General features: G+C 44.2%; 2 protein-coding genes across 8 annotated transcripts; one reads left to right on the top strand and one right to left on the bottom strand.

Moving 5' to 3' along the window:
* Positions 1–229,736: 229,736 nt before the first annotated feature.
* On the bottom strand, positions 229,737–491,397 carry CYRIB (CYFIP related Rac1 interactor B). Of its 7 annotated transcripts, XM_089677500.1 has the most exons (14): positions 420,724–420,874; positions 323,085–323,153; positions 306,169–306,206; positions 289,606–289,693; positions 287,320–287,402; positions 271,809–271,930; positions 267,162–267,267; positions 257,782–257,918; positions 254,285–254,362; positions 251,163–251,279; positions 245,372–245,451; positions 241,808–241,934; positions 239,009–239,079; positions 229,737–230,573 (listed from the first exon to the last, which is right to left on the bottom strand). In XM_089677500.1, exons 5-14 carry the CDS (start codon positions 287,390–287,392, stop codon positions 230,510–230,512), a joined length of 975 nt encoding a protein of 324 aa, XP_089533626.1. In that variant the 5' UTR covers positions 287,393–287,402; positions 289,606–289,693; positions 306,169–306,206; positions 323,085–323,153; positions 420,724–420,874; the 3' UTR covers positions 229,737–230,509. The 7 variants fall into 7 exon arrangements, with proteins under 7 accessions (XP_089533626.1, XP_089533628.1, XP_089533624.1 ...); XM_089677502.1 differs by lacking the exons at positions 287,320–287,402; positions 420,724–420,874 and adding an exon at positions 491,274–491,397; XM_089677498.1 differs by lacking the exons at positions 289,606–289,693; positions 420,724–420,874 and adding an exon at positions 491,274–491,396.
* A 16,019-nt stretch (positions 491,398–507,416) lies between these two features.
* LOC149462018 (elongation factor 1-alpha) lies at positions 507,417–519,106 on the top strand. Its single transcript, XM_089677548.1, has 7 exons — positions 507,417–507,841; positions 509,965–510,144; positions 510,886–511,182; positions 511,432–511,582; positions 513,717–513,973; positions 516,342–516,576; positions 518,853–519,106. Exons 1-7 carry the CDS (start codon positions 507,695–507,697, stop codon positions 518,969–518,971), a joined length of 1,386 nt encoding a protein of 461 aa, XP_089533674.1. The 5' UTR covers positions 507,417–507,694; the 3' UTR covers positions 518,972–519,106.
* Positions 519,107–527,500: the final 8,394 nt, after the last annotated feature.

Here is a 527,500-nt window from a genome sequence, read left to right as displayed (position 1 = left end):
TGTTCAAACAATGTGAGCTGTTTCCCCATCTTACATCAGGAAAGTCCTGCCCATAGTGCAGGCGAAGATCCGTGGTGCACAGATATGCGCATGCGCAGAGTTCTAGCGAACCGGGCAGATGTGCAGGTGCTTGGGCACTAACGTACGCTCGAGCATGTGCACTCGCGCCTCTCACTAATGCTGGCATTAAAGAGGCTATTTAAACTGGCTGCAGTAAATGTCTCATTGCCATTTGGTCTTATCCCTGCTTGTGTTCCCTGATTCCTGTCTGATTGATCTTCCGCTGCTGGCCTGGCTTGTGACCCGACTACCCTTCCTCCATGCCGTTTATGCCTGATCTGCCCGACCACTACCGAACCCGGTTCGTCTGACCCTGCATCCTCAAAACGCACTCCTCAGTGATCTATCCATTCATCCAGCACGGCTGCATCCGGATCCTGCTCCCTGCCTTCAGCCTTCCCTGCAGCTCACCTGCCTACCAGTTACTACCAGACTGATCACAGGCACTCATAGCCCACTGTGCCCCTGCGGCTGCTGTCCCACCATCAATGGTCCAATGGTCCTTGAGCCAGAGTTGTACGGGAGACCTGCCTCTTCACGTCAGGCTCACTATCCAGGTACGTGACACTGAGTCACACCGCAATCCCCAAAAGTTCCTGCAGATATCTGGCTGCCAATCAGAGCCTTTTCCAGGAAGCTAGGAGAGAAGACACCTTACAGGGAAAACTTACTCTTTCTCTCCTCATCTGGTACCTTTCCCTAAAGATGCTCCTATGCTCTTCCTATCCAGTGGGCACAATGAATGATGCAGAATTCCATTATTTATGAAATCCTCAGTCAAGATGGCAGCCCAAATCTTGTGGAACTTTGGTATCCAATAGGATTTCCACCCTACCCATGATGCCCACCTGAAGTCCATAGCAGTTGATTATTGTTCCTTGAGGGGCTTCTGATTGCCTTAAGAAATGGCACATTGCTACCTTCAAGTTGGAGGAAATACAGCAGCCCAGGGGCGGACTGACCATTTGGAAACTTGGGAACTGCCCGACGGCCCGGGTTCAGTAGGGGGCCTCATGAGATGCCCCTGGTACCTTTTTCATAGGCTTTTTTGAGTTTGGGCAAGGACACAAGGGTCCCATGATCCCCTATTGCCCGGGGGCCCCAGCAGTTGTCAGTCCGCCCCTGCTGCAGCCCACACCTGCCTACAAGAGTTTGTGGCAGGGAGGGTTACATACATAGTTACATAGGGATTGACCTACTAATGGCAAATAGACTGTGCACTTTGTAAAGTGTAGTTGCTCCAGGGCTTAATAAATGAGGTAAAGCTTCACTTTGCAAAGAATATAAAATAAAAAGACAGCATTTTAGCATGCACATGATTGAATGATAGAAGTCAGCAGAGCTTCTGCTTATTTAATAGGCTCTGGATTAACTTTCAGGGTAAAACTGCACTTTTCAAAGTGTACAGTGTAAATGTGTTTAGTAAATCAACCCCACAGTTGGTAAGGTTGAATAAAGATAGCAGGCTATCCAGATCAACCCTTTGTGGGCAGAGCCCGATCTATCTGATCTGGGGGCAGGGGCAGGCTGACAACTCATGGGGCCCCCGGGCAATAGGGGATCATAGGGCCCCTGTGTCCTTGCCCACACCCAAAAAAGCCTATAAAAAAGGTGCAAGGGGCATTTCATGGGGCCCCCTACTGACCCCGGGCCCTCGGGCAGTGCCTTCTGTGCTCGAATGGTCAGTCTGCCCATTTGGTAGTGCAGTAAAAAAAAAAGTCAGGGGGCATAATGTCAACACTGTGTGTAAGTCACTGACAGTCTGTCTAACAGTGTCGCAGATTGGGAAACACTGCTATATATTAGGCTGTTTTATGGTGATTAGGGTGATTAACCGCTTCCTGACCACCCTATAGCAGAAATACTTCTACAGGGCGGCACAGGTGTGCAAAATCACGTATATATACTTGATTTTGCATTTCCGGATAGGGGGCATGTGCCCTACCCGCGCCGCCATTTGCGGCCGCCAATCACCAGATCCCTGGCGGTGATTACTAACAGTTCTCCTCCCTGTCAGCTCGGGCACATTGCCTTGGATGGGTGTGCACAGCACAGCCATCCAGAGCAGTGTGCTTACAGTGAAGCACATAGACACTGCCCTCTAGTAAAACACACCCAGCACAGAGTTAACCCTTTGATCACCCGTCATGTTAACCCCTTTTTGCCCAGTTCCATTAGTACAGTGTCAGTGCTTTTTTTAATACTGGTCATTGTATTGGTGTTACTGGGGATGTCAGTGATACCAAGTCAGTTCCCCCCAGTGTCAGAATGTCTGCCGCAGTCCCGCTATAAGTCGCTGATCGCCGCCATTACTTTTAAAAAAACAGATTGGGATATTTTTTTTTTAGCAAAGACATGTCGCAGAATACATTTTGGCCTAAATTTATGATGAAATTTGATTTTTTTTAAATTTTTTTACTGAAAATGTCTAATAGCAAAAAGTCAAAAATATTGTTTTTTTTTCAAAATTGTCGGTCTTTCTTTTATAGTGCAAAAAATTAAAAATGCACCGGTAATCAAATACCACCGAAAGAAAGCTCAATTCATGGGAAAAAAAGGATGTACATTTCATTTAGGTGCATTGTTGTCAGTTAAAGTAACGCAGCGCCATAATGAAAAAATGGCCTGGTCATGAAGGGGGGTAAATCCTCAGGAGGGCAAGTGGTTAAAAAAAACCTGTGCCCCCTTATATCAGATGTCCCTATCAGAGTCCCCCTTTACATCAGGAGCAGGGGTGGACTGACAACTCATGGGGCCTTCGGGCAATAGGGGATCATGGGGCCCCTGTGTCCTTGCCCACACTCAAAAAACCCTATAAAAAAGGTACCAGGGGCATTTCATGGGGCCCCCTACTGACCCTGGGCCCTCGGGCAGTGCCCGAGTGCCCGAATGGTCAGTCCGCCCCTGATCAGGAGTCCTTATTAGCAGGGCTTTTTTTCAGCAATAATGTGTGGGAACCCAGTTTCGGCACTACCAGCACTGAATATATGTAATGGCAAGAGGTTGGGGGTGTGCTGGAGGATCTATTGATGCTGGCTGATGAGGAATCTATTGTTGATGGAGGGGATCTATTTTTGCTGGGGGTGGGCCCTTTGTTGCCAGGGGGCATTTGTTACTGGGGCAACTCTACTGTTCAGAGGGGGTCTATTGTTCCGAACTGCTGGAGAGTCTATTGATGCTAAGGGGGGGGGGATTTTATTGCAGGCGATCCATTGTGGTTTGAGGATCTATTGTCACTGGGGGGGGGTTATTGCTGCCGACTGCAGGAGATCTTTTTTACTGCTTTTCTTTTTATCATTAACAATTTCCATACAAATTACTTAACACCAAGAAATGGTGCTTGGAGGTGGGTACAAGACAGAAATAAGGGGTGGCTCTGAAAGGGCGGGTTCCAGCACCTACTCTCTGAGAAACAAAATCCCTGCTTATTAAAGTCCCTCTTTACATTATGAGTACCCATCAGAGTCTTCCTGTACACCAGGTTCCCATCAGAGTGCCCCTTACATCTTGGTCCCTATCAGAGCACTCCCCTACATTGAGGTTCCCATCAAAGTGCCCTCTTACATCAGATGTAGATTTCAGAGTGCCTCCATACATCAGGTGTCCCCTTCAAGGTGCTCCCTTACATCAAAATTATCCCCCTTACATATTTCTCCTTCAAAGTGCCTCCTCACATCAGGAGTCCTTATTAGAGTCCCTCTTTACATTATTAGTACCCATCAGAGTCCCCCTTTACATCAGGTTCCCATCAGAGTGCCCCCTTACATTAAGGTCCCTGTAAGAGTGCCTCGTTAGATCAGGTGTTCCCATCAGAGTGCCCACTTACATCATGTGCCCCCTTACATCAGGTGTCCCCTTCAAAGTGCCCCCTTACATCAGGGTTTCTGTCAGAGTGCCCCCTTACATCAGGGTTTCTATCAGAGTACCCCCTTACATTAGAGTTTCTATCAGAATGCCCCCTTACATCAGGGTCCCCATGAGAGTGGTACACTTACATCAGATTTCCCCATCAGAGCACTTCCTTACATCAGGTGTCCGTATAAGAGTTCCCCCTTAAATCAGATTTCCCCCTCAGAGTTCCCCCTTACATCAAGTGTTTCCATCAGAGTGCTCCCGTACATGGATTTTCCCCATCAGAGTGCCTCCTTACATCAACTGTCTACATCAGACTGGCTCTTGGATCAGTGGATGCACTCTTAGGGAACTGGAGGGGCACAACTAAAAACTGGGAGGGCACAGCCCACCCCAGCATCCCCTTAAATGAGGGTGTGTTTATGGTGCTGTCTATATCATTATACCTTTCAGCGACATTTACAGATAAGACTATGATTAATTATTTCCCCCCTAGTGCCCAGTACTGGGACTGCTATATCACTTTGTGTTAACAGAGTGGATCCAGTTCTTCTGACAGCAGAGGATCTTGGGACCTGTAGTCCTATAGCCAAGACATACTGTATTTCTGAGTGCTGTTTGAACTACAACTATCAGAGACCTGGAGAACCAGAAGGATCCTGAGAAATTAGATATGTTCTACAGCAAGGAACTGGCTCACTCTCTTGGTGCAGAATTCAGAACTAAACACGGGGGGACTGCTGTTCTCCTCCAGAGACAGGTTACTGGCTGCCACTGTGGGACATTGCTTACCAGTTCACCTCAATGGTGATGCCAATTGCCATACCGGGATATTATCAGCTTCTCTGCATTGAGACTGTCACTATCCAGTCTTCCGCCAGTCATCTCTGCACTTCTCTGTAAACAGCCAAGAGCCTGTGAAAGAACCCTGTTCCTAGGAGGCAGTGCTATCCATGGAATTTTTGAACAGGTGGATGCCCTACCTCTTTCTGTCATAAACCTAGAGGCACTGCATGCAGAAACCTTTACACCTCAGTATCAGGAGATCTTTTCTTTGAGCAGTATCACATCCTATCTGTTGAACTTCATTGAATTACCAGTATTCACAACTGTTTATGGGCCCCACCATTGCTAGCAGAAGACAGGGGACACCACCATATCAGAAACTTTAAACATCACAAGACTTAAATTGCAGTCTCTAGTTAAAGAGACCCCCTCTCTTCTAAGGTCATTCTTATTCAAATTAGGATACTTATATCTATTCATGTCAGAGTATACTTACATAATTCTCTGCATCCACCATTGCGGTGCCAGTGGCCTAGAGGGAGCTGATAAGTCAACAAGCCTTTTCTTCCCCCTCTTACTGTTGGTGTTGCAGTTTAATAGTTGAAGCTTACTGCTCATGACTGTATAATTTGCTAAACGTTGCTCATTGATTGGTCCTATTTTACCAATGTTCTATTTTCATGTGTTAACTGGAGTTGTATATCCTAAACCCATTATTCTTGTGGTCTACTCTTTTGAAGACCAATCTAGAGGTGTAACTAAGAATTATGTCTCTTGCATTATTATCCTATACTGTTGAAATATGTCTGAACCCAGAGTGTCAGAGGTGTCAGGAGGCTTGCAAGGTCAGGGTAGCTACTGGGGACAAGCATTATCAAGCAGCCCTTGCAAGGGTAGCACTACATATGTTTCTACCACTTTCCATATCCCTGTATATTGTGTTCATTGAGATGCCCATCTAAAAGTTTTTTGAAATTAATAGTGGCAATGTTAGGGTTACAAAGATGATTGGTGTTAGTGTTATGAGGAGGATTGATGTTAGTGGTAGTGTTACAGAGCATATTAGTATAAGGGTTGCAGAGAAGGTTAGAATTAGGGTTGTAGGTAGGGGTTCAATACAAGAATAGTTCAGAGCAAACAAACATATACATCAATAAACAATAATATCTATAAAATGAGAAAATCTTCAAAAGAAACTGCTGAAAGGTGTGATTAATTCATATTCCAAATAATCAAAGAGTGTGTCCCACCACCAAGGAGCACCACCAAGGAGCAAGTCTTCACTGTGTGCTGTTTTATGCTATATCGCTATCTTCATGTACTGGTGGACAGTGCCGAGTTAGTAAGTGCTATTTTATTAGTTTTAATAAATTCATATAAAAAGGAGAGCCCTATCCTGTTGCCTTTTTGATGAGGTTCACCTTCCAGAATCCCAGCGGCAGTGAACTCATCCAATATTCACCCCACAGGGGACTGCATGCATTCACCTACCTGTTAGCTCAGGGGTCACATCCTTGAGGTGAGTGGTTGGTTTTCTCCCTGGTGGTGGGACACACTCTTTGATTATTTGGAATATGAATTCTTCACACCTATTGGTGGTTTCTGCTAAAGATTTGCTCATTTTATAGACACTTTTGTTTATTGATGTATACGATTGTTTGCGCTGCTCTATTCTTGTATTGTATGTCTTGTGTTATTGTGAAAATTACCTGAGTGTACAGCTTGTATTCTGTTTTTATACAGGGATTTGGTCTGCGCTGATTGTTTGTTCTACATATAAGTAGGGGTTGTGGTTGCAGAAAGAGTATAGCGGCAGGGAAGTTATAAGGTAGGGTTGTAAGGGTTGGTGTTAGGGTTACAAAGAAGGTTGTTTTAGTGTTGGGGTTACAGAGACCATTAGTGTGAGGGGTAGTGTTAGAGTTGCAGGGAAGGTCAGAATTAGGGTTACAGGTGGCTTTAGGGTTGCATGAAGGGTTACATAGGGCTGGCCATAGATGGATAGAATTTTGACATTTTTAGGAAAAGTCTTAGGAAAATTCATAAGCACATTCTCAAACATTCTCAGAACATTTGAATGTCTTTCAAAAGATTTAAATTGCAGTTAACATTTGATTTTGGAATAATTGGACTTTACTGAATGAAAAACACATACACTGTAAGAATTGAGTTCGTTCGAGAAAAATTTTCCCTGTGGAACCAGCCAAGATTTGAACCATCTATGGCTGGCTTAAGGATTTTCATTCAAAATTCTACTCATCTATGGCCAGCTTAAGTGGCAGGAAAGGCTAGTAGCAATGTTAGGGTTACAAGCAGGGGTGGACTGACAACTCATGGGGCCCCTGGGCAATAGGGGATCATGGGGCCCCTGTGTCCTTGCCCAAACTCAAAAAAGCCTATGAAAAAGGTACCAGGGGCATCTCATGGGGCCCCCTACTGACCCCGGGCCCTCGGGCAGTGCCCGAGTTTCCAAATGGTCAGTCCGCCCCTGGTTACAAGGTGGGTTGGGAGTTGAGGGACAGTCAATGGTATGGTTGCCTTAGTGCACTGTGCCAACTTTCTGACACTGAAAACCTATGCATTGTTAGGCAGTTTGCAGAATATTCAAGACTAAAAGAAATAAGCTAGGATGAGCAGCAGGCATCCCATATTTATGAGTACTACATTTCATAAGAAAGACTCTTTTACTTGTTTCCTAAGTTGGGATTGAATTGCTCCATTCCCCCCTGGAATTGTTAGTGTTGTATTAGGTTCTGCTTTGATAAGGTTTCACAATATTCTCTATGTAGTGTCCTCCTGCCCCTCACATTTCATGAACAACCCAACAGCTGTAAGGCCCATCCTGTCAGCTGTTCCTGAGATGTCTAAATCAGCTGTCACAGCAGACCTCAGCTGGAGTGAGAGAAAGATGGATTTGGAATACGCAGTAAATGGCCCCACATGTTTGAGCTGAGGTTTCTGAACAACTGGCCTGGGGTTGAGGAAGGGGGGAGCAGTGAGATTGCAGAATGTTAATCATCTCTTGTAGGAGAGAAAATGTCAGCCGGAGTTTGTTTGAAGAAAAGGGCGGCTGGACAGACATTTGGCTGCAAGGCAAAGTCTTCTTGGTCTGAGAAAGCCGTGGAATTCGTCTTTGAATGACACACGATTCATAATCTTCAGCTCTTTCCTTCCTGGGGTGTCATGTCTTATGTACACATGCAGCAGAGCATACACCCTTCCAAATGTTCCATAATGGGAAAGGGGAACACCTTTAACCCCCATATTTTTATCCATAAGGCACACATTGGCCATTTTCATCATATTCCTATCCTTTCATACAGAATAATCCAGGCAGACCATAAGTACTGCATACACTAAATACATACTTTTATTTCATTATAGTGTATGCAAATGCGAACTAAAAATATACTAATTCGTGCTTGTTAATTATTATTGCCAATCTCCACACCCCTCAACCTTTTGAGATGAGAAAAAAGGACATAAGGACATGCCCCCCCCCCCTCCACAATTATGTGAACCATAAAAAAACATAAAAAGCAAAATATGTGTATATTTTTCAGCACCATATTTCTTTTATACTGGCTTTCAAAAATAATAATGTGATAATAAAAAGTTTTGTATGAAAGCTTTAGTGTAGTGCAGGGGTCTCCAAACAGTCTTCACCAAGGTACAAATTCACTTGGCAAAAGTGTGAGATGGGGAAACAGCTCTCATTGTTTGAACACTCTTTGTGTGCAGTAAATTATTGTGTGGAGTAAATTAAATGTTCGGGACTGACATTCTGCGGTTTAGGCACAAGATGCTACTGTTTTCCTAACACAGCCTCAGACTGCATTGATATTTCTATATTCATGAAGAGGTGGGGTTTTTCACACAGAGTTGAGAAAACAGGAGGAGGAGAGACAGCAGCCATGTGTGGTGGATGGTGAATGCAGGAGCCGTGTGAGCAGAGAATCTGATGGCATCCAGGTGTGAGAGCATCCCTCAGTAACCAGAGCTGTAGCTAAGTGAAGCTGATCGTGTCCAAGACCCTGATCCTGTTCAGAGAAAGGAAGATTGCTGCCAGGAATGCTGATGAGAGCAGAGGAACAAAGCAACATACACTGCGATACCGCATGCTTGTTGGAGAGACATTTGTTCTGTTCAGAGTCACCAGCGGATGCAAAGCAGACCCGGGTCGGTAAGATCGTGCACGCACCTCATTTCAGTGTCGACGCCTAGAGACTGAGACCAGGCCTATAGTTAGTTAGTTAGGGTCTCTGTTTGTGTCAGGCCACAAGTGTTATTACTGATCATTGGAAGGACTCCATAACTTAAAGTGACATTTCACATTGGAGAGCTGATAACATCCCACAAACTCAAGCCAGACTGGCGATTTGCTCAGAAGGAATACTCAGGCACGTGCTACAGGACCAGTTATGGGAGGGGGAATACTGTAGATTTGTGTAAGATTGTAAGCTGTTGTGCTGCACCGCAGGCTAGCCCATACCGTACACCCATACACTGATTCCTGCTCTTTTAGGGTAATAACAGGTAAGGTGTGGCAGCTTAGTTGTGCCCGCCAGTAGGTAAATTACTTCACTTTCTACCTTCGTTCATCAGGAGGCGCCATGCTGTGCAGCACAAGGGTCTCAGCCTTTGGGCTGGGGTGTATGTAAATTTATTGTATGTTTCCAGCATTTGTGGTTGTGTTTATTTGCCACATCTAAGTAAAATTCTGTTGTGGTAAAAGCTGGTGTTTGGGTTGCTTTCCTCATTCGTGACTTCACTGTATCCTGGGGAGCCCACCCCGGTACATGGCTTACAAAAGCGCTGTCAGTAGTCCAGGCCACAGAGGAGAGGAAGATTGGGTAAGTTAATCTTCTTTTCTATGCCCTCTATACCTTAACCACTTGCCTACCAGGCACTTATACCCCCTTCCTTACCAGGCCAATTTTCAGCTTTCAGCTCTGCCGCACTTTGATTGACAATTGCGCGGTCATGCAACATTGTACCCATATGAAATTGTGATCATTTTTTTCTCACAAATAGAGCTTTCTTTTGGTGGTATTTAATTGCCACTGGGCCCTTTACTTTTTGCGCTATAAATAAAAAAATTGCAAAAAATTTGAAAAAAAAATTTTTTTCTTTGTTACTATTATAAAATTTTTCAAACAGGTATTTTTTCTCCTTCACTGATGTGCGTTGATGAGGCAGCACTGATGGGCACTGATAGGCGGCACTGATAGGCAGCACTAAAGGGCACTGATAGGCAGTACTAATGAGGTGGCACGGATAGGCGGCACTGATAGACAGCACTAATGAGGTGTCACGGATAGGCGGCACTAATATGCAGCACTGATAGGCGGCACTGATAGGTGACACTGATGATGGGTACTGATAGATGGCACTGACTGGCATCACTGCTGGGCACTGACTGGCGGCACTGACTGGCACAACCCCTGGGTACTGACTGGTGGCACTGACTGGCAGCACTGCTGGGCTGCACTGGTGGGTGACACTGGTGGGCAGCACTGGTGGGTGGGCACAGGTGGGTGTCACTGGTGGGCACAGGTGGGTGGGCACAGGTGGGTGGCACTTCTGGGCACAGGTAGGTGGCACTTCTGGGCACAGGTGTGTGACACTGCAGAGTGGCACAGGTGGGTGCACTGCTGGGCACAGGTGGGTGATCTGCTGGGCACAGGTGGGCGGAGCTAGTGGGCGCACTGCTGGGCACAGGTGGGCGGAACTTGTGGGTGGCACTGCTAGGCACCGATCATCAGGGCACTGATCATCAGTGTCCTGATGATCGGTGCCGATCCCCGCTGTGACAACTGCCGGTTCTCGGCAGTACTTTCCTCACGATCTGACAGAGTGAGGAAAGTGCAGCCGAGAACCGGCACTTGCATTTCCCTGTGATCAGCGTGTCATTGGACACCGCTGATCACGTGGTAAAAGGCCGCTTGGATCGGCCTTTTACCACATCACGTGATCAGCTGTGTCCGTAGGACACAGCGATCACGGAGATCGCCTGGTGCGCGCCCCCTGGGGCGCGCAGGAGAGCGCGTTCTGGGGGGACGTCATATGACGTCCAATCAGAACTGGCCGGCCGCAGTGAAGCCGTCATTCGGCTATCTGCGGTCGGCAACTAGTTAATGAACATTTAATCCATGCAAAGCGAGTGCAACCTCAATGCAAGGGAGAATTTTAAAATTGACCAGGTGAAAAAAAAGCCTAAAAAAATTCCACCACATCTACAGTTCGGTAAGCTGCAATACATATTTTATTTTGCTCTTGGATTTAGATATGCTTTAAACTTCAATGACTATTAATCAGCTTTTGTCACCATATGGCCGCAACTAGAGATGTGCAAAGTATTCAAAAATTCGATTCGGCTGATTCGGCGAATTCGAGGAATAAATTCGATTCGATGCGAATATATTCGCTGCGAATTTAACTTATAAAAAGGTGTTTCTAGGCTTCAGAGAGCCTTTATATTAGTGCAGAACACTGTACCTTTAATTTAAATGCCCTTGGAGTCTGCTGGGGAAGAGAAATAATACTGTCAGTCAGTATGACATGCAGATGAGTGCCGTCGATCTTAGAATCACCGCACACTTCACTCATTTGGGCAGTCACGGGGCCAAAACCAGAGTGTGGAGCCACAGTGTGGCGGTGGAGGCAGCAGCAATGGGAGGCCATACAGCACCCTATGACAAAATGGAACCCACCAGCAGTGTGAGGAGACCTGAAAGTGGCACATGGCAGAGTGTGGCGATGGAGACAACAGCAATGGGAGGCCGTACAGGGACCCATGAGAGACTCTGGACCTGGCAGCAGCATGAGGAGGCGGTACAGGGGCCCATGACAGATTACGGGCCTGGCAGCAGCAATGGGAGGCCCGTAATCTGCCAGCACCCTATGACAAAATGGAACCCACCAACAGTGTAAGGAGACCTGAAAGTGGCACATGACAGAGTGTGGCGATGAAGTCAGCAGCAATGGGAGGCCGTACAGGGACCCATGACACACTCTGGACCTGGCAGCAGCAAGAGGAGGCGGTACAGGGGCCCATGGCAGAGTGGCGAAGCGTAAGCAGCTTAAATTGAAGGCCATACAGAGGCCTATGTTAAAAATAATAACATGTTTGGGGCATGATTCATGGCGGATTTAGTCAGTTGTGTCAGGAACTGGTGGTTTGAAATCCAGACTAATCCACGCCTGATTCATTTTCACAAACGTGAGTCTCTCCACACTTTGGGTGGACAGTCGTGTCCTCCGCGGAGTTACAATACCTCCTGCCGCACTATACACGCGCTCCGATGCCACGCTACTGGCCGGGCATGACAGCCTTTCAAGGGCAAATTCAGCTAGTTGGGGCCAAAGGTCAAGTTTCGTTGCCCAGTAGTCAAGGGGATTGTCTACCTCGGTTGGCAGGGTGCTGTCCAAGTAGGCCCGAGCCTGTTGTTTGAGGTCCTGCTCCAGGTCCACCTGATGCTGCTGCTGCTGCGGCTGGTTAGTAGTTTCCTCACTGCGCTGGTGAAGAAAGCTACTCATCATCGACTGCAGACTGAGGCAGCTGCTGCTGGTGGAGCTGCCACTGCTCCTACCACCCCACCCCTCCCCTGCTGCCATGGCAGCGGAACGCGAGCGCACAGGGCCCACAGTGTCTGAGGATGGACGTTGGCGCAGAAAGGCAGAGACCAACTGACTACATAGGTGGTTTTTATAGTACGTTATTTTGGCCTCCCTCTCAGCAGGTGTGAAAAAGGCCACCATTTTTGAACGGTACGAGGGTCCAACAAGGTGGACAGCCAAAAGTCATCCCTCTGTCTGATGGTTATTATTCGGCTGTCGCTACGCAAGCAACCGAGCATGCTATGGGCCATTTGTGCCAAGGAATGCGAGGGACTCCCTGCCTCCATCTCCACAGCATACTGCCACGGTGCGTCTGGGTCCTCTGTCTCCTCCTCCTCTACCAGATGCTCCTGCTCCTCCAATCCTGTCCGCTGAGTGGAAAAACCACCCATTTCACTCAATAATTCCTGAGCACCAATGTCCTCCTCTACCTCCTCCTCTTCTTCCTGTCCTGCCCCCACAGGGGTCATGTGGCGTTGAGATCTGTGCGCCACGTCTACCGCACCCTGACCAGCCATTGTTAACAGCATTTGTTCCAGGACGTGCAACAGAGGAATGACGTCGTTCATCCCATAGTCCTGCCGACAGGTGTCACGCATGAGCTGCCAATGGCTGACATCTAAGTTACAGAGGGGAGTACCTTTATCCGCTTGTAACATCAGGAAATTGGTGATGGCCTTTCGCTGTTCGTAAAGGCGGTTAACATATGTAGGGTTGAATTCCACCTTGTTGCAACGTCACAGCATGAGGAGTCAGTACGGGGGCCCATGGCAGATTACGGGCCTGGCAGCAGCAATGGGAGGCCCGTAATCTGCCAGCACCCTATGACAAAATGGAACACACCAGCAGTGTGAGGAAACCTGAAAGTGGCACATGGCAGAGTGTGGCGATGGAGACAGCAGCAATGGGAGGCCGTACAGGGACCCATGAGAGACTCTGGACCTGGCAGCATTAAACATGTATTGCAATATGTGTGAACCAAATATCCCTATTTGTTGCATAGTTTGCTTGAAAGGGTATATACCAGTGTGCAGAGGGTCCTTCAGAATTTCTAGAGTTAATGTGGTTACACCCCTTTAGCACCTGATGGATAAATGCATGCACTAGCTGTATGGATTTGAGCACAGGGATCTCTTGTTTGTTGTATTGTTGGGTCAGTAGCCAGACCTGAACCTTGTAGCTCTCCCCATTGTGTCTTTTCCCCTATGCTAGCATTGTGTCCACAGTAGCACTTGTGTAGGCAGGGCAGAGTAGGACTGGCCATAGAGGGATTACTTTGACGCAGTTGGCCAGCTTAAACATGTATTGCAATATGTGTGAACCAAATATCCCTATTTGTTGCATAGTTTGCTTGAAAGGGTATATACCAGTGTGCAGAGGGTCCTTCAGAATTTCTAGAGTTAATGTGGTTACACCCCTTTAGCACCTGATGGATAAATGCATGCACTAGCTGTATGGATTTGAGCACAGGGATCTCTTGTCTCTTGTTTGTAGGAGACCTGAAAGTGGCACATGGCAGAGTGTGGCGATGGAGGCAGCAGCAATGGGAGGCCGTACAGGGACCCATGAGAGACTCTGGACCTGGCAGCAGCATGAGGAGGCGGTACGGGGGCCCATGGCAGATTACGGGCCTGGCAGCAGCAATGGGAGGCCCGTAATCTGCCAGCACCCTATGACAAAATGGAACAAACCAGCAGTGTGAGGAGACCTGAAAGTGGCACATGGCAGAGTGTGGCGATGGAGACAGCAGCAATGGGAGGCCGTACAGGGACCCAGGAGAGACTCTGGACCTGGCAGCAGCATGAGGAGGCAGTACGGGGGCCCATGGCAGATTACGGGCCTGGCAGCAGCAATGGGAGGCCCGTAATCTGCCAGCACCCTATGACAAAATGGAACACACCAGCAGTGTGAGGAGACCTAAAAGTGGCACATGGCAGAGTGTGGCGATGGAGGCAGCAGCAATGGGAGGCTGTACAGGGACCCATGAGAGACTCTGGACCTGGCAGCAGCATGAGGAGGCGGTACGGGGGCCCATGGCAGATTACGGGCCTGGCAGCAGCAATGGGAGGCCCGTAATCTGCCAGCACCCTATGACAAAATGGAACACACCAGCAGTGTGAGGAGACCTGAAAGTGGCACATGGCACAGTGTGGCGATGGAGACAGCAGCAATGGGAGGCCGTACAGGGACCCATGAGAGACTCTGGACCTGGCAGCAGCATGAGGAGGCGGTACGGGGGCCCATGGCAGATTACGGGCCTGGCAGCAGAAATGGGAGGCCTGTAATCTGCCAGCACCCTATGACAAAATGGAACACACCAGCAGTGTGAGGAGACCTGAAAGTGGCACATGGCAGAGTGTGGCGATGGAGGCAGCAGCAATGGGAGGCCGTACAGGGACCCATGAGAGACTCTGCACCTGGCAGCAGCATGAGGAGGCGGTACGGGGGCCCATGGCAGATTACGGGCCTGGCAGCAGCAATGGGAAGCCCGTAATCTGCCAGCACCCTATGACAAAATGGAACACACCAGCAGTGTGAGGAGACCTGAAAGTGGCACATGGCAGAGTGTGGCGATGGAGGCAGCAGCAATGGGAGGCCGTACAGGGACCCATGAGAGACTCTAAACCTGGCAGCAGCATGAGGAGGCGGTACAGGGGCCCATGGCAGATTACGGGCCTGGCAGCAGCAATGGGAGGCCCGTAATCTGCCAGCACCCTATGACAAAATGGAACACACCAGCAGTGTGAGGAGACCTGAAAGTGGCACATGGCAGAGTGTGGCGATGGAGGCAGCAGCAATGGGAGGCCGTACAGGGACCCATGAGAGACTCTGGACCTGGCAGCAGCATGAGGAGGTGGTACAGGGGCCCATGGCAGATTACGGGCCTGGCAGCAGCAATGGGAGGCCCGTAATCTGCCAGCACCCTATGACAAAATGGAACACACCAGCAGTGTGAGGAGACCTGAAAGTGGCACATGGCAGAGTGTGGCGATGGAGGCAGCAGCAATGGGAGGCCGTACAGGGACCCATGAGAGACTCTGGACCTGGCAGCAGCATGAGGAGGCGGTACGGGGGCCCATGGCAGATTACGGGCCTGGCAGCAGCAATGGGAGGCCCATAATCTGCCAGCACCCTATGACAAAATGGAACACACCAGCAGTGTGAGGAGACCTAAAAGTGGCACATGGCACAGTGTGGCGATGGAGACAGCAGCAATGGGAGGCCGTACAGGGACCCAGGAGAGACTCTGGACCTGGCAGCAGCATGAGGAGGCAGTACGGGGGCCCATGGCAGATTACGGGCCTGGCAGCAGCAATGGGAGGCCCGTAATCTGCCAGCACCCTATGACAAAATGGAACACACCAGCAGTGTGAGGAGACCTAAAAGTGGCACATGGCAGAGTGTGGCGATGGAGGCAGCAGCAATGGGAGGCTGTACAGGGACCCATGAGAGACTCTGGACCTGGCAGCAGCATGAGGAGGCGGTACGGGGGCCCATGGCAGATTACGGGCCTGGCAGCAGCAATGGGAGGCCCGTAATCTGCCAGCACCCTATGACAAAATGGAACACACCAGCAGTGTGAGGAGACCTGAAAGTGGCACATGGCACAGTGTGGCGATGGAGACAGCAGCAATGGGAGGCCGTACAGGGACCCATGAGAGACTCTGGACCTGGCAGCAGCATGAGGAGGCGGTACGGGGGCCCATGGCAGATTACGGGCCTGGCAGCAGAAATGGGAGGCCTGTAATCTGCCAGCACCCTATGACAAAATGGAACACACCAGCAGTGTGAGGAGACCTGAAAGTGGCACATGGCAGAGTGTGGCGATGGAGGCAGCAGCAATGGGAGGCCGTACAGGGACCCATGAGAGACTCTGGACCTGGCAGCAGCATGAGGAGGCGGTACGGGGGCCCATGGCAGATTACGGGCCTGGCAGCAGCAATGGGAAGCCCGTAATCTGCCAGCACCCTATGACAAAATGGAACACACCAGCAGTGTGAGGAGACCTGAAAGTGGCACATGGCAGAGTGTGGCGATGGAGGCAGCAGCAATGGGAGGCCGTACAGGGACCCATGAGAGACTCTAAACCTGGCAGCAGCATGAGGAGGCGGTACAGGGGCCCATGGCAGATTACGGGCCTGGCAGCAGCAATGGGAGGCCCGTAATCTGCCAGCACCCTATGACAAAATGGAACACACCAGCAGTGTGAGGAGACCTGAAAGTGGCACATGGCAGAGTGTGGCGATGGAGGCAGCAGCAATGGGAGGCCGTACAGGGACCCATGAGAGACTCTGGACCTGGCAGCAGCATGAGGAGGTGGTACAGGGGCCCATGGCAGATTACGGGCCTGGCAGCAGCAATGGGAGGCCCGTAATCTGCCAGCACCCTATGACAAAATGGAACACACCAGCAGTGTGAGGAGACCTGAAAGTGGCACATGGAAGAGTGTGGCGATGGAGGCAGCAGCAATGGGAGGCCGTAAAGGGACCCATGAGAGACTCTGGACCTGGCAGCAGCATGAGGAGGCGGTACGGGGGCCCATGGCAGATTACGGGCCTGGCAGCAGCAATGGGAGGCCCGTAATCTGCCAGCACCCTATGACAAAATGGAACACACCAGCAGTGTGAGGAGACCTGAAAGTGGCACATGGCAGAGTGTGGCGATGGAGGCAGCAGCAATGGGAGGCCGTACAGGGACCCATGAGAGACTCTGGACCTGGCAGCAGCATGAGGAGGCGGTACGGGGGCCCATGGCAGATTACGGGCCTGGCAGCAGCAATGGGAGGCCCGTAATCTGCCAGCACCGTATGGCAAAATGGAACACACCAGCAGTGTGAGGAGACCTAAAAGTGGCACATGGCAGAGTGTGGCGATGGAGGCAGCAGCAATGGGAGGCCGTACAGGGACCCATGAGAGACTCTGGACCTGGGAGCAGCATGAGGAGGCGGTACGGGGGCCCATGGCAGATTACGGGCCTGGCAGCAGCAATGGGAGGCCCGTAATCTGCCAGCACCCTATGACAAAATGGAACACACCAGCAGTGTGAGGAGACCTGAAAGTGGCACATGACAGAGTGTGGCGATGGAGGCAGCAGCAATGGGAGGCCGTACAGGGACCCAGGAGAGACTCTGGACCTGGCAGCAGCATGAGGAGGCGGTACGGGGGCCCATGGCAGATTACGGGCCTGGCAGCAGCAATGGGAGGCCCGTAATCTGCCAGCACCCTATGACAAAATGGAACACACCAGCAGTGTGAGGAGACCTGAAAGTGGCACATGGCAGAGTGTGGCGATGGAGGCAGCAGCAATGGGAGGCCGTACAGGGACCCATGAGAGACTCTGGACCTGGGAGCAGCATGAGGAGGCGGTACGGGGGCCCATGGCAGATTACAGGCCTGGCAGCAGCAATGGGAGGCCCGTAATCTGCCAGCACCCTATGACAAAATGGAACACACCAGCAGTGTGAGGAGACCTGAAAGTGGCACATGACAGAGTGTGGCGATGGAGACAGCAGCAATGGGAGGCCGTACAGGGACCCATGAGAGACTCTGGACCTGGCAGCAGCATGAGGAGGCGGTACTGGGGCCCATGGCAGATTACGGGCCTGGCAGCAGCAATGGGAGGCCCGTAATCTGCCAGCACCCTATGACAAAATGGAACACACCAGCAGTGTGAGGAGACCTGAAAGTGGCACATGGCACAGTGTGGCGATGGAGACAGCAGCAATGGGAGGCCGTACAGGGACCCATGAGAGACTCTGGACCTGGCAGCAGCATGAGGAGGCGGTACGGGGGCCCATGGCAGATTACGGGCCTGGCAGCAGCAATGGGAGGCCTGTAATCTGCCAGCACCCTATGACAAAATGGAACACACCAGTAGTGTGAGGAGACCTGAAAGTGGCACATGGCAGATTGTGGCGATGGAGACAGCAGCAATGGGAGGCCGTACAGGGACCCATTAGACACTCTGGACCTGGCAGCAGCATGAGGAGGCGGTACAGGGGCCCATGGCAGATAACAGGCCTGGCAGCAGCAATGGGAGGCCCGTAATCTGCCAGCACCCTATGACAAAATGGAACACACCAGCAGTGTGAGGAGACCTGAAAGTGGCACATGGCAGAGTGTGGCGATGGAGACAGCAGCAATGGGAGGCCGTACAGGGACCCATTAGACACTCTGGACCTGGCAGCAGCATGAGGAGGCGGTACAGGGGCCCATGGCAGATTACAGGCCTGGCAGCAGCAATGGGAGGCCCGTAATCTGCCAGCACCCTATGACAAAATGGAACACACCAGCAGTGTGAGGAGACCTGAAAGTGGCACATGGCAGAGTTAACATGTTTGGGGCATGATTCATGGCGGATTTAGTCAGTTGTGTCAGGAACTGGTGGTTTGAAATTCAGACTAATCCACGCCTGATTCATTTTCACAAACGTGAGTCTCTCCACACTTTGGGTGGACAGTCGTGTCCTCCGCGGAGTTACAATACCTCCTGCCGCACTAAACACGCGCTCCGATGCCACGCTACTGGCCGGGCATGACAGCCTTTCAAGGGCAAATTCAGCTAGTTGGGGCCAAAGGTCAAGTTTCGTTGCCCAGTAGTCAAGGGAATTGTCTACCTCGGTTGGCAGGGTGCTGTCCAAGTAGGCCCAAGCCTGTTGTTTGAGGTCCTGCTCCAGGTCCACCTGATGCTGCTGCTGCTGCTGCTGCTGCTGCTGCTGCTGCGGCTGGTTAGTAGTTTCCTCACTGCGCTGGTGAAGAAAGCTACTCATCATCGACTGAGGCAGCCGCTGCTGGTGGAGCTGCCACTGCTCCTACCACCCCACCCCTCCCCTGCTGCCATGGCAGCGGAACGCGAGCGCACAGGGCCCACAGTGTCTGAGGATGGACGTTGGCGCAGAAAGGCAGAGACCAACTGACTACATAGGTGGTTTTTATAGTACGTTATTTTGGCCTCCCTCTCAGCAGGTGTGAAAAAGGCCACCATTTTTGAACGGTAGCGAGGGTCCAACAAGGTGGACAGCCAAAAGTCATCCCTCTGTCTGATGGTTATTATTCGGCTGTCGCTACGCAAGCAACCGAGCATGCTATGGGCCATTTGTGCCAAGGAATGCGAGGGACTCCCTGCCTCCATCTCCACAGCATACTGCCACGGTGCGTCTGGGTCCTCTGTCTCCTCCTCCTCCTCCTCTACCAGATGCTCCTGCTCCTCCACTCCTGTCCGCTGAGTGGAAAAACCACCCATTTCACTCAATAATTCCTGAGCACAAATGTCCTCCTCTACCTCCTCCTCTTCTTCCTGTCCTGCCCCCACAGGGGTCATGTGGCGTTGAGATCTGTGCGCCACGTCTACCGCACCCTGACCAGCCATTGTTAACAGCATTTGTTCCAGTACGTGCAACAGAGGAATGACGTCGTTCATCCCATAGTCCTGCCGACTCACGAATAGCGTGGCCTCCTCAAAGGGCCTGAGCAAGCGGCAGGTGTCACGCATGAGCTGCCAATGGCTGACATCGAAGTTACACAGGGGAGTACCTTTATCCGCTTGTAACATCAGGAAATCGGTGATGGCCTTTCGCTGTTCGTAAAGGCGGTCTAACATGTGTAGGGTTGAATTCCACCTTGTTGCAACGTCGCAGATCAGGCGATGCTGTGGAATTCCGTTCTGCCGCTGCAGCTCAAGGAGGGTGTGCTTTGCGGTGTAGGAATGGCTGAAATGCATGCAAAGTTTACGTGACATTTTAAGGATGTCTTGCAGTGGGATGGTGGATTTTAGGAACCACTTGACAACCAGATTGAACACGTGAGCCATGCATGGCGCATGGCACAACCTTCCTTGACGCAGAGCAGACACCATGTTCTTTCCGTTGTCGGTCAACATGGTTCCAATTTTCAGTTTGCGCGGAGACAGCCATCTGTCGATTTCTCTGTTCATTACACTCAGAAGTTCCTCCCCTGTGTGACTACGTTCGCCAAGGCATACCAGGTGCAGCACAGCGTGACACCGTTGCGCCCTGCACATGTGATATGCCGGTCGGGTAATGGGACTTGGCACGGGGGTGGCGGCTGAGGACACGGCGGAAGAAGAGGTGGTAGAGGCGGACATCTTTTGTGGACCAAGGACGTGCAAACGTGGAGGCAAAAGCGGCGTGACCTGTCCAAGTTGCTGGTGCGGCTGTGCCGGCACCACGTTCACCCAGTGGGCCGTAAATGACATGTACTGTCCCTGACCGTAGTTACAGCTCCACACGTCGGCGCTGCCGTGCACTTTGGCAGAGACCGACATGCTCAAAGACTGGCCCACCATCTCTTCTACATGTGAATGCAGGGCTGGCACTGCCTTTTTGGCGAAGAAATGACGGCTTGGCACTCTCCACCATGGCGCGGCACAAGCCATCATTTCTCGGAAAGGTGCTGAGTCCACCACTTGGAAAGGGAGGGACTGCAGCACCAGCAACTTGGACAGGAGGACGTTCAGCTTTTGCACCGTCGGGTGCGTGCTCGCAAACTGTTGTCTTTTGGAAACGGATTCCAAGAAAGACTGCTGACAGAATCCGTGAAGAGGAGTAGCAGGAGAAGGAGCATCTGAACGAGCGGAAGATGCCAACGAGCGACAACTCCCCTCAGCAGAGGTGTTGGAGCCTTGACTGGCTGATAGAGGGCGATTGACGTCGGGTGACGGAGCAAGTAACGGAGCGGGTGATGGAGCGGGGGCTGGGGCAGGCAAAACCGCCGTATCTTTATCACGGTTTTCCCAGGCCACCAAATGGCGACGCTGCATATGCTGACGCAACGCTGTAGTCCCAACATGGGCCCCCTGGCCACGCTTGACTTTCTGGCCACATAGTCGACATACGGCTACGTTTACTTCCTCGGGCGGCTTGACGAAAAATTGCCACACCGCCGAGTAGGAAACTTTGCCTCCGATACTCCTCACTGGCTGACTGCTACTTCCTCCGTGCACACCGGCACCACTACTGGCCGTGGTGGTAGGCTGCAGTGGAGCTGGTGCTCTACTCCGTGGCCGTTTGCCTCCACTGACACTGCTGCGACCCTGCTGCCTCCTGGGCAACCCACCGACTGTTTTGCTCGCTGCCAAGCTGCCACCCTCTTCTCCTGATGATGCGGAAGCAATAGCCTGATGACGACGAGGCTGCCAAGTGCGATCAGCCTCATCATAATCAATTAGGGTCTCCGCCTCACTACTAGCCCCCTCGGCTGCGTGTGGGTCAGGAGACAGACCTGTCTCTAGACCGGCTACCGAGCCACTCTCCTCGCCAGTACTTCTTCGCCTGGCTGCTGAAGAGGCGGATGTCTCCCCCGTTCCTGACCGCCCTCTGTTAGCTCTTCCTCACTGTACAGTGGGGCTGAGCCCACAGCATGCGATACTTCGCTTGGTGAGGGAACACCAAAGGACAGGGGCAGGTAGAGGACACGTGATTTCAGTGGGCTTGCTCCCGGGCCATGCCAACTAACGGTTGTGTCTGACGTACCCACCGACCGTTGGCTGTAGGTGTCAGAGGTGACCTGGGAAGAGGAAGACGACCGAGCCAACCAATCGATGACGGCAGGGTTGTCGGTGGAGACACGACCGCTGGATGACACCGGGAGCACTGGCCTCTGGCTGCGACTAGTGCTGCCTCCACCCCTTCCTCTGCTGCCACGTCTGCTCGCTCCTAAAACATTGCCTCCTCTGCCACTCCTCTGCGTGTTGTCCTACATACTCTTTAATTAAATGATTCTGTGTCCCTGAGTAACAATTCTGTGTCCCTCAGTAACAATTCTGTGTCTGTCCCTGAGTAACAATTCTGTGTCCCTCAGTAACAATTCTGTGTCCCTCAGTAACAATTCTGTGTCCCTCAGTAACAATTCTGTGTCTGTCCCTGAGTAACAATTCTGTGTCCCTGAGTAACAATTCCGTGTCCCTCAGTAACAATTCTGTGTCCCTCAGTAACAATTCTGTGTCCCTCAGTAACAATTCTGTGTCTGTCCCTGAGTAACAATTCTGTGTCTGTCCCTGAGTAACAATTCTGTGTCCCTCAGTAACAATTCTGTGTCCCTCAGTAACAATTCTGTGTCTGTCCCTGAGTAACAATTCTGTGTCCCTGAGTAACAATTCTGTGTCCCTGAGTAACAATTCTGTGTCCCTCAGTAACAATTCTGTGTCTGTCCCTGAGTAACAATTCTGTGTCCCTCAGTAACAATTCTGTGTCTGTCCCTGAGTAACAATTCTGTGTCCCTGAGTAACAATTCTGTTTCTCTGAGTAACAATTCTGTGCCCCTGAGTAACAATTCTGTGCCCCTGAGTAACAATTCTGTGTCCCTCAGTAACAATTCTGTGTCCCTCAGTAACAATTCTGTGTCCCTCAGTAACAATTCTGTGTCTGTCCCTGAGTAACAATTCTGTGTCCCTCAGTAACAATTCTGTGTCCCTCAGTAACAATTCTGTGTCCATCAGTAACAATTCTGTGTCTGTCCCTGAGTAACAATTCTGTGTCCCTGAGTAACAATTCTGTGTCCCTCAGTAACAATTCTGTGTCCCTCAGTAACAATTCTGTGTCTGTCCCTGAGTAACAATTCTGTGTCCCTCAGTAACAATTCTGTGTCCCTCAGTAACAATTCTGTGTCCCTCAGTAACAATTCTGTGTCTGTCCCTGAGTAACAATTCTGTGTCCCTCAGTAACAATTCTGTGTCCCTCCGTAACAATTCTGTGTCCCTGAGTAACAATTCTCTTTCCCTGAGTAACAATTCTGTGTCCCTGAGTAACAATTCTGTGTCCCTCAGTAACAATTCTGTGTCCCTGAGTAACAATTCTGTGTCCCTCAGTAACAATTCTGTGTCCCTGAGTAACAATTCTGTGTCCCTCAGTAACAATTCTGTGTCCCTCAGTAACAATTCTGTGTCTGTCCCTGAGTAACAATTCTGTGTCCCTCAGTAACAATTCTGTGTCCCTCAGTAACAATTCTGTGTCCCTCAGTAACAATTCTGTGTCTGTCCCTGAGTAACAATTCTGTGTCCCTGAGTAACAATTCCGTGTCCCTCAGTAACAATTCTGTGTCCCTCAGTAACAATTCTGTGTCCCTCTGTAACAATTCTGTGTCCCTCAGTAACAATTCTGTGTCTGTCCCTGAGTAACAATTCTGTGTCTGTCCCTGAGTAACAATTCTGTGTCCCTCAGTAACAATTCTGTGTCCCTCAGTAACAATTCTGTGTCTGTCCCTGAGTAACAATTCTGTGTCCCTGAGTAACAATTCTGTGTCCCTGAGTAACAATTCTGTGTCCCTCAGTAACAATTCTGTGTCTGTCCCTGAGTAACAATTCTGTGTCCCTCAGTAACAATTCTGTGTCTGTCCCTGAGTAACAATTCTGTGTCCCTGAGTAACAATTCTGTTTCTCTGAGTAACAATTCTGTGCCCCTGAGTAACAATTCTGTGCCCCTGAGTAACAATTCTGTGTCCCTCAGTAACAATTCTGTGTCCCTCAGTAACAATTCTGTGTCCCTCAGTAACAATTCTGTGTCTGTCCCTGAGTAACAATTCTGTGTCCCTCAGTAACAATTCTGTGTCCCTCAGTAACAATTCTGTGTCCATCAGTAACAATTCTGTGTCTGTCCCTGAGTAACAATTCTGTGTCCCTGAGTAACAATTCTGTGTCTGTCCCTGAGTAACAATTCTGTGTCCCTCAGTAACAATTCTGTGTCCCTCAGTAACAATTCTGTGTCCCTCAGTAACAATTCTGTGTCTGTCCCTGAGTAACAATTCTGTGTCCCTCAGTAACAATTCTGTGTCCCTCAGTAACAATTCTGTGTCCCTGAGTAACAATTCTCTTTCCCTGAGTAACAATTCTGTGTCCCTGAGTAACAATTCTGTGTCCCTCAGTAACAATTCTGTGTCCCTGAGTAACAATTCTGTGTCCCTCAGTAACAATTCTGTGTCCCTGAGTAACAATTCTGTGTCCCTCAGTAACAATTCTGTGTCCCTCAGTAACAATTCTGTGTCTGTCCCTGAGTAACAATTCTGTGTCCCTCAGTAACAATTCTGTGTCCCTCAGTAACAATTCTGTGTCCCTCAGTAACAATTCTGTGTCTGTCCCTGAGTAACAATTCTGTGTCCCTGAGTAACAATTCCGTGTCCCTCAGTAACAATTCTGTGTCCCTCAGTAACAATTCTGTGTCCCTCTGTAACAATTCTGTGTCCCTCAGTAACAATTCTGTGTCTGTCCCTGAGTAACAATTCTGTGTCTGTCCCTGAGTAACAATTCTGTGTCCCTCAGTAACAATTCTGTGTCCCTCAGTAACAATTCTGTGTCTGTCCCTGAGTAACAATTCTGTGTCCCTGAGTAACAATTCTGTGTCCCTGAGTAACAATTCTGTGTCCCTCAGTAACAATTCTGTGTCTGTCCCTGAGTAACAATTCTGTGTCCCTCAGTAACAATTCTGTGTCTGTCCCTGAGTAACAATTCTGTGTCCCCGAGTAACAATTCTGTTTCTCTGAGTAACAATTCTGTGCCCCTGAGTAACAATTCTGTGCCCCTGAGTAACAATTCTGTGTCCCTCAGTAACAATTCTGTGTCCCTCAGTAACAATTCTGTGTCTGTCCCTGAGTAACAATTCTGTGTCCCTCAGTAACAATTCTGTGTCCCTCAGTAACAATTCTGTGTCCATCAGTAACAATTCTGTGTCTGTCCCTGAGTAACAATTCTGTGTCCCTGAGTAACAATTCTGTGTCCCTGAGTAACAATTCTGTGTCCCTCAGTAACAATTCTGTGTCCCTCAGTAACAATTCTGTGTCTGTCCCTGAGTAACAATTCTGTGTCCCTCAGTAACAATTCTGTGTCCCTCAGTAACAATTCTGTGTCCCTCAGTAACAATTCTGTGTCTGTCCCTGAGTAACAATTCTGTGTCCCTCAGTAACAATTCTGTGTCCCTCAGTAACAATTCTGTGTCCCTGAGTAACAATTCTCTTTCCCTGAGTAACAATTCTGTGTCCCTGAGTAACAATTCTGTGTCCCTCAGTAACAATTCTGTGTCCCTGAGTAACAATTCTGTGTCCCTCAGTAACAATTCTGTGTCCCTGAGTAACAATTCTGTGTCCCTCAGTAACAATTCTGTGTCCCTCAGTAACAATTCTGTGTCTGTCCCTGAGTAACAATTCTGTGTCCCTCAGTAACAATTCTGTGTCCCTCAGTAACAATTCTGTGTCCCTCAGTAACAATTCTGTGTCTGTCCCTGAGTAACAATTCTGTGTCCCTGAGTAACAATTCCGTGTCCCTCAGTAACAATTCTGTGTCCCTCAGTAACAATTCTGTGTCCCTCTGTAACAATTCTGTGTCTGTCCCTGAGTAACAATTCTGTGTCCCTGAGTAACAATTCTGTGTCCCTGAGTAACAATTCTGTGTCCCTCAGTAACAATTCTGTGTCCCTGAGTAACAATTCTGTGTCCCTGAGTAACAATTCTGTGTCCCTCAGTAACAATTCTGTGTCCCTCAGTAACAATTCTGTGTCTGTCCCTGAGTAACAATTCTGTGTCCCTGAGTAACAATTCTGTGTCCCTCAGTAACAATTCTGTGTCCCTCAGTAACAATTATGTGTCCCTGAGTAACAATTCTGTGTCCCTGAGTAACAATTATGTGTCCATGAGTAACAATTCTGTGTCCCTCAGTAACAATTCTGTGTCCCTCAGTAACAATTCTGTGTCTGTCCCTGAGTAACAATTCTGTGTCCCTCAGTAACAATTCTGTGTCCCTCAGTAACAATTATATGTCCCTCAGTAACAATTCTGTGTCCCTCAGTAACAATTCTGTGTCTGTCCCTGAGTAACAATTCTGTGTCCCTGAGTAACAATTCTGTGTCCCTCAGTAACAATTCTGTGTCCCTGAGTAACAATTATGTGTCCCTGAGTAACAATTCTGTGTCCCTCAGTAACAATTCTGTGTCCCTCAGTAACAATTCTGTGTCTGTCCCTCAGTAACAATTCTGTGTCCCTCAGTAAAAATTCTGTGTCCCTCAGTAACAATTCTGTGTCTTTCCCTGAGTAACAATTCTTTGTCTGTCCCTGAGTAACAATTCTGTGTCCCTCAGTAACAATTCTGTGTCCCTGAGTAACAATTCTGTGTCCCTCAGTAACAATTCAGTGTCCCTCAGTAACAATTCTGTGTCCCTGAGTAACAATTCTGTGTCCCTCAGTAACAATTCTGTGTCCCTCAGTAACAATTCTGTGTCTGTCCCTGAGTAACAATTCTGTGTCCCTGAGTAACAATTCTGTGTCCCTGAGTAACAATTCTGTGTCCCTCAGTAACAATTCTGTGTCCCTCAGTAACAATTCTGTGTCCCTCAGTAACAATTCTGTGTCTGTCCCTGAGTAACAATTCTGTGTCTGTCCCTGAGTAACAATTCTGTGTCTGTCCCTGAGTAACAATTCTGTGTCCCTCAGTAACAATTCTGTGTCTGTCCCTGAGTAACAATTCTGTGTCCCTCAGTAACAATTCTGTGTCCCTCAGTAACAATTCTGTGTCCCTCAGTAACAATTCTGTGTCTGTCCCTGAGTAACAATTCTGTGTCTGTCCCTGAGTATCAATTCTGTGTCCCTGAGTAACAATTCTGTGTCCCTGAGTAACAATTCTGTGTCCCTCAGTAACAATTCTGTGTCTGTCCCTCAGTAACAATTCTGTGTCCCTGAGTAACAATTCTGTGTCCCTGAGTAACAATTCTGTGTCCCTCAGTAACAATTCTGTGTCCCTCAGTAACAATTCTGTGTCTGTCTGAGAGTAACAATTCTGTGTCCCTGAGTAACAATTCTGTGTCCCTCAGTAACAATTCTGTGTCCCTCAGTAACAATTCTGTGTCCCTGAGTAACAATTCTGTGTCCCTGAGTAACAATTCTGTGTCCCTCAGTAACAATTCTGTGTCCCTCAGTAACAATTCTGTGTCTGTCCCTGAGTAACAATTCTGTGTCCCTAAGTAACAATTCTGTGTCCCTAAGTAACAATTCTGTGGCCCTAAGTAACGGTTCTGTGGCCCTAAGTAACGGTTCTGTGGCCCTAAGTAACGGTTCTGTGGCCCTAAGTAACACTTCTGTGTCCCTAAGTAACAATTCTGTGTCCCTAAGTAACGGTTCTGTGTCCCTAAGTAACGGTTCTGTGGCCCTAAGTAACAGTTCTGTGTCCCTCAGTAACAATTCTGTGTCCCTCAGTAACAATTCTGTGTCCCTCAGTAACAATTCTGTGTCTTTCCCTGAGTAACAATTCTGTGTCTGTCCCTGAGTAACAATTCTGTGTCCCTCAGTAACAATTCTGTGTCCCTGAGTAACAATTCTGTGTCCCTGAGTAACAATTCTGTGTCCCTCAGTAACAATTCAGTGTCCCTCAGTAACAATTCTGTGTCCCTCAGTAACAATTCTGTGTCCCTCGGTAACAATTCTGTGTCTGTCCCTGAGTAACAATTCTGTGTCCCTGAGTAACAATTCTGTGTCCCTCAGTAACAATTCTGTGTCCCTGAGTAACAATTATGTGTCCCTGAGTAACAATTCTGTGTCCCTGAGTAACAATTCTGTGTCCCTCAGTAACAATTCTGTGTCCCTCAGTAACAATTCTGTGTCTGTCCCTCAGTAACAATTCTGTGTCCCTCAGTAACAATTCTGTGTCCCTCAGTAACAATTCTGTGTCTTTCCCTGAGTAACAATTCTGTGTCTGTCCCTGAGTAACAATTCTGTGTCCCTCAGTAACAATTCTGTGTCCCTGAGTAACAATTCTGTGTCCCTGAGTAACAATTCTGTGTCCCTCAGTAACAATTCAGTGTCCCTCAGTAACAATTCTGTGTCCCTGAGTAACAATTCTGTGTCCCTCAGTAATAATTCTGTGTCCCTCAGTAACAATTCTGTGTCTGTCCCTGAGTAACAATTCTGTGTCCCTGAGTAACAATTCTGTGTCCCTGAGTAACAATTCTGTGTCCCTCAGTAACAATTCTGTGTCCCTCAATAACAATTCTGTGTCTGTCCCTGAGTAACAATTCTGTGTCTGTCCCTGAGTAACAATTCTGTGTCTGTCCCTGAGTAACAATTCTGTGTCCCTCAGTAACAATTCTGTGTCTTTCCCTGAGTAACAATTCTGTGTCCCTCAGTAACAATTCTGTGTCCCTCAGTAACAATTCTGTGTCTGTCCCTGAGTAACAATTCTGTGTCTGTCCCTGAGTATCAATTCTGTGTCCCTGAGTAACAATTCTGTGTCCCTCAGTAACAATTCTGTGTCCCTCAGTAACAATTCTGTTTCTGTCCCTGAGTAACAATTCTGTGTCCCTGAGTAACAATTCTGTGTCCCTGAGTAACAATTCTGTGTCCCTCAGTAACAATTCTGTGTCCCTCAGTAACAATTCTGTGTCTGTCCCTGAGTAACAATTCTGTGTCCCTCAGTAACAATTCTGTGTCCCTCAGTAACAATTCTGTGTCCCTCAGTAACAATTCTGTGTCCCTGAGTAACAATTCTGTGTCCCTGTGTAACAATTCTGTGTCCCTGAGTAACAATTCTGTGTCCCTCAGTAACAATTCTGTGTCCCTCAGTAACAATTCTGTGTCCCTCAGTAACAATTCTGTGTCTGTCCCTGAGTAACAATTCTGTGTCCCTAAGTAACAATTCTGTGTCCCTAAGTAACAATTCTGTGGCCCTAAGTAACGGTTCTGTGGCCCTAAGTAACGGTTCTGTGGCCCTAAGTAACGGTTCTGTGGCCCTAAGTAACACTTCTGTGTCCCTAAGTAACAATTCTGTGTCCCTAAGTAACGGTTCTGTGTCCCTAAGTAACGGTTCTGTGGCCCTAAGTAACGGTTCTGTGTCCCTAAGTAACAATTCTGTGTCCTTAAGTAACGGTTCTGTGGCCCTAAGTAACGATTCTGTGTCCCTAAGTAACGGTTCTGTGTCCCTAAGTAACGATTCTGTGGCCCTAAGTAACGGTTCTGTGTCCTTAAGTAACGATTCTGTGGCCCTAACTCTCTCCCTGAATACAGACAGCTCTGCCTCTCTTGAATGACTGGAGGCTAATGCAGAATTCTAAAATGGCCGCAATTTATAGCTCGACCATTACACAGTGCTGGCTGGCTGGCTGCTGATTGGCTAATGCGATCACATGTCATGAATGAATGCATAATGGGTCAGCGCGCCTTGTCTGCGCGCCTTCCCAGAGATCCCCGCTCCGTCGCCGCACATGTCGCCGCCATTTTAGGAAAAATTTCGATTCGCGCATCCGAAGTCTGCTAATTTTCGGATTCGTCGCGAATCTAAATTTTCCTAATATTCGAAACGAATTCCACTTCGCCAAGTTCGATTCGCTCATCTCTAGCCGCAACCTATGGTCAATCTGTTAAGTTGTGATCAAAAGCTAGATGCTCTGGTAGAGGCCCCTGGCATCCCACAGTTCAAAGTAGCCTGTACGCCAGTCTTTCTCAAACTTTGTACCTTCAAGGAACCCCTTAAAATAAATTTCAGGTCCAGGGGAACCCTTGCTATAACCATTTAACTGAGGGTCATTGGGAAAAATGTCCTTACATTTTTAGCTAGTGGGAGGAAGGCCCATTACAGACAGCTAATAAGATAATTGGTGTCACACTGCTAGTTCCATAAAATTACACTGGCACCAGAACAATGCAGGCATTTTTTAATGGGATTTAAATATAAGAAACAGATCAAGGAACCCGTAGTAAGCTCTAGAGCAGGGGTGGGCAAACTGCGGCTCTCCAGCTGTTGCAGGACTACAAGTTCCATCATGCCTCTGCAAGTCATAGCTGTAACTGTCAGTTTTGGAATGTTGCAATGCCTCATGGGAAATGTAGTTCCACAACAGCTGGAGAGCCGCAGTTTGCCCACCCCTGCTCTAGAGGAACCCTACATTTCAATGGAACCATAGTTGAGAAAAGCTGCTTTACGCCATTGGCCTATGATTTAAAGCAAACAATGGAAACCACATTCCACCTATATCTAATCTCCTCTGATTATGATGCTCCCACCCACTACATTGTCCTTATCTAAGAAAAGGAAAAAGAGCTTTTGTGGCCTTCAGAATATACCCCAGAAGAGCCTCTGAAAAGACATTATTTGTTATGACTTTCATTATTAGGTCATTATCATTAATAAATGCCATATGGATGTACAGAGGTACCTGACATATTTTGGCATTTTAAATATTACACAACGGTGAACTCTAACCTGGCTACAATCATTCTGTCTTTTTGGCTGGTCAGTTTCTTCGAAGGCCTGGAGCTTTGTCTTTTAGTTCTGTAAATGCTGACATTGGCCTTCATGCCACAGCTTGTAAATCTGAATGTCAGACTGTCTGTGGGTGGACGTGAGCAATTATCACTCATGCAGCTCGGTACCACAACCATTGATCATTTGCAGGAACTTACATACAACTTTCACCATATGAATTCTTTTTCCTTAGTCATGGTGCTCTTTCTAATATTTTCCTCATCATTCATCCGTTACCACTTTCCTTTCCTAAAAGACCAGTAGACCTTAAAGACCAACTGAACCTTCAGTCTAAATCAGCTACATACTGTATGTTCAGAGTACATCAATACAAAAAGTGTGCTAAGTTTTGCACACTTTCTTTAAAAAACTAGTTACAGTCTAAGTAGAAAAGTCTGTCCCCTGCAAGCAAGCTATGGAGAAGGACCTTTGCTTTCTGTGTGAAAGTAGGGGTCTCTCTGCAAAGGTCCAGCCCGCCCCCTACTGAATCAGAGCTAGAGCCCTCAATTCAGCAAGAAATGTGAGTTTTCTAGCAGGGAGTATGTCGAATTTCTGCAGAAAGACCATTGCTTTTACACAGAGAGCAAGGTCCTTCTGTCCAGCATGCTGACATAGGTCAGGCTTTTCTACTCAGGCTGCGTTCTAAATAAATAGACTCTAAGACTTTATATACCCTTTGTTTGTAATGCCCCTGGAAAGGATTTAGCTAATTTAAACTAGATCATTTAAACTGAATGTTCAATTGGGCTTTAACCATTTTGCCACCAATGTACGGCATACGGCAGCAACAACAGGGGATTTTACACACACTCCCAACTGCTGTATTTTTTGTGTAAATTTGACAAGCTGACTGTCTTTACACTCACCCCCCATGTTTCCTACACTCTGCTTCTCCACCTGTGGGCCAGGGAACCCCAAGGGGACCAACGAATGTCTGTTCGCTGATCTTCCCTACCTAGAAAGAGCATGGAAGCTATGTGCATTACATCCCCCAACAGGGGATTTTACACACACTCCCAACTGCTGTATTGTGTGTAAATTTGACAAGCTGACTGTCTGTACATTCACCCCACCATGTTTCCTACACTCTGCTTCCCCACCTGTGGGCCAGGGAACCCCAAGGGGACCAACGAATGTCTGTTCACTGATCTTCCCTAGAGCATGGAAGCTATGTGCATTACATCACGTCCAGGTTCAAAGGTCACTTTCAGCACTGTTGGTCAGCACCATGGTTTGAAAGCTGCAGGGCTTGAGAATGCTCATCAGCACCCTCACACTTCATTCAGAACTACAAGCCCTCTGCCATTGTTGGCAGACAGAACCTCTAGTTCAATCAGGAGCGGACTGACCATTTGGAAACTTGGGCCCGGGGTCAGTAGGGGACCCCATGAGATGCCCCTGGTACCTTTTTCATAGGCTTTTTTGAGTTTGGGCAAAGACACAGGGGCCCCATGATTCCCTATTGCCCAGGGGCCCCATGAGTTGTCAGTCCGCCCATGAGTTCAATCATTCATTCATGGGAAACTGTGATTGGCATGGCTGTGTGGGTGGATCCCCACATGCTCTTTTCAAAAAGTGACAGTGGGTGCGGGAAGAAGAACCCCCGGCTGTGTGACAGGGGAAGGGGGATTGAGGAGAGAAGCAGCAGGAGCTGGAACATGTTACTGCTTAGGTGTATAAGTCATAAATCTAATGAATGTTGGATGTGTTACACCTGTAGGTAGGTTGCCTACATGTGTGGGTTCTGTGTTAGCTGAGCTTGCTAGTCCTCCCAATATAGGGAAGGGTTAATGCTAGCTCTGCAGTTCCTGCTGTTTCTGGGCTTGGCTTCTCACCCTGTGCTGTTATAAAAAGGAGTAGGGCTCTGCTCACAGAGTTCCAATCACATGGGAAGAAGTAAGAGGCTCACAGAGGAAGATGTAACCCTTTACATAGAGCTGCCACCTGCCAAAAGGAGAAGCCTGCATGGGAGGCTGCTGAGGGGCTGCGGTGAATTGTAGTCCCACAAGATATTGGAGAATTGCCAAGTATGGACTCTAACCAGTGCTGGACTTTTTTTATGGTATGCATGGACAGCCACAAACCAGTACAGTAAGTTAGGGTTAGGACATTATGGAACTGCGTTGCACTTTATTCTGCTGCACTAGGGGTTAAAGCTTGTTAAACTTTTCTTAAGTCTGGTCTGAAGTTACCAAAGGGGTGCATGAGAGTCATATGGCAGATACAGTACACATCCTTGGGTCAGTTAGACACATACGTGGTATGAAGCACATCAGTTGCAAGAGGTTGAACTCAGCATTGGAGTGGAGGGTAGTTGCTACAGGTAACTAAAAGACTGGTGTAAAGTGAATAGCAGCCTGTCGTGAAGTGTGATACCTAGGCAACATGAGGTGTCCTCCAGTAGCAAGGGGTTTGCTGCTTTGGCTCCCTCCCTAGCAATCCATCTCCCATAGCACCTTCATAGGACCTTCAGCCTCACCATAGGGGTACAGGAGAGAAGAAGGAGTTAATAAAAAAGCACACATGAGGCTCGCTGGAACCCCAATTATTGGGAATGAGGTGTCAGAGCTACGTTGAGTGGGCGCCAGCTCTGCGGTGTTCCTCCTAAATGCAACAGTCACAGTCAAGGTGTGCAGGGACATCTCTAAGTCAGGGGCCAGCTCTAAGGTTGATTCAACCTGAACATGACCTTTGCCTCATCCCAGGACATTGATGAGCTTGTGCATGGAAAGGTACCCCATGTGCAGGACGAGTGACCACGCTCACACTGCCTGGCATAGCCCAAGAACCTGGGAGGCTTACAGTCATGTATGCTGTAATGAGGACAACCCTTCATGTCAGGCCCCTACACACCAGTGGTTTTGTTCTCCTACCGTCCAATGGTGTGATGACATCATAGACCAAGTCTACATGACGCTTTTTATTGTTCCTTGACTCTTGGTGTGCTTTGTGCATTGCTTCTTCATCTGTGCAATAATACAGTGAGAAACTTTACCTCTGTTGAGACCGGTCACTGCTGCTTTCCCTCCTTGTGCAGGGTGACCGGTCTTGTCTCCGCCCCCTCCTGTAGTTTTCTGCAGGCAGCCTGTAGTGGGTGGGGTTTGTTGGGCCCCTCCCATAGCTCTGCTCTCTGGACAGGCTCTGAACAACACGATGATGTCACCACTATTTATATATGATAATATCTGGGCGTACAAAGGCACTTGGTAGACACAAAGTAGATGTATATCCTTAGTGGCTATTGATCAATTTATTTTTGTAAAGGTTTTTGTGCCTGGAGTTCACCTTTAAAGCAAACATATCAATGCACAGCTGGAATACTTATATCGTTTCTCTTTTGTCTTCCAATAGATTTGTTCCTCTGTTTAGACAATCGTGTGATCCCCATCCATATCACAATGTTTAGTGATCCAGGTGACACTCTAGTTCATTCACTTTTGCAGCGTCCTGCCAGCCTCCTGTCTGCTCATTGGACAGTAAATCAGGATCACTGTTTCTGTCCAAAGACCAGGGAGGTGAATCGGGATGCAGTAAAGCTGAACTGGTAATTAGCAATGTGATCCACTTGGCACTGTGAATCATTCTCCCTGAACAGAGTTGCAATACCTTCTGCAGGGAAGCAATAACTGTTAAAACTTTTTTAATTGTTAATAATATTATAGCACATTATGTATTTTATGTGTTTTCTTGTTATTATTCTTGCTATATTTTCCTCTCCCTTTCAGAAAATGTTTGGCTATATCCATGTTATTACATTACCAAAATGTAGAAATGTGTGATTTGTGTTTTTGTGCGTAAATATTCCTTTCCATGGCAACCATATTCTCTCAGAACCTTATATTAAAATTATTTTATGCTTACTTCATTTTAATTCCCTGTACAATTCCAAAACTATAATTTTCTCTGATTCTGATGATAGGTGTTCTAATACATGTAGCACTACCCCCTGAGGAGTTGGTAATGAATTTGGGTCCTCCTATAGTCCCACACAGCCAGGCACTTGGCATTTTCCACACAAAATAGCTTCAGAGTCAGAAACCAGTCCTTGAGCTTTGGTTTTATAGTTTATTGAGAGGATTTTGAACTGGGACAGGGTAAGGGGGTACAGGATGCTCAAGGGAACCAATAATTGAGAAAAAACTTCCTAGAACTATTCACAAGTTTCTGTTCTGCAGCACAGTCTCTGTTGGAGAGCTAGCCAGCATCTCCTTGATGTACCACCCCAGACCCTAGATTCAATTCTGCTCTTCACAGCAATCTGGAGGTTCTCCTGAGCAGGGTATCTGGCTCCTGTTCCTTTAAATGGTGAACAGTCACTAGTAGGGGGCTAATCTGGTTTCCCACCAAAGTGCTCCTTCCCCTGTCTGCCCAGGGGGTGCAAGTGTACTCACTCAGATCCTCTCCTGTACCGCTTGCAGGTTGGCTGCTGCTACCAGGCCTATCAGCTGGGCTGCTCCTTCCCTGTTATACAGGTGGTCCTCGTTCAGGGGTGCTAGTGACCTCCAAGTTTTCCTCCTCTCCAGCTCCAGGCTCGCATGCAGGCCCCATCCCACTACGTCAGGCCTTGAAATTTCCACTCGCCTGCTTGCCAATAGCGAGTGGAAATTATGGTGGGGCGAGTGTGTCCCCCAGTGGTGTATTTGCCGTGAGGCAAACAAGGTGTTTTCCTAGGGCTCCACTTTTTAGGGGAGCGGTGCAGCAGCAAAGCCGCTCCCCCCTCTTTCCCACGGAAGGGACACTTAGTACAGGGGCAGGCTGCTGTGTCTTACCTGGGTCCACGACTCCGTGTCCCAGTCCCACGTCGATCCGGTCCACGAGGCGCTGCTGGAGGAGGGGTAGGGAGGTTGTCAGCAGATCCGGTGTCTTCATTTCCCTGGATCGCGATTTGTGGGCGGGATGACATGCCGCCCCTGTCATCTTGCTACACCCCCGGGATCACTGAACAGCATATGGCAGCTTGTCCCTCCCTCTGCAAGCTCCGCCTCCTTGCCGAACATTGGCCACCGGAACTGTAGCTCAGGAAAAGTCACACATGCAGCCAATCACCGGCGAGGAGGCAGAGCTTGGAGAGGAGGAGCCAAGCAGCAGCGCGAAGATCAAAGAAGTGAGGGAGCAGCCGGTGCAAGTGAAGAGGAGAGCGGCCGGAGAAGGAAGACAGCTGACCGGTAAGTGTCTGTGCCGTGCAGATGGTGCTGCTGCTGCTGCAACCAGGTATGCTGGCTGTCGATGGGAGAGGGAGGGGACGAGCCCATGCTGGAGCAGGGGTCAGCAAGGTAAGTATCATTGGTGTCAGTGGAAGGAATAGTGCCCCATCATTGGTGTCACTGATACCAATGATGGGACACTATTCCTCCCACTAACACCAATGATGGGGCACTATTTCCTCCCCACTGACACCAACGATGAGGCACTATTCCTCCCCCCACTGACATCAACAATGGGGCACTATTCCTCCCCCCACTGACACCAACGATGGGGCGCTATTCCTCCCCCCACTGACACCAACGATGGGACACTATTCCTCCCCCCACTGACACCAATGATGGGGCACTATCCCCCCCCCCACTGATACCAATGATGGGGCACTATCCCCTCCCCCCACTGACACCAATGATGGGGCACTATCCCCCCCCCCCCCACTGACACCAATGATGGGGCACTATTCCCACCAAACACACATTGACACCAATGATGTACATGTGTCTGTGTATGTATGTACATGTGTCTGTGCGTGTGTATTTCTGTGTATGTACCAGGGGCGGACTGACCATTTGGAAACTCCGGCACTGTCAGTAGGGGGCCCCATGAGATTCCCCTGGTACCTTTTTCATAAGCTTTTTTGAGTTTGGGTAAGGACACAGGGGCCCCATGATCCCCTATTGCCCAGGGGCCCCATGAGTTGTCAGTCCGCCCCTGATATGTACATGTATCTGTGTGTATGCGTGTCTGTATGTGCCTGTGTGTGTGTGTGTGTGTACATGTGTCTCTGTGCGTGTGTGTACATGTGTCTCTGTGTGTGTATGTGTGTATGTACATGTCTGTGTGTGTGTACAGGTGTCTGTATGTGTGTGTTTGTTGGTGGCGAGTAACTCTTAAGGCCTGGCTAGTAGCTCAGGACTTGAAATTTTAAGCCCAGCACTAGGCCTCCGGGCAGCCTACTACTTCTGTCTCACACCTTCCCCTCCACACCCTTCTCCTGCTTCCACCTGACTCTCTCCTGCCACTGAGCAGGCTCCATCAATTTTAAGGGAATCCCAGCCCCTTGCAAAGCCTTCTGTTGGGGATTGGATGAGGTCCCTCAAGAGTGCAGCCAGCCACTCCTCATATCCACCCACTGCCTCCAAGGCCCTCCTTCAAAAGCCTCAGAGCAGGGGGAAACTTCCAGAGGGGCTGGCCTCCAAAGCCTCTCAGCCCTGACCACAATTTGATCTCTCTGGCTATTGCAGCTGAGCTGCTGACCAGCTCCTGTCTTACCATTAGGATCTAGCTCCCCCTAGCTAAACTAGGAGGGTGCTGCATATGTAAAAAAGCAATTCAGATTTCCTTGCCTGTCTGCTTCTCTTCTGAGCCTGTTATCTGATGTGGTAACTATTGTCAGGGTCTTACCTGCAGCTTAATAGCCAGATATTCAGAAATCATTTATTTCACGGTTGCCCCATGCCCATCTAGCATGCAATCAGCTCCAAGTCAGTTCCCGCTCTGCTCCCTTGACACTGGTTCCCTCTAGTGTGATTTCCGCTGTTCTCCTTGCTGATGGTCTAGCTGTTTGGTGCCCTTTTTTTGTTCTATAGTATTTACGAATCCTGCTCTGTACCCAGGGACATGCTTCAACATTGTCATTTTGACCTCAGGACTGACAACTACATTCACCTACATTCAGTGTTGAGCATACCAGCACATCAGTGAATTTTGATTATTCTATGTTCCTATTTAAAGGCAACTTGTCTCACTCTCAAGTTGAATTTTCTCTGATTCAAGACTCCCTTTTCTAATGCTCATCTCTGGGTAACCCAGGCAACGAACTGCGGCTGGATTTGTAACTACACTTTTTTCAAATCCTCTGGCACCATTTATATTGAATGGTTGTAGTCCCTCTAAGTGTAATGATTACTCTCTCTTTGATCCCTCCAGCACATAATTGCTGCTCCGTTCAATCAATGGAATGCTCAAATGGTCAAAAGTCAGTTTACGTAAGGTAATTTTTACATGTGTAGTGCCCCTCTAGTTAGCCAGGGTGAGCTAGACTAGGTTTTTAGGCAGAGGCTGAATAGCAGCCTGGGCATGAGTCAGCCTAGGTATGAGTCAACCAGGTCACCTGGAGTCAGGACCATCCTTAGATATACTTGGACCTGATCAGCAGGAAGTGAGTCAGTGTGTCGGGCAGAAGATGGAGAAGGAGGCTGGAGTGTGGAATCTGGGATGGATGCCCAGGGAAGGGGCCTACTTACAGGCAGGGGCTGGAAGAGAGTACCTCCACTGTGCCACGTCTACTAGGAGGGACAGCCTGAGTAGCAGCGACGGAGCCAGCCCAGCAGAAAGCCTGATGGCAGCTACCAACCCATAAGGCTATCAGGAAGGACAGTGTGAGTAACCTTACACCCCCTGGGCCGGATGAAGGGAGAGGGCAGTCAGGTAGAGAATCCAACTAGCTCCTCAGCTGGGTCTGTTTAATCTTGGACAGCTTCTGGATCCCCTTGCCCAGGGAATATGCTTAATCCCGCTGGGAGAAAAGGAGGATTCATCTGGAGTCTGAAGAGGTACCCTGGAGAGCAGGAGTGCTCTCAAAGAAGAGACCGATTATGGCATCCTGTCCATAGACTTGTACATAGCTTGTCCTCACAGTTCACAGTTCCTTGGGCATCCCATGTATCCCTCAACCCCATCCAAGTTTAGTACCCTTAATAAAATCACAAAAACAAGCCTAAGGACTGGTTACTGTCTCAGTGTGCAAGCAAAGAAAAAGAAGATGCGTGCTTCCTGGCTGTCCAGGACTGTGGCGGGACCCAAAAATTTAGTGACTCCTAAGGGTGTAGTGCTACATAGGTAGCAGGTCAAGTTTGGACCAGTGTAAGTACAGTGGGGCAAAAAAGTATTTAGTCAGCCACCAATTGTGCAAGTTCTCCCACTTAAAAAGATGAGAGAGGCCTGTAATTGGCATCATAGGTAGACCTCAACTATAAGAGACAAAATGAGAAAACAAATCCAGACAATCACATTGGCTGATTTGGAAAGAATTTATTTGCAAATTATGGTGGAAAATAAGTATTTGGTCAATATGAAAAGTTCATGTCAATACTTTGTTATATATCCTTTGTTGGCAATGACAGAGGTCAAACGTTTCCTGTAAGTCTTCACAAGGTTGGCACACACTGTTGCTGGTATGTTGGCCCATTCCTCCATGCAGATCTCCTCTAGAGCAGTGATGTTTTGGGGCTGTCGCTGGGCAACACGGACTTTCAACTCCCTCCAAAGGTTTTCTATGGGGTTGAGATCTGGAGACTGGCTAGGCCACTCCAGGACCTTGAAATGCTTCTTATGAAGCCACTCCTTCGTTGCCCGGGCGGCATGTTTGGGATCATTGTCATGTTGGAAGACCCAGCCACGTTTCATCTTCAATGCCCTTGCTGATGGAAGGAGGTTTGCACTCAAAATCTCACGATACGTGGCCCCATTCATTCTGTCCTGTACATGGATCAGTCATCCTGGTCCCTTTGCGGAGAAACAGCCCCAAAGTATGATGTTGCCACCCCCATGCTTCACAGTAGGTATGGTGTTCTTTGGATGCAACTCATCATTCTCTCTCCTCCAAACACGACGAGTTGTGTTTCTACCAAACAGTTCTATTTTGGTTTCATCTGACCATATGACATTCTCCCATTCCTCTTCTGGATCATCCAAATGCTCTCTAGCAAACTTCAGACGGGCCCGGACAGCAGGGCAGCCACTCAGCACAGACCCCGAAAGCTAGCCACAATTACTGTAGTAGCAGTGCCTACTATAGTAATTTCCAGCTTCTACAGGGATCCCACAGGTATGGCACATACAGACACATACAGTTGCAAGAAAAAGTATGTGAACCCCTTGCGATTACGTGGAGTTTTGCATGAATTGGGCATAAAGTGTGCTCTGAACGTCATCTAAGTCACAACAATAGAAGAACACAGTCTGCTGAACATAATACTACACAAACATTAGATGTTGCCGTGGTGTAATTGCACATAACATGTAAACATTCAAAGTGCAGGGAGGAAAAAGTATGTGAGGCCCTAGCTTAATGACTTCTCCCAGAGCTAATTGGAGCCAGGAGTGAGCTAACCTTGACTCCAATCAGTGTGATGATATTGGATGTGTTGCTGACAGCTGTCCTGCCCTTAAAAAACACACACCTGTTTTGGGTTTACTGGTTTCAAGAAGCACTGTCTGATGTGAACCATGCCTCGCAGAAAAGAGCTCTCAGAAGACCTACGATCAAGAATTGTTGACTTGCATGAAGCTGGAAAGGGTTACAAAAGTATCTCCAAAAGCCTTGATGTTCATGTGTTGACGGTAAGACAGACTGTCTACAAATGGAGAAAGTTTAGCACTGCTGCTACTCTCCCTAGGCATGGTCGTCCTGTAAAAATGACTGCAAGAGCACAGCGCAGAATGCTGCATGAGGTAAAGAAGACTCCCAGAGTGTCAGCTAAAGACCTACAGAAATCTCTGGCACATGCTAACATTTTTGTTGACACATTTACAATAAGGAAAACATTAAACAAGAATGGAGTACATGGGAGGACATCACGGAGGAAGCCATTGCTGTCCAAAAAGAATATTGCAACACGTTTGAAGTTTGAAAAAGAGCACCTGGATGTTCCACAGCACTACTGGCAAAATATACTGTGGACAGATGAAACCAAGATTGAGTTGTTTGGGAAGAACACACAACACTATGTGTGGAGAAAAAAAGGCACAGCACACCAACATCAAAACCTCATCCCCACTGTAAAACATGGCGGAGGGAGCATCATGGTTTGGGGCTGCTTTGCTGCCTCAGGGCCTGGACGGATTGTTGTCATTGATGGGAAAATGAATTCCAGAGTTTATCAAGACATTTTGCAGGAAAACGTACGACCATCTGTCCGCCAACTGAAGCTCCGCAGAGGATGGGTGATGCAACGGGACAATGACCCAAAGCATACAAGTAATTCAACAAAACAATGGCTGCAACAGCACAGAATACGCCTTCTGGAGTGGCCCAGTCAGAGTCCTGACCTCAACCCGATTGAAATGCTGTGGCATGACCTTAAGAGAGCGATTCGCACCAGACATCCCAAGAATATTGCTACACTGAAACAGTTTTGTGAAGAGGAGTGGTCCAAAATGACTCCAGATCGTTGTGCAGGTCTGATCTGCAACTACAGGAAACATTTGGTTGAGTTTATTGCTGCCAAAGGAGGGTCAACCAGTTATTAAGTCCAAAGGTTCACATACTTTTTCCTCCCTGCACTGTGAATGTTTACATGTTATGTGCAATTAAACCATGGCAACATCTAATGTTTGTGTAGTATTATGTTCAGCAGACTGTGTTCTTCTATTGTTGTGACTTAGATGACATTCAGAGGACATTTTATGCCCAATTCACGCAAAACTCCACGTAATCCCAAGGGGTTCACATACTTTTTCTTGCAACTGTACATACTGACATTGGTCCAAACTGTAGCAATGTAACTATGTAAAAATTACCAAACCTAAACTTCAGCTTTAACTTTTTTATTGTCACCTTTTGCATTTCTGTCTCAGTTCAGCTCAGTACATTGAATACTGGGCAGGCAAATCAGTACACAGAATACGTCCTGACATTCATTATGTTGACTCTCACTGGGAAAGATCAACAAAAAAATTCTCTTAGGAGGTATATGTGATCATAGGTGAAACATCCATCAATCTGGGCCAGTGTTTATCATTACGACAGTCACTGAGAAGTGAGAACATTAAACATGCCGCTTATAATTGCTTCCTTTGATCATAAATGCAATACCTTTCATTGTAGCAAAAGGGTTATCTATGCCATTCTTCCCCTTATCTCAGCCAACTGCTGCCAACTTCTGGAATCTGTCAACAGGCCAAGAAAAAATGTTGATATGTGGAAGCCCAATTGTAATGGATTGTTATGCTTTAAAGGGTCAGTCCACCCAAATGTGATGTTTCTGTCATTCACATATGATATTGAATCACCCATTGGCTTCTTGGATATCTCTGAGCCTGCAGAAGGGAGATCTCCAAGAGTAAGCACTCATGGCTGAAACATGTCAGGGAATTTGCACTGTCGTGAGTTACTTGGTTTACACAACTCTATAGTCTGAGCTACTTTGGATGTGCAGAACCTCGCTATATGAAGAGACTTTCGCACCTGAGTTCTGCTCAAATTTGTTTATTGCTGGTTCAGTGCAGGGAATGCGGTGAGGCATAATGCAACAGGATGGGGTGAGCCCCTAGAGTATATAAGCCAGTAGTTTATACAGGTATTTTTTGTCTACTTGTAGCAATCCTCTGGAAGCGGATACTTAAGCCAGCTCCAGTGCCAGGGCCTACTATAAAGTTTGCAACAAGGAATGTTGGAAATATCTTCCACTACTCTGGAAACTTACGCATGACTTCAGATTCTATGGTCACAGGTCAGGTCTGCCCAGGGTCACAGCATAAATTTGGTCCAAAAAACAGGGCAGTCAAGTTCTACAAGGCACATGGTCCAGACAAAGAACTCATCAACAGTAGCAGGCTGGTCAAACTTTCTCCTCCTGGCCACCACCAGTTTGCTAACCAAGTCAGTCGGTCTACTGTAGCCACCTTCTAACAGGAAGTTGGAACAAAGCAGCAAAAAAAGATTCTGTGGATGCAGGCCAGATCTGCCCAGGGTCACACCATATACTTGAACCAGAAAACAGGAGGGTCAAGTTCTGCAAGGCTTGCGCTTTAAACAAGGAACTCATCAACACCACCAGGCTGGGCAACCCTTCTTCTTCTGGCCACCACCAGTTTGCTAACCAGGCCAGTTGCTCTACCGTAGCAATCCTCTAACAGGAAGGTGGATCATAGTCGCAGAAGAAAACAAGAATTTGGAGGTTTGGAGGAGGCTGAGAGCAATAAAATGTATTTTTGACTGAAGAATAGATGTATTTTTAAACCAGCTTTTAGTGTCACTTTTTATTGGAGTTCAGCTTAAAATAGGTCATTGTTATGCAATGTATTAATAGCACATCCACCTAGACACATGTTTTTTTTTTCTGAAATGTCTGATCTTGTCCAAGTCTCCAAACACAAAACTCTCCCAGTCGACCGTGGAAACTTGACCGTTGCCAGGAATATGATATCAGTGTAACCTCTTTGCAGGTTGAGTAGTTGTGGAATGTGGACCTTGGGACAGTTTAATTTACTGAATGACTTTCCTTCTTGTGATCTGCTTAAACAATTTTCAGAGTTTACATTTCTGAATGGCTGTTCCTTTTTTATCTTTTCCTAATTTGTCTGCAGTTCTTCCCCCCTCCAGTGATGTGATCTCAGGTTCCAGGGCACAATGCGCCTACTTCTGTAAGCTGAGAAGAGCAGGGGAATCCCGAAGAGATAAAACAGCTGGACTTTGTATGGAGTGTTTCAGGAGTCAGGTGACACCAGCAACTTCACCATTAGGCTTCCAGATACTTGAATGTTTGCATAAATGATGGCTTCTCGTTCTTCCTTTCCATTACACAGGGGACCAGTGCTAATTCGTTATTGGAATACATATATTGGGAAGAAGGAATTTGGAAAGAAACCTATGAGTGACTGTCAAAGGGATCCTGGAAAGAAGACTACAGTATTTTATAGCCTGCATTAAATAGCATTCTGTATCTCCCAGTTTTCAGAAATGAAAGAAAGGATGCTTTATAGCGCAAAAATTGTGTAAAGTGAAATGCCAAGAATTATATTTATTGCCAACCTCCACTGTTCCAATTGGAGAACTCCATGTATTCACAGAAAAAGAAAATGCAAGTGGGTTAATATACTAAAGGCAAATAGACTGTACACTTGGCAAGAGCATTGCACTCATTTTCCCAGGAGCTTACTGAATGTGGTAAAGCTCTGCTGATTTCCATCATCCAATCACTTGCAAGCAAAAATGCTTATTATTTTCTTATTCTTTACAAAGTGAAGCTTCACCACATTCACTAAGCTCTGGGGAAAATGAATGTAACTGCACTTGCAAAGTGTACAGTCTATTTGCCTTTAGTAAATCAATCCTATTGTTCTTTACACTGACACCATTAATGGGGCACAATTTCTTCCACTGGCACCATTGATGGGGAGCTAGTAACCCCATTAATACATTCCATGGAGGCTCCATTCCTATTACTGACACAAGTGATAGAGAATTATTCCTCCCACTGCAACACTGATTTGGCAAAATGTCTCCTTCTGACACCAACAGTGGGACTATTCCTTCCACTGACATCAACAGTGAGACACTGTTCCTTCCAGTGGCACCATTGATGAAGCATAATTCCTCCTACTGGCACAAATGAGGTGCTATTCCCATCACTGACACAAGTGATGTGGGATTATTTTTCACCCCATGGAGCAAAATTCCTTCCATTGGCACCATTGATGGTGCACAATTCCTTCACTAACACCAACAATGGGGCATTATTCCTCCTACTAACACCAATGATGGGGCACTCTTTCTCCCACTGATACTAATAATAGGGCACTATTCCTCCCACTGATACCAATGATGGGCACTATTCCTCCCACTGATACCAATGATGGGCACTATTCCTCCCACTGATACCAATTACGGGCACTATTCCTCCCACTGATACCAATGATGGGCACTATTCCTCCAAATGATACCAATGATGGGCACTATTCCTCCCACTGATACCAATGATGGGCACTATTCCTCCAAATGATACCAATGATGGGACACTATTCCTTCCACTGATACCAATGATGGGGCACTATTCCTTCCACTGATACCAATGATGGGGCACTATTCCTCCCACTGATACCAATGATGGGGCACTATTCCTCCCACTGATACCAATGATGGGGCACTATTCCTCCCACTGATACCAATGATGGGGCACTATTCCTCCCACTGATACCAATGATGGGCACTATTCCTCCCATTGATACCAATGATGGGGCACTATTCTTCCCACTGATACCAATGATGGGGCACTATTCCTCCCATTGATACCAATGATGGGGTACTATTCCTCCCACTGATACCAATGATGGGCACTATTCCTCCAACTGAAACCAATGGTAGACACTATTCCTCTAACTGATACCAATGATGGGGCACTATTCCTTCCACTGATACCAATGATGGGGCACTATTCCTTCCACTGATACCAATGATGGGGCACTATTCCTCCCACTGATACCAATGATGGGGCACTATTCCTTCCACTGATACCAATGATGGGGCACTATTCCTTCCACTGATACCAATGATAGGGCACCATTCCTCCCACTGATACCAATGATGGGCACTATTCCTCCCACTGATACCAATGATGGGCACTATTCCTCCCACTGATACCAATGATGGGCACTATTCCTCCAAATTATACCAATGATGGGACACTATTCCTTCCACTGATACCAATGATGGGGCACTATTCCTTCCACTGATACCAATGATGGGGCACTATTCCTCCCACTGATACCAATGATGGGGCACTATTCCTCCCACTGATACCAATGATGGGCACTATTCCTCCCACTGATACCAATGATGGGGCACTATTCCTCCCATTGATACCAATGATGGGGCACTATTCTTCCCACTGATACCAATGATGGGGCACTATTCCTCCCATTGATACCAATGATGGGGCACTATTCCTCCCACTGATACCAATGATGGGCACTATTCCTCCCACTGATACCAATGATGGGGCACTATTCCTCCCATTGATACCAATGATGGGGCACTATTCCTCCCACTGATACCAATGATGGGGCACTATTCCTTCCACTGATACTAATGATGGGGCACTATTCCTTCCACTGATACCAATGATGGAGCACTATTCCTTCCACTAATACCAATGATGGGGCACTATTCCTTCCACTGATACCAATGATGGGGCACTATTCCTCCCACTGATACCAATGATGGGGCACTATTCCTCCCACTGATACCAATGATGGGACACTATTCCTTCCACTGATACCAATGATGGGGCACTATTCCTTCCACTGATACCAATGATGGGGCACTATTCCTTCCACTGATACCAATGATGGGGCACTATTCCTCCCACTGATACCAATGATGGGGCACTATTCCTTCCACTGATACCAATGATGGGGCATTATTCCTTCCACTAATACCAATGATGGGGCACTATTCCTTCCACTGTTACCAATGATGGGGCACTATTCCTCCCACTGATACCAATGATGGGGCACTATTCCTTCCACTGATACCAATGATGGGGCACTATTGCTCCCACTGTTACCAATGATAAAGCACTATTCCTCTCACTGATATCAACAATGATGTTCTGTACATTAACATTTTCTAGATAGGCAACTCCTCTTCCCATATTGATTAGTGGTTCCAAATTAATTATAACTACTGTAGTAGGGAACAGACACAAAAAAATACACTCTGCATCTTTCCAAATAACTGTTCTGTTTATTCTGCGCATTTGAAGTTTTTTTATACACATGGTTACATAGGTATCACATTAATATTACAATTGGACTTTTATGGTAACAAGGAGCATTACATAGGCAGGCTAATTTCTAATCAGGACTTGAAGGAGTGCAAACTTAATGAAAACAGTATTAGTGCTGTGTGCACAATGAGTGCAGTGTACAATACATAGGCAAAGCATACAAAATAGGATACAATTTTATACTGAATTTACAAATTTTCTTTACAATGGGGCACTATTCTTCCCACAGACATGGATGTTGGGGCACTATTCGTCCTACTAACAGCAATGATAGGTCATTATTTCACCCACTGACACCATTGATGGACATTATTACTGCTCCAGAGGCTGCCAAGAGGAATGGCTCCACTGGACTGGTTGCCACAATCAGAGCAGGTGGTACAGAAGATTGTAGGAATACCCTGCTGACAGCAGAACGAAAGCAAAAAAAAGCCAACAGTAAAAAAAAAATGTAAATGAATGGAGTTAAATGAATTAGACACACAGAATATAACTAGATATAACATTTATAGGTAAAGTTGATCCAGGGAATATCCGATTGCCTCTCGGGGGATCAGGAAGGATTTTTTTCCCTGCAAGAGCAAATTGGATCATGCTTTCCTGGGTTTTTTGCCTTCCTCTGGATCAACTGTGGGTGCAGGATTATAACTTTTTTTTTTTTTTTAATGGTTGAACTGGATGGACTTTTGTCTTTTTTCAGCCAAACTAACTATGTAACTATGAAGTGCAGTCCGCCTCAGGCCTTTCAAGTCTGGTATGGATTTTGGGAAGAACCTCACACCAAATTTTTTTTAAAAATTGACGTGAGGTCCCCCCCAGATTTATACCAGACCCAAGGGGCTGGGAATGGGCTGGGGAAGGGGGGCATGCAGTTTTTTCTTTTTTTTTTAATTATGCAGGGTCTTCTTTTGTTTACTTTCTGCTGTCAGCAGAGAATCCAGCTGACAGCAGATGAGAAGGACGTGGTGGGTGTCGGCTCCTTAACAACCAGCTATCATTGGTTATTAGGGACACCAGTGGCTGCCAGCTCCTTGACAACCATCTGAAATTTCATGCATTACTTGAATATCACATGCCTGGACCACTACTTATTATATGCATTTATTAATTTATTTCCTTTAGTGAATTGACTTTAACGTTGCTTTATGTGGTATTTACCATTTTTGCTTTTTGGACGTAAATACTGTATAAAGAGATAGCACATTGACATTTTCAGCATCACATGCTATATTTGGGTAAAATTTTTCGGGTGACTCATATACCGCATGCAACATCCTTTAGTTAATTGAGCCCCATGTGTTTTGTATTGTTTGTATTGTGTGATTAAAATGGCAGACGGGCAAAAGGAAAATAGATTAGAAATTGAATCTGGGGGAATGTTTTCTTCTTTGTGTGTAATATAAACATATATATAATTGTTTGCAAATTATTGCAACAATTTAGCAAATTTAGAATCTTGCTTCACATGCACTTCACGATGTGTGTTCTGCTTATTTTTGCAGGAAAATGTATGAAGAGTAAATAATACATTTTGGGGGGGAATAAAAGGCACTTATTATCTGAAAAAACTTAGATAATTAAAAACATTACTTTATTTTAAGGAGTTAGATTTTGACAATATTTTGCTACAATCTACAAAAACCTGGTTGTGCATAATTCTAAATTTGTGCATAATTCTAAATAATAACTGCAGTTGTTAAGTATTGCCATACCTAAACTTTACCTTTAAAGCAGTAGAAAACCGCCCAAAAAAATTCTAAAAAATGTTCTCCCTGCAAGTTAAGAACATAATGTGCTAGTATGCATTGCATACTTGAACATTATGAAAGACTTATCTGAAAACAAAGTCCTCCAGTGGAGCGCTGTCACAGCTCCCCAAGGCTTCCAACTTCATCCAGTCTTCCTTCTGGGTTTGCGAGCTGTGGCCATCTGATTGGCCGAGCTGCGATGTTGTCACTCCCGCGCATGCGCGAAGGGAATTTCAGCAGCGGCACGAATCTCTCAATGGATGGCAGACTGTCCATCGAGAACACAATGCACATGCCCCGGTGACATCACCAGCGCTTCTACAGTTAACATCTCCTATACCTTGCACGTTTAAGAAATATTTACAGAACCTACAAGTAAGGGCTGCTAGAGGGCGGCAGGGCTGCGCAAAATCACGTATAAATATGTGATTTTGCATTTCTGGGTAGGGGGCGTGCTGCCATTGGCGGCCTCAACTGTCGATCAGCAGGTCCCGAGCGATGATTCCCTGCTGGCACCCAGCGATGGCCGAGTATCACTGACAGGGAGAGACCTGTATGTAAACAGCACAGATATCTCCCCTGTCAGCTCCTGCACACTGCTTTGTATGGCTCTGCATAGCACAGCCATACAAAGCAATGTTAACCCTTTTCTGAGATGCAAAATTAAAAATATCCATGGCTGCTAAGTTTCTTTTTAGGTGGTATCACTATTGATACAAAGCAATGTGCTGGTACAGTAAAACACACACACAGCACACAGTTAACCCTTTGATCACCCCAGATGTTAACCCCTTCCTGCCTGGTGCCATTAGCACAGTGTCAGTGCTTTTTATTAGCACTGATCACTGTATTAGTTTCACTGGGGATCATAGCCTGATCTAGGGGGGTGCTGGGGTGGGCTGTGCCCCCCCAGATTTCAGTTGTGTCCCCCCAGACCAGATGCCCCCCTCCTCTTACATTGTGCTGTGCCCGCTGAGCTTTCTCCCCCATCCCTTCACTCACGACCGGCCGCAGTTATCTAAAGAAAATAGTGCAGACAGGAGCAGCAAAGAGGAGAGAGCGGGGAGCAGATGCACCGTCAGATGTAATAACGATCCTATGTAACCTGCTGTATGGGGTAACGCTGTTATGACAGGAGGTGGGGTTCACAGAGAGCCCCATTTCCTCACTACTCCTGTTTCTGTAAGATTGGGGGAGGGGGAGCTTGTGGAGGAGGGGTGGTGTGGGGGCTCTTTGTGCTGGGAAGGGTAATTGGGGGGAGGGGGGGATGTGTTCGGAGGCAGGATTGGGGAAGATTTGTGCTAGAAGGGGGGAATGGGGGGTAATTGTGCTAAGATGGGGGAGATTAGTGCTAGGTGGGGGGAACTGGGGGTGATATGTGCTGCTAGAGTGATTTGGGTATGCAGGGATTTGTGCTGTGAAGGGTAATTTGTAGGCAGTTGTGCTAGAAGGAGGATTTTTTTTTTTTTGGGGGGGAGGGATTTGTACTAGTAGGATTTGTACTAGGAGGGGTGATTTGTACTAGTAGGGGAGATTTTGGGGGGATTTCTATTAGGAGGGGGGATTTGGGGAGAGGATTTGTGCTAAGAGGGGGGGTTTAAAGGGGCAATATTTGTTATGACAGGAGGTGGGGTTCACAGAGAGCCCCATCTCCTCACTACTCCTGTTGCTGTAAGATTGGGGGAGGGGGAGCTTGTGGAGGAGGGGTGGTGTGGGGGCTCTTTGTGCTGGGAAGGGTAATTGGGGGGAGGGGGGGATGTGTTAGGAGGCAGGATTGGGGAAGATTTGTGCTAGAAGGGGGGAATGGGGGGTGATTGGGCTAAGAGGGGGGGAATGGGGGGATTAGTGCTAGGTGGGGGAAACTGGGGGTGATATGTGCTGCTAGAGTGATTTGGGAATGCAGGGATTTGTGCTGTGAAAGGTAATTTGTAGGCAGTTGTGCTAGAAGGAGGAATTTATTTTTTTTTGGGGGGGGGGATTTGTACTAGTAGGATTTGTACTAGGAGGGGTGATTTGTACTAGTAGGGGAGATTTTGAGGGGATTTCTATTAGGAGGGGGGATTTGGGGAGAGGATTTGTGCTAAGAGGGGGGTTTAAAGGGGCAATATTTGTACTAGAAGGGGAGATTTGAGGAGAGGATTTACGCTAGGCATGGGGATTTGGGGGAGAGGGTTTGTGCTATGAGTGGGGGGAATTTGTACTAGGGTGGGGGGGGAGGGATTTGTACTAGAAGGGGGAAATTTATAAAGGATTTAAGCTAGGAGTGGGGATTGTACTGGGGGGATTGGGGAGAGAATTTGTGCTAGGAGGGAGGATTTGGGGGGGAGAATTTGTACTAGGAGGAGGGATTTGGGGGTTTGTACTAGGAGGGGGGATTTGGAAGGAAAGTGGATGTGTGCTAGGAGGGGTGATTTTTGGGGCATGGACGATTTGTTGGGGACTGGGGGGATTTGTGCTGGAAGGGGGGTTTGGACTGTGAGGATAGGGAATTTTTGCATTTTTGTTTGGGTAGAATTTGGGCTTGCAGAAGGAATTTATGCTTAGGGGGTAAGCGTGTTGATTAGTGCTGTTTTTTTTTTGGGGGGGGCGCAGTTTGTCACCTTCACCTTGAGTTCTAGTCGACCTTGTCCTGGCATTGCCTGCACTGCACACAAGGCACTCAACAGATCTCCTCCCCACACATAACACATAGCTGAGATCAGATTCTCCACAGCATCAGTCTGCACAATGTGTAGCTGGCTGCAGTTGCAGTTCTGACCTGTGAAATTCTCAGATTGGATTGGCAGCTGTAGTAGCCGGCTACACACTGTGTGGAGGAATACTCATCTGAGCTATGTGCTGTGTGGGGAGGACCAGATCTCTTAGGTGTCCCACCAGCAGTGACCCTGTCCTCAACTCTGCCGACCACTGTCTTCTGCCATGCTGACTCCTGTACCCTGCCCTGCTAACCCCTATCCTCTGCACTGCTGACCCCTTTCTTCTGTCCTGTTGACCCCTGTCCTCCGCCATGCTAACCCCTGAACACTGCCCTACAAACTGCCGACCCCCTGAACACTGCTCTGCTGACTCTTATACACTACTCTGCTGACCTTGCATCCTCTGCCCCCCTGACATTTTTTACTGCACCCCCACATCAGACAGGCTAGATCCGGCCCTTCTGAGGATGTCAGTGACACCAAGTCAGCTCCCGCCAGTGTCAGAATGCTTGCCGCAGTCCCGCTATAAGTTGCTGAACGCCACTATTACTAGTATAAAAAAATAAAAATTCCAGTATATATACCGCCATTTGTAAACGCTATAACTTTCACGTAAACCAATTAATTTTTTTTTTTTTAGTAAAGACGTAGCAGAATACATTTTGGTCTACATTTATGACGAAATTAGATTTTTGGAATTTTTGTACTGGATATGTTTAATACATAGTCAAAAATATTGCTTTTTCTCAAAATTGTCCGTCTCTTTTTTTGTTTATAGCGCAAAAAAATAAAAAATGCACAGGCGATAAAATATCACTGAAAGAAAACTCCATTTGTGGAGAAAAAGGACATAAATTTAATTTGGGTGCAGCGTTGCATGTCCGCGCAATTGTCAGTTAACGTAATGCAGTGCCGTATCGCGTAAAATGGTCAGGAAGGGGGGTAAATCCTCTGGAGGGCAAGAAGTGAAATGCTTCCCTGTAGGTAAAGGTTACCATAGTGGGTTTACTTCCACTTTAATACACATACATACACAGGTCCTTTGGTCAAGGAATTAATTTTTCTGACTCGGTACTAAAATCTGCAAATCACTTTCTCATGTATGACAGAGACATTGATGGCATGGAGCCACTGGAACTGCATTATGTAAACGTTAGTTGGTGTCTGAAAGCCACAGGACCTGGCCATTGTCATAAAACCAACCCTTATAGAATGCTAGTTCTTGGAAAGGGGTGACTTCCAACACAGAAACAGGATTTGTTGCAATAGTTTTTGATGAGTAAATTGTGTGTTTTGCTTGGATTTCTAGCATGATTACTGGATTTCTCCAGCAGGCAAACATACACATAGACACTTTGCTATGTACAATCAAAAAGACCATTCATACCTAATTGTTTGATTTTTTTATAGGCAAGAAAAGTTGACCCATGCTTTGTGTTCTTTTTTAACGCTTAACAATCTTTTTTTTTTTTTTGGCAAGTCAAAAAAGGTAAGATTGTAATGGTTCCTAAAGGACTCCATCCTTTATTACAAAAGACACAAGCCATGGGTTACAACTTTGCATGTAGCATGTTTTCTGCCTCCAGTTGTCCTCTATGATTAACCATCCTCAAAGTATTATTGTTTTAGCTTTGATATGTGCTTTGTGGTACATTGATACTGTATCTGTTTTTGTTGTGGTCCACCATTTTCCATTCTGTTCCTGTACAAAATTTCCATTGAAATAAAGAATTTAAAAAAAAATAAAAATAAAGTTAGAAAACTTCAAAACCAACTATTCTAAACCAGGGTTTTGAGGTACCCTAGAGTTCCTCCAGAGGTTGCTAGATATTCCTTGAGCTTTGGCTAATGGTCCTCCCATTTGATGATGTCTGCATAGTTCAAGGGTCAATTCCACTTGGCAGAGCTGACAGCAGGACAACGATGACCAGGGTTTTGTGGTACCCTAGAGTTCCTCAGAGGTTGATAGATGTTCCTTGAGCTTTGGCTAATAGACCTCCCATTTGATGATGTCTGCATAGTTCAAGGGTCAATTCCACTTGGCAGAGCTGACAGCAGGACAACGATGACCAGGGTTTTGTGGTACCCTAGAGTTCCTCAGAGGTTGCTAGATGTTCCTTGAGCTTTGGCTAATAGACCTCCCATTTGATGATGTCTTCATAGTTCAAGGGTCAATTCCACTTGGCAGAGCTGACAGCATTACAATGATGACCAGGGTTTTGTGGTACCCTAGAGTTCCTCAGAGGTTGCTAGATGTTCCTTGAGCTTTGACTAATAGACCTCCCATTTGATGATGTCTACATAGTTCAAGGGTCAATTCCACTTGACAGAGCTGACAGTATGACAACGATGACCAGGGTTTTGTGGTACCCTAGAGTTCCTCAGAGGTTGCTAGATGTTCCTTGAGCTTTGGCTAATAGACCTCCCATTTGATGATGTCTTCATAGTTCAAGGGTCAATTCCACTTGGCAGAGCTGACAGCATTACAATGATGACCAGGGTTTTGTGGTACCCTAGAGTTCCTCAGAGGTTGCTAGATGTTCCTTGAGCTTTGGCTAATAGACCTCCCATTTGATGATGTCTACATAGTTCAAGGGTCAATTCCACTTGGCAGAGCTGACAGTATGACAACGATGACCAGGGTTTTGTGGTACCCTAGAGTTCCTCAGAGGTTGCTAGATGTTCCTTGAGCTTTGGCTAATAGACCTCCCATTTGATGATGTCTTCATAGTTCAAGGGTCAATTCCACTTGGCAGAGCTGACAGCATGACAACGATGACCAGGGTTATGCGGTACCCTAGAGTTCCTCCAGAGGTTACTAGATGTTCCTTAAGCTTTGGCTAATAGACCTCCCATTTGATGATGTCTCTATAGTTCAAGGGTCAATTCCACTTGGCAGAGCTGACAGCATGACATCGATAACCATTTTAGCTGTCTATAAGCTTAGGTTCACACTTGAGCGTTTTTCAGTGCATTTTCCAGCTTGCAGAAATGCACTGCAGTCCAATTTACATGATTTCCTATGGGTCTAGTTCACATCTGTACATTTTGAGCTGGTGCGTTTTTTTGAAAAAGGATTAGACTTATATTTCCCGCAGCAGATAGCACGTTTTGTGCAATGAAACAGCACCAAAAACGCAAGTGTTGCCTTTTTAAAGTGTTTTTGATGCATTTTTTGTTTTTTTGCTAAAAAGAAAATATGACAGTTCTGTTCATGTAGTGCGACTTTGATGCGACTTTACACTCTCTGGCACTCAAGTAGCATCAAAGTTGTATCCAAGTCGCATTCAAGTGGCACCCATCCAAAGTCATGTCAAAGTTGCAACAACGTCAACACTTTTCATTCACAAGAACATGTTCAAAAATGCAAAATGTACTCCAAAACACGCAGGAAAAAAACATCAATCGCAACATGCAGAGGTGTGAACCTAGCCTAAGTAGACGTTGAAATAAATTTGAACATCTTGTTTTCTTGGTACGTAAAAAACTATTATTAACAAATACTCCAGTTAAAGTTGCATAACTAGCAAGCATCAGAAGTCTCTTATGAAAACATTTTTTTAATTTGGTCCTCATGCTTGCTTAACACTCTTACATTTTTGCAACATAGAAAACTTACTTTGCTGTTTAGATATATTATAGATGGTATAACATTTGGGCTCCTTGAGCATCTTAGAATTTTTCTGATTAAAGTAGATTTTTCTTTTTTTCTATATTCTATATTGGTCATTTTGAACAGAAATGATTGACCCAGCTACATTTTAATATGGCAGAAGATAAATATTAGTATTATTTAGTTAGTACTGTTACTAGATATTTGATGTGTTGTTGTTGTTATTTATGAGATGGCAAGGCTTGTTGATGTTTGTCATTTTTGTGTTTTCTTTTTTACTTATTGTATATTTGAGCTATTTTGGATATTATATTTGTGTGTGTGTTTGTGTGTGTGTGTTTGTGTGTGTGCGTGTGTGCGTGTTTGTATCTTATTGGTGTTGTAAATGTATAACTATATATTGTTATTTTGTAACATGTCTTTTTAAAGTTTGCAAAAAAAAAGTAGGGTATTCTGACCACTACTGTAAGGGTCAACAGTTTTCTCACTGACTCCAAAAGTCTGCCTTAACCATTTCAGCCCCGGAAGATTTTACCCCCTTCCTGGCCAGGGCATTTTTTCCTATTCGGGGCTGTGCTATTTCTACTGGTAATTGTGCAGTCATGCAACACTGTACCGCAAAAAAATTATATCCTTTTTGTTCACACAAATAGAGCTTGAAAAAAATTATATTTTCTACTTTCTGTTACAAAAAATATCCAATACAATTTTCTTCATAAATTTAGGCCAAAATGTATTCTGCTACATGTCTTTGGTAAAAAAAATTCCAGTAAGTGTATATTATTGGTTTGCCTGAAAGTTAGAGCGTCTACAAATTGTGGTATATATAGTGTACTGGCATTCACCAAGCTTTTAATTTCTGACTGCCTAAGACATTTCTTGAGGTTCTAAAATACCAGGACAGTACAAAAAAAAACCCCAAATGATCCCTTTTTGGAAAGTAGACACCCCAAGGAATTTTCTGATGTTGAGCCCATTTTATTTTTTGTCAAAGGTTTTTAAAAAATGACAAAAAAGTTTCCCTTTTTTCACACAAAGTTGTCACTTAAATGATATATTGCTCACACATGCCATATATGTGGAATAACACCCCAAAACACATTCTGATACTTCTCCTGAGAATGGGGATACCACATGTGTGAGACCTTTTGGGAGCTTAGCCATGTACAGACCCCAAAAAGCAATGACCACCTTCAGGTTTTCAAAGGGCGTAATTTCTTAATTTCCTTTCCTTGATAACTATCACAGTTTCAGAAGCCCTGGAATGCTAGGATAGCACAAACCCCTCCAAATTACCTCTTTTCAGAAAGTAGACACCCCAAGCTATTTGCTGAGAGGCATGTTGAGTCCATGGATGATTTTACTTTTTGACACACGTTTTTGCAAATGACAAAAAACACAAAGTTGTCATTTAAATGATATATTGGTCACACATGCCATGGATATATATGGAATTACACCCCAAAACACTTTCTGCTACTTCTCCCGAGCATAGGGATACCACATGTTAGAGACTTTCTGGTAGCCTAGGCTTTCAAAGAGCATATTTCTTTATGTCACTTCCTCACTACCTATAACAGTTTTGGAGGCCCTGAAATACAAGGATAGTCCAAATGCCCCCCCATTACCCTTTTTTTTACATAGAAACCCCAAGGAATTTGATAAGAGGCATGGTGAGTCATTTTTAGATCTCATTTTTTGTTACAAGGTTTTTTCCAAAAACGTAAGCAAAAATTGAGATCTGCAAAATACTCACCATGCCTCTTATCAAAATCCTTGACGTGTCTACTTTCCAAAAAGGGGTCATTTGGAGGGGTATTTAAACTGTCCTGACATTTTATGCTCAATGTTAGAAGCTTCTGCCACGCATCACCCACTCTTCTAACCACTTGAAGACCAAGCCTTTTCTGACACTTTTTATTTACATGAAATAAATCAGTGTTTTTTGCTAGAAAATTACTTTGAACCCTCAACCACTATATATTTTTTTAAAGAAGAGGCCATAGAGAATGAAATGGTGGGTGTTGAAAAATTTTTTCGTCACACAGTATTTGCGCAGCCTTTTTTTAAACGCAAGTTTATTGCACAAAAACACAATATAGTGCCCAATTGCTTGGTACAATATAAAAGATAATGTTACACAGAGTAAATAGATACCAAACAGGACATGCTTTAAAATTGTGCATGCCCATACAATAGCAACAAACTAAGTACATTTTTAATATCCATAGGCAACGCTTTAAAAGCCTTTGAAGGTTACCACTTTGGATTTACACAGGAGGTCTAGTGCTAGAATTACTGCCCTCGATCTGATATTCGTGGTGATACCTCACATGCATGTTTACATACTACCGCGGGATCAATGGTGCACACGAGCACGGGGGCACAGGGGAGCTCCAATTTTTTTTATTTATTTAACTTTCTTTTATTTTTACTCTGTCCCTCTTATGTTGTTTTTTTTTATCACTTTTATTGTTATCACAGGGAATGTAAATAGCTCTTTTCTGAGAAATCTGGGGTCTATTAGGCTCTAGATCTCTCCTCTGCCCTTAAAGCATCTGATCACACCAAGATCGATGTGATCAGATGCTTTTCCAATTTAAAAATGGCGCTGTTTATATCCAGCGAAACTGAAGTGATAAAATGCTTGTTGCTTCTGGTTTCTTAGACTATAGAGATGATTGTAGCCATTCTGGTCTCTGATCAGCTCAATGGTTAGTCAGCGGAACCACTGGCTGCATTCTCAGGTTCCCCGGTGGGCATATACTGTATGTAATGTTTTTTTTTTTCATGCAGCCTGTTGGCTGAACGAAAAAAAAGAACCTAACAGATTCCTCCATTCATGATCATGAAGATTCATGATCGAAAAAATTAAGAACATATATGCCGAAGCATAGGAGCGATCCGCCCATTGACCACATCAGGCTCAAATGTTTGGATACAGTTGTTCTTTTTTTTAACTGGGGATGAGAAATCCCATCCAACAATGCAGCACACATTGATGTATATTCTGAAAGCACACCCTGCTGGTGTCAGAATAAACAGATCAGTGATGAAGCTGAATTGCATTCTCGCAAGGGGGTCTATGGGCCTGTAAACGAATTCTTGGTGGTTGCAGGGCTCTGCTATTGTTAGCCACTACATCAGCTTGGACTGCACTTATGGGACTTCATCACGTCACCAAGTGATACTGCAGTGCTGGTATGTAAAAAGCCAGGATGTACTAGGCCGCTGGTGCTCACCAGTTCACCAAAAGGTAGTGCGGCACTAGTACTTGGACCCTGCTGCATATGAGACAAGTGATGCGTTCCTAGCACTTTAGCTACATGGGGTCAGGTATTCAAGATCTTAGGAGGGACCCCTTCTCCATCGTCTGAGCTCCCTGTCAGGGTGCTGCTGCTCTCTACAAGTTCCTATTTGTATTCTGAGGTGGATTCTGTGAGAAAGGAATCCTCTTCGCTCTCATCTGACATGCTCAGTATGAAGTACTTTACACCAGCAATGCTATGAACTGTCATGAATGGGTTAACTTCATGACAGCTCAGAATACTAGTGATCTGTGGTTAGCTTCAGCAATCACATGGTACAGGGTGCTGTGATTGGACCAGGTACCATGTGATACCATATATATTTAAATTAGTGTAGCGCTAAACATTCATTAAACCAAAAACAATATACTATTTATGAGATAAAAATCATATATAATGCATACACTCTGTGATTAGTGCTATAATCCTCTCAGTGCTCTTGCGTGCCACTTAATACATACACATATATTCCTATATCCCACGTGACGTAACGCGTAGGCACGCTAAGACGCAACTTCCGGTATCCGAAGTGACGCACTTCCGGTGCGGGACACCATTTTCCTGGTTATCAGGAAGCAAAACACATGTGTGCAGTTTGCCCATATAGGGGACAGAAAAATCGCTGTACAAATAAATGTGAGTTACTTTTTGCTATTTCTTAATTAAACTCTGGCATATTGGAAATACTACACTATGGAGGATCTATCTTTTTTGACTCACTAATATGTGAGAGAGAGTTTGCAGAGAGTCGCTGGTGAGGATCCTATGAGGCACAGAGGTGAAGGTGTGGAGGAGGCCAAATAGGAGTATCAGAGAGGTACCAAACCAGGATTCTTGAGGATCCAGAGTGATCCTAAAGGCTTGTAAGCCCCTAGGGGTCGCTGGAAGGAGGTGAGCAGGCATTGCAGCCGAAGTGGAAAGGAGTGTTTTTACATGAGTGGCACTATATATATAAAGACACACTGCATGTATATAAATATCACTTGGAGCATATTGATTTGGATTTGAACATTGGACTTTGAATTAAGTTGATGTGGCACCATCACATGATATTGATTTATTTATTTTTTGAAGTGGCACTATCACAAAATTTATGTATAATTAATGAAATATGAGTTAATATTGATTTATGGGATATAGGAATATATGTGTATGTATTAAGTGGCACGCAAGAGCACCGAGAGGATTATAGCACTAATCACAGAGTGTATGCATTATATATGATTTTTATCTCATAAATAGTATATTGTTTTTGGTTTAATGAATGTTTAGCGCTACACTAATTTAAATATATATTTGAGCACTGTTTTGGGTACCAGTTTGAGTGTTTGCAGCTGAAAAATTAGGAGGGGGGGGGGGGTCCATAGAAGCGCAGGAGGACTTAGAATAAGAACCATGTGATACCATGTCAGCCAATCACAGCTCAATTAGATTGTAAGCTCCAAGGAGCAGGGCCCTCGAACCCCTCGTGTATTGAATTGTATTGTTACTGTACTTTCTCGTGTACTGTCTCCCATTATAATGTACAGCGCTGAGCAAACTGTTGACGCTATATAAATACTGTATAATAATAATAATAATAGTATCAGAACCACATTGTGATTAGGTGATCGCATGGTCACCGGGTCCCGATTACTGCAGAACCCCCCTGTGTCAGTACAACCAGAGCAACGTACCGGTACGTTGCTCTGCCTGTACATGCCACCCGCCTGCAGTACAAATACTGTGGGTGGTTGGCAAATGGTTAAGAATTTGAGAGAATCTTAAACCCCAACCAAAGCTAACCCTGTCTTAACAAGTCCCTCTCCATTTTTTTTATGATGTAATAGCTTCTTCCTCCTCTGTCCCTCCTGTGGTGGGTGGCCCTAACTCAATGAGTCATTACAATAGTGATCATCCTTAATCAAGCAATTATTATTATTATTATTACAGGTACTTCTATAGCGCCATCAATTTACGCAGCACTTTACATATATATTGTACATTCACATCAGTCCCTAACCCTTAAGGGGCATACAATCTAAAATCAATTGAAGCTCTAAGTGTCAATCAAACAAAGAGAGCTGTAAAGCAAACTGCTCTGCTGTGCTGTCTTTTTAGCTAACCTATAGTGCTCCAGGAACCCTTTGCCATGTATAGAATGTTTATTTGTAAAATAAAGATTTTTCATATATGTTTTCTAAATAAATATATATATATATATATATATATATATATAGTGCTTCGGGCATCCAGCACTAAAAACTAATGTGGCAATTGAGATCAAATCCATGCAGAAAGAATGGTTTCCTCTAAGTGCTAAGCTGGAGAACCTGTCTTTGCTGTAATAACACAGGATCACTCCCAGTGTAGTAATAAGATTGTTTAGGCATAAAATTGTTTAGGTATATGGCATTCTTTCAAAGTCTTTTCTGTAATGATAGCATTCCAGTCCTTTCCAATGACCCCAAGGTCATGGCTGGGCATACCTTACTCAGTACAACAAGCTGCCTGTAATTCATTCTCAAGTCCTGAACAGATATACATGGCCAGTTTACACCGTGGTGTTGCAGTAATGCATGGCATTGCACATGTAATGCATTTAGGGGCGGACTGACAACTCATGGGGCCCCCGGGCAATAGGGGATCATGGGGCCCCTGTGTCCTTGCCCAAACTCAAGAAAGCCTGTGAAAAAGGTACCAGGGGCATCTCATGGGGCCCCCCACTGACCCCGGGCCCTCGGGCAATGTCCCAGTTTCCAAATGGTCAGTCCGCCCCTGAATGCATTAGTGTGATGCAGTGTCATTCATTTAAAGAGGCACCCCAACACACCTTCCCAACACTCAGCAATGCATTACATTGTGGGGCAGTGTCAATAAGTGGCTCATGCACCATTTTTGTCATTGGTGTAAAGAGGCAGTGAGCCAATTACAAGAACTGGAGCCTGGAGATTCCTGGAAACCCCTTCTATGGGTGGATATCTGCTGTCACAGTAACAGGGAAGACAAATTCTCATTTTTTGGCGCCTACAAAACTAGGGCTAGAGAGTGAAATGGAAAAGTAATTTTTTTGATAACATTAAATTACAAAAGTGTCTTCCATAGCAATTACATATAACCTGTTTTAATGAAATTGTTTCCTTTTAAATCTTGTTTTTTATATAAGTGACAGAAGGCGACCGGAGAGATGTTTGCCCCAGGCCCACTTAAGTCTCAAAGTGGCTGAGCCATCCGTCATGCTTTACATCCATAAATGTTACATACTTGCCTTTTAGTCCCTCTAATGTGACTGTTGTGGCAGAGTCACCAAATATTCTTTTTATCAGCTTCTACTCAGCTGCTAATAAAGAAATCAAATTATATTTAACTTGCCCAGGAGACTCCTGCCTGGCTGTGTTGTGTAATTTAATTTACAGGGGATTGCAGAGAGTGAAAAAGCAGATACCAAACAATAACGGGAATCTGCCAACTGCAAAAAGGCATTTGGACATGCAATAGGCTCACTAATTAGACGAGGCACCATATTCTGCTGGTGCTCAGTTCATAGTTACACTGCTACAATGAATTCACTTTGGATGCAAGATTGCTGATAAACAGCATCCAGGCACCGGAGACCCAACTCCATGCATCTTCTAAGGGTGTGGTCCAGGGGGGACTATTGGTGCCCAGATTATCCCTTTCCCCAGAAGTCTACCCCCCTACCCTCTTTTAAAATGTAAGGATATGCTGTCCTCTCCAAGCTGGTAGTGTTCCTCTTTCTGTTAAGGACAGAATTACCCAATTTATCACAATAAAAGCCAATGAGAATGTAGCCAGGAGAGCACTGGTGAATTTACCCTCTTGGGCCGGTACTGAAAAGATATGTTGGTCTGGTGGTCCTTAGTGGAGATGCTTCAGTACGTGCTATCAATAAAAGTGGGAAATGCAGCCAGTGTTCATACTGGACAATATTTAAAGTTTAATTTGAATTATTTTTAAAAAATCAGCACAAGGGATGGTACTTACATTCAATGAGAAGGGCTGGTGGCTGCTGTCTGTGTTGAAATCCTCCACACCCCCTCAGTGGTGATCTTCCAGTGCTGTGTGAGCAGGGGTGTATTTACCACAAGGCATACAACGCATTAGCCTAGGGCGGCATTTTTCAGGGGGGGCAGCACTGCCCCTTGGAAAAGGGATGGAAGAAGGGACACACGCGGCATGAGGACCTGGTGGTTTCCAAGAGATGCTGTGGGTTTCATGACAGTGTATGCACAGCCCAACTCTCGTTCCTGGGGATGTCCGGAGCTGTGAAAGTGAGTGTCTTTCTCTCTCTCACCATGGGGGATGGTGGCTGGTGTATGGGGGCAGTGGTAGTGGAAGGCTTTGGTGGAGGGCAGGGGTGCTGTTGGTTAATGTCAGGCTCTTTCTGCGGGGGGGGGGTTCAAATTTTGTATTGCCTAGGGCAGCACAAAACCTAAATACACCACTGTGTGGGAGTAATACAGCCACTGGACCTGTCATCTGCACTCACCCTTTCCACCCACCTGCTCCATTCATAGAAGCTGTATTATAGTTTCCATCAATAAAAACCACTTTATGAACAAGTAAACAGACCTTTCATTCATCCACCCATCCTCCATTCATAGAGCGCCTTTCGTTGATAAATGCATGGAGGATGGGACGGAAAGGGTGGGCATAGTTAGCACTCTTGACGAGTACCAATGACAGGTCCAGTGGATGTATTAACCCCCTTTAAGATTACTACTGCAGGGGTATGGGGGGATAAGAGGACAGAGGATTTCAGGGGCGGAAGAGGACAGAGGATTTCAGCTAATTCATCAACCACCAGCTCAAGGAACACGTCTCATTCAATGTCAGTACCATCCTTTGTGCTGATCTTTTTTTTTTAATTAACTAAACATAAGCTTTAACTACCTGCTCCCCTTGGTGTCCTGCAACTACAGACTAGGGCAGAGGAAAGTCTTTCAAGCACTGACTTACTTTCTTACTTTGTGACTCTCAGATGTCATATGACAAATAGTCAAAGGAAGTTGATGCTGGAAGACATGAAAAGGTGTGTCACAATATATCATGTTATTTAGGAAAACCCAACTTTAGTCATGTCCACCAATCTCATGTCAAAATTTGCTTGGTGCACTTTTGTTGACCTACAGAAAACCCTACCATAAAGGGACCACTATGTTTTGCTTGCCCCTCCGAGTTCTCTCCTCGACATAGTAATCATCTGCCAATCACCTCCGCTAATGCTGATCATTGCACCTTTTAATTCTGACAATGAGAAAAATTAGTTTAGAGGTTGATTTTAAAGTGGTGACGGGTCCGTTTGAAAACATACACGGCCAGTGGGTATTTGGGACAATGGGCATGGGATAACCAGAATTTAAATTTTAATTTCCACCAAATTACAGCATATGTTTGGAGATTTCTTTAAAATCTCAATATTTTGGCATATGGGGCAATGGGAAAGGTAAAAGGAATGTGGTCTTTAGTGGTTTTTAAAGTGAACCCAAAAGAAGTTTATCTCCCTGTAACCCCAACATTCTCTGCAATATTAAATGGTGGGGGTTTTTTTATTTATTTTTTTTTACTACAGCCTCACCTCCCACTGCTGTTCTCACCTAGGAAGGAATGACATATACCTTCTCTGGCAGGTTCATGGTATATGCAAGCCACATATCCCAAGGGTCTGCATGAGCAGCCAGTGGATGGGCTTAAAGCATGATCAGGGTAGGCTGCCTGAATCTGGGTTGCAGCACATGACCAGAACAATACTGGATTTGCTGTGTAGGTGAATATCTAAATTAAGGACAACCTTGGCTAACAGGGTAACAGGGACTTTATCCAATGCCAACTTTAGAAGCAGGCTCCACATTGTTTTAGCCACAGGGGCCATATTGGTGTCTCTGCAAGATGTCAGATAAATACTCCTTTAAAAGCTTAATAATGCCTATCCTCTTGCCATCATTGTAGTGCCATTCCAATGAGCCAATTTACTGCAGGACCTACATGTTCAGTGTGTTGTAAATGCAAGCGGGTTCAGATTTTCCTACATTCTGTAGGTGACACTGTGCCATTGTTTCAGGTGGAGTCTGTGAGAATTGTCCCCTCATGGACTCCATCAGTCTCTCAGTGAGGTCAGCTGTCTGATTGGGCACTTTACTCTTTCAAGAGCTCAAGTGGCCATCTTGGTCTGGAACCTTATATAATAGGGTGACCTGGGTCATTTGGGCATGCCTGGAGTGAGTGGTAGGTCCGGGACAGAAATCCCACCAGTGAGGGAAAATACATAGCAAAGGGAAAGGTTCATAGCTAGTAGTGTCAGAAATGGGACAACACCTGCATAGAGGAAACATCCCAGTATCTGGACTAGTAACCTGAGGCTCCTCCCAGCAACATTACAGTGCTGTCCTGATACACCGCAAACTGCCACCACTCCAGTAATATGGGCCCCAAGCTCGGTAGCTAGTAAACACCAACTGCAATGTTGCTTTATATCAGTACATACAAAAACAGTAATTATTCATCACCAGTAGCCTATATACAGGTATACAACATGCAAGCATAGCAATACCCCCTTAGGCATCAATGAGTTTTTAGGTCCCCTTATAGTCTTGCACCTCCAGGCAACATTCATTTACTTGCACACTGGAGACAAAAAACAGTCCTTGAGCTTGTTTTTGTAGTTTTATTAATGGGTATTGAACTTGGATAGGGTTAAGGGGTGTATGGGATGCCCAAAGAACTGTGAACATGAGGACAAACTCCTTGGAAACTATGTACAAGTCTATAGGCAAATAGTTTCTTCTTGAAGAGCTCTCCAGCCCTCCTGATGTACCACCTCAGACCCCAGAAGAATCCTCCTCTTCACCCAGCTGCCTGAAGGAGTCCCTGGACAAGGGAACCTAGAAGCTGCCCCTTTAATAAAGCAGTCCCAGATGAGGAGCCAGTTGGGTTTTTCACCTGACTTCCCTCTTCCCTTATCTGGCCCAAGGGGTGTAGGATTACTCACTCAGTCCACTCCTGTGGGCTTGATGTATTGGTTACTACCTTTAGGCCTGGGCTGGCTCCTTCCCTACTCCACAGGAGGTCCTCTCTTATGGGACAGTGAGGCTGAGAGATCCTCCTTTCCAGCTCCTGCCTGCAGGTAGGCACCTCTCCTGGGCCCCCTCCCAGGCTCCACACTCTAGCCTTCACTTCATCTTCTACCCAACACTGACCACTTCCTGATCAGGCTCTCTCATACTTAAGGGCTGTCCTGACCCCATGCCAAGCCTCCTGCTTGGGGATTGGTCATCCCTTGAGTATGCAGATCAGCCCCTCCTCACCCCCACCTACTGCCTTCTAGAAACTACTCAAGCTTCTAGAGCAGGGGGAGGTATCAGGAAACCGACCTGCAGAGTCCTCAGCTCCGACCTAAAGTTAACCTTACTATAATGTACAGTGCTGAGCAAACCTTTTAGCGCTATATAAATACTGTATAATAATTATAATAATAACCTGGCTGACTCATCCCAGGCAGCTATCCAGCCTCTAACTTAAGAAACCTAGATAGCTCCCCCTGGCTAACCAAAGGGGCGCTACACAAGGACTGTGTGTGGTCTCTCCCTTATTGGGTAGCCTGGGTCTGGGCCTAGGCCCCATCTACATAGGGTAGGAGTGCATAAGCTGTATCAATATAGATGAAAAGCAATAGCAGCTGCAAGCTATCACAGGAAGGCCACATTTCAAAAAAATGCTTTGACTCTTCTTAATATTACAATGTCGATTATAATTAGAATACTATAGATGTACTGCAACGTACGATTTAAGTTATACTTGCCCTGGAGTTCCACTTTAACCCCTCCAGAATTCTTGCAGAAGTACTTTGTCATTTATCATTTTTACTTAATAAAAGACGAAACCTACCAGGCAAGTGAACAATGCCGACATTTAATTCCAGCACAACCATATCATCTTCTTTTTCTTCCGCTAATTGCTGGTTTTCTCCCCTCTGCTGATGGAGCCTTTGTTTCCAGCACAAGAGCTTAATTGGTAGTTGGTCTCACAGACACAATTCATACCATGTTGCTGACATTCCCTTTAATCTGCGGATCTGGCAGTGAACTATGCTGGATCGTGTTCACTTATTTTTTTTGCAGATATAGATGTGCAGAAGCTTTCCAATGGCTTTGGGGACTAGTCTGAGAGTGAAAAGCAAAGGCAAAATCAGAGAAACTATGTGCTTGTCGCTGCATGGTGTGGTTAGGTGCACTGTGAATAGGTTGAATAGTAAGGTTGGAAGTGACCCATTTGCCCTGGCTGATCCTAAGACAATGCCTCTGCCTGGCCACCTACTGCCGGGGAAGCCTTCTATTTTCTCAATCCAGGCCTTGGAGTAGCTTGGAGTGCATCTCATTGGCTTTCTGACACCATAATATCCAGACTGCATGGCCCTTTACTGGCTCTTTTCAATCAACAATCAACATCAGCATGTCAACAACCACAAGGGGGGCACCCATCAGTCTCATGGGAGCCCCACCAGCCTCCAACCCAGTCCAAGTGAGACTCACTCACCAGAACATGAGCTACACAGCTGTTCATGGGTAACAGAAAAAATATGTCATGGGTTTAAAGGGCTATTTACATCTATGTATGGTTGGAAGCAGGGACGGACTGACAACTCATGGGGCCCCCAGGCAATAGGGATTCATGGGGCCCCTGTGTCCTTGCCCAAACTCAAAAAAGCCTATGAAAAAGGTACATGGGGCATCTCATGGGGCCCCCTACTGACCCCGGGGCATCTCATGGGGCCCCCTACTGACAGTGCCCGAGTTTCCAAATGGTTAGTCTACCCCTGGTTGGAAGGCATGCGTTACCACAATGCACGGCAATACAGGTCACATGCATTGCTGTGGTGCTATTAATTTTTATTTGGCACCCCAATATACTAAGGCAGGGGTCTCCAAGCTTTGTAAGCAATGGACCAGATCACTGTCCTTCATACTACCAGACTCAGGCCGGTGGGAGTAGAAAATATCCGATTGTCAGTAGGAGTAAACAATGCCTCTGGCTTGGTGGTCAGTGGGAATAAAAAAAACTATGTAGTGCCTGTGGGCAGTAGGAGGAGGAATTGTGTGCCATCGTTGGTGTCAGTGGGAGGAATAGTGCCCCACTTTTGGTGTCAATGGAAGGAATAGTGCCCTATCATTGGTATCAGTGAGAGGAATAGTGCCCCGTTGTTGATGTCAGTGGAAGGAATAGTGTTCCATCATTGGTGTCAGTGGGAGAAATAGTGCCCCACTGTTGGTATCAGTGACAGGAATAGTGCCCCGTTGTTGATGTCAGTGGAAGGAATAGTGTCCCATCATTGGTGTCAGTGGGAGAAATAGTGCCCCACTGTTGGTGTCAATGCAAGGAATAGTGCCCTATCATTGGTGTCAGTGGAAGGAATAGTGTCACGTTGATGTCAGTGGAAGGAATAGTGGTCCATCATTGGTGTCAGTGGAAGGAATAGTGGCCCGTTGTTGATATCAGTGGAAAGTATAGTGTCTCATCATTGGGGTCAGTGGAAGGAATAGTGCCCCACTCTTAGTGTCAATGGAAGGAATAATGCCCTATCATTGGTATCAGTGAGAGGAATAGTGCCCCTTTGTTGATGTCAGTGAGAGGAATAGTGCCCCATCATTGGTGTCAGTGGAAGGTATAGTGCCCCGTTGTTGATGTCAGTGGAAGCTGTGGAAGGAATAGTGTCCCATCATTGGTGACAGTGGGAGGAAATTGTGCCCCACTGTTGGTGTCAATGGAAGGAATAGTGCCCTATCATTGGTGTCAATGGAAGGAATAGTGCCCTATCATTGGTGTCAGTGGAAGGAATAATGCCCTGTTGTTGATGTCAGTGGAAAGAATAGTGTCCCATCATTGGTATCAGTCGGAGGAATAGTGCCCTAAAGTTTGGATAAAAGCAAAAGCAGTTTAGAGACCACTGCATTAAAGCAACGTATAGGTTAGGAAAGTACCATAGTTAGTTACATTAAAAATGTTGTGGCATGTCTAATTTTTTGGGGTGTTTGGTACAATGGCATCAAAATGACCCTAATGTTGAACTCCAGTCAAAAACTTTCATTTAAATACAGTATATTCCTCAATAGCCACAATACTACATATCTACTTTCTGTGTACCAAAAGGTTTTGCAAATCCAGATATTACCAAAAAAAAGTAGTAGTGACATCATCACTGTGCTGTACATAGCCTGAGCAGAGATGTGGGAGGGGCCCAGCAGCCCCACCCACTACAGACTGCCTATAGAAAACTACAAGAGGGGGAGACAAGACCAGTCAGCCTGCACAAGAAGAGAGAGCAGACAACCAAATTCTGATTCTTACACTGCTTGCAATATATAAATAACACTGTTCAACAAATTTTTATTTTTTGCCAGTTTTGGAAACAAAAGGATCCATTTCTTAATGAATTTCACATTCTGAGTTCAAATATAACAATGAAATTTGTCAATTGGCTCTAGTTTTTCTGTAAACGGAAAGTTTTCTACTATAGGCGTAATGACTACATAATGCACAATAATTATATAGATAGATGTCTTTCCACAAATATAAAGCAAGTGATATTGACTACATAACAAAGCCTAAATGGCATAATATATTGCATAGGATTACCAAGAAACATTATAGCCATAAGCTAAGTTGAATCATTTTAATACTTAGGATTCTCACTAGTTTTGTCTTCAGTTTGTGTCGGTTTTGCTTCTCTTGGCTTTTCTCTTGTATTCGAGGAAAGGGCTATCTCTTACAACTGCACGTGACTACACGCTTCAGGTTCTTCCTCACTTGACTCAACCACGAAGGATTCTGGTGATTTAGGAATTGGTAGCCCCTCTCCATGAGGAACTGGACGTATTGCCGATGGAATATTTGGATAGTACACAGATAACCTTTTCTTCTTATTTAGCCCTTTTACAATTGGAGGCACCATACAAAAGTAACAATTACTAACATGATCTGTTGGCTCTCTCCAAATCATTGGCACAGCGAAAGGCATAGATGCCTTTTTTCCATTCAACCATTTCTCCAGTGCCGTCCCACAAGAATTGCAGTATATATGTGGTGCCCAGCTCTTGTCCTGGTCTCCTATCTTGCAAATACAAGTTGTAGGCTTTCTTAATCATTCCTGTTATCCTCCTTTTTTGTGAGCTATAAGTTATTTCACCGCAGATATAGCAGAAATTATCTGCTTTATTCACACAAGTTCGAGGCATTACTGAGGAGCCTATATAAGCATAAAACGAAATGTAAAGCCGCTGTCCAACTACAATCAGCTACAGATACTGCAGCTTTTATGCAGTGAAGTGATGCAATTAAAGGCTAATATTGCATCATCTCAGTATACATGCAATTTTCTATTGGTCACCAGTATCAATTGTGCAATATGCAGCTGAAGTTGCATCATAATTTTGAATGGCTTACGTCATTAGATGGGTGAATATATCATGGAAACTAGAGCCAATCAACATTTTTTAGGGTCATTTTCGTTTTCAGCACCCCAAAATTATGTAAGATTAGCTCATTTTATGCCCAAAACTTTTTACCTGTTGAACAGTGTAATGAATACCAAGCTTTATTAATTTATGTCTTTTATATCTCCCCCCGGAGTTCAGCTTTAAATTTCCTAATATTTTTGGCCTTTTTTTGACAAACGACTAAAACGGCCCTGAGCTGCTTCATAAAGTCCCTAAAATTTTGCAGTTAGTTCAGGTAGAAGTGAAATGGGAACTCCCTTAGATTAATGGGTAATAGTATATCTATTATTTTGAGGGAAATCTCCCACGTCCTTGAGAAGATACAGGTGACCTGACAGCAATGAGAAATAAAATGATTCTAAATTTTCCTTCTGTTAAAAAACCGTGAAACCTGAAATGTGGCATTAAATATTAAACATCAGCTGCAGTATTCCAACATTTTAAAGAGTAACTCTGCATTGTTCTATCTAAGTTGATATTCTCGATTAGAGCAGCAAAACAATTAACTTTGTTTATGTTATTAATTACATATGTTATGCCATTATCTTTGTAGAGAGCCTTGATGTTTGCACTATAGAAACTACAGATATACAGTGGGGATCGAAAGTTTGGGCACCCCAGCTAAAAATTTGTATTAATGTGCATAAAGAAGCCAAGGAAAGATGGAAAAATCTCCAAAAGGCATCAAATTACAGATTAGACATTCTTATAATATGTCAACAAAAGTTAGATTTTATTTCCATCATTTACACTTTCAAAATGACAGAAAACAAAAAAATGGCGTCTGCAAAAGTTTGGGCACCCTGCAGAGTTAATATCTTGTACTGCCCCCTTTGGCAAGTATCACAGCTTGTAAACACTTTTTGTAGCCAGCCAAGAGTCTTTCAATTCTTGTTTGAGGTATCTTTGCCCATTCTTCCTTACAAAAGTCTTCCAGTTCTTTGAGATTTCTGGGCTGTCTGTCACGCACTGCTCTTTTAAGGTCTATCCATAGATTTTCAATTATGTTGAGGTCAGGAGATTGTGAAGGCCATGGCAAAACCTTCAGTTTACGCCTCTTGATGTAATCCCCCGTGGATTTCGAGGTGTGTTTAGGATCATTATCCATTTGTAGAAGCCATCCTCTCTTTAACTTCAGCTTTTTCACAGATGGCATCAAGTTACCATCCAAAATTTGCTGAAATTTTATTGAATCCATTTTTCCTTCTACTCGTGAGATGTTCCCTGTGCCACTGGCTGCAACACAACCCCAAAGCATGATTGATCCAACCCCATGCTTAACAGTTGGACAGAGGTTCTTTTCATTAAATTCTGTGCCCCTTCTTCTCCAAACATACCTTTGCTCATTCCGGCCAAAAAGTTCAATTTTAACCTCATCAGTCCACAGAACTTGTTTCCAAAATGCATCAGGCTTGTCTATATGTTAATTTGCAAAGTTCAAACGATGATTTTTGTGGTGAGGATGTAGAAGAGGTTTTCTTCTGATGAGTCTTCCATGAAGACCATATTTGTACAAGTATCCCTTTATAGTGGAATAGTGTACCACAACTCCAGTGTCTGCCAGATCTTTCTGGAGGGATCGTGCAGTCAAACGTGGTTTTTGAATTGTTTTTCTCACAATCCTGCGAGCTGTTCTGTCTGATATTTTTCTTGCTCTTCCAGATCTTGCTTTAACTTCCACTGTTCCTGATGACTGCCATTTCTTAATTACATTCCGAACAGAGGATATTGACATCTGAAAATGCTTTGCTATCTTCTTATAGCCTTCTCCAGCTTTGTGAGCGTCAACTATTTTCAGTTTCAGTTTTCTAGACAACTGCTTAGAAGAACCCATGGTGCTGATTGTTGGGGCAAGGTCAGATGAGTCTGGGCATTTAAAACCTTTGAGATTGACATTACCTGGTCTTCCCAGACAATGATTGAGAACAATCCATGACACTGGCAGGTCTCAGCTTTGCAAAGGGGGCAGTGCATGCTATAAATTCTGCAGGGTGCCCAAACTTTTGCAGACGCCATTTTTTTGTTTTCTGTTATTTTGAAAAGTGTAAATGATGGAAATAAAATCTAACTTTTGTTGACATATTATAAGAATGTCTAATCTGTAATTTGATGCCTTTAGGAGATTTTTCCATCTTTCCTTGGCTTCTTTATGCACATTAATACAAATTTTTAGCTGGGGTGCCCAAAAGTTCGATCCCCACTGTATGTGCCAATATTCCATGGCTCCAGATCCAATTTTTAGTTTGTTTTTACTTACGAGATGGTATAAAAAATTTTGAGAGACACCAACAGATGGCAGCACATGGCTGAACACAGTCACAGGGAGCACTAGACCTTCATAAGTTAGTGTGCCAAAAGACATCGTCCGGGTACCACGTGCATTACCACTTCTGCTATTTCATCATGCAGAGCAAGTTAGAACAAAGAGCAAATGCGAAACTCTGACTGAAACCCGTATACCCAAGTTTCATCACTGGTAATAATCCTCGACATGAAGGATGGGTCATTCACAGCACACTGATGGAGTTCTAGGCAGACCTCAACACGTTGTTCCTTCCTAGGTCAGCAGCCTGGGAATGAACTTGACAGCAACACGGCGCATGTTCAAATCACACATGAGGATTGCCTAGACTGTTCCGTATGACACACCAACAATGGCAGCAATGTTGTGGATTGTTCTCCAACGATCATCATGCACAAGTTGCTCAATGGTTTCAACATTTTTGAGGGTTAAGCTTGTTGAAGGTCTTCCTGATCTCTCATTGTCTTCCAGTGATGTTCTTCCTCTCTTGAAGCGCACGTGCCACTCAAAACACCTAGAACCACTTATTGCAGTATTACCGTAAACATGGCGCATCATGTCAAATGTCTCTGTGGCAGATTTGCCCAGTTTCATGCAGAATGTCATGTTTGCTTTTTGTTCTAACTTGTGTCCTTGATGAAATAGCAGACGTGGTAATGCACGTGGTCAGAATAGCACCAGTTGCACAGCTCCCGATGTACACAGGACAATGTCTTTGGCACACTGACCTATGAAGGTCAGTGTTCCCTGTGACTGTGTGTGCAACCTTGTGCTGTCATCTGTTTATGTGTTACAAAACTAGTCTTGAAACTTTTTGATACCACCTCGTATAGTATGGATGGTTTAGAACAGTGGTCTCCAAACTGCAGCCTTTGGGCCAAATGTGGCCCTTTGCTAGCCTTTATCTGGCCCTTGGAACACTATTCCTCCTACTGACACCAAGAGTGGGGCATAATTCCTGCCACTTACACCAATGATGGGGCACTATTCCTTCTACTGACACCCATAATGGAGCACTATTTCTTCCACTGACACCAATGATAAGGCACTATTCCTCCACTATGATATCAATGACAGGGCACTACTCCTTCACTGACATCAGTGATGGGACATTATTCTTCCAACATAATACCAATGAGGGGGAACTATTCCTCCCACTGACACCAATGATGGGGCAATATTCCTCCCACTGACACCAATGATTGAGCACTATTCCTTCCACTAACACCCATAATGGGGCACTATTTCTTACACTGATACCCATAATGGGACGCTACTCCTTCCACTGACACCAATGATGGGGCACTATTCCTCCAACATGATATCAAAGGTGGGGAACTATTCTTCCTTCTACTGCCCACAAGCGCTATATAAATTATGTAACGCCCTCCTAATTAGCTAGGGAGAGCAAGAATTTAATTGTTAGAGAGGAGAGCTGAGTAGTAGCCTGGATGTGGTAGTCAGAGGGTCAAATTGTGGTCAGGAGCTGAGAGGCTCTGTAGGCCAGTCCCTCTGGAATTTCCCCCTGCTCTAGAGTTTGGAGGAAGGCCTAGAGGCAGTGGGTGGATCTGAGGAGTGGCTGGCTTGCATTCTTGAGGGATCCTAGCCAATCTACAACGGAAGGCTTGGCAGAAGGCTAGGATACCCCTACAAGTGTTGGAACCTGCTCAGTTGCAAGAGAGTTCGGGTGGAAGACAGTGAGGAAGATGTGAAACTGAAGGCAGGAGGCCGTGAGGAGGCCCAGTGGGAGGCCCAGTGGGATGGTGCCTACCTGCAGGCCTGGAGTTGGCAAGGAAGAAAGCTCAGAGCTCACTGGCCCCCAGAGCAAGGACCATGTTTACAGGCCTGGTAGTAGCCTCCAACCCACCAACGGTACAGGAGAGGATCTGGGGGAGTACCCCTGTACCTCCTGTACACTCCTAACCCTATCCCAGTTCAAATCCCCGAATAAAACAACAAAACCAAAGCTGTGAAGATGTGTGTTGCCTGAATGTGCAGGACTATAGGGGGACACAAATCTTCTAGTGACCCCTAAGGGGGTATTGCTACAATTATATACTCCCACTGACCACACAGTCTGAAGCGTGTGTGTAGAGCGATACCCTCATAGAGGCTTCTTGATAATGCTTGTACCCAGTGGCTGCCCTGACCTTGCAAGCCTCCTGACACCTCTGACACTCTGAGCTCAGACATATTTCAGCAATATGGGATAGTAATGCAACAGACACAATTCTTTAGTAACACCTCTATATTAGACTTCTTCAGAAGAGTAGGCTGCAGGAATGATGGATTTAGGATATACAACCAGTGGTATATTTAGGTTTCGTGCTGCCCTAGGCAGCACAAAAATTGGCTCTCCGCCCATGGAGAGACCCTAACACCGACCAACACCCCCCTCTCCCGCAAAGAGAGCCTGACATTGACCAAAAACACCCCACCCTTGAGAGCCTTCCATTACCACCACCCCCCATAAACTGGACCCCGGCGAGAGAGAGAAGACACTCACCTTCACAACTCCAGACATCCCCGGGAACAAGAGTCAGGCTCTTCATACACCATCAAGCAGCCTGCAGCCTCTCTCAGGTTCTACTTGGTCCCCATGCTGCATGTGTTCCTTCTTTCATCCCTTCTTCTGAGGGGCGGCGCTGCCCTCCTGAAAAATGCCGCTGTGCCCCTGAAAAATGCCACCCTAGGCAAATGCCTTGTTTGCCTTATGGTAAATACGCCCCTGTATACAACTGCAGTGCGACTCGAGTCCTGCAATGTATAAAATTCCTGATATGATGGCTCTGATCTGGAGAAGAATGGCACTCCCACGGTGTTCAGTTCTGAATCCTGCACCATGAGAGGGAGTCAGTCCCTTGCTGTAGACTATATTCACTCTCCCAGCATCATTCTGGCTCGCCAACTCTCTGGTAGTTGTAGTTCAATCAGCACCCAAAAATACAGTATGTATTGGCTATAGGACTACAGGTCCCATGATCCTCTGCTGTCAGAAGAACTGGATCCACTCTAATAGGAAGTGATAAGCACTAGGGGGAAAAGAAATAGTCATAGTCTCATCTGTAAATGTACCTGAAAGGAATAATGACATGGCTATATACAGTATATGCTTGTATACGCATATACACTATATTGCCAAAAGTATTTGGCGTCTGCCTTTACACGCACATGAACTTTAATGGCATCCCAGTCTTAGTCCGTAGGGTTCAATATTGAGTTGGCCCCGCCCTTTGCAGCTATAACAGCTTCAACTCTTCTGGGAAGGCCGTCCACAAGGTTTAGGAGGGTGTGTATGGGAAGGTTTGACCATTCTTCCAGAAGAGCATTTGTGGGGTCAGGCACTGATGTCAGACAAGAAGGCCTGGCTCACAGTCTCCGCTCTAATTCATCCTAAAGGTGTTCTATCGGGTTGAGGTCAGGACTCTGTGCAGGCCAGTCAAGTTCCTCCACCCCAAACTCGGTCATCCATGTTTTTATGGACCTTGCTTTGTGCACTGGTGCGCAGTCATGTTGGAACAGGAAGGGGCCATCCCCAAACTGTTCCCACAAAGTTGGGAGCATGAAATTGTCCAAAATGTCTTGGTTTGCTGATGCCTTAAGAGTTCCCTTCACTGGAACTAGGGGGCCAAGCCCAACCCCTGAAAAACAACTCCATAATAATTAGTGCAATTATGTGAATATTAAAGTTACAATAAAGTCCACTTTCAATCAAAGCCCTCTTGTGTTTTGTGCTCCACAGTCTCTGCAGTTTTCATATACATCCTTGTTTTCCTGTACTGGTAGAGCTAGTCCTGCTGGTCAGTGGGGACATGGTCAGTGGGGACATGGTCAGTGGGGTCTCTGATGGAAGCACACACTGGGCACACTCTCAGGACAGAAACATCAGCTACCCAGTGACGCATACAGGCAGCATGTGAATGTTAAAGCCTACCCTTCTGCTACCGCACATATGTGTTACGTGGGCAGCAACAGGTTAACTATTTTAATCCTTACACCACTAGCATTAGTAAATAGATGGCAAGGTATTTATTTGTTTGTTTTTTACATTACATTTCATCAGTTGCTTCCTTGTTTCTGGCCTAGGCCAAAATGATGTCATACATTCCAGGAGTGTTTATGGGCATTTTTTTCTTTCATCTGGGGAGGGGAGGAGGGGCTTTCTCAGCTAAGCACACCCCCTGTCTGCATGCCTGAGCTAAGGGCAGACAGATTCCAGGAATTAAATGCTACATGAATCATCTGCCCTTACTCAAGATGTCCACAGCTAGCAATGCTAGAGAGATGTTTTTCAAAGGGATTTCTCAAGAAACTAAAGCATGCAGACATGGATGGATGGGGGAGTTTGCATTAAATATTAAAAATGAATCAAAGTGTTACTAAACCCAGAACCCTGCATTCACTATATCTGTTCTCCCCCAGTACACAGACCATGGAAATGCAATTTTTTTAGTAACTATAAACTGCTAAATATATTTTCTCAATATATATAACAGTCTTGTGACTTCTATCAATGTCCAGCAGAGCACTGGTTAAAGCTTGCAGGAGGAGTTTTCATTCTCCCCCGATTGTCCTATGAAGCTGCATAACCCCCCGACCCTCTGTCTGTACAGTGCTGATTGGCCCTGTGCTGATCACAAGCACTCTCTGACTCTCCAAAGTAAAAAAAAAAAATCTAGCAATACACACCAAACTGAGCATGTGCAGCTCCCCCCCCCCCCCAAGGCACTGTTCTATTAACAGATGGATTGGGGTCAGTAGAAGGAGGGGAGGATCAGGGAAGACAGGATCAAGCAGCTTTTTTACACAATACGGAGGATTAACCCCTTAGGTTCCACAGTGAGTACAACAAGCATGCTTTACCGCATATATTTATTTATTTTATTTATTTCAGGTACTTATATAGTGCCGGGGGCTATTTGTGGCTCTCTGCCCGGGGGCTATTTGTGGCTCTCTGCCCGGGGCTATATGTGTCCCTCTGCCCGGGGCTATATGTGTCCCTCTGCCCGGGGCTATACGTGTCCCTCTGCCCGGGGCTATATGTGTCCCTCTGCCCGGGGGCTATTTGTGGCTCTCTGCCCGGGGCTATATGTGTCCCTCTGCCCGGGGCTATATGTGTCCCTCTGCCCGGGGCTATATGTGTCCCTCTGCCCCGGGGCTATATGTGGCCCTCTACCCAAGGCTATATGTGTCCCTCTGCCCGGGGCTATATGTGTCCCTCTGCCCGGGGCTATACGTGTCCCTCTGCCCGGGGCTATACGTGTCCCTCTGCCCCGGGGCTATATGTGTCCCTCTGCCCCGGGGCTATATGTGGCCCTCTACCCAAGGCTATATGTGTCCCTCTGCCCCGGGGCTATATGTGGCCCTCTACCCAAGGCTATATGTGGCCCTCTGCCCAAGGCTATATGTGGCCCTCTGCCCAAGGCTATATCACCAGTGCCTCTGAGAAACCTAGAAGAAGGAAAAAAAGCAGGTTTTCTAAAAATAATGTAATTTTAGAAATGCCTTGTATGATGTTTAGGGAAGAACATTCAGGGATGCATACAGTACACAACTGATTTTTCTGCTTGGGGGGCGGGGAGGGGGGGTGAAGGTCCACTTTAAATAGAGGCCAATGTGTCCAGGCTAATCTGGTGGACGGGTCTACAAGTAAAGGATTACAACAATGCTATAAATATTTAAATGGCACAATCTGTTCTGGTCTCGGAGCTTTATCTGCCAGTTATTAATGCATAATTCCAGTACTAGGGAATGAATCATGAACTTGCCTATTACTACATACACAGTAGGGGCCACACACTGCCGAGCATGGGACAAGGTCTCCATCCAGAGGACCGGTATAATACTGCATCCACATTCATACCAAATACATCATTCCCCAGTACTAGCATGTGTAGCCGACTGCTGACTCTGCGATACGTAGTGCGAAAGTAGATCTTAACCACAACTAGTTGACATTAAGTTTGCTAAAGCACTATGTATCATAAACAATTGCTCTTTTTAACCTTCATAAAATACCGTTTCACCCTTTTTTTTTTTAGCCTTTATCGTATCTCACTGGTGCTGATCTTCTGTAGCCTCTTTCAGCCATTCCCAGTCTACATGCCCCAACTCCAGGGTTGGCTGTACATCATTGCTCTGGCCCAGCTTCCCATTGGTGACAATGTCGGCCATATCCACCAGAGGCACACATGACATGGTGACAACACAGAAGCACAACTGGGAGACCCTGTAACAAGAAATGCTGGAACAAGGCTTTCATGGCAGGGATACCAGGTATTGATGTAATTAAAGCTAAATTTAAAAATATAAAAAAATTAATTAAAGAAACCCATATGGAAGAAAAATACATTTCAAATATAATGTAAGTCTTTAAAAATACAAATCTACATTTTTGGAATGCATTGACAAATATATGTAAAAATATATGTTAAAATGACTTTATATGTTAAAAAAAATCTAAAAAATATATTTTTTTTTAAATATACTCTTCAAATGCTGTCATTTTAATGTAATAATTAAGTTTTAGTGTTTTACACAATGGTACTACTTTAATGTGTGAGTCAATGCCCTTTATGGCCAGAGGCTTCTCCAGAAGGACAGTCTTTTCACCTAGCAATGGCACCTGTCATTACTACAATTTTGGCCATATTCAATATATTTCAAAATATATTTATTTTTATATATATACTTTATGATGAAATACGTTTTTCATATATTACAAAATATACGAAACATATTTTTAAAAATATATTTTTTTAAATATATTCGTCAGATTTTTTTAACATAATTTTTTTTTATTTTAATACATATTTTTACATATACTGTATTTATAAATGCATTCCAAAAATGTAGATTAAATGTATTTTTAAAGACATACAGTATATTTGAAAATGTATTTTCTGTAATATATAAAAAATGCATTTCAACATACAGTGTGTATATGTATATGCATGTGTATATATATATATATATATATATATATATATATATATACATCCTCTTCATCTCCACGTTACAGTTCTTCCATTAATCGCAGAGGCAGTGCAGCAGGTTAACAATCATAGCTACATAGCTACATAGTTACATAGTCTGGCTGAAAAAAGACAAAAGTCCATCCAATTCAACCATTAAAAAAAAAAAAAAGTTATAATCATATACCCACAACTGATCCAGAGGAAGGCGAAAAAACCCCAGCAAATTATGATCCAATTTGCTCCTGCTGGGAAATAATTTCCTTTCTGATCCCCCGAGAGGCAATCAGATATTACCTGGATGAACTTTACCTATAAATGTTATATCCAGTTATATTCTGTGTATCCAAGAAAGAATCCAGGACTTTTTTGAAGCAATCCACTCAGTTGGCCAGAACCAACTCTTGAGGGAGTCTATTCCACATTCTCACAGCTCTTACTGTGAAGAAACCTTTCCATGTTTGGAGATTACATTTCTTTTCCTCCAGATGTAAAGAGTGCCCCCTTGTCCTCTGTGATGACCTCAGGGTGAATAGCTCTACACCGAGACAGGACAGTGTTACTTCTGAAACACAAGGCTGGACTTGGGCTATGCTTTGGTTCTCATACCTTTAGCTTGCATTAGTTCTTAACCAATAGTAATATGACTCACTATACAGTCCCATTTCAGGGTCCAGCTAAGGGGTAACCCCACTTGAGTGCAGTACTACATCACCTCGTGTATGGTCCTACCACTCCCGCAACCAGCAACCAACTAACCACTGAGTCCAACAACATCACAAGCTAACAAAAATGTCCCAGCACGCTTACCAGCTAGGCTGCAAACAAACGAAACCGAACCTGTCTAACAATTCATGGTAAAAACAGAGGGTTTCGCTGCACACATATACAAATATATATGGAAGCCACAGTACCCATGCCAAGGCTCCTCTGTATACTGTGGTCCTAACTCTATATATTTGACTGGCTCCAAGTTGGATCACATAAAGCAGTGGATAAATTAAGGGTAGGTTTGCTTGGAGGGAACCCACCCCTTCTTAACCACCTCCCACCCACCATATAGTACGACAGGTGCAAGGCGGTTCTCTCGTTCTGGGAGGACGTCATATGACGTCGTCCCATTCTAACCGCAGTGCGGTGACCGGTGGTGCGCTGTGTCCAATCACAGCTGATCTCATATAAATAGGGAATGCCGGTTATCGGCATTTCTCTCCTCACGAGCTGTCACACTGACAGCTCGCGAAGAGAGCAGAGCCGGTAATCGGCATTCCTCAGAGGGGACATGTACACTGATCATCAGGGTACTGATGATCAGTGTGCCCTGATGATCTGTGTAGCCTCAGCAGTGCCACCTATCAGTGTCCATCAGTGCCAGCTGTCAGTGCTCATCCATGCCACCTGCCAGTGCCCATCAGTGCCACATCAATGCCACATATCAGTGCCTACCAGTGCACATCAATGCCACATATCAGTGCCCATCTGAGCTGCCTTTCAGTGTCACCCATCAGTGCCAGTCAGTGCCACCAATCATTGCTGCCAATCAGTGCCACCTGTCAGTACCAGTCAGTGCCACCTATCAGTGCCAGTCAGTGCCGCCTATCAGTGCGCATCAGTGCCGCCTATCAGTGCCCGTCAGTGCTGCCTATCAGTGCAGCCTAACAGTGCCAGTCAGTTTCACCTAACAGTGCCAGTCAGTGCCGCCTATCAGTGCCGCCTATCAGTGCCATATATGAGTGCTGCCTTTCAGTGCCCATCAGTGATGCCTGTCAATGCCCATCAGTGCAGTGCCTCCTCATCAGTGCCCATCAGTGCCACCTATCAGTGTCCATCAGTGCAGCCTATCAGTGCCCATCACTGCAGCCTCATTAGCGCACATCAGTGAAGGAGAAAAATCACTTATTTACAACATTTTATAACAAAAACTAAGAAAAAACTTTTTTTTTTCAAAATTTTCAGTGGTTTTTGGTTTGTTTAAGAAAAAATAAAAAACCCAGAGGTGATTAAATACCACCAAAATAAAGCTCTATCTGTCACAAAAAAATGATAAAAATTTCATATGGGTACAGTGTTGCATGACCGCGCAATTGTCATTCAAAGTGCAACAGTGCTGAAAGCTGGAAATTGGCCTGGGCAGGAAGGGGGTATAGGTGCCCTGTAGGCTAGTGGTTAAAGGCACAGGGACACACTGGACTCAGCAAAAGCCCAATGGCGGCTGTGGGCATCCAGTGTATCCCCACACCAAATCCAGCGAACAAGCTACACAACAAAATGGCAACCGCTCCAATTTATAACTAGCCTTTGTAGAAAGGTGCCCATGGAAGGGCAACTCATCACAAACAAACAAAACTTTCCCAGCACACTCACCAGCTAGCCTGCAAAAAAACCCGAATTGACCCTGCCTAACAATTCACGTTAAAAACAGAGGGTTTCGTTCAACACATTTGCAAATAAATGTGGAATCCGCAGTGCCCACACCAAGGCTCCTCTGTATACTACAGTCCTAGCACTATACTGTACAGCAGGGGATAAATTAAGGGCAGGCTTGCCTGGAGGGAGCCCACTTCTCCTATAAGACACAAGCACACATTGGACACCCAGGGCAGTGGCAGCCGAAGGCACCCAATGTATCCCCACACCAAATCAACAAATGTATGCCTTCAGCTAACACTGTGCTCTTGCTGGGTGTCCAATGTGTAGAGTACTCCCAATCGTAATTGCTCTTAATTGCCTTGTACTGAAAATAAAATCATCTTTCCTCCATTGGTAGCAAAAAAAAAGAAAATGGGTGTGTGGGACTTTAAAGGTGCTACAATATCTGCCCTCAGGAAAAAACACACACTGAACTAGATATAAAATTCCAAGTTTTATTACAACACCATATTATTAAAAGGAGGATTGATAGCCTCCAGAGATAATAAAAACATTCTTTCCTCCATCAGTACCTGATGTCTCTGGTAGACAAATAGATACAGCACTTGCACAATGAAAAATGTATCCCTTTCTGCCCTTAGAGAATGGAACAACTGCTTAGCCAGCAGTTGCCCACCTTATTACATCGGAGTCACCTCCTGCCTTCAACTAGCCAATCGATCGTGTTAACTGAGCTTGTAGGGTTCTTCTAAGCTGACTCCTACAGCTGATACATCAGCATTGTTATAGAATTGTCCATAATTCATATGTAACACTACCCGCTTAGGAGTCGCTGAAATTTCTCCTCTTGGAGAGCTCTCCAGCCTCTCCTGGCATACCACCCCATACCCCAGATGAATCATCTTCTTCACCCAGCTGCCTGAGGGAATCCCTGGGAAAGGGGATCCAGATGCTGCCAAACAGTCCAGGGCAAGGAACTAGTCAGGTTTCCCACCAGAATGTCCTCTCCCCTTATCTGGCCCAGGGTGTGTGGGATTACTCAGTCCTCTTCTTGTGAGCTTGTTGAGTTGGTGGCAGCCTTCAGGCCTTCTGCTGGGCTAGCTCCTTCCCTGGCTCCACAGGTGTTCCTCTCTCTGGGGACCAGAGAGGCTAAGTGATCCTCCCTTCCAGGTCCCAGCCTGTAGATAGGCCCCTTCACACTGGGCCCCCTCCCAGACTCCTGCATCTCCATCTCTCCTACATCTTCCACTTAAACTCTCCTGCTGCTGAGCAATCTCAGTCATACTCAAGGGCTGTCCTCAGCCCATGCCAAGCCTACCGCCTGGGGATTGGTCAAGATCCCTTAAGTATGCACATCAGCTCCTCCTCAACCCCACCCACTGCCTTCTAGAAACTTCTCAAGTCTCTAAAGCAGTGGTGGAATCAGGGAATTGATCTGCAGAGCCCTCAGCCCTGACCTAAGCTTGACCCAGCTGACTCATGCCCAGGCTGCTACTCAACCTATCTAGAAAACACTAGCTAGCTCCCCCTAGCTAACTACACATAATTTTTTCTATGGAGGCATTTCTTAGAACTTCCTATGCCCTTCGTGCATTACAGCTGTGTGAAATCTGAGACTATCATTTTCTGACACCATAATTATTAATATTTTTAGCTATGCTTCCTGGCTCGTCTTAACTCTGCCCATCCTCTTTCCATTGCACAAAACCCCACTTCAGAGGTACACAGAGGGGGAGATTTACTAAAACTCAGAATCTGCTGCAGCTGTGCATGGTAGCCAATCAGCTTCTAACTTCAGCTTGTTCAATCAAGCTTTGACAATAAAACCTGGAAGCTGATTGGTTTCTGTGCAGAGCTGCACCATATAGTTTTAGTAAATAACCCCCAAAGTGTTTAAGGGCCTTTTCACAGTACCTGCAAGCTAAACGCTCCATTTTAGGATGGGGCCAGCTGTCATTTTGGCTGCAGTTTCTTTTATTTGTTAACTCTCTTTGAAGTGCAAAAAGTGACACTTGATTCATGTCTCCACACAGCTGTGTGGTGTCATGTGGAGCCTACCTATGTGCTGAGCATGTCTACATTTTACCTCAGCTCCGTGTACCACACCTCCAGGCTTCATTTCAGTGTGAATGAGGCACATAAAAGCAATTGTTTTCTACGTGCCCAAGCAGTGGCTGGGTTCATCCAGTGCAAAAAAAAAATGCCAGTCACCACAATATGTGTGAAGCAGCCCTAAAGGATAAATAAATGCAAGAACAAAAATGCAACCTGTTGCAGCCTACATTCTTTAGATGTGTTGGCTGTATTCATTTTCTTTTTTTTTTTTTTTCAAGCTAGGAAACACACTTGCTTTTTTGTGAGCTGCTCCAAATATTATCTTCCTTCCTGGCTATCTTCTGATATGTAATAGAGATGAATAGATATGGACATGTTTGGAGCGCCTATCAGAAGAGCAGCCTGTGGTGACAGCCATGTACCCCTCCACAGATACAGCGGAGGAGTGGTGTAACCACCAGGGGCAGACTGACCATTTGGAAACTCGGGCACTGCCCGAGGGCCTGGGGTCAGTAGGGGGCCCCATGAGATGCCCCTGGTACCTTTTTCATAGGTTTTTTTGAGTTTGGGCAAGGACACAGGGTACCCATGATCCCCTATTGCCCGGGGGCCCCATGAGTTGTCAGTCCGCCCCTGGTAACCACCCAAGGACAGGAACTGAGTTATTTGCAGGACTACAAGAAATTATAGCTGGCAATAAGAAAACAAATACAGCCATCACACTAAGGACTAGTAATCTGCAATATATTCCCACATGGAAGAAAAATATATTTGAAATATATTTTAAAAATATCCTTCCCAAATATATTGCTATATATGTGAAATGCTACCATTTTGGCCATGTTCAATATATTTTCAATATATTTTAAAAATACATTTCAAATTTGTTGTATGTCTTTAAAAATACAAATCTACAATTTTGGAATGCATTTACAATTATATGTAAAAGTATTTGGAAAAATGACTTTTTTATATGCTAAAAAAAATCTTAAGAATATATTTTAAAAAAATATATTTTTAAAAACATATTTTTAACATATAAAAAGGTAATTTTAACATATATTTTTACATATATTTGTAAATGCATTTTAAAAATGTAGATTTTTTATTTTTAAAGACATACAGTATATTTGAAATGTATTTTTAAAAATATTTTTCATATAATTTGTAATAAAAGCGCATTTCAACATGCAGTGTGTGTATATATATATATATATATATATATATATATATATATGTGTGTGCGTATATATATATATATATGTGTGTGTGTATATATATATATATATATATATATATATATATGTGTGTGTGTGTATATATATATATATATATTTATTGAAATATATATACAGTGGTCTTCCCAGATGATGATTGAGAACAATCCATGACACTGGCAGGTCTCAGCTTGGCAAAGGGGGCAGTGCATGCTATAAATTCTGCAGGGTGCCCAAACTTTTGCAGACGCCATTTTTTTGTTTTCTGTTATTTTGAAAGTGTAAATGATGGAAACAAAATCTAACTTTTGTTGACATATTATAAGAATGTCTAATCTGTAATTTGATGCCTTTTGGAGATTTTTCCATCTTTCCTTGGCTTCTTTATGCACATTAATACAAATTTTTAGCTGGGGTGCCCACACTTTCGATCCCCACTGTATATATTTATTGAAATATATTTTGAAATATATTGAATATGGCCAAATTGTAGCATTTCAAATATACAGCAATATATTTGGGAAGAATATTTTTAAAACATATTCAAATATGTTTTTCTCCCATATGGGTTACATTTTTGGTTTTGGGTTTAGATACACTCTAACTGTCCCAGCTATAGACATGAATGGTAGCTTCTTTACATTTGCCTAGAGGGTAGTTTGTATCTAAATGACAGGTCCGCTTTCATTTCAGTTCCTTCCAACTTATTTTCTCGACCTTAGCCCAGCAGGAATTACAGGAGACAATAACAATTTGTTATACTGCTGTGCATGATTCTTAGAGGAAAAACTACAGGATATGTATAACGTTACGTAACAGCCAAAGACGGCCAAGAACACTTGAGCCAAATAGCTACACATTTTTCCTTGAGAAAAAGAGCAGAAGTAAAGTCTCAGGCTTCAAAGACATGTAGCAATTGGCAGCCGATACAATTTACTCGGTTGCTGTGTCTGCGCTAATCAGCTCTCATGTAGAAGAATATTTATACAGTGGAGAATGATCCATTTGACAATTTGCAGTTTTCTTGCTACCGAATGTCAGATGGAAGTTTTGCACATTTATAAAATACACTTGCTCTTTTTTGATAAAAATAAAAAGGAAAGGTAGAGAGCCAAAGAAAAGTCTAAGAACTGTCCAATATGATTGTTTATGCATGTATTCCCATTTTACTGGGTTTTTTTATTCGTTAAATTTTTTTCTGTTAGTTTAGGCACCATACTGATGTTGTTTTTTGTGTGCTTGTTTTTTAGTTTTTGTTTGTAGCCCTGATGAAGAGGGCTTTGTGTGTTGGTAATTGTTTCCTTTTATTAAGTAGAATAAAGTCCTGCAAGGCAATTCTCAGCTTTTTGGTGCTTCACCTTTCCCTTTTGTTTGGACATATCCGAGGTCCAGGGGCAGACTTGACCATTTGGAAACTCGGGCCCCATGAGATGCCCCTGGTACCTTTCATAGGCATTTTTGGGTGTGGTCTGAGTGTAGGCGAGGACACAGGGGCCCCATGATCCCCTATTGCCTGGGGGTCCCATGAGTTCTCAGTCCGCCCCTGCCGAGGTCCTAAGATTTCTTACTGGTACTAGTATTATTATTATGCAGTATTTATATAGCGCCAAAAGGTTTGCTCAGCGCTGTACATTATTTAGGGGGGGACAGAACATGAGACAATACAGTAACAAAACAATACATAGTACTGGTGACTTAGGGCAGCCAAGCTCTCTCACGACAAAAATTAATGAATATCCAAAGCCACAATTATTCTTTTTTTTTGTTTTTACTTTGAATAGACTATAGAAGAGTTAAGCCCCTCCTTGAGATTTCTTTTTAATTCTTATCCCATAGACACAACAGGAAGTGATAGGAAATACTCTCTTAGATAGTTGTCACCAGACAAATTGACCCATTAGAATATATTATTTATTATTATTATACAGGATTTATATAGCGCCAACAGTTTGCTTGGCACTTTACAAAATTTCCCTTCTGTTCCATTGCTGGTGCCAACTAATACATTGCGTCTTCCTTGCCTTTTGGTGGCAATGGTATCTGTCTAACCAGCAAAGCCAAGACACAGGGCAGCAGTGCCTCCAGCAGAGGTACACAGCCACCTAGAGAAAGAGGGGACAAACTTCAAAATGTAGACATTTTTATAACATTCCCCTTTTTTTGTTTCTTAACACTTCTGGACAATTGCGGAAGATAACTGTACATTGAAGAGGGTTCAGGTAATGTTGAAAGGAGTCAGAAGACTCTTTTAATTAAGGAAACATCAGACCGGCTTTCTGCTTTCCTTTTGTTTGCTGATATGTACAGTTGAAAAACAACTGCCAGGCAACACTGTTTGTTCATTTTGCATTCATCTATAATAAGTCCTCCTAAAAAAATTTCCACTGTTGTTATCACCTACACAGGAAAAAGATTTTGGGGTACTTATTTCAGACAATGGTCTCATGACCAAACCACGTGGCCTGGAAGTAGGGAAAGAAAAAAGAATTATGGATTACATCACTAGAGAGGTCACCAGGAGGAGAAAGGAGATCCTGATTCCCCTATATAGATCTTTAATTTTCACTGGAGGGATCACCAGCAGGAGGAAGGAGGTTCTGATTCCTCTATATAGATCTTTATTTATCACTAGAGGAATCTCCAGCAGTAGGAAGGAGGTCCTGATTCCTCTATATAGATCTTTATTTATCACTAGAGAGGTCACCAGCAGGAGGAGGGAGGTCCTGATTCCCCTATATAGATCTTTATATCACTAGAGGGATCACCAGCAGGAGGAAGGAGGTCCTGATTCCCCTATATAGATCTTTATATCACTAGAGGGATCACCAGCAGGAGGAAGGAGGTCCTGATTCAGAGCGCTCCTGTAAGACTACACCCTACCTTGAGGGCAGACAGGAGCCATACCGGGATCCTTGCTGGACTCTTGTGTACAGGCAGGGAGCATGAGCTGGAGAGACAGTGAGCTGAAAGGGGCGGGGCGCACACGTGATGTCATGTTGCTGTGATGACTGCCCTGCTCAGGGGTGGATCTGTCATTGCGGGCTGGCGGTCCGGGAGGCAGCGCTGCTGAGGCTGTTCACAGACCCCAGTCTGCCATTTATTGACCGCTGATATAGATCTTTAGTTATCACTAGAGGGATCACCAGTGGGGAAAGGAGGTCCTGATTCCTTGAAATAGATTTTTAGTTATCACTAGAAAACATGAGCAGGAGCAAATAGGTCCATTGTTACACCACACTGGAGCACCTTGCAGGTAAGTTGTAAAAAAAAACAAAAACATATTTTTCAACCAGAAGACCTAATAATACCAGTAGTCCGGATGAGGTTAACAAGTCAGTTAAATGAAAAGTGTTGATTAGTGAGTTATTTTCTGTTTACATCACATATAATTTCATTTATTTCGTTATCATGCTGTTAAGCAATTGTTCCTGAAGCATCAGTCTAATAATTTTCTTCATAGAATGGTGTAGTTGTGTTTTTACTGTTTCTTACTATGACGTTTTTACTATTGGAAGTTGCTACCTAACAGTATTGCCTGGAATGACCTGTGGCTTTCTACCACCAAGATAATATTCCCTTTTATTAAACTGTCTGTTTGCCACTCCATTGTGGCTCTTTTATCTGGGTACAATGAAGCTGTAGAGTGATAAAACGTTAAGGGTGTGTATGAGCCTTTCGTAGTTTTGTACCAATGTAGAAAAACAGAAACACATAAGTACCGTAGATGTAAACCCACTCACCACCATCTTATATATGCTATAACATATGAATAAAAATTCAAAAGTAATTTTAAGTGTAATAAATCTGCAGCTTTTTAAAAAAAATAACATCTGGTGATCCTGCCATTAAGTTCCTTGTTCAAACTTTTCCTGTTATACTTTGACAACAATCTGTCCCGGTCTTACAACTGTGCTCCAATAGATTCTTTCAGATGATGAGCAAGCAGTGTGGCCTGGAAGTGGTAAAAGGGTATAGGTTTACTGTTGCTCAAGCTAGAGAGACTCCCAATCTCCAAGCACAACTCCTCCGGTAGGTGCTAACCCAGCTCGTGTGCTGCATAGATGAGAACAATGGAAGTCCGTTCGGCTGCACTTCAAACAATCCACTTTATTGAGCCAAGATAAAACCAACACAGACTGTGGAAATACAGTGGGGGACTGGTAGGTAAACGTGTTTCACTCTAAAGACAGCGCTTATTCATTACCAATACTTAATATAATTATAAATAAAATGCATTTACCTGCCAGTCCCCCACTGTATTTCCACTGTCTGTGTTGGTTTTATCTTGGTTCAATAAAGTGGATTGTTTGGAGTGCAGCCAATCGGACGTCCTATATATAGATTTCAAAAGTGCATCACTAAAAGGATCACTAGCAGGAGGAAGGAGGGCCTGATTCCTCTGTATAGATCTTTGGTTATCACTAGAGGAATCACCAGAAGTAAGAAGGAGGTCCTGATTCCTATATATAGGATCTTTAGGTATTACTAGAGGGATAACCATCAAGAAGAAGGAGGTCCTTATTCCTCTATATAGATCTTGAGGGATCACCATCAAGAAGAAGGAGGTCCTTATTCCTCTATATAGATCTTGAGGGATCACCATCAAGAAGAAGGAGGTCCTTATTCCTCTATATAGATCTTGAGGGATCACCATCAAGAGGAAGGCGGTCCTGATTCTTCTATATAGATCTTTATATCACTAGAAGGTCACCATCAGGAGGAAGGAGGTCTTGATTACTCTACAGTATATAGATCTGTAGCTATCATTTGAGGGACCACCAACAAGAGAAAGGAGAATCTGATTCCTCTATATAGATCTTTAATTATCACTAGAGGGATCACAAATATCTGAAAGATGGAACTGATTCCGGTTTATAAAATTGTTATTACAGCCCCCAAAACCTCCCTTGGGCCAGCTGCTATCTTGCTGCCAATTCTGTCTTTCATTTATGGCCAGGTGAAGGCTTTGCATGAGGCAAAGGCACAGATTTTGATGTCTCTGTTTGACATATAAGCATAGAATTTTAGACAGCAAGTTGGTCTGCTAAACTTTGACCGGTGCATAGAAAATCCTAACTTGCTCTTTTCAAGGGTGGATAAGTCTATACACACTTGCAACAAAGTAGGACCTGATGCTGTTAAGCGGCCCAGTCCACATACACCCCCATGTGAAGCCTTGCTCAGCTGCAACATTCTATAACACCCTCCAGGTTAGCTAGGTAGATTTTTTTATTAGATAGAGGCTGAGTAGCAGCATGGGATGAATCAGCCTGGGGAGTGAGGCAGTGAAGTCACCTCAACTAACAGGTCAGGGTTACTGGAGCCCTCACACCTTTCCATAAACTTGAGAGCTTTCTGGAGCAGGGGAAAGGAGGGGAAGAGGCCCAGATCTTCATGTTTGAGGGACCTTGGCCAATCCCCTGGCAGGACGCTGGGTATGGTGACCAGGGCAACCCTAAAACGTGGCAGGGCCTGGGGGGAGGTGTGCAGTGTCAGGTAGAAGATGTTTTGAGGAAGGCTGGATTGAGGAGCCTGAGAAGGGGCTCAAGGGAGGGGAGCCTACCTATAGGCAGGTGGTGGGAGAGGAGCATCTCCACTGCCTCAATGTCTCCTGGAGGAGGACAGCCTGTGCAACAGGGAAGGAGCCAGCCCAACATAAGGCCTGAAGGCAGCCACCAACCCACTAAGCTAATAGGAGAGGACAGTGTGAGTACTCCTATACCCCCTGGGCCAGATAAGGGGAGAGGGAGGTCAGGTGTACTGATAAATCGGCAGCTCTTGGGCACCCTTGCTCAGGGATACCCTCAGGCAGCTGGGGGAAGAGAAATAATTATCCAGGGTCTGTGGAGGGACACCTAAGAGACTTTAATGCTCTTCAAGAAAAGACTGTTGCGAATCCAAATTTTGGTACATAGTTGCTAAGGAGCTCCTCAGGCATCCCATATACCCCTAGATCTTATCCACGTTTAACCCCTCAATAAAATCAAAAGACCAAGCTCGAGGACTGTTTACTGACTCCAGTGTGCAAAGTGTGGGAAATGCGCGTTGCCTGGCAATGCAGAGCTTAGGGGGACACAAAACAAATTCGGCGACCCTTACGAGGGTAGTGCTACAATTCACAGAAGAAGGAACAAATGTATCCATATAATACTGCCAGAAGCCCAGAGGCTTATCTTCAAATGTAAAAACATCACACTAACAGTCCTAGAGTTCCAGAGTGCAAACTTTAAATCTCATGACTCTTTCACCGCTACCGCTATTTCCTCTGGCACATATTCCAGACCTAGCACTTACTTCCTTTGGCCATTAGGCAGCTACTGATTTTATACTGTAAGTCACATTCATACATGTATTGATCAGGCATCCACCTCCTTTCTCTGCATCTTACAGATGCTGAATGTGGACCAAAAGTGTACATGTACAGTACCTCAAGCAGGATATATGAGCAAACAAATTGCTATGATAAAAGAAAATTGCTAGGAAAAGTAGTTTAGTTGGCAGAGACATACAAGTCTTTTCTACAAAAAAAAACAAAAACCCAAAAGACTTACCCCCTGGCAATTTTTTTAGTCCCTCTTTAAACAGAAGGAGGCAAACCATTGAATATTACCACCGAGTACCTGGTGTGATTTCTATGTTGTTTCTTGCTCCTCTACTACACTAAAGGCTTCTTCAATATTAAAGTTGCTTCCCTCTGCCCTCAACCTCTAAGGAGCAAAGCATGACATTACAACACTCTGGAGCACTTTGCAGTGCTTAGAAAAAAAAACTCATAGCTTTCAAAGCAGAAGATCTCACCATGCCTAACAACACCAGCAGTCAGAAAGAGGTTGAAGAGTCAGCGAAGTGAAAAGTGTTGACTTCTGAGTTACTCTCTGCTTACATTACATATAATTGTATTATCCCATTATCATGCTGTTAAGCAATTGTTATCATGACTCACAAGTGTTATATTATTTCCTTAATTGAATGTGTTGTAGTTGTATTATTACAATTTCTTACTATGAAGTTTTCACTACCGAAAGTTGCTTCCTAACAGTATTGCCTGGAATGACCTGCAGCTTTCTACCACCAAGATAATATTCCCGTTAATTAAACTGCTTGTTTGCCACTCCAATGTGGCTTTTTATCTGTGTACAATTAAGCTATAGAGTTGTAACTAACGTTAAGGGTGTGTATGAGCCTTTGGTAGATTTGTACAAATGTTGACACACATACTAGATGGAAACCCAAAACAGAAATCTTATATAAGATTTAACACATTAATATAATTTCAATAGTCATTTAAAATATGTAGCACTACCCAATTAGGAGTCTCTAAAGAGTTGGGTCCCCCTATAATGCTGCACAACCAGGCAACACACCTTTTCCACAGTCCCTGGGCTTGGTTTTTTAAGTTTTATTAGGGGAATTGAACTTGGATGGGGTAAGGGGTATATGTGATGCCTAAGAGAACTGCAAGCTGAGGAAAACTTCCTGGCAACTATATACAGTGGGGATCAAAAGTTTGGGCACCCCAGCTAAACATTTGTATTAATGTGCATAAAGAAGCCAAGGAAAGATGGAAAAATCTCCAAAAGGCATCAAATTACAGATTAGACATTCTTATAATATGTCAACAAAAGTTAGATTTTATTTCCATCATTTACACTTTCAAAATAACAGAAAACAAAGCTCAGGAGATTGTGAAGGCCATGGCAAAACCTTCAGTTTACGCCTCTTGATGTAATCCCCCATGGATTTCGAGGTGTGTTTAGGATCATTATCCATTTGTAGAAGCCATCCTCTCTTTAACTTCAGCTTTTTCCAAAGACAGAACTTTTCTTCTTGGAGAGCTCTTCAGTCTCTCCTGGTGTACCACCCCAGACCCCAGATAAATCCTCTTCTTTACCCAGCTGTCAGGAGGAACCTCTGGGCAAGGGGATCCAGTGCCTGCAACTTTAAGATGAACAGTCCCCTTTTCCCCTTAGCTGTCCCAGGGGGTGTAGGATTACTCACTAAGTCTCTTTCCTCTGAGCTAGTTAAAGTAGGTAACTGCCTTCAGGCCTTCTGCTGGGATGGCTCCTATGGTGACTCTATAGGTAGTCCTCTCTCTAGGAATGGGTGAGGCTGAGCGATCCTCCTGTCCAAGACCCAGCCTGTAGGTAGGCCATTTCCCACTGGGCCCCCTCCCAGACTCCTGCATCTCCTCCTCTCTCAAATACTCCACCCAAACTCTCCTGCTGCTGAGCAGGCTCAGTTACTCTTAAGGCCTGTCATGACCCCATGCCAAGCCTCCTGCCTGGGAATTGGCCAAGATCCCTCAAGTGTACAGATCAGCTCCTCCTCACCCCCGCCCACTGAGCTCTAGAGATGTCTTTAGAGATCTCTCTAGATCAGGGGTAGGTATCAGTGAGCTGATCTACAGAGCCTCTCAGCCCTGAGCAAAACTTGACTGCTCTGACTAACACCCAGGCTGCTACTCAGTCTTTTAACAAAAATAATAATTAGCTAGCTCCCACTAGCTAACTAGGAGGGTGCTACAAATATAATTAAATCTAGAACTTCTATCAAAAATAACACCTGGTGATCCTGCCATGAAGCTCCTTGTTCAGACTCTTTCTGTTGACAATTCTCTGTCCCTGCCTCCCAGTTGATAGGGAATACAAGTGGATGTTTCATACATTATTCAGGCATTGTCTATTGTTATCACCTTCAGGTGTTTGAGTGCATGTAGGCAGGAGGTGGTTGTAACTAATTGTGGGGGGTCTGCGGGCAAAGGGCTTGTCAGAATCTGAAAACCCTCTTTAATAACAAGGGGGCACCCAAACACTGCCCTCATGTGAATGCATAAGGAGTACTTAGTATGCCCCATCTTACATTGGTGGTCAGTGTGAAGAAGGATGCTTGCTCTTCCATTAGTGGTTAGTCAAAGAGAGAATATCACCCCCAAGCTTAGTTGGCAGTGAAGGGAAGAATGCCTATCTTACATTACTGATCAATGGAAGGAAAAAAACCCCTCTTACATTAGTTGCCAGCTGAGGGAGGCATGCCCTATCCATTCATTGGAAGGAAAAATATGCTATCTTACATTGCTGGTCAGTGTGAAGAAGAATGCCCCCTCTTACGTTGGTGGTCAGCGTGAAGAAGAATGCCCCTCCTACATTTGTGGTCAGTTGAAGAAATAATATCACCTCTTACATTTGTGATCAGTAGAATGGAGAATATTCCCTCTTACAGTGGTGATCAGTGAAAAAAGGAATACCCCTTCTTACACTGGTGGTCCTACAGAAAATAAGAACAATCTTTTACATTAGTGGTCATAAGGACATCACATTTACATTGGTGGTCAGTGGGAAAAATGCCTCCTCTTACATTAGTGGTCAAAGGAAGAAATAATGTCCTCTCTTACATTGATTGCCAGTAAAAGTTAGAACACTTCATTTTACATTAGGGGTTATTGGTGCTCTTTGTGAAGCAGAACACTTGTTCTAACATTGGTGGTCAGTAGAAGGAAGAATACCCCCTTTTACATTGGTGATCAGAGAAAGGAAGAATACTGCCTCTTACAATGGTAGTCAGTGTGATGAAGAATACCCCTATTAACAATGTAGAAGAAAGAATACATTGGTGAAGAAAATGAATACCCCCCTCTCATATCTGTGGTAATAGAGCAGACAAATACCCTTCTTATGTTGGTAGTCAGTGTATAAAAAAAATGCCCCCTGTTAAGCTGGTGGTCATTGTGAAGAAGAATACTCAGTCTCACATTGGTGGTCAGTGGAAGGAAGAATGCTAGCTCAGTCATTGGTGGTCATGTATGGAAGAATACCCACATTGGTGGTCAATGGAAGGAAGAATGCTACCTCTTACATTGGTGGTCATTGTGAAGACAAATGCCTTTTTTACATTGGTGGTCAGTGGAAGAAAGAGTACCTTCTCTTACATTTGTTTTCAATTAAAGGAAAAATAAACCGTGTTACATGGTATTGGTCAGTGGAAGGAAGAATGTCCCCTCTTATATTGACTGTTAGAATGAGAAAAACACCCCCTCCAACATTAGTGTTTGGTTGAAGGAAGAATACCCTATCTCACTTTGGTGGTCAGTGTGAAAAACAATGCCCCTCTTACACTGGTGGTCATTGAAAGAAAGAATATCTCCTCACTTTTTTGTTAGTGGAATGAATAATAGCTGTTCTTACTGCAGTGGTCATTGGAAAGAGGCATACCCTTTCTTATAAAGATGGCCAGTCGAAGGAAAATGATATCTCCTCCACTCCTCCTACCACTCCATCCCCCACAGCCACTTCCTCTTGTACCACTATCCCCTCCCTCCTAGATTGTAAGCTCGAAAGAGCAGGGCCCTTGACCCCCTCGTGTATTGTATTGTTACTGTATTGTCTCATGTTCTGTCCCCCCACTATAATGTACAGCGCTGAGCAAATCTTTTAGCGCTATATAAATACTGTATAATAATAATAATAATAATCTACTTACATCAGTGGTCATTCTATGGAAGAATGCCCTCTCTTACACTGATGGTCAGTGGATGGAAGAATACCCCCACTTAAGTTAGCAGTCAGTGGAAAGAAAAATAACCCTTACATTGGAGGTCAGTGGAAGGAAGATTGTTCCTCTTACATTGGAGGTCAGCGGAAGGAAGAACATTCCCTCTTATATTGGAGGTCAGTGGAAGTAAGAATGTTCCCTCTTACATTGGAGGTCAGTGGACGGAAGAACTTTCCCTCTTACACTAGAGGTCAGTGGACGGAAGAATGTTCCCTCTTACATTGGAGGTCAGTGGAAGGAAGAACGTTCCCTCTTACTTTGGAGGTCAGTGGAAGGAAGAAAGTTCCCTCTTACATTGGAGATCAGTAGAAGGAAGAACATTCCCTCTTATATTGGAGGTCAGTGGAAGGAAGAATGTTCCCTCTTACATTGGAGGTTAGTGGAAGGAAGAACTTTCCCTCTTACATTGGAGATCAGTAGAAGGAAGAACATTCCCTCTTATATTGGAGGTCAGTGGAAGGAAGAATGTTCCCTCTTACATTGGAGATCAGTAGAAGGAAGAACATTCCCTCTTATATTGGAGGTCAGTGGAAGTAAGAATGTTCCCTCTTACATTGGAAGTCAGTGGAAGGAAGAACTTTCCTCTTACACTGGAGGTCAGTGGACGGAAGAATGTTCCTTTTTACATTGGAGGTCAGTGGAAGGAAGAATGTTCCAGCTTACATTGGAGGTCATTGGAAGGAAGAACGTTCCCTCTTACTTTGGAGGTCAGTGGAAGGAAGAAAGTTCCCTCTTAGATTGGAGATCAGTAGAAGGAAGAACGTTCCCTCTTATATTGGAGGTCAGTGAAAGGAAGAACGTTCCCTCTTACATTGGAGGTCAGAGGAAGGAAGAATGTTCCCTCTTACATTGGAGGTCAGTGGAAGGAAGAACATTCCCTATTACATTGGAGGTCAGTGGAAGGAAGAATGTTCCCTCTTACATTGGTGGTCAGTGGAAGCGAGAAAGTTCCCTCTTATTACATTGGAGGTCAGTGGAAGGAAGAATGTTCGCTCTTACATTGGAGGTCAGTGGAAGGAAGAATGTTCCCTCTTACATTGGTGGTCAGTGGGGAAAGAATACCCCCTTTTACATTGGTGGTCAGTGGAAGGAAGAATGTTCCCTCTTACATTGGGGGTCAGTAGGGGAAGAATACCCCTTTTTACATTGGTGACCAATGGAAGGAAAATACATTGCATTTCTAATGGCTTATAGGGGGAAAAGCAATCATGAAACAAATGCCTGTGTATTGAAGCTCTTTACACTTTTGCATGCATGTTCTCACCCATATTATTAAGTGTTACTATGCCCATTAACAATGGCACATAGCTATTGGTTTTCAATCAATGGCACACAAATGCGCTTACATGGATGAAACAAAGGAACCTGACCTCTTAGTGCAGTGGTGTATTCAGGTTTTGTGCTGCCCTAGGCACAGACCAACACCCCCACTTCCCCCTCCCGTGGAGAGAGTCTGACATTGACCAACCACACCCCTGAAGCTTGACCCACTACACATTGATCCACTACACCCCTGCCCCTGCCACCCCCGGCAATAGAGAGAGACACTCATCTTTACAGCTCCGCACATTCCTGGGGACGAGAGTCAGGCTCTACATACACCATTAAGCATCCTGCAGCGTCTCTCAGATCCCACCTGGTTCCTATGGCGCGTGTGTCTCTTCTTTTATCCATTCTTCTTGGGGGGAGGTGCTGCCCCCCCTGAAAAATTCCGCCCTAGGCAAGTGCCTTGTTTGCCTTGTGGTAAATACGTCCCTGTCTTAGTGCACCACAGCACATGCAATGAATGGGTGTCCTGTTTTATGTTGTGCAGGAAAAAAGTCCTGTGCATTTTTTTTTTTTTTTGCAGACGCATATTGCAGAGCAAAAAACACAACATTCATCTGAAAAAAAAGGCAAAAATTTGTATTTTCTTCATTTCACTCCACCCCCTCCGCTTTTCTGCCCATCATCCAATTTTAGATTTTAGGTTGGATACATTTTTTCAGCTACTTACTCAATATATTATTACTTGCCATATAACATGATGCAATTTACTGAAAACCATTTAATAAATTATCTGACAGAACAAAGCGTACTGTACTATCCTTTCTGAGGTTTGGGAAGTTTGAATAAACCGTTTCATTCTTGTGAAGGCATTTTCTTTTTTTTTTTTTAATGAAACTTCCTTATTTTAAAACTGTACTCTGTGTTCACATTTCTAACTTCCTTTTTGCAGCCAGAATAGGGAAAACGTATCCGGTCGTGATGAGCTGAAAAACCTCATTTGTCCCCCCTGAGGAAATAACAATAGTTCAGCAATAAAAAAATGCCACATGAAAACAAAGTCAAAAGTCATCGGCATGTATAACACAGGAACACACTGAGAGAGAATTGAAATCATAACTCTGTTCAGTAATTATATGTTTAAAAAAATGGTTACATGGAGTTAGTTTTCTTAATCTACTTTTTAGTATATAAAAGTAAACTGCCTTAATATAGGCTTCTGAAAATGTTAAAATCCATAAAATTGTCCCTCAGAGTGGGGCTGAATCCGCCCTGTAACGGTCAACTGCTTGGGTTGTCTAGGGGAGAGGGCAAGTGTTTTTACCTGCCTGATCACCCACTTCCTCAACAGGCAGCGCTCCCCCGTGCTCCAGCAATAGACTGTCCCTTGACGTCATCACGTTCATTGCAGAGCTATGGATTCTACATTGTTTTTGAAGACATCAGGACCTTTGACACTGGAGTGTGAGGGAGAAGATGCCATAGCATTAGACCGGTCTAACAGAGCTGAGGAGCAGACAATCCGGGTGGTACATTTTCTTTTCTGTGGACTTAAATGAGCATTAACCCAAGCAGTACGGGAGCAGCCCCACTGCACGTGATAAGTTTAGTGTTTCCTGGATGTTATGTTATGTACAGGGGCGGACTGACAACTCATGGGGCCCCCTGGCAATAGGGGATCATGGGGCTTCTGTGTCCTTGCCCAAACTCAAAAATGCCTATGAAAAAGGTACCAGGGGCATCTCATGGGGCCCCCTACTGACCCCGGGCCCTCGGGCAGTGCCCGAGTTTCCAAATGGTCAATCCGCCCCTGGTTATGTCTCTACCACTTCCCATATCCCTGTATAATTTGTTCACTAAAATGCTCATCTAAAAGATGTTTATGTAATTATTAGTAGCAATGTTAGGGTTTCAAAGGGCTACACGCCTTCCAGCCTCCACCAGGCGCTCTTCATTGACTTTTCCAGACCAGATCTTAAGGCGCAACTGCCTAGTTATTTCCAAAGGTAACTAGGTACTGACCCCCCCCAGCTCTGCTATAGCTGGGACCTCAATGAACATAAGCAGACTCCAGCAGAACTGCCTCAAAGGGACAGCGGCCCCTGAGCCTGGGAACTTCTCTATCAGGACATGAACAGGGCTGCCCCAGACTATTTGTTATCCTCCAGTCACCTACTGGGCACACCTCCCCAGGGATTGGCTGCAGCACAATAAATATTCAAGATGAAAAAAATGGTGAAGTGCTAAACATTTTTTTTTTCATATTGATTTGCACATACCAATTGGGTCAGGTTGGGTGAGAGCAGCTGGGATTTAGGGTTATCCATATAAGCGCAAGAGGTTACACCAATAATAAAAATTCAAGTTGCCTATTTGACTAAGCCCCCTATGTTCCCAAAGCCTCTAGGCGGGGGGGAGGCAATCAAACCTGCAGCCTGTGAGAACCAGAAAAGCCCAAAGAAATCAACAGCTTCTCCAATACTTACAGAGGAGCCAAAAAGAACTAAATGTATTTATCATCCTGGCAACCTACCTAGATGGCTGTTGCACATATGTGTGTAAGTGCAGCATGGTGTGGTGCCAGTAAAGACACAGAGTCCAGTTGCAGTAAAACTTGAAACTCGTATTGCCAAATGCCAAACTACAAACAACCCCAGCAGGAGAACGCTGCTAAGCGTGAAACTCAAACAATTCAGTTTAATGCAAAGATGCATCGGGGAAGAGATGCACCGACAGCGTCTGTCTTCAGAGGCTAGAATGTCCCAAAGAGGAGGCTTCTTTGTAGGATTGCGAGTTTCTAGCTTTTTCCTACTCATCTGGAACCTTTCCTGCCGCTATCACTTTCCCTGACAGACAGGTGCTTTTTCCCTACACTAGCCACTTCAAAGGGGGGTCAAAACCTGGGGGCAGGGACTTAAGAAGGCTCTGCTGACCCAAGATGGCCACCAAGGGTAACCGGGATTCAGCATAGTCAATTGAAACGCTGCCTCCAGGAACCAGGAAACCATACAGAAACTATGTTCCTCCTGACTTCCTCTCAAGGCTGTGATACCATTCAGGTCTGGGTGCCAACAACAGGAGAGTAAGCAGGCTGCATCTGTCTGCACATAGATTAACCCCTTCATGCCTAAGGGTAAAACAAATCTTAAAGCCTAAGTAAAATTTTACAACTTTGACATGTGTTAGTAAAACCGTAAATATCATCAACTACTTTATACATCCAGGTGGATTATAGCTTGTTTTTTAGGACAAATTGTGATTTCATTTGGTGGTAAATGGTAATGGATATCTCCTGATTTTTTTTATTACCAAAGGAAAACTGGCCCAAAATAGTAAAAAAAGATCATTGTTTTAAATTTAGCTGTGTGTTTCTTGTTACTACCATAACCTATCACCAAAGAAAAACCCAAAATAAATTTTCCAGCTCTTGACGATCGCAGCGATACCATATATATGTATGTTATTTGTTGTTTGTATCTGTACTACAGCCCAGAAACAATAGTGCGCATTTTGTTTTTTGTTTTTTTTTACCTAAAACACACTGACACTAACTGATACTGATACCAATAAAAAAAAAAATCCTGACTTTTGTCCCAAACACTAATCCTGGCACCAGGGGCGGACTGACCATTTGGAAACTCGGGCACTGCCCGAGGGCCCGGGGTCAGTAGGGGGCCCCATGAGATGCCCCTAGTACCTTTTTCATAGGCTTTTTTGAATTTGGGCAAGGACACAGGGGCCCCATGATCCCCTATTGCCCGGGGGCCCCATGAGTTGTCAGTCCACCCCTGCCTGGCACTGAACTAGATCTAACCTTGATCTAGGTCAGCGGTTCTCAACCTGGGGGTCGCGACCCCTTTGGGGGTCAAACGACGCTTCCACAGGGGTCGCCTAAGACCATCGGAAAACACATATTTCCGATGGTCTTAGGAACCGAGACACCGCTCCTCGCCGCCGCCGCCGCCACCGCCGTCTCCAGGTGTGGGCGGGATGACATGCGGCCCCTGTCATCTGGACACACCTCGAGATCAATCCTCGCCTGTGATTGGCCGCCGGCACTGTAGCTCAGGCACACAGGCGGCCAATCACCGGCAAGGAGGTGGAGCTTGGAGAGGGGGGGCCGAGCGGCACCGCGAAGATCGAGCGAGTGAAGAGGAGGAGAGCGGCCGGAGAAGGAAGACAGCTGACAGGTAAGTGTCGGTACCATGGGAGAGGGAGGGAGCGAGCGAGCCCAGGCTGGAGCAGGGGTCTGCAAGGTAAGTATCACTGGTGTCAGTGGGAATAGTGCCCCATCATTGGTGTCACTAATACCAATGATGGGGCACTATTCCTCCCACTGACACCAATGATGGGGCACTTTTCCTCCCACTGACACCAACGATGGGGCACTATTCCTCCCCCCACTGACACCAACAATGAGGCACGATTCCTCCCCCAAATGACACCAACGATGGGGCACTATTCCTCCCCCCACTGACACCAACAATGAGGCACTATTCCTCCCCCACTGACACCAAGGATGGGGCACGATTCCTCCCCCCACTGACACCAAGGATGGGGCACAATTCCTCCCCCCACTGACACCAACGATGGGGCACAATTCCTCCCCTCACTGACACCAACGATGGGGCACAATTCCTCCCCCCACTGACACCAAGGATGGAGCACAATTCCTCCCCCCACTGACACCAAGGATGGGGCACTATTCCTCCCCCCACTGACACCAAGGATGGGGCACTATTCCTCCCCCCACTGACACCAATGATGGGGCACTATTCCTCCCCCCACTGACACCAGTGATGGGGCACTATTCCCCCCACTGACACCTATGATGGGGCACTATTCCTCCCCCCACTGACACCAAGGATGGGGCACTATTCCTCCCCCCACTGACACCAAGGATGGGGCACTATTCCTCCCCCCACTGATACCAATGATGGGGCACTCTTCCCCCCACTGACACCAATGATGGGGCACTATTCCCCCCACTGACACCTATGATGGGGCACTATTCCTCCTCCCACTGACACCTATGATGGGGCACTATTCCTCCCACTGATACCGATGATGAGGCACTATTCCTCCCACTGATACCGATGATGAGGCACTATTCCTCCCACTGATACCAATGATGAGGCACTATTCCTCCCACTGATACCAATGACGGGGCACTATTCCTCCCACTGACACCAATGACGGGGCACTATTCCTCCCACTGACACCAATGACGGGGCACTATTCCTCCCACTGACACCAATGACGGGGCACTATTCCTCCCACTGACACCAATGACGGGGCACTATTCCTCCCACTGACCTCAATGACGGGGCACTATTCCTACCACTGATACCAATGACGGGGCACTATTCCCCCCACTGACACCTATGAGGGGGCACTATTCCTCCCCCCACTGACACCTATGACGGGGCACTATTCCTCCCCCCACTGACACCAATGACGGGGCACTATTCCTCCTCCCACTGACACCTATGACGGGGCACTATTCCTCCTCCCACTAATACCAATGATGGGGCACTATTCCTCCCACTGATACCAATGATGAGGCACTATTCCTCCCACTGATACCAATGATGGGGCACTATTCCTCCCACTGACACCAATGATGGGACACTATTCCTCACACTGACACCAATGATGGGGCACTATTCCTCCCACTGATACCAATGATGGGGCACTATTCCTCCTCCCACTGATACCAATGATGGGGCACTATTCCTCCTCCCACTGATACCAATGATGGGGCACTATTCCTCCCACTGATACCAATGACGGGGCACTATTCCTCCCACTGACACCAATGACGCGGCACTATTCCTCCCACTGACACCAATGACGGGGCACTATTCCTCCCACTGACACCAATGACGGGGCACTATTCCTCCCACTGACACCAATGACGGGGCACTATTCCTCCCACTGACACCAATGAAGGGGGCACTATTCCTCCCACTGACACCAATGACGGGGCACTATTCCTCCCACTGATACCAATGACGGGGCACTATTCCTCCCACTGATACCAATGATGGGGCACTAGTCCTCCCACTGACACCAATGAAGGGGGCACTATTCCTCCCACTGACACCAATGACGGGGCACTATTCCTCCCACTGACACCAATGAAGGGGGCACTATTCCTCCCACTGACACGAATGATGGGGCACTATTCTCCCACTGATACCAATGATGGGGCACTATTCCTCCCACTGACACCAATGACGTGGCACTATTCCTCCTACTGCAAAATTACAGTTATGAAGTAGCAACGAAAATAATTTTATGGTTGGGGGTCACCACAACATGAGGAACTGTATTAAGGGGGCGTTAGAAAGGTTGAGAACCACTGATCTAGGTATTTTTTCTTTATTTTTTCTTTTATTTTTTAATATTTATTTATCTTTCTTTTTACAAGCAATTGTGTTTTTTTTTTCTCTGCAAGGAGAGAGAGATGCAATGTATCTCTCTTCTATTCAGAGAGAAAAAAACAAGGCAGGTGGGCTTCACAGTGACTGATCACTGAGACAGCCACTATAAGAGGCTATCACAGCAATCATGTGACCAGAATCGGGAGTCCCCTGTCCCGATCGTTAGAATGGGACCCGGGGTTCTCAGTGACACCGCGGTCTTTGTGCTGGTAGCGCGCTGTGCGGCGCGTTCCCAGCACAAAGGCAGGTACGCAAATATGCGCCCCCATGGAAAAAAGCCCAGTTCTGTGAGGCCACATATTCGTGTGACATCGGCGTCAAGGGGTTAAACCAGCTCTGTATTCATTAATACATCATAAAGATTTATAATTATAATTGTTTTTACAGCTCTGCCCCCTATTGGACACATTACATACAGTATAGTACTTTGTCCCATGTTTCTAAGTGCTTGCTAACACTAGAAATGAGTTTTAACCTTCCTTCTCCTGCTGCGGATGATCCAACAACAGCTAGGAAGGAGATGGCTGCTTCATAGCTCAGCTCTGAGTATTTTCCATAGATAAGCAGCAGCAGGAATGGAGAGGGAGGACATATCAGGCTCTCCACTTCTGCTGCTATTTGTCTGGCAAAAAGGTTTTTTTCAGTTTTGGGGTGGAGAGGGATTAGAACCCCTGTCAGGTTTTTATTGCTCATATATTTTCACTTTTTTGTTTTCATTTTTCACCTTTATGAAAATACGCAAAAAAAGTGCATGAAAAAAGTAAAAAAAAAAATGTTTCCAATTTTCATATATTTACGATTATTATTTACGATTATTATTATTTGTATCACTAGTTTTATTTAGTATTTGTTAAAGATATAGCACTGGTATTTTGATTAATTATAAAATACTGCGCATAAAAATGTCATGTTTCAGACACCTGGTTTACTGCAGTGCTGGGAATAGAGACCTGAAATGTGGACTCACCGGTTAACTACTCATTGAATGAGTCTCCTAAAGTACATAGTGAGGGCTGTGGATAAGGGGGTACCACCAGTCCTCCTGTATAGGGCCCAGGCCAGCAGAGGGTCCCAGGCAGCTGGGTGAATCGAATGTGGGCAGGGAGGGTGATCGCCACGATGGGGGGAATTACTGGAACAGATCTCCTGTATGGGTTTTTTTTCGCTTTTTTCACCTTTGTGAAAATACGCAAAAAAAAAGTGAATGCAAAAAGTAAAAAAAAAAATGTTTATAATTTTCAGAGTCATGTATTTACGATTATTATTTGTATCACTAGTTTTGTTTAGTATTTGTTAAGGATATCACCACGATGGGGGGAATTACTGGAATAGATCTCCTGTATGGTTTTTTTTTTTCACTTATTTTTCACCTTTATCCTGGGCCTAGGCCCTATACAGGAGGACTGGTGGTACCCCGTTACCCACAGCCCTGACCATGTACCTTTTATGAAAATATGCAAACAAAAGTGAATGAAAAAAGTAAAAAAAAAAATGTTTATAATTTTCTGAGTCATGTATTTACGATTATTATTTGTATCACTAGTTTTATTTAGTATTTGTTAAAGATATAGCACTGGTATTTTGATTAATTATAAAATACTGCGCATAAAAATGTCATGTTTCAGACATCTGGTTTACTGCAATGCTGTGAATACAGACCTGAAATGTGGACTCACCGGTTAACTACTCATTGAATGAGTCTCCTAAAGTACATAGTGAGGGCTGTGGATAAGGGGGTACCACCAGTCCTCCTGTATAGGGCCCAGGCCAGCAGAGGGTCCCAGGCAGCTGGGTGAATCGAATGTGGGCAGGGAGGGTGATCGCCACGATGGGGGGAATTACTGGAACAGATCTCCTGTATGGGTTTTTTTTCGCTTTTTTCACCTTTGTGAAAATACGCAAAAAAAAAGTGAATGCAAAAAGTAAAAAAAAAAATGTTTATAATTTTCAGAGTCATGTATTTACGATTATTATTTGTATCACTAGTTTTGTTTAGTATTTGTTAAGGATATCACCACGATGGGGGGAATTACTGGAATAGATCTCCTGTATGGTTTTTTTTTTTCACTTATTTTTCACCTTTATCCTGGGCCTAGGCCCTATACAGGAGGACTGGTGGTACCCCGTTACCCACAGCCCTGACCATGTACCTTTTATGAAAATATGCAAACAAAAGTGAATGAAAAAAGTAAAAAAAAAAATGTTTATAATTTTCTGAGTCATGTATTTACGATTATTATTTGTATCACTAGTTTTATTTAGTATTTGTTAAAGATATAGCACTGGTATTTTGATTAATTATAAAATACTGCGCATAAAAATGTCATGTTTCAGACATCTGGTTTACTGCAGTGCTGTGAATACAGACCTGAAATGTGGACTCACCGGTTAACTACTCATTGAATGAGTCTCCTAAAGTACATAGTGAGGGCTGTGGATAAGGGGGTACCACCAGTCCTCCTGTATAGTGCCCAGGCCAGCAGAGGGGCCCAGGCAGCTGGGTGAATCCAATGTGGGCAGGGAGGGTGATCGCCACGATGGGGGAAATTACTGGAATAGATATCCTGTATGGGTTTTTTTTCACTTTTTTTCACCTTTGTGAAAATACGCAAAAAAAAGTGAATGCAAAAAGTAAAAAAAAAAATGTTTATAATTTTCTGAGTCATGTATTTACGATTATTATTTGTATCACTAGTTTTATTTAGTATTTGTTAAGGATATCACCACGATGGGGGGGAATTACTGGAACAGATCTCCTGTATGGGTTTTTTTTTCACTTTTTTTTCACCTTTATCCTGGGCCTAGGCCAGGGGTGGGCAAACTTTTTGACTTGAGGGCCGCAATGGGTTCATATATTGGACCCGGGGGCCGGACCAAGAGTAGATGAATGATGTGTATGTGTCATCCATAGTAAGTATAGTAATATTCCCCCATAGTAAGCATAGTAATTAATCCCCCATAGTAATTCATCCCCCATAATAATTCATCCCCCATAGTAATTCATCCCCCATATAGTAATTCATCCCCCATATAGTAATTCATCCCCCATATAGTAATTCATCCCCCATAGTAATTCATCCCCCATATAGTAATTCATCCCCCATAGTAATTCATCCCCCATAGTAATTCATCCCCCATATAGTAATTCATCCCCCATATAGTAATTCATCCCCCATAGTAATTCATCCCCCATAGTAATTCATCCCCCATATAGTAATTCATCCCCCATAGTAATTCATCCCCCATATAGTAATTCATCCCTCATATAGTAATTCACCCCCCCTATAGTAATTCATTCCCCATATTAATTCATCCCCCATATTAAGTCCCCAAGTCCCCCCTGTGTCAATTCACTTACCTTTGCTCCGCGCATTCCTCTCGCCGTGTTCCCGCGCCGTTCCGGTGTAGCATGAATTCTGTCTCCTATGAGGATCTGTCCCCCTCGACGTATCTGCGCATGTGCCAGTTTCAGGCATTAGCAGCCGATCGGCGATCTCCGGCAGATGCGCAGATACGTCGAGGGGGACAGATCCTCATAGGAGACAGATTTTCATGCTACACCGGTCTTCAGGGCGGACTGTGAGAGGAGCCTAGCTCCGCGGGCCGGATTAAAAGGTCCGCCGGGCCGTATACGGCCCGCGGGCCATAGTTTGCCCATTGCTGGCCTAGGCCCTATACAGGAGGACTGGTGGTACCCCGTTACCCACAGCCCTGACCATGTACCTTTTATGAAAATATGCAAAAAAGAGTGAATGAAAAAAGTAAAAAAAAATGTTTCCAATTTTATGAGTCATGAATTTTACGATTATTATTTGTATCACAAGTTTTATTTAGTATTCGTTAAGGATATAGCACTGGTGTATCGATTGAGTATTGATATTATCTGGGGAGATAACAACCTCTCCAGCTGCTTGGGGATAGGCTTGGGTTATTTCCAGTGAAGGTTTATGTGTGTTGAATATTTTATAGTTACCAAACCTTAATTAAGAATTTATTTTTAAAAAGTTGTGTTTTCTTCTACTCATAATACATGAATTCAAAAATATATGGAAAACAATGTAGAAAAAAATATCTGGAAAATTTTTTAAAAAGATATTTATATGGAAATAATGTAAAAAAAAATAGAAAATGGAAAAAGTAAAAAAAAAATATGGAAAAAATGTAAAACAAAATGGAAAAAAATATATGCAAAAAATGGAAAAAATATATTTAAAAAAAACATTTTCATTCCCTTTAGGAATTGTGAAATTTTGCAGTATCTGTAATTACCATATTGATGACTGCCTGGAATCTAAGCAATGGGTTGTTATTTGGTCTCTCTTCTTGATTAGTATAAGCGTACGTGTCATCTGACTGCCTGAGAACACATCATTGCGTCGCTCCGGAGTCCTGATTTCACCTGCGGAGAACGCTTTACAGGAAGCCATGTGACATGAAATGTTATTATGAGCTTTGCTTTCCATTACAACACAGAACCGGGAAAAGCTTTGCAGCCGCCTGAAACGTTTTATATACAGTTCCCATATTGAAGGACGTTTACCTCTTCTCTTCAAATGCTCCACAGGGTCTAGCTGACGCCAAGCCGTTACTTCTCGTCTCCTCCTAAAGAAAGGCAAAACTGACATTCTATACGGGATAAACCGTGTGTACTACACAGAGCCCACATACGATATTTCTCATTATCATTTTAAATGTTTGCTTCAGCAATCTATACACAGTGGCTCAGGCGTCATATGTGGCTTGCAGGAACTGATATTCCTCACTGTAGCCTCTCCGCATGAATTCAAGCCGGACCCACCTATTTGATCGCACAATGCAAATTTATCTCCCTTAAGGCTTGGTTCACACCTATGCAGTTTGTGTTTGATCCGTTTCTGCAGTTGCGTTTTGCGTTTTTGCACCTGTATTTTTGCCACGTTTTTGATGCATTTTGCTTTTTTGGTTTTTCTTCCTTGTTGCTAGGCGGATTTAAAATGCAAAAAGCATAAAAAATGTATCAATAACGCAGAAAAAATGCACTACGTGCTTTTCTGCAGCGTTTCCATTGAAGGCTGTAGAACCAAAAAACGCAACTTTTCGCGTTTTAAAAAAGTCCCTGACCCTTGCCAAAAAATGCACCGGGTGAAAACGCGGAGATGTGAACCTGTCCCATAGGAAATCATGTTAAATGGGCTGTACTGCGTTTCTGCAAAACGCTGCGGGAAAATGAGTGTGAACCTGAGGTCAAGTTGAGTTCTGGGATAACCCTAATCACTCTAAAAATATACTCCCTCTCCCAGTGTAGGCAGGTGCAACTGGCTAGTCTGCCACTAGGTGGCTCTGTTTCAGAATACTGTAGGGTCAAACTGGCGGTCCTCCAGCTGTTGAAAAACTGCAAGTCCCATCATGCCCCTGCCTTTGGAAGTCATGCATATACAAGTCAATACTGCAATGCTTAATGGGACTTGTAGTTTCACAACAGCTGGAGGGCCACCAGTTTGACACCCGTGGAATAGTGTCTGGGTTACAGAACATAGTGTCATCAGCTCCCAGGGGAATTTGGGGCATGGGAGCCAATCACTCCGCACAAATACAGATGTAGCCAGCCTTGAACAGGGCTGAAGGCTGGGAAGAAGTAGACTTGGACCCAGGAGACCTGGCTGTAGAAATCCTGACCCTTATGGAGGTGGGGCTATGGTAGGATGCAGAAGGCCTTTTAGGTCAGGCCAAGAGATTCCTGAGTGAGGCTGCTTCCCTGGAGGGTACTGGGAGAGGTGTACCTAAGAAGGAGGTGACTACAGAAGTATCATCCCAGTGAATACTAATGAGAGCAGAGAGAGAGACTGTCAGAGGGAAGATGACTGTTTAAAGTGCTGCATATGCTTTCACACGTGACTACTGTAGACCATCCACTAAATGTGCAATGTATTGTTAAGTAACTCCGGAATGTATGTTGAAGTGATGTGACTGTTTTTTGCCATTTCACAAGCACCACTAGTAAAGTGCAACAATCTTATTTATGTGTGGACATTCCTTCCTTTGGGGATATCATGGAGTGGGGAGAGGGTTCAGTCTCAGCAGGAGGAATAGTGTTCTAGAAAGGGCAGGAGTGGGACTTGTGCTTTCACACCAACATCCAGCTAATCACAGAGCCCCTCTTACACCCTGGTTCTATATGAGTAGGGACAGTAAAGGGACATGCAATACTTACTGGAATCCATCCATTTGGGTAAAGACTGGCTAGGCCACTTTCCACCCTCTGAGGCAGAGGCTGTCAGCATGTCTAAGACCTTGTCTGTTCCACATTGCTGTTATAATCTGTGAGCGCTCTTGGTCGGGTTACTTCCTGCCAGGCTGTTTGTAAAATTGAATATTGATTTAATTACAAGTTCTGTTCTTGCAACTGGACTATGTATATTACTGCTGCCGCACCATGCTGCACCTCCACACACACTTAATGGGACCACCAATGTCCCTGTACCACAAAGCACTGAGGAACTAGACATCAATGTTGGTTTAAGGCAGGAAGTAGGTCCAGAAATAGCATCCATCCCATTCCCCATAAAAAAGACAATATGGCTCTTGGGTCTAGTGCCTGGCATTGGGAATCGCATTGGCATAGTTTCCTGAGGGATGTTGTATGTGGTCTCCCATGATGAGCAGTGAGCTCAATGGGTGAAGGCCAGTTGTGTCTGAACGGGGATGGGTTTGAGTCTCAGACTCCCCCATTTAGAGAGCCCACTGGGTGCTGTGGGACATAGCCTGGCCAAGTGTGCCTCCCAAAAGCTTCTAGTGTGAGAAATTATCTACATTCTGGGCTTGACATGGACACATTCTGGGCTCCAGGAATGGAGAGATTTGTTGCTACTTGCTGTATATTGATTTAAAGCACAATTTCAATAAAAGAAAAAAGAATCCAGTGTTCACTCAACCTGAAAATGGCCCAAAAGACTCAACTGAATCTACTGTCACATCATCCCTTGGGGGCACCTCTTTCAATAGTGGTGGGTGGTAATCATAAGTTCCTCTCTGTGCTTGTCACTGCTCAGCCGACCGGACTTGCGGTCCCCCCTTGTCATGACTTCACACTGGAAGGTATCAGAACCCTGTAAGATGTTGGTAATGAGCTCTTCCAACAGCCAATGGGCAACATCCCAGATGGTGGCACTGTAGACCAGACCCTCCTGCACTACAAAAGAAGGAAGACCCATGAGCTGGCATGTTATGTGACCAGAGCTTTAGGGGGTTATGAAGGATATACAGTATCTTTTAAAATTAAAAATATATATTAGGTAAAGGATTGAATGGGGAAAGGGAATATTTCTTCTTCTTGGAGTAAAGATTTCAGCATAAGCCAAGTAGAGGAAATCTAATTTGAATAATTTAATTTATTAATGAAGGTAGAAGTAATTATAGTAGTGGCAATGCCAAGGTAGAAATCCAAAATGTATTTAGCTTTTCCAAAAAAATTACAGACACATTGCAACCAAACTGCTGCAATGGTTAGCATGATCCAATATTTGGCCGTGGTCCTTTATGAGTAACATTTTGTTAATGATATTATAACACAACCCCATAGAGAGCTGTATGATACAAAAAACATTCCCCACAATTTGGCTGGCCACCACCAAACATATTTTTAATTCAAATACAGAACTTTTTTGGGGACATTTTTTCACAGATGTTACAGATGGCCTTACATTTCTAGACTGTTGGCAGTCCTGGGTGGTAAGAGTAGTAGCAGTAGTAAAAGTGGTATCAGAACTAGGGGTGGTGGTATTAGTAATGGACATACCAGTGGTGATGGTAGTAGTATTAATGCCAGTAAAAGCTGTAAAAGTATTAATTGTGGTGGGAGCAGTGGTACTAGTAATAGATTTTGCAGTGCTAGCATTATAAGCTTTGGTGGTTGTTATAGTATAGATAGTAGCAATAGTAGTATAGACAAAAGTATTGGTAGTAGGATTAGTAACAGCAGTTTTAGCAGTAGTGATAGCACTAGCAGAACTAATGGTGAAGGCAGTATTAGTAACAGGAGTATCAATTAGGATGATAGTGGCAGCAGTATTAAAAGGAGTAGACATAGTATTATTGCTGGCATTGTGGTCATAAAAGTACTATTACTGGTGTTAGTAGTGCTTGCATTATTAATTGTGTTTATTAATTAGTAGCAGGGCTGATAGTAGCAGTGGTTGTAGAGGGAATAGTAGTACTAGTAGTATTCATAGCAGTAGTGATAATGGTAGAAGTAGTAATTCTACAACTACCACCACTACAGCAATTACTGTTACTAATGCTACTACTACCACCACAATAGTAGCATTACTGTAGTAACAGTAATTGCTAGAGATGAGCGAAGTATTCAAAAATTCGATTCGGCTGATTCGGCGAATTCGAGGAATAAATTCGATTCGAGGCGAATATATTCGCTGCGAATTTAACTTATAAAAAGGGTGTTTCTAGGCTTCAGAGAGCCTTTATATTAGTGCAGAACACTGTACCTTTAATTTAAATGCCCTTGGAGTCTGCTGGGGAAGAGAAATAATACTGTCAGTCAGTATGACATGCAGATGAGTGCCGTCGATCTTAGAATCACCGCACACTTCACTCATTTGGGCAGTCACGGGGCCAAAACCAGAGTGTGGAGCCACAGTGTGGCGGTGGAGGCAGCAGCAATGGGAGGCCATACAGCACCCTATGACAAAATGGAACCCACCAGCAGTGTGAGGAGACCTGAAAGTGGCACATGGCAGAGTGTGGCGATGGAGACAGCAGCAATGGGAGGCCGTACAGGGACCCATGAGACACTCTGGACCTGGCAGCAGCATGAGGAGGCGGTACGGGGGCCCATGGCAGATTACGGGCCTGGCAGTAGCTATGGGAGGCCCGTAATCTGCCAGCACCCTATGACAAAATGGAACCCACCAGCAGTGTGAGGAGACCTGAAAGTGGCACATGGCAGAGTGTGGCGATGGAGACAGCAGCAATGGGAGGCCGTACAGGGACCCATGAGAGACTCTGGACCTGGCAGCAGCATGAGGAGGCGGTACAGGGGCCCATGACAGATTACGGGCCTGGCAGCAGCATGAGGAGTCGGTACGGGGGCCCATGGCAATTACGGGCCTGGCAGCAGCAATGGGAGGCCCGTAATCTGCCAGCACCCTATGACAAAATGGAACCCACCAGCAGTGTGAGGAGACCTGAAAGTGGCACATGGCAGAGTGTGGCGATGGAGACAGCAGCAATGGGAGGCCGTACAGGGACCCATGAGACACTCTGGACCTGGCAGCAGCATGAGGAGGCGGTACGGGGGCCCATGGCAGATTACGGGCCTGGCAGCAGCAATGGGAGGCCCGTAATCTGCCAGCACCCTATGACAAAATGGAACCCACCAGCAGTGTGAGGAGACCTGAAAGTGGCACATGGAAGAGTGTGGCGATGGAGACAGCAGCAATGGGAGGCCGTACAGGGACCCATGAGACACTCTGGACCTGGCAGCAGCATGAGGAGGCGGTACAGGGGCCAATGACAGATTACGGGCCTGGCAGCAGCATGAGGAGTCGGTACGGGGGCCCATGGCAGATTACGGGCCTGGCAGCAGCAATGGGAGGCCCGTAATCTGCCAGCACCCTATGACAAAATGGAACCCACCAGCAGTGTGAGGAGACCTGAAAGTGGCACATGGCAGAGTGTGGCGATGGAGACAGCAGCAATAGGAGGCCGCACAGGGACCCATGAGACACTCTGGACCTGGCAGCAGCATGAGGAGGCGGTACGGGGGCCCATGGCAGCTTACGGGCCTGGCAGCAGCAATGGGAGGCCCGTAATCTGCCAGCACCCTATGACAAAATGGAACCCACCAGCAGTGTGAGGAGACCTGAAAGTGGCACATGGCAGAGTGTGGCGATGGAGACAGCAGCAATGGGAGGCCGTACAGGGACCCATGAGACACTCTGGACCTGGCAGCAGCATGAGGAGTCGGTACGGGGGCCCATGGCAGATTACGGGCCTGGCAGCAGCAATGGGAGGCCCGTAATCTGCCAGCACCCTATGACAAAATGGAACCCACCAGAAGTGTGAGGAGACCTGAAAGTGGCGCATGGCAGAGTGTGGCGATGGAGACAGCAGCAATGGGAGGCCGTACAGGGACCCATGAGACACTCTGGACCTGGCAGCAGCATGAGGAGTCGGTACGGGGGCCCATGGCAGATTACGGGCCTGGCAGCAGCAATGGGAGGCCCGTAATCTGCCAGCACCCTATGACAAAATGGAACCCACCAGCAGTGTGAGGAGACCTGAAAGTGGCACATGGCAGAGTGTGGCGATGGAGACAGCAGCAATGGGAGGCCGTACAGGGACCCATGAGACACTCTGGACCTGGCAGCAGCATGAGGAGGCGGTACGGGGGCCCATGGCAGATTACGGGCCTGGCAGCAGCAATGGGAGGCCCGTAATCTGCCAGCACCCTATGACAAAATGGAACCCACCAGCAGTGTGAGGAGACCTGAAAGTGGCACATGGCAGAGTGTGGCGATGGAGACAGCAGCAATGGGAGGCCGTACAGGGACCCATGAGACACTCTGGACCTGGCAGCAGCATGAGAAGGCGGTACAGGGGCCCATGACAGATTACGGGCCTGGCAGCAGCATGAGGAGTCGGTACGGGGGCCCATGGCAATTACGGGCCTGGCAGCAGCAATGGGAGGCCCGTAATCTGCCAGCACCCTATGACAAAATGGAACCCACCAGCAGTGTGAGGAGACCTGAAAGTGGCACATGGCAGAGTGTGGCGAAGGAGACAGCAGCAATGGGAGGCCGTACAGGGACCCATGAGACACTCTGGACCTGGCAGCAGCATGAGGAGGCGGTACGGGGGCCCATGGCAGATTACGGGCCTGGCAGCAGCAATGGGAGGCCCGTAATCTGCCAGCACCCTATGACAAAATGGAACCCACCAGCAGTGTGAGGAGACCTGAAAGTGGCACATGGCAGAGTGTGGCGATGGAGACAGCAACAATGGGAGGCAGTACAGGGACCCATGAGACACTCTGGACCTGGCAGCAGCATGAGGAGTTGGTACAGGGGCCCATGACAGATTACGGGCCTGGCAGCAGCAATGGGAGGCCCGTAATCTGCCAGCACCCTATGACAAAATGGAACCCACCAGCAGTGTGAGGAGACCTGAAAGTGGCACATGGCAGAGTGTGGCGATGGAGACAGCAGCAATGGGAGGCCGTACAGGGACCCATGAGACACTCTGGACCTGGCAGCAGCATGAGGAGGCGGTACGGGGGCCCATGGCAGATTACGGGCCTGGCAGCAGCAATGGGAGGCCCGTAATCTGCCAGCACCCTATGACAAAATGGAACCCACCAGCAGTGTGAGGAGACCTGAAAGTGGCACATGGCAGAGTGTGGCGATGGAGACAGCAGCAATGGGAGGCCGTACAGGGACCCATGAGACACTCTGGACCTGGCAGCAGCATGAGGAGTTGGTACAGGGGCCCATGACAGATTACGGGCCTGGCAGCAGCAATGGGAGGCCCGTAATCTGCCAGCACCCTATGACAAAATGGAACCCACCAGCAGTGTGAGGAGACCTGAAAGTGGCACATGGCAGAGTGTGGCGATGGAGACAGCAGCAATGGGAGGCCGTACAGGGACCCATGAGACACTCTGGACCTGGCAGCAGCATGAGGAGGCGGTACGGGGGCCCATGGCAGATTACGGGCCTGGCAGCAGCAATGGGAGGCCCGTAATCTGCCAGCACCCTATGACAAAATGGAACCCACCAGCAGTGTGAGGAGACCTGAAAGTGGCACATGGCAGAGTGTGGCGATGGAGACAGCAGCAATGGGAGGCCGTACAAGGACCCATGAGACACTCTGGACCTGGCAGCAGCATGAGGAGTCGGTACGGGGGCCCATGGCAGATTACGGGCCTGGCAGCAGCAATGGGAGGCCCGTAATCTGCCAGCACCCTATGACAAAATGGAACCCACCAGCAGTGTAAGGAGACCTGAAAGTGGCACATGGCAGAGTGTGGCGATGGAGACAGCAGCAATGGGAGGCCGTACAGGGACCCATGAGACACTCTGGACCTGGCAGCAGCATGAGGAGGCGGTACAGGGGCCCATGACAGATTACGGGCCTGGCAGCAGCATGAGGAGTCGGTACGGGGGCCCATGGCAGATTACGGGCCTGGCAGCAGCAATGGGAGGCCCGTAATCTGCCAGCACCCTATGACAAAATGGAACCCACCAGCAGTGTGAGGAGACCTGAAAGTGGCACATGGCAGAGTGTGGCGATGGAGACAGCAGCAATGGGAGGCCGTACAGGGACCCATGAGACACTCTGGACCTGGCAGCAGCATGAGGAGTCGGTACGGGGGCCCATGGCAGATTACGGGCCTGGCAGCAGCAATGGGAGGCCCGTAATCTGCCAGCACCCTATGACAAAATGGAACCCACCAGCAGTGTGAGGAGACCTGAAAGTGGCACATGGCAGAGTGTGGCGATGGAGACAGCAGCAATGGGAGGCCGTACAGGGACCCATGAGACACTCTGGACCTGGCAGCAGCATGAGGAGGCGGTACAGGGGCCCATGACAGATTACGGGCCTGGCAGCAGCAATGGGAGGCCATACAGCACCCTATGACAAAATGGAACCCACCAGCAGTGTGAGGAGACCTGAAAGTGGCACATGGCAGAGTGTGACGATGGAGACAGCAGCAATGGGAGGCCGTACAGGGACCCATGACACACTCTGGACCTGGCAGCAGCAAGAGGAGGCGGTACAGGGGCCCATGGCAGAGTGGCGAAGCGTAAGCAGCTTAAATTGAAGGCCATACAGAGGCCTATGTTAAAAATAATAACATGTTTGGGGCATGATTCATGGCGGATTTAGTCAGTTGTGTCAGGAACTGGTGGTTTGAAATCCAGACTAATCCACGCCTGATTCATTTTCACAAACGTGAGTCTCTCCACACTTTGGGTGGACAGTCGTGTCCTCCGCGGAGTTACAATACCTCCTGCCGCACTAAACACGCGCTCCGATGCCACGCTACTGGCCGGGCATGACAGCCTTTCAAGGGCAAATTCAGCTAGTTGGGGCCAAAGGTCAAGTTTCGTTGCCCAGTAGTCAAGGGGATTGTCTACCTCGGTTGGCAGGGTGCTGTCCAAGTAGGCCCAAGCCTGTTGTTTGAGGTCCTGCTCCAGGTCCACCTGATGCTGCTGCTGCTGCGGCTGGTTAGTAGTTTCCTCACTGCGCTGGTGAAGAAAGCTACTCATCATCGACTGCAGACTGAGGCAGCCGCTGCTGGTGGAGCTGCCACTGCTCCTACCACCCCACCCCTCCCCTGCTGCCATGGCAGTGGAACGCGAGCGCACAGGGCCCACAGTGTCTGAGGATGGACGTTGGCGCAGAAAGGCAGAGACCAACTGACTACATAGGTGGTTTTTATAGTACTTTATTTTGGCCTCCCTCTCAGCAGGTGTGAAAAAGGCCACCATTTTTGAACGGTAGCGAGGGTCCAACAAGGTGGACAGCCAAAAGTCATCCCTCTGTCTGATGGTTATTATTCGGCTGTCGCTACGCAAGCAACCGAGCATGCTATGGGCCATTTGTGTAAAGGAATGCGAGGGACTCCCTGCCTCCATCTCCACAGCATACTGCCACGGTGCGTCTGGGTCCTCTGTCTCCTCCTCCTCCTCTACGAGATGCTCCTGCTCCTCCACTCCTGTCCGCTGAGTGGAAAAACCACCCATTTCACTCAATAATTCCTGAGCACCAATGTCCTCCTCTACCTCCTCCTCTTCTTCCTGTCCTGCCCCCACAGGGGTCATGTGGCGTTGAGATCTGTGCGCCACGTCTACCGCAGCCTGACCAGCCATTGTTAACAGCATTTGTTCCAGGACGTGCAACAGAGGAATGACGTCGTTCATCCCATAGTCCTGCCGACTCACGAATAGCGTGGCCTCCTCAAAGGACCTGAGCAAGCGGCAGGTGTCACGCATGAGCTGCCAATGGCTGACATCTAAGTTACACAGGGGAGTACCTTTATCCGCTTGTAACATCAGGAAATCGGTGATGGCCTTTCGCTGTTCGTAAAGGCGGTTAACATATGTAGGGTTGAATTCCACCTTGTTGCAACGTCACAGCATGAGGAGTCGGTACAGGGGCCCATGACAGATTACGGGCCTGGCAGCAGCAATGGGAGGCCCGTAATCTGCCAGCACCCTATGACAAAATGGAACCCACCAGCAGTGTGAGGAGACCTGAAAGTGGCACATGGCAGAGTGTGGCGATGGAGACAGCAGCAATGGGAGGCCGTACAGGGACCCATGACACACTCTGGACCTGGCAGCAGCATGAGGAGGCGGTACAGGGGCCCATGGCAGATTACGGGCCTGGCAGCAGCAATGGGAGGCCCGTAATCTGCCAGCACCCTATGACAAAATGGAACCCACCAGCAGTGTGAGGAGACCTGAAAGTGGCACATGGCAGAGTGTGGCGATGGAGACAGCAGCAATGGGAGGCCGTACAGGGACCCATGACAGATTACGGGCCTGGCAGCAGCATGAGGAGGCGGTACAGGGGCCCATGACAGATTACGGGCCTGGCAGCAGCAATGGGAGGCCCGTAATCTGCCAGCACCCTATGACAAAATGGAACCCACCAGCAGTGTGAGGAGACCTGAAAGTGGCACATGGCAGAGTGTGGCGATGGAGACATGGGCCCCCTGGCCACGCTTGACTTTCTGGCCACATAGTCGACATACGGCTACGTTTACTTCCTCGGGCGGCTTGACGAAAATTTGCCACACCGCCGAGTAGGAAACTTTGCCCCCGCTACTCCTCACTGGCTGACTGCTACTTCCTCCGTGCACACCGGCACCACTACTGGCCGTGGTGGTAGGCTGCAGTGGAGCTGGTGCTCTACTCCGTGGCCGTTTGCCTCCACTGACACTGCTGCGACCCTGCTGCCTCCTGGGCAACCCACCGACTGTTTTGCTCGCTGCCAAGCTGCCACCCTCTTCTCCTGATGATGCGGAAGCAATAGCCTGATGACGACGAGGCTGCCAAGTGCGATCAGCCTCATCATCATCAATTAGGGTCTCCGCCTCACTACTAGCCCCCTCGGCTGCGTGTGGGTCAGGAGACAGACCTGTCTCTAGACCGGCTACCGAGCCACTCTCCTCGCCAGTACTTCTTCGCCTGGCGGATGTCTCCCCCCGTTCCTGACCGCCCTCTGTTAGCTCTTCCTCACTGTACAGTGGGGCTGAGCCCACAGCATGCGATACTTCGCTTGGTGAGGGAACACCAAAGGACAGGGGCAGGTAGAGGACACGTGATTTCAGTGGGCTTGCTCCCGGGCCATGCCAACTAACGGTTGTGTCTGACGTACCCACCGACCGTTGGCTGTAGGTGTCAGAGGTGACCTGGGAAGAGGAAGACGACCGAGCCAACCAATCGACGACGGCAGGGTTGTCGGTGGAGACACGACCGCTGGATGACACCGGGAGCACTGGCCTCTGGCTGCGACTAGTGCTGCCTCGACCCCTTCCTCTGCTGCCACGTCTGCTCGCTCCTGAAACATTGCCTCCTCTGCCACTCCTCTGCGTGTTGTCCTACATACTCTTTAATTCAACGATTCTGTGTCCCTGAGTAACGATTCTGTGTCCCTGAGTAACAATTCTGTGTCCCTGAGTAACAATTCTGTGTCCCTCAGTAACAATTCTGTGTCCCTGAGTAACAATTCTGTGTCCCTGAGTAACAATTCTGTGTCCCTGAGTAACAATTCTGTGTCCCTCAGTAAAAATTCTGTGTCCCTCAGTAACAATTCTGTGTCTGTCCCTGAGTAACAATTCTGTGTCCCTCAGTAACAATTCTGTGTCCCTCAGTAACAATTCTGTGTCCCTCAGTAACAATTCTGTGTCTGTCCCTGAGTAACAATTCTGTGTCCCTGAGTAACAATTCTGTGTCCCTCAGTAACAATTCTGTGTCCCTCAGTAACAATTCTGTGTCCCTCAGTAACAATTCTGTGTCTGTCCCTGAGTAACAATTCTGTGTCCCTCAGTAACAATTCTGTGTCCCTCAGTAACAATTCTGTGTCTGTCCCTGAGTAACAATTCTGTGTCCCTGAGTAACAGTTCTGTGTCCCTGAGTAACAATTCTGTGTCCCTGAGTAACAGTTCTGTGTCCCTGAGTAACAATTCTGTGTCCCTGAGTAACAATTCTGTGTCCCTCAGTAACAATTCTGTGTCCCTGAGTAACAATTCTGTGTCCCTCAGTAACAATTCTGTGTCCCTCAGTAACAATTCTGTGTCTGTCCCTGAGTAACAATTCTGTGTCCCTGAGTAACAGTTCTGTGTCCCTGAGTAACAATTCTGTGTCCCTGAGTAACAGTTCTGTGTCCCTGAGTAACAATTCTGTGTCCCTGAGTAACAATTCGGTGTCCCTGAGTAACAATTCTGTGTCCCTCAGTAACAATTCTGTGTCCCTCAGTAACAATTCTGTGTCTGTCCCTGAGTAACAATTCTGTGTCCCTCAGTAACAATTCTGTGTCCCTCAGTAACAATTCTGTGTCTGTCCCTGAGTAACAATTCTGTGTCCCTGAGTAACAGTTCTGTGTCCCTGAGTAACAATTCTGTGTCCCTGAGTAACAGTTCTGTGTCCCTGAGTAACAATTCTGTGTCCCTGAGTAACAATTCTGTGTCCCTCAGTAACAATTCTGTGTCCCTCAGTAACAATTCTGTGTCCCTCAGTAACAATTCTGTGTCTGTCCCTGAGTAACAATTCTGTGTCCCTGAGTAACAGTTCTGTGTCCCTGAGTAACAATTCTGTGTCCCTGAGTAACAGTTCTGTGTCCCTGAGTAACAATTCTGTGTCCCTGAGTAACAATTCTGTGTCCCTGAGTAACAATACTGTGTCCCTCAGTAACAATTCTGTGTCCCTCAGTAACAATTCTGTGTATGTCCCTGAGTAACAATTCTGTGTCCCTCAGTAACAATTCTGCATCCCTCAGTAAATATTCTGTGTCCCTCAGTAACAATTCTGTGTCTGTCCCTGAGTAACAATTCTGTGTCCCTGAGTAACAATTCTGTGTCCCTGAGTAACAGTTCTGTGTCCCTGAGTAACAATTCTGTGTCCCTCAGTAACAATTCTGTGTCCCTCAGTAACATTTCTGTGTCCCTCAGTAACAATTCTGTGTCTGTCCCTGAGTAACAATTCTGTGTCCCTCAGTAACAATTCTGTGTCCCTCTGTAAAAATTCTGTGTCTGTCCCTGAGTAACAATTCTGTGTCCCTGAGTAACAGTTCTGTGTCCCTGAGTAACAATTCTGTGTCTCTGAGTAACAGTTCTGTGTCCCTCAGTAACAATTCTGTGTCCCTGAGTAACAATTCTGTGTCCCTGAGTAACAAATCTGTGTCCCTCAGTAACAATTCTGTGTCCCTCAGTAACAATTCTGTGTCTGTCCCTGAGTAACAATTCTGTGTCCCTCAGTAACAATTCTGTGTCCCTCAGTAACAATTCTGTGTCCCTCAGTAACAATTCTGTGTCTGTCCCTGAGTAACAATTCTGTGTCCCTGAGTAACAGTTCTGTGTCCCTGAGTAACAATTCTGTGTCCCTGAGTAACAGTTCTGTGTCCCTGAGTAACAATTCTGTGTCCCTGAGTAACAATTCTGTGTCCCTGAGTAACAATTCTGTGTCCCTCAGTAACAATTCTGTGTCCCTCAGTAACAATTCTGTGGCCCTCAGTAACAATTCTGTGTCTGTCCCTGAGTAACAATTCTGTGTCCCTGAGTAACAGTTCTGTGTCCCTGAGTAACAATTCTGTGTCCCTAAGTAACGATTCTGTGGCCCTAAAGTCTCTTTGGCCCTAACTCTGTCCCTAATACAGAGAGGTCTGTCTCTCTTGAATGACCGGAGGCTAATGGAGAATTCTAAGATGGCCGCAATTTATAGCTCGACCATTACACAGTGCTGGCTGGCTGGCTGCTGATTGGCTAATGCGATCACATGTCATGAATGAATGCATTATGGGTCAGCGCGCCTTCCCAGAGATCCCCGCTCCGTCGCCACACATGTCGCCGCCATTTTTGGAAAAATCAAATTTTTCCTAATCTTCGAAATGAATTCCACTTCGCCAAGTTCGATTCGCTCATCTCTAGTAATTGCTGTAGTGGTGGTGGTAGTTGTAGAATTATTAATTATAGAGAATGGTAGAAGTAATACTAAATGGAGAAGAATAGTAGTATTAGTTTTTGTATGAAGTAATAGTAGTAGCAGAACAAGAGGTTGTGGTGGTGGCATTAGTAGTAGAAGTACCAGCAGTGATGGTAGTCAGGCCTGGACTGGCCATAGGGTACATCGGGCATTTGTCCGGAGGGTCAGGGCCATCTGGATAGAAGGGGCGGCATATAGAGGAACTGGACCGTGCATTTCTTGGTTCCTCTATGACCCCTCCTATCCATGTCCTGCATGCCCTGGGCTCCTGTATGCTCCCCCGTGACCACCCTCTCCCCACCCCATCTCCTGCAGCACTGCCACCAGTTCCCTCCTCCCTGAAGCTGCTGCTGGGGATCTGTTAGGATAGACTGTCCTCAGTGCTGACAGTTCCCGACCCACCACAGACAAGAGAGGAGAGAAAAAGATGCCCCTCCTCCTCCCACCCTCTCCTCCTGTGTCTGCCCCGCCCACACTCCCCAGCAGCCTTGTGTCTTCTCTCCCCCTTCTTCTATCTTTCTTTCTTTCTCTTTCTCTATTTCTGTCTCCTGTTTCCCTCCTTCCTTTCTTCCTTCTTTCTTTTTCTCCTTCTTTCCCTCTTTTCTTCCTTCCCTCTTTCCTTCTTTCCCTCCTATCTGCCCCACCCACACTCCCCGGCAGTCTTGTGCCTTCTCTCCCCCCTTCCCCCTTTCTTTCTTTCTTTCTTTCTTTCTTTCTTTCTTTCTTTTTCTCCCTCCTTTCTTTCTTTCTTCTTTTTCTTTCTCTCTTTCTTTCTTTCTTTCTTTCTTTCTTTCTTTCTTTCTTTCTCCTCCTATCTCGCTTTCTGTCTTTCTTTTTCTCCCTCCTTTCTTTCTTTCTTTCTTTCTTTCTTTCTTTCTTTCTTTCTTTCTTTCTTTCTCTCTCTCTCTCTCTCTTTCTTTCTCTCTCTTTCTTTCTCTCTCTCCTTCCTTCTTCCTTTCTCTCTCTCCTTCCTTCTTCCTTTCTCTCTTTCCTTCCTTCTTCCTTTCTCTCTCTCCTTCCTTCTTCCTTTCTCTCTTTCCTTCCTTCTTCCTTTCTCTCTCTCCTTCCTTCTTCCTTTCTCTCTCTCCTTCCTTCCTCCTTTCTCTCTCTCCTTCCTTCTTCCTTTCACTCTCCTTCCTTTCTCTCCCTCCTTCCTTCCTCCTTTCTCTCCTTCCTTCTTCCTTTCTCTCCTATTAAAAAATAAAAAAAAAATATATAAAATTGTAAAAAACCAAATAAAAACCCACCGGCACTAGTGGCAGAACTGCAAGGGTCGCATAGGGCGCTCTTGTGACCAAGCCCTGGCATTCCGACACCAGGCTACAAGGAAAGGGTCCCCGGGCTTGGGGCTGCTCAGTCCAAAATGCCCGGGTCTATTTTTTGTCCCAGTCTGGGCCTGATGGTAGTAGTATCAGTACAAGTGCAAATGCTGACAGTAGTAACATTAATAGCAGTGCACAATTCTAGTGCCTTTAGAAAAGAGGCAATAAAGTTTGAAGTGGACCCTAATTAATTATTTTTAGTTTAGTTATTTATTAATATATGTATGTAAAGCGCTGCGTAAATTGACGACAATATATAAGTACCTGAAATAAATAAATAAATAAACATCTTAATTCCCTTTCCTTAGATTTTTTAAACATTTTAAATTAGTTTTAGTTTTGTAGCAACAATTTAAAAGAAACATGTTTGGTACCAAAAGCATGATTCTTACATTTTATAAAAGGGACAAATCACAACTTCTAGTTAACCCTAATTCATTTTTTTGTATAAATTATATATTTACATAATCCTATAATTTGTCATTAAAATTTTAGGTAACCCAATTATTTGTTATTAACTTCTTCATTCCCTTCTGTTAGCTTTTTTTTTTACAAAAATTAAACTAATATTTCTTTTCGTAGACCAAAATTAATGAGCTCAGGGGTAATATGTAAACTTTTGACATTTATGATAGTTTGTTTGTAGTATCAAATTAAAAGAAAATGTTTTGTACCAAAAACCTAATTCTAAAAACCTTTTAAAGGGGCAATTCACAGAATAATAATTGTAATTAACCTTGTTTATTTAGCACTAAAATTTGTAATTAAAACTTTTGTTAACCCTTTGTATGTGTATTAATCCCCTTCTTTCCCTTTCCTTAGCTTTTTTTTTCTATTTTAATTTTGCATTAGGTTTTGTAGAGCAGAATTTTGGAGCTCTGTAAACTTTGGATATTTGTCATTGTTCATGTTTTTAGCACAAAATTTAAAAAGAAAAATGTTTTGTACCAAAAACATGGTTAAAATTTATAGTTAACCGTACTAAATTTTCGTAACCAAAAATCTGTAATTATTGTATTAACCCTTATTATTTTTATAAACTTTTATTCCCTTAGCTTTTTTTTTTTAATTCATATTAGTTTTTGTACAGCAGAATTAAGGAGCTCAGGGGAAGGGGAAGTTTTATAAACGTTTGAAATTTGTAATTGTTCACTTTTTAGTGCCAAAAACAACACACAAAATCCCTTTTGTACCAAAAACGCCATTTTAAAAGGGAAAATTGCTGAATACAATTTGTAGTTAACCCCAAGACTCATAACTAAAAAATTTTTTTTTCGGTAATTTTGATTTTTAACTCCTTCATCCCCATAGCTTTTTTTATTTGTTTATATTCGCATTAGCAATTTCAGCGCCGAATAAGGGAGCTTGGGGGCAGGGCTGGTGCACCCTAGGCAAGACCAGCTACTTGCCCCCCCCCCCTCAAAAAATAAATAAATAAATAATGTTAAAAACAGTAGAAAATATTAAATCAACAAAACATGAAACTGCTACATTGCTTTTAATTTGCAAAAATAAGTGCCATAAGATGCCACCAGCACCAATATTAAAGACAAAAACAGTGTCACGGATGGATTGTGTCTGTGGCTGGCAGTGGCAGGGCGACAGGTGCAGTGAGTGGAGGATGATGGATCCAAACTCTGACAGATCCCAGGCTGGAATTTTCTAGGCAATGGGGGGCGATAAAACACTGTGACAGTAGGCAGCCCAGCCCAAACACACACACAGAACACCTGAACTGAGCGATCCCACACAGTGACAGATCCGACACAACACACCACCAACACTGACACAGATCAGCGGGCACTTGAAAATCAGGCTGTGGGATCGGAATGATGTCGTCATTCACTGACATATTGCACATGTGATGGATGTCCAGCCGGCCAGCAGCAGCCCCGCCTCCTCTGATGAATGGAAAGAGAAGAGCTGGAACTCCACAGTGATCATCAGCAGCCGCCAGCCAGCTTGCAGTAAGGGACTGAGTCTGAGAGGAACACTGGAAGGAACGGCAGCTCATCTGCTACACTGGCCCCAGACACCGGGGCATCTTCCTCTGTCCTTTCTTCCTCCCCTCTGCTGCTGCTCCCCTCAGCTGAAGGATCATTCATGACATGGCAGCGTTCCACACAGAGAGAGTGCCCAGACACCCCTAGGTGGCAGTGCGTCCTAGGCACTCGCCTAGTTTGCCTAGTGTAAGCACTGGCCCTGCTTGGGGGGGGGGGTGTATTTTGGCATCCTCGACTTGAGTGCCAGAGGACCTTGTCCCAGCACTGTGTACATTTGTGCTCAAAAGTTTGCATACCCGGGCAGAAATTGTGAAATTTTGGCATTGATATTAAAAAGATGGCTAATCATGCCAAACTCTTTTTTCAAGGATAATGATCATATGGAGCCATTCATTATTTGTGGCATTACTGCAGTGAAGGCTTCTTTCTGGCAACTAAACCATTTAGCTAATTTTCAAGTATGGTCGTATTGTGCTCCTCTTTTTCCAGAGCAGCCTGTGTTTCTCCTGGGGCTACCTGTGGGTTTTTCTTTATATCCTGAACAATTGTTCTGCCAGTTGTGGCTGCAATCTTTCTTGATCTACCTGACCTTGGCTTGGTATCAAGAGATCCCTGAATTTTCCACTTCTTAATATGTGTGTAACACCCTGCCATTATACTGCTTGCAGGATGTTAAATGGACACAAGATGGCAGCGCCTTGCAGCCCAATTATGCAGACTGTTGCAAAGGTTTGTGGGATTCGTAGGCTGACTGCAGGAATTGCAAACTACATTTCCCAGAGAAGCTGGCATGTGGCCGGAAGCAGATAAACTTAGAAGCCTGGGAACTCGGGACAGGAAGGGAGGGGTGAGAGCTGGAGAACAGTGGTGGAGTAGAAGGCTGTGCGTGATGCTGGAAGACCGGACCAGGGAAAGAGAGAAGGGAGAAGGAGAAGCTGTTGACCGCTGACAACGCTGATGAGTCTGGTGAGGGATTTGAATTCTTAAAAGTGCACCAACTTGGGCCCCATCGAGCACGCAGAAGATTTATACTGCAGTTTAAAGGTACAGTGACCTACTCAGTCCAAGAGTTTCTTTTCCTTAACCTCAGAATTTAACCATCACCTGCTTCTGAGAGCCCAAAGCAAGCTAGCCGCTCTGTTTGGTAGTTTTCTTGTTCACTGGGAAAAAACATCTCAGAACTGGGGTTACTGGCTAAATTCTGAATTGCAGGACATCCATAACTGACTGACATTTTCCTGTGTGTGACTTGTGCATGAAATTATTCCAACTGATCTCAATACAACCAAGATATCAGTTCACTCTAAACTGTGTGTGAGTCTAATTGGTAGTTGTAGCCAGAGGGTCTCTCTGACTGGAGGTTTAAGGTGGTCTCAGCAGGGGTTGGGCTTTCAGATAGGGGTCAGGCAAGACAGGGAACCCAAAAATTACTCAGCAACCCCTGAGGGGTTACTGCTGCATGTGTTTGAACAGTACTGACTGGCATATTCAAGGCTTTGGATATTTTATATAATTTTCCATCTTTATAAAATGTTGTTACCTTGTTACGCAGGTCTTTTGACAGTTCTTTTCTGCTCAGTATCTAGCCTGCTCAGTGCATCCACATGAGAGCTAACAAACTCACTGACTATTTTTTAAACACAGACAACTAATTGCAATTTAACTTATTTATTAGGGCCATTTGGTATGGTTTCTGTTATCATTATGATTTAAAAAGGAGCCAAACAACTGTGTGATAACAAATGACTTCATATGATCACTGTCCTTAAATAAAAGACATTTTTTGCCATGATCAGTCATATTTCCAATATCAAGCCAACATTTCCAGATTTCTGCCAGGGTGTGCAAACTTTTGAGCACAACTGTACAAGGAACAGAACATTCTGGTTATCCCAGAAAAGAAGACACACTGTGCACTCCTGATAGCCTCGCATTGCAGGCCATTTTATCAGATCAGGGCTCGTAGTTGGCCACTGTGGGGGTGCGTGTGTTCTTGTGTGTTTTTTGCTTATGTGAAGAGCAATGGCTGAAGTGCAGGATAAGCTTCACTCAAGTGAACTTAAAACCACAATGCAAAGGTGCTTGGAGAGATTGGGGGAAAGTTGTTTTTACTGTTAGTAACCACAGGCTGTTGTAATATTAATTCTCAGAAAAGAACGAGACAAGGAGCTACAAGGTAGAACCTTTATGCTCTTCACCCTTTCTGTAACTGTCACCCAATACCCTCCGGATTACATAACAAGGAACCGGCTGACGTGTCAGTCTACTGCTTAATTAATTGCTCTCCTTTCAAAGTTTGCGGCTCTTAAATTGATAACAATGTTTCCTGCAGAATAGGGAAGAAGGTTGCTCAAGGGGAATACATGTGTCTTCCTTTGAAACGACCGTCTTCCAGTTTTAGTCTATTACATAGGCACATCCTATCTTAAATTAAAAGGCCAGTCCGCCCAGGACTAATAATTCAGGTATGGGTGGACTCTGGCAGGCTTCTCATATCTCTGGGAGCCTCTGCCCTCTTCTACAAAGCCATAAAAACTATCTTGAGGACCATGCCGCTATCATTTGGCTCTGTATTTAGCCCATCTTGACATTTTTGATGGCATATCCTGACAATGGAGTCCCTAATGCTAGCCATACCTTGCAGTTTCTGAAGTATTTTTATTGTGATTACATGGAATTGATTGGATAGTTTAGGTAGGTCCTCATGATACACAGACCCTCCTGTTCTACATTATGGGGGCCATGCTACTATATTTTGGCTCTGTATTTGGACCACTTCAGCATTCTAAATGGGATATCCTGACAATGGAGTCCCTAATACTAGCCATACCTTGCAGTTTTCAAAGTATTTTTATTGTGATTACATGGAATTTATTGGATAGTTTAGGTAGGTCCTCATGATACACAGCCCCTCCTGTTCTACATTATGATGTGCCTTGACTTTATTGTCGTTTGTGAGTACAACACCTATTTTATTTCTTATTAAACATTTTTTTATGTAATGCACTAGGCCTGTGCGCCCTCTCTTTGTTCTTTCCTCATTCAGTATATTTGGATTCCCCCGGTCTGTTGAGGGCAGCAAGGTGTGCATGTTCCAGGACATTCTTAATGTGGTTGCAGCCTGCATCGAGTCCATCCCCAAGCGCAGGAGCATTTGTGTTTGCTGGTACACAGTCCCTCCTGTTCTACATTATGGGGCCATGCCACTATTTTTTGGCTCTGTATTTGGACCACCTTGGCATTCTAAATGGGATATCCTGACAATGGAGTCCCTAACACTAGCCATACCTTGCAGTTTTTGAAGTATTTTTATTGTGATTACATGGAATTGATTGGATAGTTTAGGTAGGCCCTCATGATACACAGTCCCTCCTGTTCTACATTATGGGGGCCATGCCCCTATCTTTTGGCTCTATATTTGGACCACCTTGGCATTCTAAATGGGATATCCTGACAATGGAGTCCCTAACACTAGCCATACCTTGCAGTTTTCAAAGTATTTTTATTGTGATTACATGGAATTGATTGGATGGTTTAAGTAGGTCCTCATGATACACAGTCCCTCCTGTTCTACATTATGGGGCCATGCCGCTATCTTTTGGCTTTGTATTTGGACCACCTTGGCATTCTGAATGGGATATCCTGACAATGGAGTCCCTAATACTATCCATACCTTGCAGTTTTCAAAGTATTTTTATTGTGATTACATGGAATTGCTTGGATAGTTTAGGTAGGTCCTCATGATACACAGTCCCTCTTGTTCTACATTATGGGGGCATGCCGCTATCTTTTGACTCTGTATTTGGACCACCTCAGCATTCTGAATGGGATATCCTGACAATAGAGTCCCTATTAATGGTTATTCCTTGCAGTTTTGGAAGTTTTCTTGCCATGAATGGAACTGACCAATCCATAGCAAAAACCTTAAGGTCAGCGGACACATTTAGATCCAATTGTACAATCTCCAACAGATCTACAAACATTTATGCAGTGTAAGGACCCGCCTGATTGGACACAACTTGATTGGATAGTTTTGTTAGGTTCACATGTTATATAGTTCCTTCAAATCTACATCAGCGATCTCCAAACTCCATATTCGGCCCACAACAAGCTTTTTATCTTGCCCGCGGCTAGGGTCAGGGGCAAATCTTCAATGTGCAGAGACTGAGGATTAAGGTCAACAGGGGCTGCCTATGGTCTCTACTTCCCCCCCCCCCCCAACCTTCACCTGCACTCTCAGAAGAGTACTCTTCAACACACCGCAATGCAGTGGTGTGAACCAGACACATCCGAGACAAGGCATTTTGCCCTGTCCTGCAATGGGACTGAACTGGAGTAGCTGGAGTCCCACCGCAGCTAGTGTGAGCAAGACCTAAAACACTTTTTTTTTTTTATTCCTTGAATTTATAAATAAAATTAATACATTTATTAACTAAGCAGCAATGGAATTATTTAAAAATGTTGGCAAACACTAAGAATCTTTGTCAAATTTTCGGTTTTGCACAGCAGACACAAGAGTTGGAAAAGGGCAATAATACATTTTCTTCTTGGCACAAATTTCATACATAAGCCCCAGTGTGACCTCCACCACTGTGACTTATAGTTCCTCTACAGCACAAAAATGATTACAAATAATTTGGGCAAAAAAATCAAATATGAGATATTTCGAAAAAATACAATTTTTAAATAATAATTTTCAGGCTAGATAGCAATGTGTCACTCAATGCATTCCTTAGGAATTAATAAAAAGAACAGGGTGACTGAACAGTGACTGTTGCTTTATACAGTAATTCGCCATTAATCATCTCGGGCTTTTTTCCGACAGATTGATAAACCAACTATTTATGTCATTCATTTTCAGTGGAGCAGGAGTTCCCCCTACTGATGGAACATGTGTATTCTGCTGCAGCCGACTACACCCATACAGCTAAAATGAAGCAACATTCTCTGGAAAATCACCAACATGTAAAATACATGTTGATTTATTAAAGAACGAAAAACAAATATAAAAAATATAAATAATGTATATATATATAGTATCTCAGAGAAGTGAGCACACCCCTCACATTTTTGTAAATATTTTATTTTATCTTTTCATCTGACAACACTGAAGAAATGACACTTTGCTACAATGTGACATAGTCAGTGTACAGCTTGTATAACATGTAAATTTTCTGTCCCCTCAAAATAACTCAACACACAGCCATTAATGTCTAAACCGTTGGCAACAAAAGTGAGTCCACCCCTAAGTGACAAGGTCCAAATTGGGCCCAATTAGCCATTTTCCCTTCCCGGTGTCATGTGACTCATTAGTGTTACAAGGTCTCAGGTGTGAATGGGGGGAGCAGGTGTGTTAAATTTGGTATTATCGCTCTCACTCTCTCCTACTGGTCACTGGAAGTTCAACATGGCACCTCATGGCAAATAACTCTCTGAGGATCTGAAAAAAAGAATTGTTGCTCTACATAAAGATGGCCTAGGCCAGTGGTCAGCAAGCCGCGGCTCGCAAGCCACATGCGGCTCTTTACACGCTTTAATGCGGCTCTTGTGTGCCGGGCGCCCGCTCCCCTCCCTCCTCTCTGGCGGCAGGGACTCTGCAGCGTGATCCAAAAAAAAAAACAGCCAGGGCAGCGCGCTCAAATGCAATGATTGGCCAGTCTCGCTGCCACTCACATCCTGATAGCCAGTGATTGGCTGTCAGGATGTGTGTAGGCGGGGCAGCGTGACGAACGTGAGAGGAGCTAGGCTCCTCTCACAGTCCGCCCTGAAGACCGGAACGGCGCGGGAACACGGCAAGAGGAACGCGCGGAGCAAAGGTAAGTGAATTGACACAGGGGGGACTTGGCTTACTACTTGCTACTTACTTACTACTACTATATGAGGGATGAATTAATACGGGGGATGAATTACTATAGGGGGGATGAATTACTATATGGGGGATGAATTACTATATGGGGGATGAACTACTATATGGGGGATGAATTACTATGGGGGATGAATTACTATATGGGGGATGAATTACTATGGGAGATGAATTACTATGGGGGATGAATTACTATATGGGGGATGAATTACTATATGGGGGATGAATTACTATATGGGGGATGAATTACTATGGGGGATGAATTACTATATGGGGGATGAATTACTATATGCGGGATGAATTACTATGGGGGATGAATTACTATGGGGGATGAATTACTATATGGGGGATGAATTACTATATGGGGGATGAATTACTATGGGGGAAGAATTACTATATGGGGGATGAATTACTATGGGGGATGAATTACTATATGGGGGATGAATTACTATGGGGGATGAATTACTATATGGGGGATGAATTACTATGGGGGATGAATTACTATATGGGGGATGAATAACTATGGGGGATGAATTACTATATGGGGGATGAATTACTATGGGGGATGAATTACTATATGGGGGATGAATTACTATGGGGGATGAATTACTATATGGGGGATGAATTACTATGGGGGATGAATTACTATATGGGGGATGAATTACTATATGGGGGATGAATTACTATGGGGGATGAATTACTATAGGGGGGATGAATTACTATGGGGGATGAATTACTATATGGGGGATGAATTACTATATGGGGGATGAATTACTATGGGGGATGAATTACTATAAAAACTTATTGAAACTAAAAACAGTGTACCATCCTATGTATTTTCAGTTTTAAAAATGTGGCTCTCAAAATAAATTTCAATTGTGGTTTTGGCGAGATTTGGCTCAGTTGAAAAAAAAGGTTGCCCACCACTGGCCTAGGCTATAAGAAGATTGCCAAGACCCTGAAATTGAGCTGCAGCACAGTGGCCAACACCATACAGTAGTTTAACAGGACAGGTTCCACACAGAACAGGCCTCTCCAGTGTCGACCAAAGAAGTCGAGTGCACGTGCTGAGCGTCATATCCAGAGGTTGTCTTTGGGAAATAGACGTATGAGTGCTGCCAGCATTGCTGCAGAGGTTGAAGGGGTGGGGGGTCAGCCTGTTAGTACTCAGGCCATACACCGCACATTGCATCAAATTGGTCTGCATGGTTGTCATCCCAGAAGGAAGCCTCTTCTAAAGATGATGCACAAGAAAGCCCACAAACAGTTTGCTGAAGACAAGCAGACTAAGGACATGGATTACTGAAACCATGTCCTGTAGTCTGATGAGAGCAAGATAAACTGATTTGGTTCAGATGGTATCAGGCTTGTGTGGCGGCAACCAGGTGAGGAGCACAAAGACAAGTGTGTCTTGCCTACAGTCAAGCATGGTGGTGGGAGTGTCATGGTGCATGAGTGCTGCCGGCACTGGGGAGCTACAGTTCATTGAGGGAACCATGAATGCCAACATGTACTGTGAAATACTGAAGCAGAGCATGATCCCCTCCCTTTGGAGACTTGGCTGCAGGCAGGGGCGGACTGACCATTTGGAAACTCGGGCACTGCCCGAGGGCCCAGGGTCAGTAGGGGGCCCCATGAGATGCCCCTGGTACCTTTTTCATAGGCTTTTTTGCGTTTGGACAAGGACACAGGGGCCCAATGATCCTCTATTGCCCGGGGGCCCCATGAGTTGTCAGTCCGCCCCTGGCTGCAGGGCAGTATTCCAACATGATAATGACCCCAAACACACCTCCTAGATGACCACTGCCTTGCTAAAGAAGCTGAGGGTAAAGGTGATGGACTGGCCAAGCATGTCTCCAGAGTTAAACCCTATTGAGCATCTGTGGGGCATCCTCAAAGGGAAGGTGGAGGAGCGCAAGGTCTCTAACCACTCCACCAGCTCCGTGATGTCGTCATGGAGGAGTGGAAGAGGACTCCAGTGGCAACCTGTGAAGCTCTGGTGAACTCCATGCCCAAGAGGGTTAAGGCAGTGCTGGAAGATAATGGTGGCCACACAAAATATTGGCACTTTGGGCCCAGTTTGGACATTTTCACTTAGGGGTGGACTCACTTTTGTTGCCAGTGGTTTAGACATTAATGGCTGTGTGCAGGGGCGGACTAACCATTTGGAAACTCGAGCACTGCCCGAGGGCCCGGGGTCAGTAGAGGGCCCCATGAGATGCCCCTGGTACCTTTTTCACAGGCTTTTTTGAGTTTGGGCAAGGACACAGGGGCCCCATGATCCCCTATTGCCCGGGGGGCCCATGAGTTGTCAGTCCGTCCCTGGCTGTGTGTTGAGTTAGTTTGAGGGGACAGAAAATTTACATGTTATACAAGCTGTACACTCACTACGTCACATTGTAGCAAAGTGTCATTTCTTCAGTGTTGTCACATGAAAAGATATAATAAAATGTTTACAAAAATATGAGGGGTGCACTCACTTCTGTGAGATACTGTATATATATATATAGATATATATATATTCCTTAAATAGGTACACTGTATGGGACTTGGTGAGATAATATTCAAAGGTGTAGTTTATTCAGACTGACGTTCAGTGGAGCTAATTGACTCTGGAATGCGCTGGATTTACTACAACAACTCTGCAAATGATTGACATGAGGATGAGATAACCAAAGTATAAACTGTTGTACAATTATGTAATTCATTTCATGTAATGGTGACACAATCAGAAACACCTTTTTTATATTTGATGGTTTTATGATGATATTTAATAAAGACGCTAATGAACTTTTAATTTACTGGTGCCATTAAAGTCCCATTTAATTGAAGGGTTTCTCCATATATCGTAATCTAACAATTTAGGAATGTAGGCCCTTATCCAGGTACTATCACATTATATTCATCTAAAAAAAAAAATGAATGCAGATGCAGCCATCACATCTAACAATTGGTAAGCTGCAATATAATAAATGTTTGGATTTAATACTGATTTAAGCCTTGACATGTTGTATATATATTTACTCACTGCATCATCTTCCATATTATATAGCATTTTCCCTAAAATATATTTACATTTATTTTTTTACTGACATTTTGCGCCTCATAAACTGTTGATCTAATATCTTGTGGCATAAAAAAAATTGGAGCTACCACCATTTTATTCTCCAGGGTCTCTGCTTTCAGATAATATATACTGTTCAGGGAGTTTTTAGTCATCTCCACGCCTAAAATTATTTTTTTAAACGTGTTTATGGAATATATATATATATATCTTGAAATTTCCACTCGCCTGCTCGCCAATGGCAAGTGGAAATTATGGTGGGGGCGAGTGTGTCCCCCAGGGCCGTCTTTCTGAGCAGGCGGAGCTCAGGCCGAATCTGTCATTGGCACTGGGAGCCATCAGACTGCTCAATAGCTGAGCGCAGTGAAAGCAAAGCAAGGAGTGTGTGCTGTGCTCTCTGCCTCCCCCTAGAGTGCAGTACCTGGATCTGTGCGTGAACAACGAAGTACTGCAACGTTTTATGGGGTGGGGGGGTGTACGTGTACATGCGTGAGTGTTTGTGTGTGTCTGTGTATGCATGTACAATTGTACATGTGTCTGTGTGTATGTACATGTCTGTATCTGTACATGTGTCTGCGTGTATGTACATGTATGTGTGTGTGTACATGTGTCTCTGTGTGTGTGCATGTACATGTGTGTATGTATGTACATGTATCTGTGTATGTATGTACATGTGTCTGTGTGTATGTACATGTGTCTGTGCGTGTGTATTTCTGTGTATGTACATGTATCTGTGTGTATGCGTGTCTGTACGTACCTGTGTGTGTATACATGTGTCTGTATGTGTGTGTGTGTACATGTGTCTCTGTGCGTGTGTGTACATGTTTCTGTGTATGAGTGTGTGTGTGTGTATGTACATGTCTGTGTGTGTGTACAGGTGTCTCTGTTTCTGTGTGTTTGTTGGTGGCAAGTAACTCTAAGGCCTGGCTAGTAGCTCAGGACTTGAAATTTTAAGCCCTATATATATATATATATTATATTTACATTATTCATATTTTTTGTAAACATTATGCCTCTGGCGGTGAAAGAGTTAAAGCTTCTATGAAACCTTAGCGATTGGGTTTAGATTTACAAAGCATCATAGTGTCTAATGGAACCTATTTCTTGTCATGTGTATGTAACACGTGAGCTCATCTTTAACCTTTTCCCACGTGCGCCTAAGTTAACCTCAGCTGCTCGCTGTCTCCAGCGGACCGCCTTTTGTGGATCTGTTATGCCAGGAATGACATCCCCTTGAGTTGTTGCAGAGCGTTCCACCGCCCGGCTATGTTCAGCAACTCTTTCACCGTCTTGCGTAATCTCATGGAGCCACAGAGTGTTCATGCAATCCAGTGTAATGAGAGACGCGATGGGGCGGTCCGCACGGCCGTAAATCTGCGGAGTAAATAGATCCGTTTCAGATGGACATCTGCTCCAGTAATCAGCCACTCGGAATTATCAGCTTCAGGGCAGTCGCCAAGGAATGGATGGGTCAAGTGCACGTCGGGAAATTTGCAAGGATTAAAAAAATAAGCCGAGGACCGTATGACATAACAAAGCGATCTAAGGCATTGTAAATCATTCTTAAACATTCAATGGTGATTAAAAAGAATAAAAGAAAAAAAAAAGAATAAAAAGAAAGGGTAACATTTATTGGTAGGAAGCTTGCTTGACAAGAAGGTTACCAAAACTCTCTGAGGGATTCCATAAACACTTTTCTGGCAGTTGGGTCCCTTTACATTTCCCTGCACCTAATTCAAAACCTTGTGATAAATTCCTTCATCTATTGATGCGGCATCATGGAGGGGGGTCCTATGCACTTTGGAGTTTCTGCTGAAGGAGCCCCCCCCCCAGCACAGAGCCTGATTTGTCACTGACAACTTCAGGTCACATAGTAATGATCGAGAGTTGGGAGGACCAGCTCCTGATCACACAATGGCTGTGAAAATCTGTGATTGGCTTTACAACCCACCCCTGTACTCTCTTTCTCCTTCTAAATGGAGAAAAGGAAATACATTGTATCTCCAACTCAGAGAAGAAGAATATAAACAAAAAATGTAAAAAAAAATGATAATAAATAAATAAAGCTGAAATAGCTAGAACAAGGCAGGAGTCAGACTGAAGGTCAGGGTCAAGGTCAATAGGTTTTAGGTAGGATTTATTAAAGAAAAACTTATCAGTCATTGTGCTTTAAAGTGGCTGTAAAAGTCAAAGTTTTTTTTTTTTACTTAATGTATTCTTTGTGTAGCACCCTGCTAGTTAGCTAGGGAGAGCTCTACCTTTAATTGTTAGATAGAGGCTGAGTAGCAGCCTGGGTGTAATAGCCAGGTGGGTCATATTTAGGTCAGAGCTGAAAGGCTCTGCAGACCTGCTCTCTGGGATTTCTCCCTGCTCTAGAACTTTGGAGAAAGATCTAGAAGCAGTAGCGTAGATGAGGAGTGGCTGGTCTGTAGTCTTAGAGGATCATGGCCTATCCCCAAAAGGAGGCTTGGCAAGGGGCCAGGACAGCCTTTAAAGCGGTAGTAAACTCCACTGTAAGAATTTGATTTGGGGCCCCCAGGTGAGTGATGCCATAATGTGCTAGTATGCACATATTAGTACATTTTGACAGCCTTACCTGTCAAATGGTAACCTCTAGCACTGGGATAAAATCTGGAGAGCCCCAGGCGTTTCTATCTTCACCCGGTCTTCCTTTCGAGTGCCATGCTATCGGCCTTGAGATAGACTGAGCTGCGATTATGTCACTCCCGCGCATACGCACGGGAGTCACATCACTGCGGCACAGATCAGGACCATAACAGTTCACTGAGCTGCACATGCGCGGCTCAGTGTAGATGACAGCTAACAGGCAGGAAGTTGCATTTTTGACAGGAGAGACCAAAAGGGTCTCTTCTGTCATAAATACCCTGCATGTCATCAACTTTTAAATTGACTGTACTTCCACTGTAAGAGTAAATGAGCCTGGTCAGCAGCAGGAGAGTTCAGGTCGAAGATGGAGAAGTGAGGCTTCAAAGCAGGAGCCTGGGAGTGGGGGCAGATGGAGAGGGGCTCAACTACAGGCAAAGGACCTTGGAGGAGGGAAAGCTCAGGACTTCACTGGCCCCCAGAACGAGGACCGCCTGTGCAGAAGGGAAGGAGTAGCACGGTTTAAAAGCCTGGTAGCAGCCACCAACCCACCAGCAGCACAAGAGAAGGACAGAATAAGTAGACCTGCACCCCCTGAACCAGAAGGGGGAAAGAGGCAGTCTTGTGGGAAACCTGACTAGCTCTTTACCCGGGACTGTTTCAAACCAAAGTGGCAAGCACTGGATCCCCTTTACCCAGGGATTTCTCTCAGAGAGCTGGATGAGAAGAGCATATATCTGGAGTCTGGGGTGGTACACCAGGAGAGGCTGGAGACCTCTCCAAGAAAGAACTTTTGCTATTTCTTGGGCATCCCATACACCCCTACCCCATCCAAGTTCAACATCCCTAATTATTGTCTCTGGAATTCAAGTCTGTGGAAAATGCGTGTTGCCTGGCTGTGCAGGACTATAGGGGGACCTAAATCTCTAGCGACTCCTAAGGGGGTAGTGCTACCTCTGTAAAGGTAAAAAATGTTTTGCAACTCCCCACTGTCCCCCCAAATACCTGAGCCAAATCTTGATCCAGCATTGTGCCCAAGAGCAGTGGCACTGCTTTCTCTCTCTCCCTCTCTCCCTCCTCACTGGAAAAACCTTTGGCTCCTGCTGATGTCAATCAAATCCATGACAAGGGAGTGGGGGGGGGGGCAGGGCAGCACTATGTGTGTCAATAGATGCAGGATCAAGCCCGCACAAGTGCCCCCAAAGAAAGTGGCTTGCTATGGGGGTATGTAGCATGGAGAAGGAGTCAGGAGTATCACCTGGGGACCCCAAAAGAGAGGGACTGGGGCTGCTCTTTGCTAAACCATTGCACAGAGCAGGTAAGTACATGTTTGTTATATTTTCTTTTTTTTAAAGAGAAAGTTTACAATCACTTTAGGATTTAAAAAATGTACTATTGTTTTCTGGCATTACTATGGCTACAAACAACAAATAACTTATATGATATTGTTGTGAACATCAGGAGTGGGAGAATTTATCTGGGGCTTTCTTGGTAAAGAATTATAGCAATTGCAGGAAATATACAGTTAAAGCATAAAACTATTTTTTTTTATTTGGGCCAGTTTCCTTTGATAATAAAAAAAAAAAAAATCAGGAAGTATTCATTACCATTTACCACCAAACTTATCCTGAAGGATAAGGTCTCTAAAGGAGACATGCAGCCACACAATGATGTTGTATGGGAGTGTAACACACTGCACTGTTACTGTTTGCAGGATGTTGATTGACCACAAGATGGCAGTGTTCCACAGTTTAGATATTACAGACTTGAGTATAGCAAGGCATTGTTGAACTTGTATGCTGAAGGCAGGACTGCTGTGCTAGGACAGGCTGAAAGCAGACTACATTTCCCAGAGGAGCTGGCGAAAAAGGCAGGAGCCTGTATAACGGGGAACCCGTCAATTTCCAGGAGGGAGGAAAGAGACTGTGTGAGGCTGAGGATGTGTGTAGGATGCTGGTATGGGACTCAGAGAGCCCAGGTCAGATTGGGCCACATTGGAGCGTTGTAAAGAAAGATTACAGCTCACTGGAATTGCTGTCGAACAGGAGAGTCAACCCTGCAGGCAGGGGGATTGTGGAATTGTGACCAGTATCATCTTTGTTCTCAAAGGGACCAAGAGGACAAGGGGACCCCCCCAACCAAGAGACTACTCTTCACTCTTCTAAGACTGCACACTGGGTGAGAGTGTTCCACAACCCAAATTGTCTTCAGTTACCAGAGATCCTGCTGTTTTTTTCTCGGTTATTTCTGTCAGTACACTTTGCATCACAGTCTACCACTCTTGAAACACAGACTTCCTAGCCTAACTCAGTACTGCGGCCTACAGCTTTAGTGTTTCTCCCCCTCCATTGTTCTGAACGCAGGATTCCTCTTGCTGCACATGTGCCTTTGCAGACAGGAATACTGTTAATATCTCACCTTCAATATATTATAGCTGTAAAGAAACTTGCTTCTTCAAGCCAATTCCCCACCTATTGGAATTCAAATTCTACTGGAGTCTTCCCCCACCCCTTTCCTACTATATTAATCCTTTGCCTTCACCCACTTCCATGAAGGGACCTTTTCTAGTTCAGCTTACATCAGTTTAGAGGAAGTTTTTTCTGCTACTGTACCTTTTCTTCTTCAGGAGACTCGGTTACTACCAAAAAGAACTCCAAGTTTGATGTGCACCAACAAGGGCCCTATCAAGCATGCAGACAAAACTGGTTCTATCTTTGGGAGGGGGGTAAGACCAACGAAAGTATTATTACAGTTAATTCCATCTTCTGAGTTGAATCCTTTGTTTCAGTTGCTGAGAACCCACAAGTGAAGTGACTCAACCTTCCCTTGTTCCCTATTTCAGTTTCACTTGGGGAAGAGATATCTCAGGGCTGGAACAAACATTTAAACTCTGGTCCTGCAGGACATTTGGGTATATTTAAACTGGCACTGTGTATGTTCCATTTGACCACAATTGAATGATGGTGCCCTTTTGTATAAGCGCCAACCCCTCACATCATGCAATTATTTTATTAGAAATTAACCCTAGTATGCAAAATCAAAGGAAGCATGTTGCCTGATTTATATTCTCAGTTATGTTTTACTGTACCCACTAGCAAGCAAGATGCTACTAGAACTATAGCGAATCTTCTGACTTCTCTCGCCATCACCTGCCACCTCCCAATATGGCTCTCTTGCTGAATTTAGCTATAAATGCCCAGAGGTGACGAGAATAAAGGAAAAAAGCAAAAGGCTATTACAATATGTAAATTAGAGGCCTGGTGCTGACCCCCCCCCCCCCCCCCCCTTACCCTGCTGTTGTAAGCATCAGTCCACAAGGCCCATTGTGGTACTACAGCACAGGAGGAGGACCTTGCTGGAAGAAGAAGCCAGGAAAAGGGCTGGTTTTCTGTCAGGGGCTTGGTGACTCTCTTGGGAGGACGCATGGAGGTCTGAAAGGATGCAGAGAGGCATGTAAATAAGTACAGGTCTGCTAACCAGCTAGAGGTGCTATCTAACAGGGTTTATGGTGTCAACTTAAAGGCTCTTCACACTGTAAAGGCTTTGTGTGGCTCTGGAAGTCTGTAAGTGATGCTTGGGGTATCTGTAGCCTTATAACTCTCTCCTTGTGTGAAGAGTAATGAAATATCTGGTTAGATACAAAGTGACTGGTGCCCAATGTTTCGTCAGTCTCCCATGTTTAGCCATAGACTCAGTCCTGGGGTGAAATGTTAGTGTACCCTAACAGTGGGCATCCCTCAAATGCCTGTGGGGTTAGAGGGTGCTACAAATAAATAAAAGACGTACTATATAGACTGAAAGACCTGTCTCACTACAGGTGTAAGAACTTTCTCGCAGGACAGTGCAAGTGACATCATATTGTCCCCCGCTTTTCTGCTGGCCCCACTACAGCCAGTTGGTAAGTAAGACTGGAGAAAGAGTTGAATTGTCAGCAATGATACTCCTCCACCTATTAATACAGATCACATTTCTTTTCACTGTACATCTCATTCCCTTTCATATAGTCGGTTTAGTTTCAGCAGTACACTGAGGCTTCTTATGTGTCTGATCTTCATTTCTATGAATCCGCAGACCCATGGCCATGTGCACTGTGTCCTTCTCAGCTTGCACATATCCAGTGATCAGGTCTAGTTTCACTCCCAGCGCTGTACATTCTTCCGCAGCTCATCCCGTGTTCCCAGCATGACTTCACCAAGTGCTATTTATAACGTCCTGGGACTTCCAAGGTACGTGACTAAGCAGAAGCTTCCGGGGACTCTACAAATCAATTAGACAACTGAGTTAAAGGCACACTTCTGTCAAATGGTACATTTCTGTGTTTAAGCTCTGACCACTTGTAGTCATTGGGGGTATGACTGCTAGGTTTGACCCTATGGGAAAAGTGGAACCAGCCCTGTACCTTGAATTTCAAGGTCAGGACTCTGTGCAGGCCTCTTGAGTTCCCTCCACTAAACTCATCAAACTCATCATATTGCCTTTGGCTATACACTGTATGTAGGCTTTATGGTTCAAATATTTGGCCATAGTGTAGCTGTCTGCTCCCTATTCAGAATAGCAACCACAGAGGGGAATCTTCCAGCATCAGCGTTTCTCAGCATACATGGTCAACAGGCTTAATGGTGCTGATTTTTATTGTGGAAACCAGAGGTGGGCTAGGCCTTCCGTCCCCTCCCCCCTAAAAACAAATAGCAACTGCCCCAGTCTATAACTGGCCTATGCAGCAAGGAGCACATGGAAGGGCAACGCATGTCAAAAATTCCCAGCTCAACTTACCAACCATACATAAAAGTGGCCACTTACCAACCAGCCTGCAACCAACCAACCAAATTGTCCTGTCTAACAGTTAAAAATGGGTTTAATTTGCACACATTTGCAAATACATGCGTAAGTTGCAGAGCCTCTTCATGGCACCCCAATATTCAGCTCTTAACTCTATAAATTTTGAGAGCCCCCATAGTAGAAGCACATGTATCATAATGAATAAACTGAGGGCAGGTAAGCCTGGAGGGAGCCCACCCCTCTTTAAAGGCACAGGGGTGCACTGGACACCCAGTATATAACACAATGGCAGCCAAGGTGTCCAGTGCATCCCCTCACATATATATCAACAGTACAAACAAATGGCAACTGTCCCAATCTAAAACTGGTCTATGCAGCAAGGAGCTAAGAAAAATTCCCAGCTCAAATTGCTAGCCAGTCTGCAACAAACCAAATTGTCCAAGCAGTCTGTGTTAAACCATCAAGCCATGCCATTGACCATATACTGTAAGTAGGTGATATGGTCAAGGGTTGAAAAATTTGGCCATACTTTAGCTGTCAGCTCCCCATTCAGACCCGCAACCACATAGGGGAATCTTCCAGCATCTGATTTCTTTGCAGCTTTAAGATGTGCTTTGTCAGAATGCCCAGAGCAACAAAAGAAAGATGATGCTGAAAGTTGAGAAAAGAAGTGTCACGATACACCATGTCCTTCATCCAACATACACCAATGAATGACGCAAAAAGGAGCACTTAAAATGCTTGTAAATCCTGATGTCTTTTCCATGTGTTTAGGTTGGGCACACAAACCACAATGAATCTATCTGTTAAACACAGTGAATAAATAGCAAAATACCTTTTTTGTGATTTGTGTAGGTTAACCACATCCCTGCCGCCCTTTAGCAGATATACTGCTAGAGGGCAGCAGGGGTGCGCAAAATCACATGTATATACTGTACATGCTTTTGTACTTCGGGTAGGGGGCGCGCGCCCTACCCGCGCAGCCATTCGCAGCCGCGACTGTCAATCACCGGGTCCCAGCCAGTGATTACCCACCGGCGCCCAGTGATTACTGAGGATCTCTGACAGGGAGGAGGGCTGCTTTGTTTACTAACAGTCCTCCCCCCGTTGGCTCGGGCACACTGCTCTGGTGTCAATATTTTAAAAGAGGTCAAAATCTTTACCAAGTAATTGACCTATTAGTTTAACTTCTATAGTTTGGAAGATACTGGAGAGTTTAATAAAATAGATGAGTTCTTGCTGGAAAAAAAATATTTAAGCAACAGACAGCATGGATTCATGAAAGACAGAAGTTGTCAAACAAATCTGAGCAAAACCTGGACAGAGGGGTGGTGGTGGACATGGTATACATGGACAGAGGGGTGGCGGTGGACGTGGTATACTTGGACAGAGGGGTGGCGGTGGACGTGGTATATTTGGACAGAGGGGTGGTGGTGGACGTGGTATACTTGGACAGAGGGGTGGTGGTGGACGTGGTATACTTGGACAGAGGGGTGGTGGTGGACGTGGTATACTTGGACAGAGTGGTGGTGGTGGACGTGGTATACTTGGATTTTGTAAAAGCATTTGACACAGTTCCCCACACACAGCTAATGTGTAAGGTAAAATCTACGGGCTTGGTTGAACTGGATGGACTTTTGTAAAAGGAGCAGATACTGGTCCTGCTGATGGGTTAAGGACCTTCTACAGCCCTGTCCAGCTCTCCTAGAGTAATTGCCTGTCTCCTGGAATCTCCTCCATGCTCTTGATGTGCCATCCTGGAGGAGTTGGACTGCCTGTGTAACCTCTGTAGGGTCCAGGTATGGCCTCATGCTACCACTAGTGACACTGACCCTAACCAAATGCAAAACTAGTGAAAAACAGTCAGAAAAGATGAGTAGGGAAAAAAACATCAGTGGCCTCCACCTGTAAAACCGTTCCTGTTGTGGGAGTCGTCTCATTGTTGGTCATTTAGTGCACCTGTTGTTAATTTCATTAAATTATGGTGACGGATTGACTTCAAGTTTCTCACTGGGACTTTATTTTATGTGGACTTTGTTTCTCATTTTTATTTTATTTTGTATTTTCGATATTTGTATTGATCCTTTTTTGGTCTATGCGCAATTATTTTAGTGGTGCTGCACTTTTGGACCTTATAAAATTATGTCATGTTAGTGTGACCTTTATGTATCATAGAAGAGCTTTAATTCCCATTCAGAGCTACTTTGCAACACATGTGGAGAAAAAAAAATTGGTTTGTGTAATTTGTTAACGGAACAAATGCTCATGTCATCCAAATCATCTGATGTAATTGTTGGTACCAGCAGTTTAATCTGGGGACAGGCATTTCCTTTTGCTGTTGTTTTGTTTTTAAGAATAAAAAGTAGAAATATATACACATATCACACAACATTAGATCACTTTAGCAGTGATCTAGTACAGGGGTCTCCAAACTTTCAAAATAAAGGGCCAGTTTACTGGCCATCAAACTTTAGGGGGGCCGGAATGTGGTCAGTGGGAGTAAAAAAAATTACCCTATCGCTGGTATCAATGGGAGGTATAGTGCCCCATCGCTGGTATCAATGGGAGGTATAGTGCCCCATCGCTGGTGTCAATGGGAGGTATAGTGCCCCATCGCTGGTATCAATGGGAGGTATAGTGCCCCATCGCTGGTGTCAATAGGAGGTATAGTGCCCCATCGCTGGTATCAATGGGAGGTATAGTGCCCCATCGCTGGTGTGGATGGGAGGTATAGTGCCCCATCGCTGGTGTGGGTGGGAGGTATAGTGCCCCATCGCTGGTGTCGATGGGAGGTATAGTGCCCCATCGCTGGTGTCGATGGGAGGTATAGTGCTCCATCGCTGGTGTCGATGGGAGGTATAGTGCCCCATTGCTGGTGTCGATGGGAGGTATAGTGCCCCATCGCTGGTTTTGATGGGAGGTATAGTGCCCCATCGCTCGTGTCGATGGAAGGTATAGTGCCCCATTGCTGGTGTGGATGGGTGGTATAGTGCACCATCGCTGGTGTCGATGGGAGGTATAGTGCCCCATTGCTGGTGTCGATGGGAGGTATAGTGGCCCATCACTGGTGTCGATGAGAGGTATAGTGCCCCATCGCTGGTGTCGATAAGAGGTATAGTGCCCCATTGCTGATGTCGGTGGGAGGTATAGTTCCGCATCGCTGGTGTTGGTGGGAGGTATAGTGCCCCATCATTGGTGTCCATTGGAGGTATAGTACCCCATTATTGGTGTCAGTGGAAGGAATAGTGTCCCTTGCTTGGTGTCAGTGGAAAAATTAGTTCCCCATCTCTAGTGTCAGTGGAAGGAATAGTGTCCCTTCATGGGGGTCAGGGGCAGGAATAATGCCTTTGCATCAGTGGAAGGAATAGTGCCCCAAGGGCTGGATTAAAGCAAGCAAAGGGCCGCATTCAGCCTACAGGTCAAAGTTTGGACTCCCCTGGTCTAGTGTTTTAGGGCGATGCTGGACAGAGTTGCAGTCTACCCGAGCATCTGTACCCAGAGGAAGTGCCATGACATCACACTAGTCGTAAAGACACTGCCAATAAAAGCACAATAAACATTATGTTTACATTGATCTGCTACAATCGCTCCTGTGTGACAAGATCAGAATCTCAGGAGCTGATTGTTAGATTTTCATTCACATGCTCCCTGCAGATAAAGTTATATACCTTTGAAGTATCTTTTGCTTTTCAGTCATTTATTTACCATCATAAATTATTTGTTAGAAATCTTTATCATAGATGTAATGTGTACTGAAGACCAGGGTCGGACTGACAACTCATGGGGCCCCCGGGCAATAGGGGATCATGGGGCCCCTGTGTCCTTGCCCAAACTCAAAAAAGCCTATGAAAAAGGTACCAGGGGCATCTCATGGGGCCCCCTACTGACCCTGGGCCCTCGGGCAATGCCCGAGTTTCCAAATGGTCAGTCCACCCCTGCTGAAGACAAGTAAGCATACTCATGGCCTCAGAAGCTGGCATTGCCTATGTTAGCAAAAATGACTATTGTAAGCATTTTGCCCAAATGTCCAGAAGTGTTTTTATTGAATTTGTTAAACTGATGAACACTCCTCCATTCAAAATTCCTTCAGTTGCACAATGTTTTTGGGTTTCCTTGAAAGAATTGCTTGTTTCCAATCTCCCTACAAAATTTCAATTGGATTCAAATCAGGGCTCTGACTAGCTCAGTCAATGACCATCTATTTAATCTTTCTGTTTCATTCCTTGTTGTGCTTCAGATCATTATTGTATAAAAAAGATCCATTTCTGGTTTAACTTCAACTCTAAAATAGATGGCCTTAGATTCTGATTAGGTACATTTTGATGTGATGCACAATTCATAGTTGGCTTGATGACTACAAACTGCCCAGGCCCTGAATCAGCAAAATAAACCCAAACCATCCACAACTCTGCCCCCAGCTACATCACCCCTCTGGTCTCAAAATATCAAACAAACCGCTCTCTTCGATCCTCCCAAGACCTTCTTCTCTCTAGTTCCCATGTCACCTCCTCCCATGCTTGCCTCCAGGACTTCTCCCGAGCTTCTCCCATCCTATGGAACTCCCTACCCAAATCTGTCTGGCTGTCTCCTAATCTATCCACCTTTAGACGATCCCTGAAAACCTTTCTCTTTAAAGAAGTCTATCCTGTTTCTACCTAGTAAACCACCATTTATTTCCTCCATCAGCTCATCCCCCCCACAGCTATTACCTTTTGTATCACTCAACCCTCCTAGATTGTAAACTCTAATGAGCCGGGCCCTCTGTTTCCTCTTGTACCAAATTGTATTGTAACTGTACTGTCTGCCTTCATTTTGTAAAGTGCTGCGCAAACTGTTGGCACTATATACAGTTGTGTTCAAAATAATAGCAGTCAGACATCACTAACCGGATCAATCACTGTTTTTGGTAGAAATGATAATTCTACATGACAAATAATTTACTAGCAGGTGTAGTAGAGTAATAGAAATCCAACAGACCCAACAGTCATGACATGCATGCTGCTGATTCTGTGTAATTGAATCACTCATTGAAAGGGGCATGTTCAAAATAATAGCAGTGTGGAGTTCTATTAGTGAGGTCATTCATTCTTTGAAAAACAGGTGGCAATTATTGCCCTTATTTAAGGAAGGAAGGCAGCAAATGTTGTACATGCTGGTTAGTGCATTTCTCTCTGAAATTCTGAGGAAAATGGGTCGTTCCAGACATTGTTCAGAACAGCGTACCTTAATTAAAAAGTTGATTGGAGAGGGGAAAACATATAAAGAAGTGCAGAAAATGATAGGCTGCTCAGCTAAAATGATCACAAATGCTTTAAAATGGAAACCAAAACCTGAAAGACGTGGAAGAAAGTGAAAAACTACCATTGGAATGGATAGAAGAATAGCCAAAATGGCAAGGACTCAGCCAACAATCAGCTCCAGGAAGATCAAAGAAGGTGTAAAGTTCCCTGTGAGGACTGTTACAATTAGAAGACGCCTATGTGAAGCCAAGCTATCTGCAAGAAGCCCCCGCAAAGTCCCACTGTTGAAAAAAAGACGTGCTGAAGAGGTTACAATTTGCCAAAGAACACATTGACTGGCCTAAAGAGAAATGGCGCAACATTTTGTGGACTGATGAAAGTAAGATTGTTCTTTTTGGGTCTAGTGGCCGGAGACAGTTTGTCAGACGACCCCCAAACACTGAATTCAAGCCACAGTACACTGTGAAGACAGTGAAGCATGGTGGTGCAAGCATCATGATATGGGGATGTTTCTCATACTACGGTGTTGGGCCTATTTATCGCATACCAGGGATCATGGATCAGTTTGAATACATCAAAATACTTGAAGAGGTCATGCTGCCTTATGCTGAAGAGGAAATGCCCTTGAAATGGGTGTTCCAACAAGACAACGACCCCAAACACACCAGTAAATGTGCAACATCTTGGTTCCAGACCAACAAGATGGACGTTATGGAGTGGCCAGCCCAATCCCCGGATCTTAATCCAATAGAAAACTTGTGGGGTGACATCAAAAATGCCGTTTCTAAGGCAAAACCAAGAAATAGAGAAGAACTGTGGAATGTGGTCCAATCATCCTGGGCTGGAATACCTGATCACAGGGGCCAGAAGTTGGGTGACTCCATGCAACACAGATGTACAGCAGTTCTCAGAAACAGTGCGACTACAACCAAATATTCATTAAGTCATTCAAAGGAAAGCAAAATCTTCAAACATTTTTCAGTTTATATAGTGAATGTTTGAGTTTGTAAAGAAGAATACAAACACTGCTATTTTTTTGAACAGTATAATATTCACTTTTCAATTTCTTAGAGGAACAACACAAATGTGATATATTTTTCTTCTTGTTTTGATTTGGAATAGAATGTGTAGTGTTCCCAATGCATTTGTGTGGATGGAAATAAAAGCTATTAGAAGGATGTTGAGCTTTATTCACTTTTTTCAACACACTGCTATTATTTTGAACACAACTGTAAATCCTGTATAATACAAAAAAAATGTATATTAAAAAAAATAATATTTTTACCACCATGCTTCACGGTTGGTATGAAGTTTTTTTTGTTGAAATTCTGCATTTGGTTTGTGCCAAATGTGTCTACTGTAACAATGGCTGGGCAAGTCTATGTTTTATTGTTCAGTCTTCAGCACAATGTTCCAGAACATAAGGTCTTTATCTATACGTTCTATGAAAAACTGTAATCTTGTTTTTGTGGACACCAAAGGCTTTTTCTTAACAAATCTCTCATGCAGGTTATATTGATGCAATCTCTTTCTGATTGTAGATGCACTTTGATCCCAATTCTTGCAACAGTTAAAGTGGTTGTACATTCACAGTGTACAATTATAGTTATTTGCTCTGTCCTAGCACACTCTTCAGTAAAGTATGTGTGTATTTTTTTTTATGAAGCTTCAAATGCGCCAAATAAACAGAACAGGTATTTGGAAAGATGCTGAGTGTATCTTTTTGTGTCTGTTCCCTACTGCAGTAGTTATTATTAATTTGGAACCACTAATCAATATGAGGATACAGGGTTACCTGTCTATAAAATTTCAGTATTAATGTCCAGTATTAATGTCTTTTGTTTTTACTTCTTTGCATGGGTCTTGGTGGAGATCTTTCCAGTTGTGGTATGCATTTAGGAAACTATATGGATCTAATTATAGGCATTAACAAATAACTGCTGCTGTGGTGTTGAATATGTGGTAATTTTGTATATTTGTGTTTAGAAATTTTCATCCATTCTGATTGTAGCTCCGGATAAAGTGGAAATACTCCAGGAAATGTATCAAACTTGTGGAATAAATGAATTGTTTACATATATATATATATATACACACACACTGTGTGTGTAATATATACAGTTGCGTTCAAAATAATAGCAGTGTGTTGAAAAAATTGAATAAAGCTCAAAATCCTTCTAATAGCTTTTATTTCCATACACACAAATGCATTGGGAACATTACATATTCTATTCCAAATCAAAACATAAAGAAAAATATATCAAATTTGTGTTGTTCCTCTAAAAAATTGAAGAAAAGTGAATATTAGACTGTTCAAAAAAATAGCAGTGTTTGTATTCTTCTTTACAGATCCGGGGATTGGGCTGGCCACTCCATAACGTCAATCTTGTTGGTCTGGAACCAAGATGTTGCACGTTTACTGGTGTGTTTGGGGTCGTTGTCTTGTTGGAACACCCATTTCAAGGGCATTTCCTCTTCAGCATAAGGCAGCATGACCTCTTCAAGTATTCTGATGTATTCAAACTGATCCATGATCCCTGGTATGCGATAAATAGGCCCAACACCGTAGTATGAGAAACATCCCCATATCATGATGCTTGCACCACCATGCTTCACTGTCTTCACAGTGTACTGTGGCTTGAATTCAGTGTTTGGGGGTCGTCTGACAAACTGTCTCCGGCCACTAGACCCAAAAAGAACAATCTTACTTTCATCAGTCCACAAAATGTTGCGCCATTTCTCTTTAGGCCAGTCAATGTGCTCTTTGGCAAATTGTAACCTCTTCAGCACATGTCTTTTTTCCAACAGTGGGACTTTGCGGGGACTTCTTGCAGATAGCTTGGCTTCACATAGGCGTCTTCTAATTGTAACAGTCCTCACAGGGAACTTTACACCTTCTTTGATCTTCCTGGAGCTGATTGTTGGCAATAAATGCCACCTGTTTTTCAAAGAATGAATGACCTCACTAATAGAACCCCACACTGCTATTATTTTGAACATGCCCCTTTCAATTAGTGATTCAATTACACGGAATCAGCAGCATGCATGTCATGACTGTTGGGTCTGTTGGATTTCTATTACTCTACTACACCTCCTAGTAAATTATTTGCCATGTAGAAATATCATTTCTACCAAAAACAGTGATTGATCCGGTTAGTGATGTCTGACTGCTATTATTTTGAACACAACTATATATATATATATATATAGAGAGAGAGAGAGAGAGAGTTAAATTGAACACAGTTGGAATTGTCTTAGCAAGGAGATAACCCACCTCAATATGGACAAACATTTTATTGAACATGTGAAGAGCTATTGATTTTAGAATATTTTTGATGTAAAATAAACTGTATTATTTTAATTGTTAACTTGTGTGGTGCCTTTAAAAATCCTGACACACCTTTTGGTCATTTTTGTTTCTCTAATTTAATAAGGATGTGGCACTGTTAGGCCAAAATTCCTTGTTTTACATTATTGTTATTATTATACAGGATTTATATTATTATTATACAGGATTTATATTATTATTATACAGGATTTATATAGCGCCAACAGTTTCCTCAGAGCTTTACAATATAATGGGAGACAATACAGCAACAATACAGTTCAATACAAGAGGGTTAGGAGGGCCTTGCTCCTTGGAGCTTACAATCTAAGAGGGAGGGGCTAGTGGTCCAAAAGGTAACAACTGTATAATGTGCTAGAACAGAGCAGATAACTGTAATTGTGCACTGTGACTTTACAACCATACAGGAAAGCAATAGAAGGAGAGGGGATGGGCTAGTTTGGAGATCGGCTCTCACACACACTAACTAGGAAATGACAGGCGGGGGGGTAGGAGGGGGGTAAACAAACAAGGAAGGCACTTCTAAGTGCAGTAGTATATGCAGGGAGATTGAGAGGGAGAGACTCTACACACAGCAGGATGATGAAGGCACATAAACTGACCACAGTATCATGAATCAACAGCCATGATTACTGTGGTCAGCACACCTAAGGGGGACACAGGAACAGGCAGGATCAACCAGGTATTTAACAGCATAGAATGGGACAAATTACACAGAAGCAATATGCTAATTATCATGCTTTAATGGAAAAGGGTCTTTTTTTTTCTTTTAGGATTACAACCACTTTAACTGTAGATTCTGCAATTAAAAATGTTTGACTTTTGGAGACCTCTATTAGCACCAAACGGTCAGATCTTGGGATGAATTTGCAGGCATAATCAGTCTTGAATAAATTACCAACTGTTTGAAATCTATAGCACTTGTGCATTATTTTCCTCAACGTGGAATGATCAATTTCAAATAATTTGATGATCTTTTTAAATCCTTTGCCAGACCCATAGGCATCCACAACTTTCTTTCTGAGGGCTTTAGAGAACTCTGCTGATCTCAGCATGATGACATCACACATCAATAGCAAATAGAACACCAGTCCCTGGATATGTGAGCTTTAAATAAGAAAGGTTCCACCTGAATACTTCGCAAGGAGCTTCTAATTATTGGCACTTCATTTGGAACACCAGATTCCAATTTTATAGATTTGAAGTGGTAGTAAATGTAGGGGTGTACTTATTTTTTCCATGTGGCAAATCTGTATTGTTGTTCATTTAGATCAGGAGTCTCCAAACCTTCTAAACACAGGGCCAGTTTACTGTCCTTTAGACTTTAAGGGGACTGGACAGTGGCCAGTGGGTGTAGAAAATGCCCCAGCGTCAATGTGAAAAAACAATGCCCCATCATTGATATTAGTGGGAGGAATATTGACCCATTGTTGGTATTATGGAAACGAATAGTTCCCCATCGTTGGTGTCAGTGGGAGGAATAATGTCTCATTGTTGGTATCGGAGGCAGGAATTATGCTCCGTTGTTGGTGTCAGTGGAAGGAATAGTGCCCCATTGTTGCGGTCAATAGTAGGAATAGTGCCCTATTGATGGTATTGGTGGCAGGAATTATGCCCCGTTGTTGGTATCCGTAGGAGGACTGGTTCTCCAAGGGCCAGATAAAGGCAAGCAAAGGGCTGCAGTTTGGAGACCACTGATTTATATAATGAGAATGAATACACCCTATCATTGGTATGATGATAATACTTTCAAAGGTAGACACTGTTTAAGTAAGGATCAGGGGCGGACTGACAACTCATGCGGCCCCCAAGCAATAGGGGATCATGGGGCCCCTGTGTCCTTGCCCAAACTCAAAAAAGCATATGAAAAAGGTACAAGGGGCATCTCGTGGGGCCCCGTACTAACCCCGGGCCCTCGGGCAGTGCCCGAGTTTCCAAATGGTCAGTCCGCCGGTGGTAAGGATCTAATGTTTTCCATGTCAAATATGTTGAAACAACTGACAATTTCCATGGGGTGTACTTACTTTTTCACATGCCTGTATATGATTATAAAAAAATATAATTTGTAGCATACATTCTATGCAGTTGTAGTCACAGATGATACCATTGTCAAGGTAAATTTTTCAGCAGCTGCACAAAAAAGGCTTTTTTCTATGGGGGCATTTGGGGAAAGGTTGTCAGTTGTACTTTGAATTTTCATGCCATCTTGCAGAGAGGAATTATTGCAGAGAACTCCCAGGAGAGGAGGGGGGCTCCCGGGGTCTCACTAGACCTATCTTGAGAGAAAATGAAAGTCCATTTCTCGGAACTGCACTGAAGAAAGAAGGGTCTGCACTCGACAATGACAAACCACATCCGACATTCGTTAACTGAACATGTGCACCACCATTTCCACATCTCCGACCCCACCTTTTTGGGATAACATGAAAGTGACGAGGCAGAAAAGTAGGAACATCGGTCGTTTTTCTGAGAAATTGTAACATTTCATTTTTTTTTCTTTTCTGGTTGTATAATTAAACTTTCCTTAAAGAGAAACTTTCCTGTAATAATATATCATTAACTCGTAAAGGATTTACCATTTTTATATACATATACAGTATGTTTATGTTTCAGATATTAATATGTATCTAGAGCAAAACTGTGTCTGTGATTAAAAATAAATGTTTTGGACTCAAATGTTTCTTTAAAAAATTTGTTGGGCCTGACAGGGCTGTAATGTGTGACAGTTTTTTTAAATCTGAAAACTGGATGGACACAGGGGCAGACTGACCATTTGGAAACTCATCCTTTAATGAAATGAAGTGTGCCAGTATCGTATGCTGAAAATCAGCCTCACACCATGATGTTCCCATCTCCAAACTTTACTGTTGGGATGGTGTTTTTGGGGTGATGTGCAGAGCCATTTGACCTTCAAACATGGTGTGAATTATGGCATCCAAAGAGTTCAATTTTGGTCTCATTTGACCAGACTATATTCTCCCAGTATTTCACAGGCTTGTCTAAAATTCAGGGGCGGACTGACCATTTGGAAACTCGGGCACTGCCCGAGGGCCTGGGGTCAGTAGGGGCCCCATGAGATGCCCCTGGTACCTTTTTCATAGGCTTTTTTGAGTTTGGGCAAGGACACAGAGGCCCCATGATCCCCTATTGCCCGGGGGCCCCATGAGTTGTCAGTCCGCCCCTGGGATGGACAGAAATATAAATTCTTTGGAAGGCAAAACAGCAGCATTAGAATGGATTACAGAGACATTGGGGGCTCATCAATAGAGCATGTGTGCCATTTTTCTGGCATTAAAGTTGTCTAAGAATGTCCTGCACCAAACTCAGAAAGCAATTCTAACACTATCACTAATGACTTAGACTGCTAGGATGCCAGTGGCCTCGAGGCCACTGGTGTCTCAGTATCCAATGAGGCTTGGCCACACGATGTCATTGATTGCTAGGACTCCTGCAGTCCTGCATTCGCCTGCATCTTAGCAACCAGTTAGGCTTATCCACGCAATGTCATTGGTTGCTAGGACATTGGTGGTCTCAAGGCCACCGACATCCTACCAAACAATGAGGCTCAACCACACAATGTCCTGGATGCTAGCAGTCCCAAGAACATCAATGTCCCAGCAACCAATGAAGCTCAGCCATGCAGCATCCTTGAGAGCTGTGCACAATGAAGACTTTGCAGCAAATTCATGTATATGTTTCTGACATGAATTTGTTGCATTTACCAACATTTGTGGTATGGTGGCTGAAACACTCTCCTGAGGAACACACATCACCACACTTGAACATTATATGGGTAAAGTTTATGGACACCTGACTACCACACCTATATAAGATTGCTGATTATCAAATTCCAAAACCGTGGGCATTAATATGTTCACAGCCATGATTTATGGGTTTGAATCCCAGCAGGGATTATACAGTATCCTTTGTATGTTATTTCTGTATTTGCATGGATCCCCTCCAAAAACATAAGTTGACTGGCTTTTTTCCCAGGCTGCCCCTAGCTGTGTGTATGAGTTTAGTTGTTGATGGTGAGTCAATTTATGGACCAAATGACTTGTAAACTCAATCAGGTGTAGCTAATCACCTTCTCAATGGCACACAAAGCAATTTGACTTTCAACTGTGATCAGCTGTGGCCATTTTGATTAGCTCAGCATGAAAAGAGCTTTCCTGGAGTATTTCAGTCCCTGAAGCAAACAGTTAACTGTGCGTGGCAAGGCACTGTCAAAAGATCTCCAGGATAAAGTTGTGGACAGGCACAAGTCAGGAGATGGATACAAAAATAATCAAAGGCTTTATAAATGCCCAAAAGCAAAATGAAGTCTATTATTAAGAAGTGTACAGCACAGACCGTCCCTGGATCAGGATGTTATTCCAAACCAGATGAAAGAGCCAGGAGGAAACTGTTCAGAGGCCTACAGCAACTCTGAAGCAATTGTAGTAATTGACGACAAAGAGTGGTCATTGTGTGCATGTGACAACAATATCACAAATTCTCAACAAATGTGGGTTGTATGGGAGAGTTGCAAGAAAAAAGCCACTCCTCAAGAAAGGCCACGTGCAGTCATGACTGAACTTTGTTGAAACGCACCTTGAAGATTCGGAGGCCACATGGAAAAGGTGTTCTGGTCAGAGACTAAAATTGAATTATTTGGCCTCAACACTTAACGATATGTCTGGAGGAAATCCTATCCAGCTCCCCATCCAAATCCCACCATTCCTCCAGTAAAGCATGGAGGTGGGAATATCCTGGTATGGGGGGTTTCTCTGCAGCAGGGACTGGAGCACTTGTCAGCATAGAAGGAATAATGGATGGGGCAAAATTCTCGAGGAAAATCTGCTGCCCTGGGCCAGAAAGTTGTCAATGGGAAGAAGGTTTACCTTCCAACATGACAATGACCCAAAGCAGACAGCAACAATGAGCGCACAGCGGTTGGAGGAGAAAACAATGAATGTCTTTGCATGGAGTAGTCAGATCCCAGACCTAAACCCCATTGGAAATCTGGGGAATGACTTGAAGATCGCCGTCCACAAACTGTCACCATCAAATGTAACTGAACTTAAGCAGTTTTACAAAGAAGAGTGGGCAAATATTTGAAAGTCAAGATATGCCAAATTAGTAGAGTCATGTCCCAACAGACTAAAGGTTGTAATTAAAGCAATTGGTGGTTCAACAAAATACTGACACAGGGGGGGGGGGGGGCTTTTTCCAACTCTGTGATTCAGTTTTTGAATTTTTATTATTTTTTTCTGACGTGTTGGTGTTATATCTTTCACTTGGATGTCATAAGTTGCACTGAGCTGCAGCTGGATAAACAAAGAACTGTGTCTGTCTTCATGTCAGGCTGCAAAGCAAAATAATGTGATTATTTTAAAGGGGGGTGATTCTTTTCTATATCCACTGTAAATGAGTTCCTCATTAAAGTCCAAGTCCAGCCAAAACCTTCAGTTTAAGTTGGGACAGAGTGGGGAAGGTTACCTCTGACCCTTGCACTTTGTTTGCTGGGCTCTATGATACTTTTACTCCCAACTCCTGAAGTATGCACAGTATATACTCCCGACCCTGTATTCTGTATGTTACATATTTCACACCCCTGCATTCTGTATGTTACATATTTCACACCCCTGCATTCTGTATGTTACACACTCCTGACCCTTGTGATATTTATGCTGCACACTCCCAACCCCTACACTCTGTATGTTACACACTCCTGACCCCTGCATTCTGTATGTTACACACTCCTGACCCTTGTGATATTTATGCTGCACACTCCCAACCCCTACACTCTGTATGTTACACACTCTTGAACCCTTCACTCTGTACCTTATGTCCATCTGACCCTTGCACTCTGGTTGTTATATACCCACGACCCTCTGCACACGGTACGTTACATACCCCTGACCCCTGCACTCTGTATGTTACACACTTCTGACCCCTGCATTCTGTATGTTACACACTTCTGATCCCTGCACTCTGTACATTACACACTTCCAATCCCTGCACTCTGTATGTTACACACTTCTGATCCCTGCACTCTGTACATTACACACTTCCAATCCCTGCACTCTGTATGTTACACATTTCTGACCCCTGCACTCTGTATGTTACACACTTCTGATCTCCGCACTCTGTACATTACACACTTCCAATCCCTGCACTCTGTATGTTACACACTTCTGGTCCCTGCACTCTGTACATTACACACTTCCAATCCCTGCACTCTGTATGTTACACACTTCCAATCCCTGCACTCTGTATGTTACACACTTCCAATCCTTGCACTCTGTATGTTACACACTTCCAATCCCTGCACTCTGTATGTTACACACTTCCAATCCCTGCACTCTGTATGTTACACATTTCTGACCCCTGCACTCTGTATGTTACACACTTCCAATCCCTGCACTCTGTATGTTACACACTTCCAATCCCTGCACTCTGTATGTTACACATTTCTGACCCTTGCACTCTGTATGTTACACACTTCTGATCCCTGCACTCTGTATGTTACACACTTCTGATCCCTGCACTCTGTACATTACACACTTCCAATCCCTGCACTCTGTATGTTACACACTTTTGATCCCTGCACTCTGTATGTTACACACTTCTGATCCCTGCACTCTGTATGTTACACACTCCTGTATATACAAACATTGAATTGTATTCATTTTATACTCTGGCATAAGTTCTCATTTCACATATTCGTATAATAAATATTATGCATTAGCTTTATATTCATTATTCTTAATTATTCATAATCTGTATATTATGTCCATAGTGCTTCCATCTACATAGTAGTCTATACTACTTCCACATGTACATTATGTTCATAAATAGTGTCTATCTTGTACACATTGCAGACACTGTACATTTATACTGTTTATTGCATTTCTAGTTAGATACTAAACTGCATTTTGCTGCCTTTTATTTTTACATGTGTAATGATGATAATAAAGTTGAATCTAATCCTGACCTCTGCATCCTGTACGCGACACACTCCTGACCCCTGCACTCTGTATGTTTTACACTCACATACCCTAGACTATGTACATCCCACGCTCCTGATCACTGTAATCTGTATATTGCAGCGAAAAGAAGCGCACCAACCTTGCGCATTACCTCAGTAACCAAAATTTATTTAGTAAAAGAATGGTACTCACAAACAGCGAATAAAAACAGGCATGTAAGTCCTCAAAGGGACTTTAAAGGCAAGATGCCAATGCGAATCCCATCATGGAGGAAGCCACTCAGTACAGCTGACGCGTTTCAAAGGACATGCCTTCTTCCTCAGAGCTCAAGGCATGTCCTTTGAAACGCGTCAGCTGTACTGAGTGGCTTCCTCCATGATGGGATTCGCATTGGCATCTTGCCTTTAAAGTCCCTTTGAGGACTTACATGCCTGTTTTTATTCGCTGTTTGTGAGTACCATTCTTTTACTAAATAAATTTTGGTTACTGAGGTAATGCGCAAGGTTGGTGCGCTTCTTTTTGTTGTTCTTCTTCACAGTTCTGTTTGGGCTTCCCCAGCCTTGGTGTGGAGCTGCACGACCTTGTCTATTCCGGTGGTTCCTTCCTTTTTTGGAGTTTGATTCCATCTACTCACCACCGGTCTGGGTCCCGGAGCGCAGGAGATATCGCATTTGGTTCTCTGTATATTGCAGCTCCTGACCCCTGCACTATGTACATTACACCGGGCAATAGGGGATCATGGGGCCCCTGTGTCCTTGCCCAAACTCAAAAAAGCCTATGAAAAAGGTACCAGGGGTATCTCATGGGGCCCCCTACTGACCTCGGGCAGTGCCCGAGTTTCCAAATGGTCAGTCCGCCCCTGATTACACACTCCCGACCCCTGTACTTTGTATGTTACACACTCCTGACCCCTTCACGCTACACACTGCTGACCCCTGCACTCTGTATGTTTTACACTCCCAGCCCCTATGCTACATATGTTACACACTCCTGATTCCTGCACTCTGTATATTACACGCTTCTGACCCCCTACACTTAATATATTACACATTCCTGATCCCTAAATCCTGTAAATTACACACTCCTGACCCCTGCACTTTATATTTTACTTACTCCTCCCCTACACTCTGAACTTACATATTTTTGACCCCTGCACTCTTTAAATATTTCTGACCCCTGCACTCCAGCGCTATTCACTATTAGCTCAAGAAATCTAGAAGAGGCAGAGAACACACATTAGGAAGGTCCCACAACATCTCTGCACATTTCCATGTGCACATGAAACCCATCTGGCAGACCCAGAGCTGCACAGTGACACTTATGCAGACCATAGATGGGTCGAAAATCGGTAACCGTTAATGGGTTAATTGGTCGGCCGTTTTTCTGGATTTTGTCAGATTTTTTTTATCGGTAAAGTTGGAAAAAAATCGGCCAATCTATTTACCGATAAAAAATCTGCGCATGAGCCGTGACCTGCAAGAAAAAGAAGAAGAGAAAGAAGAAGAAGAAGAGAAAGAGGAAGAAGTAGAAGAGAGAAGAAGAAGAAGAGGAAGAAGAAGAAGAAGAGGAAGGAGGAGAAGAAGAAGAGAAAGAAGAAGAAGAGAAAGAAGAGGAAAAAGGAGAAGAGAAAGTGGAAGAGAAAGAAGAAGAGGAGAAGAGAGAGGAAGAAGAAGAAGAGGAAGAGGAAGAGGAAGAAGAAGAAGAGAAAGAAGAAGAAGAGGAAGAGGAAGAAGAAGAGAAAGAAGAAGAAGAAGAGGAAGAGGAAGAAGAAGAGAAAGAAGAAGAGAAAGAAGAAGAAGCAGAAGAAGAGAAAGAAGAAGAGAAGGAAGAAGAGAAAGAAGAAGAAGAGAAAGAAGAAGAAGCAGAAGAAGAAGAGGAAGAAGACGAAGAGAAAGAAGAAGGGGAAGAAGAAGAAGAGAAAGAAGAGAAAGAAGGAGAAGAGAAAGACGAAGCAGAAGAGAAAGAAGAAGAGAAAGAAGAAGAAGAAGAAAAAGAAGAGAAGGAAGAAGAGAAAGAAGAAGAAGAGAAAGAAGAAGCAGAAGAGAAGAGAAAGAAGAAGAAGAGAAAGAAGAAGAAGAAGAGAAAGAAGAGGAAAAAGGAGAAGAGAAAGTAGAAGAGAAAGAAGAAGAGGAAGAAGAGAGAGGAAGAAGAAGAAGAGGAAGAAGGAGAAGAAGAGAAAGAAGAAGAAGAGGAAGAGGAAGAAGAAGAGAAAGAAGAAGAAGAAGAGAAAGAAGAAGAAGAAGAAGAAGAGAAAGAAGAAGAGAAGGAAGAAGAGAAAGAAGAAGAAGAGAAAGAAGAAGAAGCAGAAGAAGAAGAGGAAGAAGAAGAAGAGAAAGAAGAAGGGGAAGTGGAAGAAGAGAAAGAAGAGAAAGAAGAAGAAGAGAAAGAAGAGAAAGAAGAAGAAGAGAAAGAAGAAGCAGAAGAGAAAGAAGAAGAGAAAGAAGAGAAAGAAGAAAAAGAAGAGAAGGAAGAAGAGAAAGAAGAAGAAGAGAAAGATGAAGCAGAAGAGAAGAGAAAGAAGAAGAAGAGAAAGGAGAAGAAGAAGAAGAGAAAGAAGAAGCAGAAGAAGAAGAAGAGAAAGAGGAAGCAGAAGAAGAAGAGAAAGAAGAAGCAGAAGAAGAAGAAGAGAAAGAAGAATTCCAGTCCGCTATTATATTTGACATTAAAAAGTATTGTGGTTGCAACATTGTATCTATTTGTATCCAAAAAAACCCCATCTGTATCCGAAATGGATAAAAATAGATACATTGTTGCAACCGCAATACTTTTTAATGTCAAATATAATAGCGGAGCTCTCTGCAGGGACAGAAGTAATTAAATGCCGGCCGTAGACGGGAAGAAAATTGGCCGATTTTCTTTACTGTTGGTGATAACGTCGGCCGATTGAACGACCGATTTTTTGTTTTTTTGTTAAAAAACCGGCCGGTTTTCTCCCCGTCTATGGCCTGCATTAGTTTCACTTTTTAGGCTGGCCATACACTATACAATTTTCTGTCTTATTTCTGCCCAGTTTCCTTTAGATTTACCTTGAACTATGTAGTGCAAGGGCCGGCCTAATTGGATACAATTGAAAGTGTTGTTTAGGTTTGACCTCATATTATATGGTTTTTGATAAATCTAAAGCAAAATTCTCAAGAAAATTGTATAATGTATGGCTGGCCTTAGGCTGACCATACATTATGCAATTTTCTTTAGAAAATTGCTTTAGATTTAACAAAAGCCATATAATAGGAGGTCAAACCCAAACAACACTTTCAGTTGTATCCAATTCGGCAGGCCCTCGCACTACATAGTTCAAGGTAAATCTAAAGGAAATTGGGCAGAAATTGGACAGAAAATTGTATAATATATGGCCAGCCTAAGACAAGCCCAGTGACAACTGGCAGTGGGATTCCAGGTGCAGAAGATGACTGGGCTTCTACGGAGGAGCAGCACTGATACCTTAGAACAGAACTACAGCACACCATTTCCTCACCTCCTCTCTGTAACATAGGGAAGGTGTTCTGTAGTCCTCAAAGATAGTCGGGAACAATGATAACAGAGAAGGACAAGAAGAAAGTACAGAGATTTACCAGCAGGATCTTTCTCTTCACACTTATCCAGTACATATAACAAGCACTTTCAATAGTATATTTAACAGACCAAAAGGCAGCAAATAGCAGCTCATGGTGAGGATTATCATACACTTTATGTACCTTCCCATTGTAATAATAGAATAATAAGAAAAGCAAACAGAAGAAGGTTTTTGCTGCGGCTTCCTCTCCCCGGGTTCAGTTGATCCCTCTGTGAAACCTAACCCTTGTAATCCAGGAATAACACAGCCGCCATCAAACGGCGAGGAAAAGGATTGGATATCAGCAAGAAAAATAGGCTATTTATTTAGTATTTCTTACTCCGTCTTTAAAGACAATTTAGAAGATTGCTAATTTCTAGTCAATAAACAGCTTAAAAGAGCCCGAAGATGTATGAACAAAGCAGTATAATCGCACCGTCTCTGCATTATGGAGCAGCGAGTACAGAGCGGTGCGCGGCGACCTCTGTCCTGCTTGGATCCCACTCAGGCAGACAAATTAAAGGGCGGAGGAGCGGACGGACGCAGCTCCACCATAATTATAAGGACCTTGTATCTCAGGCATTCGGCGAGGCTCCATTGCTTTGGAAGAATGTGTAATTTTTCCTGTGCATGGTAACATTACACCGCTGCTCCAGCCAACCACCGCTGTAATAAGGGGAGCGACTGGTAGCAGAGGAGGCTGACTGCAATAAGTAGCTGCCTTTGTATGGGTATGGGGGGAACAAGAAGGTATACCAGCACACAGGCTTGAGGGGCTCATTAACCTCCCTAGCGGTCTGATTATGTCCATATTTCTGTGCTCAAAGCGGTACATTTTTTTGCATGGAAATATGAATTTTTTTTATTGTAGGCCTGTAATTCTTAGGAATAACTCACTGAAATCTGTCCGAACAAGAGTCTAGTAAACATCCCGGGTAGGATAAAATTTGAAACACAAAATCATAAATTATAATATAATAAATAATCATAAAAAATAATAATATAATAATAAATTTAATTCAATAATATAATCAAACCAAAAACACTGAAATTTGAAATAGAGCGCCAAGTTCGCACATCGCTGAGCAAAGTCGCAAAATCGTTTTCAGTGTCTGATGACGAATTTCCCCCACGAATCATTAAGATGACACTCCTGGCAACAATAAATTCCTGCTTTTCAGCCTTGATCTGAGTAACCCAGCGGCATCTTTGGGAAGATTCAAATCTCTTACCAAATCATTCATCTCCTCCTGAGAAAACAATTTTGCTCTTGTATCATCTTCAAAGTCAGAACTTGATTCGTCATCTGGTTCAGGTATGACTTCACCTTCATCGGAGCTAGGTATCTCTTCCAAGGTAGCAGGGGGCTTGGGTACTGGTATATCTGTGCCATGGGGGATGGGACGAATTGCTGAGTGAAGATTGGGGTATTATTATTATTATTATTATTATACAGTATTTATAAAGCGCCAATAGTTTGCTCAGAGCTGTACATTACAAAGGGGGACAGAACTTGTGACAGAACAATACCAATACAATCCAAAACATGAGGTGATCGAGGGACCTGCTCTTTCGAGCTTACAATCTAGGAGGGAGGGGATGGTGGTACAGGAGGAGATAGCTGTGGGGGATGGAGTGGTAGGAAGAGTGGAGGAGGTCGGCAAGTTAGCAGGGGGTGGGGTAGGCTTCCCTGAAGAGATGGGTTTTCAGGGTGCGCCTAAAGGAGAGGAGAGTAGGTGATAATCTGATGGGTTGGGGCAGGGAGTTCCAGAGGATGGGTGACACCATGGAGAAGTCCTGGAGGCGGGCATGGGAGGAGGAGACCAGGGAACTAGAGAGAAGGAGGTCTTGTGAGGAGAGGAGTGTGCGTGCTGGGCGGTACTTGGATATTAGGTCAGTGATGTAGTTCGGGGCAGTATGGTGGACAGCTTTGTACGTCAGTGTTAGGATTTTGAATTTGATCCGTTGCACACTCGGAAGCCAGTGGAGGGATTGGCAGAGGGGGGTGGCGGAGATGGAGCGGTTTGAAAGGTGAATGAGTCTGGCAGCTGTATTCAGGATCGACTGAAGCGAGGATAGCCAGCGGTGAGGCAGGCCAGTGAGGAGGGAGTTGCAGTAGTCGAGTCGCGATATGATGAGGGAGTGGATGAGCTGTTTAGTGGTTTCTGGGGTTAGGAACGTGCGGATTTTGGCGATGTTGCGGAGGTGGAGTCTGCACGAGTTTGTTAAAGATTGGACTTGGGGCTGGAAGGATAGGTTGGAGCCCAGAATGACACCAAGTACTCTGGCCTGCGGGGCGGGTTTGATGGTGGTGTTGTTCGATGTGATAGAGAAGTCAATGGGGGGTGATGTCCGGGCTGGGGGGAAGACAAGAAACTCGGTTTTGGAGAGGTTCAGTTTAAGGAAGTGGAGCGACATCCAGTCTGATATGTCGCTCAGTAGGTGTGTGATTCGGGCGGAGACCGAGGGGGTGAGGTGGGGGGTTGAGAGATAGATTTGTGTGTCGTCGGCATAGAGGTGGTAGTTGAAGCCGTAAGAGTGTATGAGTTGGCCAAGGGAGGAGGTGTAGATGGGTATGACATGGAATGCTTCCATTTGGAATTAAACCCTTTCACATCGCATGAACAAAAGTAACAGTCGTCACTATGGTTCTTTTGCTCTCGCCATACCATAGGAATCCCATAACGGAGAGATTTTTTCTTACCCTTGAACCAGTTTTGGAGGTCCTCAACACACCGTTTGCACACTTTATGAGGCGCCCAAACTTTTTCTTGATCTCCAATTTTTAGTCCAAAGTATGCAAAGTATACTTTTTTCACAAAGTCTGTAATATTCTGCTGTTGCTTCAACACTGTATATTCACCATAGATGAAACAGAAACTGTCTGGCGAATTAATACACTTTCGCAGAGCCATAACATAACGGTTGAAGAATGACGAGCTAACATGAACTGCGATGAAAAAGTGTGAACAGCCTAGAACCAAGAACCTGATGATGATTGGTGCACAAGTGTGGACTGCAGGAGAGAGCAGCTCTGTGTCTTTACACGAGACATCACAGTGCTGGCCATGCCCCCCTGCACTGACCGGAGCTGCTGCTATCTGCCCTGTGTCTCCATCCCACTGGATTCTTCAGGAAAGATTACCATGGTTTCCTATGGAACATGTTCACATCTATGTTTTTTTGAGCTGCTGAATTTTTTGAAAAGGTCAGGGACTTTTTTAAAAACAAAAAGCAGTGTTTTTGCTATAATAGAGTTCAATGGAAAAGATGCTGAAATGCATGGTAGTGCATTTTTGCTGCGTTTTCCATTTTGCATTTTTATTCTGCCCAGCAACAAAAAAAAATCCACTTTAACAAGAAAAAAAGAGCTGAACAAAATGCAAACGCAGTAAAAACGCGTGTACAAAAACGCAAAACAAACTGCAAAGAGCACAGGTGTGAACGGAGCCTAATACATCATTAAGTGCTAGTTCTCACCAGAACGTGGTGCGGAAAACCTGCGTTTCGTGCATGATTCCTGTAACGCATTCAAAATGCACTGCACATGCAGTGGTTATCAGTATTAAAGTGTTACTAAACCCCCAGACCCTGCATTCACTGTATCCGGTCTCCCTGGACCCTGCAGTCACTATATCTGGTCTCCCCGGACCCTGCATTCACTATATCCAGTCTCCTTGGACCCTGCATTCACTATATCTGGTCTCCCCAGACCTGCATTCACTATATCTGGTCTCCCAGGACCCTGCATTCACTATATTTGGTCTCCCGGACCTGCATTCACTATATCTGGTCTCCCAGGAACCTGCATTCACTATATCTGGTCTCCCCGGATCCTGCATTCACTATATCTGGTCTCCCCGGACCCTGCATTCACTATATCTGATCTCCCCAGACCCTGCATTCACTATATCTGGTCTCCCAGGACCCTGCATTCACTATATCCGGTCTCCCCGGACCCTGCATTCACTATATCTGGTCTCCCAGGACCCTGCATTCACTATATCTGCTCTCCCCGGACCCTGCATTCACTATATCTGGTCTCCCACAGTACACTCAACATAGAAATGCAATTATTTTAGTAAATATAAACTGCTAAATACCTTTTCTTATCAGCAGTTAGAACAGTCTTGTGACTTCTATCAGTGTTCAGCACAGCACTGGTTAAAGCTTGATATGACACAAAAAAGTGGAGAAACAAAAAACCAAATCTGACACATTCCACACAAAACCCCAAAAATGGACTAGGCAAAATTATTGGCACCCTCAGTTTAATATTTGGTAGCTTACCCCTTGGAGAAAAGTATTATTATTATTATACAGGATTTATATTATTATTATTATAGAGGATTTCTATTATTATTATTATAGAGGATTTATATTATTATTATTATTATACAGGATTTATATAGCGCCAACAGTTTGCTCAGCGCTTTACAATATAACGGGAGAAAATACAGCAACAATACAGTTCAATACAAGATAACAAAAAATAACTGAAATCAATTGTTTCCTGTAATCATCATTGAATTTCTTCCACCTCTCTACTGGAATTTTGGAGCGCTCTTCTTTCACCAACTGCTCCAGGTCTCTCAGATTGGAAGGGTTCCTTTTCCCAACTGCTGTTTTGAAATGTCTCCACAGGTGCTCTATGGGATTGAGATCTGGACTCATTGCTGGCCAGTTCAGTCCTCTCCAGCGCTTTGTCGGAAACCATTTCTGGGGGCTTCTTGACATGTGCTTTGGGTCATTGTCCTGCTGTAAGACCCATGATCTCTGACAGAGACCCAACTTTCTGACACTGGGCCCTACATTGCACCCCAGAATTCTTTGGTAGTCTTCAGATTTCATAATGTCATGCACACGGTCAAAACATCTGGTGCCTGAAGCAGCAAAGCAACCCCAAAACATCAGTGACCCCCCTCCACCACGTGTGACTGTAGAGATTCTATTCTTTTTTTAAAGGCCTCATTTCTTTTTCTGAAAACAGTAGAATGATGGGATTTATCAAAAAGCTGTCATTTTGTTTTGTCTGTCCACAGCACATTCTCCCAAAAGGATTTTGGCTTCCTCAGGTAAGTTTTGGAAAACTCCAATCTGGCTTTTTATGTTTCTGTGTCAGCAGTGGGATCCTCCTGGGTCTCCTACCATAGCATCCCTTCTCATTCAGATGACGACGTATAGTGCGAGCTGACACGGGTGTACCCTGTGCCTGAAGGTCAGCTTGAATTTGTCTGGAAGTTGATCGAGGTCCCTTATCTACCATTCGAACAATCCTTCATTGCAGCCTTAGATCAATTTTTCTATTTCGTCCACATCCAGGGAGATTAGCTACAGTGCCATGGGCTGGAAACTTCTTGACAATGTTGCACACAGTGGACACAGGAACATTAAGATCTGTTAATTGATACAGGTGAGTTAAATTACAAATTACAGGAGCATCACAAACTTGGAATGCAATTATTTCTTACAATTTTGAGAAGGTGCCAATAATTTTGTCCGATCCATTTTTGGGGTTTTGCGTGAAATGTGTCAGATTTGGCTTTTTGTTTCTACACTTTTTTGTGTCATACCAAGACAAGCAAAAGAATAGCTGAAACATCTGTATTTGCAAAAATTTTCTGGATGAAGTGGTGCATTATCTGAGAGAAATGCAGGGGTGCCAATATTTTGGGCCATGACTGTATATTTTTCTATCATTAAATTGTTGCAATTACCAACATTTGTCATATGGTGGCTGAAACACTCTTCTGAGGAACGCACATCTGTGCACTTGTGAAGTTTGAACAGCACACGTTGGGGTTGATTTGCTAAAGGCGAATAGACTGTGCACTTTGCAAAAGCAGTTGCTCCAGAGCTTAGTAAATAAGGAGAAGGTCAGCTGAATTCCACCATCCAATCATGTATGAGCAAAAATCCTTTTTTTTTTAATTTTCCTTTCACGTGATTGGGTATTCTTTGCAAAGGGAAGCTTTACTTTGTTTACTAACCTCTTGAGCCACTGCACTTGCAGAGTGCACAGTCTATTTGCCTTTAGTAAATCAATGTTAAGGAAATGGAGTTACCCCATGGACAAAACTAATTAGATATAATGTATCTTCCTACAGATATGTAATATGGGTACACTCATCCACGGGCTTAAATGTCAGCCTCTCATGGATAAGCCCCATACAGGGGCAAACTGACCATTTGGGAACTCGGGCACTGCCTGAGGGCCCTGGGTCAGTAGGGGGCCCCATGAGATGCCCCTGGAACCTTTTCATAGGCTTTTTTGAGTGTGGTTTGATAGTGGGCGAGGACACAGGGGCCCCATGAGTTGTCAGTCCACCCCTGGCCCCATACATCACCATATCCAGTCAAAAATATCTCACTGTCTTGAGTAATGCAATTGATGCACTGTAAAACACAGTACAGACCTTTCCAAAAAAGGGGGGAGAAGAGTGAATACCATGTGCATTCAAAAAGTGCTCCAGAAGAATAGACTCAAAGAAAAAAGAAACTCTACATGTTTAGCTCCAGAAAACAGAGCGTTGTCAGGAGTATAAAGAATTAAAATAGGTCACATAGTGGTTGGAAGTTGTGCTCAGCTGCGCATGGTGGCAAAAGCCAAAGAGAACAATTGTTTTTTCAGCATCCTTGGGTTGATCGATGCAACTCGGTGCACTTGGTGTTTATGAGCTCTTGTCGCTCCAGGCTTTGTGGAAAGCTATTTTTCCTTCCAGCAATGGAAATCAAGGATGCCAGTGACTATGATTTTTGTACATTTTTGGTCTGGAGTTCTCTATAAAATAATAGACCCCCCTAACAACATTAGTAAATTGGGGAAAGAGCACGTTCCTTTCCCCTTCACAGCCCAGCACACTGATGTTACACATGGGTACCAAGCAATAAGCACACATTTAAGTGCATTCCAAAATGAAAGATATTTGGACCCTCCCGGGGGACGGAGAGATGGATGAGATTGATCTAATTTTAGGGTTTGCGGCGTGTGCTTACCCGGCGTGGAAGATGCCACATCAGTCACAGGAATCATCCATCACCGAAAACGTGACAAGAGTCTGGAGGAAGAGAAAGCAGAAGTGAACCTAATAAAATAGGGACGTACGAGGCTCCATCTGTGAACCCAATTTTATTATATCTGAGTAAAGGGAAACTCCACTGAACTAAAAAATCCATACCGGCCCTCCTTATGAACAGTGAACGTAGACAATACCTATATAACATTTAGGCCCATTCACTCCGCAACGCACTAAAAAAACCTCCTGCAGTCAATTGTGTTTTGGCGAGTTTCAGGGCCGGGTCTCAGTAGGAATCTCACAGGAACGTGTTGTACATTCCTGCACGATTCACATGCAGTTCTGTGTGGTGCAAAAAAGGAGCGCAGTGAAACGCACTGCAACAGGATCGCATGGTACTTTTGTGCGTGCACACACACTGCATTTGCGACCTGCATTTCGGGTGTCCTTATTTCTGACACCCGCTGCAGATCGCAATAGCACTGCATTTTGAATGCAGTGTGAAAAACAAGCATGGAATGCAGGTTTCCCACACTGTGTTGTGAGCGGGCCTTTAATGGGGTTTTTTAGTTCAGTCATGTGCATTTTTAGCATGCTTATGGACATTTTTCTGCATGTTTTAGGCATACCTACATGGAAGAAAATTATACTTTAAATATATTTTAAAAATATTCTTCCCAAATATATTGTCATATATTTGAAATACTACAATTTTGGCCGTATTCAATATATTTCAATATATGTATATATATACTGTATTTTGAAATGCATTTTTTTTTATAAAAACAAAATATATGACAAATATTTTAAAAAATATATTCTTCAGATTTTTTTAACATAAGTCATTTTAACATATATTTTTACATATATTTGTAAATGCATTCCAAAAATGTAGATTAAATGTATTTTTAAAAACATTTTTCATATATTTTGTAATATATAAAAAACGCAATTTAACATACAGTATATATATATATATATATATATATGTGGGTATTTCCTCTGAAACGCATTGCCATGCATTTTAAATGCAATAGCATGCAATTATGTATGTTCCTGCAAACATGTTGGATGATATCACACATCTCTGGAACACAGATGTGTGAACATCAGATTCCTAGCAAAAGTTCCTGTGTAAAAACGCAAGGACGGGCTGCATATTAATTGCGTTTCTTCATGCATTTTCACACATAACCATACACTTGTGTTGGGTTGTAACCCATGTAAAATTTTATCCAATTCAGATTTTTTCTTTTTTTTTTTTTTACTGATCTATATACAGTGCAAGTTTACACACCTTGTATGTACAGGTCCATTGAAAACAATGGTCTACCCCCACCTCACCCCTTCGGTCTCCGCCCGAATCCTACCTACTGAGCGACATATCAGACTGGATGTCGCTCCACTTCCTTAAACTGAACCTCTCCAAAACTGAGCTCCTAGTCTTCCCCCCAGCCCACACACCACCCCCCACTGACTTCTCCATCACATCCAACAATGCCACTATCAGGCCCGCCCCGCAGGCCAGAGTACTTGGTGTCATTGTGGACTCCAATCTATCCTTCCAGCCCCAAGTCCAATCTTTAACAAGCTTGTGCAGACTCCACCTCCGCAAAATCGCCAAAATCCGCACGTTCCTAACCCCAGAAACCACTAAACAGCTCATCCACTCCCTCATCATATCACGACTCGACTACTGCAACTCCCTCCTCACTGGCCTGCCTCGCCACAGGCTATCCCCGTTTCAGTCGATCCTGATTATGGCGGCCAGACTCATTCACCTTACCAACCGCTCCGTTTCCGCCTCCCCCCTCTGTCAATCCCTCCACTGGCTTCCGATTGCACAACAGATCAAATTCAAAATCCTAACACTGACGTACAAAGCCGTCCACCATACTGCCCCGAACTACATCACTGACCTAATATCCAAGTACCGCCCAACACGCACTCTCCGCTCCTCACAAGACCTCCTTCTCTCTAGTTCCCTGGTCTCCTCCTCCCATGCCCGCCTCCAGGACTTCTCCAGGGTGTCACCCATCCTCTGGAACTCCCTGCCCCAACCCATCAGATTATCACCTACTCTGCTCTCCTTTAGGCGCACCCTGAAAACCCATCTCTTCAGGGAAGCCTACCCCACCCCCTGCTAATTCGACGACCACTCTTCCTACCACTCCATCCCCCACAGCTATCTCCTCCTGTACCACCATCCCCTCCCTCCTAGATTGTAAGCTCCAAGGAGCAGGGCCCTCGAACCCCTCGTGTATCGCATTGTATTGTTACTGTACTGTCACAAGTTCTGTCCCCCTTTGTAATGTACAGCGCTGAGCGAACTATTGGCGCTTTATAAATACTGTATAATAATAATTGTCATTGCAGTTACCTGCATTTATCCAATAGGAAAACCTGCACATAGCATGAATGGGTCCTTAGTTTGCTAGAGCATTGCATATCATAAATAATTTCTATTTTATTTTATTTAAATTTCTTTTTCTTTTATTGTTTTCAGCTTTGTGGCATCTCAGTGGTGCTGATCTCCTGCGGTCTCTTTTCAGCCAGAAACAGAAGAATGACAGCAGAAAGGAGACCAAGCCGTCTGTAGAGTCTGACCCATTTTTTTATTCATTTATTATTTACTGTACATATTTATTTATTTTTCCTTTTTTTTTGTCTGAGTATAGATCTATGTTTGTCCCAAGCATGTTTGAATCTACACACTGTTAATGGACTCTCTTCTTCTGCTGAAAGTCTATTCCAAGCATCAACTACTCTTTTGGTAAAATAATACAAACACCCCAGCAATGCATGGGGTTCCCGGTAGCGGGTTCCCTGATGGTGACAGCAGTGGACCACTACCTGTGTAATGCATGTTGAAAGATCCCCTTGTAGTCTCCACTGGAAGCTGGAATGACAGGGTGACCACACAGGAGCAATTGGCAAGCATTTGACTTCATATTTTATTTTTTCGAAGTCACTGAGCCAGAAAAAGAATGACTTATTGAGTTACTGCTCAAATATGGGTAACACTGGCTTCCCATTGCCCAACGAATAAAATTAAAAACATTAACAATCACATATAAAGCCATTTATAACTCTTCCCCAAATTACATCACCAATCTTGTCTCCAAATATCACCCAAACCGTCCTCTCCGCTCCTCCCACCACCTCCTGCTCTCTAGCTCCCTTGCCTCCTCCTCCCATGCTCATCTCCAGGACTTCTCCAGAGCCTCCCCCATCCTCTGGAACTCTCTACCCCAATCTATCAGACTATCGCCTACTCTGCTCACTTTTAGGTGATCTCTGAAAACCTATCTCTTCAGGGAAGCCTATCCTGCCCTCAGCTAATAATGGAATCTTCTACTCTTCCTACCAGTCCATGCCCCACAGTTATTACCTTTTGTACCACCAGCCCCTCCCTCCTAGATTGTAAGCTCCAAAGAGCAGGGCCCTCCTAACCCTCTTGTATTGAACTGTATTGTTGCTCCCGTTATACTGTAAAGTGCTGAGCTGTTGGCGCTATATAAATCCTGTATAATAATAATAATAATAACAATGTGATCTTGGAACATCACTTGGGTCACAGCATCATCAGGACTGAGGGCCATGATGGGGAACTGTCCTGAAACTGACCTGTCATCAGCCTATGGCAGGCTTCTGTACAGTGGAGCTCAGACAGGGGAGGAAGAAGCAGCACAAAGAGCCCATTAGTTGTCCTGCAGTACAAGGATAATGCCGATATGGGGAAATTCTATGATATTATATAGTATAGTTTACTATCATAGACAGTTTTTAGGTATATAATATGTTTATATTATACAATCAGAATAATAATTCCAATTATTGTTATATGATATTTAATAAATATATATATATTTTAATTTGGCTAAACAACACTATATGAGACTTTACTAAACGTTATCTACTTTGCTGGCCAAAGGATGTTTTTGACATCCTCATCAACTTGATGGGTCACATGTAGTCCTGTTCCAAGACCTGGGCGTCTCATGTTCTCTTGAGGTTTTCGGAGTAAGGCCGTGCCTCTTATCTTATCACTCCCAGCCCTTCTTACCATTGTTCATGGTCATTGTAAAAAAAATCCAGTCGAATGCACTGTCATTTCACAAACCACAACAAATGCCGATAAAGATTACTGATAACACGGCCTACTGAAAAGGCCCCAAGACAGAGGCCCTCTCCAATCACCAAACCTTCCCGGTAAAGCTCACATTCCATCTCAAGCCTCTGAAAGACATAATAAATCTCATTTAAGGAGAAATATGAAAGAATGGCATTCCTATAGCATATTGGTGTATAACCATTATGGTAAACCTATGCTCTTTAGAGGTTGTCATTCAGTTTTAGCATGGGAACTCATGTTAAAAGGATAAGAGTGAAATGGGGAGGAGAGAAAGGGTCCAGATCCCTTTTATCTCTGGCACAAAGGACCTCACAAACACTGGTCATTACTGAGGATTAGGTCTTTCAGTCTGAGGGGACTTAAAAGCGAGGGTCAGGCCTCCTACCAAGGTGCCATTGTGACCGGCATCCTCTTCCTAACCATTCAAGGGGCATCTCTTCCTTTGGGGACTGAATTCTGATCTATCGGAGGAATGCCGGATTTTGGTAAATCTTTGGTCATTTCTAAGGGTGAAACAACAAGCTTTCGAATGACAGAACTTGAAAGGGTTTCATGACAAGGCATGGAAGGAGGACATTGAGGAAAATAAAGGAGGACCTGAACTTCCTGGGTTAGTCTTAAAATAATTTAAAAAAATCCTAATTTGCTTTAATTAATATAATTATTATTATTATTAATAATACTAGGAATGTGGAAGGGTATTTTTCATTTGGGATCCCCATCAAAAGAGTAGAATGCATATCACAGAGCAACCAATAAAAATTTGGCAGGTTTCTTTGTATTTTAAGCTGCAGAAAGCTAAAATCTGATTGGCTGCCTATCATTTATCTATCTATCCTTCTATCTATCCCTCTATCTATCCATCCCTCTATCTATCTATCTATCTATCTATCTATCTATCTATCTATCTATCCCTCTATCTATCTATCCCTCCATCTATCTATCTATCCATCTATCTATCTATCTATCCATCTATCCCTCCGTCCGTCTGTCCGTCTGTCTATCTATCTATCCATCTATCCCTCTGTCTATCCATCTATCTATCCCTCCGTCTGTCCATCCATCCATCCATCCATCTATCTATCTATCTATCTATCTATCTATCTATCTATCTATCTATCTATCCTCTCTAAGCTGCTGAGATCTGCTTGGCTTTGTATTATATATCAGTATCTTGCATACTAAAGCATCACATAAATCTCACGTGTCCCTCATTTTCTTTTCTCAAATATTCCTCTTTTATCCCTGGTGTATTAATATGTACAGTTGTGTTCAAAATAATAGCAGTGTGTTGAAAAAAGTGAATAAAGCTCAAAATCCTTCTAATAGCTTTTGTTTCCATACACACAAATGCATTGGGAACACTACACATTCTATTCCAAATCAAAACATGAAGAAAAATATATCAAATTTGTGTTGTTCCTCTAAAAAAATTGAAGAAAAGTAAATATTAGACTGTTCAAAAAAATAGCAGTGTTTGTATTCTTCTTTACAAACTCAAACATTCACTATATAAACTAAAAAATGTTTGAAGATTTTGCTTTCCTTTGGATCACTTAATGAATATTTGGTTGTAGTCGCACTGTTTCTGAGAACTGCTGTACATCTGTGTTGCATGGAGTCACCCAACTTCTGGCCCCTGTGATCAGGTATTCCAGCCCAGGATGATTGGACTACATGCCACAGTTCTTCTCTATTTCTTGGTTTTGCCTCAGAAACTGCATTTTTGATGTCACCCCAAGTTTTCTATTGGATTAAGATCCGTCGATTGGGCTGGCCACTCCATAACGTCAATCTTGTTGGTCTGGAACCAAGATGTTGCACGTTTACTGGTGTGTTTGGGGTCGTTGTCTTGTTGGAACACCCATTTCAAGGGCATTTCCTCTTCAGCATAAGGCAGCATGACCTCTTCAAGTATTCTGATGTATTCAAACTGATCCATGATCCCTGGTATGCGATAAATAGGCCCAACACCGTAGTATGAGAAACATCCCCATATCATGATGCTTGCACCACCATGCTTCACTGTCTTCACAGTGTACTGTGGCTTGAATTCAGTGTTTGGGGGTCGTCTGACAAACTGTCTCCGCCCACTAGACCCAAAAAGAACAATCTTACTTTCATCAGTCCACAAAATGTTGCGCCATTTCTCTTTAGGCCAGTCAATGTGCTCTTTGGCAAATTGTAACCTCTTCAGCACGTCTTTTTTCCAACAGTGGGACTTTGCGGGGGCTTCTTGCAGATAGCTTGGCTTCACATAGGCGTCTTCTAATTGTAACAGTCCTCACAGGGAACGTCACACCTTCTTTGATCTTCCTGGAGCTGATTGTTGGCTGAGTCCGCGCCATTTTGGCTATTCTTCTATCCATTCGAATGGTAGTTTTTCGCTTTCTTCCACGTCTTTCAGGTTTTGGTTGCCATTTTAAAGCATTTGCGATCATTTTAGCTGAGCAGCCTATCATTTTCTGCACTTCTTTATATGTTTTCCCCTCTCCAATCAACTTTTTAATCAAGGTACGCTGTTCTTCTGAACAATGTCTGGAACGACCCATTTTCCTCAGAATTTCAGAGAGAAATGCACTGTAACCAGCATGTACAACATTTGCTGCCTTCCTTCCTTAAATAAGGGCAATAATTGCCACCTGTTTTTCAAAGAATGAATGGCCTCACTAATAGAACTCCACACTGCTATTATTTTGAACATGCCCCTTTCAATTAGTGATTCAATGACACAGAATCAGCAGCATGCATGTCATGACTGTTGGGTCTGTTGGATTTCTATTACTCTACTACACCTGCTAGGAAATTATTTGCCATGTAGAAATATCATTTCTACCAAAAACAGTGATTGATCAGGTTAGTGATGTCTGACTGCTATTATTTTGAACACAACTATATAAATAAATGTGGATGTGCTATTAAAAGGTGAACTCGAGGACTCCAGGAAAATACCAAAGACACAAATTAATACAGCTCTGTATTCATTAATTTCATATATTATTTCAATATATTTTATATAACATATAAAAAAAAATAAATATACAGAGAGTATATATATAAAAATATAATTTATTAAAAAAACAACTTTTATATATATATATATATATATATATATATATATATACATACTTTATATACAGCGGGTAAAATAAGTACACATCACCATTGTCTCGCTGAAATGTCCGACCTCATTTCATCTTCATCATTCTGGTAGATGGCAGCAGATTTTTATCTTGGTACATTTTTCCATTTATCCTTTAATGAAATGAAGTTTGCCAGTACCGTATGCTGAAAATCAGCCTCACACCATGATGTTCCCACCTCCATGCTTCACTGTTGGGATGGTGTTTTTGGGGTGATGTGCAGTGCCATTTGACCTCCAAACATGGTGTGTATTATGGCATCTAAAGAGTTCAATTTTGGTCTCATCTGACCAGACTATATTCTCCCAGTATTTCACAGGCTTCTCTAAATGTTGTGCAGCAAACTTTAAATGAGCTTCAACATGTTTTTTCTTCAGCAATGGAGTCATGCATGATGAGAGTGCATGCAGGCCATGGCGGTTGAGTGCATTACTTCTTGTTTTCTTTGAAGCAACTGTACCTGCTAATTCTAGGTCTTTCTGAAGCTCTCCACAAGTGATCTTGGGCTCTTGGACAACTCTTCTGATAATTCTTTTCATTCCTCTGTCAGAAATCTTGCGAGAAGCACCTGGTCGTGGCTGGTTTATGGTGAAATGATGTTCTTTCCATTTCCACATTATGGCCCCAACAGTGCTCACTGGAACATTCAGACAGTTAGAATTCCTTCTGTAACCAATGCCATCAGTATGTTTTGCAACAATAAGGTTGCGAAGGTCTTGAGAGCCCTTTGCCTTTACCTATCATGAGATGTTTCTTGTGTGATGCCTTGGTAATGAGACACCTTTTTTTCAGGCAGGATTGCTTTCTAATTACTGATATAGTTCAGCTGGTGTCTTTCCATGCCTTTTTTCACCTCCATTTCTTCATGTGTTCAATACCTTTTCCTTGTGTCATTCCATTTTATTATACATAACATAATGTCTGAACTTATTTGTTTTGGTTTCTTTGTATGCATGGTAGGGATGCACCGATACCAGTTGTTTTATATGAGTATATGAAATATTATTATTATTATTATTATACAGTATTTATAAAGCGCCGATAGTTGGCTCAGAACTGTACATTACAAAGGGGGACAGAACATGTGACAGGACAATACCAATACAATGCAAAACATGAGGGGATTGAGGGCCCTGCTCTTTCGAGCTTACAATCTAGGAGGGAGGGGATGGTGGTACAGGAGGAGATAGCTGTGGGGGATGGAGTGGTAGGAAGAGTGGAGGAGGTAGGCAAGTTAGCAGGGGGTAGGGTAGGCTTCCCTGAAGAGATGGGTTTTCAGGGTGCGCCTAAAGGAGAGGAGAGTAGGTGATAATCTGATGGGTTGGGGCAGGGAGTTCCAGAGGATGGGTGACACCCTGGAGAAGTCCTGGAGGGGGGCATGGGAGGAGGAGACCAGGGAACTAGAGAGAAGGAGGTCTTGTGAGGAGCGGAGTGTGCGTGCTTGGCGGTACTTGGATATTAGGTCAGTGATGTAGTTCGGGGCAGTATGGTGGACAGCTTTGTACGTCAGTGTTAGGATTTTGAATTTGATCCGTTGCGCAATCGGAAGCCAGTGGAGGGATTGGCAAAGGGGGGTGGCGGAGACGGAGCGGTTGGAAAGGTGAATGAGTCTGGCTGCCGTATTCAGGATCGACTGAAGCGGGGATAGCCTGTGGCGAGGCAGGCCAGTGAGGAGGGAGTTGCAGTAGTCGAGTCGTGATATGATGAGGGAGTGGATGAGCTGTTTAGTGGTTTCTGGGGTTAGGAACGTGCGGATTTTGGCGATGTTGCGGAGGTGGAGTCTGCACGAGTTTGTTAAAGATTAGACTTGGGGCTGGAAGGATAGGTTGGAGTCCAGAATGACACCCAGTACTCTGGCCTGCGGGGCGGGTTTGATAGTGGCGTTGTTGGACATGATGGAGAAGTGAGTGGGGGGTGGTGTCCGGGCTGGGGGAAGGACAAGAAACTTGGTCTTGGAGAGGTTCAGTTTAACGAAGTGGAGCGACATCCAGTCAGATATGTCGATCAGTAGGTGTGTGATTCAGGCGGAGACCGAGGGAGTGAGGTGGGGGGTTGAGAGATAGATTTGTGTGTCGTCGGCATAGAGGTGGTAGTTGAAGCCGTGAGAGTGTATGAGTTGGCCAAGGGAGGAGGTGTAGATGGAGAAGAGAAGGGGCCTGAGGACGGAGCCTTGAGGGACCCCAACAGAGAGGGGGAGTGAGGGGGAGGTGGTAGCATTATAGGTAACGCTGAAAGAGCGTTGTGAGTACCGATACTTTCGGTCAAGTACTCGCCGATAATAAGCAGGGGCGGACTGACCATTCCGGCACTCAGGCACTGCCCCGAGAGCCCAGGGTCAGTAGGGGGCCCCATGAGATGCCCCTGGTACCTTTCATAGGCTTTTTTGGGTGTGATTTGAGTGTGGGCAAGGACACAGGGGCCAAATGATCCCCTATGGCCCGGGGCCGAGTACCGATACTTTGAAGTGCGATTTGCGTTAATGGACGCACATTACACCGCAAAGTATAGCACGTGACTTGAACAGGAATGCCCGAGTTCACACAGGAGCAGTGCGGGAAACCTCCTGTGCAGGCATTCCATGCTGAGTGTCAGTAGTAGGAGAGGAGAGAAAGTGGCAGGGATTTGAAAAACTCCACTGCTTTCTTTCCTCTACTTGCAGCGATTACAGTTTGGGCTAGATGGCTTCTGGTTGGTCAGCATGGGTTGTTACCGACATGTGGTGAAATTTTCATGTCAATAGCACCTTTAGAAATATATTTAATGGTTTAATACTCATTTTATTTATATATATATATATATATATATTGTTTGGAACATCATAATATATTAGATATACATATTTTTTAATACCATGCAAGTTCATAGGCTGCGGGAAGGACAAGACCTGCAAATATTACCTAACTGCAGCAGGGAAAAAATCTCCTGATCAGGGCTGTGCAGTGTGACAGAGCTGTACAAAACTCAGAACTGGATGGACAGAAATACAAATCCTTGAGCACGTAGAACAGTAACTCATCTATGAATTTCATCTGAAAAAGGAAAGATGGCGGCCGCTCTGATCTGTCTGACACTAACACACAGGAAAAGGTGCCCATAGGCTACACAATATACAAACAGCACAAAAGGGGCTCCCAGCACTTTTTCAAGCTAGAAAGCTTTCAAGCTAATACAGATGTATTTCTTTGTGTATTTAGCTGTTTGCGTGGAATTTGGCTTTGGCCCCGCCTTCTGCATTTTAAACATGAATATAAAGGAAAGTAGCGGTGAGAGGACACCAGTGGGTGTGATATAAAAAGGTCAACTTGGCCAAAGGCCATCTAAAGCCTACAGGTAGTCATAATCCCCATTATTCTCATTATGTTTCTCATGGCTCCTCTTCCCCACACAGCTCCTAATCTGTAATAAAGCAGAAGATTAAAGGGTCAGGGGTGTAACAGGAATCCCGCGCAGCCTTCCTCTTCTCCAGGCCTTTTATATTAAATCATGTATTTGTGGGAACTGCAGACCCCTTCGTGGCAAAGGCCAGGTACTGGCAACACGTGCAGAGCCTCCATCCTTCCTGACTATGGCGGGGTCTGGGTGACAGGCTGGAGCAGCTGCTTTTACACATCTAACAAGTGAGAAAATTGAATTTTCATCCCTGCCAGACGCACTGGAGGTCAGAGGGTGACAAACACAGCTCAGATCTCTGCCAGCCTATAGAATAACAATCCTGGCAGGGAAGAAATGATGGCAAAGATATTGCTATTGTCAGAAGAGCGATCACTCACTGTCTGTGCGGCGTCCTAATGCAATTTCAAGTCGTGTTTGACTCTTGTATGGAAATTATTCCCAGTCTTGCCTGCGGTCAGAACTAGAGTGTTCTATGGTGCTTGTCTATGCCTTCCGAAGAAGAAATGAGGAACAACTATTTTTTTGCCAACATGCATACAACTATATTATCTTAGATATCAATGGTTTTCAAGGCTGGGGTATGGTGATTGATTTACATGTAATCAAAGGTAAGATAGACTTAGAAGAGACCATAAAACTTTGGAATTAAAGAACACATACATACTAGGGGGGGTACAACTGGGGGGGGGTCAATGGTGGAGAAGGATCTGGGGGTTCTGGTAGATCACAAGCTTAATAATGGCATGCAATGCCAAGCTGCGGCTTCTAAAGCGAGCAAAATCCTCTCTTGTATTAAAAGAGGTATAGACTCCAGAGAGAGAGATGTCATTTCCCCCGGTACAAATCATTAGTAAGACCTCATCTGGAATATGCAGTTCAGTTTTGGGCACCAATTCACAAAAAGAACATTGGGGAACTGGAGAAAGTACAGAGAAGGGCAACCAAACTGATAAGAGGCATGGAGGAGCTCAGCTGAGGAAAGATTAGAGGAACTGAATTTATTCTCTCTAGAGAAGAGGAAATTAAGGGGGGATATGATCTCCATGTATAAGGGGGGATATGATCGCCATGTATAATACAGAAGGGGGGATATGATCTCCATGTATAAGGGGGGATATGATCTCCATGTATAATACATAAGGGGGGATATGATCTCCAATCTGATCCAGTCCACTTTTAACAAGGGGGGATATGATCACCATGTATAATACATAAGGGGGGATATGATCACCATGTATAATACATAAGGGGGATATGATCTCCATGTATAATACATAAGGGGGGGATATGATCTCCATGTATAATACATAAGGGGGGATATGATCTCCATGTATAATACATAAGGGGGGATATGATCTCCATGTATAATACATAAGGGGGGGATATGATCTCCATGTATAATACATAAGGGGGGATATGATCTCCATGTATAATACATAAGGGGGGATATGATCACCATGTATAATACATAAGGGGGGATATGATCACCATGTATAATACATAAGGGGGGATATGATCTCCATGTATAATACATCAGTGGTTCATATAGTGAACTCGGTGTAGAGTTATTCACCCTGAGGTCATCACAGAGGACAAGGGGGCACTCTTTACGTCTGGAGGAAAATAAATTTAATCTCCAAACATGGAAAGGTTTCTTCACAGTGAGAGCTGTGAAAATGGGGAATAGACTCCCTCAACAGTTGGCTCTGGGGAGCTCAGTGGATTGCTTTAAAAAAAAAAAGTCCTGGATTCTTTCTTGGATACACAGAATATAACAGGATACTAATAAGTATAGGTAAAGTTGATCCAGGGAATATCCGATTGCCTCTCGGGGGATCAGGAAGGAAGTTTTTTCCCAGCAGGAGCAAATTGGATCATGCTTTGCTGGGTTTTTTTGCCTTCCTCTGGATCAACTGTGGGTGTAGGATTATAACTTTTTTCTTTTTTTTTTTTAATGGTTGAACTGAATGAACTTTTGTCTTTTTTCAGCCATACTATGTAACACACATTATGCGATATTTCCATGAAACGAAGAATCTACAAGCCACTGACTTGCTCACTAAATTTATGCGGGTCAAGGTCTTTTAATTTAATTTAACAATTGGTCTATGGACAGTAGTAAAATGCATTATGGCCTACAGATGGAGTTATGGTGCATAGGAAATACATACATCTCTGTAAGAAGAAATACAATGTAACAATTCTAGAGAAAACTAGAGGGAATTAGCAAATACATGTAACCACAAATCAATTCCTGCTTTTCACATGAAGGGTCTGATCAGGTCCACCTGTCAGTGTTTCAGGCAGACATGATTGGACGGTCCATTCACCCCTTTGGATCCGTGAGTGTAATAGGACTTGTGTTCATTTACACCCGCCTAACTCCAATCTGATCCGGTCCACTTTTAACAAAAAGAAGGGGATTCATCCCCCTTCAACTAGGCGTATCGGATCAAGGCCAGTCGGGTGTAAATGGGCAGTGGGGTCCTTTTACACCCAACCGCCCATAGGACAGAGCAGGCTCTGTCTGAGTTCACTCTGCAGAGTCTTGGCGGTCATGTCTCGAGGGTAGGAAGGTGTGTCTTACTTACTTCATGTTCCCCTCCTCATTGGGTGCCAAGTGTAGGTAACATAAGAGGCCTACCTCGGGGTGAGTTCTTCTGGGCTATGCTAGGCACCTTGGATGGGTACATAGGGTACCTGTATGGTGACGTACACATCAATGCCCCAGGACAAGGCGGAGGACACTTTCAGAGATAACTCAACCTTAAGGCAGACCTCCAACTTAGAGATCACCATACACCACGTACACTGAACAATGAAATGAACTCCAGTTACCTTTCTTGTTCCCCTGTCAATGCACACCTTGACTGTCACTTGTTGCAATTAGGAGGGACATGCTGAGCCTCTGCCCATTCCACCCGTCCAGCGTATCTCTGTTACCTCAATCCCAGTAACAGAACAGGGTCCCGCTTTGCACCTAGCCGGGACCATGTGCATGCACTTAATTACCTCCTCCTCTTCTGTACCTAGTGGCTGGGTCTAAGGCCTCTGCTGTGCTGATCTGATCCTATTGCTTTGGGAGACGAACTGCTTGGGGAGCGGATCCGAAGCAACCCTCCCTACTGCTAGAGGACACCCCACCCATCACAGTTCATGACAGGCTGCTCATGCTGGTTGCTAGACCCTTGGTAACCACTGGCTTGTACTCCACACAGAGCTGTCTTCATACCCCAATGTGCTTTACTGACTAAAACTGCAGACTATATGTGTTGTGCCCATTACTTGCATACATCCCTTTGCATAACTTTAGACCAGGCATGGCAAAGTTTACTGGAGAAAATTTAACATTAACATAACAGGCAACAGTATTTCCCTAACTTAAACCCTAACTATGGCAATTGGCTGCCCCAGCATACCTGCACAGGTAAAGTCCATTGTTAGCAAGTCCATAGTGGGCAGGTCTCCAGAGCTGGTGTCTTCAGGGCAGACTGCAGGTCTCAGCAGTCCCCCTACATCTCCAGGGCTTTCAGCACCCCAGGACACAGGAATCTGCAAAGGCTAAGGCCAAGGCTAAAAAGCCCCCAAATCTAGACCCCTGTCCCTTTAATAAGCCACAGAATCATGGGGTTTGACCCAAAAGGCCGTGCAGAAAAACCCAGGAACAGCAGCAAAAAAGCATTAACTCCATTCCCTCCATCTTGTCTTCCCCCCAGCCCGGACCCCACCCCCCATTGACTTCTCCATCACATCCAACAACGCCAATATCAAACCCGCCCCGCAGGCCAGAGTACTTGGTGTCATTCTGGACTCCAACCTATCCTTCCAGCCCCAAGTCCAATCTTTAACAAACTCGTGCAGACTCCACCTCCGCAACATCGCCAAAATCCGCACGTTCCTAACCCCAGAAACCACTAAACAGCTCATCCACTCCCTCATCCTATCACGACTCGACTACTGCAACTCCCTCCTCACTGGCCTGCCTCGTCGCTGGCTATCCCCGCTGCAGTCGATCCTGAATACGGCTGCCAGACTCATTCACCTTTCCAACCGCTCTGTTTCCACCACCCCCCTCTGCCAATCCCTCCACTGGCTTCCGATTGCACAACGGATCAAATTCAAAATCCTAACACTGACGTACAAAGCTGTCCACCATACTGCCCCGAACTACATCACTGACCTAATATCCAAGTACCACCCAGCACGCACACTCCGCTCCTCACAAGACCTCCTTCTCTCTAGTTCCCTGGTCTCCTCCTCCCATGCCCGCCTCCAGGACTTCTCCATGGTGTCACCCATCCTCTGGAACTCCCTGCCCCAACCCATCAGATTATCACCTACTCTGCTCTCCTTTAGGCGCACCCTGAAAACCCATCTCTTCAGGGAAGCCTACCCTACCCCCTGCTAACTTGACCGACCTCCTCCACTCTTCCTACCACTCCATCCCCCACAGCTATCTCCTCCTGTACCACCATCCCCTCCCTCCTAGATTGTAAGCTCGAAAGAGCAGGGCCCTCAATCCCCTCATGTTTTGCATTGTATTGGTATTGTTCTGTCACATGTTCTGTCCCCCTTTGTAATGTACAGCGCTGAGCGAACTATTGGCGCTTTATAAATACTGTATAATAATAATAATAATAATAATCCCTCCCAACCGGGGCAGCAAACTAGCTAATTAACAGTAGACAACCTGCTAATACACGGAGCTGTCATCCCCCCGATCTGCTCTGATCAGCAGGGAATCAGCAGATGGGTCTTCTGATCAAACCAGAGTCTGCCCCGTGTGAAAGGGGCCTTCTTCTCTCACCTTGTGGCTTCCTACAAAGTTACAGTGTTGTAGTTTAATCACTTAGAGTGATTGCAGTTTATAAGGGAGAAGGGACTGAGAAAATGTGTCCTCCTGACAGGCAATTACTCATGTAGACTTGTAAAGATACTGAGATCCACTTTAATATTCATCGGGACCCAAAGAACATTCGATGGGGCTTGTCACTTGGAAACAGCAGAGCGCTGAGAAGAAAGTCACGACACGGCCAGGCCAGGTACAAGGAAACGTCTCTTCCTTGTGGGCGCCGCGCCAAGCTGGGTCTCAGCACAACTTTCACTCGGAGTTATGTAAGCCCTGCAATCGCTTCCTGACATTTCAACACTTCCAATTATATCATGACCACAATGACTTTCCTGCAGAGAAGCTGGACTTCTATAGGTGGTCCTGTGGTTTCCCCCGCTCTCATCCAAGTGTGAAGATTTATGTAACACAACCAAATAAACTGCAGCTTACGACAGTTTGTACAACTGGCTCTTTAAAGGAACAGTAATAGGCTGATTCAGTGTTGCTGGGCAAGGGTGAAGCCCAAAATGCAGCGGCCCCTAGAAACTAGGTGACATAGGAGATCCAGACTGGTCACAATGGGCTACTGCACAGAGCATTGCTTTGCTGGAAAGCTTAGAAGCCTTAACCTCGGTGCACATCTGTGCGGGTGGTGCCGATGCGGGACCCGCACAAATACCTGCAGCCGCACCACCCACACAGAGGAATGTGGGGCCCCTACAAATACCTGCAGCTGCACCACCTACACAGAGCAATGTGGGGCCCCTACAAATACCTGCAGCTGCACCACCCACACAGAGGAATGTGGGACCCCTACAAATACCTGCAGCCGCACCACCCACACAGAGGAATGTGGGACCCCTACAAATACCTGCAGCCGCACCACCCACACATAGGAATGTGGGGCCCCTACAAATACCTGCAGCCGCACCACCCACACAGAGGAATGTGCGGCCCCTACAAATACCTGCAGCCTCAACACCCACACAGAGGAATGTGGGACCCCTACAAATACCTGCAGCCGCACCACCCACACAGAGGAATGTGGGACCCCTACAAATACCTGCAGCCTCAACACCCACACAGAGGAATGTGGGACCCCTACAAATACCTGCAGCCTCAACACCCACACAGAGGAATGTGGGACCCCTACAAATACCTGCAGCCGCACCACCCACACAGAGGAATGTGGGACCCCTACAAATACCTGCAGCCGCACCACCCACACAGAGGAATGTGGGGCCCCTACAAATACCTGCAGCCGCACCACCCACACAGAGGAATGTGGGACCCCTACATATACTTGCAACTGCACCACCCACACAGAGGAATGTGGGACCCCTACAAATACCTGCAGCCGCACCACCCACACAGAGGAATGTGGGGCCCCTACAAATACCTGCAGCCGCACCACCCACACAGAGGAATGTGGGACCCCTACATATACTTGCAACTGCACCACCCACACAGAAGAATGTGGGACCCCTACAAATACCTGCAGCCGCACCACCCACACAGAGGAATGTGGGACCCCTACAAATACCTGCAGCCGCACCACCCACACATAGAAATGTAGGGCCCCTACAAATACCTGCAGCTGCACCACCCACACAGAGGAATGTGGGACCCCTACAAATACCTGCAGCCGCACCACCCACACAGAGGAATGTGGGGCCCCTACAAATACCTGCAGCCGCACCACCCACACAGAGGAATGTGGGACCCCTACATATACTTGCAACTGCACCACCCACACAGAAGAATGTGGGACCCCTACAAATACCTGCAGCCGCACCACCCACACAGAGGAATGTGGGACCCCTACAAATACCTGCAGCTGCACCACCCACACAGAGGAATGTGGGACCCCTACAAATACCTGCAGCTGCACCACCCACACAGAGGAATGTGGGAACCGCAGGTAGGTGCCATTAATTCTAATGGCACGCCACCCGCACTGGAAATATCAACTGTACTGGGAACCCGTGCGGACTGCGATTTCCAAAATAGTGTAGGGACTTCTCTGTGTGTCCCAGGTCACGGCAGTCCATTCAAATGAATAGACTCTCGTGCCCATGTAAATCGCATCCCGCATGGCCCCACAGATGTGAACCAGGGCTAAATGGTTAGCACTTCTGCTTGGCAGTACCGGGGTTGTTAGTTTAAATCCCAACCACGGCACCACCTGCCTGGAGTTTGCATGTTCTCCCTGTGCCTGCGTGGGATTCCTCAGGGTAGTTTGGTTTCCTTCCACACTCCAAAGACATGCTGGTAGGTGAATTGGATCCTGTCTAAATTGTCCCTAATATGTGTATGTATAAATGTCAGTTAGGGACCTTAGATTGTACACCCCTTGAGGGTTAGGGACTGATGTGAATGTATAATATATATGTAAAGCGCTGTGTAAATTGACGACACTATATAAGTACCTGAAATAAATAATACAAGAAAATTTATAATGAACCACCTGATCTTTATCATCTATCTATAATCGAATCATTTATATCATCATAATGTCTTCAAAACATTGTATAAGGCAAGGAAACACAGGAACCTGTTCAAATAGAGGTTTGTAACTGCGTCAGGTTAGCATCTCCTTGCTGCACTTACAGTATATTACATGGATTGATTCGCACAGTGAAAAACTAATTGTACCATTTTACAATTTTCCAAAACATGGCAATTTATAGTATGATTGAGCTACTTTGGCAAAATTTGCCTAAAAAGAAAAGAAAAAAATCTACTTTTTGGTTTTTGCATCTTTATTTAGAGCAGCCATTCTCAAACAGGGTTCCGTGGCACCCTACGGCTCCTTCAGAACACAGCATGGTCAGTTTTCTAGTTGCTGAGAATTCAGGCTGTTCTCCTTCAATGATCATACTTGTGCTGACAACTCTCCCCCTGCACAGAGATTTACTGACCAGTGTCCTATTGTTTCCCCTCCCCCAGGCTCTCTGAGCTACTTATGCAGCTGAGAACAAGGGGTATGTGATAATTTTTAAAAAAGGGGGAAAAAATGTCAAAAAAGTGAGGCTAATAAGGGGAATTTTTTTGACACATGTCCAGGATGGTTGAAAGGAGCTCCTGAAACCCATAGGAACCAGTTGAAGCCCACTTACGCCACCAAAAACCTAAATTTCACCATCTCCTTTTACTTCAATGCGCTTCATCAGAAATTTAAGTTTAGAGAAAATCTCCTAATTATCACCACATTTTTTCCAATATTTCAGGGGAATGCAAAGTCTCAGTTTAGCTGATCCCTATCTGCTTGGCCTTCTCCACTATTGCACAGGTCTCCCAGGTCAGCAGAGCATTCTCCACCTACATACTGTACCAGGCTGGTTCTGCTCTCTGGTCTCCCTTCTGGGATAATGAGAAGCAGTTTCTTTATTTTTTCTCATTACTATCCCTGAAATATAATGATCTGAGCTTATATTCAACATCATTGGGTTGTGGCACTTTGAGTCTTGTGTTAAAAAGTAAATTTAGCGTGCTTTTGACATTATTTTGAGACACTTTTGAGATCATTCAGAAATTATGAACCTTCTTGTGACCTTCATTCCCGATCAAAGTGAAGGGCACCTGTTATTATTTTTCGTGATCACAAGCAGGGGTGGACTGACCATTCGGAATTCTGGGCACTACCCGAGGGCCCAGGGTCAGTAGGGGGCCCCATGAGATGCCCCTGGTACCTTTTTCATAGCCTTTTTTGAGTTTGGGCAAGGACACAGGGGCCCCATGATCCCCTATTGCCCGGGGGCCCCATGAGTTGTCAGTCCGCCCCTGATCACAGGAAATGTTAGTGCATAGCTGTCTTTACTTGTGAAATGGGTGCAGCCATACTGAACAGATGTTTTCCAGGGGCCCCTCACTCTGTGACTGCAGAAGGTGTAGGAAAAACTCAGGGCATGTCATGAATCCCACTCCATGGAAACACCAAGCATGGAGTCCTGCTGCACATTCTCCACCATGTCCAAAGAGAAGATGAAGAACCTTGTGATATGTGGTAAATGGATGTCGGTCTGATCATGAATGGACCAACACAAACCTCTGCAACTAATGAGCAAACCAGACAGAGAAGAACCCATTGCTGATATTGTGGGGTGGTGTTTAGTAGTTCTCTGAGATCCAGATGTGATATGTTTTATTAAGGATTGGCTTCACAGTCACAAATACCCCCCCTCCCTTCCTGCTGCCAGGTCCTCTCTGACATGACATGTGCGGCAAAGCAGGAAAGTGCCTTAAGTACATATTAGGCCGGTTCTAGCCAGTGGTACATCTTTAAAACCCATTGTATGATGGCTTGTGAGATGTTTAGTTACAGACATGTCATCCCTGGCTTGTTTAGAAAGAAATAGAAAAGGCAGATGTGCCGTGCCTCTAGATGGTGCAGCCCAACCACAGCTTTATCCTGAAAAAACGGCTCACCCCCTACTACCTTCACATGCAGAACCTGCTCACCCCCAACTACCTTCACATGCAGAACCTGCTCACCCCCAACTACCTTCACATGGAGAACCTGCTCACCCCCAACTACCTTCACATGGAGAACCTGCTCACCCCCAACTACCTTCACATGCAGAACCTGCTCACCCCCAACTACCTTCACATGGAGAACCTGCTCACCCCCAACTACCTTCACATGCAGAACCTGCTCACCCCCAACTACCTTCACATGGAGAACCTGCTCACCCCCAACTACCTTCACATGGAGAACCTGCTCACCCCCTACTACCTTCACATGCAGAACCTGCTCACCCACAACTACCTTCACATGGAGAACCTGCTCACCCCCAACTACCTACACATGCAGAATCTGCTCACCCCCAACTACCTACACATGCAGAAACTGATCACCCCCAACTACCTTCACATGGAGAACCTGCTCACCCCCAACTACCTTCACATGGAGAACCTGCTCACCCCCAACTACCTTCACATGGAGAACCTGCTCACCCCCAACTACCTTCACATGGAGAACCTGCTCACCCCCAACTACCTTCACATGGAGAACCTGCTCACCCCCAACTACCTTCACATGGAGAACCTGCTCACCCCCAACTACCTTCACATGGAGAACCTGCTCACCCCCAACTACCTTCACATGGAGAACCTGCTCACCCCCAACTACCTTCACATGCAGAACCTGCTCACCCCCTACTACCTTCACATGCAGAACCTGCTCACCCCCAACTACCTTCACATGGAGAACCTGCTCAGCCCCAACTACCTACACATGCAGAACCTGCTCACCCCCAACTACCTACACATGCAGAACCTGCTCACCCCCAACTACCTTCACATGGAGAACCTGCTCACCCCCAACTACCTACACATGCAGAACCTGCTCACCCCCTACTACCTTCACAAGGGGAACCTGCTCACCCCCAACTACCTTCACAAGGGGAACCTGCTCACCCCCTACTACCTTCACAAGGGGAACCTGCTCACCCCCAACTACCTTCACATGGAGAACCTGCTCACCCCCAACTACCTTCACATGGAGAACCTGCTCACCCCCTACTACCTTCACATGGAGAACCTGCTCACCCCCTACTACCTTCACATGCAGAACCTGCTCACCCCCAACTACCTTCACATGCAGAACCTGCTCACCCCCAACTACCTTCACATGGAGACCCTGCTCACCCCAACTACCTTCACATGCAGACCCTGCTCACCCCCAACTACCTTCACATGGAGAACCTGCTCACCCCCAACTACCTTCACATGGAGAACCTGCTCACCCCCAACTACCTTCACATGGAAAACCTGCTCACCCCCAACGACCTTCACATGGAGAACCTGCTCACCCCCAACTACCTTCACATGCAGAACCTGCTCACCCCCAACTACCTTCACATGGAGAACCTGCTCACCCCCAACTACCTTCACATGGAGAACCTGCTCACCCCCAACTACCTTCACATGGAGAACCTGCTCACCCCCAACTACCTTCACATGGAGAACCTGCTCACCCCCAACTACCTTCACATGGAGAACCTGCTCACCCCCAACTACCTTCACATGGAGAACCTGCTCACCCCCAACTACCTTCACATGGAGAACCTGCTCACCCCCAACTACCTTCACATGGAGAACCTGCTCACCCCCAACTACCTTCACATGCAGAACCTGCTCACCCCCTACTACCTTCACATGCAGAACCTGCTCACCCCCAACTACCTTCACATGGAGAACCTGCTCAGCCCCAACTACCTACACATGCAGAACCTGCTCACCCCCAACTACCTACACATGCAGAACCTGCTCACCCCCAACTACCTTCACATGGAGAACCTGCTCACCCCCAACTACCTTCACATGGAGAACCTGCTCACCCCCAACTACCTACACATGCAGAACCTGCTCACCCCCTACTACCTTCACAAGGGGAACCTGCTCACCCCCAACTACCTTCACATGGAGAACCTGCTCACCCCCAACTACCTTCACATGGAGAACCTGCTCACCCCCTACTACCTTCACATGGAGAACCTGCTCACCCCCTACTACCTTCACATGCAGAACCTGCTCACCCCCAACTACCTTCACATGCAGAACCTGCTCACCCCCAACTACCTTCACATGGAGAACCTGCTCACCCCAACTACCTTCACATGCAGACCCTGCTCACCCCCAACTACCTTCACATGGAGAACCTGCTCACCCCCAACTACCTTCACATGGAGAACCTGCTCACCCCCAACTACCTTCACATGGAAAACCTGCTCACCCCCAACGACCTTCACATGGAGAACCTGCTCACCCCCAACTACCTTCACATGCAGAACCTGCTCACCCCCAACTACCTTCACATGGAGAACCTGCTCACCCCCAACTACCTTCACATGCAGAACCTGCTCACCCCCAACTACCTACACATGCAGAACCTGCTCACCCCCTACTACCTTCACAAGGAGAACCTGCTCACCCCCAACTACCTTCACATGGAGAACCTGCTCACCCCCAACTACCTTCACATGGAGAACCTGCTCACCCCCTACTACCTTCACATGGAGAACCTGCTCACCTCCTACTACCTTCACATGGAGAACCTGCTCACCCCCTACTACCTTCACATGCAGAACCTGCTCACCCCCAACGACCTTCACATGCAGAACCTGCTCACCCCCAACTACCTTCACATGGAGAACCTGCTCACCCCCAACTACCTTCACATGCAGAACCTGCTCACCCCCAACTACCTTCACATGGAGAACCTGCTCACCCCCAAGTACCTTCACATGTAAAACCTGCTCACCCCCAACTACCTTCACATGGAGAACCTGCTCACCCCCATCTACCTTCACATGCAGAACCTGCTCACCCCCAACTACTTTCACATGGAGAACCTGCTCACCCCCAACTACCTTCACATGCAGAACCTGCTCACCCCCAACTACCTACACATGCAGAACCTGCTCACCCCCAACGACCTTCACATGCAGAACCTGCTCACCCCCAACTACCTTCACATGGAGAACCTGCTCACCCCCAACTACCTTCACATGCAGAACCTGCTCACCCCCAACTACCTTCACATGGAGAACCTGCTCACCCCCAAGTACCTTCACATGTAAAACCTGCTCACCCCCAACTACCTTCACATGGAGAACCTGCTCACCCCCATCTACCTTCACATGCAGAACCTGCTCACCCCCAACTACTTTCACATGGAGAACCTGCTCACCCCCAACTACCTTCACATGCAGAACCTGCTCACCCCCAACTACCTACACATGCAGAACCTGCTCACCCCCTACTACCTTCACAAGGAGAACCTGCTCACCCCCAACTACCTTCACATGGAGAACCTGCTCACCCCCAACTACCTTCACATGGAGAACCTGCTCACCCCCTACTACCTTCACATGGAGAACCTGCTCACCCCCTACTACCTTCACATGCAGAACCTGCTCACCCCCTACTACCTTTACATGCAGAACCTGCTCACCCCCAACTACCTTCACATGGAGAACCTGCTCACCCCCTACTACCTCCACATGCAGAACCTGCTCACCCCTTACTATCTTCACATGCAGAACCTGCTCACCCCTTACTACCTTCACATGCAGAACCTGCCCACCCCCTACTACTGTCACATGCAGAACCTGCTCACCCCCTACTACCTACACATGCAGAACCTGCTCTCCCCCTACTACCTACACATGCAGAACCTACTCACCCCCAACTGCCTACACATGCAGAACCTGCTCTCCCCCTACTACCTACACATGCAGAACCTGCTCACCCCCTACTACCTTCACATGGAGAACCTGCTCACCCCCTACTACCTTCACATGCAGAAACTGATTGCCCCCTACTACCTTCACATGCAGAAACTGATTGCCCCCAACTACCTTCACATGCAGAACTTGCTCACCCCCTACTACCTTCACAGGGAGAACCTGCTCATCACCTACTACCTTCACATGCAAAACCTGCTCACCCCCTACTACCTTCACATGGAGAACCTGCTCACCCCCTACTACCTTCACATGCAGAACCTGCTCACCCCCTACTACCTTCACATGGAGAACCTGCTCACCCCCAACTACCTTCACATGCAGAAACTGATTGCCCCCAACTACCTTCACATGCAGAACTTGCTCACCTACTACTACCTTCACAGGGAGAACCTGCTCATCACCTACTACCTTCACATGCAAAACCTGCTCGCCTCCTATTACCTTCACATGCAGAATTTGTTGGCCTCCTACTACACCCATGTGCAGAACCTGCTCACATCCTACTGCCTCCACATTCAGAACCTCCTTGGCTCCTACTACATACATGTGCAGAACCTGATCGCCCCCTACTACCTCCACATACAGAATCTACTCACCCCCTACTACCTCCACATGCAGAATCTGCTCGCCCCCTGCTACACCAACATACTCGATCTGCTCGCCCTTGACAACCTCCACAGAATCTGCTTGTTCCCTTTTACCTCCATGAGCAGAATCTGCTTGCCCCCAACTATTTCCATGTGCAGTACCTGCTGTTTTTTCCATGCCACCTTTGAAATCACTCCAAAAGAACCCTCTTCCCACTGTACAGCACTTTTAAAAACTGTGTATAGTTCCCAATGCACTTTTTTAAAATAGCTTAACTATTAATCTTGAAAATGGGCAGAATTTAGCATCAAGATTGCCCTGCCCCCCCCCCCAAAAAAAAATAAAAAAAACTTCAATGGGATGGAGTTCCCTGTTAAGTTTGAGTTTCATGAATTTCATACAGAATTCAGTGAGTCCCCTACAAATAGAATCCAAGCAAATCGGCCGATCCCTACCAATGAAGACTGACACCAGCAATTGCTGTAGACCACAGCTGCCTTTCCACTTTAGAGCCCACAGAATAATGACCATACCACTAATGTGTATACTAACCTAAGGATAAATGTTAGGGACTACTTTCCTCTTTCCCTCACAAGTAGCATATTTGTTGCTTTTATTTAGATAAGCAGCTAAACAGTAAATACCTGGCGATCCCGCCAGTCCCCTAGTATATGAAGCCCCTCCGAATTGCTCCTGAGCACAGAAGCTGGTCCCTGCCAGTGTAGTTAGTTTGCAGCCTAGGTGTTTTGTCCTGATGCTGACTGAGCTACCTATCAGGCAAATATAAGTGTGCCCTCTAGTGGCTACAAATGTGTAGTAAATATAAATATAAAGGCCATGCCGGTGTTCCACCGGGTGTGGGATGAGGGAGAAGACAGAGCACAGGCCGTCCCCCCATCATGGATGGTGTACACCGTGTCTGAGCAGAGGCCAACTCCATGGTCCACCAGAGACTCTCCTTCCCCGGCCAGCCCTGACTGAGTTGCCCCAGCTCCCCCCAGCCACCCCATGCTGGCCAGTTTAGGAACCCAGAGTCGGTGCACCTGGCGCTGTCCAGCCCACCCCGCCCGGTGAGCAGACAGTACCTGGAGCACAGTTGCTGCACCAGGGGTCTCTGGATTACACTGGGCCAAATGTTACCAAATCAGCCCTTGGGCTAATAGACAGACAGACAGATAGACAGATAGATAGATAGATACTATATTGCCAAACGTATTGGTCCCCCCTCCATATCATTGGATTCAGCTGTTCCAATCCCCTCCATGGCCACAGGTGTATACAATCAAGCACCCAGGCATGCAGACTGCTTCTACAAACATTGGTGAAAGAATGGGTCACTCTCAGGAGCTCAGTGACTCCAAGCGTGGTACCGTGATAGGTGGCCACCTGTGCAATAAGTCCATCTGTGACAGTTCTTTGCTACTAAATATTCCACGGTCAACTGTTAGTGGGATTATAACAAAGTGGAAGCAACTGGGAACAACAGCAACTCAGCCACAAAGTGGTAGGCCATAGAAAATGACAGAGCGGGGTCAGTGCATGCTGAAGCGCACAGTGCACAGAAGTCACCAACTGTCTGCAGAGTCAATAGCTAAAGACCTCCAAACTTCGTGTGGCCTTCAGATTAGTACAACAGCAGTGTGTAGAGAGCTTCATGGAATAGGTTTCCATGGACGAGCAGCTGCATTCAAGCCTTACATCACCAAGTGCAGTGCAAAGTGTCGGATGCAGTGGTGTAAAGTATGCCGCCACTAAACTCCAGAGCAGTGGAGACATGTTCTCTGGAATGACAATTCACGCTTCTCTGTCTGGCAATCCGATGGATGTGTCTGGGTTTGGTGGTTGCCAGGAGAACGGTACTTGCCTGACTGCATTGTGCCAAGTGTAAAGTTTGGTGGAGGGGGGATTATGGTGTGGGGTTGTTTTTCAGGGGTTGAGCTTGGCCCCTTAGTTCCAGTGAAGGGAACTCTTAAGGCGTCAGCACACCAAGACATTATGGACAATTTCATGTTCCCAGCTTTGTGGGAAGATTTTGGGGATGGCCCCTTCCTGTTCCAACATGACTGCACACCAGTGCACAAAGCAAGGTCCATAAAGACATGGATGAGCGAGTTTGGGGTGGAAGAACGTGACTGGCCTGCACAGAGTCCTGACCTCAACCCCATAGAACACCTTTGGGATGAATTAGAGCGAAGACTGTGAGCCAGGCCTCCTCCCCCGACATCAGTGCCTGACCTCACAAATGTGCTTCTGGAAGAATGGTCAAACCTTCCCATAGACACCCTCCTAAACCTTGTGGACGGCCTTCCCAGAAGAGTTGAGGCTGTTATAGCTGCAAAGGGCGGGGCCAACTCAATATTGAGCCCTACGGACTAAGACTGGGGGGCCATTAAAGTTCATGTGCGTGGAAAGGCAGGCGTATATTTTTAGAGCCAGCGCACAATATTTTATGTATTCTTTATGTGTTTATTTTCCTAACCCCTGGCTAATGAATGGATTCTATTTTTTGATCCCCAAGTTTGCTTTACTCAGGATGACCTTGCATGAAGCAGCTGAATTTAAGCCAAGTACAAAGAGAATGATGAAATCGCCTGCAATGAATACACACAGCGTGGGTGGAGCTAGGCTGCCATCTGGTGCTCAGTTTATATATCGCCGCTTACTGCCTTTTTCAATGTCTGTCACTATTATGCTAATTTAAAAGGAAGCCACATTGTATTTTAAATAAGATTTTTCAATATTAGATATTACTGTAACATTTGACATAGGTGTAAAGAAAAAGGGGGTTGCTAAGGGCACCGCAACCTGATAATTTAAATATAGGTTTGGAAAGAAAAGATTGACCTTTCAGATGCCTGGACACAAATATAAAATACATCATTTTATCACAATTCACAAAGGTTAAAAACAGAATAAAATTATTTTGCAAAAAACAATAATAGCACATCCCGTAAAGATTGATCCAACGAAGTCCCAGCCCCTGTTTTTTATAGATAAGAAAGCCCTGATATTATGTCCCATGACTTCCAATGTTTGCCTGGGGTGTTCACAGGCAGACTGACCATTTGAGAACTTGGGCATTGCCCGAGGGCCCGGGGTCAGTAGGGGGCCCCATGAGATGCCCCTGGTACCTTTCATAGGCGTGGTTTGAGTATGGGTGAAGACCCAGGGGCCCCATGATCCCCTATTGCCCGGAGGCCCCATGATTTTTCAGTCCACCCCTGGTCTTCAACATGGGTAGAACATCTTGGTGCATTTTTCTGGCTTCTTTAGGAGAATGGGGAGTGCAATTAACATTAAAATTCAAAAAACACAATATTAACAAATGTACAAACAATTAAAATAAATCCATATGTACAGTGATGTAAGAGGTGGTATCAAAACTTTTTTAGACTAATTTTGTAACACGCCAACATATGGCAGCACAAGGCTGCACTCACAGTCACAGGGAGCACAGACATTTATCAGTGTCAGTGTGCCAAAATAAATCATCCTGTGTACATTGGGAGCTGTGCAGTTGGTGCTATTCTGACCACATGTGTTACCACGTCTGTTATTTCATCATGGACAGCAAGTCAGAACACAGAGCAAATGAGAAATTATGTGTGAAACTGGGCAAAACGCTGGATCCCATAATGTTGTCAAAACAGTGACCTTTGAGTTGTATCTTCATCTTCAGGAAGATGTGCTTTTGAACATTGGACCATTCTCTCCTCCTCAAAAAAACTCTACTCCTTTGGTCTTTGCTGGTTCTCATCCTAGCTATCCCACGCCACCTTCAGTGTCACTTACAATTCTACTTCCTCTTCTCTTCCTTTCTATGTTGGGGTTCCCCAAAGCTCTGTCCTGGGACCCCTCCTATTCTCAATCTACACCTCCTCCTTGGGTCAGTTGATTGCCTCCCATGGCTTTCTATACCATTTCTATGCTAATGACACCCAAATCTATCTCCCCACCCCTCAGCTCACTCCATCTGTCTCCTCATGCATCACTAATCTACTAACAGACATATCAGCCTGGATGTCATACCACTTCCTGAAAATTAATCTATCCAAAACTGAGCTCATAATATTTCCTTCCCCACGTGCCTCTTCCCCTGATTTCTCGGTCAAAATCAACGGCTCAACCATTACCCGTCCCCAAATGCCAGGGTGCTAGGTAAAATCCTGGACTCTGAACTATCCTTTCAGCCCCACATCCAATTGTTGGGTGAGACTCCAGATGAAAGCGCCATCTTAATTATCATCATTGTTCTGTCAACCTATATCTGATTGTCTGCTTAAGAGAGTAAGGAATTTAAAGAGCAGGAAGCAGAAAGTAGCAAGACTATAAAATTGTCATTTTACTGATCATCTAATACAGTGGTTCTCAACCTTTCTAATGCCGCGACCCCTTAATACAGTTCCTCATGTTGTGGTGACCCCCAACCATAAAATTATTTTCATTGCTACTTCATAACTGTAATTTTGCAGTGGGAGGAGTAGTGCCATGTCATTGGTGTCAGTGGAAGGAGTAGTGCCCCATCACTGATGTCAGTGGGATGAATAGTGCCCCATCGTTGGTATCAGTGGGAGGAATAGTGCCCCATCGTTGGTATCAGTGGGAGGAATAGTGCCCCATCGTTGGTATCAGTGGGAGGAATAGTGTCCCATCGTTGGTATCAGTGGGAGGAATAGTGCCCCATCGTTGGTATCAGTGGGAGGAATAGTGCCCCATCGTTGGTATCAGTGGGAGGAATAGTGTCCCATCATTGGTATCAGTGGGAGGAATAGTGTCCCATCGTTGGTGTCAGTGGGAGGAATAGTGCCCCATCACTGGTGTCAGTGGGAGGAATAGTGCCCCATCACTGGTGTCAGTGGGAGGAATAGTGCCCCATCGTTGGTATCAGTGGGAGGAATAGTGCCCCATCACTGATGTCAGTGGGATGAATAGTGCCCCATCGTTGGTATCAGTGGGAGGAATAGTGCCCCATCGTTGGTATCAGTGGGAGGAATAGTGCCCCATCGTTGGTATCAGTGGGAGGAATAGTGCCCCATCACTGATGTCAGTGGGATGAATAGTGCCCCATCACTGGTGTCAGTGGGAGGAATAGTGCCCCATCACTGATGTCAGTGGGATGAATAGTGCCCCATCACTGGTGTCAGTGGGAGGAATAGTGCCCCATCACTGGTGTCAGTGGGAGGAATAGTGCCCCATCACTGGTGTCAGTGGGAGGAATAGTGCCCCATCACTGGTGTCAGTGGGAGGAATAGTGCCCCATCATTGGTGTCAGTGGGAGGAATAGTGCCCCATCATTGGTATTAGTGGGAGGAATAGTGCCCCATCGTTGGTGTCAGTGGGAGGAATAGTGCCCCATCGTTGGTGTCAGTGGGAGGAATAGTGCCCCATCGTTGGTGTCAGTGGGAGGAATAGTGCCCCATCGTTGGTATTAGTGACACAAATGATGGGGCACTATTCCTCCCACTGACACCAATGATACTTACTTTGCTGACCCCTGCTCCAGCCTGGGCTCGCTCTCTCACTTACCTGTCAGCTGTCTTCCCTCTCTGGCCGCTCTCCTCTTCACTCGCTCCGGCAGCTCCCTCGGTCTTCTTTGATGTACGCGCGCTGCCGCTCGGCTCCTCCTCTCCAAGCTCCACCTCCTCGCCGGTGATTTGCCGCCTGTGTGCCTCTCCTGAGCTACAGTTCCGGTGGCCAATCAGCGGCGAGGAGGCGGAGCTGCTGAGCGATCCCGGAGGTGTGGCCAGGTGACAGCAGCGTATCATCCCGCCCACACATCGCCGAAGACTGCAGCGGTGTCTCGGTTCCTAAGACCATCGGAAATATGTGTTTTCCGATGGTCTTAGGCGACCCCTGGGAAATGGTCGTTCGACCCCCAAAGGGGTCGCGACCCCCAGGTTGAGAACCGCTGATCTAATAGAACGTGGACTGTCTATCACAATCCACTACACAATCACTGTCCAAAGCTTGCCGCTTCAACCTCCGCAACATCTCCAAGATACGCCCCTTCCTAACCAATGACACCACAAAGCTTCTAACTCACTCCCTGGTCATCTCCCGCCTTGACTACTGCACCTCCCTCCACACTGGCCTACCTTTACATAGGCTATCCCCCCTCCAATCTAATACAAAGGCTGCTGCCAGACTCATCCACCTTACCAACCAATCAGTGTCTGCCATCCCTCCACTGGCTTCTGCTTACCCAACAAATTCAAGATACTTACAACAACTTTTAAAGCCATCCACAACTCAGCCCCCAGCTACATCACTAACTTTGTCTGAAAATACCAACCAAATTATTTATTTTATTATTTATTTATTACAGGTACTTATATAGTGCTGTCAATGTACACAGCGCTTTACATATATATTGTACATTCACATCAGTCCCTAACCCTCAAGGGGCGTACAATCTAAGGTCCCTAACTCACATTCATACATACACATACTAGGACCAATTTAGACAGGAGCCAATTAACTTACCAGCATGTCTTTGGAGTGTGGGAGGAAACCGGAGTACCCGGAGGAAACCCACACAGGCACAGGGAGAACATGCAAACTCCAGGCAGGTGGTGCCGTGGTTGGGATTAGAACCAACATCCCTAGTACTGCCAGGTGGAAGTGCTAACCATTTACCCACTGTGCTGCCCATCACTCTCTTTGTTCCTCCGAAGACCTCCTGTTCTCTAGCTCCCTTGTAACTCCTCCCATGCTCGCCTCCAGGACTTCTCCAGAGCTGCTCCCATCCTCTGGAACTCCCTTCCCCAATGTGTTCGACCATCCCATACTATCCCCCCACTTTTAGACGATCCCTAAAAACTCATCTCTTCAGAGAGGCCTATCCTGCCCCCACCTAGCAACTGTACATGTATTTTCTCTGTCAGCCCACCTCCACAGTTATTACCTTTTGTATCAATTAACCCTCCCACTTAGATTGTAAGCTCTAATAAGCAGGGCCCCCTAATTCCTCCTGTATTCATTGTATTGTACTGTCTGCCCTTATGTTGTAAAGAGCTGCGTGAACTGTTGGATCACATGCATTACCGTGTCCAGTAATTTACCCAGAAACTGGGTAAACCACTGGATCTCCATGTTGTCAAAGCAGCAACCTTTGAGCTGGATCATCTTTGTGAAGAGGTCATTTTCTGGGGTTGTGCTCATTGAAGGTCTTCTTGATCTCTCATAGTCTTCCAGTGATGTTCCTCTACTCAAAACACTTTGCACAACTCATTGAAGCATCGATGTAAACTTGACGAATCATGTCAAACATCTCTGTGGCAGATTTGCCCAGTTTCACGCAGAATTTATATATATATATATATATATATATATATATACAGTCAGGTCCATAAATATTGGGACATCGACACAATTCTAACATTGTTGGCTCTATACACCACCACAATGGATTTGAAATGAAATGAACAAGATGTGCTTTAACTGCAGACTGTCAGCTTTAATTTGAGGGTATTTACATCCAAATCAGGTGAACGGTGAAGGAATTACAACAGTTTGCATATGTGCCTCCCACTTGTTAAGGGACCAAAAGTAATGGGACAATTGGCTTCTCAGCTGTTCCATGGCCAGGTGTGTGTTATTCCCTCATTATCCCAATTACAATGAGCAGATAAAAGGTCCAGAGTTCATTTCAAGTGTGTTATTTGCATTTGGAATCTGTTGCTGTCAACTCTCAAGAACAGATCCAAAGAGCTGTCACTATCAGTGAAGCAAGCCAGCATTAGGCTGAAAAAACAAAACAAACCCATCAGAGAGATAGCAAAAACATTAGGCGTGGCCAAAACAACTGTTTGGAACATTCTTAAAAAGAAGGAACACACCAGTGAGCTCAGCAACACCAAAAAACCCGGAAGACCATGGAAAACAACTGTGGTGGATGACCGAAGAATTCTTTCCCTGGTGAAGAAAACACCCTTCACAACAGTTGGCCAGATCAAGAACACTCTCCAGGAGGTAGGTGTATGTGTGTCAAAGTCACCAATCAAGAGAAGACTTCACCAGAGTGAATACAGAGGGTTCACCACAAGATGTAAACCATTGGTGAGCCTCAAAAACAGGAAGGCCAGATTAGAGTTTGCTAAACGACATCTAAAAAAGCCTTCAAAGTTCTGGAACAACATCCTATGGACAGATGAGACCGAGATCAACTTGTACCAGAGTGATGGGAAGAGAAGAGTATGGAGAAGGAAAGGAACTCCTCATGATCCTAAGCATACCACCTCATCAGTGAAGCATGGTGGTGGTAGTGTCATGGCGTGGGCATGTATGGCTGCCAATGGAACTGCTTCTCTTGTATTTATTGATGATGTGACTGCTGACAAAAGCAGCAGGATGAATTCTGAAGTGTTTCGGGAATATTATCTGCTCATATTCAGCCAAATGCTTCACAACTCATTGGACGCTTCACAGTGCAGATGGACAATGACCCAAAGCAGACTGCAAAAGCAACCAAAGAGTTTTTTAAGGGATTGTAGTGGAATGTTATGCAATAGCCAAGTCAATCACCTGACCTGAATCCGATTGAGCATGCATTTCACTTGCTGAAGACAAGACTGAAGGGAAAATGCCCCAAGAACAAGCAGGAACTGAAGACAGTTGCAGTAGAGGCCTGGCAGAGCATCACCAGAGATGAAACCCAGCGTCTGGTGATGTTTATGCGTTCCAGACTTCAGGCTGTAATTGACTGCAAAGGATTTGCAACCAAGTATTAAAAAGCGAAAGTTTGATTTAGGATTATTATTCTGTCCCATTACTTTTGGTCCCTTAACAAGTGGGAGGCACATATGCAAACTGTTGTAATTCCTACACCATTCACCTGATTTGGATGTAAATACCCTCAAATTAAAGCTGACAGTCTGCAGTTAAAGCACATCTTGTTCGTTTCATTTCAAATCCATTGTGGTGGTGTATAGAGCCAAAAATTTTAGAATTGTGTCGATGTCCCATTATTTATGGACCTGACTGTATATATATATATGGAACCTGTCCAAGAAGATAAGAAGATTGCCAAGACCCTGAAACTGAGCTGCAGCATGGTGGCCAACACCATACAGTGGTTTAACAGGACAGGTTCCACTCAGAACAGGCCTCTCCAGTGTCGACCAAAGAAGTTGGGTGCACGTGCTCAGTGTCATATCCAAAGGTTGTCTTTGGTAAATAGATGTATGAGTGCTGCCAGCATTGCTGCAGAGGTTGAAGGGGTGGGGGGTCAGCCTGTCAGTGCTCAGACCATACGCCACACACTGGATCAAATTGGTCTGCATGGCTGTCGCCCAGAAGGAAGCCTCTTCTAAAGATGATGCACAAGAAAGCCCATAAACAGTTTGCTGAAGACAAGCAGACTAAGGACATGGATTACTAGAACCATGTCCTGTGGTCTGATGAGACCAAGATAAACTGATTTGGTTCAGATGGTGTCAAGCGTGTGTGGCGGCAACCAGGTGAGGAGTACAAAGACAAGTCTGTCTTGCCTACAGTCAAGCATGGTGGTGGGAGTATCATGGTCTGGGGCTGCATGAGTGCTGCCGGCACTGGGGAGCTACAGTTCATTGAGGGAACCATGAATGCCAACATGTACTGTGACATACTGAAGCAGAGACTGGGCCGCAGGGCAGTATTCCTACATGATAACGACCGCAAACACACCTCCAAGATGACAACTGCCTTGCTAAAGAAGCTGAGGGAAAAGGTGATGGACTGGCCAAGCATGTCTCCAGACATAAACCCTATTGAGCATCTGTGGGGCATCCTCAAACGGAAGGTGGAGGAGTGCAAGGTCTCCAACATCCACCAGCTCCGTGATGTCATCATGGAGGAGTGGAAGAAGACTCCAGTGGCAACCTGTGAAGCTCTGGTGAACTCCATGCTCAAGATGGTTAAGGCAATGCTAGAAAATAATGGTGGCCACACAAAATATTGACACTTTGGGCCCAATTTGGACATTTTCACTTAGGGGTGCACTCACATTTGTTGCCAGCGGTTTAGACATTAATGGCTGTGTGTTGCGTTATTTTGAGGTGACAGAAAGTTTACACTGTTATACAAGCTGTACACTCACTACGTCACATTGTAGCAAAGTGTAATTTCTTCATTGTTGTCACATGAAAAGAGAATAAAATATTTACAAAAATGTGAGGGGTGTGCTCACTTCTGTGAGAATATATATATATATATATAATATATATACACACACAGCTCAGCATAAATGAGTACACCCCAACAGATTTGTCAGAAAACCTTTACTTTCCTTTCAGAATCAACATTTTCAATGGGACACTACAGTCAGGTCCATAAATATTGGGACATCAACACAATTCTAACATTTTTGGCTCTATACACCACCACAATGGATTTGAAATGAAACGAACAAGACGTGCTTTAACTGCAGACTGTCAGCTTTAATTTGAGGGTATTTACATCCAAATCAGGTGAACGGTGTAGGAAGTACAACAGTTTGCATATGTGCCTCCCACTTATTAAGGAACCAAAAGTAATGGGACAGAATAATAATCATAAATCAAACTTTCACTTTTTAATACTTGGTTGCAAATGCTTTTACAGCCAATTACAGCCTGAAGTCTGGAACGCATAGACATCACCAGACGCTGGGTTTCATCCCTGGTGATGCTCTGCCAGGCCTCTACTGCAACTGTCTTCAGTTCCTGCTTGTTCTTGGGGCATTTTCCCTTCAGTTTTGTCTTCAGCAAGTGAAATGCATGCTCAATCAGATTCAGGTCAGGTGATTGACTTGGCTATTGCATAATATTCCACTTCTTTCCCTTAAAAAACTCTTTGGTTGCTTTTGCAGTATGCTTTGGGTCATTGTCCATCTGCACTGTGAAGCGGCGTCCAATGAGTTCTGAAGCATTTGGCTGAATATGAGCAGATAATATTGCCCGAAACACTTCAGAATTCATCCTGCTGCTTTTGTCAGCAGTCACATCATCAATAAATACAAGAGAAGCAGTTCCATTGGCAGCCATACATGCCCACGCCATGACACTACCACCACCATGCTTCACTGATGAGGTGGTATGCTTAGGATCATGAGCAGTTCCTTTCCTTCTCCATACTCTTCTCTTCCCATCACTCTGGTACAAGTTGATCTTGGTCTCATCTGTCCATAGGATGTTGTTCCAGAACTTTGAAGGCTTTTTTAGATGTCGTTTGGCAAACTCTAATCTGGCCTTCCTGTTTTTGAGGCTCACCAATGGTTTACATCTTGTGGTGAACCTTCTGTATTCACTCTGGTGAAGTCTTCTCTTGATTATTGACTTTGACACACATACACCTACCTCCTGGAGAGTGTTCTTGATCTGGCCAACTGTTGTGAAGGGTGTTTTCTTCACCAGGGAAAGAATTCTTCGGTCATCCACCACAGTTGTTTTCCATGGTCTTCCAGGTCTTTTGGTGTTGCTGAGCTCACTGATGCGTTCCTTCTTTTTAAGAATGTTCCAAACAGTTGTTTTGGCCACGCCTAATGTTTTTGCTATCTCTCTGATGGGTTTGTTTTGTTTTTTCAGCCTAATGCTGGCTTGCTTCACTGATAGTGACAGCTCTTTGGATCTCATCTTGAGAGTTGACAGCAACAGATTCCAAATGCAAATAGCACACTTGAAATGAACTCTGGACCTTGTATCTGCTCATTGTAATTGGGATAATGAGGAAATAACACACACCTGGCCATGGAACGGCTGAGAAGCCAATTGTCCCATTACTTTTGGTCCCTTAATAAATGGGAGGCACATATGCAAACTGTTGTAATTCCTACACCGTTCACCTGATTTGGATGTAAATACCCTCAAATTAAAGCTGACAGTCTGCAGTTAAAGCACATCTTGTTTGTTTCATTTCAAATCCATTGTGGTGGTGTATAGAGCCAAAAATGTTAGAATTGTGTCGATGTCCCAATATTTATGGACCTGACTGTATATTACAAAATACTCCCACAAACGCCGGCCATTGGTTGCAAACAAGATTTGTTAATTTGCACACACAAAAAGTACAGTATAGTTCCTAACAAAGTAATTTCAGACCATGTTGCAAAAATGAATACACCCCAATGAAAGTCTTAGGAGCAAAGTTAAATTTTAGACATCATAATCCTAATTAACAGGTGAGTCTGATTATTCATTAAACAGGTGTCCAGCAGACAGTTGATTATAAAAGGGCGTTACTTAACAAAGAAAACCCCTCCCATTTCATACTGTCAGCAATGGCACCACATGGAAGAGAAATGTCACAAGGCCTGAGAAAGAAAATAACTTCTTTACAGAAGAAAGGTGAAGGCTACAAGATCACCAAAGCTTTATGAGTCAGAATACTGTAGCAAGAGTGGTACAAAAATTTATCAAAGATGGAACTACAACTATCTCACAGAGACATCCAGGCCACCCATGGAAGTTAACACCTTGACAGGAGCATCTTCTGATGAGAAGGGTTGAAGAAAATCGCCATGCAAGTTCACTGCAGTTAGCTAAAACTGGGGTGATTGTTTCCCATGACACAATACGGCATACACTGCAGAGGAATGGCATGCATGGGTGATGACCACAAAGGAAGCCTCTCCTAAAACCCATGCACAAAAAAGCCTGCCTAGAATTTGCCAGGGCTCATGCTGAAAAAGAAGAAGATTACTGAGACTCTGTACTCTGGAGCGATGAGACCAAGATAAATGTTTTTGGAACTGATGGCTTCAAATTTGTGTGGCTCCACAAAGGTGAGGAGTACAAAGAAAAATGCATGGTGCCTAGAGTGAAACATGGTGGTGGCAGTGTCCTTCTGTGGGGCTGCATGACTGCTGCTGGTGTTGGGGAGCTGCATTTCATTGATGATATCATGAATTTACAGAAGTACTGCTCTATATTGACAGAGAAGATACTACCATCACTCCGTGTCCTTGGTTGTCGAGCATTTTTCCAACAGGACAATGATCCAAAACACACATCTAAGGCCACTGTTGCATTTCTGAAGAAGAACCGGGTGAACGTGATTCAGTGGCCCAGTATGTCTCCTGATCTGAACCCAATCGAACATCTATGGGGAATTCTGAGGAGACAAGTTAAACATCACTCTCCATCCAGCATTCAGGCTCTAAAACAGGTCGTTCTTGAAGAATGGAAAGAGATCGATGTTGCAATATGTTACCAACTTGTTTGTCTCTTAGATTATAAACTCCAAGGAGCAGGGCCCTCCAATCCCTCTTGTATTGAACTGCATCGTTGCTGTATTGTCTCCCGTTATATTGTAAGGCGCTGAGCAAACTGTTGGCGCTCTATAAATCCTGTATAATAATAATAATAATAATAATTCCATGCCTATAAGACTTGGTGCTGTCCTTACAAATCATGAAGGACATACAAAATACTAGACGGAGTAGTTTTTGTTGTGGGGTGGATTCATTTTTGCATCAACTAATCTGAGTAAAACTAAAGATTTTGTAATCTAAGTTACTGTATATTATTACCCTTACTTCCATGTATTGAGCTAAACAAATGTTCTAAAAAACTCAGTTTTGTCGAAATTTTTAAAATTGTTCTTGTCTTCAGTGAGATATTGATTAAAATCTTACTTTTCAAAAGGGGTGTACTCATTTACTCATATCACTGAATATATATATATAATTATTATTATTACACAGGATTTATATATTATTATTATTACACAGGATTTATATAGTGCCAACAGTTTGCTCAGCGCTTTACAATGTAACGGGAAACAATACAGCAACAATACAGTTCAATACAAGAGGGATTTGAGGGCCCTGATCCTTGGAGCTTACAATCTAGGAGGATATATATATAAACAATTAGTGTACTCTTTCTCCTTTATTGTCTTTATTGGGGATTTGAAGGTGACCAAGCTGGCCCCGTTGACAATGGCATAACACATTTGACGCGTTAGTGGGCTTTCTTTCATAGCACAGCATATGTGTTGGTGCTGGGGACCGGCTCGATTGCAAGCTGTCATCAACAGCTGCTGGTTACAGAGCAATGATCGCGAGCCGATAAGACTAGCTCCTGATCATGTGTCACTGCAATGGCCAATCACAGTGATCATTAGAGTTAGAACCTGCCCCTGTACCTTTTCTCCTTTGTGATGATACATAGATACTTTGTATCTTGTCACTAGAGGAGAAGAATTCTATCTAAATAAAATAAAGGTCTCTTAAAATAAAAAAAAGATAAAATAGATTAACCTCCTCCCGCTGGAGGTACGCAAATATGCGGCCTCTTGGCGGGTGGGCTTTGTGAGAGGCCGGATATATAAGCGGCCCTATGTAAACACTTTTCTATGGTGAGAGCGCACGCCCTGTGCGCTCCCACCACAGCTACCAGGGGGGACCGATGCGTACTTGCAATCGACAGCTTTCTGGTCAACTGACTGCTGAGACTGACTGCTGAGACAGCCAATCACAGCATTTCTATTACTCGAACGCCTGCCACCACCTCCTGGTATTTAGAAGCTCTTAAAGGGCCAGGAGGGCAGCAAGAAGTGGTTAAGTCTGGATGTAAATTAGTGCTAGGGTCAGTATTAGTGTCAGTGTGTTTTAGGTAGAAAAAAAAGGTATATATTTAGTGTTAGCCTGTTTTCGGCAGAATAAAAAACAAAACAAATGTGTACTACAGTTTCTGGGCCCTACTACAGGCCCAAAGAACAATTAACACACACATACAGTATGTGATATCCTCATGCATGTTAGGAGGAGGCAGGGGCGGACTGACCATTTGAGCACTCAGGCACTGCCCGAGGGCCCAGGGTCAGTAGGGGGCCACATGGAATGCCCATGGTACCTTTTATAGGCTTTTTTGGGTGTGTTTTGAGTGTGGGCAAGGACACAGGGGTCCCATGATCCCCTATTGCCCGGGGGCCCCATGAGTTGTCAGTCCGCCCCTGTGAGGAAGAGAATTTATTTGGGGTTGCTTTGTGGAGGTGGGTCGTGGCAATGGCAAAGAATAAAATATCAAAAGATATCCATGAATAATTACCACCAAATGAAGACCCAATTTATCCTGACCAACCATTATATTCCACCTGGAGGGACCTGAGATTTTTACTCTTAAAGGGTGCAGTGACTGAAAAAAGGATGAGAAATGCTGATCTACATGAGGGAATGGTGGAGCCATCAACCTGACTGTCCTAGGTGGCTGAGATGTGTAAATATCAGGACCGGGTGGACAAAAGTGCAAATCATTTAACAGATAAAACAGCTCACATATAATTATTTTTTCTTTTTAAGTTCAGCTTAAAAAAAAAGACCCAAATATATTCTAGTATCTTGAGGCATCTAATTCACATGTTTTGCTAGCCAGGGAAGCAGGTGGCTGAGCAGAGATCCTGCAGGTGTGGGACCCCAGTATTATAACCTGAAATCTATTATTATTATCCCCTGTGATCTTTATCTGGGCACCAAAAATACTCTCAGATGTATAAATTCTGTCCAGACTGGTGTTACATCCATCAAAAAAATATACAACTTGAGATGTGGTGTCTTTGACTTGGAAACTTTCCAACACCTGCTCTGCCTTTTGTGCTTTGGCGGAAATGTAATGATTCTATACAGAGCATTCAGCAAATACAAAAAAGAAAGAGGAGCTATTACACTCCAAAAGTCCAGAGTCACTGGGTCACTCAAAGTCAAACCAACATTAAATCAGAACCCCCCTTATCTCACTACAACAGGGCAAAACAAGTCACAATTATACATACACGTTAAAGGCTGTACTTAACATATTATATCAAAAATGCCTTTATTATCCACAAAGCAGAAATGGTTGAAAGCTTCTCATTAAATCTGTTGACAATCTCCATTTGCGCAGTGGCTAACATAAAATGGTGGGTGTTGCAATTCCTTTATTTGCGCAGCAGTTTTTCAAACTTTAATGAATTTTAGTGCACAAAAACACAATATATTACCCAATTGTTTGGCAAAATATAAAAGATAATGTTATGCCGAGTAAATAGATATCCAACATGTCACACTTTAAAATTGCGCACACCTCTGAAATGACAACAAACTATGTACATTATATTATTCTCCCATGTGTGGTATGACTTCTTTTATATGTACTGACGTGGGATTGATGCGTGCATTCCCATTTGCGCATGACCAAGGGGGGGGGATTGTAAACAAACCCGAAATTGTTTGTTTACAACGGGCAAAATCGGAAGTGACGAAACGCTCATCACTTCCAGTTTCTGAGACCATAGAGATGATCAGGGCAGTTCCCTGATCAGCTTTATGGTCAGCCGGTGGAACTGTCAGCTGCAGTCCCCAGTGGGATGGGAGAGCCCAGGAAGGTGACAGGAGAGGGGGGGACTCATGGAGTACCCAAATCAGCCAAAACATGGGGCCCCCTTGCAGGTTTCTGGAGATTTCTTGTGCGTGCACTAGTGGTAAAACATTGAACAAAGTAGTATGCACACCGGCCACTAGACGCAGATGACCATCTCTACTACATTACAAGTACACTATATTGTAAAAAGTATTGGGCCAGCCCCCCCCCCCCCAAATCATGTGATTCAGGTGTTCCAATCCCCTCCATGGCCACAGGTGTATAAAATCAAGCCCCTAGGCATGCAGACTGCTTCTGCAAACATTTGTGAAAGAATGGGTCACTCTCAGGAGCTCAGTGACTCCAAGTGTGGTCCCGTGATAGGTTGCCACCTGTGCAATAAGTCCATCCGTGACAGTTCTTTGCTACTATATATTCCACGGTCAACTGTTAGTGGGATTATAACAAAGTGGAAACAACAGCAACTCCAAGTGATAGGCCATGTAAAATGACAGAGTGGGGTCAGTACATGCTGAAGAGCACAGTGTGCAGAAGTCACCAACTGTCTGCAGAGTCAATAGTTAAGGACCTCCAAACTTGGTGTGGCCTTCAGGTTAGTACAACAACAGTGTGTAGAGAGCTTCATGGAATGGGTTTCCATGGCCGAGCAGCTGCATCCAAGCCTTACATCAAGTGCAATGCAAAGCATTGGATGCAGTGGTGTAAAGCATGCCACCACTGGACTCTAGTGCGGCGGAGATGTGTTCTCTGGAGTGACGAATCACACTTCTCTGTCTGGCAATCCGATGGCGTCAGCATACCAAGACATTTTGGACAATTTCATGCTCCCAACTTTGTGGGAACAGTTTGGGGATGGCCCCTTTCTCTTCCAGCATGACTGCACACCAGTGCACAAAGCAAGGTCCATAAAGACATGGATGAACGAGTTTGGGGTGGAGGAACTTGACTGGCCTGCACAGAGTCCTGACCTCAACCCCATAGAACACCTTTGGGATCAATTAGAGCGGAGACTGTAAGCCAGCACTCTCTCCTGTACAGAAGCTGCAGGTAGGAGGTAGTAGTAGATTTCCAGGTAGGACTGTGGACAAATGCTGTACAGTTTGCAAGACACAGGTTGTGAATATACAGTTGTGTTCAAAATAATATCAGTCAGACATCACTAACTGGATCAATCACTGTTTTTGGTAGAAATGATATTTCTACATGGCAAATAATTTCCTAGCAGGTGTAGTAGAGTAATAGAAATCCAACAGACCCAACAGTCATGACATGCATGCTGCTGATTCTGTGTAATTGAATCACTCATTGAAAGGGGCATGTTCAAAATAATAGCAGTGTGGAGTTCTATTAGTGAGGTCATTCATTCTTTGAAAAACAGGTGGCAATTATTGCCCTTATTTAAGGAAGGAAGGCAGCAAATGTTGTACATGCTGGTTACAGTGCATTTCTTTCTGAATATATGAGGAAAATGGGTCGCTCCAGACATTGTTCAGAAGAACAGCGTACCTTGATTAAAAAGTTGACTGGAGAGGGGAAAACATATAAAGAAGTGCAGAAAATGATCGGCTGCTCAGCTAAAATGATCGCAAATGCTTTAAAACGGCAACCAAAACCTAAAAGACGTGGAAGAAAGTGAAAAACTACCATTCGAATGGATAGAAGAATAGCCAAAATGGCAAGGACTCAGCCAACAATCAGCTCCAGGAAGATGAAAGAAGGTGTAAAGTTCCCTGTGAGTACTGTTACAATTAGAAGACGCCTATGTGAAGCCAAGCTATCTGCAAGAAGCCCCCGCAAAGTCCCACTGTTGAAAAAAAGATGTGCTGAAGAGGTTACAATTTGCCAAAGAGCACATTGACTGGCCTAAAGAGAAATGGCGCAACATTTTGTGGACTGATGAAAGTAAGATTGTTCTTTTTGGGTCTAGTGGGCGGAGACAGTTTGTCAGACGACCCCCAAACACTGAATTCAAGCCACAGTACACTGTGAAGACAGTGAAGCATGGTGGTGCAAGCATCATGATATGGGGATGTTTCTCATACTATGGTGTTGGGCCTGTTTATCACATACCAGGGATCATGGATCAGTTTGAAGACATCAGAATACTTGAAGAGGCCATGCAGCCTTATGCTGAAGAGGAAATGCCCTTGAAATGGGTGTTCCAACAAGACAACGACCCCAAACACACCAGTAAACGTGCAACATCTTGGTTCCAGACCAACAAGATTGACGTTATGGAGTGGCCAGCCCAATCCCCGGATCTTAATCCAATAGAAAACTTGTGGGGTGACATCAAAAATGCCGTTTCTGAGGCAAAACCAAGAAATAGAGAAGAACTGTGGAATGTAGTCCAATCATCCTGGGCTGGAATACCTGATCACAGGGGCCAGAAGTTGGGTGACTCCATGCAACACAGATGTACAGCAGTTCTCAGAAACAGTGCGACTACAACCAAATATTCATGAAGTCATTCAAAGGAAAATCTTCAAACATTTTTCAGTTTATATAGTGAATGTTTGAGTTTGTAAAGAAGAATACAAACACTGCTATTTTTTTGAACCGTCTAATATTCACTTTTCTTCCATTTTTTTAGAGGAACAACACAAATTTGATCTATTTTTCTTCATGTTTTGATTTGGAATAGAATGTGTCGTGTTCCCAATGCGTTTGTGTGTATGGAAATAAAAGCTATTAGAAGGATTTTGAGCTTTTTTCACTTTTTTCAACACACTGCTATTATTTTGAACACAACTGTAGGTATGAAGCAGGACTATACAGAACAGATCCCTCCTGGTCTCTTACACTCAGATCTGTGTTACACAAGTGAACTGATAATGGAAAATGTGTGCCGCTCAGGCTACAAGGGAAAGCAACCGTGTCCACCACTGTCAGTGCAGGCCAAGGAATGATCTTGTCTCAGCTCCAAACAGCTGTTAAGCAAAGGATGGATCCCATGAAGCCACACATCTGTGCAGACCCGCTGGTATTGAAAGCCTGGGCTCCCACCAGGCCACACCCTCAATGCGTTTCACTCTGCCCCTTATAGGGACTTGGTGAGCCAGGGCTGAGACTACCATTCATTTCGATACCAGCAGGTCTGCATAGATGTGTGGCTTCATGTGTACACTAGTGATACATATTTTTTAAACACTATTACTTGAAGTCATTCCTACCTCCTAAGCAGTCGTATTTCAGGTAAAGAGGCCATTGTGTGTTCATTCATCCTCCAGCCACGTCACAGATAAGCAGGTTGTAACCAGAAAAAGTTCCTTCTCTAATAGACAATGGGAGATTTCTATGCTCAGCTCAAGCATGATTTCCAGCATTAGTAATAATAATAAAAAAAAAAAAAAAAGAAATTCGGAAACGTGAAGGAGGCTGAGAGCAATGGATGGTACATTTCTGCCTTAAGAATACATACTTGTATGTATTGTATGACCCTGATGAAGTCACGGGACAATGACGTAACGCATGGGTCTGTTAGTGGTGATGGTCGCCTCCATTTTGGTACACCCAGCCCTTCTCACCAACTTGTGATCAAAGGACCAGCCGATCTAAGACCGCGCTGCCACTTGCGTAACAATGCCACTCTCAGCTGCGCCCTGCACAAAGATTTTCCAGCTCACTGGACCACAATCTATACTTGAAATAGAATTTTTTTTTTTTTTTTAAATCAGAGTTTAGTGTCACTTTAGCACTGCCGGTTTAACCATCTGTAACAGCTCTGTGCCCTGCACCACTGTGTAAAAGAGGTTTTCTATCTCCTAGGGTTCTCTGCTAAGCAGCAGGGGCGGACTGACAACTCATGGGGCCCCCGTGCAATAGGGGATCATGGGGCCCCTGTGTCCTTGCCCAAACTAAAAAAAGCCTATGAAAAAGGTACCAGGGGCATCTCATGGGGCCCCCTACTGACACTGCCACTTGCGTAACAATGCCACTCTCAGCTGTGCCCTGCACAAAGATTTTCCAGCTCACTGGACCACAATCTATACTTGAATAGAATATTTTTTTTTCTAAATCAGAGTTTAGTGTCACTTTAGCACTGCCGGTTTAACCATCTGTAACAGCTCTGTGCCCTGCACCACTGTGTAAAAGAGGTTTTCTATCTCCTAGGGTTCTCTGCTAAGCAGCAGGGACAGACTGACAACTCATGGGGCCCCCGTGCAATAAGGGATCATGGGGCTCCTGTGTCCTTGCCCAAAAAGCCTATGAAAAAGGTACCAAGGGCATCTCATGGGACCCCCTACTGACTCCGGGCCGTGCCCGAGTTAACAAATGGTCAGTCTGCCCCTGCTAAGCAGGTTGCCTATCTCATTCAATGGAAACTAGTTTTTCCATTTCCTTAGATGTTGGTAAAGCCTGGTTTGGGTCCTGGAGTCCAGAGGCTTTATAGAGAATTGGGAGGGATGAAGTCTCAAATCCTGGGACCAAAGTTTGTGAACAACCATCACACTAATTAGACAGGTGTGTAGGGCTCTTATTAGAGACCTGACTATGGTTCAGCACAGTATTCTCAACGTGCGCATTTCTGAACAGTAGCTGTATAAGTGAGAGTTGCAATGACCAATAGTTGAAACTGTTGACAGAGCATGAATATCACACTGTGGATCTCCAGAAAGGTCCAAAGCTTCATTCAGCGATCACATCAGTATAATGGAAGCAATGTTTCGGAGCCTCGCAGGATCTTCTACATGCTTCTCTTTCCTATGACATAAAACCAATGAGATCCTGCTAGATAATTGTTACTTATATTTATTATCATTGGTAAAAATTTCACAAGCAAAGCAAAAACTGACCATCTCACCTTCAGCTAATAGCCATTTCATTCTCAATACACAATGTAAAAAGGTGCATTGCAATGATTGCTCTTAAGCAGCTGATGGACATCATTAACATGAAGCTGTTGGGAGTGTTTGTTCCAGGAAAGATTTCAACTCTGAAGGCCCCGACCGATGAGACTGAGGGCCCCAAACTCACACATTCCTGTCTCTAGGCTAGGAGGACATAGTGAGGGGCAGCAGAGTTGAAGAGCCAGCATTACACAGTGCTGTACAGCTGTTGGAGCACTGAGGAACCTCTTGTCCCTGAGCCAAGTGCTGCTTGTACATTCCTGCTGATACATAGCGTGACTGGCTGCTCACTGTGACCATACATAGAGAGGACTTATATGGGACACGGGCTTCCTGCAAGTTTATGAGATGCTGTTTCTATAATGTTGCTGGGCATGTGCTGGGGCCTGGAAAGGTGTTGGAAATCGACAAGAGATTTACAGCAAAATCTTCCTTGAAGCAGGCATCAGGGCTAAACTACACGGGGGATTTTCATTTTCTGCTGCTGTGCGATTTAACCTCTTGCTTGAATCGTCTCATTAGCAACCAGGGGCGGACTGACAACTCATGGGGCCCCCGGGCAATAAGGGATCATGGGGCCCCTGTGTCCTTGCCCAAACTCAAAAAAGTCTATTAAAAAGGTACCAAGGGCATCTCATGGGACCCCCTACTGACCCCGGGCCCTCGGGCAGTGCCCGAGTTTCCAAATGGTCAGTCCGCCCCTGTTAGTAACTCATCAGCCTTTGTGTCTTACAAAAAAAAAAAAGGCTAAGCTACACAAGCAATTTTTAGAACAGACAAGGAAAGGTGGCAAAGGTGAGCTCACTGGCTCATTACATCAGGCTTCCCTCATATCAAACTGTTGTATGACGGCAGGAAAAAAAAAAGTGTATTGGGGGGGGTGGCAAAAACGTACTGGATCGGAGCAGGAAAGGTAACCTTGAAATCATTCTAGAAAGATCCTGGGAACCCCAAGTATCTTAAATCACGAGATTATTATTATACAGGATTTATATTATTATTATTATTATTATACAGGATTTATATATTATTATACAGGATTTATATATTATTATTATACAGGATTTATATTATTATTATTATTATTATACAGGATTTATATTATTATTATTATTATACAGGATTTATATAGCGCCAACAGTTTGCGCAGCGCTTTACAATATAAGGGAGACAGTACAATTACAATACTTTTCAGTACAGAAGGAATAGGAGGGCCCTGCCTGTGGAGCTTACAATCTAAAGGAAGGGGGAGGTGGTACAAAAGGTGATAGCTGTAGGCGATGTTCTGATGGAGGTGGCTCAAGTACAGTTCTTAAGTGGAGGTGAAACACGCTTCCCTGAATAAATGAGTTTTCAAAGATCGCCTAAAGGCAGGCAGGGTGGGGGCTGACCGGACATACTGCAGTAGGGATTTCCAGAGGATGGGAGAGGCTCTGGAGAAGTCCTGAAGGCGAGTGTGGGAGGAGGTGACGAGGCAGCTAGAGAGCAAGATGTCTTGGGAGATGATGCTCCAAGCACAATATGGGAGAATCATCTCATGAGATTTCATATCCAATGTAGTTCCAGGATTTCATTGGAAGGAGCCTGGCGTTAGGTGCCATTGGCAAATGCCGAGGGTATGTAAGTATTTATATATCTATATATATTTATTTATTTTTCACTATCAGTTTAGGAGGCCTACTGTAATGAGTAGATACAGACCTTGCATTTTAGTGTAGTGGAAGCAAGGAACAGGGTTGATATTCCTCTACCCCCTAAATGAAATCAGCTGTTACCCTTCCTATCTGGGGAGAATATTTTACTGCTGACGTGACTTCTGCAGCGAAAGATACCTTTCCTGCGAGGAATACATAGCCTGCCATCGTCGGCTTCTCATGCTGCAACTGTTAGCTGCCTATCATGCTGATCCTATGACTTCAGCGCTTTTACCCTGTGACCTGGAAGACGTACGCAGATAAGGAGGGATGACTTGACTCCAAATTATGTGATCTATATATTGGTCCCAGGTAAGAGCTAGGGAAAGCATTCAAGTACATGACCATACAAAAATGTTTTTTCTTAGTTTTGGATAGAGTGGGGGAGGGTTTTACTGCAAACATGGGCTCCGTTGGAGAGATTTCCCCTCACTTCCCATTTCACCAGACGGAAGGTGAGGAAACATTTGCAAGAGGGACACAGACAGGAATACAAATCTGACAGTTTCTAGACTTCTCCCACTCCACTAAAGATATAACATGATTATTTGTGTCTGTGTTGCCATAGGAGATGTACACATGAACTCACCTAATTGTTAAACTCACTGGGCAGCAGAAAACCGATAAACACGGCAAAAACGCGTGTAAACATGGTACAGGTCCAATCACTGACACTCATGTAGACTTCACCTCCGCAACATCTCCAAAATACGTACGTTCCTAACCTCGGAAACTACTAAGCAACTCATTCACTCCCTTATTATATCACGCCTCGACTACTATAACTCCCTCCTCACTGGCCTACCTCATCGCAGGCTATCCCCACTCCAGTCCATCATGAATGCTGCTGCCAGACTCATCCACCTTACTAACTGTTCTGTATCTGCCACCCCTCTCTGCCAATCCCTCCACTGGCTTCCAATTTCCCAATGGATAAAATTCAAAACACTAACACTGATGTATAAAGCCGTTCATAACTCTGCCCCAAATTACATCACCGACCTTGTCTCTAAATACCACCCAAACTGTACACTCCGCTCCTCACAAGACCTCCTACTCTCTAGCTCCCTTATCTCCTCCCATGCTCGTCTCCAGGATTTCTCAAGGGCTTCACCCATCCTCTGAAACTCCCTACCTCAAGCTATCAGACTATCACCTACTCTACTCACCTTTAGGCGATCTATAAAAAAACCCATCTCTTCAGGGAAGCCTACCCCACCCCCAGCTAATACTGGAATCCACTACTCTTCCTACCACTCCATCCCCCACAGCTAATTACCTCTTGTACCACTATCCCCTCCCTCCTAGATTGTAAGCTCCAAGGACCGGGCCCTCCTATCCCTCTTGTATTGAACTGTATTATTGCTGTATTGTCTCCCGTTATATTGTAAAGCGCTGAGCAAACTGTTGGCGCTATATAAATCCTGCATAATAAGAATATATAAATCCTGTATAATAATAATAATAATAATACAGCATTTAGCGCTTGGACTTTTATTCATTTGATTGGCCAGAGTATTTTCCATTGACATGAATAAACACCCAAGCGCTAAACACATTTAGCATTTTTTGGCCAAAATGTTCCCCCCCTAAAACGCGATTATTCTGCGTTTAGAAGAGGAACGTTTAACTGCCCCTAAACTCTGCTGCTCCTAAACTTTGGTAAAAGCCTATGTGGGGTTTTGTAAAAAAAAAAAAAGCCAAAAGCTCCTAAACTCTGAAATATTTTTGGCATATTTTCCATTCATTTCAATGAGGTGTGTGTTTGATGCGTTTTTGCCGCTGGTGAATTTTTGTTGTGTTTTTGCTGCATTTTTGCTGTGTTTTCCATTCATTTCAATGGGGGGGTGCATTTTTGGTGCAGTTTTTTTAAATGCAGCAAGCAGGACTTTGAAAAATGCAATGCACCTGCAACTGACCAGTGTAAAGCGTTCCGTAGGATGTAATGGTCATGCGGTTTTCTTCCACTTTTTTTTTTATTAACGCAAAAATTGATCAGTAAGAACGCAGCCTTAGTTTGGTAATGCACTATGTATCATGAATGCCTGCCTTTTTTTCATAACATTAGGATTTTTGTACTCACCATAAAATCCTTTTCTTGGTGTCTATTGACGGACACAGGACATCTTCCACCTTCAGTTTTTACTGCCATCTATAGGAGGATTGGGAAATGGCAAATTATAGGCCCAGGACATCCCTTCTACTACCATAATACCTCCGTTGTGTAGCAAGGCAGTGCCTTGAGCGAAATCATAGGCACATAGGGGTGTGGCCTGCCTCGCAAAATAGGATTTTAAGGTGAGTATAAAAAGAACAGGAAATCTTTACCTTCGGGGCTTTTAAAAGCAGTCCAGTTGTGGGGTGGGCAACACAGCAAACATTCACTAACAGGCCCAAAGTAACAACAGAAAACTGGGTCTGCATGCAGCTCAGAGAGCCACCTGAAGGGTCTTACACCCAAACTGGCATCAGATGAGGCAGAGAAGTCCACAGGGTAGAATTTAGAGAATGTGTGAACTGAAAACCGGGTGGCAACCCTACAAATCTGGGAAACAGTTGCCTGGTGCTAACAAGCTCAAGAAGCACCCACTGAGCTAATAGTGATCCGTAACTAGAAAGGGGGAAGCCAATCCTTAAATAATTGTCTGCCTGAGCCACCTAGAGATGGTGGAAAGAGAGACTGGTGTGTCCTTCCGGAATGACAAAAAGAGAATCAATTTAAGCGAAGCAGTGACTGAAAGAAACCTGAACAGCTGAAACCACGTTAAATAACCTTCCTTCTGATGAACCAGAGCTGGAGAAACTAATGAAAAAAACGAATGTTTTGGTTAAGGTGAAAAAACTGTGAGTACCTTTGACAAGAAGGAATTGCTGGGCCTCAATACCTTCTTCTCCCTATGGTGCTGGTGAAAGCCCCTAGACTCACATCAAGTGAAGTATGTCTTCTACATCCAATGATGGACCTCCTAGCCTTAACTATTGGAGTCACAAACTAAGACATGTCCTGTCCCTTAGAACCAAGGCTTCAACAGCCGTGCAGTTAAAGCCAGTGATCAATGAAGCAGGATGGCTAATTGATCCATTGAAATGTAGGTCTAGGTAGTCTGACAGGCCCACAGTGCCCTGCTAGAAGTCTTACCAAGTTGGCATACCACATCAGCCTGAGCCAATTCAGAACAATAAGGATCACCAGAATGCCCTCCATTTTGATTCAGCAGAGCAGACCAGGAAGAGGTTTCAGGGGAGGAAAGGTATGGATTAGGGTATACTGATCCTACTGAGCCACAGGAGAATCCACTGTTTACACCAGAGGATCACTGTACTTGAATACAAACCTGTCCAGTTTGTTATTGAACCTGGAGGCCAGGCATGACCATAGTAAAAACGTCAGCCAACAGAAGTTGATCTCCAAAGACTAGAGAAACCGTAACAGCAGATGACAACATGACAGGCTACAGATGTCAGCAACATCAGTGGACACACTGCAAGTAGTCCCTGACACATTACTAGAAAGTGAGCTTGGGGCACCAGGTACATTAGGACTGTCCACCGCAGGTCTAGAATCAGACATGCTGGGACTGAAATGCATCTAGGCAACGCACAAGCTCAGGATATAAGGCAAGTTGGCTTCAAAACTCACACAGCTGGTAGCAGATGAGGGCCAATGACTGGATGGTGCCCAAAGTTCCTATAGGCAGACAGCAAAAACTGAAGGTCAAAGTTCTACGTGACTCAGGATCAGCAGCAGGAATATATTTCCTCAATGCTGTATGGCTAGTAAGACAGCAAAGAGAACATGCAACACCCAGAGAATGATGTCAACCCTTTTAGTCCAATAAGAAGAAGGGTCAGCCGCACACCGGAGGATAGATGAATATAGTGTGTATTGATTGATCCATAGGACACACAAATCACCAGGACATGAATACAGGACCTGTTAACGCATTTCACACAATCTCGTGCTTAATCATAACCACCATATTCATGTCTTGGTGTTTTGTGTGTCCAATGGATCAATAAATACACACTATATTCATCTATCCTCCGGTGTGTGGCTGACCCTTCTTCCCGTTGCATCGTGTGTGGTGGCAAGCCAGAGCCTGCACCTGTCGTGGATTGATCTGGATTGTTTGCCTGAGCGGTATACCTTTTGTTTTTTGGATTCAACCCTTTTAGTCCCGCAGTGTTAACCCTTTCTATATCACTGCCAGTGTGAAACATGGAAATTGGCACCTAGCCAAATTAAGGGAGCAATTGGCACCTAGCTAAATTAAGGGAGCAATTGGCACCTAGCTAAATTAAGGGAGCTCCTGATGCTCAGCCCAACTGGTTTATACACTAAGTAAATCTTCAGAGACAGGGCAGAGGCAACGTCAGTGGCTCTGGACCCAGAAAAGTGTTTCACAGCTAACCTTTAGCAGAATAGAGCCTAGAAAGACCCCACTTTGAACTCCAGACTAACCCAGCAGCACCCAGCCCAGTACGGTCTTGATGCAGTATGATCCCAGGTAATGGGACAATGAAAGGGACATTTCCAGTAGTGATGCAGAGAACAGTCTTGACTGAAGAATAAAAACTGAAAAAAACAAAACAAAAATTGCTTGGAAAAAAAACCCCATAGAAATAAAATGTTCATCCCCCTAGGACACTAGCAGAAAACTGAGGGACGTTCGTAGTAGAAGGGTTTTCCTTGGCTGGCCTATATTTTTTTTCTCAACCTCCAATCCTGTAGCTTTCATAATAACCTGATGGCTAAAGACTTCCTGTGTTCCTCAACAGGTTTACAATAGAAATACAATTTTTATTTAGCATTTATTCATCCTTTGTTTATTATCAGTGTTGCTGATCTCCTCCAGCTTCTGTCAGCCACTTCTTTATAATGCTATCACTGCACCATGTCTGAGCAATGCGTGTCTGCATGGCTGCTTATAGTTTTACTCAAGGGCATATGTAATTCTAGGTTCACATCTATACAGGTTGCGTTTGATGCGTTACTGCATTGCATTTTGCGTTGTGTTTTTGCCACTTTTATTTTTCATTTTTCTTGTTGCTAGGCAGATTTTAAAAGGAAAATGCATAAAAAACGCAATACATGCTTTTCTGAAGCAAACGCACTGGGTGAAAACACAGAGATGTGAACCTGTCCCATAGGAAATGATGTTAAATGCACTTTACAGTGATGCAAAAAACACTTAGGTATGAACCTAGGGAAGGCAGCTGCCACCTCATGACAATGTGCCTAACAAGGACACCAGGTGTTTAAATGAAAGTTTCAGATTTAAATAGACTGAAGATAACTTTTTATGGAAATATAAACTATTTTTAAAGTTGACCAATTATCAGGAGACCAGCTGAAAAAAAATCTAATTTTTCCTTACTTCATTTTGCCTGTAAAGCCTGATAACAAAAAATCAAAACATCAAAATTGTGAGCAGGAAAGTTTTTTTTTAATTAGAAAACAGAAATACCAGAGATTTACTAAAACTAGTGCACACAGAATCTGGTGTACTAACCAATCATCTTCTAGCTTCACCTTGTTCAATTAAGCAAACCTGGAAGATGATTGGTTTCTATACACAGCTGCACCAGATTCTGTGTGCACCAGTTTAACCTCCCTAGCGGTCTGATTATGTCCATATTTCTGTGCTCAAAGCGGTACATTTTTTTTGCATGGAAATATGTTGTTTTTTTATTGTAGGCCTGTAATTTAGGAATAACTCACTGAAATCTGTCCGAACAAGAGTCTAGTAAACATCCCGGGTATGTTAAAATTTGAAACACAAAATCATAAATTCTAATTTAATAAATAATCATAAAAAATAATAATATAATAATAAATTTAATTCAATAATATAATCAAACCAAAAACACTGAAATTTGAAATATAGCGCCAAGTTCGCACATCACTGAGCAAAGTCGCAAAATCGTTTTCAGTGTCTGATGACGAATTTCCCCCACGAATCATTATCACTCAATTCTGCAAGTGGTTCTAATTTACTATCGCTGTTCTCTAGCCGGTCTAAAACTGCTTTTGACCTAAAGGGACGCTTTTTGGACGCCATGGACGTTTCTCAGTTTCCAGGCAGAAAGAACAGTAAAAATGCAGGCAGGGCGCCGGACAAAGCACTCGGGACAAAATGTATGTGAAATGGTTTGATCCAGTAATGTTATACTATGTGATTTTAGTGAATGTCAGTTTTTGTCATTTTCAAATTTCCCGCCGTTCCGTCCCCCGTACGTCCCGAGGTCGCAGGGGACTGAACCCAGAAGATAGATGCCGGCATCCGCCAGATTACATTGCTGGGGACACTGCAGGAGTGACATCACAGGAGCGCAGGACAAGGTAAGAGAAGAACAGATCCTGGAGCAACGCCGCATGGTAAGCCCGAGTGTAGCTCGGGGTTACCTCTTGTGGTGCTGAAATTTTACCCCGAGCTACACTCGGGAATACCACCAGGGAGGCTACGCAGGTCCTCATGCACACTGGATGTTTTTACAGCGGCTGTTTTTGGCTTTTGAGGTTTTATTTCTACAGCCAGTAAACCCCCCAGCATGTTATCCTATGTGTCCATACACACATAGACTGGAATCAACTTTTTTTGGCTGAAAATAAACCCACCCAGGACTAGTGGGCTTCTAGAGGAGTTCTTTAGCTGTATAAACGCTCTAACGTGGCCAAACGCTGCAAACCAGCGTTATTGGACCTTTTTTTACTGTAAAAAAAAAAATGCTAAAAAAAGCAAATGTGGAAAAATGCAGGAAAACTCCACTAATCGCTGATAAACACTAATGCAAATACGCTAAAAAAGCTGGAAAACTCATGTTTTTAACGTGACTTTACACAACTAACGTTACCAGTGTTATTAAAATGTCCCATGTGCATGAGGACTAAATCTCCCCCACTATGTCACTTCTAGAGCTCTGGTTCACACTGATGCGGTGCAGAATGTGCAGCGGTTTCTGTGTGAATTCCGCACCGCATCAAAATCGCACCCTGTTCATGCAAACAGTTGCGGGTGTGTACGTTAACAACACCCCAAAATCAGTCCACAAAACGTGGTGCGATGTGCAGAATCGGATCCCATAGATGTGAATACCCAGGCGATCCAATTCTAGTGCGGACCAAAAAAAAGGGTCCTGCACCTTTTTGGTGTGGATGCGGTGCGATTTTAAATGATATAAGGTTCCCCCTGCGCTGCTATGAAAACCCAACTAATTAATAGCTGCTCACACCTAATCCTCTACCTATGTGCACACAAATGAATATATATTATTAAAAATAATAATAATAATAGTGCAGCGCTAAATAAACATACTATGCATGAAATGAAAATACCAATAACATATCACATAATAGTGTAAATACTGTGTAAGATCTTACAGGGTCTTATAAAGGTGTCTGAAAACGTGATAAATATTATATACCAAGGTGCAAAATAATGAATGGCCCTATAAAGTGCTAACAACCAATCCCTAAAGGGACCAACTCCCAAATACATGACTAATTTAAATAATAGTGTATCCCCAATCTGGGATATATATCAATGATAATACAAGTGAAATGACTAGTGAAATATTCCACATAAATAGGTATACATAATAGCAAAGTGTCCAAATCCAAAATTGTAATAACAATTGTTGTTTTGTGGCAGTGCCTTTCTCCTCATAAAAGTGCTCCAGTGCTGGTGTAAATGGTGATCATGAATCCTAGATGGCAGGCATGCCCCATCACCTCCTTGATGCGACCCACAAGGGTCAGCACTCCTCTTGGATCTACCAGGATCCTACAGGAAAAGACTCTCCAGGCCACTCAGGTTCCACAGCTCCTCCAAAGCAAACCACTCCTCGATACACAGGTATCTCAGTGTATGCATCAGTGGATGAACATCATATTAGGACCATGAAAGTATAAAAAGCAAATCTCCCATAGTGCAATACTGTTTATTAATGTAAACTACATAAAAATCACCAAGTTCAAACTCACATATTAGCAGATCAAAAACAGGCTTTTTCAACACTCAACATGGGTGTAAGTGCATGTAACTGGAGTAGCAAGATGGCGCGCCACTGGAAGTGTGTCACCACGCTGGATCTACGTGTTACGCCGGATCTACGTGTTACGCCACGCCCTCGTGACTTCCTGAAAATGTATGGCTCCAATCGCACCGCACAGAATTTGCATGTGATTTGCACAGGAATGCGGTGCGGTTCCTGTGCTAATCACATGAGATATGTGCACCGCACAAGTGTGAACCCAGGCAGAGTCTCACCCTTCTCTTCACAAATTTCTTTACACAGCTTGCAAAGCTCAGCATACAATCCTGACCTCTGCCGGATGAATGATCTCCTGTGCACATGCTCTGGAACTACATCATCCCTCGCCAGCTTAGAAGACTACATCAGTGCTGGAGAGGGAGTTTGCAGACATCGCACTGCTGGTGTGGAGGTAAGTATAGGCGGAGTTTAGTTTTGCTTTATAATATATAAAAAGAATAAAAAACTGTCAACAAATTCACCATAAGAAAACCTTGTTTCTTACAATGCAACAATTGATGTCTTCTGTATCCTAATGCAGGCCACAGATGGGTCAAAAATCGGTCCAAAAAAAAAAAAAAAGTGAGTTAATAGGTCACCGGTTTTTGGGATTTTGGCACATTTATTTATCGGTAAAGATGGAAAAAAATTGTCCGATTTTGCCGATCGGCCGATTTTCACAGCAATGATGGGCAAATCGACCGATCTTTTTACCAATAAAAAATCTGCGCATGACCCGTGACCTGCAAGAAGCAGAAAAAGAAGAAGAAAAAGAAGCAAAAGAAAAAGAATAAGAAAAAGGAGAAGAAAAAAAAGGAGAAGAAAAAGAAGAAGAAGAAGAAGAAGAAGAAGAAAAGGAGAAGAGAAGAAAAAAAAGACAAAGAAGAAGAAAAGGAGAAAAGAAGAAAAAGAATTCCAGTCCGCTATTATATTTGACATTAAAAATGATTGCGGTTGCCACATTGTATCTATTTGTATCCGAATAAAAACATCTGTATCCGAAATAGATACAAATAGATACAATGTTGCAACCACAATACTTTTTAATGTCAAATATAATAGCGGAGCTCTCTGCAGGGACAGAAGTAATTAAATGCCGGCCGTAGACAGGACGAAAATCGGCCGATTTTTTTTTACCGTTGGTGGTAACGTCGGCCGATTTTTCGTTTTTGTTTTTAAAAAACATCCGGTTTTCGCCCCATCTATGGCCTGCATAAATTATTGCAGAAGTCCTCATGTACACAGGGCGGTTTAAAACCGCTCATCTTGGCAGCAGCGTTTTTGCAGAAAAAACGCCTGACGCTTGTCAAAGTGTCTAATGCTTTTACAAGTGTTTAGGCACATTTACAAGTGTCAAGACGGGCGTTAATTCATTTCATTGGCCAGAATAATCATTTATCCTGGCCATTGCAATGAATTAATGTTCAAGCGCTAAAACTGTCTAGTGAGAACACGTGTAAAGTGATTTTTCTGCCAAAAGGCTGCTGCTCCTTGACGCACTGGGGATTTTTTCCTGCTGGTAAATACTACTGATACTAAAAGCTTCTAAAAGTCTTTCTGTGCGTGGACACATAGGATAGCATGGAGGGCCATTTGGAAGCAGAAACAATAAAAAAAAACAAAAAAAGCTTGACTCCCCTGCAAATACACCCTGTGTTCATGTGGCCTGAAGGCCAGTTCACACTACATGCATTTCAGTTGCTTTTTTTCTGCATCTAAGCGCACAGAACGTAGGGGATATGGTTGGCAATGTCATAGTTCACATCAGTGCTTGCAGTTCCAGTGCGTTCCGGTTTCAGAAGAAAAAAAAAAAAAGAACAGGCTGCATTTTTCCTGCACTGTAAAACGCATCAAAGATGCACCAAAATGCACTGGAATGCACGTCACTATTTAAATTTAAAAAGAGAGGGGGGAAAAATAAACTGGAAAGCATAAAAAACGCACCGGCATGCATCAAAAAAAATCTGAAGGACCCTCTGCACACTGGTATATACCCTTTCCAGCAGACTTTGCCATAAAGAATAGGGATACTTAGTTCACACATATTGCTATACATGTTCTAGGTGGCCAACTGCGTCAAAGTCATCCCTCTATGGCCAGACCTACTCTGCTCTGCCTACGCAATGCTTCTGTGGACACAATGCCAATACTGGGGAAAAGACAAAGTGGCTAAATGGTTAGCACTTCCACCTGGCAGTACTAGGGTCGTTGGTTCAAATCCCAACCACGGCACCACCTAAATCATCCAAAACATGGGGAGATAGTAGGGGATGGTCGAACACATTGAGGAAGGGAGTTCCAGAGGATGGGAGCAGCTCTGGAGAAGTCCTGGAGGCGAGCATGGGAGGAGTTACAAGGGAGCTAGAGAACAGGAGGTCTTGGGAGGAACAAAGAGAGTGATAGGCAGCACAGTGGGTAAAGGGTTAGCACTTCCACCTGGCAGTACTAGGGATGTTGGTTCTAATCCCAACCACGGCTCCACCTGCCTGGAGTTTGCATGTTCTCCCTGTGCCTGTATGGGTTTCCTCCGGGTACTCCAGTTTCCTCCCACACTCCAAAGACATACTGGTAGGTTAATTGGCTCCTGTCCAAATTGTCCCTAGTATGTATGAATGTAAGTTAGGGACCTTAGATTGTACTCCCCTTGAGGGTTAGGGACTGATGTGAATGTACAATATACAGGTGAAACTGGAAAAATTTGAATATCGTACAAAAGTTCATTTATTTCAGTAATGCAACTTAAAAAGGTGAAACTAATATATGAGATAGACTCAATACATGCAAAACAAGATCGTTCAAGCCGTGATTTGTCATAATTGTGATGATTATGGCTTACAGCTCATGAAAACCCCAAATCCACAATCTCAGAAAATGAGAATATTGTGAAAAGGTGCAATATTCTCGGCTCAAAGTGTCCCATTCTAATCAGCTAATTAAACCATAACACCTGCAAAGGGTTCCTGAGCCTTTAAATGGTCTCTCAGTCTGGTTCAGTAGGAATCACAATCATGGGAAAGACTGCTGACCTGACAGTTGTGCAGAAAACCATCATTGACACCCTCCATAAGGAGGGAAAGCCTCAAAAGGTAATTGCAAAAGAAGTTGGATGTTCCCAAAGTGCTGTATCAAAGTACATTAATAGAAAGTTATGTGGAAGGGAAAAATGTGGAAGAAAAAGGTGCACAAGCAGCAGGGATGACCGCAGCCTGGAGAGGATTGTCAGAAAAAGGCCATTCAAAAGGGTTGGGGACTTTCACAAGGAGTGGACTGAGGCTGGAGTCAGTGCATCAAGAGCCACCACACACAGGCGGATCCTGGACATGGGCTTCAAATGTCGTATTCCTCATCAAGCCGCTCCTGAACAACAAACAACATCAGAAGCGTCTTACCTGGGCTAAAGAAAAACAGACCTGGTCTGTTGCTCAGTGGTCCAAAGTCCTCTTTTCTGATGAGAGCAACTTTTGCATCTCATTTGTAAACCAAGGACCCCGAGTATGGAGGAAGAATGGAGAGGCACAAGGACCCCAAGTATGGAGGAAGAATGGAGAGGCGCACACTGCAAGATGCTTGAAGTCCAGTGTGAAGTTTCCACAGTCTGTGTTGATTTGGGGAGCCATGTCATCTGCTGGTGTTGGTCCACTGTGCTTCATTAAGTCCAGGGTCAACGCAGCCGTCTACCAGGAGATTTTGGAGCACTTCATGCTTCCTTCCGCAGACGAGCTTTATGGGCATGCTGACTTCATTTTCCAGCAGGACTTGGCACCTGCCCACACTGCCAAAAGCACTAAAACCCGGTCAATGACCGTGGGATTACTGTGCTTGATTGGCCAGCAAACTCGCCTGACCTGAACCCCATAGAGAATCTATGGGGCATTGCCAAGAGAAAGATGAGAGACATGAGACCGAACAATGCAGAAGAGCTGAAGGCCGCTATTGAAGCATCCTGGTCTTCCATGACACCTCAGCAGTGCCACAAGCTGATAGCTTCCATGCCACGCCGCTTTGAGGCAGTAATTGCTGCAAAAGGGGCCCAAACCAAGTACTGAGTACATATGCATGCTTCTACTTTTCAGAGATCTGATATTGTTCTATGTACAATCCTTGTTTTATTGATTGCATGTAATATTCTAATTTTCTGAGATTGTGGATTTGGGGTTTTCATGAGCTGTAAGCCATAATCATCACAATGATGACAAATCACGGCTTGAACTATCTTGCTTTGCATGTAATGAGTCTCTCTCATATATTAGTTTCACCTTTTAAGTTGCATTACTGAAATAAATGAACTTTTGCACCATATTCTAATTTTTCGAGTTTCACCTGTAGATGAGGATCTGACTGGAGGCGGCTATTAAAGTCTATGGGCATAAGTCAGACAGACGTCGTATTGAAGTAGTACAGGAACCTTTTGTAAAGTCGGAGTGATTTCAGTGGTGCTAATTAAGACAGCTCTCGTTGACTAATATGGGATTTCACATGCGTCATGGGGTCTCCTAAGTCGGATCTCAAGTTGGAGCAATGTGAACCGAGCCTAAAAACGGGTGGAACTTGAAACATGTTCCCAAAGGTAAACTTATCCTTCAAGGTAAGCCAGGTGCTTTATAAAAAGAAATAACTGCATGTACAGGGCTTAAAATTTCAAGTCCTGAGCTACTAGTCAGGCCTTAAGAGCTACTCGCCATCAACAAACACAAACAAACAGAGACACCTGTACACACACACACACAGACATGTACATACACACACACAGATACATGTACACACATGCACAGAGACACATGTACACACACACATATACATACATACAGACAGATGTACATGCACACACATATGTACATACACGCAGACACATGTACATGCATACACAGACACACACCCCACCCCCTATAAAAAGTTGCAGTACTTCGTTGATCACTCACAGAGCTGGGTACTGCACTCTAGGGGAAGGCAGAAAGCACAGCACACACTCCTTGCTTTGCTTTCACTGTACTCAGCTATTGAGCAGTCTGACGGCTCCCAGTGCTAATGACAGATCCGGCCTGAGCTCCGAGCCTGCTCAGCAAGACGGCCCTGGGGGACACATTCACCCACACCATAATTTCCACTCACTATTGGCGAGCAGGCGAGTGGAAATTTCAAGGCCTGACCTAAAGGATACATTTTTATTCTTTAAAAATAATAAAATTGCCATACTTACCTGCTCTGTCCAATGGTTTTGCATTGACACACAGAGCGTGGCTCAGCCCTGACTCCGGCTCCCTCCCCACTGGCTGTGAATACCAACATTGGGTGCCAATGGCTCCTGCCGCTGTCTGACTCATTGAGGGGAAAGAGAGCACAAAGACAACCTTTGCTCTTGTGCACAACACTGGATAGAGACTGGGCTCAGGTAAGTATCAGGAGAATAATCTTTTACCTTTAGAACCACTTTAAGTTCAAAAATCTCATATTAGACTGAAGTGCCTTTATAAAGCACAACTGTGGAAGCCGAAGTAAGCAAACAAAGCAAGCAAGGAGAAAAGGACTAGTCACTAGTTTTGCCTGTTGTCGGCTCCCTTTAGTTGATCTTTTTCTCATTACTGCCTTGTCATGCCAGGTTCTGCACTGTGTATATGTATAGAGTCAGCCATCTTAGTAGAGGCAGAGCTCCCACATGATGGCTGGTAGAGTAACGAATGAGAAGTAGCAACCAAGGTAGGGGAAAGAGATTTGCGCAGTAAATTAACCACTTCCCACCCGGCCCATGTACATAAATGGCTGGACAAGCAGTGCACGAGCTGGTGGCCGTTCATAAACGTCCTCCCCATTTCCCTGCCTGTGCGTGCTCCCTGGGAGCATGCGGGACTGCGATCCGGAGGACACAGCGGAACACCAATCACTCTACAGGACCTCTGTGTGAGGTCCCGATCATGTGATCACTGATTGACCAATCAGTGATCACAACTTCCTGACACCATTGCTTACTACGTGTGAAATCTGTGAATGATCACTGAGGTCACATAGTACAAGGCTTTTCACAACAGCCTTGTACCATGTGACAAGCTGTGACCAATCACAGCTCAAACAGTATTTCTCAATGGCTGCAAGAACGCAGCCAGAGAGAAGGAGAAATTATTGCTTTTACAGCCTTTATGGGTGTAAAAGCAATCAGTGTAAAAAGAAAAAAATATATATATATTCATCACCCCCACAAAAAGTACAGTAATACTATGGTGACACTGTACTGCTCGGGTGACAGTATGTTAAAAAAAAAATATATATATATATATATATATATATATATATATATATATATAAAACGTTAAAAATTTTTGGGAAAAATTAAAATTTTTGGTTATAAAACTAATTTGGGTTATTTTTTTTTTTTTTACTAAAAAGATAGCTGAATACATTTTGGCCAAGATTTATGAAGAAAGATTATTTATTTGCAAAATTTTATAAGAAAAACACTTTTTTTCAAAATGTTTGGACTTTTTCATTTGTATAGCAAAAAAATAAAAATCTCAGTGGTGACTAAATACCAACATAACGTTTTATCTGTCTCAAAAAAATTAATACGGGTATAGTGTTGCATGACCGCGCAATTGTCATTCAAAGTGTGATAACGCTGAAAGATGAAAATTGGCCTGGACAGGAAAGGGGTGAAAGAGTCCGGACATGAAGTGGTTAAAGTGGAACATCCCATAACAACTTAATAAAAAAAATAATGTTCTTTAGCCAGGAACATACATTCCACATTAATAATTACACTACCAATAATAGTGTGTGCTGTAAATTGACTCCAGTATTGCTCCTGTTTCTTCTTGGATTGGCTGTCATTCTGCTGAAGCCTAAAGATTTACTGCTGCTCAGAGGCTCTGAGCAGCAGTAAATCTTTAGGCTGTCAGCAGATTGGCCTCTACATTTTCAATAGTGCAAAAAAATAGAGTGCAACTGAGCATGTGCAGAGCAGGATGACACAGTGCCTTTTACTGGATTTTAAACAGTATAGTCACTTATTTTTACAAAGCTATTCCTGCAGCCTAAAGTGATCTAGCAGGGCTTCATTTTCTGACTAAAGTTCCACTTTAACCTCCCTAGCTGTCCTATTATGTCAGTATTTCTGTGCTCAAAGCGGTACATTTTTTTTTGCATGGAAATATGTTGTTTTTTTATTGTAGGCCTGTAATTTTTAGGAATAACTGACTGCCTAGTAAACATCCCGGGTAAAATTTGAACCACGAAATCATAAATTATAATTTAATAATCATAAAAAATAATAATATAATAATAAATTTAATTCAATAATATAATCCAACCAAAACACTGAAATTTTAAATATAGCGCCAAGTTCGCACATCACTGAGCAAAGTCACAAAATCGTTTTCAGTGTCTGATGACGAATTTCCCCCACGATTCATTATCACTCAATTCTGCAAGTGGTTCTGATTTACTATCGCTGTTCTCTAGCTGGTCTAAAACCGATTTTGACCTAAAGGGACGCTTTTTGGACGCCATGGACGTTTCTCAGTTTCCAGGCAGAAAGAACGATAAAAATGTAGGCAGGGCGCAGGACAAAGCACTCGGGACAAAATGTATGTGAAATGGTTTGATACAGTAATGTTTTACGATGTGATTTTTGTGTATTTAGTAAATGTCACTTTTTGTCATTTTCAAATTTCCCGCCAGTTCTGTCCCCCGTACGTCCCGACGTCGCAGGGAACGAAACCCAGAAGACAGATGCCGGCATCCGCCGGAGGACATTACAGGGGACACTGCAGGAGGGACATCGCGGGAGCGCAGGACAAGGTAAGAGAAGAACAGATCCCGGAGCAGAGCCGCATGGTAAGCCCGAGTGTAGCTCGGGGTTACCGCTTGTGGTGCTGAAACTTTACCCCGAGCTACACTCGGGAATACCGCCAGGGGGGTTAAGCAGAATCAGGGAGATCCTTGCACTGTAGGTCCTCAAGTACACCTTCCTCTCCAGGAAGAACAGTGAGCATCACCAAATCTCCTGAGACTGACAACACTGCCTTAGATGACTGCATGCTGCAAATAGCTAAGACACTCCACACACAAGAGTGCCTAGGCACAGGAAGTGCTCTGCTGATTTTCAGAAGAAATACAAGGCAATGGGAACATTTTTCAGGTCACTGTTCAAGCACAATTAAACATTTTATATGTTCCCTATTAAAAAAAAAAAAAGCAAATGTTCACGTTTTCAGTTCAGGTTGACTTTAAGTAGAATTATATACCAGGCCACACTTAGAAAAATGAAAGCTGATTTTTATTATTTTAACAGCCATCCATTTGACATAAACATGCATACGTAATTCTGATACGCACACATCACATTATTTATGTTAGTCTTCAAAGAATTAAACATACAACATACATCCTTACAAAAATGAGTCAAAATGCAACCTAAAAAGTTTCCTGTTTCTAATTCAGAAAGAAAAAAAAAAAAAAACATTGTGCTGGGTACCATTTTTTTGTACAACAGTTAATTTAAACACTTCTGTTCATTTTTTTTTTCTTGGCTGCACGTGAGAAAACAAAAAGCCGAAACAATAATAAAAAAATTCTCTTTTTTTTTTTCTTTAAACAGTAGAAATCGGCAGTTTCGCCATGCAGTTTAAGCAATATTAAATATTAGTTTAATTTTTTTCTGGCAGAGGAAGAAAAAAAATAAGTTTAAAAATATTAAGTTCAAGTCACAGAATCTTCCCCCAACACAGAGGAAAAACTTAACGCAACGCAGAAATAGCTGCCAATGAAACGGCCATTTTGAAAATGTTTAAACTGCCTCCCAGGGTATTTTTTTTTCTCTCATTGATTTTGGCACAAAAATGAAGATGGAGCTTATGTAAGAACAAGAACAAGGATTAAAAAGGAGGGTAAAGAAAAGGCAGATGACAGACAGCAGCAGTGGAGGGGGGCTGGGCAGAAATGGTCATCGCAATCACTAAAATCTGGAACGTCTCAGTCATTGCGGAATACTGTCTTATGTCCACAGCAGGATTTGTGCGCGGCTTCACCGCCGTTATTGCAGCATCGCCTTGATTTGCTTCGAGGTAGTTTCGTCGTTCAAATGTTTCGTTGTGTACCTGGAGAATGATATCAGAGACAACACAGGTTAACTAAAAGTCAAAATTTTAAAGCGAATTTATGTTGTTTTTATGTAATTATTCAAAAGCTGGGCTCTGGGCAGCGAGTACAGATAATGTACACACATATCGACTGTCTTACCATCAATTTTGCGCTTAAAGTGTTACTAACCCACAACAGTAAAATCAGTCTGTATATGCAGTAAAGCATGCGTGTTATACTCACTGTGGAACCTAAGGGGTTAATCCTCACCATTGTGTAAATAGAATGTTTGATCATGTCTTCTCTGATCCTACCCTTCTTCTACTGTCCCCAATCCATCTGTTGATAGAACAAAGCCTTGGGGGCAAGCTGCACATGCTCAGATTGGTGTGTATTGCTAGAGAGGGTTTTTTTTTTTCTTGGAAGAGTGCATGTGATCAGCACATGGCCAATCAATGTTGTGGTTCAGGGGTTATGCAGCCTCAAAGGACAATCAGGGGAGAATGAAAACTCCTCCTACAAGCTTTAACCAGTACTCTACTTGAAACTGATAAAAGTCACAAGATTCCCTTAACTGCTGATGAGAAAAGGTATTTAGCAGTTTTTATTTACTAAAATAATTGCATTTCCATGTTCTGTGTACTGTGGGAAACCAGATATAGTGGATGCAGGGTCCGGGGAGTCCAGATATAGTGAATGTAGGGTCCGGGGAGACCAGATATAGTGAATGCAGGGTCCGGGGAGACCAGATATAGTGGATGCAGGGTCCGGGGAGACCAGATATAGTGAATGCAGGGTCCAGGGAGACCAGATATAGTGAATGCAGGGTCCAGGGAGACCAGATATAGTGAATGTAGGGTCCGGGGAGTCCAGATATAGTGAATGCAGGGTCCGGGGAGACCGGATATAGTGAATGCAGGGTCCGGGGAGAACAGATATAGTGAATGCAGGGTCCGGGGAGACCAGATATAGTGAATGTAGGGCCTGGCGAGACCAGATATAGTGAATGCAGGGTACAGGGGGAACAGATATAGTGAGTGCAGGGTCCGGGGAGACCGAATATAGTGAGTGCAGGGTCCGGGGAGACCGAATATAGTGAGTGCAGGGTCCGGGGAGACCGAATATAGTGAGTGCAGGGTCCGGGGAGACCGAATATAGTGAGTGCAGGGTCCGGGGAGACCGAATATAGTGAGTGCAGGGTCCGGGGAGACCGAATATAGTGAGTGCAGGGTCCGGGGAGACCGAATATAGTGAGTGCAGGGTCCGGGGAGACCGAATATAGTGAGTGCAGGGTCCGGGGAGACCGAATATAGTGAGTGCAGGGTCCGGGGAGACCGAATATAGTGAGTGCAGGGTCCGGGGAGACCGAATATAGTGAGTGCAGGGTCCGGGGAGACCGAATATAGTGAATGCAGGGTCCGGGGAGATCAAATATAGTGAATGCAGGGTCCGGGGAGACCGGATATAGTGAATGCAGGGTCCGGGGAGACCGGATATAGTGAATGCAGGGTCCGGGGAGACCGGATATAGTGAATGCAGGGTCCGGGGAGACCGGATATAGTGAATGCAGGGTCCGGGGAGACCGGATATAGTGAATGCAGGGTCCGGGGAGACCGGATATAGTGAATGCAGGGTCCGGGGAGACCGGATATAGTGAATGCAGGGTCCGGGGAGATCGGATATAGTGAATGCAGGGTCCGGGGAGACCGGATATAGTGAGTGCAGGGTCCGGGGAGACCGGATATAGTGAGTGCAGGGTCCGGGGAGACCGGATATAGTGAGTGCAGGGTCTGGGGAGACCGGATATAGTGAGTGCAGGGTCCGAGGAGACCGGATATAGTGAATGCAGGGTCCTGGGAGACGGGATATAGTGAATGCAGGGTCCGGGGAGACCGGATATAGTGAGTGCAGGGTCCGGGGAGACTGGATATAGTGAGTGCAGGGTCCGGGGAGATCGGATATAGTGAGTGCAGGGTCCGGGGAGATCGGATATAGTGAGTGCAGGGTCCGGGGAGACCGGATATAGTGAATGCAGGGTCTGAGGAGACCGGATATAGTGAGTGCGGGGTCTGAGGAGACCGGATATAGTGAGTGCGGGGTCTGGGGAGACCGGATATAGTGAGTGCGGGGTCTGGGGAGACCGGATATAGTGAGTGCAGGGTCTGGGGAGACCGGATATAGTGAGTGCAGGGTCTGGGGAGACTGGATATAGTGAGTGCAGGGTCTGAGGAGACCGGATATAGTGAGTGCGGGGTCTGGGGAGACTGGATATAGTGAGTGCGGGGTCTGGGGAGACCGGATATAGTGAGTGCGGGGTCTGGGGAGACCGGATATAGTGAGTGCAGGGTCTGAGGAGACCGGATATAGTGAGTGCAGGGTCTGAGGAGACCAGATATAGTGAGTGCAGGGTCTGAGGAGACCAGATATAGTGAGTGCAGGGTCTGAGGAGACCAGATATAGTGAGTGCAGGGTCTGAGGAGACCGGATATAGTGAGTGCAGGGTCTGAGGAGACCGGATATAGTGAGTGCAGGGTCTGAGGAGACCGGATATAGTAAGTGCAGGGTCTGAGGAGACCGGATATAGTGAGTGCAGGGTCTGAGGAGACCGGATATAGTGAGTGCAGGGTCTGAGGAGACCGGATATAGTGAGTGCAGGGTCTGAGGAGACCGGATATAGTGAGTGCAGGGTCTGAGGAGACTGGATATAGTGAGTGCAGGGTCTGAGGAGACTGGATATAGTGAGTGCAGGGTCTGAGGAGACCGGATATAGTGAGTGCAGGGTCTGAGGAGACCGGATATAGTGAGTGCAGGGTCTGAGGAGACCGGATATAGTAAGTGCAGGGTCTGAGGAGACCGGATATAGTAAGTGCAGGGTCTGAGGAGACTGGATATAGTGAGTGCAGGGTCTGAGGAGACCGGATATAGTAAGTGCAGGGTCTGAGGAGACTGGATATAGTGAGTGCAGGGTCCTGGATTTAGTAACACTTTAAGAATGTATGCAGCCAGGTCTCTTATCTTCAGTGCTGTTAAGCAACACATTGTGGTCGAGGGCAAAGCCCAACACTGATGAGTTCATCTTGGTGCTCTTCCCGCCTGTAAACATGTTCAGCGCTAAAATGAGAGAACTGTGCAAACCAATAGCAACTTGGCTGGCTCAAACTGCTTCCCCCACTTTTCCCTGCCTACAGCTCATCAAAGGATTGAATCTCAGCCGGTTCAGCAAGGACCAGCCGAGATTCGATTCATCTATGGGAAGGCTGGTGGTACTAAAGTCAATCCATCAAATGGCTTCAATACAACCTGCCTGTCAACTGTTATAGCCGCAAGCAGAGATCATTGTATTCTGCCAGCAGAGAAGGCGCCCCGCTGGCAAAACAATAATAGTGCTGCGGAGGGATACCCCCATCAACACTGTGTTGATGGGGAAATCGAGCAATTTTCTTTCCTTCCACCCATAGTGAAAGCAGAAAAAACAATTGCATATACTATGGACTGCTTAAAGTGATTGTAGGTTTTTTTTTTATTATTATTAAAATAGTAAACATGTTATACTTACCTGCTCTGTGTAATGGTTTTGCATCCCCAATCCTCCTCTTCTTGGGTTCACCTCTGGCACGCCTGGCTCCTCCTTCACTGCTCCCATAGGAAGCTGCAACCTATGGGGGCACTTGTGTGGGCTTTCTCCTGAGCCCAGCTGACTGCATCCATAGACACAGACAGAGGGGCACGGCCCTGCCCCCTGCTCCCTCTTCACAGAGTGGTGATCGACAGCAGTGGGAGCCAATGGCTCCCGCTGCTATCGATGTGTCCAGTGAGGAGGGACAGAGCCGGGAGAGCCATTGCTCTCATACATAGTGCTGGATCGTGATGGGGCTCAGATAAATATAAGTGGGGACTCGGGGAGATCCCACTCACAGAAGATATTTTTTAGGTAAAAAACCTTAAGGATTTACAACCACTTTAAGTGCTGCTAATATACAGATACAGGTAGCTCTGTTTATACTGATGATATACAGAGGAAAAAGGGTATTTACATGCCGAAATGAGTTTTGACCCTGGGTTTAAATATAGTTGACACCTCCCTAATTGAACCAGTTAATGTTTTTCAAAACATGGGAGATGCATAAAAGAAGGCTCAGAGAGCCTGCTGATTGAAAGAGGTTCAACAACAATCTTGCCATAAGAATTTATGTAACCTTAACATATTTCAGGCATGTTATTTACCTGTAAAAACTCCTCCTTGTGTAGACATTCAAAAGCCTTAGGAATACTGCAGATTGCAACTGGAGTGACAGCTACGAGTCTGCTGGAGCTGCTGACATCCAAGATGGCAGTGCCCAGCAGCAGTCTAAGGGCTTTTGCATGTAGAGATAAACAAAATGCAGATAGCCATTGGAAGATGTGAGGGAGACTGCTGGGGGAGCTGATAGAATGTTGGAGCTCTGAGTTAGCATCTCTATTACTGCCGCTTCACATCCACCTTAATTCCTTGGCGCTGGAGCCTCCCGGCCCTTTAAGGGTTTCAGAAGCCGGGGCAGGGTTTAGGGTCATGTGACCGCTGTGACACGCTGGTCACATGATCAGGAAACGTCTCGATTGAAAGAGGAGATCGGGACCTTTCCGTGAGTACCGGATGTGTGTGCTGGAAGCGCGCATGCCACGCGCTCAGCACATATGTTTTCTTTTAACAGAACGCAAATGTGCGGCCGCTCGGCATCTAGGCCCAGGCGCTGGGAGGCCGCACATTTGCGTTCGGCCGGCGCCAATAGGTTGAACTGAATACAGACTGACTGCTCTCAATGTCGTTATGGTAAACTTTGCATCTATGTTACTGCTGTTTCACATTATTGTGATGTTTATTTAGTTTTTAAGTCTCTTATCTAAATGATGGACTTATCTCAATCTTTACAACCCTGCCCTCAGTTTAATTTTGCTGTGAAAAGTTCCCTCTGCTAGATGTGTGCCTATTATTAACTCCTGATTGATTAACTGGCAAATTCCATCCACACCCAGCACAGTATAAAGTTAGACTACCTTTATAGGGAACACATGCTAGGGTGTCACATGTTGGGGTTCTTCCAATAAATTGGGGTTCGGTAATGAAGTGGCACTTCTGCTCTTGCACAAAGCGATAATCTACAGCAAACTACTTTGCAACACACCAGACTGCAGATAACCTCGTTTCCCCATTCAGTTCTCCTTCCTCTCTGTAACATGCTCTCTCTACCCCTCCTTTTCACATTTAAGTCTTCTCCTTAAACTCTGTTTCCTTCACCCCTCTTCTGCACCTCACAATCTGTATAGATCACCCTCACTTCTGTCCTCTCCTTATCAACCTCCGCAAAGTCTGCCAAATTCGCCCCTTCCTAACCACTGACACCACAAAGCGCCTAGTCCAGGGGTGGGCAACTGTGGCCCTCCAGCTGTTGGTGAACTACAAGTCTCATCATGCCTCTGCCTTTGGGAGTCATGCTTCTGTCAGTTTTGGAATGCCTCATGGGACTTGTAGTTCTACAACAGCTGGAGGGCCACAGTTGCCCACCCCTGGCCTAGTCCACTCCTTGGTCATCTCTCCCCTAGACTCCTGCAACTCCTTCCTCACTGGCTTTACCTTTTCATAGGCTATCCCCCCTTCAGTCCATCATGAATGCTGCTGCCACTCATCCACCTTACCAACCAATCAGTGTCTGCCAACCCTCTGCCAATCCCTGCATTGGCTGCCGCTCACCCAACAAATTATATTTAAAATACGAATACCAACGCGGCTCCCAGCTACATCAATAATATGTCTCAAAATACCATCCAAATCACTCTTTTCGTTCCTCCCAAGACCGCCTGTTCCCTAGTTCTCGTCACCTCCTCCCATCCTCACCTCTAGGACTTCTCTTAAGCCTGTCCCATCCTCTGGAACTCCCTACCCCAATCTGTCTATCTCCTACACTGTACACTTTTAGGCGCTTTCTGAAAACTTTTCTCTTCGGGGAAGCCTATCCTGCCTCTGCCTGACAACTGTACCTTTATTTTCTTCTTCATTAGTTCTTTCTTCCAGTTATTACCTTTTGTACCACTTGACCCTCCCTTTTAGATTGTAAGCTCTACTGAGCAGGGCCTTCTGATTCCTCCTGTATTGAATTGTATTGTAACTGTACTGTTTGCCCTCACGTTGTAAAGCGCTGCGCAGCAAGAGTCCCATTAACACCAGGTGGCTCTGAGAACGCAAAAATTCACTACTGGGTAGGCCGATCTAAAAGGTATTTTCTGTTTTTATCAATCAATGCATATTTTTTTTAACCGGAAAAAAACTGCGCTACTCCCCAGACAATACAACATGTGAAAAAAATGTGTGAAAACATATATATTCTGAAACAATAGTGAAACAATTAGTTAACTGCTGCTACTCTTTCCCTGAACACCTGAAAATACAAAACATATAAAAAAATTAGTGCGCTGTACACAAAATAAATCATGAACCATAATAAATCAAATAAATGCTGCTACATAAAAAATGTGCATAATTTAATTGAAATTGTATAAGTCCACATTCATATATTAAATAATTAAAAGTCCCAAAATCCAATAACACAGTGCTGTGTGCTAAAGAAATCCTCCAACGGAAAGTGCACAGGTGTCTACAAATGCTTGATACAAAAGAAAAAAAATCAGCCTCTTACCAGACACTTTGATCTCCAATCAAGAGATCAAATGAGCTGATGGTGTTCAGATCCCACACTGAAACCCTAGTTAGCCGTATCAAGGAGATGAATAAACAACTACAGGTTCACTTGAACGAATCCATCACATCAGACGGCTCTCCACATCATGCAAGGAAAGGTTTAAAACAGAAGAAGAAAACTTCATAGTGTGACCCGATAAACCAGCAAAAAATGTATTAAAGTATTGCACTTACATAGATAAGGTGCATAAAGTCAGTGTAAACATTTAAAATTCCCGCGGTGTCAGACCACCAGCCAGAACAAGGTGACGTCACAGAAAGCTCCACCCGACTTTCTCCTAAAATGGCGTCCTCTGGGATTGGAGAACAGGGGACGCAATTTTTGGCATCAACTTGCTGTCGTCCATTCATCTCCTTGATATGGCTAACTAGGGTGTCAGCGTGAGATCCGAACACCATCTGCACGTGTGATCTCTTGATTGGAGATAAAAGTGTCTGGTAAGAGGCTGATTTTTTTCTTTTGTGTCAAGCATTTGTGGACACCTGTGCACTTTCCGTTGGAGGATTTCTTTAGCACACAGCACTCAAACGAGCAGATGGTGTTCGGATCTCATGCTGACACCCTAGTTAGCCATATCAAGGAGACGAATGGAAGATGAATGGACGACAGCAAGTCCTCTGTTCTCCAACCCCAGAGTATGCCATTTTTGGAGAAAAGCAAGTCGGGTGGAGCTTTCTGTGACGTCACCTTGTTCTGGCTGGTGGTCTGACACCGCGGGAATTTTAAATGTTTACACTGACTTTATGCACCTTATCTATGTAAGTGCAATACTTTAGTAAATTTTTTGATGGTTTATCGGGTCGCACTATGAAGTTTTCTTCTTCTGTTTTAAACCTTTCCTTGCATGATGTGGAGAGCCGTCTGATGTGATGGATTCGTTCAAGTGAACCTGTAGTTGTTTATTCATCTCCTTAACTAGGGTGTCAGTGTGGGATCTGAACATCATCAGCTCATTTGATGTCTTGATTGGAGATCAAAGTGTCTGGTAAGAGGCTGATTTTTTTCTTTTGTGTCAAGCATTTGTGGATACCTATCACTTTCCGTTGGAGGATTTCTTTAGCACACAGCACCGTGTTATTGGATTTTGGGACTTTTAATTATTAAATATATGAATGTGGACTTATACCATTTCAACTAATTTATGCACATTTTGTATGTAACAGTATTTGACTGATTGTTCATGATTTTTTTAGTGTACAGCGCACTCATTTTTTATATATTTTTTTAACCACATTACTGAATTTCCTGAAGATAAAAGTCTACAATTCAATGTAGATTCCAGGCAATATGGAATGTTCCTTTTAAGGCAGCAATGGAGTATTTTCCTGTATCTGGTACATTCACAGAGCCTGTGATAAGGTACCACTTATAAACACACTGTGCTGCACCAGCCAGCTCTCAGTGGTGGAATCACGCCTCATTACTTCCCAGCTCATTTACACACCAGATGCTTCACATCAATGGCTCAGGGGGTCTTGGGAAAGAGACAGTGGGAAGGCTCAGGTGACTCCCACAAACACCAGGAGATGAACAGTCATGGCGGGGGCATGCTTGCGATTTACACACGGACATATATTATCATGATCTGCTCTTTGCAGACGCTGGTGCATGAAGAGAAGCCAGTCGGCAGTTCCAGGTTACTGACATCCAGTCATGGAACAAAGGGACTGTGAGTTCTCAGAGCAAACATATTTCATAGCCAGTGCAGTGTACTGTACCTGAGAGCATTAAGGAGACCTTCTACACTGTTGGGGGGCTGTTCCTTGAGAACCTTGATGCAGCCTTTCATCTGGAACACAAGGCAAACAAAAAAAAAAAAAACATTAACCTCTTTACCACGTGTACATTATAGGTTTTACTGATAAACTGGTTCATATTACAGCAACTTAAAGCAGGGGCGGACTGACAACTCACGGGGCCCCCGGGCAATAGGGGGATCATGGGGCCCGTGTCCTTGCCCAAACTCAAAAATGCCTATGAGAAAGGTACCAGGGACATCTCATGGGGCCCCCTACTGACCCCGGGCCCTCAAGCAGTGCCCAAGTTTCCAAATGGTCGGTCGGCCCCTGACTTATAGTAAGGTAGGGATCCCAAGTTCAATACCAACCAACAACTCTATCTGCGTGGCATTTGTATGTTTGGGCTGGGTTTCTCTACGGGTAATACAAAAAATGCATTGAGACATTACAGCCGGACCTCTTCTAAGTGGGAAAGGATTTGGGGAGGACAGAATATTATTTAAAAACTTATGAAAAAAGACTATTTGGAAGCTGGAACACTTGACTTTTTAAAATACAGACAGCAGAAGTTTTCAACTACCTGACCTCATGCTTATGACAAGCTGTTGCTCTACTATTCTTTGTGTGTAACATTATCAAAAAATGATGCCCTGTAGTTCACATTACTCCAAACTGCTTACTGGATACTGAGATGGACACTCAGGAGTTAGTTGGCAGAGTATGCCATCAGCAAGACGTCAGTAACTGGGCATCTTTGGAGGTAATCTAAAATCCTCTAAAATGCGACACTAGCGTTAAGTCTTCGCAAGTTTATGTTGAGGAACATTATTCTGAAATATTTTGGCAATTTGTAAACGCAGCTTTTCACTGATTGGTATATATCTGCCCCTCTTTATTTCTTAGACAATCTGACTCTCTAAGATGCCCTTTTTATATCAAATCATGTAGCTGACATGTTGCCAATTAACCTAATTAGTTGCAAAGCATTCTTTCAGTTCTTCCTTGTCAATACCACTTACTTTGCCAGCTTTGTATTGCCCTGTCAACACATTTTTTTGGAGATATGCTGCTGCCATCAATTTCAAACTTTATTTTCTCAAAATGGTACACTTTCTCAGTTTAAAAATGTGATATTTTCTATTGCGAATAAAATATGGGTTTATGAGATTTTCAAATCATTGCATTCTGTTTTAATGTAGATTTTAAACAGTGTGCATACTAATTTTGAAATGGAGTCGTAAAAAAAACATCCAATGCATTTCGGGGGTCAGAAAAAAGTTTCTCTCTAACCCCAGAAACATGTTGACCTTTTTTTTGGTATAAACTAATAAATTAATTTGGACTGTTATCCCTTGGTCTGATGCTCCTTCCATTAGTGCATGTTTAGACCTCCTACTCTCTAGCTCCCTTGTCTCCTCCTCCCATGCTCATCATCCTCTGGAACTCTCTACCTCAACTTATCAGACTATTGCCTAGTCTGCTCACTTTTAGGCGATCTCTGAGAACCTATCTCTTCAGGGAAGCCTATCCTGCCCTCCGCTAATACTGGAATCTTCTACTCTTCCAACCAGTCCTTCCCCCACAGTTACTACCTTTTGTCTGATGCTCCTTCCATTAGTGCATGTTTAGACCTCCTACTCTCTAGCTCCCTTGTCTCCTCCTCCCATGCTCATCTCCAGAGCTTCCCCCATCCTCTGGAACTCTCTACCCCAACTTATCAGACTATCGCCTACTCTGCTCACTTTTAGGCGATCTCTGAGAACCTATCTCTTCAGGGAAGCCTATCCTGCCCTCAGCTAATACTGGAATCTTCTACTCTTCCAACCAGTCCATCCCCCACAGTTACTACCATTTGTACCACTAGACCCTCCCTCTTAGATTGTAAGCTCCCAGGATCAGGGCCCTCCTATCCCTCTTGCATTGAACTGTACTGTTGCTGTATTGTCTCCCGTTATATTGTAAAGCGCTGAGCAAACTGTTGGCGCTATATAAATCCTGTATAATAATAATGTTTATGACTGGTAACTAGCTGCTGAGTGTAATGGGGAGAGAAACCCTGAGCATTGCAAGCTGGAAGAAAGTGGAAAATGTCAGATGTTCCCCCATACCCAGAAGTACCGGTTACTCTGAGCGCTCCAAGTGACAGAGTGCAAGGTTCAACTAAGCTATGAGTAAACAGGAATGTCAGATTACTGTTTTTTGAATGGGAAAAGCAATAGGTTTCTCTAAAGAAAACACAAACTTGAGTAGTTATCATAGCTGTTCACTCAACAAATCGTTTATAAAGACAGCAGTAACTTTAAGGAAATGCTGTTTTCAGACCGTCAGAGCTGTAAAGTAAATATTTGATGCATTCAAATTGACAAGGTAAGAAAAAGCAAGGATCCAACTGGTCAGGCAGCAGATGGACATAGGAGTGATAAAAAGCAAGGTGTGATACGACTTTTGATCAGGTACCCGAACGCCATCCTCGAAAACTGCTGCCCCAGCTCCCACGACAGAAAACCTATATCCAGCTCAGCGTTTCCTAAAAGGCCTTTTAGCCATCGTCACTGTGCGGCCACCGCAAGCCTGGAGCCTAAAAAGTGCACTCTGTTTAGTCATTAAAGCTGCTTAGTCTGTCATTTTATATCAGGTTTCTCCATGCTCGAAAAATTCTTTCAAACTTTCCTGCTGACTGAGTGTTTGGCTAATGGAAGCGGCGGACGGGACGGCTGGTGCTAATGCACTTCCCGAGAAGGCTCTCTAGTGTTTAATATTCTGCAAGAACAAACTTACATCGATCTTTGATGTTTTGGCGAAGGCTCCCACGGGATGAACGTGGTCGTAGAGGATGATCACTCCCACCATCACTCTCAGGCAGAAGGATACTGTCTCTTCGTTTGTAAACCGACTCCTGTACTCCCTGCAATCAGAATATTAAAAAATGCTTGTATATTAAAAGTTATATGTAATCAATGGAAAGTTCCCTAAGCCACTGGAGGGACTAGGACAGTGGTTCTCAACCTGTGTGTCGCGACCCCTTTGGGGGTCGAACGACCCTTTTACAGGGGTCGCCTAAGACCATTGGAAAACACATATTTCTGATATGTAAAGAGCAGCTACTGTGTAGAAAGCAGCTGCTGTGTTGAAAGCAGCTACTCTGTTAAAAGCAGCTACTGTGCTGAAAGGAGGTAAAACGACACTCATGAATTATAATTACTGGGTAAATAATTTTATGGTTGGGGGTCACCACAACATGAGGAACTGTATTAAAGGGTCACGGCATTAGGAAGCTTGAGAACCACTGGACTAGGGGAAAACTGCGGCAGGTGTAGAGTGCACAGTCCTGCAGCAGAATCCCAAACATGGCTAAATGCTAGGCCATTATAAAAGGCAAAGCTTTAGCATTTGTTAATGGAACTGAAGACTGCCTTCCCCTCCTGCCTCCTATTACCCTGTGAGGATAGTCATTATAGTTATGGGTTAATATGTGGGGGTGGGGCTTATGTGGGAGCTACCACACTCCTTGTCACAGTTTTGTCCATCAGAAAGGCCTGTGAAGGCAGAATCTGCTGAAGGTATGTGCACCTCTAGCTGCCTGCACTTCATAGACAACAGTCTGCAACCCTTCCTCCCAATGGCATAATCATGGGAGGCATATAATGATGCTGATTTCCCAGTCTTTACAGGGTTCAAGTTCGGTCTGAATTTTATGAACATTTTCCAATATTCTCTTTTTTCCAGTCTAAGCAGGGCTGTCACAGTGCCCAGAACAAAACAGAGCAGATTCACACCACAGTGCTTTGAAGTTCAGTAGCATACAGGGGTTGGACAAAATTATGGAAACACCGGATAAAAGAACAAAATTGTTATCGAATATGGTGTTGAACCGCCTTTGGCATCCAAGATGGCCGGAATTCTCCTGGGAAGTGACAAGTATAAGTCTTGGATGGTGGATAATGGAATCTGATTCCACTCTTGATGCAAAAATCGTTATCGCAGAGATGCTGGAGTTGGAAAGTGAGCCTTGAACATTATTCTTCAACATTGACCATAGTGACTCTATGATATTGAGGTTTGGTGACTGGGATGCCCAGGGAAGGTGCGAGACTTTGTCTGCATGCTCATCAAACCATGATTTGTCAACACCAGATGCGTGAATCGGAGCATTCTCATCTTGGTGTAAATGGCGCTGTCTTCAAGAAACGACACCTGCACCATGGGGTGCACATGGTCAGCCAAAATTTGTACATAGTAGCTGGCAGTGACTCTAACCTTAAAAGGTGATGATGGGGCCTGCAAAATATCAAGATTTGGCTGGACAAACCATGATTGGACTGCCGCCATGCTTTACCGTTGGCACAAGACAGTCCTGGTCATAAGTTGGACAATGTTCGCCACACATAAACATGACCAGTGGTTGGGAACAGTGCACACTCGATTCATGGGACCATATTACAGTCCTCCATTGATCGATAGTCCACGATTTATGGGTGTTGCACCACTCTCTCCTCTTGTGAGAATTAATATTGCTCACTAGTGGTTTGGCAATTGCAGCTCGTCCGTGAATGTTTTGCTTATGAAGTTCCCTCTTTGGAAGCTTTGGAAGACTGAGATTGAGCTCTGCAGTCACCTTTGCAGCAGTTGTTTTTCTTATTATGGGCCACAATCCTGCGCAATGTCCTTTTGTTTCTTTCGGTCAGCTGACTATGTAAACCACGCTTCTGCTTATCAGACGATATTTTTCCCGAAAAATAATCTTTGATACTGAACCTCGCGACACGGCAAATAAATTGGCAACTTCAGTCACAGAGGAACCAGCTAAGCGACATGAACAATCTGCCCTCTTTGAAGCTCAGTAAGCTCTGACATGACTCCCTATTACTAGCAGTGAATGAGGAAAGTGAGGCTTCCCACCTGTTAGCTAGGTGTGTCATCAGACAGCAGAAGCAAAAGCATGTCACATCACTTCTGCTTTCAACGCAGAGTTGTCACTTTCACACCTGCAAATAATGTAGAATTTCCATATTTTTGTCCATTAAATCTACTGTGAACAGGCAGCAAGAGCAGGCACCGCCACGTACATGTACATTGTGAACCTGCATCTGGGTTTTGGGCCATTACACACCCTGCGCTGTGATTGGCTACAACACAAGTCGGTTGGCCTGTTACAGCCAATGATTTTTGCTGTATACCAGCTGATCAGCTGTGGTCAATCCCAGTACAGTCCTGTGCTTACAGACACAAAGGACTCATACACAGACTGATCTGGCTGTTTCTTCTCCCTGAAATGCAGTGAGAAAAAACAGCTAGATCTGTGAGTAAAAGCAGAACATATTATACACATTACACTTGGTAGGCACACAGTTAACCCCTTGATTGCCCTTTGATGTTACCCCTTTACAGCCAGTTACAGTAGTACAGTATACAGTATCTGATCACTGTATTAGTGTCACTAGCGACGTCAGTGTCAGTCAGTCAGTGTACCTCCCAGCAAGGTTCAGTGCCAGATTGCCCACCACATTATCACAATCCCACTATAGGTCGCTGATCACCACCATTACTAGTATAGTGTCATAACTGCATAAATTCCAGTATATATGCCAAAGTTTGTAGACGCTATAACTTTCAAACAAACCAATTAATATACACTTACTGGGATTTATTTTTTTTTCTTTTACTAAAGACATGTAGCAGAATACATTTTGCCATACATTTATGAAGAAATTAGATTTTGTAATCGGATATGTTTCATAACAGAAAGTAGAAAATATTAGGTTACTTCACAATTTTCTTTACATAATAAAAAAAAACCCAGTGCTGATCAAATACCATCAAAAGAAAGCTCTATTTGTGTGAAAAAAATGATAAAATATTCATTTGGGTACCATGTTGCATGACCACGCAATTGGCAGTTAAGTAAGCACAGTGCTGAATAGCAAAAAATGTCCTGGTCATGAATGGAGGTAAAACCATCTGGAGGTTAAGTGGTTAAAGCAACAGCTTTCTGCCCAAAAAATAAAATAAATTGTTAGTCAATCCCATAAACAGTGTGTCGGAGTCATGTGCTTTTACCCACAATCATAAATAAAGATGTTTTCACATGGGCATTGCATGTTTGAAGCAAAGACGGCTGCAAAGCACACAGACAAGTTTCTGAGTATTCAGATCCATTCAAGATGTTGTAAAACAAACAAAACTCTTGCAAGCCCAATTATGAGTACAGTCTTAGTTTAGTAAATAAAAAAAAACAAAAAAACAAAAAAAAACCCTGAAATCCTGCAAATGTGAACAACTAAAATCCTAGCATGCACTGCAAGCCGAACTTGATGATAGATCATTATACAAATGAGTACTTACGGAGTTTCCAGCATTACTCGGCATACGCTGGCCATGGTACTTAAACAATCAGTGGTATTCTCTATAGGTAAATTCTTGTTCTGTAGAAGACACAGAGGTAAAGAATATTATAAAAGCATCAAATACACGGTTTATATAGCGCTTTGAAGGTTTCACTAAACCAGCAGCAGAGGAACTGACAGTGTGAGCTTGACACAGATAAAAACATTGTAAAGTTGGATGTAATCCCATATTGAAGGTTAGGTATGCATTTTTTAAGACTGATACATAATTAGACATAAAACAACGACATACAACACTGTTTAGACACTGGCAGAATTATCTGATCCTTGGTAGAGCTTTAGAAAGGGAAAAAAAAGAACTTGGTCATTAAACTTTTCCAACCAGGATTCAGTGGTAATGGGTACCTGGCAAAGTTGTCATAGAGGCTGCAACTAGAGCTGAATTTGGCCAGTGATCAACTAAGGTCTAGGAGTACCTTAAACAGAACCACGGTTTTCACTGTATATATAACTTTACTTGTAATGTTAGTATTAGACATTAAGATTACCCCATGAACTGGGGATCCAGATGCCTCGATCCATCTTCCAGGTTCTGGGATGCAGCACTGCTTCTGAGCACTAAGTATGATTGTCGTGCACCATCAGTTAATGCCATTTTCCTATCCTATCAGAAGTCAGGACCCAAGGTCAGATGACAGCAGCTGATATCAAAGGAGGCAGAGGTGCACCATAAGAGGGAAGATACTGACTTCCAGCCCAAAGATGGAATTATACTGCTGTCCTCTCTTATCAAACCATTTCTTTATGGTGTTGGCTTTGTGGAAAAGAAAAGGGCCTTCCCCAAAATACTGCCACTAGGTGTGGAAGCACACAATTCACTAAAATGTCTTTGTATGCTATTTTTTGTCCATAGAGATTGCACGGCTATGTGCTTTATTGTATGCACCTGATTTTGGAATGAGATGCCCAACAAGCTCATATAGGTGTGATGGGTAGATGTTCACAAACCTTTGGCCACATAGGGGGTTATTGACTAAAACTGCATGGTGTGAAATCTGATGAAGCTCTGCATAGAAACCAATCAGCTTCCAGGTTTTATTGTCAAACTTAAGTGAACAGAGGCTGAATATAGAAACCCATAAAGAAAGGTGCAGCACTAATACAAGTGACAAATGTGTGAACGTTATTAAACCAGCAACAGACCACTTACAAAGATGCAATGGTCCGGTGGCCATCTTTGCGAGTGGTCTACTGCTTGTTTAATGTCTTATGCTCCACATTTATTTATTTCAGGTACCTATATAGCGCCGTCAATTTACGCAAAGCTTTACATATACAGTATATTGTACATTCACATCAGTCCCTAACCCTCAAGGGGCGTACAATCTAAGCTCCCTAGCTTACATTCATACATACACATACTAGGGACAATTTAGACAGGATCCAATTCACCTACCAGCATGTCTTTGGAGTGCGGGAGGAATGTAGACTACCAGGAGGAAACCCATGCAGGCACAGGGAGAACATGCAAACTCCAGGCAGGTGGTGCCGTGGCTGGTTACATATATGACCTCCTTATACCCTCAAAAAGTCAATACTTTCCACCCTAGAAAGTGTTAAATATATACAAAAAACCTTTTTGGTGATGCAATAAATCCCACATTAAATTCCGTGCCGTGGCTGGGATTCGAACCAACGACCCTAGTACTGCCAGGCGGAAGTGCTAACCATTTAGCCACTGTGCTGCCCACATGGTTGCAATAACTTTTAATAAAAATATACTACACTATATTATGCTGTCTTCGGGCTCTATATGTGAGCTCCTCCCTTAGGAGGCGCTTCATATCACCAGTCAAAGGTGAAGCGGACAGATATATTCCTAAAAGTCATTTCCATTCAATGCTGGCTTGCTTTTTGCTTCTGGTGAGTGAATAGTGGTGGAGAAGTATCACAGAAGTCACCGCTATTAATGGTCACTATCGGTTCACACAACACGTTGGACAATTTTATTTTTGGTCATCATTGGCATACAAGAATTCTTTCTTTTTCTTTGGGACACTATAATATTGTTTGATAGTGAATTATATTCAAATATTTTCTATTTGACTTTTTCAATATGATGTACATTCCATTCCTGGTCATTATTCATACATAGATTAGTTTTGGCACACTGCAATACTGCATGGTAGTGTATAACGTTCACACATTGGTCACTTGTATTAGCACTGCACCTTTGTTTATGTGTTTGTACACTGGAGGCAGAGGTTTTGCCACATTGTGCTAGCTGCTTTTATATTCCTTTGCGTTCACTGTCCATATTTATATATAGAATATATTTATATAGAAGCCAATTGGCTACCAAGCAGAGATGCTCCAGATTTTGAGTGCTCCAGTTTTAATAACTCTCCCCCATAGTGTATACCACACACCTCCAGGAGCTGGCACACATTCTCAGTTCTCCTCTGCAACATTTTGGGGAGTCTCAGTGCTAGAACATGCAAATTCCTCCTAGCTGCTTCCTATAAGGAAGCTAGCACTTTAGCTTACCCATCGCCACATCTCACCATTAATTGATAAATTAGTTGGCAAAACCTTGTAACAAAGCTAGAGAATATGTAGTGAGAGAACAGAAAATCAGATCCATGGAGGAGCAGAAATGTAGTTTTGGAAAGTATTAGAGTATAAGGTCAGAGGTTTAGGTGGTGAATGAATTGTGGAGTATTTTGAATGAGAGACAGATATGCTATATGCAGGGGTGGACTGACAACTCATGGGGCCCCCAGGCAATAAGGGATCATGGGGCCCCTGTATCCTTGCCCAAACTCAAAAAAGCCTATGAGAAAGGTACCAGGGGCATCTCATGGAGCCCCTTACTGACCCCGGGCCCTCGGGCAGTGCCCGAGTTTCCAAATGGTCAGTCCGCCCCTGGCTATATGGCCATATGATTGAGTTCAGGCATTTCCAGTGGGGGACACTGTTATTACTAAAGCACACAAAGACGTTTTACACAATTGTTTGCTTCCAAAGATTGCAGCAAAAGTTTGGGGCAGGCCCTTTTCTGTTCCAGCATGACTGTGCCCCTGTGCATAAATCCAGGTCCATACAGACAATTGGGGTTTACTAAAACCAGAGAGTGCAAAATCTGGTGCAGCTCTGCACAGAAACCAATCAGCTTCCAGGTTTTATTGTCAAAGCTTATTTGAACCAGCTAAAGTGAGAAGCTGATTGGCTGCCATGCACAGCTGCACCAAATTCTGAGTGCTCCAGTTTGAGTAAATCAACCCCAAAATTTGGTCTGGAGGAACTCAAGTGGCCATACAGGGCACTGACCTCAACCCTACTAAACACCTTTTAGGTTTAATTGGAATGCTGACTGCAAGCCAGATCTTCTTCAATATCAGTACCTGACCTCACAAATGCTCCTTTGGCTGATTGGGCACATATTTCCACAGACATTCTCCAAAGTCTTGTGGGAAGCCTTCCCAGAGGAGTGGATGCTGTTATAGCTGCAAAGGAGGGGGGGGGGCAACTTTCTAATTATAGCCATGGTTTTGGAATGGGATGTCCAACAAAATCATATAGCTGTATGGTCAGGTTTACACAAAATTTTAGCCATATAGTGTAATTTATGGATCCAGTGATGGAACAAGCAGAGAGGGGCAACATATGAGAATAAAAAATGTAGTCCTTCAGGAGCAACATAAATACAAAGAAGTTTTGTTATTGGAAGACCAGACATTAGATGGTTTCAGATATACAAATAGCATATGGTGCAAACCTATAGTAAAAACAGTGTGCGATACAAAGAATTAACATTAGAACAACGTTAAGTCCATATAGTCCATATCATAGGAAGTCCATACACATTGCTAAAGTCCATAAAAGCGCCTAAAGGCAGCTCCACCTGGAGACTGGAATGTATCTCTGCAGAAATGAAAAGGAACACAAGGAGGTGCCTCCAAGTGCAGCATTAAAAGATAGTTTAAAGAATCATAAAATGTAGCACTCACATTTGTGAAGAGTTAAAAGTTAAATGTATTCTGGTTTAAACCCATGGCCCGCCTGCGTAACGGGATGCTACATGTAATGTCTATGTTCGGACTGTGATCCGTTTTTGTATGTACACTGTATACCCTGCTTTTCTTCTAATAAAATATTTTTGAAAGAAAAAAAAAAAAAAGTTAAAAGCGGAGTTCCACCTGAAAAAAAATAAAAAAAGTCAGCAGCAACAAAAACTGTAGCTGCTGACTTTCAAAATACAGACACTCACCTGTCCCTCGGTCCAGCGGTGTCCTCACCACGGCTGGTTTCACCGGCCATCTTCTCTCCCCGACACCTTCAGTGTGGGCACCCGACTGTGACAGCTTGCGGCTTCACAGCCAGGTGCCCACTGCGCATGCTCGAGAAGCGCTGCTCTTTGTGAATGATCCCGTAGTCTTCTGGGACCTGTCACGTGTCCCAGAAGACTACAGGGAGGGAGGGGGGAGGACAGCTTCCGCTTCCAATCACTTAGGCAGTCGCAGTGGAAGTGGGAGCGGGTACCTGTCAAAGTGCAGTGGAAGTGGGAGCGGGACAAAGGCTTAAAGCGGAACTTCCCCTTTTGGGTGGAGCTCCGCTTTAAACTCTTCACAAATGTGAGTGTTCCTTTTTCATTAGATGGTTTCAGTAGTCAACATGAGAAATTCTGTGGGCATTGACTGGTCTTTTGGTGAACCTTTGAATGAGGAAGGGGTATATTTGGCAAAGGGTGTGCAAGTGAAAGCTATTAGACTCCAGCTCACCATTCCCCTCACAAATGGACCACACAATCAACTTTAGATTTATCGCAATTGTAATATGAGGATCTTCCTAAACTATCCAGTCAAGTAGGCCCTTACACTACGTAGTTGTTGGCGGACCTAAAGGAGTTTATAACATGTATGGTGAGCTTTAAAGATGTTTCAAATGAAAGAAAAGAAAGCATCAAGGCAGTGATTTTGTGTGGTAGGTTTAAAGAAAGCGCAGAGATATCAGGGAATAAAGAGAAAACAATAATTAGATGATGTTTGTCCAGGTTAAAGCGGTTGTAAAGGCTGAAGGTTTTTTACCTATATGCATTATCTGCATGAAGGTAAAAAAAACGTATTTGTGCAGCATCCCCCCCGCTAATACTTAAGCCGCCTCTCGATCCTGCGATGTGCACTGGAGTCTCGGCTATCCCGGGACTCTCTCCTCTCATTGGTTGAGACAGCAGCAGGAGCCAATGGCAGTGTCAATCACAGCAAGTGAACCATTGAGAAGAGAGAGGGGGTGCGGCAAAGCCGCGGCTGTGTGTGTAAATGGACACAGAGCAGCGGCTGGGGAGTGCGCATGCTCGAGTGGCCCCATAGCAAGCTGCTTTCTGTGGGGGCACCCAAAAGGAGGGAGGGGCCAGGAGTGCTGGTGGGGGACCTGAGAAGAGGAGGATCCAGGCTGCACTATGCATAATCATTACACAGAGCAGGTATGTATAAACATGTTTGTATTTGTTTTTTTAATTTAAGCCTTTAGAATCACTTTAAGTTTTAGGTACCTCGCTGACATCCATGAACAGATGGTAGAACAGCTGGAGATACCTCAACCACTCTGTTAATAAAAACAAGACATGATTCTGTGGCTGTCATTTGGTGCATCTCATATTATTTGTGTAATATTTGATAAAAACTTTTGAGAAAAATATATGGGGGTTGAGACAGGGACACCTATGGCAGGCTCACAGTGCAGTTTTGTTACTGATTGCTCATGAACAGACAGACCTCATTCTCACTTACCTCTGATACAAACTTTGTTGTGGCATCACTTAATGTTTTCAGCATGGGCGTCGCCTCTGCGTAGAATAATGACATTCTATTGGCCAGTTCGTTATTCACTTCATTTTCTCCCTCTGCCTTTAAAGACATTTTATGTTAGCATTAACAGTTTTGAGCTAGGGCAACCTGTTAAACGCTGCTTTAATAGGCCTACGCCTGCTTCACACCTATGCAGTTTGCTTTTAATCCATTTCTGCAGTGGTCTTTGCCCACGCGGTTTTACTTTTTTATGGGTTTTGCATTTATATATTTTTTTCCTTATTAAAGGGTAGATGTTTTTGTTGTTGGGCAGATCAAAAAGCATCAAAATAGGCCTTTCCGCAGCATTTCCATTGAAGTCTATGGAACCAAAAAATGCACCGTACTGCGCTTAAAAAAGTTTCTGAAAAACGCATAGATGTGAATGTGTCCCACAGGAGACCATGTTAAATAGACCATTGTGTTTCTGAAAAAAAGCAAAATGCACTAAAAAAGCATAGGTGTGAACCAGGCCGTAGTCACTTTCACACATTGTTAAAAATGTTTATATATTTTTTAATTATTTAAAGGAACTATTATGGAGTTAAAAATACGAGCGTAAGCTAAGCCTGCAATGTTAAGCCACCAAACTCCACTGACATTTAAAGATAGTCTTGCTGAAAAAAACATTCATTCAACACTCCTGAATGCCTGTGTCCCCATGCTGAAATTGGTGGTTCATTATGCAGACCCACTTCTTACCCCAAAATTCAGGAAGTGCTATAAGGGCAGGTGGAAAGAACCACAGAGAACAACTGGGGACATGCTATCTGACACACCTGAACCATGCAGGATAGTAGAGTCTTCAACAAGTTTGGGATTCAAAGGCGCATGTGGTGGGATAAGTATAAGTATTCACAATTTTTTTTTGCAGGCACTTACAGTGTTCATTTTTTTTTTTTTAACATAGGGAGAGTCACTTTAAATAAAATGGCTTCAACCAAGGCTTCATTCTGATTAAAAAAATAGATACTAAAAAAGACCACACAGTGCAAGGGCAGCCTATGAGGTAGGTAAGAGCATTTTAAAATCTTTTCAAAGGGCCCATGACAAGACCTGCCTGCTCTCTCTACAAAATAGTGCACCTAACTGAAGAGAACTTATCAAGATCCGGGGATCCAGGGCTCAATTCATAAAACGTTATTGACCGCTTTAAGATCAGCAGTAAGAGAGCTTTTCGACATTTTTTTTTGCAGTTCACTAAACAATGTTACTGAAATACCGCATGCACATTATACCCCTTGTGTCCTTTACTGAATGGGTAGGCTGCCATCCCCCTCATGCCCCAAATGCATGAGAGCGGATGGTACATTTTACCATATGGTATGGGACTGCCTGGTCATATGCTCCTTTTGGTCTGCCTCTACAAGATTTATTGGGTCCGTACGCCAACTGCACAACATTTGAAACCTTTCCCGGGGTCTATTGGGATAATTAGATGATGACACCCTCACCAATTGCACCAAACTCCTTTTTCGCCTGTTTTTTTTATATGCTAAAAAAATTATAATTATTCAGTGGAAATAATCTGCTCCCACAATAACCCACTGGCTTAGACATATTGACCAGGCTATCCCGAAGTTAACAAATGAGGCCCATGGCCGCCCTGAGAAATTTGAAAATGTTTTGTCCCCCTGGGTGAATACACAAGACACAATACCATCAGACTAAAATGGTCTAGATATCTTTTGTATGTCATGCTATGCAGCTAGGCGCTGCTTGGATTGGCTTGACTCTCCAAGTGTGCCTTGATGTACTGAATGACATATCCTATACAGTAGGAACATTTTGTAATTATGTTGGTAAAAAAATAAAATAAAAATAAAAAAACAACTTAAAGTGGTTGTAAAGGCTCGAGGTTTTTTACCTTTCATGCTTTCTATGCATGAATGTAAAAAACCTTCCGTTGCAGCAGTGCCCCCAGCCTCATTACTTACCTGACCCTTATCGTGATCCATCGATGTCCATAACAGCCTCGGCTGTCCAGGGTCTCTGCCACTTCACTGGCTAAGACAACAAGCGGGAGCCATTGGCTCCCGCTGCTGTCAGTCAATGAGGAGAGACAGGGGGCAGGGCCAAGCCGTGGCTCTGTGTGTGAATGGACACATGGAGCAGCGGCTTGGGAACAGCCTGCTTGGGTGTCCCTAAAGCAAGCTGCTTGCTATAGGACCCGACAGAAAGGAGGAGCCAGGAGCACTGAGAAGAGGAGGATCCAGGCTGCACTGTGCAAACCCACTGCTCAAAGCAGGTAAGTATAGACATGTTTGTTATTTTACAAAAAAAAAAGAAAAAAAGAACCATTAGTATTGCTTTAATAAAATCAATAAAAATTTACCTTAACAAAATATATTGAATGCACTATTTCTTCACGACATGTGGTATTTTAGTGTCAGAAAACTCATGGTACTTTACCACCGGCACTCCCTGGCATCTTTAACAACCAGGAAAAAGCTGGCTGTAAAAGTGTTGGCAACCACCGGTATCCTTTGGTACTTGCTTAGACTGACATACAGGAGTCTGAAGTTGTAATTTAAAGAGAACTTGATAAAAAAATAATGTTCTTTATCATGGAACAACATACATTCCACAATATTAATTATGCTACCAAAATTAGTGTGTGCTTTAAATTGTTTCCAACACTATGCTTTCTGCTTTCTGGATGCTGCCATTTTGCTGAAGCCCACAGCAGCAGTAAATCTTTAGGCTGTTAGCAGATCGGCCTCTACAATTTCAGCACAGTGCCGACAAATAGAGAGGAACTGAGCATGTGCAGAGCAGTGTGAGACAATGTAGTACTGGATTTTAAACAGTATAGACACTTATTTGTAATGTTTTACATATTTATACCTGCAAAGGGGACCAGCATGAAGTGATCTAGCAGGACCTAATTTTCTGACTTAAGTTCCACTTCAATGTATGAAACACATTTCTAAAAAAATATGGCAACCCCAAACAGTCCCTGCTGTAAGTGCATTGATATCCTGCTTAAACATTTTATAGAAAGAAACAAGATAATTATCTCATGAATACACTCAAGCATTGGATTTTAAGATAAATTTCCATACTGGAACATTGTTAATCCTCATACGACTTAGAGTTCTTCTGTAATAGCTGAAGTCGTTCTGGATGGCCGGATTTGTCATCTAGAAAGAGACATCAGAGCATCATCACAAAGAGCACAGAAGGTTATTAAATTAACAATGGAAAATATGTTGTCACAAATAAAATATTTTTATTTTTTAATTCCTGAGCATTCCAAAACAAAATTGATCGTCTATACTGAATACCAATCCTTATGCAGGGCTGTTTTGGTCTCTAGGTAACATCATGGCCATATATTCTTGAACTTACCTGAGAAGTCTCTTCTCCTTTACACACATCTCCCAGTATGCATAGCCTGCAGTATTTTCTCTTCAGAAAATTACACAAACTAATCACATCAGTCCCTGCTTAGCCCTCACTCTAGAAAAAAAAAAAAAACTCTGGAAATACATATACTTGAACCAATTCCGATCTCTCCCCTGTATATGCTTCTATGCTGCAGAGTAATATTTAAATTTCTGCTATGGACGTTTTTATTTCAGCAAGAACTGTCATTACATAGTTACATAGTTAGTCTGGCTGAAAAAAGACAAAAGTCCATCCAGTTCGACCACCAAAAAAAAAAAAAAAAAAAAAAAAGGTTATAATCCTACAGCCACAGTTGATCCAGAGGAAGGCAAAAAAAACCCCAGCAAAGCATGATCCAATTTGCTCCTGCTGGGGAAAAAAAACTCCTTCCTGATCCCCCGAGAGGCAATCGGATATTCCCTGGATCAACTTTACCTATAAATGTTATATCCAGTTATATTCTGAGTATTAAATAAGCTAACAAAGTAATACATATATTGAAAAGGCAAAACTTTTATTTTCATTTTGGATAGAGTTAGGGTGAGTTATAATCTCTGTCGGTTTCTTTTTTGTCATCTCTGCCCCAATTGGAGAGATTTTCCTTCACTTCCTGTCCCATAGCCAAAAAAAAATCCCTGGTTGTCAACAGAATTAGCGTTCCCATTGGAAGATATCCTCTCTATTCCTGTTCTGGGGACATCCAAAAAGTTGAGATTTGCTTTCACACAGCCCAGAGTACCAGCCTCCATCCCCCACCCACCGTGTGTGAACCTTCCACCCCCACCCCCCCCAAGTCTCCCGGGCTCTGCTTGCCCATCTGTGGGCCCGGGACTGGCTCAGTGTGAGTAGGCGGCTAGAGGGGAGGGAGGAGAGCGAATCCCGTCCGCTCCCCTTCTTGTCCTGACCCGGAAGTGACGTTTGACATCACTTCCAGGTCCCCATTCACAGATTCCCGGCCATTGAGGCCAGGAAAGAATGAAATGCGGTGCAATGTGCACTGCATTACACTCAGGGGAGTACAGGAGAGACATGCAGGGTTTTTTAAACACTGCATGTCTAATTAAAGAGAATCTGTGACCAAAAAATCATCAAACGAGACTTTTTGTCCCCTATGTGATGAAAAAAAAAGTTAAGTAGAAAAAACTTTTAACAGTAAAAAAATCAAAGTTGCACCCAAGCACATAACATCCCCACATAAAAAAAAAATTTGAGGCCCCCCACATATATGCACATGCAAAAAGTAAAAGCACACGCTGGGGCACCTACGCATGAAAACGTCGATTGCGATACACGTTACAAATCACTGCGCACGCCAGAAGGAAAGCAATAATTCTAGCACCAGACCTCCTCCGTAACGCTAAAATGATGACCTATAAGGGGCTTTAAAAGAATTGCATATATAAAATATAGGGTGCTGAAATTTGTCGCCATTTCACGAGCACACACAAATTTAAGGTTTGACATGTTGGATATCTATTTACTCGGTGGAACCGCATCTTTTATATTTTACCAAAAAATAGAGTAATTCATTGCTTTTTTGTGCCCTAAAATTAATTTTTGTATTTTTAATTTTTTGGTAATTTTGGGTTTCCCAGACCTTTGCAGTAATATCATGCGACATAAAAAAATGCAACTACCATTATTTTATTCTGTAGGGTCTTTGCCTTCAGAAAATATATGTTTGGGGGTTTTGTGTAATCTTCAAGCCTAAAATGATTTTTTTAAACTTAAAAATGCAAAAATGGCTTTGGCAGCAAAAGGTATAAAGGATGAGCCCGACACGCACCCAATCAGTGCTCACTACACTGCCTCTCTCCTCCCTGCTAGTCGCCGGGTGCAGTGCTGGAGACAGGCAGGGAGGGGAGGAGGGAAAAAACGGCGCAAAGTAAAAAAAATTAAAAGTTTAAGTCGCCATAAAGCTCCTTTTGATTTTAAAAGTCCCAGACATTCCTAACAGCACCTCAGATTTAAATACGGTTTTGGTTAAAATGTATTTTTTTTTTATCAGGAGATTTTCATGAGGGACAAGTAGATTGGGGCACCGGTTTTGTCCCTGGACAAGCAGTTTTTTAAAAAATGTCCATACCCCTGGGGTTAGTTAGGTAATTAGGTTTATTAACTAACCCAGTGTTTCTCAACCTTTTTTCAGTCAAGGCACCCTTTAAAATTATGGACAGTCCCGAGGCACCCTTTAAAATCATGGACAGTCTGGAGGCACCCCATTCTAAAATGTGAAAAACTATTCTAATAGTTTTATATAACGCAGCAACATCCACACATGTAGGACACCCAACATTAGAGGGGATTTATTCTTCCAAAGCAAATACACTTTTGCACACTGGTACTGACTAGTATTCCAATGTTTCTCTTCTCCCTCAGTTTTTCTCCATCACTGAGCTAATGTCACTCCAGCACTGATGGAGAGGGGCAGGGGAGGGTCAAACTAGGATGCTGTGCAGGAAGCTGACATCCTCCTTATCAACTGATGATGTCATTGGTTGTCAGAAAGCCGGCGGCTAGAAGGTCGTAATGGCTTGTATACAAGTTTTGGGTAATGTTTAGACATTTTGCCAAGGCACCCCTGAAGAAACCTTAAGGCACCCCAGAGTGCCTGGGCACCCTGGTTGAGAAAGGCTGAACTAAACTATGGGTTTAGTTGAAATAGGAAATAATTTAAAAATCTCAATTTCAAGTTTCTCAACGTAAACTAAAAAACATACTGGTGTTTTTTTAGATTGAGGGATTAAGCTGATAGAGCCCAGGAGAAACCGATGCAAACTCAAAGAACGTATTCCTGGTGGGAACCAAAGCCAGGACCCAGTCGCTGTTCATGCCATTTTATGGTTCTTATCCATTTGCTTGAATTAGTCTTTGGTCACACCAAATCTGACTTTGAAATCATGCAATTTCAAGTGAAGTCTCATGATTTCAAAGTCGGATGCGACTTCAGGTGCAACTTCATGCACAGATGTCTATGCAAAATGCACTTGAACTTGCAAAACGTAGTGCATGAAGTATTCGGAATCAAACTGATATAACCGCTTCCATTGCGGACAATAGGGTGCAACTTGTTGTGCGATTTGAAACTATAGAGGACACTTGGAATAACACAAAATAAATAACATGAATAGAAACACCTAACAATCCGGCCACAATCACACTATCATCATACCTTAAGCTCATCAAAGCGAAGGGTGAAGTGAAGAATTTCGGCAAACTGTTTGGCAAGAGCCTGCTCTCGCTCCAGGTGCTGTGTTGGGGAATAGGGGGTGCTGGTCAACGCTCCTAACAGTCCACGCAATGCTGCCTCTAAATAGAACAAAAAATAATGGTATAGGTTAATAAAGTAAAATACAAGACAACCAGTGAGGTCATGGCGAGAGGCCAAAGAAGATTTTTACCCCCTTCATGCCCAGGCCTTTTTTCAGCTTTCAGCACTGTCACACTTTGAAAGGCAATTATTCAGTCATGCAACACTGTACCCAAATAATTTTTTTTGCTTTTTTTTTGTATACAAATAGAGCTTTTTTGGCGATATTTTATCACCACTGGGTTTTTTTGCTATATAAATGAAAAAAGGCTGAAAATACTGAAAATAATACTTAGTTTCTGTTATAGAAATTTGCAAATAAATAATCTCTCTTCATAAATGTAGGCCAAATGTATTCTGCTATATTTCTTTGGTAAAAAAACCCCAAACCAGTATACATTTTTTTAGTCTGTGTGAAACTTATGGAACATACTATGGTTGGTGTGTGTGTGTGTGTGTGTGTGTGTACGTGTGTGTACAGTATACTTAAAAATTGATCAGTCCTGGTGTACTGACACCTCTCATTTCATGAAACCCTAAAAATGCCAGGAATGTGCAAATACATCCCAAATTACTCCTTTTTGGAAAGTAGACAGTGCCAGGTAAGAAGCATAACAAGTTTTTTGAAGTTGTAATTTTTTTGCCCCAATATTTTGGAAAATGAAGAAATTAAATTAAAAAAATTTCCACAAAGTTAACATTTTAAGTTATTTCTCACACAGGGCATAGTCATACTTACAATTACACACCAAAGCACATTCTGCTAAATGCCTCCCAAGCATGGGGATACCACATGAGACTTTTTCACAGCCAAAATCCAAGGAGAACCTTCAGGAATTCCAGGGGCATAAATTACGCATCCAATTTCTTGACTACCTATCACATTTCTGGAGGCCCTGTAAAACCAGGACAGTGGAAACAGCACAAAATGACCACGCCCCAAGGTGTTTTCTAGGAGGCATAGTGAGTCTTTTGAAGGCTTTATTTTATTAGCCGTAGGTTTTTGTAAAATGTGTAATGACAATTTTTTCAATTAATAAGATATTTCTCACACATAGCATGGGCAGACTTAAACCCAAAACACTTTCGCCATACTCCTCCTGAGCATGATGATACCACACGTGTAAGGCTATTTCACTGTCTGGGAAACCGGACATTGTATCTTGTGTATCATACAAATCAACCAGTTGTGTCAAAACAAATGTACTGATGGCCTGTGTGTCAGTAATCAGGGAATACAGCCTAATGGCAGCACAGTGGCTAAATGGTTAGCACTTCCGCCTGGCAGTACTAGGGTCATTGGTTCAAATCCCAGCCACGGCACCACCTGCTTGGAGTTTGCATGTTCTCCCTGTGCCTGCGTAGTTTCCTGCCACACTCCAAAGACATACTGGTAGGTTAATTGGATCCTGTCTAAATTGGCCCTAGTATGTGTATGAATGTAAGTTAGGGACTTTAGATTCTACACCCCTTGAGGGTTAGGGACTGATGTGAATGTACAATATATATGTAAAGCACTGCGTACATTGACAGCGCTATACAAGTAAATGAAATAAATAAATAAATAATGCAGTATTAGCTATAGAAGTCCCAGTTCCTTTAAGCCAAGCAGGCCTAGACTACTGGTACATGTCTGCCCTCAGGAATGCCATTTTCACTGGCCAGAAACTACAGAAGGCTAAAGAAAGGAAGAACAAAAGAGTTCATGTGGTTCCAGGAGTGAAGATGTCCGCAGGGGATGGCTAGGACTGGTGTCTCGCAGCAACAAAGTCAGTCAGATGTACAAATGGGTCAGTTTAGGAGGCAGACATGGTCAGCAAACAAGCAAAGGATTGGTCCAGGCAGCAGGCAGAAATGTGGTCAATAAACAGGCAACACTGCATTGGTGTAGTAGTGATCAGTAACACTGTTGCTGGTTACACTGGTCTGGTGACATATGTAGTGGCAATCAGGAGCACTGTCACTGGATTACAATCGTCTGGTGATACTGGGGGATAGTGTGGCAGCAATCTGGAATACTGCTGCTGACTTGGCGTAACGATGCTGGGACTGGTCTGGCGACAATCAGGGACACAGTTACTGGCTTAGACTGGTGACTGCGAATGGTGTTGACCAGGAAAATGGTTGCTTGCTGCACTGGTCTAGTGTGGTGGCAATCAGGAATACTACACTGGTCTGGCAACATTGTGGCTGGTGTGGTGGTGACTGGAGAACACATGTCACAGCTGTGATGCTTTGCAGCAGTGGCAAGAATTAAACCCCCCTGTATACCTACCAATGATCCATTTAAGTGAATGTGGGTGCTTGTGTATGGTCCAAGGGGTCAAAATCAGGGTGGTAAGGAGGCAATACAATGTCTTCTCAATTCCTGTTAAATGCTCTCTGAAGAGCCATCTGAACACGGGTGGCTCTTCAGAGTGCAATGCACATGTGAACAAGTCCTTATGGTGACTTTATGACTGGTGTGGCAGTGATCAGGGACACTGCTTGGCATCACTGGTCTGGTGACATTGTACTGCTGTGGCGGCGATCAGAGGAAAAGGCTGGCAGCACTGACATACAGTGATATCAGAGCAGCCAGCCAAACAAGTGGAAATCATTGGAGCCTACTTCCTTGACTTCCAGTTCCAGGGTCATGGTCCAAGGTATGATATATACATAGTTATAATGGTCCAAGATGAACCAATTAAACTATGTAAAAATATATCATGCCGGAATTATTTTTTAAACAGCGGCGTGTTACGAATAGCTTCTTGACATATATTGGCTTTCTCCTTTACTGCCTACAGGCCGTACCGCACATGTAAGCTCCCTCCTCAGAGTAAGCACACTCAAAACTACTCTACTAGTGCGTATTGAGATCCAGCGATTCTTTCCTATTTCTCTGGTCTAAAGCCCATGAGCACTTTTATGCTGGTCAATAATCTTACCTGTATATAGAATATTGTCTGTTAGGCCTCTTGCACACTGGAGTCAAACACGCTGGATTTTTTATTGATCTGAATTTAAATGCGTTGTTGTCTATGGAGCAATTCATACAGCTGAGCAAAGATCATTAATACAGCGATGAGTTCAGAGCTCCTAGATTGTAAGCTCCAAAGAGCAGGGCCCTCGATCCCCTCATGTTTTGCATTGTATTGGTATTGTTCTGTCACATGTTCTGTCCCCCTTTGTAATGTACAGCGCTGAGCGAACTATTGGCGCTTTATAAATACTGTATAATAATAATAATAATAATAATAATAAAGTGATTGAGCCATTGAGTGCAGCATTGTACTCATCTAGAAGCATGTTTACTCCAGTATAAATAAGTATATTACAACACTGGCAATGAAGAAGAATTTTACTCATCCATACACTTACGCACCTTTACGCACAATTACTCAAGGACTTTACACACAGTTTTTCTACTCAGGAAATTTATGTCAACAAGTTTCCGAGTAAACATCAGTAAATTATTACGGCCGTGTGCAAGGGGCCTTATTTGTGTTTGTTACATCCAATCACTGTCCAGTGCTTGCCGCCTCCACCTCCGAAACATCTCTAAGATATTCCCCTTCTTAACCAATGACACCACAAAGCGTCTGGTCATCTCGCGCCTTGACTACTGCAAATTCCTCCTCACTGGCTTATCTTTACATAGACTATCCCCCCTCCAGTCCATCATGAATGCTGCTGCCAGGCTCATCCACCTTACCAACCGTTCGGCGTCTCACCCAACAAATTAAATTCAAGATACTTACAACAACTTATAAAGCCACCCACAACTCTGCCTCCAGCTACAATCACTAACCTTGTCTTACAATATCGACCAAATCGTTCTCTTCGTTCCTCCCAAGCACCCCTGCTCTATAGCTCTCTTGTCACCTCCTGCCATGCTCACCTCCAGGACTTCTCCAGAGCTGCTCCCATCCTCTGGAACTCCCTTCCCCACTGTGTCCAACTATCTCCTACTCTGTCCACTTTTACTCAGTCCATCCGCCACAGTTATTACCTTTTGTATGAACTGACCCTCCCTCTTAGGGCTCATGTACAGTGCAGCTGATAAACTCACGTTTAGGAGCTTTTCTGCGTTTTTTTCAGCAGCCCCTGAACTCTCCCTAATGTTTTCCTATGTGTCCATGTACACATCTTCGTTTACAGTCATTTACAGGCAGTTGAGTTTACAGTAGTTTTTTTTTAACGCACCAAACTTGCGTTTAGGAGTAGATTTTATCAGCGTTTCAGATACCAAATGCGTGTAAACGCACGTAAACTCGGCTAACCGCGTTTAGAAGCGTTTTTTAACTGTTCCATATCCAGATGCTGTCCAGAGCCTTTTTTCATCGACAGAAATGCGTGCAAAGTGTTTTCCATGTATTCAAATTGACCCGGTACACCAGCGCAGTCAGTTCCAGGTTTTGCGTGAAGGAAACAATGGTAGAACGTGTCGCATTATGCTCATGATGGGATCCATAGTGAATACAACCAGAAAAGACAGGTCATCTCAACACATACTGCTCTCTCTGCTTCTGCTCTCTATTTCTCTCAAAATGTCGCAAATGCACTAATACAGCTACAATCAACTCTCTCAAAATGTCTGAAATAGTTAATTTTTTGGAAGGTCTCCTAAGGTTATCTTAAAAAAACCCTTCTAAATGTAAACGCGCATAAACGCGGTATGCAAACTTGGCTAAACAGACATTTTTTAAACTATGTTTTCCAACAGTTTCCATCCTTCAAAAGAGTTTTCCAAACGTCCCGTGTACATGAGCCCTTAGACTGTAAGCTCTAACAAGCAGGGCCCTCTGATCCCTCCTGTATTCATTTGTATTGTAATTGTACTGTCTGCCCTTATGTTGTAAAGCACGGCATAAACTGTTGGCGCAATATAAATCCTATATAATAAGAAAAAATAAAACATCCTTGTGGCACTGTATGTAAAATGCATATGTATATAACCACTACTCACAGTGGAACTGTAGTGAGTAATGCAGCTTTGTTTGCTCTGTCACTTAAAAATGGATTGTGACTTTGGGAAGCAGTGATATGGCAAGAAGAAGAGAGTGAGGAGATGATGATTCTGGAAACATACATAACCCTATTTGTATATGAGGCTGTAAGCTCACAAAGCACATAACACTACACACATCAGTGAATTCTCATGGAAAGAACATGAGGCATATATTACCCAGCTGCTGTTGAGGAGGTGCTGCTGGAGATGTATACAAGCAAATGTCAAACATTCTGTACGTACACTGAACTCTGCATAAGATATGATGCAGGCCTCTGTTATAAATAGGACCCCTCGCGTCTTTCCTGGAATACGCAGCTTACAAGAACCACTTATTTTATTTATTTCACATACTTATATAGCGCCATCAATTTACACAGCACTTTACATATATATTGTACATTCACATCAGTCCCTAACCCTCAAGGGGCGTACAATCTAAGGTCCCTAACTCACATTCATACATACACATACTAGGGACAATTTAGACAGGATCCAATTAACCTACCAGCATGTCTGTGGAGTGTGGGAGGAAACCAGAGTACCTGTAGGAAACCCACGCAGGCACAGGGAGAACATGCAAACTCCAGGAAGGTGGTGCCTTGGTTGGGATATGAACCAACGACCCTAGTACTGCCAGGCGGCAGTGCTAACCATTTACTTACACTTCTATGCTTAGACATGGACAATTTGATTTCCAGATACAGCATTTCTTAACTCCTTAAATTGTCTGATAATTAACAAGGCATAGCGCTTTTAATCATTCCATCTGCCAGACATAAAAAAAAATGGTTTTTGGGGTAAAAACCTGAGATCCAGAGCTGTTCTGGTGACCGGGCATGTGCTCGCGGCCCTAACATTTGGGAGAGGTGGGGAGTCAACAGCCTGAAAAGTTTCCTGGAGCCAAACTTCCAAGATCCTCTGGTCCTATTCTCCCTATTCTTCCCTGGTCTTCTATCTGGTTTGGTGTATTTGGCCATCTTGATTGGCCTCCCCAGGATATGGCAACTCATGCGCATGGGAGTTCATTTATCCCGACACCAAGGTATGCCAGGAATGTAAAACGAACTGTGTGTGCGTGCGTGTGTGTTTGCGTGTAGCTCAGTGTACACCAAGGAGAAACATTACTGACAGATATAAGAGGAACTTTAAGGCTGCTTTCACACAGATGTGTTTTTACAGTGCTAATAAAGCATCAAAAACAGAATCCCTTTAAAGCCTATGGGACTCCTCACACCACTGCACTGCGGATGCTGTACTTTTTTGAGGAGTTCTGCTTGCGGCATCTTTGGTGCGGTTTTCAAACCCGCATCAAAAACACAAGTCCCCAATAAATTTATTTGAAAACGTGTCAAAACACACCCGCGTTGCATGTCCAAGTTTCACAGGTGCCTTCTGGGTAATAGACACGCAGAAAACGCACCAGAAATGCAGCAAAAATGCATATGCGTTTTTACATTGAAGCAGCATGAAAACAACCTTAAGGTGGAAGAGACCGAGTCCCTTTAAAAGCCTATCTGCCAGCATTTTTTGACAATTAAGGATTATTCTAAACTCTGGGAGTTACAGGCTGCATTCACGTCTCCACATTTTGGGCATAATATACCTGCATGTCTGGTGTAGTTTTCTGCAAAACACACCTTCCAAAAGGGTCAATGGTAATGCATATCAGGGTGGATAAAAATCAATGATTTAAAAAAAAAAAAAAAAAAATCGGATTTTTTTTTTTTTATTTAAATCGGATTTTTTTAAATAAAATGCTTTTTGAGGAAAATATATTACCATCCAAAGGTTATTCCATCATGAAATAAAGATTAGTTTTTTAATTATGTAGAATAAGGCTGTATATGTTTAATTTTTTTGGTAAATAAATTCCATGAATCCATTCACAATGTCATGCTCTTCCTGAGGTTTCTGTAAGATTATTGGGCAGTTTCTCTGCCTACAAGATATTATCACAGATGTTCGGTTTACTTTTGCAGTTCTCAAAACTGAATTTGACTCAGCGGAGATCACATGTCTCTTCTTCACAGCAAAAATGTTATAACATGAACAGAGTTAAGAAAAAGACCTTCATCCTAACTTCTACAAACCTATGAATACAGAATCAACCCCTTCACTGCTAAGTTTCAAGAAGTTCAGTGAATAGAATAGAAACAATATTGTTCTGATTGTTTGGAGTGGAATAGATCTGCACAAGAAGAAAGTGAAACTAAGTGTGAGGAGGAAGGGGCTGACAGTCTACGTTTCTTAAAATATATATATTTTGTTTAGCCAAATTAGTTAAACATGGATGTTGAAGCAAATCACATCTGCTGGAATGTTATTGTTTCAGTTGAATAAATCTATTTAAATTGTTATTATTAAGGTAATGATTATTTTTCTCCTTCCTAAGTACAACAGAAAAGTTGTCCAAATATGAATGATTAACCTATTAAACTGGGGATAAAAAAACTAATATGAAAAGTTATTTTAATAATCTTCATCTACTTGCATATTAAAGTTATACCAGCAAGAATTAGTCTTTATGTAGAAAACTAGGATTTAAATCAAGCCTTACTGACTAGTGATTTAAATCGTGATTTAAATCAAATCCACCCTGATGCATATAAATGGATGAAAAGCGTGGGAGTGTAAACGAAGCCTGTGGTGATTTGTCACTGCTGATTTTGTCATTCTCATGCGACTGGATTGTCCAAATCAGGCAGCATGACTGGGTCATTGAGGTTGGGTTATGACCCTGGCAGTTGAAGAAAACGGGGAATTCTTCCATGAGTAGAGTCTCCACAACATACAAGGATGGTCTGATTGCTAGCAGGTACACCAAACATCTGTTTAGATTGGAGTTAGTATTTATGAGGCTTAGATGTATGCAGCTACAGCAAACTATCCATTGCAATGATGAATTCAGGAAACGCAATGCTTACTGTGACTACTGGAGCTGATAAAATAGATCAAAAAACAACTTTCGATGTATAACTGGCACAGACCTTTAGGGGGAAAAAAACCTGCAGAAATGGGCATGTAGAGCTAATATACCTGCTATCAAAAGCTGTCAAAGCAATGTCACTTACTGATCTTCTAGGCAAAGCCATGTAAACAAAATGATCCACTATTACCCTCTAGAGAACAGACTTCTTTCCCTGCCACCCATCTCCTTTGTTTACCTTAACAGCCCCCCCCCCTCCTTCTCCTCTCCCATGTAATGATTAGAATTTGTAAGGATTTAAAGCTGAACTCCGAGAATTCAGCCACCTTGTAAAATGTGCAGTCATACTATGAGTTAAGTCCAACAAGGTGCATGCCACCTAGTGGACTTATCTTTTAAATGCACATCTGACAGTTTTAGGGAACTCCCAGAGGATAGCTATTGCTACATTTCTGGAGCTCCAGCAGTAACCCTTCTGGTCTCAGCCCAGACTGGGGGTTGGCAGAGCAGAGAGCAGTGCCTGACAGTCATCAGCCTTCTGCATGCAGAGCACTGAGACCTGAACAATCGGCTGTGTTTGATCAATGAATGCTCAGTGTTAGAGCTGGCAGGGGACAGATGCAGCATCGCACTGATACTGCATTCACCTAGGTAAGTATAATTTTAAAAAAAAACCTAAACTTCTCTTTTAACAAGTGGTTGAATTCCTGGAGAGGAATAGTAAAGCTGTAAAGTAATTCTAAAGGTTGATTTTTTTTAAAAAAAAGTAACAATCATGTTATGCAGTACTTATCTGCTCTGTGCAACGATTTTGCACAGAGCAGCCCCGATCTGTTTCTTTTTAGGTCCCCTGCCGGCAGTTCTGGCTCCTCCCTCCTGCTGAGTGCCCCCAACAAAAAGTCTCTTGCTATGGGGGCACTGGAGCAGGCTGACTGCCGATCCACACTCCTGTAAGTAGACACTATCCATTCACACACAGAGCACAGCTTGGCCATGCCCCTAGTTCTCTCCTCATTGGCTTACTGGCTATGATAGACAGCAGACCAATGGCTCCTGCTGCTGTGTGAGCCAATGAGGAGACATTCAGGAGAGCCACTGCTCTCATGCACATTGCTGGATCAAGATGGGGCTCAGGTAAGTCTAAGGGGGGGGTGTAGAGCTGCACCCAGAAAGTTTTTTACATTAATGCAAAGAATTCGAAAATTTAAAGTACCACTTTAAATTTGTCCTTCATGTCAAGACATCCAACATTTTACAGAGAACACCTCACTATACAACCTGCAAGCAAATTTCCATAAATGCAGTGAATTAAAGACTTACCTAGTCTCTGAGAGAATTCATAGAATTTCTTTAGTTTGCCGACCAGAGGGACGACTGCTCCCCATGCCTTCTCCTGTAACTTCTCATCAGTAGCATGTTGTATTGCCTGGAAACAAAAAGATGTAATGTCAGCACTGTGAAACATACCTAAGTCTTCATTTATTTACAGCAGTGTTTCTCAACTCCAGTCCTCATGGACCCCCAACAGGTCATGTTTTCAGGATTTCCATTATTTTGCACAGGTGATTTGATCAGTTTCACTGCCTTAGTAATTACCACAGCTGTTTCATCTGAGGGAAATCCTGAAAACATGACCTGTTGGGGGTCCATGAGGACTGGAGTTGAGAAACACTGATTTACAGGGAGAGCAGCTTTATGGCTTCATGTGACGTGTTCATGTAGGTCTGCAGTGATCTGGCTTTCAGCAATCGATCACTAGAAAGGGATGTACATTCATTAAACAGCTGGACCAAAACCAAGAGCTCAGGGCAATCTTTTTATTTTTATATTATTATTATACAGGATTTATATAGCGCCAGTTTGCTCAGCACTTTATTTTTATAAAGGGATAGAATCTTTACAAGGTTTTTAGTGTTGCTGTCATACAAACTGGGAATATGTTCCTTCACCTCTTGCTGTGTGTTACAACACACAAATGCATTTTATTCAATATAAAAGGGCATTGGACAGTTTTCAGTTCTTTTTTTGTTTTGTTTTTAAACCAGCGTTTATTCTGCTTACATTTAGCCTTTCACTTGTTTCTCCTTCTCCATGCTAATGATATTTTAAATGAAACCCATTTTCATTCTACACCTCATTTTAGGCTAGTGACATAATTATTGCATCTCTGTGCTTCTCTAGGCAATGAAGGCAGATTATGTTTCATAGAAAGGGACACTACATAGCTTTCAGAAAACATCACAACACCCTGCATCAGTAACTCCTCTCAAGAGCCCTGAATCCTGATGCAAGCAGTGGGCAGTTATGCAGATATCAAAATGCCTTGATGGGTGGATGTTAGTCTGAAGGATTTGGTCTCCCTAGGCAGAGAGCATTTACATGCAGACTGCCCTAAGTAACACCAACATGTGATGCTGAGCTGCCATGACTAAAAGAGCTAAAATCCAATAAATGAAAGGGGTGGGTCAGGGTCAGTAAGGCTGGGGAGGAAACTGATCGATGTTGGAAATCCTCCATCCAGGAAAGAAGGCAGGCTCTATCTGACTTGCCGTAGCATCTGTTACATACTGTCAGAAGCTCAAAGTGTGCAGCAAAATCAAAGTATGCACCAGTGCGGAAACTGCAATGAAGTGACATCTTGCTGGTTTGGCAAACAAAGAAGTGATGCAATAGAAGCAGGTGAGTGACCTCTAGTGCATTACCTTCAGCGTCAGGATCACTAGTGTAACATGGTCCGTAAACCATTGACCATTATATCTATAGAAAAAGGTTAAAAGGGCGTGCCTGGCTTAGAACTTACCAATCACCAGGTAGGAAAGCAATAAGGAACTTGTTTGTAATAGAGAGTGGATACCATCCATCGGCTCTTCCATGTATGCTCACCATAGCCTGCATTTTACAGCCCATGGCCCTCCTAACCAGGGGTGGACTGACAACTCATGGGGCCCCTGGGCAATAGGGGATCATGGGGCCCCTGTGTCCTTGCCCAAACTCAAAAAAGCCTATGAAAAAGGTACCAGGGGCATCTCATGGGGCCCCCTACTGACCCCGGGCCTTTGGGCAGTGCCCGAGTTTCCAAATGGTCAGTCCGCCTCTGCTCCTATCCCTCTTGTATTGAACTGTATCGTTGCTGTATTGTCTCCCGTTATATTGTAAAGCGCTGAGCAAACTGTTGGCGCTATATAAATCCTGTATAATAATAAAAAGTAACCCACTGAGTGAAGACTGTGTTAGGCCATAGAGTTCTTTGTGCTTAATGCATGCAGAAGAAAGACAGTTCACAATAATGGGCTCTCCAGACTTTTTTTATGCTCTCATTCATTTTTATGGCACTCAGACAGCATCTGACTCCCAAAAACAGCACAATGCACATTTGTGAAGTACCCTGTTGTGCAGTTTTTTTTTTTTAAGCAGCTTTTTTAAATGGGCCCCAAAGAAACTGTACTCTTCATTTGTGGCTTCAAGACACAACATTAACCCCTTCACGCCCCTGGGTAAAACAAATCTAAATGCCTAAGCACAATTCTGCAACGTTGACATGTGATAGTAAAACCATCGATATCATAACTACTTTGTACATCCAGGTGGATTATACCTTGATTTTTTCAGGACAAAAATTGGGATTTCATTTGGTGGTAACTGGTAATGGATAGCTCCTGCTTTTTTTTTATTATCAAAGGAAAACTGGCCCAAAATAGTAAAAAAAAAAATTTTTTTTTTTTATTTAGCTGTGTGTTTCTTGTTACTACCATAACCTACCACCGAAGAACCCAAAATAAATTCTCCAGCTCTTGACTATCGCAGCGATACCATATATGTGTATGTTATTTGTTGTTTGTACCCGTAGTACAGCCCAGAAACAATAGTGTTGGTTTTTTTTGTTTTGTTTTTTACCTAAAACATACTGACACTGACATTAACACTAACTGACACCAATTTTTTTTTTAAATCCTGAACTTTGACCCAAACACTAACCCTGGCACTGAACTAGATCAAACCTTGATCTAGGTATTTTTCTTTATTTTTCTTGTATTTTTTAATATTTATCTTTTTTTTTTACAAACTTTTTTTCCCTCTATGCCAGGAGTTAGAGAGAGACAATGTATCTCTCTTCTCCATTCATAGAGAGAGAAAAAAACAAGGGGGCCATGCTGCACAGTGACCGATCACTGTGATAGCCAATCAGAGGCTATCAAAGCAATCATGTGACCCGTAATCAGAAGTCCTGGGTCTCGATCGTTAGAACAGGACCCGGGGCTCTCAGTGACATCGCGGTCTCTGTGCTGGGAGCGCCGGGGGGGCGCTCCCAGCACAAAAACCAGTAAGCAAATATGCGACCCCACAGAAAAAAGCCCAGTTCCGTGAGGCGGCATATTTGTGTGACATCGGCGTCAAGGGGTTAAAATGGAATTCAACAATGAGGCTGCTGACTTGTTTCTTCCTCAAGTAGCCCTCCCCTATCAAAGTTTGTCTACAAAACGGACAGAATTTTACATTAAACAGAGAAAACTGGATTTCTCTTCTGCTTCTAGCTCTTGGCTGATAATTATTCACCTAGTTCTAACTGTAACCCCCACCCTAACCTTACCCAAGCCTAACAGCTTTTTTTTTTTCCATAGACCAAAGCTCTAGTCTGATCATATCGCTCTGTACTCTCTAATATTGCCTAATCCATATAGTAAGCGCTGCCCTGCACTAATCATAATCCACCCTGATCTTAACCATATCCTCTATAATGCCTTATAACAAAAGAAAGCTTGCTCGACACAATCTGTATACACCTGTACAGTGGAACTCATTTATAAAGCCTACGTTTACCTAAAACTAAAAACAAAAAATCAGCACAAGGGATACAACGTACAGTAAGTAGGTTGTGTCCCTTGTGCTGATTCTTTTTCTCTTAGGAGAAATCTTCCCCCTCTTACCATCCTTCTCCGCCCTCCACCACAGTCTTCTAGTGAAGTGGGGGTTAATACAACTAAAAGGCTGTCTCATCAAGAGAACTTGACTATACCTGACCCCCCACCCAGATCCACCATTCTTAGAAGCTGTACTACAGCTTCTATGAATGACTCAATATCTGTGAATGTAGGGGGCGGAGCTATCAACCATCCGCCCATCCCCTATTCATAGAATTGAAAGATTATGCCAGTGAATGGTAGCATGGAGGAATATTTCTCCTACAAGAAGAAGAATCAGCACAAGAGACACATCATACTATATGTAAGCTTTGTCCCTTAAACTGATTTTCATGTTTTTAGATTTTAGCTAAACTTAGGCTAGGTATTTAGATATGGAACCATTAAAAATGTCATAAAAAAGGAGCATATGTAGGTAGGAGAAATTATTAAGTTGGGCAGCACAGTGGCTAAATGGTTAGCACTTCCGCCTGGCAGTACTAGGGTTGTTGGTTCGAATCCCAGTCACGGCACCACCTGCCTGGAGTTTGCATGTTCTCCTTGTGCCTGAGTGGGTTTCCTCTGGGTACTCTGGTTTCCTCCCACACTCCAAAGACATGCTGGTAGGTTAATTGGCTCCTGTCTAAATTGTCCCTAGTATGTGTATGTATGGATGTGAGTTAGAGACCTTAGATTGTACGCCCCTTGAGGGTTAGGGACTGATGTGAATGCATAATATATATGTAAAGTGCTGCGTAAACTAATGGTACTATATAAGTACCTGAAATAAATAAAATAAATGAAGTTGAATGTGTGAAGAGCATTGGGATAAGGTTGGCATTTATAGTCTCCAAGAAAGAGCCCCACCAAGATTTATAAAGCAAATAAGTTATAAAGAGACAATGAGGTTATTGCTAACCACAGAACTCAGTCTTTTGACAACAAATCTGGCCTTGAGAAATATTCATTATAAGCTGGTTGGTGGCTGTGGGAAAAAACGTTTTCTTGTTAAAAAAAAAAAAAAGCGCTTTAAGAAATAATACAGTTTAAAAAAATTAAACACATTCACCTCTCGGATCTCCAGGCCCGCTCCTCGATACGACTGTAAATCATCCAGGATTCCTTCAGCATCTTTTAATACTACATTCACCTGATTATAAACATCCTTTTCGGACTCTGTAGGCTGAGCATCTGAGAGGCATCAAATCACATGACTGTTAGCTGGCATAATAGGACTATAAAAGCCAACCCCACCAAGAACTGACATTTCAGTTTCGCATTGTTGCCAACAAGGTGGATCACATGCTGGTTTCATGCATCTTTTAGTTACTTCATCTATATAATAACATTGCCTCTACCTAGGTGCTGTGGTTATTACAAAAATGAATGATGGAGTCCTCCTCTCCCAATGGGTCCTAGGCAGAAAAACTCCAGGGAGTTCAGCTCTTGAAGGATGGCAACATTGTTGATGCCCTGGAGGAGGCCACAAACACTAGCCACAAACTACTGGCAGGAAAACTGACTACAGGAGCTTCCAGTAAATATATAAATGGAGATTTAACACTCATGTGCCTATTCAAAACTGAAAAATCACTTTTACATGGAGTTGGCTTTTGACAAGAAAAAAAATGTCAGAAGAAGACTGGCGAAGCAAGCAATTCTAACTAATGTATCAAATCAACTACCCCAAAGAAGACAAATTGCTAAACAGGAGCATATGCAAAGCTAGGACAGATTACTAGGCTGAAACTAGTCACGCTGAACAGTACATGGGGGCAATAGTAACACTTGTATTCTAAACTAAAAACACACAATACATAACCTCAATATGTCTTCATAGTAAATAATTGAATATCCCTTATCAGGTTCGTGTATTTCTAATCTGAGTTCAAATTTTAAAGCTCAATTTATATCAGCTAAATAAATTCCAAGTGCATTAAAACAAAACAGTGATCAAAACATTTCTTCCTAAAGCAGCCACAGCCTGAATAGAAAAGCCTGTCCTCTGCCAGAATGCTGCAGAAGACCCTTGCTCTCTGTGTGGAAACAGTGGTCTTTCTGTAGAGGTCCGACACACCTAAAACTCTACAATAGGCAGATACGCTCCAACTCCTAGATAATTGAAGAGCTCTATCTGATTTAAACTGATAGTTCCGTTGGACTTTAAAATGTTACCCCTCTAGAGAGGAGTGAACCCACTGCCTTGTCTATTGAAATCATCTTTTTAAGCAAACCTTGGCCAACATGTCTTGGAGAATCAAGCATCTGAGTTGAACAGTTTTGACTGATCACGGATGTTTTCTCTATAGAATGAGTGTCGCTTGGAATGCCCTCTTACCATTTCCCTGCTTCCTCCAATGGCATAAACATGCAAGCTTGGGTAATCCAAACATATATGTTTACGCAAAGACCTTTAGAAAGAAGGATCTTTCAGTAGTCAGAATACATATACCTCAGTCTAATATCTATGGCTAGCTTAAAGCGGAACGTCACTCAAAAAGTGAAGTCCTGCCGGTTTTATTGTGTCACTCAGTCTGTAACAGAGTTACAGTTTTGTTATATTTAAATTTTTTTGGGGGGTACCAATTTTTATCAGTACTTGCTCCCACTTCCAAAATCCTTGCCTAGACAAGGATGACATCCCTTGCCCTGGCCCCTCTCTTCCCGCAGCATGCTGGGACATGTCACATCTCCCAGGAGTCTGCAGCACCATACCCAAAGTGAGAGCGAGCTTGTGCATGTGCAATGGGGAGAAAGCAGAGTATTCCTCAAGAAACCACAGCCAGGCCCAAAATCCAAGATGCAGTGGTGTGAATCCGCAGTGGTGAGAACCACTGGTTGCAGGAAGACAGTGCAGAAACCCCAAGCTCTGGTAGGTACCTGATTTTTAAAAGTCAGCAGCTATAGTATTTGTAGCTGCTGAAAAAAAAACAAAAACAAACTTAGGTTTCTCCTTAAGGACTCTGATTTGATCAGAAGAGGATCTAAGCAGAGCAGGCGGATGACAGGTCCGTGGCCATGCAGAGAATACGGACAGAGCCTGTTCTGCTGGTGGCCAATAGTAACTGGACTGTCTGTTTACACCTGACTAACCTCTGATCTGTTCCACCTACACAAAAGGTGAAGGACCCCTTCAGTTTCTTTTAATGGACCGGACAGAAGGCAGGCGCACGTAAACAGTCCGTTTACACACGCCAGTCCGAAGGGATAAATGGACCATCCGATCGCGACCACCTGAAAAACTGAAAAGGTGGACCTGATCAGGTCGACCATGTGAAAGGGACCTATGTGCCATTTCAGCCCCCCTTTTTTTTTTAGCTTTCAATAGTGTGGGGAAGAATTAGACACCCTGTTGGGTTTCTACTGCTGTCCAGAGCTCCATTGGAGAGATTTCCCCTCATTTTCCTGATACTGTGATGGTTTCAGCAGACAGGAATTGAGGAAAAAAAAAAAAAAGCATCACATTTTTATCTTTAGAGCCTCTGTTGGCTTTATAATAATGTCTGTGTCCCTGTTGTCAAATTCCATCCAAAAGCATGGTGAGTGGAATTCAGAAAAAAAAAAAGAATAGGTAAGAGTCATCATTTCTGTCTTATTTGTTCTTATTTGTCTGTATCCCCATTGGAATGACTTCCCTTTACTTCAGGTCAATGTGACACCAAGATAAAAAATGTCATCAAGACCGGAACAAAAAGTAATAAACTATAAGATATTCTAACCTTCCCCACTCTACTAAATACATGTGCTTTTGTTGCAAACTCTGTCCCCACAGGAGAGATATCCTAACATCATTGCCATCTCTGTCCCCAAAAGAGAGATCTCTCAAGACTTGCTGTATATGTCCCAAGCAAAAAAGTGAGGGCAAATTTCCCCTCCGGGAGACAGTCTCTCACTCTTCCTGTTTATATACATAAAGTTTTGGTTGGATTTTTTGTTTTTTACCTATGCTAACAGAAACAAGGTTTAAACACTCGACACAACTAACTCACTAAGACTAGTTCTACTACCAAACAATTCCATATCAGTGGTCATATTCTAACCTGAGCTCCTCAAATGTATTTTTGGAGGATATGCTTTGCTTTGTTCAATTGCAAATGTTCCTTAAAGCTCCCGTTCTTCGATACTTCTAAAACCACTTAGGCTCCTTTCACACTATGGTTTTTCAATTAGTGTGATTCTGCCTGCAATTTGAAAAACCGCTGTAAAAAAGTGTGAAAACACGTGTTCGCGAATTCAGGTGGCGGGGTGTTTTTGCTGAGATCGCGGTGCATTTTTCCGCTCCGCGATCGGGCAAACAAAATCACAGGATGCTCGATGCCCAAAAAAAGTTTCCGCGTGTTTACAGCGTGTTTTCAAATTCAGAGATTCTGCCTGTGATTTGAAGAACCCTAGGGTGAATGGAGTCTTAGACTAACACAAACCGTAGTATTAGGGTGGCACCTATAAGCAAGATTACCTGTTGGCTTCTAATATCTCTCAAAAGACGACAATAGGGGGTGATTTCCTTGTAATTGTCTCCCCTCCCCACAAGGCCATAACAAAGACTTTCTGCTTCTTTTTTTTTTCTCTTTACTGAACATTATGCCAGACCATTAGGGAGTATGACACCTTCAATTGGCTTGGTGAAGTCTGTGGTGACAAGCCACACTGGGAATTATGGAAAGAACAAATCTAGACTGGGGACCCTGAGAGATCAGAGAAACCAGCAAGTAGTACCTTAACTTACCAGTAATCCTCCAAGTAGAACTTTTAGTTCTAGGCTAATACTAATCAATCATTTTCATCTGGCAGTCTATGGAGTTGCATAAATTAATTCTGCTTGATTTGCAGATAAATTAGTTCAAATGAAATAGATGTATGAATCAAAATGTAGGCGATTGCTCCAGACACTGCAAATCTTACCCACTTGGGCCTAAAATATAACTTTCATTGCAAGATATTACTAAAATATTGCCATAAATCTTAATATTTTTTACGTGGCTGAATACTAACAGCGAGAGAATAGCTGTATCTAGAGGAGACTATCCTCACCTACTGCTTGAATACGTCTCATTCTCTAATCTGAGCTTGCCATTCTCAGAATCCAGGATTGTACCCTATACTGAGATCACTCCGAATCATTGGGGAAGATTTACTAAAACTGGTGCACTCAGAATCTGGTGCAGCTGTGCAAAGAAACCAATCAGCTTCCAGGTTTTATTGTCGAAGCTTAAATGAACAAGCTGAAGTTAGAAGCTGATTGGCTACCATGCACAGCTGCACCAGATTCTGAGTGCTCCACTTTTAGTAAATCTCTACAATAATCTAGTAGCCGATTAAGCTTATTGCTTTCCCCCAAAAAACTACACAATATAACATGGGGCTCAAAAACTCTCCAACATAACCATTTTCATAGAGGCATATTTGTTACCCATTTGATATTTTGTCACACAATCCACCCATGACAAAGGCTCAGCTTTTGAGGCAAAATATGCTAGGGGTTATGTTTCACATGACTCACATATGCCTTTAAGTGTTCTTTGTATTTTGTCTCTTCTCCTCCCAGGGGCGGGCTGACCATTTGGAAACTTGGGTACTGCCCGAGGGCCCGGGTCAGTAGGGGGCCCCATGAGATGCCCCTAGTAACTTTTTCATAGGCTTTTTTGAGTTTGGGCAAGGACACGGGCCCCATGATCCCCTATTGCTTTGGGGCCCCATGAGTTATCAGTCCACCCCTGGCTCCTTCCTTTCCTCTGGTTAGTTCATGCTGTATAGATAGCCCTCCCCCTTTCCCAGTAAGGCATTGCAGCTCTAGCTTCATGTCATGAAGCAGATCACATTATGATCTTTTTGCCTATCCGATGTTCATTGTTGTACGATTCTCTCAGTTTATGGAATAAATTTCACAAGATCTATAAGGTGTCATCTGATCGAGTCACTGCCTGTGTTATTCAACTAAGATTGGAGTTATCGCTATCTCATCACAACTAAGTTACAGAGATCACACTTTCAATGCTTAGATTGGAGAGACAGAACACTGGGTTTCTGGGTTATCTTGGCACTTTAATGTTGTTATAGTTTTTCGGGTGAAGAAATCAGTGTATTCATTTACTATATTATGAAAGTCAGAGTGTGCTCATTATAGGGTACAATACCACATTTTGATACAAGATTCTGGAAACAGCGTGAACTTAGATTACAGAAGACTTGTAATCAAGTAGTCGGCGATGATAGTGTGCTCCAGCTCTTGCGCTCCCTGTTAGTATCCAGCCACGTAAAAAAATCTTTTAACATTCTTGTTGTTTGTACAATGTGAATCGTTACTGTCAAGCTAATATGCATTACTCATTGAATTTCATTTTAATTACCTTTCTTGTCTCTAATGACTTATGGATACACTCTGCAACTTTTCCATATGTTGACTACTTTATATATTTGTACAGGTTAAGCCATGTATCCTACAAAATTGAAATAAAAACTTACTGCAAGTGAGAAATATTTTAAAGATTTCTGATAATATTGTAGTTAAATCTTGCAACGAACGTTATATTTTTGGCCCAAGTCGGAAAGTTGTGCGGTGATTTGAGCACATCACCTACATTTTGGCTCATACTGTTACATTCCCACACGGCTATTTCAGGATTGATTATTGAGAATCAGGCATTTGTATTTAGACACAAAGTATTTACCTAGGTATATATACACAACACTGCACGGTATGTAGCAACCAACATTGCTTAAATGTACTTAATAAAAGTCAATCACTAAACACAGTGAGTAATGAAATGACATATGAATGAGACTACAATTAATGAAACAGGTTGACTTTACTCCATATCTTTAAAAAAACAACCCACACGACACTTGCAGTGGACTAACCCCAATAACCCCATCAATTGAAAGAATAATTGTAGGTCCTTTGTGTTCATGGGAAATAAAAACAGAGAGGACAGGCCTAGAGGCTCAGAAAAGCACTGGCTTGGAGGAATTTTGAAAGCTGCAGAAGACTGCTATGGAAAATGAGAAAAGGCAGTAAGATGGTACAGGAAGTCACCACTAGAAACAAAGCACACTGCATGCAAAAAACAACAGATTACAATATGTGGCAGAATTTTAAACTAATCTTTGTATCAAGACTTGTACACTTTGTCTATTACGATGTACGGACAAGAATTGGTCATGTAGATCGCACATTATAAAACAAGAGTGAATATTCCTTATGGCCGTTTTTCAATTTTGGACCCCAAACAACCTGAAGGGATTTTATTCCAGGATTTCTGATAGTTATAGTGAAAAACACAGGTTCATTTACAGGGACAAATTAAAGGAAACTGAAAATCTGATTCGGTGTGGGTCCTGAGTACTGGAGTAAATAAAAACAAAACAAAAACCATGCAGAATACAGTACCAGGTCAAGTTATTTAAGACCAAAATCCTAAATAGAGTAGGTACTTTAGCGACTGGGTATTGGTTATGCTGTCACGTGATCACTAGGACCAAATAAGAATCACTTTGATTCATCCCAGAAGCCCCAAGGAAAGAAGGGAAAGAACAATAAAGCTTTCAATTTCCTGGACCGCTGGGCTGGCTGAGTGGGCAATAACAACTAATCACCCACAGAGGTAATTGCGACAGGGACAAGGGATAGGGGAGGGAGAAGGGTGGTGCTTTTTGGAAAAGTTGAACTTACGCTTTAATGGAATTGGCTAGCCATGAAATGTGGAAAAGGTTGAAGGTCACAAAGATACATTTTTAGGAGACAGGTAAGCTATTCTTGAATCTTTACCTATTTCTTTAACATGCAAGTCTGCAGGGTAAAATATAAGCTATTATCTTTGCTTTCTGCATAGAACACACATTCCTCAACAACTTCCAAACAATAACTGGGATGGATAAAAGGTAAGTACCAGTGTACAAATTTTTAAACTCAAAATTCTAAACCAGAATATCAAAATAATTAACTGCATAATGCGAAGAGTTTTACCCTTTACCTGCCCCCCTCAGACATTGTTGTTCTCCCACAACACATTGTGCTCTGTCAATGGCCATGGAGATCCTGTCATTTAATTGCCCCACTCTGTGAATGAAGGTGGAACAGTTGAATGAAAAAATCTCCACTGTCCATATGCAGAACATGATGCAATGTGGGAGAATGGCAGTACGAGGTCACTTACCCCCAGGTTCACATCTCTGCGGTCGTGCAAGCCACGTTTTACACGGGCACGAGAGCACATTCATTTGAATGGACTCCCGTGCCACGCAGGGAAGAAGTCCCTGCACTCCTTTGGAAAACGCAGCCCACACGGAAACCTCTGTTCCCAGTATGGTTGAGTTTTCCAGTGCGGGCGGCGTGCCATTAGAACTAATAGCACCTGCCCACGGGTCCACAATTCTCTATGCAGGTGGTGCGGCTGCACGGATTTTCGTGCGAATCCGCAGCGGCACCAACCGCACAGATGTGAACCTAGGGAGAATGGCAGAGAAGGCAGAAGGGGGGGAGAGGGGTACAGCTCTTCACACTAGCAGCGCCAGAAGACAGCTGCTCAGAGAAGTATCTTGAGTTGCAGTATCTAGCATTAGATCAAAATTTAAAGGTTTGTCTACACAACCTACTAAGCAAAAAGCAGGGAAAACTATTTGTTTCAATATTTAAGTCTTGATACAGACCAGTCTAAAAAAAAAAAAAGTTACCAAAAGTGAAACATACAAAAATTGCCAAAGACAAGAAGCCAAAAACATTAAATGAATAAGCTTTGAAAAATCCCACAAGAAAGTTAAGGAATGAAGGACACAACATTTTCATTATAAAAAAACATTGATATGAATAAAACATAGAAAGAGCTTCCCAGATTTTTACAAACTGACACAAAAGAAAAAAAAGTTTATAGCAAGGAACCAACATTGTCCAATATGAAATACACCATGCCTATCTTTTTATGTGAACTTTTGGAAGTTAGTTTCAAATATCATTAACCAGAAGATCTGGCTAGTTTAATTAAAGAAATTCAAAGAGCAAGGTAACTAAATTCTACTAAAATAAAAAAAAAAAAAATGTAATTTTATTAAAGTCTGTTTTCTTAACTTTAAAAAGTCCCTTCAATTGCTCTCAGACTCCTCCAAATCAAATTTTTCAGCTACTGTGATCTGACTTGCTGTTAGAGGGTGACTACATTCGTTCGCCATGATCCCACTGTATGTAAAAACATAGCCACCTCTCTTGCCCGCTCCTTAGATGGACTATGGCTGCGGTGAACATGCACCGCTCGTCTCAAAAATAATAGAAATGAGTAAAGGAGCAGTTCAGGAGCTCACGGAGGATATTAATGGGAGCCGAAAAACACAGTAAAAAACTGTTTAATGAAGAATAGGCTGCAGGGCCATTAAGTGGGTAATAAACTCTGCTTTAAAACTTGTCCTTACAGGGAAGTGTATAATAAACCTTACCTATAGGTACAGTGAATGTCTCCTCAACTTGCACCTTAAGGAGACATTCACAACTTCGGCAGCCAGTGAAACCACCGGCAGGGGCGCAATGTGCTGTGTATTGAGGACCCATTGAGTGTGCCATCAGTTCATAGCACTGTGCCGCAATCATGGCTCATCGTAGCTCGGTCATTCAAACTTGCAGAGGGGGACGGTTTTTTTTTTTCTAGGAAGATTTTACTTCCGCTTTAAGTAGTGGATGTGTATGGAATATTTTTTAATAATATGTATATTGTTTAGTGTCAATTTCACTCATGCTAAATAATAGGAATCTGAGCTCTCTCCAGCCGCCTTAGCTTCGGCCTTGTGTATTCCATCAAGCATCTTGGGGAACTCTTATGAGGAGAACTTTCAGGCAAAGCTAATTGGCTGGTACTGGCAAAATGTCACTGCTCTGGGGTCTCCTGGTGTATATTATATGACCAGAGCATTGACAAATTAAGAAATAGCCATCACTCCAAGGTACAAATGGAAGGATATCTCAAAACTGGGACATAATCTGGTGCAGCTGTGCATGGCAACCAATCAGTGGGCAGCACAGTGCTTAAGTGGTTAGCACTTCTGCCTGGCAGTACTAGGGTCGTTGGTGTGAATCCCAACCGTGGCACCACCTGCCTGGAGTTTGTATGTTCTCCCTGTGCCTGCGTGGGTTTCCTCCAGGTACTCCGGTTTCCTCTCACACTCCAAAAGACATGCTGGTAGGTGAATTGGCTTCTGTCTAAATTGTCCCTAGTATGTGTATGTATGAATGTGAGTTAGGGACCTTAGATTGTACACCCCTTGAGGGTTAGGGACTGATGTGAATGTACAATATATATGTAAAGTGCTGCGTACATTGACGGCACTATATAAGTACCTGTAATAAATAATCAGTTTCTATCTTCAGTTAAGCTTTGAAAATAAAAGCTAGAAGCTGATTGGTTGCCATGCACAGCTGTTCCAGATTTTTTCTGCTTCGGTTTTAGCAAAATCTCCTCACAATATTTACCAACAAATCACATGGGACCGATGCAACGTGAGATGGCCTTTTACGATGTTTCTTCAATACTGGGTGCTGTCATTTTCTTTTTACGTAGACTGAGGTACAATCGCTCCATGCTAGTTATTTATTGTGTAAGTAAGCTTCCAACTGTGAAATCAGTCTGTATATGCAGTAAAACATGCTTGTTATATTCAACGTGGAACCTAAGGCGTTAATCCCCTGCACTGTGTAAAAAGGCTGTTTGATCCTATCTTCTCTGATCTCCCCCTTCTCCTGTCTCCAATCCATCTGCCATAGTTAGAGCAGCAGTGGGAAGTCTGCACATGTTCTGTTTGGTGTGTATTGCGAAAGGGTTTTTTGAGTTTTTCTGTGAGGGCTCATATTTTCAGCCAATCAGCGCTGTCCAAACAGAGGGTCAGGGGTTATGCAGCCTCACAGGACAGTCAGGGGAGAATGAAAACTCCTCCTACAAGATCAACCAGAGCTCGGCTGGACACTGATAGAAGTCACAAGACTGCTATATACTGCTGATGACAAAAGGTATTTAGTAGTTTATATTTACTAAAATGTTCTGTGTAAGACCGGATATAGTGAATGCAGGTTCCGGGGTTTAGTAACACTTTAAGGTGTTCATTAAGCGAATAATGTGTGGTAAGAGATACATAAAGCTCAACTCCAGCTTTCTGTCACTTTAAAATAGTTTGCTTGGACCAATTTGGTCCAAATGAACTACTACCTTCACTGACAGATGCATCAGTTTTGAGGGCTGTATAAACTGTGTGTAGCATCAACTACATGGAGTATAGAGTGCTGTGTTCTGGCAGAGAGGCAGGGACTTCCCGTTCCATTCCTAGAACATAATTGCTCAGCAATCCATTGAAAACTTTGTATTTTCTGAATGAATTGAATCTAAAGGTGTTCCCTCACTTTGAAGAAATTTTCTCTCATTTCCTGTTCTGTCTACAGTACATTGTGATGGGGGACAATAGATAGAAAAAAAAAATGACAGAGGTTTTCACTATTCTCTACTTCACCCAAAATTAAAAGAAAAGTTCTGGGTTTTATTATGAAAAACCACTACCTGAGATCTGTAAAAAGCAGGGAAGCTCTAAATGTAAAAAAACACAAATTATAGCAACAAAATCAATAAAACTATTCAATAGTGATCAATAAAACAGTTTGATTATTGCTCCAATAAATGAATGTGCAAAGAAAAAACTGCTAAAACTGCACTCTGCATTCTTTACAAGCAACACAGACTGTAGACAAGGAAACTAATGTAGAACATACATGACTCTTCACCTGTAGTAATAGAACAATGAAAATCTTCCACTGAGATCAGTTTAGGGACAGTTTTTACATTTAAATGCACACAAGTTTATGCATCAGAGAAATCTGTGACTATATTCGCGGCTATAGGAAATTTAAATGACTTGGGTATTCCTATCTGTAGCAAGAACTACATACTGCAAGGGGTTGGTATCTAACAAAAGAACATACATTCCATTGCTGTAAATTGCTTCCAGCGGAGTTCCTGTTTCTTCCTGCTGGAGGCCACCATTTTGTTGAAGCCCAGAGCAGTCACTTCCAGTCACTGAGAACTCCTCCCCCACCCCCCTCTTTGGTCTCAAAAACTGTATGTCACTTTCTGAAATTAAAATATGTGCATTTCCAGCCTTGATTTTATGTCTTGGCTCAACTATAGGGGAAGGTTGACAGAAATTTAGAGCTTGGTCACATAGTGCTGCCACTAAGAAAGGAGACAGAATCAGGGAGATCTGAGCCTCATCGCGATCCAGCGATGTGAATGACAGCCTCGGCTGTCCTGGGCCTCTTCATTGGCTGAGAAAGCAAATGCGAGCCGTTTGTTCACGCTGCTGTCAATCACAGCCAGTCAGCCAATAAGGAGAGAGGGGAGGATGGGGGGGGGGAAGCCGTGACTCCATGTGTGAATGGACATATGGAGCAGCAGGTGCCCCCATAGCAAGCTGCTTGCTGTGGGGGTACTCAACAGACAGGAGGAGCCAGGAGAGCCTACAGGAAACCCGAGAAGAGGAGGATCCGGGCTGCTCTGTGCAAAACCACCGCACACAGCAGGTAAGTATAAACAGGTTTGTTATTTTAAAAAAAATTAACCTTTAGAATTGCTTTAAAAGGTGAAGTGTGCGAATGCATAAAAAACAAAGATGTACTCATTTGCAAGCAGCTGCCCTCAAGAACTAAAAGATCACATGACCGCTGATCAATCAATTCTTAGTCTTCCTGGAGCAGATTGCAATAACTGTCAGTCACCGGCTCTCTTTTCTCCCCCTCCAGCACTCACTGGAGCATCGGGCTGGGGAGGGGGCAGGAGTGGTTGAAGAAGTCTGAGCCAGCTGCTGATCAGACACCTGAGTGGATCCCAACATAAGCTTTAGCACAGGGCTTAAAATTTCAAGTCCTGAGCTACTAGCCAGGCCTTAAGAGTTACTCGCCACCAACACGTACACACAAACAGAGACACCTGTACACACACACAGACATGTACATACACACACAGAGAGACACCTGTACACACACACAGACATGTACATACACACACACACACACACACACACACACACACACACACAGAGAGACACCTGTACACACACACAGACATGTACATACACACACACACACACACAGAGAGACACCTGTACACACACACAGACATGTACATACACACACACACACAGAGAGACACCTGTACACACACACAGACATGTACATACACACACACACAAACAGAGACACCTGTACACACACACAGACATGTACATACACACACACACACACACACACACAGAGACACCTGTACACACACACAGACATGTACATACACACACACACACACACACACACAAACAGAGACACCTGTACACACACACAGACATGTACATACACATACACACAGAGACACCTGTACACACACACAGACATGTACATACACATACACACACACACACATACACACAAACAGAGACACCTGTACACACACACAGACATGTACATACACACACACAAACAGAGACACCTGTACACACACACACAGACATGTACATACACACACATACACACAGAAACACGTACATACACACACACACATACACACAGAAACATGTACACACATGCACAGAGACACATGTATACACACACACACACACACACATACAGACACAAGTATACACACACAGGCAGGTACAGACACGCATACACACAGATACATGTACATACACAGAAATACACAGACACATGTACAGATACACACAGACACATGTACATACATACACAGACATGTACATACATACACAGACATGTACACACAGACACATGTAAGTACATACACACAAATACATAGATGTACATGCACACACACAGACACATGTACACACACATATATGTACATACACGCAGACACATGTACATGCATACACTGACACACACACAAATAACTCCTCCCCCCCCCATAAAAAGCTGCAGTACCTTGTTGTTCACTCACAGAGCCGGGTACTGCACTCTAGGGGGAGGCAGAGAGCACAGCACACACTCCTTCCTTTGCTTTCACTGCGCTCAGCTATTGAGCAGTCTGACGGCTCCCAGTGCCAATGACAGATTCGGTCTGAGCTCCGAGCCTGCTCAGCAAGACGGCCCTGGGGGGGACACTCGCCCCCACCATAATTTCCACTCATCATTGGTGAGCGGAAATTTCAAGCCCTGCTTTAGCCCACTATGAGCTGATTCTGGATCAAAGCAGAGCATAAATAAGTGCCCTCCTGTGACCCAGAAGAGAAGTATGACTAAAAAATACTTGGCCATACTTCTGTTTTAGGGATTTTTTTTTTAGCCTGTAGAAGTTTACAGGCATATTAGAAGAGATGCATTTAGAAACTGGAATAAAAAAAAAAATCACCACCAAAGCACTCTTTAGAAAGGCTTTTGGACAGAAAAAATGCTGGATGTGACTAAATGGATGCAAACGCACCTAAGCACTAGACGCGTTTATCGTTTGAGCATTCATTCCAATGGGCAGAATAAATTATTATTCTGGCCAATGAAATACATAAATGCTCAAAAGCCCATCGTGCCTAAATGCGTGTGCAAATCGAGGCCTTGGAAGCATTATTTAAGCAGCTTTTCTCCTGCCAGGAGAAAAGGTGTTCGAGGGAGCTAAGAAAACACAGTGTGAATGAGGCATTAAAGTGGTTCTAAAGGCTGAATGTTTTCTTAATGTGTCACTAAACCCACAACAGTAAAATCAGTCTGTATATGCAGTAAAGCATGCTTGTTATACTCACTGTGGAACCTAAGGGGTTAATCCTCTGCATTGTGTAATAATGCTGTCTGATCCTGACTTCTCTAATCCTCCCCTTCTTCCAGTGTCCCCCTCTTATCTCCTACCAAGACATATTGTGTGAAGACACTAAGCACATGCTCAATTTGGTGTGTATTGCTAGAGAGGTTTTTTTTTTTCCTTGGGAGAGTGATCAGCACAGGGCCAGTCAACACTGTCCAGACAGAGGTCAGGGGCTCTGCATCCTTCTAGCGCAGAAAGAATATTCCTCCTACAAATTTTACCCACTGCTCTGCTGAACACTGACAGAAGTCACAAGACTGCTCTAACTGCTGATGGGAAAAGGTATTTAGCAGTTAATATTTACTAAAATAATTGTATTTCCATGTTCTGTATCCTGGGTTTCTTGCATTCTATGTATGAAGGTAAAAATACCTTCAGTGCGCAGCTTCCCCCTAAGCCATCCCCACTGGCTTCCACTGCTGTCACTCGCAGCCTGTGAGGAAAGAGCGGGGGGCATGGCTGAGCCACGTTCTGCGGTGTCTTATAGACCCATAGAGCGGGGCTTGAGAGCAAGCACGCACCAGTGCTCCACTGCAAGCAGCTTTCTATGGGGGCACTGCTGGGGAGGAAAGGAGCCAAAGCGCCAGCAGGGAACCTAAGAAGAGGAGGATCAGCGTTGCTCTGTGTAAAACCATTGCACAGAGCAGATGAGTATAATGTGTTTACTATTTTTAAAAAATAGAAGCTATGTAACAATTGCTTGAAAGCTGCATGTAAACAAATAGGAATACATCATATGCCCCAAAATATGGATGAAAGATAAACTGAACTGTGTGGGCAGGTCTGGCTGCATGAAAGCTTTCATGCTGACTCCTACTATGATCAGAAATCCATTAGGAAGATGCAATATACATTTACCCTTGGAGATTGTTGATGGTAATAAGTCTAAGAAAATCTATCCGAAGCCAAGAGTTTCATCAATTCAAAAAAGACATTACAGTTCTGGGTGGGCACTAGAAAGGACCGATTCACCTGTGACCTACAGATGACTCTATATCGGCTGTTACCAAATGCTTCAGTTATGGGTAGAAGCTGAACTCTTAATTCCCAACCAGTTTTCCCATAATTCGAGGAGACTCCAGGCTATAACAAGACTAAGTTCCAAGCTCTGACCACCTGCTGCATCTATTACAAGGCAACTATTGGTTTTCTCTATTTACTTATCACAAAAAATTCTAAGAGCACTGACGTACCCTCGCTTAGTTATCAAACTACTAGGTGGGAAGCAGATTCAGAAACTCCATAACAAAACATTGACAACCGGAGCTGTCTCAAAATATAGAAAGTTGGTGATTGGTTTCACAGGTCTCAGCACAAAATTATATACTTTTTTTAAATACAGGCTCCTGTAGGGAATTCGTTTCTGCTACTACTTGTCCTAGTGATGGTGCCCATCGATGTAGGAAGAATCTCTCCAATGATGACACATACCGCTATAAATCACCTTTTTTGCCAGTAGAGTAGGAAAGGTTTAGAACCTATTCCAGGCTTTTGTTGATGGGTTCCCATTGGGAAGATCCACCTTAATTCCTGTTCCAAGGACAGTACCCCATGGGAACCCTTTCCATACAATCCAAAACGAAGAAAAGTTATGACTGCAGTTACACTCCGAGGAGTGGGAAAACCTGATTCCAACAGTGGAAGATTTCAAAGTTCTGGTTAAAAGGACAGACACAATGCAGACAGACAGGGAGTGCAAAAAGCAAACGCAGTCTACGGCAGGCAGAGAGAAAAAAAAGATATATAAAATCATATTCTCACTTTCAAAATCAAGGAAAAAATTTGGCCCTTGCTCAAGATCTGTGCATGTCAAAACTTTAAGTAGGTTCCCCATGTTAAGACACCTGTTAAGACAAGAACGAGAAAAAAAAAGATAAAGCATGGATGAGACAAGAACACCCTATATACAGAAGGGAAAAAATAAGTATGAATGTTGAAAGTTTGGAGCACGGTGGCCACAGAACCAGAGGAACATATAGATGTTAGACCTTGCCACCAAGATTTCCACCAGTTTTCTTGTGAACCTTTTGCCAGTGATGCTGTACAGTGCGTGCAAAACATCGCAGAACTCAACTACATAGCTAAAAATGTATTTCAAATGCTTAGCTTGGTAAGAGGACTCAAAGGTTTATGGATATTCTCACACTGAATTTAAGTTTTCTCTTTATGGTCAAGGACAAAGATGGTTTCAGAAGCCACCTCCTACATCAAACCCATATAAGCAAAAAAAAAAAAAAAAACCCCTCCCTACCCCGCTCCAACTTATAGAACGTTTTCTCTTATACCCAACGGCTCACACTGGATAAATGACACGGTGAAACACTGGCTATCTGTTCATATACCCCTGACCAATTGGTGGGGTTTTATCTCTTACTCCCTCATCTAAGTATGTATATATTCTATTGTGATCCGTACTGATATTTGTATTGTGTTAAAATCTTTCAATAAAAAACATTTGAAATAAAAAAAAAAAAAAAAAGTAGGATCCTTGTTTTATGTCTAGTCAGCAGATCAAACCTAGCCACAGGCAACACAGCTTTACCTAGTGATGCAACTGAGTAGAGTGAACAGACACCTGATATAATTCCCTGAGGTGGTGAGCAGTTGGTGCACTGGCTAAGGCCCCTTTCACACTGATGGTTCGATCGGGTCCACCTGTCAGTTTTTCAGGGGGACCCGATCAGACCATCCATAGCTCTCTATGGAACAGAAGGTGTCAGTGGACATGTGTCCACTGACAACCGCCGGCATCCAATACGATCCTGTACGCTAAAAACTATCTGGCGGATCGGATGACAGTCGGGTGGAAACGGACAGGTGCCCTGTTTCCATCCAACTGCCCCATAGAACACAGTGGGTTGTGCCTGTGTCCGCTCTGCAGCAGCAGAGCAGACACAGACCTGTCACCCACTTGCTCAGCGGGGATCAGCGGAGAGATCTGAAAGGACCTAGATCAGTGGTTCTCAACCTTCCTAATGCCGTGACCCTTTAATACAGTTCCTCATGTTGTGGTGACCCCCAACCATAAAATTATTTACCCAGTAATTATAATTCATGAGTGTCGTTTTACCTCCAATACTGCTGCTTTCAACACAGTAGCTGCTTTCAACACAGTAGCTGCTTTTAACAGAGTAGTTGCTTTCTACACAGTAGCTGCTCTTTACACATCGGAAATGTGTTTTCTGATGGTCTTAGGGGACCCCTGTGAAAGGGTCGTTCGACCCCCAAAGGGGTAGGTTGAGAACCACTGACCTAGAGTGTCCTCCTAGCAGTCTAGCAAACACAAGAGATGAAAAGCCGGCAGCTCAGTCTTCCACAGTAAATACATTAATCCAGGTGAACAATATGATGCAGGGCTTACGCGTTTCCGATATGACCTAGGCTACACGCTGAAATGCATACTGGTTTTATCGCTGCTACTCATAACTGTGTTCAGTGGCAGACAGGGAGCAACTCTGAACAGGCCACAGCAATTTTTCAGCCTCATTTCCTCTACAATGCCAATCTGGAACAAAATCTGTGGCAGTTGATTTCATTTTTGATTTTAATTTTTATAGACTTTCACAATATTTCCCCAATCAATGCCCTGTGCTATGGTGATGTCACAGGTTTGAAAGGAATCAGTGAGCAGTATTCACTTAAAGTTGGATTTAGTGCAGACAATTGCGTCTTGCATAATATATAGGACAGGTACACGTGTAGAGGTCTTACATGAAGAATACATTTTACCAATGTAGCTTCTGATTCTGCATGAAGCAGCACCACTGTGCAAACATCACTGGCAACGGAGAACTTCTTATTCAAGCTGAATAACTAATAAATATTTGTAAAAAAAAAGGTGGCTGATCACAAAGGACCCTAAACAAGACATGGAATCTGACAACACGTAGCCAGCCATGAATGCCCTTCTCTATGACACGATGATAAGCAATCCTACGGCTCTTTGTCATCCCGTCAACAGACGGTTCCTACTGCCGTTCGCTGTGATGGTGAGAATGGGTTACAGAAAACACACAGCAGCTGGGCCACGGCCTGTGAGAGACTTACTTTCAAAATCCAAGAAAAAATGTGCGGCATTGTGGTCTATGTCTCTGGTTAGCACCTTAATGAGATTACCCATGCCAGCCAGCCAAACCTAAAAATAAAAACGGCACAGTCATTCATTTCCAGTAAGTGAGGGCAGGTGGAAGCTGGGGTTCAGTTAGTGGTCTCTCTCGGTCTCTGGTGGCTTCCCATGTGTGAGAAGGAGGTTGGCAGCAGGCGTCTGCAGATCTGCTCTCAGGAAGAAAATCAGGTTATTACACAATACCACACTCAATGTAACTCATTCGAGAGAGGAACTGCAACATTCTGAATCCCTGTGTGCATGAAAACCAACATACAAAAGGGTCAGTTTGCCCAAAACTGATTGTGTTTTTAAGTTCATGTTATACAGGTGAATTATCCGGGCTCTTTTTTATCTTCAATTTATTTTATAAGAGGGTTATGGGAGTTGTCTTTTCTTTTCTTTTTTTTATTTCCTCTAATGGGGTTTTCAATATTCCTTCTGAAATTCTTGGTTCCGCCTCCTATACAATGTAAAGCCAGGAGAAATGTTGAACTCATATGCTGATTGTCAAGAAGGTGTGAATCACCTTCGACTGAAAAAAAAAAAAAAAGAAAATTAAACTTCTCACAACCCTTCTAAAAATTGAAATATCACTTTTGGTTGGACTGACCTGTTAAAGTTAAACTGCAGATTATAAATAAAATCATTTTTACAAACGACTGAAGGTTTTTACAACAGCGTGCTTCTCCCACCCCAGCCCCTCCAATACTTACCTGAGCCCAATCTCAATCCAGCGCTGTGCACGGGTGCAGTGGCTTTCTCCCTAAACATTGGCTCAGATACAACAGCTGGAGCCACTGGCTGTCACTGCTTTCAATCAGAGCCAGTGAGCAGGGAAGGGGGGCGGGGCTCAGGAGCAAGCAAGCATGCATGAGTGCCCCCATAGCAAGCGGTTTGCTATAGGGGCCCTCAGCAGAGGTTAGTGGCCAGGAGCGCTGGCGGGGGGAGTTGTGAAGAGGAGGATCAGGGTTGCTCTGTGCAAAATCATAGCAGTCTTTAATTTCACTTTAACACATGCTAATATGTGTTTAATACACAACAAAAGCCCATAGAAATAGGTTTAATTTTATTTTTAAGTACAAATGTAGTAAATGTTTTCTTACCCTGTCCCCCTGACCTACACTACCCACCCCCATATGTATACTTACAATAATCAGACAACTATGGCCTGCAGCAGGGGCGGACTTACAACTCATGGGGCCCCCAGGCAACAGGGGATCATGGGGCCCCTGTGTCCTTGCCCAAACTCAAAAAAGCCTATGAAAAAGGTACCAGGGGCATCTCATGGGGCCCCCCACTGACCCCGGGCCCTCGGGCAGTGCCCGAGTTTCCAAATGGTCAGTCCACCCCTGGCCTGCAGGTATTTACAGCAGCAGAACCCCAGAGACTTAAGTTAGCCATGCACTAGTAGATTTTCGAATGACGGCAAATTCTCAGTACATTCGATGACTTGATGAATGTCATTTGAAAGTACATAAAAATGTTTGCTTTTAATATTTGATTTGGAATGAACAGACTTTCCAGAAAGAATAAAATGGTGAGTGTTGCAATATTTTATGTCACAAGGTATTGTCTGGTGCTCGAATTATTGCTTTCGCTCTGACGTTTATGGCAATACTTGTGGTGTGATCATTGTTTACACACGGGACCAACGCGTGCGCTTGCCTTTGCATGTGAGCACAGGGTGGTGGAATGTGTTAAAAGAAAAATTTTTTTTTGCACTGTGTGAAGGTGGTCATCTTGGTAGAGGCAGGGCTTTGCTTCCTCATGTCAGCACCTCCACCAAGATAAAAAGCATACTAAACATAAAATAAAGTGCAGCGCTAAACATATATAGATAATGACATGTATTCAATCAGTTCGATCAATAAAAAGTCCTCCTCAATTAGGTGACAGAGATTAGGTGCTCAAGTATGCAGGTGACTTAGGTATTCAGGTGACTTGGTTCAGGTATCCGTGCACGAAAGTGATAAAGCAATGCGCACTCACCAGACCCGCATAAAATATGCGCCTTTGTGTATAAATGATCCAGATGTCATCCGATACTGGGTGGTCCTCCCTCAGCTGTGTATGAGGCTGATGATCCTCTCCACTTAGGGGTCCCCCTGGTGTTGGACATTAAAGGATCTGGTCTGGGTCCCTCCGGTGTATCCAGGAGCAGGTCTGCAAATTAGAGTGCTCCCCCTCCTTGCTGTTCCTTCACATGTGTGTTTCTCTGTGCTCACAGAATGAATGAATAGACTTTCCAGAAAGAATAAAATGGTGAGTGTTGCAATATTTTATGTCACAAGGTATTGTCTGGTGCTCGAATTATTGCTTTCGCTCTGACGTTTGTGGCAATACTTGTGGTGTGATCATTGTTTACACACGGGACCAACGCGTGCGCTTGCCTTTGCATGTGAGCACAGGGTGGTGGAATGTGTTAAAAGAAAAAATTTTTTTTGCACTGTGTGAAGGTGGTCATCTTGGTAGAGACAGGGCTTTGCTTCCTCATGTCAGCACCTCCACCAAGATAAAAAGCAAGATACATAATAGTGATATCACCAAACCTCATGAGACCAGCATTCAGAGGCAGTGGTACCTGAGATGTCACCCAGCTATGAGGCTGTGGGGACAGGAGTGCCTAAGCTATTTTATTTTCAGGAGAGATTCAAGACAAAATATATTTTTTCAGGCACAAATAACATTTCTAAAAGCTGTCTATAACAAAGCAACATATGAGCGGGGCAGCAGTGTCTAAATGGTTAGCACTTCCGCCTGGCAGTACTAGGGTCGTTGGTTTGAATCCCAGCCACGGCACCATCTGCCTGGAGTTTGCATGCTCTCCATGTCTGCGTGGGTTTCCTCCGGGTACTCTGGGTTCCTCCCACACTCCAAAGACATGCTGGTAGGTGAATTGGCTCCTGTCTAAATTGTCCCTAATATGTGTATGTATGAATGTGAGTTAGGGACCTTAGATTGTACACCCCTTGAGGGTTAGGGACTGATGTGAATGTACAATATATATGTAAAGTGCTGCGTAAATTGACGGCGCTATATAAGTACATGAAATAAATAATGAGCTTGGGTCCAATTTAAGAAACATGAGACTGCAAAGATTACAAAACCAAGTTTTCCATCACATGATCAGCACTGGAGGAAATCCAGAGTTGTATTTTCTCCAGGAAAGTTAAGTATTCCATTCATAGAAAACATGATTTCTACATGATAGAAAAAAATTACAGCAAAAAAAAAGTGGGTTCGAGTCTGCACGTATTTTTTTGTTAACTTTTTTGTTTGAGTATAAATCTATGTTTGTCCCTCGCATATTTGAAGCCATTTACTGCTGACTGGTTCAATGGAAGTTTATTCCAAGCATCAACTACCCCTTCAGTAAAATAATACTTTCTAAGATTAGTTTTGAACTTTCCTCCATTTAGTTTGAGGTCATGTTCCCGTGTTTTTGATTTTGGTTTCATTTTGAAAATACTGTCCCCCTGAACCTTATTCACCCCCTTGATGTATTTAAAGGTTTCAATCATGTCTCCCCCTTCCCTTCTCTCCTCCAGACTGTACATGTTATGTTCCTGAAATTGCTCTTGGTATGTTTTATCCCCCCAGACCTTTCACCATTTTTGTTACCTGTCTCTGGACTCGTTCTATCTTATTAATATCTCTTTGCAATTGAGGTCACCAGAACTGGACACAGTATTCTAAATGAGGTCTCATTAACCACTTGCCTACCGGGCACTTTTACCGCCTTCCTGCCCAGGCCAATTTTCAGCCTTTAGTGATCTCACACTTTGAATGGCAATTGTGTAGTCATGCGACACTGTACCCTGACACTGTACATGAAATTGTTTTTTTTTTTTTAACACAAATAGAGCTTTCTTGTGGTGGTATTTATTCGCCAGTGGATGTTTTATTTTTTGCACTATAAAAAAAATAAAGAGCAAAAAATTTGAAAAAAAAAAAGTTTCTCTTTGTTTCTATTGCAAAATTTAGCAAACAGGTAATTTTTCTCCTTCACTGATGTGCGTTGATGCACTGATAGGCAGCACCGATGGGCACTGATAAGGTGACACAGATGGGCTGCACTGATGGGCACCGATAAGGTGACACAGATAGGCTGCACTGATGGGCACCGATAAGGTGACACAGATAGGCAGCGCTGATGGGCTGCACTGATGGGCACCGATAAGCGGCACAGATAGGCAGCACTGATGGGCTGCACTGATGGGCATTGATGATGCACAGGTGATGCTGCACTGATATGCAATGATTGGAACTGACAGGCAGCACTGACTGGCAGCACTGCTGGGCGCTGTGACAGCATGAGGAAAGTTAAGCGGATAACCGGCAACTGTATTAACTCGGTGATCTGCTGTGTCATTGGACACAGCTGATCACATGGTAAAAGGCCGCTGTGATTGGCCTTTTACCTCATCACATGATCAGCTGTTTCCGTAGGACTCAGTGATCGCAGGGTGCGTGCCGATGGGGGCGCTTGTGTGGGTGCATTCTGAAAGGACGTCATATGACTGTTTGCTCATTATGCAATCATCTGAAATAAATACCCCCAAATTTTCCTCTGTAGTGCTGGCCAACACCGTACCCCCAATTTTGTATTCTGTCAAGGTTTGCTCACTCCTGTTAGACAACTGAGAGGAGCACTTTAGGTCTTCCTTTACACAAGCTAATATTCACTACATCAAACAGATTCAAGAATTTTTTAATTTTACTTTTGATAAATATATATGACGAACGCATTCTTCATGATGAGAGATAAAAGTGTCTCTGCATGTGAGAATTAAAGCACAAAAAGTAATAGAAAACTGATCCAGACTGGCTATTAGACCACAGAGGCAGCACCTGCTCCAAGATTTAGATCTGTAAATATTCCCAGTCCAGATATATTAGGACACCTGCAACGGGGGAACCACGATAACATCACACCAAGCAAAATGAGGCCATGTGGTTACCAAAAGAGGTTAAAAATACTAGAAATTATAAAAAATATCTCTAAAATACGTGTGCCCTTTTTCTTTCAAATATGTGTCAAAGCTGCCCACACTAAGCAAACTTTTCCCACAGTGTAGTTACACCAATGTGATCAATGTGTGTGTTCTATCTAGGTCTTATGCAAGAGTTTTAAAGTGGACTTGAACTAAAAAAAAAAAGTGAATATTTGCTACTTTATAGGAAACATCTGGAAAAGGTAATTTGTACCTTTTGTCCTTAATTCCTCCTGAAAACAGCAGTACACTTACTAGGCCTAGGCACTTCCATCTCTCACAATGCCAATGTGCAATGTGAGACCATCCAAGGCACTGCTGTCTCTGACTGCTGGGCTCACCAGATATAACGTGAGATTTGGTGATGTAATTAATGTGCTGCAGACTGTTCTCCATGGTGGAGGGGAAGCTGTACTGAGGACCCACAGTACAAGAATCTCCCCGTGTCTGCTTTATTTATTCTGTGGCTCTGTGCTTCCTCCACCTCTCAACCTGATTTTTGAATAGTGCTCTAAGTAATCAGAATCACTAGCCATCAGGGTGGCCTCTCTGACATGAAGAAGCAAAGCCCTGCTCCTTTACAAAGATGGTCACCTCCAGAGACACAGTACAGAACGTGTGGGAAAGATCAGTTATAGGAAGCCCACAGGCAATACTGGTCATTGCTGTGTTTGCCTTTTTATGGCACGTCTTTTACAGTACAGGTCTTCTTTAAAGTGAATTGTTTCTAAAATAAAAACCTCTTTCTTAAAATGATAGCTTCTTGGCTGATATGCTGACTCTATGGGTTAAAGGAGAAGCAGGGATCACAGAAGTGCACTTCATTCTACACTGTGACCAGTTTTCAGCTGACTAGAGCCGGCTATCAGCGGATGTCACAGAGCTGGTCCAGATTATGGAGAGATCCCTACTTTTATGTCAGGATGCACCCAGATGTCTGGACCAGCAGCTGGCTCAGCGAGTCACTGAGAGCCTGAGCCAGCCGCTCCCACCCCCTTCACAGCCCAGCACTCCAGTGAACACTGGAGGGGCAGAGCAGAGTTCGGGTGACTGACAGTCAATGGCTCTCTAGTCAGTGAAGACTGAGAAGTGATGCTGCATCTACCTGATTATACAGCAAGTGTTTTTTTTATTCCCAAACTTCTCTTTTAAATATCTTGATCTCCAACCAGTATGCAGAACAAGAAATTAAACCAGGCAGCTACCATTTGCAGAATAAGTCAGCTAGGGCTGCCTCCATATGTTTATTGGTATAGGGAAGTTTATTATAGATAGGACAACGCAGAGGCATCTTTAAACAAGCCATAAACGGTTAGAATCTCGGCCGTTTAAGCAAGGACCAGAAGATTTTTTTAAACATGTATGGGCAGGCTGAATGTACCCAAGTTGATCGAATTTTACATGCAATTATTGCTAGTGGCTATTACAGTTGCTAGCAGTAATCACTGTGTTCTAATGGCAGGGACGGCACCCCTCACCCGACCAGGAGAACACACAAGGGATTCCCCTATCAACACTGAATATGTTGATAGGAGAATCGAGCAATTCGCTCCATCTATGGCCGATTTTGGGAAATACTACCAACTCCCCAATCAAATGCCCTTTAGCTATGCTTTCTACTACCATTCTGCTTATCCCCATGAACAGGAGAGAACTGGTGGTCCGGTCAGTGCAAACTGTGCTGTCCAATGACAAGAAACTCACATTCCTAGATTGTAAGCTCGAAAGAGCAGGGCCCTCGATCCCCTCATGTTTTGCATTGTATTGTTATTGTTCTGTCACATGTTCTGTCCCCCTTTGTAATGTACAGCGCTGAGCGAACTATCGGCGCTTTATAAATACTGTATAATAATAATAACTAGAAAATCTACAATTTCTGGGGAAATTGTGTAAAGTGTTCTTGCAAGTAACCTTTACCAAGTAATGATGAAATGTAAGCAGTGCACATTGCAAGCCTGATAGTGATAAATGCATTTCAGCTTGTATTTTGGAGCTCACAGTTAGCCTCAATGACTCAGCTGCGTGTGAGTCATGTTTGGTTGCTATAGCAACTCACTCAGTCAGGAATGTTAGCAGGTCTGTTCTAAACACACTGTTTAAACTTGCCAACTTCACTGGCGATTGCCATCTTCAAACACTTGTAGTTTTAAAAGTATAAATGCTAATGCGAAGAGCTTAGTATTGCAAGAATCACAAGATGCTGATCTAAATTATGATGTATAGTATGTCTCTGAAAGATAAAAAATGAAGGCACAGTCGCAGTTTAAAAACGTCCCTTCAAATTTCAGGTGGCTGTGAGTGAAGTTTCAATGAAAGTCAATGGGAGGGGTGAGTTGCAAACAAATGGTCATATTCTGAAAACTATCAGGAGTATGTCCTAGCCGTGAACATTTTTAGTGACAGCAGGGTTAGCTGAACGTTTTGATATAAGATATGTGTAGATGGGCTTGAAAATGACAGAGTGATGGCAGTTTACACATCATGTTCTGATTTTTCCTTCCACCCTGTAGCTGTGCTCTGCTGCCACTCTAGATGAACCATTCATTCCTATGGGAAAATTTTGCCACAAAAACCGCGATATTTCTTGAACGATTCGGCGAAACGTTCCACAAAGTAATAGCAATCCGATCGGGAACAATCCGCACGTTTTGATATATTACTTGTCTTTGTAGTGTAAAAACTGTGGGAGGAGTTAGCGTGGCAAATTTGGCTATAAGAATAAGAATATACTTGTGAGATAACAATAAGTGTTCCTGCTATGCAAGAACACTTAATAATCTTGGCTCAGGAATGTGAGGAAGGAAAGGGAAAGCCTCAGAGCCAAATGCAGATGAAAAATTGTGTGTGTGCCTTGGGGCTTGGCTGCAGCCAGCTCTCATATACTTTTGTAAAAGCACTGAAAATGGACATAACAATGGTTAGCTGATCAGTCCACATTCATTCATTTGAATTTAGCACCCACTGGGGGGCAGCTATAGAACTTGCACAGCCACAAAGCCCTGAAATATCTAAGTCATGTTCAGTTTTTTCCTAAGGGTTAGTATTTTATTTCAATACATTATTTAAAAATTAAATTTCTGCTTTGTTGTTGGGGAAAATATTTAAAATTTCTATTTTTTTGTCAAGCGTAGTGAGAGCCCAAATTTCAAGCAGTGTGATGTTGATAAAAGTCCCCAGCTGCCTTTAACAATAAAGCAGCTGATTCAAAGAAGGAAATGCTTTAAAAATAAGTCATGTTTTTCCTAGCTGGTGCCTGCGTCCAGTGGGGGTGTCCTCTTAAGGAGAGTGTGCCCCCACCATCCTATTTATCCCAAGCGATCAAGGTATGCCAGTGTCACACAAAGGCCACCCAGGACAGGTTGTGAGAACATGACCCACTGGGCAAGGACACAATTATAAACTTGACCTACTTATTGGGAGTAAGACATACGGAACGTCACGTCTGATTACACTCACTCCTGGCGCTGCAGCCTTGTGGGGACGGATGATGACAGGCTGTGTATCGGGAGCGGACAGGCGGAAAGCCAGATACATGATTTGAAAACAAACCTTGCACGCATGCCCTTCAAGCTGCCAATATCGCAGTGTGATAGTGGGGAGGATCTGAAAGCGGGAGAGCTCAGCAGTACGCGCAGTTGCCAAGCTCTCGAATGCGATGCCCTGTGACGAGCGGATTTTCCTAAATAACAAATGAAGGGAAAAATCTAGAGGTATCAACCAATGGCAGTGCGATGACTGGCTGCTGAGCAAGAAGCAAGTTCATTAATGAACTGAATTTTATAACCTTCCAGAACATGTTTCTCGTATGCCATATGGTGCCAAAATGATCTTCTGTTGGGCACTGATGATTTTATAAAGGAGAACTCCAGGCAAGACATTACGGGATCAGTCCACCAAAAATGGCATTTCAGCTTTTGACTGCAACTGGAAAGCTAAACCACCAAACAGTTCCATATAACTGAAAGGCTCTGTGCCCAGTTGTTAGGTCTACCGTACCCAGGGGTGGACTGACCATTTGGGAACTCGGGCACTGCCCGAGGGCCCGGGGTCAGTAGGGGGCCCCATGAGATGCCCCTGGTACCTTTCATAGGCTTTTTTGGGGGTGGTTTGAGTGTGGGCGAGGACACAGGGGCCCCATGATCCCCTATTGCCTGGGGGCCCCATGAGTTGTCAGTCCGCCCCTGACCGTACCCATCAGTATGGGCTCCAGCTTTTCCAGATGGATACTTTTTACTATATTATGGAGGCGTGAAAACACCTAAAATGGGCAGCAACACCCAAAACTCTAACTTGTACAGGAACCAAGATCACTATATTCCAACAAGCCAGTGGGTGGTTCAGTCAGTAGCTCAAAAATCACTTTTGGGTGGATGGTTCTTTTACACCTTAAGCACTTTCGGTAAACAAAATATACTTGAATAAAAGTGAGTAAAAAGAATGAATCTGGTTGCTGGTTGGTCAAATTCTCCATGGAGACTATAGGGGGTTAATACTAAAACTGTTGCGTGCAAAATCTGGTGCAGTTCTGCAAAGAAACCAATCAGCTTTCAGGTTTATTAAACAAGCTGAAGCTAGAAGCGGATTGGCTACGATGCACAGCTGCACCAGATTCACAGTGGTCCAGTTTTAGTAATTCAACCCCTTAATGTCCAAAAGCAAGAACTGCTGGAGACAAGATGCTGGTTCCATAAGTATTAGAGAGAAAAACAAAAAATAGCCATCACACACAATGGAACCAGCACTTCATTGTCCTCCATCGACTATCTGAGACATACCCTAAATGCAGCAAGCTCATTGGTAGACTGTAACCCATGAACAAGGAGGGCATTGGATAAAAATGTGTACAAAACTATTTTTGTGTTTATTTTGGATAGAGTGAAGGGGGTTAAAATCCCTGCTATTTTGTTTGCCAAATGTGTCCCATTGGGGAGATTTGCCTTTACTTCCTGTCTCATAGCCAACATAAGAAGTGAGTAGAAATCCCTGCAAATTAAGGGAATTCCATAGGTCCCCTCCCCCACAGATCACCAGAACTATCGCTAGACCTATCCCCAATGAAAGATTTCCCCTACTTTTCTATAGAAAACCCAAAATGTGGGATTTTCTTTTACTTGCTCTTTCAATGATTACGATAAGAAGGTGAATCTCCCTAACATGGGCACAGACAGCAATAAAGACCTGACAGGTGTTCTAATCCCTCTGTATCCAAAAATAACAAAAAAAATGCTTGCCTTAAGTTATACTTTAATGTCATGGTAGCACATTGTTTTATTCTAACCCAAATAATGGCAAACAGTCAGCAGGATGGATGATGTAGCAGAGTCAACCAATCAGCAGTCCTGTCAAATGGGTCTCTCAGGATCTTCTGATTTGGCAGAGAGCACCGGTCTGGTACAAAGAGATTTTCAGGTTTGTACGGTAACAACCAGGGGCGGACATACAACTCATGAGGCCCCCGGGCAATAGGGGATCATGGGGCCCCTGTGTCCTTGCCCAAACTAAAAAAAGCCTATGAAAAAGGTACCAGGGGCATCTCATGGGGCCCCCTACTGACCCCGGGCCCTCGGGCAGTGCCCGAGTTTCCAAATGGTCAGTCCACCCCTGGTAACAACAATCAGGTCTGCTTTGTTTATAAAATGATAACGCTGCAAAAATCCCAACAAGAAGTCAGAATGCTTTCACTGCATGGTCCAAACCAAAGAAAGCCTTATGATGACATCTACTGGCGAGATTTGAGAAGGCAGCAAAACGCTGCAAAGGTGAAAAACCGAGGCTGAAATAGGAAAAGGTTTTAGGTCAAAGTTTTTGTTTGTTTGTTTTTTAGGTATATACGTTTTAAACTGATATACTCTTGCTATGCATGTGCATAGTTTAATGTTCTTTTCTATGACAGACCCAGAGACCAGTTTGTTACAATACTTGTAAGGAAGCAATACATTTGAAGTCCTGAATCTTACACTCTCTGAGGTGCTGACAGCACAGTACTGAAAGAATCCAGTGCAACACAAAGACCTTTTTTTTTTTTTTATTTGGATAGAGTAGGGAAGTGTTATAACCTCTGTCAGCTTTTTTGCCATTTGTATCTCATTAAAGCGTAACTCCACGTTTAAAGTATAACTAAAGGCAAAACATAGGTTTTTGTTTTGGATACAGTAAAGATGGATTAGAATGCTTGTCAGTTTTTATTGCTGTCTGTGCCCCCGTTACGGAGAGTCACACTCTCTAATTGCCAGAAAAATAACAGAGGGGAAATCTTCCCATGGGGACACTAGTTCTGGTGACCTGGGGGTCCCCGAGGAATTCCCTTAATTTGTAGGGATTTCCACTCACTTCCTGTTTGGTTATGAAACAGGAATTGAAGAGAAATCTCCCTGACGGGACAGAAATGCCAAAAAAAAAAAAAAAATGACAGGGGTTATAACTCTCGCTTACTCTACCCAAAATGAAAAAAAAAATGCCTATAGTTCTACTTTCAGCTATACTTTAAAGTGGTTGTAAAAGCTAAACATTCTTTTCCTTAACCACTTGCCATTCGCTTGCTGTTTATAAACAGCAGGACGGTGGCACTCCAGGGGCATTTTCTAGCTGTGCGCGCTCCCTGGGAGCACACAGCACCGCGATCCGGTGCCCGCTGTGTCCTCCAGACACAGTGGAACACCGATCGTCAGACGGGACCTCTGTGCGAGGTCCCGATCATGTGATCACTCGTTGGCCAATCAGTGATCACATGCAGAGTAGTAAGCAAGATGTCACTTCTGACATCATTGCATACTACGTGTGAAATGTGTGAATGATCACATGGTACAGGGCTATTCACAACAGCCTTGTACCATGTGACAAGCTGTGACCAATCACAGCTCACTCAGTAGTTCTCAATGGCTGCAAGAATGCAGCCAGAGAGGAGAAATGATTGCTTTTACAGTCTTTATGGGTGTAAAAGCAATCAGTGTAAAAAAAAAAAAAAATCTTCATCACCGCCCACAAGTAGTACAGTGTCTCCATGGTGACACTGTACTGCTAGGGTGACAGTATGTAAAAAATAAATAAATATAAAACAAATTAAAAATTTTTTTTAAAAATGTTTAAAAATTATAATCTTTGGTTATAAACTAATTTGGGTTATTTTTTTTTTACTAAAAAGATAACGGAATAAACTTTGGCCAAGATATATGATGAAATACTATTTGCAAAATTTTATAAGAAAAACACTTTTTCAAAATTTGTGGACTTTTTCATTTACATAGAAAAAATAATTAAAATCCCAGTGGTAAATAAATACCACCAAAATAAAGCTTTATCTGTCTCACAAAATGCTAAAACATTCATATGGGTACAGTGTTGCATGACCGCGCAATTATCATTCAAAGTGTGAAAGTGCTGAAAGCTGAAAATTGGCCTGGACAGGAAGGGGGGTGAAAGTGTCCGGACTTGAAGTGGTTAAAGTGATATTAAAGGTTCCTTTTTTTATTTATTTATAACATCAAATATGTCATACTGACCTGCTCTGTGCAGTGGTTTTGCATGGAGCAGCCTCGATCTTCCTTTTCTCAGGCCCCCTGCCGGCACTCCTGGCTCCACCCCCTTGTCCAGTGCCCCCAATAGCAAGCTGCTTGCTATGGGGCACTGATGAGTGCTTGCTCACAAGCCCCGCCCCCATTCTCTCCTCTTCTCTCTCCGCCAATGGCTCCTACTGTTGTCTCAGCCAATTAGGAGAGAGGGACCTGGGACAGCTGATGCTCCCATGCACATCACTGGATCATGAGGGGGCTCAGGTGAGTATTAGGGTGAGTAGCTCACAGAAGGTTTTTCACCTTCATGCACAGAATGCATGAAGATATTATTATTATTATTATTATACAGGATTTATATAGCGCCAACAGTTTGCTCAGCACTTTACAATATAATGGGAGACAATACAGCAACAATACAGTGCAATACAAGAGGTGTCCCTTCCCTCCAATAAGCTCTCCTCACTGATGTAATGGCTTCTTGCCCCCCTGCTTTTCAGAGCATAGAGATCCTGTGTAAATTCTGTGCATTGAATGGATGTAGGAGATGAACAGTTATAGATAAACAAGTACAACTTATGTAGGAGGATTTGTTTCATCTCTGTATATCAAACAATGTGTATAGGTGAGGGTTGAAAGTATGAAACAGCTTGCACAAAAGGAAAAGGTAACAACTCCTATAAAAACGTGATATAAAGTGCAGCGCTGAGCAAATAATTAATACATATAAAGAGGAACAGCCAAGTGCAATGTATATAAAACGTCCAGTAATTAAATACATAAACGGAATAAAAATGAAAATGGGTGGAACAGTCCAGTACACCATATAAGAGCTCAAAAGAGCAAAATGAACTGGTAATTTAAGTGAGGTATTAATATCCATATAGCAAGGCAAATTAGCCACAAATATAAGTATCAAATAATTGTTTCCAAATGGGTGAGAAAATAGAAATAAACTGGTGAAGTCCATAAAATATATCAAAATATATTGGTGTCCGTAGGTGCAGCACTCCTAAGAGGAGGTTAAACCGAAGGTACAGAACAAGTGAAGGGGTCCACCACCTCTGTCAGATGAAAACTCCCCAGAAAGCTACTGGTTAATAGCATGTATGCATATCACACCTGTAGATCCAGAGGCAGACAGGGATTCTAATGTGAACTGCTCCACTCCAGAAAGAAGGATAGGGCCCTTACCTAGGGAAAATAGCTCACCACTGCTGGGCCAGCAACTTCCGGCACAGCTTCTGCCTGGCTCGAATCTCTTGCAGTGGGCTATTCATCTCCTTCCAAACCCAGGTTCTGCTTCACCCGCTTCTCTCAATGTCGTATCTGATGACATGAAACGACAAGTACTTGTCTTTTCACGTCATCAGATACGACACTGAGAAGGGCCCTATCCTTCTTTCTGGAGTGGAGCAGTTCACATTAGAATCCCTGGCTGCCCCTGGATCTACAGATGTGATATGCATACATGCTATTAACCAGTAGCTTTCTGGTGAGTTTTTGCCTGACAGAGGTGGTGGACCCCTTCACTTGTCTTGGACCTTCGGTTTAACCTGCACTTAGGATTGCTGCACCTATGGACACTAATATATTTTACGGACATCAATTTATTTATTTCTACTTTCTCACCCATTTGGCAACGATTATTTGATACTTAAAAATATTTGTGGCTAATTTGCCTTGCTATTATATGGATATTAATACCTCACTTGAATTACCAGTTCGTTTTGCTCTTCTATGAGCTCTTATATGGTATACTTGACTGTTCCACCCATTTTCATTTTTATTCCGTATATATAATCACTGGAAGTTTTATATACATTGCACTTGGCTGTTCCTCTTTATATGTATTTATTTATTATTTGCTCAACGCTGCACTTTATATCACATCTCTGTATATAAACTGAGGCCAGCGATTGGGAATATGGAAGGGTTTACAACCACTTAGAAAAAAAAAAAAAAACAACACACAACCCCTTTTCTTCCTGTTCTCTGCGCATAGTTCTTGTTTTTTTTTTTTTTTTTCCTTTTTAATCAACTCAGTGGATTTTCTGCAGAGGAAAGTGCAGAGGAGGAGGCAATTGTAAGCTCCTTGAGGGCAGCAGGGACGTATGTGAATGTAATATATATATATATATATATATATACACATATATACACATATATATATATATATATATATATATATATATATATATACATACATACATACATACACACACACACATACATATACATACACATACATACACACATACGTGTGTATAAAGTGTTGCGTAAATTGACAGTGCTATATAATACCTGTAATAATAATTTCTTTTAGGGTCACACATTTAGGGTTTCCTCAGGGGACCATTAATACACAGAGGTAGATGAATTCACCAAGACGTGTTTGCTTTCTATTCCTATATACAAAGTAAATGATATGGAAAGGAATGTCCAACACACAGGGTGCTGCCAATCATGCTGGCAAAGTTGGGCTTTCTAGCAGCATGTTCTGCAATGTGAGTGTTATAGGCACACCCAGGGGCGGACTGACCCTTTGGAAACTCGGGAACTGCCCGAGGGCCCGGGGTCAGTAGGGGGCCCCATGAGATGCCCCTGGTACCTTTTTCATAGGCTTTTTTGAGTTTGGGCAAGGACACAGGGGCCCCATGATCCCCTATTACCCAGGGGTCCCTTGAGTTGTCAGTCAAACCCTGGGCACACCTCATATTTAATCTTTAGCTGTAAAATAAGAACTGTAAAGAAATATTCAACATCAGTTTTTACATTGAAAAAAGTATATATGAGCAGCATAACAATTGGGGTGGGGTTCTGTGAACCCCTTTATGATGGTCCAACACATGTGCAGCGGCAAAATGGTGGGCTTTAAAGCAATAGTTAACTTCCATTTTTTTTATTTTTTAGGGGCACCTAGGTGGGTTACGCTACAATGTTCTACTATGATGTACTGTATATTAACACATACTTACTATCACTGATCTAGCAGATGCTGGTAGCTACCATTTTACCGGGTCTTTCTTCCGGGTTCCGTCTGTTTGGCCTTTTGAATAGCCAGGCCGCACTTCCATGCACGGGGGTCACATCACTATGACACAGACTGGGTTCTGTGCATGTACGCTGAGCTCTGCATGCGCAGCTCAGTGTGCAAGACAGCTGACAAGCAGGAGGAAGCTTTTATGACAGAAAGGACTGATAGGATCTCGTCTGTTATAAATACTCTGCAAGGAAGCAAGTTTTTAAAACGTGGGTTATACCACTTTAATGCCCACATGTGTCACTGGGCAGCCATTATTTATATGCTGAAAGCACACTCACTGTGCGCTCCCAGCACAAAGGCTGCTCCTCCTCTGGGGCATAGATCAGTAGCCGGCAAAACTGGCGTCCAATCGTGTGACCACTATGACAGCGGTCCCATGATCACTGATCCTCATTACCCTCCGGGTGTTCCCAACTGTTTAAAGCAGTGGTTCTAAACCTGGGGGTCGAACGACCATTTCACAGGGGTCGCCTAAGACCATCAGAAAACACATATTTCCGATGTGTAAAGACCAGCTACTGTGTAGAAAGCAGCTGCTGCATTGAAAGCAGCTACTGTGCTGAAAGCAGCAGTATTGGAGATAAAACGACACTCATGAATTATAATTACTGGGTAAATAATTTTATGGTTGGGGGTCACCACAACATGAGGAACTGTATTAAAGGGTCACGGCATTAGGAAGGTTGAGAACCACTGGTTTAAAGGGACGCTGGAGTGGGCAAGAGGGGTTGAATGCCTTAAAAAAAAGCATACCCAGCATTACTAAACTGTTGTAAACATTTTCACACACACAGGAATCCCACAAAGGCCTATGATTTTTGCAAAGCACGTTGATGAATAATCAGTGCCACAGAGGAAAATAAAATTGTTTTCCCTATAAACATGAAGAAACAAAAATTACAATAAACAGATAATTGTATGCCATGCAATGACGTGTAAATGTGCTGCACTCACCTACTCCCAGTGTTGCAGTTGTTGTATTGGCTCCCAACCTTTGAAATACACAAAAGAGAACATTTTCTATTAGTAGGGTAGGGTAGCATTGCATTCAATGCAGAAGCAACTCAGCAATGAGGAGTGTTTTGTATGCTCCATCCCATACATTGAACATCTTACACACAAAACGAAAGGCATCAAGAAAAATCTAAATGAAATTCTAAGTGTCCAATTATCACTGAAACTATGAAAGAAGTCAGAACGTCTACTCAATTTCTTAGAAGTCTATATCAAGTTAAACATTTTTTTCCTAGATCTAGTTAGAGGGGGAAGGATCAAAACTCAGGTTTTTACTGCTATTGGGGGGTGCCTTAGAGAGATTTATCTTCACTTCCAGTCCTGCTGATAGGACGTGAGAGAAAATCTGCTACAAAGACACAGACTGAAGAAGCATTCTACCAGGGGTTTTAGCCCTCCACTACTCTACTACAGAAAAGCATTTGCAGTTTAGTCTGTGTTGCTGTTGGAGAGTTTCTCTCCTCTTGTCTAGTAAAATGTTGTCACCAGTGCAGGAAGTGCAGAGCCTCAAATAGCAGTAGAAATCTGACAGGGGTTCCAATCCTTTACCACTCTGTCATAAACTAAGAAAAACATTTTGGCTGAACATATACCCCTCTTAAAGCTCTAGGATATTCATCTAAATACAAGTGCTCTGTATTAGTAGTGGAATCTGGGTGTGCTTTGTATATTTCTTCCAGATCTGTGTAGAAATTCGGTGAGAAACTCTACCTCTCTGCAAGAGTTTCCTGTAAAGAAAAAAAAAAAAAAAAAAAAGACTCCTCATTGCTGCTCTCTCCTTGCGCAGGGTGACTGGTCTCGTCTCCGCCCCTTCTTGTAGTTTTCTGTAGGCAGCCTGCTCTCTTTACAGGTCAGTGAGGATGACACTGCTACATTTACAAAGTAATAGCTGGGTTCATATCAGCATTTGGTACACAAAGTCTATTTGTATCGTTTGTGGCTATTAAGAAACATATTTATACATCAGAGGAGGCACAGAGGCTTAGTGGTTAGCACTTCTGCCTGGCAGTACTAGGGTCGTTGGTTCGAAACCCACCCACGCACCACCTGCCTGGAGTTTGCATGTTCTCCCTGTGCCTGTGTGGGTTTCCTCTGGGTACTCCCGTTTCCTCCCATACTCCAAAGAAAAATCAGGTCCCCTCCTCTGCCGAACAGGGCTGTACTATGTAGCAGGTCTATGCAAAAATCTCAGGACCAGATGGACAGAATTACAAATCCTTTGGCAGGTAAAACAGCTCCATGTATTTCATCTGTGTATGTAGCTTTTTGATTGGACTGTTTCTGACAGTCTTTCTTTCTTTTCCTCCAGATGTAAAGAGTGCCCCCTTGTCCTCTGTGATGACCTCAGGGTGAATAACTCTACACCGAGTTCACTATATGAACCACTGATGTATTTATACATGGAGATCATATCCCCCCTTATATATTATACATGGAGATCATATCCCCCCTTATGTATTATACATGGAGATCATATCCCCCCTTATATATTATACATGGAGATCATATCCCTCCTTATGTATTATACATGGAGATCATATCCCCCCTTATGTATTATACATGGTGATCATATCCCCCCCTTATGTATTATACATGGAGATCATATCCCCCCTTATGTATTATACATGGAGATCATATCCCCCCCTTATGTATTATACATGGAGATCATATCCCCCCTTATGTATTATACATACAGATCATATCCCCCCTTATGTATTATACACGGTGATCATATCCCCCCTTATGTATTATACACGGAGATCATATCCCCCCTTATGTATTATACACGGTGATCATATACCCCCTTATGTATTATACATGGAGATCATATCCCCCCCCTTATGTATTATACATGGAGATCATATCCCCCCCTTATGTATTATACATGGAGATCATATCCCCCCTTATGTATTATACATGGTGATCATATCCCCCCTTATGTATTATACATGGAGATCATATCCCCCCTTATGTATTATACATGGAGATCATATCCCCCCTTATGTATTATACATGGAGATCATATCCCCCCCTTATGTATTATACATGGAGATCATATCCCCCCCTTATGTATTATACATGGAGATCATATCCCCCCTTATGTATTATACATGGTGATCATATCCCCCCTTATGTATTATACATGGAGATCATATCCCCCCTTATGTATTATACATGGAGATCATATCCCCCCTTATGTATTATACATGGAGATCATATCCCCCCTTATGTATTATACATGGAGATCATATCCCCCCTTATGTATTATACATGGAGATCATATCCCCCCTTATGTATTATACATGGAGATCATATCCCCCCTTATGTATTATACATGGAGATCATATCCCCCCCCCCTTATGTATTATACATGGAGATCATACCCCCCCCCCCCTTATGTATTATACATGGAGATCATATCCCCCCCCTTATGTATTATACATGGAGATCATATCCCCCCTTATGTATTATACACGGAGATCATATCCCCCCCCTTATGTATTATACATACAGATCATATCCCCCCTTATGTATTATACACGGTGATCATATCCCCCCTTATGTATTATACATGGAGATCATATCCCCCCTTATGTATTATACATGGAGATCATATCCCCCCTTATGTATTATACATGGAGATCATATCCCCCCTTATGTATTATACATGGAGATCATATCCCCCCTTATGTATTATACATGGAGATCATATCCCCCCTTATGTATTATACATGGTGATCATATCCCCCCTTATGTATTATACACGGAGATCATATCCCCCCTTATGTATTATACACGGTGATCATATCCCCCCTTATGTATTATACATGGAGATCATATCCCCCCTTATGTATTATACATGGAGATCATATCCCCCCTTATGTATTATACATGGAGATCATATCCCCCCTTATGTATTATACATGGAGATCATATCCCCCCTTATGTATTATACATGGAGATCATATCCCCCCTTATGTATTATACATGGAGATCATATCCCCCCTTATGTATTATACATGGAGATCATACCCCCCCCCTTATGTATTATACACGGAGATCATATCCCCCCCTTATGTATTATACATGGAGATCATATCCCCCCTTATGTATTATACACGGAGATCATATCTCCTCCTTATGTATTATACATGGAGATCATGTCCCCCCTTATGTATTATACATGGTGATCATGTCCCCTTATGTATTTATACATGGAGATCATATCCCCCCTTATGTATTATACATGGAGATCATATCCCCCTTATGTATTATACATGGAGATCATATCCCCCTTATGTATTATACATGGTGATCATATCCCCTCTTATGTATTATACATGGAGATCATATCCCCCCTTATGTATTATACATGGAGATCATATCCCCCCTTATGTATTATACATGGTGATCATATCCCCCCTTATGTATTATACATGTAGCTCATATCCCTCCCTTATGTATTATACATGGAGATCATATCCCCCTTATGTATTATACATGGAGATCATATCCCCCCCTTATGTATTATACATGGAGATCATATCCCCCCTTATGTATTATACATGGAGATCATATCCCCCCCTTATGTATTATACATGGTGATCATACCCCCCCCCTTATGTATTATACATGGAGATCATATCCCCCCTTATGTATTATACATGGAGATCATATCCCCCCTTATGTATTATACATGGAGATCATATCCTCCCTTAATCTCCGCTTCTCAAGAGAGAATAAATTCAGTTCCTCTAATCTTTCCTCATAGCTGATCTCCTCCATGCCTCTTATCAGTTTGGTTGCCCTTCTCTGTACTTTCTCCAGTTCCCCAATGTTCTTTTTGTGAATTGGTGTCCAAAACTGAACTGCATATTCCAGATGAGGTCTTACTAATGATTTGTACCGGGGGAAATGATATCTCTCTCTCTGGAGTCTATACTTCTTTTAATACAAGTCTAAAGTCGGATTTCCTGTCACTTTACAGAGATTTTCTCTCACTTTCTGTGGAGTCTCTGCAGTACTAGCTAAAAATGTACAGATAATAAACACAACATTCTATGAACACATAAAAGAATGCAAACCATGGAAACATTGCTTTTAAAAGATTAACGTACATCCAGATAATAGTCTGCATTCACCAATAATGTGTGTTAGGAACCGTTATTCTCAGCGATCAATGCTGAAAATAAAAATTAGGGCAAATTCAGTTTATATAAAATGTTTGTTTTGTTTTTATTACAAAAGTACCAAAATGACCACTATGAAAGCAATATTTTTAAGACGCACAGACCAGGGAATACAATGATAATCAGTTCGATATGGTTTTCTGTTGTTTGGAATCCCTCCACTGCCACCCCTTTGTGGCAGTGAAATGATTTGTGGATCATGGATACTAATGAACTTCTGGTGTGCAAGTACAATCTCTATTAATAAAGTGTTCTATCTGCCAAGTTTCCTGGAATTCGAGCAGAAGAGACGCTGCTCTGTTTCAGCTGCCTGCCCACCAACATGCTGGACATAAATAAATGATGAAAGGGTTTCAGTCGGCAGACCTAATGATACAATGGAGGATTGCCTTGTTCTAATTTAGGGTAAGATGTGCTGTCAATCAGGAAGGTACTGCGAAGGAGTGGGAGAAGACACAAAGGTTTCCAGGTTGTGGGGCTCTGGAGGTGTTCACAAGGAATTGAGAATAGAGTGGAAACTGGCTGTATTTGGAGATTTCAACAGCACCTCATTCTGAAATAATGTCCTGCTTTGCCATTTCATCTTAAATCCCAAACTAAACCTCTGTATTAACCACTTGCCTACCAGGACAATTCTGACACTTCTCTCATGTAAAAACCTACTTCTTTTTGCTCGAAAATTACTTAGAACCCCCTAACATTATATATTTTTAAGCAAAGGACCCAAAGAATACAACGGTTGGTGTTTAAATTTTTGAGAGAAAAATACAATTTAAAGCATTTTAGTGAACACAAACACAATAGAATACCCAATTGTTTTGTAAAGTATAAAAGATGATATTATGCTGAATGCATGGATACCAAACGTCATGCTTTAAAACTGCCCATGGAATGGTAAACTACAGTACATTCAATTATCCGTGGGTGCTTTAAAAGCAGGGTGGATAAAAATCAATGATTTTTTTAAAAAAATTTAAAAAAAAAAAAAAAAAAATCGGATTTTTTTTATTTAAATCGATTTTTTTTATTTAAATCGGATTTTTTGTAAATAAAATGCTTTTTGAGGAAAATATATTACCATCCAAAGGTTATTCCATCATGAAATAAAGATTAGTTTTTTTAATTATGTAGAATAAGGCTGTATATGTGTAATTTTTTTGGTAAATAAATTCCATGAATCCATTCACAATGTCATGCTCTTCCAGAGGTTTTTGTAAGATTATTGGGCAGTTTCTCTGCCTACAAGATATTATCACAGATGTTCGGTTTACTTTTGCAGTTCTCAAAACTGAATTTGACTCAGCGGAGATCTCATGCCTCTTCTTCACAGCAAAAATGTTATAACATGAACAGAGTTAAGAAAAAGACCTTCATCCTAACTTCTACAAACCTATGAATACAGAATCAACCCCTTCACTGCTAAGTTTCAAGAAGTTCAGTGAATAGAATAGAAACAATATTTTTCTGATTGTTTGGAGTGGAATAGATCTGCACAAGAAGAAAGTGACACTAAGTGTGAGGAGGAAGGGGCTGACAGTCTACGTTTCTTAAAATATATATATTTTGTTTAGCCAAATTAGTTACCAAACATGGATGTTTAAGCAAATCACATCTGCTGGAATGTTATTGTTTCAGTTGAATAAATCTATTTAAATTGTTATTATTAAGGTAATGATTATTTTTCTCCTTCCTAAGTACAACAGAAAAGTTGTCCAAATATGAATGATTAACCTATTAAACTGGGGATAAAAAAACTAATATGAAAAGTTGTTATTCTAAAAATCTTCATCTACTTGTATATTAAAGTTATACCAGCAAGAATTAGTCTTTATGTAGAAAACTAGGATTTAAATCAAGCCTTACTGACTAGTAAATCGTGATTGAAATCAGTTTGATTTAAATCAAATCCACCCTGTTTAAAAGCCTTTACAGTTTATCATTTTAGAGTTACACAGGGGGTCTGGAGCTAGAACTATTGCTCTCGCTCTGGCGTTCATGGCCATACCCCAGATGTGTGGTGCAATCACCGTTTACATAACCCTGCCATGCCTACTTGTGCATTTGCATTTGTGTGCAAGCACAGGGAACTTCAATTTTTGTTTTTAAATGACTATTATTAATTTATTTATTTTTTAAACTGCACCTTTCAGTTTTTTCTATCATCTTTATTGCAAGAACAACATCCCGTGTGATAGCATGGGCTGTGACAGGTCCTCTTTTTGGACAGATCTGGAGTCTATTAGACCCCATATCTCTCCTCTGAGCTCCAAAGCATGTGATCAGATGCTTTCACAAGCCGATAATAGCTTGTTTACAACAATCCAGTACCGGAAGTGATTAAATCGTCATTGCTTCTGGTTTATGATCTCACAGAGTGGGAGAAACAGTGTCAGTTCCTCGGTCTGTACAGTGCACCAGACGCCATCAGACGGATCAGTCCCAGACTGCCTGATGGGACGGAAGAGCCCAGGAAAGGCGGCAAAGAAAGAGGGGGTGGGGTGGAGAAGGGCTGTATAACTGATCTAATCACTTCTACAAAAAAGAGAATAACTGGCTGAAAGGCTGAAAATTTGGATAGCAGGATAATGTCTGTTGCTGTAAATTATATCCTGGTATAATTACTTTAAACTGAGTACGTCATGTGATGTCCAACGGTCAGGAAGTGGTTAAACTATGCCCAATAGAGTCCATACTCATTAAAATGGTGAGTTAGCAGATTTTTGCCATTCATTTAAATAGTAAAGGACAACCACAATGAAGAAAATATTGTCCCTCACTGTCATGCAGCAGAGCGTCATTCCCTGGCATGTGGAGGGCTCCAGCTCTGACTCACATGCGGCATGTCTGACCAGAGCTGAGATGGCTATTGCTTACACACAGAGTGCAGCAGTCCTGTCCTGCTGCATGACAGCTAGAAAAGGACTTTTTAGTATGACTATAGGCTGCTTTACTATTTAAAAAACAGTAAGACTCTGCTAACTTATTGTTTTAAGGTACAAGCAGGCTAATGGGAATATATTTATATGGGGCTTAAAAAAACATGCAGCATTTTTGATACAAAACACATTTTTAATTATAAGAATTCGTTAAAAGAAAAACACGTAAGGGTAAAAGTCACCATGATTGTATTTTACTAGGACAGCGCCAGAGGCACACTGACAACATCTACTCTGCAAAACAGATGGCAAGGAAATGTAATTTTCTCATTGTAGTAAACAAAAACAACCACAAGATGGCAGTGCAGTGCATTCAGCTCACTAGGAACACTTCCTAACATCCACTGTGACAACAATGAGAAGGGCAGACAGGCCCGTCCTCACAACTGTACTAACACAATGGACAGAGAAAAACTGCATTCCTTTCTTAAGTACTAGTACTTAGTAGGTAATATATGCTACTGAAAGAGGGGGAAAAAAATCTTTGTATTTTCTCTTTCCTTTGTGATAAGGAGGTTGAGAAAGAAAGATAGAGATGGAGAGGACTGCGGAAGAGAGAAAAGAAAGAAAAAGGAAAAAAAAAAGAAAGATATAGAGGAAGGAGGAAGAGAGAAAAGCGAGATGGGGGGGGGGGGGGAAGAGGAAAAAAAAAGAGAGATGGAAAAGATGGGGGAAGAGGAAAAAAAAAAAAGAAATGGGGAGGAAGGTGGAAGAGAAGAAAAAGAGATGGAGAGGAAGGGGGAAGATAAAAGAGAGAGACAGAGAAAAAGGGGGAAGAGAAAAAAGAGAGATGGAGAGGAAGGGGGAAGAGAAAAAAAAATGGAGTGGAAAGGGGAGGAGAAAAAAGAGAAATGGAGTGGAAGTGAAAAGAGAAAAAAAAAAGGGAGAGATGGATTAGAAGGGGGAAGAGAAAATAAAAGAGAGACGGAGAGGAAGGGGGGAGAGAAAAAAAAGAGAGAGAAGGAGAGGAAGGGGGAAGAGAAAAAAAAAGAGAGAGAAGGAGAGGAAGGGGGAAGAGAAAAAAAAAGAGAGAAGGAGAGGAAGGGGGAAGAGAAGAAAAAAGAGAGAGAAGGAGAGGAAGGGGGAAGAGAAAAAAAGAGAGGAGAGGAAGGGGGAAGAGAAGAAAAAAGAAAAAAAAAAAAAAAGGGGAGAGATGGAGTAGAAGGGGGAAGAGAAAATAAAAGAGAGATGGAGAGGAAGGGGGAAGAGAAAAAAGAGAGATGGGGAAGAAGGGGGAAGAGAAAAAAGAGATGGGGAAGAAGGGGGAAGAGGAAAAAAGAGGGAGATGGAGAAGAAGAGGAAAGGGAGGGAAAGATACCAAGGAAGGGTGACAGAAAGAAAGAAAGAGGTGAAAAGGAAGGGGGAAAAAAGAGAGATGAGAAGAAAAAAGGAGACAGAATTTGGGGGGTGAGAGGTGGAAATAAAGGGGGACGAGATTAAAAAAAAAAAAAAGGAAGGTGTGCTGAGGATGAAGAGGGAAGAGAATGAGAAAGAGAGAAATGGGAAACAAAGATAAAGAAATATAGAAAATAAAGAGAGGCGAGGAAGATAGAGATAGAGATAAAGAAGAAGAAATGGGAGAGAGAAATGAAGAGCAGAAGGTGGGAGAGAGATGGTATGAAGGTGGGAGAGATAGAGATGAAGAGTAAGGAGGATGATAGCGATGGAGAGGAAGCGGGGAGACAGGGAGGAAAAGAGAGATGGGAGAGAAGGAGGCAATGGTAAGATGAAGTGGGGCAATGCAGAATTAAAAAGAGATGGGGGAAGAAGGGGGGCAATAGAGAGGAAAAGAGAGGAGGAATAGGGGAGATGGAGAGGAAGGGGAGGGAAGGGGGGGGGATAGAGAAGAAGAAAGGGTTGATAACTTGCCTCCCCCTATAGAATGTGAGAAGCATCAGCATAGAGAAGTGTCTCACAGTCCACTTTTTGAGATGTTTGAATCTGATCAGTGATGTAGCAAATGAGAGGAAGTAGAACAGAACGGACTTAACGCACAACTAAAGGCAAAACTTTTTTCAGTTTTGGACAGAGTGGAGATGGATTAGAACCTCTGTCAGTTTTTACTGCAGTCTGTGCCTCCGTTAGGAAGATGTTACCTCTGTATTTGTCCTGTTTACCTTTTTTATCGATAGTGAAAGTAAAAGAAAATCCCACTGTTGGGGTTGTCCCCAGAAAAATAATAGAGGGGGAACCTTCTAATGCGAACACTAGTTCTGGTGACTCGTGGGCTCATCCATTGACCGCCACATGTTGATTGGCTTCTGCTGTGTCCAATCACAGCAGGAGTGGCGTTCTAATTTTTAGGGACTCTGGCATAGTAGCACTGGATTGGCGTAAGGCCAATGTGGTGCCAATATTTAAAAAGGAATCAGAATCTTTACCAAGTAATTATAGACCTGTTAGAGTAACTTCTATAGTTGGGAAGATACTGGAGAGTTTAATAAAAGACCACATAGATGAGTTCTTGCTGGAAAAAAATATTTTAAGCAACAGACAGCATGGATTCATGAAAGACAGAAGTTGTCAAACAAATCTGATTTCTTTTTATGAGGAGCTGAGCAAAACCTTTGACAGAGGGGTGGTATACTTGGACAGAGGGGTGGCGGTGGACGTGGTATACTTGGATTTTGCAAAAGCATTTGACACAGTTCCCCACACACAGCTAATGTGTAAGGTAAAGTCTATAGGCTTCGAAAAATCTGTATGTAAATGGATAGAAAACTGGCTAAAAGATGGTATTCAGAGAGTAGTGGTTAATGATTCATACTCTGAATGGTCTAGGGGTGTCAGTGGTGTACCCCAAGGTTCAGTGTTGGGAACCTTACTTTTTAATATATATATATAAACAATATAGGGTCTGGGATTAAACATACCATTTCAGTCTTTGCAGATGACACCAAGCTGTGCCGTGGAATAACGTCCTTACAGGATGTCTCCAACATACAAGCCGACCTCAATGCTCTGTGTAATTGGGCAACTATGTGGCAAATGATGTTTAATGTTGATAAATGTAAGGTTCTGCACTTGGGGGCTAAGAATATGCATGCATCATACATACTAGGGGGGGTACAACTAGGGGAATCAATGGTGGAGAAGGATCTGGGGGAATCAATGGTGGAGAAGGATCTGGGGGTTCTGGTAGATCACAAGCTTAATAATGGCATGCAATGCCAAGCCGCGGTTTCTAAAGCGAACGAAATCCTCTCTTGTATTAATAGAGGTATAGACTCCAGAGAGAGAGATATCATTTCCCCCGGTACAAATCATTAGTAACACCTCATCTGGAATATGCAGTTCAGTTTTGGGCACCAATTCACAAAAAGAACATTGAGGAACTGGAGAAAGTACAGAGAAGGGAAACCAAACTGATAAGAGGCATGGAGGAGATCAGCTATGAGGAAAGATTAGAGGAACTGAATTTATTCTCTTGAGAAGAGGAGATTAAGGGGGGATATGATCTCCATGTATAATACATAAGGGGGGATATGATCTCCATGTATAATACATAAGGGGGGATATGATCTCCATGTATAATACATAAGGGGGGGATATGATCTCCATGTATAATACATAAGGGGGGGATATGATCTCCATGTATATTACATAAGGGGGGATATGATCTCCATGTATAATACATAAGGGGGGATATGATCTCCATGTATAATACATAAAGGGGGATATGATCTCCATGTATAATACATAAGGGGGGATATGATCTCCATGTATAATACATAAGGGGGGATATGATCTCCATGTATAATACATAAGGGGGGATATGATCTCCATGTATAATACATAAGGGGGGGATATGATCTCCATGTATAATACATAAGGGGGGGATATGATCTCCATGTATATTACATAAGGGGGGATATGATCTCCATGTATAATACATAAGGGGGGATATGATCTCCATGTATAATACATAAGGGGGGATATGATCTCCATGTATAATACATAAGGGGGGATATGATCTCCATGTATAATACATAAGGGGGGATATGATCTCCATGTATAATACATAAGGGGGGATATGATCTCCATGTATAATACATAAGGGGGGGATATGATCTCCATGTATAATACATAAGGGGGGGATATGATCACCATGTATAATACATAAGGGGGGATATGATCTCCATGTATAATACATAAGGGGGGATATGATCACCATGTATAGTACATAAGGGGGATATGATATCCATGTATAATACGTAAGGGGGGATATGATCTCCATGTATAATACATAAGGGGGGATATGATCTCCATGTATAATACATAAGGGGGGATATGATCACCATGTATAATACATAAGGGGAGGATATGATCTCCATGAATAATACATAAGGGGGGATATGATCTCCATGTATAATACATAAGGGGGGATATGATCACCATGTATAATGCATAAGGGGGGATATGATCTCCATGTATAATACATAAGGGGGGATATGATCTCCATGTATAATACATAAGGGGGGATATGATCTCCATGTATAATACATAAGGGGGGATATGATCTCCATGTATAATACATAAGGGGGGATATGATCTCCATGTATAATACATAAGGGGGGATATGATCTCCATGTATAATACATAAGGGGGGATATGATCACCATGTATAATACATAAGGGGGGATATGATCTCCATGTATAATACATAAGGGGGGATATGATCTCCATGTAGAATACATTATTTTTTATTATTATTATACAGTATTTATATAGCGCCAACGGTTTGCTCAGCGCTGTACATTGTAGTGGGGGACAGAACATGAGACAATACAGTAACAATACTATACACGAGGGGTTTGAGGGCCCTGCTCCTTGGAGCTTACAATCTAGGAGGGAGGGGAGAGTGGTACAGGAGGAAATAGCTGTGGGGGATGGCGTGGTGGGAAGAGCGGAGGAGATCAGCAATTAGGTGAGGGCGGGGTAGGCTTCTCTGAAGAGATGGGTTTTCAGGGTGCGCCTAAAGGTGAGGAGGGACGGTGACAGTCTGATGGATTGGGGTAGTGAGTTCCAGAGAATGGGGGAAGCCCTGGAGAAGTCCTGGAGATGGGCATGGGAGGAGGAGACCAGGGAACTGGAGAGTAGGAGGTCTTGTGAGGAGCAGAGAGTGCGTTTTGGGTGGTAGATGGATATCAGGCTTGGGGCAGTGTTATGAACAGCTTTGTACGTCAATGTTAATATTTTGAATTTTATGCGTTGAGCAATTGGAAGCCAATGGAGGGATTGGCAGAGGGGGGTGGCGGATACGGAGCGGTTGGTAAGGTGGATGAGTCTTGCTGCAGAATTCAGGATAGACTGAAGCGGGAATGGCCTGTGTTGGGGGTAGGCCGGCGAGGAGGGAATTACAGTAGTCAAGTCGTGATATAATGAGGGAGTGAATTAGTTGCTTTGTAGTTTCTGGAGTTAGGAACGGGCGTATTTTGGAGATGTTGCGGAGGTGGAGTCTGCATGAATTTGTCAGCGATTGGATCTGGGGCTGGAAAGACAGATTGGAGTCTAGAATGCCACCTAGTACTCTGGCTTGCGGGGTGGGGCTGATGGCGGCGTTGTTGGTCGTGATGGAGGGGGGGGGGGCGCGGGCTGGGGGGTAAAATAGGAGCTCGGTTTTGGCAAGGTTTAATTTGAGGAAGTGGAGTGACATCCAGTCTGATATGTCGTTCAGAAGGCTGGCTAGTGATTCTGGCGGAGACTGAAGGAGTGAGGCAAGGGGTAGAAATATAGATTTGAGTGTCATCGGCATAGAGATGGTAGTTGAAGCCATGGGAGTGTTGACCAAGGGAGGAGGTGTAGATGGAGAAGAGAAGGGGCCCGAGGACAGAGCCTTGGGGGACCCCAACAGAGAGGGGGAGTGAGGGGGAGGTGGCATTATAGGTAACACTGAAGGAGTGTTGAGATAGATAGGAAGAGAGCCAGGAGAGAGCGGAGTCTCTGAGGCCAAAAGAGTATAGTTTTTTGAGGAGGAGGGGGTGGTCGACTGTGTCAAAAGCCGCGGAGAGGTCGAGGAGTAGTAGCACTGAATAGTGGCCATTGGCGGTTAGCAGGTCGTTGGTGAGTTTGAGTAGGGCGGTTTCGGTGGAGTGTAGGTGACGGAAGCCAGATTGTAGGGGATCAAGGCGTTTTGATGAAAATGGCAGCAGGGAGATGGGTCTAAGGTTGCTTAGGTCGGTGGGATCCAGGGAGGGTTTTTTTTTTAAAACATAAGGGGGGATATGATCTCCATGTATAATACATTAGGGGGATATGATCTCCATGTATAATACATAATGGGGGATATGATCTCCATGTATAATACATAAGGGGGATGTGATCACCATGTATAATACATAAGGGGGGTATATGATCTCCATGTATAATACATAAGGGGGGTATATGATCACCATAATACATAAGGGGGGATATGATCTCCATGTATAATACATAAGGGGGGATATAATCACCATGTATAATACATAAGGGGGGATATGATCTCCATGTATAATACATAAGGGGGGGATATGATCTCCATGTATAATACATAAGGGGGGATATGATCTCCATGTATAATACATAAGGGGGGATACGATCACCATGTATAATACATAAGGGAGGATACGATCTCCATGTATAATACATAAGGGGGGATATGATCTCCATGCATAATACATAAGGGGAGGTATGATCTCCATGTATAATACATAAGGGGGGGGATATGATCTCCATGTATAATACATAAGAGGGGATATGATCTCCATGTATAATACATAAGGGGGGATATGATCTCCATGCATAATACATAAGGGGGGATATGATCTCCATGTATAATACATAAGGGGAGGTATGATCTCCATGTATAATACATAAGGGGGGATATGATCACCATGTATAATACATAAGGGGGGATATGATCTCCATGTATAATACATAAGGGGGGATATGATCACTCTGTATAATACATAAGGGGGGATATGATCACCATGTATAATACATAAGGGGGGATATGATCTCCATGTATAATACATAAGGGGGGGTTATGATCTCCATGTATAATACATAAGGGGGGGGATATGATCACCATGTATAATACATAAGGGGGGATATGATCACCATGTATTAGATATGATCACCATGTATAATACATAAGGAGGGATATGATCACCATGTATAATACATAAGGGGGGATATGATCACCATGTATAATACATAAGGGGGGGATGTGATCTCCATGTACAATACATAAGGGGGATGTGATCTCCATGTATAATACATAAGGGGGGGATATGATCTCCATGTATAATACATAAGGGGGATATGATCTCCATGTATAATACATAAGGGGGGATATGATCTCCATGTATAATACATAAGGGGGGATATGATATCCATGTATAATACATAAGGGGGGATATGATCTCCATGCATAATACATAAGGGGAGGTATGATCTCCATGTATAATACATAAGGGGGGATATGATCTCCATGTATAATACATAAGGGGGATATGATCTCCATGTATAATACATAAGGGGGGATATGATCTCCATGTATAATACATAAGGGGGGATATGATATCCATGTATAAATACATCAGTGGTTCATATAGTGAACTCGGTGTAGAGTTATTCACCCTGAGGTCATCACAGAGGACAAGGGGGCACTCTTTACATCTGGAGGAAGAAGAGATTTAATCTCCAAATACGGAAAGGTTTCTTCACAGTAAGAGCTGTGAAAATGTGGAATAGACTCCCTCAAGAGTTGGTTGGCCAGCTCAGTGGATTGCTTTAAAAAAGGCCTGGATTCTTTCTTAGATACACAGAATATAACTGGATACTAACATTTATAGGTAAAGTTGATCCAGGGAATATCCGATTGCCTCTCGGAGGATTAGGAAGGAATTTTTCCCCTGCAGGAGCAAATTGGATAATGCTTTGCTGGGTTTTTTTGCCTTCCTCTGGATTGTGGATATAGGATAACTTTTTTTTTTTTTGGCTGAACTGAATGGACTTTTGTCTTTTTTCAGCCAGACTAACTATGTAACTATGTTTACATTGCTGTCTGTGCCTGTCCTGAGAAGATTCACCCTCACTTCCTTACCTGCTCACCGAGTGTTAAAGAGTGTCACCAGAAAAGGAAATAAGTGGAAATCTAAAACAGCAATGAAAGTTAATAGGCAAAGGTAATATTTTTAAATGTTTGACTTGCTTGTACTAAGCTAAAATAAGCACCATGTGGAAGGAGTGATACTTCCTCAATATGGAAGAAGAAGTAGATGCCACAAGAGCCATGTACTTTCATATGCCTGTAAAATGTTAGTTGGTGGTTTGTGGACAGAGAGCCAGGAATCTAGTTCTGTTCTATTTCTGGACCAGTGACACAAGTAAATATTAATTCTTAAAGTGACCCTGTACATGGCCATTTAGGTAAAAACACAGATTCTTCGCTGCTCTTGGTTGGATAATCCGAATCGCGCTATGCTTCTTCCCACCATCTAGTACAAACCCAGCAAACTACAAAGAGGTGTTTCAACAAACGGGGCCACCAGAAGGGTAAGTATGGTGAATCCTTCTTTTAACTGGTATGTAGTTCTATATAGAAGACCCTGTGCTGCCAGGGTCAGTCTAGAACACAACGGGCTGATTTGAAAATAACGGAACGGATTTCTCCATCCACACAACCGAGGTGGATGAAGGAATCTCCCCTTGCTGTGTTATCGTATTCTGAGGGACTCCGCCACTGTCAGCATACACTGATGAGTACTACAGCTGATTGGCTGCAGTGCTGATCAAAAAAACATTTTCCAATAAGCCCGTTCATGAGAAATTGATCTTTAGATCCAAGGGGAACTGACATAGATGAAATTTGTCCGGTTCCTGCAAAACCTGTATTTAACGCAAAACACTTTGAACTTCCAAGTGGCAAATAAATGAGTGCATGCATACTTGCAAATATGTGTAGCCTTTTACAGTTTTCATATTATCCATATGCCATATTGCAGTGTTTATTCCATTTACTTTCTTACCGGTAGTGGGTAATGAAAGCAGCACTACCCTGGGGGGTGATTTCATATATACAATAATTACCACCTTCCTTTCCCAGACAATGACTTGGCAGTCTTCCAGCCAGTTAAACATGAATGTAAATACAGACGAGGGGAGAGAGATGAAAACAAACTCGACATGAATATCTTCACTGCTTCTGTTATGAACTTTGAGGATTTCTTCCACAGTGCCTGCAGCTGCAAAGGTCAGTGAGGGTTTATTCTAATACCCTGGTATCCAGCAGTTTTCTGGCACTATTCTGCATTACCAGTCACTTCTCTGGGTTGCTCTGCAGCTTGGCACCGGGCTCCAAGTCCTTTTCCAACTGGGACTGATGGATGATGTATCATTTATATGCTGGATTCCTGTGTTTTGCAATCAGTGCATTACTGTTTTTTACTAGCATTTTATCACTAATAAAGCTACATTTACATAATGGTAATTTATGGCAACCTATATATTTCTTTTAGTACAAGCTTCTTTTAGGAAACACTGAGATAGATATATCCTTTTTTCTTGCTTTAGACATAACAGAAATGAAACAGAAAAATGGGAATCAGACACAAGAGCTATAAGACTAAATCATTTTTCCTGGAAGAGGACGCGGGTCCTGGCTTGCAGTTTTCTTTGGATAAGAGTCACGCTAGAACATTTCTGCATTAAGCAACTGAAGTCCTGGGACAGCTGAACAAATATTTACCAGCAGATGAGAGGCTCTTCAAGTGGTTTGCGGAATCCCCTTTACTCCAGATGAGGAGGTGCGGCGGATCTAGAAAAAAAAAAAACAGACTGTCAGTCAAGCATAAAGAGGACACAAGATCAGGTATATAGGCCTGTCTTCAGGCATAGCATTAAAGGGCCTGTTACACTTCACACTGTATACAATGCAGTCCATGCAGCGTGAACAACAATAAAAAATTGCCACCAGTCGATCCTGAATACGGCTGCCAGACTCATTCACCTTTCCAACAGCTCCATCTCCGCCACCCCCCTCTGCCAATCCCTCCACTGGCTTCCGATTGCACAACAGATCAAATTCAAAATCCTAACACTGACATACAAAGCCGTCCACCATACTGCCCCGAACTACATCCCTGACCTAATATCCAAGTACCGCCCAACACGCACACTCCGCTCCTCACAAGACCTCCTTCTCTCTAGTTCCCTGGTCTCCTCCTCCCATGCCCGCCTCCAGGACTTCTCCAGGGTGTCACCCATCCTCTGGAACTCCTTGCCCCAACCCATCAGATTATCACCTACTCTCCTCTCTTTTAGGCGCAACCTGAAAACCCATCTCTTCAGGGAAGCCTACCCCACCCCCTGCTAACTTGCCGACCTCCTCCACTCTTCCTACCACCCCATCCCCCACAGCTATCTCCTCCTGTACCACTATCCCCTCCCTCCTAGATTGTAAGCTCCGAAGAGCAGGGCCCTCAATCCCCTCATGTTTTGCATTGTATTGGTATTGTTCTGTCACATGTTCTGTCCCCCTTTGTAATGTACAGCGCTGAGCGAACTATTGGCGCTTTATAAATACTGTATAATAATAATAATAATAATAAACTCACAACCATTCTCACTGCTTTGTTCCATGCCATATATGAGGTACACGAGCACACAAGTGCTGTCCAGAAAGCAAGTTTTCAGATGTACAGTGGGAAGCCACATACAAGGGTCGTTCAAACTTCATTAGAGCATTTCAAGTGTGCTTTTAATTTTTTTTTGGGGGGGGGGGGCTATACAAACACAGCAAGTTTTTATAGTAAATCCAATAGCGGTACAGAACTTGGTGAACATATAGTTCAATTTTTCTAACTGCCTGGTTGCATAGCTGACACCCAGGAGCCCATGCTATTACAATGCTCCATTATCACCCAAACGGTCACTGCCCCATATATAATTATAGAAAAAAAAAAAAAAAAAACTACACGACTGGACAGAGAGATGGGATGAACTGTTGAGGTTTTTTTTTTAAGGGTCACCTATCGATATTTTTCAGGTGCCATTATTTTCCGCCATTTTCCGGGCACACACTATTTTGAGGCTTGACACATATGTTATTTATTTACTCCACCAGCCTTACCCTTTATAATTACCAGAAAATGTGGAGATTTTATTACATTTATGTGCACTAAAATAAATTAGTACAATTTTTACAAAAAATGTAGATTTGATAAACACTTGTGCAAATATGATACCATCATATTAATCTATATCTGCCTGCAGATTTTAGTATTCTCTGACAGTGAAAGAGTTAAAGTGCTAATTAAACATTTTATTTTAATTTGTTACTCTGCATCCACAGCAGTCCTTCCTTAACAAAGTCATAGTGAATAGCATATGTACGCGTTCTCACAAGAAGCTGGCAGTTGAACCCTTTTCCATATCCAGAAAGGTGACTGCCCCGAGGATACAAAAAAAATCAAGAGATTTCAGTAATGAGGTATAACCAGTTTATGAGCCTGAGCTCCCGCCACTCCCCCTGCTTGTGGTGGTGGAATGCGCACTTCGTAAATACATCGACTCCCCGATGCAAGATGTTACTTGCTAGGCCTTACTGACACTTGAACTTTTATATTTGAAGTGTTCCTACAGCCAATACAAGTGTTTCTCAACCTTTTCAGTCAAGGCACCCTTTACAATTATAGACAGTCCCGAGGCGCCCTTTAAAAAATTATGGACAGTGTTGAGGCACCCCATTCTAAAATAAGGAGCCTCAAGACTGTACATCATTTTAAAAGGACACCACAAATGTGAAAAATGATTCTAATAGTTTTATATAACGCAGCAACATCCACACATGTAGGACACCCAACATTAGAGGTGATTTATTCTTCCAAAGCAAAAAAAACTTTTGCACACTGGTACTGACTAGTATTCCAATGTTTCTCATCTCCCTCAGTTTTTCTCCCTCATTGAGCTAATGTGACCCCAGCACTGATGGAGAGGGGCGGGGGAGGGTCAAACTAGGATGCTGTACAGGCAGCTGACATCCTCCTTATCAACTGATGTCATTGGTTGTCAGCTAGAAGGTTGTAATGGCGCACAATGAAAACCTGTGGCTTTGTGTAACTAAAAGGCAGGCTTGTTCTACCCGCTGGCTTGTATACAAGTTTTGGACAATTTTTAGACTTTTGCCAAGTCACCCCTGAAGAAATATCAAGGCACCCTGGTTGAGAAAGGCTGGCCTATACAATAAGGAACAAGACTCTCTTAACCACTTCCCGTCAGGCCCATGTATATAAAATAGCCGTACGGGAGCAGTGCAGGGCCGGGTGGCCGTTTATAAACGTCCTCCCCGCTCCTTACTTATGCCCGCTCCCTGGGAGCACGCAGCACCGCAATCCACCAATCGTTGTACGGGACCTCTGTGCGAGGTCCCTATCACGTGATCACTGATTAGCCAATCATTGATCACATGAAGAGTAGTAAGCAAGATGTCACTTCCTGACATCATTGCTTACTACGTGTGAAATCTGTGAATGATCACAGAGGTCACATGGTACAAGGCTATTCACAACAGCCTTGTACCATGTGAGAAGCTGTGACCAATCACAGCTCACCCAGTATTTCTCAATGGCTGCAAGAATGCAGCCAGAGAAGAGAAATGATTGCTTTTCTACCCTTAAAGGCTGTAAAAGCAATCAGTGTAAAAAAAATAAATAAATCTTCATCACCCCCCACAAGATGTACAGTGTCACCATGGCAACACTGTACTGCTAGGGTGACAGTATGTAAAAAAATATATATATACATATAAAAAAAAAAAAATGTAAAAAAAAACAAAAAATGGAGAAAAATTATACTTTTTGGTTATAAACTAATTTGGGTTATTTTTTTTTTTACTAAAAAATCCCTGTGGTGAATACCACCAAAATAAAGTTTTATCTGTCTGGAAAAAATTCATATGAGTACAGTGTTGCATGACCGCGCAATAGTCATTCAAAGTATTTTAGCTGAAATTTGGCCTGGACAGGAAGGGGGTGAAAGTGTCCAGACTTGAAGTGGTTAAAGTGTAGTTACTGGCCAGTGAGTCTCTTAGAGAGCAGTACAGTTAAAGGAGAGGGGCTCTGCGAGGGCAATATACTGTAGTTACTGCAGAGAGAATCTTAAAGGACAGTATAGTGACTGGAGAGTAATTGATCCCAGAGGACAGTACTGGACAGGGACTCTCTCAAAGGGCAGTATAGTTATTGCAGAGTGAATCAATCAGAAGGCAATGTAGTTACTGGGCAGAGAATGGTAGTATAGTTATTCGATGGAGACTCTTAAGGCTGCTTGCACACTAGTTGTCCAGCCCATGTGCATCAAATCCTGGTGTTTTAGTGCGCCCAGGAGGCACAAGTTTAGCATCCAGCCCAGTTACCTGACAATCTATGGCAGGCTGAAACACACTGCAGCTGGACTGAGCTGACCGTTGTACAGGGTGGCCCTTGTGTTCAGGACTATATGCCAGTGTTTCTCAACCTTTGTTCAGTTGAGGCGCCCCTTACATTTACGCACAATCTTGAGGCCCCCCATTCTAAAATGTAAGAAACAGCTTTACATAATGCAGCAACATCCACACACCTAGGTCACCCAATCGTAGAGGAGATTTATTCTTCCAAAGCAAATACATCTTTGTACACTGGTACTGACTAGTATTCCAATGTTTCTTTTCTCCCTCAGTGTTGATGGAAAAGGGCAAGGGAGGGGCAAACAAGGATGCTGTGCAGGTGCCTGAGGTGTTCCTTATCAACTGATGTCATTGGTTGTTAGGATGCCAGCAGCTAAAAGGCTGTAATGGTGCACAATGAAAAGCTTTGACAACCAAAAATGACAACGAAAAGGCAAACTTGATCCACTCACTGGCTTCTATTAAATTTTTTGGGCAATGTTTAGGCATTTTGCCAAGACACCGCTGAAGAAACCTTGAAGCACCCTGTTGGAAAAGGCTGCTCTATGCATCCAGGGACATATGGCAGGAATACAGAATACTCGTGATCCTGGCATACATCCCTGAATACAAGTACCACTCAGCACAGTGTTCAGCTCCATACTTCTGTCTGCTATAGACTCTACCAGGCAGCGGGGAGGATGGACAATGAACTTGTGCCTCTAAAAAATTGTTGCAATTACAATGTTTAGGCATTCTCACATTTATTTCTTTTGTTTGTATTGGTATGACACAAAAAGTGGAGAAACAAAAAGCCAAATCTGACACATTCCACGCAGAAACTCAGAAATGTACTGGACAAAATTATTGGCACCCTCTATTTAATATTTGGTAGCACACCTCCTGGAAAAAATAACTGAAATCCATGGCTTCCTGTAACCATCAGTGAGTTTCTTCCACCTCTCTACTGGAATTTTGGAGCACTCTTCTTTTGCCAAGTGCTCCAGATTATTATTATTATTATACAGTATTTATAAAGCGCCAATAGTTCGCTCAGCGCTGTACATTACAAAGGGGGACAGAACATGTGACAGAACAATACCAATACAATGCAAAACATGAGGGGATCGAGGGCCCTGCTCTTTCGAGCTTGAATTGAAAGGTTTCCTTTTCCCAACTGCTGTTTTGAGATCTCTAAATAGGTGTTCTATTGAATTCTGGACTCATTGCTGGCCAGTTCATTGCTGGTGGTGGGAGATGAGAACATAGGAGCATGTTACTTGTTACATACGAAGTATGGGTGTAAGATTGACATGCTCCTAAAGGTGAAGCTATTCTTCAATCACTTGTACACCACCCACCCGCAATGTACTGCAGACAGGCGGCCCATGCTGAAAAAGCAAGCAAGATTCTGTCAGCAAGTCCTAGCCAATGACCTGCCGATCAGCTGTGTGAAAATCAACACAGGGCTCTGTACAGAGGGAACAATGTCACAATTTCTCAGCCCTGCGAAGCAGGAATAAGAAACAAAGATCTATTAGTAAAAGAAGCATATAATACACACATTAAACATTGTGAAGCACACATTTGGCCCCCTGATCACTGTAGATCAGTGGTTCTCAACCTGTGGGTCGCGACCCCTTTGGGGGTCGAACAAGCCTTTCACAGGGGTCTCCTAAGACCATCGGAAAACACATATTTCCGATGTGTAATGAGCAGCTACTGTGTAGAAAGCAGCTCCTGTGTTGAAAGCAGCTACTCTGTTAAAAGCAGCTACTGTGTTGAAAGCAGCTACTGTGTTGAAAGCAGCTACTGTGTTGAAAGCAGCTACTGTGTTGAAAGCAGCTACTGTGTTGAAAGCAGCTACTGTGTTGAAAGCAGCTACTGTGTTGAAAGCAGCTACTGTGTTGAAAGCAGCTACTGTGTTGAAAGCAGCTACTGTGTTGAAAGCAGCTACTGTGTTGAAAGCAGCTACTGTGTTGAAAGCAGCAGTATTGGAGGTAAAACGACACTCATGAATTATAATTACTGGGTAAATAATTTTATGGTTGGGGGTCACCACAACATGAGGAACTGTATTAAAGGGTCACGGCATTAGGAAGGTTGAGAACCACTGCTGTAGAGGTTAACCTCTTCCCAGCCAGTGTCAGACAGTGACAGTCTATATCAGTGATGGCGAACCTATGGCACGCGCCCTGAGTGCCCTGATGATCGGTGCCCACCTGTGCCACACACAAGTTCCGCCCACTTGTGCCCAGCAGTGCGCCCACCTGTGCCCAGCAATGCGCCCACCTGTGCCCAGCAATGCGCCCACCTATGCCCAGCAATGCACCCACCTGTGCCCAACAGTGCACCCACCTGTGCCCAACAGTGCACCCACCTGTGCCCAACAGTGCACCCACCTGTGCCCAGCAATGCACCAACCTGTGCCCAACAGTGCGCCCACCTGTGCCCAGCAATGCACCCACCAGTACCCACCTGTGCCACCCACCAGTGCCCAGCAATGCACCCACCAGTACCCACCTGTGCCACCCATCAGTGCAGCCCAGCAGTGCTGCCAGTCAGTGCCAGTCAGTGCCCAGCGGTTGTGCCAGTCAGTGCCCAGCAGTGATGTCAGTCAGTGCCACCTATCAGTGCTGTCTATCAGTACCCATTATCAGTGTCGCCTATCAGTGCCACCTATCTGTGACACCTCATTAGTGCTGCCCATCAGTGCCACCCATGAATGATGCCCAGCAGTGCCGCCGGTCAGTGCCGTCTGTCAGTGCCTCCAGTTGGTGCTGTCAGTGCCGCTTATCAGTGCCCATCATTTCCTGCATATCAGTGCATCATCAGAGCCTCCTCATCAATGCTCACCAGTGCCGCCCCATCAGTGCTACCTATCTGTGCCGCCTCACCAACGCACATCAAAGAAGAAATATTACCTGTTTGCAAAATTTTAGAATAGAAGCAAAGGAAACCTTTTATGTTTTTAATTTTTTGCTCTTTTTTCATTTATAGTGCAAAAAATAAAACACCCAGTGGTGATTAAATACCACCAAAAAAATCTCTATTTGTGTGAAAAAATGATAAAAATTGCATATGGTTACAGTGTTGCATGACCGCACAATTGTCTTTGTTACGTGCAACAGCACTGAAAGCTGAAAATTGTCCTGGGCAGGAAGGGGGTAGAAGTGCCCGGTAGGCAAGTGATTAATTCCAGTGTTGGCACTTTGAAATAAAAAAGTTGGTTTTGTGTTGCAGTTTGGGCACTCGGGCTCAAAAAGGTTCGCCATCACTGGTCTATATAATTATCAGTGATCACTGTAATAGTGTCACTGGTGATGTCAGTGGCAGTTAGTTCCCCACCAGCGTTAATTAGTGTCAGAATGTCTGCCGCACTATCGCACTCCTGTTATAAGTCACTAATCACCACCACTAGTACAAAAGGGGAGATAAAAAAAAACAAAACAGTATATATACCATAGTTTGTAGACGCTATAACTTTCACGTAAACCAATATACAATTGGGATTTTTTTTTTTTCTTAGACAAAGCAGAATACATTTTGGCTGAAACGTATAAAAAGTTAATTTTTTGAATGTTTTTATTAGATATGTTTTATAGCAGAAACTAAAACTTATTTTTTTTTTTTCAAACTTGGTCTTTTTGGTCTTTTTTGTTTATATCACAAATAAATAAAAAAAATAAGAGTGGTGACCAAATACCACATGCCTGTTGAAGGAGTCCTGGGAGACTCCGAAACGTTGCCTTGCTGAAACTATGTGATTGTTCATTAAAACTTTCGATCCATATTGGTGATCCTCGGTATGCTGGTGACATTCTCCTTCGCAAATAGTACAAAAAAGAAAGATCTATTTCTGCGAAAAAAAATTACATAAATTTAATTTGGGTACAGTGTCGCATGACCGCGCAATTACCAGGTAAAGTAGCGCAGTGCTAAATAGCAAAAAATGGCCTAATCAGGAATGGAGTAAAATCTTCCAAAGCTTAAGTGGAGTAAAATCTTCCAAAGCTTAAGTGGTTAAAGTGAAAAAGGAGCTATGAGACCGAAAAGGTCATGAATGTGGCACACACTTTACCTAAGTTTAGGAAACACTACACTTATGTAGGCCATACATGGGTCGAACACTGAACGATTTTTCGTCCGAAAATGTAATTCGCTCAGTATTCCGATAGTGCCATCAATGATTTCGAAAATTGGCCGACCGAGTCATAACGTTCACCCCATATAACAGATGAAACTTCTGTTCCTTCCAGGTCACGGCTCATACGCATATTCTTTTCGGAAAAACAATTGTACAATTTGGCCATCATTGAGTCGAAAATCAGTTGTTTTTCACGAATTTTCCAACATGCCCGATCACCGCAAATTGGAGGAACCACGAAAATCGGCCGGTGCCATTGACCCAATAACAAAGCGAAAATCTGCCGCTTCTTCTTAGGCCGAAAAATCCGTCGAATTTCGACCCATGTATGGCCAGCATTAGTTCCGGTTACACCGATGCAAGTCACACCCTATTGTCCACAATGGAAGCGGTCGTATCAGTGCCATTCTGACCAATTTGGAAAGTACTTCATGCACTACTTTTTCCAAGTTGAGGTGTAACTTGCATAGACATCAGTGAATGAAATTGCGCAGATATCTTCCAAGTTGCACTTGAAGTCAGATTGACATCAGACTTTGAAATCGTGCAAATTCAAGTGAAATCACCAGGGGCGGACTGACCATTTGGGCACTCGGGCACTGCCTGAGGGCCTGGGGTCAGTAGGGGGCCCCATGAGATGCCGCTGGTACCTTTCATAGGCTTTTTTGGGTGTGGTTTGAGTGTGGGCGAGGACACAGGGGCCCCATGATCCCCTATTGCCCGGGGGCCCCATGAGTTGTCAGTCCACCTCTGGAAGTCACGCGATTTTATAGTCGGATTCGGTGTGACTGAAGATTTATCTGAATAAAGAATATAGTGGTTGAGCTAAAAAATGAGAAGCCTCGGACAGTAATTACCTGAAAAGGATTCACTTGAATGCCAATATTTTTAGGCAAAAGACACCCTTTCCATACCTCCACACTACTACCTCATTTCACACAGGAAAAATATACCATCAATATTTCCTGGGTAAAAAGTCCTTTCCCACTTTTGCTGCAATTCTTTAGGTGATGCATACTGTATTGCATTGTTCTATCATTACACTTCACAGGGGTCAGCAGCGCACGTCGCTAATAAAAACCAAAAAACATGAATGAACTACTGCTCTTCAGCTCCCCCATGTGACCTATACCAGGCGATGATGTCTGCCTGCAAAAGGTTAGAGAGCGTGGAGTGGAATCTTTAACTTTCAATCACACGTAGCCCATCTAAAAGAATTACAAGAGGAAGCACTTGTACCGCACATGTAATGAACAAGTATTGTTATCCTAAATACATACACAACAGGATTTCACAGCTGAATGAAAGGAAAGTAAAAATCCTCCCTTGAGGTGGGGCTTGCCCCTGCACTGCAAGGGTTAAACACATCTTTACGTCTATTGGAACAGGTACACAGAGTTATGTACTTAATCCTCCACTCATTTAGGCTTGGTCCACATTGCTAAACCAGATCCTGCAACCTTCTCTTCTTTATGCCCTGGCAAACACAGGTCCTCTGACATCATCAAGACCAATGCCAGGTACATAACCCTGCACTGGACATGAGGACAACAAGAAACAGTCCACTGCTGTAGCATAAGGGAGCACCTGAAGTCCAGGGAGCAGAGGACTGAGCGTGTAAAACTGCATTTCCTGTACCCTAGACTTAAAGCGGAGTTCCACCTGAAAAAAAAAATAAATAAAATTCAGCAGCTACAAAAACTGTAGCTGCTGACTTTTAAATACAACCACTTACCTGTCCCTCCGTCCAGCGGTGTCCTCATCATGGCTGGTTTCACCGGCCATCTTCTCTCTCTGGCATCTTCAGTGTGGGCACCCGGCTGTGACAGTTTGCAGCTTCACAGCCGGGTGACCACTGCACATGTGCGAGAAGCGCTGCGCTTTGTGAATGGCCCCGTAGTCTTCTGGGACCTGTCACATGTCCCAGAAGACTATGGGGGGGAAGACAACTTACGCTTCCAATCAATCGCCTAGGTGATCGCAGTGGAAGTGGGAGCGGGTAAATGTCAATTTTGGGTACCCGCTCCCCAAAGGTGACAATTCTTAATGGGGAGCAGTGGACAAAGGCTTAAAGCAGAACTTCCCCTTTTGGGTGAAGATCCACTTTAAATGAGAATTTAAGTGACTTGTTATGGGGGAATTCAGCAAGGGGCAGGGCCAGGAACAGGCAGGGACCCCAGAAGATGGCAGTTCTGTGCAAAATTATTACAAAGAGCAGGTAAGTATGACGTCTATTATTTAAGAGAAAAAGACTTTATAATTACTTTACAAGACCTCAGTTATTTTAAATACAAAATAAATATATTTGGTGTTTACAGAGTACATTTAATAATACACAGCTACGTGCTCTATCTACAAAAGAACAAATGTGGAAGGAGGACAAAAGGATTCAAGGAAGCACTGCTGAAAGCTAAGCAAAAAGTTAGTAAGATGTATTCTCGATATCTAGGAGGAAGTATGACATCTGAATTTAAACTTTCCCAGAACGACACATTAACTGCTTCTAAGAAAATCATTAAAGCAGAACTCCGGGCAAAAACCTCTTTACATGTCCTTTTTGCTGATTTCTTACCTTCACTGAATATGTCATCCATCTTCTGGTTCACTCAGTAGTTGCTCTGAAATATCCTAATCATTTTCAAATCAAACCATTATTCTCTTTGGTTTTCTGTTCGTAAAACCAGAGGCTACTATGCCTCCTATTCTCTCAGCCACTGGTCTTGGCACATCCCTTCTGTAGTTCTTTCTCCAGGAAGAAGTGATGTCATTCAACCCTACTTGCAGTGGTGCTCGGGCCAAGACTCTTACACCTCGGTCACATCAAACTCGACATTGAAATTGTGCGACTTACAGTGAAGTTGCACAATTTTCATATCCAGGTGACTTGGTGATTTCAGGTGCGATTTGCAAGACATCTGACACAGATGTCTATGCAAATCGCACCAAAAGTAATGCATGTACTACTTTAGAAACCGGAGCGGCTCCGACCAAGTCGGAACCGCTCCGATATGACGATAGAACAATAGGGTGCGACTTGGCATGTGATTTGCAAAGCGCATGCCAATTTGCATCCAGTGTGGCCAGGGGCTTATACACATTCAACGTGAACAGGCCTAATGTACCCACCCACATTCACTACAGTTCTCAAAGGTTGATGGGAACTGTAGTTTCTTTTTAATGCAGAGAGAGAGGAGAGGATATGATGCAATCCCGGCTGTTACACCTCCTTCTTGGCAGAGCAGATGCGGTTATCCTTTGAATTACAGAGATGACTTCCTGAAAATTCAGTTACACTTTTCTCCTCAATGGTAAGGAATTGTACAACTGTATTAACGGTTTAGTGTTTTGTGTAGGGTGGTGTAGTAATGGGGGTTTGTTTTTTTTTTGCCTATCCCAGAGTTCTTCTTTAACCCCTTTACGCCGGCTGCACACAAATGTGCGGCCTCCCGGCATCTGGGCCTAGACGCCAAGCGGCCGCACATTTGCGTTCAGGTAAGAAAAAACATATGTGCTGAGAGCGCGCCCTGCACGCTCCCAGCACACATGTCCGGTACTCACGGAACGGTCCCAGTCTGCTCTTTCGATCGAGACCTTTCCCGATCATGTGACCGCAGTGATGACGCGTCACGGCGGTCACATGATCCCTAAATCCCGCCTCCCAGCTTCTGAAACTCTTAAAGGGCTGGGAGGCGCCGGCGGGAAGGGGTTAACAAAGGCTTATTATTCCTAAACCAAAGAAACGCTGCAAACAGAACACCAAAATAATCTTTCTTGATTAAAACCAAGCACCAGGCAAACAACTAAATGCACAATTGACTGCTGACTGGACCAAAAAAGAAAAAGCAGCAGCACTCTTATGACTCATCACTTTGCACCCTCTGCTCTCACCTTTAGTCAGCATGTTCACCATCTACACATGCGCATTACTGGCAGCTCACCTCTCCATCCTGAGTGATGTTATACAGGAGGCTGATATCAAGAAAACAGCTGAACAACAACAACCATTTGTATTTTTGGATATCTGTCTGGAATTTACCTTTATATTGGGGGGTCAGAAACTAGTAGACCGTGGGCCCAGGTTTGTTGACCCGCCATCTCAAAGCATCAAACAAAGTGCAGTGCAGAGGGACTACTTGTAAAGTCTAAGCTGTAGTAGGGAGCAAGAGCCACATAAGCCGATGCCTCTTCTGCAGTCCTGGCTCTTGTCCCATTTGTAGTGATACCAACTGCACTCCATCTATTATCCCGGCTAGCGGTCTCCAAAGTGGTGCCAGCAACAGGAAAGAAGAGATCTTCAGGTCAGTGTGAGGCAATACACTGGGCATATTAGTATACGGCTGCTTTCACACTGATGTGCTGCGGTCTACCCACAACACGGCTGCAATGCAGTGTACCTGCAGCTTTCCTGCGGGTATCCTGTGCTTAGCCATAGACGTGTATTATATTGTGCAGGTTTGGTGTACTTTCTGAAAGCTCATCAAAACTCCTTCAGCTAACCAATCAAAGTCACAGATGCACTGCGCTGCACTCGTGGTGTGTTTAAACCTCAGCACATCAGTATGAAAGCAGCCTTATAGGGGGCTCAGAACAGTAAGGGTTCATTTGCATTTGCAGTTTAGGGGGTAGGATGTGTTTTTACCACCCCTCCCTTTTGCTGCAGTGGCCAGGGGTATGCACATTTCACAGCTGCAGCAGGAGACATATGTCCCAACATAGCTGATGGGTGTAGCACCTGCCAAGCAAGTGTCCTGCAACCTTGTGCAGTAAAGCAAACAAGGGGTTAAAGCAGGCAGCACTGTGTTTTTTTCTCACCACCTGCTTTAACCCCTTGGACCTCGCAGAAGCATGCAGTTGTGTGGCCCCAGTTACTTGAATTCCTGCTGCGGCAGGTGTACACCTTTGGCTGCTGCCTCGGCAACTAAAGGAGTTAGGGATTGGGGGTGGTAAAACTGTGACTCAACCACAGGTTTCCCCTCCCCCCCCCAACTTTACGTGAATGGGCCCCAAGGGTGCCACTGCCAAATGTAACTAAGGGCTCATTCACAAGTGCAGCAGGCACTGCTGCTCCTCTGAAAAGAGATCCAAGTGTGTTTGACAGGTGGTGAGGTGATACGTTACCCCTCCTCAACACCTGATTGCCGTGCAATGCACGCGATTGGGACATCAGTAGTACATCAGTGGTGAAAAGGCGACACTGTGCCTGGTGATATTTGACTTCTCCCATGTAGATCTCCACCTCTTTAAGGTTGCCCACCCCTGGCTTTAGATTATACTCACAGCACCCGCACTGCGTTTGGTGCACACTTAACACACCTGAGTGGATTTGCATCAACACGCATTTTGTCATGCATTGTCCTTTTATTCCTGCAGAAGAACCAAAATACCTATTTTTCATAACACGTGCTGTCAGGCTTATTCCCCTGCATCTAAATGCAGCGCAATCCATTTTTACCCAGAGTACAGCAATGCAACATACTGGTGTGAACTAGGCCTTCCAAAACAATGGATTTCAGCTTGTTAAAGCTTTAGGCCCCTTTCACACGGGTGTTCCGTATGTCTGTTTTTCATCTATCCGTTTATGGATGAAAACCGGACCCCCATGTATTTCTATGGACTTGCGGATGTAAATAGAAGAAAATCTTTTTACATCCATTAATGTCCGCATCCATTAACATCTGTTTTTTTGAATAGAAGAAAACCCTATTTTTCTTCCGCAAAAAAAAAAAAACGGAACGGACGAAAAACGGATGTCAACGGATGTAAACAGACCAAAAATGGATGGTGTCGGATTGAAACGGATGAAAAACACGGATGAAAAAAAAACGGATGAAAAAAACGGATGAAAAAAAAACAGCTGAAAAAAAAACAGATGAAAAAAAAACAGATGAAAAAAAAACAGATGAAAAAAAAACAGATGAAAAAAAAACAGCTGAAAAAAAAACAGCTGAAAAAAAAACAGATGAAAAAAAAACAGATGAAAACTCATCTTTCTTTGAAAAAACGTGACTGAACAGAAGGAAATAAAAAACGGAACGCCCGTGTGAAAGGACCCTTAGGCTGACAAAATATTGCCACCCAGTACATTTTTCTGGGAAGAAGAAACCTCACCAGTCTTTACGGTCACCAAAACTATATTAAGAAAAAAAGAGGAAGGCGCCTCTAAGTGCAGTATTGACAGTTTATTTAGTAAACAATTGATAAATTGCACTTACAAGATAAACGGTTAAAAAGACTCATCGTGTGGTAATTAGATCCAGGTGGGACATCCATTCATCCAGCAGCAAACTCTGTCTATAGGATCAGGAAGTAGAGTCCAGGATGTGGCTGTGCATCAAAAATGAAGCTTGGAGAGCACAGTCAGATGTAGCAGGTGAAGGGGGCGGTAATGCATTCCAGAGCATGCTCAATAGGCTCCTTCTTCAGAGGAGCTGTGCTTCATTTTTGATGCACAGGCACATCCTGGACTCTACTTCCTGATCCTATAGACATAGTTTGCTGCTGGACGGCTGGATGTCCCACCTGGATCTAATTACCACACGATGAGTCTTTTTAACCGTTTATCTTGTAAGTGCAATTTATCAATTGTTTACTAAATAAATTGTCAATACTGCACTTAGAGGCGCCTTCCTCTCTTTTTCTTGTTACTGCATTAGAGCCTTGCTTCCACTCTAAGAAGAGCTGCCTCAGTGTTGCTGCTCCCATCCATCCATCCATCCGATATCCATCTGGCACCTTTATCTTACAGCTACAGAGGTTGGGCTCCAACAAGCGCGCCCTATATAATATACATTCACCAAAACTATATTAACCTGTCTGAGAGCAAATTTGTGGTAATTCTACACTGCTTGTAGCGTAAGAACAATTGCTCAAAAGGGGAATATTCTACTAAGCCATAACACTCCGGGTGATTTTACCACCTTGTCTGATTTGTAAAATGCTTCAATTGAAATCAATATTTTTTACTTTATCGTATTTGATCTCCCAGGTCAGGTTTATTTACTGCATGTGCTTATTCTTTCTAGTTGCTTTACTGATTATTTGCTGTATACAAAAGTTGATTCACAAAAAAAGTGTTTTTGTTCGATAAAACCATCACTAGATTCTGGAAGATGACGATAATCAGGTTTTATGAGGCATTTTAGGATTGGAGCTGAAAATGAAGCATTTTTAATGTAGAGATAAAATAACATTTCATGGGAAACTGAGGATTGCTAGGAAATAATGACCAATTCATGACTGCACACCTGAGACACCAAAACACGTGAGATTTTCAGGTACAAATTGTAAAAATGTTGATCACAACCATCTCACTTTTAGACCCCATGCACACAGGGCATTATCTAACATCTTCTTAACGCCTTTCCTCGTCACCCACGGTTTTTTTTCTGAAAAACCGCACATTTAGGCGCGTCAAGAGCTTGGGCATTAATTTCATTGGCTAGAATTCTGGCCACAGCAATGAACTGATGCTCAAGAGCTTGATGCACCTAGTGTTTTAAACCTCAGACATGAGATATGAACAAAGCATATTATTCTATAGAGTGTACTTGTCTCAATTAGGAGCACTAAGTGTCATTTTTCTGCTGCCTTGTTCCTCTGCTATCGCATGAATCACTTTTGACAAGTTTTCCCAACACCAGAAGAAAAAATGGTGACGGGGAGGGGGCTCCAGTACACAGCATGTGATTGATGGCCTCAGCTCAGTTTTTGTGTTCTGTGTTGAGGGAGGTGTGTCTCTTCCCTTCAATCAGCTCTCAGAGCTCTCCGCACTGAGCTTTGCATTGTGTAATTTCATCTCTCCGCCCCTTTCTTTCTGAACTTTCAGATAAGCTTTTATAAATTCAGCTCTTTCAGTGGCTGTAGAGAAGAGAAGACTGCAAATAAACAGGTACATCCTATGTAGGAGGATTTGTTTTATCTCTGTATATCACCTGAGGCCGGTCATTTCATTTCAGAGGGATTCATGTACACTGCAGCTGATAAACTGACGTTTAGGAGCTTTTCTGCGGTTTTTTTTTTTCAGCAGCCCCTGAACTCTCCCTAATGTTCTCCTATGTGTCCATGCACACTATGTCATTTACAGGCAGTTGAGTTTACAGTTTTTTTTTTTTTAACGAACCAAACTTGCGTTTATAAGCGTTTGCGTTTATAAGCTTTTTTTTTTCATTGTTCCATATCCAGATGCTGTCCAGAGCCTTTTTCATCATCAGAAATGCATGCAAAGTGTTTTCCATGTATTCAAATGGACCCGGTACACCAGCACAGTCAGTTCCAGGTTTTGCATGAAGGAAACAATGGTAGAACGTGCCGCATTATGCTCATGATGGGATCCATAGTGAATACAACCAGAAAAGACAGGTCATCTCAACACATACTGCTCTCTCTGCTTCTGCTCTCTGTCTCTCAAAAAGTCTGAAATAGTTAATTTTTTACTGTTTTTCAGTGTATTCTGGGCATTTTGGAAGGTCTCCTGAGGTTATCTTTAAAAAAGCTTCTAAAACAAACGCGCATAAACGCGGTATGCAAACGCAGCTAAACAGACGTTTTCTAACCTACGTTTTCCAGCAGTCAGTTTCCATCGTTCAGAAGTGTTTTCCAAACGTCCCGTGTACATGGAGCCTTAATGGGCATTTAGATGTGTTTACATGCGTCAAGTGTTTTTTCTGCCAAGACACAACTGCTCCTGCAAGTGCTGACAGTGATCCTAAAAATCAGTATTAAAAATCGTTCTGAGTAATGTGCCCTTACAAAGTTTTTAGCATGTATTTCTAAAGTTTAGCTCCTCCCCCCACCACCATACCCTCCGCTGCTATTACTGACAATTACTAGCGGTCACTATGACAGCTGATAATGGTTTTGTATTACGCAGCAGAAGCAGCTGTCAAATGCAGAAAATATCCAAAAGACTGATATAAAGAAAGTTCAGAGAGTTTCCTAATAAATGCATAACTGTAGAAAAGTGTCAGTAAACCTACCCCCGACCCCTCTTCCCTTCAGAAAAAAAAAAATCTTTTGTACTTTGTAATTTTGTAATTTGTACGATTTGATAATTAACCTCCCTGGCCGTATTTCCGAGTGTAGCTCGGGGTAAAATGTCAGTACCAAAAGCGGTAACCCCGAGCTACACTTGGGCTTACCATGCAGCGCTGTATAGGGAGTCCCTGCAGCACTTACCTTGTCCTTCGCTCCCGCGATGTGTCCCCTGCAGTGTCCCCGGCCATCTCCTCCGGCAGATGCCGGCATCCGGCTCCTGTGTTCCGGTCCCTGTGACGTCGGGACGTACGGGTGCCGCCGGCGGCGGCGGCGGGAAATTTGAAAATTTAAAAAAAAGTCATTTTTTTCAAAACGATTTTTCATAGTAAAACATTGCTGTTTCAATGCATTTCACATACATTTTGTCCCGAGTGCTTTGTCCTGTCCCCTGTCTGCATTTTGAATGTTCTTTCTGCCTGGAAACTTAGAAAAGTCCACGGCGTCCAAAAAGCGTCCCTTTAGGTCAAAATCGGTTTTAGACCAGCTAGAGAACAGTGATAGTAAATCAGAACCACTTGCAGAATTGAGTGATAATGATTCGTGGAGAAATTCGTCATCAGACACTGAAAACGATTTTGCGACTTTGCTCAGCGATGTGCGAACTTGGCACTATATTTCAAATTTCAGTGTTTTTGGTTTGATTATATTATTGAATTAAATGTATTATTATTATATTATTATTTTTTATGATTATTTATTAAATTATAATTTATGATTTTGTGTTTCAAATTTTATCATACCTGGGATGTTTACTAGACTCTTGTTCGGACAGATTTCAGTGAGTTATTCCTAAATATTACAGCCTACAATAAAAAAACTACATATTTCCATGCAGAATAATGGTACCACTTTCAGCACCAAAAATCTGAAATAATCATACCGCTAGGGAGGTTAAAGCCTTTCATTATGAGAAATGAATTGGTGATCCTGCCAGTCACTCTCGGTGGCAGCGATCCGCAGCCTTCCAGAGCGTCTGAATCACTGCCAAAATAGTGGTGCGCTTTGCTCCACTTCAGGTAGAAGGCAGGGCTAAGCGGAGCTGTGATTCAAGCATCTGACAGGCGGAATCACATGCGGAGCAGATCGGATGCTTGACTGACAGTTTCACCCTCCTCTGCATGGGCTACGGGGGAAGAGTGAAAAACTAAAGCGACGTCACCAGGATATGTAACATACTGCAGCTCAGCCCCGCCAAACCTAGACCTTGAGAGGGTGAAAAGAAGAAATGTGTTCATGTGGCCTAGAAATTAAATTTAAAAAAAAAAAAATGTAAATTAAAAAAAAGATATGACTTTTTTTTAAGCATTTCCTCTGGAAATTAACGTCTGGGGGTGTGCCCTATTCTGTAGATGTGGTTATCTGGGTTCACAACTACAACTGACATTTTTAATATTTGCTCAGAGTTTAGCTTCAAATCACCCTTTGCCTTCCTGTAATGTGAGAGTTCCTTATTTCGAGACTTCACAAATCATGCAGAGAAAAGGGAAGTCTAGCACTCTAAATGAGGAAGAACGTGTACAACGCCTTCCTATACAGGCCAAGTTATTAGCTTGACCTGCATCCTGTGCAAAGAAAAAAAGCAAAACGCTTCTTTCATCATCATGTACTGAAAGATTATGCCGGGGAATCTCAGCCTTCATTATATACATGTAACCCGTAAATGCAAATGACTGAAATAAGACAATACTTCATTAATACTACAAACCCGACTTCCACAACCAGCAGATACGGGGAAGTGCCCTACCGCTGTCTGTTTCCCATAAGGAACTTGTGTCGTCTTTATGTAAAATGCAAAACAGTTTCACAACTAACCAGTATTTGCATCTAATCTGATTATATCACCCCCAGTACAAGATCAAAAAATAACCCCATCACCAGAAAAAAAAATTATATTATTATTATACAGTATTTATAAAGCGCCAATAGTTCGCTCAGCGCTTTACATTACAAAGGGGGACAGAACATGTGACAGAACAATACCAATACAATGCAAAACATGAGGGGATCGAGGGCCCTGGTCTTTCGAGCTTACAATCTAGGAGGGAGGGGATGGTGATACAGGAGGAAATAGCTGTGGGGGATGGGGTGGTAGGAAGAGTGGAGGAGGTCGGCAAGTTAGCAGGGGGTGGGGTAGGCTTCCCTGAAGAGATGGGTTTTCAGGGTGCGCCTAAAGGAGAGGAGAGTAGGTGATAATCTGATGGGTTGGGGGAGGGAGTTCCAGAGGATGGGTGACACCCTGGAGAAGTCCTGGAGGTGGGCATGGGAGGAGGAGACCAGGGAACTAGAGAGAAGGAGGTCTTGTGAGGAGCGGAGTGTGCGTGTTGGGCGGTACTTGGATATTAGGTCAGTGATGTAGTTCGGGGCAGTATGGTGGACGGCTTTGTATCCAGTATGATGATATATAGACAAAGTATTCTGCCTTTCTGGTTTACAGTAAATCCATGGTAAAGTAGTACGTAAACCACCTGCGCTACTCAACATAAAAATAAAGCTGCTATCACCTGGCTATACACCTAAAATATGTTGCAAACATAAAAAGAAGATGGTGTTGCGCCTCCATACACAGTACCTAAATACACTTAAATGGCATAATTAGTACATAAATACTCAATCTCAAATAAATTCTAATAAAAAAAAAATACACTCAAAAAGGACAATATCATGTGATAATATGCAAAAATATATAAAAAGGAGAAATAAACATCACATACTGAAGAAAATAGTGAGACAATATACATGCATCCCTTAAAAAAGGGGGGAAAAGTGACATATACCACAAATAAAGTGATCAGTAAATGGCATAAAATATGCCTGCAAAAGTGCCGTGACAAAAAAAACTCACAACTGGCGTGAGTAATATCTAGAAAAATATACGGTGAGACTGTCTGGATAAAAACCTGACTCAAGACAAGACTTTCAGACCACACAAAGTCCTTCCACATAAATGGTAAATAATTATTGATGCAGCGCTAGAGCATTATAATCAGTAGGATCAAATATAACCTCAATACAAGCAAATAAATAAAAAACGAACAGAATCTACTATAGTGAATCTAATACGTGCAGAAAAAAGGTTCAATGGAACCATGCAATGCAATTTTCAAACGTGATCATGCATTTAGTGATAGGTGCAGTAATATCCAAAATTGGCAGGCATGCACGCTCTCCTTCCGACTGCGACCCCAAAGGGGCCACAACACTTTTTGGATCCCCCGGATCCTGCTAGTAATCACTGGGTAAGGTCAGGCTTCGCAATTCTTATCAGTACCTCCTTCTCTCCCTTTTATGCCTCCATCCACAGTAGGTAATAGATCCGCTCAGGCCAGAACATAGTGTAAAACCATAAAACAGAATGCCTCCATAGTGTAAAACCATAAAACAGAATGCCTCCATAGTGTAAAACCATAAAACAGAATGCCTCCATAGTGTAAAACCATAAAACAGAATGCCTCCATAGTGTAAAACCATAAAACAGAATGCCTCCATAGTGTAAAACCGTAGGTTTAATAGATAGAATAAAACGCCAAGTGCTCACTTACATTGTAGCAGAAATATACAGGCTTCTCATCATCATTAAGATGTGTGCTGTATACACCCTGGAGTTCAAAAGATGGCGCCAACCGGAAGTACGTCACTACGCCGCCTCTACGCGTTACGCCACGCCCACGTGGCTTCCTCAGGATTATTATTGTCCCTATTTAGGGAAACACTAAATGTTTAATTCCCTGAAGGGAATATATATTCTAAATCACTTTGTTTAGGTTCCATTGAACCTTTTTTCTGCACGTATTGCACTAAGTGATTCACTATAGTAGATTCTGTTTGTTTATTTATTTGCTTGTATTAAGGTTATATTTGATCCTACTGATTATAAAGCTTTAGCGCTGCATCAATAATTATTTACTATTGATCGTATTCATCTAAAGGGGATGTGTTTGGATGCTAGCGGCTTTTATGTTTATCTTATGAAGTATGCTTAGTATCCCAAGTATATAAACACAAATAAACCCCCCTAATGCAAAATAATGACAATCAGATACAGTGTACCCTTCCCTTATTAACAAACTTCCCCAAAACGCATATAGACTTAAACCCCAAAAAGTGTGATAATCTTATGAAGTATGCTTAGTATCCCAAGTATAAATACAAATATAATAAGTGCTCTGAACAAAAACAAAAACCACACAAGTCCCAAAATAATAAAATAGTCCTTCAAAATATCAAAGTCATTGAAAATCTCAAAATCAACCTCCAGGTGAAGACAGCCTCCAAAGTAATTTCTGAAACCCAAAAAACCAAAAAATTATAAACACAAGCTTAGTAATCCTCCAGGCAGGGTACTGATATATAATAAGTTCCTCCAGAGGGATCTTCACAGCCGCAGTATTATACTCCTCTCCACATCAGTCTCCAAACGATGCCCACCATAAATGAAACCACAATAGCGTAATTGCATAAAAACTTAAACAGAATATACTTTATTCATGTGCTTACATATATCTTCATCTTTAAAATTGCCATCAAACAAGAAATCAGCCCAGCCAGACCTCCGGAAATCCTCAGCAGATCCTCTCCTGTGTCTCAGATGGCTTTTATGTATAGCTTTACATAGCAGTGCAGAAGGCTCAGATTTGGGGGGGTAGGGGTTTTAGTCCTTACTTCCCATTCCCATTTTTGTGTCTGCATCATCATTTTGAAGAGCTTTCCCAGCCAAAAAAAAAAAACGCCCCTAAAAGCAGCTGCAAAATGTCTGTGTGCATGACACCTAATAGTTTTGGCTTGAGTTCCACTTTAATAAACTACAATTGGATATGTGCTGAAATGTATCTGTTCACACAAGAGTTGTTATTTTATATATTTATAAAGTGTTACAAACGCCTTTCTGCAAATTATTTTTTTTTAATCCCGGTAGCATAACTCTGAGTGCTACTCACATCTCTCGGGTTAACAATTTTTACATAATATTCTAAGCCCGAGTATTGCTTGGGTTTAACACCAAAGAGACCAGTGATGTGTCGGATCCATTCATCAATCCTCCCGCTGAGTTGTGATCCTGGAAGCACTCCACTCTGAGCACTACCGGGTTCACAGCTCCCAGTTCTTGGCCAGTAAGTAAAGGAGCAATTAGAGAACTGCCTGTAGCTTATTTGGAAGCAGTACAGAGGAAACATTGGGGATCTAAAAGAATCCAATGTCACCATAACAATTACCTGGAATGCTGAACACACGATCACACAGGGGCATGTCAGCTCCCTAGTAATGATAATAAAATTAAGTGCAAAAAAGTTTAAAACTTACAAAATCTAATAAAACACAAAAATGTTAACTGACCCCTGCCCATGCATGTGCAAACCAAAGATGCATGTTCTTTCATAAACAGCAGTCAGGTAACACATCGTAGGTATTGCTGATCACACTGCAGTGAGAGGAGTAATTATAGGGCCATTATTTACAGTTACTGCAAACCTAAATGGATGGAGTGTAAAAGCATTTAAAGGGCCACCTATTTGAGTATCGTAACTTTATCACCATTTTACCGGCACTTAATGGTTACTTCCGCCAACTCTACGTCTTGAATAGACAAGGTCATGACGTGGAGGTCAGCAGGAGGAACCACTGAGTAATACAGAGGAAGCAGGAGATCGACATTCAAAGTGTTTCAGAAAAAACTACACCCAGTGATCCCTCTTCAATGAAGCAGCAGGCGCAGAAAGAAAGGCAAGCAACTACCTTCTTATTTACAGGGAGAGGTCTTGTAAGTAACCGATGACAGGGCAGCTTTAAAGGCCATGTTACTCTGGGGATGCTGTCAACAAGGAGTTCTCCGCAGGCCAAACAGGGAAGTGAAATATTTACTTACTTCCTTGTATCACTTCCCTGCCGGCTGGAAAAGCCAGACCTCACTTCCTGGCTGGAGACTTTCAATAGTATTTCCATCAAATGGAAGTGGTAAGAATTGTGTCTGCAGTTTTTAACGATCCTGTCACTGGTTGAGTTCTCACCATTGGCAGGACCACTAGAGGAACAAGGGCCTAACCAAAACCCTATAGCAGCTTTCTGTTGTAGACTGGATTAACCAGACATCTTTGCCCCTTGCTCTTGTGACTGACCCACCGCCTTACCCAGACATGTGCACAGAGCTTGAGGTCAAATCCTAATGTCTGTTACATGGAATAAAGCAGCCCTAGCAACATACTCATGTGTACTGCAGTGGGAGATTATCTAAGGGGAAACTAAGAGTGCAGGATTTTTTTTTTTTTTTGTTCAGAAGATCTCTATTGTTTTAGCAGGATTACAATCAAGCCATTTAGGACAATACACCTTCCGGTTCCGGCGCCGTGTGGAGGTGTGATCCCTGGTGCCTCAGTTGCCAGCAAATAGTCAGTTTATAATAATTTTACAGTCAAGGCACAGGGTGGAAAAGTGTATAATGGGAACCATATAGGATGCACGAAGGCTTGAGGCAAGAGGAGGGCATTGACCAGGGCCAAACTATACACATTTTACAGAGGTGGAAGAGAAGAGAAAAGAGAAGAGAAAAGAGAAGAGAAAAGAGAAGAGAAAAAAAAGAGAAAAAAAAGAGAAAAGAGAAGAGAAAAGAGAAGAGAAGAGAAAAGAGAAAAGAAGAGAAGAGAGAAGAGAAGAGAGAAGAGAAGAGAGAAGAGAAGAGAGAAGAGAAAGGAGAAGAGAAAAGAGAAGAGAAAAGAGAAGAGAAGAGAAAAGAGAAGAGAAAAGAGAAGAGAGAAGAGAAGAGAAAAGAAAAGAGAAGAGAAGAGAAAAGAGAAGAGAAAAGAGAAGAGAAAAGAGAAGAGAAAAGAGAAGAGAAAAGAGAAGAGAAGAGAGAAGAGAAAAGAGAAAAAAAAAAAAAAGAGAAGAGAAAAGTGAAAAGAGAAGAGAAGAGAGAAGAGAAGAGAGAAGAGAAAAGAGAAGAGAGAAGAGAAAAGAGAAGAGAGAAGAGAAAAGAGAAGAGAGAAGAGAAAAGAGAAAAAAAAAGAGAAAAAGAGAAGAGAAAAGAGAAAAAAAAGAGAAGAGAAAAGAGAAGAGAAAAGAGAAGAGAAAAGAGAAGAGAAAAGAGAAGAGAAAAGAGAAGAGAAGAGAAAAGAGAAGAGAAAAGAGAAGAGAAAAGAGAAGAGAAAAGAGAAGAGAAAAGAGAAGAGAAAAGAAGAGAAGAGAGAAAAAAAAAAAAAAGAGAAGAGAAAAGAGAAGAGTAAAGAGAAGAGAGAAGAAAGAGAAGGGAATGCTTCCCTTCCCTCCCAAGCACAAAATGGGTTCCAAACAGATATGGTGCAGTCAGAGAATCTCTGGGTAATTCATACTTCAACACTGGGAATATCAGGTGATTATAGAAGAGAAGAGAAAAGAGAAGAGAAGAGAAAAGAGAGAAGAGAAGAGAAAAGAGGAGAGAAGAGAGAAAAGAGAAAAGAGAAGAGAGAGAAGAGGTTTAATACTTTCCAATTGTTCACCATCTACAGTAGGCCAACACAACAAGAGGGCACCTATAGTTGCCACGATCATCTTCTTTTTGTTTTTTGTTTGTTTTAATGGCCATGGGACTAAGCCTGTGACAATGCAGGGCCCTATATTCCCGAATTCATTCTCTCTAAACCTGTCTGCAGATACTTTTATCTGCCAGTGTGCTGAGCCTTACCCTGTGTAAGTTCAGAGTCGGTCTGTGTCAGACTCTAGACCTGCATTTGCTAGGAAGGGGAGAAGGTCACATGCTCCCCCATACCTGGATACACGGGGTATTTCACACTGCTGGAGGCGAGTATAAGTTGGCGGAGGGGTCATCTAACAACCTAGTATTTCCAGGTATGGCAGAGCATGTGGTGTGCATCTAGAATCTGAGCAGCCAATCGTCAGGCTCAAACATTATCTCATGAAAGTGGAGAGGACGTCATTAACCTTCTGCAGGCTCTGACACAGACCTATGCTTTATAAGTGTATCTGCAGCACTGTTTCCTCTAAATCCCCCCACAAGTTCTATAAATACTTGCTGAATCTACTAGTGAAGCCCACCTAATGCAGCTTCTTGTGATGGGGTGGCAATGCTGCTGCACTGCTCCTGAATTCAGAGTTGCCATTCTCATGTAGGAGGTGTCTGCTTGCACTACAATGGGAGAGAAAGATGTTGCAGGAGGCATGGCTATCAGCATTGTCACTGCTGATTCACAATGCCTGTAGTTCGTCAGTCACCACCTAAACACAACTAGCCCTGCCTACTCTTTCTGGATTGGAAGCACTGCCTCAATTGCTGAACTCCACATCCCCCCCACCACCACCACGAGCTGCAGTGTCTGGATGGGGGAGCAGGGGAGACACAAATGAAGGGGCTTTTGGCTCAGGCAGGCAAGGCAAGACATTTTTGGTTCACTTCACGCAGCTTGTGCCCCACAGAGTAACCGAATGCGGTGCCTGTTTAGACCAGTGTTTCTCAACCTTTTTTCAGTCAAAGCACCCTTTAAAATCATGGACAGTCTTGAGGCACCCCTAGACTGTCCATTTTAAAAGGGCACCCCATTATAAAATGTGAAAAACTATTCTAATAGTTTTATATAACGCAGCAATATCCACACATGTAGGACACCCAACATTAGAGGTGATTTATTCTTCCAAAGCAAATACACTTTTGCACACTGGTACCGATTAGTATTCCAATGTTTCTCTTCTCCCTCAGTTTTTCTCCATCATTGAGCTGATGTGACTCCAGAACTGATGGAGAGGGGTGGTGGAGGGTCAAACTAGGAAGCTGTGCAGGCAGCTGACATCCTCCTTATCAACTGATGATGTCATTGGTTGCCAGGATGCCGGAGGCTAAAAGGTGGTAATGGCGCACAATGAAAACCTGTGGCTTGTGTAACTAAAAGGCCGGCTTGTTCCACCTGCCGGATGGTGTACAAGTTTTGGGCAATTTTTAGACATTTGCCAAGGCACTCCTGAAGAAACCTCAAGGCACCCTGACTGAGAAAGGCTGGTTTAGACTATCATACAGGAGCCTTTCGATGTACTTTAACCACTAAACATCAACACTTGGTAAACGTTATAGTCTGCCAGGATTCCAACAAGCATTTTTCGCAGATTTATACTATTCCCTGTCCTGAAGAAATAGCTTTTGATATCATGTCCTTTTTTATCAAATCAATCTTCAGCCTTTATCACAACCACCTGAGCAATTTCAACACTAACGAGAAAAGTTGCAGTGACTACATCCCCTAAGGCAAGGACAGGACTTAGAAATTAAAGAGATATTAAACCTTCAGCTTCCAAAGCACTTTCAGCAGCTTTATTGCCTTTCTGAGTAAGCAGCTTTTTAATCTTTTTTTAATTATTGCCTTACATTTTAAACTGGTGCCATAATCACTGCCCTGGGTTTACTGTTTCAGGGAGGCTGCTTTCACTTCCAGCATCCTATGGAGTCACACTTGCCTGCAGGAATTACAACTGTTTCCCTGCACTGTGTGCATCAATAGAATCACACAGTCCTGTAGACTAGGGTGACAAAGCACTCACCAGCTCCTTCCTCCTCCTTCCCACCAATTACATACTGCACTGTTCACTTTTAACTCATTCAGGAGCCAGCATTATTATTATTATTATACAGGATTTATATAGCGCCAACAGTTTGCTCAGCACTTTACAATATAACAGGAGACAATACAGCAACAATACAGTTCAATACAACAGGGATTTGAGGGAACTGCTCCTTGGAGCTTACAATCTAGGAGGGAGGGGCTAGTGGTACAAAAGGTAGTAAAAGTGGGGATGGACGAGTAGAAGATTCCATTATTAGCTGAAGGCAGGATAAGCTTCCCTGAAGAGATAGGTTTTCAGAGATCGCCTAAAAGTGAGCAGAGTAGGCGATAGTCTGATAAATTGGTGGAGAGTTCCAGAGGTTGGGGGAAGCTCTGGAGAAGTCCTGGAGATGAGCATGGGAGGAGGAAACAAGGGAGATAGAGAGTAGGAGGTCTTGCGAGGAGCGGAGAGTACGGTTTGGGTGATATTTAGAGACAAGATTGGTGATGTAATTTGGGGCAGAGTTATAAATGGCTTTATATGTTATTGTTAGTGTTTTGAATTTTATCCGTTGGGCAACGGGAAGCCAGTGGAGGGATTGGCAGAGAGGGGTGGCAGATATGGAACAGTTAGTAAGGTGGATGAGTCTGGCAGCAGCATTCATGATAGACTGAAGAGGGGATAGCCTGCGATGAGGTAGGCCAAAGAGGAGGGAGTTACAATAGTCAAGATTCAATAGTCAGCATCATTGAAGTTGTAAACTGCAAGTGCTGGGGTAAGAATTTTAAACTTTTACTGGGGAATGTTCATTTCATTGTGCTCAATGTGTTAAGCTAAAAAATGCTGAGGGTTTTATACTACTTTAAACTCTTATTACAAAGGATGCCTGTTTTTTGACTGTTGTGCAGACAGGAAATTAGATTTCTGAAATACATAAATATGCCTCCAGGTTGCAATATTGCAAAAAGGGGCATTTGAATTATTTTACAATTTTGACAAATTACAGTGACTGCAGAATAAAATGGAAAGGTCATTTTTAATAACATTAAATTACAAAATGGCTCATATAGCAATTATGTACATTATCAAATATCATTATCTCTATCAGTTTTCCTTCTGTAAGTGGAATTTTTATTTAAACCTGAAATTCGGGCTAAAGAATTGACAAAAACAAGAGCCAGCTGTATCCATACTCCAGTCCTTTGTATATTTCTTCTAGATCTGTGCAGTAACCAAGCATTTGTCTCTGTGCAGGAATGCCCTGTACTAAGACCGCTCACAGGTACTCTCTCACCTGGTACACAGTGACTAGTCTTGTATCTGCCCCCTCCTGTAGTATGATGCAGCCTGCCTGTAGTGGGTGGAACCGCTAGTCCCCTTCCACAGCCCTGTTCTCTCTGCTCTGTTCTCTACACAGGCTATGTGCAACACATGATGACGTCACAGCTACTTTTACCAAGAGTAAAGAGTTTGCAGAAACAGTTTGATTCATATAATTTGTGGCTTATGATGAATATTTGTAAGTAAACTTTTTGTATCAGGAGTTCAAATCTAAACTAACACAACAAACACTTTACTCCTGCGCTAGGAAAGGACTCAGTAGACCCAATAGGAATGTTCTGGAATTTTCTGGAATATGCACTGCTTGCTGCCCTCAACAGACCGGGGTGGTCCAAATACACTGGATACAAATGGAGAAACAGAAAAAGGGCGCACCGACCTAGTGCATTATTGCTTAAAATAATTTATTGAAGAAACAAAAATAGGTATCATACTCACAAGGGACATAATATGGACATAATAATGGACATAACCAGGTTGGCTCTGAGGAAGAGGTTGTGTCCTCGAAACGCGTTAGCCAGTTGGTCATCCAGGGTTCCATCGTATGGACTCAGATGTTGTTTGGATCATACATCTTGTTCAGTTTGACATGCCTGTGTTATTATGTCCATTGTGAGTATGATACCTATTTTTGTTTCTTCAATAAACTATTTTAAACGATAATGCACTAGGTCGGTGTGCCCTTTTTCTGTTTCTCCAAATTTAAACTATCCCTTAGACATACTTTACATCTAGGTGTCTTAGTGCAGCATATTTTCAAAAATTCCTTTTTGCTGTTCAGCAAACGTATAGTATCACCCCCTTTACAGCAAGCGGCATAAGGTGGTCTTCACAGGCAGAGATGACGGGAATCATGTGCAAAATGTATTTCAAAATTCACATGAAAAAGGCAGAGGTGTAAACTGACCCCTAATGCCACATGCTTGCTTTTTTTGGTTGCAAAATTTGGAAATTTGTGTGGTTTTCAAGCCCAACTACATTCACGGATACACATATCCAGTTAAATCGGCACTACACCAACAACCTTGATTTTCATCATTTTACCTCCACTTTCCTATGATAACAGTTGGGTAGGGTGTATACAAATGACCATGCAGTTTAAGCCCTGGTTCACACTGATGCAGTGCGGAATTTGTAGCTTTTTCAGTGCAAATTCTGCACCGCATCACAATGGCACCCCATTCATACTAATTGATGCGGGTGTGTACGTTAAGTTAACAACACCCCGACAGCGGTCCGCAAAACACGGTGCGATGTGCAGAATCAGACCACATAGGTGTGAATACACATGCAATCCAATTCCAGTGCTGACCAAAAAAGGGTCCTGCATGTTTTTGGTGCGGGTGCAGTACAAAATGTATGGCTCTGATCGCACCGCATATAAATCGCATGTGATTTGCACAGGAATGCGGTGCGGTTCCTGTGCGAATCACATGCGATTTACCGCACCGCTGTAGTGTGAACCTAGGCGAATAGGCACCAAAGTCATCCTAGTACTTCCGGTAATCAGCACTCAGTAACAGAACAAGTTAGACATGCCCCCTTTCCTCCCTCTGCAATAAAAGTCTGCGTGAGGACATCTATGCTGAGGGGTGTGGCTGTTACTTAGCTCTACCAGTACAGAGCACTGCAGAGTGAGGCCTGAAAGCAAAGAGACTATCAAAAGAACAAAACCTGCAAGACTTCAGTTGAGCTTTAATTAGTTTCCAGTGGCCAAATCATTAAAATTGTTACAATCAATTTAATCAGAATTTCTCCTCTGGAAGCCAATTAAATGGTGCAGGGCAGATTACTGTGATTGGAGGCTGATGGAAAGTTTCAACAAAACTAGCATTGTGGCTCCAAAAAAAAAAATATATTTTTTTTTTTTTTTTCTATAGACAAACTCAGGGACATTCAAAGATAAAGTGCTGCCCAGATCAGTATGCAGTTTGGACAATACTATAATCTGCAAACAAGGATTGTTATGGCAAAGTCGCAGGTGTTAAAGCTTTGTGACCTGACCCCTTCATGGTATCTTTAGAGTATTTTCTACTTATAGCAGGTCACTGATTGATTTTACATGTTGCTTGGGGTTGTGTTGAAATCAGCATGTCAAAAAAAATAAATAAATAAAAACAAATAAAATGACCATGCATTACAGTTGAACAGAATTGTATTTGACAGATTCATGGAGCAATGTTGAGTTATTTGTTCGCCAATCAGAATCTGACCTTTACTGAAGCTGCGGTCATGTACATTCCCCCACAGGGATAATTCTTGGAGGTTCTCCCAATACAGGCGATCAGACAATTGTTTGTGGAAAGAGGTCAAGAAATGCTCACTTTTGTCAGGAATGGCACAAACCGATGCCTGCAAGCTGGCTGCAAGCCAATTTCCACAAATATATCCTCACACACAAAAAATATTTTTTCTTAAAGCCTAAATTTAGCCATATGGAAAAAAAATTAAAAATCCACAATACAAGGGACTGTACTTACAATCAATGTGAAGTGTCCCTTGTGCTGCTGGCTGCGGGATTAGTTTAAATCCTCTGATTCTCACAACCCCACAGCTGTAATCTTCCAGTGTCATGGGGGTTAATAGGAGGCAAGGGACCTGTCATATGCACTTGTCAAGAGTGCCAGCTATGCCCACCCTTTCTACCCCCCACCTGCATTCATAGAAGCTGTACTATAGCCCCCATAAATGGAAAACAACCAATCAGTGGAGGAGGCGGACCTTTCAATTATCCACCCATGCATTCTATGCATAAAGGTAAAAAAATCTTTTCAGCCCCGCCCCCCCCCCCCCCATCAATCTAGCGACGTGCACTGGAGTCTCGGCTATCCCAGGACTCCCTCCTCTCATTGGCTCCCACTGTTATCTATCACAGCCAGTAAGCCAATGAGAAGAGAAAGGGGGCGGGGCGGGGCTGAGCTATGGCTTGGTGTGTGAACGAACACATGGAACAGCGGGTGCCCCCATAGCAAGCTGCTTGCTGTGGGGGCACCCAACAGGAGGGCGGGGCCAGGAGCGCCTGGGGGACCTGAGAAGAGAAAGATTGAGGCTACTCTTTACAAAACCACTGCACAGAGCAGGTATGTTTGTTATTTAAAAAATAAATAAATAAGCCTTTAGTTTCACTTTAGGCTTTCGCCTATTTTGTATTATATCGTTTATAAAAAAAAAAGTTGTCTAAACCTGACGAAAAAAAAAATAAATATTCAACTGTGGCAACTAATAAAATCTTCTGTTTATGTGATTGGTTCATTGCATTTGCCAGAAAATCTGCAGGGAGGCAAAAAGAAAATGCTGCTGAAAGGTATAAGGCTGCACTCACACATAGGGCCTTCAGAGACTCAAACTCTTGCTGGTGGAGAGATATCCCCCTACACACATTGGGAGAGATTTACTAAAACAGGAGAGTGAAAAATCCAGTGCAACTCTGCACAGAAACCAATCAGCTTCCAGATTTTATTGTCAAAGCTCAACTGAACAAACTGAAGCTAGAAGCTCATTGGCTAGCATGCAGAGCTGCACCAGATTCAGAGTGCACCAGTTTTAGTAAATCTCCCCCATGATGGAAGGGGGGGGGCAAGGGAGGGTTAAACTAGGATGCTGTGCAGGTAAACAACATCCTCCTTATCAACTGATGTCATTGGTTGTCAGGATGCCAGCGGCTAGAAGGTCATAATGGTGCACAATAAAAACCTGTGACTTTGTGTAACTAGAAATCAGGCTTGTTCAACCTGCTGACTTGTATACAAGTTTTGGGCAATTTTTAGACATTTTGCCAAGGCACCCCTGAAGAAACCTCAAGGCACCCTGGTTGAGAAAGGCTGATCTAGAGGGTCAATAATCTTTGGTAAGAAAGCTCTGAATTCCTAATGTCGGTGAAAGAAGGAAGTTTGTTCTGAGACTTTAAGATATCTTTTGTAGACTCTTTTGGGACTATTATGATTTATTATTATACATTTTATGTTTCACTTACCTTTTAAAGTGCTGCACTTGATTTTATATGTATATTTGAAATTGTGGTCAACAAATTGTGTTAGCTGCTGTTAGTATATTACCATCCAGGAGCGGGTATATTTGTACATACTTAGTAAACTGCGAACAAGAAAACTTTGCCAAAAAAATCAACTGAACTCCAGGGACGAAAAACCTTCACCCTTTCCCAAGACTGCCAATCAGCAGATGAGGGGTGAGGAGGCTTCCAGAGGGAGCAAAGTTGACGAATTGGCCAGCAGTGTCAAGTGGGGCCTAGGTGCTGAAGGCCACATTCTAGGGAGTACGTGTCCATACTGCATCATCTCTCAAGGCTTGACATATGCAAAGGAACTTCGTAAAGTAGAAGTCAGGAAATTGCAATAAGCATCCCTTTTTAACCGCCATATGTACAAGCCCATAAAAATAAGGGGAGCAAAAGCTTTGACTATCCTCAATAGAATCACCGACCGTTTTCAGCAGTGCATTCATCCATTCAGCATATTTCTGTGAACCCTTCCTTTTGTAGATCAGCAGCTGAGCATGGCCATCACAGTACGATAAAATGCACCCAATAACCAGATATCACTTAGAACTATTTGTACCATATTGGTAACATTTTAAGCCGCTTGCATATTCTTGCTTTGAAGGAGATAGTTATCGCGGAGGGAGACAGGGGGCCTCATCTGATTGGCTGCTTCTGATGAGATTCAGCGATTCGTTACCACGGTCTCTGGTGTTTAATTAGCCTGCTCTTTGGGGAGTTCATCCCACTACTGCTAAGCACTGCATGTTCATTAAAGCAGACTTCAAGGCAATCTAGAGTAATCAGTGATGTAAAATTAAATAGATGCATGCATTAATTTGTTCTTTCAAGCTTTAGGACAATTCAGGTAGATGCTTTGAAGGTATAGCTTTGTGTAAGCTTGGCTGATGTGACCAGACCTTGTATGCTGCTAAACAAGGAGAAGGGGCAACACAGCTACCCCTCTGCCATCTGAAATTTTTAATGAAGGCTGAAAACTGGTTCTATAATCTCCAACAGTGTCACCCAGACTGAGGCTCAGTATGGAAGTGAATGAAGCTCGACAAATTATATCCAGAGAATGTGTTGCTGCTGGGGTAATTCACAATGAATATTAGATTAATTATGTCTTCAAAGGGATCTATGACATTTTTTAATTCTGAACAAGTAAAGGATTTTAGAAATGACGATCATATTTGCAAGCTGCCACGACTTCAGCTGCTGTACAAAACTGACCTCTTTTTTTTATTAGGACTGCAATTCCCTCACTTACGTAAAACCCAGTTGAGCTTTCTTTTTAAAGAGAAGCTAAATAAATTACAGGTGCATCAACACAGAAGATGGGAAAAGCCTTAGCAGGCCATAGACAAGTCGAAAATCGGCCGATTTTTCTTTTAAAAAAAAAAACGAAAAATCGGTCGTTCAAGCGGCCGATGTTACCAGCAACGGTAAAAAAAAAAAAAAAAAAAAAAAAAAAAAAAAAAAAAAAAAAAATCGCCCGATTTTCATCCCGTCTACAGCCAGCAAAAAGTGTCCCTGCAGAGAGCTCCGCTATTTCTTTGACAGTTCCTTGACATTTATAGCGGTTGCAACAATGTATTTGTATCCATTTAGGATACAGATGTTTTTATTCAGAAACAAATAGATACATTGTTGCAACCGCTATAAATGTCAAGGAACTGTCAAAGAAATAGCGGAGCTCTCTGCAGGGACATTTTCTGCCGGACTGGAATTCCTCTTCTTCTTCATCCTCTTCTTCTTCTTCATCCTCTGCTTCCTCTTCTTCATCCTCTTCTTCTTTCTTCTTCTTCATCCTCTTCTTCTTTCTTCTTCTTCATCCTCTTCTTCTTCTTTCTTCTTCTTCATCCTCTTCTTCTTCTTTCTTCTTCTTCATCCTCTTCTTCTTTCTTCTTCTTCCTCCTCTTCCTCCTCTTCTTCCTCTTCCTCCTCTTCTTCCTCCTCTTCCTCCTCTTCCTCCTCTTCCTCCTCTTCTTCTTCTTCCTCCTCTTCTTCTTCCTCCTCCTCCTCTTCATCTTCAGCTTCATCATCTTTAGCTTCATCCTCTTCATCTTCATCCTCTTCTTCTTCATCTTAAGCTTCATCCTCAGCTTCATCCTCTTCTTCATCCTCTTCTTCATCCTCTATTTCTTTTTTCTTCTTTTTGTCTTCCGCAGGTCACTGCTCATGCGCAGATTTTTTTATCGGTTAAAAGATCGGCCGATATGCCCATCATTGCCGCGAAAATCGTCCGATCGGCAAAATCGGCTGATTTTTTTCCAACTTTACCGATTAAAAAAATCTGCCAAAATACCGAAAAACAGCCGAACAATTAGCCCACTAACAATCCGAAAATCGGCCGATTTTCGACCCATCTATGGCCTGCATTACAGTTTGTAGGAAAGGCTGTGCCCTGCCAGCATGCTACAGAGAAGGACCATTCCCCTATGGTGTAGAAGCAGTGGTCTCTCTGCAGATGTTCTACGTGCCCCCATGAGGAGTGTGAACTAGGGATCTGCAATCAGTAAAACCCATGCTTCCTGCAAACTGAAGAGCTCTAGCTCAACAGGGAACATATCAGACCTTTGCAGAAAGACCACTGCTTCCGAACTGAGAGCAAGAGTCCTTCGCCGCAGCATTCTGGAAGGGGGCAGACTTTTTCATTCAGGGTGCGGCTGCTTTCTACGATCTTATTTACACCTGCGGCCATCTATGCCACCTCTGAAAAGTGATATGAGGTGGAAAGCCTCCCCTCCACCCCAGAACGTAGAAATCAGCTTAGCTCGCCTGTGCAGGAGTTACGTCATCCTGCACCAGCCAATGAAGACAGCTGAAGACCGGAACACAAAAGAAGATGCCAGTGAGGGACAGGGACCGTCCAAGGAAGGTAAGTTTAGCTCCGCTTAAAGGGAAAAAAATTATAATGGGGCAGCACAGTAGCTAAGTGGTTAGCACTTCCACTTAGCAGCACTAGGGTCGTCGGTTCACATCCCAACCATACCACTCTGCGTACGTCCAAAGACATGCTGGTAGATTAATTGGCTCCTGTCTAAACTGACTCTAGTATATGTATGTTTGAATATGAGTTAGGGACCATAGATTGTAAGCTCCTTGTGAGCAGGGACTGATGTGGATATATACTATACAGTGCTCAACATAAATGAGTACACCCCAACAGATTTGTCAGCAAACCTTTCCTTTCCTTTCAGAATCAACATTTTCTATGGGACACTATACTACAAAATACTCCCACAAAAACCGGCCATTGATTGCAAACAAGATTTGTTAATTTGCACACACAAAGTATTTTTCCTAACAAATTCATTCAAGACCATGTTGCAAAAATGAATACACCCCAATGAAAGTCTTCGGACCAAAGCTACATTTTAGACAACAAAATCCTAATTAACAAGAACTCAACTACAGGTGAGTCTAGTTATTCATTAAACAGGTGTCCAGCAGACAGTTGATTATAAAAGGGTGTTACTTCAAGAAAACCCCTCCCATTTCATGCTCTCAGCAATGGTGCCACATGGAAGAGAAATGTCACAAGGCCTGAGAAAGACAATAATTTATTTACACAAGAAAGGTGAAGGCTACAAGAAGAACAGCAAAGCTTTACTTATCAGTCATAATACTGTAGCAAAAGTGATACAAAATTTAAGATGGAACTGCAACCATCTCACAGAGACATCCAGGCTGTCCATGGAAATTAACACCTTGACAGAAGCATCTTCGAATGAGAAGGGTTTAAGAAAATTGCCATGCAGTTAAAGAAGTAGAAAGCAAAACTGGGGTGATTGCTTCCTATGACACAATACGGTGTACACTGCAGAGGAATGGCATGCGTGGGTGTCGTCCACGAAGGAAGCCTCTCCTAAAGCCCATGCTCAAAAAAACCCACCTAGAATTTTCCAGGGCCCAAACTGAAAAAGAAAAAGATAACTGGGACCCTGTACTCTGGAGTGATGAGACCAAGACAAATGTTTTTGGACCTGATGGCTTCAAACTGTAAGGCGTCACAAAAGGTGAGGAGTACAAAGAAAAATGCATGGTACCTACTGTGAAACATGGTGGTGGCAGTATTCTTCTGTGGGGCTGCATGAGCGCTGCTGGTGTCGGGGAGCTGCATTTCATTGATGGTATTGTGAATTCACAGATATACTATATACTGAAAGAGAAGATGCTACCATGTCGTCGTGCACATTTCCAACATGACAATGATCCAAAACACACATCTAAGGCCACTGTTGCATTTCTGAAGAAGAACCGGGTGAATGTGAATCAGTGGCCCAGTATGTCTCCTGATCTGAACCCAATCGAACACCTATGGGGAATTCTGAAGAGACAAGTTAAGCATCAATCTCCTCCAGCATCCAGGCTTTACCAGAGGTTGTTCTTGAAGAATGGAAAAAGATAGAGGTTGCAATGTCACCAAATTGTTTATTCCATGCCTAGAAGACTTGGTGCTGTCCTTACAAATCATGGAGGCCATAGAAAATGCTAGATGGAGTAGTTTTTGTTGTGGAGTGGATTAATTTTTGCATTAACTAATTTGAATAAAACTGAAGATTTTGTAATCTAAGATATATTATTAACCTTACTCCCATGTAAGGACCTAAACAAATGTTCTATAAAACTCAGTTTTGTCAAAATTTGGGAAATTGTTCTTGTGTTCATTGAGATATTGATTAAAATCTTACTTTTCAAAGTGGTGTACTCATTTATGCTGAGCACTGTGTATGGAAAACGCTGCATACATTGACAGCGCTATATAAGTACCTGAAATAAATAAACAGAATTCAGGAGGCAGCCAATGCCAACTATAACCCAGAAATACTTTTTCAAAGAACTTTGCTAATCACTATTCACATACAAACTGAACATACAAACCTGTTAGAATTTTGTAGAAAAAAATCGAGTCTACACGTGGCAAGATCAAAGCCTCATACACATGCTGACGAATTTTCTTGCATGCTAGTCTCATATCAAAAATGACTAGGTTACTAAAAAGTTAAAAAAATTCTCATAAGACAGAATACAACGTCATACTATGGTGTAATGTATTGTATTGTGTAGTAATGTATTCTTTCGTTTCCATGCATGCGCAGTCTTGGTCACTTGATTTTTTTTCGGACAAATACTGTACTGATTAAATGAAAATCGTTTGTTCTGTTATCTGAGAAAAATGTTCAGGTTTGTCCCTTCGGATAATTTTGCATGAACTGTCGTGATCGGCTCTTAAAAGCTGTGTACGAACGATCAGGTTACAGGATGATCACTCCAAAAGCGGTATTATTTGTCTGGTTTTCTCATCATGTATACTAGGTTTAAACCACAATAAAGTAAAAGACAAAGTATTCTGCTTGTCTGGAGCTGGGGATAATTTGTATGTAAGCACACTTCCCAGTTTCAGAAACTGGGACAGCGCTGCCATTAGCAGCAACATAAAAGTTCCTGTTTAGACTGAAATTCTTCAAAGGGTATTGCCAGTATATTATGTGCCTGAACATCAAAAGTGAACCTAAGGTGCTGTGTTCTCTGTAGCAGTCTGGTCCTCACTCTGTCCTCCCCTCTCCTAGAAGGGGGGCTCTTAAAGCCAGGGCCACATGTATACAAATTAAGCAGACTGTTTTAAGAGTTGGCCTCCTGCTGCTAATGGGGTGGTGACACCACTGGCAATGGAAGTGAAAGCACACAGCTTCGCTGTCACTAAAATCAGCATGAGTGTGACTTTTATAGAACGCAGCCTCATTTGCCTACCCACAGCCAGGACTTTGTAGACCACTGTTGTTCACAGAGCAGGTTTGGACGGAGCTAGAGTTATTCTTGACTGATTCTCCTTACAGCAAACCCGAGGAGAAGAATGTCACCAGCACGCCGAGGATCTCCAATATGGGTCCAAAGCTTTAATAAGCGATCACATAGTTACAGCAAGAGAAACATTTCGAAGCCTCTCAGGACCCCTTCATCAGGAACGTCACATGCAGGTCTCATGCCTAATGAAGGGGTCCTGCCAGGCTCCGAAGAGTTGCTCTTGCTATAACTATATGATCACCTATTAAAGCTTTGAACCCGTAACTGGTAATCCTCTGTGTGCTGGTGACATTCTTCTCCTCTGACTTTTCTTGGTTCCAGCCGATGGTCGTTGCAGCATCTGCTTATACACACAGCCATTTCTTAACGCAGGAACATGTGCGTTGGGATCCTGCATTCTCCTTATAGCAAACCCATCACAAGTTTAAAGAGACATTCTCACTTTGCACATTCAAAGCAAAGTGTCACATTCCCTTGCAAGTACTACACCCCCCCGCCCCCGCCAACCTCTTACGAATCTGGCAGTAATTAAGGTCAACTCTTGGTGTACAGAGAGGCACCAGTCCTTATGTTCGTGCTGGGATGCTGAGAAGTTTTTATGAATCTAACAGCTTCCAGAGGGCTCCCTGGGTTGCTATGAAGATGACAGCTGTCAGCATCATAGCAACTGATGAATCCTATCAGCTGCCGGCCAGGGAATCAAAGTAACTGAATCAGATATTGGCTGATATTATTACCCAAATATGACAATGGACAATAAAGGGAATCTCCAGCCCATACCCACTTCTGACAGATACCTGTATTTCCCATATGCGCTAATAATTGTCATGCAGGGGCCGAATTCCAGGGATACTCTTTAAAGATTGAATTAAACTGGTCCCGGACTCTTCAGCATCTTTGACTATCTCATCTCACCTCCCTGCATTTCCTGGTAAGCCAGCAAAACATGGTGGAACAAGGGAGGTCAGGGCTTCTGAACTCTGGTCACTACACTTTAAAGTGGAACTTCCCCTTTTGGGTAGAGCTCTGCTTTAAAGACTGGTCCCCCGCTCCCTATTAAGAATTGGCACCTTTGTGGATTGTGGGGGTGGGGAGTGGATACCCAAAATTGGCATGTACCTCTGCCACTTCCGCTGCAATCGCCTAGGCAATCAGAAGCGGAAGTTTTCGTCCTACGCTCCCTCCCCGTAGTCTTCTGGGACATGTGACAGGTCCCAGAAGACTACGGGACAATTCAGGAAGCGCAGCGCTACTCACGCATGCATAGTGGGCACCCGGCTGTGAAGCTGCAAGCTGTCACAGCCGGGTGCCCACACTGAAGATGCCAGCACCTGGAAAACCAGACAGCTGGTGAAACGGGCTGTGGGGAGGACACCGCGGGATCGTGGGACAGGTGAGTGACTGTTTTTGCAGCTGACTTTTTTCTTTTTTTTTCCCCCTCACAGTGCGACTGGAACTCCACTTTGGGAAGCTAGAGAACATGAGTTTACATTGAGAAAGCACAACATGGCTCAAAACAAACACCAGCTCCAGAGGAAAGCTGATTTTTGGGGATCTACTCACTTGGGCTCAGTTCGCACTACTGTGATGTGATTTTGACTTGATTTGAAGTGCAATTATGTAGTGCAACTGTGGTTGCATTTTGGATGTGATTTGCATATTCTAAGGGGCCAAATCAGACTGTAAATCACACCAAAGTAGCATACGAACCTTTTCCAAAATCGTACCGCAAGGAGTCTTATTGAAGTGAACAGGAGCAGTTGAAAATAAGATTTGTCTTGTCATTTGATTCTGTACAATGTGTATGTGGCATTTGAAATCATATTAGTGTGAACCAGACCTTTAAAGCTCAAATTCCCAGTCCCTTTCCCCGCTCTCAGAGTAGGTGTCCATTACTGAACTTTGTTCTGAAAATGCTAGCCACCTGGCTGCCTCTTGCTTTTGTACTTCCTGAACAATCATACAGCCCATGAAGTCACACTGACTCCTGTGTAAGCCTTACCCCTGGTTCACATATCCACGTTCCTGCGGTCCACGTTTTGCACGGGCACGAGAGCCCATTTATTTGAATGGACTCTGGTGCCCCGAGACACGCAGGGAAGAAGTCCCTGCACTTCTTATGAAAACGCAGCCCGCATGGAAACCTTGGTTCCCAGTACAGTTGTGATTTCCAGTGCTGGCGGCGTGCCATTAGAATTAATGGCACCCGCCAGCGGGTCCGCATTCCTCTGTGCGGGTGGTGTGGCTGCACAGATTTTTGTGCGGATCCGTAGCAGCACCACCCGCACAGATGTGAACCTAGCCTTAATGTACTGAAGCAACAGAAAAGATTTAAAAGCCAAGCAATGAGCATTTCCAGAAGGAGAGGTCACTCATGTAACATAAGAAAGTGGCAGGTCTGGCAGTTCTTTTGGAAATTATGGTATGGCCTGGAGTTTCTTTAATAAATTCTGTCCTCTTTAGGCCTAGCAGTTGGTCCATTTCTAGGACAATTTGATTGTCTTCTAGCTACCCATGTTTAAACACGTTTGCTTTCCATTTTCAAGACAAACATGTCTTTACAGCCACTGCTCCTCATCAGGAAGATCACCATAAATTCCCCCATTACATGTGTCAGAGAGAGTAAGCATAGATTCCTCAAACAATAACCTTTCCTCAGAATGTGCCTGTGGCTCCAGGCTGCACTTACTAATTTCTTTTATTACAACCAACAGGCATGTCTCTCTGCAATAGCCATCCTTTGCAGCAGAGCTGTACCAAGATGATAATGTCTACAGTCAGAAGTACATTGCCCTCTAGGTATTAGCATGCTGTGGCGTGTCTCTCCTGGATGCGCTCCCCACCTGTGAGCTCCTAATCTTTGGAACGTGAAATTCTCTTTCAGCAACGTCTATCCTCTGCCTCCCCAAACCAGCCGGCAGAGCCTACATCCCCGCTCTCATCACACACCGTGCTTTCAGAGTTCACCGAGTTTCCTACCAGGGGAAATGACTCAACTGAAAACCAAATATTCAGACACTGTTAATCCATTTGCTACACCAGCAGCATACATGTGAAAGTGAAAGGGCACTTGCATGGATATGACACCAGTAACAACAAAGCAGTGCAGGGCCAAAGCTATTTCTTAACTCATCAAGTGAAACAATTAGGGCCCATTCTCACTAAATCCATCCATTGCAGTGCATTAACATGGGTTATGGCATGCGTTAATGTGAGCTGCGTTGAGGAATACTATTATTTGTGAATGGGTCTCCTAGATTGTAAGCTCCCGGGATCAGGCCCTCCTAACCCTCTTGTATTGAACTGTATTGTTGCTGTATTGTCTCCCGTTATATTGTGAAGCGCTGAGCAAACTGTTGGCGCTATATAAATCCTGTATTATTATTATTATTACATCGAGTTTATATAGCGCCAAAGGGTTTGCTCAGCGCTGTACAATAGGGGGGGACAATACATGGCACAGTACAACAAAGACAGACAGCGTACGAGGGGTAAGAGGGCCCTACTCTTTCGAGCTTACAATCTAGGAGGGAGGGGGTAAAGGTACAGAAGGAAGTGGCTGTGGGGGATGGAGTGGTGGGAGGAATGAGGGAGAATGGCCGTTAGGTGAGGGTGGGGTAGGCTTCCCTGAAGAGATGGGTTTTGAGGGAGCGCCTGAATGTGGGGAGGGAAGGCGACAGTCGGATGGATTGGGGCAGTGAGTTCCAGAGGATAGGGGAGGACCTGGAGAAGTCTTGCAGTCGTGCATGGGAGGAGGAGACCAGGGAGCAGGATAGAAGGAGGTCCTGTGAGGAGCGAAGGGTACGGGTAGGGCGGTACTTGGTGATCAGGTTGGTGAGGTAGTCAGGGGCAGTGTTGTGAACGGCTTTGTAGGTCAGGGTTAGGAGTTTAAATTTGATGCGTTGGGCAATCAGGAGCAAGTGGAGGGATAGGCAGAGGGGGGTGGCAGAGGTGGAGCGGTTGGTGAGGTGGATGAGTCTAGCCGCTGAGTTCAGGATGGTCTGGAGCGGGGAGAGCCTGCACTTGGGTAGGCCGGTGAGGAGGGAGTTGCAGTAGTCAAGGCGTGAGATAATCAGGGAGTGTACGAGTAGTTTAGTGGTGTCTGGGGTGAGGAAGGTACGTATCTTGGCGATATTGCGGAGGTGGAGCCTGCAGGTGTTTGTAAGTGATTTGACATGAGGCAGGAAGGAGAGGTTTGAGTCAAGAATGACGCCAAGGACTTTGGCTTGCGGGGCGGGAATGATAGTGGTGTTGGTGGTAGCGATGGATAGGATGGGGGGGGGGGGTGTGGGCAGGGGGAAAGACGAGGAGCTCGGTTTTGGAGAGGTTAAGCTTGAGGAAATGGAGCGACATCCAGTCTGAGATGTCGTTTAGGAGGTGAGTGATGCGGGCGGAGATGGTGGGGGTGAGGAGAGGGGTGGAGAGGTAGATTTGGGTGTCATCAGCATAGAGGTGATAGTTGAAGCCGTGGGAGTGTATGAGTGTGCCCAGGGAGGAGGTGTAGATGGAGAAGAGAAGGGGCCCAAGAACAGAGCCTTGAGGGACCCCAACAGAGAGGGGGAGTGAGGGGGAGGTGGCACCATTGTAGGTGACGCTGATAATAATAATAATAATAATAATAATAGGTTGCCAACATACTGCAACAGGTGAAAAAAAATGTGCATAAACCTTTTTTTCAAAATGCATCGCACCAAAAAACATAATAAGTGATTTGCAATCTACTATATAATTCCGGAATGTGGGTAAGCCCTTGATGTGATCACATACAATGTAAAGCTGCTGGTCCCTAATTGCACATGATGTTAGCGAGGGGGGGGCTGCACTATCCACAAAGAAGTCTGGGGGGCTTGTCTTGACACAGAGAGGGCCTGTGGGACCATGGAGTAAGGTGTGTACTTTACCAAGAACAAACGAGCAGTATATGTAGGGGGGACCAAAAACATTTTTATTTTTGCTTTTAATGCTGGGACACAATCTAGAGGGGGAAAGGAAGGTTAAGGGACAAATTTGGGTCATGCTTATACAAATCTCATAAAGGATAAGTTCACCTTATAAAAAAAAAAAATAATAATAATAAGCGCACATTTTTTGCAGGTAAGAAAAATGAGCGTTTACATTTTTTTTTTTTTTTGGAGGAGCCTGCAAAGCATTGCACCCGTGATCCGGCATAGGGCTCCTGCAGACTGTCAGTGTAAGCTATCTGCCCGTACCTTGCACAGTCCGACAGTTGCACAATGACAGGAAGAACCGATGGACTACTAGAGTGCTCACCAGCACCCTCATAGTCCATTGAGAGCTACAAGCCGTCAGCCGCTAAGTGTACATTCATTCACAGAACTCTACATGAATGACGCAGCCTTGTGGGTGGAGCACCAAATGGCCACGCTCTTTACAAATCATGACAGCAGGAGCGGAGAAAAGATCCCCAGCTTGCTGTCACAATCAGAAGGGGGATCAGAGGATCTGCAGGAGCAGGAAGATGTCACATATTTCACCTTAAAAACAGGTGGAACACATAACATGAATGAGGAAAGAACAAAGAGGGCGCACAGGCCTAGTGCATTACCATAAAAAATGTTTAATAAGAAATAAAATAGGTGTTGTACTCACAAACGACAATAAAGTCAAGGCACATCATAAAAGAACAGCTGGGTCAACACCGCGCTGAGTAACAGTCCGTAATGGGGAATGTAGACATCCAATAGGCTGACGCATTTCGAGGACTTGCCTCTTCCTCAGAGCCCTCATAACATGTTCCCAAAGATGAACTTAGCCTTTAAAGTGGTTGTAAAGCCTTTCATACACCCAGTGAAGTGACTGGTGTCAGGTAATACACAGAGATTAAACAAATTCTCCTACATAAATTGTACCTGTTTATCTGCACCCGTTTGAAACCACACAGATCAAAGGACTTTCTCAGCAGCAGAACACAGGGGGGCGAGGCCTGACATCACACACGCTACAGAGCTAGAGCACAGAGTCCCCTGTAATCTGATAGTTGAGTGGAGGGAAGAGAGACACCCCCTCTAACAAGCTCATAGAAAAAAATACATACAGAGATGAGGCTATGAGTCACCTGCTGTGTGCTGGTGTGGGGGAGGGTTGTCTCCAGAGAGGCTTCTGAGTGCTTAGAGTTCTATCAGCGACTCAGATAGGAGAGATCAGAGAGGAATCACACTTGGTGCTTTGGATTCAGTCTATTCCACTATAGAGGGATGTGCTTTGGTCATTTTTCACATATGAAGTTTATAACCACATTAAAGCCCCACTACTGGCTAAATATGACCTGCTTCCTTCCATCCCACAAATACCTACACAATCCTACCAAGCTGTTACCAATTATGCTTACATGGTGAAGCAATATATACTAACCCAAGTCCCCCATCCAGGTCCCTCAAAAACTAGTCTCCTGCCGTCCCCTTGTGATAATATCGAAGATCTTTCTGAGTACTGAGAGGATCCCTTTGACTGACAACAGGAAGGGTCCATGTCATGCATGCAGCCATATGGAGACCCGAAGAAGGACCCAACAGAAGAAGATGCTGGCAGCATCATGTGACTGTGGGTTCAGTAAAGTAATAAAGGCATTTAATTTTTTTTTTTAATTACCGTATTTTTCGCTCCATAAGACGCACTTTCCCCCCCCCCCCCCAAAAAAGGGGGGAAAATGTCAGTGCGTCTTATGGAGCGAATATGGAGCGGCCGGTCCGGTATTTCCACCGCGGCCGTGTCAGAATACCGGGCCGGCCGCTCAGCTCTGCAGCGGGACCTTATGCAGATGACTGCTGACCTTTGGGGAGGTGGGGAGTGGGTACCTAAATTTGACAGGTACCCGCTCTTACTTCTTTGATCTTACCTGTCCCTTTATCCAGCGGAGCGCTGTCTTCCGGCTTCTGTAGTGTGGGCACTGGGCATGACAGCCGGGTGCCAAGTGCGCATGCGCAAGAAGCGGTGCTTTTTGTGAATGGTAAGGCGGTACCTGGGACACATGACAGATCCCAGAAGCCGCCGGACCAATCACAAAGCACAAGTGCTTCTCGCTCATGCGCACTGGGCAACCGGCTGTCATGCCGAGCGCCATTACAGAAGCCGGGAAGACAGCGCACGGCTGGATCGAGGAACAGGTAAGATCAAACAAAAACTCTGCGGAAGAGCGGGTACCTGTCAAATTCAGGTACCCGCTCCCCACCTCCCCAAAGGTCAGCAGTCATCTGTGCTGTCCGCAGTCTCTGGTCATCCCTGTGCTGTCCGCAGTCTCTGGTCATCCCTGTGCTGTCCGCAGTCTCTGGTCATCCCTGTGCTGTCCGCAGTCTCTGGTCATCCCTGTGCTGTCCGCAGTCTCTGGTCATCCCTGTGCTGTCCGCAGTCTCTGGTCATCCCTGTGCTGTCCGCAGTCACTGGGCATCTCCTGTACTGTCTGCAGTCCATTAGTTCAGAATTTTTTTTTTCCTGTTTTCTGCCTCCAAAACCTAGGTGCGTCTTATGGTCAGGTGCGTCTTATGGAGCGAAAAATACGGTAAGCATTAGTTGGGGGGGAAAAGAAGGAATACGAACATCCCAGAGAGGGGCTTTAACAAGATGCTTTGGCGGGAAGGTTAGGATACCTCTAAAAAGGCAAGCTGAAAATAAAGTCTAAAGAAAATAAGTAATCACAATTTTATTAGTCGATGAGCAGAGGAGCCAGCTTCTAAACCTCTGTAGGAGTTAAATTCTATTTTGAGCCATCTGCAGTTTTATCTTCATCTAATTTGTGTGAGAAAGATGCATAACATAATCCTCAAAACAAACAGTCATGTCCTAATTAGCTCACAAATTACAGAAAAAGGAACACAATCCAAACGATAAAATATGTTAAACTTCTGCCCAAGATACGACCGCTGTCCATTTCTACCCATTGCCATGACATTGTCTGGTGAATAACTGCTACTCCATACTTACTTATGTGCAGGTATGAAATTAAAATGAAATCATTAAAAACACAACCCTTGTTCCATTTTTACTCATCAACATTTATGTGATCAGAAATACAACCCCTGCTCCATTTCTGCACATCCCCATTGAGGATATCAGTAGAATTACAACTTCTGCTTCATATCTACCCATTATTATTATTATACAGGATTTATATAGCGCCAACAGTTTGCTCAGCGCTTTACAATATAATGGGAGACAATACAGTTCAATACAAGAGGGTTAGGAGGGCCCTGCTCCTTGGAGATTACAATCTAAGTGGAGGGGCTGGTGGTACAAAAGGTAGTAACTGTGGGGGATAGACTGGTAGGAGGAGTAGTCAAATCATTTGATTTTTTTTTTTATATATTGTGGCAGTGCGGTGTCCTGCCACGGTCAAACTCCAGTTGAAAACCCTGGATTCTCAACCAGGCAGGTTGAGGGGCTCCAGAGAGTTTATGTATTGCAGAGGAAACTGACTTTTCGGTTTCCTCATTTATTCATTAAGTTTGTTTTGGGATCTGGAGCCTGGAGATTTCAAAGAGATCTGGGAGGGATGAAATCTCCAATCCGGGGTCCGTGTTTTGAGAACCCCCAGCACACTGAGTGCACAGGTGTGTACAGGCCTTTTTATAGGGTCCTAACCATCGTTCTGGGCTCCACCCCGGCAAACGGAGTCAGGAGGGCTCCACCCCGGCAGACGGGAGGTCTCTGCCTTGGAGTCAGGTGGAAGCCAGACTAGCTGTGTGCTGGTGCCATATTTTGGGAAGAGTCTGCAGGAGGCAGACTTAAAACTGCGTGCAAGCCAGGAGGCTGAATACTATTGATTTGCTTGATGTTGGATACCCCTGCGTGGGAAGCATTTGTGTTTCTTGAACTTTCTTGTAAATAAAAGTGGGCAAAAAAGCCCTTAAAAGAAGCGAGTTGCTGTGTGCTTTGAAGGAGCTCTACCACGTTGAAGCGAGTTCCCACAATATGTACAACCCCAATTCCAAAAAGTTGGGATGCCATGTAAAATCTACATTACAACAGAATTTAATGATTTGCAAATATTATAAACCCATATTTTATTCCCAATAGAATATATAAAACATATCAAAGGTTTAAACTGAGAACATGTACCATTTAAGGAAAAAAAATAAGGTAATTTCAAAATTGTTAGTCTCAAAAAAAGTAGGGACAAGGCAACAAAAAGCAGGCAAAATACAACCCCAATTCCAAAAAAATAATCTACATCTTCAGAAATTCAGTCACTAAGCTTCTCCTAGATAGAGAAAGTGAAAAGGGAGCATGGATGGTTCTCATACTGCTAAGAATTCAGAACGCTCTCCCCTAAATAGAACCTGTTTAGTACAGTTCTCTTCTCTAGATGACATATACAACTCAAAACATGCCGGACCATTTTGCATGAAAAGCGGCCCTGCAATATGAAACATTTTGCCATTTCTGTAATTACGATAAAGAATCTACTGAATGATATAGGAATGCCAACCTTCGCTTTGTAAATAAAGAATTTACAAAAGAAATCCAACCCCAGCTTCATTTCTATCCATCAATAATATGACATCATGCATTGTCTCACATAGGATTGTAAGGTAGACCTAAGAAAGTTGCTTGATTTCCACATCAGCACAATCAGTGTTGACGGGGGGGGGGGGGGGATGCCTCCTGCAGCACTATTGTGTTCAGCCAGAGGGGGGTTCAGGGAGCCTTCCCAGACGGTAGAACACAATGATTACTGCTAGCAGCTACAGCCACAACCCAACAGGCTGGTTGTACCCAAGTCGATCGATGGATCGACTTTGGTACAATCAGCCTGCCCTTACATATACAGTTGTGTCCAAAATTATTCAACCCCCACTGAAATTGAGTGTTTTGGCCAGTTTGACATTGCTTTTGATCATTCAGTCATCTTGCTTACATTTACATTAAAGAGGCACTTGTAGGTCAGACAAATATAACATAACAGTTATAATGAAATAACCACAAATGTCTTTTCTGTGCTCACAGCATTATCAGTTTTATTCAACCCCCAAGTGACATTCAATCTTAGTACTTAGTACAGCATCCTTTTACAGTTATAACAGCTTTTAAACGTGAAGCATAGCTTGACACAAGTGTCTTGCAGCGATCTACGGGTATCTTCGCCCATTCTTCATGGGCAAAGGCCTCCAGTTCAGTCACATTCTTAGGCTTGCGCACTGCAACTGCTTTCTTTAAGTCCCACCAGAGGTTCTCAATCGGATTTAAGTCTGGTGACTGCGATGGCCACTCCAAAATGTTCCAGCCTTTCCTCTGCAACCATGCTCTAGTGGACTTGGAGGTATGCTTGGGATCATTGTCCTGTTGAAAGGTCCAACGTCTCCCAAGCCTCAGGTGTGTGACGGACTGCATCACGTTTCCATCCAATATCTCCTGGTACTGAAGAGAATTCATGGTACCTTGCACACGCTGAAGCTTCCCTGTACCTGCAGAAGCAAAACAGCCCCAAAGCATGATTGACCCTCCACCATGCTTCACAGTAGGCAAGGTGTTCTTTTCATCATAGGCCTTGTTCTTCCTCCTCCAAACATAGCGTTGATCCATGGGCCCAAACAGTTCTAATTTTGTTTCATCAGTCCACAGAACACTATCCCACAACTTTTGTGGTTTGTCCACATGGCTTTTGGCATACTGCAGTCGACTCTTCTTATTCTTTGGAGACAGCAAGGGGGTACGCCTGGGAGTTCTGGCACGGAGGCCTTCATTACGCAGTGTGCGTCTTATTGTCTGGGCTGAAACTTCTGTACCCACATCTGACAAATCTTTTCTCAGTTCCTCAGCAGTCACACGGGGACTTCTCTCCACTCTACGCTTCAGGTAGCGCACAGCAGTCGAAGTCAGCATCTTCTTTCTGCCACGACCAGGTAGCGTTTCAACAGTGCCCTTTGCCTTGAATTTGCGAATGATGCTTCCTAAGGTGTCTCTTGGTATGTTTAACATCTTTGCAATCTTCTTATAGCCATTGCCCTTCCTGTGAAGAGAAATCACCTCTTCTCTTGTCTTCCTGGACCATTCTCTTGCCTTCACCATGTTTGTAACCACACCAGTAAATGTCTAGAAGGAGCTGAGTATCACAGTCATTTTAAAGCTGCCTAATTGGTGCTTATTATGCTTGATTGCTGCTCGGTGACATCCACAGGTGTTTTCAATACCTGATGGAAAGCACCTGTATGAACCTCTGTTCTTCAGAGTGGTAGTCTTTAAGGGGTTGAATAATTGTGGCAATGAAGAAACCACATAAGAACCATTTACTACTGTATTACATAAACAATTGATGTCATTTTAGTTGCATTTGGGTAGTTACAACGTCCTTGTAGGATTTGATTCTGAATACAATTCCAAATGTACACTATAGTCCCTAAACCCCTTTACAGCATTGGGGGTTGAATAATTTTGGACACAACTGTATATCAAATCTCAGCTGATCCATGCTGAACCAACTGAATTTCCATCCATGTATGGCTGGCTTTTTTTTTTTTCTTACGTTTTGGATAGAGTGGAAAGGAACATCTACTAGGTTTTTTATTGCATTCCGGTCCCCCAGCAAGGGAGAGTCACCCTCTCTATTTGTCCTGTTTACCATTATCACTGAAAGTGTAAGTAAAAAAAAAAAAAATCAAATTTTGGGCTGTCTCAAAAAAAAGTAATTTTTCTAATGGGAACACTAGCTTTGGTGACCTGGGGGTCCTCAAGGAATTCCCTTAATTTGCAGAGATGTTCCCACTTCCTATTTGGCTATGGGACAGGAAGCGAAGGGAAATCTCCATAATGGGACACAGATGGAAAAACATAAATTGACGGGGGTTATAACCCTCCCTTACTCTATCCAAAATGAAAAAATATTTGCTTCTAGTTGTAATTTAAGTTTGAAATGAACACAGCTTCATAGTATTTACTTATGCTGGCCATTTATGGGTCGAATTCTGAACTCATTGTTTTCGAAATTCATAACTAAGAATTTTTGTTCTAATTTTGCACCAATAGTGGGCTGCGGCATCGGCCGATTTTCGTGCGGCCATCGATTTAGGATGATCAGGCATGTTGGAAATTTTTTTGAAAAACAAACTAATTTCTAATCAATGATGGGAGAATCGTGCGAGAAATATAATCGAAAAAAGAAATGAGCTGTGACCTGGAAAGGAAAGACGATTCTAAGCCAGGAAAATTCTTTTACAAAACGCACAAAATTTCTGATTTCCTCAAGAAAATTTATTAGGAATTCAACCCATGTATGCCCTGAATTAGATCAATGAAAATCTATTAGCTAAAACTTGACCCCCTCTGTGTGAGTGTTGTATCCCCCCTCACTTTTGATGTATCTTATCTGTAGCCTTTTTTTTTTTTTTTTTTTTTTTTTTTTTTCTCTCAATCCATTCTAACATTCTGCTTAAACTTTGTGATTTTTAATAGTACTGCTTAGACCTTGAAGAAGGGGACATACCCCGAAAGCTTGTCCTCAAAATTGTATGTTAGTGCAAATAAAAAAAGTATCACGGACAGTACTCAATTGTTTCTGTCGCAAATGCACTAATACGGCTACAATCACCTCAAGCATCAATGAAAATGAAAGTGTTACTAAACCAAGGACCCTGCATTCACTATGTTCTGTCTCCCCGGGCCCCGCATTCACTATATCCGGTCTCCACGGACCCCGCATTCACTATATCCGGTCTCCACGGACCCCGAATTCACTATGTCCGGTCTCCCCGGACCCCGAATTCACTATGTCCGGTCTCCCCGGACCCCGAATTCACTATGTCCGGTCTCCCCGGACCCCGAATTCACTATGTCCGGTCTCCCCGGACCCCGCATTCACTAGGTCCGCTCTCCCCGGACCCCGCATTCACTAGGTCCGCTCTCCCCGGACCCCGCATTCACTAGGTCCGCTCTCCCCGGACCCCGCATTCACTAGGTCCGCTCTCCCCGGACCCCGCATTCACTATGTCCGCTCTCCCCGGACCCCGCATTCACTATGTCCGCTCTCCCCGGACCCCGCATTCACTATGTCCGCTCTCCCCGGACCCCGCATTCACTATGTCCGCTCTCCCCGGACCCCGCATTCACTATGTCCGCTCTCCCCGGACCCCGCATTCACTAGGTCCGCTCTCCCCGGACCCCGCATTCACTAGGTCCGCTCTCCCCGGACCCCGCATTCACTAGGTCCGCTCTCCCCGGACCCCGCATTCACTAGGTCCGCTCTCCCCGGACCCCGCATTCACTAGGTCCGCTCTCCCCGGACCCCGCATTCACTAGGTCCGCTCTCCCCGGACCCCGCATTCACTATGTCCGCTCTCCCCGGACCCCGCATTCACTATGTCCGCTCTCCCCGGACCCCGCATTCACTATGTCCGCTCTCCCCGGACCCCGCATTCACTATGTCCGCTCTCCCCGGACCCCGCATTCACTATATTCGCTCTCCCCGGACCCCGCATTCACTATATCCGGTCTCCCCGGACCCCGCATTCACTATATCCGGTCTCCCCGGACCCTGCATTCACTATGTCCGGTCTCCCCGGACCCTGCATTCACTATGTCCGGTCTCCCCGGACCCTGCATTCACTATATATGGTCTCCCTGGACCCTGCATTCACTATATACGGTCTCCCTGGACCCTGCATTCACTATATCTGGTCTCCCCGGACCCTGCATTCACTATATCTGGTCTCCCCGGACCCTGCATTCACTATATCTGGTCTCCCCGGACCCTGCATTCACCATATCTGGTCTCCCATAGTACACAGAACATAGAAATGCAATTATTTTAGTAAATATAAACTACTAAATACTTTTTCTCATCAGCAATATATAGCGGTCTTGTGACTTCTATCAGTGTTCAGCAGAGCACTGGTTAAAGTTTGTAAGAGGAGTTTCTTTCTGCCTTAGAAGGATGCAGAACCCCTGACCTCTGTCTGGACAGTGCTGATCACATGCAAAAAAAGAAAAATCTCTAGCAATACACACCAAACTGAGCATGTGCAGAGCATCTCCACACAATATGTCTTATCAGGAGATAAGAGGGGGGCACTGGAAGAAGGGGAGGATCAGAGAAGACAGGATCAAGCAGCAATGCAGAGTATTATTTTTTTACACAATGCAGAGTATTAACCCCTTAGGTTCCACAGTGAGTATAACAAGCATGCTTTACTGCATATACAGACTGACTGTACTGTTGTGGGTTTAATAACACTTTAACTTTGTAACGCAAACAACCTCTACTTATAAAGTAAAAGTATAAGAAGCCAGTATGTGGCTCAAAAACCAGGCTAAACTGAAAAAATGATTTTAGAATGTCACTTGTAAGTGGGCATTTCTCAGCAGACCACCCTTGGTAACACCAAACATGTGATGTTGAGCCTTTATGAATAAAAGCTGAACTGAAATCCAAGCAATGAAAGGGGCAGCCCAGAGGCAGTAAGGCTGGGAAGGAAGGAGCTAGATTACATGGGATGCTCTTTAGGCAGAAAATGCTTTGATTTTAATCCACTTCTAACGCACACATTGAGAAGGTCACAGTGTGCACTGAAAGCAGGGTAAGCAATTTTGGTACAAGAAAGGAGGCTGTACAACAATGGCAGTGCATTACCGTCCATGGTGGCACATTGCAATGCAGGTTTGTTGAGAAAGGTGTACCCCCCTCTGCCAATCACTTCACTGGCTCCCGACTGCCCAACGCATCAAATTCAAACTACTAACCCTGACCTACAAAGCCATGCACAATGCTGCCCCGAACTACATAACTGACCTGATACCCAAATACTACCCTACACGTGCCCTTCGCTCCTCTCAGGACCTCCTACTCTCTAGCTCCCTGGTCTCCTCCTCCCACGCCCGACTGCAAGACTTCTCCAGGACCTCCCCCATCCTCTGGAATTCCCTACCCCAATCCATCAGACTGTCACCCACCCTCCCCACCTTCAGGCGCACCCTGAAGACCCACCTCTTCAGGGAGGCCTACCCCTCCCTCACCTAACATCTGACCTCCTCCACTCCTCCCACCACCTCATCCCCCACAGCCACTTCCTCCTGTACCACTATCCCCTCCCTCCTAGATTGTAAGCTCCAAGGAGCAGGGCCCTCGAACCCCTCGTGTATCGCACGGTCTCATGTCTTGTACCCCTGCCTTTGTACAGCGCTGAGCAAACCCTTTGGCGCTATATAAATACTGTATAATAATAATAAAAAATAATAATATTGGGATGCCATTCATGAGAACTGCAGTACAGGAAAGCAGGCTGCAGCGTGTTACCACAACAGTGTGAATTTGGTTTCTAGCAGCCTATAAACTCCTGCTGAGTAGTTACAAAAGACCAGCAAGCTGCCAAGTTTCATCTGCCATAATCAGGGAAGAGGAGCTGTGATTTCAATGCTTCTGCTGCGAAGACAAAATTCTCTACAATGCCTTTAGCTACAGAGGTGAATGCGGGCTTGTTTTAACATGTTCTTTTAAAGTGTGTTCAAAATATTGAAATATTTTAAAGTGCATATTCTGGGCACAGGTTCATTTTCAGTTCATTTGTGTTTTTATTCCGCTTTTTTACAATCCCCGAGTATTTAATTGCTTTTGCGGCTGTTGCTAGGGATTGCGTACTGATGTCATTCAAACCTCTGTGTATACAGCACATGGGGACAATTCCATTAAGATACATCAGCATTCCTCAAGCTGCAGTGTAAAGGCGTTCTGTGACCGGCTGCTGTCTGTTAAATATGGATATCATTACACTGGGCTCCACGTCACATATGAGCTGGAACGCACAGCTAGAGACAGTTGTGTGACAGAACAAAGCGCTTCATTCCTTTCCTCGTGTGACCTCTTCCACCAAGACTAAATCTATTAGCAGACATAAAACACGAGCCTGACCTAATTAATCCAGCGGCACGTCATACACGTCACTGGATCTATAATGCTCACAGGAAATTAAACTGTAGGGCACTTATTCTATTTTCTGTCATCTGCAGTGGAGAAGACATCTGACTCTTCCAATGGAAGCACAAAGACAATTAAAGAGCCCATTGCTTTGCTGGCTATACTCAGCCAATTAAACCAGTAAACAGTAACACATCATATCACCATGCCTTCCCAAAAAGTGAGTCTCTCAACCCACAAAGAGATTGTCCCCCAATTCTGGGGCGGTATACTGGCTGGAGATCCAACAAACAAGAAATTGTCCCCCAATTCTGGGGCGGTGAACTGGCTGGAGATCCCACAAACAAGAAATTGTCCCCCAATTCTGGGGCGTGAACTGCCTGGAGATCCGCTTTAAAGTGTATGCAGACTCTCACCTTGTAAAACAACCCTTTCAGTTTAAAATAAAAATGAAAGGAAAAACATTTTGTGTATAGATCTAAAAAACATTATAAATACCCATTTTCCCCTAATAAGTGATTGCGTACTCAGCAGCACAGAGAGGTGGGGGAGGAGAAAAAGCAGAACACCAATCTTCCCAGTGAGAGTGTGAGTGTGAGTGAGTGTGACGGGTGGGACAGCACAAGCCTGATCATTGGAGGAGAGCAGGCCAAGTGCTCAGCATACAGTGCCTTGAGAAGATATTCATGTTACAACCTAAAACGTAAGTGTATTTTTATTAGGATTTTATGTGATAGACCAACTCAAAGTGGCACATAATTGTTGAGTAGAAGAAAAGTGATAAATGGTTTACAACATTTTTTGCAAATAAATATGTGAAAAAAATGTGGCGTACAGTTGTATTCAGCCCCCCCGGAGTCAATACTCCGTAGGACCCCCTTTTGCTGCAAGTATTTTTGGGATGTCTCTACCAGCTTTGCACATCTAGAGAGGGACATTTCTGCCCATTCTTCTTTGCAGAATAGCTCAAGCTCTGTCAGATTGGATGGAGAGCGTCTGTGAGCAGCAATTGTTAAGTCTTGTCACAGATTCTCCATTGGATTTAGGTCTGGACTGTGATTGGGCCATTCTAACACATGAATATGCTTTGATCTAAACCATTTCATTGTAGCTCTGGCTGTATATTTCTGGTCGTTGTCCTGCTGGAAGGTGAACGTCCGCCGACAGTCTCAAGTCTTTTGCAGACTCTAACAGCTTTTCTTCTAAGATTGCCCCGTATTTGGCTCCATCCATCTTCCCATCAACTCTGACCAGCTTCCCTGTCCCTGCTTAAGAAAAGCATCACAACATAATGCTGCCACCACCATGTTTCACAGTGGGGATGGTGTGTTCAGGGTGATGTGCAGTGTTCGTTTTACGTCACACACAGTGTTCTGCTTTTAGGCCAAAATGTTCAATTTTGGTCTCAGCTGACCAGAGCACCTTCTTCCACATGTTTGCTGTGTTCCCCACATGGGTTCAAGTAAACTGCAAATGGGACTTCTTATGGCTTTCTTCCAACAATAACTGTCTTCTTGCCACTCTTCCATAAAGGCCAGATTTGTGGAGCGCAGGACTAATAGTTGTCCTGTGGACAGATTCTCCCACCTGAGCTGTGGATCTCTGCAGCTCCTCCAGAGTTCCCATGGGCCTCTTGGCTGCTTCTCTGATAAATGCTCTCCTTGCCCGGCCTGTCAGTGTAGGTGGACAGCCATGTCTTGGTAGGCTTGCAGTTGTCATACTCTTTCCCATTTTCGGATGATGGATTGAACAGTGCTACATGAGATGGTCAAAGCTTGAGATTTTCTTTGTGTTGGTCTATCACATAAAATCCCAATAAATACATTTACGTTTTTGATTATAACAATACAAAATGTGGAATATTTCAAGGGGTATGAATACTCTTTCAAGGCACTGTAGCTCGAGAACTGACTATTCTGTGCTCTCATGCCTAGTTTGGTCAGTTTTTAATAGGAAAGCAAAGGGACTGGCAAGAACACCAGGGATTTCACACAAAGGAAGCAATACAAAGAGAACAGGATACTGTTTCATGCAGGCACATATCAGGAACATGAAATACTGAGTTTACATATTCTTTAAGGAGCGCTGCTACACACAGACCTGAATCGGCCCTTAAAGTGGAGCTTCACCCAAAAGGGGAAGTTCAGCTTTAACCTCCCTATCGGTATGATTATGTCAGTATATCTGTGCTGAAAGCGGTACATTTTTTTGCATGGAAATTTGTTTTTTTTATTGTAGGCCTGTAATTTTTAGGAATAACTCACTGAAATCTGTCCAGACAAGAGTCTAGTAAACATTCCTGGTAAGATAAAACTTGAAACACGAAATCATAAATTATAATTTCATAAATAATCATAAAAATAATAATATAATAAATTTAATTCAATAATATAATCAAACCAAAAACACTGAAATTTGAAATATAGCGCCAAGTTCACGCATCGCTGAGCAAAGTTGCAGAATCGTTTTCAGTGTCTGATGACGAATTTCCCCCACGAATCATTATCACTCAATTCTGCAAGTGGTTCTGATTTACTATCGCTGTTCTCTAGCCGGTCTAAAACCGCTTTTGACCTAAAGCGACGCTTTTTGGACGTCATGGACCTTTCTCAGTTTCCAGGCAGAAAGAACAGTCAAAATGCAGGCAGGGCACAGGACAAAGCAGTAGGGACAAAATGTATGTGAAATGGTTTGAAACAGTAATGTTTTACTATGTCATATTCGTTTATTAGAAAATGACAGTTTCTAACATTTTTAAATGTGCCGCCGGTTCCGGCCCCCGTACGTCCCGACGCTCACAGGGACCGGAACATGGAAGCCGGATGCCGGCATCGGCCGGAGGAGATGGCCGGGCACGCTGCAGGGGACACACCGCGGGAACAAAGGGCAAGGTAAGCACTTCAGGGAATCCCTGAGCAACGCCGCATGGTAAGCCCGAGTGTAGCTCGGGGTTACCGCTTTTGGTACTCAAATTTTACCCCGAGCTACACTCGGGAATACCGCCAGGGAGGTTAAGGCCTCCTCTCCACTCCCTTTTGTGAAATGGAACTTTTTTGGTCAGGGAGGGGAGCAGATATTTGATTTTGACAGGTACCCACTCCCACTTTCCCTCCAACCTCCTAAGCAATTGGAGTGGAACTTCTCCTCCCCTGCTTCCTCCCTGCAGTCTTCTGTGACATGTCACAGAGCCCAGAAGGTTGTGGGACCATTCACAATGCGCAGCTTGTGCATATGCAGTGGGCTCCTGACCATGAAGCTGCAAGCAGTCACAGCTGGGTGCCCACAGTTAAAATGCCAGCACTGGGGACAGAAGACAGGAGGTGAAAACGGATCGGGTAAGCATATCGCTGGATCGTGGGACAGGTGAGTGTCAGTCAGCAGCTACAGTTGTTACACAGGAGACTGGAGCTCCTCTTTGATTTTTGATTTGCGTTTTGGTCGATTTGTGTTTGTAGGTATGTTCTTTTGATTTTTTTTTTTATCATTTTATCAAAATGTTAATAAATCAGCGCTTTCAGTATATTTTCAGTAAATGGAATGTTCTGCATTCTTTAAAATGTCACTTATACTACATATTGTATGGTAAAATCCAAGATAAATGATCAAGCCATTTCCTGCCTGTCCAATGACTTCCCTTTCAGTACAACTGCCAAAAAAATAAAACATCAGTCAAAAATGCACATATATTTCTGGTAAATAGAGGATTGGAATACTGAAATAATCAGATTGTCATATGCTCAGACTAAAATGTATAGGAGGACCACAATGTGCCCACACCATCACACATGAACACAGATATTAGGAAGAGTTTAGGTTGGATCCAATTGACCAGCCAGTGGATGCCCATTTATAGCCGATATCCAGGCAAACAGCTAGGAAAAGGAGAAGTGTGGCCACAGCTATTTTGGCCCTACATCGCCTGTGGGTCACAGAAGTTCACATAGTTCTGCACTCCTTTCCAGCCGATAGCAAGCAAAAATCCTGTGGGCTGACTTCACTCAGCCTGTCCAGGCTTTGGAAAGATCCTGACACTAAAGTCAGGATCCACCCAGATGCCTGGACCAGCAGGCAGCTGGCCTAGCCTAAGACAGCTGCTAACGCCCTTCAACAGTGTGCGCTGGAGGGGCAGAACAGCTCTCCGCAGACTGAGTATCGAGAACGGAGCGATCAGTGGTCTCTGATCGCTCATTTCTCAGTATAAAGCCAGCAGGGGGCAGCTGTGATGAGTGCTGCATCCACCTAGGTGAGTACATGGGTATATTTTTTTCTTCTCTTTAAGCCATGGATCACACTGATAAGATTTCTGATGTCTCCCAGAAATGATGGAATTGCATGTCAAGTGAAAGAACATGAGTTTCTATAGAGGCGGTTTACATATACACAGTGCGAATCCAATGTGATTTGAAAAACGGCCCTGTGCAAGTTTAGTGCAGTGCGATTTGTAGCTCCACAGACTTGAATGGAAACTGCATGCTGTGGACTCTAGGAGATTCCAGTACCAACATGCACTGGAGCTGCTCCTGAAATCACACTGCAAAACGGATTCAACTCGCACCGCATCACTGTGAACCTAGACTTAATGAATGCAAAGCATTCTCTGGTTGTGCAAGGTGGAGATCATGATGTCACCCCCCCCCGCCTCTCTACCTTGTCCAATCAGAGAATGCCTTCATTCATTGAAAGAAAAAAAAAATAAAAGCAAGGCATTCTGTGATTGGCACCCATGCCTAGTGAGCGACATGACGCAGGGCAGCCATTCAGCATGGGACCCGGATAACAGCAGCGATCGCTGTAATAGCGACAGCTACAGTGATTCTCCACTTCCACGGCAGACCCGCAGTTATGGAGTATGGATACTTACATTAGTTCAAGCTGGACCAATGTATCTAGACAATAAAATCCATACCTGGAGTTCACCTTTAAGGCAGAAGCAGTTAATGGGAATAAGAAAAAAAAACATCTTTTAAAAGAGTTTACTACAATGCAATCAATACAACAATTACGGCAATGCACGGAGTACGAAACCTGATCAAACTCTAATGATTTTCAGCAGTTTCTGGGGCAGCTGTATTGTATTTTGCTTCTATTTTAGTGCACAGAACACATCATGTCCAGGAGCTGAAATTACAGATTAGATTTTCATTGTTTATGTCTACTCTGCTTGATCGTAATGTGTAAATTATGGCCGTTTTCTAGATTCTTTTACAGAAGACTTTAAAGCACATCCCAATCAAGTATGAACATTCTTTATGTAACGTAACCCAGAGCTGCCTGCTTAGTGTCCCCCTGCTGCTCCACATCTGCATCTCGCTGACACGCTATATCCCAATAGCTGACCTTCTTCTGATTTACCAAATGATTCTCCAAAAAAATGTGAGTTTCTAGTTTCCAAACAAACCATTATCAAGGCTGACTAAAGTAGATGTACAGTGAGGAAAATTATTTGATCCCCTGCAGATGTTGTAAGTTTGCCCACTTACAAAGAAATGAAGGGTCTAAATTTTTATCATAGGTGTATTTTAAATGATAGAGACAGATTGTCAACCAAAAATCCAGAAAAAACACATAATACACATGTTATAAATTGAGTTGTACTTCAGTGAGTAAAATAAGTATTTGATCCCCTACCAACCAATAATTCTGGCTCCCACAGACTGGCTATGTGCTCATGTGGTACACAGATTAGTCCTGTCATTTTATGAAGGTGCTCCTAATGACAACTCGTTATGTGTATAAAAGAAACTTGTCCACAGAATCTCTTTCTTGGTCACCAAGACGAAAGCGCTGTCAAAGAACATCAGGGACAATGTTGTAGACCTGCACAAGGCTGGAATTAACTACAAGACCATCAGTAAGACGCTTGGGGAGAAGGAGACAACTGTTGGAGCATTTATTCGCAAATGGAAAAAATACAAAAAAAACATCAATTGCACTCAGTCTGGAGCTCCATGCAAGCTTTCACCTCATGGGGTAAGGATAATCATGAGAAAAGTGAGGGATCAGCCCAAACTACACGGGAGAAGCTTGTGAAAGATCTCAAGGCAGTTGGGACCACAGTCACCAAATAAACCATTGGTATCACAATACACCGCCATGGATTGAAATCCTGCAACACCCAGCAAGGTCTCCTTCCTCAAGAAGGCACATGTACAGGCCTGTCTGAAGTTTGCCAATGAACATCTAAATCAGTGGTTCTCAACCTGGGGGTCGAACGACCCTTTCACAGGGGTCCCCTAAGACCATCAGAAAACACATATTTCCGATGTGTAAAGAGCAGCTACTGTGTTGAAAGCAGCAGTATTGGAGGTAAAACGACACTCATGAATTATAATTACTGGGTAAATAATTTTATGGTTGGGGGTCACCACAACATGAGGAACTGTATTAAAGGGTCACGGCATTAGGAAGGTTGAGAACCACTGATCTAAATGATTCAGAGAAGGACTGGGAGAAAGTTCTGTGGTCCAATGAGACCAAAATTGTGCTCTTTGGCAATAACTTGACTCGCTGTGTTTGCAGGAAGAAAAATGCTGACTATGACCCGGAGAACACCATCCCTACAGTCAAGCATGGAGGGGGAAACATTATGCTTTGGGGATGTTCCTCTGCTAAAAGTACGGGCCGACTATGCTGCATTGAGGGGCCATGTATTGTAAAATCTTGGAAGAGAACCTAAGACTAAGAACTGTCAATTCAAGTGACACTCTATAGTGTTTTCCTTCAGCTCCTCCCCTGGAAGCTACACAAAATGTAATGTTGGGAGGGGAGAGACGAAGGAGCTAGGCCAGCACAGACAGTTACTAGACACTCCAAGAGGACAGGGTTATCACATTCGAAGAGGGAGAGGTCTGTGCTAGAGAACTGACTCTTCCTGGATTAGTCAAATCATCTACCAGGTTCAGAATCACATTGCAAGTAAATACAAAATCATATATGGAAAGAAAAACAATTGAGGCGTTGAAGTGTTACTAAACCCACAACAGTAACATCAGTCTGTATATTATTATTATTATTATTATACAGTATTTATATAGCACCAAAAGGTTTGCTCTGCGCTGTACAATATAGTGGGGGACAGAACATGAGACAATACAGTAACAAAACAATACATGAGGGGTTCGAGGGCCCTGCTCTTTCGAGCTTACAATCTAGGAGGGAGGGGATAGTGGTACAGGAAGAAGTGGCTGTGGGGGATGGAGTGGTAGGAGGAGTGGAGGAGATCGGCCGTTAGGTGAGGGCGGGGTAGGCTTCCCTGAAGAGATGGGTTTTCAGGGTGCGCGTAAAGGTGAGGAGGGTAGGTGACAGTCTGATGGATTGGGGTAGTGAGTTCCAGAGGATGGCGGAAGTCCTGGAGAAGTCCTGCAGTCGGGCGTGGGAGGTGGAGACCAGGGAACTGGAAAGTAGGAGGTCTTGTGAGGAGTGAAGAGTACAGGTAGGGTGGTATTTGGGTATCAGGTCGGTGAGGTAGTTTGGGGCAGCGTTATGAATGGCTTTGTATGTCAATGTTAGTAGTTTGAATTTGAGCCGTTGGGCAATCGGGAGCCAGTGGAGGGATTGGCAGAGGGGGGTGGCAGATACGGAGCGGTTGGTAAGGTGGATGAGTCTGGCGGCTGAGTTCAGGATAGACTGAAGCGGGGATAGTCTGTGATGAGGCAGGCCGGTGAGAAAGGAGTTGCAGTAGTTCAGACGTGAAATAATGAGGGAGTGAATGAGTTGTTTAGTAGTGTCTGGGGTTAGGAACGTACGTATTTTGGAGATGTTGCGGAGGTGAAGTCTACATGAGTCTACATGAGTGTCAGTGATTGGACCTGTACCATGTTTACACGCGTTTTTTCCGTATTTATCGGTTTTCTGCTGCCCGGAGAGTTTAACAATTACCGTATATACTCGAGTATAAGCCGACCCGAATATAAGCCGAGGTACCTAATTTTACCACAAAAAACTGAGAAAAACTATTGACTCGAGTATAAGCCGAGGGTGGGAACACCAGTGGGAAGAATCGTGCCTCATCATTGGTGTCAGTGGGAGGAATAGTGCCCCATCATTGGTGTCAGTGGGAAGAATCGTGCCTCATCATTGGTGTCAGTGGGAGGAATAGTGCCCCATCATTGGTGTCAGTGGGAGGAATAGTGCCCCATCATTGGTGTCAGTGGGAGGAATAGTGCCCCATCATTGGTGGCAGTGGGAGGAATAGTGCTCCATTATTGGTGTCAGTGGGAGGAATAGTGCCCCATCATTGGTGTCAGTGGGCGGAATAGTGCCCCATCATTGGTGTCAGAGGGAGGAATAGCGCCCCATCATTGGTGTCAGAGGGAGGAATAGCGCCCCATCATTGGTATCAGTGGCAGGAATAGTGCCCCATCATTAGTATCAGTGGGGGGAATAGCACCCCATTATTGGTGTCAGTGGAATAGTGCCCCATCTTTGGTGTCAGTGGGAGGAATAGTGTCCCATCATTGGTGTCAGTGGGAGGAATAGTATCCCATCATTGGTGTCAGTGGGAGGAATAGTATCCCATCATTGGTGTCAGTGGGGGGGTGGAGGAATAGTGCCCCATCGTTGGTGTCAGTGGGGGGGAGGAAAAGTGCCCCATCGTTGGTGTCAGTGGGGGGGGGGGGGAGGAATAGTATCCCATGATTGGTGTCAGTGGGGGGTGGAATAGTGCTCCATGATTGGTGTCAGTGGGGGGTGGAATAGTGCCCAATCGTTGGTGTCAGTGGGGGGGGGGAATAGTGCCCAATCGTTGGTGTCAGTGGGGGGGAGGAAAAGTGCCCCATCGTTGGTGTCAGTGGGAGGAATAATGCCCCATCATTGGTATCAGTGACACCAATGATGGGGCACTATTCCTCCCACTGACACTTGCTGACCCCTGTTCCAGTATGGTGCTGCTGCAGCCAGCATATGTGGTTGCAGCAGCACCTAAGCACGGCACACTTACCTGCATCTCCTTCACTCGACTTTCGCGGGGCCGCTCAGCTCCGCCTCCTCGCCGGTGATTGGCCGCCTGTGTGCCTTTCCTGAGCTACAGTTCTGGCGGCCAATCACCGGTGAGAAGGCGGAGCCGAGCAGCCGCGCGAACATCCAGTGGACGAACCGAATGAAGGAGCAGCCGCGCTTCCTGGACCGGATCGTCGTGGGACCGGAGCCAGGTAAGAGACAGCAGCCCCCTGCCCACCCCTGTACTGAGTGTCCCTTCTGTTGGAAGGGGGGGGGAGCCATCTGCAGACGTTGACTCGAGTATAAGCCGAGGGGGCCGTTTTTCAGCACAAAAAATGTGCTGAAAAACTCGGCTTATACTCGAGTATATACGGTAGGTGGAGCCTGCATGAGTTTGCCAACGATTGGACATGGGGTTGGAAGGACAGGTTTGAGTCTAGAGTGACACCTAGGACTTTGGCTTGCGAGGTGGGACTGATGGTGGCGTTGTTGGTCATCATGGAGGGGGGGGGGGGCGCGGGCTGGGGGGAAGATTAGGAGCTCAGTTTTGGAAAGGTTCAGTATATGCAGTAAAGCATGCTTGTTATACTCATTGTGGAACCTAAGGGGTTAATCCTCCATATTGTGTAAAAAGGATGCTAGATCCTGACTTTTCTGATCCACCCCTTCTTCCAGTGTCCCCCCCCCCCCTCTTATCTCCTTATAAGATATATCGTATGGAGCCACTCTGCACATTCTCAGCTTGGTGTGTATTGCTGGAGGGGGTTTTTTTTTTTTTTTTTCCCTTGGCAGAGTGCATGTGATCAGCAAAGGGACAATCAGCACTGTCCAGACAGAGGTCAGGGGTTGTGCATATTCCTAGAGCAGAATGAAAACTCCTCCTACAATCTTTAACATGTGCTCGGCTGGACACTGATAGAAGTCACAAGACTGCTCTAACTGCTGATGATAAAAGGTATTTAGCAGTTTATATTTACTAAAATAATTGCACTTCCAATTAATCCAGGGTCCTGGGTTTAGTAACACTAAGCATTACAATGCTTGATGTTTCTGCGCTTTTACCAGCATTTTTTTTTTTTTAATTGCTGACAGGGTCTCGTTTACAAAAGAAACCTTGCTTTAATGTTTTTCCAAGCTGACTAAAGCCACTATATTTTTGTTTTTACGCTCGAGTATCTCTTTAACCCTCACAATTTCATCTGTTCCCCTGTGCGTCACACACAGTAAAATCCCCGACTGGAAGAAGCACGAAAAGTAGCTGCTTTACCTACTGGCCTTCTGTATTCTGTGAAAACGCAATCTGCCAGCATTGCACAAGAAACAATCAGACACATCAGCTGTCGGCTGAGCTCCTACCAAGACCCAGGGGACAGACGTGGTGTAGAATATTAAAGCAGAACTTCTCTCTCTCAATCAACATTGACTATTTTTAATCCTTATGCTGCTAGAATTACTAAATAGATGGGAAGGTATATTTTATTTACTTGTTTTCATTTTCTATTTTACATCCTGGTTTCTGGCCTGTTCTATGCTCCCAATCACATGACCAATGTGACCGCCAATCAGAGTGGTCACATGATTAGACCACCAGAGGGTCAGCGGTCATGCAGTCTCACAGGACTGTCAGTGCAGAATGAAAATTCCTATGAGATTAACCTGTGCTCAGCACTGATAGAAGTCACAAGTCTGCTATATACTGCTGATGAGAGAAGATATTTAGCAGTTTATATTAAAATAATTACATTTCCATGTTCTGTGTACTGTGGGAGACCAGATATAGTGAATGCAGGGTCCTGGGAGACCAGATATAGTGAATGCAGGGTCCGGGGAGACCAGATATAGTGAATGCAGGGTCCGGGGAGACCAGATATAGTAAATTCAGGGTCCGGGGAGACCAGATATAGTGAATTCAGGGTCCGGGGAGACCAGATATAGTGAATGCAGGGTCCTGGGAGACCAGATATAGTGAATGCAGGGTCCGGGGAGACCAGATATAGTGAATGCAGGGTCCGGGGAGACCAGATATAGTGAATGCAGGGTCCGGGGAGACCAGATATAGTGAATGCAGGGTCCTGGGAGACCAGATATAGTGAATGCAGGGTCCGGGGAGACCAGATATAGTAAATTCAGGGTCCGGGGAGACCAGATATAGTAAATTCAGGGTCCGGGGAGACCAGATATAGTAAATTCAGGGTCCTGGGAGACCAGATATAGTGAATGCAGGGTCCGGGGAGACCAGATATAGTAAATTCCTTGCTACTGTACAGTGCTGAGCATACCCTTTGGCGCTATATAAATACTGTATAATAATAAGAAGAAGGCAGCCATACTATACTAACCCCAAAGGCCTGGTCACCAGGGCACCTGAGAAAACCTACAGCTTGAGGATAACTTTTTAAAACGTTTCTGTGTTTGTAAATGGAAATGCATCTTCTGTTTGTGACTTAAAGCACAAGTTCACCTTTTATAACATGTTAAACCCGTATTCAGGGTATAACATGCAACACGTTACTGCTGCAGCTGCCCAAGTTCCTGCTGTACACCACAACTAATATTTTAGAATTTTATTTTGTGGTGTACTATCCTTGGGTTCTAAGGATTAGATAGCTGCCATCCCCCCCCCCTTTGGATTTTACATTCACATCTATATTTGTCCAGTGGCGCTGTCCATTAGTAAGAAATACAAGTTTTTCCTGTGATAGCAAACCGGGGATCTTCTCCCAAAGTCTGCTGCCACAATTTAATAAAAGATGTGCCCATCCAGCTGCGTCACTCATTTACAGTATTCTGTGAATGAGAAACTACAACTACCGACAGCCTTTGCAGCTGTCAGGTGGTAGTTCTCGATGAACTACCGCGGCGCTGTGGTAGTTCATTGAGGCTTCCTGTCAGTGTGTAACTGACTGCTTTTAAGAGGTACAAGCAGAGAGCTTACACACAGTCTGCAAGAGCCCTGCATAGCACCCACGATCTGCTGATCACAAGTGCAATGCCTTACAGGCTCCAAAAAAATAATTCATGCATTTTTTTCCTGCTAAAAGATGTGCACTTTTACCCCCTTCCTGTCCAGGCCAATTTTCAGCTTTCAGCGCTATCACACTTTGAATGACAATTGCGCGGTCATGCAACACTGTACCCATATGAATTTTTTAGCATTTTTTTTTAGACAGATAAAGCTTTATTTTGGTGGTATTTATTCACAACTGGGATTTTAATTTTTTTTTTGCTATGTAAATGAAAAAGTCCAAAAATTTTGAAAAAAAGTGTTTCTTATAAAATTTTGCAAATAAATAGTATTTCATCATAAATCTTGGCCAAAATGTATTCCATTATCTTTTTAGTAAAAAAAAAAAAACAAATTAGTTTATAACCAAAAATTATAATTTTTAAACTTTTTTTTCCTTTTTTTTTTTTTTTACACTGTCACCCTAGCAGTATAGTGTCACCACTGGGGGGTGATGAAGATTTTTTTTTTTATTTTTATTTTTTACACTGATTGCTTTTACACCTATAAAGGCTGTAAAAGCAATAATTTCTCCTTCTCTCTGGCTGCATTCTTGCAGCCATTGAGAACTACTGTGTGAGCTGTGATTGGTCACAGCTTGTCACATGGTAAAGGGCTGTTGTGAATAGCCTTATACCATGTGACCTCTGTGATCATTCACAGATTTCACACGTAGCAAGCAATGATGTCACAAGTGACATCTTGCTTACTACTCTGCATGTGATCACTGATTGGCCAACGAGTGATCACTTGATCGGGACCACGCACAGAGGTCCCGTCCGACGATCGGTGTTTCACTGTGTCCGGAGGACACAGCGGACACCGGATCGTGGTGCTGCGCGCTCCCAGGAAGCGCACAGCTAGAAAATTCATAAACGGCAACCCGCCTCTGGAGTGCCACTGTTCTGCCGTTTATAAACAGCAGGCGGACGGCTAGTGGTTTAAAAAAAAAAAAAAAAGGTGAACTTATCTTTTAAAGAAGAATTCCAGGAATTTTTCTCTCATGCAGAGAGAGGGGCTGTGCCTGCACTACATGGGTTAACTGCTCATGCTTGTCTAGGGGTGATGAAGGCTGAGATATACTTACCTAATCCTCTGATTCTCCCAGTGCAAGACTGGTCCCTGCCACTGCTGCCCCCCCGCACGCTTGCAGTCTTGTGAATGGACTGTTCCTGGTGTCATCACGCTCATAGACCAGCTCTGGACACGAGGATGGAAGGAACAGTCCACTGCTGGAAGCGGGGGAGCACAGTTTTACGGAGGCTCGAAGGATCAGGTAAACATAGCCTTTTGGTGTGCCCCTGGACAAAATGAGCAGTTAATTCAAGCAGTGTGGGCACAACCACACTTCATGGGAGAAAGAAAACTTCTTGGAGTTTTGCTTTAGAAAAAAATGTATTTGTGACATAACGGGCGCAAAATATGACAGTTATCAAAGATCAATTTGCTGCACTTCCTCTCTACATTGATAAAACAGGGAGCAACCATTAACTTCTACACTGATAATCTAGTCCCTAACAATGCTGGATGACTGAGTTTACAATTGTATTCACAGTTCCCATTATTAACTGTCCATGTATCGTACGTTCTATCCCCAGTCTTGCTCTTTTGGAGATGAAAGAAGGATTCACACTAACATTTTCGACTAAGCACTTGTGGCAAATTGCAGAATAAATTACATAACAAGCCAACCTGTGTTCTGCTAATACCTTCCAAGAAACAGTGTAGGTGTGAAAAAAAAAGTCGGAAAATCCACTTAACCTCCCTGGCGGTCTGATTCTTTCCGATTTTTTGTGCTTAAAGCGGTACCATTTTTTTGCATGGAAATATGTAGTTTTTTATTGTAGGCTGTAATTTTTAGGAATAACTCACTGAAATCTGTCCGAACAAGAGTCTAGTAAACATCCCGAGTATGATAAAACTTGAAACACGAAATCATAAATTATAATTTGATAAATAATCATAAAAAATAATAATATAATAATAAATTTAAGTCAATAATATAATCAAACCAAAAACACTGAAATTTGAAATACAGAGGCAAATTCGCACATCGCTGAGCAAAGTCGCAAAATCGTTTTCAGTGTCTGATGACGAATTTCCCCCACAAATCATTATCACTCAATTCTATAAGTGGTTCTGATTTACTATCGCTGTTCTCTAGCCGGTCTAAAACCGCTTTTGACCTAAAGGGACACTTTTTGGACGCCATGGACTTTTCTAAGTTTCCAGGCAGAAAGAACATTCAAAATGCAGGCAGGGCGCAGGACAAAGCACTTGGGACAAAATATATGTGAAATGCATTGAAACAGCAATGACAGCAAAAATGACATTTTTAAAAAATTTCAAATTTGCCGCCGGTTCCGGCGCCCGTACGTCCCGACGTCACAGGGACCGGAACACGGAAGCCGGATGCCGGCATCGGCCGGGGGAGATGGCCGGGGACGCTGCAGGGGACACATCGTGGGAGCGAAGGACAAGGTAAGTGCTGCAGGGACCCCCTGAGCAACGCCGCATGGTAAGCCCGAGTGTAGCTCGGGGTTACCGCTCTTGGTACTCAAATTTTACCCCGAGCTACACTCGGGAATACCGCTAAGGAGGTTAAAGAAACAGTGTCTGGTTTTAAAGGGTTACATATGGCTACCTGTCAATCATAAGCATGTGACAGGCTGATCGTGAATGACCTGAGGACTGCCAATTTCGGACAGCGTCCATGGTAACACCCTGCCCACTCACGCTGCAGTGCACAGGACTAAGTCATGAGACCTATATGTATTTTCTCAAGTGTGCTAGTTTTAGACCCTGCACCCTGCCGGAGGGGCGGGGGTCTGACCTCTGCACCAAATGGTACTTGCTACGGACCTCCCACACAGATTCACTCTGCACATGGACACAGACAATCAAGCAGCTATTTCTTCAGAATAACAAAAGGTAGGAATCTGCAACAATGTTTGATAAAATCCCAGCAATGTACATCGATCACCCAGGGACGAAGGGTTTTTTTCTCAACAAAATTGGAGTTACTCTTAAGCATACCAAAATCAAAAATAAGATGCAGCATTCAATAGGTTAAAACCCAAATTTAATGTACCTGCAGATTGCATTGACTAGCATGTTCCAATAAAGAATAACTAAAGACAAAACTGTCTTTTTTAGCTTTGGATAGAGTGGAGAGGGATTAGACCACTTGTCAGTATTTATTGCGGTCTCTGCCCTTGTTTAGGCTAGGTTCATACCTATGCAGGTTGGGTTTGAGCCATTCCTATGTTGCGTTTTTGCACTTGAGTTTTGCCATGTTTTTGGTGCTTTTTTTTCCATTTTTTTTGTTGCTAGGCAAATTAAAAAAGCAAAACGCATCAAAACAGCAGTACATTCTTTTCTGCAGTGTTTCCACTGAAGTCTATAGAACCAAAAATGCAACTTTTTGCCTTCACAAAAGTCCCTGACCCTTTCCAAAAAATGCACTGGGTCAAAACGCACAGATGTGAACATGTCCCAACGGGGCAGCACAGTGGCTAAATGGTTAGCACTTCCCCCTGGCAGTACTAGGGTTGTTGGTTCGAATCCCAGCCACAGCACCTCCTGCTTGGAGTTTGCATGTTCTCCCTGTGCCTGCGTGGATTTCCTCCGGGTACTCCGGTTAACTCCCACACTCCAAAGACATGCTGGTAGGTTAATTGGATCCTGTCTAAATTGGCCCTAATATGTGTATGTATGAATGTGAGTTAGGGACCTTAGATCGTACGCCCCTTGAGGGTTAGGGACTGATGTGAATGTACAATATATATGTAAAGCACTGCGTAAATTGATGGCGCTATATAAGTACCTGAAATAAAATAAAAAAATAAATGTCCCTTAGGATATCATGTTAAAAGGAAAGTACTGCTTTTCTGCAAAATGCTGCGGAAAATGTTTAGGTGTGAACCTGGGGCAAAGCGGAGTTCCAGTCACACTGTGAAAAAATAAAAGTCATCAGCTACAAAAAAAAATCAACTCATCTGTCCCTCAATCCTGCGGTGTCCCCCCCCTCCCCCCCTCTGCATCCCAGTTCATTGGTTGCCCTGTGTTCCTGGCACTGGCATCTTCAGTGTGTGTACCCCGCTGTGACAGCTTGCGGCTCCACAGCCGGGTGCTCACTGTGCATGCGCGAGTAGTGCTGCACTTTCTGAATGGAGGGAGGGGGAGGACAACTTCCTAGGCGATCACAGCAGAAGTGGGAGCAGGTACCTGTCAATTTCAGGCACCCGGTCCCCAAAGGTGTCAATCCTTATTGGGGAGCGGAGAACCAGTCTTTAAAGTGGATCTTCGCTTTAAGGAGAATTACCGTCTCTATCTTTTCTTGTTTCCCCTTATCATTGGAAGAGAAAATAAAATTTTTAGATTGCTACACTTTAAAAGTAAAGCACCTAAAGGCTGGTGACATCAACCTCACCTAACGCTACATAAAGAACTGGCGTGTAAAGTATGTATATTTGAAAATTTTTCACTAAAAAGTTTGATTTTTTTTTTTTTTGTAAGGTTTCCATATTTTTTCACTGGGGTGGTGGGAGCTAAAGAATAAACAAACCTGATTAAAAGGACCACTTTAAATGGATGCAAACCCTTCCATATACCCAGTGAAGTGAGCGGGCTCAGGTGATACACAGAGATGAAACAAATCCTCCTACATTATTATTATTATACAGTATTTATAAAGCGCCGATGGTTCGCTCAGCGCTGTACATTACAAAGGGGGACAGAACATGTGACAGAACAATACCAATACAATGTAAAACATGAGGGGATCGACGGCCCTGCTCCTTGGAGCTTACAATCTAGGAGGGAGGGGATGGTGGTACAGGAGGAGATAGCTGTGGGGGATGGAGTGGTAGGAAGAGTGGAGGAGGTCGGCAGGTTAGCAGGGGGTGGGGTAGGCTTCCCTGAAGAGGTGGGTTTTCAGGGTGCGCCTAAAGGAGAGGAGAGTAGGTGATAATCTGATGGGTTGGGGCAGGGAGTTCCAGAGGATGGGTGACACCCTGGAGAAGTCCTGGAGGTGGGCATGGGAGGAGGAGACCAGGGAACTAGAGAGAAGGAGGTCTTGTGAGGAGCGGAGTGTGTGTGTTGGGTGGTACTTGGATATTAGGTCAGTGATGTAGTTCGGGGCAGTATGGTAGACGGCTTTGTACGTCAGTGTTAGGATTTTGAATTTGATCCGTTGCGCAATCGGAAGCCAGTGGAGGGATTGGCAGAGGGGGGTGGCGGAGATGGAGCGGTTGGAAAGGTGAATGAGTCTGGCTGCCGTATTCAGGATCGACTGAAGTGGGGATAGCCTGTGGCGAGGCAGGCCAGTGAGGAGGGAGTTGCAGTAGTCGAGTCGTGATATGATGAGGGAGTGGATGAGCTGTTTAGTGGTTTCTGGGGTTAGGAACGTGCGGATTTTGGCGAGGTTGTACTTACAACATAGGTTGTACTTATTTATATACAGCTGCCTGTCACCTACATCCATCCAAAGTGTAGAATTTAGCCCTGGTTCACACCTGAGCAACTTGTCATGTGATCTGACAGTTTCAAATCGCATGACAAGTCACACCATATTGTTGTCACATTTTAAAAAAAAAAGGTTTCTGCACTATTTTTTGTGATTTTAGGTGTGACTTGCATAGATCTCTGTGTATGAAGTCGCACAGATGCCAACCAAGTTACACCTGAAGTCACATTGACATGCAACTTCTAGTGAAGTCACATGATTTCAAAGTCAGATTCAGTGTAAGCGAGGTTTACACAGGATTTCTCAGCTCTGGAAAGCAGGGGGCAAGAAGCTGAAGTCCCACTCAGTAAGGAAAGCTCTGAGAGCTGATTGGAGGAAAGAGATACACTCCCCTCACAGGAACAAAGCTGAGGCTGTCAATCACAGTCTGTGCCCCCGTCACCATTTTTCTCTTGGTGTCAGGAGAACGTGGCCGAAGTGACTCATGCTTACAGTAGAGGAATGAGGAAGGAGACAGAAATGACAATTAGTGCTCTGGACTGAAACATGTACAGACTATGGGGGGGATAGGCTTTGTTAATGTTCATGTCTGATGTTTACAACCACATTAATTTGATTGGTCAGTGTGAAAAATACCTTGGCACTGACTAGTTGATACTTTCTGTACCACAAGGAGCTGTCTGCATGAAGTCCTTTTGGGAGTAACTTGCCTGCTTTTCAAATTAGTAAAAGATCACAGATGTGCCAGTGCACTATGGTGATCCTTGGATAAAAACCTGAAGCCCCTTTCAAACCGGTGGTGAACCTGTATGCATTTCAAGTCCTCATTTCCAATTATGACTGATGTGCATCTATAAAGAAGAGCCCCATGATATGTACAATCGGCACATAAATGGACTAAGAGGGGCATCTCTGTCAGAATTTACAGCATCGCACATCACATACAATACAACAAAAAAGGTCTGCTGATTGGAGGACTCGCTGGTTGCTAACCCTGCTAGTGAGCTCCTGCTCCTTCACCATCCAATCACCACCCCTTCACCAAGCTGTCCTGAATGTTAAAGACCTGGGGGTGGCATTTGAATAAAAAAAAAAAACTGACTGAAGTGAATTACAGATCTCTTTGGCATTTATGTCATTTCAAGATGCATTTTTACCATTCTCAGACTGCACTAAAATTAGCCAATAAGAGTAGAACAGAATGTCTATATTAAAAAAAAAATCCTTCCCCACCCATTACACCCATTACACCCATTACAATTGCACACTATGAAGACCTGTAAAACTTTGTGTGATATTTGGCAAGGGAGGAAACTGCAAACAATGATTTGTGTCTGTGAACTTCCAAGAAAAAAAAGTGAAGTTCCTCTTTTATTACTATTATGTAAATGTCTCTCCCCGTTCTGCACACAAACCCCTTTTATTCACAGAGAGCGATCAAAGTGGGAAATAAACAGGAATTTCAAGGACCTGTCAGTACAACCTGGCACCAAGCTTGCATTTTTCTGAAGCCAGGGAGGATTGAGCTTGCAATGACAATGATAGAGCTGACTCAAAAAAGTACAGCACCAGATGAAACTACAAAGTTTGCTACCTGGTTTCCCAACTGGGACAGACCTGTATTAAAGTACAACACTTGCTGCCTAATATGTCCCACTGACTTTCAGGTGTCATTGTAACTCACTTTACCTGTCAATGGTGATGACGTTCTGACTGATCGGTGTGCAGTGCCAAGCAACATTGCTGAAACAGCAAGCATCTGATCAGGCAAACTGCACATGGGGGATGGTAAAGAATGACTGCACTAAACGTAACTTCCCATAAGATTAAATGTGCATTTAAAGTAGAACTAACCTCAAAACGTTTTTGTTTTCTTTTTGGATAGAATGAAGGAGGGCTATAACCATTTTCAGGGTTTTTTCTGCCATCTGTGTCTCACTGGGAAGATTTCCCTTTATCTCCTGTCCTATAGCCAAAACAGAAAGTGAGAGGAAATCCCTCAAACCTGACAGGTGTTCTAATATCCATGTTATTTATCTGTAAAGCCCTGAGACTTTGAGGTGGGCTGGGGAACTGACATGTCAGATTTTCTAGCAACTTCAAGAGCACATTGCTAATGAATACAAAATAAAGCATAGAAAGCAAAAATGGCTGCAAATATGCATTTAAAATACTTGATTATTCTGTGCTTATACCTGCACTTTAGGTTGGTGACAGGTTCTCTTTTAGTTAGCCACATGTTACAATCTGACTTAATAAACGTGTAAGTCCGATTCCAACTTTAGGTTTGTGCATGGAAATTTAAAGCAGAGCTCCAATCCCCCTAAAAAATTTTTGTTAAAAGCAGATCCATGATGACCTTACAAATCGCATTAACAATTGGATTAATTCAGTATTAAAAGCATTGTAATTACTTAGAAAATCGTAAACCAGGATCTCGGAAGCAGGCAGGCGCCATGATGGCTGTGGGCATCTGAAGCCCGCAGGTATTTATTTCCTGGTATCGTGCTGCTGGCTATCCCAGCATGCACCGCTCGTTCTCGCACATGCGCAGTAGACACTGCTCGGCGCGACGCATGTAGTACAGGTTGCCATAACAATGGTTGAAACACCTCCCATTCGCGTCATTTCCGATTTCCAAGTCCCGCGATTACAGGAAACCAAAGAACTCCTGGGATACAGGAAACGACACCCCAGGAGACCTTGCAAATCGCCTCACGACATGATCGCCTAGGCCAGCAATGGGCAAACTACGGCCCGCGGGCCGTATACGGCCCAGCGGACCTTTTAATCCGGCCCGCGGAGCTAGGCTCCTCTCACAGTCCGCCCTGAAGACCGGTGTAGCATGAAAATCTGTCTCCTATGAGGATCTGTCCCCCTCGTTGTATCTGCGCATGTGCCGGAGATCGCCGATCGGCTGCTAATGCCTGAAACTGGCACATGCGCAGATACGTCGAGGGGGACAGATCCTCATAGGAGACAGATTTTCATGCTACACCGGAACGGCGCGGGAACACGGCGAGAGGAACGCGCGGAGCAAAGGTAAGTGAATTGACACAGGGGGGAGGGGGGACTTAATTTGGGGGATGAATTACTATACGGGGGATGAATTACTATACGGGGGATGAATTACTATGGGGGATGAATTACTATGGGGGATGAATTACTATATGGGGGATGAATTACTATGGGGGATAAATTAAATTACTATATGGTGGATGAATTACTATATGGGGGATGAATTACTATATGGGGGATGAATTACTATATGGGGGATGAATTACTATATGGGGGATGAATTACTATATGGGGGATGAATTACTATATGGGGGATTAATGACTATGCTTACTATGGGGGAATATTACTATACTTACTATGGATGACACATACACATCATTCATCTACTCTTGGTCCGGCCCCCGGGTCCAATATATGAACCCATTGCGGCCCTCAAGTTAAAAAGTTTGCCCACCCCTGGCCTAGGCGGTCAGGACCAGAACTGCAGGCTTGCAGTGGATTAAAAGGTATGTATAATAGAAAAAAAAAATATCCAACTTGTTCTTTATTTCACAGGGACTACGTAATAAGGTAAAGTATTAAAAATGGATGGAACTCCACTTTCTATTTCAATGGTTTTTATAAATTTTTTAAACAGTATAAAACAGAGGCAATAAAACACGTCGACGCAGGGGCTATCAATTGCACAGATGCAAAATAAAAAAAAAGGAAAAACAATGCTCTAAAGCCAACAGGGCAAAAAGTACGCCCACGCAGGGGCTATCAATGGCACATAAGTTACAAAACATTAATGTAACTGACTATAACAACTAAATGCAGCTGTCCAGTCACACCAAAAACAGAGAGAGAGAGAGAAAAAGGAAGAAAGAGGAAAAAAAAGGGGGGGCAAAGAGCAGGGGTCCAAGAGCGTCAATACCGAACGCCATTACATCCCCAGACTAGCCGGGGGGAGTGAGGGAAAGGCATATTGCAACCACGGCTCCCATATTTTAAAAAATTTACGTTGGGAGTCGTTGCGGATACTCGACATCTGTTCGTTGAGCATCATAGTAGTCATACGATCCCGCACCCCCTGGAGAGGGACAACCGGACTCTTCCAGGCCTGAGCAATTGTTCTAGTGGCGGATAAAAACAGATAGGAAGCCAACTTCTGCTGGTGAGCCAAGAGGCCCGGTATGGGGCAATGAAGCAAAGCATACCGAGCATCCCGGCGTATGGAGAGATGGAACAAAGTGAAAAGGAGGCCAAACACACGAGACCAAAAACAAAACAGTCTCGGGCATGACCACCAGATATGCAATACATCACCACGATGGCCACAACCCCGAAAACATTGATCACTATAGGCAGGGTTAGCCCGGGCCAACCGAGCCGGAACCCAGTACCACCGAAACAATACCTTATAGGCTGCCTCCAGTGTGGTCGTATTAAATGAGCATTTAGCTATGAGTGACCAGGCCTTATTCCAGTCCTCCGGATCCACAGCCACTCCCAGGTCACGCTCCCACTGAACAACATATGAAAGAGAAGTATGCGACGAGCGTCTGTTCAGAGCTGCATAAAGAAGGGAGATAAGGCCCGGAGCGCCCGGACGCTGTTGGCAAAGCTGTTCAAAGGCAGAGGAACTCCACTTTAATATGAAAACAGAATTCAAGTTATGACACTGCCATAACACACCATTTTGCTACAGTTCTTCTTTAATAGGATCAATATTTAAGAAGCAGCAAAACAAAACGTTTTCTTCCCCACAACAAAGTGCAATTAGTTGTTTATTTCACTTTCTAAACTGAAATCCGATTGGCTGGCAACAACTTTTTTCCCCAGTTCCTTCAGAATTCCCCTGACCTAATCTTCCAAATCCATACCCTGTCCATAATAGCGATGATCTGCTTCATTCAGCATGGTCCTTCAATCTCCCTAGGGAAGAAGCTTATGGTAAACCCAACCAAGGAATGTTATACACGTCATTACTATACTGTTGCACAGGCAATAAATCACCAAAGCATAGCACGTACTATCAACACTGTTTAGCGCCGCAATAAATTCCTTCATACTGGTAACTGAGAACTTCAAGAGACAGACCCAATAAATATATTCAACAATAAATACACTCTAAATAAATAAAACTGCAGAAAGCCACAAACCTTCCATCATATATAGTGTAGCAATAAAGAAAAAAACAATTTTCAGTGACCTGTGATCTCACATGCATAGACAGCAATAAAAACCCAACACAGTAACTACAGTTGCACGTGGAAGGCCCGAAATTTGGCCAAGTCATGTTGAATTGTTTGAAACTGGAGAAATGCGCAGTCCTGAAGCACCACCCAACTGCGGGCCGCATTTTGCACAGGCATGAGAGCCTATTCATTTGAATGGACTCCCGTGACACACAGGGAAGAAATCCCTGCACTCCTTTGGAAAACGCAGCCCACACGGGAACCTCGGTTCCCTGTACGGTAGCATTTCCCAGTGTGGGTGACATGCCATTAGAACTAATGTCACCCGCCCCTGGGTCCGCAATTCTCTGTGCGGGTGGTGCGGCTGCACGGATTTTTATGCGGATCCGCAATGTCACCACCCGCACAGATGTGAACCTAGGGTGAAAGTCAATCAACTGAGAGGGGTGGAAAATTATCAGCCAAGCAGTGATTGCGTCCATTCAGATGCAATCACTGTTTGGCAGTGTCACTGTATATTCAGTGCTGCTGCGACTCTCTGAAAATAATAGCCGGCAATGGAGAGTCTTCCATCCCAGCTCTAAAGCTGGCCATACGCTATACAAGTTTCAGATGTTTCCTGCTGAACCAGCCAAAATTCCTTACATGGGTGGCCCTATCGGCTCCCTCCCACTATCCTCTGATTCAGTAATAATAGGACGCAGACAGGAAGTATTTGGTGAACATGGGTCACATCCTATCACATGTAATAAGCACAGTGGGAGATTTGTCCATCTGAACCAAACTGTATGGCTGGCTTTATCATGCATTGGTATAATCAGGGGTGGACTGACAGCTCATGGGGCCCCCAGGCAATAGGGGATCATGGGGCCCCTGTGTCCTTGCCCAAACTCAAAAAAGCCTATGAAAATGGTACCAGGGGCATCTCAAGGGGCCCCCTACTGACCCCGGGCCCTCGGGCAGTGCCTGAGTTTCCAAATGGTCAGTCCGCCCCTGGGTATAATGTGGTGCCACTGATTCTGAAAAGTACCACAGCACACCTTGCCAAAGTGGTGCACTGCAGTGCGTGCGTTGTGAGGCTGTACACTGCCAGAAAAGGTTCAGGCACATTTTCAGGGCTGCTGAGATACACTGCCAGCCCAATTTCATTTGAAATTCTTTAAAGTGGAACTTTAGTCAGAAAGTCAGGTTCTTCTAGCTCACTTCAAGGTGTGGTTCCTCTAGCCTGCTCCAACATCACTACAGGACACAGAAGTGATATAACAGATGGTGGGAGTAACCACAGAGCGTGGTGGGGAGATTCAGGCATCTGACACACCTGGAAGTGTCAGAAGTGAAGATACTTCAGGCAGCACAAGCCCTAGGCTCTGCAGCAAATCAAAGACCTTGGACCAGGTAGATACAAAATACCTTCCTTTCCAAGGGTCTTTTCTTTTAATTTTTTTCAGTGATGGGGTTAATTTAAAGCAGGGTGGATAAAAATCAATGATTTTTTAAAAAAAATTAAAAAAAAAAATATCAGATTTTTTTTATTTAAATCTGATTTTTTTGTAATAAAATGCTTTTTGAGGAAAATATAATACCATCCAAAGGTTATTCCATCATGAAATAAAGATTAGTTTTTTAATGTAGAATAAGGCTGTATATGTTTAATTTTTTGGTAAATAAATTCCATGAATCCATTCACAATGTCATGAGGTTTCTGTAAGATTATTGGGCAGTTTCTCTGCCTACAAGATATTATCACAGATGATTGGTTTACTTTTGCAGTTCTCAAAACTGAATTTGACTCAGCAGAGATCACATGCCTCTTCTTCACAGCAAAAATGTTATAACATGAACAGAGTTAAGAAAAAGACCTTCATCCTAACTTCTACAAACCTATGAATACAGAATCAACCCCTTCACTGCTAAGTTTCAAGAAGTTCAGTGAATAGAATAGAAACAATATTTTTCTGATTGTTTGGAGTGGAATAGATCTGCACAAGAAAGTGAAACTAAGGCTACGTTCACACCAGTGTTGTGTGCAGGCGGCAGAGAGGCGTTTGGGAAGCGTTTTTACCGCTTCCCAAACGCCTCTGCCAATTTTGCACATTACAGCACATGGTGCTGTTCTAACGGGAGCGTTTGCATCGCGGCAAAACGGACGCCTCTGGTCGAGTCAGGAGGCTTTGAAGCCTCCTATTCTCGTCTATGGTGCCGCAAATGCCTTGCACGCGGTTGCGGGGCGTTTGCGGAGCGGTAACACCACTCAAACTGCATTATAGGCGTCTGTGGGGCATTATTAACGCTTGGCAAACGCCTAGCAACCGCCGCTAAACCGCGCATGCGGCGTTTGCCGAGCGTTAAAAAACGCTCGGCAAACGCCGGACCAACGCTTGCCAAATGCTATAGGGGCGTTTGGCAAGCATTGGTAAAACAGTCAAGTGTGAACGAGCCCTAAGTGTGAGGAGGAAGGGGCTGACAGTCTAAGTTTCTTAAAATATATATATTTTGTTTAGCCAAATTAGTTACCAAACATGGATGTTTAAGCAAATCACATATGCTGGAATGTTATTGTTTCAGTTGAATAAATCTATTTAAATTGTTATTATTAAGGGAATGATTATTTTTCTCCTTCCTAAGCACAACAGAAAAGTTGTCCAAATATGAATGATTAACCTATTAAACTGGGGATAAAAAAACTAATATGAAAAGTTGTTATTCTAAAAATCTTCATCTACTTGTATATTAAAGTTATACCAGCAAGAATTAGTCTTTATGTAGAAAACTAGGATTTAAATCAAGCCTTACTGATTAGTGATTTAAATTGTGATTTAAATTGTGATTTAAAGTACCCTACGCAGTGCAGGGAAATTGTAGATTTTCACCTACCACGTACATACAGACAGAACTACTCACAAGGAGCAAAAAGGACTGCACTCCTGTCCTGTGCGGTGGGCTCTGCTCCATACACATGACCAGCATCCATATCCGTTGTACCATCAGAGAGAATAGTGATTCTGCTAATCAACATCTTCATAGCAGATTACAGGATGGCACATGGCTGCGGTTAGGAAATAGGTGAATGGCTGTAACATGTAGAGGAATCGGTCTGAGCGGCACTGTAACAACAAGCCATAATGATACCTTGTGTTTATCCAGTGCCTTTCAATTAGCATGCATGGTAGGCTCTCTAAGGCAGCGAGACGGAAAGGATGGTATTAACTTACCAACCTGTAATTGGGTAATAAGAAGGCCTAGGGAAGATTAATAGATTTTATCAAGATCACACAGAGCGTGGTCTGTTTTGGAACGACACCAAGCCAGAACCTCTTGTCCTTTCAATGTGTATTTCAGATTGCCAAAGGGTATAACAAACACTGAGCAATCTCAGGGTACCCATAGCAAGAATATTAGCAGCACATCCATCAAATGTTGCATTCATTCTATTTGACATTTTTGATCATACTGTATATTGAAAGTCATTTTCTTCAAAGGGCCAAAGACAAGTTCTGTTTTCTCCAATTCAATCCGAATGACTAACTCCATCTGGGCTACATGGAGACACTACACATCTGAATCGATCACGGCCTCTTCTAGTTTAGACATTGCCTTACTAGAATTAGCAGATCCCACTTTTCGACAGCTTGTTCAGGTGAACCAACAATCTTTACTTACTATTCCGTATCTTGTTTTCATGTTGCAGCTTTTTATTATGGTTTTTTTTCCAGCCTGTGAATCAGTTGTGGCTGATGTGTCTTAAATTTTCAACTGGCCTTGCGCCCCCCTTTATTTTTTTAGTTCTTCTCTATGTTGCCAAGTCTTGTTAATGTCTGTATTTTTCATTATCCTCGGTTCACACTATTACGGGCCATGGAGCCCGCATTTACTTGGGCACAGCAGCCCATTCATGTGAAACATTTTCGAACAGAAAAGATGCATGCACATTTTTGAAAATGCAGCGGCAGGAAACCGCATGGTGCCATTCAAAATAAACACCAGCCCCACGCGTCTCATAAGGGGAGCGAGATTTGGCTGTGGGTACTTGCAGGTGCAGGAACAGATGTGATTCCCACCCTGCATAGTGTGAACCGAGGGTTAGACTGGTTCAGTGTATAGTTCCACCCATGCTACAGATTGGGTATTTCTCAGCTCCGGCCTGGTTGCCACTCATCTGGCGGCTTGTTGGGATGCAGAGGAAACATGCACTGACATCACCAGAGATGCCAGCCGGGCCACACTGGCAATGCTTGGAAGGCTGAAACATTCCTCAATCTTCTTTAGGCCGCTTATTTATTTTATATGAGTCTACAAGAACCAGCAGGCTTATGTTTGCACTGACTATATCAATATTGTTGTTTCCCCCATCCTTGTTATTATATATCTTGTTAGGTTAACCTGCTGCTTAACTATTTTTTTTGTACTTTGTTTCTTGAATGTGCCCTTGTTTTTTAAACAACAAACATGTCACACTTCCCTTCTCTGTGCAGTGGTTTTGAATAGAGCAGCCCCAATCCTCCTCCTCCTGGATCCCCAGCCGGCGTTTCTGGCCCCTCCTTCCTGTTGAGTGCCCCCAGAGCAAGCAACATGTTATGGGGGCCCCCAAGCAGGCTCCCTCCCAAAACACAGCTCTGTGTGTAAATGGACACATAGAGCCCCGCCCTCTCTCTCCTTACTGGCTGCGATTGACAGCAGTGGGTCCCAATGGCTCCTGCTGCTGTCTCAGCCAGTGAGGAGGAAGAGTCCCCAAGGAACCAAAGCGCTCGTGCACACCGCTGCATCAAGGTGGGGCTCAGGTAAGTATGTGAAGACTTTAAAGAGACCTGGTCAAAGGTCAAGGTGACAGTACCCTTTGGAAATACAGTCCACCTTCCTGATTATGTTTCATGTACATCCATATTTAGGGTTTAACATTATAGCATTAATAAACCCATAACCAAAAATGTAATGTATTGCAGCTTACCAATAATTAGTTGTTATGACTGCATTAGTTTTCTTTTTTAGGTTTTTCTCCCCTGTTTTCACCTGGTGATCTGGCCAGTAACAAACCACCTGTGCTAGAGTGCCCCTACTCTGGATGAAGGAGCAAAGGGGGTACCCTTGGACAGCAGACGTATTAGTTAGAGGGGCGGCACAGAGGGGAATGTTAGACTAGCAGATTTAAATACACTAACAAATTGAAATCAAACTCCAGCTCACACTGTATAAACAATTACAGCAAACTTCTTTTTTCCTTTTATTATAAAGGTTTTACATGAATTAACAAAAGCTGATTATAAGCACCCCTGCCAGTGTTGAATGGTTCGTCTCATCCCCAACTCATAGATTTGCAAGAGAGCTTGTTCTTTAGAAAGACAACACTTACTGGCCAGATCACCAGATGAAAATAGAAGAAAGCCTAAAAAAGAAAACTAACGTAGCCATTGCATCTAATTGGTAAGCTGAAATATAATAAATGTTTTCTTTTGGGTTTAAATACCGCTTTAAACACTGTCACATTTGTATGATGTTAGGATAATCATGAATCATTGGAACCTGCGTTTTGCCATTCATATTCATATACAATTCCTAATCTTTTTTTTTTTTTTTCAAGAATATATAATATTTTTTTTATGGGAAATAAGGTAACCTAATTTTTTTTCACAGAAGGGATGCAGTTTTAATAAAATGAAATTGGAGATATAATATATGAAAGGTTCTTGTTCGACAGAACACAATAAAATATAAAGAATGGTAATTGTACAGTAAATTGTATGAATACAGGAGCAATGCCTTTGTGGCTTCTCAGTTACATGACAGAAACATCATTCACATAAAGCAGAACCCGGAGTATATGCCGTGTACAGTCTAGGCTGCCTCTAGGAATGCTGAAGCCTTACATAACGCCAAGCAAAGCAGTACAGAGAACGATCCCCTACCGTTTACTATACGCAAGGAAACACAAGACAGAAATGTCCGCCTCTCTCAGCCCGAACATCAGTCACCACGCACAGCACACACAGGGCTCTCTGTACGCTGGGAATATTTTTGTAGGAGAGATTCACAGATTATTAATCCCCCGGGGAGGAAATAAAACAACGCTGGGTTTTTGTCCTCTGACACCAAGGTCAAGCAGACAGCAGCTGAGTACGACTACTGGCATCAGGCACAGACACAGCAGTGAGAGGATGATGATGTTCAGTAGCAGCAGAGGTGAAAGGTCAAGAAGAAATGAATGAATGGAAGTTCAATTGCGAAAAGTAGATAAAATCAGGAGAATGCAACCGATCTCAAGGTCATTGCTTTGCTTAAAAGTGGGACCATCATATTTTTCATGTTTTAAAAGAGAAGTGTAAAAATATCAGCCTAATGTAAACAAAACTATAAGTGTTTGTGTTCGTATAGATCTGGTTTCGGTGTATTTTGTAGTTATTTATGTAAATGGAGGAAGCCATATTTCTGTCATTTGTACCTTGCAGATTCGTTTCTATCACTCTAGTCCAGTGGTGGGCAACCTTTTTTTTCAACTGAGCCAAATCTCGCCAAAACCACGATTGAAATTTATTTTGAGAGCCACATTTTTAAAACTGAAAATACATCTCCCATATAGTAATTCATCCCCCATATAGTAATTCATCCCCCATATAGCAATTCATCCCCCATATAGCAATTCATCCCCCATATAGTAATTCATCCCCCATATAGCAATTCATCCCCCATATAGCAATTCATCCCCCATATAGTAATTCATCCCCCATATAGTAATTCATCCCCCATATAGCAATTCATCCCCCATATAGCAATTCATCCCCCATATAGCAATTCATCCCCCATATAGCAATTCATCCCCCATAGTAATTCATCCCCCATATAGTAATTCATCCCCCATATAGCAATTCATCCCCCATATAGCAATTCATCCCCCATATAGCAATTCATCCCCCATATAGCAATTCATCCCCCATATAGTAATTCATCCCCCATATAGCAATTCATCCCCCATATAGCAATTCATCCCCCATAGTAATTCATCCCCCATATAGTAATTCATCCCCCATATAGTAATTCATCCCCCATATAGCAATTCATCCCCCATATAGCAATTCATCCCCCATAGCAATTCATCCCCCATATAGCAATTCATCCCCCATATAGTAATTCATCCCCCATAGTAATTCATCCCCCATATAGTAATTCATCCCCCATATAGTAATTCATCCCCCATATAGTAATTCATCCCCCATATAGTAAGTCCCCCCCATATAGTAAGTCCCCCCCCATATAGTAAGTCCCCCCCCATATAGTAAGTCCCCCCCATATAGTAAGTCCCCCCCCATGTAGTAAGTTCCCCATATAGTAAGTCCCCCATATAGTAAGTCCCCCCCATATAGTAAGTCCCCCCCATATAGTAAGTCCCCCCCATATAGTAAGTCCCCCCCATATAGTAAGTCCCCCCCATATAGTAAGTCCCCCCCATATAGTAAGTCCCCCCCCATATAGTAATTCATCCCCCATATAGTAAGTCCCCCCTGTGTCAATTCACTTACCTTTGCTCCGCGCGTTCCTCTCGCCGTGTTTCCCGCGCCGTTCTGGTCTTCAGGGCGGACTGTGAGAGGAGAGGAGTTCGTCACGCTGCCCCGCCTACATCCTGACAGCTGCAGAGTCCTGACTTTTGGGGCGGCCGCCCGAGAGGAGGGAGGGGAGGGGAGGGGAGGTGAGGGGGCGGCCGCCCTGCACACGCCCGTCCGAGAGGAGGGAGGGGAGCGGGCGCCCGGCACACAGAAGAGCCGCATTTAAGCTTGTAAAGAGCCGCATGTGGCTCGCGAGCCGCGGCTTGCCGACCACTGCTCTAGTCTAATGCATTTCGTAAAGAGGTTCTAAAGCCTCAATATTTCTCTAACGCATTATTATACTTAACCCCTTGACGTAGATCGCATGCAAATAATTGCGTGCAATTAAAAAATACACATGTGGTGAGAGCGCACGCCCTGCACGCTCCCAGTACATTTGTCCACTACTCCCGGAAAGGTCCCAATCTCCCCTTTCGATTGCGACCTTTTCCGATCATGTGACCACCGTGACGGCGAATCACAGAGGTCACATAACCCTAAAACCCCGCACCGGCTTCTGAAACTCTTAAAGGGCCGGGAGGCGCCGGCGTCAAGAGGTTAACTGACCCCGATTGCGATCCAGTGCTTCGGCTTTCTTGGCTTTGTCCCTCCTCACTGAGCAGATCAATTGCAGTATGGGCCATTGGCTCCCGCACATGTTGATCAACTCCGGTGATGAGAAAGCGGGGTCAAATCAATGGCCACAGCAACGGGACTTGGGAATGAGCCTGCACGAGTGCCCACATGGAAATCAGCTTCCTACTGGGGGCACCAGCAAGAGAGGAGGAGCCAGGCGGGGACCCGAGAAGAGGAGGATCGGGGCCGCTCTGTGCAATTCTATTGCACAGGACAGATAAGTATAGACATGGTTGTTGTTTCTGTGGTTGTTTTTTCCTTTACAACTTAAACTTCCACTTTATGGTTTAATGGCTCCTGCTCCTGTCTCAGCCAATGAGGAGAGAGAGTCCCGGGATAGCCAGGACTCCAGTGCACATAGCTGGATTGAGTGGGGGCTTAGGTGAGTATTAGGGAGGGCAGAGATGTTTTTTTACCTTCATGCATAGAACGCATGAGGGTAAAAAACCTTGAACCTTTACAACTACTTTAAGGTGAGTAGACACCGAAGAAACTGAGGCACAAGGAACTTTCCCTGCTGATGTCTTCTTCTGAAACCTGAGTCCCCCAATTCCCAGGATGCCCTAGTTCCTGGTAGTGCTAGCCTCGGCCCAGTCAATGTATGTTCCTGTTAGCCCATTACTATGACTGGAGGTTTTACTGGCCAATAGAAATAACTGGGAGGGGGGCATGGCCACAATTTGACACAAATAGGAAGTGTCAATACTTCATGCAATAACACAACTAATGAACAGGTGCCTGTATTCCATTGAAAGCTTACAGTTAAAATAAACAATTTAGGAGGTCATACCATAAGTATTTAAAAATACGGTTGATTTTGGACTGCATGGAGTTTATATACAGTGCATTCATAAAGTATTCAGATCCCCTTCATGGTTTCAATTTTGTTATGATGCAGCCTGATACTACAGTTGTTTAAAGTGGAGTTCAACCCAAAAAGGGAAGTTCCACTTTAAAGATTTGTCCCCCGCACCCCATTAAGGATTGGCACCTTTGGGGAGCGGGGGGGAGGGGGAATGTGTACCCGAATTTGAAAGGTACCCGCTCCCAGTTCCACTGCGATCGCCTAGGCGATCGGAAACAGAATTTGTCCTCCTACCCTCCCTCCCCAAAGTCTTGTGGGACACATGACAGGTTCCAGAAGACTACAGGATTCCATTCAGGAAGTGCAGCGCTTCTCGCACATGCGCAGTGGGCACCGATTGTGAAGCCGCAAGCTTTGACAGGCAGGTGCCCACACTAAAGATGCCGGCACCTGGAATACAAGACAGCCGATGAAATGGGCTGCGGGGGGGGACACCACGGGACCGTGGGACAGGTAAGTGGCTGTTTTTTAAAAGTCAGCAGCTACAGTTTTAGTAGCTGCAGTTTTTTTGGGTTTTTTTTTTACAGAGTGAGTTGAACTCTGCTTTAAGTTCATTTTTTTCTCATTCTTCACTCAGTACCCAATAATGACAAAGTGAACACACAATTTTAGAAATATTTGCAAATGTATGAAAAATTAAAAAAAAAAAAAAAAACTAAATATCACATTGGTATAATTATTCACACCCTTTGCAACAACACTTGAAATTTAGTTCAGGTGCCTCCCATTTCTCTTGATGGTTGTTGAGATGTTTCTACTCCTTGACTGGAATCCACCGGAGGTAAATTAAATTGATTGGACATGATCTGGAAAGGCACACACTTCTCAATAAAAGGCCTCACAACTGACAACGCATACAGATCAAAAGCCATGAGGTCAAAAAGGGACTGCCTGCAGAGTTCAGAGATAGGATTATTGCAAGGCACAGATTTGGGGAAGGCTGCAAAAAAAATTCATGCGACACTGAAGGTTCCCAAGAGCACAGTGGCCTCCATAGCTTTCAAATGGAAGCAATTTGGCACAACTAGGACACTTCCAAGAGCTGGTCACCTGACCAAAGCAGCCATCGGGGTAGAAGGGCCCAAGTAAGAGAGGAGACCAAGAACCCGATGGTCACTCTGACTGAACTCCAGAGATCCCGAGTGGAAATGGGACAAAGTTTCAGAAAGACAACCATCCCTGCAGCCCTCCACTGATCTTGGATTTATGGCAGAGTGGCTTGACGGAAGCACCTCATCAGAGCAAAACACATGAAAGCACACTGGGGATATGCAAAAAAAAACACCTAAAAAGGACTCTCAGACTGAGGAAGAAGATTCTCTGGTCTGATAAAACCAAGATTGAATTGTTTTGCCTCAATTCTAAGTGTTATGTCTGGAGGAGACCAGACACTACTCATCACCTGTCCAATATCATCCCAACAATGAAGCATGGTGGTGGCAGCATCATGCTGTGGGGGTGTTTTTCAGCAGCAGGGACTAGGAGACTGGTCAGGGTTGAAGGAAAGCTGAATGGAGCAAAATAAAGAGATATCCTCAATGAAAACCTGTTCCACAGCGTTCAGGACCTCTGACTGAGCCAAAGGTTCACTTTCCAACATGACAACAATCCAAAGCACACAGCCAAGACAACAGAGGAGTGGATAAGGGACAACTCTGTGCATGTCTTAGAGTGGCCCAGTCAGAGTCCTGACTTGAACCCTATTGGACATCTCTGGAGAGACCGAAAAATGGCTGTCCACCGATGGTCCCTATCCAGCCTGACTTAGCTTGAGAGGATTTGCAAAGAGGAATGGCAGAACATCCCCCAATCCAGGTGTGCAAAGCATGTCAAAAAAGACTTGAGGCTGTAATTGTTGCCAAAGGTGCTTCAACAAAGTACTGAGTAAAGGGTCTGAATACTTAAAGCGGAACTACACTGTATCTGAGCAACGTAAATCAAAAGTGCTATTTTATTCACTTTTAATATTTAAAGCAAACTCCCCCATCCATCCATGCCTCCATCCTTTATTTTGCTGAGAAATCACTAAGAACACCCCCACCCCCCCCGGCATTTCTGGCAGTAAACATCTTGAGTAAGGGCATATGATTAATGTAGCATTTACTTCCTGGAATCCATCTGCCCTTAGCTCAGGAACTGGCTGAGCTGAGAACTATTCCTCCCCTCCTGAAGACTCCTGGGATATATGACACCATTTGACTAGGCATAGAAACTAGGAAGTAAAGAAATGTTAAAAAAAAAAAAAAACAGTTTAAAACAATTAGGCTACATTCACACTAGCGTTGTGTGCAGGCGTCAGAGAGGCATTTGGGAAGCGTTTTTACCACTTCCCAAACGCCTCTGCCAATTCTGCACATTACAGCACACGGTTCTGTTCTAACGGGAGCGTTTACGTCGCGTCAAAACGGACGCCTCTGGTCGAGTCAGGAGGCGTTGAAGCCTCCTATTCTAGTCTATGGTGCCGCTCCGCAAGCGCTGGCCGGCGTTTGCGGTGCGGTTGCGGAGCGGTAACACCATTCAAACTGCATTATAGGCGTTTGTGGGGCGTTTTTTAACGCTCGGCAAATGCCTAACAACCGCGCATGCGGCGTTTGCGGAGTGTTAAAAAACGCTCTGCAAACGCCGGACCAACGCTTGCCAAAAGCTATAGGGGCGTTTGGCAAGCGTTGGTAAAACAGCCAAGTGTGAACGAGCCCTTAATTATGATATACTTTCCTATCTATTTACTAATGCTAGCAGCATAAAGATTAAAAATAGTCACTATTTATTATCAGAGTGAAGTTCCGCTTTAGGTACATGTGAACACTGAAAGGTTTCTTCACAGTGAGAGCTGTGAAAATGTGGAATAGACTCCCTCAAGAGTTGGTTCTGGCCAGCTCAGTGGATTGCTTTAAACAAGTCCTGGATTCTTTCTTAGATACACAGAATATAACTGGATATAACATTTATAGGTAAAGTTGATCCAGGGAATATCCGATTGCCTCTCGGGGAGGTGGGGGGGGTTACGGAAGGAATTTTTTTCCCTGCAGGAGCAAATTGAATCATGCTTTGCTGGGTTTTTTGCCTTCCTCTGGATCACCTGTGGGTATAGGATTAGAACTTTTGTTTTTTAAAATGCTTGAACTGGATGGACGTTTGTCTTTTTTCAGCAAGACTAACTATGTAACTACGACATTTCAGTTTTTTCTTTTTAATAAATTCAAAAACATTTCTAAAATTCTGTTTTCACTTTGTCATTATGGGGTACCGAGTGTCGATTAAAGAGAACAAAAAATTAATTTAAACAACTGTAGTATCAGGCGGCAACATAACAAAACTGAAAAAATAAAGTATTCAGACCCCATTTACTATTTGCCTGTATGAAAAGTTAATTATCAGTCACAATAGGGAAGTTCTTTGAAAACTCGCATCTTACAAGTATGTGCGGCAAAGATCTACTAATCAGCCACTCCCACCAAAAATGATTCCAAGTAAAGTTACCAACCCTGCCCACCAACCTAAACGATTAGGAGGCCTTCCTTTGCTTGTGGGGTCTTTTATTTACTGCCCATAACAGGAAACACAAGAGAAGAAATGACTTGGCATCAATGTGGAAACAGCATTGCTGGGGACTCCACCAGGATCTCAACAATGTAATAAAAAGAGTTTTAATGAACAAATCTATCCTCCCATAGCTACTGGTTCTGTGTGGACTGCACAACAAAAAACAGCACACCTAAATCCAGCACAATGGCAATAGCCGGGGTCCCCCCCATCGCATATTTCTCCTGCAGCATCCCGACGCACACAGTAAAATCTTTACATATTGCAAAAAAAAAAATAGCTCAACCCAACAATCCACCATTCTGCCTATATAAACAGAAATTGACTTCAGGTTAGTGCCAACCATTCCCCATTGATTGCAGGGCTGGATGACCCTTGGACTATCACTACTTGAAGTGACCCTCAACTCAAAAATCAAACATTTAATTATTCCATCTCCATGCTATAAATAGATGTTAACAAAAACACACAAAACTTTTGACTTTTTTCTCTGATCAAGAAAATTCTACCTATCCTTTATGTATCACATGACCGGTGCCAAGGTATCTTGGGGAACTGATGCATTGGTAACAACCAGCACTATGTGATCTTACTTACACATGACCAATGCCAGACAATGGAGGGATGCAGACGGCAGGCTGGTCCACTTTAAAGTGATACTAAACACACATGGTTTCATTTACATTACCCCTTCTCTTTCTGTATATGGATGATGGCACTGTATATATTTTAATAAAATCATCTAAGTACCTTGTTTCCTAATCAATATCCAGTTGTCACATGACCCAACTTTTTCCCAACCTGTCTGCAGGAACATGTAAGCAGGAGGCGCTTCTACTCCTCTGCTGCTGTTCACATGTTCAAAGAAAAAAAATTAAATGAATAAACTGCTTTAAAATTGTCATACAAATATATATTTGAGAACAATTCTTTATTATTTTTTGGCAATAACATGGTGTGGGTGGATTTCTGCCAGTCATAGGCTGTGTCACACCCCACTAGCCTGTCTCTTAGAATTACAAGGGGGTGAAGCCTCCATCAACCAAAATGTAATCTCCAACCCCACCATTGTGGTTAGCTGGTTAGTGGGTATAGAGGAGGATGGAGGGAGTAAGCTGTCAGGTACCACTATGTATACGCCCACATATGTGCCTCTATAGTCACATAGGCTCCTCGGATGTGATAGGGAGGAAAAACTCACTGAAAACTGAGCATGTGCATAAGCTGCCAGCACTGCTCTGCAAAAACTAAAACTGCACTGGGGACATGGACAGAAGGAGGAGATAGAGGACGGCAGGATCAACCAGGTTTTTGGCAGAATACAGAAAATTAATCCCATACTGAGTATGAACAGCATTTGATAGTTTTTTATGTTGTGGGTTTAGTGACGAGAGAACCACCTCCCACCCGCCATATAAGGAAATAACGGGCGCAAGGCGGTTCTCTCGTTCTGGAAAGATGTCATATGCTGTATTCACATTCTAACCATGCATGCGTGGCTCCGGGAGCACGAAGCGCGCCGAGCGGCGGTGCGTTGTGTCCCTCGGACACAGCGGATCACCGATCAACGGAAAGAGCCGACGATTTCGGCTCGGTCATGTGATCAGCTGTGTCCAATCACAGCTGATCTCATGTAAATAGGGAAATGCCGGTTATCGGCATTTCTCTCCTCACGATCTGTCACGCTGACGGCTCGTGAGGAGAGGAGAGCCGGCAATCGGCATTCTTTGGAGGGGACATGTACACTGATCATCAGGGCACTGATGATCAGTGTGTCCTGATGATCAGTGTAGCCCCAGCAGTGCCACCTGTCAGTGTCCATCAATGCCAGCTGTCAGTGCTCATCAGTGCCACCTGCCAGTGCCCATCAGTGCCACAACAATGCCACATATCAGTGCTCATCTGAGCTGCCTTTCAGTGTCACCTATCAGTGCCAGTCAGTGCCACCTATTAGTGCTGCCAATCAGTGCCGCCTATCAGTACCAGTCAGTGCCAACTATCAGTACCAGTCAGTGCCAACTATCAGTACCAGTCAGTGCCAACTATCAGTACCAGTCAGTGCCAACTATCAGTACCAGTCAGTGCCAACTATTAGTACCAGTCAGTGCCAACTATTAGTACCAGTCAGTGCCAACTATCAGTACCAGTCAGTGCCAACTATTAGTACCAGTCAGTGCCAACTATCAGTACCAGTCAGTGCCAACTATTAGTACCAGTCAGTGCCAACTATCAGTACCAGTCAGTGCCAACTATCAGTGCCACCTATCAGTGATGCCTGTCAATGCCCATCAGTGCCACCTACCAGTGCCTCATCAGTGCCACCAATCAGTGCTCATCACTGCAGCCTCATTAGCGCATATCAGTGAAGGCGAAAAATCACTTTACAAAATTTTAAAACAAAAACTAAGAAAAAACGTTTTTTTCAAAATTTTCAGTTGTTTTTTGTTTGCTAAGCAAAAAATGAAAAACCCAGAGGTGATTAAAAACCACCAAAAGAAAGCTGTCTGTTTAAAAAAAATGATCAAAATTTCATATGGGTACAGTGTTGCATGACCGAGCAATTGTCATTCAAAGTGTGACAGCGCTGAAAGCTGAAAATTGGTCTGGACAGGAAGGGGGTGAAAGTGCCCGATAGGCAGGAAGGGGGTGAAAGTGCCCGGTAGGCGAGGGGTTAAACAGAATCTGGAAGCAGGAAACCAATATGTCTTAGACAATGAAGTAGACACCAAATGTAAACCATTTCTACTACTGTGAACATAATTATATACTGTACATACAATTATTCCTAAAGCACACACATCATGGTGCAGGGTACAGCTCATGCATAGATCCGAAGCAAAATGGGAGTTTTCCTGAAAGTGAAAATTTAGTCAGAAAATTAGGTTCTCACAGATCACTTCAGGATGAACCCCTTTGCAGGAATTGCTATGTAAAACATTACAAATAATTGCCTATACTCTTTAAAATCCAGTAATGCACTGTTTACCCCTGCTCTGCACATGCTTATCACTCTCTATTTGAAGGTGCTGTACTGAAATCTAGAGGCCGATCTACTGACAGCCTAAAGATTTACTGCTGCTCAGGGGCCCTGGGCTTAAGCAAAATGCCAGCATGCAGCTAGAAGAAACAGAAGCAATGGTGAAGGCAATTTACAGCGCACACTCATTTTGGTAGCGTCATTATTAATGTGGAATGTATGATCCTTGCTAAAGAACATTATTTTTATCACGTTGTTATGGGGAAAGATGTGTTTTAAAGGGCCCATTTACATTTGTGCACTGCGTTATATCACAGGTTCACATCTGTTGCATTATAGCAATGGTCTCCAAACTGCGGCCATTCTCTTGTTTTTATCTGGCTTTTGAGGCATTATACTCCCCACTGTCAGCAACAGTGGGGCAGAGTTCTTGGTACTGGAACTGATAATGGGGCACTATTCTTCCAACTGATACCAAAGCTGGGGCACTAATCCTTCCACTGACACCAAAGATGGGGTACTATTCCTCCAACTGACACCAAAGCTGGGGCACTAATCCTTCCACTGACACCAAAGCTGGGGCACTAATCCTCCAACTGACACCAAAGCTGGGGCACTAATCCTCCAACTGACACCAAAGCTGGGGCACTAATCCTACCACTGACACCAAAGCTGGGGCACTAATCCTACCACTGACACCAAAGATGGGGCACTATTCCTCCCACTGACACCAAAGATGGGGCACTATTCCTCCCACTGACACCAATGATGGGGCACTATTCCTCCCACTGACACCAAAGATGGGGCACTATTCCTCCCACTGACACCAAAGATGGGGCACTATTCCTTCCACTGATACCAATGATGGGGCACTATTCCTCCCACTGACACCAAAGATGGGGCACTATTCCTCCCACTGACACTAAAGATGGGGCACTATTCCTCCCACTGACACCAAAGATGGGGCACTAATCTTCCAACTGGCACCAAAGATGGGGTTCTATTCCTCCCACTGACACCAAAATGGGACACTATTCCTCCCACTGACACCAAAGATTGGGCACTATTCCTCCCACTGACACCAAAGATTAGGCACTATTCCTCCCACTGACACCAACGTTTAGGCACTATTCCTCCCACTGACACCAAAGATGGGGCACTATTCCTTCCACTGATACCAATGATGGGGCACTATTCCTCCCACTGACACCAAAGATGGGGCACTATTCCTCCCACTGACACTAAAGATGGGGCACTATTCCTCCCACTGACACCAAAGATGGGGCACTAATCTTCCAACTGGCACCAAAGATGGGGTTCTATTCCTCCCACTGACACCAAAATGGGACACTATTCCTCCCACTGACACTAAAGATTGGGCACTATTCCTCCCACTGACACCAAAGATTAGGCACTATTCCTCCCACTGACACCAACGTTTAGGCACTATTCCTCCCACTGACACCAACGTTTAAGCACTATTCCTCCAACTGACACCAAAGTCGGGGCACTATTCCTACCACTGACACCAAAGTCGGGGCACTATTCCTACCACTGACACCAAAGTCGGGGCACTATTCCTACCACTGACACCAAAGTCAGGGCACTATTCCTACCACTGACACCAAAGTCGGGGCACTATTCCTACTACTGACACCAAAGTCAGGGCACTATTCCTACCACTGACACTAAAGTCGGGGCACTATTCCTCCCACTGACACTGAAGACGGGGCACTATTCCTCCCACTGACACCGAAGATGGGGCACTATTCCTCCCACTGACACCAAAGTCGGGGCACTATTCCTCCCACTGACACAGAAGACGGGGCACTATACCTACCACTGACACCAAAGATGGGGCACTATTCCTCCCACTGACACCAAAGACAGGGTACTATTTGTCCCACTGACACCAAAGACGGGGTACTAGTCCTCCCACTGACACCTGGACATTTTTTACTCCCCCTTACCACATTCTGGCCCCCCTAAAGTTTGAAGGACAGTAAACCAGCCCTTTGTTTAGAAGGTTTGGAGATCCCTGCATTAAAGTATAACTAAACAGTTTTTCTTTACACTTTTGATAGGGTGGAGAGGGGTGTCAGATTTTTATTGCTGTCTGCGCCCCCATTAGGGAGATTTGCCATATTTGTACTGTTTACCATTATCATGGAAAGTAAAAGCCCAAATAGTAGGCTGACACCAGAACAGGAATAAAGAGTAAATCGTCCAATGGGAATGGTGCTGGATCACTTTGCTTTGGTGGGATTTCCTCTCACTTCTTGGTTTGGCTATAGGGCGGGAATGAGACACAGATGGCAACAAAAAAAAATACTGAGAGGGGTTATACCCTCCCGTACTCTATTCAAAATGGACAAATACGAATGCCTATAGTTCTACTTGACGGCAATCCACTGAATTGCATGGATTTCCAAAACCAATGAGTTGCAACATGTGTGCTCTGCCTTAGTATGTTGGGGGGCTATTCAATGGCAGCTCAGTGCGTCAACACTTGCCAAGTGCGTTGCTGCATGCTGAGCTAAGGCACTAAGTCAGTTCTTGCACATTTAGACATGACACCCCCCCCCCCCCTGACCTTCTCTGTGACTGGACAGAGATCATGAGCACTGCATTATGAAGCACAGGGACAGCGTGCATCTCTGTACTATTCACAGATGTACCGGGATTTTTGAAAGGCCCGCAGCAGGGATCAGACCAGTGGGTGATGGTAGTATGATCTTTTCATAACAGGTGTACTTTAAAGTGCCTTCTAGATGGAACTAACTGGTTCCTGAACTCTGTTGTCATTGGTTACCACTGGTATAGAAAGCAGGCAAAAGGAGGAACTCAACAGAACTGGAGAGATAAAAAAAATGGGAGGCCGGGGTGTGGTGGGTACGGTGTAACAGTAAGCAAAGAGACCGCAGAGTGCCCAGGAGTGACATGGTACATTGTACATACAAAGCTCTTCTCCACATGCCTGCACAACACATGGCTACTGCCAGGAGCAAAACCACAGCCATTCCCCATATCAACCGATCTGCCAGGAGCAAAACCACAGCCATTCCCCATATCAACCGATCTGCCAGACACGTCGCCCAAGCCACTGCCATACCAATCTACCAGACACGTCGCCCAAGCCACTGCCATACCAATCTACCAGACACATCGGCCAACCCACTGCCATACCAATCTACCGGACACATCGGCCAACCCACTGCCGTACCAATCTACCGGACACATCGCCCAACCCACTGCCATACCAATCTACCGGACACATCGCCCAACCCACTGCCATACCAATCTACCGGGCACATCGGCCAACCCACTGCCATACCAATCTACCGGACACATCGGCCAACCCACTGCCATACCAATCTACCGAACACATCGGCCAACCCACTGCCATACCAATCTGCCGGACACATCGGCCAACCCACTGCCATACCAATCTGCCGGACACATCGGCCAACCCACTGCCATACCAATCTACCGGACACATCGCCCAACCCACTGCCATACCAATCTACCAGACACATCGCCCAACCTACTGCCGTACCAATCTGCCAGACACATCACCCAACCCACTACCATACCAATCTACTGGAAACATCGCCCAACCCACTGCCATACCAATCTACTGGACACATCGCCCAACCCACTGCCATACCAATCTACTGGACACATCGCCCAACCCACTGCCATACCAATCTACCGGACACATCGCCCAACCCACTGCCATAGCAATCTACCGGACACATCGCCCAACCTACTGCCATACCAATCTACTGGACACATCGCCCAACCCACTGCCATACCAATCTACTGGACACATCGCCCAACCCACTGCCGTACCAGTCTACTGGAAACATCGCCCAACCCACTGCCATACCAATCTACTGGAAACATCGCCCAACCCACTGCCGTACCAGTCTACTGGACACATCGCCCAACCCACTGCCATACCAATCTACTGGACATATCCACTGAACTCCTGCCCATAGCAACCCATCCACTTCCCCTAAAAACAGATCTACTGGACATGGCAACCAATCCACTGCTCATACCAACCAATCAGCTGTTTTTGCATCTGAAAGATGAACCTGGCTGCTTGCTACAGACCTGGTTCTGCTCATGACACACTGCCGTGCCGCACAGGTGAATGATGTGTGGAGTGCGCCCTCAGGGCCAGCAATACTGACACAGAAGATGATGGAACTGTCACTGAATGTCAGAACTGAAAGTGCAAAGAGCCATGGTGGAAGTAATGATGGAGTATGCTGGTATGTATGGGGGGGCAGGGACATAGCAGCCTGGGTATAAAAGATAAAGGGGGGGGCACTGATATGACAGGTTATATATATGGGGGGGGGCAGCACTGATATAAAAAGATATGCATGAGTGGGTAGCTGATATGACAGGATATGTATGTGTGTGGTGGGGGGGGAGAGACCGATATGAAAGGATATGGGGGGGGGGGGGGGAGACCGATACGACAAGATATGTAGGGGCGGGGGGAGGACACTGATATGACAGGATATGTATGGGGGGGCACTGTTATGGCAGGAAATGTATGGGGAGGGGGGACACTGATATGACAGGAAGAGGGGGGGGGGGGACACTGATGACAGGATATGTATGGGGGGGGGCAATGATATGACAGGATATGTATGGGGGGGGCAATGATATGACAGGATATGTATGGGGGGGCAATGATATGACAGGATATGTATGGGGGGGCAATGATATGACAGGATATGTATGGGGGGGGCACTGATAAGACAGGATATGTATGGGGGGGGCACTGATAAGACAGGATATGTATTGGGGGGGGAGACAGGATATGTATGGAGGGGGGGCACTGATATGACAGGATATGTATGGGGGGGCACTAATATGACAGGATATGTATGGGGGGCACTGATGACAGGATATGTATGGGGGGCACTGATATGACAGGATATGTATGGGGGGGGCACTGATATGACAGAATATGTATGGGGGGGGCACTGATATGACAGGATATGTATGGGGGGGGGCACTGAGATGACAGGATATGTATGGGGGGGCACTAATATGACAGGATATGTATGGGGGGCACTGATGACAGGATATGTATGGGGGGGGCACTGATATGACAGGATATGTATGGGGGGGGGGCAATGATATGACAGGATATGTATGGGGGGGGGCACTGATAAGACAGGATATGTATGGGGGGGGGGGAGACAGGATATGTATGGGGGGGGCACTGATATGACAGGATATGTATGGGGGGCACTAATATGACAGGATATGTATGGGGGGCACTGATATGACAGAATATGTATGGGGGGGGCACTGATATGACAGAATATGTATGGGGGGGCACTGATATGACAGAATATGTATGGGGGGGCACTGATATGACAGAATATGTATGGGGGGGGGCACTGATATGACAGAATATGTATGGGGGGGGCACTGATATGACAGGATATGTATGGGGGGGCACTGATATGACAGGATATGTATGGGGGGGGGGGGGGGCACTGAGATGACAGGATATGTATGGGGGGGGGGCACTGATATGACAGGATATGTATGGGGGGGCACTGATATGACAGGATATGTATGATGAGGGGCACTGATATGACTGGATATGTATGGGGGGGGGGGCACTGATATGACTGGATGTGTATGGGGGGGGCCACTGATATGACAAGATATGTATGGGGGGGGCACTGATTTGACAGGATATGTATGATGGGGGGCACTGATATTACAGGATATGTATGGGGGGGCACTGATTTGACTGGATATGTATGGAGGGGGGCACTAATATGACAAGATATGTATGGGGGGGCACTGATATGACAGGATATGTATGATGAGGGGCACTGATTTGACTGGATATGTATGGGGGGGGCACTGATTTGACTGGATATGTATGGGGGGGCACTGATTTGACTGGATATGTATGGGGGGGGACACTGGTAAGCGGTGTATAGGGGAGGGGGAGGAAGACCTCGGTGTATTATGGAATACTGTAGGCCCGGAGCTCGGTGACCCGGCCGGGTGTCTCTCTCACCTGACGGGCGGCGCTCCTCCTCCTCCTCGGGCCTACATTCACAGCTTCCTCCTCATTCACTCTCCCGGCTCTGACACACACACTGCAGCACCAGCAGCGACAGCGAGCACAGAGGGGTGTGTCTCTAAGCGCAGCACCGCCTCCTTCTCCTTTCACTTTGACACCCTCGGGGCAGAGATGGGAGAACCAACATGGCGGGAAAGTGACTTCCGGCCGCCATATTGCGATTGTCAGGCGAGGATATTGGTTGGCAGATTGGAGATATGTGGAGAAATGACTCACAGTGACGCTCAATGCACTGAGAGCTGCATTATGTACAATACTCGGAGATAGTGTTCTTCATGGTTAATAAACAGAACTATACAACCTCCAGTAACCCTTTCACTGTCTGAGCTGTTTTTGCTTTTTTTTTTACATGTCGACATTATCATTTTAGGCCTGAAGGTTAAATAAATCCCCGAAAACATGATCTATTCTGAAAACAGACGCCATAGAGAATAAAATACTTGGAGTTCTAATTTTTTCATGTCACACAATATTGGTGCAACGGCTTAGGAAAGGCAACATTTCAGTAAAAAATGCACTAAAGTTAATTTTGGGGCACATGAATTGAATAAATGACCCAATTGTGATGATAAAATATAAAAGATGAGGTTGCATCAAGTAAGTAGATACCCAACATGCCAAACCTTAAAATTGGAGACAAACTTCTGCACCTCATATGTTCTATAGGAGATGCTTGAAAAGCTCATAACAGGCTATCAGTTTAGCGTGATCTGTGGATACTAGGCCTAGAATTCGTGCTCTCACTGCGCTGGGTGTGAGGCGCTATGTAACATGTATTGCAAGCATCATTTTTGTGCGTAGGCGCCGCCAATGCATGCAGTTACGTTCCTACGGTCATGTATGTTGGGGCTCCAAATTTCGGGGGGGAGTTAAGTGCTTGGGTGTTAATTCAATGTTTTACTTTTTTTTTTTTTTTTAATTTAAACTTTTTTTCCATCACATGGGGACAAAAAGTCTGCTATGTAATGCATATTTTGGTGACGGGTCCTGTTTAACTGCTTCCCGTCTGCCCACAGCCTATATATGGCGGACGGGAAGCAGTGCTGGTGCTGGATCACATTACTGCTGTGTCCGGGTGATCACATGGTAAAATGCCATGTGATTGCTGTGTCCAATCACAGCAATCAAATAGTAATCTGAGAAGTGAAAGCAAACATTGGTTCTCTGTGCTCTTACATAGATATGCTGTGAGAGCGGAGAGGAGCCATGCTGCAGCCTGTGAGTGTGCATATACACTCACAGACTGCACTGCCAGCCACCCCACTGTCCCTGATCACTGCCCCATCGTAATGTAATAAACAATGCAGTCAGCCCTGTCACCTGTCCATAGTCCTCACAATAACACCAACACACACCATACCAATGTCCTGATCACCATCATACCAGTACTCTGATCACCGCCATACTCCATACTAGTGTCCTGATCACCGCCATACCAGCACTCTGATCATCGCCAAAGCCCATACCAGTGTGCTGATCACTGCCATGTGCCATACAAGCGTCCTGATCACCGCCATATGCAATACCAGTGTCCTGATCACCGCCATACCCCATACCAGCACTCTGATCACCGCCATATGCAATACCAGTGTCCTGATCACCACCCTACCAGCACTCTGATCACCGCCATACTCCATACCAGTGTCCTGATCACTGCCATGTGCCATACAAGCGCCCTGATCACCGCCATATGCCATACCAGTGTCCTGATCACTGCCACGTGCCATACCAGCATCCTGATCACTGCCATGTGCCATACAAGCGTCCTGATCACCGCCATATGCAATACCAGTGTCCTGATCACCGCCATACCCCATACCAGCACTCTGATCACCGCCATATGCAATACCAGTGTCCTGATCACCACCATACCAGCACTCTGATCACTGCCATATGCAATGCCAGTGTCCTGACCAATGTTATACACCATACCAGTGTCCTGAGCTCTGCCATGTGCTATACCAGCACCCTAATCACCTCCATATACCATACTAGCATCCTGATTACCACCATGCACCATACCAGAGCCCTGATCACCACCACATGTCATACAAGCATCCTGATCAGCACCATACTCCATACCAGCATCCTGATCACCGCCATACTCCATACAAGCATCCTGATTACCACCATACTTCATACCATCATCCTGATCACCGCCATACAACATACCAGTGTCCTGATCACCGCCATACACCATACCAGCATCCTGATCACCGCCATATGCCATACCAGTGTCCTGATCACTGCCATGTGCCATACCAGCACCCTGATCACTGCCATATACAAGCATCCTGATCACCGCCATATGCCATACCAGTGTCCTGATCACTGCCATGTGCCATACCAGCATCCTGATGACCACCATACACCATACCAGCATCCTGATCACTGCTATACACCATACCAGCATCCTGATCATCGCTATACTCCATACAAGCATCCTGATTACCACCATACTTCATACCAGCATCCTGATCAACGCCATACCCCATACTAGTGTCTTGATCACCACCATACCTCATACCAGCGTCCTGATCAGCACCATACGCCATACCAATGTTCTGATCACCACCATGTGCTACACCAGCATCCTGATCACTACCATACACCATACCAATGTCCTGATCACTGCCATACCAGTGCCTTGATCACTGCCATACCTGCAACCTGATCACTGCCATACACCATATCAGCATCCTGATCACCCCATATGGCATACCAGTGTCCTGATCACCACCATACTCCATACCAGCATCCTGATGACCTCCATACCCCATACCAGTGTTCTGATCACCCCATATGCCATACTAGCATCCTGATCACCATCATACCCTATACCAGCGTCCTGATGAACGCCATACTCCTTACCAGCATTCTGACCACCCCATATGTCATACCAGCGTCCTGATAACTGCCACACGTCATACCAGCATCCAGCATTTTAGGGTCTCAACTGATACATTTATAAATATAAATACTATAGTTTGTGGACTCTATAACTTTCACAGAGACTAAATAATATACACTGTTTTGGCTTTTTTTTTTTACACAAAAAAAATAGCAGAATACATTTTGGCCTAATTATGATTAATTAATTAGTTAATGTATTTATTAATTTATGAAGAATGTTTATTTGCAAAATATTTTAAAATACAAAACTAAGTAAAAATGTAAAAAAAGTTTTAAAAACTTTTGGTATTTTTTCATTTACAGTATCTCACAGAAGTGAGTCCACCCCTCACATTTTTGTAAATATTTTATTATATCTTTTCATGTGACAACACTGAAGAAATTACACTTTGCTACAATGTGACGCAGTCAGTGTACAGCTTGTATAACAGTGTAAATTTGCTGTCCCTTCAAAATAACTCAACACACCGCCATTAATGTCTAAACCGCTGGCAACAAAAGTGAGTACACCCCTAAGTGAAAATGTATATAATTAACAAGCATGGGCAATCTGACAATACGTGGGCAACAAACAGGCAACTGATATAGTACACAGGAACTTTTAACAATACGTGGATAACAAAAGGGCCACTGTTATCAAACATGGGCAATCTGATAATCCATGGGCAATCCTGACAATACACAGGCAACAAACCACAAACTGCCATAATTTGGGAGTTCTCCCAAACCCCGCCTCCCTATCCTTCTCCTCCTTCGAGGCCCACTGCGTCAGACTATTCTCCCCAACCCCCCTGAAGATTGCTGTGATATACCGGCCTCCTGGATCCATACCCCGCTTCCTGGATGACTTTTCCTCCTGGCTACCCTTCTTCCTCTCCTCTGAGCTACCCACCATCATTCTTGGGGATTTCAACCACCCTGTAAACCTCGACAACCCAGACACAGCCCGTCTCCTCCACTTAACCTCCTCTTTTGCACTTGCACAGTGCATACAATCCACCACCCACTCCGACGGTAATATCCTTGATCTTGTCTTCTCCAACCACTGCGCTCCCCACAACCTCACTAACACCCCCTTTCCTCTCTCTGACCACAACCTGATTACCTTCTCTATCTCCTCGTCCTCCAACGCCTACCCCTCCAAATGTCACACTACTACCAGCCGTAACCTCCGCAACCTTAACCCTGCCCCCCTCCACTCTGCAGCTGATCAACTCCATGACAGCATTCTCCCCCTGTCCTGCCCCGACTTGGCTATGACTGCCTTCAACAACACGCTGTCAACAGCCCTTGACTCACTAGCGCCTTTAACCACACGCAACATCAGACCCCGACCGCTCCAGCCCTGGCAGACTGATCACACCAAAACCCTCAAACGACACAGTCGTGCCCTGGAGCAACTATGGCGCAAAACACAATCCCAACAAGCCTTCACCCACTACAAATCTGCCTTCCCCACCTACACCTCCTTCCTCCACGCAGCCAAACAAGCCTACTTCCTGACCCTCATCAAGACCCTCTCCTCCAAGCCTCGCCGACTCTTCTCCACCTTCAACTCTCTACTCTCTCCACCCCCACCTCCACCCAGCACCTCACTCACCACCCTTGAGATTGCCAATCACTTCAAAAACAAGATTGACACAATTCGCAAGGACATTGCCGCAACTCACACGCCCTCTCAACCCGTCCCCTCTCACACAGCTACCCCCTCATCCCCCCTCCCCCTCGATATTACCCGCAGGGACTTCGTCACTGCTCAAACTCCCTCCAACCCCGTTCCCCCTCACTCAGCTACCCCCTCATCACCCCTCTCCCACGGCCCCACCACTGCTCTGACCTCCTCTTCCACCCCACCCTACATTCCTCATACTGAAGCTCCCCCAACACTCCACTCCTTTGACCTTACTACCATCGAGGAAGTCTCCAAGATCCTCTCTGATGCCCGCCTCACCACCTGCCCCCTCGACCCTATCCCCTCACAATTCCTACGACCTCCCTCCCCCTCCATCCTACGCTCCCTCACCCACATCTTTAATCTCTCCCTCTCCTCCGGCACTTTCCCCTCCCCACTGAAGCATGCACACATCACCCCCATACTTAAAAAGCCCTCCCTGGACCCCAATGACCCGAACAACCTCAGACCCATCTCCCTGCTCCCACTTACATCTAAACTCCTCGAGCGCCTCGTCTACACCCGCCTATGCTCTCACCTCAACGACAACAACCTCCTCGATCCCCTACAGTCTGGCTTCCGTCCCCTACACTCCACCGAAACCGCCTTACTCAAACTCTCCAACGACCTTCTAACCGCCAAAGCTAATGGCCACTATTCAGTGCTCCTACTCCTTGACCTCTCTGCGGCCTTCGACACAGTTGACCACCCCCTCCTCCTCAAAATATTACACTCCCTCGGCCTCAGAGATTCTGCTCTCTCCTGGATCTCATCCTACCTGTCACAACGCTCTTTCAGCATTACCTATAATGCTACCACCTCCCCCTCACTCCCCCTCTCTGTTGGGGTCCCTCAAGGCTCTGTCCTTGGGCCCCTTCTCTTCTCCATCTACACCTCCTCCCTTGGCCAACTCATACACTCTCACGGCTTCAACTACCACCTCTATGCCGACGACACACAAATCTATCTCTCAACCCCCCACCTCACCCCCTCGGTCTCTGCCCGAATCACACACCTACTGAGCGACATATCAGATTGGATGTCGCTCCACTTCCTTAAACTGGATCTCTCCAAAACCGAGTTTCTTGTCTTCCCCCCAGCCAGAACCCCACCCCCCATTGACTTCTCCATCACATCCAACAACGCCAATATCAAACCCGCCCTGCAGGCCAGAGTACTTGGTGTCATTCTGGACTCCAACCTATCCTTCCAGCCCCAAGTCCAATCTTTAACAAACTCGTGCAGACTCCACCTCCGCAACATCGCCAAAATCCGCACGTTCCTAACCCCAGAAACCACTAAACAGCTCATCCACTCCCTCATCATATCACGACTCGACTACTGCAACTCCCTCCTCACTGGCCTGCCTCGCCGCTGGCTATCCCCGCTTCAGTCGATCCTGAATACGGCTGCCAGACTCATTCACCTTTCCAACCACTCCGTTTCCGCCACCCCCTTCTGCCGATCCCTCCACTGGCTTCCGATTGCGCAACGGATCAAATTCAAAATCCTAACACTGACGTACAAAGCCGTCCACCATACTGCCCCGAACTACATCACTGACCTAATATCCAAGTACCGCCCAGCACGCACACTCCGCTCCTCACAAGACCTCCTTCTCTCTAGTTCCCTGGTCTCCTCCTCCCATGCCCGCCTCCAGGACTTCTCCAGGGTGTCACCCATCCTCTGGAACTCCCTTCCCCAACCCATCAGACTATCACCTACTCTCCTCTCCTTTAGGCGCACCCTGAAAACCCATCTCTTCAGGGAAGCCTACCCCCTGCTAACTTGACCGACCTCCTCCACTCTTCCTACCACTCCATCCCCCACAGCTATCTCCTCCTGTACCACTATCCCGTCCCTTCTAGATTGTAAGCTCGAAAGAGCAGGGCTCTCGATCCCCTCATGTTTTGCATTGTATTGGTATTGTTCTGTCACATGTTCTGTCCCCCTTTGTAATGTACAGCGCTGAGTGAACTATCGGCGCTTTATAAATACTGTATAATAATAATAATAATACAAAGGCATAATGACAATATGCAGGCAACAAATGTGCAGTAGTTATATGCCTGTGACAACACATGGGCAACAAATGGGCAATTGCTATGAAATGCTGGGTCATCTAACATTATGTGTGCATAAAATGGGCAACCGTTATTAAACATAGGCAATCTGATAATACATGGCAATTATGACAATACATGGGCAACAAATGGACAATTGTTAGTCTTGCCATAGATTATGCAACTTTATTTTGAAAATTTCTTGATTCCTCCATCAACACAGTCAGTCAGAATCCCTCCCACTGTGCTATTCTATTCTGACAACAGCAGCTTTCCCCACCATCAGAAAACAATGATCACTGCCAGCGGCTATAGCCGCTGGTAGTGATTGCAGAAAATAAACCCAGCAGACTGATTGTTATACAACCAGCCTGCCCACATACGGACTGAAATTAGGCCGGTTCCTGCTGAACTGGTCGATTCCCAATCTGTCTATGGCCGGCTTTAGACACAAAAAAACTCTGACAATATGCGGGCAACAAATTAGCTATTCTTACCACTGGCCAAGAACAAAAGGGTAGTTGTTAGTACATGGGTCATGTAGGCAACAAAGGAGCAATTGTTATCAAACATGAGCAATTGGACAATACGTAGACAACAAACAGGTGACTGTTATACTACACAGGTCCAGGGTGTCTTTAAGGAGGGGCAAAAGGGGCAGCTGCCCTGGGCCCAGTCATTGCTGTGGGGGCCAAAGCAGCTGCCCCATACTTGTCAGCTGTCCCGGTTTACATTCCCTTGTCCATTGAACTCTTCGTCCTGAGCTGTGCCCCGATATATCAGTGTGAAGTGTTGTCACTTATGTAGCAATCATGCCCACAGAGAAGGACGCAGTCCTCCATTTTGTTAAGAATTCTCCATGTTGTCCCATCATCCCCCCTTCCTCTCTGTTCATACACAGTGGCATATGGTGTGTGTATGTTGGAAGTGCCACAGGCCGGCCAGGGCACAGCAGGGAGCTCCGAGCTATAAACCATTTTTGAGCTGGGTGCCGGGCGGGCTGGGAAGCTGAGTAATCTGGCACCTCGTAAAAAGATAACCCAAGCCTTCCCCTCAGTTCAAAGACATTCCAGAGGAGTAAGGAACTAGATAACACTTTTAAAATCTATTTTTCCCATATGTCTCATATCTTGGAATATGAGAGACTTACATAAAAAACAGGCCTATCTTCAGATGGCACATGATTAGACAAATCGTTTGATAGGTCACACTCCCTGACTGGAATACCTAGGAAAGCAGAAACTTACATCCCTTGAACCCTTCAAATAGGTATTTCATATTTCATATGTACCCGTTCCTCAGATGCGTCTGCATACTAATCTACCTGAGGGTGGAATGGTACTTGTGCCTAGGACAAGTTATGAGCCAAAATATGAGTTACGAGAGATTTTGGTTCTAGTTTGCGTCTCCGCCCAGACTATCCCTCCATAAATGAGGCATTGGTCCTTGGCTTCAGAGACCCCCCGTGCTGGGGGACTACAAAATGGGCTGTCAGGCCTAAGAGTGGAAGTTGAAGAATTCTCCCTTTTTACATCAGAACCACCTTGGGAGACCGTGCCCTTTCGCTCTGAAACTTGATCTGCAAACCCAAGGCTGATTGGCAGGTACTTTAACCCTTTAACCTCCTTTCTGTTACCTCTTTGCTGTGCTATTGTTCTCTGTATATTTATATATATATTGGTTACATCTTTTTTCTGTAAATATTTTTATTGTACCCTTTTTACCTTTTAGTAATAAATCTTTCTTTCTGAAAGTGTTGAACTGTTTCTATAGCTCGTTAATGCAACTTACGAATTCCTGCCTCTAAAAAGAGCGCTACTGTGTTTGTTTAACCCTCTGTATAACCTGTCTGTGCCAGTGCTATACAGATGATTATCTCAACCATCATAGTGTTATTGCTGATATTGACAAGTTTCCTCTTTCTCTGTACAAAAAGGAGGTGGTGGCAGTGTGAAGGGTTAATTGTGTAATTAACCTGACCCAGTAACAATCGCTTCTGGTACATCTATTTGTGGTCCATTAGCTGGAAAATCGTTGTGCAGGGTTCAGCTGGGCATGGCATTGTTACGCATGTGACATCGCGGTTTCAGATTGGCTAGTCCTTCGGTCACGAGTTTGGTGAGAAGGTCAGGGGTCTGACGCGCGATCGTCACAACTTATGCTGCCCAGCTCTGCCCAATTGCCATGTACAGATGGCTCAGTTACATTGGTGGACAGTGTATATATTCTCATTACATTGGGATTTGGTGCAGAATCCTTTCAATCGCACTAGCTGTCAGTGTGAATGTCCCCCTTACACTGGGGGTCAGCGTAGACACTCCTCTTCATATTGGTAGGCGGTAAAAAAATCCTAACTTGCATTTGTGGTCAGTGTCGAATCCTCCCTTACATTGGTGGTCCATGTAGAAGCTCCCCTTAAATTTGTGGTCAGTGTAAATTTCCCCTTACATTGGTGGCCACTGTAGAAATATATTGGTTGTTGGTGTAAAATCCTCCATTACATTGGTTGTCAGTGTAAATTCTTCATTACATTGGATGCCACTGCAAATTCCCCATTACATTGTTGTTCAGTGTAAATTTCCCTTTACATTTGTGGCAAGTGCAGAATTGCCCTTACACTGGTGGTCAGTGTAAAAAAAACCCTTACATTGGTCATCGGTTTAAATCCCCCCTTACATTGTCGTCATGCAACCTTTAATCTCCATCCAGCACTGCCACTGCTCCCATCCCCCAAGCATTTCCACTGATCCCATCACACCACCAGCACTGTCACTCATCCCATCCCCCCAAACCTACTACTTCTCCCATCCCCCCACCACTGCTACTGATCCCATAACCCCCCCAGCTTTGCCGCTTATCACACCCTCCCCCAGAAGTGCCACTGATCACAGGAGTCCTAGGATCCCTATGAGTTTAATGTCTATTGGTGGGTCCCCTCACCTTCTCAGTTCATGGTGTGCAGGCAGTGAGGAGATGAAGTGCTGTAACCTTCAGCAACCAATCAGTGATATCTAATTAAGTGCTGTAACCTCTAGCAACCATTCAGTGAGCTGTAATGATGCACAGTAACTTCTAGCAATAAATAAGTGGTAATGATGTGCAGTAATCTCTAGCAACCAATCAGTGAACAGCAGTGATCTGCTTTAATCCCTATCAACCAATCAGTGAGCAATAATGATGTGCAGTAACCTCTAGTAACCAATCAGTTAGCAGTAATGATATGCAGTAATCTCTAGCAGCCAATCAGTGAGCGGTAATGATGTGCAGTAACCTCTAGCAACCAATCAGTGACCAGTAATGATGTGCAGTATCCTCTAGCAACCAATAAGTAAGCAAAAAGGATGTACAGTAACTTCTAGCAACCAATCTGTGAGCGGCAAGGATGTGCAGTAACATCTAGCAACCATTAGCAAGCCAAAATTATGTCCTGTAACCTCTAGCAACTAATCATTGAGCTGTAATGTGTGCTGCAACCTCTAGCAACCAGTCAATGAGCAGAAATGATATGCTGTAACCTTCAGCAACCAATCGCAATCACTGCCTGATCTGCTGCAGTAAACTGATTTTGATTATAGCAGGTGGAAAGTGAAATTAAATGGGGGGGGGGGGGGTGCAAGAAAATGTTTGCCCAGGGTTCAATCAATTTTAAAGACGGTCCTGCACAGGTCATATGACAATATGCAAGCAACAAAAGCTCAACAGTTATTATACACAGGCCATGTGACAATATGTAGCCAAATTTGACAATATGCGGGCAACAAACAAGCAATTCATACCATTTGCAGGCAACAAAGGGGAAATTGTTATAATACATAAGTCATGTGGTCAACTGCTATCAAACAAAGACAGACTGATAATACGTGGGCAACAAACGCCCAAACCTGACTATACATTTGCAACAAATGGGCAACTGTTGTAAAACAAAGGCAGTCTGACAGTATTCAGCAACAAACAAGCAATAGTTATAATACACAGGTCTTGTAACAATATGCAGGCAGCAAATTGACAGTTGATTAAAAACAAAGGAACTCTTACAATATACAGGCAACAAACAAGCAATTGTTACCATCTGCAGGTAGCAAAGGGGCAGTTGTTATAATACATGAGTCATGCTGGGCAACAAATGGGAGAATGTTATCAAACATGAGTAATATGGTAACACATGGGCAACAAAAAGGCATCTGTCATAAAACACAGGTAATCTGATAATACACAGGTAACAAATGGGCAAGTTATACTACACAGGTCTTGTGACAATATACAGTCAACAAATGGACAACTGTTCAAGAGCGGTCTGAACATGGATCTCTCTTCAGAGACCAAAGTTCGTGTGAATGAGCCCTAAAAATCAATACCAAGCAGCAACAGCAGCCGTGATCTTACTTTAAACCCATGAATACCAGGACATTTATAAACATCCCTCATGGAAGAAAAATATATTTTGAATTTATTTTAAAAATATTCTTCCCAAATATATTGACATATTTGAAATACTACTATTTTGTTCGTATTCAATATATTAAAAAAAAAATATATATAAATAGTATGTTGAAATTTGTTTTTTAGATATTATGTTTTTCTCCTCTAAAATCTAGGTGCGTCTTATGGTCAGGTGCGTCTTATGGAGCGAAAAATACGGTAAATAAAAAATATATGTGTGTGTGTGTGTATATATATATATATATATATACACACACATTTCAACACTGTATGTTGAATTGAAATTCTTTATATATTATAAAATATATGAAAAATATTTGTAAAAATACATTTTCAAATATACTGTATGTCTTTAAACATAGATTTAATCTACATTTTTGGAATGCATTTACAAATGTATGTAAAAATATATGTTAAAATTACTTTTTTTACATGTTAAAAAAAATATGAAGAATATATTTAAAAAACATATTTTTTCAAATATTTTTCATATATTTTGTAATATATAAAAAATGCATTTCAACATACAGTATATATATATATATATATCTATATTACAAAATATATGAAAGCTTTTAAAAAAATATATTTTAATAAATATATTCTTCATATTTTTTTAACATATAAAAAAGTAATTTTAACATATATTTCTACATACATTTGTAAATGCATTCCAAAAATGTAGATTAAATCTATGTTTAAAGACATACAGTATATTTGAAAATGTATTTTTAAAAATATTTGTCATATATTTTGTAATATATAAAGAATTTCAATTCAACATACAGTGTTGAAATGTGTGTGTAATGTGTGTGTGTATATATATATATATATATATATATATATATATATATATATATATATATACACACACACATATATATTTTATTTATTTTTTATTTACCGTATTTTTCGCTCCATAAGACACACCTAGGTTTTAGAGGAGAAAAACAAGAAAAAAAATATTCTGAACCAATGCATGACCAGAGACTGCGGACACAGTACAGGAGATGACCAGAGACTGCGGACATAGTACAGGAGATGACCAGAGAGTGCGGACATAGTACAGGAGATGACCAGAGACTGCGGGCATGGTACAGGAGATGACCAGAGACTGCGGGCATGGTACAGGAGATGACCAGAGACTGTGGACACGGTACAGGAGATGACCAGAGACTGCAGACACAGTACAGGAAATGACCAGAGACTGCGGACACAGTACAGGGGATGACCAGAGACTGCGGACACAGTACAGGAGATGACCAGAGACTGCGGACACAGTACAGGAAATGACCAGAGACTGCGGACATAGTACAGGGAATGACCAGAGACTGCGGACACAGTACAGGAGATGACCAGAGACTGCGGACACAGTACAGGGGATAACCAGAGACTGCGGACACAGTACAGGGGATGACCAGAGACTGCAGATACAGTACAGGAGATGACCAGAGACTGCGGACACAGTACAGGGGATGACCAGAGACTGTGGACATAGTACAGATGACCTGAGACTGCAGACAGTAAAGGAGATTACCAGAGACTGTGGACCTTTGGAGAGGGAGGGGCAGCGGGTACCTGACTTTGACAGGTACCCGCTCCCACTTCCGTGGAGTTGTCCTTCCTTCTTCCCGCGGCGGCTTCTGTGACAGCCGGGTGCCCACTGCGCATGCGCGAGAAGCGCTGCGCTTTGTGAATGGCCCGGAGCCTTCTGGGACCTGTCATGTGTCCCAGAAGACACCGGACCATTCACAAAGCGCAGCGCTTCTCACGCATGCGCAGTGGGCACCCGGCTGTCACAGAAGCCGCCGTGGGAAGACTGCAGCGCTGGAGCGAGGAACAGGTAAGGTCCTGCAGGAGAAAAGAGCTGACCGGCCGGCCCGATATTCTGACATGGTGGCGGCAGAAATACCAGACCGGCCACTTTATATTCACTCCATAAGACGCACTGACATTTTCCCCCCTTTTTTTGGGGAAAAAAGTGCATCTTATGGAGCAAAAAATACAGTATTTAAGGTACTTATATAGCGCTGTCAATTTACGCAGCGCTTTACACATATATTGTACATTCACATCAGTCCCTAACCCTCAAGGGGTGTACAATCTAAGGTCCCTAACTTACATTCATACATACACATACTAGGGACAATTTAGACAGGAGCCAATTAACCTACCAGCATGTCTTTGGAGTGTGGGAGGAAACCAGAGTACCCAGAGGAAACCCACGCAGGCACAGGGAGAACATGCAAACTCCAGGCAGGTGGTGCCATGGTTGGGATTTGAACTAATGACCCTAGTACTGCCAGGCGGAAGTGCTAACCATTTAGCCATATATATTTTGAAATATTATTATTATACAGTATTTATATAGCGGCAAAAGGTTTGCTCAGCGCTGTACATTATAGTGGGGTACACAGTATATGAGACAATACAGTAACAAAACAATACACGAGGGGTTCAAGGGCCCTGCTCTTTCGAGCTTACAATCTAGGAGGGAGGGTCTAGTGGTACAGGAAGAAGTGGCTGTGGGGGATGGAGTGGTGAGAGGAGTGGAGGAGATCGGCTGTTAGGTGAGGTTGGGATAGGCTTCCCTGAAGAGGAAGGTTTTCAGGGTGCGCCTAAAGGTGAGGAGGGTAGGTGACATTCTGATGGATTGGGGTAGTGAGTTCCAGAGGATGGGGGAAGCCCTGGAGAAGTCCTGCAGTCGGGCGTGGGAGGAGGAGACCAGGGAGCTAGAAAGTAGTAGGTCTTGTGAGGAGTGAAGATTACGGGTTGGGTGGTATTTGGGTATCAGGTATATATTGAATATGGTCAAAATTGAATGCATTTCAACATACAGTGTGTATATATATATATATATATTAATTATTATTATTATTTTTTTTTTTTAAATATATTGAATATGGCCAAAATTGTAGTATTTAAAATATATGTCAATATATTTCGGAAGAATGTTTTTTAAAATATATTTTTCTTCTTCCATGTGGGATACCTTGGTAAGCAAGGGGTTAAAGCCAATTGCACCTAATGAAAAATCCTGATTTTTACCTAAATTTCGGTTAAATGAAAGCTCTCAATTTTGCTCATCCCTACATGTCTATGATGGCATGTTTAAGTCCGTTAATGAGATCGTGAAGCGGCGGTGGTCAGCGTCTAGCCTGGGGCACCAAAAGCGTAACAAAACCAGTGATTTGAGCAGTACGACGCACATAGCTGGCCATTCCTGCATGCCGCTTATTTTTTTTATTACGCAATGTTTTTGTCTGCGCAGACAAGTTAATTGTGTCAGGTTAGACAGAGTACTGCAGCTGTGCGTGGGAGCCACTATCTGCTCCCACTGGGAATCCATTATAGTGTTTAGAGAATTAAGAATCGCTACAAATATAGAAGAAGCCGAAAGAGAAGCCAGCGCTTGTTTTGTCATCTACACGCACGCACATCATCACCGGCTATCGGTCACATGAAGACCCCCCCACACACACACACAAGGGTGGAGACGGCTATTGGAATGTATGGCTTTGCCAGAGTAACCTGCTGTGCTTCTGATACAGATCTTTTTTTTCCAATATCAGAAAAGCAACAAATTTAAGGGGTACTTCCACTTTCATGGGAAAAGCAGCAAATAAAAAAAATGATAATATAGCTTATAGAATTGCTATACAAGTCACATGGTTATGAAATGGTATTAAAAATGATCTTTCCTATTCAGAAACATAATATTCTGTACAACTCAATGCAATGTGGCAACATAGAGGCATTCCGTACACAGATGATGTACAGAATGCCCCTAGAAATGGCTTTTCCTGATTGTGAGATTGGCTCACTGATTTTCCCAGAAGTCTGAACTAAGATGGGCAGCACATTGGCTAAATGGTTAGTACTTCCGCCTGGCACTACTAGGGTCACTGGTTCAAATCCCAACCACGGCACCACCAGACTGGAGTTTGCATGTTCTCCCTGTGCCTGCGTGAGTTTACTCCAGGTACTCTGGTTTCTTCCCACACCCCAAAGACATGCTGGTAGGTGAATTGGATCCTGTCTAAATTGGCCCTAGTATGTACATGTAACTTAGGTACCTTAGATTGTACACCCCCTGAGGGTTAGGGACTGATGTCAATGTACAATATATATGTAAAGCGCTTCATGAATTGATGGCGCTCTAGAAGTACCTGTAATAAATAAGACACAATTTAGATTTTTGGCATCCCCTGCAATAAAAATGTCATTTTATGGTGAGATACTCCCAAAGGGAAATCAAGTCTAAAGGGATGCAGACCCTGCCACTTTCCTCATTAAAGCCCTGCAAGTGCAGCAGCTGATTGATAATTATGAAATCACCCCCATCCACATTCATTTTGCACATGGACACAGACAAACAGCTATTTCTACAGAAAAACAAAAGGTAAGAATCTTTGTCAAAGTTTCAAATTCCCTGCAATGTTCATAGATCACTCAGAGGGGAATTATTTTTTTTCTTAACAAAAGTCTTTATTCTAATAAATGAATAAGTTTAAATGTTACCAACAAAAAAATAATCATTGAAGTGACAGCAAGGCTGCATTCACACATGGGCATTTTGAATCTCTGGCAGAATAGCCACGACTCTGCCCACGATTTCAAAAAACTCTTCTGAAATGACATCGTGGAATGGCATGTTCAGCTGCCCTTTATTGTAACGGCACCTAAAAACACGGTGCTTTTCTACTTAGATTGTCGCACGATAAATTGCGCTGTGATCGTGGCATTCAGCATCGCTTGAAGCGCGTTGCCCCAGAAGAAGTTCAGAACAAAGGGTGCTACGATTAGCCCAGGTACCATGTGATAGCTAAGAAGAGAGGAGAGAGGGGCGCCGGACTAAGTGCAGCATTAATAGTAACAATTTATTGCATAAAAAACAAATGGCAACTCACTGGAAGTGTGAACAATATAAGCATGTCACCCCGTAATGTGGTCTAAAGGATTCCCGGGAGTCGGTGGAGGACAAGGAGAGTCCAGCAGTCAGACTGGTAGCTGGAGCGGACCTCCTGGAGTGGTGTCAGGGTCCTGTCCACAGCAGGAGTTCTGGAAGATCTGGCATTTCTGCCAGTACTCTACATGGCCGCAGAAGTACACATCAGCCTCAATCTGGTGCTAGATGGCCTTTATAAGGAGGCGCATCACTTCCACTAGTTGCTGGATGATCTTTAGCTCCCCGTGCCCTGGTCCTGGTTCCTGTGATTCTGACTTGTGATTTCCTGTTACCGACTCGGCTTCCTCCTGGACCTGTCTACTCTAATTTACCCCTGATCTGACCTCGGCTTGGCTTACGGATAGTCTCTCTCTCTCTCCTCTGTGAATGACCTCGGCTATCCCATCTGACTACAACCACTCTGATTCCCACCTGGTACCTGACCTTGGCTTGAACCGACTACACATCCAAATCCTGGAAGGGCTTGCATACCACGCACAGGCGCCTCCTGTCTGCACACCCTTCTCCGTGCACCAGCTGTGCTTCTGAGTGGATCACCAACAATGGTTGGACCACCAACCATTACTCCTACAGGCGACCTGTGCAACTTTGGGCCAGACTCCCGCTGTCCCACTCTCAGGGGAGTCCAGAACTTAGCCCCAAGGGAAGCCCACTCTCCATTGGCCTCCATCCCCAGGTACGTGATAAGTGGCCAGCTGCCGTAGGGAACTGTTGAAGGGAACCAGCCTGGAATGCAAATGGCGCCAGGGCGGACGTGACGTCAACGTTGGAGTGTGATGACGTAAATGGGTGGCAGCGCGTTACCGCAAATTTATGTAATCACGCTCCAACATTGACGTCACATCCGCCCCAGCGCCATTTGCCTTCCAGGCTGGTTCCCTACGGTGGCTGGCCACTCCAGGAGATCTGCTCCAGCTACCAGTCTGTTGCCTGGACTCTCCTTGTCCTCCACTGCCTATATAGTACATACTTCTAGTGAGTTGCCATTTGTTTTTTATGCAATAAATTGCTGCTATTAATGCTGCACTTAGTCTGCGCCCCTCTCTTCTCTCTTCTTTGCTTACAGAGCCAGCTTTACTCTGAGGGTGCTGCCACTGATGCTGCCGTCCTTTGTCCACTGCCTTTTGGGAACACTCACAACTTGTTCCCCCCCTCTCCCTTCCCCCCTTCCCTTACCCTTTGGACTTTATTGATGGACTTTTTAGATTGTTGGACTTTTCAGTAGATCCATTGTACCCCTCCAGTGCCAAATATTTACTTACCATGTGATAGCTGTGGGTCAATCACAGCATCACAACAGTGAGCAAGCTGTCATGAATGGACGGTTTTGCTTACATGTAATCATGTGATCGCTATGATTGGTCATAGCGATCACATGATACCCTGGCCCCATACAGTGGTGAGGTACTGACAACTGTGATCCACTGTGTCCAACAGACACAATAGTCGCAGGATTGCACCGCCAAGCGCCCCCAGGCTGCTTCAGTGCACATGTGCACCTTGATGTACTGGCACGCTGCAGTGCCTCGGGGGAGATGGCTGCAGAAGTAAATATGCTGGCAGTCAGCAAGTGCTTAATTGTATACCCATTATTCACGGTTGACTCTAAACTGTGGGCTTTTCAGAAAATAAGGGGCACTGAAGTTTATCATCATATCTCGGGCACATGCAATTTTATATTTTTATTTTCATAAATCGTTGCACCAATATTGTGTGGCATAAAAAACTGGAACTTCCACCATTTAATTTCTGGGATGTCTTCATTCAGAAAATATATCATGATTGGGGGTTTTAGCTGATCATCAGTCCTAAAATAATGTTTTTAATGTGTGCAAAAAAACAGATCTGGCAACGAACTAAAGGCTGGATAGAGTAAGGGAGGGTTATAACCCCCGTCAATCCATTTTTTTTTTTTTTAACCATCTGGGTCTTGTTAAGGAGATTTCCCTTAACTTCCTGTCCCATTGCCAAAACAGGAAGTGAGAGAAAATCACTGTAAATTAAAGGAATCCCTTAAGGCCTTGGCCACCAGAACTAGTGTGCACTCAACTACTTTTCGGGGGACAACCCAAAATTTGAGATTTTCTTTTACTTTCACTTTCAATGATAATGGTAATCAGGACAAACATAGAGGGTGAATCTCCCTAATGAAGGCACAGAAAGCAATAAATATGTGACGGGTGATCCAATTCCTCTCCACTCTCTCCAAAACTAAAGAAAAAGTTTTGCCTTTAGTTATACTTTTATAAGCTGTAATGTTTTTTTTATTCAGCATCAAGATTAAAATTGCCCCATGGCTAAAAAAAACAAAAAAAACACTATCTTTATGGCAAACAACACATGCATCATAGCTTACTGAGTTTAGCCCGAAGGTCTGGTGCTTAGCTGAATTTGTAGGAGCGTGATTCACACAGTGCGGCTTTGGCACAGGTAGGGATTGGTTATTACTCATTCTGATTTAACCAGCAAACTATAAGAAGTAATGGCCAATCAATACTTCCCGTACTGGAACTCGATATTTCAAAGTTGCTTTGTAACCCTCTTGCAATTCTGCTTAGTCAATCGGCCACATTTTACGACGCCGGTTATATTACAGTCTCCCGTTTCACACTGTGTTATGGTTTGTTTCAACTCTAGAGACAGCAAAACTACTGATGCATCCGAAAGAAAAATTAGTCAGTAAAAAAAAGTATGAAATTGGATCTAATGTTAAACTTACGGTAGATGTAAACACTAACTGAACTATATATAGTTATATCACGACTTATGTCTTTATATACACTATATTGCCAAAGGTTTTGGGACACCTGCCTTTACACGCACATGAACTTTAATGGCATCCCAGTCTTAGTCCGTAGGGTTCATATATTGAGTTGGCCCGCCCTTTGCAGCTATAACAGCTTCAACTCTTCTGGGAAGGCCGTCCACAAAGTTTAGGAGGGTGTCTATGGGAAGGTTTGACCATTCTTCCAGAAGCACATTTGTGAGGTCAGGCACTGATGTCAGATGAGAAGGCCTGGCTCGCAGTCTCCACTCTGATTCATCCCAAAGGTGTTCTATCAGGTTGTAGTCAGGACTCTGTGCAGGTCAGTCAAGTTCCTCCACCCCAAACTCGCTCATCCATGTCTTTATAGACCTTGCTTTGTGCACAGGTGTGCAGTCATGTTGGAACAGGAAGGGGCCATCCCCAAACTGTTCCTACAAATTTGGGAGCATGAAAATGTCCAAAATGTCTTGGTATGCTGACGCCTTAAGAGTTCCCTTCACTGGAACTAAGGGGCCAAGCCAAACCCCTGGAAAACACCCCCACACCATAATCCCCCTCCACCAAACTTAACACTTGGCACAATGCAGTCAGGCAAGTACCGTTCTCCTGGCAACCACCAAACCCAGACACATCCATCAGATTGTAGAGAAATAGTATGCGAGCGCTATCTGAAACTACAGAGAATAGCCGCTAGAACACCAAAAAGGTAACCAAGGACAAACCTTCCAATCAATTTATATAAAGAAAAGGTGCAGCGCTAGATGTAAATATAACTAAACATAATGAAACAACATGATAAATGGACAGGAAGAAGACATATAATAACAATAAAATCGAGTGTAAATTGGTGAATTACACTGAGTGAATTAAAATGAGTGAATGTCCCAAAATGATTCAAACGCCCACATGGGGAACCAATAGATCCAATTGAAGTGCGTGAAACGGAAATCTGTGTATCACACAGTGGATGTGGGTATGAAAAATGCACACTCACCAGAAGTGCGTCACAAATGCGCATATAAGGTATATCGTCAGGTAGTGGTCATCTACTGCCAGAACAGGGTCAGAGTAATGCACCATCCAATCTCATCCAGGGTAGGTACTCCAATAAGGCCTTAACACTGTGTCACCGTCTGTGGTCCCTCTAAACCGGTTTCTGCAAGTGGGGACTCTCAATGAAGAGAGTCCAATAAGGGACACCACACAGCGTAATACTGTTGATACTGCTTTATTGCATAAAGGGGTAACACACCATTGTATAGGAAATGGGTTAAATAAATGAAAGTAAAACTGACCATGTACACTTCAGGATGGCCACCAGCGGTGGTCAGACGTCCAGAAAATGTAGCCCTCTGACGCGTTTCGTGCGATGCACATCATCATAGGGTGCTGGGCTTACATGCAGGGACGTCTGATAGCTCCTATTTATGTGGATAAATGTTTGAAAAAGGCGCCAGCGATTATCGGCATGCGCCGGTAGCCGAGAAAATGGCAGCCGCGATAATCGCTGGCGCCTTTTTCAAACATTTATCCACATAAATTGCCCATCAGTGCCCATCAGTGCAGCTAGTCAGTGCCTGGCAGTGGTGCCAGTCAGTGCTGTCAGTCAATGCCACCCATCAGTGCTGCCTATCAGTGCCCGTCATCAGTGCCAGCTCATCAGTGCCACCTATCAGTGCTGCCTATCAGTGCTACCTCTCCATGCCACCTCATCAGTGCCGCCTATCAATGTCCATCAGTGCTGCCTATCAGTGCAGCTTCATCAACGCACATCAGTGAAGGAGAAAAAATTACCTCTTTGCAAAACTTTATAATAGAAACAAATAACTTTTTTTCTCAAATTTTTTGCTCTTTTTTTTGTTTATAGCGCAAAAAATAAAACACCCAGCTGTGAGTAAATACCACCAAAAGAAAGCTCTATTTGTGTGAAATACATTATAAAAATTTCATATGGGTACAATGTTGCATGACTGCGCAATTGTCATTCAAAATGCAACAGCGCTGAAAGATGAAAATTGGCCTGGGCAGGAAGAGGGTAGAAGTGCCTGGTAGGCAAGTGGTTAAAACCAAAAGACAATTTTTGAAGGACATTCATCCATTCACCGAATGTTCAAAGAATTTCCGTACGATTTTTCGTTCAGATATTCTCATCCGAAAATCTACACGTGTATGGCCAGCTTAAGGCCTTATTCACATGGGCGTACCTGTGGCCATACGACCGTGCAGGGGCCGTCTCTGCCCCCATGGGATGCACAGGCGTTCCATGCATCTGCATGCAGACAGTACTAGTCATGTCTACAGGTCCTGATTTGTCAGCCATTACCAGAATTTGACCTGGTATCTGCCTCCTGCAGTCCCTGCACAGTAGGGCTGGAGTGTGAGAGAAAGAAGCAGCACAAGAAGACCATCAGCTCCTGTGCTGACAAAAAGGCATGCTGACAGGAGGAGAGAGCAGAGTAACAGAGAGAGCGGTTGACCACTGTGCTGCTTCTCCTTTCACTGTCCAGTCCCAGGCTGGGGGCTGGTCCAGGACAGCCTGGGCTCAATGGGTTGAATGATGCTTCTCATCAAACTGAGGGCATCTAATGACAGACAAAAAGTACTGCATGGGAAATATCTAGATTGTCGGTGAATACTGCTGCAAAAGCCCACTTTATTTCATATTAGTCACCGGTCACACCTCTGTAATTTAAAATATGTGTGCAATTTCAGCAAGATTTTAGGTGTGATTTCTGAAGATGTTATTACTATTTGTGAAGATTTTCAAGGATATCTTGCAATTTGCAGTGCGATTTCCATTCTATCCTATGTATGTGAAATCGCAACAAAACTGCAGAAAAAGTCATGCCAGAACTCCTTTAGAAATCGCACAGCAGCAAATTGCAAATGTTAAGACGCTGACATTCACATTCATTAGATGCGATTTCCATTCCCAAATCGCACCGGTGTGACCGGGCACTTAATATGCTATTGATATTTACCTTACTTTTCTTGGCTGGAGCTGTGCTTTAACCTGTAAGGGACAGACAGGGAGAAGGTCACATTAGAACCAGCTGGTGTCTTCAGAATGTCCTTTTTAAATAGAGAACTGTGTAACGGTGACAGCTTACGGGCCATATAGGAAAGAAAGCGATCGGCTTCTGGTTTTGTCTAAAAGCTCGATGGAAAAAATATGTCTGTGGGGGGTTCTGACAAAGCCATTGATTGGCTGAGCCTAAAAATCGATGTGTTTACTCAGTATATGCACTCTCTACACACAGTGTACCTCTGCTTGCTGTGTACTTGGCACTAAGCTCAGCCTGTAAGCTCCTCTTAATTATTCATGTAGAACTCAGCTTCAATAAGCTTCTACTATCCCCTCTGCTTTCTAATGATCTCTGTGCAAAATCAATTTCTCTCGTCAGAAGCAAGCCAGAGGAGAGATTGCAGAGCTGCTAGATTTAAAGGCAACGATGGTGCATTTCAGTTCCTTTAAATTATTATTATCATTATAATTATACAGGATTTATATAGCGCCAACCGTTTGCTCAGCGCTTTACAATATAACGGGAGACAATACAGCAACAATACAGTTCAATACAAGATGGGTAGGAGGGCCCTGATCCTTGGAGCTTACAATCTAGGAGGGAGGGGTTAGTGGTACAAAAAGTAATAACTGTGGCGGATGAACTGATAGGAGAAATAGAAGATTCCGTTATTAGCTGAAGGCAGGATAGGCTTCCCTGAAGAGATAGGTTTTCAGAGATCGCCTAAAAGTGGGCAGAGTAGGCAATAGACGGATAGATTGGGGTAGAGAGTTCCAGAGGATGGGGGAGGCTCTGGAGAAGTCCTGGAGATAAGCATGGGAGGAGGAGACAAGGGAGCTAGAGAGAAGGAGAGGAGCGGAGAGTACGGTTTGGGTGATATTTGGAGACAAGATTGGTGATGTAATTTGGGGCAGAGTTATATATGGCTTTATATGTGATTGTTAATGTTTTGAATTTTATTCATGGGCAATGGGAAGCCAGTGGAGGGATTGGCAGAGAAGGGTGGCAGATACAGAACGGTTAGTAAGGTGGATGAGTCTGGCAGCAGCATTCATGATAGACTGGAGGGGGGATAGCCTGCGATTAGGTAGGCCAATGAAGAGGGAATTACAATAGTCAAGGCGAGAGATAACAACGGAGTGAATAAGTTGCTTAGTAGTTTCCGAGGTTAGGAACGGGCCTATCTTGGAAATGTTGCGGGGGGTGAAGTCTACAAGATTTGAACAGCGATTTGATTTTGGGCTGAAAGGACAGATGGGAGTCCAGGATTACACCTAGTACCCTGGCATGGGGGGAGGGACTGGTGGTTGTATTATTGATCTTGATGGAGAAGTCAGGGGAGGGGGCATGGGCTGGAGGGAATAGTATGAGCTCAGTTTTGGAAAGATTGAGTTTGAGGAAGTGGAGTGACATCCATGCCGATATGTCACTTAGTAGGTTAGTAATGCGAGAGGAGATTGAAGGGGTGAGGTGAGGAGTAGAGAGATAGATTTGTGTGTCATCAGCATAGAGATGGTACTTGAATCCATGGGAGTTTATCAAGTGACCAAGGGAAGAGGTGTAGATGGAGAAGAGAAGGGGTCCAAGGACAGAACCTTGAGGGACCCCTACAGAAAGAGGAAGAGACAGAGTTATAGGTAACGCTGCGATAGGTAGGAGGAGAACCAGGAGAGAGCAGAGTCTTGGAGGCCAAGAAAGTGGAACTTTCTGAGGAGGAGGGGATGGTCAACAGTATAAAAAGCCGCAGAGAGGTCAAGTAGTAAGAGCGTGGAGTAGTGGCCATTGGTTTTTGCAGTTAGTAAATCATTAGTGAGTTTTAGTAGGGCAGTTTCAGTGGAGTGGAGTGAGCGAAAGCCAGATTGTAAAGGGTCAAGAAGGTTGTTGTCAGTGAGGTAGAAGCTCAAGTGATTGTAGACTAAGCATTCTAAGAATTTAGAGGTAAACAGGAGAAGGGAGATGGGTCTTAAGATTGGTGGGGTCCAGCGGGGGCTTTTTTAAGTATGGGAGTGATCTGTGCATGCTTTAGAGGAGTGGGGAAGGTTCCTGTAGAGAGGGAGAGATTGAAGATGTGAGTGAGGGAGCATAGGACAGAAGAAGAGGATGATTGTAGTAGTTGTGAGGGAACAGGATCCAGGGGGCAGGTAGTGAGATGGGCTTCTAAGAAAACTTTAGTGACCTCTTCGGTAGTAGCAAGGTCAAAAGAGGAAAGTGTTGAGGGAGGTTTAGTGTAAGCTATGCTAAGTGGGATAGATATCTATGTAGTGGTGATGCCCCCCACGAATTGCATCATTCTTGTTTTTCAAATGATTGGCAGTCTCGTAAGCAGTGAGTGAGGTACTGGGTGGAGGTGGAGGAGGAGAAAGTAGAGAGTTAAAAGTAGAGAAGAGACGACGAGGACCGGATGACAAGGTATTAATAAGAGTGACCAAGTAGGCTTGTTTGGCAGCATGGAGGGAGGAATTGTATTTTAAGAAAGCAGATTTATATAGGGTGAATGCTTGCTGGGATTTGGTTTCGCTCCAGTGCATGACTATGTCTCTTAAGATTTCTGGTGTCGTTAGTCTGCCACGGTTGTAATGGTCGGGGCCTAATACTTCGTGTATCAAGTGAATCTAGTGTGGATGAAAGTGAACTGTTGTAGACAGAAGTGGCCAGCTCAGGGCAGGACAGGGGAGAGATTCTGTCATAGAGGCAGTCAGTTGCAGAGTAGAGAAGAGAAGAGTTAAAGTTGTGAAGGTTTCTGCAGGTGACTGTTTGGAGGGATAGGTGTTTGGAGATGAGAACACCGTAAAGGTGATGAGATTGTGATGGCAATTCTTTTTAAATAATGGTAATGGTTTATGAAACAATTTTTTTTAGCAAACTAAATGTTGCCCACATAGGGTTGCAAAGCCCAACTTATTTTACTCTAGTTTTGGATAGAATGTGGAAGTGTTAGAACCTCTGTCAAGTTTTAATTGTTGCCTGTGCCCCATCAGGGAAACTTCCCTTCACTTCCTGTACCAGAGCCAAAGCAGGGAGTAAGAGGAGGCAACTCCAAAGGATAACCTCTTTTAGGCCTCATTTACACATGTGGTGTCCTCTGAAGAGCAATCTGCATTCAGAACTCTCTTTGATAGGCAGTGAGGAAGTTCCTGTTTTAACCCCTTGATCCCTGTAGCAGTGCCCCTTAACCTCATGAATTGCATGGGACTGTGGGGCAGGTGCAGGTTGCCACTTCATTCAGATGAATGGGTCATACTTGGCAGGCTCGACAGTAGAGTTGATTTTACTTGGGGGACCTCTCAGATGAAGCTGAATATTGCAGCAAAAGCTGTTTTTACGTTACTATATCTTGTAATGGGCTCATTTTTATCTTGGCTGGAGTTCTGCTTTATGTGCAGCCAGAAGATTTCTGAAAAATATATCTTTGTCTCTGAGTTCCAAGTTCAGCGCAAAAATGAAGATTGCTCCCCAGTCATATAAATAACCGATCTCCAAACCAAAAGCCGCAAGTGACTAGTTACACAAAAGTGGAGGAATTTCCTTTGCACAAGTCAGAATAGAAGAAACGTTTGGTAGAGGTGAACCTGTTAGCGAGAGGCGGCTTTTAAAAATCTTATTACATTAAGTGACTATAAGCAGCAAAGCAAATCAACTGAATGAAGAAAGTTGTTTTATCTTCAAGCATAGGGCTACCATGCCAGTGCTCAGCCCATTCTTCCAAGGGTCCAGTCACCAATGAGCCCCCCCCCCTGCACTGCCCATTGACAACAGGCCCATTATTAACCAAATATGGGGAAAGGCGCCCCTACCTGTTGGCAGCAAGCAACTGGGGGTGGGGTCAAAGTGCACGAAGAGCAGAGAAGCATGCATTAGGAGGCAGCAGGAGACTCCGGGGGCAGAATCAAGGTATGTGACGATGTCCGAAACCAGTGAGTAAATTTTGGGCAAGTGTAGCTTCACCTTTAGCAGACTCCTTTTCTTAAGGCTAGTAGGCCTACTGGTGCTAGACTGCCACCAGGACTCAGTGCACAAAAATATATTCTCTGGCTCTAGAATGTCACTAGCAGACCCAAGGTAGAATAAAGTAGGAATAACTGTACAATGGTGGGAGAAACAGCTTGGAAGCCATTCTGGAAATGTCAGGACTGATGGCTGGCCACAGACACAATCTATAAATGTAGCAAAAGGTTAGGGCAGGGAGCATACAGTGGAGGTTTCTAATAATGTACCAAAAAGGTCAGGGTGGTCAGCAGACAGGAGAAGAACAAAGAAACAGGTCAGGGCAATTAGCAGGCAGTAGAAGTGTCCATTAAATGTAGCTAAGGTCAGAGCAGACAGCAGACAATAGAAGTATCCAATAATGTAACAAAGGGTCAGGGTGGGCAGAGGACAGGAGAAGTATCCTTTAAACAAAGCACGTCAGGGAAATTAACAGGCAGTGGAAGTATCCATTAAATATAATATAGGTCAGAGCAGGCAGCAGACAGTAGAGGTATTCAATAATGTAGCAAATGGTAAGGGTGGGCAGCAGACAGTAGAAGTAGCCATTAAACAAAGCACAGGTCAGGGCAGACAGCAAGCAGTCGAAGTATCCATTAAATGTAGCTAATATCAGGGCAGGCAGCAGACAGTAGAGAGATCTGATAAGGAAGTGAAGGTCAGCAACAGTAACAAACAGGCAAAGAAATAGATGCACTTGGTCAGCAGGGGACATTATCACAAACATTGAGGCACGGATTGATGGTGTTTAATGAAAGCGCCTCTTGTATAATGAACCAATCCAAGAGCTGGGGCCATGTGGCCAGATTCATTACTCTGCAGCTGACATCGAAGATGGCGAAAGTACAGGTGGCAGCCAGTAAGTGCTGGGAGGAGTTGGGAGACTGCCTAACAATCCCAGAGCTTTGGGTGTTTGGTCAGGCTCATTAGCCCTCAGCTGGCAAGGAAGACAGAAGAAGGTGGAAGATTGCCCAAAAATAGAGCAGATACAAACAAGAGGAGGCAGCAGGAGACTGCAGGGGTGGAGTCAAGGAATGTGAAGAGCAGAGAAGCATGCTAGAGGAGGCAGCAGAAGACTGCAGGGGTGGAGTCAAGGTATGTGAAGAGCAGAGAAGCATGCTAGAGGAGGCAGCAGAAGACTGCAGGGCTGGAGTCAAGGTATGTGAAGAGCAGAGAAGCATGCTAGAGGAGGCAGCAGAAGACTGCAGGGCTGGAGTCAAGGTATGTGAAGAGCAGAGAAGCATGCTAGAGGAGGCAGCAGAAGACTGCAGGGGTGGAGTCAAGGTATGTGAAGAGCAGAGAAGCATGCTAGAAGAGGCAGCAGAAGACTGCAGGGGTGGAGTCAAGGTATGTGAAGAGCAGAGAAGCATGCTAGAGGAGGCAGCAGAAGACTGCAGGGGTGGAGTCAAGGTATGTGAAGAGCAGAGAAGCATGCTAGAGGAGGCAGCAGAAGACTGCAGGGCTGGAGTCAAGGTATGTGAAGAGCAGAGAAGCATGCTAGAGGAGGCAGCAGAAGACTGCAGGGCTGGAGTCAAGGTATGTGAAGAGCAGAGAAGCATGCTAGAAGAGGCAGTAGAAGACTGCAGGGGTGGAGTCAAGGTATGTGAAGAGCAGAGAAGCATGCTAGAGGAGGCAGCAGAAGACTGCAGGGGTGGAGTCAAGGTATGTGAAGAGCAGAGAAGCATGCTAGAGGAGGCAGCAGAAGACTGCAGGGGTGGAGTCAAGGTATGTGAAGAGCAGAGAAGCATGCTAGAGGAGGCAGCAGAAGACTGCAGGGGTGGAGTCAAGGTATGTAAAGAGCAGAGAAGCATGCTAGAGGAGGCAGCAGACGACTGCAGGGGTGGAGTCAAGGTACGTGAAGAGCAGAGAAACATGCTAGAGGAGGCAGCAGAAGACTGCAGGGGTGGAGTTAAGGTATGCGAATGGCAGAGAAGCATGCAAGAGTATGCATTAGGAGATCTCAAGGGTGGAGTTGAGGTGCATAATGAGCATGTGAATGGAGGATTGCATGCCAATTTGTTTTGGAAGAATAAGAAATTCTCTTATGCATGTCATGTTCACTTAAGAGAGGCCCATATGTCCTTTACCGCTGAAGGTAATTTGATAATGTGCTTCGGTGATGCACTTATACCTCGATCACATCAAACCCGATTTTGAAATCGTGCGACTTACAGTGAAGTCGTACAATTTCAAAATCGGGTGGCCTGCCGATTTCCTTGCAATTTGCAAGACATCTGACACAGATGTCTATGCAAATTTAACAAAAGTAGTGCATTCACTATTTTTGAAATCAGTGCGGCTCCGACGAAGTCGGAACCGCACCGATATGACCGCTCTAATAGCAGACAATAGGGCGCGACTTGGCATACGATTTGCAGGTCACCTGGCATGCAAATTGCATGCCAAATCGCTCCCGATGTGACCGGGGGCTTAATGGAAAAATAGCCTGCCGGTGTTCCAGTTGGCGCTGAGACGATTGGCTGGGAAGGTGTGACTGTGGCTGAACCATCACAAGTTGCTGTGCTAAACCCTCCTATAGATGAATATTTGGTTAGTTCTGATAGCAGAATAGGTAAGACAATGTGACCTAGGTGGCAATAAAGCATAAATATAATTGTATCTGCTTCAAATGACTGTGCCTAGCCAAGCCTTGGTGACACTGAACTCTATTGGTGGTTGGTTTGGTGTAAAGTCCTTACATGCTGAGTTCTACGCATATGGCAGTCCCTTACACCCAGGGGTGGACTGACCATTTGGAAAATCGGGCACTGCCCAAGGGCCCAGGGTCAGTAGGGGGCCCCATGATATGCCCCTGGTATCTTTTTCATAGGCTTTTTTGAGTTTGGGCAAGGACACAGGGGCCCCATGATCCCCTATTGCCCGGGGGCCCCATGAGTTGTCAGTCCGCCCCTGCTTACGCCTATCCTCTCCGTCATTACTATAAAAGATACTACACTTGAAAGGACCAGGAGGGTTCTGAACAATAATAAAACAGTACCATTGTAATAGTGATGAAGGAATTGTTACAGCTACTTTGCATGAATGCAATTCAAAAAAAGCCAGAAAAGTTTTTTACATTGAAAAAGCGATCTGTCCTGAGTTCGGTCAAAATTTCTATAATATGCCTTACAGAACCACCAGCCATAACGTTTTTTTTATTTCTAATCCTATTATACTTCTATAATAAATTCATTTTTGGGCCCACGCTGTGATTACTTCAAAACCTTCCTTCTGTGATAGCTGGTATTATATTAACATCACTTTAATATGATGGACTGACCTGGATTCTCAAATACGTCTTAGGTTCTTTTGTCTGGTATTTAGCACGAAGATGTTGAACGATTCGTCATCCTGTTCAAGCAGAGAACTCCATTACTCTGTAGGGTATTCCAAGCCAAAAGTCTTTGCTGAAAGCCGCAGATAGTTCAAGAGAATTGAAGCTCAATAGCAGTGGCAAGCAAACTTTTGAACCCTTTAACTGCCAAGGAGTTATGGAATATGTGATTGTTGTATCCATTTCTTGGTTGCAAATAGCAGCTGCCTGATTACTCCTACAAACCTAAAGGGCATCGGTACAGTACCATTGGTACAAGTTTAGGACATGAAAACTATATAGAATCCAACACCAGGGTAAACCCCAAATACCAATTTTCTACTACAAATGAATAAAATGTATAAAAATCAATAAACACATCCACATGACATAGAATTCCTGGTCGCTAAGGTTTTACTTCCTCCTTAGGAAGTCAAGAAATAAACTGTTTAAGTTTAGGGCATGACCACCCCCCCCCCCCAGGTACCCAATACCTCTGTCCCTATTCCAGCACTTTCACTGTGCCAGATCCTCTTTTTGCTAATTTTTTATTTATCCAAAAGAGGTCCTCCAGACAAATTATGAGTAAAGTACACAGGCACAGTCAACATATGGCAAAGTGTTTCAGGGGGAAATCTTGCTAGTTCATGAAAAACATTTATAATGATAATTCAGGTAAGAGAAGTCTCCATATATAAGAATTACAGTCTATTACCATACAGCACTTCCAGTGATATGGTGATTAGGGTGATCATTAAGAGCAAGTGAGCTGAGACATGAGGGGTGCCTATTGGATAGCAGTAAAACTAGGAAAAGCCAAACTTGAGGTATGTCTTCAGAAAAATGTTAATATACCTTAGGACATCCTCCAAGAAATGGTGGTAAATGAAGAAAATTCAGACTAGAGAGTCTAATAGGTGAAGGATAAGAATGAAGAGGGATGGGGAGAGAAGAACACAATAGTGTAAAAGTGCAGAAAAAGGGGTGGAAAGGGTTAAGAAGTTGGAAGAATCAAAGGATGGGAGGGACTGGCTTGGGAAAGGACAGGGTCAAAGGAGTGGTTGGAAGAAAAGAGAGTAGGAGTGCTCCACGGGGGGGGCTTACAACTGTCTGGTAACAAGCCCCCCATAGCTTCTGACTTTGGAAATAGTTTTTTGGCTGAGAGAGTTCTTCCTTAGAGTTTGAATTCTTTAGGAAGATTGGGGAATGAGATTACAGGGTTGGTCAGGAAAACAAACTGTCTGCGTCTACAAAGAACCTGTGTTTAGTGTCACCTATTTGGAGGCCTGTGATATTGGGATTTATTCCTTAGCACATTCTCCAGAACATCCTCCAAAAACTGGTGTTAAATGAAGAAATATTAGACTGGAGAGGACATCAGCCTAATAGGTCAAGGATAAGAGCAAGGAGGGGCAGGGAGAGGACACAATAGAGTAAAAGTGCAGGAAAAGGGCATGGAATGGGTTAGAGAGTGGGAAGAGTCAAAAGACAGGGGAGATTGGCTTGGGGAAGGACAGGGGGGACTGGCTTGGGAAAGGACAGGGGGGACTGGTTTGGGAAAGGACAGGGGGGACTGGTTTGGAAAAGGACAGGGGGGACTGGCTTGGGAAAGGACAGGGGGGACTGGTTTGGGAAAGGACAGGGGGGACTGGTTTGGGAAAGGACAAGGGGGACTGATTTGGGAAAGGACAGTGGGGACTGTCTTGGGAAAGGACAAGGGGGACTGATTTGGGAAAGGACAGTGGGGACTGTCTTGGGAAAGGACAGTGGGGACTGCCTTGGGGAAGGACAGGGGGGAGTGGCTTGGGGAAGGACACGGGGGACTGGCTTGGGAAAGGACAGGGGGAGTGGCTTGGGGAAGGACATGGGGGAGTGGCTTGGGATAGGACAAGGAGGACTGGTTTAGGAAAGGACAGGGGGGACTGACTTGGCACAGTACACAGGGGAATGGTTTGGGAAAGGACAGGGGGGACTGGTTTGGGAAAGGACAGGGGGTACTGGCTTGGGAAAGGACATGGAGGACTGGCTTGGGAAAGGACACGGGGGACTGGCTTGGGAAAGGCCAGGGGGGACTGGATTGGGAAAGGCCAGGGGGGACTGGCTTGGGAAAGGCCAGGGGGGACTGGCTTGGGAAAGGACACAGGGGACTGGTGTGGGAAAGGACAGGGGGTACTGGCTTGGGAAAGGACATTGAGGACTGGCTTGGGAAAGGACACGGGGGACTGGCTTGGGAAAGGCCAGGGGGGACTGGATTGGGAAAGGCCAGGGGGGACTGGCTTGGGAAAGGCGAGGGGGGACTGGCTTGGGAAAGGACAGGGAGGACTGGCTTGGGAAAGGACACAGGGGACTGGTTTGGGAAAGGACAGGGGGTACAGGACAGGGGGTACTGGCTTGGGAAAAGACATGCAGGACTGGATTGGGAAAGGACGGGGGGACTGGATTAGGAAAGAACAGGGTGGAAGGAGTGCCAGGTAACAATCCCCCCATGGCTTTCAACTTGTGGAAATTGCTTTTTAGCTGAGAGAGTTTCACTTAGGGTCAGTTCACACTGTAGAAACGCAGTCCAGATGCCTTCCAGATGCGTTTCTGCATGCTCGTTTACGATGCGTTCTGGTGTGTTTTAGATGTGTTCCAGTTAATTTTTTCCCCTCTCTTTTTCTTCAACTTAAATAGGGACATGTGTATTCCAGTGTGTTTGGGTGCATTGTGGTGCGTTCCGGTGTGTTTTTGATGCGATTTACCACGTTCCAGTACAGTTCTGTGTAGGAAAGATGCAGCCTGTTCTACTTTTTTTTCTGCATCTGGATCACACTGGAACTACAAGCACTGATGTGAACTATGACATTGACAACCATATAACCTTTCTGTGCATTTTGGATTCAGAAAAAAAGCAACTGAAATGCATTTAGTGTGAACTGGCCTTTAGAGTTTGAATTCCTTAGTAAGCTTGGGAAGTGAGACAGCAGGGGTGGTGAAAATAAATTCTCCACATATGCAGAGATCTTGTGTTGTGTGTCACCTGTTTGGAGGCCTGAGACATCAGGATGTATCCATATTTTGTAGGATTTTTCAGAGAGGTTCTAGGGTAAGAGCAAAGAGGAGAGAGGAAAGGGACTCATCCCATTGGAAAAAGTGAAAGGCTCCAAAAGGACCCTGTGGACCATTACTATGGTCTCAGAAGAGGTAGTTGCATGGATTTGGTTATGACGGTATTATCATGGGCCTCGTGGTCAAGGATAGAATCTACTTGGTCAAAATGCAGTAGTCTGGTGAGAAAAAAAGAGGTGGCTGGTCAGAACTGAACAGTTTACCAGATCCTCTTTATCCTGCACATGCATGACATGGCCTAGGGGGAGCTGTACTCATGACAGCCTCCAGTGGTCTTGTGTTATACAGCTTTCCACATAGACATAAAAAGGACACACACAGAATATAAAGGGACCAAGGGGGCACTTTGAAAATAAAAGCTATGCAGCTCTGGGAAGGGCCTTACAGTGAAGATCACTGAAATGGGGATAAAGATAAGTATTGGACCAGATGGGGTGCACGCAGAGAAGTGGGAGCCTTTAAGCAGGGGTCTCCAAGCTTTCTAAACAATGGACTAGTTTACTGTTCTTCAGGCTTGAGTGGGGCCAGACTGTGGCAATTGGGAGTAGATAATGTCCTGGTGTCAGTGGAAGAAAACAGTACCTCATGTTTGGTGACGGTGGAAAGAATAGCACCCCATTGTTGGTTTCAGTTGGAGGAATTGTGCCCTATCATTGTTGTCATTCTTCCCCCTTGTTGGTGTCATTAGGAGGAATTGTTTCCCATCTTTGGTATCAGTGGTAGGAATTATGCCCTATCATTGGAGTCATTGAGAGGAATTCTGCTACATTGTTAGTGTCATTGGGAGGAATTCTGCCACATTGTTGGTGTCATTGGGAGGAATTGTGCCATATCATTGGAGTCATTGGTAGGAATTGTGCCCCATCCTTGGTGTCATTGGTAGGAATTGTGCCCAATTATTGGAGTCATTGAGAGGAATTCTGCCACATTGTTGGTGTCATTAGTAGGAATTGTGCCCCATCATTGGAGTCATTGAGAGGAATTCTGCTACATTGTTGATGTCATTGGGAGGAATTGTGCCCTATCATTGGAGTCATTGGGAGGAAATCTGCCACATTGTTGGTGTCATCGGGAGAAATTATTATTATACAGGATTTATATAGCGCCAACGGTTTGCTCAGCGCTTTACAATATAGTGGGAGACAATACAGCAACAATACAGTTCGATACAAGAGGGATTTGAGGGCCCTGCTCCTTGGAGCTTACAATCTAGGAGGGAGGGGTGAATGGTACAGTAGGTAGTCACTGTGGGGGAAGGAAGGAAGGAATTGTGAACCAACATTAGTATCAGTGGGGAAAATTCTGCCCCATTGTTGGTGTTCCTGGATTTAATAGTGCCCCAAGAGCCGGATAAAGGTAAGGAAAGGGTCACATCTGGCCCCTGAGCCACAGTTTGAAGACCACTGGCTTAAAGGATAACTCATACCAAATGTACAGTTTCCTTTTAAGGGAAACTATTATAATTTGAAGTTTCATTTTAATTTTATACCTTTTTAAACTAATGTTTGGCATGTCAACGATAGACGTAGTTTAACCTGCAAGAGAACCTGTGCTGGGGGGGCAGCATTGGACATAAATGTAGGCATTGCAGCACAAGCTGCTTTTGTATTTATCAAGGGTTGGATAATGATTTCTAACCTTTGGCAGCAGGGCTGAGCTGTATGACAATATCAGCACTAGATGGACAGAACTTCAACACCTTACGCAGATAAAAGCTACCTTATATGTATTTCATCTGTGTATTTAGAAGTTTGCCCGGAGTTCAGCTTTAAGACAGAGCAGTGAATATGAGTACTTGTACACAGCTTAATGCACATCAGAGAATTGTTACAGTTGTAGGGATTTTGCAGGGCATGTGTGGAGTAAATTCTATTACTATGGTCATTATGAGGAATAGATCTCAAAGCTTTTATTCTGCTTTTTAGCTGTGAATCACAGCATAAAGATGAGGCACTACACAGGTCTACGCATCTCATTGTCTACAGCACTCAGAGATTGGAGACAGAACTCTTGCATTGTGTGAATATACAGAAGAAGAACAAGGCAGAACATAAAAAGAAGCCAGTTCTTACATAAAACATCACAAATGGAATGTTTTCAATTGAGTTTCAAAGTCATCTGTTCTGTGGCCCAGTGCATGCCATAGAAAAATGGGAATATTTCTTCGATTTGTGCAGATGAAAGACTAGACTATATTTCCTGCTCATCAGTCTGCTATGGCTGACTCGGTGCTGTCTCCTTTAAGCCTGCTAACCTAAGCAATGGCCCTCTAAGGGTCCATAGTGCCCATAGTGATTTGTTCGGGAGGCAGATGGAATACAAGACTACAGTATATTCATGGCTTAATTTGTAAAGCGCTTCGCAAACTGTTGGTGCTATATAAATCCTGTATAATAATAATAATCAACACTTGGCGCTGCCCCCTCTAAGCCTGCTGCCCTAGGCACTGACCTTATAAGCATGCTGTCCTAGGCACAGGCCCAGCAAGCAGACAACACCAAACTTCAAAATGTACAAATTGTGATGACGATTTCCTTTTTTTATCCACCTCCTGTATAATAATAGTAATCAACACTTGGCGCCCTCCCCTCTAAGCCTGCTGCCCTAGGCACTGACCTTATAAGCATGCTGTCCTAGGCACAGGCCCAGCAAGCAGACAAAACCAAACTTCAAAATGTTCAAATTGTAATTACGATTTCCTTTTGTTATCCACCTCCTCTATCCATATCTGGACATTTGTGGCTGAATTTGGCAAGCAGAAGCAAGATATGGCCCTTTAACACCCAAGGTGAAAATCCCCAAAGTGCACAGCCCTCATAAGCTGTGAACTACATAAGCATAGGTTACAGGTCCTACTTTTTTTCACCCCCTCCCCTTTGAAGAACCCAAGCCATCCACCAATTCTGCCTACCCAGCCCTGTTGGCAAGTGCACTTTAAATGGGGAGGTTGCAGTAGACGTTGAGAAGAAGCAGAAGGCTCTCTAGGGTTCAGAAAACGTGAAGACAACTCTCCTTTCCCTCGTTTAGTGGTCTGTAATTTTGAAAACGTTTTTTCCTAACACACGACATAACAGGTGGAGCTTGTATGGTTTCATCATTCAGGTGGGCCTAGGGAGCCATGATTTCTAAATATGGCCCTGAAGTCAGTGATTAAGAACCATCTATGAGCAGAAGTCATTCCTGTCCCCTGTCTGTGACAAATAAGATATCTCTGAGGAAACCATACAGGTAGGTTTCTATGCTGACAGATAATCTCTGCACCACAAACTGGGGGGGGCAGACTGAGAATACAAAAAACAATGTCATTGCTTTAAAACCAGTAATCTGGCATTAGACATGGAAAAGAAGGCATCTCAATACACCTTGCAGAGGTATCTTAGTAGTTTCAAAACCCTAGGGGTTCTATTATACAAATACAGACTTTATTCTGAATTCTCAGGGGGTGGGCCAAAGTCTCCTTCCTCCTGCTGCTGACCCTCTAGTGATATAAAGATCTATATAGAGGAATCAGGACCTCCTTCCTCCTGCTGGTGACCCCTCTAGTGATATAAAGATCTACAGTATATAGAGGAATCGGGACCTCCTTCCTCCTGCTGGTGACCCCTCTAGTGATAATTAAAGATCTATATAGAGGAATCGGGACCTCCTTCCTCCTGATGGTGATCCCTCTAGTGATATAAAGATCTATACAGAAAAATTAGGACCTCCTTCCTCCTGCTGGTGATCCCTCTAGTGATAACTATAGATCTATATAGAGGAACCAGGACCTCCTTCCTCCAGCTGGTGATCCCTCTAGTGATATAAAGATCTACATAGGGGAATCAGGACCTCATACGTACCTCCTGCTGGTGATCCCTCTAGTGATATAAAGATCTATATAGAGGAATCAGGACCTCCTTCCTCCAGCTGGTGATCCCTCTAGTGATAACTAAAGATCTATAGTATATAAAGGAATCTGGAGTCCCTACCTCCTACACCTGTCTTTGTTAATTCTTTTTTTTTTCTTCAAATAGTGCCCTGCTAACTTGATGATAATTTTGTTCTCTTTGTTGAGTCTTCTATTTAGTTTTCATTTAGAGCAATTTCAACAAGCCACAGGTAAGGCAAGTATTATTTCCCAAACAGAAGCAAGTAACAACCTGCCACAAAGTTTGACTTTTTCTTTACCAAAATTTGGAGATTCAATTTGTCTTTCATTACACAGGCTGTTATGCTGTGTAATCAAACAACTAAGGTTTAATTTCATATTAAATTTCCATTACTGGTATATTACAGGCTGGATACAGATGAATAATACACGCTTCAAAGAACAGCTTATGTTCACTGGTCCTCACCGCCAAGTACAACAATTTCTTTCCATTTACAAGGAAGTTCTATGCATTTCAATAAATCAGGAAGTACTCAGCACACAGTGACCTTCACAACTATGTATATATAGTGTGTATGTATATAGTATATATATATATATATATATATATATATATACGTATATATATATATATATATATATATACATACACACACACATACACACACACACACACACACAAAGTATATGCAAACATACATATAACACAAATGAACAAACGAAACCAGCGCTCAAATCTTCATGCTGCAGACTAAGATAACTGAAACTATCATTCTTTGAGGTGCAGCCCTTAAAGATCGGGAAATCTTGATACTGGTGAACAAAAGCAAAAAAGGTTGCACTCTCTTTGTGCATTAACGTAGTAAACCAAGAATTTATTATAAAGCATAAAAATGCATACCCACAAACCAGAGCTCTGATGAAGGGAGTTTGTCTCCCGAAACGCGTTAGCTTACCTCACTAAGGGTCTACCATCACTTTGGACTGTCATTATGGACTCTTCTTGTCTATTTTTATTCCCCTTTGGTTTGTCAGTATGCATTTTTATGCTTTATAATAAATTCTTGGTTTACTACATTAATGCACAAAGAGAGTGCACCCTGTTTTGCTTTTGTTCATCATACATATAACACACTTAGATTCCATTATAGAATTGTGCCTTAAAAAAAGTACATTTCAGTTATTGAAGCATTTTTCTCAGTGAATGCAAAAAATTCTCTGATTGGACAAGGTAGAGATTGTGACATTACCAGAGGACAAAGAACGCTTTGTATTCATTAAGAAAAAAGAAAGGTTTTCTGTGAATGGCGCCCATGCCAAGTGAGCGACCCCCTGTGTTCATTATGCAAAAGAACCAGTAGACATCAGCGATCACTGTAGTAGTAATGACTATCTTCTACAGCATTCCTACAGGTATGGATACTTACATTGGTCCAAGATGGATCAATGGAAATATGCAACTAAAACTATACAAGAAGTTCAGCAAAAATATACCAAATGCATACCTATATACATATTTCATTGCAATATGTTGTGAACAACCCTGCAGATACTGGTGGGCTGGTGACTACAGCGCAAGGCAGTTTATTGAGACTGTCTGCTGTGCATTCTGCAATTCAGTGGGTTGCTACCAACGAGACTTCTCTTTTATTCCTGTTATGGTGACAACTGTAAAACTGAATTTGACATCACTTTGTATCCTGGGGACAAGGAGGGTGAATCTCCCTGACAACAATAAAACCAGAAACGAGTTCTAACCCTTCCAATCTTTCCAAGACCCAAAAAAGTTTTGACCTTGGTTATATACTTTGTGTGAATTTACTATTATCAGCAAAAAAAAAAAAAGCTGCCTTCCAGCTCCCTCCCGTGACCATAACCCTAAATCATATGGTCTCCTGCTATGAAAAGCATTGTGGGTATTTCATGTCATTGGGGACTGCATATAGTCTGTTATTTTAAATGTATCTAGGTTGGGCTCCATTGCTGTCCTAACTGGTTGGTCTATTAGTGAAGCAATGCTTAGATAAATATGGAAACCTCCATTTCTGACCTCTCCTGGTAATTCAAGGTGGATGTCCTTGAAGGTAAACTATGTCATTTTGTCAATTTAATTCATTTTATTTTAAGGTATACAGGCGTACCTCGGTTTACGAATTTAATGTGTTCTGCGAGATTTTTCCTATTGCGAAAAATTTGTAAACCGAAACGCAGTTTCCCATAAGAATGTATTGAAAACCAATTAATCCGTTCCGGAGGTCAGAAAAAAGTAACAAAAAAGTATTTTATCTGTTCAAAACTCTTTATAAAGTGCACTTTAAAAGGCATAGTACTGTACAGGGATATGATTTGAAAAAAATAAATTGTAAATGCATTGAAAACCAATTAATCTGTTCATATTGCGAAAAAAATTCGCAAACTGAGGCATTATTTTCAATGGATTTTCATTCATAAATCAAAAATTACGCTAACCGAGGCGTTCGTAAACCGAGGTACACCTGTATAATGAAATGTCTATTTATTTTGTTTGTATAAAATCCTTGTTGAACAAATAAACACTGAATACAGGGAGCATCCATGACATATAGTTTGCATAAGATGCTGGACTTGTGTCAATAATAAAGCCCTACACTACCTACATATATGACATATGTTTGAAAAACTTCTATTTTGGCCGTATTCAATATATTTCAAAAATATATTTCAAATGAAATATAAAGTGTATGTTGAGATGTGTTTTTGATATATGAAAAAATATATGAAGAATATTTTTAAAAATACATTTTCAAATATATGTCTTTTGAAAATACATTGAATCTACATTTTCAGAATGCATTTACAAGCAGTTAAAATGACTTTTTTACATGTTAAAAAAAAAATGAAAAATATATTTTTATTATTATTTATTACAGGTACTTATATAGCGCCATCAATTTACGCAGCGCTTTACATATATATTGTACATTCACATCAGTCCCTAACCCTCAAGGGGCGTACAATATAAAGTCCCTAGCCTACATTCATACATACACATACTAGGGCCAATTTAGACAGGATCCAATTAAACTACTAGCATGTCTTTGGAGTGTGGGAGGAAACTGGAGTACCCAGGTTAAACCCACGCAGGCACAGGGAGAACATGCAAACTCCAGGCAGGTGATGCCATGGTTGGGATTTGAACCAATGACTCTAGTACTGCCAGGCGGAAGTGTTAACCATTTAGCCACTGTGCTGCCCTAATATTTTTAAACATATGCCTTTAGAAAATATATTAAATTTACATTTTTAAAATATATTAGCATAGGCCAATATATTGTAAACATATGTCACATACAGTCAGATCCATAAATATTGGGACATCGACATAATTCTAACATTTTTGGCTCTATACACCACCACAATGGATTTGAAATGAAACGAACAAGATGTGCTTTAACTGCAGACTGTCAGCTTTAATTAGGGTATTTACATCCAAATCAGGTGAACGGTGTAGGAATTACAACAGTTTGCATATGTGCCTCCCACTTCTTAAGGGACCAAAAGTAATGGGACAGAATAATAATCATAAATCAAACTTTCACTTTTTAATACTTGGTTGCAAATCCTTTGCAGTCAATTACAGCCTGAAGTCTGGAACGCATAGACATCACCAGACGCTGGGTTTCATCCCTGGTGATGCTCTGCAAGGCCTCTACTGCAACTGTCTTCAGTTCCTGCTTGTTCTTGGGGCATTTTCCCTTCAGTTTTGTCTTCAGCAAGTGAAATGCATGCTCAATCGGATTCAGGTCAGGTGATTGACTTGGCCATTGCATAACATTCCACTTCTTTCCCTTAAAAAAACTCTTTGGTTGCTTTTGCAGTATGCTTTGGGTCATTGTCCATCTGCATTGTGAAGCGGCATCCAATTCTGAAGCATTTGGCTGAATATGAGCAGATAATATTGCCTGAAACACTTCACAATTCATCCTGCTGCTTTTGTCAGCAGTCACATCATCAATAAATACAAGAGAACCAGTTCCATTGGCAGCCATACATGCCCACGCCATGACACTACCACCACCATGCTTCACTGATGAGGTGGTATGCTTAGGATCATGAGCAGTTCCTTTCCTTCTCCATACTCTTCTCTTCCCATCACTCTGGTACAAGTTGATCTTGGTCTCATCTGTCCATAGGATGTTGTTCCAGAACTGTGAAGGCTTTTTTAGATGACGTTTGGCAAACTCTAATCTGGCCTTCCTGTTTTTGAGGCTCCCCAATGGTTTACATCTTGTGGTGAACCCTTTGTATTCACTCTGGTGAAGTCTTCTCTTGATTGGTGACTTTGACACACATACACCTACCTCCTGGAGAGTGTTCTTGATCTGGCCAACTGTTGTGAAGGGTGTTTTCTTCACCAGGGAAAGAATTCTTCGGTCATCCACCACAGTTGTTTTCCGTGGTCTTCCGGGTCTTTTGGTGTTGCTGAGCTCACTGGTGCGTTCCTTCTTTTTAAGAATGTTCCAAACAGTTGTTTTGGCCACGCCTAATGTTTTTGCTATCTCTCTGATGGGTTTGTTTGTTTTTTCAGACTAATGATGGCTTGCTTCACTGATAGGGACAGCTCTTTGGATCTCATCTTGAGAGTTGACAGCAACAGATTCCAAATGCAAATAGCACACTTGAAATGAACTCTGGACCTTTTATCTGCTCATTGTAATTGGGATAATGAGGGAATAACACACACCTGGCCATGGAACAGCTGAGAAGCCAATTGTCCCATTACTTTTGGTCCCTTAACACGTGGGAGGCACATATGCAAACTGTTGTAATTCCTACACCGTTCACCTGATTTGGATGTAAATACCCTCAAATTAAAGCTGACAGTCTGCAGTTAAAGCACATCTTGTTCGTTTCATTTCAAATCCATTGTGGTGGTGTATAGAGCCAAAAATGTTAGAATTGTGTCCATGTCCCAATATTTATGGACCTGACTGTATATCATTATTTTTCTAAATATATTGGAAATATATTTCTCTTCCATGTGGGTAGACACAGTTGTGTCTTACACGTTTACATATGGCTGTGAATGTGATTAGTAATATGGGACAGTTTTTACATACTAGTTATATCAGTCCTTTAAAGAAATTACAAAAATATGTGGGTCACAAATCTACATCTTTCTCCTAAGAAAGACAACTGTTTGCATAATGCTGTTTCCATATGTAAGCGCTGCTTTCTGCACCAGCATGACCCATCGGCCATCCAGCCTTCCCGCTGATCGAGAACAACAATCTCTGTAGCTGACTGAACCCGAACCGCCAGGAAAGAAGCCTTATTAATATTCATGAACTGTTGCTCCAGCAAATCTATAATGCCGTTACCAAGTCATGTTTAAATCATGCTGCTTGTATTCTGCTACTCATCAGAAATACTTTAGAAAACCATCATCCTGGCCAGAAGTGCAAAACAAATGATAGCAAATGTCCATTTTGGAATGTGTGGGTGACACTGCATGAGAGAGCTCCTATGGAATGGACTCCGGACAAATGAAATAAACAACACTAGACTAGATACCTGTTAATTAAAGGTAATATATGTACAGTATATATTCTATATATGTATTGTAAGGGAGACAGACCCAACTTGTAGCAGCAGTAGTAAACCATGGGCATCCAGGAAAAGATCAAGCAGGTTGGCCCTCCATTTTTGTTTTCAGCAAGGCAGCAAACTGAGTTTCAGTGCAGGGGAACTGTGTACAGCATACAACAAATAAGCATCTGGTTGTCTGAGCCACTAAAGTTCCAAAAAAGGTGCCCCCTTCCAGAAAAGGTGCCACCTAATGGGTTCCCTAATACAAACAGGCAGCACTTGTACCTCTTTAGTGTTCTGTCAGCACCAGGGGCGGACTGACCATCTGGAACCATCGGGGTCAGTAGGGGGCCCCATGAGATGCCCCTGGTACCCACCGGGGGCCTCATGAGTTGTCAGCACTCACCCTTTTCACCCAGCAGCAGGATCCCACAGCAGAGCTAAAAAGAGTCCTGAGCATCAGTCAGCTCACATATGTAGCACCCTCTAGTATGCTACTAGAATAGTGTAGTGTATTGTAGGTAAAATAATTGAGTGTGACCCATGGTAGTAGTGTGAGTCTGTGATTGAGGTCGGGTTACTGCAGGTCAGCTGGATGACTTAACAGGTTTTGGCTCCATCACCTCCTCCTGACCCTGGAGGACCATAGAGCCTTCCAGAAGTCAGTAGGCAGGAAGGGGTGGAGATTGGCCACTAAGTAGGATCTGGACCTAGGGATGGAAGCTTTATTTCACCCAGACTTCAGGACCCAAAACTGAATTTAGCAAGATTCTAAAAAAAAAAAAATGTTTTCTCTACGTCAGTACCAAACCCTGGAGAGCCTCACCATATGTATGTAAGAAACATAGGTGACACACCCACAATCCTGCCCACCAGTGTCTCACAATATATATCTGTATACATATATACATACACACTGTATTTATTATTTCATATACTCAGAAAAAAATATATTAAAAATAGATTTCCTTTTTTTTACATAAATATAACACTGCATATGAATAGTTCATAAATAGCCAGCAAGTGGTGCTTTGTGTTTCTTTAAAGCGGAGTTCCACTCACTCTGTAAAAAAATAAAAGTCAGCAGCTACAAAAACTGTAGCTGCTGACTTTTAAAAAACAGCCACTTACCTGTCCCTCGGTCCCCCTGCCGTAGCCTGTTTCACCGGCTGTCCTGTATTCCAGGTGCCAGCATGTTCAGTGTGGGCACCCGGCTGTGACAGCTTGCGGCTTCACAGCCGGGTGCCCACTGCGCATGCGTGAGTAGTGCTGCGCTTCCTGAATGGCCCCCTTCATCTTCTGGGACCTGTCACGTGTCCCACAAGACTACGGGGAGGGAGGGTAAGAGGACAACTTCTGCTTCCAATAGTATAGGCGATCGCAGCGGAAGTGGGAGTGGGTACCTGTCAATTTCAGGTACCCGCTCCCCCAAGGTGCCAATCCTTAATGGGGAGCGGGGGACCAATCTTTAAAGCGGAACTTCCCCTTTTGGGTGGAACTCCGCTTTAAGTTTAAAAGGCTAATCTCAGCTCATTTGCTAAAAGTCTTTATACGGAGCTCAATAGCTCAAGTGTAGATTTACAAACAGAAATGAATCAGAAAAGTGTCTCCTCTTCCGCCCTGCTTGTTCAGATGAGCTGTATTGGGTTTCACTCAGAGACTTTGAAGGTAATAAGCTCCTGCTCTCTCTTTTGAGAATACCCATAAAGTTCTGTAAATCTCAGTATTAAATATTTGTAAAATCAAAAAATCTACCAAAAAAAAGATATAAAGCAGTTTGAAAGCGTATGAGCTGGACTGCAGACAGATATAAGACATCATTATACAGCTCTGTAATCATCAATGCATCATTATATGTATTTATGTAAATGCAAGTGGTATCAGTGTCTGGATTTGGCCTCGTATCAGTCTCATGCAGTCCCTGTATGGCAGTGCAGAATACAGAACCTGGTGTGCTGCAGGGCTTATGTGCAAACAAGAAGCATGCCAATGAGAGAGGGGAAAGAGCAGAGTGACAAAGGAGTTCATGCTGCTTCTCATTCCATAGTCCAATGACAGGCTGGCGGAATGGAAATACCTGTGTTACTTACTGCAGCATAGAAAGTTCAGACAGAGCTGTGCTATATAGCAGAGCTGTGTGAATCCCAGGACTAGCTGGACAGGTAAAACATCTACTGTATATGTATATTATCTGTGTAATTAGCTGTTTGCCTGCACTTCATTTTAATTCAAATACAATTGACCAAAACCATTCTATATTCCATTTAAAATAACATGTATTATAAAATTGTGCTGATGCAACTGCCTGAAATGTGTATTATATAGTCTTCTTAACCCCCTGCCTACCGGGCACTTCTACCCCCTTCCTGCCCAGGCCAATATTCAGCTTTCAGCGCTGTCTCATTTTGAATAATTATTGTGCGGTCATGCAACACCGTACCCATATGAAATTTTTATCATTTATCATTCACACAAATAGAGCTTTCTTTTGGTGGTATTTCATCACCACTGGGGTTTTTATTTTTTGCTAAACAAATAAAAAAGCACTGAAAATTTTGGATTTTTTTTTAAAATATGTCATTGTTCTCCTTCACTGATGTAGACTGATGAGGCTGCACTGATAGGTGACACTGATGAGCACTGACAGACAGCACTGATAGGGGGCACTGACAGGCATCACTGATGGGCACTGATAGACAGCACTGATGAGGAGGCACTGACAGGCATCACTAATGGGCACTGAAAGGCAGCACTTATGGGCACTGATGAGGTTGCACTGACAGGCGACACTGATGGGCATTGATAGACAGCACTAATGAGAAGGCACTGACAGGCACCACTGATGGACACTGAAAGGCAGCACTTATGGGCACTGATGGGGCTGCACTGATAGGCGACACTGATAGACAGCACTGATGAGGAGGCACTGACAGGCAACACTGATATGCACTGAAAGGCAGCACTTATGGGCACTGATGGGGCTGCACTGATAGGCAACACTGATGGGCATTGATAGACAGCACTGATAGGGGTCACTGATGAGGAGGCACTGACAGGCATCACTGATGGGCACTGATAGACAGCACTGATGAGGAGGCACTGACAGGCATCACTAATGGGCACTGAAAGGCAGCACTTATGGGCACTGATGAGGTTGCACTGACAGGCGACACTGATGGGCATTGATAGACAGCACTAATGAGAAGGCACTGACAGGCACCACTGATGGACACTGAAAGGCAGCACTTATGGGCACTGATGGGGCTGCACTGATAGGCGACACTGATAGACAGCACTGATGAGGAGGCACTGACAGGCAACACTGATATGCACTGAAAGGCAGCACTTATGGGCACTGATGGGGCTGCACTGATAGGCAACACTGATGGGCATTGATAGACAGCACTGATAGGGGTCACTGATGAGGAGGCACTGACAGGCATCACTGATGGGCACTGAAAGGCAGCACTTATGGGCACTGATAGTCAGCACTGATTAGGAGGTGCTGACAGGCATCACAGATGGGCACTGAAAGGCAGTACTTATGGGCACTGATGGGGCTGCACTGATAGGTGACACTGATGGGCACTGATAGACAGCACTGATAGGAGACACTGATTAGGAGGTGCGGACAGGCATCACTGATGGGCACTGAAAGGCAGCACTTATGGGCACTGATGGGCACTGATATACAGCACTGATAGGGGGCACTGATTAGGAGGTGCTGACAGGCATCACTGATGGGCACTGAAAGGCAGCACTTATGGGCACTGATGGGGCTGCACTGATAGGTGACACTGATGGGCACTGATAGACAGCACTGATAGGGGGCACTGATTAGGAGGTGCTGACAGGCATCACTGATGGGCACTGAAAGGCAGCACTTATGGGCACTGATGGAGCTGCACTGATAGGTGATACTGATGGGCACTGATAGACAGCACTGATTAGGAGGTGCTGACAGGCATCACTGATGGGCACTGATGGGGCTGCACTGATAATCAGGGCAGTGATGATCAGTTCTATGATTATCAGTGTAGAGGTCTCCTCTGAACATTGCCACTTATCGGCTCTCCTCTTCTGGCTGTCAGCATGAGGAGAGGACTGCCGATAACCAGCATTTCCTATTTACATGTGATTGGGCACAGCTGATCACATGGTAAAGAGCCTATGTCTTTGGCGCTTTATCTCAAATGAAATCCACTGTGTCCTAGGGACACAGCGCAGCACCAATCGCAGCACCGCGTGCCCCCTGACATCCTCCCTTAACAAGAGAGCTCCCACCCATCCGTCCGTCATTTGTCAATACAGCGGGCAGGAGATGGTTAAAATCCCCAGCACAGCAGAAATCAGACTGGGGTAGTTGGAGGTTGTGCACTGTACTCCACACTGCTGTACTGCAGGTTTCGGGTACTTAAAGCTGGTGGAGGAGGAATGGTAGACAGTTTCCAGTAGGAGGGAGCATAAGGGGACCTCAGTACTGCTTAGGCCAGAAACATTGGCATTTTTCAGGAGAGGTCAGTAATGGCCGCGTCTCTCAGATGTTTTTTTAAGCTTTGTATATATGCTGTGTTATGAAAATTGTAAAGATCTGAGGTAGGTGTTGCCTCCATATACATATATATCATGATGATGCTCATCCAGGCTTTAGCTGGTCAGTTCAACAAGGTTCAGCACCACGGACAGCTCCGAAGGAGGAGAGCAGAGTGACCAAAGATCTCGGGCCCCCTTCTTACAATTACTCCATAGTTCACCTACATTTTAGGGTTACCGCTCCTTTAAATCAGGTTTCCTCCACTATCTCATCTGCGGCTCCATTTCTCAGACCTTTCATTCCTGTTACAAGAGAAGTTCATTTCTCCTTTCCTACAGTGCCGTGGTTACACAGGATTATCATACCAACAAGCAGAGGATTAGGAAGACTCCATTCCTCAGCACCCGCATTCCCCTCCTCTAAGTTCTTCTGGGGAAAGATATCCATTCCAGCAAGGGGGATGGAATTCAGGGATAATAATATTAGAATTATTTTTTATTATATATATTTTATGTAGTATTATATATTTTTTTTAATATAATATCTGTTTTATGTAGTGTTATATATTTAATTTAATAATTTCCCTTTGGTATTAATAAAGTATTCTGAATCTGAATGATTTTTTATTATATTATTATTATTATACAGTATTTATATATTATTATTATTATACAGAATTTATATATTATTATTATTATACAGGATATATATTATTATTATTATTATTATTATTATTATTATACAGAATTTATATATTATTATTATTATTATACAGGATTTATATACTATTATTATACAGGATTTATATTATTATTATTATACAGGATTTATATTATTATTATTATTATACAGGATTTATATATTATTATTATTATACAGGATATATATTATTATACAGAATTTATATATTATTATTATACAGGATTTATATATTATTATTATTATACAGGATTTATATTATTATACAGGATTTATATAGCGCCAACAGTTTGCTCAGCGCTTTACAATATAAGGTGAGACAATACGGCAACAATACAGTTCAATACAAGAGGGATAGGAGGGCCCTGATCCTTGGAGCTTACAATCTAGGAGATATATATATATATATATTTTACATAGTATTTTTTTTTTAATATTATATATTTTATGTAGTTTTTTTATTATTATATATTTATTATATATATATAATATATATATATATATATTGTATAGTATATATTTTTATAATATTATACATTTTTATAATATTATACATTAATTTTTATTATATCTGAATAAACAGGATATTGAGATATAAAAGGTTTCTGTTTGTGTACTCTAAACACAGTCTTAGCCCTCATGCACACTTGTCGTTTTTACAGCGGCTGTTTTTGGCGTTTGACATTTTTTTCTAAAGCAAGTAAACCCCCCAAGCATGTTATCCTATGTGTCCATGCACACATAGACTGTAATCATCGTTTTTTGGCTTGAAAAAAACCCCAAAACTAGTGGGTTTCTAGGAGTTTTTTAGCTGTAAAAAGACTCTAATGCTGAAAAATGTCAAAATGCGGTAAAAAACGCAGTTTAGTTTTGGTAAGTAAAAATGCAAATGCAGAACAATGCAGAAAAACGCCCTTAATCGCGGAAATACACTGCTAAACGCTAATGCAAAAATGCTAAAAAAGCTGAAAAAAATCTAATTTTTTAACGTGACTTTACACAGCTAACGTTACCAGCGTTATTAAAACGTCCCGTGTGCATGGAGGCTTATGGTTGTCATACACACTTTAATAAATGATTGCTTATTTTTTTTCTGATCAATTATTCCTAATGGGGGAGGTTGACCGGGAAAAGAAATCAACCAATTGATCTCTTCCGATAGGAATAATCGATCTATAGTCGACAACTCATTCAATCGATATGCCACCCATGGGGGGTAAGCGGATAAGTGGATTTCGATCAATAGTTAAGAAACTATCATAAATTATCTGTTGGTTTTTAAAAATGATGCTGCCTGCTTTGTAAATGTAGACCTTTCACAGAAACCACAAGGGTATTAACCCGAGGCACATGTCACTCAGCAGGTATCACATGTCCTCATTCACAGTTCCTCACTGGGGAAGTATTACCTTGGTACTTCTCCTTCTTTGTTAGATACCTCAAAGCAGAACTTCATCCGACAATAACAAGGTAAAAATGAATAGCTCATTAGGAAATAAAATAAATCGCAGTTTTGGTGCAATCATCACCTCCGGTCCAGGGATCTCCCCCGCAGTACTTTTTTCTGCCACTAGATGCCCCCAGTCTGATGGCCAGCATCATCCAATCCCTTTCGTCTGATTCCAGGTCATCTTTGACCTCTCCAGACTGTGACTGGACAGTGAAAGGAGAAGCTGCACAGTAATGAGCTAATTTCTCTGTCACTCTGCTCTCTCCCCCTATCAGCATATGAACTGATTGGCTCTTTGTGCTGCTTCTACCTCTCATACTGTAGCCCTGTTGTACTGGGACCGTGAGAGGCTAATACCAGGTCACATTCTGATATCTACATTGCTTGCATTTTAAAAAAATAAGTGTAATAAAGTTTTACGGTTTACAGTTTTGCATACATTGTGGTCTTTTATATCTGCCTAGGATTCAGCTTTAAAGAACATGATGTCAGCGGGTAACATTTAGCTAGAGGATCCTCTTTTTCAAGTCATTTCCCTTTCTATTCTATAGGGTTTTGGTATCTGTTTGCAGACAGTGAGAGTTTAATAGTGATACAATATACTGTTGGAGACAACCATGCCACAACAAGCTTTTTACATATATAATCTTTCTTCATTAGGCTCCGTTGTTCGCATCTGTATGGAAAGACATAGACAGATCTCCAACCCCCACATGCCATCCGACTAAAATGGAGAAATGAGAACAATGACAGAAAAGCCCTCTTCTCTAGCACTTAAGGGACACCTCCTCCCAAATCTGATATGTCAGTTAGAGGTGGAATCTATCAGTCTTCGGCACTGGAATCTTTTGGCACTCCACCAGCAACATTTCCCATTCAGGTCACCTAGCTCTGGTCATGTCGACCTTGAAATTTTACGTTGCATGACAGACTACATATTTACCTCAAGTATAGGTTTCCTTTTGTGTATGGATAATACACACACGCACGCACGCACGCACGCACGCACGCACGCACACACACACACACACACTATATTGCCAAAAATATTGCGCCAGCCCTCCAAATCATTGGATTCAGATGTTCCAATCCCCTCCATGGCCACAGGTGTATAAAATCAAGCCCCTAGGCATGCAGACTGCTTCTACAAACATTTGTGAAAGAATGGGTCGCTCTCAGGAGGTCAGTGACTCCAAGCGTGGTCCCGTGATAGGTTGTCACCTGTGCAATAAGTCCATCCGTGACATTTCCTGGCTACTAAATATTCCACGCTCAACTGTTAGTGGGATTATAAAGCAACTGGGAACAACAGCAACTCAGCCACCAAGTGGTAGGCCACGTAAAATGACAGAGCGAGGTCAGCGCATGCTGAAGCGCACAGTGCGCAGAAGTCACCAACTGTCTGCAGAGTCAATAGCTAAAGACCTCCAAACTTCATGTGGTCTTCAGATTAGCACAACAACAGTGTATAGAGAGCTTCATTGAATGGGTTTCCATGGCCGAGCAGCTGCATCCAAGCCTTATATCACCAAGTGCAATGCAAAGCGTAGGATGCAATGGTGTAAAGCACGCTGCCACTGGAATCTATAGCAGTGGAGACGTGTTCTCTGGAGTGATGCATTACTCTTCTCTGTCTGGCAATCCGAAGGACATGTCTGGTTTTGGTGGTTGCCAGGAGAACGGTACTTGCCTGACTGCATTGCGCCAAGTGTAAAGTTTGGTGGAGGGGGGATTATGGTGTGGGGTTGGTTTTCAGGGGTTGGGCTTGGCCCTTTAGTTCCAGTGAAGGGAACTCTTAAGGAGTCAGCATACCAGGACATTTTGGACAATTTCATGCTCCCAACTTTGTGGGAAGAGTTAGGGGATGGAACCTTCCTGTTCCAACATGACTGCACACCATTGCACAAAGCAAGGTCCATAAAGACATGGATGAGCAGGTTTGGGGTGGAGGAACTTGACTGGTCTTCACAGAGTCTTGACCTCAACCCGATAGAACACCTATGGGATGAATTAGAGTGGAGACTGCGAAGCAGGTCTTCTGGCTGACCTCACAAATGTGCTTCTGGAAGAATGGTCAAACCTTCCCATAGACACCCTCCTAAACCTTGTGGACTCTTCCCAGAAGAGTTGAAGCTGCCAACTCAAAAATGAGCAGCTAATCCATGCAGTGGGGGCTCATCCCCACTGCATGGTAAAAAAAATAAATAACTGGAGTTCTGCTTTAAGTCCAAACTTTGGAGAAGATGGCACTATGTTGCAAAGGATCATCCTGCAACTGACATATATTTCTCTATCACTCTAGGTTTATTGCAACACCCAGCACCTTCAGCAAGAAGCTTCCCGGCAGGAACTCAGCACTGTCAGCCAGCTTACAACACATCCCGTAGCTGTGAGTTTAGCACATTAACACATGAAGACGAGAGCTTTTCCCTTACCGGACGTCAGGCGTTCGAATGAAGAAGTTGCAACCCCCACCTCGCTACAGGCTCCCCGGCCAATAACTAGCAGACTAGCAGATCACAGCTATAGAAGGAAGTCCCTGTACAAATACACTCATGTAAAAAGTCTAATGAGGAAGTTTCGGAGATTAACCCTTGTGTCATTCGTAATATTACTGGAGGAAGGGTGATGAAACTAGCAACTAGATTTAAAGGGTCAGTCCTCTGAGAATTGACACTTCAATTGTTGGTAGATAGTGAACACTATGGAAGAAAAATATTAGTAGCTATCTGAGCAGACATTGGCATGCATTTATATATTTTCAGACCTCTACCCTTTGTTTCTCCCCTGAAGAAGTAAAGTTTATTCATGAAATGAGTCGGGATTTTTTCTTCCCCATCTTTGATGAACTCTGGTGAACTTTGATCTCTATGTACTCACCATGTTTGGAGCTGGAAGAGTGGCTTGTAGGCAGCGAGGCAGGAGAAATGTTACATAATCTGACGTGATTGTTTTATGATAATATTTAATCATATTTATCAATAAAAAGAAAGTTTTAAAGTATTACTAAGCCCCCAGACCCTGCATTCACTATATCTGGTCTCCCCGGACCCTGCATTTACTATATCTGGTCTCCCAGGACCCTGCATTCACTATATCCGGTCTCCTCGGACCCTGCATTCACTATATCTGGTCTCCCCGGACCCTGCATTCACTATATCTGGTCTCCCCAGACCCTGCATTCACTATATCTGGTCTCCCCAGACCCTGCATTCACTATATCTGGTCTCCCAGGACCCTGCATTCACTATATCCGGTCTCCCCGGACCCTGCATTCACTATATCTGGTCTCCCCGGATCCTGCATTCACTATATCTGGTCCCCCTGAACCCTGCATTCACTATATCTGGTCTCCCAGGACCCTGCATTCACTATATCTGGTCTCCCCAGACCCTGCATTCATTATATCTGGTCTCCCAGGACCCTACATTCACTATATCCGGTCTCCCAGGACCCTGCATTTAGTATATCTGGTCTCCCCAGACCCTGCATTCACTATATCTGGTCTCCCCAGACCCTGCATTCACTATATCTGGTCTTCCTGAACCCTGCATTCACTATATCTGATCTCCCCGGACCCTGCATTCACTATATCTGGTCTCCCCGGATTCACTATATCTGGTCTCCCCGGTCCCTGCATTCACTATATCTGTTCTCCCCGGACCCTGCATTCACTATATCCGCTCTCCCCGGACCCTGCATTCACTATATCCGCTCTCCCCGAACCCTGCATTCACTATATCTGGTCTCCCAGGACCCTGCATTCACTATATCTGGTCTCCCTGAACCCTGCATTCACTATATCTGATCTCCCCAGACCCTGCATTCACTATATCTGGTCTCCCCGGATTCACTATATCTGGTCCCCCCGGACCCTGCATTCACTATATCCGCTCTCCCCGAACCCTGCATTCACTATATCTGGTCTCCCAGGACCCTGCATTCACTATATCTGGTCTCCCCGGACCCTGCATTCACTATATCTGGTCTCCCACAGTACACAGAACATGGAAATGCAATTATTTTGTAAATATAAACTGCTAAATACCTTTTCTCATCAGCAGTATATAGCAGTCGTGTGACTTCTATCAGTGTCCAGCCAAGCACTGGTTAAAGCTTGTAGGAGGAGTTTTCATTTTGCTCTGGGAGAATGCAGGATCCCGACCTCTTTCTGGACAGTTCGGATTGGCTCTGTGCTGATCACATGCACCCTCCCAAGGAAAAAAAAAAACTCTCTGGCAATACACACCAAAACTGAGCATGTGCAGAGTGTCTCACCATGATATGTCTTATAGGAAGATAAGAGGGGGGCACTGGAAGAAGGGGAGGATCAGAGAAGACAGGATCAAACAGCCTTTTTACACAATGCAGAGGATTAACCCCTTAGGTTCCACAGTGAGTATAACAAGCATGCTTTACTGCATATACAGACTGATTTTACTGTTGTGGGTTTAGTAACACTTTAAGTAGATGTGAAATCTGTAGTGGCGATTTCTGTCCCACAGGGTCTTCCCTGTCTTGTCCTGTTTGGGAATCACTATAAAGCAGGCTGTGGTAATAATAGAATGTTCAACTGAAGCATCAGTCCATGGAAAACTGATATTTTAGTGTTCGGTAGAGAGCGCTGCGATGGGAACGATGACATAGTGGTTAGCATTAACTGTATGCCTTGCAGCACTGGGGTCCTTGGCTTGAATCTTGGCCAGGACACTATCTGCATGGCATTTGCATGTTCTGCCTGTGTTGGTGGGGGTTTCCTCCCACACTCTAAAGACATGTCGGTAGGTAATTTGGCTCTAGTATGTGTGTATAAATTATCTGTGCATGTGTTACCACATTCTGCATGCCGGTCCCAAGATGAGCAAATGGGAAAAGTTGAGGAACATGCTTTTTAAAAATCATTCAAGCTCGGTGGCAGTAAATCTCAGGACTGGATGGACAGAAATAATTCTCCTTCAGCAGGCAAAACAGCTGGTGTATACTGTATGTATTTCATTTTGGTATTTAGTTGTTTGCCTGGAGTTCAATGAGTTTAAATGAACAAAAAAAAAAAATCAGGAGCTGAAATATGTTCTAATCTGATTACGGAAGATTAAAAGACAAAGGCCTTGCTGTGCGGTGGAACAGGTAGGTGATTGTTCAACATGTCAAACCTCATTTTCAAAGACATAAGAAAACATGTTCAATAATTTCTCAGTACCAGGGGCGGACTGACCATTTGGAAACTTGGGCACTGCCCGAGGGCCCAGGGTCAGTAGGGGGCCCCATGAGATGCCCCTGGTACCTTTTTCATAGGCTTTCTTGAGTTTGGGCAAGGACACAGGGCCCCATGATCCCCTATTGCCTGGGGGCCCCATGAGTTGTCAGTTCGCCCCTGCTCAGTACGCACGTTAAAATCAAAGTGTGGCGACTGAAGAACGCATTTATCAAACCTGCTCAATCAAAGCACAAGAGCAAAAAATAAGTAAATAAAATGTTGTCTGTACACTCCCCTATCATGCCGGCTATGCATTCAATCCTACACAATAATCAGATCAATGAGGTATTCACCCCCTGCCCTCTTGTACATTTCAGGGACACTACTAGCAAGATCTTAACTTATGGGTTCCCAACTCCGCCCAATGTCTATAGATGCTGATTTGCAATTGCTCATCTTGCCTGGGGGGTTTTCTCACTGTCACCAGCACCTGATGCCACTACAGCCAGTATAATACACTGCTCTAAAAAATGAAAGGAACACATAGAAAACCCATCAGATCTCAATGGGGACAAATCTCCTGCTGGATCTCTATCCTGACATGGACGGGGTAATGTGTGAGGAACGTAAGGATGTCCCATTGTTTGATGGAAATGCGAATTATCAACCTACAGAGGACTGAATTCAAAGACACCCCGAAAATCAAAGTGAAAAAATGATGCAGCAGGCTAGTCTATTTTGCTTAAATGTCATTGCAGCAACTCAGAATGGTCCTCAGTAGTTTGTATGGCCCCCACGTGCTTGTATGCATGCCTGACAACGTCGGGGGAGGCTCCTAATGAGACGACGGATGGTGTCCTGGGGGATTTCCTTCCAGATCTGGACCAGGGCATCACTGAGCTCCTGGACAGTCTGAGGTGCAACCTGGAGGCGTCGGATGGACTGAAACATGACATCCCAGAGGTGTTCTATTGGATTTAGGTCAGGCGAGTGTGGGGGCCATTCAATGGTATCAATTCCTTCATCCTCCAGGAACTGCCTGCATAATCTAACCACATGAGGCCGGGCATTGTTGTGCATCAGGAGGAACCCAGGACCCACTGCACCAGTGTAGGGTCTGACAATGGGACCAAGGATTTCATCCCAATACCTAATGGCAGTCAGGGTGCCATTGTCTAGCCCAGGGGTGGGCAAACTTTTTGACTTGAGGGCCGCAATGGGTTCATATATTGGACCCGGGGGCCGGACCAAGAGTAGATGAATGATGTGTATGTTTCATCCATAGTAAGTATAGTAATATTCCCCCATAGTAAGCATAGTAATTAATCCCCCGTAGTAATTCATCCCCCGTAGTAATTCATCCCCCGTAGTAATTCATCCCCCGTAGTAATTCATCCCCCATATAGTAATTCATCCCCCATAGTAATTCATCCCCATAGTAATTCATCCCCCATAGTAATTCATCCCCCATATAGTAATTCATCCCCCATATAGTAATTCATCCCCCATATAGTAATTCATCCCCCATAGTAATTCATCCCCCATATAGTAATTCATCCCCCATATAGTAATTCATCCCCCATAGTAATTCATCCCCCATATAGTAATTCATCCCCCATATAGTAATTCATCCCCCATATAGTAATTCATTCCCCATATTAATTCATCCCCCCTATAGTAAGTCCCCCCTGTGTCAATTCACTTACCTTTGCTCCGCGCGTTCCTCTCGCCGTGTTCTCGCGCCATTCCGGTATAGCATGAAAATCTGTCTCCTATGAGGATCTGTCCCCCTCGACGTATCTGCGCATGTGCCAGTTTCCGGCATTAGCAGCCGATCGGCGATCTCCGGCACATGCGCAGATACGTCGAGGGGGACAGATCCTCATAGCAGACAGATTTTCATGCTACACCGGTCTTCAGGGCGGACTGTGAGAGGAGCCTAGCGGGAGCCTAGCTCCGCGGGCCGGATTAAAAGGTCCGCCGGGCCGTATACGGCCCGCGGGCCGTAGTTTGCCCATTGCTGGTCTAGCCTGTAGAGGTCTGTGCGTCCCTCCATGGATATGCCTCCCCAGACCATCATTGACCCACCACCAAAACAGTCATACTGAACGATGTTACCGACAGCAGAACGTTCTCCACGGCTTCTCCAGACCCTTTCACATCTGTCACATGTGCTCCGGGTGAACCTGCTCTCATCTGTGAAAAGCCAGTGGCGGACCTGCCAATTCTGCTGTTCAATGGCAAATGCCAATCGAGCTCTATGGTGCCGGGCAGTGAGCACAGGGCCACTAGAGGACGTCGGGCCCTCAGGCCACCCTCATGAAGTCTGTTTCTGATTGTTTGGTCAGAGACATTCACACCAGTGTCCTGCTGGAGGTCATTTTGTAGGGCTCTGGCAGTGCTCATCCTGTTCCTCCTTGTACAAAGGAGCAGATACCGGTCCTGCTGATGGGTTAAAGTGGAGTTCCACTCATCCTGTCAAAAAATAAAAGTCAGTAGCTACAAAAACTGTAGCTGCTGACTTTTAAAAAGCAGCCACACACCTGTCCCTCGGTCCCACGGTGTGTCCCTCGCAGCCCGTTTCACCAGCCTTCCTGTATTCCAGGAAGCCGGCATCTTCAGTGTGGGCACCCGGCTGTGACAGCTTGCGGCTTCACAGCCGGGCACCCACTGCGCATGCGTGAGTAGCGCTGCGCTTCATAAATGGTTCTGTAGTCTTCTGGGACCTGTCACATGTCCCAAAAGACAACAGGGAGGGAGGGAGGGAGGAGGCAATCGAACCAGAAGTGGGAGCAGGTACCTGTCAAATTTGGGTTTACACTCCCCCCCGCCCCCCAAAGGTGCAATCCTTAACGAGGAGCGGGGGAGCAGTCCTTAAAGCGGAACTTCTCCTTTTGGGTGGAGCTCCGCTTTAAGGACCTTCTACAGCCCTGTCCAGCTCTCCTAGAGTAACTGCCTGTCTCTTGGAATCTCCTCCATGCTCTTGAAACTGTGCCGGGAGACACAGCAAACCTTCTAGCAATGGCACGTATTGATGTACCATCCTGGAGGAGTTGGACTGCCTGTGCAACCTCTGTAGGGTCCAGGTATGGCCTCATGCTACCAGTAGTGACACTGACCCTAGCCAAATGCAAAACTAGTGAAAAACAGTCAGAAAAGATGAGTAGGAAAGAAATGTCAGTGGCCTCCACCTGTAAAACCATTCCTGTTTTGGGGGTTGTCTCATTGTTGCCCATCTAGTGCACCTGTTAATTTCATTAACACCAAAGCAGCTGAAACTGATTAACAACCCCCTCTGCTACTTAACTGACCAGATCAATATCCCAGGAGTTTCACTGACTTGAAGCTAGACTCTGATTGAAAAGTCTTCCTTTCATTTTTCGAGCAGTGTATATTACAGATGAGCAGAGGACACGATTGACAGGATTATCTTGCAGCAGTTTGTGTCCCTAGTTCCTCCTATAAATACTCCTCAAATAAGGGTGATGATGTGAGACCAGGGTACAGCAACATCACAACAGACCACCTAGATGAGGGACTGTCCTGGCAAATCCAGGACAGTTTGAATCTATGCTATTGAAAGGGGGAGGTAACAATAAGAACTCCTCAAATATGGGTAATGCTGTAATTCTAGGACACAGTCCAGGGCACAACGTCATGAGGACAGAGCACCTAAATGCAGGACTGTCGTTGCAAATCAAGGACGGTTGGAATCTATGCTACTGCGAGGGGGAGGCAGCAACAAGAACTCCTGAAATAATGGTGGTGCTGTGATCCCGGGACACAGCATCATTAAGACAAAGCAAATACATATGACAGCGTCTTAGCAATCAAAGGACACTTGGCAGCTATGCTATTGAGAGGAGGAAGACAGAAATGAGGACTCCTGAACAGGAGCGGACTGACAACTCATGGGGCCCCTGGGCAATAGGGGTTCATGGGGCCCCTGTGTCCTTACCCAAACTCAAAAAAGCCTATGAGAAAGGTACCAGGGGCATCTCATGGGGCTCCCTACTGACCCCGGGCCCTCGGGCAGTGCTCGAGTTTCCAAATGGTCAGTCCGCCCCTGCTCCTGAAATAAAGATGATGCTTTGATCCTGGGACACAGCATCACCAAGGCAGAGATCCTAAATGCATGACAGTCCCAGAAAATCCAGGACAGTTTGAATCCATGCTATTGAAAGGGGGGAGGTAACAATAAGGACTCCTCAAATATGGGTAATGCTGTAATTCTAGGACACAGCCCAGGGTACAGCGTCATCAGGACAGAGCACCAAAATGTGGGACAGACACAGAAAATCCAGGACAGTTGCCATTTATGCTATTGAGAAGGTGAAAGGCAGAAATAAGGACTCTTGGTATAAGAGTAATGCTGTGATTCCGGGACACAGCCCAGGACAGAGCATCAGAGCTTGTAGATGCATGACTGTCCTGGCCAATTAACGACCATTGGCATCTATGCTACTGAGTGGGGATGGCAGAAAGGAGCCTTCTGTGGGTGTGTTGGGGTACTTCTATACCGAACTACAAAGAAATATAAAAAAAGGGGTTCCCAGAGAAGCAGATTATTGACAAGAGGGAGTGAGATAAGCTAGTGCACCACAGCAATGTCTCAAAGGGAAATGGAAACCACAAGATGATCGGCGATGCTTCCTCTGTACATCTCAAGGTTTTATTTTAACTGCAAAAACCCTAAAGCATATAAATACATTTTTTACATTTTAGAAGTCACAGGGGAAGTCACTTTCTTTATTTTTAGCCCTGGTTCACACTGATGTGGTGCGGAATTTGCTGCATTTTCTGTGCGAATTCCACTCCTTATCAGAATCGCACCCCGTTCATGTGAACCGCTGCGTATGTTAAGTTAACAACACCCCGAAATCTGTCTGCAAAACACGATGCGATGTGCAGAATCGGTGTGAATACCCATGCAATCCAATTCTAGTGTGCACCCAAAAAAGGGTCCTGCACCTTTTTGGTGCGGGTGAGGTGCGATTAGAGCCATACATAATGTATGGCTCCAATCGCACCGCAGACAAATCGCATGTGGTTTACACAGGAATGTGGTGCAGTTCCGAGTGCGAATAACATGCGATATACCACACCGCATTTATGTGAACCCAGGCTAAGACAGAAAAGGGATGTGAAATCAAAAATTCTACACCGATTTCTGAAACAGGTGTAGCTAGCTAGAAGGAGCTAGTTAGTTATTTTTCAGTTAGAAAGTAGCAGTAGCAGCCTGGGCAATAGTCAGCTGGGTCAAATTTGGGTCGGGCTGAGAGGCTCTTTAGATCAGGTCCTTGATACTTCCCCCCCCCCCCCGCTCTAGAATTCTGGAGAAGATTCTAGAAGCAGTGGGCGGGTGTGAGGAGGGGCTGGTCTGCAGTTATGGTGGAAGATGAGAGGAAGCTGAGATGCAGGAGCCTGGGAGGGGGCCCAGTGGAAGAGGCCTACCTTCAGGCAGGCCGCTGGAAAGGAGGATCGCTCAGCCTCACCAGCCCCCTGAAGGAAAGGAACCAACCTAGCAGAAGGCCTGAAGGCAGCCACCTACTTAAATCAGCTCACAGGACTGAGACTGAGTGAATAGTCCTACGCCCCCTGGGCCAGCTAAGGAAAAAGAGCACTCTGGGGGGAAACCTGATTAGTTCCTTAACAGGACTGTTTCATTTAGGCCCCATGTACACGGGACACTTCTGAACAATGTAAACTGACTGCTGGAAAACATAGGTTAAAAAACGTCTGCTTAGCCGCGTTTGCATACTGCGTTTATGCGCATTTATACACGTTTACGTTTAGAAACGTTTTTTAAACATACGCACAGGAGAACCTCCCAAATGCCCAGAATGCACTGAAAAGTGGTAAATTATTAACTATTTCAGACTGTTTCAGAGAAATACAGAGAGTAGAAGCAGAGACAGCAGTATACAGGGGCGGACTGACAACTCATGGGGCCCCCGGGCAACAGGGGATCATGGGGCTCCTGTGTCCTTGCCCAAACTCAAAAAAGCCTATGAAAAAGGTACCAGGGGCATCGCATGGGCCCCCTACTGACCCCGGGCCCTCGGGCAGTGCCCGAGTATCCAAATGGTCAGTCCGCCCCTGGCAGTATGTGTTGAGATTAGCTAGCTGTGAGTTGCTCATTAACATTTCTTTTGTTTCCAAGGGTGGGAAAGGTGTCTGGTGGAGGGAGTCATTAAGGCCACCTGGCAGGGGGTCTTCATGAGGAATTTGAGGTGTGAATGGGCATTAACATATCTTTTGTTTCCAAAGGTGGAAGAGGTCTGAGGTGTGAATTGGTCATTACAATGTGTGACAAGCTTGGTAGGAACATCCTATGTTCAGTGTTTAGTCCATTTGAGTACCTTGAAAACGCTTTGCATGCATTTTTCATGATGAAAAAAGGTTCTGGACAGCATTGGGAACTGGAAGAGTTAAAAAAAAAATGCTTATAAACGTGATTTGCCGCGTTTACAAGCATTTTATGTTTGAAATGCTGATAAAATCGACTGCTGAACACAAGTTTTCTGCGTTCAAAAAAATGACTGTAAACTCAAATGCCTGTAAATGACTGTAAACGATGATGTGTACATGGACACATAGGAAAACATTAGGGTGAGTTCAGGGGCTGCTGAAAAAAATCACTGAACAGCTCCTAAAACGTGAGTTTATCAGCTGCAGTGTACATGAGCCCTTAAAGTGGCAGGCACTGGATCCCGTTGCCCAGGGATTCCCTCAGGCAGCTAGATAAGAAGAGGATTATCTGGGGTCTGGGGTGGTACACCAGGAGAGGCTGGGGATCTCTCCAAGAAGAGTTTCTGCTGTGTAAAGACTTGTACATAGTTGCTAAGGAGTTTGCCCTCCGTTTGCAGTTCCATTGGGCATCCCATACACCCCTTACCCCATCCAAATTTATCACCCCTTAATAAAAACATAAAAGCAAGCTCAAGGGGTGTTTACTGACCCCGAACCCAAGTCTATGGAAAATGTGTGTTGCATGGCTGTGCAGGATTATAGGGGGACCCAAATCTTCAGCAACTCCTACGGGGGTAGCGCTGCACAGGAAATCAGAAGAAACCTATTCTTGTAACAATGGTCTAAGAGAGAATTCCCCTAAATGACAACAAAAAACAACAATAATATATTGCAGCTTGCCAGAACCTAAATGTGGTGACTGCATTAGTATTCATCATGGCGGGCTTTCTACCTTCATTGTCTCCAGGTGATCCTGCCAGTAAAACACTTCCTGTTTCACCATACTGTATGTTAGAGGAGCAGCGTTGTCACCAGGGGCGGACTGACAACTCATTGGGCCCCCCGGGCAATAGGGGATCATGGGGCCCCTGTGACCTTGCCCAAACTCAAAAAAGCCTATGAAAAAGGTACCAGGGACATCTCATGGGGCCCCCTACTGACCCCGGGCCCTCAGGCAGTGCCCGAGTTTCCAAATTGTCAGTCCGCCCCTGGTTGTTACCCCAGGACATGAAGTGTGTGAAGACTACAGACCACCTCATCTGTCCGGCATAGGTGGGAGGAGTTCTGTAGTCCTCAAAGATAACTGACTTAGTTATGAGAGTGCAGCAGATGCAGACTGTGCAGGAAATTATCGCCACCGAGATTTCTGGCAGCATCAACAGTTTTGTTTTTTTTTTATAAGAAATATATAACAAAAAATGTTAGTTGTATATTTAACAGACTAAAAGCCAACAAGAGAACGTTATTAATATTAGGAATTAGATACACTTTATCTTTGGGAAATACCTTTTATTTTCTGTTGCATCTGCAGGACAGGAAGTGAGGGGAAATCTACCCACAAGGACACAGACACAAGAAGGAGACGTGACGTAGAGTGAAACCCTTCTGTACTCTGTTTATTAAACTCCTCACCATGTGCATTGGAAGCTGCGGGCAGTCAGACAGAACCCACTGCATTTCCTGGCTGGAGAATGTGCATCACCTAGCCCAGGGGTCTCCAAACCTTCTAATCAAAGGGCCAGTTTATTATCCTTCAGACTTTAGGGGGACTGGACTGAGGCCAGTGGGAATATGTCCCGGAGTTGATGGGAGTGAGCAATGCCCCATCATTGGTGTCAGTGAGAGGAATAGTGCCCCATCATTGGTGTCAGTGGGAGGAATAGTGCCCCATCATTGGTATCATTGGGAGGAATAGTGCCCCATCATTGCTATCAGTGGGAGGAATGGTGTCCCATGATTGGTGTCAGTGGGAGGTACTGTATAGTGCCCCATCATTGGTATCAGTGGGAGGAATAGTGCCCCATCATTGGTATCAGTGGGAGGAATAGTGCCCCATCATTGGTATTAGTGGGAGGAATAGTGCCCCATCATTGGTATCAGTGGGAGGAATAGTGCCCCATCATTGGTATCAGTGGAAGGAATAGTGCCCCATCATTGGTATTAGTGGGAGGAATAGTGCCCCATCATTGGTATCAGTGGGAAGAATAGTGCTCCATCATTGCTGTCAGTGGGAGGAATAGTGCCCCATCATTGGTATTAGTAGGAGAAATAGTGCCCAATCATTGGTATTAGTGGGAGGAATAGTGCCCCATCATTGGTGTCAGTGGGAGGAATAGTGCCATATCATTGGTATCAGTGGGAGGAATAGTGCCCCATCATTGGTATTAGTGGGAGGAATAGTGCCCCATCATTGGTGTCAGTGGGAGGAATAGTGCACCATCATTGGTGTCAGTGGGAGGAATAGTGCACCATCATTGGTATTAGTGGGAGGAATAGTGCCCCATCATTGGTGTCAGTGGGAGGAATAGTGTCCCATCATTGGTATCAGTGGGAGGAATAGTGCCCCATCATTGGTGTCAGTGGGAGGAATAGTGCTTCATGATTGGTTTCAGGGGGAGGAATAGTGCCCCATCATTGGTATCAGTGAGAGGAATAGTGCCCCATCATTGGTATCAGTGGAAGGAATAGTGCCCCATCATTGGTATCAGTGGAAGGAATAGTGCTTCATGATTGATTTCAGGGGGAGGATTAGTGCCCCATCATTAGTGTCACTGGGAGGAATAGTGCTCTATCATTGGTGAGAGTGGAAGGAATAGTGCCCCATCATTGGTGTCACTGGGAGGAATAGTGCCCCATCATTGGTGTCACTGGGAGGAATAGTGCCCCATCATTGGTGAGAGTGGAAGGAATAGTGCCCAATTGTTGGTATCAGTGGGAGGAATAGTGCCCATCATTGGTGCCAGTGGGAGGAATTGTGTCCCAAGGGCCAGATAAAGGCAAGCAAAGGGCCACACCTGGCCATCGCACCGCAGTTTGGAGACCACTGATCTAGCTCTTTCCACCCCAACCTTACTGTCTCTGGCCTGCCTCTTTCATTCATTGGATTTCAGTTCACATATGGGTGTTCTGCCTGCAATTACAGCCTACTTAGGAATGCCCACTAATCCAGACTGACATTCACACATCAAGGCATTTTAATATTTGTGTAACTCCTCCCAAGAGACAGCCCACTGCTTACATCTGGCCTAAGAAGTCTCGAGAGGAGTACTGAAGTAGAATGCTGTGATGTTTTCAGGAAGCTATGTACAGAACTCTGCTTACCCCTCCCACCAGCCACGACCTGCCTGCTTTGCATAGAGAAGCTGAGAGACCCAGTGATGACATGCGTGTTGATGACAGAGAAGTAAAAATATAAGCAGATTAAACTTCAGTTTTAAAGCATAACTTCTCCAGGCTATAAAAAAAAAACCTATAGAAAGACATTCTATTCTCATACAGGGTTGCTTGTTGTGTCACTTAGGGATGCTCTATAGGTCTCCATCCTGCTACTTCAGCTGCACTAAAGGTCAGTCTTTAGGTTGGTTATGGTAAATGAGTGACACCAGAAAAAAGTGTTTTACAAATGTCTTCTTTTGGTGACACCACTGGTCTGCTAGACATAAGGATCTGTAACCTCACCAGGATGCTCCCTATGCATTCCCTCATTGCCCAAAGTGCTCATCAACCAATAGGAAGCTGGGGATCAGGAAACTGACACATCGCACTTGTCACCTCCCATTCCCTCCTCTAGATGACCAATGGTTTTACATCGCCTCGCCACCATCTTAATATATATAGTCCAGAGGAATACATTGTATCTTCCAAGGAAATCATATGAACAATATATACAATTAATAACATAGACAGGAGCTGCTATTGTCTGCTTGGTACCTGAAGTTCCAACTCCAGATCCTTCATTAGTGACCCAGAGGCCCCAAACAAGCAAGTAGCCAGTGAGGGTGGGTCACATGGTCATTTTAGGTCAAATAATGAAACAAAGACGGAGAATGACAGCCCAGGAGCTTGCACTTTAAAAAGACAAGTCAGCGGTTTCAGAAAGTATAACATATAAGCTGTATAGGATGCCGTGCTCATAGCAGATTCTCCAGGGACTAATAATTCTGATGATTGTAGACTCGGCTCTCTGCCATGGATGATAAACCCCGCGTGTTTTCTGCTCTCACACCTTCCCATCCCCACCTCAGGATTAGTCTGCCTGTCTGACACAAGTGTGAAAGAATTGCAAGATTCACCCCAGAAACAGGAAACACGGCTTCAGAATGACACTATGCTGGGACGCAGCAACCAGGTATATACTACAGACTGTGTACATGTATAGATCCGTACTATACAACCCAGTGTACACTACAGACTGTGCACGTGTATAGATCCGCACTATACAACCCGGTATACACTACAGACTCTGCACGTGTATAGATCCGCACTATACAACCCGGTGTACACTACAGACTCTGCACGGGTAGGGATCCGCACTACACGACCCGGTATATACTAAAGACTGTGCACGTGTATAGATCCACACTAAACAACACGGTGTACACTACAGACTCTGCACGTGTATAGATCCGCACTACACAACCCGGTATACACTACCGACTCTGCACATGTATAGATCCACCCTGCACGACCCGGTGTACACTACAGACTGTGCATGTGTATAGATCCACACTAAACAACCCGGTGTACACTACAGACTGTGCACGTGTATAGATCCGCACTACACGACCCGGTGTACACTACAGACTGTGCACGTGTATAGATCCGCACTACACGACCCGGTATATACTACAGACTGTGCACTTGTATAGATCCGCACTACACGACCCGGTATATACTACAGACTGTGCACGTGTATAGATCCGCACTATACAACCTGATGTACACTACAGACTCTTCACGTATATAGAGCCGCACTATACAACCCGGTATATACTACAGACTGTGCACGTGTATAGATCTGCACTATACAACCCGGTATACACTACAGACTGTGCACGTGTATAGATCTGCACTATACAACCCGATATATACTACAGACTCTGCACGTGTATAGATCTGCACTATACAACCCGGTATATACTACAGACTGTGCACGTGTATAGATCCGCACTATACAACCTGGTATACACTACAGACTGTGCACGTGTATAGATCCGCACTATACAACCTGGTATATACTACGGACTCTTCACGTATATAGAGCCGCACTGTACAACCCGGTATATACTACAGACTGTGCACGTGTATAGATCCGCACTATACAACCCGATATACACTACAGACTGTGCACATGTATAGATCTGCACTACACAACCCAGTATACACTACAGACTCTGCACGTGTATAGAACCGCACTATACAACCCTATGCAATATCTACATTGCTCAAAACAATTAAAGGAACACTTTTTAACCAGAGTTTAGTATCAAGTTAATGAAACTCTAGGATGGCACATCAATACGTGTCATTGCCAGAAGGTTTGCTGTGTCTCCCAGCACAGTCTCAAGAGCATGGAGGAGATTCCAGGAGATAGGCAGTTACTCTAGGAGAACTGGACAGGGCCATAGAAGCCATCTGCAGGACCGGTATCTGCTCCTGTGTGCAAGGAGGAACAGGATGAGCACTGCCAGAGCCCTACAAAATTACCTCCAGCAGGACACTGGTGTGAATGTCTCTGACCAAACAATCAGAAACAGACTTCATGAGGGTGGCCTGAGGGCCCAACATCCTCTAGTGGGCCCTGTGCTCACTGCCCGGCACCATAGAGCTGGATTGGCATTTTCCATTGAATATCAGAATTGGCAGGTCCACCACTGGCACCCTGTGCTTTTCACAGATGAGAGCAGGTTCACCCTGAGCACATGTGACAGACGTGAAAGGGTCTGGAGAAGCCGTGGAGAACGTTCTGCTGCCTGTAACATCGTTCAGCATGACTGTTTTGGTGGTGGGTCAGGGATGGTCTGGGGAGGCATATCCATGGAGGGACAAACAGACCTCTACAGGCTAGACAATGGCCCCCTGATTGCCATTAGGTATGGGGATGAAATCCTTGGACCCATTGTCAGACCCTACGCTGGTGCAGTGGGTCCTGGGTTCCTCCTGGTGCCCGGCAATGCCTGGCCTCATGTGGGGAGAGTATGCCAGCAGTTCCTGGAGGACGAAGGAATTGATACCATTGAATGGCCCCCACGCTTACCTGACCTAAATCCAATAGAACATCTCTGGGATGTCATGTTTTGGTCCATCCGACGCCGCCAGGTTGCACCTCACACTGTCCAGGAGCTCAGTGATGCCCTTGTCCAGATCTGGGAGGAAATCCCCCGGGACACCATCCGTCGTCTCATTAGGAGCCTCCCTGACATTGTCAGGCATACATACAACACGTGGGGGCCATACAAACTACTGAGGACCATTCTGAGTTGCTGCAATGAAATTTCATCAAAATGGACTCGCCTGCTGCATCATTTCTTCACTTTGATTTTTGGGGTGTCCTTGAATTCAGTCCTCTGTAGGTCGATCATTTTCATTTCCATCAAACGATGGGGCATCCTTACATTCCTAACACATTCCCCATCCATGTCAGGATAGAGATCCAGCAGGAGATTTGTCCCCATTGAGATCTGATGGGTTTTCAAAGTGTTCCTTTAATTTTTTGAGCAGTGTATAAAGCATTGAATGTGACTTTTACTGATGGTGAATCAATCTCTGTAATTTTAAACACATGCACCAGGGAGATTCACCTGCAGGTAAGGTTTGGCAAATGTCAGGTTAACTGCTTTATAAATGAGTTGTATATACACACCCAACCAGGCCACCCATACATAATAATCAATGTATATACAGTATATTTCACTGTATTTTAGGAATTTATATTCTATATGATTCTGTATGTATATACTTGTATAGAAAGAACATACAATAATTTCTGTATAAGAATGGAAACATATATACAGTTCCAAGTACCTATAGAACCCACATAGGTATACATACACAGACATGTACATGAGTGTATCTATACACATATACAGGGAGCACACACGTGCACCTATAGAACCCCACATGTATACATTCATATACATGTACGTGTCTATATCCTACATATATACATATATACAGTGTATGTTCAGAGACTAATGCAGCATGTCAGATTTCATAATATACAGTGTATATATATATATAAATAAAGGTGCCTGCAGCACACACTCATATAACATATGGCACACATATTAGGAGAAGAGCATCCATAGATCCTCCATCATAGGGAAATGACACATGGTACAGACTCAGCCCTGACACAGAGACAGTACAGAGGGTCCAGGGGATGGGAATCAGAACCTGGATTCAGAGGTGCAGTGGATGGGGATCAGTACCTGGATTCAGAGGTGCAGGGGATGGGGATCAGTACCTGGATTCAGGGGTGCAGGGGATGAGGATCAGTACCTGAATTCAGGGGTGCAGGGGATGAGGATCAGTACCTGGATTCAGGGATGCAGAGGATGGGGATCAGTACCTGGATTCAGGGGTGCAGGGGGTGGGGATCAGTACCTGGATTCAGGGGTGCAGGGGATGGGGATCAGTACCTGGATTCAGGGGTGCAAGGGGTGGGGTGGGGATCAGTACCTGGATTCAGGGGTGCAGGGGATGGGGATCAGTACCTGGATTCAGGGGTGCAAGGGGTGGGGGGGGGTGGGGATCAGTACCTGGATTCAGGGATGCAGAGGATGGGGATCAGTACCTGGATTCAGGAGTGCAGGGGATGGGTGTCAGTACCTGGATTCAGGGGTGCAGAGGACGGGGATCAGTACCTGGATTCAGGGGTGCAGGGGACGGGGATCAGTACCTGTATCAGGGGTTCAGAGGATGAGGATCAATACCTGGATTCAGGGGTGCAGAGAATGAGGATCAGTACCTGGATCAGGGGTGCAGGGGATGAGGATCAGTACCTGGATTCAGGGGTGCAGGGGATGAGGATCAGTACCTGGATCAGGGGTGCAGGGGATGAGGATCAGTACCTGGATCAGGGGTGCAGGGATGGGGCTCAGTACCTGGATTCAGGGTTGCAGAGGATGAGGATCAGTACCTGGATCAGGGGTGCAGGGGATGGGGCATAGTACCTGGATTCAGGGGTGCAGGGAAAGGGCTCAGTACCTGGATTCAGGGGTGCAGAGGATGAGGATCAGTACCTGGATCAGGGGTGCAGGGTATGAGGATCAGTACCTGGATCAGGGGTGCAGAGGATGGGGCTCAGTACCTGGATCAGGGGTGCAGGGATGGGGATCAGTACCTGGATCAGGGGTGCAGGGGATGGGGATCAGTACCTGGATTCAGGGGTGCAAGGGGGGGGGGTGGGGATCAGTACCTGGATTCAGGGATGCAGAGGATGGGGATCAGTACCTGGATTCAGGAGTGCAGGGGATGGGTGTCAGTACCTGGATTCAGGGGTGCAGAGGACGGGGATCAGTACCTGGATTCAGGGGTGCAGGGGACGGGGATCAGTACCTGGATCAGGGGTTCAGAGGATGAGGATCAATACCTGGATTCAGGGGTGCAGAGAATGAGGATCAGTACCTGGATCAGGGGTGCAGGGGATGAGGATCAGTACCTGGATTCAGGGGTGCAGGGGATGAGGATCAGTACCTGGATCAGGGGTGCAGGGGATGAGGATCAGTACCTGGATCAGGGGTGCAGGGATGGGGCTCAGTACCTGGATTCAGGGGTGCAGAGGATGAGGATCAGTACCTGGATCAGGGGTGCAGGGGATGGGGCATAGTACCTGGATTCAGGGGTGCAGGGAAAGGGCTCAGTACCTGGATTCAGGGGTGCAGAGGATGAGGATCAGTACCTGGATCAGGGGTGCAGGGTATGAGGATCAGTACCTGGATCAGGGGTGCAGAGGATGGGGCTCAGTACCTGGATCAGGGGTGCAGGGATGGGGATCAGTACCTGGATCAGGGGTGCAGGGGATGGGGATCAGTACCTGGATCAGGGGTGCAGGGAATGGGGATCAGTACCTGGATCAGGGGTGCAGGGGATGGGGCGCAGTACCTGGATTCAGGGGTGCAGAGGATGAGAATCAGTACCTGGATTCAGGGGTGCAGAGGATGAGGATCAGTACCTGGATCAGGGGTGCAGGGTATGAGGATCAGTACCTGGATCAGGGGTGCAGAGGATGGGGCTCAGTACCTGGATCAGGGGTGCAGGGATGGGGATCAGTACCTGGATCAGGGGTGCAGGGGATGGGGATCAGTACCTGGATTCAGGGGTGCAAGGGGGGGGGTGGGGATCAGTACCTGGATTCAGGGATGCAGAGGATGGGGATCAGTACCTGGATTCAGGAGTGCAGGGGATGGGTGTCAGTACCTGGATTCAGGGGTGCAGAGGACGGGGATCAGTACCTGGATTCAGGGGTGCAGGGGACGGGGATCAGTACCTGGATCAGTGGTTCAGAGGATGAGGATCAATACCTGGTGCAGGGGATGGGGCGCAGTACCTGGATTCAGGGGTGCAGAGGATGAGAATCAGTACCTGGATTCAGGGGTGCAGAGGATGAGGATTAGTACCTGGATCAGGGGATGGGGCTCAGTGCCTGGATTCAGGGGTGCAGGGGATGGGGATCAGTACCTGCATTCAGGGGTGCAGGGATGGGGCTCAGTACCTGGATCAGGGGTGCAGGAATGGGGCTCAGTACCTGGATTCAGGGGTGCAGGGGATGAGGATTAGTACCTGGATCAGGGGTGCAGGGATGGGGCTCAGTACCTGGATTCAGGGGTGCAGGGATGAGGATCAGTACCTGGATCAGGGGTGCAGAGGATGAGGATCAGTACCTGGATCAGGGGTGCAGGGGATGGGGATCAGTACCTGCATTCAGGGGTGCAGGGGATGGGGCTCAGTACCTGGATCAGGGGTGCAGGGATGGGGCTCAGAACCTGGATCAGGAGTGCAGAGGATGAGGATCAGTACCTGGATCAGAGGTGCAGGGGATGGGGCTCAGTACCTGGATCAGGGGTGCAGGGGATGAGGATCAGTACCTGGATCAGGGGTGCAGGGATGGGGCTCAGTACCTGGATCAGGGGTGCAGGGGATGAGGATCAGTACCTGGATCAGGGGTGCAGGGGATGGGGCTCAGTACCTGGATCAGGGGTGCAGGGGATGGGGCTCAGTACCTGGATTCAGGGGTGCAGGGATGGGGCTCAGTACCTGGATCAGGGGTGCAGGGGATGGGGCTCAGTATCTGGATCAGGGGTGCAGGGGATGGGGCTCAATACCTGGATCAGGGGTGCAGGGATGAGGATCAGTACCTGGATCAGGGGTGCAGAGGATGAGGATCAGTACCTGGATCAGGGGTGCAGGGATGGGGCTCAGTACCTGGATCAGGGGTGCAGAGGATGAGGATCAGTACCTGGATCAGGGGTGCAGGGATGGGGTTCAGTACCTGGATCAGGGGTGCAGGGATGGGGCTCAATACCTGCATTCAGGGGTGCAGGGGATGGGGATCAGTACCTGGATCAGGGTTGCAGGGATGGGGTTCAGTACCTGCATTCAGCGGTGCAGGGGATGGGGATCAGTACCTGGATCAGGAGTGCAGGGATGGGGCTCAGTACCTGGATTCAGCAGCCCAGGCAGTGCAGGCTGTCAGCCGTGTCTCTGGCTCTCCTGATTTCTGCACAGACGTTTCCGGGTTGGTGAATGAGCGTCACGGCTTCAGGTCGGCGGAGCTGCTGCAGCGTGTGTGAAATATCTCTATAAAAGGAAGACAGAAGCACAGGAAGCGTACCTCGCAGAGGATGGACTGCTGATGTCTGCTCTGCCCTCCACGGGGCCACACACCAGAGAACAGCGATCTGGGTGCTCCGCGCTCGCTCGGGTCATGAAGCGTACCTCGCAGAGGATGGACTGCTGATGTCTGCTCTGCCCTCCACGGGGCCACACACCAGAGAACAGCGATCTGGGTGCTCCGCGCTCGCTCGGGTCATGAAGCGTACCTCGCAGAGGATGGACTGCTGATGTCTGCTCTGCCCTCCACGGGGCCACACACCAGAGAACAGCGATCTGGGTGCTCCGCGCTCGCTCGGGTCATGAAGCGTACCTCGCAGAGGATGGACTGCTGATGTCTGCTCTGCACTCCACGGGGCCACACACCACAGAACAGCGATCTGGGCGTACCGCGCTCGCTCGGGTCATGAAGCGTACCTCACAGAGGATGGACTGCTGATGTCTGCTCTGCACTCCACGGGGCCACACACCAGAGGACAGTGATCTGGGCGCTCCGCGCTCGCTCGGGTCATGAAGCGTACCTCGCAGAGGATGGACTGCTGATGTCTGCTCTGCCCTCCACGGGGCCACACACCAGAGGACAGCGATCTGGGCACACCGCGCTCGCTCGGGTCATGAAGCGTACCTCGCAGAAGATGGACTGCTGATGTCTGCTCTGCACTCCACGGGGCCACACACCAGAGAACAGCGATCTGCGCGCACCGCGCTTGCTCGGGTCATGAAGCATACCTCGCAGAGGATGGACTGCTGATGTCTGCTCCGCACTCCACGGGGCCACACACACCAGAGGACAGCGATCTGGGCGCTCCGCGCTCGCTCGGGTCATGAAGCGTACCTCGCAGAGGATGGACTGCTGATGTCTGCTCTGCACTCCACGGGGCCACACACACACCAGAGGACAGCGATCTGGGCGCACCGCGCTCGCTCAGGTCATGGAGGAGCGATCACCACCGATTCTAATGATCAGAAGAGATCGTTAGTGAACAAAGACATCCTTCAACATCACACATCGAAGATTTCCAGCCGCTATGGGGGGGGGGGGAGGGGGAAAACTACTTCCGAGCGCGCCCGTCTCCGGGATTGGCCAGCCGATTGAGGATTGGCGATTTCGTTCTCAGTGAAGCTGAAGCGGCAATACTCTCCGTTATATATCTCCCCCCCCCTGTATTGTGCTACACGCAGCGCCTGAAGGGTTAAAACCGAAATCCGGCCAGAACTGACCATTCCAGCTTTGGATGGAGCCGGGAACTCCAGCCTTCCTCTACTGAAATGGCTTGCGCTGCACACTGTTAGCTCCTCACAATGTGCATTAGAAACTGCAGCCAATCAGATAAGAGCCCGCTTCCCTCCCTGGCTGGAGGGCGTCCAGCATCATCTAGCTCAGGGATGGGCAACTGTAGCCCTCCAGCTCTTGGTGAACTACAAGTCCCATCATGCCTCTGCCTTTGGGAGTCATGCTTGTAACTGTCAGTTTTGCAATGCCTCATGGGACTTGTAGAACTACAACAGCTGATCTAGCTCATTCCTCCACAGCTGGACAGTCCCTGATCCGCCCCTTTCATTCATTGGATTTCAGTTCCTTCAATCATTGAGGCTCAGCATCACATTGGGCAGTACACTTGCTGCTTAGGAATGCCCGCCCCTCCAGACTCACATCCTCCCATGAAGGCATGTTGATATTTGAATAGCTCCTCCCAAGAGCCCACCCACAGTTGTATCTGAACTAAGGGCTATTGAGAGGAGTACTGAGGCAACATGATTTTTCAAGAAGTTATGTACAGCATCCTGCCCATCCTTCCTATCAGCCACAATCTGCCTGCACTGCTTATAGAAGCACAGAGACCCAGTGATTTGAGTGTAAAATAAGCCCTGGTTCACACTGATACGAGCTGTCATGCGATTTGACCGTTCAAATCACATGACAAATTGCATCTAATGATCGGCAATGGATCAGTTTGAATTGGTGCGACTCTGACGAACTCCGACGTTCCTGCACTACTTTTGCCGATTTGGGGAGCGACTTGCATGAAGTCACTCAGATGTCTATAAGGCTACATTCACACTAGCGTTGTGTGCAGGCGGCAGACAGGCGTTTGGGAAGCGTTTTTACCGTTTCCCAAACGCCTGGGAAAATTCTGCACATTGCAGCACATGGTGCTGTTCAAACGGGAGCGTTAGCGTCGCGGCAAAACAAACGCCTCTGGTCCAGTCAGGAGGAGTTGAAGCCTCCTTTTCAAGTCTATGGTGCCGCTCCACAAACGCCCGCCCGGCGGTTGCGGGGAGTTTGCGGAGCAGTAACACCATTCAAACTTCATTATAGGCATTTGTGGGGCGTTTTTAACGCTTAAAAAACGCCTAGCAACCGCCGCGCATGCGGCGTTTGTGGAGAGTTAAAAACGTTCCGCAAACGCTGAGCCAATGTTTGTCAACCACTATAGGGGCGTTTGGCAAGGGTTGGAAAAACAGTCACGTGTGAACGAGCCCTAAGGGTTCCCATGTCATCCCATTAAACCCAAACACATATTAATGACACGGGTTCTGGGACTAATCCTGACAACTCATGGGGCCCCCGGGCAATAGGGGATCATGGGGCCCCTGTGTCCTTGCCCAAACTCAAAAAAGCCTATGAAAAAGGTACCAGGGGCATCTCATGGGGCCCCCTACTGACCCCGAGTTTCCAAATGGTCAGTCCACCCCTGGGGTAATCTATTGCAGATATGGCATTGTGAGTTGGCTCTGAGGAAGAGGTCCTCGAAACGCGTTAGACAGTTGGTCATCCAGGGTTCCATCGTATGGACTCAGATGTTGTTTGGATCATACACCTTGTTCAGTTTGACATGCCTGTGTTATTATGTCCATTGTGAATATGATACCTATTTTTGTTTCTTTAATAAATTATTTTAAACGATAATGCACTAGGTCGATGCGCCCTTTTTCTGTTTCACCATTTGTATCCCATATACTGTGAGTATATTTACCACCTTAATCATCCCCACAACCCGTGTCATTAATATGTGTTCGGGTTTAAAGGGATGAGGGGGCCACCCTAGTGTCTATGAAGTCCCACTTGAAGTTGCACCATTTCAAAGTCGGATCCAGTGTAATCCAGGGCTTAGATAAGACTGGCCATGCACTATGCAATTTTCTGTCCAATTTCCTTTAGATTCACCTTCAACTATGTAGTGCGAGGGCCCGCCTAATTGGATACAATTGAAAGTGTTGTTTAGGTTTGACCTCCTATTATATGGTTTTTGGTAAATCTAAAGCGAAAATCTCATGAAAATTGTATGTATGGCCAGCCTAAGCAGTGAAAATGGGAAGGTTTTATCATCAGTTCCATCTAGTGGCCACAATGCGGTATTTTCCTGAAATCTCTCAATTAGGAAAATATTCCCATAGCCCTGGTTCACATCTGTGCGGTTGTGCATCCCGATATCTGCGCGGGCAGGAGAGCCCATTCATTTGAGCGGACTCTTGTGCCCCGGGACACACAGGGAAGAAGTCTAAGCACTTCTGCAGAAATGGCAGCCCGCCAGGTTCCCAGTATAATTGCAATTTCCAGTGCGGGTGGTGTGCCATTAGAATTAAAGCCACCAGGTCCCACATTCCTCTGTGTGGGTGGCGCGGCTGTCGGGATTTGTGCGGGTCCCGCATTGGCACCACCCGCACAGATGTGAGCAGAGCCTAACCCTAGGTTCACACCTAAGCGTTTTCTGCAGTCCATTTAACATGATTTCCTATGGGACAGGTTCACATCTCCGTGTTTTCCCCCTGGTGCGTTTTTTTAGAAAGGGGCGGGGACTTTTTTCAACGAGTTTTTAGTTCTATAGACTTCAATGGGAACACTGCAGAAAAGCATGTAGTGCATCTTTGCTGCTTTTTTGATGTGTTTTGTGTTTAAAATCTGTCTAGCAACAAGATAAAATAAAAAAACGCATCAAAAACACGTAAAAAACGCAAGTGCAAAAACACAATGCAGACACGCCTCAAATGCAACCTGCATTGGTGTGAACCTAGACCAGGGGTGGGCAAACTTTTTGACTTGAGGGCCGCAATGGGTTCATATATTGGACCCGGGGGCCGGACCAAGAGTAGATGAATGATGTGTATGTGTCATCCATAGTAAGTATAGTAATATTACCCCATAGTAAGCATAGTAATTAATCCCCCATATAGTAATTCATCCCCCATAGTAATTCATTCCCCATATAGTAATTCATCCCCCATAGTAATTCATCCCCATATAGTAATTCATCCCCATATAGTAATTCATCCCCCATAGTAATTCATCCCCCATAGTAATTCATCCCCCATATAGTAATTCATCCCCCATATAGTAATTCATCCCCCATAGTAATTCATCCCCCATATAGTAATTCATCCCCCATAGTAATTCATCCCCCACATAGTAATTCATCCCCCACATAGTTATTCATCCCCCATATAGTAATTCATCCCCCCTATAGTAATTCACCCCCCATAGTAATTCATCCCCCATAGTAATTCATCCCCCATAGTAATTCATCCCCCATATAGTAATTCATCCCCCATAGTAATTCATCCCCCATATAGTAATTCATCCCCCATATAGTAATTCATCCCCCATAGTAATTCATCCCCCATAGTAATTCATCCCCCATATAGTAATTCATCCCCCATATAGTAATTCATCCCCCATATAGTAATTCATCCCCCATATAGTAATTCATCCCCCATATTAAGTCCCCAAGTCCCCCCTGTGTCAATTTACTTACCTTTGCTCCGCGCATTCCTCTCGCCGTGTTCCCGCGCCGTCCGGGCTTCAGGGCGGACTGTGAGAGGAGCCTAGCTCCCCTCACGTTCGTCACGCTGCCCCGCCTACACACATCCTGTCAGCCATCCTGACAGTATCACGCTCCGCGGGCCGGATTAAAAGGTCCGCCGGGCCGTAGTTTGCCCATTGCTGACCTAGACTAAGGCAGGCCATAGATGGGCCGTTTATCGGCCGAATTTAAACGAAAAATCGGTCAGCCCCGTTGCCGATGCTGCCACCAATGTCCACGAAAAACAGCTATTTTTCGTGGATTTTACCAGCTTGACCGATAAAAATAAATGAGGAGATCCGCGAAAAACGGCCGATGGGCTGGTCCCACTAACAGCGTGAACATCGGACGATTTTTGTGCAGACGAAAAGTCGGCCGATAAATGACCCGTCTATGGCCTGCATATGTGAAATCTGTGAATGATCACAGAGGTCACATGGTAAAAGGCTATTCACAACAGCCTTGTACCATGTGACAAGCTGTGACCAATCACAGCTCACACAGTAGTTCTCAATGAGAAGGAGAAATGATTGCTTTTACAGCCTTTATGAGTGTAAAAGCAATCAGTGTAAAAAAAAGTAAAAAAAATCTTCATGACCCCCCACAAGTAGTACAGTGTCACTATGGTGACACTATACTGCTAGGGTGACAGAATGTAAAAAAAACATAAATAATAATATAAAAAAAAAGTAAAAAAAATGTAAAACAATTTTTTGAAAAATGATAATTTTTGGTTATAAACTAATTTGAATTATTTTCTTTTACTAAAAAGATAGCTGAATACATTTTGATTTATGAAGAAAGATTATTTATTAGCAAAATTATATAAGAAAAACATTTTTTTTCTACTTTTTCATTTATATAGCAAAAAAAATAAAAATCTCAGTGGTGAATAAATATCACCAAAATAAAGTTTTATCCGTCTCAAAAAAAAATGCTAAAAAATTCATATGGGTACAGTGTTTCATGACCGCACAATTGTCAAAGTGTGATAGCGCTGAAAGCTGAAAATTGGTCTGGACAGGAAGGGGGTAAAAGTGTCCGGACCGGAAGTGGTTAAGTTAACAACACCCCAAAATCGTTCTGCAAAATGCGGTGTGATGTGCAGAATCGGATCGCATAGATGTGAATACCCATGCGATCCGATTCTAGTGTGGACCAAAAAAAAGGATCCTGCACCTATTGGTGCGGGTGCGGTGTGATTTGAGCCATACAAAATGTATGGCTTTGATTGCACTGCACACAAATTGCATGTGATTTGCACAGGAATGCGGTGTGGTTCCTGTGTGTATCACATGCAGTATACTGCACCACATATATGTGAACAAAGGCTGACAGGTGAGCAGTGTAACGTGACACAGGAGGTCTGGCACTAAAATGATTGCTCTCACTTTGACGTTAGCGGCGATACCTCACATGGGTGGTGTGATCACCATTTACAGATGTGTGCGGGACATACTTGTTCTGTCTCTCCAATCTAAGCATTGATAGTGTGATCTCTGTAACTTACAGTTGTGATGAGATAGCGATAACTTCAACCTCAGCTGGATACCACAGTCAGTGACTCAATCGATAAGACGTCTTGTAGATCTTGTGAAGTTTATTCCATAAACTGAGAGAATCTTACAACAATGAACATTCGATAGGTCAAAAGATCATAAAGTTTCCTGCTTCATGACATGAGGCTAGAGCTGCAATGCATTTCTGGGAAAGGGGGAGGGCTATCTATACAGCATTAACTAAACCAAAGGAAAGGGAGGAGCAGAAACAAAATATAGAAACACTTAAAGGCATATGACAGTCATGTGAAACATGGCAATACTTATGTGTTCACATTTGCCCATGAGCACAGGGGAATGGGGACTTTACATTTTTTATTATTTTTTTACATTTTGCTAGGTTTTTTTTTCTCTTATTTTTTTTATTGAACTTTATTGCTATCACAAGGGGTGTGGCACCAGTAAAATCCATTTATCGCTTCCTGACCGCCCTATAGCAAAAATACTGCTACAGGGTGGCACAGGTGCGCAAAATCACGTATATATACGTGATTTGCATTTCTGGGTAGGGGGGCACACGCGCCACAAGCGTGCCCTACCCACTCCTCCATTCACGGCCACGGCTGTCAATCACTGGGTCCCAGCCAGTGATTGCCAAGTATCTTCAATGGGGGGGGAGAACTGTTTGTAAACAATTCGCATGTGATTTGCAGAGGAATGCGGTGCGATGCGGTTCCTGTGCGAATCACATGCGATGTACCGCACCACATATATGTGAACCCGGGCTAAAGGGATGAGGTGGCCACCCTTCTCCATATCTCTTCTGGCCTCCAAAGCATCTGATCAAACCAAGATCATTTTCATCGTTACAAACCAGTAACGGCTCAGAAACAAACAAGCCAAATCCGACCCGCCATGCCATTTCATGTGGCCCTTGCACCTCCCCGGAAGCTGTGGCATGTAAGGGACAGTGGGGGGACCAGGGGCGGACTGACTATTTGGAAAGGGCCCGGGGTCAGTAGGGGGCCCCATGAGATGCCCCTGGTACCTTTTTCATAGGCTTTTTTGAGTTTGGGCAAGGACACAGGGGCCCCATGATCCCCTAATGCCCGGGGGCCCCATGAGTTGTCAGTCCGCCCCTGCTGCCCTCTTCCTTTATACTTGCATTGCAGTTGTGTTGCTGTACTCATCTGTGGTCGATCATTCCAGACCGATCGACATCCCAGTCATACTCAGACCCAGAATGATCGCAGCATTTGATATGAAGCATCACAGATCGCTGGGTCTCTTTCAAACAGGCACTGAAAATAGGCAGTTGGGTCACATCTCCACCCAGGTTCACCCCCAAGCGTTTTCCGCAGCGTTTTGCAGAAACGCACAGCAGTCCATTTACCATGATTTCCTATGGAACGCGTTCACATTTATGCTTTTTTGAGCTGCTGCCTTTTTGAAAAGGGTCAGGGACTTTTTTAAAGCAAAAAAGCTGCGTTTTTGCTATAATAGAGTTCAATGGAGAAGCTGCTGAAACTTATGTATTTCTTTTTGGCCGTGTTTTTACCGCATTTTGCTTTTTTTTTCTGCCCAGCAACAACAAAAAAAAAAAAATCACATCTCCACATTTTCACCCAGTTTCCAGTTTTTTGAAAAGGGTCAGGGACTTTTTTAAAGCAAAAAAGCTGCGTTTTTGCTATAATAGAGTTCAATGGAGAACCTGCTGAAACTTATGCATTTCTTTTTGGCCGTGTTTTTACCGCATTTTGCTTTTTTTTTTCTGCCCAGCAACAAAAAAAAAAAAAAAATCACATCTCCACGTTTTCACCCAGTTTCCAGTTTTTTGAAAAGGGTCAGGGACTTTTTTAAAGAAAAAAAGCTGCGTTTTTGCTATAATAGAGTTCAATGGAGAAGCTGCTGAAACTTATGTATTTCTTTTTGGCCGTGTTTTTACCGCATTTTGCTTTTTTTTTTCTGCCCAGCAACAAAAAAAAAAAAAAAATCACATCTCCACGTTTTCACCCAGTTTCCAGTTTTTTGGAAAGGGTCAGGGACTTTTTTGAATGCAAAAAGTTGCATTTTTGGTTCTATAGACTTCAATGAAAACGCTGCAGAAAAGCTTGTAGTGTGTTTTTGCCACATTTTAAATCTGCCTAGCAACAAGAAAAAAAATGTAAAAAAAACACAAGACGCATCAAAAACTTGGCAAAAACGCAATGCAGAAACGGATCAAACGCAAATGGCATAGGTGTGAACCGAGCCTGAGGGCGTGTGCTTTGATTTCTGAAAAGTGATCCACATTCGGATCGCTCTTCATAGAGCATTCCTTTCAGCTTCTCACAGCCTACTTTAACCCCTTGCACCCCACACTAGTGTGCAGCAACCTCATGGGTTGCACGTGGTTGCAGGGAGCTTGCAGAGCAGCCCCATTCACTTCAATGGGTTGCTCTCGTTGGGCGCTACACCAGCCAAAAGCATCATGGGATATAATTCCTGCTGCGGTCAGGGCATGTGTACACCGCAAGCGGCTGCCTCTGCAGCTAAAGAGGGTAGTGGTTGGGAGGAGGTAAAAGCACGGCCCAGCTGTGGAGTTTTACTGCTTCCCAACCACTAGTGTAAAGGAGCCTTTACCACGTCCTGGCTGCCTATCAATTGTTACAATAGGGAGCAGGTGGAGGTGTACACACTGCAGCGTTATGCAGGCCACAGACGGGTCGAACACTGGCCAATTCTTCGAATGATAAACGTTCGGCCGACGTTACCACCAACAGTTTAAAAAATTGGCCGACTAAATCAGGGGCGGACTGACAACTCATGGGGCCCCCCGGGCAATAGGGGATCATGGGGCCCCTGTGTCCTTGCCCAAACTCAAAAAAGCTTATGAAAAAGGTACCAGGGGCATCTCATGGGGCCCCCTACTGACCCCGGGCCCTCGGGCAGTGCCCAAGTTTCCAAATGGTCAGTCCGCCCCTGGACTAAATCATAAAGTTCCCCCCATAACTTCTGTCCCTTGCAGGTCACGGCTCATGTGCTGATTTTTTATCGTTGAAACAATCGGCCAATTTTGCCATCATTGCCGGGAGAATTGGCCGATCGTCCAAATCAGCCGCAAATTTTTCAACATGACCGAAAATCTCAAAGTGCAAAAAACGGCCAACCAATTAGCCCACTGACAGTGCAAAAATCGGCCGATTTTCGAAGCGTTTATGGCCGGCATTAGTCCCCGGTCACACTGCCGTGAATTGTCATGCAATTTGATGCAAGTTTTAAATCGCATGACAAGTCACACCCTATTGTCCGCAATGGAAGCGGTCAAATCAGTGCGACTCCAACTCTGTCAGAGTCGCACCGATTTTGGAAGTACCTCATGCATTACTTATTGCAGGTTCAGGTGGGACTTGCATAGACGTCATGAAGTCGCTCAGATGTCTTCCAAGTCGGACTGACATTCGTCTTTGAAATTGTGCGAATTCAAGTGAAGTCACGTGATTTCAAAGTCAGATTCGGTGTAAGCGAAGCCTTATGTCACAAACAGAGGCGGACTAGCAACTCATGGGGCCCCGGGCAATAGGGGATCATGGGGCCCCTGTGTCCTTGCCCAAACTCAAAAAAGCCTATGAAAAAGGTACCAGGGGCGGACTGACAACTCATGGGGCCCCCAGGCAATAGGGGATCATGGGGCCCCCAGGCAATAGGGGATCATGGGGCCCTGTGTCCTTGCCCACACTCAAAAAAGCCTATGAAAAAGGTACCAGGGGCATCTCATGGGGCCCCCTACTGACCACGGGCCCTCGGGCAGAGCCTGAGTTTCCAAATGGTCAGTCCGCCCCTGATATGGGACATGCTGGACGCCTCCATCCCTCTTCACTTTCATGGAATGGCGATTTGAGCCCGGTGTCACACTTCTGCGGTGTGGAACATCGCATGGGATTCACACAGGAACCGCACCGCATTTGCAATTTCTGTGTGGTGCAATTGGAGCCATTTTGTATGGCTCAAATCGCACCACACCCGCACCAAAAACATGCAGGACACTTTTTTTGGTCCGCACTAGAATTGGATTGCACACCTATGCGATCTGATTCTGCACATCGCACTGCATTTTACAAATCTATTCCAGGGTGTTGTTAACTTAACATACACACCCACAGCAGTTCACATGAACGGGGAGCGACTCTGATGAGGTATGGAATTCGCACAGGCACCAGTGCAAATTCCGCACCGCATCGGTGTGAACCCGGGCTCAAGGATTCAAAAAAGCTGATCAAAGCTGGCTGAAAGCTTAAAAAAAACCTGCTGTACACACTGCTGCTCCAAATAGTGTTCCCCTGGCTGAAGTCAGTATGAACGAGGGACTGATTGCCCATATGAGGGACTGATTGCCCATATGAGGGACTGATTGCCCATGTGAGGGACTGATTGCCCATATGAGGGACTGATTGCCCATGTGTGGGTCTGATTGCCCATGTGTGGGTCTGATTGCCCATGTGTGGGTCTGATTGCCCATGTGTGGGTCTGATTGCCCATGTGTGGGTCTGATTGTCCATGTGTGTGTACGGGGGAGGTGATCTTCAGCTTAGAATTGCTGTCATGTTCAGTTCAGTAGAATTAAAGGTGCACATATCCAGGTCACAATCTTATGCAGGCCATAGACGGTTCGTTTATCAGCCGATTTTTTTTGTCCGAAAAACGAAACATCATTCGTTCTGTAAACTGATGGTGCCACCAATGATTGCAAAAATTGGCCCTTTTTCACGAATTTTCCAGCATGACTGATAAACGAAATGAGGAGGAACTGCGAAAATCGGCCGATGCCACGAACAGTGCGAAAATTGACACATTCTTTCGGATGAAAAATCGGCTGATAAACGAACCATCTATGGCCTGCATTAGTCTAGGTTCACACCTATACAGGTTGCGTTTAATGCGTTTCTGCTGCATTTTTGATGCTTTTTTTCTTTTCTTTTTTTTGTTATTTTTCTTGTTGCTAGGCAGATTTTAAACACAAAATGCATCAAAAACACAGAAAAAACGCACAATACATGCTTTTCTTCAGCGTTCCCATTGAAGTCTAAAGAACCAAAGACGCAACATTTTGCGTTCAAAAAAGCCTCTGACCCTTTCCAAAAAATGCACTGCGTGAAAACGCGGAGATGTGAACCTGTCCCATAGGAAATCATGTTACATGGACTGTACTATGTTTTTGCAAAATGCTGCAGAAAACGCTTAGGTGTGAACCTGGGATAAGGCTGCGTTCACACTGATTTGTAGCTTGAAGCTCCAAAAACGCTCAAATTAAAAAAGATCAGTTGTTCTGTGGTGCCTGTTCACACCTGATCACACAAACAGGCACCACAGAGAAAAATGGATTCTTTAAGTTTAGGCAATTTTGGAGCTTTCCCTGGGTTCTCATATATGCGGTGCGGTTTATTGCGTGTGATTCGCACAGGAACCGCACCGCATTCCTGTACACATGTGATCTGTGCAGGGGCGGACTGATCACTTGAAAACTCAGGCACTGCCCGAGGGCCCGGGGTCAGTAGGGGACCCCATGAGATGCCCCTGGTACCTTTTTCATAGGCTTTTTTGAGTTTGGGCAAGGACACAGGGGCCCCATGATCCCCTATTGCCCGGGGGCCCCATGAGTTGTCAGTCCGCCCCTGGATCTGTGTGCGGTGTGATTGGAGCCGTACATTTTATATGGCTCTAATCGCGCCCCACCCTCACCTACAAGGTGCAGGATCCTTTTTTTGGGTCCGCACTAGAATCAGATTGCATGGGTATTCACACCTATACGATCCAATTCTGCACATCGCACTGCGTTTTGCAGACCGATTTCGGGGTGTTGCTAACATACACACCTGCAGCAATCTGCATGAACGGGGTGCGATTCTGACTTCACACAGAAAACGCTGCGAATTCTGCACCGCATCAATGTGAACCCGGGCTCAAGCTACAAATCGCTCGTGTGAATGCAGCCTCAGCCCCTCCTTGTTAGGGCTCATTCACACTTGACGTATTTCTAACTCTTGCCAAACGCCCCTATATCATTGGACAGGCATTAGACAGGCATTTGGGAAGCATTTTTAACGCTCCCCAAACACCCTATGCGCAGTTTTGAGGCGTTTGATAGGTGTTTGCCAAGCGTTAAAACCGCACCACAAAAGCCTAAAATGAAGTTAAATAGTATTAACGCTTCACAACCGCCTTGCAAATGCCCCGCAAACGCCTGGCAGGAGTATGAGGAGCGGCACCATAGACTTGAATGGGAGGCTTCAACTCCTCCTGACTCCACATGAGGCGTCAGTTTTGCTGCGATGCTAAAGCTTCAGTGTGAATAGCGCTGTGTGCTGCCATGTGCAGAATTTTCAGAGGCATTTGAGAAGCGTTAAAAACGCTTCCCAGACGCCTGCCGACAAAGCTAGTGTGAACGTAGCCTTAGGAAACCAGTGCTTGAATGGTGACCCTGTTATCCCAGTGCAGCATATGTAACCATTGATCTCTATGCAATGCTAATGCAGCTCAGCAGGGGGCAGGCTATACCCATAGGGGCCCATTCACTTTAGGTTGTATTACCATGGTCCATTCGGATCGATTGGGTTCCAACACAGAAATAATTGCTCCTGATTGTTTTTGTTAACAGGACGTATCTTGAGCAGGGGCGGACTGACCATTTGGAAACCCAGGCACTGCCCGAAGGCCCGGGGTCAGTAGGGGGCCCCATGAGATGCCCCTGGTACCTTTTTCATAGGTTTTTTTGAGTTTGGGCAAGGACACAGGGGCTCCATGATCCCCTATTGAGGGCCCGGGGTCAGTAGGGGGCCCCATGAGATGCCCCTGGTACCTTTTTCATAGGTTTTTTTGAGTTTGGGCAAGGACACAGGGGCCCCATGATCCCCTATTGCCCGGGGGCCCCATGAGTTGTCAGTCCACCCCTGATCTTGAGTGGTGGTGCACCACAGGTGCGTTGAGGTGCCTTTTAAAATGGTGATGCTCAGGGGCGGACTGACAACTCATGGGGCCCCCGGGCAATAGGGGATCATGGGGCCCCTGTGTCCTTGCCCAAACTCAAAAAAGCCTATGAAAAAGGTACCAGGGGCATCTAATGGGGCTCTCTACTGACCCCGGGCCCTCGGGCAGTGCCCGAGTTTCCAAATGGTCAGTCCGCCCCTGCGCTCATAGACAATGGGGTTGATTGACTAAAGGCAAATAGGCTGTGCACTGCAAGTACAGTAAGGGCTCGTTCACACTTGACTTTTTTTCTAACTCTTGCCAAATGCCCCTATAGCATTTGACAGGCATTAGACAAGCATTTGGGAAGCATTTTTAACGCTCAACAAACGCCCTACGCGCGGTTTTGTGGCGGTTGGTAAGCGTTTGCCAAGCGTTAAAACCGCACATCAAATGCCTATAATGAAGTTTAAATGGTATTAATGCTCTGCAAACGTCACCACAAATGCCTGCCAGGCGTTTGCAGAGCGGCACCATAGACTTAAATGGGAGGCTTCAACTCCTCCTGACTCGACCAGAGGTGTCCGTTTTGATGCGACGCTAACACTTCTGTGTAAACAGCGCTGTGTGCTGCCATGTGCAGAATTTTCAGAGATGTTTGAGAACCATTAAAAACACTTCCCAAACGCCTGTCTGACGCCTGCTGACAAAGCTAGTGTGAACGTAGCCTTACTGTGGATCTGAGGGGAACACGCAAGGAAAATAAAAAAAACTGCATTTTTGCTTGCACATGGTTGGATGAAAGAAATCCGCAGAGCTTCACCTCATTTGAGAGCTTCCCCTCGGATTCAAAGCGACTGCACTTGCAGTGCACAGTATATTCACCTTTAGTAAATCAGCCCCAATGTGTTGCAGCGATCTGCGATTATTATTACATGTATTCCCATAAGTGCCCAGTCACACCGATGGGATTTGGGAATGGAAATCGCATCTAATGAATGTGAAGGTCAGCATCTTAATGTGCGATTTCTAAAGGAGTTCTGGCATGACTTTTTCTGTCATTTTGTTGCGATTTCACATACATAGAATGGAAATCGCACTGAAAATTGCAAGAAATCGTTGGGAAATCTTCACAAGTAGCAATAAAGTCTTCAGAGATTGCACTGAAATTGCAGGATTTTAAATGGCAGCTGTGATTACAGCACGATGTGTACACACCAGGGGCGGACTGACAATTCATGGGGCCCCTGTGCAATAGGGGATCATGGGGCCCCTGTGTCCTTGCCCAAACTCAAAAAAGCCTATGAAATAGGTACCAGGGGCATCTCATGGGGCCCCCTACTGACCCCGGGCCCTTGGGTAGTGCCCGAGTTTCCAAATGGTCAGTCCGCCCCTGGTACACAAGCCGTAGGCCTCATTCATAAAGCCATTACTAGGTGCCCCTTATGCCCATCCTCAGCTTCTCTAACTTTAGTGGGCATATTGAGGATACGGATCAGGCTAGCTTCACACTGATGCTTTTTTTTTTATTTTATTATACAGTTTAGGTTTTTTTTTTTTCCTTTAGGTGCTCCCATTGACGTCTATAGGGCCAAATGTTACACCAAACGCAGCGCCTGCCCTTTTTCCCCCAAGATACACATTTCATAGGTGTGAATGGGCCCCATAGACAATAATGGGATTCCTCTTGTTGCAGGACAAATCGCACAGGTGTGAACCAGGGAACATACCAAAAATCAGAGAAGCCTTAGCCCTCATGCACACTGGACGTTTTCCCACATTTTTGCTGCGTTTGCATTTTTTAGCGCTTTCTTGGGTAAAAAAGTCTAAAAACGCTGTTTTGCCGCGTTTTGACACATTTTTCAGCGTTAGAGCGTTTTTACAGCTAAAGAACTCCTCTATAAACCCACTAGTTCTGGGGTTTTTCTCCAGCCAAAAAACATGGATTACAGTCTATGTGTGCAGGGACACATAGGATAACATGCTGGGGGGTTTACTAGCTGAAAAAAAAACCATAAAAAAAAGGTCAAAAGCCAAAAACAGCTGCTGTAGAAACATCCAGTGTGCAGGAGGACTTAAGCCGGCCATACACGGGTCGAATTCTGAAAGAATTTTCCATTCGAATTTCGCCCCATTAGTGGGTCACAGAAACAGACGATTTTGGGTGACCATCGAATCTGAGTGATCGGGCATGTTGGAAATTTTTTGAAAAACAAACGAATTTCGAATCAATGATGGGAGAATCGTTCGGGAAATATAAAGCTGTGACCTGGAAAGAAAAGAAAATTGTTGGCCATGAAAATTCTTTTCTATAGCAATAGGTGAAAGTGAAGGCTTGGTTGGTTGACTTTCAAAATCAATGGTGGCGTAATAGGATTATACAATGCACAAAATGTCTGATTTTCTAAAGAATATTTGTTCAGAATTCGACCCATGTATGGGCTGCATTAGCCTTGCTGTGCCTGGCACCACCTTTCCTGCAATGTCTTCTCATGCTGATAGGGATGGACTGACCATTTGGAAACTCGGGCACTGCCCGAGGGCCCGGGGTCAGTAGGGGGCCCCATGAGATGCCCCTGGTACCTTTTTCATAGGCTTTTTTGAGTTTGGGCAAGGACACAGGGGCCCCATGATCTCCTATTGCCCGGGGGCCCCATGAGTTGTCAGTCTGCTGGATGCCTAGCAGGCCCATTGACTGGCATCACTCACCCAGCAGGTGCCCCAATAGGGAAGGTATTGGAGTGCTGTAAAGTCACCAAGCACACGTCTCTCCATTATTGTAACGTCTGCAGGACCTTTTTCCGTCTACACTGAATGGGTTAACCAATAATCATCATTTTGATCATTGTAATAAGCTGGGTCTTCCCCAGATCAGGAGGCCTCAGCTGGTATCATACTTCCCCATTATCAGCGGCTGGTGCTATATAGGCCATCCAGGGAACCAGCTCCCAGCCCCACAATAGAGGTTAGGTGTGCATTGTGAGGTTGTAGAGAGAAGAGGAGAAGATGACTGACAAGGGAAAGCCCCATCTGAACATTGTCATCATTGGCCATGTAGACTCTGGGAAGTCCACCACCACTGGTCATCTCATCTACAAGTGTGGCGGGTTTGATCCCAGATCTCTGGAGAAGCTGGAAGCGGCTGCTGGCCAGGTAAGGAAGAATCTGGGTTATGGTTTATCTTTGTTCTGGTTTGACTACCTGAGAACTAGTGGGCAGCATAGTGGCTAAATGGTTAGCACTTCTGCCTGGCAGTACTAGGGTTGTTGGTTTGAATCCCAGCCAGGGACAGACTGACCATTTGGAAACTTGGGCTCTGCCCAAGGGCCCGGGGTCAGTAGGGGGCCCCATGAGATGCTCCTGGTACCTTTTTCATAGGATTTTTTGAGTTTGGGCTAGGACACAGGGGCCCCATGATCCCCTATTGCCCGGGGGCCCCATGAGTTGTCAGTCCGCTGCTGATCCCAGCCACGGCATCACCTGCGTAGTTTACATGTTCTCCCTGTGCCTGCATGGGTTTCCTCTGGGTACTCTGTTTTCCTCCCACACTCCAAAGACATGCTGGTAGGGCAATTTGCTCCTGTCTAAATTGGCCCTAGTATTTATGAATGAGTTGGACTACTTTTGCAGTAATCTGCGTTTTTGCGACAGGCGTTTTTGCTGTGCTTTTGAGTATTTTTTTTTTAAAGGACCGGTAACTTAAAACTGCACTAAACTCTTCTCAGAGGTGCTTTTCAGGTGTTTTCCATTGATTTAAATAGTAAGAGGTGTCTTTGGGGCTTTTTACTCCCCAAAGATGCTACAAGCGGAGGTTTTACACCACAAGCGCAACGCCTCAGTGTGAAACCAGACATAGATATACATTCACATATATAGGGAAGCGTTTTTCTCGAGCTTTTCAGGTGCTTTTTATTAATGCAAAAACTCTTCTATCTGAAAGTAGGGATCCTATGCCTCTTGAGGGTTAGTGCTATACAAGTACCTGAAATAAATAAAACTGAGATTTCTGGGACGTTCGCCTATCATGTCTGTGTTCTAAATGGGGTCTGAACTGATGTAATGCAGCAGATCTTAGACTGTCCACTGACCCTAAAGAGAACCAGTCATCATTGGCTTACGAAAGATCTTCAGTTTTAAATGTGCAGGTTTGTCTATAGAAGTGCTTATTTACCTGGTTATCATGTGAGAATACAAGGCCAGGGGCGGACTGACCATTTGGAAACTCGGGCACTGCCCAAGGGCCCGGGGTCAGTAGGGGGCCCCATGAGATGCCCCTGGTACCTTTTTCATAGGCTTGTTTGGGCAAGGACACAGGGGCCCCATGATCCCTTATTGCCCGGGGGCCCCATGAGTTTGTCAGTTTGCCCCTGTACAAGGCCCAGTGTCCTCTACTACTAGGGAGCCCGTTTATTTCTCCTGTGAGCTGTTAGCATTTTTTTTTTTCTGATCCCACAAGTTAAATTTGTGTTCTGTCCATGCACACTATTTTAGGCTATTAGCATTTTTTTAGCTTGAATGTTTAGGAGCAGAAAAAAAGTGTTTGCAGCATAGTGTGCAGGGAGTCTAAGATGCATCTCTAGGCAGAACTTTTATTAGGTTGGCTTAGTTCCCTGTTCCAATGACAAAATTCAGTTTTGGCTTTTCCACTCAATTTTCACTTCTAGTGACGATGGTCACCGGGATAACTAGAGGTTGAATAGCCAAGGTGGGAACACAGACAGCACTGACATTGAGGTTTTAAGCTTCCCCCTACCCTATGCAAAGAAGAAACTGCTTTGGATGCACATTTTCGTAACTGAGGGATGGGGGTGGCTATTGGGTAGATTCCGTTCACTTCCTGTCCTGTAGAGACGAAGTGTGGAAATATATCCACAGTGAGGTGCCCTCCTGGTCACCAGAATGGGTGTCCCCAATGAGAGATTCTAGTCTTCCTATTTGGATGACATCTAATCTATTTTTTTTTTTTTTTTTTTTGTCTGAATGATGGTCATCCTAACAAGTGGGATGGAACTCCCAGTGGGGACACACAATTTTATTGACAGATGTTCTAACCCCCTTATTAAACTGTCCAAAACTAGGGTTACAGACATGGACTCAAACTTTGTAGATTATTGTGGTTTGTATACCTGTTTGAGTAACTTCTAAAGTCTAATGGTATATGAGAATGAGTGGGGTATGCGTACTTGGTAAATATATCCCCAAATGTATTAGGAGTGAGGGTGGGGGAAGATCACTCAACATTTTTCTTGTCATGACCTCCAGAAAATCTATTGTAGATCGGCAAGAGCTCGTTCAAGTTTGCATGGATCCTGGATAAGCTGAAGGTGGAGAGGGAACGTGGAATCACCATTGACATCTCCCTTTGGAAATTCCAAACAAACAGATATACTATCACCATCATTGATGCTCCTGGACACAGGGACTTCATTAAAAATATGATCACCGGCACATCCCAGGTGTGTGACTTCCATGGTATTAATGGCAACAAGGCTTTGGGGGATTTTTGGTCCTGGGTTCAACTGTCAAAACCTCATCCACATGGCATGCTTCCACTTTAGAGCTAGCCAGACTGTATTCATTGAGGTCTAAGAATGTCTGGCTTGAAGTATCAGGCACACCTGAATCAAAGATCTTGTGTTCATGGTGTTCTCTTGTGTAGACATTCTGGAAACAAACCTCTATTGAGGTTCTTGCTTGGCGGTAGTTCATAGCAGACTGTGGCAGAATTACTGCTGATGCTTGAGAATCTCATCCAAAGGCCAAAAAAATGCCTCTGGATCACAAAACTAATCAAAGTAGGACTGTACAGCTGCAGATGAGTCTTCTATTACAAGCACTAAAGTGTAATTATAGCCAAATATTTGTGAAATATTTTCTTCACTTCTGTAAACTTGTAATTCCATAATGGACGTACTAATCTCTCCCCTCCTATCCAAAAGTTGAAAGTTCGTATAGATACTCTAGGGTCCAGTCACATTTGTGCAGAGAGTGGCACCCCATGGCACTTAAGTAGCGTGCATGATTCACTACATACATTGCTGCATTTCCTTTCCATTGCAAAAAAGGTCATTGGTTTTTCTTTGTTGTGGTGTGTTGGCAGCCCTTTTGTTCTAAATGAAGCACCTTGACGCAATTGCTCAAGAACTAATGTGGCTTCCTCATCCGTTTTTAGATATTAAAGGTCTTCTTGGTTTCAGGCTGACGTGGCTGTGTTGGTGGTGTCTGCTGCCACAGGTGAGTTTGAAGCTGGAGTTTCCAGGAATGGGCAAACCAGAGAACATGCTTTGTTGGCCTACACCATGGGTGTTAAACAGCTAATTGTCTGCGTGAACAAGATGGACATGACCGACCCACCATACAGCCAAAAGAGGTTTGATGAAGTGGTCAAGAATGTGACAGTCTACCTCAAGAAGATTGGCTACAACACCACCACCATTCCATTTATCCCTGTGTCTGGGTGGACTGGAGAGAACATATCTTCTCCCAGTCAGAAGGTAATATGTGAATCTGAAGTGTGATTGCATCTAGGGGAGAGGAAAAAAAGCAATGTGTAGGCTTAAACGATGGGGTGCTCATGAATGTTCTTGGTAAACAATGACTTGTTACCACTTGGACAGTCTTGTTTGTGTAGAAAACATCTACCATGTAGCACACTCCTGTAAATGATAGCTGAGCTATTCACCATTATATCATAATATCATTGGTGTCATGTAGCCGTATTCAACTTATCTCTTCTCTTTCAGATGGGTTGGTTTAAAGGCTGGAAGGTAAAACGAAAAGAGAGCTTTTCAAAAGGCCAATCTCTGCTTGAGGTCCTTGACTGCCTTGTTCCTCCAGTGCGTCCAGCCAACAAGCCACTTCGCTTACCCCTACAGGATGTTTATAAAATAGGAGGTGAGATGTCACAAACATATTTGAGCTCAACTTGAGCACTTTCAGATGCATCTCTGGATACCATGGATATGCATAGAGAAGGGTCCCAAACATGGCACACCTAGCAAAGCCATTTTTTTAAAACAAAAAAAGTGAAAGCGGCTTCATGCTCAGACATGGGACATGGCTTTGGATGAAGCGGGCTAAAACTGGCCATACATTATACGATTTCTTTCTACAATTTTTTTTCCCTTTTTTTAATATTTACCAAAACCTTATGAGGTCAAATCTAAACACTCTAAATTTGTATGCAATCAGGCAGACCCTTGCACTACGAAGTTGAAGACAGATATAAAGAAAATTGTAGAATGTACGGTCAGTCTATTGGCTTTGCTAGGTGTGTGGTGTTTGGGACCTTTCTCAATTCATATCTACAGTATGTGAGGAGTTGGACAGACTCCAGCCTCTATTTCAGAAATCACTGGATGGATTTACAGGCGCTTGAGCAGAGATCAGTTTTGAGATCTCTGGATACCACTTCATACTCTGTATCCATGATTTCAGGCTTTCCACTACTATAGAAAACTCTTTACATACATTTTACATCCCAACACTGGTTCATGTGACTTTGGTGCAGATATTTTAACAAAAGTGCTTTGCTGCTGACTGAATTATTGTGATTAGAGTCTCCAAAACCTTTTGTTGCCTAAACAGTCTGGCACAGGAGCAGCTCATTGCTCATTAATTGCATCTACCACACTCCTTAACCATTGCCTTAGATTTGGGGATCAGTCACTAGGTAGATGCACTATATTGCCAAAAGTATTGGGACGCCTTCCTTTACACGCATGCAAACTTTAATGGCATCTCAGTCTTAGTCCGTAAAGTCAAATTTTGAGTTGGCCCCGCCCTTTGCAGCTATAACAGCTTCAACTCTTCTGGGAAGGCTGTCCACAAAGTTTAGGAGTGTCTATGGGAATGTTTGACCATTCTTCCAGAAGGGCATTTGTGAGGTCAGGCACCAATGTCAGATGCGAAGGCCTGGCTCACAGTCTCCTCTAATTCATCCCATAGTGTTCAGGTCAGGACTCTGTGCAGGCCAGTCAAATTCCTTCACTCCAAGCTTGCTTCTCCATGTCTTTATGGACCTTGCTTTGTACACTGGTGTGCAGCCATGTTGGAACAGGAAGGAACCATCCCCAAACTCTTCCCACAAAGTTGGTAGCATTAAATTGTCCAAAATGTCTTTGGTATTCAGATGCCTTAAGGGTTCTCTTCACTGAAACTTGGGGGGCCAAGTCCAACCCCTGAAAAACAACCCCACACCAACTTTACACTTTGCACAATGCAGTCAGGCAAGTACCGTTCTCCTGGCAACCGCCAAACCCAGACATGTTCATGGGATTACCAGACAGAGAAGCATTATCCATCACTCCAGAGAACACGTCTCCATCTTGTGTGGCCAAATGATTGTGAATGCCAGACATCACACATACCATATAGCCAAAGGCTTGTTAAAGCCTCTACAAATTGAGTAGGGTTTCCAGTGAAGGGTACCTCTCACTATGCAACCTGTGTTCAGACTATTGCATTGTAACAGTCCGGGGAAGGCCATCTTCTGTTTCATGTCTGTGTGCAAATTGTCTCCATAAAGACAACGTGAGTTTAGTGAATTGGTGGCCTGCAATGAGCCCTGACCTCAACCTTGCTAACACTTGAATAATTGCCAGCCAGGACTCCTCACCAAACATCAGTGTCTAACCACAAATGCTCTTTTGGCTGAATGGGTGCAATTCCTGGAAAGCCTTCCAGGAGTTTGGAGGCCACTAAAGTTGCATGGGGGCAACTATACTGATCCCCATGGTCTTGATATGGGACATCCAAGCAGGTCAATGATGTGATGCCCAGGTGTCTACAAACTTTGGCCCATATAGTGCACTGAATACTTGAGTCATTCTCCAATTTACAAAGTTTTAGTACCAATTCTTTCACTGCATGGTGAATGAGTACACTCAAGTTGGATGTTGGTCCCCCTATAACATATAACTAAAATCAGCAATATAAATTTTAGCTGTGTAAATACAATTTCCCCTCCCCAATGCTTCCTTTTGTAAACTGCATGTAGATCACACTTGTACAACTGTCTCCTCCCCAGGCATTGGTACTGTTCCTGTGGGTAAAATAGAGACTGGGATCCTGAAGCCAGGGATGACCATCTCATTTGCACCCTCAAACTTCACTGCAGAAGTGAAATCTATAGAGATGCACCATCAGCCTCTGGAGACGGCTTTTCCCGGGTACAACATTGGATTTAATGTGAAGAATGTTGCTGTGAAGAGTCTGAAACGTGGAAATGTTGCTGGGAACTCGAAGAGTGACCCACCAACTGAGGCCACCAGCTTCATAGCACAGGTATGCTGCAGTGTCAAGTTCCTACAAATGTATCCCAAACACCAAGTATTAACCAGTGTGAGGTACCCATCAACCGTTTGTACAATGTCCAGACAAAAGGCAAAGGGGGCTACATGGATTTTCAATCCCTCAGGCTGTCCAGACGATGGCAAATGCCAAATGGAGAGACTTCCTCACAAAGAAAGTAGCGCTTAAGTGGCACTGTGACCATGCTAAGGACATTAAAATATAACTTAAAACAAGCCTTTACTGATCACTGTAGCTACTGTGGAGTAGTTGGTATGCAACATCAAATTTTAGTTTTGGACAGGAAAGAGGTGTTGGAGCATTGCAAGGTTTAAAGGTTTGTACTGTGGTTGGTGTCCTGGGGAGTTTCACCCTCTGCCCTGGTACTCTTGAGAAAGGAGAGTAGGAAATGTAAAATTTTAGTGATGGCAGAAGATGTTCTATCAACTAATGGGCACAAATGTTCTGGAGACAATGAAGGTGGGAAGTCACCTTTGGGAAGACTTCTCATTTTTGAGGCCTAAGACAGGAAGTGAACGAAACTTACCAAGTGAGAAACCACAATCTGTTAAGCCCCTCCCCTCTCCCATGTACATATCCTCAGAGGGTTCCCTTGCTTCAGCAGCCTGCATTGGCATGAATGGTGACAGTACTCCTTGGTTATTGGCTGTTCTGGGCTGAGAATTGTCTCCAAGACAATGCACTGTCACAGGGCTGAAGGTCACGTGCTCCTGCACATTTTGAAGCACTGAGTATTGTGTTCTTACAAAGGAAGGAGTGGCGAGGGATCACTGGTAAGGCCTCATGCACAATGCTGCATAAATGGGAGTTCAAGAGCTTTTGGTGTTTTTGCCAAAGCCCCTGAACTCTAGTCTGTACATGGACACAAAGGCTTTTATCTGAGTTGAACAGCAGCAGAGTTTAGGCACAGTTAAACATCCCTCTTCTGAATGCAAAAGAATCTCGTTCAGGAGAGGAACGTTTTGGCCCAAAAAACTGACTGTGTAAATGTGCCTAAGCGCTTGGGTGTTCATTTCAATGGCAAGTACTCTGGTCAATGTAATGACTAAATGTCCAAGTGCTAAATGTTGTACTGCGTTTACATGCACTTGACGTGTTCAGTATTGGCAGCAGAAAAATGTTCCAGTGTACATGGAGCTTAAAAATGTATAAAGGGTTGGGGAGGCCTTTCCGGAGACTAGGTAACATTCTTAAAGGGGTAAGTGCACTTTTTTTTTTTTTTTTTGTAGGTTAAAGTGCATGTTTTGATGCAGGAGCCTGTAAACTATTGCACCAGCAATCGGCAGATCACTGGTGCCATGCAGGACTCCTGCAGACCTGTCAGTATATCTGCTTGCCTGTATGTATGGCCAAGCAGATATACTGGCAGGAAGAATCCATAAACTACCACGGTGCTCATTGATAACTGAGAATTAAGTTCATGGGAGTACAAACAGACAGCCACTAAGGCTGTCAGGACTTGTAGTTTTTTTTTTTTTATTCAGAGGACTGAGTGATGTGGCGGGAGCCCTGCACAGCTGCGTGTGACAGCTGGGGGGGAACTTGGGAAGTGGAGACCAGTCTTGGTTACATGTTACACCCTGAATATGCATTTAACATGTACAACTTGGTGCGTGTACAGCCCAAATGTTCAGATATTGGATAATTTTAAAGGTTTAGAACTCAAGTGTTTGTCATAGCTTGGTAGATTCATCCTTTGTCCTGGGGACTGTCATTACACATGCAGGGGTGGGCCAGATGGGTGGGTGCAGTGGTATTTGTGAGGGGTGGCACACCACATAGACAGTTCCTATCTACAAGCTGACAGGAGTAGTGACGGCAGCTTCATTACTCCTGTCAGCTTAGTGCTGGAGGAAACTAACCAGACCTGGTGAGGAGAGCTGGGAGGAGGGGCTGGCTGTAATTTCTCATTGGGACTGATGGATCCCCACTGTGCAGTGTTTTTGAGCCCCCCCAAAGCAGAGCATGTGGGTAAGAAAACAGTGGAAATCTGGCAACCAGTGGCATCTTGTGTGCCCCCCTATAACTCCCTAGAGTGCTTGAATTTTATTGGGGGGGAGGTTGGTGCAGTTTGGTATCTTCACCCTGAGCCCTCTGTCACAGCACTGCAGTGATGGGACAAGTAATGGTCCACATAGCAGGTTCAGGATCTCTAAATGGGGACACCTGTTCCTCCCACTTCTATCTCTGGGACAGGAAGTGAAGGGAAATCTTGACAATGAGACAGATCGCAAAATGGTTTTAACCTTTACAATACATACTCAAATCCTCCTTCCTGTCTTGGTCCTCCAAATTGAATTACTTTACAGTGCATTGAGCTTGTCCTAAACTTGTCTTGTAGGTGATCATTCTCAACCATCCTGGTCTTATTAAAGCTGGATACTCCCCAGTCATAGACTGCCACACAGCCCACACAACCTGCCAGTTCTCAGAGTTGCAGGAGAAGATTGACCGCAGATCAGGCAAAAAACTGGAAGATAACCCAGCAGTGCTGAAATCAGGAGATGCTGCCATTGTGAAGCTGAAGCCCATCAAACCATTCTGTGTGGAGAGATTTTATGACTATCCTCCCCTAGGTGAGTACCCAGCTCTGTACTATCCCTACTTCTGGTGTAGGTAGAGGACCTAACCGCAAGTGGAGTGTCTGGTGCAAAACTGAAACTGCTGAATACGCTACAAAGAATCTGATATTATGCAGGATTGTTCTTGACCTTCTGGTGCAGGTGAAAAACAAACACCTACAAAGAGGAGTTGTGAAAAAAAAATTTCACAGAAAGTTACATGGACAGAATGTGATACTCAGAATTCCCAAAAATTATGCTTTATTACACAATTATAAGTAATAGGGTAAATACCCTGGTTCACCATCACCTCAGTATGAGAATTTCTCATACTGAGGTGATGGTGAACCAGGGTATTTACCCTATTGCCTATAATTGTGTAAAAGCATAATTTTTGGGAATTCTGCGTATCACATTCTGTCCATGATGTAACCACTTTCTGTGAAATTTCTTTTTCACAACCCCTCTTTGTATGCATGTCTTGGTTACTGGGGAGAAACCATATACTGGGTGATACAGCATTTTTATGAACCTCTACCCTCTTATTCTTTGAAGAACAAACGCCTAGCCTGTTGATTGAATATTCCCAGAAATGCTCCTACAGTTGCAGTCTTGTACAGCTGTTCAATCTTTTGGGGGCCGTTTATAAAGGCAAATTCGAAACTGAGTGACACTTTACAGTAAATGTTGAGTTGGGTTTTTAACCACTTATGACAATTTAGAAGTTTTTCATTGTAAAATCAGCATTTTTGCTAGAAAATTACTTGGAACCCCAAACATTTTCTGAAAGCAGAGGTCCTGGAGAATGGTGGCTTTGGAATTTGTCACACCATATTTGCACAGCCCATTAAAATGCAAACTTTCAGGAGAAATTACAAATGAATTCTAGTGTACACAAACACAATAGAATACCCAGCTTTTGTAAAATATAAGATGCCAAGTAAATACTAAATGTCAAGATTTTAACTGCACATGCCTGTGAAATGATCACAAGCTACAGTAACAAATGGTCTATAGGTGACGCTTTTACAAGTTAGTTTAGAGTTTGAATTGGAGTCCTAAAATTACTGCTGAGACCTTTGTGGAGATGCCACATGTGGTGCAATCAGTTTATGTATGCTCGCTAGACTTATTGGACCCCTGATGCCCCCCCACAAATGAGCACATGTCATGATCACTTGGCTGAGTCCCAGCCAGGGAATGGTGGCTCTCAAACCGGAAGTGTCCTTGTCAGAGGACAGGCCTACCTAGAGTTTAGGTTTTAAGGAATATGGAAACTGCCTCTAGTGCAGTGAAACCACTCAACCATGGCTTTCTGGCTCCTGTGAATAGGTGCAGTTCTCTGCTGAGTCGCTCCTTTTTGGGGGTTATTTACGCAAGCTGGAAAGTGAAAAACCTGGTGCAACCTTGCAAACAAATCGGCTTTTAGGTAAGGTTGCCAAGCTTTAATGGAACAAGCTGAAGTTAGAATCTGATGCAGCTGTACATGGTAGCCAGTTTGCTTCTAAGTGCACCGGTTTTGGTAAACCTCCCCCTTGTCCTCTACCCACCTTCAGTACTGCTCCTTGTAAAGAATACAGAACCAGGTATTTTGTGGTGCTAATTTTTATGGAATTAATAAAAACAATAAAATGGATCCTACAACTGCATCTCTCCCTCCAATTGACTTCACCCCCTTCCCCCTACAACCATGGATCCCCCAACAGCCAGCAACAGACCCTCCATCATGGCCAACTACCACTTGCATTCAGTGCTAGAACTGCTTTCCTGCAAAAAAGCCACGCAGGTAAGACTGTCTGTTCTTTGCACCCCAAGGCTCCCATTGCCCTTTTTCAATAAGAAAAATACACTGCCCAACTATCTTTTCAACTATGGGCAGTTGGAACATGGTGAGGGTGGAGAAGCAGTGTTAGTCTAGTAATGGAGGACTTTACTATTGGATGGAACTAAATTTTGTATATAGGCTAGTTGGAGCTGAGACTGACTAATCTTGCTAAAGTTGAGGCTTGGTTTCCCAAAATAGGGTTTTTCTTTAAATTCCTTTTGTTTGGAACTAGGAATGGGGGTTACACAAGCTCTTCTGTGATGGACTAGAGGGTCACCTGCAGCTACCAGGATCAGGAAATTTCTACTGACCATTCACACTAGAATGGTGCTTCCACCACTACCCGGGAATTGGCATTCAGATTTTCTAAAGATGGCCATGACGTGATCATATACAAAGGATTACAATGTGAGGTTTGTTGCAGTCTGTGTAGGTTTATTGTAATGGCATGCAATTTTGTTTGCAGGGAGATTTGCAGCGCGGGACTTGAAGCAAACTGTTGCTGTAGGTGTTGTGAAATCTGTGGAGAGGAAGGCGAGCAGTCTGGCCAGAAGACAGGCCCAGAAACCCATCCTGGTCAACTGAGGAATAATACTGTTCTGTGTCAAGTGGTTTGTTTGTTTTTTGTTTTCTCCCTTTTTATGTAAGGCAGCAGATAAAGCTGCTAATACAGTGACACAAATTATGTTAAGTCTTGTGTTTAATAAAATGTGCAGTAAGTGGTCTGTCTCGTGTCATGGAAAGCATTTTTCTGGTCAGGTTTTTCACTCCCAGCAACCTTGTACTTGCACAAAGCATCCTTCCAATGTAAGGGGAATTAACAGCTCTAGTAAAGGCTATTGTGCTCCTGGTATGTCTGACATTTTTAAAATTCCAGGCTATTTGGTTAGTAGTCAGGAAAATGTTCTGTCCAAGAACATGATAGGAGGTATGGAACCACCCACATCATTGTATGGTACCAAGAAGCCTTCAACAGGTTGAGCTGTGTAGCTGACAGTGTAAATTGTGAAGTTCTGGGGGTAGAGAACTGCATAAAATGTTGAGACATGGGAGTACCAAGGTCCTCACCCGTTAAGGATGGTTGTTTGTTGTAAATGGCCTCTACCAACTGTAGGGCTTGAACCACACTTGTTTAGCAAAGTAGAAATGTCAGGCCATCCAATTGACTGAATTGTCTGAAGAATGGTTGCACAGAACTAAAATTGGCAGATTAAAGTCTCTATACATATATTGTGACATTCTAGGTGCATAATGGTGTTTTTAAAGTGGACTCGAGACAATTTGAAAGTCTCCCTTGCAATGGGGCTGTGCCTGCACTGTGGGGGTTACCTGCTCATTTGCACCTGGTGGGCATTAAAAAGTTGATTTACTTACCCAATCTGCCATGCTGGTAGACCAATCCCTGTCTTTGGGTCCTGATGTTGACTGGTGCAGGATCCATAGTTCTGCATTGGATGATGCCAAGGGCCAGTCCACTGCAGTAGCATAGAGGTGCTGTCTGCTGGGGAGTAGAGGATTGAGTAAGAAAAGCACTTGTACTCTCCCCCCTAAAATGAGCTGCATCTACACTGCAAGGGAGAATTTTCAGTTTCCTGGAGTTGGCAGAGAATCTTCCAATAATGCAAGTGTACAATCATATGCACATGTTCCTGCATTAAAAATGGCTGTGTGTATAAGTGGGTGCTGCAGCGACTATCGGCTGGAACAGAACAAAATCGGCAAGGGAGAAGTCACCAGCACATCGAGGATCACCAATATGGGTCCAAAGATTTTAATGAAGGATCACAGTTACAGCAAGGCAATGTTTCGTTGTCTCGCAGGACCCCTTCATCAGACATTAAGTCACATGCCTGGTGAAGGGGTCCTGCGAGAGTCAAACATTGCCTTGCTGTAACTGTGATCCTTCACTAAAATCTTTGGACCCATATTGGTGATCCTCGATGTGCTGGTGACGTTTTTCCTTGCAAATCTTCCAATAAGACACTGTTGTCAGATGTTAATTGGGGATCTAATCCTTCCTGCATCCAAAACCTTTTTAGGCTCAATTTACACCAATGTTTTAGAGAAACACTACAGTCCATTTAACATGGTTTCCTCTGGAACACATTCACATTTTGAGCTGCATTTTTGGAAAGGGTCAGACTTTTTTAAAAGCAAAAAGTGTTTTGCTAAAATAGTTAAATGAAGCTGCTGAAATGTTTTTGCGTTTTCTATTCTGCCCAGCAACAAAGCAGAAGAAAATGCAGTAAAAACACAAACTAACTGCCTTCTGTCAGTTTTGCAGTGCTTTTTTGCAAACGGCATAGTTGTGAACTGAGCCTTTTAAATGTACTAATTTGCCTAAATTTGGGTAGATATACTGCCCCCCTCCACTATTTATTTCAGGTACTTATATAGCGCCGTCAATTTACGCAGCACTTTACACATATATAGTACATTCACATCAGTCCCTAACCCTCAAGGGGTGTACAATCTCTAAGGTCCCTAACTTGCATTCATACACATATTGGGGCCAATTTAGACAGGATCCAATTAACCTACCAGCATGTCTTTGGCGTGTGGGAGGAAACTGGAGTACCCAAAGGAAACCCACGCAGGCACAGGGAGAACATGCAAACTCCAGGCAGGTGATGCTGTGGTTGAGATTTGAACCAAGGACCCTAATACTGCCAGGCAGAAGTGCTAACCATTTATCCACTGTGCTGCCCACTAGAAGTGGATGTTATTAGGACATATACCAGCAGACAAGGAGGAGTCTGATGAACCTAGCTCAGATGTAACGCATATTTGTAATGAGCCTCAAGCTTTGGTAACGTATAGGTGCAGATGCTGTGTGGCAACATAATCCATACATTTTCCCCAGATAATGTATAGAATGGAGACCATGTAATCCAAACTTCATGTTGGGGAAGATTGCTAAATGTGTTGCAGCTGTGTATAGTAACTAATCAGGTTTTATTGTCAAAGCGTAATTGAACAAGATGAAGTTAGAAGCTGATCGGTTACTGTGCACGGCTGCACCTGATTCTTTGTGCAGGGGATGACAGATTTCCATATAAATGGATCTTGTGCTGAACTAAGCACATCAACATCAGCATTTCTGAACAGTCTCCTGGTCACATCAAACCAGACATTGAAATAATGCAACTTCAGTAAGTCACAGGATTTCAAAGTTGAATGGCATGCCAATTTCAGGTGAGATTTGCAAGACCTCTGACACAAATGTCTATGCTAATTGCACCAAAAGTAGTTCATGAATTATAGAAATTGGTGCGGCTCTGACCAAGTCAGAACTGCACCAATCTGACTGCTCTAATTGCTGACAATAGGGTGTGACTTGGCATGTGATTTCAAGTCGCATGCCAATTTGCATCCAGCGTGACCTGGGGTGTAAGGCCTCATGCATACTGGATATTTTTACAGCTGCTGCTTCTGGTGTTTTTGTTTTCCCCTTACAGCCAGTAAACTTGCCACCATGTTCTCCTGTGTCCATGCACACATAGGCTGTAAAGTGTTTTCTGGTTGTAAAACTTAGTATCTTCCATTTTGCTTGAGGTGATTGTAGCCGTATTGGTGCATTTGCGACAAACAATTGTACTGTCTGTGATACTTTTTTTTTTTTATTTGCACTAACCTATATTATGACCCAAAAATGTCATACAAAATTGTTAGTGCAAATAAAAGTATCACGGACAGTACTCAATTGTTTCTGGCTGTAAAAAAAAAAACCTCAGAAGTAGTTGGTTTCAAGATTTTTTTTTTTTTTAAGCTATAAAAATGCTCAACTTTGATTAAAAGCTGAAAAATGCAAATATCTGTTATTTGAGCCTGAATATGTTGGAGTATAACTTGCAATAAAAAAAATTCTCATGTTTTTGCATTAGCTTTTTCCAGCAGCATTCTACAGCCAACACTGCTGGCATTTTTAGAACATCCAGTGTGCATGAAGCCCAAGATGTACAAACTTGAAAGTTCTTGTGGGTTGCGAGTGTTCCCAGGAATCTGTGAGGAGAAGCCTCTCCAGAAGCCAGAGCTGTGGTATTAAGTGTTTATTTGAGGTGGGAGTAGTTTGTAGGGCAGAACTTGGATTTTCATGCGAAGGATTAAATGCAGTGGTGTACATGCTGCCACCATTCAATTCTATGGCTTCTGGTTAGTGTGCAAAACTAGTCACGCACAGCCTTGTAGTGGGAGATCTCTGGTATTTAACGAAGTTGAACCTGGATGTGTAGGTATACAGTGCCTGGGGCCCAAATTAAGTTTTTGGGTTTTCTTTTGGATGGCCTGTACTGGGGGAAAAAAGACTTACAAGGTGTGTAGATCTATTTCAAACACAATGTGAGGTATCAGCATGTTGTATATGACATACTTGGCTGAAAATCGCTGACGTAGATTCTGATGCTCCAGTCATCTCAACTTACCTCTGGGTTCCATGCTGTGTGGCCAGCCTGCTGCCTTCTGCACACACAAGGGGGCATCTATTGAATTGTTTTGCAGTTTCTAAATAATGCAGAACGTTTCTGATTGAATCAGGTGGGGCACATGATATTGCCCCCCCCACCCAATCAGAACATGCAAAGTATTCTCTGAATGGGAGATGACCACCTGTGTACACAATGCAGGAGAGCAGCTGCCCCTGCCCAAAGCCTAGAAGCTAGGGGAGAGGGCCAATTGAATCATGCTTTGCTGGTTTTTTTTGCCTTCCTCTGGATCAACTGTGGGTGTAGGATTATAACTTTTTTTTTTTTACATGTTTGAACTGGATGGACTTTTTTTTTTTTAAGACAGGACTACCCTAGTGTTAAAAAAATAAAAATTTGGGGGCAGTTAAATATAAACAGTTGCATATTGATATTTTGTATTTTTCAATTATTTTTATTCCTATTACAACCACATAGTTTTAGGCCTTCTTGAACATGTTGTGTAGGCTTACCATCGCTACCATGTAATAAAAAGGCAGCTGCCTATAGAATTTACACATCTAAGTGACTCCTCCCTCATCTCAACTTTTCAAAAGGCTCCATACAAAGTTTAAATTGGAGAAAAAAAGTGAAATAAAAAAAAAATCTCCTGTGAGCTCTTTTAAATAACCCAAAATACTCTGTATATCCTGTAGGGGAAAAACAAAACTGATCCAAAACCATTTTTAAAGTGACTGAGCTATCCTGCCCAGCTAAGTCAGCCCAAGAATATTTAGCAACTGACAAACATCTGGGTGTTTTATATGTCAACCTCCAACTGCTCACTGTGGTTCCACATTGGGTGTCATTACTGAGTGCATAATGGGGATACTGAAGATCATTTGGACTGTGTTCCTCTGCTGGAGGGACAGATAAGCATTCACATTTTCTTGGCTTTTTTTTTTTTTTTGTGTGTGTGCAAAATTTACTTAAAAGATAACCTTTTGACAAAAAAAAATTTTGCAGGTCAAAAAATATGCATTTATTTTTTGTTGCAGGAGCCTGTAAAGCATTGCATTAATGATCAGCATAGCTGTGGTACCATGCAGGTCCCTGTCAGCATATCTGCTTGCCCGTACATCCCATACAAGCAGGCCGAAACATTGATAGGAGAAATCGATGAACTACAAGCCGACAGCCGCAAAGGCTGTCAGGACTTGTAGTTTTTTCATTCAAGGAGGACTTTTTTTTTTTCTTAAATTCTGAAAGCTAGCAGGAGGGTGCAAAATTTGGTTCAGCTCTGCATAGAAACCAATCAGCTTCCAGGTTTTATTGAACAAGCTGACATTAGAAGCTGATTGGCTACCTTGCACAACTGCACCAGTTTTAGTAAATGTCCATCATTGTGTATAACGACTGTACCTTTGACAGAAAAGAAGTCTCTGCAGGCTGGATGGCTCCCTCAGTGACAGTGTGCTGTTTGCGGACCGCTGATGATGGCTGCTGGTCTGCCACTGATCCCCCAGGATACAGCCCGCCCTCTACACTTATTTGCTGAAGAAGGCAGGCAGTGATGAAGTAGCTGTGATGTCACTCTGCCTAGAGACTGAGGCTGTGGGCTGGAACTCTCACTTTATTATTGGCAACTGAGGAGCCTGCTTCTTGTGTTAATCTGCCTGTGTGCCAAATTAAAAAAAAAATCTGCATTATTTTTGATAAAGTGATGGGGGCCTGGGCCCCTACAGGAGGACAATTGGTATTCCTTTACCAGCAGCCCTGCTGCTGGCTATTTATTTGTTTTTTAGGTACTTATATAGCGCCGTCAATTTACGCAGCGCTTTACATATATATTGTACATTCACATCAGTCCCTAACCCTCAAGGGGAGTACAATCTAAGGTCCCTAACTTACATTCATACACATATTGGGGCCAATTTGGACAGGAATCAATTAACCTAACAGCATGTCTTTGGAGTGAGGGAGGAAACCGGAGTACCCAGAGGAAACCCACGCAGGCACAGGGAGAACATGCAAACTCCAGGCAGATGGTGTCGTGGTTGGAATTCAAACCAATGACCCTACTACTGCCAGGCTGAAGTGCTAACCATTTAGCCACTGTGCTGCCCAATCTTTTGTTCAGACTGAGAGTGGTCTTTGTGTTGGAAGCACACAGCGAATGCGCTTTTAGCACATAAACATCAGATGCACAGCGATACATACAGCATGTGGGGAGTGTTAGCATTAAAGCCCACCCTTTTGCTGCCAGGCACATGTGTTAGACTTTTGGGGTATACACCAAAGTTTTGGTCCATCAAGATCAAAATATGACAACTTTAAGGCCTGTGGCGATGCGCTTTTTAACCCCTTCACGCCTAAGGGTAAAACAAATCGAAATGCCTAAGCACAATTTTGCAACATTGACATGTGTTAGTAAAACCGTACATATCATCACAACTACTTTGTACATCCAGGTGGATTATACCGTGTTTTTTTCAGGACAGACTGGGCTTTCATTTGGTGGTAAATGGTAATGGATAGCTCCTAATTTATTTTTTATCATCAAAGGAAAAGTGGCCCAAAATAGTAAAAAAAAATTATCATTTTTTTTTTTAATTTAGCTGTGTTTATTGTTACTACCATAACCTACCACCAAAGAACACCCCAAAATACATTTTCCAGCTCTTGACGATCGCAGCGATAACATATATGTGTATGTTGTTTGTACCTGTAGTACAGCCCAGAAGTAATAGTGCGCATTTTGTCTTTTTTTTTTTTTTGTACCTAAAACACACTGACACCAATTTTTTTTTTTTAAATCCTGACCTTGACCTTTGACCCTGACCCAAACACACTGGCACTGAACTAGATCAAACCTTGATCTATTTTTTTTTTTTCTGTTTTAATATTTATTTATCCTTTTTTTTTACAAACATTTTTTTTCCCTCAGGAGTCAGGAGTTGGAGAGCTACAATGTATCTCTCTCCTCCATTCATAGAGAGAAAAAAAAACAAGGGGGCCGGGCTGTACAGTGACTGATCACTGTGATAGCCAATCAGAGGCTATCACAGCGATCATGTGACCCTGAATCAGGAGTTATAACGGGACCCAGAGCTCTCAGTGACACCGCGGTCTTTGTGCTGGGAGCGCGCAGTGCGGTGCGCTCCCAGCAGAAAGATAGGTACGCAAATATGCGGCCCCACAGAAAAATGCCCAGTTCTGTGAGGCCGCATATTTGTGTTACATCAGTGTCAAGGGGTTAAAAAAAAGCTTCATCCTTTTTATGTGCAATTGATAGCCCCTGCGTGGACGTGTTTTGTTGCTCCTGTCTTAAACTGTTTAAAAATTAATAAAAACATTGAAATACAAAAAATAATTTCATCCGATTGAGACACTTCTGAGATCATTCAAAATGCATGGACAGGTACATGTGACCTGCAGATGACTGCCTTCTGATCTGCTTTAAGGCTGATCTCCAGATTTACTTTCACTTTAAACTAGTTCATTTGGCCAAGCTGGCCCAACCTACGGTAATAGGTATGCCCGCTGTATAAACTGTCTCAGCTACATACAGCATACAACACTTTGTTCCAGCTGAGACGCAAACATCCTGTTCCACATACAGAAACATGGAAGTGAGCGCTGCTCAGCCATTCATAGGCAGGTCTGTATTCTCTAAATGAGTACAAAGCTTCCTCTGACTGGCTGAGGTGGAGAGGCAAGCGGATGACATCACAATCATTCTGAGAATACAAAGCTGCCTACGATTGGCTGAGTGCCACTCAGCCCAACCCAGTTTTGTTCCAGGTGTGAGAGAGGAAGTTCACATCCCACAGCTGAAACAAAATGCTATATACTGACATATAGCTGAGGTTACATCCAGTTATACAGCGCACCCAGCAGGCAGCTGTTAGTGTAGGCAATATTTTGATTGGTCCAGCTTGGCCTAGTTAAAGTGAAAATAAAGATGGAGATCAGCTTTAAGTGGGTTTTGCACTCCCATAGACTTTTATTGGAATGCATAATGGCTGTTGACAGAGGCTCTTCGAATGGCTGAGCAACAAAAGGATCCCTGTAGATTCAGTGAAAATGTTAACAACGGTCAAAAATAAATGAAGCACTTGTGTAATTATAGTCTATTTTAGCCTAGGGAAGTTTCATTTATGATAAATAAAAATAATTAAAACCAGGTTTTGTTTGCGGTCACTTTATACATTTTATTTATAACACGGAATGAATAATAAAAATAAACTAGTAACCTAAAAATAGTAAATACTGTACCATGGTTTTTAAACTCTTCGCAAGGGAGACTTGACATCCAGCACGTCACTGCGCTCTTACATACTCTACGTCTAATATTTGTGTTAATAAATAAGTCTAAATTGGTCACTCCTGGATGATTTACACGGTTCTGAAAACATTCTTCAAAGCCCTAGCTTAAAAAAAGTACTAAAAAATATAAATAAAGGTTTTTACATGCAGAAATGATGTGCCTTAAATACTAATTTGCAAAATGCAAATCAAATACAAAAGTCCAAAGAAATGAGAGAAAAACGTAAGAGAAACATAGCTGCCGATGTAATGCCATATACTGTTACACTAAAAATAATATAAAAAAAAAATCATACATTTGATGTGCACATTTAAAAAAAAAAATCCTAACTGACCAGTTACAAAAGACAATGATTAGTAACTGGAGTGATTCACCAATATATCT

This window comes from Staurois parvus, unplaced genomic scaffold (genome assembly GCF_062004578.1).
Source record: "Staurois parvus isolate SC_StPar_1 unplaced genomic scaffold, SC_StPar_1.0 ptg000187l, whole genome shotgun sequence".
Classification (NCBI taxonomy): Eukaryota; Metazoa; Chordata; class Amphibia; order Anura; family Ranidae; genus Staurois; species Staurois parvus.
The sequence above is the reverse complement of the archived record's forward strand: the minus strand, read 5'-3'. Positions and strand labels throughout refer to the sequence as shown.

What these genes read in the sequence shown, in the direction of transcription:
- LOC149462018 (XM_089677548.1), top strand. Translation starts at nt 507,695, where the DNA reads ATGACTGACAAGGGAAAGCCCCATCTGAACATTGTCATCATTGGCCAT. An exon ending in TGATCACCGGCACATCCCAG is followed by an intron (nt 510,145 to 510,885) that starts GTGTGTGACTTC and finishes TCTTGGTTTCAG; the next exon opens with GCTGACGTGGCTGTGTTGGT. An exon ending in GGATGTTTATAAAATAGGAG is followed by an intron (nt 511,583 to 513,716) that starts GTGAGATGTCAC and finishes TCTCCTCCCCAG; the next exon opens with GCATTGGTACTGTTCCTGTG.
- CYRIB (XM_089677502.1), bottom strand. Translation starts at nt 289,678, where the DNA reads ATGGGTAATCTCATTAAGGTGCTAACCAGAGACATAGACCACAATGCC. An exon ending in TGAATTCTCTCAGAGACTAG is followed by an intron (nt 257,919 to 267,161) that starts GTAAGTCTTTAA and finishes TGTTCTATTTAG; the next exon opens with AGGCAGCATTGCGTGGACTG. An exon ending in TGAGGATTAACAATGTTCCA is followed by an intron (nt 251,280 to 254,284) that starts GTATGGAAATTT and finishes ATGTCTTTAAAG; the next exon opens with GCAGAGGGAGAAAATGAAGT.